At 36.5% G+C, this 534484-nt stretch overlaps 3 protein-coding genes, 4 long non-coding RNA genes, 1 other non-coding gene and 2 pseudogenes across 12 annotated transcripts; 6 read left to right on the top strand and 4 right to left on the bottom strand.

Annotated features, from left to right (window-relative positions):
• Positions 1–6242: 6242 nt before the first annotated feature.
• On the bottom strand, positions 6243–233330 carry ACYP2 (acylphosphatase 2). Its single transcript, XM_072635569.1, has 4 exons — positions 233029–233330; positions 209139–209155; positions 201405–201514; positions 6243–6717 (listed from the first exon to the last, which is right to left on the bottom strand). Exons 1-4 carry the CDS (start codon positions 233204–233206, stop codon positions 6603–6605), a joined length of 420 nt encoding a protein of 139 aa, XP_072491670.1. The 5' UTR covers positions 233207–233330; the 3' UTR covers positions 6243–6602.
• LOC140529894 (E3 SUMO-protein ligase KIAA1586-like) lies at positions 6725–10220 on the bottom strand (annotated as a pseudogene).
• On the top strand, positions 11048–24508 carry LOC140521017 (uncharacterized). The gene is made up of 2 exons (XR_011972755.1): positions 11048–11618; positions 24155–24508. It is a non-coding gene; the product is annotated as an uncharacterized lncRNA (long non-coding RNA).
• On the top strand, positions 83631–90232 carry LOC140521013 (uncharacterized). The gene is made up of 3 exons (XR_011972753.1): positions 83631–83711; positions 84285–84330; positions 89880–90232. It is a non-coding gene; the product is annotated as an uncharacterized lncRNA (long non-coding RNA).
• On the top strand, positions 97295–112486 carry LOC140521014 (uncharacterized). Its single transcript, XR_011972754.1, has 4 exons — positions 97295–97377; positions 99849–99922; positions 100344–100440; positions 112373–112486. It is a non-coding gene; the product is annotated as an uncharacterized lncRNA (long non-coding RNA).
• A 72296-nt stretch (positions 233331–305626) lies between the features above and the next one.
• LOC140528109 (uncharacterized) lies at positions 305627–350205 on the bottom strand. Of its 2 annotated transcripts, none has more exons than XR_011975079.1 (4): positions 349828–350205; positions 346730–346838; positions 341442–341538; positions 305627–306321 (listed from the first exon to the last, which is right to left on the bottom strand). It is a non-coding gene; the product is annotated as an uncharacterized lncRNA (long non-coding RNA). The 2 variants fall into 2 exon arrangements; XR_011975080.1 differs by lacking the exon at positions 305627–306321 and adding an exon at positions 340149–340256.
• On the bottom strand, positions 316370–316496 carry LOC140521895 (U6atac minor spliceosomal RNA). Its single transcript, XR_011973172.1, has one exon. It is a non-coding gene; the product is annotated as a U6atac minor spliceosomal RNA (small nuclear RNA).
• On the top strand, positions 317398–318554 carry LOC140529901 (pre-mRNA-splicing factor RBM22-like; annotated as a pseudogene).
• A 7941-nt stretch (positions 350206–358146) lies between the features above and the next one.
• Positions 358147–473517, top strand: PSME4 (proteasome activator subunit 4). 4 transcript variants are annotated; one of them, XM_072635572.1, is made up of 48 exons: positions 358147–358421; positions 379277–379417; positions 384524–384640; positions 388765–388824; positions 392304–392348; positions 395530–395679; positions 396356–396419; positions 397343–397417; positions 398503–398625; positions 401586–401678; positions 402257–402522; positions 412617–412803; positions 413647–413736; positions 414589–414653; positions 414847–414997; positions 416445–416543; positions 416744–416813; positions 417595–417662; positions 423302–423517; positions 425116–425273; positions 426478–426573; positions 435570–435625; positions 436537–436593; positions 437161–437216; positions 437302–437400; positions 440200–440262; positions 440415–440510; positions 441786–441917; positions 444913–445122; positions 445894–446030; positions 446667–446720; positions 447167–447296; positions 448129–448210; positions 450009–450162; positions 452357–452426; positions 453462–453587; positions 454116–454268; positions 454698–454802; positions 456199–456290; positions 457037–457168; positions 457683–457891; positions 458356–458441; positions 465323–465451; positions 466369–466524; positions 468745–468907; positions 470408–470541; positions 471160–471298; positions 471852–473517. In XM_072635572.1, the coding sequence occupies exons 1-47, from the start codon at positions 358162–358164 to the stop codon at positions 471292–471294; spliced, it is 5610 nt and encodes a 1869-aa protein (XP_072491673.1). In that variant the 5' UTR covers positions 358147–358161; the 3' UTR covers positions 471295–471298; positions 471852–473517. The 4 variants fall into 4 exon arrangements, with proteins under 4 accessions (XP_072491673.1, XP_072491672.1, XP_072491674.1 ...); XM_072635571.1 differs by lacking the exon at positions 388765–388824 and adding an exon at positions 389949–390014; XM_072635573.1 differs by lacking the exon at positions 388765–388824.
• An 18917-nt stretch (positions 473518–492434) lies between these two features.
• On the top strand, positions 492435–495069 carry GPR75 (G protein-coupled receptor 75). Its single transcript, XM_072635575.1, has one exon. It carries the CDS (start codon positions 493313–493315, stop codon positions 494924–494926), a length of 1614 nt encoding a protein of 537 aa, XP_072491676.1. The 5' UTR covers positions 492435–493312; the 3' UTR covers positions 494927–495069.
• Positions 495070–534484: the final 39415 nt, after the last annotated feature.

Raw genomic sequence — 534484 nt, forward strand, 5'->3', positions numbered from 1 at the left:
CCATAGACCCTGTATATACTGTAGGATAGAGTATCATAGACTTCTGTGAGGATGTTTGTGCCTACCAATCTTACTTTACCTTTCTAAAAACTGAAGCTACCTGACTGGTCGATACAAACTTGTAATAATGGAGTGAAAGACACCAGTGGGGGCTCATGAGCTGTATGTAGACTCAAAACAATTCCTCATGGATACACTATACTCTAAAGAGATAAATAACAGCTTTGTTCTGGAGACCTAACCTAAGCAGTACAACTAATGAATGGCGGTCTAGGAGGTTGTCTCAATGTTAAAAAATAAATATTTATTTGCAGAGAATTTTCTTTTTTCCTCTCTTCTTCATCTCATATCACTCACTACTATTTCCTCCTTCATCCCTGCCTCACATGAAAAAGTGAGACACATATCTACAAGCGATCCCATTCCATCTCATTTTCTATATCAGATAGGTTTCCCTATTGCCTACAGGCACACTCATGTTTCCCCAGTCTCAAAAAAAACCCTTCATTTAATCCATCATCTTCAGTCTCTCCCTAACAGGAATGCTCTTTTATCTTCCATTCTCAAAACCCTTCACTTAATCTATCCATATGTGCCAGCTGTCATTCTTGATCTCTCGTCACTTTCATGACTAAACTCCTTGAGAAGGCTGTCAGCTATTGGTGCCTCCACTTCTTTTCCTCTTAGTCTCTTCTTAACTTTCTGTAGTCTGACTTCTGACCTTGTTGCTCCATTGAAACGATTCTCACTGAAGTTACCAATGATCTGTTATTTCCCAAATATAATGGCATTTTCTCAATCCTGATCCCTTTAGACTTATCTTCAGCCTTTAACTCTCTCAATTACCCTCTTATCCTTGATAGTATCATCTTTTCTCTAGGGCTTCACACCACTGCCCTCTCCTGGTTCTCCTACTTATCAGACTGCTCCTTCTCATTCTCCTTTGCTCATCTTCATCTAGTCATGCCCACTAAACGTGGGTATTGTTCAAGGCTCTGGACCCTTTTCTCTTCTCCCTCTATGCTGTTTTGCTTTGTGATCTCACTAGCTCCCATGGATTCAATTTTCAGCTCTATGGAGATGATTGTCCGATCTATTTGTCCAGCTCTCACCTCTCTTCTGACTTCTAGACTTGACTGTCTGCCTATTGGATATCCAAACTAGATATCTTAAACTCAACATATCCAAAATTAAACTCATTTTTGCCCCCACCCACCCCCTCTCCTCTACCTAACTTTTCTATTAAAGTTGAGGGCACCATGCTTTTCCCAGTGACCCAGTTTTATCACTTAGGTGTCATCCTTAATTCCTCATTCTTCCTCAACACCTCCCCTTCCCACTCCCAAAGCAATCTGTTGCCAACATCCATCAATTCTACCTTATCACTATCTCTCATATATCATATATCTCCTATACTCCCTTCTCTCCTGTGACACTGATACCACCTGAAGTGTTGCCATAGCCTTCTGGTTTATCTTCTTGCCTCAAATCTCTCCCTTTTCCATTTCATTTTCTACTCAGCTATCAGATTGATTTTCCTAAAGTTCTGCTCTGACCATGTCACAACACCCAGTCACCTTATTCAATAAAACTCCAGTGGCTCCCTGTTGCTTCCAGGATCAGATAAAAAATCATTTGTTGGTTTTTTTAAGTCCTTTATAACCTGACTCCTTCCTACCTTTCTAGTCCTCTTATCCCTTATCACCCTACATAACTCCATATAATCTTATAATCCTAAGAGTTGGTACAGTGGATAGACCCCTGAGTCTGGACTCAGGAAGACTTGAGTTCAAATCCAGCTCCAGACGGTTACTAGCTGGGTGACCTAGGACAAGTTACTTAACCTCTATTTCAGCTTCCTTAATAGTAAAATAGGGATAATAATAGGACTAATTATTTGGGTTTGTTGTGAGGATCAAAGGAGATAATGTTTATAAAGTGCTTAGCCCAGTGCTTGGCAATGAATAAACATTTAATAAACACCTGTTGAATAACTATATTACTGAATTTTATATCAGATTTAGAGTCAGGAAATAGGGGTTCAAGTCTTACCTCTGACACATATTGGCTATGTTACCCTGGGAAAACCTGTTAGCCATTTCTCAAGGCTTCAGGCAACTTTCTAAGATTATAAGTTGTGGAGAAGGTGCCATTGTGCATTTAGTAGAGGGGGTTTTCGCAGCAGGGATTTCCCTTTACCAGTGACATAACAGATGCCTATCCTTACTAAATTCCTGCTAAGTGTTGGGCAATGTTATGCAATGGGGTTCAAAGACAAGAACAAACAGTCCCTGGCCTCAAAGAGGTTAAATTCTACTGGCAGTACATAGAACATGTCTCTCTCCACCCCAGTTTGTCCTCCATTCAGGCACCAAGGAGATTTTCCTGAAGTGTAGGTCTGACCTACCCCCCTAATACTCAGTAAATTCTAATAGCTCCCTAAGACTTCCAGGATGAAAAGCACAATCTGCTGACATTCAAAACTCTTTATAATATAATCCCTTCCTCCCTTTCTCCAGTCTTCCTAAACCTAACTCCTTGACACATTACCCCATTGGCACTGGCCTCCTGGGCCTTCCATGAACATGATGCTAAATCTCTTGGCTCTGGGCATTTTCTTTGGCTGCCCCCACTGGAATTCTTTCCCTCCTGTGTTCAAGTGCTCTCCCTTCAAGTCCCAACTAAAATCTCATCTTTTACTGGAAGCTTTTCCTATCACTTCTTAACTCTAGGATCTTCCTTCTGTTCATTATTTGCAATTTATCTTGTATACAGCTTACTTGTATATATTTGCTTGCATGTTATCTCTTCTGTGATCTCCTTGGGGACTATGTTTTGTCTTTTTTATATACCCAGTATTTAGCATGGTGTCTGGTGCATAGTAGGTGTTCAATAAATGTTACTGATTAGTAAATACAGAGCAGTTCCAGGACAGGGGATGGAGGTTGGGCCTAACAAGCAGAGGACACGCTGATTGAACTTAAGATGAACCTTGATCCAAAGTGAGAATGGAGAGCATTTCCTTTGGTTAGTCCATTAGCATATTTAAACACCTGTTGAATAACTATATGTGCCAGGCACTGAGCTAAACACAAAGAATATAGAGAAAGGGGAAACAGTCCTTGCCCACAAGGAGCTCACAGTCTAACAGTGGAAACAACAAACAAGATACAAACAGGATAAAATGGAGCTAATCAACAGAGGAAAGGGTGGGGGTGGGGGTGGGAAAGGCTTCTTACACAAGGTAAGACTCAGCTGACACTTGAGGGGAGACAAGGAAGGAGATGAGGAGCGAGGGAATTCCAATATAGGGGAGAGCTAGTGAAAACTCTAGGAACTGGAAGATAGACTGTCATGTTTAAGGAACAGCAAGGAGGCTAGTGCCACTGGATCTCAGGTTTGCGGGACAGAGATGGGGGATGAGGTAGAGATGATAAATGATTACATATGAAGAATAGCAAGAAATCCTGCTTATCAAAAAATGTCAATTAGAGGGACAGAAAATATAATAGATGACAAAATTCAAATACTGAACTAAAGTGAAATTAAAATTGATAGAGATCAATGTATATTTGTAGTGTCTGAAGGAGAGTTACATGCAATGAGTGTGAAAGGAAGGTCAAAGGCAGGTTGTAAAGGTCCTTAAATGTCAAATAGGAATTTATGTTTTATCCTAGAAGGAAGAGGGAGCCACTAACAGGCAACAGAGAGCATGAAATGATCAGGCCCAAGATTTAGAAATATCAATTTGACAGCTGTGTGTGATGAATTAGCAGCAAGGTAGCACAGTGGATAGAGTGCCAGGTCTAGAGTCAGGAAGAATCATCTTCCTGAGTTCAGGTTTGGTGCTAGTTAGAAGCTGATAAAGCTTTGAGTAAGAGTCTTGTTGACTTATCTGTTGACGGAGGCCTGGTCAAACTAAGTTTGCAGAGGTACCTCACCAGGCTGTCTGCAAGGCAATGAACTTTTCAGCCACATCAATTCTGAAAGATCATTTCCTAAGTTACAGAGGGGCTCTAATTTGTGGTGGCAGAAGGAGTTTCCAAATTAAGGAAATCATAGATTCTTGTAGTACTAAAATACCATTTTGTGCTGCAAAAGATTTTTTGGCACAACATAAAGAATACAAATTGGTATTTACTAGAAGTGTAATATTTTGAATTTCTTAGTATTCTGAATTGACATTCTTCATTTTCCAGTATAAGATTCTTTGTTTTCCTGGTGCTTAGAAAAAAAATAAGAAATTATACTACTGAACAGTATAGGAGGATTTCATGCTAAAATATTTCACTGCTGCTTTTTCACAACACTACTCTCTCTTTTCCAGTTCACCTCATACCTTTCTGACCACTCTTCAGTCTCCTTTGTTGGCTCATCAACTATATCAGACCCTTTGACTATGAGAGTTCCCCAAAGTTCTACCCTGGGTCCTCTTATCTTTTCCCTCCACCTTCTCTCTCTTGGTAAACTCATCAGCTTCTATCTGTTTAACTACCATCTCTATGAAGATGACTCACATATCCTTCCATATATCCAGCCCCAGTCTCACCCCTGAGCTTCAATTTGGAATCACCAATTTCCTATTGGACATTTGAAACTGGATGTTCCAAAGATATCATAAATTCAATACATCCAAAACTGAACTTATTATCTTTCCTCTTAAACCTTTGCTTTTTTCAAACTTCCCTGTTTCTGTTGAAGACCCCACCATCTTTCCCATGTCCCAGACTTGTTACTCAGCCTTATCCTGGACTCTTTACTCTTTCCCACCTCAAATATCCTTATCAGTGCCAAATCTCACCATTTCAACCTTCACCATATCTCTAGTATATGATCCATTTCCTCAGCTCATTTCCCACAGCTATCACCTTCATTCATGCTCTCATCATATCTTGCCTAGACTACTGTCACAGCCTCTTGATTGTCCTCCCTACCTCAAGTACCACCACTACTCTTTAGTCCACCCTACACATGGCTGCTGCTAAAGTGATTTCCTTAACCACAATCTGACCAAGTGATTCTGTACTCCATCTACTCCTAGGGCTTCCTGTTGCCTCCACGATCAAATATAAACTCCTCTATCTAGCTTCTAAAGCCCTATGCAACTTGGCCCCAACATGTCTTTCTAGTCTCATTGAACATTCTTCTTTTTCAACTCTGCAATCTACCCAAACTGACCCTCTCTGTTATTTGCATGGGACACTCCTTTTCCTTTCTTCAGGCTTTGCATACTACATGCTACATTGTACCATGTGGTATGCCTGTAGTGTACCCTCTCCTTACCTCATAGAGTCCCTCTCTTCCTTTAAGATGGTTTTCAAGCTCCATTTTGTGCATGAAGTCTGTACTGATTCCATGATCACAAAGTGTCTTCCCTCCCAAACTACCTTATATTTAATTACTTTGTATATATTTTAATTTAGTCATTTGAGAGTGATGCTATCTGCACTTTACATTAGATTACAGACTTCTTGTAAGTAGTGATTACATCATTCTTTGTACTTGCATCTCCAGTGCCTGGAACAGAGTAGATGCTTAATAAATACTTGTTGAATGATTAGAAAGTCAAATATCTAGAGCAGAGGTATCAAACAAGGGCTACATACATGTGGCTGAACCAGATTAAACTATAATTGGGAAATATTTAACAAAATTATAAAAATACAGTAAAACATACATAATATTAATATACGGTTTTCTAAATCAATACATAGCCTCAGGGATGTTCACGTATGGTTTAGTGGCCTCTGTTTCTACTTGAGTTTGACACCACTGATCTACAGGGAATTCTGTCATTTATGTTGGACCATGCCAATTTTGTTTTCAAGTTCACATAACATATTTCAGGAGGTATTCTAGACTCTACCAGGAGAGTCTAATAAATTACATTTATTTAGTCTTTTCACTTCAGGCAGATCCAGTGACAGCTCTTTTTCTAGTACAATGGAAATTTTGCCAGAAAAACATGGTTTGGAGTTTGTGACTTGGACTAATGCCTCTTAGGAATTTCATGAAAAATTTTTTATTCCACAAACAATATCAAATAGCTATAGATGACTTTAATCAGTATTCACAGTTAACTAGATTTTGTTATGGATGTTGAACAAAACTAGAAATAAGTATATATTGAGCTTCACGTAAATTTACTTGAAAATTTTGGATTTGCTACTAAGATATTACTAACATTCAAGGGATTATTATAGGAGATTTTAGAATTTAAAAGTATCAACAGTATACACAAGTTTCATTTTTAAATAGTTAATTTTATTATGTGATGAATAGTGTAACAATTTTCATATTGTCATGTTCATTCATCTCCAAGGCCTTGTGGGCTAAAGTTAAACTAGATACTTATACTATACATTACTGATATTTTGCATTTTACAATTTTACTTTCATTCTTTTAAAAAATATTTAAGTTAAATTATTTCAGTGCCAGGCATTTTAAATAACATTATGCTTTTATATTTTTTTTAGAACAAATATCCATCGTTTAAATGGAAATACAAAGCACTATTATTCCCTTTTATGGATTTAATAGAGTATGGAACCTATTATGGCACATAAGCATTATAATTTTATTCTAAGAACTTCTTTCTTCACTAATATTTAATACTAAAATTGGTGTACTCAAGTTGAGAGATGGTCTTTTCATTGGAAAAGTCAGTCCGGTCAATACGAGAACTAGGGCTCCCAACTTTGCTTAGCCAGGTCTTCCTGTGGATTAAAAGAAGAAAAGTCTTTTTAGCATGTAAAGTCCATTTAAGTGGGCTGAAATTAAATTACGATAAATATTAATAGGATTTTAAACAAAACATTTTTATCAGAAACCTCCAAAATATTTACATTTCACATTTCATATTTCATTCTAATAATATCAGAGGGTAGATATGTATTATATCATTGAATCTGGATAAAAAAAGATAACAAAAACCTGAGTATGGCCAGTCCTTGATTATTACATGCTGATTATTCATTTTAGAACTTCCTGTGGCAATCTGTTAATACCAAGTTCTCTTTTTAGCAATATTAATGTAATTAGAATCTCAGAATCTGAATTGGAAGAGACCTCAAAAGTGTTCCAGTCCACTTTGTATCTGAAAATAATCCCCTTTTCAATATACCCAGGCTGTCTTTTTTGGGAAGACATTTGTCTATTTCACTTTGGGACAGTTCTAATTGTCGAGAAGTTTTTCTGTACATCAAGCAACTTCCACTCATTACTCTTAGTTATACCTTCATGGGCCATGCAGAAGAAGTCTAATCCTTTTTTCCCATGACAGCCCTTCAAATACTTGAAAATACCCATCATGTATAAATATCTCTGGCTCCTTTAACTTATTCCCATATGGCAAGATAACAAGGTCCTTCACCATCCTTGTCACTTTTCTCTGGACATTCTCCAGCTTATTAATATCCTTTCTATAATGTGGAACTAAGAATGGAATACAATATCCTAGATGTCATCTCACCAGGGAAGAGGATGGTGGGATTCCAGGGTTATCTTTCCTTTTCATCTAATGTAGGTATATTAAGGAATTAAAATTAATTTAATGTTGGGTTAACCTATCAATTTTTTTGGACTGAGGACACCCTTATGTAATGGTAATTTAAATGGGAAAATTTTTCCCATTCATTAACAGGCCCATGTGACCTGCTTAAATCACATGGAAGCCTAAGTCATATATGGTGGGAGGAGCTTTCACAGAACAGGTAGAACAGGAAGGGTGGAGCAGGGCTGGGAGGAAGTTGGTCAGGCTAGTCAGACCTGGAAAGGATATAGGCAGGCAAACACAGCTAGGCTTCTGAGTGTTTGTTTGTGGGAAGGCCCCAACAGGGGTGGAAAAGGCTTAGAAATATCTTTGTCCCCAGCAGTGCTAATGTGTATTAACTTCTTGGTTACTATGACTGATTTGGCTTTCTGGTTAGGGGATTTGGCTTTCTGGTGTCTGAACAAATGTTTTTCTTCTGCCTTCTATATGAAGAATCTGTTATACTTTATGATTGAGAACTACGCCAGCATATTCATACTTACCACTATTGCTGTGAATATTGCCTTGGAGATGCACCTTAAAAGCTTAAAAATTATTGAGGGTCCCTCAAAGAGTTTTTGTTTATATATGTTTTCATATATAAACTCTATATACACTGACATAAGTGTATTTTAAATTTTACTGACATAAAGGATGTGTAACACAATTTACAATAAAATATGCAATACTTTTTACTGTAAATTCCATGTAGCCAATTAATTCTCACACAGTGCTTTGTTTATTTTTGACAAATTCTTGTATCTGTAGTCAACCTATGGCTATAATTTAACCATGATTTAACAAATGAAATTTCATTTTAATCCATAATCTCTTTTCTCACTGAATTTATTGGTATTACATCTGCTCTGCAATCTACACTTCAACTATTTCTCACCCTCATACAAATTATATTTATTAAATTGAAACCTTTTCAGCTTTAGCACTCCTGACTACAATAGGGATAATTATCTTTTTTACCTTTTTGAATAGTTGCAAGGATTGGAACATTGGTTGGCACTATATTATTATCTAAAAAACTTTCAAAATCATTCAAATAAATTTCATGTTTTAAAATTTCACTTAAATGATACCATTTTTAAAAAACCAACTACCCATGGTGAAGTTAGTTCTTCCTATGACCAAGCAGATGGTTCTAATAAATCAAAATAATTAATTGTTTCTGTCCAATAAAAGACCTAAGTTCACGTGTTTAATTATATTTTCCCATAACGTATTCCTAAGAAAAGTATTGAATTTACTATTTTTATTAAATGAAATGTCTTTAAACTTATTAGTCTTGATCAAATCTTCAACATGAGATTCCTGCTTTCCAGTATGAATCTGTAAATTTTCCAAAAGTTCTTACATAATCATTGAAAATAGACAATAATGTACTGATTAATTTTTGTGTTTTCTGAATGATAATTAATCTTGATTGCAATGAAGTAATGAAAATTCTTCAAGAATGTAAATCATTAAAACAAGTTCTTGCAAGAAGCTAATGTTAACTAATCTCCTTGCTAAACCAAAATAAGAAGAACAAGAAAAATGCATATATGATGTAGGATTTGTGTGCCATATAGGAATAACAGTACATGAACTATATGCTGTTTGTTTTGGTCTCAGCATTTTACCAATTTTAATAATTTCAAGTTCAAGTTCTTTAGCTACAGTTTCTAGCTTGATTTCTATTTGATTGGCAATAAGGAGAATACATTTTATACAGAAATATTTTAAAGTGATTAACTTGTTTTATTTCAGATATTAAATTGTCAAGTGATAATTTTAATCAATGATTTAAACAAAGCCAAATGATAATTTTAGGAAAAATTTTACAACTTCATAGCTACTCCACACTTTCTTACTAGCATTTTATTAGCACCATCAGGACCAAAATGCAATTAAATCAGTTTTCAAATATTCATTATTGAAGATATAATCATTGAAAATAGACAATAAGGTATTAAAATATATTTTCTGTGATTCATACCAATTTTTTTTGTTTTAAAAAATATTTTGCTTTTACTGCTACCTTTTGTTTTTAATATCATCTAGATTTCCCCTGTATTGCTTCTCCCAGGGAGTCATCCCTTATAATAAAGAATAAAAATTAAAAAAAATCCAATAACATCAATCAACAGATAGAAGAACCTTGATTCTATCTGCAATGTTCCTCACCCACAAAACTCCCACCTCTGAAAAGGGATGGGGGGGAGCTGTTTTCTCATATATCTTTAGGGGTAGGGCAAACTTGCTCCTTATTTTTGCAACACTAATTTTCAATTGGTTTTGTGATTGTTTTTCTTTTCTCTTACATTCTTGCAGTCATTGTGTATATTGTTTTCCTGGCTCTGCTTACTTCACTTTGCATTAGTTCATCAGTTTTTCCATGCTTCTCTTTATTTAACATTCAATTTTTTTCTTTTTAAATTAAATTTTGATTGATATCTTCTGCTTTTAACATCATCACAATTATCCCCATAGTTATCCTTCTCCCCATACCTCCCAGAGAGCCATCCCATGTAACAAATAGTATTTTTTACAGAAAAAAAGAAAAAAAATCATCACAATTGATCAGTGCATTGAAAAAAATCAGAAAACATATGCAACCTGTATTAGCTGTGGATTTCCCACCTCTACAAAAGAATAGGTTTGGGATATTTCTTCATATCTCTTCATTTGTGTCATGCTTGATCTTTATCATTTTTTTATATTCACTTAAAATTTTTTGTGTATGGTTGTTCTTTACATTTGCTACCAATTCTTTTAAAGCAACAAATAACATTACTTGTGCAAGAGCTGACTGAACTTCACACTAGCTATGTTTAACAACCATCTTAGAAAATTCCTGAAGATTTCATAATAGGCTCTAGTAGCCAGTATTTGCTGGTTTCATTTCCCATCAGTTTATAACTATCAATATTTACATATTAAAAATTAAAATATCTTAATATTAATATGAAGAGATTTACCTCCTGGATCTCCCAAAAGGGTCTCAAAGACCTCTCAGGGTCCTTGGAACTCACTTTGAGAACCACTAGGCCAAAACAAAACACAGATAAATTTTGCTACAAAATCAGCACAAATGGCCATGTGACCTTTTTTATCTGGATATTTCTTCTAGTGATAAAAGTCATATCCTATCCAGTTAAGCACAATCCAAAGGACACTTGACCATTTTTCCCTACAAGTCTGCTATAGGAGGCTCCACCCACCCAACATCTTTACTTTCTCCTGCCAGCACAAGTGTAACTGCATAGCAGCAGCTGAATTGGCCACTTGTCATCCTTTGTCCTCAGCACAGCTTTTCCAATCACATATTTCAGTGATGACACCTTTTATTCCTGATCTAATTTATTTAATAGTTGCAACCTTCATTCACACCCATTACATGCCTCCCCACTGTTCATAGTATGCTAAGAATCTTCAATTGTCTTGGAATTTATTGTATAGCTTACAGCCATACAATATTGGTAGGGTATTATATAAAAACACAATCCTTTGTCTCCTGGAGAATACTTGACTCATTTAAAGAACTTTGTGGGACAGCTAGGTGGTGCAGTAGATAGAGTACCAGGCTTGAAGCCAGGAAGACTAATTCAAATTCAGCCTCAGACACTTATTAGTAGTGACCCTGGGCAAGTCACTTAACTCTTCTACAATTTCCTCACCTACAAAATTAACCATAGAAGGAAATGGCAAACCACTTCAATATCTTTGCCAAGAACATCTCAAATGAGGTCACAAAGGGTTAGTCATGACTAAACAACACAACAAAAAGAACTTCGTAATTTTCTGAAGGCAATCCTGGAGATATCCCAGGACTCTGAACCCAACACTTTTAAGAATAGCAGTGTTCTCTAACCCATCAGAAATATTTCCAGCCCAGGCCCAGTAGCCATCATGGTAGGGAGGGCAAGGCAAACCATTACCACCACCACCACCAACACTGCCATAATCACCATCTTCCCTGAGATCCTAATTAAGACAGCTGAGGACCATGAACCAAATCTTGAAAATAACAATGCCTACAGCTATCATATTGGGAAGCTACCCCTGTGAAGATGCAGCCTGGCAACTGATTGGGTAGGTCCTACAATTACATCAGTTGAAGATCCAGAAAAGAAAGTTCTTGTCACCAAAATTCTTGGCAAAATGATTCACTATCAGAAACGGCTATGATTTTATCAGTGAAAATGACATAAAAAAGAGACATTACCATCTGCTGTGCCTCTGTATCCAAAGGACCAAGGGAGCTTTTTATCTGATTTGCAGCTGAAACCTCCCATATGTATTTCCCATATTCATCAGAATATGAATATCTTAAGAATTAGAATATCTCAAAGACGAGAGCAGGAATTGGTTTACTTTTCTATTTGTATCCCCACTGCTTGGCATAGTAAGTGCTTTATAAATGTTTCCTTCGTTCATTGATTCATTTGATCCACTCCATTTTCTTCTTCCTATATAATTGTGGGCCAACTTTTCTATTTATATTGTCTGTCCTAGATACATTTGTCCATACTGATGGACATTCAAGTGAATTGACATTCTGACGAATCCAGGCAACAGAACCCCCTTCCCTGGTTTTTTTTTCCCCCTGATTTGTTCTCTCTTTGTAGGTGGTCAAAGTCTTTTGTGGGTTCACAAATCTCTTCCAGGAGATTCTACAGTGTTCTGGGTTGATTGTATGTTAGTAAAGATGTTCTCCATTGTAGGCTATCACTTATGAAAGTCTGCTTGTTCCCTACTAATAATCTCATTGAGGAAAACCTTAAGGTATATAGAGAAGAGACTTATAAGGATTTTGTAGAGATGTCACAGTTGTCATATGTCAATAGTTGTTGATATTCTCTTGGTCATCATTTTTTGGTATTAATAAGGTCCAAGATTTTTCTATACCTTTGGTATCTTACACTCCCTTCAGATACTTTGTTACTTGGCCTATTAATGTGCCCACAACTGTCTCACCTCTAGGAGGCATCTTCTCTATATATAGCTGGTCCAATCTATCTGTTTTTCCTTTCTTTGTTTTCTTTAGTGCCATTTCTGCTACCTGTGCTGTGATGTTAGAGTCAAATTTTAGTGGTTCTGTTCTCAAGTGTGAAACTTGGTTGGTATAAAAATCTTTGCATATGTTTTGTATTTTTCTTCTTTGTTTTCTTTTCCATTTTCAACTTTAAATGCCCTCATTGTGCTTAATGTATCTCTTCCCCTCACTTCTACTAATCTGTTTTTACCCTTCACTGCTTCTCTTTGCTCTACTAGGTTCTGCTTCTAATCCTTCATTATCATTCTTCCCCCAAGTTTCTATTCTAACACAGGGTCTCTGGTAAATAAATCAGGTAATTGCTGAGCAAGGTGCTTATGTGGATGTCTCTTCTGATCTGTTTGTTTTGTTGATGGATTTGTAAATCCTAGGAAATAATGTTTCTTGTTGTCTTTTGGCATGATAAAACTATGGTGTGCTGGAGTCAATTCAAACCAGATTTTCAGCGTGAGCATTTAAAACCCAGAAATTGGAAAACACTACAAAATCAGGGCTTGATTTTTTTGCTTTGTTGATAGTCAAGATTTAGGAAAGTAAAGGAGAAAATGTTAATTATGTAGATTAAATTGAAAAGTGTGCTCAGGGAGCTGGTTGTTAAACATTTCCCAGCACACTCTTGGATTAAATCTATTCAGTCAACTTCTTTCTTTTCTTCTCAAAGAAATATCTTTGAGTGGTTCTTATACTTAACCACAATCTCCATCTTTGAATTTTATTTATATCAGTAATGTCAAGATGGATAGAATGCTTCTCTTCCAATGGTATGCACACTTATTGGTCACTGGACAAAGGTATCAAATCTAAAGCACCAACAGCTATGTTAAAGGAGTCTCAGAGATGAGTCTCAATTGATGCTGAATTGTTAGCTATGCATCTGGTTCACAGCTCTTGGATTCCTAACTGAGCTACTGGTTACTCTCAGTAATTCAAGTTTTCTTCTGCTCTTGTTTAGGACGGTTTAACTGTGTGTGGTTGATTGTACTCTCTATTCATTCTTGCTTGGTGGGATAACTGTTGATACAGTGACATTGCCACACTCCCTGCATTTCCCAACATTTATACTCATCGTTATAACTGGAATAGCCTCCTTTCTCCTTGTTATTTGTCTAATTTCTATCTGTCTTTTAAAGTCTAACACATCTTCCAGTAAGCATTCAGTTGGTAAAAACTTTCCCCCTTCAATCTCCTAGAGCAATTTGCTTTAAATTTCTCCAGTGCATTTCATAATTTGTATTTGAGTCATACCTGTACTAGATTGTAAGCTCCTTGAGTGTAGGGTTTTGTTTGCCTCAATTTTGTATCTGCCTAGCATAGCCATCTGTACACAGTGAGTACTTAACGTTGTAAAATGAATTAATGAATTCCCTTAATCAGGAAATGGAATATTATTATTAGAATTATTCACATTTCTCTAATTAACTCTTGTTCCTCTCTTTACCTGCTTAGACACGGGCTAAAATAGCTTGATGAATTTCTGAAGTAAGGCTGTGTTTGAAAATGATGACTTTAATGATATTACCTTTGCAAAAACACACATAAAACATGCTATTTGTTTACATCAGTTGAACAAGCCTCTCACATTATTGCATTAGAAGTGAGACGGGTAAGAATACTATCTCCATATCAGTCCATGATTAATGTGAGTTCAAAAGTTTTAGATAGGCAGGAAACTACACACTTCCCAGAATCATGACATTCAGTAGCAGTCTTCCTTTGCCACCTTCTGTTTTTCCTATGCACTCTACATATTACAAGCATGCTTCAGATGATGTTAAAAATGATTATGGCTGTCATCTTTAGTTACAGGAAATAGCACTGCCATGAATCATTAATAGCACTAACTTCCTAATGCTTGTTTTTCTACTCTTGCAAAGAAGGGTGTATGCTAAAGAGTGCTGGAAACAGCAACTGTTCTTGGTTATAGACCTGTCAGAACTCTGTCAATTTTAATTTCTGAAACATGATTCATATTCCATTGTCTTCTATCAGGAATATTCCATCTCATGACAGTGTAAGACAGGAAATTACATAGAGAAGTGGCTGCAGGTCTTTAGGACCTTCAGGCTAGGATGTCAAAAAAACAATGTAAAACTAGTGCCTTACAGGAAGGTTAATAAAAATTATTACCATGCACAGAAAATAGCTGAATGAAATCTTCTTATAAACTCTACTTAATTTCAGAAGTTAAGAGCACTAATAACTTCATGCAAAAACCCAAACAAAGCTGTTCTTTCATCTCTGATTCACATAATTCCAACTTTCACATAAAAAAGACCAAAAAGCCCTTGTGTGTAGAAATTGTTTGTGCCCATGTTAGAAATGTCAAAAACTTTATGAATTTTTGCTCTGTTTGAAATGTTCCAGTCCTTATGTCATATTTGTAAGGTCTCTAAAAGAGAAACAGACTCATTCTCTTGAACCCCAACATTTGTACTATCTTATTGCATATCCATGCCTGGGAAGCAGAGATACTCTGCCATTGGTTAAAAGATACAAATATGCAATATATGTTATGTAGAACTTTTGCTGTCTCAGTGTTCTTATGTTCATATGCCTGTGGTTTTATCTCTGGCAGTTGCATTTCCATGTGATGCTTCTCTTAGGAACACAATAAAGGTTATTCCTAATGAAAAATTCCTCTTTTATTTTTTCATGCCAAGAAACATTTATTATGTGCCCACTACTTACAGGTAGGCACTGAGGGTGGGAGAGGAAATGCACAGATTGTTATCATTATCATTTTTATTGATAATGCTTCATTTCAGGGTTTAGAAACTGCTTTCCCCACAATCCAAAGCAATAGTTATTCTTTTTTGCTGATGGGGAAATTAGCTAAGTTTCTATAGTCTTGGATGTTTCTATGGTCCTTAAAGGGAGCAGTTTCTTCTTTCATATCAGGTAAACAACTTATTGCACTAGGTTTTTGGTTCCCATCACTTTGTCATTTTTTTCTTCAATCAGGATATCTCACATTTGAGTGTGCTTATTTGATTATTAAGTTTTGTCCCTTTACTTTGACTACCAAAGGTTTTTTTTTTTAACTTTTCCTTTCATTTAAAATTTTGAAAACAAACATGGGCCTTAAAATCATCACTGGAGCTACTTGACCATGCCTTAAACCCAAATCTTTAGCTTTCCCTAACCGATCAAAAATAGGTCCCAGCCCAAGCCTCACTTGATCATTGTTTGGATTTTGATGGTTCAGAGTGAGTGTAAATAGCAACTGCTTCTATTCTGGCAAGAACCCTGAGGGTCTTCCCCTCTCAATTTGCTTGTTTGTTTGTTTGTTGGGAGCAGGTAATCTAGGACATTTTTTGCCCCATTTATTACCTAGCCTAAAATCACTGAATGGGTGTTGCCTCAGACAAACAGAGACCTGGGAAAGACCTTAGCTTAAAAAGACCAAGCTCTCCTACTGCCTCTGGGGTTATTTCCAGGCTTCCTGATCTATATTTTACTCCTGGACTCAGATGACCCTGGAAGAGAGAGTGAGACTGATGACTTTTGCACAGCTCTGCCTCACTTAAATCCAAGTCACTTGCAAGTCATCACCCTCTTGAAGTCATTGGTCCTCTCTGAGAACAAAGGACAAACAACATTTTTCCAGTAAAAGTCCTTTGAGTATCAACTTCTTTAAACCAAATTGTAATTTTCCTTTTGAGTACATATAGCATATTTATGGACATTTATGAATAATAAAGCATGAATTAAGTGCTTACTATATGCTAAGAGTTAGGGCTACAAATATAAGCAAGGAGTCCCTGATCTCAAGGAATCTACATTATAACTGATGAGATCAACACATAATGAAGAGTAAAAAGGGGTGAAGGAGACATGTGCCAGTGGCAGCATGATCTACAAATGTTCTGGTTCTGGGCAACATAGTATGAAAATTCACCAATCAGAGCCCAAGATCTTGGGAGGCAAAATCCAGATGCTTCTAGTGGTCTGTGGTTAAGGAGAATGGCTAGAATGGAGGCAGCATAGTTTGAATGGCCAGGAAGTGACACAGACAGTTACAAGTAAGAGTACACAAAAGCTCACCTATCAGATCCCATGGTCCTAGAGGCAAAGTTCAGGTGGTTTTAGTGGGATGGGGTGACAGAGGATAGCCAGAGTAGAAGTGACAGAGTCTGATTTTCTGATGGTACTTTGGTGGTAGCATTCCTGTCTTGATGTATGGTGACTTAATTGGTAGTGAGGTTGTTTGTACTGTCTTATGGATCTAGGACAAGCTCTTCCACTGCCTCTATCTCTATTTCCCCAAGCTGATTCTTTGGATTTCAGTTTCTTGCACTCCAAAAAATGCATTCTCTTTCTGGCAAACACATCACTCATGTGCATCCAAGCTGCAGTTATCACCCCAAATGTTCACATGGACTATCTGTGGTTTTATCTTTGGCAGTTGCATTTCCATGTGATACTTCTCTTAGGAACACAATAAAGGTTATTCCTAATGAAAAATTCCTTTTTTATTTGTGGTACAGCATTCTGAGCTCATATTGATCTGATCAGCCACAGTTGTACACAATGAAACTTCACTTTATCATGGTGATGTCATTTTGGTCCTCTTCAAGAATGAAGGACAACCACCAACCATCACAATAGATAAGGGCATTTCTTGTCCTAGGTGTTCAAAGACTTTACACCTAAGGTTATTAACTAAAACAATTATTAGATGTGTACTATGTGCTAAGAACTAGAATAAGATCAGAGATACCAAGACAAAAAAATCCTTCCCTTAAGGAGCTTACATGCTAACAGGCATGATAACATATATAAGCATATGGATAATATTTATTAAATGAGTCAATGGTAAAGTTTTTGTAAGGAAGGGTAGTAGCATTAGGAAGAATTAGCTGGAGTCAGAAGACTCATCTTCCTGAGTTCAAATCTCTCCTCAGACACTTACAAGCTGTGTGACCCTGGGAAAGTCACTTATTTCCTCATCTATAGCCAGAGAAGGAGATGGCAAATCACTCTTGCATCTTTGCCAAGAAAACCCCAAATGGGGTCACAGAGTCAGATATGACTGAAAGCGACTAAATAACAACAAGGAAAGGCTCCATGTAGAAAGTGGTGCTTGAACTGAATCTTGAATAAAACAAAGAATTCCAAGAGGCAAAAATGAGGAAGGAAGGCTCAAGAGGCAGCCAGTACAAAGGCATGAAGACATGATTGAGTGTAGTATGTACAGAATAGCAAGTGTTGCTTCATATGGCTGGGCTGGAGTGTAGAGGAAGGAATAATGTGCTCGAGACTCTAAAAGTAAAAAGGAGTCAGGACATCAGGGGTGGGGAACCTGTGGTCTTGAGGCCACATGTGGCCCTTTAGGTCCTGAAGTGAGGCCCTATTTCACAGAATAAATCTCCTCCATAAAAGGATTTGTTCTTTTGGACTCAGTCAAAAGGCCTCACCCAAGGACCTAGAGGTCCACATGTGACCTCGAGGCTGCAGGCTCTCCCACTTCTGGGTCAGGTTGTAAAGAGCTTTAAATGCTGAGTTTATATTTGATACTGGAGGTCATAGAAAGTCACTGAAGTTTGTTAAATGGGAAGCGGGTATGACATGGTCAGATTCTCTGAGAAAAATTACATTGGGGACTGAATGGAGGATGTACTGTAGTATGGAGAGAATTGAGGAAGGAAGCTCACGTAGGAAGCCATTGTAGGAGACCAGGCAAGAGTTAATGGGGCATGAACAAGGGTGGTGGCAATGTGAGTGGAGAGAAGGGGATATCATGAGAGATATAGTGACAAGAACCAGCAATAGAATGGATATGCATGTCGGGAAGTTAAGGATGACACTGAGGTTATAAACCTGGATAACTGGAAGAGATGGTGGTACTTTAGGCATGGTGGGATCTACTTTTTTTTTTTTTTTTTAAGGATGAAGGATACTTGGCCCTGATAATAAGCAGCAGAGAAGCAACTAGTAGATAGGCTTCAATTTATTTTCTGACAAATAAGAAGGTGGTGAAGACTGTTCTCAAAGGCCTATGAAACTGGAAAATATTTAAATGATTTATCAGTTTAAATCATTGCTAACTAGTGAAACTTCAAGAAGCATCTTTTTCTCATAAGCATATTATGGATGAAACACAAGTTCTATGTAGATAGGACAACATATAGAGTGTTTAAAGACCTGCTAAGGGCTGTTTCATAACATTCTCATTTATTAAATTTTAAATGAACACAAGTGTCAGGGAAATGGACACTTTCAAATCTTGTTTTTCAGGAAAGGAGGTTTCAGGCATGTGATTACACTGTGCAGGGAATCTCCAGGTGTAAGGATTTCTTCAATCAGTAATACAGCAATAACTGGTCTATAAATAATAATGTTGGTTGCCTGGGGGGCACTGAGAAAAAGCCTTCCAGTAAAAGAAGGGATTTTAGTTGAGATTTAGAGGAAGCCAATAAGGTCAGTAGATAGGATGGAGAAGGAAGAGTGTTCCAGACTTGGAGGACAGCCAGAGAAAATGCCCAGAGTCAAGAGATGGAATGTCTTTTTTGTAGAACAACAGAAGGTGAATGTCATTGGATTGAAGAGTACATGGCAAGGAATAAGATGTAAGAAGACTGGAAAGGTAGAAGGGGGCTAGGTTATGAAGGGCTTTGAATGTCAAAGAGAGCATTTTAACATTTTATCCTGGGAGCCACTGGAGTTAACTGAATGGGAGGAAAGGGGGAGGGAAGTAACAGGACTGGACCTTTGCCTTAGGAAAATCACTTTACTGGCCGAATGGAGGATGGATTGAAGAAGGAAGAGACTTGAAGCAAGCAGACCCATATCAGGCTTTAAAATAGTCCAGAGAAGGGGTGATGAGAGCCTGTTCTAGAGTCGTGGCAGTGTCAGAGGAGAGGAGGTCTATTTAATAGATATTGCAAAGGTGAAATTGACAGGCCTTGGCAACTGCTCAGATATGGAGGTTCTGAGACTGTGAGGAATCAAGGATGACTCCCAGGTTTTGAGCCTGAGGGACTCAGAGGATGGTGGTACCTTCTATAATTAATAGGGAAGGTAAGAGGAGGGGAGGGTTTAGGGGGAAAAGACAATGAATCCTGTTTTGGACATATTAAGTTGAAGATGTCTACTGGACATATAGTTCAAGATATCTGAAAAGCAGTTAGATGCAAGATTTCCTCCTATGTGAGCAAGATAGGTAGATTTGAGAACTAAAAACAAAGAAATTTTTAATTAAATCCATGGAAGCTGATAAGATCACCAAGTGTAGAGGGAGAAAAGAAGAGGGTCCAGGATAGAGTCCTGACGGACACTTACAGTTAGAAAACATGTTCTAGAGGAGGATCCAAAAGAGGAAAAAAAGAAACAGTAGTCAGATAGGTCAAAAGGAAACCAGGAGACTGTGGTGTCCCAAAAACCTAAAGCGAAGAGTATATTAAAGGAGGAGAGAGTGATCATTAGTATCAAAGGCTACAGAAGAAAGGCTCATTCAAAAAGAATGAGAATACAGAAAAGGTCACTGGATATAGCCACTAAGATAATTAGTAACTTTGGAGAGAGCAGTTTTAGTGGAATGATAAAGTTGGAAGATGGATTATAAGGAAGAACTGTTAAAAAGAGAGTTATAGGAGAGAAAGTGGAGGATTTGCCCAGAGTCTCATAGATAGTGTGTATAAAGTCAGGACTTGAACTTGGGTCTTCCTGAATCCAAAGCTAGCTCACTTTTCACTATGCTAGACATTATTCTTTCAGCTCTTAATATGGAAAAATCATACAGAGCTTAGTAACTCACCTAAAGTTTTTGCTCCATGTAAAGATACACTTTCAATAATTTGGCCTAAATTGAAGGAAGCCAGTCTGAATTGGTAAAACATTTAAATGATCATATGGCAAAGTTATAATTATATACTGATGGGCTATTTAGGACACACATCTTCCCACCTCATATACTTCTCTCAGACTTTCTGTTGCTAGCCAATTTTCTCCAGGTTGATTTATTCCTTTAATTTTTTTCTTACCAAATTCCCATGTCTACTATAAATAAATTTGGAGAGTTACCATGGTATAACACTCAAATGGTTCTGTCTCAAGGGTTTTGATATTTTATCAATGGAAATATTAATAGCAGACAATTTATTGCTATGTAATTATTCTAGAAATAATTAGATTTGTGAGTCTTTTTCTTCACCTCAAGTGCTTTTGCTTTCATAACATAACCCAAGACGTTGGCAATTCAGATTTTCCATTTAACACATTTAATTGAAAAATGAAGCTTTTCCAATATTGGTAGAGGGAAGTGATAATTAAAAATCTGGGTTTCAGCCAAAATGAGTTCATTTTTTTAAGTTTAGTAGTTTAATTTGTAATACTTAATATAGTTTCTAAGTGTATTTTCTAGGTTCTTTGACCAAACTTCTAAAATTCTGGGCTTTCCCTGAACTGTCAAGAAAAACTTTCTACAAATCCTGGTTTCCTGTATAGCAGGAATATATCCTGATTGAATCAAATTTGGCAATATATTTGTTGGCTACAAAGGAATTCCAAAACAAAAAAGATGGCACTCCAATGGTTGTGCTGTCCATGATGAAGTGTTGCAGTGAGGTCAGAGCCATGCCTTGAATTCATTCATCACCCAGAGCTGTTTTGCAACCTTTAAAGCACTCTATAAATGTCAATTATTATTGTTAATATTATTCAAGAGGGGATACTCTGAAATTAGCCCCTCTGACTACAACCTATTTGCATTCACTTGTTCTTGAACTCATTATGACTATTTTCCTTCAGTCCCATTCTGGTTTCTCTTGTCTCCTTACCTCGGTTTGAGTCTATGGCAAGTTTACAATGATAAAAGATAGAGAACTTGATTAAGTGCCATGTGGGTGATAAAATATGTATGTATGTAGATATATAGGCTGTAGATATAGATATGTCATGTGTAACCTTTGTGACTTTCATGACCCATAGTGGTCAAAAATGTCATAGATGTACAGTGGAATAAGAAGTCACTTCTGGCTAAGAGGTCAAGCTTCTACTTTTTTGTCTCTCTTACTCCTATAAAGCCTGGTTTTCATCCTCCTTATGATCTCTTATAGCAACAGTTTTTTACTCTGCCTTGTCTTGTCCATCTAGCTTTTTACTTTGGTGAATATGATTTTATTGGAATGGGTACTCCCACCAAAGTTGCAGCCACAATCTTTCCACACCTTCTCTTCGTGTCTGGTTCTTTTCTATGTCTTTACATAAATCCTCCTTAAAGGACCCACCCAGTACACCAAAGAGATTTTTCTCATTCTTTGAATATCTCAAGGATACTAATGTTCCAATTAGCCTGCCCATTTGTTACCTCTTATTCTTGGTATGTTACTAGTCCACCCCTTTTTAGTCCTAAATATATACATGTGTATAATACATGTGTACATACACACATATAAACATATAGGTATAATATATCAGATGTGAGAAAATATGTATGTATGTATGTAGCTATATAGGCTGTCCCAAAAGTCTTTAATAGCTTAAAACTGCACTAAAAATTTTGGTATACCCTGTATATCTATCCATCAATCTATCTATCTGACATGTAGATATAGATATGTCATTTATAACCTTTGTGTCAGAGACTTTCATGACCCATAGTGGCCAAAAGTACTTTGAAAACTTTTCTAAATTTCTAGCTCTTAACATCTACATGGGAAACCTAGGATAATGTACATACGCCTCGTCTCCCCTCTTCCCCTTTTGTGCATCAAGTATATTAAAACCAACTCCCACTTTGCAAGAAAAGAATGCAGTTCACAATGTTAGATAGATAGATATACAGATATGGATTTGCAGATATGGATACACAGACACATATATCAGGTCAGATCCCATTTGGAAAATTGAGCAGGGCTTTAAACAATCCCATATTTGCATGAGGGGGCAGCTAAGGAGATTGAGCATTGGGCCTGGAGTTAGGAAAATCTGAGTTGAAATCTGACTTCAGACACTTACTGGCTGCGTGACCCTGGGCAAGTCACTTAACCCTGTTTGCCCTGTTTCCTCATCTGTAAAATGGGCTGAAGGAAATGGAAAGTCATTTCAGTATGTTTGCCAAGAAAACCACAAATGGGGTCACAAAGCCTCAGACATGACTGAAATGACTGAACACCAACAACAAACATATGCCAGGTACTCTTCTAAGCTTTTGGGCAACTGGATGACACAGTGGATAGAGGTGCTGGGTTTGAAGTCAGAAAGACTCTCCCTGAGTTCAAATCTGGCCTCAGACACTTACAAGCTGTGTGACGCTGGGCAAGTCACTTAACTCTGTCTGCCTCAGTTTCCTCACCTTAAAATGAGCTAGAGAAAGAAATGACAAGTCACTCTAGTACTGTTGCCAAGAAAATCCCAGATGGGGTCATGAACAGGCAGACACGATTGAAATAACCCAACAACAATAATATTTGTATTATTGCATCTCTGTAATACAAATATTCTTATAGTGATGCTGTATGGCTGTGAATCATGGAATATCATCTCGAAACCAAAAATGCAAATAACCCAAATGGCAATGGAAAAATGAATGGTGCACATATTATCAACAATAACTTGTATACGAGAAATATGTGTGTGTATGCGTATATAGGCACATTGTCCCAAAAGTTTTTTATAGATACCTGTACATTTATATACATATATATCAAAAGACATATATATGCACATACACGTATTCTTATAGATATGTAGGTACAGAGACATTTATATATGGCAAATATAAGTTCCAAAAATCCTATGTATAGATATAAATATATCTACATATAGATCTATATCTAAGTAGCTAACTACTCTTCTCTCATGTGACTTACTATTGGTAATATGCCCAACATCATTTTTCCATTGCTGTTTGGGTTATTTACATTTTGGGTTCTTTCATAATCACATTCCATGACTCATAGCCACACAGCATCACTTGATAATATTTACATTACAGAGGTGTAGTAAGGCAAGTATGGGATCATTTAAAGAACTACACAAGAGGTAGCTGGGTGGCTCAGTGGACAGAGCACTGGGTCTAGACTCAGGAAGAACTGAGTTGAAATCTGGTCTCAGACATTTACTAGTTGTGTGACCTTGGGCAAGTCACTTAACCTCTGTTCGTCTTAATTCACTGAAGAAGAAAATGACAAACTAGTATCTTGGCCAAAAAATCCCCAAGGATAGGATAATGTAATGGGGTCACAAAGAGTCATACACGACTAAATAACAACAGTGATAAAAGAACTGCATAGTTTCCCAAATGGGATTTGACCTGACCCCTTCTTCTTTTCAATTTATGGGCCCATCTCATTGTCTATGTTCCTATTTAAAATATACATATTCTTACACTAATTGATCGGCTTCCTGTCCAGCTGCACTTTTCATCTTGGCAGTAATAATTTTTAAAATCTACTTTGCTTGTCTAGTTGGGGTGGCTAGTTCAATCTGTTATGCATTGCACATATTTCACTGAAAAGGTTTTACAGCATTATAGCACTCTACGTAATTAACAAATATCATCTGCAAGAGGAGCATTAGAAGAATCTTGGCATGAGTCAGAAATTCTTTTGTTTGCATTTTTTTTTTGCAGACTTCCATCCATGAAACTGCCCGCCAACACCTTCAACACTCCCTGTTTTACACCTTGCTTGAAGATTGGAACTTGAGGATTGGCCTGAAGAATAATATTACCTTCACAGTCACGTCATAGATTTTTGCAATTTTAATATATGTGCAGAATGAACCTGAGCTGAGGAGAATTTTCAAGTCTGATTTTTTTCCATCAAGTCAAAAATTAATGAAAAAAAATGCAGAGGTGTTTTCTATTCTATAGAAATCTCAGCCAGTTATTATGCTACAAAGATGTAATCATCATAGAAAATTGTATGACAAAGCTATTACCTTGAAGTTATCATTTGCATTAAACATTCGCATAAAGATTTTATATCAGTTCACTAATAAGCATTCATTAAATGCCTACAATATGCTAGGAACTGTGCTATACAAAGACAAAATGAAAAGTCCCTGCCCTTAACTAGCTTACATTTTATTGGGGCAACAATATGTATTTATATAACTAGAAACAATCAACTTCACAAGTATAAGAATGAGGGAACATTGGTTATTTAGTGTTTGTTCTGAAGAAGCTTAGTGGCTTAAAAGCTTAAGATGAGTTCACTGTATGATGTGGCAGCCAAAAAGCCAATGTTCTCTAGTAGGCAGCATTGAGAGGCACAGTCCTCAGGCAGGAGGAGGTGAGAGCAGCACCACACTCAGTCCTAGTCAGACTTCAAATGTTGGGAGTACCATATTTAGTTCTTAGCTCCAGGTTTTAAGAAAGGCATTGATAAGACAAAGAAGGTCCAAAGGAAGACCTTGAGTCCATATCATATGAGGTTCAGTTAAAGGAAATGAGAATGCTGATCCAGGAGAAGAGAAAACTCCAGGTGCAGTGGTGGGGATTTTGACTGTCTTCAAGTAACTGAAGGACTGCATTGTGGAGGAGGAAATATATACTTGCTCTCTTTTGCCCCAGAGGGCACAAACAAGAACAAAGTAGAATTTACAGAGGCAAATTCAGGTTTGACGTCAGGAAATAATTTCCTAACAATCAGAAATGTCTAAAAATGGAACAGGGTGCCTCCCCTCCTTGGAGGCCTTTAAGCAGCTGGATGACCCCTTCTTGGATTTGTTATAATGGGCATTCTTTTGGTACAAGAATTTTATTAGATGACTGTTGAGGTTCCTTCCAATTCTTAAATTCTGCAATTTTGTGAAGCATACCTGGAGATACAGACAAAATAAATATGAAGCAATTGGGAGGGGTGGTTAGAAGGGAGGTAGTCGCTGGAGGGATCAAGAAAGGCCTTAAGCTGAAGGGGGTGTTTGGGCTAAATTTGGAAGGAAACCAGGGATTCTATGAGGTAGAGGTAAGGAGGGAAGGCACTGTAGTATGTGTGGAAAGCAAGGCCAGTGTAGATGAGAAAGAAATTTGGAATCAGGAGGGGAACCCAGAAAAAAAATACAGCGAATACTGTTGCCAAACTAATTTTCTTAATGCACAGGGTCTTGGGCAAAATCCTATATAACAGTTTTACCTGAAGGGCTGTTTCTTTTGTTTTTCAGTTATTTTTGGATAGGGACCCTTCCACTACACTATAAACCATGTTAATTCTAGGATTCAGCTTCTGCTTCTGAAGAAGGAGTGATCGAGTCACTTCCTTACTCAGTAAACTCTAGTGACTCTCTCTTACCTCCAAGGCCAAATACAAATGTCTCTGTCTGATATTTAAGGCCATTCACAACCTGGCTTCCATCCTTATTATATATTCCCCTGCTTCACACAGGCACTTCTGGGTCCAGGCAAACTGGCATCTTTGCTATTCCTTCTTTCTGTTTCCTTAGGCTGTCCCTCATCCTTATAATGCACTCCTCTCTCCCTTCTTCCATTCAGAATCTCTAGTTTCCTTCAAAGTTCAGATCAAATATTAAAATACAAATTCCTTTTTTGGCATTTAAAGCCCTTCACAGTCTGACTCCAACCTACATTTCCAGATTAATTTCACATCAGTCCCCTTCATACATTCTACATTCCAGCCAAAATTGTCTACTTATTGTTCCCCATGTTTGACATTCTATCTCCCACTTCCATAATTTTGCACAAGTTATCTCCATTCCTGTAATGTTCTTTTCTTCACATCTGTTGTTTAAAATCTCTTGATCCTTTCAAGATCCAACTAGTGTCACCTCACATAATACATCTATTCTGATTTCCCTGGTTGTTAGGGCTCTCTACCACATGCCCCCAAATTATTTCGTGTTTATTTTGCATATATGTTTTAAATTTATATCTCACACTTTTCATCCTTGGTAGGACATAGTCTCTGGAAAAGCAAGGGCTGTTTCATTTTCTATTTTTGTATCTCAAGCATCTAGCACGGGGGCTGGCATATATGAAACACTCCATAAATATTTGCTGCTGTTATTGTTTTATTAGCAGAAATATTAGTGGAAAATATGCTATACAAATATAATGACATCATCAGTTTGTGGTTTTTATCTAGTGGAAAATGGTAAAATAGGAGGAGAGGAGAGAGGTAAAAAGGAAGGAAAGAAAGGATAACAAGAAAAGGAGAGAGAAGAGAGAAGAAATATATTGCCTCTCAGAGATGAAATACTGTTCAAATTTAAAATATTTTAAGGCATGTTCTTATTCTACATTTTCTACCACTAACAGAGATACAAAAATCCCCTGGTGACAGTATCTGTAATTTGGGGAAAAAAGGTCATCTAGAAACAGAGGTAGCTATGTCCCCATGACAGTAATGAGGTCTGTCAATGTAGAAAGCAATAATAAAAATACAGAAGGAGAGCAAAGCCAGCAGTCTGGGAATAACTACTTTAAATATGGCCTCATAGCAATGACTGGAAATAGCATCAAGGGAAAAAAAAGCTTCAGCATTGCTTTCTTGGTGATATAAGACTAGTCATATTCTTCCTGGAGAGCCTGGGCAAAACACATCATCATCAGAGGTGCAACTCAAAGACAGCAGGTTTGACAAGATCAATGCTTAGGTGAGTTCAGGTTGCTATTTCTTAATTCCCCTCTTGTGTAAACTTGTGTATGTTTTTGTGGTTTTTCTCTCGTGAGATTCCAATCTCATAGACTTAATCCTGACTATATGTCTTGGGGAGAGTAGAGATCTTTGCAGAGTCCACTAGTCTTTATCTGTGGGTATCAGGCCTGGAGTGGTAAACATGACCTGAGCTTGTCAGATTATAGTGGCAAAAGAGTCTCTGACAAACTCCAGGCCCAGACTCTGCTGGCTAAGAGACTGTCTGAAAATATCTGGCTGAGATAGGTGTTCTCACTCCTCACAATTATAGCAGAGCAGACAGAATGGAGGCAGTTAAATAAGAGAGCAAAATAAAAATATATATGTTGCAAATAAGCTATCCTGTACTAGTACTCCAGGGTGAAATCATTATGTAATAGTTTCCCTTGCAAGGTTTCTTCTTTCCTTCCTCAGTTATTTCTGGATATGGTCCCTTCCATTATACTATAACCAAGCTGAATCTAGGAGTTAGCTTTTGCTTCTGAATTAGGAATTCCTGACGTAGGCTTACAGCATGTTGGATGGTCCAGACACAATTATTCAAGGAAACAGCTATATGGTTGAGAACTTTGTTCACTTTCATCTTGCTTTCGAACCCAAAGAGAGGAAAGGAGCTATTATAAAAAGGGGGCTATCCTCTTATCCTAACTCTTTCCCTCTAGAAGGCATGGGCATGCCAGAAATAACCGGTAAGGGTTAAGAGAGCAACAGAAATGGCCAGATGCAATCAAGAGGCAAATCATATAGTTAAGGTTCAGGGTGGAATTGAGTGGAATCTTAAAAAATTGAAAAGGTACAAGGGGAAAATGCTATTCATTCATTGATCAAACATTTATCAAGTAGTTACTATGCACAAAGTATAGGGCTACTTGTTTTATTTTGTTTTAAAAACTATTCAAGGTGGAGGAAGCCTTTATTTTTACATGTTTCTAATCCCTTGAGAAGACTTTATTTTATGCTAGGCCTGGCATATAAAACTGTTCAAACCATCTGGCTTGGTAACACACTACTGTAATTGCACAAGTTGTTAGCCTCATCAGTGTGGCCAAGAAATTTCCTGTCTCTGGAGGCAAATCACCCTGTTAGAGATGCCCTCTCCAGAATAGGATCTGGCTACTTTCAAAGTGTGTTTTGTTTTTAACATCAACTGGGAATAAAAGGAAAGAAAATTATACTTTGCTTTATTATTCAGTGATATTTAAATGTGTTTTCAGTAGTTCATGTGTTTTCAGTATCTACAAAAGATGGAAAGTACAAGTTTGCCTCTGTTAATGGAATAGATGTGTCCTGAGAGAATTAATTTTTATAAAATAAACTTATTTTTCCTACTAGCTTTATTATAATTTTAAGGATTTGTTTCTATGAAAAGAAATTAGCTTGTAGTACAATGGGTTCAGTAAGTGAGGGGAGATAGTCTACCCATCAGACATCAGAGAAATTGTATGCAGATGAGTCATGGATGAGGGACCTACCTGTTAAACTAATATGAACAGTCTTTCAGGCCTTGATTCTATTTCTGTAAGGGCAGAGTCACTTCCTGACTCTATTGCTATGATGAAGAACTTCTCTCCATAGTTACATGTATCATAAATGCATCACTTTTTTTTGCTATAGATTAAAAAAAAACTATTTTAAGCACACTGATGGAAATGGGATATTAATGTCTTGAATCGGGAGTTGACTGACAGGAGGTCAATATGGAGGAAGTATGAACAAGGAGATATACTTAGTGGGGATACAACTAGTAAAGAGAGAATATTCTTAGAAAAGTGCCTCAGAGGAACTATTTAGTCATTTAAATCAAGAGAAGAGTTATTAGAATATTTAAGAAAAAGTGTAACAATTTTGTTAAAGTGAAAGAAGTCTATCATGCACCGTGACAGGGCAGTGAATAAAATACAGTCCACAATTCAGGAAAGCAAACAGCTACTTAAAGACTGAGAAAATAGTTTCAGGTCTTCTGGAGGTAAAGTCAAGATGGTGGAATAGAGAAACACTCAGATAAATTCTCCCAACATTCCCTTCTAAACAACTTTAAAATAATGCCTCAAATCAAATTCTAGAGTGACAGAACCAACATAAGCGTAGAGTAAGACATTCTTCTGGCCCAAGACAACGTTTGAGTTTGGATAAAAAAGATCTGTGACATGAAAGAGGAGGTTGGCCTGAAGTCCACATGGATGAAACAGTAGTGGTTGGACTACATGGTGGAAATAGTAGCAGCAGCAGCTTTGGGAGCTTCCAAGCCAGAGTGGAAAAGGACCTAGAAAGTATTCAGAATGAGATTAGAGGGTATCCCTGTGCTAGCACTGAATGCACGACCAGATGCTATTTGGCAACTCCATTGTTTATACCCACTTTTGGGTCACAGTTCAAGGGTGGAAAGGAGCACTTTCAATCAAAGGGAGTGGAAGGCCTGAGGGGCAGTACCACTTCTGACTCTAAGGGATAAGGCTCCCTGAAGAACAATATTGTTTCTGGTCTCAAAGGAAAAGGGACCTGGAAAAGCAGTACATATCATAATCCCAAGAGATCGGGAGCCCTTCCTGGATAAGGACCAGAATGAAGACCAAGAGAGCAGTGATCACAGATTATATCACCTTGGAAACACTAAACACTTCCAACTTCTAGAACTAGCTCTGAAAATAGTAGTACAAAAATCTTGAAACTTGAGACAGAGCACCTACACCCCCTACTCTGGGAACAAAATCTAACATTACAAACAGTTCCAATTCAACAAATAGAGTAGAAAAATGAGCAAAGAACAAAAAAAAATGTGACCATGAAAAACTACTATTGTGACAGGGAAGATCAAGGCACAAATTCAGAAGGAGACAATGAAGTAAAATCTATGAGCATAGCCTTGAAGAAAAATGTCAGTTGGACAGAAGACCATGAAGAATTCCTAAAAGAGCTAAAAAATAATTTTCAAAATCAAATAAGCATGGTAGAGGAAAAATTAGGCAAAGAAATGAAAGCAAAGGGGAAAATATGAAAAAAATCAATAGCTTGGTAAAGGAGGCACAAAAATACTGAAGAAAAAAACATCTTAAAAACAGAATTGGCTAAATGGAAAAAGAAATATAATAGCTCACTGAAGAAAATGATTCCTTAAAAAGGAGAACTGGGCAAGTAGAAGCTAATGACTCCATGAGACATCAAGAAACAATAAAACAAAGTCAAAAGATTACAAAAATATAGAATAAAATGTGAAATTTCTCATCAGAAAAACAACTCACCTGGAAAATAGATCAAGGACAGATAATTTAAGAATTACTGGACTACCGGAAAGCCATTATCAAAGGAGCCTAAATATCATATTTCAAGAAATTATCAACGAAAACTGCCCCAATATCCTAGAACCAGAAGGTAAAAGACAAATTGAAAGATTCTACTCAGCACCTCCTGAAAGAGATCCCAAAATGACAACTTCCAGGAACATTATAGCCAAATTCCAGTCAAAGAAAAAATACTTCAAGCAGGAAGAAAGAAACCATTCAAATACTATGGATCCAAAGTCAGGATCAAATAAAATTTAGCAGCTACCACATTAAAGGATCTTAGGGCTTGGAATATGATATTAGAAAAGGCAAAGAGCTGGGATTACAATAAAAAAATACCCTACCCAGAAAAACTAAGCATAATCCTTCAAGGGGAAAAATGGATATTTAACAATGGAGGACTTTCAAGCATTCCTGATAAAAAAGACCAGAGTTGAATAAAAAAATCTGACTTTCAAATACAAGACTCAAGGGAAGTATAAAAAGGTAAATATGAAAGAGAAATTACAATAACTTAATAAGATTAAGCTGTTTACCCTTCTACATGGTAAAATAATACATATATCTTCTAAGACATTTATCCTTATTAAGGCAATTCGAAGGATTCGACATAGAAAGAAGGTATTGGAATGAGTCAATTATGTTGGGATGATGTAAAAAAAAAAACAATAGGTGAGAGAGGGATGTCCTGGGAGAAGGGGGAAAGGGAGAGGAAGAATGAGGAAAATTAACTCAGGTAAAATTAAACCGTGTATACTCTTTGGCCTACAAATACTATTACTAGGTCTGTATCCCAAAGAAATCAAAGAAAAGGAAAAGGACCTAAATGTACAAAAATATTTTCAGCAGCTCTTTTTGTGGTGGCAAGGAATTAGAAATTGAGAGGATGCTCCTCAATTGAAGAATGACTGGACAAGTTGTAGCATATGATTGTGATGGAATACTGCTGTTCTATAAGAAATTATGAGCAGGATGGTTTCAGAAAAACCTGGTAAGACTTATATGATCTTATGCAAGGCAAAGAGAGCAGAATCAGGAGAACATTGTATGCAGCAACAGGAATATTGTAAAGATGACCAACTATAAAAGACTTAGCTACTTTGTTCAAGTTTCAAAGGATCCAAGACAGTTCCAAAAATCCACCTCTAGAGAGAGAACTGATGAACTCTGAATGAAGATCAAAGCATACTTCTTTACTTTATTTTATTATTTTGCTTTGTCTGCAATTTCTTTTGCAACTTGGTTAATATGGACATGTTTCAAAATCAAAGAACTTTCTTCTCATGAAGGGGGGGGTGGGCCAGAAGGAAGGAGAGAATTTGGAACTCAACAGTTTAAAAAATGATTATTAAAAATGTTTACATGTAATTGGGAAATATTTTTTAAAAAATAAAAATAATTTTAAAAAGAAATGACTGCAACCAAAAATATGAGATGATCACATATTTAATCTATAGAAGCTGAGATTTGTTTTTGACTTCAAAAAGTTTAAAATAAACAAGGAACCTTCCATACTGATTATAATTCACTGTTATCTTCACTACTATAATCCGTATACATTAAATAAGAAAAAAATAATCAGCCTTTGTGTTATTTTTAAACTGAATGACCCCAATGAGTTGAATTCAGAGAATCTTAGCGTTAGAAGAAAGATCAGAAGATCTTTAGCAATCTGTCTCTGAACAGAAATCACTTCTACAGTACCCTCAGTAAGTGGTTATCTATCATTTCCTTGTTTAGTAAGGTAAAATACAATACCTCGTAAAATACAATACCTCCTAAAATACCTCATTGCATTTGGGACTTTTTCCCATTTTTATGATCTCTTGGGGATACAATCCTAGAAGCAAATATTGCTGGGTCAAAGGATATACATATTTTTGTAGTCCTTTGGGCATAGTTCCAAATTGCTGTCCAGAATGGTTGGAGCAGCTCACAGCTCCACCAACAACGTATTAGTGTTCCAACTCTCCACATCCTCTCCAACATTTATCATCTTCCTGTTGTGTCATGTTAGCCAATCTGATAGGTGTGATGTGGGACCTCAGAGTTGTTTTGATTTGCATCTCTCTAATCAAAAGTGATTTAGAGCATTTTTTCATATGACTATAGATCTTTAATTTCTTCCTCTGAAAATTGTCTGTTCATATCCTTTGACCATTTATCAATTGGAGAATAACTTGTATTTTTGTACATTTGACTCAGTTTTCTATATAGTCTAGAAATGAGGCCTCTATCACTGACATTAGCTGTAAAAATTCTTTCCCAGTTTTCTATATCCCTCCAAATTTTGGTTGCATTGGGTTTGGCTGTGCAAAACCTTTTCAGTTTAATGTAATCAAAATTATCCATCTTGCACTTCATAATGCTTTCTATCTCTCCCTTAGTCAAAAATTTTTCCTGTCTCTATAAATCTGATAAATATACTATTCCTTGCTCCACCAATTTGTCCATAGTATCAATCTTTATACCTAGATTGTGTACCCATTTGGACTTTATTCTTGTGTATGGTGTCAGGCATTGGTCTATGCCTAGTTTCCACCACACTTTTATCCAGTTTTCCCAGCAATTTTTGTCAAACAGTGAGTTCTTATCCCAGAAACTGGGCTTATCAAACAGTAGATTGCTATATTCATTGTCTACTGTGTCTTGAGTACCTAGCATATTCCACTTGTCTACCCTTCTGTTTCTTAGCCAGTACCAAGTGGTTTTGATAACTGCTGCTTTATAATACAATTTGAGATCCGGTAGCATTAGGCCACCTTCCCTAGCATTTCTTTTCATTAGTCCCTTTGATATTCTGGACCTTTTATTCTTCCAGACGAATACTGATACTATTTTTTCCAGCTCTAGAAAATAATTATCTGATAGTTTAATTGGTTTTGCACTAAATAAGTAAATTAATTGAGGTAAAATTGTCATTTTTATTATATTGGTTCAGCGTACCCACAAGCAACTGATGTTTTTTCACTTACTTAGATCTGACTTTATGTGTGCGAAAAGTGTCTTGTAGTTGTGTTCATATAGTCTCTGCATTAGTTTTGGCAGATGAACTCCCAAATATTTTATAGTGTCTACCCTAGCTTTAAATGGGATTTCTTTTTCCATCTCTTACTGTTGGGAATACCTCTTTTAACACAGCCTAGATTATACTGACTTGCTTGCCACATCATACTGTCCATCTAACTTGCTAAGTTCATTTTGGATGCTGCTTCTGTTATCTGTCATCTAATGTTAAAAATATTGCCTAGCTTTGTATTATCTGAACAAATGTTACCTAATTTTGTCATCCAAGTCATTGATCAAAAAGGATGAACTGCCATGACTAATATGGAAATATGTTTTGCATGAATTCACATGTATAATTGATATAATATAGCTTGCCTTCCAAAGGATAGAAGAAGGGTGAGAGGGAGAGAATCTGGGACTCAAAATTCTTTTTTAAAATAATTATTTAAGATGGAAAAACAAAAACAAAAACAAAAAAGTTGAATGGCACAGGACCAAGGACAAATCTCTAGCACGCTAAACTAAAAACTTCATCCAAGTGGACATTGATCCATCGATGACTACTGATCATAGAATCAGTAGAGTTTAGAGACACAGTGGAGACCAACTAGTCACACCTCGTTTTTTTATAGATGAGGAAAGTGAGGCCCAGAGAGGTTTTATATGAAAATATGTATGTTTATATTTATATACAGTACAATTAGGTGAATTCCAAACTGTTTAGTCTTGAGACCAAAGAGCAGCATGGTACAGTGGAATGGGGGCTTTAGAATCGGAAGATCTGACTTAGAATCTTGGCTTTACCAAAGGTAAGTATACATACTGACACACACATGTCTGGCCTCAGATAATTACTAGTTGTATGATCCTGGGCAAGTCACTAAACCTCTATCTGTCTCAGTTTCCTCAGCTGTAACAATGGGAATAACAATAGTGCCTACCTCTCAAGGTTGTTGGGAGGATCAAATGAGTATAATGTCTGTAATATACTTAGTATAGTGCCTAGCACATGGTGCTTATTTCCATCCTTCAACAAGGACAGCATTAAAGAATATGTCAAATTCTTTGCTGAAATTGATGTACTAAAACTATAGCATTCCCCAGCCTACTAACTGTACCAAAACAGGAAATGTCACGACCTGGCCTAGATGAAGACACTAATGGCTCTCAGTGATCACATTTCTCTTTCTAAATACTCATAAACCTTTAACATTAACCCTTATCCAGTTCCTTACAACTTTTCCTGTTCTCTAGTCTTTCAAAGATCATTGATAGTTGATGATGAATCACAATGCCAGTTCTTTAATTACCCTGGGATATAGTACACCTCATGCCTTGAACTAGCTGAGGGTAAATAGGTGCTCCCTTATGTTATCCTCACTTATCCTGGATTAAAACTAAATGCTAAAAGTTTTTATTGTTCTGTAAGTCAGTATTTTAAGAATACTCAACTTGGCAAAGAAATCAGAATGAAATTATAAGTATTATTACTCCTCTTTATCCATATTGAGCACTGGTCTTATTCCTTCTTTTTCTCTCAATATAACTTTAAAAACTCTTTTCTTGTCCTAAGCAAAGATGAACTAATTTTGAACTTCACATAATCTTGATATTTTTCTTATAGATCTTATGGGACCATGCCATACTTTTATATTTATTACCAGTCCTTCTTCCATTTTCTATAAGTATTTTAAATCTAATTTCATTGGTGAATTCCTTGTGCATCCACCTGAGCCTCTTTAAATGACTTTAACCTTTTCTTCCTAATCAGAATTACATCTGATTTTATATTCAGAAATTTCATATTGGGGATCTTCCCATTCTTCTTGGACTGTGCCTAGCATATAGTAGGCATATAATAAATGCTTACTGATTGATTTCACCTGTAAAATTTTAGGTCAAGTGATACCATTTATCCTTTATCTGAACTCTTTGCATTCAGCTCTGAAATCTAGGGTACATGCCAGACTCTGCCCAGATTTTCTCTTTCTCTCTCACAAATTCTAAGATGAAGTAATCATTTTTCCCCAAGTTTCCCATCACTGATGCTTTAGTTATTCTTCATGGATCTAAGTTAGGTCCAGAATAACATTTGCTTCATTGTTTCCCCTAACTTTTAAAGAATTATTTGTTTGTTCAATTTTTAGTTATCTAGGGAGATCACTTCTGTTCTATCCATGACTTTGCATAATAAATGTCTGTTGTGGAAGCTTTGCCCCTTCCTCCACTTACTGTTTTCTAGAGTTTTTCAAAAGCAGCAATTTACACAGACAGCTCAAATAGCTCTCAGGTAAGTTAGAGCATAGAGAAACAAGCAAGATGAGTATGAACACTTCAGGCCTTAATGGGAGGTTCTAAGCAAGTGGGACAGTCTTGTTTGAGAAGTGGGAGAGAAGAGACCACTTTAGAAATTTATCCTTATTCACCTAGGATATAAAAGTGAAATTCATGTGATCAGGACAAGTAGAAGGTTGTTCCCATTGTATCAGGAGAGATCCTTTGTTTATAATGGAAAAGAACTATGGGAGCTTTAGCTACTGAAGAGCTGGCATCATTTCTTAAGAAGGAGCAACTGCTGGAGAGCATCTGTGGCAGAGAAAATAGCTCAGTTCTATCCTGACCTTGGGAGTGAATGAATGATAACATAATTTCTCCTAGCCCAGCTGCTTAAGAATTGCACCATCTCCTGGGAGAAGGAACAACTGCATCTGTGGAAGAGAGCTAAACAGGACTGAACAATGTATGGCAGAGCCAGAGTTGTGAGTACCAAACTTTCCCTTCTAGGAGTAACATCAAGGATAGCACTATGAACCACAGGAATGCTACAGATCTGCACTGGGGTAGAGGTAATAAGGGGAGCTGATGGTCATCTCTTGGGAAATGCCATACAATGACATTCTTAGGTTCTACTTGGGGAGGGGGTAAATGAATCAGAGAAACAGAACCCCAAATTTACTCAGATCTTTCAGGTTAGGAGTCTATCAACAAGGGTTATATTTAAAGCATCCTTGTCCCCCTTTCAGTATGAAGGCAAGACCTGTGACTCTCTTGGTGTGAATATTCCCCTTCACTGATATAGATTTCAATCTCTCTACAGTTTAGTAAAAGATCTTCTTTGTGGGGCTCAAGAAAAAATATTATCATAATAATAGCTAGACTTTATATAGCACCTACTATATACTAGGTACTGTGCCAACCACTTAAAAATATTATTTTATTTGATTCTCATAAGAAACATGGGAGGTAAGTGCTATTACAATCCCTGTTTTACAGCTGAGCAAACTGAGACAGAGGTTAAATGACTTATCTAAAGTCACAGAGCTAGTAAGTGTCTAAGGCCATATTTGAACTCAGGTCTTCTTTACTTCAAGCCCACTGTACCACCTAGCTGCCTCTATTATCCTGTTAGCAGTCTAGTGATGATTATCTATAAATTGAGGTAAGTTGGTACTTGGCCAACAGATAGAAATGTTATCATTGGGTCGATCCTTTTCTAGTTTTGCAAGACCTATAAAAGCTTGGTAGGATTGACTTCATTGGTCAAGTATTCAAGAACAGAGAGTCACTTCCATACCATATCAGACTAGCATTTTTGTGGAGGTAAACACCAAACTTTCTAAAGCAATCTCTATAACTACCTAGTTCTGTGTTACAGAACATTCTCCTCCCAAATTAGTTCTCCTGTATCATCTTCTGCAGATCTCTCTTTGGAATTGATTAAATGGCTCATACTTCCTTTCTGACTTTAAGGTAAGCATGGGAAGTGGTCTCATATTCAAGAACAGGGTTTTGTTTGTTTGTTTTGCTTTTTCTATTTTACTCCAATTTAAAACACATTTTGGTCTGTACTGTGATTATATTGGTGTAGGTAAGAAAACTACTTTTACCAACACTAATTATCCAACTAATTTGCAACATAGACATTTTTTAAAAAGTTTTATTGATATTTTATTTTGTACTATATACAATTAAAATTTTCTTCCCACCCTCCATATGAAATCACTTGTAACAAAGTAAAAACAATTAAGTAAAACCAATAATATAGAGACCTCATCTGAAAATTCGTGCAATATTCCCCATCAGTAGCAGCATGTCTTTATCTTATTTTTTTAATTAATTCATCTATTTTCTCTTCCTCTCACCTCATATCTCACTGAAAAAAGAGAAAAGAAAAATTCTTTGTAACAAATATTCATAATCAAGCAAAATACATTCCCTCAGTGGCTATGTACAAAAGTATAGCACGCTTCATCTTTAGTCCTCTGTCATAATGGAAGGTCATTGTGTTGATCATAGTTCTTACAAAGTTGTTTGTCTTTATAGTATTATTATTGTATAAATTATTCCACTGGTTCTCCTCATTTCATTATTCATCGTTCAGTCAAAATTGTTTATTTGTATAATATTGATAGAGTTCTGGTTCTGCTTACTTCACACTGCATCAGTTCATATAAATTTTCCAGCTCTCTTTAAAATAACCTATTTCCTCCTTTCTTAAAGCACAATAATATTCTATAACATTCATGTTCAACAATTTATTCAGCTACTCCTCAACTGATGGTCATTCCTTTAGCTTCCAGTTTTTTGCCACCACAAAAAAGAGCTGTTATCAATATTTTTGTAATATAGGAACTTTTACCATTTCTTTGATCTTTGGATGATACCTGGAACACCAAAAGGTTAAGTGATTTGCTTAGGGGTCACACCGTCTTTATGGAGAATGTAGGCTAATTGTGAATAACAATAATTTCACTCTTTGAATTTTCTTTGTACTCGTATCCCCAAGTACCCAGAACAGTGCTGGTCACATAATAAGTTGTTATTGTTGCTACTGCTCAGCCCTTCAGTCATGTCTGACTGTGACCCAGTAGACCATCCTGATCATGGAGTTTTCTTGTCAAAGATAGCGGAGTGATTTGCCATTTCCTTCTTCAGTGGATTAAGGCAAAGGGAGGGTAAATGACTTGCCTAAATTCACACCAGCAATAAGTGTCAGAGGCTGGATTTGAACTCAGGTCTACCTAACTCTAGGTTTAGCATCTATCTCCATTGAACTGCCTATCTACCTCCTTCTCTAGCTTATTTTACAGATGAGAAAACTGAAGCAAACAGGGTTAAGTGACTTGCCCAGGGTCATACTGCTAGTAAGTGTCAAGAGATCAGATTTAAAGTCAGATCCTTCTGAGTCTAGGCCTGGCACCACCTACATGTTCATGTGCCTTCTACGTGCTCCACATAGTAAATACTTACTAAACTTTGTTCAGTCATTTCACTTGTGTCTGATTCTTTATGACCCCACATAGGGTTTTCTTGGCAAAGGTACTAGAGTAGTTTGCCAATACTTGTTGATTAACTGAAAGGAGAAATTTCAACCAATCTTGTCTTACTTCTTGCTACCTCTCCAATAATACTAATGTTTCAATTTTACTCTACTCCATTAATAGCTAGCATTTACAAAGCACTTGAAGATTGGTAAAAACCTTTTCCATATTTATTCTAGACTCCTGCATTCTAAAAACTAGACTAATTACTGGTTCCCATATACAACATTCTATCCTCTGCCTCCATGCTTTTGTATATTCTTTCCCTCATGCTAGGAACACTGTCACTCCTCACCTCTATATCATGCAATTCCCATCTTCCTTCAAGGAACAGTCGAGTGCTTCCTCCTATGGAAAGCATATCCCAATTTTGCCAAAAACTACATTGTATCTACCTTGTATGTATTTTTGTACTTAATTTTCTGTGAATGTATCATTCCCTCCCACCACTACCTATCCACTAAAATGTAAGCTCTTTGAAGGCAGGGGCTGCCTTGTTTTCTTGTCCATAACCCAGCACCCCGCCCAGTACCTGGAACATGGTATTCACTTAATAAATGTCCACTGTTGTAGATTTCAGTTTCTAAATCACGATAAATTTCTTAAATCTCCGATCCTGGTAATTTATGCTGTTTACATACTTCCTTACACTAGTATCTTTGCCATATATAGTGAGATGGAGTGTAGTTTGGGGGTGGGCATTTCTAGATTCTGAATGCAGGGCATTTTTAAAAAAACTTTTCTCAAGTATTACACAGGGTGACCTACTCTGCAGTAAACATTCTTGGCTTCAGAAATATTGTTGAGCACTCTTTCAATCAATTATGAGACAGAAGGAAATAGCCAAGAAGCTAAGATAGTCAAGCACTTAAAAGCACAATGGGATCTCACTAAGTGGTGTGTCAAGTTTCAACAGGGCATTAGAGGTCTTTTTTTTTTCTGAAGCTGAGTAAATCCAAGAAATGCATTGTCTATAAAATATAATCCAATATAAGGACAAAATAGATAATTAATAGATAATAAATAATAAATTAAAAATAGATAATTAGAAATATTGGTGTTTTCTCTGTAGTTTGTTTATTAAGTTTATTAAGTCATAAATAGGTTTTTTATTTTGGGATTTAGGATTTCTCTATCATTTGCATACATGGCATAGACTTAAATACTTAGTATTGAACAGACGAACATATGCTATTCCTATACTTAGTGATGGATACACAATATGCAAGTGCTGGCTGCTTTAATTTTTTTCAAACCCACAGAAGTTGCTGAAAGGATAAATGTTAATAATCAATACTCCATTAGGGGATAGAAGACATATATTTATCTTTTTTTTTTAAAGCACCTTCAGCAGATTTAAATGGGAAATAGCTCCAGCAAATTTCCTTAAGGGATGGGCACGGGGTTTTTAGAGGTAGCATGGACCTAGAAATCTCAAACTTTAGATTTCTAGCACTAACTTCAGCATTAACTTTCTTTGTTCCAAGAGTGGGTTACACTGTGGTATTCTGCTGGGAAGACAGAGCATAGAGGTCCTGATAGCTAGGAATGGAATAGAATAGAACAGGAGCAATGGCAGCTAGAAACATTTCGTTGCTGCCAGAAGCCTTAGGTCAGACTCAAGGTAGCATTTAGATATTTCAAACTACTTATACTTCTGTTTCCTCTGTGATTTTGGGGGATGAGTGTGAAAAAATACTCTAGGCATGTCCGCTTACTGAAAATACTCTAGGCATGTCCGCTTACTGATACTATTGTTAAAATCATCGTAGAGACACATGCCATTTATTCCTTCTTAAAGGTATCATTTCCCATTGTGAAGATAAGGAAGGAGAGGCACAAGATATGATTTTTTTTTAACTTCAAGAAAAGTATTCTGTTGGTGCTGTTATAGAGGGGAGAAATTATCTGAGAGAAGAAAACTGTGAGATATGAGAGTGGGAGGGAGAGTTCAAGTGTGTTAGTAGGAGAAGGTTCATCAGAAAGTTAAGATGACAAAATGCAAAATATTGGCAGCCTTTCCCAACCATATATGTGTGTGCAGTATGCAAGGAAGTGTGTGTGTGTGTGTGTGTGTGTGTGTGTGTGTGTGTGCGTGTGCGCGGGCGTGTGTGGCTACAGTGTATCGAGAGCTGGGACCTGAAGTTAAGAGGACCCAAGTTCAAATTAGACCTCAGACACTTACTAGCTGTATGATCCTGGGCAAATCACTAAACTTTGTTTACTTGTTTCCTTGTCTATAAAATGAGCTAGAGAGAAGGAAATGGCAAAGCACTCTAACATCTTTGCCAAAAGAAAAACCCAAATGGGGTCACAAAAAGTCAGATAGGACTAATTGGTAAAACACAATGTACATACACACTTGGGATATTATGATAGTAACTCCTGAGGTTGGGACTCATTCTGAAAATCTCATTTCTGCCTAATGATGATGGCAGACAAGAAGATTCATATCTTGGCAGATGCCAAGGGGAAAAGCTGATACCCACATGGTATCTCCAGCTGTCAAGGGAAGGAGCTTAAGTTCTTACTTCCTGAGATGCTATATGATCGGGTAAATCATAGTAAGAGACTAGTCCGGGGTTAAAATACAAAACTACTAAAAGGAAAATCCAGGATTGGGATCAGGTTACCAAGCTGGGACTGGAAAAAGATATCAAAAGTGAGGATATAAACAAGATATAGTATCAGGAACTCAGGAGATCTGAGTTAGATGGGAGGCCAACAGTAGAAATGTGGGGGACCTGACTTGGGCGGCTAAGCCAAAGTCAGGGACATGAGAGATCAATGGCAGTAGGCGTTAAGGTGAAACTAAAGGTCAAACTCACAGATCATAAGAGAATAAGGGCAGAGATGCATATAAATCAGATGTTATTATACCTGTGAACCTTAAATAATTGCCTGACTTCACTCAGTGATGTCTGTTCCTTACCCCCTTCATTTTAGAGATGAAAAAGAAAGGCAATGTGTATAATGGAATGAGCCCTGGATTTGGGGTAAGAGGATCAGGATTTGAAATGTAGATCTAACATCACATTTGTGACCTTGAGCAAGTAATTTAACCAAATCTTAATTTCTTCATCTGTAAAGTAGGCAGCATGGGACAGTGAAAAGAGCAGTGTTTCTGGAATCAGAAGATCTACATTCAGATTTTGCCTCTAATGCTTATTACTTGTATGATCTTGGATGAGTTACTTAAATGTCCTGGGCCTCAGTCTCCTCATCTGTAATATGAAGGAGTTGGACTAGATGGTGCCCGAGGTCCCTTACAGCTCTCTGATCATAAGTAAATACAAAAGTGACATAATCTCTAAGCTATAAATCCCATTTTAGTCTTATTTCAAAGAATGACACTGTCATGAAGATGCTACAAATATAATTTTAATATGTTGGGATATTTAAATTAAACACAAATATAAATTGAAGACTACTTGCAAAAGTCATTTTAACAGCTACTAAACAACAGTGGGAAATATGCATTTTTCAATGTACTGAGTACATGTGATAGTTCTTTGTTCTTTTGTTTTGGTCTAGAGTTATGATAGCATTAGAATAAGTAGATAAGTAGATAAGTAGAATAAGTAATGCCATCAGCATTCCAAGTGAGGAATCTCCTTCTACCATAATTTTGCAATTTATATTTTAAAAAGTTACTTAAGGCACTGAGAGCTTAGGGTCACACAACCAGTCCACAGTAAAGGCAGGACTTCATTACAGTTCATCTTTACTCCAAGGCTGGCTTTCTATCCACTATGCCAAGTTGTCTCTCCTATGATTAGCTACTACCACGTCATCAGCAGAAAAATTAAATTATCATGTTGAGCTTGATGTTGACTAAAACTTTTAATTCTTTTCCTTATGAACTATTAATAGAGGCGTATTTTTAATAGGTTTGCTATTTACCTTTTGAATCTAAGTTCTGAGCTTCATATTTGTTCTTATCAGATTATATCTGGTTAATTCTGTCCAGTGTTCCAACCTGTTAAGATTATTTTGGAATTATGAATCTCTCATTCAATATGTTAGCTATTCCTCAAGTCTTTACATAATCCTCCTTATAGCCAGACCTTATATATCTTCATCCAAGGCACTGAAGAAGTGTGAAACAGTATAGGACTAAGACAGAACCCCGAAGGGGGGGGGGTGCTACTAGAGACATCTCTTAATGGTATTAATAAATACTCTTTGGTATGGTTGTTTAACCAGCTATTAATTTTCAATGCTTTCCTGTCACTCAGCTAACAACTCTTCTTGTACTCAAGGATAAAATGAGAAACTCTACCAAGTATCTTAATGAAATCCAGCTATCTTATTTCCACAGCATATCTGATCTCTTCCAGTGTATATTTTTTACCAAAGAAGGAAATGAGCTGATTAGTGAAGCTCAGGCATGGTGCAGTAACCACCCTACTGGCAATATAGTTAAGGGTTATAGCTCATGCTCAACACTGTATCCACTCCCCCTTCCTTCAGTCTCACTGGGTTGGCCCAAATTGAACATGCTAAAAGGAAAGTCTAGGGATTTTGAGGGAGGTAAAGGATCTTGGCCCTGGCCATTGTCACTCAGCTACCACTCAATGTATTTCAGAATATTGGTGAGGCAACCCTAGGGTAGGGAATACATACCTACTAATCACCACTTTAGTTCTGAGACCTCACTGGTGTGCTACTCATTTATACAAATACAGTGGTGTCAGTCAAAGTGACACTACTCATGATTAAACATGAAAAATTTATTCAATAAAGTCCAAGCAAAAAATAATCACAAGCTTTGCTTGTACACAGTAGAAAGCTCTATTAAGAATAATCGTAATTTCTTTCAATTAAAGTCAAGAGAAGTAATAGTCAAAATAAAATTGTATACCCATAAATCTGGGTCTCATTCTACATTTTACAATTAATCATATTAAAGTAAAATTTTAATGACTAATGATATTAATTTATAATTATATAATTAATCATATTAAAAATAAATCATCACAAACCACATGATCATCTCAATAGATGTAGAAAAACTTGACAAAACACAAGACTCTTTTATGGTAAAAACCCTATAAAGTATAGGCATAGAGAGACTTTATTTTAATATCATAAAACCACTAAAACCCAAAGGAAATATCATATGCAATGATGATATACAATAGAATCTTTTTCAATAAATATGAGAGTGAAGCACATTCATTTGGTATAGTTTTGGAAATGCTAGCAATAGCAACAATACAAGAGAAATTAAAAGAATAATATAGGTAACAAGGAGATAAAACTATCCCTATTTGCTGATATGATGATTTTCTTAGAAAATCCTATGGAATCAAAGATACTAATTGAAACAATTAATAGTTTCAGCAAAATAGAAGCCTACAAAATAAATTCTTAAATCCTTATAACAAAATATTTGCAACAACAGGAAAATTTCATCCCAAATAACTACAAAATGTACAAAATACCTGAGGGATCAACATCCCAAAGGTCACAAAAAACTGGTACAGATTCAATTACAAAGAGCTCCTTGAAGAAACTAAGAACAATTTAAATAGCCAGAGAAATATTCAGAGCTCATGGCTAAGCCATGCCAATATAAAAAATGATAATACTACTAAAATTAACTTGCATTTTTATTGTTATATCAATAGAATTACCAAGTAAATATTTTATAGAACTTGATAAAATTATTTTTAAAAATTCATATAAAAATTATCAAGGTATATGATAAAAAAGAAGTAGGGATTAAGGGAAAAACACTTCTAGACCATGATCTGTATTATAAAGCAGCAATCATAAAAACCATTTGGTATTAGTTACAGAACAGAGAGATGGATCAATGAAATGAATTAGACAAGGAGAATTAGAAATAACAGATATTTGATAAAGTTGAAAACAAAAATTCCCTAGACAAAGAACTCCTTATCTGATAAAAACTGCTGGGAAAACTAGAAAGCAGTCTGGCAGAAAATATACTTACAGCAACACCTTACACCATATTTTGTAATACATTATAATAGATATATGATCATAGATCATATAAAATAATTAGAAGAGAAATATATCATATACTTCTCAAAATTAGGGGTAAGAGATGAAATCTTAACCAAATAAAAGACAGAGGCAATTACAAAAGATAATTTTGATTATCTGAATATGAAAAGCTTCTGCACAGACGAAATCAATGTGTCTAGAAGAATGGAAGTGGCTGAATGGGAAAAAAAATCTTTGTATCAAATTTCTCTAATAAGGGTTTGGTATCCAAACTATATAAACTACACACACACATACACACACACACACACACACATATATATATTTATATACACAGATGTACATATATATGATATATAAAAGAATAATAGCCTCAATAGATGAATAGTCAAAACATATGAATAACAATTCTCAAAAGAAAAACTGCAAAGTATTCACAACCACATGAAAAATATTCCAAATCACTAATGATAAAAAAAAATGCAAATCAACACAACTCTGTGGTTTCATTTTACACTTGCAAACTGGCAAAAATAGCAACAGCACAAACAGTGCTGAAGGAGTTGTACAAGAATAGGCATATTAACACACTGTTGGTAGAGCAGTGAAATGGTACAAGCATTTTGGAAAGCAATTTGCAATTTGGCAAATAAAGTGACTAAAATGGCCATGCCCTTTGAACCAGAGACTCCATGACTGCACTTACAATCCAAGGAAGTCATCAATAAGAAGAAAGTCCCCATATACTCTAAAATATTTACAGAAGTACTTTTTGTGACAGCTAAGAATTGGAAACAAAGTAGATGTCTATCAATTGGGGAAAGGCTAAATAAATTGTGGCACATGAATGTAAGGAAATACCATTGTGCTATAAGAAATGATATGTATGATGAACACAGAGAAACACAGAAATATCTATATGAATTAATGGAGAGTGAAATAAGCAGAGCCAAGAAAACAATATACACAGTAATTACAACTATGCAAAAGGAAAGAACAACTACACACTAAAAATCAAAAGTCAATGAAACAAAATTATAAAGATCAATTAGGACTCAGATGAAGAGATATGAGACAACAACTCCAACCTAGGCATGGAGTGGGTAGGTACACAGATCTTACTGAACTTTTTCATAGAGGTGGGAGACCCACAGGTGTTATGTATTGAAGTTTTTCAGTGTATCTATTAGTTTGTACTGGTTTTTCTTCCTCTATAAAAATTACTCTTTGTCATCTGGGATGGTTCTCTGGGAGGGTTGGAAGGGATACATGGGATTACAGAAATAGAAAATATCAATAAAACTTACTTAAAAAAACAATCCATTTAGGAATAGAGACAAGATGGCAGAGAAAAGCCCAGGATACACCTGAGCTCTCCCCCAAACCCTCCAAACCCTTCTAAATAATGCCTCAACAAATTCTAGAGCAGCAGAACCCACAAAAAGATGAAGTAAAACAATTGTCCAGCCCATAACAACTTAGAAGATGAGCACGAAGGATATGTTGCACCAGAGTGAGAGTGGAATGCAATCCAGGGCAGGCTGAGCCCCAGGAAACCAGCAGTAGGCCTTGGGGGCAACAATCAGTGGTGACTGGCAGTTTCCAGACCTCTCAACCTCACAGCTGATAATGGGATCAGACAAGTGGTCAGAAGGAGATCATAGCAGTTCCTTTGCTGGTATCAGGGGCAGGACTCTGTTGCATTACCCATACTTGGATCTGTATCTCAGTCCTAGGACAAAGAAGAGCACCAGCATACCAGAGGTTGTGGCAGCAGGGCAGCTGGGACCTTAGTCACAGTTCTAGGGTTGAAAAGAGTGCACAGAATAGGAGATCTCTCTCTCCCTAGATCATACTACCTCAGAAGAATTGCAAACTTACAAGTTCCCAGAATTATCTCTGAAAACAGATGCACAAAAGCCCTAAAGCTTTGGAGAGGGCCCCCTCCACTCCATAAGCACAGCCCCACTTTAGCATAGAGTTAGAAGTCAAGAAATAGGCTAGAAAAATGAGCAAACAACAGAAAAAGTTCCTGTCTACAGAAAGCTATTTTGGTGACAGGGAAAATGAAAACACAAAATCAGATGACAACAAAGTTAAAACTGCTACATTTAAAGCCTCAAAGAAAACTATAAATTGGTCTTGGGCCACAGAAAAACTTAAAAAGGATTTTAAAAATCAAATGAGAGGTACAGGAAAAATTGGGAAGAGAAATGAAGTGGTCCAAGAAAATCATGAAAAAAAAAGTCAACAACCTAGTAAAGATGGCACAAAAAATAGTGAAGAAAATAACACCTTAAAAAACAGAATATACCAAAAAATTCCAATTTATTCTATAATCTTCTTGAAGATTGAAACTAAACTACTAGAAATCACCTTTTCTCTCTTTTTCAAAATGAGCTTTCCTGATTGATCTAAGAAAACAATACAGAGTTACCTGACAGCTACAGTTTAACTTTGGGGAGAATGGATGCAATCATTTTGGCCCAGTTTTTTTTTTTTTTTAGTTAATTAATTAATTTTAAGTTTTCAACATTCATTTCCACAAAATTTTGAGTTCCAAATTTTCTCCCCATCTCTCCCCTCCCCCACCCCAAAACGCCAAGCATTCTAATTACCCCTACCACCAATGTGCCCTGCCATCTAACATCCCTCCCTTCCCTTATCCCCCTCTTCTCTTTTGTGCTGTAGGGCAAGATTAATTTCTATACCCCATTACCTGTATTCCTTATTTCCCAGTTGTATGCAAGAACAATACTCAACAGTTGTTCCTAAAACTTTGAGTTCCAACTTCTCTTCCTTCCTCCCTCCCCAGCCATTCCCACTGGGAAGGTAAGCAATTCAATATAGGCTATATATGTATAGTTTTGCAAATAATTTCCATAATAGTCATGTTGTGTTAAGACTAACTATATTTCCTTCCATCCTATCCTGTCCCCCATTTCTTTGATTCTCTCTTTTGAGCTTGTCCCTCCTCAAGAATGTTGACTTCTAATTGCTCCCTCCTCCCACTGCCCTCCCTTCCATCATCCCTCCTACCCTGCTTATCCCCTTCTCCCCCACTTTCCTGTATTGTAAGATAGGTTTTCATACCAAAATGAGTGTGTATTTTATTCCTTCCTTGAGTCTAATGTGATGAAAGTGAGCTTCATGTTTTGTCTCTCACCTCCCCCCTTTTTCCCTCCACTGAAAAGTCTTTTTTTTTTTGCCTCTTTTATGAGAGATAATTTGCCTAATTCCATTTCTCCCTTACTCTTCCCAATATATTCCTCTCTCACTCCTTAATTTCATTTTTTTAGATATGATCTCTTCCTATTCAACTCACCCTGTGCACTCTCTCTCTCTCTATTTATATATGTGTGTGTGTGTGTGTGTGTGTGCGTGCGCATGTGTATGTGTGTATAATCCCACTAACTACCCAGATACTGAAAAGAAGTTTCAAGAGTTACAAATATTGTCTTTCCATGTAGGAATGTAAACAGTTCAACTTTAGTAAGTCCCTTATGATTTATCTTTCCTGTTTACCTTTTCATGTTTCTCTTGATTCTTGTGTTTGAAAGTAAAATTTTCTTTTCAGCTCTGGTCTTTTCATCAAGAATGCTTGAAAGTCTTCTATTTCATTGAAAGATCATTTTTCCTCCTGAAGTATTATACTCAGTTTTTCTAGGTAGGTGATTCTTCACCTACCTAGTTCCTTTTAGTCCTAGTTCCTTTGACATCTGGAATATCATATTCCAAGCCCTTCAGTCCCTTAATGTAGAAACTGCTAGATTTTGTGTTATCCTAATTGGATTTCCACAATACTCAAATTATTTCTTTCTGGCTGCTTGCAATATTTTCTTCTTGACCTGGGAACTCTGGAATTTGGCTACAATGTTCCTAGGAGTTTCTCTTTTTGGATCTTTTTCAGGAGGTGATCAGTGGATTCTTTCAATATTTATTTTGTCCTCTGGTTCTAGAATATCAGGGCAGTTTTCCTTGATAATTTCATGAAAGATAATGTCTAGGCTCTTTTTTGGTCATGGCTTTCAGGTAGTCCTATAATTTTTAAATTGTCTCTCCTGGATCTATTTTCCAGGTCAGTTGTTTTTCCAGTGAGATATTTCACATTATCTTCCATTTTTTCATCCTTTTGGTTTTGTTTTGTGATTTCTTGGTTTCTACTAAAGTCATTAGCCTCCATCTGCTCCATTCTAATTTTGAAAGAACTATTTTCTTCAGTAAGCTTTTGAACCTCCTTTTCCATTTGGCTAATTCTGCTTTTTAAAGCATTCTTCTCCTCATTGGCTTTCTGAAGCTCTTTTGTCAATTGAGTTAGCCTATTTTTCAAGGTGTTATTTTCTTCAGCATTTTTTTGGGTCTCCTTTAGCAAGTTGTTGACTTGCTTTTCATGATTTTCTTGCATCTCTCTCATTTCTCTTCCCAATTTTTCCTCCACTTCTCTTACTTGATTTTCAAAATACTTTTTGAACTCTTCCATGGCCTGAGATCACTGAATATTTATTTTGGATGCTTGTGATACAGAAGCCTTGACTTTTATGTCTTTCCCTGATGGTAAGCATTGCTCTTCCTCATCTGAAAGGATGGGAGAAGATATCTGTTCACCAAGAAAGTAACCTTCTATGGTCTTATTTTTTCCTCTTTTTTGGGCATTTTCCCAACCAATTAATTGACTTTTGGGTCTTTTGTTAAGAGTAGGGTATACTCTGGGGATCTGTAAGATCTAAGTTCCTCCAAGGTGGCACAGTCAAGTGTGTACACTGGTCTGGGAGCCACACAGAAACTTTTGTGCCCAGAATCTGTGAGTAGTAGAGTTTCCTCTCCACAGCCACCTGGCCTCCAGTTCTACCAAGCCAGCCCTGGGGGTTGAGATTCAGATAAGCTGTGGGGGCAGGGCTGCCATTCAGTGTGAGATAAAGATCAGCTGCTCAGTTCCTCCAGGAGCATTAGGTGGGGGCAGGGCTGCCACACAGGGCTGAGGTAGGATCAGCTGCCCCCAGGGGTTTTACCATCCAACAATGGATGTGGGCTGCTGTGGAAGCTGCAGCAGCCCAATGCGGCCTCAGCCTTGGCCTCTGCCTCTGCCACCTGAGGCAGGAGCTATGGGAAGACTCCTACTCCCTTCTCAATTAGCTGAAAAAACCTTCTCACTGACCTTTGGTGCCTGTGGGTTGAGGGATCTGCAAACCACCACTACTGCTGGTGAGGATTCTACCCCTGAGGCCTGCTCGAGTCCTCCTCCAGGTGCTGTGCCATGTGGCCAAGGCTGGGCTGGGCTCTGAGTCTGGTGCAACAGACCTTTCCTGTTGGCCTTTCAGGTCACCCTGGGCTGGATATCTCCTCTACTCTGTTGTTCTGTGGCTTCTGCTGCTCTAGAATTTGTTGAGAGTCTTTCTTCACAGGTATTTATGGGCTGTGGGGGAAGAGCTAGTGTATGTGTGTCTCTCCACTCCACCATCCTGGCTCCACACCCCCCCACCCCCCACCCCTGGCCTAGTTTTATGAATGGATTTTTTAACCCTGTATTAAGTAAGCCATGATTTATACAAAATATTTTTCATTCAGCAAAGTCTCATTATTTTTGGTCTAAAAAAATCAAGTAGTTAATTAATCTGAAGATCATAACTTCATAGAACAAAAGAAATAACAATTTTATTTTTAGAAAGGCAGTATTGGGTAAGAAAGATCACTAGAGTTAGCATCAGTATAGACATGTTCAAATTTCAGATCCAAAACTTACTAGCACTGTGACCCTGGGAAAGTCGCCTGTATTTCATCATCTGTAAAAGATTACTTGGACTCTACAACAATCACAACATTACTTGGACTAATTATTGGCCAAAATTGGTCTAAGGAAAGTACTTTGCTAACTTTAATGTTACATGAATGTGAGCTGCTACTACTGAGCTTTTAACACATAAAATTTTATCTTAATTTCTACTGAATTTATATAAATAAACAAGAACATAATAAAATAAGAGCAGGCAAAAGAAAACAAAAAGGTTTTTTAATGACCTTATATGTTCGTAAGTTTCTATAATTTACCAATGCTAAAGTAAGATATATCTATATATCTATATATCTATATATATATACACACATATACATATAGATATTACTGAATTAAAAAACCCATGATTAAACACTCATTATAATGCTAGATACCATGCTAAGCAATAAAGATAAAAATATAAAAAAATTAGTCTCTCTTCTTAGTGAGTTTACATTTTAATAGGGGAACATAATACTTTTAGGGCAGTGATAAGGAAAGGAGCTTGGTCCGGAGTTACACAAAGATGATGAGTTGATTCACAGGGCAAAGGACCAATATACCTAATTTGATTCATTTTTATAAGCTTTTATTGATATCTTGTCTTTTATAATCATCATAGTTTTGTCCAGTATTCCTCCCTCACAGAAGGCTTACAAATATTACAAAGATTATTTTTAAAGAAAAAAAGGAAAAGAAAAGAAGAGGGGGAAAAGTCAGCACGAATGAACAATGCATTGGAAAAGTCCAAAACATGGCAATGTATAACCTCCACAATGGGGTGGGTTGGTGTGTCCTCTCATATATCTTCATGATTCCTGTTTTGCTACTATTAAACATAGTGTTGATTAAATATTTCTTGTATGTGACATTATTAGGTCTAACTTTTTCAGCTGTTCAGTGGCTTTTTCCATTTTATAGGGTAATAAAATACATTTACATTCAAAGTTATATCATATTCTGTTATATTATCTTTTATCATTAAAGAGTACAATCTTCCACAGTTCACTAAAATTAATCCAATTATTGTATTAATGTATATACATAGAGATATACAATATTAAGTACAATTCCTAAATTTCTGTTTATCTTTATGAGTTTTTCAAAGGTTCCAGTTCTATTATTTTTGCTTATCCAGGAGGCAGTAGCCCCAAATCACTTAAAAGGAATTTTCCTGTAGGTAGGACTTTGAGTTTCCCAGCAAACATACAAAATAGAAATTTATTCTTGAAATTTTATGAGACTTCTTTGTTATATGTTTTCCTCTGGGAAAAAAAAAAATGAAGGTGCTAAAGAAAACTCTTTCAATATTTATCCTGCTTTTCTTTCTTTTGGATTTGAAACTGAATGAAAATAATTAATTTAATGGCAATTTGGATACCATAAGATATAACTTCACTGAGGTTGGCAACTGTTTATCGTTTTGTTTTTATATCCCCAGCTCCTCGTATATAATAATTAATACTTCCTTGTGTATAATAAGTAAACATTTAAGTGAATTAATATTGAATTGAATTGTATAAACAAACCTTTATATACAAGAATTAAATTATTTTAATTATACATTATTTAAATTATATATATTATGTAATATATAATTATATATAATATATATTATACATTATAATTAAACATCACTTAGTGGTTCATATAATCACCTTTTAGGATGGTTTCTACTAATTTTAAATCTCTCTAGATCAGTCTATTGGTGCCTCATTAGCATAGCTCATGGAAGAATGAGAGGAAATTATAAGTGATACTGCCTCACACAACTGAAAATCAGGGGCAGAAAACAGGAGCCTGCAAACCAGATCAATCAGGACAACCCAACAGTACTTATGAATGAAACTGAAGGGACAAAAAATGTAAAATAGAACAGACTACTCAGTGTTTCTCTAGTGATCTATCCTCATCATTGAAAACAGTCAAACTACCATGTATCCCCCTAACTCAGGAATTCTTTACTTAGATTTTATAGATATATTTCAGAGTAGTCATAAGCTGGGATGGGAAAAATACAAATTTATTTTCACTAACGTTCTATCTAAAATTTTACATTTCCTTCCATTCTGAATGTAGGCAACAAGTCACAGTATTATTAGCAGTACCTGTGGCTTTGTCAACCAAAAGAAAGCACAGATATTTTTATGGTATAGTTATTGTGGATGAGTATAAATATCATTTATACTCATTATGACTTTATAGTCCTATGTATCTTATTTATGCATTTAAAATATTCTGAGAAGAGGTACATAGCCTGTCAAAGGGGTCCATCACACAAAAAAGATTAAGAACTCTTGCCATAATATATCAAGATTTGATTGATAAGTTAAATGAAGTGAAAATGGCATTCAAGATAATTAAGTTGGGAAGAGGAGTTGAGCCTGTCCAAACATACACAGAGGAAATCTATGTTGGAGGCAATGGTGATTCATCTTTAAGATATCTCAAGGAAAGGAAAATTTCAAAAGAATGGAAAGGGTATTTTTACCCCTCAAAAAGTGATCAAGAAGACACCAACTTAGTCTTACAATAACAGAATAAATGCTGATATTTATATAGTGCAATGAAGTTTGCAAAGTGCTTGCAAGGCCTTATCTCATTTCATTCTAACAACAAACCTGATGACTCATATTAACAAAAAAATTAGTAGCATATTTTATGAATATGTATCCTTGATAAAAAAAATATGATCAGAGTATTGGTTGATACTTGAAAATAATTTTCTATGGCATATTACATCTTCATAATTACACAACTGACTTAGGGGTAGAGAATACACTATTCTACTTTATTACCACCCCACTGCCCCCCAAAAAGCCTTTGACTTAGTAATACAACCTTAATGCCTCTTCTCCAAGCTTATGTTAATATCATATAAGATCCCTTGACAGAAAACTTTGCTCAGTGATCCTCTGGAAAGAAATTTTATGTAAAACATAAAACAATTAGAAATATGCTTTCTACCATCATAGAGGACATCCTGCACAGAAGGTAAATGGAAGAGATTCTCTTGGTTCTCCTGTCTGTGTATGACAGTGTGTGGCTAATGTTAAATCCCCAAAAGCTACAGGTCCTCTTTAATGAGATCTACGGCCATGTAAAACTATATTACTAGTTTTCTTCTTCCATGTGGATTTCTAATTTTAGTATTTCTTTCTACTGCCCCTGAATCACCAACAATTTTGGTGATTTGGAGACTGTGATGCCCATGTATAATAGAAGTACTGACAAATGAAGTTCTAGCCCTTAGAGCATGCTTAGATTTTCCCTTCTTGGTGGATTGTATAGATTATGCACAGATATTCTCTGTTGCCAATACAGCGTTGGATTGGAACTTTGAAAACCAATTTCATCCTTGATGACTCAGAGTTATTCCTATGTGATAATGATTAATTGGCTTCAGGGATACAGGGACTGATCATTAACAACAAGCTGAATCAGAATTGAGTGTGTATACAAAAAGTTGGAGTGTATGATCTCTTTTCCTGGTTATTTTTCAGGAGGATTCCTGTGAGCTAACAGATGAGTAGAGAAGCTGGACATTTTTTTTTTTGTGCTACCTGGATGCCATCTATCACTAAATATATCTCTGTTTCTGTTGTTTATTCTTTACTGATCTGATGTGAAAAGAGTATTTTCTGAGATCAGAATGCCCAGATAACTGGTGAGTTTGAGAGGTCTTGAGGTTCACGAAAGGTCTTACTACAGAAAGAAATTGATCAGAGGTCCAACTGATCATTAGCAGAATCAGCTGGAGTAGTAGTGGGTCTTTGAAGACAAAAGGAAGTCCTTGAAGATGGAGTTTTAAACCTAGTCTCCTGAAGAAAGTAGCTGCATCATGGCTGCTAAAAAGTTACCAATCCTTGGAGTCCAGCAGAAAGCTATGCTATCCATCAATTAATAAATCAATAAACATTTATTAGCAATTACTATGTGCCAGGCACTGTGCTAAGATTTGGGAATATAAAAAGAGGCCTAAGGTAGCCCTAGCCATTAAAGAGCTCACAATTTAATGAAGGAGACAATAAACAGATAAATATACACAGGCAAGCTATAAAGAGGATAAATGTGTGTTTGTCCTTCTTTGCTGAAGACCATGCCATCAGAGAAATAATGATATGACTTACACTTGACTTTGTTTTGAGTGAGGGAGGGCTGTGCAGATCACCAGCCTCACTTCTCCTCCACAGCCATCTGAATCCAGTGACCAGATATTCATCAGGATGACTGGAGATGACCCAGGATGAGGCAACTGGGGTTAACTGACTTGCTCAGATAGTGAGTGTCAAGTGTCTGAGGTGAGATTTGAACTCAGGTCCTCCTGATTCCTGCCCTGATGCTCTATCCACTGCACCACCTAGCTGCCCCAAAGAGGATAAATAAAAAATAATTAGCAGAGGGGAGGTTTTAGACCCTCCCTACTTACACATATACCAATTAGGAGATGGGGAGAAGCTTCCTATAGAACATAGGGTTTTAACTGGAACTTAAACCAAGCCAGTGAGGTGGAGATGAAGAAAGAGAGCTTTCCAGGTATGGGAGAAAGCCAGAGAAAATGCCTGAAGCTGAGAAATGGGAGTGTATTGTTGTATTGCTAATGTATTTTTGCTTAATTTGAAGATCTTTCCCATCCACTAATAGGTCCATGTGACCTGCTTAAATCACATGGAAACCTAAATCATATGTGGTGAGAGGAGCTTGCTGAATGGGTGGAACAGAAAGGGTGGAGCAGAACTGGGAGGAAGTGAGTGAAAGCAATTAGAGCAGAGGGAGAGAGAGGATGCAGGCAAGCAGACAGCTAGGAATGTGTGGAAAGGCCCCAGCAGAAGGGGGAAGGCTTTGGAATGGTGGGCGGTGTCCCCTGCAGTGATAATGTATTGACTTCTTGGTTACTATGATGGATTTGACTTTCTGGTATCTGAATAAATTTTTTTTTTTTTCTGTTTTCTCTATGGAGAGTCTGTCATATTTTGCAATTCAGAACTACACTGGCATGTATTCATAGTTACCATCGGCGCTATGAATATTGCGTTGGTGATACACTTGTTCATGAAATAGCCAAGATGCCAGTGTTACTGGATCAAAGAGTACAATTTGGGGAATAAGGTGTAAGAAAACTGGAAGGGAGCTAAATTAGGAAGGGATTTGAATGCCAAACAGAAGATTTTGTATTTGATCCTGGAGAAAATAGTGAGCCACTGGAGTTATTAAGAAGGGAGAAGGAAACCTCATGAGGACTCCATAAAAGAAGAAAAGGACTTTTGGGGCCAGGAATGATGAATTCTCCTCAGCCCCATATGGTTTCTAGAAATGTTTCCCACTACTATTATAGATTAGGTTTGAGCCCCCTCTCTTCAGTAACCTCATATGGGCAAAGGAATAGTGTGCCTGTGGGTGGGTAGGTGAGGAATGTTTTGTCCTTGTTAAACATTCTTAGTAAATACTGAGAAAATAGAAAAAATTTTATAGAAGCTGATGGAGTTTACTGGTTGATTTATGCTGGGGGCACACCTATAATGGTAATTTAAATGGGAAGATCTTTCCCATTCATTAATAGGCCCATATGACCTGCCTGGGTCACATGGAAGTCTGAGTCACATGGAGCCTGTGGTGGGAGGAGTTTGCTGAATGGGTGGAACAGGAAGAGGCAGAGCTAGAGCAGAGCTGAGAAGAAGTTAGAGAGCTGTCAGAGCTAGGATGGATACAGGCAAGCAGCAAGCTGGCTACATGAGTGAAAGCTTGTTTGTGATTTTGTTTAAGGGGGCCTGTTTGTGATTTGTTTAATGGAGCTGGTTTGTGGGAAACCTAGCAGGGGGAAGGCTTGAGGATGGTGCCTTTCTCTGCATTGTTATTGTGTATAGATTTTTGTTGCTGCAATGGAGTTGGCTTTCTGGCGTCTGAATAAATGTTTTTGTTCTGTCTTCCATGTGGAGAGTCTTTTATGTTTCGTGATTCAGAATTGCACCAGGATATTTTTGGCCACTGTAGGTGCTGTGAATATTGCATTGGTGCTATAATACCAGATAAAGTTTGAGATACCATATCAGAAGCCATACCCTCTTAGGAGTACCCTTTGAACCCTAAAGGGGAAAACATTATTCTCTCTTCTGGGCACCCAAGCTATCAGTGCAGTACAAGTTGAGTGAATGGTCCTAGCTAGGAAATGGTGAAGTAGGTACACCTTATTGTAGCCATACAGCAGCACTGCAGAACAAGATGGGCTTTGAGAGCTGCAAGTTGCTTGGGATTATTGCTGCAGTTTTCAAAATGCAATCCCAACCATTTTCCTCTTCAGTTCTGGATCTAGCTAATTGCCCATTCCTAATTTCTGTCCAAAATCTCAATGGGCTATGTATTGAAAGATATGTCATAATCTGGACAAAGCATGAATATTTGCACCAAATGCATATTGACAAAAGCCCCATTCTTGCCCTGATGTCATATATTTGACATCATGGAATAACACAATTTTCAAAGAATCAAAATTGTGGTTGACTCAAAGGGCAACTGAAAGAAACATTGTGAGTGTAAGTAGGCACATCACCAACAATTACTTGCGGGTAAGAAGTAACACAATGGATATGGGGATGGGGGGGCAGAGCCAAGATGGCGGAGTAGAAAGACACACATATTCTAGCTCTGAACCCACAGCCCATAAAATATCTGTAAAAAAAAGTCCCAACAAATTCTGGAGCAGCAGAAGCCACAGAACAATGGAGCGGACAAGATTTCTGTTCCAGAGAGCCTGAAAACCTCTCGCAAAAGGTCCTTCATGCTGTGGACCCGGAGCAGAGCCCAGCCCTGCCTTGGCCGTGCAGAACCGAGAGGAGCGGATCCGAGCAGGCTTCAGGGACGGAATCTCCAGTGGCCGCATGGGTCCCTCCACCCACAGGTGACAAGGGTCGGTGAGAGGGTCTCTTTGGCGGGGCCAGAGGGGAGTGGGGTGCCCCCATAACTCAGGCCCCCTCGGGAGGCAGCAGCAGAGGCGGGAGCAGACCAGGGCTCCCCAAGCAGGCAGGACCCCAGACCCATTGTTGAAGGTCTCTGCATAAACTCCCTGAGGGAATGGAGCCCGTGAGGTGGCCCTGCCCTGACTTGAGCACCTGAACTTAATCTCACACTGAACAGCAGCCCTGCCCCTGCCCAAAGCCCTGAGGCTGGGGAGCAGCATTTGAATCTCAGACCCCAAGTGCTGGCTGGGCGGATCTGGAGGCGAGATGGGGGTGGAGAGGATACTCAGAAGTCAAGTCACTGGCTGGGAAAATGCCCAGAAAAGGGAAAAAAAATTAGACTATAGAAGGTTACTTTCTTGGTGAACAGGCATTTCCTCCCTTCCTTTCTGATGAGGAAGAACAATGCTTACCATCAGGGAAAAACGCAGAAGTCAAGGCTTCTGTATCCCAGCCCACTCAATAGGCTCAGGCCATGGAAGAGCTCAAAAAGGATTTTGAAAATCAAGTTAGAGAGGTGAAGGAAAATCTGGGAAGAGAATTGAGTGACATGCAAGCAAAGCATGAAAAACAAGTAAACACCCTGCTAAAGGAGACCCCAAAAAATGCTGAAGAAAATAACACCTTGAAAAATAGGCTAACTCAATTGGCAAAAGAGGTTCAAAAAGCCAATGCGGAGAAGAATGCTTTCAAAAGCAGAATTAGCCAAATGGAAAAGGAGATTCAAGAGCTCACTGAAGAAAATAGTTCTTTCAAAATTAGAATGGAACAGATGGAGGCTAATGACTTTATAAGAAACCAAGAAATCACAAAACAAAACCAAAAGAATGAAAAAATGGAAGATAATGTGAAATATCTCATTGGAAAAACAACTGACCTGGAGAATAGATCCAGGAGAGACAATTTAAAAATTATGGGACTACCTGAAAGCCATGATTAAAAAAAGAGCCTAGACATCATCTTTCATGAAATTATCAAGGAAAACTGCCCTGAGATTCTAGAACCAGAGGGCAAAATAAGTATTCAAGGAATCCACAGATCTCCGCCTGAAAGAGATCCAAAAAGAGAAACTCCTAGGAACATTGTGGCCAAATTCCAGAGTTCCCAGGTCAAGGAGAAAATATCACAAGCAGCTAGAAAGAAACAATTCAAGTATTGTGGAAATACAATCAGGATAACACAAGATCTAGCAGCTTCTACATTAAGGGATGGAAGGGCATGGAATAGGATATTCCAGAAGTCAAAGGAACTAGGACTAAAACCAAGAATCACCTACCCAGCAAAACTGAATATAATACTTCAGGGGAAAAATTGGTCTTTTAATGAAATAGAGGACTTTCAAGCATTCTTGATGAAAAGACCAGAGCTGAAAAGAAAATTTGACTTTCAAACACAAGAATGAAGAGAAGCATGAAAAAGTAAATAGCAAAGAGAAGTCATAAGGGACTTTACTAAAGTTGGACTGTTTACATTCCTACATGGAAAGACAATATTTGTAACTCTTGAAACTATTCAGTATCTGGGTACTGGGTGGGATTACACACACACATGCACACGCACACGCACACACACATAGAGACAGAGTGCACAGAGTGAATTGAAGAGGATGGGATCATATCTTTAAAAAAATGAAATCAAGCAGTGAGAGAGAAATATATTGGGAGGAGAAAGGGAGAAATGGAATGGGGCAAATTATCTCTCATAAAAGAGGCAAGCAAAAGACTTATTAGTGGAGGGATAAAGAGGGGAGGTGAGAGAAAAACATGAAGTTTACTCTCATCACATTCCACTAAAGGAAGGAATAAAATGCACAGTCATTTTGGTATGAAAACCTATCTTACAATACAGGAAAGTGGGGGATAAGGGGATAAGTAGGGTGGGGGGGATGATGGAAGGGAGGGCATGGGGAGGAGGGAGCAATTTGAGGTCAACACTCATGGGGAGGGACAGGATCAAAAGAGAGAACAGAAGTAATGGGGGACAGGATAGGATGGAGGGAAATATAATTAGTTCTTACACAACACTAATATTATGGAAGTCATTTGCAAAACTACACAGATTTGGCCTATATTGAATTGCTTGCCCTCCAAAGGGAAGGGGTGGGGAGGGAGGGAGGAAGAGAAGTTGGAACTCAAAGTTTTAGGAACAACTGTTGAGTACTGTTCTTGCCACTAGGAAATAAGAAATAAAGGTAAAGGCGTATAGGATGGAGACAAGGGCAGAGAGGGATGATAGAGGAGAGGGCAGATTGGCAGACAGGGGCAATTAGAATGCTCGGAGTTTTGGGGTGGGGGGAGGGGACAAAAGGGGAGAAAATTTGGAACCCCAAATTTTGTGAAAATGAATGTTAAAAGTTAAATAAATAAAATAACAAAACAAAACAAAACAAAACAAAAAACATATGGGGACCATAAATCTGAGGGACACAGAAATCTTGGGGTAGTCCTAAAACATATTTAAGCCTTGTATAAGGAAGTCAGAGGTTTCCTTCTGGCTCCATGATCATCTAACTCCTAGCTTTAAGGGAATAAATAATACAAATAAAAAAAAAAAAAGAAGTAACACAATGGCATCATCTAGAACACATTTAACCAGAAAAAGTACAATAACATGACTAATACTTCCATCCTAGTCCATTTTGATGTATAAAGCCCCACAGGTGCAGAGAAGTAGGAGGAACAGGAGGAAACAAACTCAGTGTTGAGGCTGTATTCCACTTGTTGCTATGCACTTTTAATTATTGGGGTTCCCAATGCACACCTTATATCATAGGAATCAGAGGTTTTTATTAAGTGTGCTGAAAGGGCTTGTAAGACCAGCCTTTGGGAAGACTGAATTCTACCTAATATTGCATACCCATCAATAAACACCTCTAGCTTTGTAACTGTTAGACTCTTTTATGTAGTCATTTCCAGCACTCTGTAATTAGAACTTGAGCACTGACCAGTTGGTCTCTTAGACTAATACACTATGGACATATTTTCATCTGGTTCAGTGCAGAGTAGATCCCTGATGAGATTTATGGATCCAAGGAGGTACAACAGTAAACGTATTAGAGTTCACATCCCACAAAAAACATACAGCTTAATACTGTATAACATTGTTAGGATTTCATCATGAAGAGGCCAGGTGTTCTTAATAACTTCAGAAAGGTATATGCTTTGACTTTTTTTAAATGTTAAACTTGCTATTTTTCTTTCTTTCTTTTTTTTTTTTTACAGGATCAAGATTTCCTTTCTAATGATCTGAAATACCTATCACTGTTTTCCTCTATGCAACCCACCTATCATCCAATGTAAAGTTACATGGTATTACCTATTGACAGTGTGGGGTCTGCTAACTAGGAGCAGGTGTCTAAGTTTGGACTCCAGGTCATTCAGTTGCTTTTATATATTCTTTTGATATTTCTTTATGTGTCTCTCCCTCATCATCTTCTATTGATTTCTATTTATAAAAAGAAAATAATGTAATCTGATTGGCAAAATATTCTGATGTGCTATGAATTATTTACTGTATGGATAATCTTATTCAGCCCTTTTAATTTTGAGTGGTGTAATACTCCCATTGTGTCTTTGATGGTTTTCTTACTATTATTCCTTTGAATTTTTAAACCACATGCCATTTTGTTTTGTTCCTGTCAGAGAAATGTTGTTATTCTATTAATTCCTGTCTATGTTTAAAAAATGAAAACAAACATCCCATTTTTTTATGAGATCAGGGATATGCCTCCCAGCTCCTTAGTATTAAAGTAGGTAGATGTGTTCAACTCTTGTGAAGTTATTTCACTTAAACCTGAGGTTTTCATGAGCTACGCAATCATAGTTACTGAAAACTGTCCCTGGCAATCCCTACTGGAGAATAAATAAGAAGGATGAAGGCAGCTGAAGCATTTGTTATTTAGTAAATGCACTGCACCAAAATAAAATGAAGATAAGGATCGGCCTTCAACATCAGGGCTTTATCTAAAGTGATCTATATGGCTAAATATCTCCAGCTCCAATTCAAGCAGAAGCATGTTTTTTTTTCTTTTTCCATATTACCTAGGATTGTAGCTACCAATGAAAACTAAAGATACTCAAGGGAAAAATAATCAATCATCTCAGCAACTTGAGAAAAGTTCAGGCTCACAAAAACCAAATCAGAAATCCAGAATAAAGGGATGAGGAAAGAGTAATGGAAAAAGCTGAGTGACCCTGAAAAAAGTCAAGACATCACTTAATGCAGTTCCATCCTCCACTGCCTATAAAGGGGCTCTCATTCCATCAAATATTCCATGTGTCTCACCCTGTCTTCTTACCTTTCACCTTCCATTCCTATTCATCTGTCATATTTACTCACTATCAAGAAGAAAGCCTGTTTTCCTTTCTGAAAACCACTTCCCTTTTTCAGAGCTGGTCTCTGTTTCCATTTATGGATCTGCATTAAGGCTGCAGATTCGTCTGTCCCTGTATGTCCGCAAACCCATTAAGGCTGAAAAATATCCTTTAAAAAAATCCATATAGTATGTTTTATGTTTGTTGTACTGAACTTGGGCCAAATAACTCCTAGAAATTGTTTTAGGTCAACAAATAATTCAACCAACATACCTAAGAAAAACATTCTGGTTGTGCCATGAGATTGAAAAAGCAGTAGAGGGTGAACAATTCAGTCCTTTATGCTATACTATAGCTATTAGTTTGTATTGATAAAATAACCTCAAGTAGCTTCATAAAATAGTAAACAGGATGTAAAGCTTAATGGTGAAAAGGCCTGAAGTTTGATGACATTTGAAAAAAATGTACAGAGACATAAAATTCAATTCATTCAATCCAGCAAACATCCAATAAAACATATATTTATTATAAGATATGAGTCCGAAAAAGGAATGAACTAACAAATTTGCACTGACCCTGACCATATACCACTACCTTCTCTCACCCACCTTTTTTAGCAGTTTACATTATCACATGGAGCCACATGTGAGAGTAGCATGAATAGCAGCCACATCCCAGTAAAATCTCTTTGCTGGTTGAGAGCAACAAACAGGCCTCATACCTGTTGGTGAATTAAGGCAACATCTACCCTAAGCATGCCAGCAACTTCCCTGCCATTAAATTCCAATGACCATGAAGACAACTGAAGCAGGTGCTATGTAGTGCTTAGAGTTTAGGTCTAGATGCCAAGGTCATCTAGTGCAACCTGAGGTGCTCAGTTGTCTTGACTTTTGTCCTGTCATTGGACTCAGTGACTAAAGAAGAGAGATTAAAGTTGATGACTTTGCGCAGCTCAACCTCACAAATCCAATTCATGTGCAAATTATCACTCAAGATGTCATTGGTCCTATTTGAAAAAGAAGGATAAACAATAATAACATTATTACTAAGTTGAGAGAATATGTGCTCCCTTGTCAAGGGAAATTTTCAAAAAAGAATTCTTTTACAAATGTATTTTCACAGAAGTAACAGATTAACATAGAAGTAATATAAAAAAGGTAGGGTTCATATTCTTCCTGATTTTCTTTTAGTCAAGTCTGATTTCTTTTAAGGGCTTGAAATAAAGGAACAGCTGTGAGTTGACTTCTCTGTGTACTGAACACAGAACAAGTTCTGGGAACAACATGGTAGCTGTGTGGCTCTGATCCCCAGAGCAGAGCACAGCATCCCAGAGTAATGGGGAGCCTAAACCTGCAGAGTCTCCCAGTGAGCTGAGGGAATGAGTCAAGCTGAAGTCTACTGAAACTCCCAACCAAAAAGAAGTCAAAGGACTCAAACCTGAGTCAGAAAATTACAGAGCTCAAACTAGGAGAGCAGTGAACAGCCCTCCCCCAGGATTACACCACTGTAGATGCTCTGAAAACTTCCAGGTCTACACTCAGAGCTGTAAAAACAGCAGAAGGATTTAAGAGGGCAGAAACTCAGGCCAGACATTCTCCCTCCCACCTTTCAATAAGTGTGCAGAGCCCAACACTAACATTAAGTCCATAGTCAAGAAGTGAGCTGGAAGAATGGGCAAACAAAAAAAGAATCTGATCTTGATAGAACTATTTTGGCAGCATGGAAATTCAAGACACAACCTAGAAAAGACTGACTACAAAATATCTACAAACAAAGTTTAAAGAAAAATTCAGCTTGGATACGGGCACAACGTGAAATTTTAGAAGCATTAAAGCAGGAGTTAAAAGAAGGAACTAAAATGAAAACATTGGGAGAAAAATGGGAAATGAGACAAGAAACGAGGAAGAAAGATATAAAAAGGAAATTAACAGCTTGGAAAGAGTTACAAAATCTTTTGTTGTTCATTCACTCAGTCATCTCTAACTCCTTGTGACCCCATGGACCATAGTACATCATGTCTTTCTATCCTCCACTATCTCCCAGAGTTTGTCCAAGCTCATGTTGTTTCCATGACATTATTTGTCCATCTTATCCTCTGCCCTCCCCTTCTCCTTTTGCATTCAATCTTTCTCAACATCAGGATCTTTTTCAATGAGTTCCATCTTCTCATTATGTGGCCAAAGTATTTAAGCTTCAGTATTTGACCTTCTAGTAAATAATCTGAATTAATTTCTTTAAGTATTGACTGATTTGATCTCCTTGCTATCCAAGGGACTCTCAAAAGTCTTTTCCATCACCACAGTTTGAAAGTGTCAGTTCTGTGGTGCTCAGCTTTCCTTAATTGTCCAACTCTCACAGTCATACATTGCTACTGGAAAAACCATAGCTTTGACTATATGGACATTGTTGTCAAGATGAAGTCTCTGCTTTTTAGTATGTTGTCCAGGTTTGCCATAACTTTCTTTCCAAGGACCAAGTATGTTTTCATTTCATGTCTGCAGTCATTGTCTGTAATGATCTTTAAGGTCAAGAATAGAAAATCTGACCCTGCTTCCAATTCTTCTCCCTCTATTGGCCAAGGAATAAGGGGACCAGTTGCCATGATCTTATTGTTGTTTTGTTTTCTGAGGGGACAGTGGAGGGGTTTGATGTTAAATTGCAAGTCAGATTTTACACTCTTCTCTTTTACTCTCATCAAGAGGCTTACTTCTTCACTTTCTGCCATTAGAGTAATTTGATATTACTCTGACAACTTTAATTCCAGCTCTTGGTTCATCCTGCCTGGAATTTTGCATGGTATGTTATACTATGCATATTAGTTAAATAAAGCGAACATATAAAGCTTTGTTGTATTATTTTTCCAATCTTCAACCAATCAGTTGTCCCAAGTTCAGTTTTAACTATTGCTTCTTGATCTGCATATCAGGAAACAAAATATCTGGTACTCCTATCTCTTTGAAGACTTGCCACATTTTGTTATGATCTACACAGTCAAAGGCTTTAGTGTAGTCAATGAAACAGAAGTAATGTTTTTCTGGAATTCCCTTAATTTCTCCATTATCCAGTAAATGTTGGCATTTTGGTCTCTAGTTCCATTGCCACTTCAAAATTATTTCTGATAATTCTCCATTCACATATTGCTAAACCCTAGCTTACAGAATCTTAAGCAAAAACTCACTGGTGTGTTAGATGAGTACAAGTATCTGGTAATTTGAACATTCTTTGGCATTGTCCTTCTTTAGGATAAGGATGTAAACTAATCTTTTCCAATCCAGTGGCCAATGTTGAGTTTTCCAAATTTGCTGGCATATTGAGTGCAGTGATTTAACAGCACAATCTTTTAGAATTTGCAATAGCTCAGTTGGGATTCTGCCACCTCCACTGGCCTTACTGCTAACAGTGCTTCCTAAAATCCACTTGACTTAATTCTCCAGGGTGTCTGACTCTAGATCAGTAACCACACCAACACGCTTATTGGTGATGTTAAGATCGTTCTTGTACATGTCTTCTGCATATTTTGCTGGAGCAGCGAGGTGGCACACTGGATAGCATGCAGGGCCAGGAGTCAGAAAGACTCCTCTTCTTGAGTTCAAATATGGCCCAAGGCACTTACTAGCTGTGTGACCCTGGGCAAGTCACTTAACCCTGTTTGTTTCAGTTTCCTTATCTGTAAAATGAACTAGAGAAGAAAATGGAAAGCCCCTTTAGTATCTTTGCTAAAAATGGGATCATGAAGACCCAGACATGCCTAAACAACTCAACAAAAACAACATATTCTTGCTACCTCTTCTTAATCTGAACTCTCTAATATCACCTTTTCATCTTGGGTAAACTTGAACACCATAGGTCATAGTTTCATTGAGCTACACAAGCCCCTCTACCACAACAAAGCAGTGATCCAGGAGGGGTACAAAGCCTTACTGAAGAAAACTATTAGAAAGTTATAATTTGCTAAATGAAAACTATTTGCTCCATGAGACATCAAGAAATAATAAAGCAAATTTTAAAAGATTGAACAAATAGAAGAAAAATGTGAACTATAGGAAAAACAACTGACCTGGAAAAGAAATTGGAGAGAGATAATTTAACAATCACTGGACTATCTCTGAAAACCATGAATAAAAAAGACATCATATTTCAAGAAATCATAAAAGGAAACTATCCAAGTATTTTAGATCCTCTCAGAGAACAAAGTTGAAATTGAAAGAATTCACTGGTTACCTCCTTGAAAGAAACTCAAAATGGAAGCTTTCAGGAATATCATAGCTGAAACCCAGAGCTCCTATGCTGAGATAAAAAAAAATACTACAAACAGCCAGAAAGAGAGAATTCAAATGAAAAGGAGTCACAGACAAGATTCACACCAGATTTAGGAGTCATGACTATAAAGAAGTATAGAACTTAGAATATGATAACCCAGAATGCAAAGATCTAGGCTTACAACTAAGAAGGACCAATCCAGAAATACTGAGTATAATACTAAAGGGTAAAATGCACCTTTAATGATATAGATGCCTTCCAAGAATTCTGATGAAATGACCAGAATTGAGTAAAACATTTGACATACCAACACAAGAATCAAGCATCAAAAAGACAAACATGAGAGACAAAATGTGACAGACTAAACAAGGTTAAACTGTTTGCATACTTATAAGAGGAGATGAAATCCATGTAGCCTCTAAGAACTTCATCATCCCCAGAGGTCACAGAAGGACTCTAATTAGACAGTGGACCTGGGTCTCCCATAAATGGGGTGTACAAAGAGGAATATATACAACAAGGAGTCAGCAGACGCAGAGAGGTGGAGCAGAAAACACTTGAACCTTACTTGGATCTTACTAAAGGAGAAACAAATGCCCATGTGTGCAGCTGGTTATGAAATTCATCTTACTCATGAGGGAAACAGGATGGAAAGGGATAAAGAGAAAGTGGGGAATAAGAGGAAGGCTAGATTAAGGAATCATTAGAAGCAAAACAGAAGGATTAATTGATAAAAAAAAAAGAATGATAAACATAAGATAATTGAATGAGGGAAATATACAGCAATCATAATTGTGAACGTGAATGGGATGAAATTAGTCATAAAACAGAAGGAGATAGAATGGATCAGAAACTAGAATCTATCAACATGCTGTTAAAGAAAACACACTTGAAAGAGAAAGACACACAAACATACACGCACAAAGAGTTAAAAAAGGGAGTTGGAGCAGAAAGTATTATGCTTCAGCTGAAATAAAAAGAGGCAGGGATAGCAATCACGATCTCAGACAAAGCAAAAGCAAAAACAGACTATTTAAATGAGATAAACTGAAAAACTGTATCTTGCTAAAAGGTGCCATAGACAATAAATTAATATAAATACTAAACATACAAGCTATACCAAATGGCACAGCATCTAAATTTTTAAAGGAAAAGTTAAAAGGCTTATAGAAAGAAATAGACTGTAAAACATTAACAGTGGGGAACCTCAATTTATCCCTCTTAGACTTAGATGTATCTAGCCATAAAATAAACAAAAAAGTTAAGACTCTGTATTGAATTTTTAAAAATTTAGATATGATAGACCTTTAGAGAATGCTGAATAAGAATATAAAAGAGTATACCTATTCTCAGCTGTGAATGTCATCTTCACAAAAATTGATCATGTATTATGACATAAAGAACTCACAAAAACAAAAAACCAAAAATATTAAGTTTATGTCTTACTGACTATAATGCAATAAAAATTAAATTTAATAAAAAGACTCTAAAACAAAGATAAAAAATTAATTGGAAACTAAACAACAATTTTTAAAATGGCTGGGACAGGGGCAGAGCCAAGATGGCAGACCTGCTGCAGCTCTCCCTCTAAAGCCCATAAAATTCCTGTAAAAATGACTCTAAATGAATTCTAGAACAGCAGAGGCCAAAAACAACAGAGTGAAAGAGATTTTCAGTCCAAAGCAGCCTGGAAGGTTGACAGGAAAGGTCTTTCGCACCAGGCTCGGAAATTATGGGACTACCTGAAAACCATGATCAAAAAAAGAGCCTAGACATCATCTCTCATGAAATTATCAGGGAAAATTGCCCTGATATTGTAGAATCAGAGGGTAAAATAAATATTGAAAGAATCCACCAATCACATCCTGAAAGAGATCCAAAAATAAAAACTCCTAGGAATATTGTAGCCAAATTCCAGAGTTCCCAGGTCAAGGAGAAAATAGTGCAAGCAGCCAGAAAGAAACAATTCAAGTATTGTGCAAATACAATCAGGATAACACAAGATCTAGCAGCTTCTACATTAAGGGACTGAAGGGCTTGGAATATGATATTCCACAAGTCAAAGGAGGTAGGATTAAAACTAAGAATCACCTACCCAGCGAAACTGAGTATAATACTTCTGGGGGAAAAATGGTCAGTCAATGAAATACAGGACTTTCAAGCATTCTTGATGAAAAGACCAGAGATGAATAGAAAATCTGACTTTAAAACACAAGAATCAAGAGAAGCATGAAAACGTAAACAGGAAAGAGAAATCATAAGAGACTTATTAAAGTTGAACTGTTTACATTCTTACATGGAAAGATAATATTTGTAACTCAAGACTTTTGTCAGTATTTGGGTAGTTGGAGGGATTATATGCATATAGACAGAGGGCACATGGTGAGCTGAATAGGAAGGGATGATATCTAAAAAATAAAAGTAAGGGGTGAGAGAAGAATATACTGGGAGGAGAAATGGAATGGGGCAAATTATCTCTCATAAAAGAGGCAAGAAAAAGCTTTTTTAACAGAAGTGCCCATATTAATAATGAAATTAATAAATACCATATGATTATATGAATATAGTAAAGAGTTTGAAAAAATCTAAGTCTTATTCATGTTAAAAATACAACAAACATAGAAATAAATGGAGCTTTCCTTAAAATGGTAAGTGGTATCTATCTAAAATCAAGAACATCAGGGGCAAAGCTAGGATGTCCATTATCATCACTATTATTTAATACTGTATTAGAAATGCTAGCTGTAACAAAAAGACAATAAGAAGAAATTAAAGGAATAAATACAGGTAATGAGGAAACAAAACCATCACTTTGATAGTCAATATAATTGTTTACTTAGAGAACTTCAGGGATTCAACCAAAAAACTAACTGAAACAAGTTTGGTAAAGTTGCAAGATAAATAAACAACAACAACACAACAACAAAATAAAACCTCAGAAATCATCAGCATTCCTGTATGTCACCAACAAAACCTAGAAGGAACAGATAGAAAGAGAAATTCCCTTTAATCAGAGAAATTCCATTTAATCTATGTATGAATAGCATAAGACCCACACAGGAACTATGTGAATACAATTATTAAATTGTTCACGCTGAAATCACTTCATGCTTAAATCACTTCACGCAAATAAAGACATATCTAAATAGCTGGAGAAAGAACACAATTATTAAACACTTCATGCAAATACAGATGTATCTAAATAACTGGAGAAATATTAATTGCTTACAGGTTCGTGGAACCAATATAATAAAAATTATGAAACTACCTAAATCAATTTACTTGTCCAGTTCCATAACAAGCCCACTACCAAAAATTTACTTTATAATCTAGAAAAGATAATAAGAAAATTCATCTGGAAGAACAAAAGATCAAGAATTTCAGGGGAATCAATGAAAAAAAATAGTAAGAATAGGGCATAGTAGTGCTAGACTCCATACTATGCTACGAAGCTGTAATGATTAAACAGGCTGATACAGTATTGAAGAAAAAGAGAGGCTGATTGCTGGGTGAGATTGGATACACAATGTTTAGAAGCAAATGTACACAGTAACTTAGTGTTTAATAAACTCAAAGATCCCAGCTAGTAGGGAAAGAACTCAAAATTCAATAAATACTACTGGGAAAACTAGAAAGTGAACTGCAGAAACTAGGTATAAATCAACATTTTACAGTATATACTAAGAGAAGCTCAAAATGGCAAGTGATTTAGACAAACAGTGTGACAGCATAAATAAAATACTGGATCATGAAAGAAATTAGTTGTTGGATCTATAGGAAGTGGAAGAACTCATGATCAGACAAGAGAAAGAGAAGTTGACAAGAAGAAAAATGGGTTATTTTGATTAATAAAATTTTTTAAAGTTTTTGCACAAACAAAACCAAAGCAGTTAAAATTAAAACAAAAGCAAGAAACTGGATAAAATCTTTGCAGCAAATTTCTTGAAGATCTCATTTCTAAGCTATATAGGAAACAATGAAATTTACAAGAACAAAAACCATTTCACATTCGATAAAAGGTTAAAATATATGAATTGGCAATTATCAGAAGAAGAAATCCAAGCAATAAATAGCTGTGGAAAAAAATGCTCCAAATCACTATTATAAAAATGCAAATTAAAATAACTCTAAGGTTCCACCTTACACCCATCATATTGGCTGAGAATCCAAAAAAGGAAAATGACAAATAGTGATTTCTTGTCACAAAATCTTGAATCTTTAGGTTTGTCCAAAACAAGATTACTATGGTCATTTACTACTGGATATTATGTACTTAATCTATTCCACTGATCTACCACTCTATTTCTTAGTCGATACTAGAATGTTTTGATGATTACCACTTTCACATAATTTGAGATTCCCAAATGGGATCATGAAGAGTCAGACATGACTGAAAGGAATGAACAACAACTGCTAAACCACCTTCCTTCAATTTTTTTCATTGATTCTCTTCATATTTTTTATCTTTTGCTCTTCCAGATGAATTGTTATTATTTTTCTAGGTCTATAAAATAATGTTGGGCAATTTGATTTGTATGGCAGTGAATAAGTAAATTTGTTTGGGTAGAATTGTCATCTTTATTACATTGGCCTACCTATGAGCAATCATGACGATATATAAATATAATATATATGTTATATATAAATATATATATAAAATACATATATAAAAATATATATAAATATATATAAAATACATATTTGTATTTTCTTATTTTCTCAGTGGCCTGAAAGGGAGTAAGGGATAGAGAGAATTTTAAATTGAAAATAAAATTGAATTGAAAAAAGATTTCTTTTGCTCTAGAGCTATTTTCTTAGAAAAAAAACTGAGTCACTTTTTAACTCAAAAAATTTTACTAGCCCAAAGATGGTTATAGAATGAACCCAAACTACTTAAGACTGGTAATCAAGATCTTCAATAACAAATATGCCTCTCAAGTCTCATTTTTCACTATTATTTGACAGAACCTCACAGAACTGTACTATTCACCATATTTTCACACTTCTGTGACTACTCATTCTATACCCTTTGCTTGAATATCCTCCCATTCTACTGAAATAATACTCAATCTGAATGTTCCCCTTCCATGAAAGCTTCTTGGATCACCTCAGTCAGAAGAGATCCCCCTCCTTTGCACTCCCACAGCATCCTGAACCACTCATAGTACTTAACCATATCCTACTTTGTAGGTGAAGCAATTTGGATAGATGTTATATCTGTCACCGATAAACTTTATGCTGGGTGCTTTAGGGCCTTTCACATTTATATTACATTTCAGTACACTGCTTCACATGTAGCGAGACTTGATATTTTATGAATGAGTCGCGGGGAGCATGCGTCTGCTTGGCTTGTAAAGAAAACACACAAGTGGGTTCTTATGAACTGTGACTTTTAGTGAATGCTGACCCCAAATATGATTTCCTTGAACTTGAAGTGGTGCTCAAGGGGACTATGTTTGAGCTCTGGGTGCTAAAGAATTAGTCAATTCATTCAACGGTCTCAGAGCAAAGATTTCCTAAGCAAGAAACAAGCACCTGCCACTATGCCCATAATATTCTCTGGTTACACATTTCGTCAGCTCATGGAAGCCCTTGGAAAGATTACAGTTGTGCTGACCCTTTTAATATGAAGATTAGCATGGTATAAACTCATTTCCATCTAGAAAGAATGAATTTAATAAAGAAAACTAAGAAATCTGGAGGACATTTGACTGGAAACTTAAATATATAAGGGTATTTCATTAGCATAAGCATTTTGAAAATTTTTCTGTCTGTTGTTGCTGCCGTAGAAATATGACCAAACCGTGGTCATTCATATTTAATTAAGCCAGGATCTGCCAAGAGCCAATTTTGATTAAATGATTGCTATTTGCATGCCCTACAAAGTGTGTATCTGTCTCATTTCCATTTTTGGTTTGTGTGAACAATATGGTACTCTCTATTCACTATATTTCATCTTTAAGAACACAATGATCCCGCAAATTCCTGCTTATAAGATACATAAACTATAATGAGATGCTTTTTTTTAATGTTGCTAAAAAGGAAGGCATAGGACCCTCAAAGTTCAGAATGTGTGATTCTGTAACATCAATCTTTGGGGCAAATTAATCTCCAAAGCAGATTATAATGTATTCTGTATTAACACACTAAAGAAGGTCACTGCCCCCTCTAACTTCCTGCTCTGTCAAGACTTTTGTAATATCTATAGTTATCACTGGAATGGAAACTGGAATTGGCAGCATTTACAAGAGGCTGGTTTTGTTTCTTATATTAGACAAAAGAGAAAAATCAGGGAATGAAGCTATAAACATTCCCTTCTTGAAAATAAAAGAAAATGAGAGGAAAATAAGCATTTTGATCTAAAAATATTTAACCATGAAAGATTTCAAAAATTCATGCAAAAAGAAAATACAGAGGAATCTAGTTAGGAGTCAGACTGTTTCTATTAAGCCACAGTATCTGCAGGAAGAGGCAACATCACATAAATAAATAAAAGACTACTTCTCCAACATGAATACAAAGGAAAATGATGTAATCAGAGCAGCAGGTTTATGCCACCACACTCAAAGATGTCAGCTTGCATTCTAAATGTCTGCTTTAAGATTTCTTAGAACTAAACCAAAGTGTGTGGATGAGCTTGCAAGCTGACAAATAGACCAAAAGACAAGAGAGATTTATTTCAGCAAAAATACATATTATATGTATGTATATATATATATACATATATATTTTGACCATTCTGTTACAAAGTACAGCAACCTGAATTGTCCTAGAACAGCAAAGAAAAAGATTATTTCCATTCAATTTTTAGAAAGAATACATTCATAGTGTGTATAATTATTAAACCTCAAGTGTTATTTTGGGTTGCCAAAGAAGGAAAAGGGATCAGTTTTAAAATGCCATGGCAACCTGAGCTTAGGATTTCCCACACTTTCTAGATGGTTTTTCAGATTCACCACTCTAATTTTTAAATTGCTATACTCAGTAAAATATGACACAATATAATTTCTAGGAGGCATTCCCTGGCCTAAACTCCGTAGCCTGGAGTCAAATTTGCACTTCTTTATTAGGTCACAGAATCACAGATTTGAAGTTTACAGGGATCTTAAGGCAGTGGAATACTAAGACCTGTAGTCAAGAAGACCTGAATTCAAATCTAATCTTCATCTGTAAAATGGGGATAATAATATATAATAATAATAATACCTCCCAGGGTTATTGTGAGGATAAAATGAGATTATGTTTGTAAAATCTTTGTAAAGATTAAAGTATCAGGTAAATGGTAGCTGCTATTAATAACGATAATTATAATTACCATTTTAATGTCAAACCCCTCATTTTATAAACAAGGAAACAGAGGCCCACAGAGTTAAAGTGCTGTGCCTAAGATCGTAATAAGTAGGAAGCAGTGGGGCTGGGAGTTGAATCCAATCTGGCGCTCAAGTGATTAAATCTAACTGTTGTCGACATTTATTTATTAACGTTTCGATGGACTAGCATGTACAAGCTCAGATTTAATTTCTAAAAGATGGTCAGACCAATGACCAATGACAAGACTAACTAAACTATATTCTTCTTTTAGTTACCTGGGGCCTTGACTTTTCCTCTTCTCCATGTATACTGAATATTATTTTTGTCCAACAATTTACTTTCACATCCCTTAGTAGGAGAGCAAAGGATGGGGAAAAAAAGGTTGAAATTCTAATGATTCAAGTCAATTTCACCAGGCATGAAAGAATAAAAAAGTCAGATGAAATGGGTATTCTGATTTATTGGTGGATTTAATTTATGAATCCCATATCTCAGCTCTCAAGTTATCAAGTATCAGCTGTACTTGGCTCTCTGGACTTAGTTGAGAAAACTGTTGAAAAATTATTTCAATAGTTAAAGATATGGAAGAAAAGATAAAAAGCAACTGACTCTATCCTGCTTCTTACACTGAACCAAGGGTTAAGAGAATCTGTTATCAACTTATTTTCTAGGTTTCAGAGAAATAAGTGCATTATGGGGAGGAGACCTTATGTTTTGAGCAAGGAGGAAAAAAGGGTAACTATCAGGTTACAGATAATTCCATTTTTAAAAATTTAGGATCTCAAAATTGACAAAAAGAGTACTGATTTGTTTGATAAAATCCAAGACCTTAAACTTGATTTTATTTGGGTGACTTCTGAATGATCTAGGTCTTATTTGTCTAACATGGCAATTGAAAAAGGCTAAGCTTTTATTTATAATCCTTTGTGCATTATTCAGTTTTTATTATTTTAATATACTTTTTGGTTGATCAGTATTCAAATATTACAATAAGACCTTAAATATGAATATATTACAGTTATTTGAAATAGGGATTGTCATTGCAGCATAGCCTTTTCCATTTAATCCTTCCAGAATAATTCTTTTTTTAGATCTGAAAATCACAGTTCAATATACATCCCTCTTCCCTTTTCTGCTGTGTGGAAGCACTCCTCTGACAGAAGGCACCTTAATGTAGCATGCGAGCGGGGGTGGATGGCATGAGAAAAAGCTATCATTGCTGGAAGTTACACTTATCCATTCTAGCTCTGACTTTAAGATCCAATGATCTGGGGAATTACCATTTAATGAATACCACTTTCAGGACCAATGGGTTCTTCTGCTTAGCTTCTAGGAGATAAAATGCCCTCTCTCAACTGGCAGGTGGCCTATGAGGACCTAGAGAGTAAGGGTCATTTGTAAAGGTCAAAAGTAGCTTGTACATCATTCTGATTGTATAGATATTTCACTGAGTCCTTTTGAATTTAACAAAGAGAAAGAAAGGCAGTGTTACAGTACAATGCTACTCAGAGGAACACCAGAAGGGCTCACCAAATGGAGACTACATACATCTGTATAAGTATGAAAAAGGGGAGTATTTTTAACAAGGAGAGGGACTGGACTGGAGATTTCATTGATATAGAGAACTCTCAGGTGAGGAAACTTCTGCCACTGCCAAGTCAAAGCCTTCTTTGCAGTTTAGAGTACTGACTAGAATACTGGGAGGTTAATTGATTTACTCAGAGGCAGAGGTGGGACTTGAACCCAGGGCTTCCTCATTTCAGGGTTAGCCTTCCTTACAATGACATGCTGCTTCTCCAGTTGTTTAACAGAAACAGTTATAACTATAAATATCAAGTTACCTACTCCATAAAAACTGAGGTCATTAGGAAAAATTTATTTGTCTCCCAACCAAAAGTCTTATTTCTCTATGTTAGTAATTTGGTTTTATCAGATTCATGTTCCTCCGAATATTGTGCATTACAAAATACTTTGGGTCAGTGGATCTAAGTATTATCTAAAAAGTCTATTTGCATACCATAGAAGAAACTCTGCCTGTGTTACTGTTACTTAGTGGCTCAGTATATTAAAAAGAACTTAATCCTAGGCACCTTTGGTAAAATATAGCAAAGTACTTTGCTTGTGTCTTTAACTTAAGGGCTTTACTCATTTTTATTCTATATCTCACTTGGTTTAATTTAACTAATGTGGCCAATGGTAAAAAGTCAATATGACATATTTTTGTATTTGTATAATAGACATCACTGTGGGTAGAGTAAAAGTGCTGAAAACAGAGCTGGGAATCCTGGTGGTCTGAATCTGAAGATAAGACATTCCTTATCTAGCCCTGAAATACACTGAATTCATCATAAGGCCTGACTCAGGGTAGCGGTAGGGAGGGAAAATGCTCCTTCCACTGCCTAGGAGCTTTTGCAGTGCTTCCAGAGTTGAGTAAGTGAGGGTGAAAGAGGAAGTCTGAAATGAATCTGTAAGAAAGGCAGTTGCTTGGACAGATGGGAGGAAGGTTGGCTGCACCAAGAGAAGGGATATTTGGACTGGGACTAACTGATGTGGCTAATCCTTCCCTTGCTCACTACTCTATTGAAACAATTCTGCAGAGAAGTGTGACTGGACTGTTTCTCTTTGATAGGCTATTGGATTGGTGATATATTTCAAATCTCTATTTTCTCTCTTTTTTATCTTTTACTGCAAAGAGTAAACATACGCTTTTAAGCCTGTTTTACATTTTAATTTGGTTAGTACTTTTGAAAGTGTTTTTCCTTACCTATTATAAAAAGCCAGCCAGCAGTGCCTCAAGAACAGTTCTCATGTCAGAATATTTATTCCTTACTTCCATTTTTGATAGGGTCATTGAACTGGTAGATTGGGAAATGTTGCTTTTAACAAAGCATTTGATAAAATATTTCATTCTATTTTGTGGAAAAGATGGAAAGATGCACACTGGACAGTAATAAAACTAGATAAATTCAAACTAGTTTGTTGGTTGAACTAAAAACATACTTATAAATGATGAAAAACCAGGTGGAAGATTGCTACAAATTACTAATAAGGAGATAAATGAAAATAAAAACCACTCTGAGGTTTCATCTCACAAGTGGCAAAAAATCTTAAGAGTTTCTTCCACCTCCTTGAAGGACCAGCAGAGTGATGATACCCACAGAAAAAGGAGAAGGGGTAGAAGAGGCTCTTGTTATGGCCTGGAGGGGTGGGGGATACAAACATGAACTCCACCTCTCAGGAGTATGTAGGCATGGCATCCTGGTTGCTTCTCTTCAATGATGTCCCCCAGAGTCTTATTTGCTACTCACACAAAACTAGCAAAGTTCCTATCACAGTCCACCCAGGTTACTAAGTTCAGCAGAGTGTATGATGTCTCCAATGGACACTAACCACTGTATGTAATAGAAGGCATCAGCAAAATTCTTCTGTTGGTCCTAACCTCAAAGTGGACAGCCTTTAATTGTCTAATTCTGTTCTTTGCAGACCCCAGACCACTCAGCCAAACCCATAGCCACCACCCAGAGACCAAACGTCCCATTGGCCAAAGCTCTCTCACATGCTAGACATGTAGCCTATAGCTCAGGCTTGTCAAGAACCCCATTGCTCAGAATTTTCTAGTTATTAGATTGATGGTCACCAAGGTGCAATCGCATATACCTCCATCGTAACAGGAAGAACCATCAGTAAATCAATCAATCAATCTCAACATTTAAGTGCCTATTATGTGCTAGGTATCATACTAAACCCTGAGCATACAAAAAGAAGCAAAAGATAGTCCCTGTCCTCAAGGACTTTACATTCTAATGGGGGGGGGGGTAACAACATGCAAGCACATGTATACAAAGTAAACTATATATATGGTAAACAGGAATTAATTAATAGAGAGAAGCTGGGGAAGACATCCAGTGATATGTGGGATTTTAGTTGGGACCTAAAGGAAGCCAGGGAGGTCAGTAGTCAAAGAAGAAGAGGGACAGCATTCCAAGTATGAGGGACAGTCGGAGAAAATGTCCTAAAATGAGAGATGGAGTGTCCTGTTTATGGAACAGCCAGGAAGGTCAGAGGCACTGGATCAAAGTGTACATGTTGGGAAGCAAGGTATAAGAAGGCTGGAAAGATAGGAGAGAAGTAAGCTATGAAGGACTTTGAATGTCAAACAGAGCATTTTGTGTTTGATCCTGAAGGCAACAGGGAGCCACTGGAGTTTACTGATTGGGGGGAGAGGGGAATAAGTGTCATAGAGTCAGACCTGTGCTCTCAGAAAATCACTAATGGCTGAATGGAGAATGGACTGGAATGGGAAAGAGACCTAAGGTCTCCAGGTAGATCCATCATCAGGCTATTGTAATAATCCTGGCATGAGATGATGAGAGCCTGCTCTAGAGTAGTGGCAGTATCAGAGGGGAGAAGGGGATATTTTCAAGAGATGTTGCAAAGATGAAATCAAAAGACCTTGACAACAGAGTGGATATGGAGAGTGAGAGATGCCAAAGAATTCAGAGTGACTCCTGGGTTGTCAACCTAAGAGACTGAGTATGGTATTGTTCTTTACAGTAACAGGGAAAGTAAGAGTAGGAGAGGGTTTATAATGAAAGAAGGAGTTCTGTTTTGGACATATTGAGTTGAAGCTATCCACTGGTCATCCGGTTCAAAATGTCTGAAAGGCAGTTGGAGATGCAAGACTGGAGGTCAACAGAGAATGTGGGGCAGGATAGGTAAATTTGAGATTATCAGCATAGACATGGTAATTAAATCCATGGGAACTGCTAAAATCACCAAATGAAGTACTATAGAGGGAGTAAAGAAAAGGGCCCAGGACAGAACCCTGAACATCTATGATTAGGAGGAATTATCTGGAATAGGATCCAGCAAGGGAGACAGGGAAGAAGTTGTCAGGAGAGACAGGAGAGAATGATGTCTGGAAAACCTGAGAAAAGAGAGGAGGAGGAGAGAATGATCAACAGTGTCAAAGTTTACAGAGAAGTCAAAGAGCATGAAGATAGAGTAAAGGCCCCTGGATTAGGGAAACTAAGAGATCATTAGTAACTTTGGAGAGAGCACTTTCCATGGAATGATAAGGTCAGAATGTGAGGGATTAAGAAGAGAACAAGAAGAAAGTGGAAGCACCTATTATAGATGCCTTTTTGAGGAGTTTTTATTTTTTTTATTTTTTTTTTTATTAATTTATTTAACTTTTAACATTCACTTTCACAAAATTTTGGGTTCCACATTTTATCCCCTTTTGTCCCCTCCCCCCACCCCAAAACACCGAGCGTTCTAATTGCCCCTGTCTGCCAATCTGCCCTCCCTCCCTCCCCACCCCTTCCCTTTGGAAGGCAAGCAATTCAATATAGGCCAGATCTGTGTAGTTTTGCAAATGACTTCCACAATAGTAGTGTTGTGTAAGAACTAATTATATTTCCCTCCATCTTATCCTGTCCCCCATTACTTCTGTTCTCTCTTTTGATCCTGTCCCTCCCCATGAGTGTTGACCTCAAATTGCTCCCTCCTCCCCGTGCCCTCCCTTCCATCATCCCCCCCACCCTACTTATCCCCTTATCCCCCACTTTCCTGTATTGTAAGATAGGTTTTCATACCAAAATGACTGTGCATTTTATTCCTTCCTTTAGTGGAATGTGATGAGAGTAAACTTCATGTTTTTCTCTCACCTCCCCTCTTTTTCCCTTCACTAAAAAGTCTTTTGCTTGCCTCTTTTATGAGAGATAATTTGCCCCATTCCATTTCTCCCTTTCTCCTCCCAATATATTTCTCTCTCACTGCTTGATTTCATTTTTTTTTAAGATATGATCCCCTCCTCTTCAGTTCACTCTGTGTACTCTGTCTCTATGTGTGTGTGCGTGTGTGTGTGCATGTGTGTGTGTGTTATCCCACCCTGTACCCAGATGCTGAATAGTTTCAAGAGTTACAAATATTGTCTTTCCATGTAGGAATGTAAACAGTTCAACTTTTGTAAAGTCCCTTATGACTTCTCTTTGCTATTTACTTTTTCATGCTTCTCTTCATTCTTGTGTTTGAAAGTCAAATTTTCTTTTCAGCTCTGGTCTTTTCATCAAGAATGCTTGAAAGTCCTCTATTTCATTGAAAGACCAATTTTTCCCCTGAAGTATTATATTCAGTTTTGCTGGGTAGGTGATTCTTGGTTTTAGTCCTAGTTCCTTTGACTTCTGGAATATCCTGTTCCACGTCCTTCGATCCCTTAATGTGGAAGCTGCTAGATCTTGTGTTATTCTGATTGTATTTCCACAATACTTGAATTGTTTCTTTCTAGCTGCTTGCAATATTTTCTCCTTGATCTGGGAACTCTGGAATTTGGCCACAATGTTCCTAGGAGTTTCTCTTTTTGGATCTCTTTCAGGCGGAGATCTGTGGATTCCTTGAATACTTATTTTGCCCTCTGGTTCTAGAATCTCAGGGCAGTTTTCCTTGATAATTTCATGAAAGATGATGTCTAGGCTCTTTTTTTAATCATGGCTTTCAGGTAGTCTCATAATTTTTAAATTGTCTCTCCTGGATTTATTCTCCAGGTCAGTTGTTTTTCCAATGAGATATTTCACATTATCTTCCATTTTTTCATTCTTTTGGTTTTGTTTTGTGATTTCTTGGTTTCTCATAAAGTCATTAGCCTCCATCTGTTCCATTCTAATTTTGAAAGAATTATTTTCTTCAGTGAGCTCTTGAATCTCCTTTTCCATTTGGCTAATTCTGCTTTTGAAAGCATTCTTCTCCTCCTTGGCTTCTTGAACCTCCTTTGCCAATTGAGTTAGCCTATTTTTCAGGGTGTTATTTTCTTCCGCATTTTTTTGGGTCTCCTTTAGCAGGGTGCTGATTTGTTGTTCATACTTTGCCAGGCCTAGAGGCCTGAGGGCTACCCGAGTCTTACCTTACCTATCACAGGTCTTCGGCTGGCCAAACCGGATAAACGTATGAGAGAAGAGACTTTCCGGAGTCGAACAAGGGTTAGGCTTTATTCAGGGTCTTGGTTACATGTGCAGGGGGAATTCTTCCTGGGGAGCGAGGAATCTCCCAAGGAGGCAAAGATCTTACAGTAAGAGAATGGAAGCAGAAGTGGAAGTGGGGAGAGAGGGGAGAGGGAAGAGCGAAGAGAGGAAAGAGGGAAGAGGGGCCTTCTGTCCTCTAAGGGCCCCTCAGCGCTAAGAGCGCCTTCGGGCTTTCCTGACCCTACTTAAGCTCTCCTGCCGTATCGTTTGCACCTCAATACCATGCCTGTTAGATAACAATAGGTGTGCCCAGATCCGGGCCAGTCTCGAGGGCGGGGATGCTCTCTCCCATCACGTTCTCACAGGAAGAGGCGGAAATACACGAGATCTCACTCCTCAATTCCCTGCTGTTTCCTGGGGGGCCTCATGAGAACTCTAAGGTTTACAAGTTCTCACCTTTACCCGCCCGAGACTGTCCACATGGAACTGAGCTTACACCCCCAACAATACTTTGCTTGCAAGTCTTTTGTTACTCTTCCCAGTTTTTCCTCCACCTCTCTATCATGATTTTGAAAATTGTTTGGGCTCTTTAAGACCTTTTCCCAGAACTGATCCCATTGAGTGGGCTGGGATTTAGAAGCACTGACTTCCGTGTCTTCCCCTGATGGTGAGCACTGCTCTTCTGCATCAGAAGGGAGGGGAGGAGAAACCTGCTCACCAAGAAAGTAACCCTCAATAGTCTTGGTACTGATCCCATTGAGTGGGCTGGGATTTAGAAGCACTGACTTCCGTGTCTTCCCCTGATGGTGAGCACTGCTCTTCTGCATCAGAAGGGAGGGGAGGAGAAACCTGCTCACCAAGAAAGTAACCCTCAATAGTCTTGGTTTTTTTCCCTTTTCTGGGCATTTTCCCAGCCAGTGACTTGAGCTCTGAATATTCTCCTCACACCCACCTCGCCTCGGGATCCTCCTAGCCCACGCTTGGGGTCTGAGAATCAAATGCTGCTTCCCAGCCTCAGTGCTTTGGGCGGGGGCAGGGCTGCTATTCAGCGTGAGATTAAGTTCAGGTGCTCAGGTGGGGGCAGGGCCGTCTCAACGGCTCAGTTCCCTCAGGGGATTTATGCAGAGACCTTCAACAATGGATCTGGGCTCCTGCCTGCTTGGGGAGCCCCGGTCTGCTCCCGCCTCTGCTGTTGCCTCCCGAGGGGGCCTGAGTTATGGGGGCACCCCACTCCCCTCTCGACCCGCCAAATAGACCCTCTCACCGACCCCTGTCACCTGTGGGTGGAGGGACCTGCATGGCCGCTGGAGATTCCGTCCCTGAAGCCCGCTCGGATCTGTTCCTCTCAGTGCCGCGGCCGTGGCAGGGCTGTACTCAGCTCCCAGTCCCGGCGCCCAGTCCGCGGTGCAAAGGACCTTTTGCGAGAGGTTTGCAGATCTCTTCGGAACAGAAATCTCCCTCGCTCCAATGTTCTGTGGCCTCTGGGTGCAGAATTCGCCGTGAGTTACTTCTTTGTAGATGTTCTATGGGTTGTGGGTTCGGAGCTATGTGTATGTGCGTCTTTCTACTCTGCCATCTTGGCTCCACCCCCCTTGAGGAGTTTTTAGAGGCAAAATAAGAACTTCTGAAAATCTACGTCCTCATGGGCATGGGCCCACTGAACTAACAAAAAAGGCAAAACCTTAGAGCCTTGACTGAAGGCCTCTGCCTCTGTCAGTAGACATTCATTAAACAGAATTAAACTTGATTTTGAATGTACCATTTCCATTAACAACAGAAGCATCTTGTTCTTTACCCATCTTGTTAGAAGGATCAAATTGAATCACCCAACTCACAATGGGCAATTGAAGAAAATGTAAAAGTATGAGTGTATATCATCTATTTAGTAGTAACCAGGGCCTAATAAAGTTAAATAACTATTTTTCTCACATGAGCTGTCATTTGGGGGAACTTATGGCTCTAGAAACCTAATGGTTGTTTAATCTGATTACCCCTTGGTACCTGTCTCCTCTCAGCTTGATCCTTATGAACAAAAACTTCTAAAAACATGGGCCCCACAGAATCATAAAGACCCAAAGGAAGAGACCACTGGACAACCCACTTTAGATCTTCCAATGCTATATGATGTTTCAGTCCTCACACATAAAGAGGAACATTTGTAAATAACTTGGTAGATAGAGACCATCAAAATACTTATATGAAAAATAAAGGTTTTCCAAAACCCAAAGAGTCAAATAAGTCTCTGGGCTTCCTTTTTGATCTATGGGGAAGCAAGTGTCAATAGTTTATGATGGTTACATCCAGAATCATCTGGGTTTTCACTCATTTAATGTATTCCAAAAAAATTAACTGGGAATTTTCTTAGAGTTGACCTCTTAGCCCTTGTAACTCATATGAGCGAAGCTAATCTTCAGTCTCTGTCACCATGGCTGCAACATTACATAGTCAATGTCTAAGGCCTGCCAACATTACACAGTCAATGTAATGATGGACATTAGGAAAATAGACTTCTTTCAGGCATCTGGCCACCAAATTATGAAAAGGAGAATTTAAATATCTCTGAAGAATGACAATTAAAGTCTACGGAACTCCTCATGCCAAAGCAAATTGCTCTCAATTATTCTCAGTCATGGGAATGAAGAAAAAGGTATTAATGATATTAATAACTCCATACCACTCACCTGGAATCTGGGTGACTTGGCACAGGCTGAAAAGGTCGTGAAAGGCCAAATAATTGGCTCCCAATAATCTATCACAAAGTAATATCTACCTTCTTCATGGACCCAAAAGAGTTATTATAAGGGGAGTCTGTATTACAATGTGCTCCAACTTCTTTATCTCTATTATTAGGGAGGAAAAATATCTTACAATACTTTCTCTGACTGGGGATCCAATATAATTAACTACATAGGATGATTCAAGAAATTTCAGTGCTTTCCATTGGCCCCTGCCCACAATAAGTGGCATAGAAGCTACAGTAAACAGTCATAAAATTACTGACTCCCAAGAACTCAATCTCCATAATATATCTCACAGAAACACAGAATTTGAGAGGTGGAGGAAAGGACATCAATGGCTAACTATTTTGACCTACATACATTTCTTCTGATCAGATAACACAACTGATATCTAAACAGGAAGTGTTTCACTCTCCTTCACTTGAACACAATTCCCTCAGGGTCTTCTCTCAAAACACCCAAGAAACTGAGGCATCCATGTAGAGTCATTGAGGCCTCTCTGGTACACAGTAACCTAGCAACCAATATCCTGTAGCCCTTTATATGTTTGGAACCCCTTACTTCCCTTTCTAAACCACAGTGACTTGGCAGAGGGCTTCTAGTCTTCATGGTGCTGTAATTAAAACAGTCTGGAACTCCAGGTAGCTATAGACTTTGCCTTACTCATTCTAACAGTACCTCAAATATGGATACAAAGATTTGGCAGCTCCAAATAGCCAGGTGGGCTAGGGGGAGTGACAAGGTTGGGGAAGGAATGACCAAAGGGAAAAGAATGTTTGAGAGATGTCCTAAGTTTTGGTGGGGAAGAAGGATCCTTATTGTCACAGTCCCAAATGTCCCAATATACTTTCAGTAAAACCAGTGTAATTAAAAATTTCACACCCTCCCTTGCTGTGCTCCATTGAGGAAGCTGATATAAAGCCAATTCCTCTTTAGAGGACCAAGTATAACATATTTTCTACTTTACCCACCTAAAATGGGACAAAGAACAATCCCTCTCTGGAGGCTCCAACTGATTCACTGACTTTGTAGAAGCAATATCTATAAGCTCTCTCAGTCATGGAACTCTTGAATCTGACAAAGACTTTAAATTATATCCATTATTAGACTACACCTTTATTAGCCATTACTCTCACAGCCTTGCTATTTAAACTTCTTCAAATGCCAAAGTTCCTTGATGTTAAAAGTCTGCTGACTCTGTCTCTCCCATAAAGGAATTCAATCCCTGGGAAGTTATGGGAGCTGGGAAAGAGTGAAAAGGTAAGTCTGAGGCCCTTTTACCATCTGTTATAATTTCCCCTCACCATCAGCCCTACTTCTACTTTCTTCTAATAGTTCTAATTTTGACAGGGTTTAACTTACTTTCTAGAGAAACCTGTGGGTCAGAGATCTTACGTCCTACCCATAGCCTCTTAGTTTCTGCCTTCATTAGCACTGTTGTTAAATCTTCTCATTAATCTTTCTTGCGCATTCAAAATAGAGCCTTTAAAGATTAAAAGCTCATTTATCTCTGACTCTAATTGCCTACTTTGCAAAGATAATTTATTTTCACTTTCCCTATGTTGGCAATTCAGTCTCTCTAGTGCTGTTAACGAGTCAGTGAATATTCAAAGTTTCCCTTTCCTTACAAGGCTCGATTCCACCCATTTACAAGGTAAACAGAAATTTTCTCCTTAAGTCACAGAAAGGGCTCCTTATAAAGTCCTTAACAAGATTTGAGCTGCTACCAAAACCGGGGTCCTCTATCTGATCATCAATTCACATGGGGCTCCCTTTGTTCCACCATATCCTTCTTCTACTTAAAAACTGAATTTATCCACAAGGCCACTACAAAACAACATCTTTCATTATGTCAAGTATTCTGCATCAGAACTAACAGAGGCTAGTCCAATGGTTTAGGCTTGAGGGTTATAATGCAATGACATATTTATAGCCCATGTAATAAGCCCGATTTTATTAATTAGGGATTAAAAGAACACAAGCTCAGAATTAAAAGGACATTAAATACTACTCCCCTCTACCTTCACTTCATATCATGAACCAGGAACAGGTGCCTCAGGTAGGGGGAGTTCAGAAATAATCTCCAGCACAATTCTCTCCAGGCTGGGCCTCTTATATGCCAAACATGCCAAACTATCTGCTGCCCCTTTAATAGACTAGCTAAGTTATGAGCCAATGGAGAGCATCTTGTATATAAAATGCTGGCAGTGGCTACCCATAGATAAAGAGGAGAAAAAGGCTCCAGCTGTGGCCCAGTGTGGACACAAACATCACCTTGCATAGCTCAGTCATCCCCCCTTAGTCATGGCCCCCAGCTTCCCATACTGTTTACACAAAACTAATAAAGCATAGGGTCAAAAAGAACCATGAATGTGTGTCATATAAAGATTATTTGTAGAACTAGGGATATTTAGCCTGGAAAACAGAAGAGTCAAGAGACACACAGAGAGCTGTCTTTAAAGGGCTGTCATGTGAAAGAGGAAATACACTTGTTCTGTTTAGAAAATGTCCTGAATCAGAAGCAATAGACAGAACTTACAAAGTTAAATATAGGCTAGATACCAGGAAGAATTTCCCAACAAACAGAACTCTTCAAAAGAGAAACTGCCTATCTCTAGATTTCGCTCAATTAGAAATTTCCAAATAGATGCTGAATGACCACAGTTGACTTTTTGATTTGTGGTATAAGACTTTATTTTTGTCACTTTGCTGCTACTAAATTCCATTTTACCAGATTTGTCCTCTCAATACCAACTTTTTTTTTTTTTTTTTTTGAGGCAGACATCAACATCCAAGCACTGCAGTGAAAAATGTGCCGGGATACATTCCATTTTGTAAAGACCATGTAAATACTGTAGAAAACAAAGACATTTCTGCACATAGAAAAGAGAATCAGAAGCATACTGTGGCTTAATGATCCGAGATGATTTGGTTCATGAATGAAGCTAGGTCAGATTTTTCTCAAATGCAAGGAAGAATTTGTGTTTTTCAGCATCAGTGGTGAAAAGATGTGAACTAACAGTTTTCAAAGGACTGCAAATTGTCAATGATTACACAAAAGACTGCTCTAAAATCACTAATAAAAATACAAATGCAAATGAAAACAACTATAATGTTTTACCATATATTCAGAAAATAAAAAAACTGGCAAAAGATGGAAATAGTCAACATAAGAGAGGCTATGAGAAGACAGGCACACTAATACATTTCTGTTGGAGCTTTGAGTTAGTTAAGCCCTGCTGGAAAACAGTCTACAACTATGCACAAAAAAAGTGACTGAACTATATATTCTTTGACCCAGAGATTCCATTCCTGGGCAAATACCTAAGGAGACCAAAGACAGAAATAAAGGTTCTACATATACTAAGATAATAATAACAGGAACTCTGGTGGTAACAAAAACAAAAAATGGTGCCCATACAATAAGGAATGCACAAATAATTTCTGATATTAGAAAGTAATGGAACATTATTGCATCATAAGAAATGATAAATATGGAGAATTCAGAATGTGGAAAGATTTGTATAAATTGATGAAGAGTAAACATTTATCTGAATGAGCAAATTAAGACAATCGTGACCTTTTATATTCCTACAAGAGTTAAAATTATATTTTTCTTTATATTTTTCATTTTTAATATAAGATATGGGGAGTAGTTTAAAGTTCTTAGAAATTTTACATCTCACATGAAATGAGATGTATTCTGAAAAGCTGAGATCCCTTAATAGGGATAAATCTAGTTCTGTGAATATTTACTTCATCTAGAATCTATTTGCCATGTATGGTAGCAGTTTTGAAACATATATGATCTTAAAATTTTGGAGCTAGAGAGGACTTGAGAACATCAGTTCTTAAATTTTTTGTGACATGAACCTCTCTGCAATATAAGGAAATCTATGGATATTTTCTCATAATGTTTTAAAATTCACAAAATAAAATATTTAGGATGAAAAAGGAAACCAATTATATTAAGACATAGTTATCAAACATTAAAAAAAATCCAAGTTCATGCATACCAGGTTAAGAACTCCTGATTTAAGAGATCATCTACTACAATCCTCTCAGTTTTAAAGACAAATAAATTCAAACATAGAGAAGTTAAATAATTTGCCCTAGATCATTCAGCTATTTAAAAGCATCTTGGGGACAATTCTCCTGTCTCCTAGTTCACTGTTCTTTCCATTCTCTGTTCGTAGCAGAGTGGAGCTAAAAGAAGTCTTAAGAAATCATTTGATCTAGTCCACCTTCTTTGGGTAGGTGAACATTTCAAACATCCAAAAGAGATAGCTGATTTAATCTTGAAAAAACTGCTCCAAAGAAAAGAAAATCTTATTTGACTTGTGAACCATTTTACTCATCTTGGCTCCTGCTACCAATGTCACCTTTTATAGTCCTAACTACCTCTCCTGTATTAATTTGTCATTGTTCATTTGTTTCAGTCATGTCTGATTCTTCATGACCCCATTTTGGGGTTTTCTCGGCAAGTAGTTTGGAGTAGTTTGTCCTTTTTGCTCATTTTGGACGTAAGAAAACTGAGGCAAACAAGGTTAAGTGACTTATCCAAGATCACACATCTAGTATGTGTCTGAGGCAGGATGTGAACTCAGGTCTTTTTGACTCTAGGCCTGGTGCTCTACCCACTGAGTCACCTCTCTGGCCTATATGCATTTGTGGAAAATATTAACTTAATCGTACCCTAAAACTTAAATTTTCATGGAAGCTAACATGAAAACCAAACATCAACCTTGAGTTAATGCCAGGGCTTGCTTTTACAGCAACGTACAAAACACTCCTTTTATATATAAATGCATAAATACGCATTTCAGGCATAATTGGTCTGTGAGCAGAAATTGGAATACATAAACAGGGCAGGAAATTGAGTGAGAATGGGAGAGATAAGACAAGGCTAAAAATGAAGGTCAGGTGCCAGACCAGAAGCAATTCAGACCTGGGGAATTACCTAGAAGTACATTGATTTAAGACAGACAGAGTTTAAGACTGGGCATCAGATAAGCAGGTTAGAGTGAGAGTGCACATATGTACCATAGACCTGAGTAAGGGTGAAATTAGCCAGATGGCCAAGAATCCAGACAGACAGATATCTAAGGGCAATGAAAGATGGGTAGTCCAAGTAGATCATCAAGAGCTCAGGAATCTGAGTGTTTAAGGCAAAACTAGTTTAAGGTTGATGAGGGTTCAAAAACCCAGATAAATAATCTAGGCGACAGGGATGGGGGTCCAGGAACCTATAAAGTTATTTGTGTCAGGTGTCTGGAAACTAGATGGTCAATTCAGGTATCAGAGAAGTCAAGACCCAGACATACAATTCAAGCAACAAAGAGGGGGTCAGAAACCAGAAAGTCAAAAAAATGCTCTCAATCACTTTTGATTAGAGATGCAAATCAAAACAACTCTGAGATACCACATCACACCTATCAGATTGTCAAACATGACAGAACAGGAAGATGATAAATGTTGGAAAGGATGTGGGAGAGTTGGAACACTAATTCATTGTTGGTGGAGCTGTGAGCTAATCCAACCATTCTGGAGAGCAATTTGGAACTATGACCAAAGGGCTACAAAAATGTGCATACCCTTTGACCCAGCAATATCGCTTCCAGGACTGTATCCCCAAGAGATCATAAAAATGGGAAAGGGTCCACATATACAAAAATATTTACAGCAGCACTCTTTGTGGTGGCCAAAAACTGGAAATCAAGGGGATGTCCATCAAGTGAGGAATGGCTAAACAAGTTGTGGTATATGAATGTAATGAAATACTATTGTGCTATAAGAAATGATGAACAGGAAGACTTCAAAGAGGCCTGGAAAGACTTATATGATCTGATGCTGAGTGAAAGGAGCAGAACCAGGAGAACTCTGTGCACAGCAACGACCACAGTGTGCGAGAGTTCTTTCTGGTAGACTTGGAACTTCATAGCAGTGCAAGGACTGAAAAAAAATTCCCAATGCCTTCCACATTCAGAGAAAGATCTATGGAATTGAATCACATAATGTACCAGATCATTTTTTGTGTGTCTGTATTGTGTTTTGGTTTGTTAGATGATTTCTCCCATTCATTTTAATTCTTTTACACAGCATGACTATAGTGAAAGTGTATTTAATAGGAATGTATGTGTAGAACCTCTACAGGATTATATGCTATCTCGGGGGGGGGGGGGGGGGGAGGGAGGGAGAGGGAGGGAGGAGGAAGGGAAAAATAATAATCTAAGTTGTATGGTAGTGATTGTGGAACACTGAAAATAAATATAATTAATTAAAAAAAAAAAAAGAAACCAGAAAGTCAGTCTGGAGAATGACCCTAGGCATAGGAGAATGACTTAAGAAGATCTCAGTAACTGAAGGCAAGTTATAGTTAAGGTGCTTATCAAATACTTCCTGACAAGGTAGAAATAAATCCCAGGGCAGCAGAGAGCTCACAAGTGACAAGAGATAAGTCCACCCAGATGACTAGTGGCTAGAGAAAAGAGTTGATCCTGACAATGGCAATGAACCTAGATAAAGTATTGAAAAACTGCTTGAAAATGGAATTTTTACAAACAAAATTATTTTAAATGCAATAGAAGAACTTATATGGTAAAGGGGAGTTGTTAAATACTCCTTTAATATGAATAATTGCTCCCCCAAATATATTTTGATAAGCTTGGACTTTATTATAAGGCTTTCTCTAAAATAGGACCACTTGTGCTTTTCGAATCATAAAAATGTATAGATCCATGCTGCAATTCTCTTTCTACTTATTTTACATGTACATACTTCACTTTTATTTTACTTTATTTCTTTTCAAGGTGTTCTACCTCCAAAGAAGTCATATTCTGGTCAGTGCTTCATTGTTATGCAAACTCTGGAAGGTTTTTCTACTTTAAGTATGGACCCCCCTGATGAACTGACATCTTAGGACCAGCTATGTTTGGAAAGGTTCATTACCAAAAGGTTGCCCACCAGCCGGAATTATTTTGTGGTCTCCCCAACTCATGAAGCCCATCTAGTAAAGTGCAGAGAAAATGTAATCTGCAAAAATACCCACAATGATGACACCATGGATCCTTTTGAAATTGAAGAATAACTGCGTTATAGCCACAGTGATACATTATTAATATCAGCGGCTTCACTAGAATTAAAATTCTTGCATTATTGGTCACAGAGTCCACTTAATTCAATTAAAAAAACAAAGATATGTTAAGGGACTGCTAATGAAATACTACCTGCCCTCAAAGGGCTTATATCCTATAGATCTATTACCATCCACAACAATTCATAAAGTAATGAATAAAAAACTCATTACATTTATATGACTTTATATTCTACAGGATGAATATGCTGATTCTAATCAGGTGTATGCTCTAAGCCTTTCCATGTTGATTACATTAATGAGACTAAATTATAAATTTAGATTAGACACTGAGCTTATTTACCCTAAAGAAAAGAAAGTAGGTAAGAGATGTCAGAAGAAATCATTAAGTGTGATGGACTCAGTTTGTAAGTATATTAAAGAATATAGATCATATCAAATGAGTGACGCTCATTTGGACAACTTTTCATTGAGAACAGAACAAAAGGCAGTGGACTTAACTTTTAGCAAAAGTGACTGAGATGAGGCAATAAGAAAAACTTAATGACTTTAAGAATTTTGAGATACTAGAATATATCTTAATTATCAAGGAGGGTTTTATGATGACCTCCAGAAACTTAAGGGAAAAAATAATTATTAATTATTAATTAAAATAACTTGCAGAATGAAGTTCTTCCTGGAGGTATGGAAATATATCCAATGGTCTTTTTTTTTTTTTAATAAGTGGCACTGAGGTACTTAAGCAAGCTCATTTTATTGTTCTCCTTAAGTGAAAATTTTCAAACTGCGCATAAACAACTTTTAACAGATATTGTTTCATCTGTTTTTTAATACTGAATAGAATCGAACATTTCAATTCCAAAAGGAGGCAGGAAGTTACTATTTTAGTTAATTAGAAATAGATCCTTCTTATACTTAGACAATATGGATGTCTAAGCCCACCGAAAAAATCTCAATCAATATCCATTTTTTAGTTATCATGACTGATTCCTAATTATCTAGGCTAACATTTAGTATAAAGTTATACAGACTATAAAAACTATATAAGAGCCAAATACTATACAGATATGGAAACAGGGTTCAAGGAAAACACCACATTTTTGGCAGCCAAAATAATAATATACTTCACAGCATCCAAGTATGGTCCTCGTCTAATGATGTATTTTTATTGTCTTCTCCATGCCTCCATTTTCCCATAATTAAAGGGAAGAAGGTGAACCAGAGGATTTGATCTGTTTCAGTTCTAAATTCTATACTTCTTAGCCTTGCAGTCAGGAAGAGCTGATTCCAATGTTCTTCCTCAGACATCATTTGCTGTATGATCATGATCAATTCTTAACTTAACTTCATCAGACCTTAGTTATCTCATGTATAAAGTGAAGGGACTGGATTTGATAACTTCTAAGGTCCCTTCCAATTCTAAATAGATGAACCTTTTATTTAGGGGACCTTCCTTCTGGAGTAGGAACAAGTTTTCAATAGGCTTGATTTAGCAAACTAACTCTTTAGACTGAAGGGTCATGCATTCCCCAAGACATCTTATGATGCCATTTAAGCCAATAAGAATTTCTATAGGGTAAGAGGTTGGATATACGACAAAGTTATGGTTTGGTGATTTCTGATGCCTACATGTTTTCAAGAATCATACCAGCTTAGAAGTCAAACATAATCAATAATTTGCACTTACTTTCCTTTGTTGTATCCATTCCCCATCCCCCAAACTTCTTAAGCATCTGACATTAACTCATTCTTTTTCACAATATTCTATGGCTAAAGATGTGTCACATTATCATCACTATTATTTACCAATAAAAAAAAACTGAGGCAAGAAAGATAACAAATAAGAGTCAGAACACTTATCAAAACTAGAATCTTTTGAGATCAAAGACTATTTTTACTCACTAGTTATTTTTATCATCTTACCAGTAAAGTGTTTACTTCCTCTTCACAAGATGTACACATTTAACTGGAAGGCACATTAAAGATTATCTAGTTCAGTCACCCCAGTTTACAGATGAAGATACTGAGACTTGGAGCACTGGAATGACATGATGTGACACCATTGTGATATTCACAGTGTCTACAGCGACCGTGAATATCCTGGCGCAGAAATATTGCAGACTCTCCACATGGAAGACAAGACCAAAACATTTATTCAGACACCAGAAAGCCAGCTCCATCACAGCAACAAAAATCTATACACAATAACAAGGCAGAGGACAACACCAGCCCCAAGGCTTCCCACAAACCAGCTCCATTAAACAAATCACAAACAAGCTCTTTCACTCACACTAGCCAGCTGCCTGCTCTCATCTGCATCCTTCCTAGCTCTGGCTACTGTCTGACTCACTTCCTCTCAGCTCTGCTCTAGCTCCACCTCTTCCTGTTCTACCCTTCAGCAAACTCCTCCCACCATAGGATCCATGTGATTCAGACTCATGTGACCCAGGCAGGTCACATGGGCTTATTAATGAATGAGAAATTGTAAATTACCATTACACTTGCCCAAACTTACAAGAGTAGTAACAAAGCCAGGATCCAAACCTTTAAATTAGGATTGCTGTCAAATTTCCCAGTATAAATCATTATTTGCATTCAAAGAGTAACAATTTCCATTGTTACTTCAGGTGTTTTCTAACTACTTGCTATCCTTCTTGTCGATTTTCATGTGCTTTTTCTAATGGATAATGGTGGTTACTGTAAAAGGCCTTATGTTTATCATTTAGAGGCCTCTTTTGCAAACACAGTTTAATGCAGGGAAAGAGACATTTGACAAGGCAGACATACATGCTCTCTTAATCTGCTAATAATCTTTTTAGCCTTTATAAATTAATGCATTGAGTTTGTCAGCTTGTCTAGACTGATTGGCAGGGATCTAGGAACAAAAGTTCTTCATGTTAAGCATCAAACAATGTCGCTGAAGAAGTTATCAATGGCAGACTCATTTTGGGACTAAAGGACAATATTTGAGAATTCAAAGATCAATAATATTCACAATTCAGAAATTATCTTCATTTAGCCAACATTTGACTTTCTAAATTTCATAATTTTCTATTTATACAAAGAATTTAAACATTATGATTTTGAATTTTACACATATTTGTGATTAAATTGCCTTTTCCCCATTGTGATACATGAATGAAATGAAATATTTTGGTTCCATAAGAAATGATAAATATGAAGAATATAAAAGCATGGTAAGTAAGACTTATATAAACTGATGCAAAGTGAAGTAAGAAGAACCAGGAAAAGAATAAGGCACAATGACTACAAGGCAAATGGAAAGGAAAACAAAATTGGAACACTATGTATAATGACCAGCCTTGGCAATACAAGCATGAGATGTGAAAATGTAGCTCACTCCCTTCTTTTCAGAAGTAGGGGACTATGGGATTGGGAACACTGGACATACTGACTTGGCTGCTGTATTGCTTATCTTGCAGAATTGTTTCTCTCTCTAGCTCTCTGTCTTTCATTCTTTGTTACAAAAGATGGCTCTCCATGGAGGGACAGAGAAGGGATTTGTTTGGAAATAAAAGTCATGTAAAAACGAACTATATCAATAAAAATACATTCTCTCCAGACTCTCTTTGGTTCCTCCCTTTTCCCTATGATTCTTGCATAGGGAGATTTAATTGTTTCAGACACTATAATGAGTCTTACTTGTACCTTTCTGAATTGAAACTAAGTTATCTGAAGACCCTAGAATTAAAACATTTATTCTGATCTCTTTAATGGCTTTTGGTACATACCTTTCTTATAGGGTGTGTACAGAAGTTGCACATTGCTTTTCACTGAAGTGATGAATTAAACAGTAGTCTAAGATGTATTCAATTAAACAAACTCTCAGTGAGCACCTGCTGTGTGCAACACATTGTTCAATGTGACATGTTTAGTAAAACAAAATGAATAATAGTCCCTTCCCTCAAAGAGTTCATATTCTATAAGTGAGTACAACACACTGATTAGCAAGTACAAGATAATTTTGATGAGAGAGCACTAAAAACTGGGAGGTGAGGTAAAATTAGACAGCAATGACTTACTATAGGACATGGTACTTGAGCTGACCATTGATGGAAGAATTCTAGAAGACAAAAAAGGAGTGCGTTCCATGCATAGGAGACAACCAGTACAAAGTTTGGGGTGAGTGAAAAACAGTGAATATAATGTCATTCTACAGATCTCAACTTTTAAACATTCATTCACTAAATATTTATAGATCACTTATTACATACATTATTGACTACTAAGCTAGCCTCTGGGGAAAAGATACAAATGCATAACACAAGGTCCTTTCCCTTAAAGAGAAAAATGAAATTCTCTGAGCTCATGAAAATGATACTGCCTCTGCATCATTGTCATTTCTGAACAATCCCCAATCCAAATAGCATCCTTCAGTTAACACAGAAATATAAAAATATAAAACAAACTAACATTTTGATCAAAAAGAAAAAAATCCGGTATTTTTTTGCTCTTGTCACCTGAAGGGAAAGAGCAAGGCTTCTCACTGGCTAAACTACAGCAGCAAAGCCAGGGCTTTTGTTATTGTTGACAGATGTACGGAATAAAGGTAGGGATGGTGAGCTAGGAGAGTAGAATAAAAAAACTCCTTGCTACCTTTGACTAGCTTTTATTCTCAGATTCAATTGAGTTTCAAGAGGAAAAGGATCTTGCAAATCCTTCTCCCTACCCCCAAAGGAAAATTTTTGTATTTATATATTTATTTTTATTTCTCTTTTATAGTCTTATATACATAAATGTCATCTTGCTACTATAATGCAAACTCCATGAGGGCAGTTTCATTTTTATCTTTGTTTCTCTGGCCCTTAGCGCAGTAAAAAGTAGGCACTTAATAAGTACTTTCTGATCAACTGACTGAAGGTTAAGGGACAAGATTCTATACAGGTTCTGTGGAGTTTCCTTAGAAAAACACCATGAATGGGTTTTGAAGGCACAGAATCTCCAAAAATGATTTAATGCAAAGTGTAAAGAGTTTACAATGCTGTGTCAGAGAATTGTCTCAAACAACAAATGGTTCAGCTCCAGATATAGATAGTTTAAAGAAAAGATAATTTTAACTTGGGTGTACGCTGCTGGCTTTTTTTTTTTTTTTGAGGCCCTAGGGTGAGAGTAGTAATTCATCAGCTTAATAGCCAGTCCGACCTTACCAGGGAGAGGTTCTCAAGTCATTACACCTTAGCAGATGGAACTCAAGATGGCCAAGAGGTGGCAATGAAAAGATAAAACTAAGAATCAATTGTAAAAGAGCTGCTCCAGAATCATGAGCTCAGCGGAGACACCTCATAGTGATAAGAAGACCAACGAATAATGATAGCTATCATTTAAATAGTATGAGAAATATTTTCCTCTTATATTTAATAACTAATTATTGTATTTTTGTGCTTTTTTATTGTACTTTTTTACTTCTGCATCCAGAAACCAACCTGTGGAGATCTCTCGTAAAGATTTATCTAGATCAAGATATAACCAAGATAGTAAAAGGAATTCTAAGTTTGGGCTAACAGGTACATTCCTGTTCATTATGTTTTCTCAGACAGGTCTGGGAAGTTGATTGTCCCTTTTGTCAGACAGGTGATATGGAAATTGATGTCTTTTTGATCAAGATTTGGGTAACCCAAGTTATGTACCCCAAGACTCTCACTGTAATATAGTCCAGTCTCTTACTGTACTTTTCATTTTCTCATTAATTGTTAACCAATCAGAGCTGATTGCCACCCCTAAGGAATACCTACTCTTCAAAGGGCATATAAACTGTGAGCCCACAACCATGAGGGGCCTTTAGTTTAAGAGAGATGGCCAAACGATCATCCTTTTATTAATAAGTGTGCTGATCTTATTAATAAAATGATTAAATTACCCAGAAAGTATGTCTCAAACTTTTTAATCAGCACAATACTTCTTCAAGGTTGCAAAGTACTTTACAAATATCTCATCTTATGAGATCAGTGCCCAAAGGAGACTACAATGTACAACATCAATCAAAGGACTGAGGTAGTGATACTCAGCAGAGATGGAGTACCTAGGAACTCAGCAGGACAAAACAGTGGGGTGATTTCACCAGAGGACAGAAGCATGCAGCATTAGAGGTATGAGTTGCTCTGGCCATGTGTGTTTTCCACACATGTGTCTTTGCTATACTAGTTTTTGGCACATGTTTCCTAGTCACACTTGCTGGGTCTGGAATCAGAAGCCCTCTATTAAAATCCTTGTTCTTCCAGTTACTCTCTTCCACCTTGGAAAAGTCAAATATCCCCTATAGTTCTTTGTTTCTTCATCTTTAAAATTGGGGAAGGCTACAGTTAGATGGCAAAGGTCACTTTTAGATCTAGATATATTATTCTTCAATCTCCTGCATGGGTGCGCTTCTATGTATACTGTTATATACATATATATATGTATGCACACACACATACATATACATATCCCCATGGATTAGTATGTTTATTTGTAGAAGAAAATGTCACAGGTTTATGGTGAATAATATCTATTGTTCCTTTTATAAAACTATGCTATTTTAGTAAATGCCTATGGTTTGAATGAATTGTAACCTTTGGTTGAGTAGTAAAAGTAAATATGTTTGTGGTGGCTCAAGAGCTTTGATTTTGAATTGACACAGAGGACCTTGAATCTGGGATAGCTCTTCTGAGGTCCCATGTATTAGATAGGGTGCCTATATGTGAAACAGTACGCTGAGACTACCTACTAAAACAGGCTAGTGACAAAGAATGAATTCAGATTTCCAAAAACTTATATTTGGGAAGCAAAAATTTTGAATATTTCAATATAGTCTGGAAAGTATATCTATTTTAAAGAAGAAACAAAGAAGACAGACAAAGAAGAATTTGGCAAGAAGACTTTTGATTTTGAAGATGAGCCATATTAGAAAAGGGCTGGCCACATAAAAATTGCATTAAACAAAGCATAGTTATGACATGGATTCATATTCAAGTTGACTCTCTTGTCCTAAGGATAACACTCAATTCTCCATGGGCAGATCAGCAAGCCTGCATTACTTACAATATTCCTACTGCCAAAACTGGGTTTTGTTTTGTTTTAGCTCTTCCTCACTTTGCCACCTGACCTCTATCAGCGTTGTTCAGCTGTTACAGAGCTCTGTTAATTACAGTTTATAACAGCTTGTTTCAAAACCAAAGCTCCTCAAGCCCTGAAATAAAATTGACACATGACTAACTGTGAGTATTCAGAAATGGAGATATAATGAGGTTTTGTCTTAATCATACATTTGTTTCTGACGTTTGTCTACCTTTTACAGTTTTCTCTTTTTCTCTTGCTTCCACAAAGCCTAAATGTTTCTGTGGATAATTAAGTGTTAAAAATAGCATTTTAAAACAACATTTCTGGTATGTCTTCTAGAAGATTACAGTACTAATGACAAAAGTGCCTCTTGTAAAAATGTAATATAGTGCTTCAACTTGGCTTCTGAAGCACAATTTAAAAAATTTTTTTAAAATATAAACTATTTAAGAAAATAGGAATAATTAAGTGTTAAAACTACTATTTTTTAAAACAAACAATATATAATAGATGTCATCAAATCACTCTGCCTTTGCAAATAAGGCAAGCTACTGCTTAGTTTTATGCACTATTATTTACAATCAATTTTATTTTAAAATGTGACTTTTTAAATGGGCTTTACTAGAGATAGACCATGCTGTACTGGTTAATGAAAGCTTTCCCTCTTGCTCATCACTAGAGAACAGTAAACGATTTACTTTCAACAGGTTCTTGAAATGAAATAAAAAAGTTCTTAGTCTTAGCAAAATAGATGCATGACAAATAATGGTGAGTACTTGAAGAGAGCCATGGGAAAGATTTGATTCAGGCCTGTCATTAAATGGAGACATCATCAGCATGGGGTAGTGGAAAGTGGCAGGGTAGTCACTTCACTTCCTTCAGGTATATTTTCCTCTTTTTGTCAAAGGAAGAAAAGGGGAGATGGATGATCTTGCAAAGCTTTGAGGCCCAAAGACTAAAAGATTCCTCATGGGCTATTCTAAAACCTTCATATGGAGGCTGCATCAGGAGCTTTGTACAGAATGAATTAAGGTTCTGCTAATAAGAGACCTCTAAAGCTCCATAAACACTTGTAGTCATAAAAAATTCCCTGACTCTATGATTTTAAATATACAATGATTATATGTTGCTTATTAAATAAATCTGCTGAAAGGAAATGGTTCATTCATCTCCCAGGGATAAGCATGCTTCACCAACATTTGGCAAAGAAAATAATCATTGTTTTTCTGAAGTGACAAAATGAATCTCAGCTTCTCTGCTGGCATTGGCAGCTTTCTGTGGAGTCTCGTCAGCTCCAGGGCAAGGAACACACACACACACACACACACACACACACACACACACACACACACACACACACACACACACACACACACACACACACACACACCTCTGTGCAAGAGGCAGCATGTGTAATAATAGAAAGAGGGCTGAATTTTTATCAGGAAGAGCTGTGTTCAAATTCTTATTACAGCACTTACTAACTAAGCCACACTGGGCAAATCGCTTAACCTCTTAAAGCCTCAGGCAACTTCCTGCCACTTATCCACTAAGTCAAAGGTTCTCAAAATATCTTGGTTCATGGTGCCCTTAATATCTCGAATTCTATCAGGGTGCCCCTAACAAACAAAACAAAAACAAAAAACCCCAAAACCAAAACACAAAACATCTAAGTTCTATTTATTACATAGTTAAGTCTAAACAATGTGATAATTATTCATGTCCTAACAATTTAGGTGTCTAAAAAAAACCGCATAAATTGAAAGAAATTTTTTTTTATTTCATTCTGAAATAACCACAATTATTTACTAATGCAATGTGTGCACTTCTTTGATACAGCACAACTTCTCAAATCTTGGTATCAGATTGGCCACTGCCACCCTCATTTCCTGTTCCATGTTGATTTTTGTACAGTGCTTTTCTTTTAATCATATCAATAGCTGAAAACTCAGTTTCACAAGAATATGGCATCACAAATGAGAAAGCTCAAGAAGTTACTGGTGTAGCCAAAAGTAGAAGTAAACAAAAATATATCTGAAACATTCCAGAAGATCACCATAAGGAATTTAGCATGACTTAATATATCTCTAGTTAGTATTTTATAGGATATATAGCCATTTTCCTGGAAAATTTAAAATATCTCATAGTGCTCTGAGTAGGCTATGTACGGGCATACAGTTTGGGAACCACCTTACTGAGTAATAGAACAGTTGTATCTATGTGGATGGAGTGAGTTCCAGAGTGAGAAAATTTGCTAGATGTAGCTTACAGTCTAATCAGGTCCTACAAAGCTTTGAGGCCCACGGACTAAAAGGTTTCTAACAGGCTATTCTAAAATCTTAAGAGACCTCTAAAGCTCCATAAACAAGAAATTGTGGTGCAGTGGACAGAATGTTTCTATCCACTTGGAATCATGAAGACCTGAGTTTGAATATGGTCTCATATAGTTGGTGGTTGTTTTCCATTCTTGAAGAGAACTATGTTGGTATTGAGGTACAGTGTGTCCAACAGTGGCTGATCAGACCAATGTGAGCTCAGAAAGCTCTACCACAGGTCAGGCACAAAGAGTTTACGTGAACATCTGGAGTGGAATTGTCTCTAAATTTGTATATTTCACATTTCTTTTAAGGTACTGCAATTCTGCTTCACTCACAGAATACAGCACCTTCTCTGATACAGGCATGCCATGCTGGACTGTCCTTTGTAAGTATCTCCCATGTCACATAATTGATTCCAAAGTTCTTCAAAGAGACTTGAGAGTGTCCTTGTATCGCTTCTTCTGAACTCCATATAAGTGCTTGCCTTGTGTGAGTTCATAAAATAGTCTTTCAGGCAAACATATATTTGGCATTCAAACAATGTGGTGAGCCCATTGGAATTTACTCGTTGCAGTAGAGTCTGAATGCTTGGCAGTTTAGCTTGAGAAAGGACCTTGGTGTTTGGCACCTTATCTTGCTAGGTGATCTTCAACATCTTTTTAAAACAATTCAAATGGAAGCAAATCATTTTCCTGGCATGACACTGGTAGACAGTCCAGCTTTTATAGGCACGCAATGATTAAGTCAGCCAAATGGCTCTGTAGACCTTCAGTTTGGTAGAAAGTCAAATACCCCTTTTCTCCCAGGCTTTCCTTTGGAGATTCCCAAATACTGAGCTACCTCTGGCAAGTATGCATCAAACTCATCACCTATGTGGACATCCCTGGAAAGTATACTGCCAAGGTAAGTGAACTTATTCACAACATTTAAAATTTCTCCATTTGCTGTAACTGATGATTTGACCTATGGTGCTGGCTGGTGGAGAGCTTGCTTCTTGGTGTTAATTGCTAGATCAAAATTAGCACAAGCTGCAGAGAACTGATCCAGACCTTGCTGCATCTCAGCCTGAGAGGCTACATGAAATGCATGATCATCAGTGGACAAAAAAATCATGAACCAACTCTCATTCCACTTTAGTCTTGGCTTATAGTCTTTTGAAGTTAAATTATTTATTTATTTTAGATCTCTCTTTTTTATTAAATTTATTTAAGTTTTTAACATTCATTTCCACAAAATTTTGAGTTCCAAATTTTCTCCCCATCTCTCCCCTCCTCCCACCCCAAAGTGGCAAGCATTCTAATTACCCCTACCACCAATCTGCCCTCCCTTCTAACATCCCTCCCTTCCCTTATCCCCCTCTTCTCTTTTGTCCCATAGGGCAAGATAAATTTCTATATCCCATTACCTGTATTTCTTGTTTCCCAACAGTTGTTTCTAAAACTTTGAGCTCCAACTTCTCCTCCTTCCTCCCTCCCCACCCATCCCCATTGGGAAGGCAAGCAATTCAATATAGGCTATATATGTATACTTTTGCAAATGACTTCCATAATAGTCATGTTATATAAGACTAACTGTATTTCCCTCCATCCTATCCTGTCCCCCATTTCTTCTATTCTCTCTTTTGACCTTATCCCTGCCCAAGAGTGTTGACTTCTGATTGCTCTCTCCTCCCATTGCCCTCCCTTCCATCCTCCGGCTGACCCTGGTTATCCCCTTGTCCCCCACTTTCCTGTATTGTAAAATAGGTTTTCATACCTGAGTGAGAATTTTAATCCTTTCTTGAGTCAAATGTGATGGGAGTAAGTTCACGTTTTCCCTCTCACCTTCTCCCTTTTCCCCCTCCATTGAAGAGTCTTTTTCGTGCCTCTTTTATGAGAGATAATTTGCCCCATTCCATTTCTCCCTTTCTCCTCCCAATATATTCCTCTCTTACCCCTTTATTTCATTTTTTTAGACATGATCCCTTTCTATTTAACTCACCCTGTGCTCTCTCTCCCTCTGTGTGTGTATGTATGTGTGTGTGTGTGTGTGTGTATAATTCCACCAACTACTCAGACACTGAAAAAAGTCTCAAGAGTTACAAATATGATCTTTCCATGTAGGAGTGTAAGCAGTTCAACTTTAGTAAGTCCCTTATGATTTCTTTTTCCTGTTTACCTTTTCATGCTTCTCTTGATTCTTGTGTTTGAAAGTAAAATTTTCTTTTCAAGTCTGGTCTTTGCTTTAAGAATGCTTGAAAGTCCTCTATTTCATTGAAAGACCATTTTCTCCCCTGAAGTATTATACTCAGTTTTGCTGGGTAGGTGATTCTTGGTTGTAGTCATAGTCCCTTTCACTTCTGGAATATCATATTCCAAGTCCTTTGATCCCTTAATGTAGAAGCTGCTAGGTCTTGTGTTATCCTGATTGTATTTCCACAATACTCAAATTGTTTCTTTCTGGTTGCTTACAATATTTTCTCCTTGACCTGGGAACTTTGGAATTTGGCTACAACATTCCTAGGAGTTTTTCTTTTCAGATCTTTTTCAGGAGGTGATCAGTGGAGTCTTTCAATATGTATTTTGCCCTCTGGTTCTAGAATATCAGGGTAGTTTTCCTTGATAATTTCATGAAAGATGATATCTAGGCTCTTTTTTTGATCATGGCTTTCAGGTAGTCCCATAATTTTTAAATTGTCTCTCTTGGATCTATTTTCTAGGTCAGTTGTTTTTCCAATGAGATATTTCATATTGTCTTCTATTTTTTCATTTTTTTGGTTTTGTTTTGTAATTTCTTGGTTTCTCATAAAGTCATCAGCATCCACATGCTCTATTCTAAGTTTGAAAGAACTACTTTCTTCAGTGATCTTTTGAACCTCCTTTTCCATTTGAATAATTCTGCTTTTTAAAGCATTCTTCTCCTCATTGGCTTTTTGGACCTCTTTTGTCATTTGGGTTAGTCTAATTTTAAGGGTGTTATTTTCTTCAGCATTTTTGGGGTCTCCTTTAGCAAACAGTTGACTCATTTTTCATGATTTTCTTGCATCACTCTCATTTATCTTCCCAATTTTTGCTCTACCTCTCTTACTTGATTTTCAAAATCCTTTTTGAGCTCTTCCACGGCCTAAGAACAATTCATATTTTTCTTAGAGGCTTTTGATGAAGGAATTTTGACTTTGTTTTCTTCTGTTTGCATTCTTTGGTCTTCCTTGTCACCAAAGTAAGATTCTATAGTCTGATTCTTTTTCCAGTTTTTGCTCATTTCCCTAGTCATTTACTTGACTTTTGAGTTCTATGTTAAGGTAGTTCTCTGCTTCCAGTGGGGGTGGGGTGGTGGTATACTATCAGCTGTTCTATTCCCCCACAATCTATGGGCCTAGAGCTCCAAAAACAGTTGCTGTTTATACCCCTGCTGCTGCAGGCTCCTTCTTCCCCTCCCCCCTCAGCCGCCCTGGGGCTGGGGACCGACCACTCCACTCTCCCACACTGGTCCCACAGGTTTTTTTCCACTGACCTTCCAATTTTTCCTTGGCCTCTTGGGGTCCTGAAGTCTGGAAACTGCCACAGTTGTGAGAGATTCAGTCTCCTCAAGGCCTGCTCAGGTCCTGTCTGTGCCAGCATTTGTTGGCTTGGCTTTGCTAACAGTGTGGTATGATAGACACTTCCTGGCGACATTCCAGGATGTTTTGGGCTGGAGATTTGCTTCACTGCATCATTCTGTGGGTTCTGCAGCTCCAGAATTTGTTTAGAACCATTTTTTACAGGTATTTGGTGGGGCTTGGGGGCAGTGCTCTAGAAAGTGGGTGCTGTTACTCCACCATCTTGGCTGTGCCTCCCTCATTTCTCAAATACATAGAAAAATGAGTCAAATTTATAAGAATATGAGTTATTCCCCAGTTGGTAAATGGTCAAAGGACATGAACAGGCAGTTTTCAGATAAAGAAAGAAAAGCTATCTACATGAAAAATACTCTAAATCACTATTGATTAGAGAAACGTAAATTGAAACAACTCCAAGGTACCACCTCATAAATATCAGATTGGCTAATATGACAGAAAAGGAAAATGAAAAATATTGGAGGAGATGTGAGAAAGTTGGGATATTAATGCACTCTTGGAGTTGTGAACTGATCCAACCATTTGGAGAGCAATTTGGAACTATGCCCAACAGGCCATAAAACTGTGCATATCCTTTGATCCAACAATACCACTATTAGGTCTATACCCCAAGAGGTTTTAAAAAGGGGAAAGGACCTATTTGTACAAAAGTACTTAAAGTCACTTTTTGTGATGGCAAAAAATTGGAAATTGAGGTGATATCCATCAATTGGGGAATGGTTGGGCAAATTGTGGTATATGAATGTAATGGAATAGTATTGTGCTAAAAGAAAGGACAAGCAAGATGCTTTTGGAAAAAGCTGGAAAGATTTACATGAACTGATGCAAAGTGAAGTGAGTAGAACCAGAAGAGCACTATATATAGTAACAGCAATATTATATGAGGATCAACTGTGAATGACTTTGCTATTCTCTGCAATACAATAATCTAAGATAATTCCAGAGAACTTATGATGAAAAATACTATCCATCTCCAGAGAATGAACTGCTGAAGTCTGAATTCCATTCAAAAGAATACTATTTTTCACTTTATTTTTTCATGTGTTTTTTCTTGATCTGTGTTTTCTTTTGCTTAATTATACATACATAAGTTTAACTTATATAAAAGTGCTTACTGTCTTAGGGAGCAAGGAAGGGAGGGAGGGAGAAAGAGAATTTGGAACTTAAAATTTAAAAAAAATGTTAAAAATTGTTTTTATATGGAATTGAGAAATAAAATAATTCAATAAATGGAAAACAAAAAGGATGCTGATAAGCTGGAGAATGTCCAAAGAAAGGCAACTAGGACTGTAAAGAGCCTCAACAAACCTATGTTATATGAGGATGGACTGAAAAAATTGAGTTTTTAACCTGGAGATAAGACTTGGGAAATACAAGAGGCACAGGACATGTCTGTCATATAAAAGAGGGAATACACTTATTCCATTTTGCTCAGGTCAGAATCAGGAGATGTATGCAGAAATTGCAAAAAAGGTAAATTTAGGCTCAACAGCAGAAAAAACTTACTAACAATTAGAACTGTTCAAAAGTGGAATAGGTTGCCTGCAGATGTGGTATGCTCCCCGCTCCTTGGAAGCCTTAAAACAGAGAATGGGAGACCACTTGTCAGACACTGGGCAATCCTTTGCTGGATGGGTAGAGGAAGATAGTTGCTGAGGACCCTTCCAACTTTCAAATTAAGTGACTCATTTTAGATTTGTGCATATAGGCATGTAGACAATCATCTTTAAAAGTCTGCTTATATAATTTTCATGACTTCTTTAATAATTTCTGGTAAACAGCGGGCAGGTAGAACAGGGTCCTTGACCAAAATCTCAAAAAGTTTAGTTTTATTTTTTGAAACAGATGGCATTTGGGAAAATGGGGCCAATATCAACTGACAACCGAATTTTTTTTGGTTATCATCTAAGATGAATTTGAAAGAGTGATATTTGTTTGTTAATTTAGCCTTTCTTAATTTAAAATTGACTGAAAAAATACCAGGCTTCACATACGACTACAGTCATAGATACATATTATATGCATATGCATATATTCCCACAGTATATTCACAGTATTTTTAAGCCCACAAAATATTCAACAGTCCTGATATGTAATTCTAACACATAGTACATACTTAATAAATTCTTACTGACTTGACAGTGTATGTAACCACAAAATGACAATAGCAGACATTATTTGAAATATTGTGATACAATTCTTTTAATTTTTGCTTTATTTCTTATATAGACAATAATGTAGCATAGTCTAATTCTTTTGGCTCTTTGACACTTCAGGCCTATAGAAATTCACACATATCATTGAAATCCACAGCCCTGTGGTACTTGTTATGATCCTGTTGCTGGATAAAGTCACTTTATTAAAATCACCTAATTAAATTAATTAATATTTATATTTAATTTATATTTATATTTATTACATATAAATAATATATCATATATTATTTTAATTTATTATATATCTATTTTATATTATTTTAAATTTATGTTTAATTAATAAATTAAATTAATTAATCACCTAATTAAATTAAAATCACCTAATTAATTAAATCACCTAATTAAAAAATTTCATCTGTGAAATACACTCTGAAGGAGACAGATGGATACAAGTAATTCTCTGCTTTTAGCTAGTTAGTTAGAAAGCCAGAAGCATCTGAAAGACACTATTCTCCACAAGGAAAAAGCAGATGGAAAAATATCATGTTGGGTAGGTGGAGGTGTAATGCTAATGGGAGTGGAAGATCTTCCCTGCCCATTAATAGGTCTCACATGGAGCCCATTAAGGGAAGCTTGCTTGAGGAAGGTTTGCTTGCTTGAAGATTTTCACACCTTTTGGTTATTAGACATTAAAGCATGTGAGCTGTGATGCCTTCCAGATCTATATATATTAGAGGGCTCACTCACTGGAAGAGTGTTCCTGTGATTTGGCCAGATGAGACTCTGGGTAACTGTTAAAACTCAGATGCTGGTGCTTCTCTCTCTGGTAACTATGTATGTATGTAATGGTCAGACAGTTGGATCTGTCTGTTGATCCATGATGTATGTATTGCTTATGGTCAGACAGTTAGAAGCCCTGTCTGTTGGTCTTTAAGCTATTTTCTCTGTTTGTAATTTTTGCTTGTAATTTCTGTTTGAATTTTCTCTGAAGTTCAGGGTGATGATTTTTCCCAATGACATATATATGTTCAATTAAAATGATTGTTGACTTCTTTAAAGTTGCTTTCCTTTAAGAAAAGTATATCCAAGAACCTGTGCTAGCAGGTCATCCTGGGTATGCAGGATGCTTCCTGTTATGGGGAGGTGACAAGGGGGAAGGTGTCTGGTCTAGCTATTCTTTTAAATGCCATTTCCACTCTAAATATGCTGGCAAGTCTGTTTGCTTTTTGTCTGTTTTACACACACAGACACACACAAATAAACATATACATACACACAAATACACATCACTCTAGGATGATCTGTTTTATTTGGGCCTCGTACAAAGTTTTCTGCAATTTCCTTTTCCACTTTACTTTTTTGAAGTTTCTCTTAAATCTTCTACCATCTTTTTCCACAATGTTTTATGAATGAGCTTGCTCTCCAAATGAGCTGTAATCTAGCTGGTTGCCCTCAGCTGCCATGTCCCTCTGTTTAAAAAAGAGGTTAAATGTTTGCTGGTAAAGGCTGCTCCTGGGTTATTTTGTCTTCCATGTTGCATCAATTATTTTAAACTAGTTAAACTTCTCTAGCTTGATTGAGATGGCATAGTCTTCAAGAACCTAGGGTCATCATCAAACTAAAATGAGGCATTCAAGAAAACTTTTAGGAAGAGAACTTAATGATTATTTAAAATTTAATAAACATACATACACTGTGACCATGAAAAGTCTTTTACAAAATAGAATTTGAAGGCACAGTGATATAACTGCTTTCTTCATCCTCTTCTAAGGGAAATATATGTATATTAACCTAGTTTGTATGCAAGGTTCACATGTAAACGTTCAGACCTGTAAACCCATCTATAAAAATTTGGAGAAATTAAAGGTGGAAGATTATGTGGCAGTAGTACAGTAGAAAAAGTAATGGTTTGGAAGTCAAAGTCTTGGAGCTCAAATTTCCGGCCTTCCAATTACTATAGCCAATTACTGGCAAGACCTCAAAGCATGATGGGTCTCAATTTTTTCATTGGTGAAAATGAAAGAGTGGAACTAGTGGATGTCCAAGGTCCCTTTAATCTTTTCATCTGTGATCAATCTATTACCAATATTTAAAAAAAATTTTTTTTCAGATAGTATATATTTGACGCTAACATGTAAACATAAAATATAAACCCCACATCAACTCTGCATCATACCTTTAAATAAAGAAATGGCAAAGTTTGCTAATTATACAAAATATTAATTTGCTGAAATATTTTTACTTGATAGTGAAATAATACAAATATAAAAGTTGACAGAAGAAATGAATACTGGGTGTTCATAGGAGTTTATCACATTTCAGTAATTATCTTTAGTTATGAATACATACATATATACATATGTATATTTCCTGGTAGATAATAAAGTTAATCACAGAAGAGAAAAATCCTTTAAAAGAAATCTAAAAGGGATTTCCCTAGGCACCTTCTCATATAAAACACAAAACATAAAACTCCATCAGAGAATGTTTTGTAATTTTTAAAAGGCTGAACATCATTTTCCCCATTTAAGTATAATTCACAGAACTTTAATAAGGCAAGTAAAATTTTTGTGGAAAATGATATGAAATGATGTAAATTAATAACTTATGTTTCAAATTCCTGACAGAAAGGAAAAAAAGTGGAGAAGGGTTCCCAATTCCTCATTCAAAATTCTGTCAACAAAGATTTATTAAGCACTTACTATGTTCAAGGCACATACTTTTCCAGAATGATTATACATCACTCCCTTTCATAGACTCTACATTTCAGCCAAATTGTCCTCTTTGATGCCTACCACTCATGACATTACATCTCCTTCCTCTGTTCTTTTGTACAGACTGTCTCCTACTAGTGAATGCTTTCCCTCCCACTCTGGCTGCCTTCAAAACTCAGCTCCAGTACCACCTCCTACAAGATACTTCTCATGGTTCCCTATATTGTTAGCCTTCTATCCCATCCTCCTCTGTAAACTATTTTGAATTTATAACATATAGGTAATATATGTGCCTATACATTCCATTTTTGTTTTTATATTCACAATATATTCATATGCACAATTAAAAATGCCATCTCCCCTTGTTAAAATATAAGCTGTTGAGAACACAAACTGACTGGCTTATCTATTTTATCTCCAGTGCTTAGCAAAATGTTTGGCACATAATACACATTTTAAAATATTTTTTCTTTCTTTCATTTATTTATTCATTTGCACTCTCATCATTTGGAGATTCCTTCAAACAATAAAGACTGAAACCTTGCCATACATGCCCATCCTATGGACTCTTATCCTACTATAAGTTCATGAAAACTGGCATCCCCAACACGCCAGAAGCTTTATTTGCTTCCTCTTGATACCACCGGACACCAGGGAAGCACTCAGGCTACCCAGCTGTTATCCCTTTCCCTTCACATATGACTAGACCATCTTCTCCTACACTTTCTTGATTAAATCTTTTATTCTTGTTTTTCTTTGAAGTTCTTCATTGGTTCTATTTTATGGCTTACTCATAACACAACCCATAACATATCATGGGCCCCTCTACTGCCCTGCGTGTAATATTAATTTTCAATTCTTTAGAGATTATTGCATATTACAATCCTGGCAGAACATTGCTATTTTTAAAATCTCTATCTTTGCTCCTGAGAGATACCTGAGGTCATTAAAAAGAGATTTGCAATTTCCAAAATCAATCACTAAACCTATCAAATTCTGGGCATCTAAGTTATTGCCCACTTATATTGTCTATCTCAGAGAGGCAATGCAGCACAGTGGGATAGAAAGCTGGCCTCAGTGCCAGAATACCTGAGTTCAAGTCTTGACATGCCACTGTGTGACCCTATGCAACTTAAATTCATAGTGTTCTAAGCAACTAAGACTATGAGTTGCAGAGAATGTGCCAACCTGTATTGGTAGAGGAACTTTTCTCTTCTGAGAGGTATGTAAATAAATTAAAATGAAAAATCAATTTTAAAAAAAAGCTTTCATTAGCCAGTTACTATGTGCCAGGTTCTGTGTTAATTTAAATAAAATTACAGGTCTAGTCCTCATCCTCACCTTCAATTGACAAACTGTCAGAAAACTCTATAGCTTGTTCATACAACAATATATCAGAATCTGAGTAACATTTTTCATCTACTTGGACTCTCTTATTTTGATGGTTAGGCCAAATATTTTTAAGTGGCTCTTAATTTTTCCAGTAGATTCTACAAACTTCTGGGATATGATACAACAATAATTTCATCCATGAACAGGAGCATTTGGATAACCTCATCATTCACAGGAAATCCCTCTTCATTCTGCATGTCTTTCCTTCATCATAATGGTGGAAATACAACTTTGATGAGCTTGTACCTCCCTGTTTTATGCCTCACCTGAAGTTATGATCCAAGAATCATTTAGCAGCATTATTTCTGTTTTTATATTTTTCAAGAAATCTTGAATAATACTGAGGTCTGAATAGGAGACACCTTGCTGGAAAGGAGCTTTTAAGGTGGTATTTTGTCCTTTTCTGGATCAATTTTTTTCATAACATAAACAATGAGTACAGTGAGATCTTATATTCTCTATACACTTTAGTCAATTATATAATGATAATTTAGTTACTATAGAAATTACAATAATTAAAATGATGACAATGATAATAACAATTTATATCTATATAGGACTTTGAAGTTTACAAAGCACTTCATAATATTCCTCATGAAAACCTATTTCCCCCTAATCAGCATGTCCTCAGCATATGTAGAATAAGCCTCATAAGAATATTGTTTAGATAGGAAAGTAGGCATATATCAGTAACTGTTGTTTTCTTGGTCATCTGTTTTTAAGTATTGATAAGGTCTAAGATTTTTTTTCTCCATACCTTTGGTATCCTTTAAAAATCTTATGAGTTTATTTTTTAACGTCTTCACAATTGTTTCTCCAAGCATTGATCTTCTCTATATATACATGGCTCAATTTGGCTGTTTTTCCTTTCTTCATTCTCGCTAGTGCTACTTCTACCTCCACTGTAAGCATATCCATGACTCATATTAAGAGTCCCGGTGAGGTAACTCTACCATCTTGAATGGTAAAAAAGTTTATTTTTAAAAATCTGCAAATCACTCTCATTTTACTTCTATTTATTATCTTTCCCTTTTCACCTTTAAATGCCATTGGGATGGTTTAGTTTAGTTGGGTCTCTCACTGAGCCTTCTTTAAACTGACTTTACCCTTCACTGCTTCTTTTTGTTTTATGAGGTGATGCTACTTCTAATCATCCCATCATCATTCTTTGTAAGCTTTTACAAATAAGTTTATATTCTAAACCAGTGTTGCATGTGGGCCACCATTTCTCATTCTAAGCAATTAAGTCAAGTGTTTCAAGAGTAAAGTATTTTTAGGCTCTTTCAGTTGACTTGTTATGGTAATTGATTGACATCCATTAAAATTCCATATAAAATTATTATAATGGATGTCAATATCATTTCTACTGTTCATTTTTTCACCATTAATAACTTATTTAAATAGTTAAGGACTGAGTTGTTTCAATAGCTATTACTCTTCTAGGCTTTTCTATTAACCATCCATGTGTTCACTTAATTTCAAGGTTATCCTTTATTTCTTACTCTAATTTGCTCCAAAAAGTCAATGAGTTACCAGATCTTGTAATTTCTTTCTTCACAACATCTTGTGGATCCAGTCTTTTCTCTCCACTCACATAGTTTGCACTCCACACCAAGTTCTAATCATCTTTTGCCTGGACTATTGCAATAGCCTTCTAGCATCCCTGCCTTGAACTGCCAAAGCGAGTTTCCCAAAACACAGGTCCAACACTGTCATTCCCTCTACTCAGTAAGCTTCAGTGGTTCTCTATAACCTCCAAAATCACATACAGTCTGTTCTGTTTGGCATTTAAAGCTCTCATAATTTGTTCCTTTTCTTCTTTCCAGTATTCTAAAAGATGACTCCCATCCATGCATTCCATGGTCCAGCCATACTGGTCTACTTACTTTTCCTCACACATATGATGTTCCATCTCCCATCTCTATTCCTTTGTTCTGGATGGCTCCAAGGCTTAGAATATATTCCATTCTAAATTTTGCTGTTTAGAACACTTAGCTTCCTTCAAGGTCTGGCTCAAAGACCACCTTCTGCAGAAGGCCATTCCAGTGTCCTCAGCTGCTAGTGTATTTTCCTCTCATTACCTTACATTTACTCTGTACATATCTATATGCCAAAAACATATAACATAGACACATACACATGGATGTACAAATAAAGGTACATGTGCATGTCATTCCCCATTAGAATGTAAGCTCCTTGAGGACAGACTGCTTTTGCTTTTTAAATTTTTTTTATCCCCAGCACTTTGCAGAGTGCCTGGCACACAAAACATGATAATAAACATTTGTCAATTAATGAACTACTTTCCAAGTTTTTTACTTATTATTATTTGTCTAGCTTTTAATCTGATCTTTGCTATAAAAAATCAGTGGTCTGACTATACATAGACAGCTGATTCAGGGATAACTAGTCTTTCAATAACTAGTCTTTCATTGGCAAAGTTTAATTTTATTTTTATAATATTATTTGGTGCTTGCTTGCTTGCTATTTCCAGAGAATGCCATTTTTTTTAAAAAAATATATTTATTACATAAAAGGGTAACACTTCCATGTAGTCTATAAGTTACGGGGTTTTTTTTAAATTTTTTCTTTTTTGCCTGTGATTTCTCAGTATCCTCATCTATTCCTTCTTTTGTAGTTAATTCACTGAGTATATCAAAGGATATATTGGTTTAATTTGGAGGATCTTATGCATTTATCCCCAGAATTTTTCTGCCTCTTTATCCTCTATAAGCAGTTCTAATCCATGACTTTCAATCATTTTTCTGGTTATCTTTTTGCAAATATTTTTCTTGAACTACGCAATATATTTGACCAAATATCTCACAAAATGTTTCTTGTTGTCTTTAGGCATACAATAAAAACTAATTCTACAAACCTTTTTTTTGTTTTTCCACTAAGAACTTCTGAGGCTTTCTTCCATTTGGTTACAATTTCCTTTCTTGGTTACAATTTCTTTCTTCTCCTTTCATTTACAGGGAGAATGTCAAGATAGATGTGATTCAGTTTCACCAGTGATACATGCAAGGATCTCACACTTTAATGTACTGATCACCATATTCAAATTTATATAAAATCTAAAGACTGTGTGATTCTCAGTGTCTTCTTGCTCTCTTTCTGCCACTACAGAAGGAAAACAGGACAAAAGGCCATTTTGTATTTTCCTTTGTTTCATTGGTTCCCATATCTAAAGAGTTCATCATCAATTGACCAAACAACTGATGAAGAGAGTTTCCACACTTATTTAGGCTGGTCTTAGAAAGCACACTAAATCTACTGTCCGGATCACTCCTGAAGCCTTTTCAATATGATAGAAACTGTTGCTGCTTATGCTTTGCTGACACAGCCTTTAAGAAGCCAGTCTCACTTCCATGAAAAGAGAAAATGTCAGAGAATGACTCTACGGAGGGTCAAACATTAGGGATCATTTCATAAATGTCTGCTGAATTGAAGGAACTGTCTTAGACACTGAGGATACAAGGATGAAAATAAAAATTATCTCCCACCCCCAAAGACTTTATATTCTATAGAGAAAAAATGACATTTAAAAAGACAAGTAAAAACAAGATAATTTGAGGAAGAAAAGAACATTAATAACTAGAAGTATCAGAAAAAGGCTTCTCAAAATAGATGAGACATGAATAAAACTGAAGATGCTAAGAGAAGTAACTGCATTCCAAGCATGCACAACAGCCTACATACAAACGTAGGAAATGAAATATTTGAATTCAGGGAACTGAAAATAAGTAATTTGGGGTGGAAATGAGTGGGGCATAAAGGAATACATTTTTAGTAACTGTTAAAAGGCTAGTTGTGACTATGTGAGTGGCGAGAAGGGGGCATATGTGAGAAATATCATGGAGACAGAACTAACAAAATTTGGAAACTGGTAACATTTCAGTGGTAAGTGATAGAAAAGAATCAAAGATGACTTTGGACCATGGTAGGTGACCAGAAGGAGAGTAGTGCTCTTATAACAAAAATAGCAAAGTCTAGAAGATAGTTTGACTTATTGGAGAAGATAATTAGTCAGGCTTGGAACCTGTAATGTCTAGGGAATATTTAGGCGCTGATTTCTAGTAGGATGAGTTGTTTCAATGGCTACTACTAGGCAATCAGATTTGACAACTTCACAAAACCAGCAAAAGCATTGAAGTAGAACAGAAAAAGAAATAGAAAACAAAAGGAGACTCAGCAACCATTCTCCACATAAGTTTATACCCCATTCTCTAGAGGGGAATCACTCTCTACCATCATCCATATTTCTGCCTAAAAATTTGGAAAAGAATAAATAATAATAACTAGCTAATAATAGCTAGTATTTATATAGCACCTTAAAATTTGCATTTGATCCTCACAACGACCCCAAAAAGTGGAGCTTTTATTATCTCCATTTTATAGATAAGGACACTGAGGCACCCACAGATAGGATGGGTGACTCCTCCCAGTCATCCAATTCACACAATTAGCAAGTGCCTGAGGCAGGATTCAAACTCCTGTCTTCTGGATTCCAGTCCCACATCCTATCTCCTGCATTACCTAGCTATCTGCAGTACTATAATTGGGTTGCTAACAGCTCCATCACTCATAGTGATGGTCATAAATGGTACCCTGGAGCTGGATACAGTTCTTAATACCCCACCAGAAACTCTTGGCAGTCTTTGTGGCGTCTTCAGCTTTTAGATAACAACCCCAAAAGTCAACCTATGGTCACATGAGCAACAAGACGAAGGACTAGACATTTTCTCTGATCCCCACAACCTCTCAAACTTCCCCAAACCAGGAATTATGCACCAAGGTAAAGCAACTTCAGCTATCTCTATTGTTTAGGACACCTAGAATCCAAAGGAAGATTTTTAAAAAGCCAACAACAGCAACCCATAAACTAACACTCACTGACCTTGAATTCACTCAGCATTCTTCCCCTACCTCCCACATTACTAGTAGTAAGGCTACACTAACAAACTCAAGGACATGTTATAGACTTAGGACAAAACCCACTACCACACCTTGTTTCCTCCTCCCTCTTTTCAGTGCCATGGAGATCCTAACTCTGGACTGCAACAGACAGTTAAGCAGCTACAATCCCTTAGGAACAAAGACCAATAAGAGACCACAACATTGTAGCACCAGCACTGCAAGGCTCTGTACTGCTGGTGCTAGGCCAGAGAATTAAGAAATAGGAGTGAACAGGACACCAGGTGTGTATGTGTGTGCATGGGAGGTGGGGAACTATGTACCACTCAAGTCTGGAAGAAAGAGCATAAAATCTAGCTGGGGCCAGTTCCGACCACCCAAAAGTCACTAGGGGCAAAGACCTAGGCAGATAAACTGTGACTTGCCCTGTGTGGAAAGGGGCAGAGATGGTTTGAGATCCACCCTACAAGGAAAGCCACAATCAGAGGGGAAGGAGTCAGAAAAATAGGGGAAAAAACCCTAAAATTACCAAAAATTTCAGGAAGATGAAAACTCAAGGAAAAAACAGTAACAATAGAAAGAAATATGGCCTCCAGATCTGGTAAAAGAATTCAGGCATCTATGAATAAATACCACATAACAAAGGAAAATTATCCAACCTTTGATGAGATAAAAGATCCTGCGGAATTTGAGAACATGGAATCCTAAGATGCTGTTCCTGATTGGTTCAGAAGAGAAATTAAATTGAGAGCAGAATTTATGTTCTGCACAGCAAAAATAATGGATAGAATAGAAAAACTGGCAAGCTCCACCAAAGAAACTCCAAAAAAACAATGATAGATTGGGAATGCAAATACACATTGTGAAGGACAAACTAGAAGAGAAGCAGAGGTTGTTAGGCTCCATAGGTGCCTGTACTTGTACTCAAAATTCATTCCATCAACAAAAGGTCATCTTAATACACATATTTAAAGCAGGTGGAAACTGAAAAGATTATCTGCTCCTAGAAACCAGTCCAAGAACATACTGTATTATAAGGTTACTTTACCCGTGTGAATCTGTATAAAGGTCAGTTTGCACATTCCATTATTAATAATTCCTATTCACATGTCTTAAACTGAGGATTAACTCAACTTTATCCCATAATTAAATATAGTGCTAATTTTAAATTTTTTAATATTTAAATCTTACTTAATCTTTAATTTTAATTATTTAAATCTTGCTTATTTTTCTTGTGGATTTCTTCACTGTGAACCCTTTTTCTTATGCCCTCTTTCCCTCCAGAAGTAAAAAAATAAAAATTTCCTTTAGCAATCTAAACTGTACCTGTTCTAGGCAGCTAGTGCAGAATGGAGAAATATTTTTAGAATGGCTGCCTCTACTCTCCTCAATAGTCTCATAATTTAAAAAACAAACAAACAAACAAAAAACCCATCAAATTGAGGAACTAGATCTTCCTCTCCCACTCTTACTTCAGCCCATTGCATTTTCTGCTTCAGATGTCCACAGAAAAATAGAACACTAGTTCTGAGCTCCTATGAATTTCCTTTTGACATCAGCTCCTTAGAGCTGCCTATACTCTTTGATCTACAGGGACAGTATGCTGTCTTGTGGGCATTTAACTTTACCACTGACATGCGGATATGTGAATTTTGATGGTAATAAATATTTTAAATTGGTTATTGTCCTTAAAGTCAAGTAGTGAGAATCAGGTTATTACCCAATGGTCAGTCTGTTTGTTTCAGTGGTATCAATTCAGTCTCAACGATCCTAGATAAAGGCCCTCAGTATACTATGTGAAGCCTCTCTGGAATCACACAGGATAAAAACATATGAATAGGCTGTCAATTTTACTGCTTGAGGGACTACTCACACTGATCACAGATAAATCAGAGTATCACATTCTGTACTGCCTATTTTAGCTTCTATTAGACCACTGCTGTGTGGGGCCATACCTCAAAATAGGAGCATGCTTGTGAGATGATAGGAATTAGAATTGGAAAGGACCTTGGAGGTCATCTAGTCCAACATCCTAATTTTACAGATGAGATAACTAAGGCCCAGAGAGGTTAAGGGATTTCCCTACAGTCATACACTAAGTGGCAAAGTCAGGATTCAAACCCAGGGCTCCAGGCCTTAAACCTAGTAACTCTTTTCACTATGCCATGATGCTACTTTACTTATTCAGTTCATTCATTCCTGCTTTATTGAAAGTTATGTCAGATAAAGGGAATCTCTGGCACATCCCATCAAACTGGAAAAGCTTCAAGTTCAGAGCTGGCAATGTGCTGTATATCTGCTGTCTGGGGACCAATCAAGTCACATTCAGAGAGTCTCATCATCAGAAAGTTGGTCTCGAGGTGATGCATTATTTAGCCAAATAAGTCACTGAAGAGTATCAGAACGCATAGAAGTATGGGGGAGTACTGACACTGATAAAATTACAGATCCTTAAAGTAATGAAGAGTCAATATTTATTCTATGTAAGGCAGAAACAACTAGATATTTACATCTGGGGCAAATGTTATAAATACAAATTTCATTTAGCATGAGCAGTATGAAACCATCAGCAGGGTGAGAAGGATGAACAAGGAGTGATTAGGAAGGACTGCATCCTAACTGACCATTTGGTAGCTTTCTATTTTAACTATTATCACTAACAAGGTGCTATGCTCTGTTGTTTCTAGCTCCTGAAGATCTGCAAGTCCTTGCACTCTGAATTTGATATCCTCTAAATAAGGCACCTAGGACAAGGTCCTAATCTTCCTGCCCTGATTACAGCTCAGAGACAATATCCTATGGTAGCTGTTGAGGGAAAAACTAAATAATTAGGTTTCTGATTTCAGGTACCTTATAATCCAAAAGGGGAGGTAAAATATAGATACAACAATCTCATGTAAGTATAATAAGAAGCATAATATAAACAAAGTACCCAGGGAATTCAGAGCAGAAATCACTTCTGGCTGGAGTCATTAGAATGCTTTGAAGAAATTTTAGTTAGGGCAAAAGAACTGAGCAGAATTTCAACAGGTGGAAATAGGGCATAGATTATATTAAGCAGAGGGCAGTATAAGCAGAAGTACCTAGGCAGGAAAAGTGTAGGATACATTCAGAAAATACTGAGTAGTTCAGTTTGGCTGGAGTATAAAATGTTTTAAGAGAAATCCTAAAGGTATGTTGGAAACAGACCGTGAAGAACTTTGAGTTCTAGACTAAAGGGTTTGGACTATAATCATGGGGAGCCAGGGAAGGTTTTAAGTTGGTAAAAGTGAGCAGAACCATGCATGAGGAGTCTGAGTATGATGGACTAGGAAAGAGGAAAGACTGGTACAAAGACCAGGTAGGAGATTATTCCTAGAAGAGGAAATGAGGGCCTCAAACAAAGTGAGGGAAATGGGGATAAAAAGGAGGGAATACATATTAAAAGACATTATAGGGTTGGATTTGATAGGACTTAGCAACTGACTAAGATTGTGGAGACTGAGGTTGAGGAAAGAGGTAGCAATGGCTTCAGTTCTGAGAGTCAATTAACAGTGGTGGCATCCACATAAACAGAAAATGCAAAATGAACTGTGGGTTTTGAGGAAAAAGTGAGTTAAGTTTAGGATATCCTGAGTTTAAGATGCGTACAGGATATCTAGGAGGAAATGGCCAGTAGAATGTGAACCTGGAATTCATCCCACAGGTCAAAAGGGGAGATCATTTGGAAGACATTCACATAGAGTTGATATAGTTGAAGGTGGGGTGAGCTTGCCAAGAGGGAGAGCAGTGAGAGAGAGAAGAAAAGACCAAGGATAGAGTCCAATGGGAGGCTTACAATTAGGGAGACAATGGAGCGAAAGGAACCAGTGAAGGAGACAAAGTATTATTAGCTAGAGCATTAGAAGAATTAGAAGAAAATAGTCAACAGTGTTCATAGCACAAGAATTCCATGTAATCTTTTAACAATAACAAAAGCACAAAACATTTGAAAATATTTTCTAGTTTCTAGGATTCTCCCTGTCCCATGATTCAAATAACGTGTTTGGGGTGGGGGAAGGGTTGGTTGGTTGGTTCTTGTCCTTCGACTTCAAAGAGGACCAAAATAACATCAACATTGTAAAGTGAAATTTCAGTGTGTCTGACTGTGGCTGATCAGACCAATATGAGCTCGGAATGCTCTACATTGGTTGGGCACAGATAGTCTGTGTGAATATTTGGGGTGAATATCCCAAATTTGCTCATCCTGAGTTTACTTTGTGGTGTCCCAATTCTGCTTTGCCCAAAAAGCACAGTACCTTTTCTTATGTGGGCATGCCATGCTGAGCGGTCCTGTACCAGTGTCTCCCATGTTGCACAGTCAAATCCAAAGTTCTTGAGAGAGACCTTGAGAGTGTCCTTGTATCGTTTCTTCTGGCCACCCTGTGATCACCTGGCCCATACAAGTTCTCCATAAAATGGGGTAAGGTAGTGTTTGTGTGACAGAACTATGCCCAGAGCCCTGTAATCATGGTTTACCAGTGAGGTTTACTACCTGCTTGAGTCACCATGGGGGGGGGGGGAAGCAAAATGACAAATATTTTTAGTTCAGCTGTAATAACATAGGACCCTTTACAACTTTGGTAGCTTAGATACCCCACTGGAGTTTCTCAGTCATTTTAAGCTCAGTGTTTCCAACAGGGCCATATGGAACCGCAGCATCAATCCCAAATCAGATATTTACAATTCAGCTCCAATTTTGTTCTTCATTTTTCTAGTAGGTATTTACAGTTCTTTAAATAGGTCAGTCCTTTATAAACTATACAAATATGATGGGGCTGTCTCTATACCAGTTAATGAACATATCTGCTCCATTTTTGCCTTTAGCTTTGCTAAGTGCAGAAGTATTTCTCCAGTTCTCTTTATAACCAATGAAATGGCACAATGCCTACCTTTCCTTTCAAGTATGACTCCTTTGAGACCTTCCTAGAAAAATAAAATAGCTCATAGTCACTATGAAAGTACTGCTGACCTATGGCAACCTAGCAAAAACTGTGGGTGTCAGTGAGATAAAAACCTTATTACTAGGGGAGTCCAGTCTTTTCAATAATTCCTGTGACCTGGAATATTGACTCTTTCCAAGTAATATAGGATTACAGTAATATTTCCAAGGAATATAGACTTTTTTCACACACCAAATTAATGAACATCTTGTATAATCTGAAATATTATAATGGTATAAAATATGTGGGTTTATCTCGTATTTGTGGAATTAAAATTCATGTATCAATTCATGAATATTACTTGAAAGACATTTGGAGTCATCATTCTGGACATAAGATGCAGTTTTATGCCCACTGAAGCAGTCTGCACATGTATGCAAAAGTATGGATATACTCAATGTGGATGATACCGTCAAAAAGGATTATGCTCACAAATCAAATGTCAAATGCATAAGGAAGAGCTCAGAACCTGGACAGTTTGGCTCTTCACACTCACGGACTACATTGTGACACAGTGGATAAGCAACTGGACTTGGAGCCAAGAAGATCTGAGTTTGAATTCTGTCTCTGACAGAGCACTGGTCTTGAAGTTAAGGAAACCTGAAGTGAAATTCAGTTTCAGACACTTGTTAGCTTTGTGACTTTGGATAAGTGACATTTTTAGTCTCCCTTAGCTTCAGTTTCTTCATTGGTAAAATGGGGATACTAATAGCAACTAAGTCTAGTCTTCTTGTGAGGTTATAAAATGATACATTAGTCAAGTGCCTTGGAAACCTTAAAGTACTAATAAATGCTGTCTATTAACCTCTCAATGTCCTTGGGCAAAAGTTACAGATGAGTTCCTAAAATATATCAGTGGAAGGAACTTCCACACTGGGAGTCCTCCATACCACTGAAAATTACAAACCCAGAATTCTACCTCAAATGCTCAATAGCATACAATATAAAAATACCTTTATGAATTTTCGTAAATTATCACAAGAGTATCATACTCTATACATTCAAAGTCATCTGAATCTACATAGGTACTAATTTCCTAGAAAAACACTTCATTGTGTTCGATATCCCAAACAGTTAAAATTAAATGTCTGTCAATGAAGCCTACACAAATCACTTAAATGCTGAGATATCGCTTAATTTAAACTAATGAAATATTTTTAATGAAACAATATTTCATTTTGCTGCATGACTATAAATAGACTGAAACATTGTTGACAAGGTCATCTCTAAATACAAAGAACAACAAAATAAACCCACACAAATCTTCTACATTTCTATATATTAGTAACAAAGCCCAACAGCAAGAGATAGAGAAATTCCATTTAAAGCTAGGGTAGACACTATAAAATATTTGGGAGTTTACCTGCCAAAACAAACCCAGGGACTATATGAACACAACTACAAGATACTTTTCACACAAATAAAGTCAGATCTAAGGAAGTGGAAAAACATCAGTTGCTCATGAGTAGGCCAAGACAACATAATAAAAATGACAACTCTACCTAAATTAATTTACTTATTTAGTGCCATACCAATTAAACTATCATAATTATTTTCTAGAGCTGGAAAAGATAGTATCAAAATTCATCTGGAAGAATAAAAGGTCCAGAATATCAAGGGGACTAATAAAAAGAAATGCTAGGGAAGGTGGCCTAGCTCTAGCAGATCTCAAACTGTATTATAAAGCAGCAATTATCAAAACGACTTGGTACTGGCTAAGAAACAGAAGGGTACACAAGTGGAATATGCTAGGTACTCAAGACACAGTAGACAATGAATATAGCAATCTACTGTTTGATAAACCCAAGGATCTCAGCTTCTGGGATAAAAACTCACTGTTCGACAAAAATTGCTGGGAAAACTGGATAAAAGTGTGGTGGAAACTAGGCATAGACCAATGCCTGATACCATACACAAGAATAAAGTCCAAATGGGTACACAATCTAGGTATGAAGATTGATACTATGGACAAATTGGTGGAGCAAGGAATAGTGTATTTATCAGATTTATGGAGAAGGGAAGAATTTTTGACTAAGGGAGAGATAGAAAGCATTATGAAGTGCAAGATGATAATTTTGATTACATTAAATTGAAAAGTTTTTGCTCAACCAAACCCAATGCAACCAAAATTCAGAGAGATGTAGAAAACTGGGAAAAGAATTTTTACAGCTAATTCAGTGATAAAGGCCTCATTTCTAGAATATATAGAGAAGAGTGAAATGTACAAAAATACAAGTCACTTCCCAATTGATAAATGGTCAAAGGTTATGAACAGGCAATTTTCAGAGGAAGAAATTAAAGATATTTATAGTCATATGAACAAAATGCTCTAAATCACTTTTGATTAGAGATATGTGAATCAAAACAACTCTGAGGTACCACATCATACCTATCAGATTGTCAAACATGACAGAACAGGAAGATGATAAATGTTGGCAAGGATGTGGGAGAGTTGGAACACTAATACACTGTTGGTAGAGCTGTGAGCTGATCCAACCATTCTGGAGAGCACTTTGGAACTATGCCCAAAGGGCTACAAAATTATGCATACCCTTTGACCCAGCAATATCGCTTCTAGGACTGTATCTCCAAGAGATCACAAAAACGGGAAAGGGTCCCACATGTACAAAAATATTTATAGCAGCACTCTTTGTGGTAGCCAAAAATCGGAAATCAAGGGGATACCTATCATTTGGGGAATGGCTGAATAAATTATGGTATATGAATGTAATGGAATACTATTGTGCTATAAGAAATGATGAACAGGGATACTTCAGGGAGGCCTGGAAAGACTTATATGATCTGATGCTGAGTTAAAGGAGTAGAACCAGGAGAACTTTGTGCACAGCAACAACCAGAGTGTGTGAGAGTTTTTTCTGGTACATTTGGAACTTCATTGCAATGCAAGGACTTAAAAAAAATTCCCATTGGTCTTCTAAGGCAAAATGCCTTCCACATCCAGAGAAAGAACTATGGAATTCAATCGTAGAATGTAGCAGATCATTGTGTGTGTGTGTGTGTGTGTGTGTGTGTGTGTGTCTTGCATTTTGGTTTGTAAGATGATTTCTCCCACTCATTTTAATTCTTCAACACAGCATGACTATAGTGAAAATGTATTTAAAAGGAATATATGTGTAGAACCTATACAAAATTGTATGTCGTCTCGGGCAGGGAGGGGAGAGGAAAGGGGGAGGGAGGGAAAAATAATAATCTAAGTTATATGGTAGAGATTGTAGAACACTGAAAATAAATAAAATTAATTAAACAAAATAAAATAAAATTGAAGCAAAAAATAAATAAATACAAAGTACAATAAAATATGTAATAACAAATAATAGTAAGACTTGCCTTCTGCTTACTATGAATAGCTACATATTTTTCATTTTATGATAAAAATTCAAACATTTTTAGTCAAAATATTTTGTTTTGCTACAATTTCCAAGAAATATACATATAACTCTGTCTACAAAGTACATTCCCTGAAGAGGGTTACGTAAAACTCCCTAAGAGCTTGTAGTACAATAAAATATTCTCTTTTGACAAACATGTTTATATTCATTTACTGTCAAAACAGTAGATGGGAATTTGATGTACCTTTGATTCATATGAAGAAGAGGAATTTCAGAGGTGAAGCTATCTATTGAAGTTCCTAAGGTACTACACAGCTAATAGCTGTGGAGTATTCCTTTTCCTTCTAAGGGGATTAAACGGATACATTTGATTGCCTATATGTATTAGATCACATCAATTCCTCCAACATCAGTGTTCTATCTGCTGTTCCAAAAATGTTTTTATTTAACACAACTTTAAAATAAATTACTTTTAACCTTATTGAAAAATTATTTTGGCTTCATCTGTAACAGGAAGAAACATTTATACTGCATCTCTTTTCTTTATTATTTGCTGTATTGCTGCAGTCAGACAAATCTCTGAACTTTTTCCATCTTCTTAAATACTGTTTTCTTGTCTATTATTTTCTTCTATCTATATAAATAATAGTGGCAACCTTTTCTTTCAACCACTTAATTGGATATTATAGAATCATTTATTTGGCTAATTTTCTAAAATAGCAACCACAACTAAATTATTCCCCAATGATCATCAGCTTTCCAATAAAAAAAGGCTTTGATGAATGTTAATGATGTGGGTACTCCCTTCAATAATAGAAATCATAACTTATGCACACCTTTTATCCTGTATGACTCATTCGTATCTCTCATAAATTTTCCATGGGGAGGTCCACCAAAAGTAGGGCTCTCTTTCTAGAACTCTTAACAAATATCAAGGGAGTATGTAGGCTGTCTATTGGTTATCTCTTGCTCTTACTATAATGATGCATCCATTTCCTTGTTTTGGTCATGCATTTTTCTAATGTTATCCTTTATGCTAATTCTTAGTAATAGTAATAGCGAGGAATTCTTAGCAATATATTGCAGCCTGACATGGCTTTTAGGCTCTTTGAGTTTCACTGTAGCAAAGAATTTATATCAGTTATACTTCCTTAGGAAATAGTGATGATGTATGTTAATGTCTATTATTTGATTCATTTTCCATTTTTTTTTGCACACAATCATCTATAAAGTCAGGTTTTAGTTGTTTTAAGTGCAAACCATTTATTCCCTTCATTTTTAATTTAATGTGATATCTGTTTTGCCCGTGTGCTCTAACATATCAGTGGTCTGATGGTACAAAGTTACCTAATTTGTAGATAACATTAATAATCAGGTGTGAGTAGGACAAGAATAGCTAAAAGAGCAGAACAGACACTCATCATGATCATATAAGAGAAAGGGGGAATATGTGAGAATAGACAAGTAAAGGACCCTGCTGGAGACTGGTAAGAAATTAAAGAAAAACTTCTGTATTTGATGAATTAAGATTCATGTATTTAAATATAAATAGCTGAAAAAGAAATTTAGTTGTGGTGATGTTTAATATTATAAAAGTCATTAAAAAGTAAAAAAAGAATGGTAACTCTTAGGATTATGATACTGGAGTTGCAGAATTGCCCAGAAAGTTGAGATATCTTGGTCAATTTCTCTTCTGTGACATTAGATTATCTCCCTCCTCCTTTTTTTCCCCCTTTAACAATGTTTCTTTGGAGTCAAGTTATTGCTCTGATGGTAAGCAATGAGCGAAGAAATAATCTAGTGCAACTCCTTTAGTTAATAAATGAAAAACCAGACTCACAAAGGTTATATGATTTATGCAAGGCCACACAGCTAATTAGCAAAAAGAATCAGAACCCAGGGATCTTGATACACAGTACCTTATTCTTTTCATTACACTGCTACCTCTCAAACAGATAAGATTATCACAGATTGACACAAACACACATACACACAGTCTTCTATATACAGTGCACAAAATCAATGCCAATTAATCAATAAAATATATACAGTACTTCCAATTCTCAAATAGTACAAAAGTAAGGGGCAGCTAGGTGGTGCAGTGGATAGAGCACCAGTGCAGGAGTCAGGAGGACCTGAGTTCAAATCTCCCGTCAGACACTTGACACTCACTAGCTGTGTGACCTTGGGCAAGTCATTTAACCCCAATTGCCTCATCTTGGGTCATCTTCAGTCATCCTGATGAATATCTGGTCACTGGATTCAGATGACTCTGAAGGAGAAGTGAGGCTGGTAACCTGCACAGCCCTCCCTCACTCAAAACAAAGTCAAGTGCAAGTCATGTCATTATTTCTCTGATGGCATGGTTTTCTTCAGCAATGAAGGACGAACTAACATAGCACAAAAGTATCAGTCCTCATAAACAGAATCACAGCAATTATAAGTTTTAGAGCTGAATCAGAACGTGGAAACATAAAGTTTAATCCTTTCAAAACACTTTTAAAAAATCTAAATGATTAATTACCAAATTCCTAACCTTCACCAGACTCATCAAAATGGCAAGAGTTCTTGAACAGTTCATAAAGTATGGGACTTCCTCTGGATAGGAAGACAAAGACAGACTCTAAATGCCACGATCAGTCACAGATATACAATCAACTAACCAACAAATAAAAAAAAAATATCAAGCACTTACTAAATTCCACAGACACAGTTCTTGTCTCTAAAAGTTAAAACATAAAAGTGAGACTGTCCCTTCGAAGAAGGAACTTAATGGTTCAGAATCATAGGATTTGAGTTGAAAGAGACCTGAACAGCCATCTAGTTCATCCCATACATAAAAGGAATCACCATTAACATACCTGACATGTGGTATGTTTTCAAATATGTCCTCTTAATGACTTTTTTCTTTTAAGTCATTTTTCATCCATCTCCAAAATGAACACTTCCTTGTGGCAAAGAAAATTAGGCAAAAACATTAAATGCAAAAATCTTATCTGATTGTATACAATATTCTGTTAGAGAAATACCCTATAATTCTATTTCAAAAAATGTTTTTTATCTACTAAAATTTAATAGATATTTTTATCAGTTCTCTAGGGTTTTCACTAGGATTTTTCATTTACTCAGCATTTAATTTGCCTTTAGTGATTTTTAAAATTCTTTTCTGCTGTCATTGTATATATTCTCTCTTGCTTCTGTTTATTTCATTCTATATCAATTCATTCAAACCTCAGTGTACAATAATATTTATTTTCACATAACAGTTTTTCAGCCATTTTGCATGTGATGGATACCTACCTCATTTCCAGTTTTTTGTTACCACAAAGAGTTATAATATGAATATTTTGGACTTACTGAATCTTTATTTCATCTTTGAATTTCTCAGAATATAAGCCCAGGACAGAGATTACTGGGTTTGAAGAGTATGAACAATCTAGTCACTTTTCTTGCCTAATTACAAATTGAATCCAGAAGGGCTGGACCGCTTCATGGCTATGTGACAGTATGCTTTTCTCCTCATAGACTATCCAACAATAAATGACTGTTTTCCCCATTTTCTCATCTTTGCCAGTTTTTATAGAACAAAAAAACCCCACAGTTATTTTAATTTGCATTTTTCTTCCTAATGGAGTGATTTGGAGCATACTTCATATCATCATTTGTAGTTTTCAAATACTTTAAAAACTATTCATATCCTTTGACCACTTATCTATCAAGAAATGGCTTTGTGTTATCTATTTTTGCAAAATTCCTGCATATTTTGTGTCTCATACTTTTATCAGTGCTATAGGATGTAAATATTTTCCCACTCCACTGTTCCTTTTGCTTATGCTTAAGTTTTTAATCTTTTCTTGTCAAAATTATCAATATCATCTTTTGTAACCTCTCCATTCCTTATATGGTTAAGAATTTACCAACCCCTCAAGCCAAGGTTGTGAAAGTTACAACCAAGTCTCTTTCAGTTCCAATAATGAATCCCTGAAGTAGTTGCATACATTGGAATTCATACTATTCAAAGTTAAAATTATGTAAAAAAATTGTAACTGATTCTAGCCTAATGGAAATATGCAGTGTGGATTCAAATAATTCTACCACTGTAGGGGATTCGTTATTCACATTTAACTGCATCTGGCTGTACCTGATCTTCTTTTCTTCTACTTGTTTTTATGGTATGAACTTTTATATTTAGGATGCATATCCATTTTCAGATTATGAATGTATAATCTAATTTTTTCCTAACTTTTTTTCCCAGTTTTTCAAATAGTTTTTGGCAAAAAAAAAATGAATTTTTCCTCTAATAATTTTTGTTCTTAGATTTGTCAAAAGCTGGACTTGTGTTTTTGATTCCTTCTGTTTCTTGCTTATTTATCATCATTTACACTTATCTTATCCCACCTGGAAGTTGAAGGGATGGGAGGTAGGAGTGGGAATACAACATGTTCACATATAAGTAAATATAGGATATATATAAATAAATAAAAGGTTAGTGGGAGGCAGTGCTAACAGTTAAGGGAATCGGGAAAGGCCTCTTGTAGGATGTGGCCCCTTGAGCATTCGTGAAGGGACTCCTGAGCACCACAGGCATCCTGTGGTTGGGATTCTGCCTTGTCTCCTTGTTCCTAGTGACTGCGCTCCTTCTTTTGTAGGCCAGTCCTCCCAGGATGTTAGTATCATTTGTCATACCCTGGCTCAAATGGTGGCTTTTAGGGCTTCTGAACCTGTCTGTCTTTGACTGGGTACCTGACACCAGCTAACAGGTGTTAGCTCTGATGGTGAACAGCTATCCCAAATCCAGATATGGCAGCAGACAATCACAGAGGTTATTATTGCAGGTTATTCTTTCTCCTATGAAAGTACCACTTCTAAAATAGGTGCCTTTCAGTGAATGACTAAGTAAATTGTGGCATTCAAATGAAATGGAGTATTACTGCACCATAAGAAATGATGAATATGAAAAATTCACAGGATTGTGAGAAGACATATGAATTGAAACAGATTGAAGTGGAATCAGTAAAATAATATATACAATGGCTGCAACAATGTAAATGGAAAGATGTTTTTAAAAATTTGAGTATCATGAAATTATAATGACCACTCAGCACCCTAGAGAAAATGCCTCTCCCTCCATTCTTTGAAGGGATGGAAACTATGGGTGTTGCTGTGTTGCTAGTTTTGCTGAACTATGTTTTCTTTTTATAAATCTTTGTTATTATAAGATATCTCTACCTGGGTAGGAGAGGAGAGGGGGATAGATTTGGAAATGAGGTAATATTTTAAAAAATATATATATAGATTTTTAAAAGCATTTCCCACTATCTGCCAGGACCTGTAAAAATCTTTTTATCTTTCCAGTGGCAGAATCCTGAAACACCCTGCTTTTTCTATAAACTGTAGGATTCTTTCTATAAACTCTTAGATCATAGACATGGATATTTTCCAGATATGAACCAATAAACAGTGTTTTTGAAATAACAATAAAATTTGTTTTCATTGATAAAGTACTTTGCAATTGTGAAGCACAGAAGTAGCCTGGTGGATCTGGGTGTGGAAGACTTGACTTCCAGCTACGCTCCTTATAAGTTGTGTGGTCCTGGGCAAGTCACTCAACCTTTCTGGGCCTCAGTTTGCTCTGAAGGGAGAATGTAAAATAGGGATAACAATACACTATCTACCCCAATGGATTGTTGTGAAGAAAACATTTTGTAAACCTTATAATACTTAGCAGAATTCTATTGTTATTACAGAATCTTTTCATTTGAGCCTTGCAACTCTGACAGCTAAGTAGATAGAACAAGAATTTATTACCTCAATTTTCTGAAGACGAAAGTGAGACTCAGATAAGTGATTTTCTCAAGGTCACACAGATTTTAAGTAGGGGATGTGGGATATAAATCTAAGTCTCTGCTTCCAAATAATGTGTTCTTTCTCTTATATCACTCTACCTCAACAGAAACATACGGATCTTTGTGTTTCACATTATTCTACAGACTGTGAGAAGAAATAATGACAACACATATTTGTATGGGTTTGTTCTTAAAATAAATCATGTTTATGCTATCAATTATAAAATGATAATGAATTATATGTTATCTTACTTTTAGAATGTAATACCATGAGGACAGTTTCATGTAGTCTTATAATAATCCTGATAAGTAAACAGATGGGGTTGGCATCATCATATACATTTTATAAATGGAACAAAAGATTTACTCAAAATCATACAAAGAAAAAGCTGGGCTGGAATCCAGGTCCATGAATTCACAGTATTAGATTAGGCAACATTATCTCCCTTGATAAAAATAAAAACTAACAACAAATTCTTTGAAAAACTAAATTCCTAAATCACTCAAGTTCATCTGACATTTCCTTTGAAAATAGTTTTGCAAAAAGATCTTAACTATGTAGTCACATATGCACAAACAGCTTCTCAGGGGCCAACCTCATGAATTGTCATTGTCCCTAAATGTGCCCTGAACATTTTTTTTACATTTAAAAATCAGTCTTTACCATGTAAAATAGTGTGTTTCCTTGGAACTGGTGTTACTTAGTTCAGGACCCAGGAAAATATAGTATAGTCTTCCTGATCTTTTTATAAACTTTAATTAGGAAGTCATCTTAATACTCTCATTACTGGTTACTGATACAGTCTGTTGATTCATTGTGAGCCACAAGAGAGGAGGGAAGCAGAGAATGCCAAATCTGGACCTGGGCATGAACATCAAGACTAAAAGGACTCTGTGTTCCCCGCTCAGGGCTAAAGACTATCACATCTTCTGTTGTTTACTTCACCTATCTTTGGTTTTGCTTGGGGATTGACGGCCCAAAAGAATCTTGTGACCCACTGCATATGAATACTCTACTGTTGCCTTTAGAGTAGAAGAACTGGTCAAAGTATAGTCACAAACAACTATTTGAAAATAACACTTGTTTCTAATTAGAAATCACCAAGCTCTTATACTGCCCTTCCTACAGCCAGGAACAACAACTGACAGCCTGTTAGAGGAAAGTGCGGATACCCACAAGTAAATAAATTCCAAGAACTCAACATCTTTGAAAGACTGCTCCAGATTCATTGGGGAGTTAGTGTTTACCGACTTTAGGGTTCAAATTCAATTCAACAAACATTTATTAGAGGATACAAAAACAAAAGCCACTACCCCCAAGGAGCTTACCACCTGGAGGGATACAACATGAAAACATAAAAGTAAATATAAGATAATTTGAGGAGGAAAAGAAATTGAGAAGTGAGCTTTTCTTTCCATAGCTGGTGGTTCCTGGGCTGGGCCTTAAAGAAAGATAAGGATTAGGAGAAGAGGAGGGGGGGGTGCATTCCTGGCATGTAGGCGGGTACCTTTGTGAGAGAACAGAGATGCACAAGATGGAATGTCCAATTTGAAGAATTGCTAAAGGTCCAATTTGGCCAGAATGTAGAGTTCTTAGAAAAGGACAGTGTGAAATGGAGTTGGAAAGGTAGGTTGGAACCAAATCCTGGAAGGCCTTAAATGTTTTTGTTTGACTTTACACTATGGGATTAGCTGCTACTCCACAAGGAATGTTAGTACATGACATGTCCTTGTAGTAACAATGAGTGCTTTAGTGATATTGGTGCCACTCTAGTATTTCTGCAACAAAAGAGAACAAATAATGAGCCAGATGTTTATGCAGGACTTCATTTTCTCTTGGATGTCTGTAATGTTAGTAAATTTCTCCTCCTCCCTCTCCCTCTCCCCCTCAAGCAAATATTTAAATAATTTAAAGGCCTGGCTGGTCATAAGTAACTCTACAGTAATGTACTAGTAGATATATGTGTTGGAGAAAAACAATCAATTCTATTGTAGATTGTCATATTTGTGTTATCTGTAGCTATTTTATTTTTATCCCAGGTTGGTGTCCTCCTATGCTTCAGCATCCTCTTAGGTTTCCTTTTCCTATTAGTTACTATGTCCTAGCAATCATGTCCTCAGAAAACAAAAACTCATTTTAATATTAGCTTAAAATAACATAATTAGGAAAGAAATCTGCTACAGGAAAGCTGCATAAAATGTTCTAGTGTCAAATAAAGTGACTTTGAATTATCTACCAGTTTGGATCACCTCTATCATGGGCTCCTCATTAATAAAGATGATGGAAAATTGATATTACTCTATGGAATCAATTTTATTTTTTAATTTTTATTTTATTTATTTTATTTTCTCTAAAACTTCCATACTCAGTATCACATCAACAACAATTTTTGTTATAATAACATAATAATTTACATTTATTTAGCACTTCAAGATTTATAAAGTGTTTTCCTCACAAGAACCCTGTAAGATGGATAGGACAGCTACTAACAACTTACTTTATAAATTCTGAAAGGAGTTCAAAGACATTAAGTGACTTGCTTGCAGTGACATAACCAACACGCTTCAGAACCAAGACTGAAAACCAGATCTTCTGACTCCAGATCTAGCCCTAGTTCACAGTGTCTTAGAAGCAGATTAAGTTCAAAATACCACTAAACCAATAAGTGCCAAATACAAAATGCAAATTAATCATAAAATGGGAACCTGTTAAAATAATATGTAGATCAACACAATAGAGATCATTCACTCAGGCCTTAAGATCATTTGCATAGCAGATACAATGCTGGACTTGAAGAGAGGAAGACCCAAGTTTGAATCCTGCTTCAGACCCTTACTAGTCCTGTGACCTGTGGCAAGTCATTTAACCTTACTCAGTCGTTGCTTCCTCGTCAGTAAAATGAGCATACTAATAGCAGCTATTTCAGTAGGATTGTGAGGATGAAATGATATATGTATACAGATAGACAGATAGATAGATAGATAGATAGATAGATAGATAGATAGATAGATAGATAGATAGATAGGTAGGTAGATAGATAGGTAGATAGATACATAGATATAGATATAGATATAAAGTGCTTTGCAAAACTGTTATATAAATGTTATTATTATTATTCTCTCAAAAGCACTATGTCAAAGCAGCCTAGAAACTTAACTACATATAGGAAGTTATATATAATGTGGGTAGCCTAAAGAATGCTTTTGTTCTGTCATTCAACATCATTATCAAAATTTCTATTTATTTTTTTTATTATCCATTTTTAACCCAAGGTAGCCCTCTGAATATTTTCATTTTCCATATGACTTAAACATAACTTGAAAGTGATGGCTTAACAAGGAAACACCATAACCACATTTAAAAGACATGCAATGTCATAGGTTATAAGGGAGTGAATATAATAATAATAATGATGATAGCTAGCATTTATATAGTACCTATTCTGTGTTAGGCACTTCGCTAAGGGCTTTACATATATTATCTCATTTAATCCTCACAATAATCCTAGGAGGTAAGTGATATTATTAACCCCATTTTACAGGTGAGGAAACTGAGATACAGGTTAAGTGACTTACCCAGGGTCACACATCTAGTAAGCATCTGAGGCTGGATCTGAATTCAGGTCTTCCTGACTCCAAATCTAGTGTTTTATCCACTGAGTCACCTAGATGACCAATCTATGATTTGTGATCTTATCAACGTCGATACTCCCTCCAGGGATACAAACCACAATTCATCCATGCCTGTCCATCCTTTTGTACAGTTGCCAAAGAGGATGCACCACATGTGGAAACATCAGATCTCTCAAACATAACATATTAAGGTTGTTATTCATGGTAAGGCTTTATGCAGAGGAAATAGTTAACTGTTGTGTTTCTTAAATTAAGAATTATTTTAAAAATCTGAAAATCTGAGGAAAAAGTTTATAAACTCCCTCATTTTTCCCCTTGAATTTTTTTATTCTGATTGGAAGCATTTAACCAATACCATCTAAGATAAACTATTCCCTCAGTTTTCGGGGCACATGAGGACCAGGAAACATTGGACATTTGACAAGGATTTCTGTTCTTAGATTTCTAATAGAATGCTGGAGAATCAAGTGATTCAGGTTACATTGTTGGTCAATCATTTCAATCATGTCTGACTCCTTGCGACCCTATTGGGGTTTTCTTAACAAAGATACTGGAGTGGTTTGCAATTTCTTCTCCAGCTCATTTTACAGATGAGAAAACTGAGGCAAAGAGAGTTAAGTGACTTGCCTAGGGTCACACAGCTAATAAAAGTCTGAGGCTGTATCTGAACTTAAGATCAGTCTTCTGGATTCCAGTTCCAGCACTCTATCCATTGCACCACCCAGCTGCCCTTAGATTATTTGTTTATTATATAAATATCCAAATTTCTCATTTCAAAACCAAATCAAAATTCTGAATATGTTGAAACTTACACTTTTCTCATAACTCTATAGAGAACAATATGATGAAACAATCAAAAATGAATTCACCAAACTACCTTTTATGGTAACATGTTTACCTAGTTTACTCAAATTGTTAAGAATTATTTACAATATCATAAATGGAAGAAACAAAGACTAGATGTCTTTTTTCAGTCAAGGTTTTTTTTAAACATTTCAGTGTTAAAATTATAAATTAAAATTGTGGGGAGAAGAAAGAAGACAAAGTGATTGGGTTTCACTTAGGGTTATTAAACTCTACTGTTTCTGATAGAGTCTTGCTATTCATTTTTTTAGTCCCATAAATATGATGCAAAATTTTATTAATTATTACCTGTAAATGCTATGTTCCATTGCAGTCTGAACCTTTGACCCTCTAAAAGCATAATGAAGATAACATCATATTTATGGAATATATGCTATACTAACCATTGTTATAACCCAAGCAATCCAGTGACTTATTCTTTATGCTCCATTACAGGTTTTTAATTGGTTCTAAATTTGCCATAGCCATTAACCAAATAAAACTCTAGACTCATTATTATTATATTAGACCTTGTGAATTTTTAATGAGGTGAAACCAGAAAGCTTGATCGTTCAGACTATATAAAAGTATGAAGTTGACTTTTATGGTTTAATACACATATATGTATATATGCATCTGATTTAAAATGATGAATTTTGGTAAATGTCAATAGTGTATCTTACTGAGCATTAAGTAATGTATATTTATATCCCTACAAGGGACTGGATTTCTTTACATTAGGATTCTGTAAAAAAAAATCTTTATAGTAAGAAAGGATTAGTCCCCAGGACAGATGCAAAGGTAATGTAGAAAAGTCAATCGATTAGTGACAGATGAAATGATTCAGATAACAGATATTAATATTTTCTTACTACAGAAGCTGAAAATTAAAAATATATTTTAAAGTATACCCACTAGGTTGTTTGTCTTAAAGTGCTGGGTTTAAAAAATATTTCTTACATGAGTAGGCTTGCTGGTTAGAGGAAAGGGAAATGTACATATTCAGAAGTTAATTGTGATGCAAAAATCAAAAGCACCAATAAAACTTAAGCGTATACCAAAATAGTAAAAACAAAAAAAGTCTCTGTGCTCAAACTACTTGTGTTAAAACATTATTATGATTATTACTATCATTAACATAAATTTTTAAAGAGTAAATATAAAATAATGTAGTTACAGATTTTATAAGATGAATAATTTTTAAATGTCTTTCAGGTGTTATAATTTATATACTTAGATTTTTGGAAAAGATCTAAAAACTTGTCTTAAAAAAACTTTGTAAAATATAGAATGATTGATCTAAAAAGTGCAAAGAAAATACTAGATCAACATAAGTCCTTTGAAATCCAAATGTTTTCAATAAACGCAAAATTGTATGTTGAGAAAATAACAGATGGCAAAAGCACATTTATCTAAAAGAGCACCAATCTGTTTCCAGTCTGTAAAGTATCCAGTGGTTGTTCAGAGAAACCATTCAAATTAAAATCCAATAAACTTTAGTATTAATGTGCTATCATAATATACAGATGTAGCATCCTAAATCATATAAAAGTTTAAATGTTAATAAAATTCCTTGAAAATATAAAAGATAATATTAAATAGAAAAATTATTTTTATAGCTTAAAAATTTTTTTAACCCATAGTCCAAATTTAAGTAGGCTTACTGATAATATTAAGTATCTTGTTCTAGTTACAGTAAAGTAAGATTCTTTTTAGATTTGTTTCCTGAGCCAATGAACTCATGAATTATTTTAATAATGTTCTTGTAGGTGAAGTTAGATCATAGTTAATTCAGGCTTTTTTTTTGTTGTTGTTGTTGTTGTTGTTGTTGTTGTTGTTGTTTCCCAGATCAACCCTGGGGTTAGCTTGATAGGTGTGTGGGAGGTGTGGTCTGGTCTCAGGATATCTCCTCAGCTGGCCTGAGGCAAAGGCAAGGTCCAGGGATGGTGATCCCAGCTTCCCTATTGTCTTCCCTTTTCCCCAGGAGGGCTGGGGCACGCCTAGAGGCTAACGCGTGTTCCCGCCCCTCCTGGGGCTCGTCTCCCGGGCTGAGGCTTGCTTGGGTCTCAGTGCGAATTTTCTCTGCCCTGGGTCGTCTGTCCCTCCAGATAGCCTCCACCACGGTAGGAAGAATCCCCCTTTGCCACCTCTCCAGCCTCTGGTGTTATGAGACCACCCGCCCCCTTCTGCTGTTCCCACTGATCCAGGATTAATCTGGGGAAGAATTTTATGGTTCCCTTACGGTCATGGGGGGGAGGGGAGAGCACTTACTGATCACTCCGGCATCCCAGCTTCTGGATGTTCAAGTAGTGACCCACTGAAGTCCCGTCTTTAGGCTGAAGATTTCAAAGGCTGTTGCGCTGATATCGTTGGCTCGGCCTGGCTTATCTCCTGCTCCGCTGGTCTCGCCGGCCACTCTCGGGCCCCTCGGGTCGCCTCCGCCCTGCCGCGCCAACCGCGCTGCGCTGTGCGCCGGGGTCTTACCCCCGCGGAACAGATCCCTCCCGTGGACCTTCCAGTCCAGCCTGGGCTCCGAATCTGTCAAAGTCCGTCTCCCACTGGATTCTACACCTCCAAAGTCTGGTCAGACTCTCCCCCCAGAGCTATCCAAAGGAGTTTTTCCAGGAGCTTAGGTGAGTCGTTGCTTTCACTCCACCATCTTGGCTCCGCCTCAGCCATAGTTAATTCTAATGAACAAATCTGTTCAATTTTCTTTCCTTCACTCTCCATTGATATTTGTTCTTTGCCTGAGCCAGAAACATCTAGTAAAAGCTAGAACCCCTTTCTTTACTGTTTTCTGATATAGTAAATAATTTGTAGTGACATATTTGAGTAGGCTGGCTGAATGTGTGAGGACAAAAGTCATCAAGACTACTAATTGGCCTAGTTCTCAGGTGTCACAGAAGACATCAACTTTCCATGGCTCAAAATGACTTCTGTTCCAGATTAATAAGTATCATTTTATATATACATATTTTAACCCAGATATTTCATGAGATACATTTTTATTGATGGTCACCAACATTCAATATAAATTAAAACAGTACCCTTCCATAAATTTAATACAAATGTCAGCATGGAAAGAAAGATGAAGAGATTGTTTTAAAAAAGAATTTTAAACTTTCAGAATAACTTTGAAACTTTATGCCAAATAGTATGTTTCCTACGCTAGTGTGTGGCCCATATAATGAAGAAAGGACATTTATGCTTATTATTTAATGGGAAATATACTATTCAGAAAATTGCATTTGACTCCTCTAAAAGGGCACAATCCAGATTTCCTGTGGAATAGAACTACAGATCACAAAGGTGTTTTTAAAGTGAGAAGAAAATGTGCTGACCAAGTGGGCTGACTAATAGGAACTGCATGTGAGAATCTCAGCTTGATCCTCCAATATGCTCTTCCCTTTTCCTACCCATTTCCTCCCCCTCTGTCTCCCCTCAAACCCCAGAACCTTTTTTTAAAAAACAGGTTATGCAATTGACTTCTGAAATGGCATGGATTTTCCACAGCTGAATCTTTCAGAATTGTCATTGCACTAAGAGGGTGGGAGGCAGGAAGGAGGAGAATGGTCCACAAAGCTTGGAAATAATGAGAGCTTAATAGATAGAAATCTAGTGAAATACTCATTACTGAACTACTACAGTTCATTACTGGACCAATTCACATTTGATCAGCTTTGCATGCAATAACAACAACCAAAGGAAGATTACATCTCAGCTCACAGAAAAAACATGAGAACTCCAAAAGGAGAGCAGGGCAAAATAAACCAGGACCCTCAGACAGGCACTTTGTTGAAGGATGACTGCCTCTGAGACAATGAGTTAACACACAGATTATTTCCTAGAACACTGTGTAAAGGTGCTGTATCCATCTGGTTTTCACAGACCATGCCCAACCCATCTGCAGCATCTAGAAGAATCAGCAAAAATTTCTCTCAACCAAATAGTATGGGTATATGGCTTGTTTTAATTAAAATTGTTTTTATTAGAAACAACATCAAACATCAATAAAATCAACTAAACTTGTTGGTAACTATGTTTTAATTAACTTCAATGAATAAAATATTTATATAAACACTTTTTCATTGCTTCCCTCTGTTTTCAATATGCATAACATCACAAATTTGGCTCTGTTTTAAAAACAACATAATAATTAAAACATGAATGTCTAATGACAAAATCTTGCTCTGCTCATTGAATGCTATTATTAAACCTATAAATATAACTGGGAGAGGAACATGTAGAATGTATTTAGATGCAACTGTTTCATAAACAAGAAATGCTAAAGATAAAATTTTAAAAATTAAAAAAAATATAATGAAAAATCGCTATCTTAAGTTCTCTCTTTTGGGACAAGAAGACACTATTCCTCTTCTCATAAAGTTTGTATTGGCTATATGCCCTTTAAACAATTTTTAAAGTTCTGTTTCAGTTCAATACTGCTGGTCAAAGTTTTTCTCTCTTTCTGCTTTGAGTCTTAATCTGTAATTTCAATAGAGTAGGGAGTTCCAATATCATATGAAGACTGGTTGAAGGAACTGAGGATATTAAGCTTATAGAAGAGAAAGCTTGGGGAATATGATAACAATCATCAGATATCTAGAGTGATGTTTAGCCTTACAGGGCAGAGGTAAGGTGGGAGAAAGTTAAAGAGAAAAAAATAGGTTTGATATCAGGAAAACTTCCTAACAAGCTGTCCAAACATAGCTTGCTTGAAGAGGCAGTGAATTTCCCCAGCTGGAGGCAATTAAGCAGATCCTGGATGGTCACTTGTCAAGCGTGTTATAGTGGAGATGCCCTCTGGTTATGGATTACTGAGGTCTCATTCTGTTCAACTTTCTACACTTCAGTATTTGCAACTTTAAAGGTGTGGAGATATCCATGGCATTTACAGGTGGCTTGCCCAGACTCACACAGATAGAGCAGGTCATTGGCAGTAGTTGAATCACATCGTCCTGACAGCAAGAATTGCTGTGTAGTCTATCTTTCTACCTCCAGTTTAGAAGCAGATGGTCACTGTGACAATGAACAAACTCTTAGCATGTTTTAGGAACAAGAGAAATTACCACATATCCAAATATAGAAAATAAAATGAAAAGAATACAAATTATATTTGGTTGTAATTTCATCAATGCAGGTAAAATTCATCTACCAATGCAGATTGTCAATTCTTCTAAGTGTGTGACAGGGACAGGATATGCAACAAGACTCAGAGGCCAACTCCCTACCCTCTATACCACACTGCTTCTTAGTATCTGAAATTAATAATTTTTATAACATTTTCTAATGAAATCTCATGAAAACTCAAGTTTTTTTAAACACCTTAAGTTGCAAAACACAAATGTTTATTAAGCACTTAATGTGAAAAGAACGATATGTTAAGGCAAGATACAAAGTTCAGTATTTACAATCTGGGTGGAAGGTAAGACATTATTTCAGATAAACAGAAAATATGACATTATAAGTGCATCAGAGAGTTAAAATTTTTCTTTAAAGTTAGTTGCAACTTCTATTATAAAGTTAATAATATTACCCATAGTCAGGGCTCTGGTGATGGCACACCAAGACATTGCTTCAATAACTATTACTTAGCAATCATTCTTTCATTTAAGCTAAATTAGAATGCTGTCTCACCTTAGCAAGGACTAATTACAACCTTCAGTGATTACTTTGAAATCAACATAGTTACATTGATTATTTTTACATATATTTAATATTTATTAGGTCTTGAATGACAGGTTTGAATAGGATTTTGGTGGGAGGTATTAATACATTTTCAACTTAAAAAGGATTTGGGACTTGGGAAAATTATGTACAAATCTATGCCTACTAGCAAGGTTTATTTTTGGAGACTTTTTTATATTAGGAGGCCTTTCTCCATCAGTCTTAGATCTCTTTTACATATACTTTCTAATATTTTAAATCATATCAATCCCTTAAATTAGGAGAGCACTATTTTGGTTCTCTTTTAGCAGTTTAAGTTCTACTCCCCAACTTTTTTCTGCCAGTTTCTCTGGAATATTTCTTTCACTTTCATTTTCACCTTCACCTCTACAGTTCGAAGTGGAGGAAGAAGGAGAAGGGTGGTCAGGAGACAGGGACAGAGCAACGACTACAGAGAGAATAGAAAATTAGAGCTGATAGGATGCTGAGGTTGGAGTCAGGAAGACCTGAGTTCGAATCTTACCTCATACACTTATTAGCTCCATAGCTCTAAGTAAGTCATCAGTTCCACATCTGTAAAGTGGGAATAATAATAGCACCTGTTTCTTATGGTGATGCTGAAGATTAAATGAGACAACGTGATGAAATACTTTGCAAACGTTAAAGCACTATGTACATGTCAGCTTTTAATCAGTAAATCTTTAAGTGTTTTGTATACCCCAAGCACAAAAGGCAGCTAGGAGGTGTAGTGGATAGAGCAACGGGCCTGGAGTCAGAAAGACTCATCTTCCTGAGTTCAAATCTAGCCTCAGACACTATCTATGTGACCCTGGACAGGTCACTTAACCCTGTTTGCCTCAGTTTCCTCATCTGTAAAATGAACTGGAGAAGGAAATGTCGAACCATTCCATTATCTTTGCCAAGAAAATCCCAAATCAGACACAAAGAGTTGGATACAACTGAACAACACTACACACCAAGCACTGTGCTCAACTTTTAGGATACAAAGACAAAATAAAACACAAAAACAATGAAATAGTCCCTGCCCTCATGGAGCTTATACTCTAATAGGAAAGATACGTACATATGTATGTATGTATATATATAGAATCATATTACAATATATACAAAACGAATATGAAGTAGTTTGAGGAGGGACTACATTAAGAGTTTGGGGTAGAGAGAGTCAAGAAAGGCTTCATGTAGAAAGTGGCACTGGAGCTAAAGTAGGTGAGAAGAGCACATTCCAGGCATGAGGAACAGCCAGAGCACACGCCTAGAGTCAGGAGATAAAAGGTCATGTATGCAGAACAGTGAGTGGGCCAGCTTGGTTAGACTTCGTAGTAGAGGGGAGTCATGTATGAGGAAACTGGAAAGGTAGAAAGGAGCCAGCCTAAGAGACTTAAATGAGAAACAGAAGAGTTAACATTTAGTCCTAAAAGTAACAGAGCCCTACTAGAATTAATTGAGTGGGAGGAAAGAAGGTGACATGAACATTTATGCACTTAGGGAAAATTACTGTGGCAGCTATGTTGAAGATGGAGTGGAATGGGGAAAGGTCTGAGGTGCAGAGATCAAATAAGAGGCTGCTGTAATAATAAAGGCAATAATAAAGGAACTATGGCAGTGGCCTTGGGAGAACAGAAAAGAGAACATAAATGAGATCTACTTTGTGGACACTGAAACAACATTTGGTAACTAATTAGATAAACCATATGAGTGAGAGTGAGGAATTAAGGATGATACAGAGGTTATGAACATGGATGACTAGAAAGATTGTGTTCTCAACAGCTATGGAAGTCTGAGTAGTATGGTTGGGGATAATGATAATAAGTTCTCTTTTAGAAATTTTGAGTTTGAATTGCTTGTCAACCCTTCCAGTGATGGGGGACTGGAGTGCAAAAGACAGACTGGGCTAGAAACACAGATCTAGTAGTCATGTACAAAGGGATGGTAATGAAGACCATGACATCTGATATCTCCAAGTGCTACTGTTATTGTTAATAATTCCACATCATTTCTTTTCCACTACTTGTATTACGATCAGGGGATTCAGAGCTAGAAGAGACTTTAGAAATAATATCATCCAACCTCTTCATTTTACATGTAGCACACTGCTATGGGTTCACTGGTAGATGGGTCACCAGAGGTCAACTCCTCTCAGGGATTTAGAGGTAACACTAGAGGATAAAGGAATAGTTTGCTAATATTATTACTTATGATCCTACACCAATTGGATCCCCATTGATGATTAGTATATAACAATATCACAGGACTACTTGGTCACTTCACTTAATTAGCTGTTAGAAACAAGCATTTATTAAGGTGATCTAATAAGAACAGCTGAACCAGTGAAACTTGGAGCCTTCATGCAGAGCCTTCTAGATGAAGGCTTGAAGTTAGGCTTACAAGGGAGTGTTCTGAGGCAAAAAGCAGTCATGGGTCCATCAAAGACTGGGCCTGATGCTGCAAATAGTGCACAAAGCAGGAAGAGGGGGAAGCCAACAGCTGTGTCACTCATGTTCTTGATTTGGGTAAGGCCTGAAGAGAGACTCATGGTTAAGCACAGAAGTGGTCAGAGGTCCAGCTCAGACTTGGCCTGAGGTTATATACTAGACAAGGAGCAGGAGCAGAAGAAGATAGTGGAAGTAGTATGGCTCTAGTGCCAGGGTGCTAGAGCCAATTCATAAATCCATTTAGAACACGCTGAAGATTTTAATACACCCCGAGTCTCCTCTAAGATTCTTCCAGGACAGAGGAATCAATACCCACAGAAAACAACATAAGAATTTCAGAGAAAACAAATCAGGATCAAACGAAATTCAGACATTCCCTCCAGAAGTATACAGTCTGACCCCAAAACAACCTCTCTACTTAGAAAGTAAGCCTGGAAAAATGGATTTTTTAAAAAGGCACCCATAATAAAAAACTATTAGGGACAGGCTCACCTAAGACACAAATGTAGAGAAGAAGACTTTCTCATCTTCTAGAAGAAAAGAATGACTTGAAAACATCTACAAGAAAAACCCTAAAGAAAAATACAGCTTGAGCACAAGTTGTATTACAATTGCTAGAAGGAATAAAGTAAAAGTGTGTGTATGTGTTCAGGTATACACAACACACACACACATGCCAGTATATATATATGCCTGCAGAGACATAGGTATAGGTATATATATGTATCATAAACAAAATGAGAGCGGCAGAGGAAAGTTTTGGAAAAGAAGTGAGAGCAGCAAGGGGCCAACTGTCTCTTCAATGGCAACATTTCTGCCTTCAGTCCCCCAGTGAAGCCTAAAATAGTCAAGAGAAGCAAAAAGTGAATTTAACACTAGTCAGATCATATGTTAAGAGTAACTGAAACTGACCTAAGTGTAGAGGAACTGACAAGTGGTGCAAAGATGATTCAAAGGCTAGATTTTGATGCCCCAATATTGGTTAAAGAAGAAATAACTAGATAAAACACATGCTACCCAGTGGATCCAGGAAGTTTTTGGTGCATAATGTCAAAGAGTTGGAAATGGTCCTACCATGCAGCAGGTCCTACCTACTGTACAGACATTGCTCACAATATTACAGCTAAAAATTGTAAACTAATGTTTAGAGAGACACTCAGCTAGCCATCAAGATCAGCAAGATGCTAGACAAGGGGTGTGGCCTTCTAGCTCCTTAAGTGTGGCCTTTAGACTGAATCCAAATTTTACAGAACAAATCCTTTTATTTTTATTAATACATTTTTGTTCATCTTCTATATTTTTATTTTATTTTTAAAATGAACATATTTATAATACCAAAGAATAAAATCAGTTTCAACAAAATAACCCTCCCAGATTGACTGGCACAATTAGAACATAAAGTAAGCCATAAGGGCTAAATCGATGACTGCTACGCTCATTAGTTCTAACTTCCCTTGCCTGACTTGTGCCTCCATTGCATGAGGCTGGTTGGTGAGAGTTTATGGGGGTCGAGTATGCCAGGCTGTTATTAGCTTTTGACAATGGTGTACTGTGTTTCTTTTTGAAGTGGGATTTGTGAACAGTTGCACAGATCACAGTATTTTTAAAAATTCTGTCTGCTTAACAATCCATCATGTCAAAGAAATCCAAGAAAACGCTGAAGGAAGAAAACAGATTTTTTTTTAATGAGGATTGGGAATTGCAATATTATCTTGTTCTGCTAAAGATAAGATGATTTGTTTGCTTTGTGATACTGCAATATCAACATTAAAGAAATTCAATGCTTATCAGCATTATAACACTCATAAGGATCACAAATGTTTTAAATTAGAGGGGCGGACATGAAAGGTTGTATTGTAGAAATTAAAAGATGAAAAGCAAAAGCAAAGGCAACTCTTTGAAGCAGCAATAAGACCCAGAAATAAAGCCACTGAAGCAACTTATAAAGTAGAGTACATACACAAAAATAGAAGATGCCATTCAGTGATGCAGAAATTGTGAAAGAATTCATTGTCAAAGTTGTAGGATGCTTACACCCTGATAACATTTCAAAGTACAAACAACTGCCTCTTTCAAGGAGAATTATAACTGATTGACAGCATGAACTACCCTTCAACTTAACAGAACAATTTCATGCAATACTCCAAAAGGAAAAAAAATATATGTATATGTATATGTATATACATATGTATATATATGTACATTGTTTTGGATAAATCAACTGACACTATTGACTCGGCACAGGTTTTACACTTCATTCAGGTCATAACAGAAGATTTTCTTTGCTACAAACGGTGACTCACTTTGGACACGCGTGAACAAAATACGGGGAATATCTTCAGTGAAGTTAGACTACATTAGTAAATTTAGTGAGTATATGTACAGACTGTGTATCTTCCATGACAGGAAAACATGAAGGATTTATTGCACAGACAAAAAAGTATTAACAAGTCCAGATGCTCTCATTTCTTTTCATTTTATCTTGCATTAACAAAATCTCTGTGCTAAAGCTACTATTTTAAGTGACACTTTGCAACAAGCTATAAGTATTGTTAATTATATTCATGCAAATATAACATGGCATCATCAGTTTTATAACATGCTAAAGTTGAGCAATGAAGTATTCAGTGTGGATTTGCCATATCATTATAAAGTGCACTGGCTATCACAGGGAGATGTGTTAGCCAAAATTTTATCTCTGTGAGAAAAGATAGTTAAATTTTATGAAGAACAGAATCAGCAATGTAAATTATTGAAAGATTTCTATAGGAATGTTACATTTCTGTATGATATCATGTCAAATCAAAAATACTTGAATATTTCTTTGCAAGGTAAAACTAATTCTATATATGATATGTACCAAAAATCCAAGCATTTTGAAAAAAGGCTATCTTTTTTCAAAACACTTCTTTAAAAGGAAATTTTGGATGAACATTTTCCCCAGTTTGCAAAGGTCATTGATGAGTAGGATGATATATGTGAATCATTTGAAAAACGTATAGCTTTTTATAGACCTACTTAATGGAAAAAAAAAAAAACCAATGAAAGGTTTGAGAATTGACATTGAGAATTATGATATTGCACTCAAATTAGCATTTCAGCCTCACGTAGTTGATATCACCAACGCGCCTAAAGAACTACAGATAAGTAGATGACATTTTAAAGTCATTGTTTAATGCTAAGAAAGATCTAATTGAAATATGAAAAAAAAATGCAGTGGAATATCCATGCCTTTGGGAACATGCCCAAAAAATACTTTCTTACTTTCCAACCACTATTGCTATCAATCTACATTCTTCTACCTAACCCACCTCAAGATGCTTAAGGTCACAAATAACTAATACCCATCTAGAGGATCAACTGAAACTGTGGACCTCCATGCTACAACCAAATATTCAAATGTCTTCCAACAAAAAGCAGACAAAAAATCGTTACAAGTTTAGTTAATTTTAAAATTAACAAACAGTTTTCATTTTTTGAAATGATTAAATATAAAGTAGTTAGAGTTTTACAAAATAATGTACATTTTTAAGTATATCTAATTGAAGTTTCTTGAATGTGGCCTTATTTGATTGCAGCTAAAATTTAATGTGACCTTCCATCATGAAAAGGTTCCCCGAAACTGTGCTAGACTAAGGAGTGAAGAAAATGAATAAATTGCTTTTCACATTTTATTTGCGTTAAACTAACAAAAAAGGAAATGAGAGTTATGAAGGAAAAGAGCACAAGAACTATAAGAAAGACAAAAACATTTCCAAATGACAGACTCCCTCGAAAATCAGGAAAGACCAAAAAAAGCTTTTGAATCTATGCGAAAATAAATATTCAAAGTAAAAAATACTCAATATAAACTGAATACAGGTACCTCAGAGAAAAAACAATTAACCTGAAAAACAGATCAAAGAGAGATAATTTAAGAATCAGTGGACTACTCAAAACCCATGACCCCCAAAAAAGCCTTATTCTCATATTTCAAGAAATCATGAAAAAGAACTGTCAATAGGTATTGGAAACAAAGGGCAGTAAAAATAGAAAAGAACCCACTTATCACCTTCTGATTCCAAAATTAAAGCCCCTAAGAATGGCATTGTCAAAATCCAGTCCTTCTAGGTCAAAGAGAAAATACAAAAAGCAGTGACAAAAAAAAAAAAAAATTCAAGTATTGAGAAGCCACAGTCAGGATCACACAAGATTATTCAAAAGGATAAGATATATAGGCTTACAATGAAAAATAACTTAGAAAAAAATATAATCCCACAGGGGAAAAAAATGGATCTTTAATGAAATAAAGGACTTCCAAGAAACCCCAAAGAAAAGCCCATAGCAGAAAGGAAATTCTGAAAGCAAACCTGGAAGATATAAGAAACATCAAAAGGTAAATACAAGTGAACGTTCATAAGAGACTAAATAGTTATAAGGTTTTTACATACCAATAGATGGAGATGAAATAAGTATCTTATTAGAATCCTGATATAGTCAAGCTTCAAAGACAGAGTATAAGATCAACATTATGGGAGTGATTTTGTTATATTTTGATGAACTTGAAGAAAAGAAAAGGAGAGAAAAAGGAGTATTCTGGGGAAGAATGGGGGAGGGAAAGTGTCAAAACTTTTCTCCCATAATGGGAAACTCTTAGTAGAAGAATATAAAAACCAAAGAGAAAGGGATAGGGAGGGCAGGCATCACTTGTGCATACCTTTTGACCCAGCAATACCTCTTCTAGGGATGTATCCCCAAAAAATCTTAAAAATGGGAAAAGGACCCACATGAACAAAAATATTTATAGTAGATCTTTTTGTGGTGGCCAAAAACTGGAAATTGAGGGGATGCCTATCAACTGAGGAATGACTGAACAAGCTGTGGTACATGAATGTAATGGACTACTATTGTGGTATAAGAAATGATGAACAGGTGGACTTCAGAAGAACCTGGAGACTTATATGAACTGATGCTGAGTTAAATTAGCAGAACCAGGAAAACATTATACACAGTAACAGCCACAGTATGCAAGGGCTGTTTCTGATAGACTTAGCCCTTCACAGCAATGCAAGGACCTAAAACATTTCCAGAGGACTCTTCATGCAAAACATCATCCACATCCAGAGAAAGAACCATAGAAGTGGGACACAGAATGAAGCAGACTATTTTCTCTTTTGTTATGTTTTGGTTTGGTTTGGTTTTTCTTATGGTTTCTCCCATTCATTTTAATTCTTTTATGCAACATGACTAATGTGAAAATATGTTTAATAAGAATGTATGTGTAGAACCCATATAAGATTGCATCCTGTCTTGGGGAGCAAAAGGGAAGGAAGGGGGAGAAAATTTAAAACATATGGAAGTGATTGTTGACAACTGAAAACAAATAATTTTTTTAAAAAAGAATTTATAAAATAGTTGGGAGTTTAACTTCCAAGAAACATACAGGAATTTTAAGAATACAATTACAAAACACTCTTTAAAGATATAAAGAAAGACAGATAAAAATCATTGGAGAAATGCTAATTGCTTATGCAGGCCAAGCCAAGATACTAAAAATGGCAACATTCCCTAAACCAATTTACTTATTCAAGTGCTATATCAATCAAACTACTTTTGAAAGGGAAGTAGAGAGCTAAGGTCAGAATCTAGATTGCAACATTTGAGGAATGAGGGAATGGAAATTAAGCCAGAGATTGAAGACAGTATATCTGAGAGTTTGTAAATGAAAGGGAAGAGAGAAACAGAATGTTAGCCTGAGGGGATGGCAGGATTAAGTGAATATTTTCCAGGATAGAGGAGAGCTAAACACTCAACAGGCTATGACAAAGATCAGAGAGAAAATAAAAATTAAAGACAGAAAAGTAAATATCAAGATACTCTCTTTCCTGAAGGCAAGAAACTGGTTCCTGAGATGTCATTTTAAATTGTTTAAATGCACTATTTTTTAAAAAAATCAAAGATGGACAACTTTTTCCTCTTCCACATTACAAGTGATAAATAACTTAAAGCAACCAACCGCACCATTATCCCAAAACAAGGAGCAAAAAGCCATGAGAAAATTTAAGTAGTATGATATCTTGTGTTTAAAAAAAAAAAAAAACCTAAGGTAAATTTTTCTTTTAAAGGTATAATGAACATTACATGAAAAGAGAAAATGTTATTTATTCCTATGAGCTTTAAAAATCCAATGCTAGAAATGAATACTCTTAAAGGGAAAAAAAGAGGAAAAATAACTCTCTGTAGCAATAACATCAGCAAAATTTTAAGAGAAGGGATTCTTTTCCCCCTTTTTCTCTGGGTGGTGCTAATCTGAAAGCCAACAAACATTCCAAACTTCATTCTTAAGGACTGATGAAATACATCTGCAAAAATACCACAGCTAGAAAATGGTTAAGCCTGCCAAGAAAAAAAAAGCAAAAGATTGTTTTTGCTGTTACTTCAAAAAGAAAGATGAAATTCATAGTTAAAAAAATACGAGATATGCTGTTATATATTTGTAAATAAGTCTGCATAACTACATACATATATAGATAACAGATATATTCTTTTTTGGCAAATGATTCATACTCTGAAGTTTGAGTTATTTATGATGTAGAATACTGTTCAATGCCTACTACAGATGTGAGCTTCTTGTTTTTTCACTGCTGTGGGTTGTAATCTGATTCTGTGCTTGGAAAAATATCTCCTTTCTCCTTAAAACTTAAAAATGAATTCTTATCAGCAGGTTTTTTTGCTGAGTGAAGTCAATCACTAAGCCAATAATCACTTCATTTTATCTCTCTATACGAGAGACTTGGAGCTAAGCAAATCATTTCTGTTGTCACCTGCTGCTCTGGAAAAAAATAATTTCCTGTCTTGAAAAGACCAACTCTGGGGTCACATGATGCCAAGTTAATAAAAGTAATATGGAAATCAAACATCTAGTGAAAAATTTAAGTTACAAACCTCTGCTGGTCATGATAAAGATGATTTTGATCATCAAATTTTTTTTTAAAAAAAATGGAATTGGAACTGAGACAAAATAGAAAATAAGAAATTCAAAGAACAAATACAGCATTTGAGGGAGGTCGGAATAAAACTGGAAAAATTCAGTTGGTAAAACTTGAAAAAATTCAGACTGGCAGAACTATATTTAGAATCATAGCAGCTTATTGTAAGCAAAGAAAATGTAAAATGAACTACATGGAATATATGAAAACTTAAAAGACACAAAACAAGGAGCTGAGTATATTTGAAAAACCTACAACTGAATCTGTGTGGGTCCAGAGGAAAAGCAGGCCAAAGAGCCTGATGAGCTGACTGACTATGGAAATAACTCAAGGGACAACAACCAAAACAGAAACATGTCAATAGACATGTGTGAGGTCCTGAAAAAATTGTGTTGTAACAACGATAAGATTTCAGAAATTCCATGGGCACTAAATTGGACAGCATTCTAAAACACAGCACTGAGATCACTATTCTTAGTCTGTTCTATAAATTGTTTACCACTGAATACACACACAGAGGTAAAAAAACTAAAGATCCAACAAATAGGACAGTGACTATGTCATAAAAATACTCCAATAATAATACTCCAACAATGGGATATTATTTATTATGTTTACTACCCCAATAATGGGGTAATGTTATGAAAAAAACTTGATAAAGAATACAGTCTAGTTTTGTCATAAATCACAACTACTTGGCAGTTATTTGTATATTTTAAATTCAGTTTGTATTATCCTAACCAATCTGTGTAAAAATCAAATGGGAATAAGAATATTAAAATACACAGATGAAGTTTTTCTTTTCAAAACATGAGAAAGTATAGAATTTTTGAGTTGTAAGAGGACTTGGAAGTCATCTACTATAATCTCACCTGCTCCTAAATAAGAATCCCTTCTACAACATCCCCAGTAAGTAAATATCTAGTTTTTGTCTGAAGCATCCCCTTCAGGAAGAACTCCCTACTTCCCAAGGTAGTCAGTTATACTTTTGTGTAACTGTTAGGCATTTTTTTCCCCTTATAGGCCTAAATCTGTTTCTCTGCAATGTTCACCCATTCCTACTTCTCTAGGAATCTCTAATCTCTAATCTCAAATCTCTATTTGAGATCAAATAGAATAAGTCTAGTCCTATTTCTATATGACTGTCCTGAAAATACTTAAAGGTAGCTATCATTCTTCCTCTCCGGGGAGAAGAGAGAAGGGCAAATTCTCCAGGATAAATACCCCAATTTCCTTGAAACAATTTCCATACAACATGCTCTCAAGGCCCTTCACCTATTCTCATTGCCCTCCTCTGGATACCCTCTAACTTATACATTTCTTTCCTATCATGTGTCCCCTAAGACTTCCCTTCTCCAGGCTAAATGTCAGTACTTCTTTCTAGTCTCATACCTTGTGAGGCCAAGAAAAGTAGGATCTTTTGTTGTTTTTGCTTTAATATAATCAAGAAGTATAATGCCTCTATTTGAATGTGATTAAAGAAGATCTTCCCCACCCATTGATGGGCCTGCACATTGAGGGAAGCTTGATTAGGGGAGTTATTTTGTAGGAGGGTCCCAAATACCTTTTGTTTTTTTCTGTTGAGGCACTGGGTGAGAGGGTCATGCCCTCTGCCTCTGAAAAGTGTATAAATACTCTGAGGGTGAGGTTTTACTTTGGGGGCTTAGGTTTTGGAAGAAGGTTTGAGTGCCAGATGAGAGTCTGGGAAACTGCTAAGCAGCCCCCTGGCTTTGAAAACCCACAAGTTGGTGCTTCCCTTTCTGGTAAAGATGTATATATGTTAATGGTCAGGCAGTTTGGAAGTGCTGTCTGTTTATTTCTCTGAAATTTTGATTTTGATTTTCTCTGATACCTGTGCTTGATTAAAGTGACTGTTCTCCCCTCAAAAATTGCCTTTCCGTTTAGAGAAGCAGATCAAAGAACCTGTGGTAGCAGGCACCCCTGTGTATTTTAGGGTGCTTACTGTTACATACCTCCAATTGGGACTGGACCTTTCAAACTGGATATCCCATAGGCATTTTAAACACCAAAACTAAATTTATTATTCTCCCCCAACCTCCCTCCTTTTTCTAACCTCCCCATTGCTGACAAGGGCATTACCATTCTCCCAGTCATTCCGGCTTGTGACCTAGGTGTCATTCTCAATTTCTCATTCTCTCTAACTTTCCAAATCCAATCAGTTGACAAGTGTAATGATAATTTAAATGGAAAGATCTTTCCCATTCATTAATAGGCCCATGTAACCTATCTGGTCACATGGAAGTCTGAGTCACATAGAGAGCCTGTGGTGGGAGGAGTTTGCTGAATGGGTAGAGGCAGAGCTAGAGCAGAGCTGAGAGAAAATTTGGTAATGAGAGGAGTCAGAGCAGGGAAGGACGCAGGCAAGAGGGCAGCTATCTAGCATGAGTGACAGAGCTTGTTTGTGATTTTGTTTAAGGGAGCCTGCTTATGATTTGTTTAATGGAGCTGGTTTGTGGGAAGTCGAGCAGGGGGAAGGCCTGGGGATGGTGTTGCTTTCTGCATTGTTATTGTGTATAGATTTTTGTTATTATGATGGATTTGGTTTTCTGATGTCTGAATAAAAGTTTTGGTTCTCTCTTCCATGTGGAGAGTCTGTTGTATTCTGCAATTCAGAACTACACTGGGATATTCATGGTTGCCATAACCACTGTGAATATAACATTGGCACTGCAACAAGTCCTGCTGATTATACTTTCAAACAATCACTCATGAATTCTCCCTCCTCTCCTGTGACATTCACACCACCCTTGTGCAGGCCCTTATCTCACATCTGGTCTTCTCAGATAGACTTATGGTTGGTCTCACTGTCTCAAGTCTCTCTCTACTCTAAACCATTCTCCACTCAATTGTCAAAGTGATCTTCCTAAAGAGACTATGTAACCCACCCCTTATTCAATAGACTCCAGTCATTCCCTATTACCTCCAAGATCAAATTTAAATCCTTCATAATCTGGTCCTTTCCAATCTTCTTATGCTTTACTCCTCTCTACATATGTTGCACTCTGGCCTCTATGCTATTCATTGCAAAGTGTACTTCATCTTCTGACTGAGCATTTTCCCAAGCTATTCTTCCAGGTCTGGAATACTCCTCATTTCTGCCTTCTAGCTTTCCTGGCTTTATTCAATTTCAGATCAAGTCCTACCTTCTCTAAGAAGCCTTTCTCAGTGCTCCTTAATCATAGTTCTCTCCTTCTGAGACTACTTCCAATTTATCCTGTACATATCTTATTTGAACATAATTGTTTACATATTGTCTCCCCCACTGAACTGTAAATTCCTTGAGAGCAGGGACTTTTTTTTGCCTGTTTTTATGTCACCAGCACTTAACATAGTGCCTTCCACATAGTAAATACTTAATTAAATGCTAGTTTGACTGACAGTAGATGCTTAAAAAATGTTTGTTTACAACTTCTTACCAATCTAGTGAGAGCATTCTCACTTTCTTACAAGGCATGGCAGCATACCTATGTCTTTCCTAAATATGGTACTGAAAAATGAACAATAGTACTCCAGATTCAGGACAGAGTATCACAAAAAACATTACTTTCCTCATTCAGGACACTACATGTCTCTTAATGGCACATAGAATAGTTTTAGCTATTCTGATTAACATATGCATTACTGATACAAACTGAATTTGCAGTTCCTACAATCTGTGATAGAAGAGAGAAATAGAGGCATTGTCTGACATGCACACTACATTTTAGGAAAGCAAGTTTCCTTGGTAAGTTTCAAAGGACTCAGAGGAGGGACAAGTAGGATGCTATCAATTTAAATGCTCCAGGGGAAATCAACCCAGGAGAGATGAGAAATACTCAAGAATGAAGTTGTGAAGATATAAAGGGAAACAATTCCAATGAAGAGGAAAAATGGGAGTTATCTAAAAAGACCCACAGGGAACTCACCAACCAACTTATGTTTTAAAACCATATATACAGGGATGGAAGCTAAGAGAGAAGAGGATGAATCTAAGAGTATGGTATCATATTGAAAGAACAGTGTCAGAGCTATTAAATCTCAAAACTTGGTGAGGTTGGCAGTGAAACTAAGAAGAATAAAAAGGGTGAACATGTCAGTAGAAAAAAAAGGAGATTAAATAATAGAACCATTGCTTGAGTGGTTGGGGTGGAATTACAATAAGTGACAACAGAGAAAAGGCAGAGTACTCAATTTCTGTTTTGCTTGTTTTCTCTGATAAGAAAATCTACTTTTATATTAGATATAATAACAAAAATAGCTAAAAGTAGCTGATAATTAAGGAGACAATAAGAAAGCTCCTAGTTGCCCTTGAAGAATTCCAATGGCTTCTGGTATATGTAATTCCTGACTGTACTATTAGTCATATGCAAAAAGTTTTGGGAAACAGATGACGCACCTCAAGATTGGAAAAGGGCAAATATACATATATTTTTTAAAGAGTAAGTGAACAGTGTCTGCAAACAATAAACCAGAGAAATTAATAACAGTTGCTGAAAAAAACTGAGACTGGATCATTTAAAAGATAGTTACTTCCAGACAAGATCTAGAGAAACCTAGATCCTCCATAAACACCAAAGTTCTAAAAGTTCATGGAAAGGAGTGATGATAAAGTAAAGCTAAGAGAAATTGTTCTGTGTTAATTGTCCTGCGTTAATTGTCCTGCTTAGAAATGCACAAGATGAATACAAAAACCTTTCGGAGGCTCTGAGTAGAGACAAGCCAGGATAGACAGAAGACAGAGTGAATAAACCAGACCAAGGCTCAACATGGGATCTAAGAAGTCTACTGCCAAGCTACAGCAGAAAATAGGTTCAGACAAGTATTGAGCTAGCCTACATGTGAACTACAGCAAGAGAGAACCAGATCAAACCCAGCACAGGCATGTGGCAGCTCATCTGACCCAGAGAAGGAGAGAAAGCCATTAGAGAAATGTCAATTATAACTCCTAAACATCAGATTAACAAAAAGGACAAAAAAAAGTAAAATGACAATTGTTATAAGGTAACTGAAAGGGGAAGAAGAGGCACACTAATTTTCTATTGGTGGAGTTATGAATTGATCCCACTCTAAAAAGAAAATTTTAATTATGCAATTTGAGAATTTGTTTTACTTAACACATTTGTTACAAGGCTTTTTCTTTTTGTTTCTCAACACTAGTGTAGAATTTCAGAAAGAGAGAAGCTAGTGATTAGACTGCCCCCAAAATTAACGAATAAAAGCAAAAATGGTCATTGCAACATCTTTTAAATTCACATAAGAAAACAGAAAGAAGGCCAGAAGGAAACCTAGGTAAGATGGAAGGCTTTGAAAGTTGTGAAGTTTCTTTTCCTGCTCTACTTATATAGAGAAATGCTCTTTTTATTTGGTAGTTGTTAAATTTTGAATTTAAAAAGTTAAAAGATGAATAGGAGGAAAAGAAATGGTGAACATTTGAAAAGGAAGTAGTGATTACAAAAAGTCAGCACAGTTTTATCAAAAATAAGTTATGCAAAACTAACCTTATTTCCTTTTTCATTTTTGACAGGATTACTTAACTTTTAGCTTATGAGAATGTCAGACAGTTTAACTATGTAAGGGGTATGTGTGATTTAAATCCCACCTATTCCCACTCCTAGCTTAGTCTTGATTTTATAATGAGATGGCAAAGAATTAATTCTATATCATTGTTTTGATCAGAAATAAGAATTTCTCATCTTGTGAGTATATAATATAAGGGGTGGTTTGATTCTTCTCAGCTCAGATGATGATTTGGTTTGTAATTATAAGATTACAAGTGTAACCCTAAGACAACCAAATGTTATCAATTTTGGATAAAACCTTTCATTGAATTAGAGGGGCAGCTCTCCATTAGTTGGTTGAAGATGGACATGCCCCAAATGACACTAAGAGACACAATTTAGTCAGGTCATAGAAGTTTGTGAAAGAGTCACAGTCAAGGAGGAAACCAGATCCTGAAAAGGGAATCATTTATGGAACAGACAAGTAGGGAGGGTAAAGAGGGGATTTTTCTTTCTTCATCCTTCTTACCCCCACAAAATAGCTAAAAGGAGAGTTACTCACATTAGGAAGGTCATTTTGAGAAAATTTGAGGTTCAACTAAGACAGACACATTCTCCAAACAATCAAAGATACAGAGAAGCAGTCACTCAAGGATAGAAGAAGCTATGAAGAGCATGATCCCTTCCAGCAGAGAGTATTTGCAATCAAGAACTGAATTGCAGAGACAAGTCCAAAGAGAGAGAAAGGACTTTAACTCTCTGCAATACTGACGGAAAGAGATGACTTGGCTACATGTGCTCCCTACATGTCTGTGACCATAATGTGTTCCAACTCCTTCCATGCATGCTGTGTGTATTCGTAGGAAAAAATACTCCAATTTCATGGTGGGAATGTTTTATATCTATAGTTTTCTCTATATCATCTTGTAAATACCTTTACTTTGAGATAATTGTGTCTATTGGTGCTACTATTAAAGGGAAGCACTCTAGTGGTGGCTCAAACATGAACTATATAGTTTTAGGAGATGACAGCCCCAGAAGGCCACCCTACAACTTATGAGACTAGTAGCCACCCTCTGCATACCCAATACATAAGTACTAGTATCTGTAGAAAGAGTACCCCAGAGGGGGTGTAATAGCTACATTTTTACCAAAGCATTTGATAAAGTATGTTTTATTACTCTTGTGAAAAAGATGGAGATAAAGACTAGAATATGATTAGATAATTTAGAACTGGATGAATGACTACATTTAGAGGGACTGTTAATGGGTCAATTTTGGTATGAAAGGCCTCCATTCCATATGGCCTTGGTAGCTATGCTTGGTCCCATGTTGCCTAATATTTTTCTCAATAACTTGAGTAAAGGCATAGATGGAATTCTCATCAAATTTGCATGTGAGGTGAATGAGGTAGTTAGTTAACACAGTAGATGAAGGAGGCAGGATCTCAAAATCTCAAACTAGAGTGCTGAACTGAATCTATTAAGATTAAGTTTAAGAGAATAAACAAAGTCTTAACAGTTCAAAATATCAGCTTCAAAAGTATAGGACATGAGAGGCATGGTTAGAAAGCAGTTTCTCTGGAAAAAAAAAAGTAGAGGTTTTAGTACACTGCAGATTCAATATGAGTCAGCAGTGTGAGGTAGCAGCCAAATAAAGTAACGTAATCTTGGGCTGCACTGAGAGGCATAACTTCTAAGAAAAAGGAAATGACAGTCTCTTCCTAGTCTGGACTAGTCAGACCATATCTATAGTAAGATATTTAGTTCTGGATGCCACAGTTTAAGAAGGATTCAAAAATTAAAGATTAATAGACTGCAGAGTATCTAGAGGACAACCAACATATCCATATCATGGGAGAATGAACTGAAGCAACTGGAGATGTTTAACCTAAAGAAGAGAATACTTGGGGGTGGGGAGAGGAGAGTAGAAATGGGACAATACATGATAGCTATCTTCAAGTATTTGAAAGACCACCATATGGAAGAGGGATTAGACTTATTCTGTCTGATCCCAAGACGGCAGAACCAAGAGCAATGGGTAGAAATTACAAAGAGGTTAATTTAAACTTGATATCAGGAAAAAATTCAAATAATTAGAGCTGCTGAAATTTAGAATGAACTGCCTCAAAAAAGAGGTGACGTATTTATCTTCACTTGAGGCCTTAACACTTGTCATGTACATCATAGAAGAGATGCCCTTCCAGTATGAGTTAGTGCTGGATGGTCACTGAGATCCTTTACAATGCTTAAAAAAACTCAATAAACTATGTGATTCTGTGAATCTTTGAAAACCTCAAAGATCTTTTTCATCAGAACTGTTGTCAATCCCATCCTATATTTGAGAGATTGTTTTTTTTTTAACGCACATGTATAATTATACATCTATCTTAAGTAAATCAATTTTTAGTTGATATAATCCATAATTCTAATCTATAGAGAACATTTTGGATCCTGACTATATCATCCAATATATTTTCCATGTGCTCCCAGCCTAACATCATCAGCAAATTTAATGAGCATACTATTTTCAGCTTTTTCTAAGTCACTGATAAACATCTTGAACAGTTCCCAGGTTTCCCAGTTGTTTTTCCAGTGGTACTATGTAGCCTTCACTTCTGGGAGACTGTAGCAACAAGCACCCTGACACATTCAGGATGGCTTGCCAGCACAGGTTCTTAGATCTGCTTTTCTAAAAGGAAAGAAACTTTTGAGAGGTCACAATCTTCTTTAATCACATATACCAATAGAGAAAATACAAGCAGAGAAGTAAAGAACAATAGACAAGGCTTCTAATTGACCATAAGTAATATATATATCCAACTATCTGACCATTACAAACATACATAGTTACCAGAAAGAGAATCCTCAACTTTCAGGGGGCTTCTTAACGGTTACCCAGAGTCTCAGCCAGAGGGCAAGACCTTGGTGACCCAGTACCTCATTAAAAACAAAAGGTGTGGGTCTTCCTATAAAACAAGCCTCCCAGTAAGCAAGCCTCCCTCAAGGGGAGGCCCACTACTAGGTGGGGAAGAACTTCTAACTCCTATTAATATTACAGACACCTGACACCAGAATCTGATCCCAACTTTTACCCAGAATTTTTTCTGCATGTTATAATCCCTACTCTTCAGTAAATTCATGGATAGTAAGGGGCCAAATCCCAAATATCAACTGGATTAGATTTTATCTCCAAAAAGGAGATAGGAAGGAAAAAAATTATACACTCAGTATAATCATATTTAATACGAATTTAAAGTTAAAATTTGAAAGCTAATATATTGAATTTTATTCTTGGGATCCGAGCCATATGTGGAAATTGGCAAGGCTACTTTTATTGCATGCCTGCAATTGATCCCAAATTCTAACTGGAATATAAAAACATGACCAAATTTATGTAAGAATCACAAAAACTATTAAAAACTGTAATAGCACCAATGTACACATTATTCAAATTTCATATTCATTATAAAGATAAAGGGGCAAATCAAAGTGATCTTAAACCATCTTTAAAATAATAAAATATTGTCCAAAACAGAATGGATATAATCTTAAAACCTGGGTTATGATGATTTATGTAGCTTTTATCCATTCTTTCAGAGAAAAATATTACCTCTATAACGGAGAGCCTATATTTAACATTGCCTTACAGCGTGACATTTAGTTTTCATTTCTGATTTCAAATTATAGAGTTAGTCAACTCTATTTAGTACATAATTACATAATTGGTCACAAGTGAGATTAGAATGAAATACATGAAAAATATACTGGTGCATGATTCAGGAAAACAAGGAAAATAGAGTGCACGGGGAAACTGTGAACAGCTAATGGGTGCCTGATACAAATAAATGGTGTCATATGGAGTAACTAAAATAGTCCTAAATGTAATAGAAATAGGAGGTATGTTACTGTGCTCTTGCAACTGACTTTCAGGCCATGGGGTTACCATTAAATACACTAGAGAAGCCCGGAGCCAAGATGATGGAGTATTAGGAAGAAGTATATAGTCCAGCTCCTCCATTACACTCCTGCCATAAAAATTTAGAAAATTCACTAGAGTGGAAAAAATGACACCAAGTCATTTCCAGCTCAGGTCAGCATAGAGAGACAAAGAAGTCTGCAAACATGAAGGATGGAGTCTAGATAGGAGTGCATAAGAGGAGCAAGTGAAAGAGGACTGAGGCTGTGCACAGACCAAGAAGAGGTGCTGGACCCATATAGGGGGACCCCAACCTTGTGTGTGATGAAGAAAAAGGTACTGTCTGTCAGTTCTGTCATTTATTACTCAGTTTCAGGTCACTGATACAATGCAGACTGAAGAGGGGACCTATGTCTCATTCCAATCTTATTTCTTTTAATACACTGATTTACATAACTCTCCTCTCTCCCATTCCTACCTGAGCATATGAATATAGCAAAAAAGGTTTCCAAAATAACACAAGTTTCCCCCAAGGATATTAAGCATCACAGCTGTTAATCAAGTCACCATTTGTCAAGCTCCTACTGTATATTGGGCATAATAGATTATATAAAGGGGGGACTATTAAAAAATTTAAAAGTAGCTCTTAATCTCAAAGAGATCACAAGAGAAGATATACAGTTATATTTAAATATATTTCAAGAACACTTAACAAAGAAATGAAAGAAGTAATTCAAAAATACTTTGGGGAGCAGGAATTAGTAGCATTTCTAAATGGATCAGCTGAGGGGAACATAGAAGTTGAAAAGTTTTTTAAAAGGCTCAAAATTTAAAGTAGATGGAATTAAACAACAGGTAATGAAAGTAAAATTAGATATAATTTAAAAAGATAATCAGGGAAACTACATTTTGCAAAAAGGTAATATAGAAGTGAAATAATATCAGTGCTTAGCATATAAGCACCAAATGGTATGGCATCAAAATTCTTAAAAGAAAAGTTAAATGAGTTACAGGAGGAAACAGAGAGTAAAACTATTATATAGAGGGACTTGAATTTACCCCTCTCAGAACTAGATAAATCTAAATTCAGATAAGTAAAAAAGAAGTTCAGGAGATAAAAGGAATTTTAGAAAAGTTAGATGTGACTGACCTCTGGAGAAAAATGAATGTGAACAGAAAGGAGTATAACTGTTTCTCAGCTCTATATGGCACCTTCACAAAATATATTAATGCATAAAACCTCACAACAAAGCAGAACTATTAAACGTACCCTTTTCAGATAAAAATCCAATAAAAATTACATTCCATAAAATGTCCTGTAAGCAAAGATTAAAATTTAATTGGAAACTAAATAATATAATCTTAAAGAAGATTATCTGTCAAAGAACAGATTAGAGAAATAATCACTAAATTCATTAAAGATCTTGACATCAATAAGGCAACATACCAAAATTTGTGGGACATAGGGGAAATTTTGTATCTCTAAATACATTAGTAAAAAAGAGAAAGCAAAGATCATCAAATTTGGCATGCAACTAAAAGAAAACTAGAAAAACATTAAATCTCCAATTAAATACCAAAATGCAAATCCTGAAAATCAAAGGAGAGATTAATAAAATTGAGAGTAAAGGAAAACCATTGAACTAATTAATAAAACTAGGAGCTAGTTTTATGAAAAAAACCAATAAAAGATAAATCCTGGTTTATCTGATTAAAAGAAAACAAGAAAACCAAATTACCAGTATCAAAAATGAAAAGAGTGACTGTATCACCAATGAGGATGAAATTAAAGCAATTATTAGGAGCTACTTTACCCAATTATATGGGCAATAAAATTAACAATGTAAATGAAATGGATGGATATTTACAAAAATATAAATTGCCTAGATTAACACATAACCCTATCTCAGAAAAAGAACTGAACTGGTCAAAAATGGGCTCCCTAAGAAAAATCCCTAGGACCAGATGGATTTATAAGCAAATTCTACCAAATATTTAAAGAACAATAAATTCTAATACTATATATAAACTAACTGAAAAAAGGTAAGTAAAGAAGTTCTACCAAAGTCCTTATATGACACAAATATGGTTTTGATACTTAAACCAGTAAGATTAAAAACAGAAAGAAAACTATAGACCAGTTTTCCTAATGAATATTGACACAAAAATTTTAAATAAAATATCAAAGAGACTAATGCAATATATTACAAAGACTATACATTATGACCAAGTAGGATTTATATCAGAAACGTAAGGCTGATTCAATATTAAGAAAACTATAAGCATACTTGACTTGATTAATAACAAAAACAAAAGTCATTATTTTATCAATTGATATAGAAAAAGGTTTTGATAAAATACAATACCATTCCAATTAAAACATTAGAAAGCACAGCTTTCTAATAATTTCTAATTATGTACTAATTTCTAATTACGTACTAATTGGAATGAAGTGCTTCTTAAAATAAAAAGTATGGTCTATCAAAAACCAAGAGTAATCATTATCTGTAGCAGAGAAAAACTTGAAGACTTTCTAGTAAGATCAGGGGTGAAGCAAGTACGTCTGTTATCACCACTATAATTCAATAAATATTGTATTAGAAATGCTAAGTATAGCAATGACAAGAAAAAGAAATTGAAGGAATAAGAATAGGCAGCAAGGAAATAAAACTATAACTCTTTGCAGATGATATGATAGTACAGAGAACACTAAAGAATCAACTAAAAAACAAACTGCAACAAATTTAGCAAAGTTTAAAAATATGAAATAAATTTACATAAATCATTAACATTTCTACATATTACCAACAAAACCCAGCAGGAAGAGTAGAAAGAGAAATTCCATTTTTTAAAACTACTTGCCAAGACATACCCAAGAACTATATGGATGCAATTATGAGATTCTATTCACATAAATATAGATAAAAACCGAAGAAATATTAATTGCTTATGGATAGGCTGAGTCAATATAATAAAATGATAATTATACCTGAATTAATGTACTTATTCAATGCCATGTCAATCAAAAAGCCAAAGAATTATTTCACAGAGTTAGAAAAATGATAACAAAATTCATCTGAAAGGGCAAAAGGTAAAGAATATCAGGAGAATCAATGGAAACAAAATGGGAAGGAAGGTAGCCTAGCAGTACCGGATTTCAAACTGTACTACAAAGTGGCAATCATCAAAACAACCTATTACTGCACTGGAAGAGATTAGGCATATAATATGCTGTAGTAAGCAACCACAGCAATCTAGTGTTTGATAAGCCCAAAGGTTCAAGTTTTTGAAACAATAACTCATTATTCAACAAAAACTATTAGTAAAAATGGAAAACAGCCTAGCACAAACCAGGCATAGACCAATATCTTACAACGTAGAAGATCAGGTCAAAATAGGTACATCATTTAGATATAAATGGTAATACCACAAGTAAATTAGGGGAGCATGAAAAATTGTACCTCTAAAATGAATGGATAAGGGAAGAGTTTATGACCAAATAAAAGATAGAATAATAGAGGTAAAATGAATAATTTTGATTATATGAAATGTAAAAAGTTTTACACAAATAAAACTAATGCAGCCAAAATCAAAAGGAAAACAGGAAAGTGGGAGAAGAAGGAAAATTATAGTAAGTTTCTCTGATAAAAACTTCATTTCTCAAATATGTAGGAAACTGGGCCAGATTTATAAAAGTAAGAGTCATTCTCTAACTGATAAATGGTCCAAGGATATGAACAGGCAGTTTTCAGAAGAAGAAATCAAAGCTATGCATAGTCATATGAATGAATACTCTAAATCACTAATAAACAGAGAAATGCAAATAGGTGAGGTACTACCTATTATCTATGAGTTTGGCTAACATGACAGAAAAAGAAAATGACAAATATTGGAGGGGATGTGAAAAAACTAGATACACTAATACATTGTTGGTGGAGTTGGGAACTGGTACAACCATTCTGTAGAACAATTTGGAATTCTGCCCAAAGGGCAGTAAAACTGCATACCCTTTGATCTAGCAATATCACTACTAGGTCTGTATCCAAAAGAGATCATAAAAAAGAGAAAAGGATCCACATGTATAAAAATATTTACAGAAGTTCTTTTTGTGGTGACAAAGATTTGGAAATTAAAGGGATGTCCATCAATTGAGAAATGGCTGAACAAGTTTGGCATATGATTGTGATGAAATACTCTGGTGCTATAAGAAATGATGAGGGAGATAGTTTCAGAAAAACCTGGGATAACTTATATGAACAGATGCAAAGGAAAACAAGCAAAACCAGGAGAACACCATACATAGCAACAGCAATATTGTAAGGATAATTTCCTGTGAAAAATGTAGCTACTCTAACCAACACAATGATTCAAGACAATTCCAAGGGATTTATGATGAAAAATGCTATCCACTTCCAGAGAGAGCACTGATGAACTGAGTGCACACTGAAGCGTATTGTTTTTCACTTTTTTTTTTGAACTTGGTTAATATATAATTATTGTTTGAATGACATTACATGTAAAATAGGTATCATATTGCTTACTTTCTCAATCTGTGAGAGACAGCTTAAGGCAGGGGGAGTATCTGGAACTCAAAACTTATAAAATTAATGTTAGAATATTAAAATTAAAAAACAGTGCATGAAGCCCATGGTCAAATATATAAGCTAGTCATTTCAATGATTTATAAAGTATGCAAATTACAGCACACTGATAAAACCCTTATTTTTAAGTATATTATTTTATTTTAGACTCAAATGCCAGAACACAAATACAGAATACAGAAAAGAAACAAAAACATATCATAAACTTCGACACTGGAGATTAAATACAATGTTAAAAAGAAAAAAACATGTCATGTGCATAGCAGAACATAAGAGAGGATTCAAATTATGTAACAATATATTTTCAGTTCTAGAAAGCTTGTATGATAAATAATACTTGTGTTGAAAATTGTCAATCTTTGCTTTCTTGTGAGTTCTTTTTTTCTCTGCTGTATACTTTTTTTACTTTGTTCTCTTTTCCCCTCCCGCCCCCACAGAAGGCTGCAATAAAGTTTAGACAAGTTTCTCCATAGCTACAGATATATACATACACATATACACACATATATAGACATAAATTTTTCCCAAACCTATTCTACACCTGATCTTTGGTTTTTATGTTTGTGCATATCTCTTGTTTCCTATCCCTACTTCCTCCCCTAATATACTTCTACACACTACCTTGCCCTCCTATTACTTGTCTACCCCCTCCCTATCCTCCCATTCCCATCAATCCAAACACCTTTCTAAACCCCACTTTTACCTGTTCCCTCACCCTCCCCTCTAAAGATCCCTCCTTTGTTCTCTCCTCCTCCCTATGCTCCTACCATTTTATTTTCTCTAAATTTAGATGATTTGTATATTCTTCTAAATATATATATAGTTCCCTCTTAAACCCATTCTTGATGAAAGTAGGTTACCAGAATTACCAGCTCTCCCACCCTATCTAATTCCTCTGTATCATTTCTTCCTCTTGCACCTCATTTGTATAAAATAATTACTCTTTTTAGCAATTCCTAAATGGTTTTACTTTTTAAATTAATATCATAGTCAGATTTATCCCAATCTTTGTTATGAGCTACCCAATTATTAGTAAGAGTCTTTGACATACATTTTACATATATAAAAGGTAAAGAGTCTGTCTTTATGAATCCCTTATAATCAGCCTTTGATATATACCTTCATTTCTCTTGGTTCTGTGCGAAACAAGAAAATTCTGTTTTCCACAGTCCTAGATGATAAGGGTTTTGACCTAGCATGGGCAGGTTAGTGGTCAGAAACTAATACGCAGGCTCAAGGAGCTGTGTGAGAAAAAATCTATCAGAGAGGAGAACATAAAGTCACATGGCCAGGGGATGGTATCCCGGGAGATCCAAAGTTTGGGAAAACAGTACAAGAAGCCCCATCTTTCTGACCATGTTGTAGCAGTCCTGTAACCTTACTGGGGAGGCTACCCATCCATTCAGGGGAAATGGATGTGAAGATTAATAAAGGCTTTCCTGATTTCACAACAGATATTGTTCTTTACTTAAGGTGAGCATATTTCTCACGGTTAGGGGCTTGTTAGACCAGCTCACTTCTAAAAATTCTTCCATGTTGAATTTTCTAGTAAGTACAGAATTTTTGTTAATGAGGTCTTGAAAGTCTGAGAGTTTTTCAAATGTTCATTTTTTTTTCATTCCAAATAATACTTACCTTTGCAGGGTATGATATTTTTGGCCAGAGCCCCAGTTCCTTTACTCTGAGGTCCTTTAACATCTCTTCTGTTAGGTCTTGTACAATTCTAATTGTGGCTCCATCATATTTAAATTGTTTTAATTTTGATACTTCTAATATTTTATACTTGAGCTGGGAGTTTTAGAATTTGACTATGATATTCCTATGAGTTTTCCTCATAGGATCTTTTTTAAGTGGTGATCGATGGATTTTTTCTATTTCTACTTCCCTCCTTGTTCCAATGCTTCAGGACAATTTTCTTTAATTATTTCTTGTATTAGTGTATCAAGACTCTTTTTTTGATCATAACTTTCAGTTAGTCCAATTATTTTTGTATTTTCTGTTCTTGATCTATTCTCCAAATCAGTAGTTTTTCTTATAAGATGTTTCACTTTCTCTTCTATTTTTTCATTATTCATATTTTAGTAAATTATTTCTTGATCTTTTTTAATTTCACTGGCTTCACTTTGCGCAATTCTCATTTTCAAGGTATCATTTTCTTCCTTAAGATCCTGTGTCTCCTTTTCTAATTGGCTGCCTTTCCTTTCATAACTTTCTTGTTTTTCTTGGATCATTCTTATTTTTTTCTTAGTTTTCCCTCCATCTCTGTCATTTGATTTTTAAAGTTGTTTTTAAAGATTTTCTATAAATTCTTTTTTGGACAAGTGACCATTTGACATTACTCTTTGGGGGGATTCTTTACTTCTAGATCCTCCTCTGAAGATGAGCCCAGGTCATCTCTATTCCCATAATAGCTTTCTGCGTTTGGATTCTTTCTCCTTTGCCCCTGCATTTTCTGTGTGGTAATAGCTTAACTTTGGTAAACACCTGTAGCCCTGGGGTATGGGAAACGGTGCCTCTTGCCCCAGATCTTCAGTTCTCCCCTCTAGCTTGGAACCAACGACAAACCTCCAACCTCCCATAAGTGCCCACAGCTAGAGGCTTTCTGCCCCGCTGCTTCTGCACTCACTGGGCATGTGCTGGTTCCTTCTTGCCCGGCCACTCTTCCCACAGCTGTGTCTGGTGTACCTTATCAGCAGAGCTTCCCTCAATCTTCCCAGGCTCAAACGCCCAACTACCCCCACTATCTGGGAGTAAAAGTTCCAGTTGCTGGGGCCGAGGCAGCCTCCCAAACCAACTGACCCCAGGACTTACCGCCTGCGGTTTAAGCAGCTTGCTTGTGGTTTGTTCTAAAAACAGACCCTGGACTGGAGGTGTTTGCTCTTCACTGGGACCAAACCTGGTCCTGGGATTTTTCTTCAGGTCTTCTCAAATTGTCCTAGGAAGCCCCTGGTTGTGCCCCTATTCTTATTTATCTCCACCCACACTTTGTTCACCCCAAGGTGCTATTTTAACTCGTTTATGGGGGAAAATCTTGAGAGCTTGAAATTTTCTGACCCATTCTGTCATTTTCCCAGAATCCTCTCCTGATAAAACACTCATTTAAAAAACCCAAGTTAAATATAAACTGTTATTCTGTCAATTTACAGCATACACAACTTGAAATATTACAACTTTAAAAAGATTTTCAACTATGTTTCTTGCTCTTAAAAGTAATGAATCACTCTCTGCAACTTCACATCCATCCTTCTGTAGCCCTCTTTGTCCCAGCAGGCTCCCATATATGGATTTTCCAATTTCTGCCTACTCACTAGAATGACTTTCATTGTTATGGCTTTCAATATGTCATAAATATATTTTTATGAAATTCTAGCCTAATATCAAACTGTTATAATGTCACCTTGTTGATAGATGTTAATATGAATTGTCATTTCTTTTAAGATGTGATTCAGATATGCCTTATAGCCTAAAAATAACACTTTAACTCATCAAAAAAAAGCATTTAATGTATTTCATTTCCAATGGCTCATTTCATTTTCTCTAATATCAACTACAATCAATACACACAATGTTCCTAAAAGAAAATTGTGATAGAGTAAAAGATGATCAGTTTTGACATATCATTTAGCATATCCATTTGAAACACTGATTTTGAAAAAATACTTTTCAAACAGCTTATTAAAAAACAAAAACTTCATATTTGCCACTGTTATACAATTGAGAATAAATTTAAAATAAGTATTGAAGATGTAATGTTTTATTTTTCCTCAATGCAATAATTAATCACCAAATTATTCAGCATTGTCTAACACATAGAAGTAAATCTCATTTGGCCTCTCCCTTTCCCATCCTAGCGCATATCCCTTCCCTAATTCTATACCATTCCATTCCATTCCTAAAGATCTCTTTCTATTCAAATGCCAAGCCTGGAAACCCAAAGTACTCGGTAGAATCTGCTATTCTGCCTCTTGCCCTATTTACTTTTCCATTCAGTGACACTGAATTCCATGGGGGCAGTCTCAGCAAATGTGAACAAAAACCCCAGAATCATCTGTAATTAGAAAGTGAAAATTGAGCCTCAGAACAAGTACAGGCAATGTGATTTAGTAAAAAGAGAACTGGATTTGAAATAAGAGGATTTGAATCTCTAATCTAAGATTTATTACCTATTAACTTAGACAAGTCACTTGAACTCTGAGTCTCAGTTTCTTCATGTGTAAAATGAAGGGGTGAGATTAGCTGATCTTTAAGGTCAGTCACTATGATCCTAAGCAGTGGTGTCCTGCAGCCAGCTTGCATCAGCTTGTAAGAGCTGACAGTTAAATTTTCAGGAATTTTTCAAGCTGGTTATTAAACATAGCCAATGCATAATTTAATTAGCTCATAGCACCTACCTCTTAAGGTTAGAGTGAGAATCAAATGTGATATTTTAAAAATGCCTAGCACATTCATGGTACATAGTAGGTGCTTAATAAATGCTTATTTCCTCCCTATCCTCCTTCTTTTCTTTCTGGATGAGTAATATTAATTTGTTGCTCTAAAAGAACTAAAGTCGATCATAGCAGAGTGCATTTTATATCTATTATTGTTTTATTTATTATTATTTATTATTGTTTATATCTATTATTATTTTGTTCTGATGGTGCTATTACAATGCTGGGAAGAAAGTCTGGAACAGTTATGAAAATGTTAGGAAAACTTCCTAAAATGCTCATATGGCACTGCTTAAATCATCAAATGTAATTGATGAGATTGGGTTTTCTTGGCAGATACTGGGATGGTTTGCCATTTCCTTATCCAGCTCATTTTACAGGTGAGGAAACAAGCAAACAGGGTTAAGTGATTTGCTGAGTGGCACAAAGCTAGTAAGTGCCTAAGTGGGTATTTGAACTTAGGAAGATGAGCTCCTGATTCCTGGTCTGGCATTCTATTCATTGTGCCACCTAACTGCCCTAAAATGTAATTATCACTTGACAACTATATGTCTGAAATAAAACAAATTAATCATTTTTAAACTATTTCTGAATAAAGTTTATTTTACTTATCACCAATATAATAACAATTAAGACAAGTTGGAAACTATAGCTAAGAAACATGAAAATGAAAATATTAAAATTGGTCAGTAGTAGAACTGATATGGGAAGCATATAGTTTATGAGGTGCTGTGGTGGTATGGTGCTAACCTACATTATTTATGCATTTTTCATTCTTCTTATTTTGGTTTAGTAAAGAGATTAGCCAATGTAAATTGTTTTCAAGACCCTTGATTGACATTCTTGAAGAATTTCATTATTTTCAACTGCATTTCAGTCAAGATCAACTAACATTCAGAAAACACAGAAATTAAATGCACCCTAAGAGATTTTGAAATTTTTAAGACTGGTACTGGAAAGCATCAATCCCAAGGTGAAGCTTTGATTATAGCTAATAACTTTAAAGATATTTCTTTTAATAAAAATAACAAATAATGGTTTTCTTAGAAATATGCCACTGGAAAATATAATTCAATACTGAAATATCTTTACCAGATAAAAACAACAGCAAAGGCATATTAAATTATTTAGATTTATTAGAATCATCTACTTGGTCTTATGAAGAATTGACTTCACCACAGGTAACTGGTAAAACTATCACTTAAGTGAAATTTTAAATTATTATATTGACTTCATCTATTTTTTGAATTTTGTAGATTACACAGTCAAACAATGTTCTATTCCCTACAACTATGCAAAAAGCTAAAAAGATAATTAGAATTATTACTAGTACTATAATTGAAAGAGGTTTCAGTTTAATGCATACAATTTGTACAAGGGTGAGAAACAGTTTAACAGTAGATTTCATAGCAGATTTCATAGCAATAAATATATTGGGGGGGAATGAGCATATTTAGATGCAACTCCATTTCTCAAATTGTAGTTGAATTGCAACCATAGATTGGCTATAGATACACCAATTTGGCAAATTAATGGAATTTATGATAAAAAGTATTGTAGATTTACTGTTATTTATAAATTGTGTATAGTACATCCCTTATATCAATAAAATGTATAATAAACTCGTGTTAACATATAATAAATACATACTGTTTACCTTCTAGAGAGGTAATTGTTAAACATTTACTAGCATAGCACTAATCCTTTGTAAACTCCTTGAGGGGGATTCCTAGGATCTCTTTCTATCATTTATACATGGTGATTCCGTCTTATGCTATGGAAGAGGGAAAGAGGAAGGGAGAGAACAGTTACCAGACCTTGCAGTGAAAATGGGTCATGGATGTCGGTCATCACTGAAACAAGTGAAATGAATCTGCCTCTCAGCAACAACAGCACGAGCTTCCAACATCAGTCTCCTCGAGGATGCGTCTGAGCTACTAGAGAAGCTGTTGCTATTGCTATTTGAGTGATCAGTGTAGCTTTTGTTATATTAGCATTACCAAGTGTGATTATAAATTGCATTTTATAAAAGTCAGATTTGTGGAAAATGCATGAGTAGTACAATTATTATTTAGGTTGATTCATTTCCCTAGTAGAGTAGGAAGAACCGAAGGAATGCCCAGCATGATTTGAGGGCAGAGAGTACAAGAGCGGTGAATGAGCGTCATCTTGTCCCTGTCTTCTGAGTAGCCCAAGTTTGTTGGTATCAAGGATAAACATGGCTTCTGTGAGATGGGGTTGAGACCTGTGGCTTCCCTATAGCTATTAACAGTGCCATTATTCTCTTACACCGTACCTGAACCTAAAAATTACCTTTACTTTCTACTGTTCTTTTCCCCTCAAAATTAGTTACCAGCTTCTGCTAATATCTTTTCCCTTTCCAATCCTGCCAGCAGCAACCTAGCTGAAACCCATATTGCCTTATTCCTGAACTGGAATAACAGCTTCCTAAATGATTCCCTACTTCTAGTCTCAGCCCTTCCCAGTCCATCCTGTATACCACCACCATATCAACTGAGCACAGTGGATAGGGTATCTTGCCTCAAGTCAGGAAGATTCACCTTCATGAGTCCAAATCTGAACTCAAACACTTATTAGTTGTGTGACACTAGACAGGTCACTTAACTTTGTCACGGCTCCTCATCTGTAAAATGAGTTGAAGAAGGAAATGGCAAACTAGTTTAGTATCTTTGCCAAGAAAACCTTAAATAGGTCACAAAGAATTGAACACAACTGAACAATAAAAGTCACAGAAACTACATTTTGCTAAAAGGTATCATAGACAATGAAGAAATATCAAAAAATTCTGCAACTTTCTCTTATAAAGGCTTCATTTCTCAAATGTAAAAGGAACGGAGTTAACTTTATAAAAATAAGATCCATACCCCAATTGATAAATGGTCAAAGTAAATGAAGAGGCAGTTTTCAAAAGAAGAAATCAAATGTATTTACAATCTTATGAAAAAATGCTCTAAATCACTATGGATTAAAGAAAGGCAAATTAGAGTAACTCTGAGAAGCCACCTCCCACCTATCAGAAATAACATGTGCTAGAGGGAATGAGAGAAAATAGGTACATTAATGAATTGTTGGCAATGAGCTGTTCCAACCATTCTGGAGAACAATCTAGAACTATGCCCAAAGGGCTATAAAACTGTGCATACCCTTTGATCTAGCAATACTATTACTATATCTGTATCCCAAAGAGATCAAAGGAAAAGGACCTATATGTACAAAAATATTTATAGAAGCTCTTTTTTGTGGTGGAAAAGAATTGGAAACTGAGTGGATGCTCATCATTTAGGGAATGGCTGAACAAGTTGTGGCAGTTGTTCATTCTTCATATTTGAAGAAGACCAATGACATCACAATGTTGAGGTCAAGATACAGTGTGTTCAGCTGTGGATGATCAGTCACACCCAAGCTCTAAAGGTCCTACCATAGGCTGGGCACATATAGTTTCTTTGAACATTTGGGGTGGAGATGTTTCTAGATTTGTACATCTCACATTTCCTTTGTGCTACTGTGATTCTGTTTTCCTCATGGAACATTGCACCTTCTTTGCTGTGGGCACTCCACACCAGACAGTCCTGTGCCAATGTCTCCCATGTCTCACAATAGATTCCAAGGTTTTACAGAGAGACCTTGAGAGTGTCCTTGTATTGCTTCTACTGATCTCCATATGAGTGCTTGCTTTACATAAGTTCCCCGTAAAATAGTCTTTTGGGTAAACATGCACTTGACATTCAAGCTATGTAGCCAGTCCATCACAGAGCTGAACACTCTGCAACAGAATTTGAATGTTTGGCAGTTCAGTTTGAGAAAGGATTTCAGTGTACAGTACCTTATCTTCCCAGGTTATCTTCAGAATCTTCCTAAGACAATTCACATAGCAATGTTTCAATTTTCTGGCATGGCACTGGTAGACTATCCAGGTTTCACAGACATTCAATAACGAAGTCAGCACAACAACTCTATAGATCTTCAGTTTGATAGGCAGCCTAATACCTCTTCTCTCCCAAACTTTCTTTCAGAGCCTCTCAAATGCAGAGCTACCTCTGGCAATGTATGCATTAATCTCATCGTCTTTGTAGATGTCTTTGGAAAGTACACTGACAAGGTAAATGAACTTATCCACAGCATTCAAAATCTCGCTATTTGCTGTAACCAATGGTTCCATGTGTGGATGGTATGGTGTTGGCTGGTGGAGAATCTGTTTTCTTGATGTTGTCAGGCCAAAATTAGCACAAGTGGCAGAGAATTAATCCATATTCTGTTGCATCTCAGCCTCAAAGGCTGCATTGAGTACAAAATTATCTGTGAATAAAAAGTTGTACACCAGCTATCCCTTTTCTTTAGTCTTGGCTTGTATAGCCTTTTCAAGTTAAATAGTTTACCATCTCTACACAATATTCATTGACCTGACCAAGGCCTTTGATACTGTCAGTCATGAGGGCTTGTGGAAGATTACAGCAAAATTTGGTTTCCTGGAGAAGTTCATCAGTATTATACTCTAGCTTCATGATGGTATGCTTGCATGGATTCTGGATAAAGGATGATGTTCTCATGCTTTCTTAGTCACAAATGGAATGAAGGAAGGCTATGTGTTTGTTCACATGCATTTTAGCATGATGTTTTCCTTGAGGCTGTCAGATGCCTTCAACAAGGATGAAAATGCCATTGTGGCATATGATTGTGATGGTGTACTTGAGCTATGAGAAATGATGAGGGAAATGGTTTTGGAAAAACATGGCAAGACCAATATGAACTGATGCAAAATGAAATAAGAAGAGCCAGATCACTATGCATGATAATAGCAATGCTGTAATGATTATCAACTATTGAAAGATCTGGCTACTCTGATATAATGATCTAAGACAATTCCAAAGGACTCATGACAAAAAAAAAAAGGTATTCACCTTTAGAGAGAGAATTGGTGAGCCCTGAGTATAAATCAAAGTACAATTTTCTTTCTTTCTTTGCTTTTTTTTTTGATAAGGTTAATATGGAAATATGTTTAACTGATACATATATATACATATATATAATTAATATGATACTATATGCCTTCTCAGTGGGCACGGGAGGGCATGGGAGGGAGAGAGCCTGGAACTCAAAATTTAAGAAGAAAAGAATGCTAAAAAAACCAAACAAATAAATTAAGGGAAAAAAGAAAAAGTGTGACTGAAATCATATGAATAATAAATGAATCATTCACATAAAATTAATATATTGCATAAAATAAAGAAAAACTATAAAACAAGGGGAGCTGGTCAAATGGCTTTTGAGGTAACTTTGTAATTCTAGATCAAAAATCTTATATATATTTATCTTCATAATAAATAATTAAAGTACAGCTATGCTTAAACCACCCTCAAAAGAGTAAAAGACATCATGTTCTGGTGAAAGGCATATTGTTGGCAATTACTTAGCACTGTTATTTAGAGAATCAGGAAGACTATAAATATTCATTAAATGCCTACTACGTTCCAGGTGCTGTGCTAAGCTATGGGATACAAAGAAAGGGAAAAGACAGTCTATGCTCTCAAGAAGCTGACATTTTAATGGAGGAGGACAAAATGAAATAATTATGTAAAAACACGCTATATGTAAGATAAATTGGAGGTAATCAACAGAAGGAAGGCACTAAAATTAAAAGGTATTGGGAAAGGCTTCCAATAGAAGGTGAGGTTTTGTTATTGTCCTTCATTCTCACAAGAGGACCATGATGGAATGGAGATAATGCCATAATATGCAAGTGAATTGGATTTATATGAGGGAGGGTGATGCGGTCACCAACCTCACTTTCTCCTCTGGAGTCATCTGGGTCCAGTGGCCAGATATACATAAGGATGACTGATGAGATTTTAGTAAAGACTTGAAGGAAGCTAGAAAAGCCAAGAGGTGGAGATGAGAAGGGCAAGTATATGAGGCATAGGTGAAAGTCAATAAAAATGCCCACAGTTGGGGCAATGGAATGTCTTGTTTGAGGAACAGGAAGGAAGACAGTGACACTGGAGAAAAGAGTACGTGAAGGATGGGGAGGTATGAGGTATAAAAAGACCTGAAAGGTAGGGGCAGAGGGTGGGCATGGAGAGAACTTATGATAGCAGAACTACACTTGCAGTTTTTAGTCTGAACTCCCAGTCTAGTATCATTCTGTTCCTGGTCATAGACAAAAGCCAATTAGCCATCTCAAATCAATTTCCTTAACTTATTTGACAAAAGAGAGTAGATGAATAAGTGAAAATATATAATTACTATTAAAAAAACAGTGAGAAAAAGAGAGAAAGAGAGAGATAAGTTACTACTATCATCTCTGGACTTGAAGTACAAAACATTTAAGAGACTGATACAGTGAACTGACTGGTACAAAGGAGGCTGGTCAAATGGCTTTTGAGGTAACTTGTAATTCTAAATCAAAAGTCATATATATATATAGTATATATATTTATCTTCAAAATAAATATAGTACACCTATATAGTTATGACTTCAATAAAAGTGAATAGCAAATCATACAGTTTATTTACTGATGAAGCAATAAAGTAACTCCAGAATTTATCTAGCAATCTAGGAGTTAAGCTGAATGGACTATTTGATATTCTCCCACTCATTTAAATGAAATCTTAAGACTCAGAAATTTCAGTTTATTACAAGATCATGACTTAGAAGCCAGATTGGAGATTTCTACATGCTAAAATGTATTTATTTTCATGCTGTTCAAAATAGTCAAGTATTTTCTTAGAAGCAGATTCATGTTAGGTTACAGTTATTTTCTTTGTGGTGACTGCCAAATGTAGGTTCATGTCCAGAAATCACATCTTCCCTCTTTATATTTTCTCCAGTTATCCTAATAATGTATACAGGAAAAAAAGATGCCCTATGAGGGGAGATGGGTGCACCGACACTGAACTGGATTTAAAGCATGATTCTCCTTTTACACTCTGGTTGCCCTTATGTATAGTAGCAGCAGTCAAACCTACTGCATGTAAAGTATTGAAACTGTTTAGAAAACTGAATATTGGTTGTAAAGGGAGAGCGTGACTGAGGCTAGTATGCTGTTAATTTGAGTTTGATTTGGGAGGAAATAAGGCACTTGTACGTCACTCAACATTTAACAAAAGGAGGTTTATTTACCTACTACACAGAAAGAATATTCAACAAAGATGTTCTAGAACTTGAGTAGAAATGGTCCTATTTATATCCATATGGAAACAAATACGACTAGCATGGTGGGCTGTTATGGCTCCTGGGTTCTTGGGACATCCATTAAGTTTCAAGGACCCTGACTTCACACAGGTGGGCCTTTCTATAACCTTATGTGATTAGGAAATGATGTCAATATTGCCAGATGCTAACAGAAAAGTTCATCAAGTGATGACACACAACTTGAACGTTGGTCCCCTGAGAACAGCTTTCTTACCTTTCTGTGAAAAAACTAGCCCCACCCAATTTTCAGGGGAAAACCACAGCAGTATAATGGGAGGATTGGCCAATAATTAGAGTACACACAGATATCCTCTGTCTGCTTCCAGCACAACCACGTAGAAATTTTGATAAGCCTACTTCCAGCCCTGAGTGGCGGAGAGGTTGATAATGTGTAATGACAAAAAGTCTTCTAATTATCTGTAAAGTCAGAAGAAACAATGGCTCAGGAGGTGCAGAGCTAGAACTAAGTATGCATACAAAGGGTTCAATCCACTCATCTCTCAGTCTCTTTCCCTGATCACTTGGAATACGAGGGCTTCTCTGAACTGATGAGAGGAGGATGGGAAGCCTGGCTACTATGTGTCCAAGAGCACATAATGTCTCTATTTCTTTCCACATCTTAGATGGATTCATAGATCATGTCAGAAGTCCATCCAACTGGCATAGGCAGTAGCAATGATTGCCAGAGCTGCAGAAAGATTGAGGATGGTGATCCTTCAGGCTGCATGATCTCTGAGAAAAGAAGGATTAGCTTTGAACTTTAGAAAAACATTGACCCTCCAAGCTCAGCAGAATCTCATTCCTAAGGAAATTTCATGAGGACTTCATGAAGGAAGGAAAGGACCTGAAGGACCAGGAGTCCAGAAGTACCAATGGGTCAAATGTACTCTCTACTCCTATACCTCACCACATTATACTTTACATCTGAGCCCAATCTCTCCAGGGACTTTGTGTTTTAAGGGGACAGTCCTGCTAGTTTGGTGTAATGCTCTGTATCAGCTGTCTTTGCCAAGTGGTCAGAAGACATGAAAAAAATGGATAAAATGGATAGAGTGTCAGACTTAAAATCAAAGATTCATGTTCATGATCTCAAATCTAGCCTTCGACCCTTACTAGTTATGTGACCCCTGGAAAGTCACTTAACCCTCTTTCCCTCAGTTTACTCATCTGTAAAATGAGCTGGAAAGGAAATGGCAAACTACTCCAGTATCTTTGCCAAGAAACTCTCAAATGGGTCATGAAGAATCAGACACTACTGAAATGACTGAACAACAACTAATAATAAGATAAATGCAAACCAAACAACACTGAGGCTTCACCTCAAATCCAGAAAACTGAGAAAGATAGAAATAATCAAAGTTGATTTGTTGTGAGAAGACAGATACACTAATAGACTATTAGTGAAGCTGTGAACTGATCCAGTCATTCTGGAAAGCAATTTGGAATTATGCTACACAAGTGATGAAAATGTTCACATAGTCTGACAAGAGATTATCTTGCTAGTCATATATTCCAAAGAGTTTATGCACAGAAAGAGAAGTACCATACATCAAAATGTTCAGAGAGACATTTTTTGTGGTAGCCAAGAACTGGAAACAAAGCATATACCCATCAGTTAGAGAAAGAATAAGCAAATCATGTGGTGAAATATTATTGTGTCATGGAAATGAAGAATGGGATGAATTCAAACTAAGGGAACTAATGAAAAGTAAAATGAGCTGAAGCAGGAAAACAATATATACAACCAGAGCGATGAAACTGAAAAAGACCACAGATACAAAACTAAAACTGAACCCCATGTAATTATAATGAAAAAACCCAATCCATGAGTTGGGTTGAATCTTGACTCAATATTGACTCAAGAGAAGAAATAAGAAAACCTACCTCCTTTCTTTCTTTGCAAAGGTGAGGATGACTCAGACTCTATGTTGTAAGACTCCATTGACTTGTTAGTTAGTTTTGCCAAACTTTTTTTGTCTTTTTTATTTATTCTATATTCAAAGGGATAGGAAGAAGAGATATTCAAAAATGAATATAATGTGAAAAAAAGATATCAACAAAAAAGATTTAAACACTTTAGAAAAAACATAAAAGGAATAAGTGTAAAGTTTTATACTTAAGTTAAAAAAATCAACTTCACAAGTATAGAAGTGTTTGGTTAGTTAGGGTTCTAAAAAAGATCCAGGAAAGAGGTTCTTAATCTGAAGTCCATGAAGTTTTTAAAAAATATATTTTAATAATATATTTGAATATAATTGGCTTCCTTTGTAATATTTTGTATTTTATTTTATGCATTTAAAAATATTATTCTGATAGGTTTTACCAGACTGCCAAAGGGGTCTATCGTACAAAAGATGATAACTAGCCATTATAGTAGACTACAGGTTCACTATGAGTTAACAGTGTGATGTTGCTGACAACATCACACTTCCCTCTCAAATTAGCATTATGTGAAGGTCTAGAGTAGCCAGTTCTGTACTCTTTCCTGTTTAGATCATTTTTAGTGTATTAGTTTCTAATTTAAAAAAAAAAAACAGATTATTTCCAGAAGAAAGCAGAAATAATATCATGGGATGAATGACTTGAAGCAACTGGGGATGTTTAGTCTTAAGAAGAGAAGACTTAGGAAGAACATGGTATCTGTCTTCAAATATTTAAAGGGTTGTTCTGTTGAAGAAGGATTTGGTTTGTCCTAAGAATCTGTCTTTATAGACTAATACTGAGGAAGAACAATGGATAAAATTGAAAAGAGGTGGACTTCAGCTCCATCTAAGGAAAACTTCCTAAGAATTAGAGTTATATCAAAGCTGAATGTTCTAAATCAAATGTAGCAAACTCTTGATCACTGAAAGTGTATAAGTGGTAGCAATGACATGAAAGGGAATACTGTTTAGTTTCACGTTAGAGTAGATCACTTCTGAGGGCCTTTCCAATTCTGAGAATCTGAGATTTTATGACATAAACAGACAGGATAGAGACTGTTTTGTTTTCATCTTTGTATTCCCTTACACATAAATATTGAGTTGAATGTAATACACGATTTTAATAATCAACTATAATACGACTTGAACTTTAAGAATCAAAGAAATGCAAATGAAACAGCTTTAAGATATCACCTTATATTGATCATATTGACAAAACAATTTTTTTAATTATCCAATTAAAGTGGTTGTTGTTTGTATTTAGTTTTTGAAGAGGACCAATGATATCATACACTCTGCCCATCTGCCAAGATGGTTTTTCTGGGTGTAACCACTGTGCATGCTACAGCTTCTTGGAGCCACAGGTGAGAACTGGGTGAATCAGGTGGACATCAAAGGTGGAAAACAGCCCTGAAGAAGGGCTTTGCAAGCCCTCACACCAGAGGTGCTAGTCCTCCCCAAACACCCCAAGGGAAATCACCACATTATTACAACGTTGGAAGAACTGTAAAGTATAATTTTTTTTAGCAGCAATTTTGCAATAAACATTAAGACTTACTGAACTAACCACTCTCTTTGATCTAGTGATCGTCTTACTAAGACTATATCTGAATGTTATTAAAAGAAGAAAAAAATTGTACAAAATTATAATTACTTTAGCTATAATAGCAAAAAAACTGTAAATGATTATAAGTTGAATAAATTATGGCATTTTTTTCAGACCTGTAAGTTTCTTGGTATAGGGAACTTTGGAGAAGAAAATTCCCTCCATCAATGTGGAGCTATAACTGCTGTATAACTTCTTATCTTAGAGAATTAATTACTTGGGGCGTTGAAACTTTATATGTTTTGATTAGGGATATGCATTTAATATGTATTAGAGGTGAGACTTAAAGTCAGGTTTTCCTGACTCCATGGCTGGGTCTATATCCACCATGACACCTTGCCTCTCAAATTAAGGTATATTCATATAAGAAAATATTAATACATTACAAAAGTGGTAAAAATACAAAAGCAAATGGAAAGATTGATACAAGGTCATGAAGTGAAGACAGGAGAATTAGAATAACATACATAATGACTACTTCTATTTACAAACTTAAGAATTTCAACACTTCAGAAGTACTCAGAAAAATGATTAGAAAGAGACCTAAAACAACAAGGACAATAAAAAGCTGTCATTGTTATTTTGATAAAGTTTACAGTTTTGTCAAAACAACTAAATGGGAATGCTTTTGTGGAGCTTGCAATTTAGTTGTCAAAACCAGACACTGTATTGTATATTTTCACCAATACATAAATACATCATAGTTTTCAAGCTCACCATTCTCCCTTTGACAGGGCTTCAAGAGTCACAGGAGACTCTCTAAAAGTCTGGTAAAAGCAACAAAAGAGGCTCTATTTGCTTAAAGAGCAATGAAGAATAACCATCTCTTCAATCACTATTTCCAAACCTTCAGTGAGGAATGAGTGGCAATGGTCCTAGAGGCTTTCTGAGTTCATATTGTTAGGAGCAGAAACAATTAGTTTCCTCTACCTCTTTCTACTTTTTAAATAGCAAAATGCCTGAGTGTAGATGTAACATTTTGGAAAATGTCTGGCTAAGTCATTACAGGAGTTGGGAATAATCTCAAAGTAACAAGTGAAGTGACAACACAGCATCATAGCACAGTACAGACGGATCATCATGATCTGTTCTGGTAACCTCAGCCTTTCTTAACTACATATAAGTATCTTACCTATGTCTAAGTTAGTCTCCTTCACAAACACAGGTGCCAAATACACATTTATCTCTCTACAGTGCTTAGCATGCTAATTTATTTATCATAATTTGATTTTTAAAAAACTGAAGAGAACTCAATTCAGGGACACCCTTTAATTGCTAGAAATTCCTTTATAAACCTAATCACACTAAAAAACTTTCACATAAAAGACTTACTTCATGCACCAGATTTTTGGTAAGCCATATTTTGCACTTATATATATATTTTTAACAACAAAGAACAAGAAAATGATGTTTAGGTCAAAGGAGCCAACATCTTTTGAAATTCAGACAAATAACTACTACCAAAAGAGGAGAAAGGAACGAAATAAGAAATATATCAGAACTAAATAGCTGTTTTTATACTGGTTTCCTAAAGAACTAAAAATAGACTTGACAGGCAGGACTTGCAGAGAAGTCTGGATGTGCTTTTGTATTATTATTAAATTTACCAATATAAAATCACAGATTCCCTACTTTGAGATTAGAAAGCTCCAAAATGAGGCAAAATTGCTCCAGTTTATTTAGTTTGTGATGTTCCTACAAGTGAAAATTGACCTTTATGAACAAAGAAAATGCATGGGTTTGTCTCTAAGAGGGTAACTGTGTACTGTTCAATTCACTCAATAAGCATGCATTCAGTCAGCGCTTACTAGGCTATGCCAGATACTGGGGATAAAAGACAGTCCCTGCCCTCTTTCTTTTGGGACAGTGGGAAGAGAGTAGGAAAAAACTGAATATGTAAACACACTAACCTCCCCTGGGAAGGCCAGGACGGGTTTCCTGCAAGAAGTGATAGCTGAGTTGTTCAGAAGATAGGGAGTTAGGGGTTCACCAAGGGACTGGGAAGAAGGAAGAAGGGCAGTGCAGGCCTGGGGACAGCTTGGGCACAGGCCACAGAGGCAATTAATGGAGTGTGTGCTAGAAATGTAGACTACGTGAAGGGGAGGATTACACAATAAGCACAAAGACAGTCTGTAGCCAGATTGGGAAGGGCTTCTAAAGCCAGAGGGGAGTCTGAATTGTATCCTAGAGACAAAAGAGAACCACTGAAGCTTCTTGAGCAAGGGAGTGATGTGGCCAGATCTGGGCTTTACAAATATGGACGGGTATCAATGTGCTGGAGTGCAAAAGGGAGAGATCAGAGGCAGGGAGATCAATTAGGAGGCTGCTGTAACGTCCAGATGAGATCTATATGACTATAAGTGATATCAAGATAACTGCTAAATTCCAGGGAATGTTTCCTCCATTCATTCTGTAGCATGCTATTTAGAACATGGCAGGCCCTTCCCCTCCTAGCTCTACTTCTGACTTTCTGAACTTCAACACTATACCTTAGCTGCTATCTCACCCCTCAACCCTTGTGGACTCCTTAGCCTAGAATATGTGGCCCCCTCCTTCCAGTGGTGAGTTCCTCCTATGGTTGCCATTTTTGGGAGAGCTCCAGTCTAGTCAACCTTCACTACCCCTTTATCTCTGATTCTGACTTTCCAAACTTAAATATCGTGCCTCAGTTGCCACCTCACCTTGGAATACCCTATTACTTTCAGTTCTATTAAAATAAGCATTGAAAAAAAATTATTTCTCCAAGTGCAGACCATATACAAAGATGGGCAAATTTGAAGCTATTCATGTATCTAGAGATGTGTGAACAAGTCACTTGGGTTTCACAGTAACATTTCATTTAATTGTGCGCAAAGGCTTAAGTCTGGTAAGATCAGGAGTGAAATTTGCCCTCCTATATTTCCAGTCTTCCTACAGCTTATACTCTGTTGTTCCCCCCTCCCCCAACTTACTCCAGTGAAGCTAGCTTCTTTGTTGTTCCTTACGCAAGATGCTCCATCTCCCAACTCTGGACATTTTCACTGTTCCCATGCCTGGAGTCATGGCTTCCTTCAAGTCCCAACTAAAACCCCACACGCTACAGGAAGCCTTTTTCTCTCGCCTTTAGTTTTAACACCTCCCCTCTGTTGATTTTTTCCAATTGATATTGTACATAGCTTGCTTGTACGTAGCTTTTTGCATGTTGTCCCTCCCGTTAGATTGTAAGCTCCACGAGAACAGAGATGGTCTTTTGTCTTTCTTTGTATCTCCAGTATTTAGCACAGGGCCTCATACACAGTAAGCATGTAATAAATGTTTATTGGCTGACAAAAATGTTTATGGATTGATTGACCTTTGCCTCTTAGTTTCTCTGGCTTTCTTTAAAACTCAGCTCAGATCCACAGTTTTTCCCAGGCTCCCTAGCTTCTACTCCCTCCCTCTCTGAGAGTAGTTAAGTGACTTGCTCAGGGACACAGAGTTAGTGTGGGAATTGTGGGGATTAAGTGAGAGAACTGGGGGGATTAGGGCAGCAAGTGTTTAACTGTGGGAATTGAGTGAACCATACTGATTCCATTTTGTGTCTCAATTCTGGAGTTAAGTACCCTTTCTATTCAATTGTGGGTATAGTCCAAATTCTTTCTCCTTAGAAAAGTTTATTCAATTGTTGGATTGGAAGAAAACTTTACTATACTGTCTGAACCTAGCCTGCATGGCAGGGAAACTGGACAACCTCTCCCTGCTATTTAGAGACCCTTAACTAACCTAGGTTATGCTGACCAGAAACTCAGTCAGATCCAGAGACTGATGGAAGGAATTTTCTCACAACTGTACATCTCAAGCAATCTGTATGACTACCTGAAAGCTAACCAGTTCCCTTGATTGTTTACAGGCATTTTTTTGAATTCAGCAAATTGTAGCTGTACACTCTTCTCCTCTTAACTTGGAAAGTCCCTAATCTTTCATCCATTTAGAAAAGAGACTACCTAATGTATTGTTTCCTTTTAATTAGTTGGTCTTATTTGATTAATTGTTTTTCATGTATAAAAGTCTGCTCCTTCCTGTATTTGAGGTCCAGCCCTAAGTTAAGGAAGGGGTCTGGTCTTGACTGGTTAGGTAATTGGTCTGCATTGCTTAATAAAATGATGTTTGGAAGACTGAACTATGTTATGCAGTATCACAAAAAGGAAAGTTCTGAGGAATAAATGATATATTTATATATAATATATACATATATATAAAATGATATATTCTCAGGAATAAAATTTTAGTGCAGTCATTGATATCAATGAAAGGAGAGAAGGAAAGTATTTAAAGAAGCCAATGTGGTTATGTTGGGAGCTAACTTATTAAGAAACTCAGATCTTTAAAATGCATATATAAAAAAAAAGAAAAGGCAAGTTGTTAGAAAGAATGAAGAGAATAGTAATATTTTATTTAAAAAAATAGCATCAGTAAGGTTATTTGCAATGTCAGAGGCAACTGAGAAAGCCAAAAAGAAGAGATCCCTGTTCAGGTTAAATGAGAAAATTATTACAACCTCTGGACCAGCTGTAAAAGGACAGGGTTGCACTTAAGGGACCTCTAAGCTCTAGTTCTAAATTCTATCATCAATCAATCAATAAGCATTTCTTAAACACATTATATGAAAAGAATTGTGCTAGTCTTCAAATATTCAAAGAAAAAATGAAACAGTCTTACTTTTTATTGAGGGAAAATGATCTATGTCATTGTGGACCACCAGGAAAAGACAGAACTACTCTCCTCCTACTTCGACATTTTCTACTCCAAGATGAAAGACATTTATAGATAATTCTTTATCATTACAGATTTAGAACTTGAAGAGACTTCATTTAATCCACTCCCCTCATTTTTCATATGAGGAAATTTAGGTCAAAGGAAGCTGAATGACTTGTGAGTAAATTAAAACTCAAGATATGATGAGATACTAAGAGAACATTTAGCTATCCTCCATGAGTTAAACTCAACCAGCTAAGCCAAACACATCTCAGGGTAATGAAAGAACATGTAGATGTGATTCTTGAATAAGTGTGGAAAATTTTTCAGAAAGTGTGGAGAATGAATATGAGGTCAGAAAAAGGGAAAGCTTCATTCTGATTTTTATAAAGGGAAAAATGTTAGACATTTCAAAAGAGAGGTCAGTAAGCTTGATGTCAATTCCTGGTAAAATTCTAGAATGGAGTATTAATGGAACAGTTTATGAATATTCAGATAAGCCATAATCATCCTGAGCCAATATAGATTCATCAAGAACAAATTACATTAGACTAACCTCATTACATTTTTGAACATTTATTTACTAGACTAGTAGTAGATGAGAGAAACACTATAAATGTAGCATTTCTGGGCTTTAGTGAGGCATTTTATAAAGTCTCATTATACAGAGGTAACGTGGATGAAATTTTAATTGTTAAAACTGTTTCACAAGTAGTTCACACACTGGACACAAATCAGACTCAAAGTGATGAAAAATGGATTGATGTCAATCTGAAGGGAGAGCTCTGGTAGAGTGCCAAAGGGCTCTGTCATTGGTCCCAATCTGTCAATAATTTCCTAAATGACTTAGGGGCCACTACAGATGGTTTATCATTTTTTGTGACACAAAGCTAACAAGGATAGCTACTACTTTGGATAACAGAATTGGGATCCAAAACAGCTTTGTCTTTATGGGATACAAAATTACCTCAGAAGTCTGAAGCAATTTGTTGAGGTCAGTAAGATCACTTTTAATGATACAAGAAATCTACCACATAAATTTTTTAAAAATCAATTTTTGTCAGAAAAAAACAAAATAAAAGGACATGTACTTTTCTTGGGGAAAGACCTTGGGGATTTTAATGGACTGAAAGTTCAATATGAGTCAACAGTATGACAAATACAATAAAAAAAAGTCAATGCATTCTTGAGTGCATTAGGATAGCACAGTATTCAGAGCAACATAGGGGAATAATAGATAATCTTGTTGTACTCAGACATGGTAAGACCACATTTGGGATATTCTCTCCAGTTTGGGAGATCAATTTCAGAAGGGATAACAAGTTAAACATTTGTACTTTCTTCTCTATGCTTTTTACTCATGTTTTTCCTAGACAGTGTCCTCTCTATTCCCCACTCCATAAATTTAGTTTATACCCAAAAGTTACCTCAGAGATTATCTAGTATAGCCTTTTCATTCTACATATAAAGAAACTAAGGTCCAGAGAGAAGTGACTTGTCTAAGGTCACACTGCTAGTAAGCAGAAGTCAGGATTCAAATCAAGATTCTCTGACTCTAAAACTAATGATCTTGACACTGTTGCGGAAAGTCTTTCATTCCTATCTATCTATACTCAAATTGCCCAACTCAAATGTCAATTAACTTTCTGATCCCACCCCCATATACATGTGTACATGTATAAATATAAAACACATCTATGTGTACGCATATGTATACACACATACATATATATATAAAAGATTGCCTCAGACATCACATAGAATTTTATTTATGCCTCTGACACACTTCCAGTTTATTATTGTTATTACCATGTTATATGTCACATCTACTCCCTACCAAAATATAAGCTCTACAAGGATAGCAATCATACTGTAGCTCACCTCACATGCCCCAGAACCTAGAACAGTGCTGAGGGTGCTTATATATTTGTTGAATAAGAAAACTGATTAATGCATGAAAGATACTAACGCCAATGTCTACTACAGTGCAGCTCTCCATTGTTTGTCTTAACTCTTGAAAAAGACCTGCCTGTCAAAAGGTGCCATCATGAATGTATCAGTCACTCATCCTATAGCAAGAACTATTATCATTCATATTCCAATATTTTCTGTGGCCACAGCAATGGCAGCTTGCAGTTTGTCTTGAAACACAGGACTTACATAGGAAGACACAGAACAAAGGGGAACATATAAATACAAAAAGAAAGTCATTTAGGAAGACCAGTTCCTTCCCTCACTAAATTTTTTATTTCATTTGAAAAGTCTCTTGTCACTACAAAGAGACTTCTGACAACTGTCAATTAAGATCAACTGATAAACCCAAAGAAAAATAACACACTGGGAGGCCAAAAAAAATTTTTTGTGGTATATAACACAAGCCAAAAGCATAACCACAATGACATATTGGGGTAAATCCAAAGATTTCACTGGAGTAAACCTATCCAGAGAATGAGATTGGAGTAACAAAACAGGTAGGTGGAGCTGTCTAAAGTCAGGGAGAAATTGAGACAGTCTAAGCAGACAGCAGCTGAGAGAGTCTATGTAGACAGCATGAAGAATCACTGAATGACACCTGACTTCCTACAAAGTCCACAGCTGAGAGACCTTCCTTTTATTCTGCTAGGGTGCTGAACAGGTCCTGACCTTCCTCAGATAAACCTAAAACACTACATATGGACAGCTCTGGAATAAGCTCTGCCAGACTGTGCAACCATGATCTTTTCCTCTTTTCAGCACAATCACTTTTACAATAGCAATGAAAACAAGCCAACAACCAAAAGGTCCCAGCCCAGACATTCTGGTTCTCACTACTCTTATCTGTTCCCTGCTGGCATTCTCAGGAGAGAAGAGCCTGGCGGAAATGCCTTCTACCATCCATGCTTGCCACTCCCCCAGCATAGGTGCCCTCCCTGGCTTCCTCAATGTGAAAATATCAGCTTCCCTAATCTAGCATGACAAGGATGTGCCAGCATGGACTGGGAAAAGTGCTAGGTTTAGGCACAAGGCAATATGGATTCAAAATCTACCTATGATACTTAGAAGCTCTGTGACAATTGGCAAGTCACTGAACATCTTAGAACCTGAATTTCCCCATCTGTAAAATGGGGACAATAACACATAGCTACCACGTCACAGGGTTATTCAAAAACTTAAATGAAATAATGTAATATAAATGTTAGCTATTATTAATAAACAAATATATTATGACCACCAGTTATTATAGGCCAGCACTATGTTTGGTGCTAAAAATACAAATATAAAAATGAAATAGAACCTATCTTTGAGGTATCTGTAATTTAGCCAAAGGAGACAATGTAAACACACACATACATGTGTACACATGTATGTGTACATGTATAAATGTAAAACACATCTATGTGTACGCATATGTATACACACACACACACACACACATATATATATATATATGAACTAGATAGGCATAGCGTATTTTAAGAGGGAAATCACTATTGAAGGGAAAGGTATGAGGAAAGGCTTCATGAAAAAGAACTAAGCCTTTAAGGAAACTGGGGATTCTAAGAGGAAGAGAAGACAACATGGATTTCCAAACATGGGGGACAGCTGCCATAAAGACAAAGAAGTGAAAGATGGAACAATAAGAAGGCTAGTTTTACATTATTTTAGTATATGTGCAATAGGGCGAGAAAGACAGGTTGTGGCCAGATTATAAAGGGTTTTACATTCAAATGCTTAACATGTCAAACAGAGGAAATTATACTTGATCCTAGAGAAAATATGGAACTACTAAAGTTTACTGAGCAGGAAGTAACATGATCAAGCTGTTACTTTAGGAAAATCATTTTGGTGGTTTTATGGAAGATATACTGAAATGGAGAAAGACTTGAAACTGGGAAATTAAAAGGACCTTACAATTATCAAGAAGAGAAGTTATGAGGACACAAATTAGGGTGATCACTCTATGAAGAGAGAAGGGGATGTGGATGAGAGAAATGTCTTGAAGGTATAAATGACAAAATTTGGCAACAAATTGAATATGTGAGGTAAAGAAGGGTGAGGAGTGGAAGATGGCACTGAGGTTGAGAACCTAAACTGAAAGGATGGTGGTTCTCGCAATAGAAATAGGGAAGTTTGGAAGAGAGGTGCATTTTAGGGGAAGGGAGTGAGTTTTGTTTTGGATGTGCTGAGTTTGAGATAGCTATGGTATACCTTGTCTATAATGTCTAATAATCAGTTAGTAATGAGGAACTGGAGCTCAGGAAAGAGACTCAGACAGAATACACACATATACTTATGTATGAATATATTTATGTACGTGTGTATACATTCATACATACACACGTATATACTTGTATTATCTGCACAGAGATAACAATTAAACTCATGTGAGCTAATAAGGTTACTGAGTATAAAAAGAGAAAAGAGTCTAGGAAAGAACCTTCAGGCATCCCAGAAATATGGGAAGCACAACACGCATGATGATCTAGCAAGGGATATTATGGAGTGGTCATATGTTAATAGAAATTAACAAAAACAGCTGACATTTATATAATGCTATGTGTAATCACTGTGCTAAGCTCTTTATTATTTTTTCTATTATATTTATTATCTCTATTATCTTTATTATTATCTCATCTGATTCTTCCAACAACCCTGTAAAGTGCTATTATTATCACTGTTTTACAAAGAAGGGAACTGAAACTGAGAAAGGTTGAGGGACTTGCCCCGGGTCACCCAGTTTAAGGAAATGTTTAAGGAAAGGATTTGACCTCAGGACTTTCTAACTCCAACTCTAGTGATCTATCCATTACACTACCTACCCAAGGCTGGCAGAAATGCTAAAGAAGACCAAAGAGATGGACTTTTTTGATTTGTTTGGTTGGTTGTTTTTATGGTAGTGGTGGAGGTGATGGTAATTATACAAGTAAAAAAGAAGATCAAAGAAAGGGGGAAAACCCTACTACTTAGAGGTGAATCCTAACAGGTCACAAAGAAAACAGCAGAATAATTATTTTATTTGTGCTTTCTCTGACAAATGGAATGATCTTTGAGCTGGAAAGGCCCACAAAAAATAGCTCAGAGAGAAGAGATCAAGATAAGTAAGAAGAGGACCTAGGTGCTTTTGGTTAATTTAAATCGACAGGTCCAGATGAACTATATTTCAGGGTAATGAAAGAATGGAAGGATGTGGGTGGATGGTTCATCTTATCTTTCAAAGGCTATAAAGCATAGAAGAGGTGCCCTGGCATGAATAGTAAATGTTTTGATTTTCAAAAAAAAAAAATGGCAAAGTGAAGTGTGTAAACTATAGGCTAGTGATCTCTACTTGAACCCCGCCAAAAATCTAAAATACATCATGTTATATATTTAGATGCTTAGCGGACATCTAGAAAAGAAAAGTGATGCTGAAGAGTCAACATGGTTTCACCAAGAATAGCACCTGCCAGACCAACCTCATTTCTTTTTCTGATATTTACTAGACTGGTAAACCAATGGAATGCTATAGATATGGTTTATTTCGATTTCTTTTATTAACTTTTTGTGTACATAAGTCTTACCTCACTACTTACGTCCTCCAGAAATCCTTCAGAGCCTAGTTGTGGCTTATACTTCAGGATATGTCTCATAGTGTTCAGTACTATGCTTTACTTCGTGAAGCAAGAGATTAATATTTTGTGAACGATTAATGTTTATTATTCACTATATTAAGTAGTAGAACCTCCTGATATGACTGCTTTTTCAAGCTTCAGATGATGGTCCCTAGATTTAATACTTAAGATTTAATAATTTAGTGAATAAATTCATTTTGGTTTTGGGGGTTGTTTTCTTTTGTTTTGAAGCAAGAAAACATCATCAAGTGTGCCCTCTAGTGATTGCAACGGAAGGCTGGTTCATCAGAGAGAACTCCGGGCAAATTATACTCTCTTGCTGAATTTCATGGTATGATTCACTTTAAAGAGTTCAGGAGAGCACTGTATGCTAGGAGCTTTCGCTCATCTTTCTAATCCTCGGAGAATACACTTAGTTGATGTCATTTTTTTTATCAGAAGAATTCTCACCTTTGAGCTTCCACACAGAAATCCTGGATTTGGGGGTGGCCTTGCCAGGCTGTTTTTCCCATGTTACTGGGATCCGTGTGCAGCCCCTGGGAGGGATATGGCTGAGGACACACCAAAAGGGCCTGCAGAAGTATAGCTGTCCAGGAGGCTCTGGAGGTTTTATCTTGTCAAAACAACTTATTCTGAAATAACCCCAAATATTACACCTGGTCCAGGATTCTTTTCTCCAGGTATAATCCTGACTGGAGAGGAAAAAAGGCTAAGTTGCAAGGAGAGGGAGAATTTATAGCGACTGCAGTGTCTCATCTGTGTTCATAAAAAGACAAAAAAACTAGCACCCCCTTGTGCACAAAGGGGAGAGCAGTACTGAATCGGTTGCTATAGCAACAGCTAATAATATCTGTAAGAGTTTTATCTTTTGCTCTTATTCATAAAATAAAACAAGTCACTGAGGAAGAAGATCATAGCTCCATGGATCCTTTTCAGGAATGAGGGTTATAGGAAATGAAAGTGATAAATAATATTTTCATTTTTAAACACCATGGAAACTGCATCACATGGTGTCATGACAATATGCTATTCTGTTGCTACAGAAACATTTAAATCAGATTCAAAATAACCAAGGTCTGAGTTCCTTAGGTCCATTAGAAAATAAATATGATATTTTTTTCTATAATCTGTATCACTGTACGTAGCTCTACAACAAGGAGAAAAGAAGCCATTGGAAAGGGCCTTAAGGGAAAAGCTTGTGAGAGTTGTTGTTCAGAAGTATCCCAAAATAGCTAGCTTTGAAAACAAAGTGTCCAATCCAACAAGGTAACAACATACAAAAAAAAACCAAACAGCTCCACCTAGAGTTGGAAAACTTGGGCGAATTACATTTTTCAAAAGGCCAGTTCACAATGATGGACACATCAACTTCTTATTCGTATTTTTCAGTGGTGTTGAAAATAAACATCCTTACAAAAATCTTGGCCAGCAAGAAGCATTGTTTTCTAATGTGAAATACTGTTTATCAAAGAGAGAATGAAACGTAAATGTTTTTGTTTTAATAATAACTTTTGTTATTCTTTTGACTTAACATTTTTGGCAGTTAAAATTGCCCCTGGAGAAATTATTTCAAAGCTTCTTCACCTTCAAAAAAAATTAAATATTCAAACCATTTTCAAGAAGGCACCTACTGCAATAGAAATATGTTTCCCAAAAGTCTATCCTACCCTACGAAGTTGAGAGCACCCCCTTTCCTCCTCCACACCTCACATTGCTCCTATATCTTCATCCAGGAGCTCCTCCTTTTCCCATTTCACCCAGAGAGGTAGCTTTTCTCCTGGCCAATGCAAAGTCCGTTATACATACCTTTAATTGGATTCTGACCCATCTTCTCCAGCAGATAACATCCACTATTATTCCCAAATCTCTCCCTCCTAGATGCTTCCTAGCTGCCTACAAAAGACATCCATGTCTCTCCCATCCTTTAAAAAAAACCCCTCATTTGACCTGACCATGCTCACTAGCTACTGTCCTGTAGCTCTCCTTTTTGTGGCTAAACTCCTGGAGAAACTATCTATAAATGCCTCCATTTCTTAGGTTCTCATTCTCTTCTTAGCTCTCTGCAGTCTGGTTTAATAATGATTTGTTCATTGCCAAATCTAATGGTCTTTCTCAGTCTTCATCCTTGACCGCTTTGTATCTCCCTGATACTCTCTTCTCCCTAGGTTTTTGTCCCACTGCTATCTCTTGGTCTTCCTCTTACCAGTATGACTGTCCCTTCCTTATCTTCTTTGTTGGATCTTTATGCCCACTAATTGTGGGTATCCCCCAAAGCTCTTTCCTGAGTCCTCTTTTCTTCATCCTGGGTCCTATCTTGCTTAGCTATCTCATCAGCTTCCATGGATTCAATTATTGTCTCTAAGCAAATAATTCTCAGACAGTGCCCTATCCTCTCTCCTAACTTTTAGTCTCATATGTCCAAATGCCTCCTGGGTATCTTGGACTAGATATGTCCTAGACATCTTAAATTCAATATGTCCAAAACTTAAATTATCTTTTCTAAACTATCCTCCCTTCCTACCTTCTCCACTACTGTCCCAGGTACCACCATCCTCCAAGTCAATCAGGCTCACAAGCCAGGCGTCATCCTTGACTCCTCACTCTCATTTACCCTATGTAACCGATCTGTTGTCAATCTGTCATTTCTAACTTCATGCCATCTCTTGTATTCATTCAGTTCTCTACTCTGACCTGCCACAACTTGGACCACTGCACTAGCCTTCTGGTTCATCTCTCTTCCTCAAGTTTCTCCCTATTGTAATCGCCCTAAAGGGCAAGTATGACCACATCGCTCCCCTATAAATTCCTGTCTGGCTTTTAAAGCTCTTTACAGCCTGGTCCTTCATTACTCTTCAGTATTCTTACATTTTACTCCCCTCCATAGATTCTATGATTTAGCAAAACTAGCCTTACTGTTTGTCACACATAGCACTCCATCTTCAGGCTGAGCATTTTAGCTGGTTGTTTTCCCATGCCTTAAAAGCCTCTTCCTACTCATCCAAGACTCTTGGCTTCTTTTAACTGTCAGGTCAAATCCTGTCTTCTTCACAAGGCCTTCCCACTCTCCTTCAATGTTAGTGCCCTCTCCAATTTACTAGACACACACACACACACACACACACACACACACATATGCACATATCCCTAATTGTTTGCATGTTATCTCCCCCATTAGAATATGAGTTTCTTGAAGGCAAGATTTGGTTTTGCCCTTCTTTGTATCTCAGTGCTAAGAACAATGCCCGGAACATAGTAAGAGTTTAATAAAAGCTTATTGACTTCTTGTTAGGTTCTTTATAAAGCCTTGAATCTGCGTTTCTCATCTCACCCAATCTTTCCTTGGTTCCCAATGCAGAAACTACCATTAGGGGGTTCCAGAGATACTACTGCGATGTTGATGGTAAGACAGGAAACCCCAATTCCTCCAATTCTCCAAAGTTCACAAGGTCTTCCTCCAGTTGGGAGGGAGGGAGAGAGAGAGAAGACCTAGACCAAGGAACTCGCTGTTCCTTTTCCCACTTTCTAAGGAAGAGCTAGCTCTCTCTTCTTTCCACTACCAGATATTCAAATCCCTCAAAGCAAACTGCCAGTTCAATATTGTACAATTGACCTACAAGACATAACCAAGTTTCCTAAGCCAATCCAAACAATTTCCTGAGATCAATCCAATTCATCAAGAATTTTTCTCACACGTAGTCTAAACCTATGACTGACATTAACTAAATAATAAGTGTCTTTATTTGGTTAAGATAACTTAAAACTTACTTTAAATTGGGTTGAGTAATTTGACTGAAATACTCATTCAACCCCTAGTGTTTTAACTATTGAGATTTTAAAAAAATAAAATTATTGAAAACAAAAAAGCATACATGTTAAAATTATGACTTTGAATCATAAAGTATGTACTTCAGTGGCTAATGCTACAAATTTGCAATATTTATAAAGAAATAAAAGAACAGCTTTGAAGTATAAAATCTTACGTATTTATAACAATAAGGAACTCCAACACAGTTATCCATAAAACATCTTATGTCTATAATCAAGTTACCCTTTAAATATTTTTATATAATCATGGTTCTTCAGTATTTTCTTACTATACCAAAACATATTATTTAAGCTATCTTAATGGAGCATCTCATGGAATTTTTCTTTAAAATTTCATTTCTTCCATTTGTTTAATTGAAAAACTGGATGTTATTTTGTTAAGAAATGTGTCCAAACTTCTTTAAGATCATTATAATGAAAAGTACCAGCTAAAGGAAAAGTGAGCATTCCATTCTGGTCACACAGAAATCACTGGGCAGTATCCAAAAGTCAAATTTCAAAAATATCAAATAACTTTGAATCTGACAATTGCTCAATATGGCAATTTAAGTCTTCACAAAATCCAGCACTTCATTATAATCTATTCTCATTATATCTGGCAATTCAAAGGAATATGATTTCATACCTAAGGCAGTGTGTTATTGTTAAGAATTCAAGATTTGTTCAAACGCCATTAAATGAATAGCAGCTCTGAAAATATCACATAAATAGGAACCAGGTAAAGAATATGCAAATTTTGCCAGTCAACCTTTAAACTTTGAACATATGCCACAAGCAATCTTATATGCAGACATTATATGTAAGAAAAGAATATTACTTTAGGGTTGAAGTACATACCCACTCAGAAAAGGATCCCTTCAGCACCATACCTGGATATAGGTGTCCAACTTCTGTTTGAATACTTCCACTAATAGAGAGCTCATTACTTCATTAAACAGCTCACTTTACTTTGGTGCAGGTTATAAATTGTTAGAAAATTCTTCCTTTTGTTAAACCAAAATCTGCCTTCTTATTTCTACCCACTGTTTCCTAAATTTCCTAAATTAGCCCTTTGGGGCTACATCAAAGGAATATTATTTCCCTTCTGCACAGGACCATAGACATAGAGTTGGCAGGGACCTTAGATACCTCCTAGTTCAACTCTTTCATTTCACAAAGAAACGGAAGCCCAAGGAGATTTAGTAGTTTGCCCAAGGGCACAGAGGTGAATAAGACAGGATTTGAACCAGGTTCTCTTGACTGCAGAGTCAATATTCGTACCACTAAGTCATGCTCTTCCTATTGACAGTCCTTTCAAATAACTGAAAATAGCTACATTATCTCCATAATTATGTCTTCTGGGGAATCAGCTCCTGTTCATCATGGCAGTTTCTAGGCCCCTTGCATCTTGATGCCCTTCCTTGGAAGTATTCCACTTTTCCAGTTAGCTTCTTAAAATGTGATACTCATAATTGAACACAAAACCTCAGAGACAATTTGCTTCTGTTAATAAATGAGTAAAATGCAAATATAACAAGTAGGGTACAAGTTTAATTTTAGCATTTTGGTAATGGGCCCCAACTGCTTAAGAAAGGTTTTTAGATTACCAAATTATTTTGATCAGACTATGGGAAAAAAATACATTCAATGTAATATGACCAAAGATTATTTCTTGCTCTTCTTCCCTATCTGCTCCCCTCTGTCAAATGAAAGTAATACAGGGGGAAATCTGGCTTTATTTATACATAGTGTAATCATAATTGAGATATCCTATCAATGAATTTGAAGCTATTATTCATGAATATAAAATATTTTTCCTCTTTTGTTTTGCAAAATGTAGTGCTGTACTTTAATAAAATAACAGTTTAGGAATTGTTCCTCTACCAAAAAATGTTGGCAGAACTTAACTCTAAAAATTGGATATGTGTAGTACAATTTGCAAAAGAAAATCATCAGTCATTCAAACTGAGAAAATGAGACACAGAAGAAAGTACACATACACATCTGCAAAATGTCCTTGGATGTTGTTGGCCTGGTAACAATAACTGAACTGTTTGTTGCATTTTCAGCTACCTCATTAAATCACAGCCACTGCTGTATTCTGTACTTTCATAATTCTAGATGGAACCACACCCATGTCTTTATAAATAATTTAACTCTATAGTTTTCTTTCTTGGTTTTCATACGAGACACCTTGAGACTATATAAAACCTTTTACTTTAAAGTTAAAAGGGAAAAATAATACAGCATAGTTGTAGTGAAATGGGTACTGAACTCTAGGTCTGAAATCTTGGATTGAAATCCCAGCTTTCACTAGTTCCAGGACGGGAAGCAAGTCACTGGACCTATAGAAGTTTACTTGACATAGACAAAATGAGGATACTCATAATCAAAATACTTAATTTACAAGGCTGTTCTAAGGAAAGCACTTTATAAACTATCAAACTACTACATAACTACGAAATGTTATACAAATATGCTTTATCAAATATAATCTATGGAACCTGTTTCTACATTTACTTTCCTTACCATATATTAATTTTATGTTATGATTTTCTAATAATAATCCAGTACTAGCACACTATCCTCCATGCACGTGGAAAGCAAAGAATTTATGATGTATATTTCTTAAATAACACATTTCTATGTGTGGTGACTTCCTATAATTTTCTATAAGTAAAAACTTAAAAGTATAACTATTAAGCACAATAAGACATGTTTTTGCTTAATAAAAATTTCCGACAAATATAACTTCTGTTCTCATACTAAAACAATTACATTTTATCCATTAGAGTGCTTGTCCATTAAGCTGAATGATTACAACTTCTTACAAAGGATTTTCTTGTGGGCTCCCTGGTCCATAAAGGTGATACATATTTCTTCTATGTCAAATGAAAGCAATAAGGGGGAAATTATGCATGGTTATTAACCCTAGTGAGCCACACTTTGTGTAGATAAGGAAAACAAGGCTCTTTAGTTGTCTATCTGAAATTTGAAGACTAGACTTAGACAAAGCATCCCCAGTGATACCCATTCCCTTCACTAAATCTTCACTTCCCAACTAGTTTATTGGGGTTATTTCGTGATTCATCAATTTGAGGTACAATTTATGAATAATTGAAGGTACTTTAGCAGACCTCAAATATTAGCATGGTTTTAAGATTGGAGTGGGAGAAGTAGGTCACTTCTCAAGAACCAGTTATTGTTGGTAATCTAATAGAAGTTACGTGTACCAACCAACTGACCTTTAGGATCATCTGAGAAAGTGCTGTTCCATGTTTGGGACTGAAGGACAAGAAAAAGACAGGAAAGGAAGGATAAAGACAGAAAGTCAATAGTACTCATTATGGATAGGGATACTAGTACCAGGAAAGGTAAACAGGATAGTGGGAAGTAGGAAACTTTGAGATAAAGTGTCAAACACAGGGGAAAAGAGTATCAATAATATAGAAGAAGTAGAACAATTTAAATGCTATTAAAATTTAAATCTCACATAGCAAAACATACTCTATTAATGTTCTTTTAAGTACAGAAGCCCTTCTGGCCTACTTTATAAACTCACACTCTTATTGACTGATTCAATCCCCATAGAGCAGCTATAACACTCAGGGTTCTTAGGGTAACCTAGAATATGCTTCTCACAAACTTCCACCAATGCACTTCCCATTAACACTTAGCCAGTAGTCTCAAATAGCCTTTAGCAAAGGCATTTACTAAGATGGTATAGTATACAGTTAGCATGAAATATTTTCCCCAAAAGACTAGGGCACACTCTCCCACAAGTACACGTAAAACACGTAGGTAGAGTGGGATCAAACTTAAAGACTATAATCGTAGTAAAATACACAAAAAACCCCATAAATACACAAAATAACAAAGGAGTGACATTTATGGTACTGGAAGTACTTTCTCCCTTTGCAGAGTTTTTACTCTAGAGTCCACAGTAGCACTGTACTCCTCTTCAAGGCTTTATTCATGAAATGACTGCCTCACTTGGATATGTTTCTCTTCTCTTGGCTATATGCAATGTCTTCTACTAATCCAATCTTTCCAGTGGCATGGTCAATGGGAGGTTAAAGAAGAAGATGAGAGTCTCAAAATCCCTTTTCTCCCCCCAAAGAATGATTTCCTTTCAGGATCCTGGTTTTTCTTCCACTTTGAGCTCCAATACTCAAACAGAAGAATTATGAGTTGGAATTCTTCCACTACTAAACTGGTCAACTCTTTTATTGACTTGCTCTTTTTATATATAGACCTATAGACATGTCTGATTCTCTCAGTCAATCACAAACTGTTTCCTCCCTTTCAATCAATGGAATTGATTAAGAATTTATTCACACATTATAGGAATGTAGTAAAATTCCTTAATACATACTACTTTATGATTAGAGTTCATATTTTAAAAAACAATCAAGTCTTAGTTTTGTTTACACATTAAAACCTAAGTAAATATGACCACCCTTTGCACTTAATACCTTGTGATTATATTCTAGAACCCTTGATGGATTACATTAATTGATGTGAATAGTAAAACCCCCTCCTTTACACAAATTTTCTGCCATGACTTCATAAAAATTATGTTTTGATTCCTTGCATTTTTGTTATTAGCAGTAGCCCTAGGTAACTACAACCCATATTATTTTTTTTCATTGATGCCTTTTGCCTTTATGTATGTATCATTTACTTCTGACTGAGATATATCTACCTCTGCCCATTGAGATAAAAATTCTGGTTTTCTCATCTGAAAAATGAAGGAGTTGAACTACACAACTTCTAAAATTCTTTCTAGATCTAGATATACAAGTCTAAATTTCTATGCCTATATGGAGTTGATGTGAGAAAAGATTAACTTTAAAATCTCTTCCAAATAATTCAACAGAAAATGAACTGGTATAATAGAAACAGAAAAAGAATATTAATCATGAAACAATGAAAACAGAAGCATGATACAAACATGTCTCAGTTTTGAAACTCACTTTCTATTTATGTTCTAAATAAATTATCTGTTTCGGTGTTTAAAAATGACTTCAGAATACTATTTGCTACAGGTTTAAAGTGTGATTACTGTTGAGAATTTGAAGGGACACTTATTATAAAGAACCCTGAAATTAATTTGTTATTTTTCATTTTTAAGAAGAAAATTAAGAGAATTTTGTGGTTGTAGAAGCTCTTAAAATCTTCTGAGACTTTCCATCAATCCCTACTGGCAAATGAGCAATTTAACTGAGTTTCAGTCTATACATGATTTAAAACAGTTTGCCACTACTGAATTAAACTAAGAATTAGGGTTATTTTGAAAACAGAATGTAAAACACAAAATGCTAGTTCATAAATTGCAAAAATGGCTTCAAAAAATTTCCCACATCTTTGCTAAAAAGAGATAAATTACATCTTTCTTGTTAACTTTTTAATATCATCTTCAGTAAAATTAAAACTACTGTTAAAAATGAATAATATTTACTCAGTGTTAGTAGTACCAAAACTTCCTCTTTCTCTGGAGACTGGAGGGAGAAGGGGTACAAGGAGGGATAGTCAGGAGGGAGAAGATCTCTTTAGGACACAACATGGAATGAGATACAGGATAAGATTTTGGGAAACACTTCTTTTCCCCTGTCATATTCTTTGAAGCACATTCTTCCTACAGGACTGTAAGTTCTCTGAAATCAAGAACTTTTTATCATGTTTGTATCCTTAATATCTAGCACAGTGCCTTACACATAGAAGACATTTCATAAACGTTTGGGAATTTAATTAAAAATCAATTTATACATTGTATTATGTTGTTAATTAATGTTAATATTTCTAAGTCTATTTCTGAGAGTAGTAATCTTTCTAGAAAATGTCTTTATGACACTTATTATGTATGTCCATTACAAATTTTGTTTTTAAACATAACAAAATAGAATAGTTATTTCTGTTAAAGAGCTACTTCATAAATTTTATTTATCTGCAAGAGTTCTCTTAAGTTCCCCTGCTTCTAACAACAGTTCCTGAATAGCAACTCCTTAGGCCCTGTTCAAAGGAAATCTTTTCCTCTTATGGTGATGGTAGCAGCTGTAATGGCACAGAAAAAGGCAATAGGTCCTCTTTAGAGTTCCTCTAGAACTGATCATGCCTTCAAACTACTGTCCTATATCTCTCCTCCCTTTCATAGCCAAACACACAGAAAAACCTACTTGTATTCATCTCCATTTCTGCTCCTCTCACTTTTTAACTTTTTCCAATCTGGTTTCTGCCCTCGTTAGTCAACTGAAGCTGCTTTCTCCAAAATTACCAAGGATCCCTTAATTAACAAATCTGATGGTTGTTCTTCTTGAGAGTTCTGCTGCATTTGACACCACTAACTACCCTCTCCTAGATTCTCTTCTCTTTTTTTTTCTAATACTACTCGATCCTGACTCTCCTACCTAGCCAACTACTTTTTGCTCTCCTTTATTAGGAGGCTCATTATCAATATCGAGCCCCCTCATAGATGGTGTTCCCTAAGACTTTGTCCTGGGTTCTCAGTCAATACACATTAAGTGCCCATTATATCCCAGGCACTATGCTAAGCACTAGAGATACAAAGAAAGGTAAAAGATAGTTCCTGCCCATGAGGTGCTTACAATCTAACAGGGAAAAACAACATACAAAAGAAAGCTAAAAAAAAAAATAAAAAAAGCATGGTGGGGGAGTATGGGCAATTAGAGAAGTCCAGAAGAGAACAGCAGGGTGGCTGGCTGGGGTAGCCTCCTTAAATGGAGGTTCTGATAGGAGCTCTCTACTTTCCAACCTCCTCTCAGAGGGTGGGCCCCCAGGGACAGAAGGTACTGAAGTGTGAGTTCCAGGGCTGGAGTGATCTTGTAGGATAAAAAGGTCCTGGGGTATGATGGCATAAATGAGAGGGAAATGAAGAGATAGCTGGCTTTAGCACTATCCTTAAATGGATGTTCTGGGAAGATGTCTCTGATCACTCTATACTCTCTCTCCTACTGACTTCAACAACCTCCATAGAATTATTGTTTCTACTGTGTGTATATATATATCTTGTATATTGCACCTAGGATTCAATATAAATTCCACTGTTTGACTTTAAAGTCCTTCACAATCTGGCTTCAACTTATTTTCTAGACTCATTATACATATTTCCATTTCTTGTACTGTAAAGTACAGCCAGATCATCCTTCTCTTTACTCTTTACTCACGACATTCTATTTCCCATTTCTGTGCCTTTTTACTGGCCACCACTTCCCCCACTTTCTGACTAATGCTTAGGCTGTCCTCTCCCCTAATTTCTGCCTTGTAGAATTCTTCTCTTCCTTCAAAATATACCTCAGATGCCATCTTCTTAACATAGACTTTTCTGATTCCCCCCAAATGCTAGGGCTCCATCTTGCAAACTACCTGATATTTATTTTACATTTATTCTATATATACCTAGGGTTCTGTACAAGGGTAAAAAGTCCATCAACAATATCTATTGCTCTAAGAAGAAGCAAACGCTTACAACATAAAGTAGAAGTAGAACTTTCTAAGAGTTTACAATCCAGGAAAGGAGATAGTAAATAAATATACAAATATAAAAAAGGAAGAGTTATAAAATTACTAAGCCAGGGAATTTTTAAAAATAGAGCATATATAGATTTTAGTAAAATAATTAACAAAGTCTCTCATGCATCCTTGAAAAAGATGGAGAGATATGGGCAATATATCGGTATTGGCAGATGGAATTAGGACTGGTAGAAAGGCCCAAGCCAAAAAATAATCATTAATAGTTTAGTGTCATCTTGGAATGAGAAAACAGATACAATGATGCAGTGTTGGTAGGTCTGTAGATGGTTTCAATTCTGGAAAAAAGTTGGAATTATATCCAAAAAGTAACAAAATGGTGCATGCCCTTTGACACCTATGAGGACTATACAAAAAAAAAAATCAAAAAAAGAACAAAAGGTACTTCAGAAACAAAATATTTATAGAAGCTCTTTTTGTGATGGCAAAAAGCTTGAACGTCAAAGGAAATGTCTAAGAACTGAAAAATGGCTGAATAAATTGTGGCATATGAATGTGATAAAATACTACTATGCTGAAGAAAATGAGGAAATAGATGATTTGAAAAAGATATGGAAAGTTTCATATAAGCTGATGAAGAATGAATAAGCAGAACTAATGAGAACAATTTTTACTATAATATCAATATTATAAAAACAATTTTGAATACTTTTCTAAAATAAAGAAGAATGAACAGGGAACAATTTATACAATAATACTATAAAAATTTTAATGTTGTAAGATCTATGATTGATACAATTTACTATACATTACAGAGAAATCATTTATATGTATACACACATGTATATATGTATATGTTTGTATATGTTTGTTTTGTTACAAAAAAAACTTTTTTCAACAGGATGGGGAATGAGAGGGAGAGAAAATAGATTTGTTATTTTTTTGAAAACAAAGATATGAGATGTCACATGAAGGTTCAGATGAAATCAGTGTATTATTAGTTTTACTTTGTTAAAAAAACACTTCTGAAATGAGAGTAATCTATAAATGTTTATAATGTAAAAACAAAACACATCAAGAAACTTTTTTTTAAAAGCGGTCTATTGGGGAATCTATTCTTGTAAAAAGGCAAAAATTGCATGTTTATCCAATTTGCAAATAATATGAAGTGAAAAGGCATAACCAACTAACATTTTGAATGACAGAGATGGGATCCAAAAAGCTCTCAACAATTTAAAATAATAGTACAAATAGAATAAGATGTAATTTAACAGAGATAAATGTTAAACCTTACATTTGGGTTTTAAAAATTAATTTCACAAACATAAGATGGGAAAAGATGTGTCTAGATAGAAATTTTTCTGAAAAACATTTAGTGGACTACAAGTTCATTATTACTCTTAAGCGTGAAATAGCAGCCAAAAGATGCTGTATGAGGTAGCAATTAGAGAAGCAAAATGTCCCAGTCTAGGCAGGTAACTGACAGTCCCTATGTACTACTATTCCCTGATAAGGCTACATAGAAGGCTTTTGATAAGCTCGAAAGTGGCAAAATGAGGGTGAATAGGACAGTAATGAACCTAAAGATTATACCATACAAGGATTGGTTTAAGAACTAGGAATGCTTCACCTAAAGAAAAAGAGACTTTGTGGGTTATAACAGCTGTCTTTAAGTACTTAAAGGACTATAACGTGACATAATGATTAGGAATGTTCTGCTGACCCTAGAGAGCAAAATGAAGAACAATGGAGAGGGAGATTTAGGCTTAATGTAAGAAAAAATTATTAATAATTAGAGCTATACAAAAGTATAATGGGACACCTCAAGAGGCATCAGGTTCCCTTTCCGTACAGGTCTTTAAGTAGAAACTAGATGGCTATTTGTCAGTGAGATTGTAGAGGACAGTCAGTAAGTCAGCCTCTAAAATCCCCTAAAGCTGTTGCATTATATGTCAATGGAGAAGAAATATTGAACAGGCTCATTAGAAACTGAAAAAGAATATCTATGAGTTCCCTAAAGTTTCATGGAATTTTACCAAGGAGATATCTTCTAGGCCCTCAGAAGCACCTGATGCCCCCGGAAACATCACTGCCGTCAAAGTTTCAAGCTAATCTCCATCTCTTCTGCTTGCTCCTATATATTAAAAAAGCTTTTTTTTTGGTTTTGTTATAATACACAAACTAAATCTGTTCCATCAGGCATACCCCATGTAACACTGCTCTGACCAACACAACTTCACAATAATGGCATTTGCATATTATTACCAAATTCTACCTTAACATCATGAAACCTCACTGTAAACCTTGCTTGTTTGATCACCAGAGATAGAAATCAGGCATTTGGCAATGACAGAACTATCACTTGAACCCCAGCAACGATAACTATACAACAGCACTGCGTATTTTATTTTAGCTAATCTGCTTTTGTGGAACTGATTAACAACACTAAGCAAGTACAATGTGAGAAGATTTTTTAGAAAATGACTAACTTTTAATTTTTGGAAATACCTTTAAATATTTCACAAATTGCCTTTATATTTTCATTTATTAATCTGTTTCAACTAGTAAGTATTGAAGATTTTTTTACTTACATGGAGTTGACTTTATCTTCAGGACCTTGAACTTGGCCTTGTACTGTTCCTTGGCGAGTATTCCTAACCCAGCCAACAACTCCCATCTTCCTAGCTTCACCTTCTGTGTACTACACGAATAGGAAAACAAAAGAGAGATGGACAGTCCACTTGGCATCAAAACCCTAGATTCATAGCAAATTTGGTTTGAAAGTTCAAAGAACACTAACTTAAAGATTGTCATTTCTTCAGGTATATAATAGTGAACATTACATATTTGAAATACAGTAAAACTTCAATTAAACCTAAATGAATGGTATTTGTTATGCATTTCATCTAAAGCTGGCAGGGCTTTCAGACACCCTCTAATCTAATCCTCTCATTTTACAAAAGAGGGAACTGAAAGCCTAGGGAGTTAAGTGACTTATCCAAGATCTCACAGGTAGTAAGCATTACAAATGGGATTTAAAATTCTGTCTCTAGAGTCAGGGTTCTTTCCCTTTACACTACCCTCTGCCTCCAAACAAGGTAATTAGGAATTTATTTAAAAAGCAACTTCCATGTCATTTCTAGAGTAAATACATATCTAGCTTTATAATGACCTTTATATTATCAGATAATGATCTTTCACATTCAGAAGGACAGCTTGGAGGTAGTACAAGATTCTCAATCAAAGAAAGCTAATGTTTAGCATACACTACCTACCAAGGCAGGAAAGTACACACACACACACACACACACACACACACACACACACAAAATGTTATCAACTACTGCTTCAGCAACTTAGTGAATTAGGGTATTACCTACCATACTAGGATGTTATTCTGACATTTTCTTATTGTTTCTGGACTTGCAAAAAAGGCATACTGGACAACTTGCTTCTCTGTCTGCCCAAGATTTTCAAGTAGAGGACTGATATGGTTTACATATATATATATATATATATATATATATATATATATATATATATATATATATATATATATATATATATATATATATATATATATATATATACACACACACACACACACACACACACACACACACACACACACACACACACACACACACACATATATACATAATCTAGGGTTATCAATCTGGTAGTTTTGTAGAATACAAATGGAATATGAGAGAGACTAGAAACATGTGATAATTGGGCAATTCACTGGTGATCATCGTATTCTGTTAACCCTGAATCTTAATAACTGAGTCTGGGGTAAAAATTTAATTTGTATGGAGGGAAGGCAGAAGTCAAGGTTCGATAACTTTTGAAAAACATTGTGTTCCAACATTACTATTATGGATATATTTTGCAAGACTACACATGTATAACCTATATAGAATTGTTTGCCCTGTCCGTAGGATGGGGAGAGCAGAAGGGAAAGAATTTAGAACTCAAAGTTTTAAAAACAAATATTAAAAGTTGTTTTGACATGTAACGGGAAAAATAAAATACTAAATAAATACAAAGAGAAAGAAAAAAAGAAAAGTTGCTAAATTCTGATAGCAGAGATTAGGTCTTGAAGTAGCAATGGGGAATAAATAGTAAAAAGACAAAAACATTGTGTTGTACTTAGGAGTTCAAGGTAATGTAGAGCATTAGTTCTATAACATTCCTAATTAAATAAACTAATACAAACCAACAAAAGTTCTACAGCAAATATCCTAGATATAGACCAGTAGAGGATCTTATAGGTTACTGAGCCCAAACCTATCCTTTACAGATGAGGAAACCAAGGCCCAGAAAAGTTATATGACTTTCCCAATAACAAAAGTGTCTGAAGCAGAATTTAAACCTATGTTTTCTTGATTCCATATCCAGCTTTCATCATATCATACTGCCTCTCGGATCTACAATTCAATATAAGAGCTTTCTTTATTATGCTTAGGCATTAGAGAGCTGTCAGGGTGTCAAAAAAAAAAAAGTAATGAACTACATAAGCAAATTGTTTCTACAGACCAATGAAAAGGAATAGAAGTTGGTAAGAAGTAAGGTGATATGAAGAGCAAATGGAGCATAACCATGAGAGTAGTGTATGTAGTAACAGCAACATTGCTCTGAGAACAACTTTGAGGGACCAACTCATTCTGACCAATATAAATACCCAAATTAACCACAAGGATTCTATGAAGGAAATGCTGTTTGAATTCAGAGAAAAGAACTTGTGTTTAAGGGAAGCCATCCTTAAGTTGGGGGGAGGGGTGGGAGGGGGAGGGGGAAGTTACATGATAACTTTGTAGTATATTTGAAAGGAATAGCAAGTTGTACATAATGGGTCTGCAATTTCAGGTGCAATCCTCTGTTTTCTTATTCTACTTTATTATAGAAATGTTTGTTTTATTTCTTAAGTTCAGAATAAAATCAATAAACTTAATTTTTTAAAAAGAGGCAAGCTAATATTAGGACATAAAGATTTTGAAAACTACCTAATTTTTTGTTTCCAATCAGGTTTGTTAAAGTATTTCAATTACATTTTCCATGACTACACATAAATAATCTATATCAAATTGCTTTACCTCTCAGGGAGGGATTAGGGGAGGGGGAAAAATTTGGAACTCAAAATTTTTTTAAATTAATGTTAAAAATGTTTTTAAAGGTAATTGGAAAAATAAAATATTAAGAAATAACAAAAAATAAAATATTTCAATGGCTCCTGCCATTACCAGTTTACTTATTCACTTTCAATATCTGAATAATAAACTTTGAATTGTATAAAAAAACTACACTGTCTCAGACCAAAATGCCATAATTTGGGCTAGCCCTGCGCATTAAATAAATAAGTGTTCACCTGCACATAATTTGAGGGACAACAGAGAGACATGATACATCTCTGAACTTCCCCAATTAGGTATTAAATTGTGTTAAGCACTGCCCGTACCTATAGCTGACTTTAAGAAATTTATTGAACCAAACTCAATGCAACCAAAATTCGGAGGAAAGCAGAAAATTGGGAAAGAATTTTTACAGCTAATGTCAGTGATAGAGGCCTCATTTCTAGAATATATAGAGAACTGAGTCAAATGTACAAAAATATAAGTCATTCCCCAATTGATAAATGGTCAAAGGATATGAACAGGCAGTTTTCTGAGAAATTAAAGCTATCTATAGTCATATGAAAAAATGCTCTAAATCACTATTGATTAGAGAGATGCAAATCAAAACAACTCTGAGATACCACATCACACTTGTCAGATTGGCTAACATGACAAAACAGGAAGATGATAAATGTTGGAGAAGATGTGGGAGAGCTGGAACACTAATTCATTGTTGATGGAGCTGTGAACTGATCCAACCATTCTGGAGAGCAATTTGGAACTATGCCCAAAGAGCTATGAAAATATGCATACCCTTTGACCCAACAATACCGCTTCTAGGACTATATCCCCAAGAAATCATAAAAATGGGAAAGGGTCCCACATGTACAAAAATATTTATAGCAGCACTCTTTGTGGTGGCCAAAAACTGGAAATTAAGGGGATGCCCATCAATTGGGGAATGGCTAATAAATTATGGTTATATGAATGTAATGGAATACTATTGTGCCATAAGAAATGATGAACAGGAAGACTTCAGAGAGGCCTGGAAAGACTTATATGATCTGATGCTGAGCAAAAGGAGCAGAACCAGGAGAACTTTGTATACAGCAACAACCATGGTATGCAAAGATTTTTTCTGGTAGACTTAGAACTTCATTGCAATGCAAGGACCTAAAAAATTCCCAATGGTCTTTTAAGGCAAAATGCCTTCCACATGCAGAGAAAGAACTATGGAATTCAATCGCAGAATGTAGCAGATCATCTTCTTTTGTATTATGTTTTGGTTTGTTACATGAGTTCTCCCATTCATTTTGTTTCTTCTATGCAACATGACTATGGTGAAAATGTATGGAATAGGAATGTATGTGTAGAAGCCATATAAAATTGTATGCCATCTTGGGGAGGGAGGGGGGAGAGGGGAAAGGAGGGGTAGAAAGGGAAAAAAATCTAAGTTATATGGTAGTGATTATAGAACACTGAAAATATAATTAAAAATTGAAATTAAAATTAAAAAAAAATTCCTACATCTAATGCCTCCACTTCCTGACTACTTTCTTCAACTCCTTGCAATTAGGGTTCCACTCCCATCACTCCATTGAAATGGCTTTAGCAAAGGTCACTAATGGCCTCTTAATTACAAAACCCAATGGTCTTTTGTCAGTCTTCATGCACTTTAAAGTTTCTATATCTTCTGATCCTGATGACCAGCCTCTCCTCCTTGGAACTCTGTCCTACCCTACCCAGGGTATCACCTGAAACCACATTTACTATATCTCCTGTGCTGGCTCTTTGTCTTCTTCCTGACTCCTTTGTTAAGGACGTGGTCTTCACCATCATTTTAAAAATTACTGAATGCCTAAAATTATTAAATACCTTCTATGGCACTGGGTAGTGTTGCAGAAGAAAACATACAAACAAGGAAAGGAAATTATATAAATAGAATAGGAATACAATATTCAACCAGATGCAATAAACATTTCTCAAGCATCTACATAAGAAGAAAGGTAAATATTCCTATAGAGCTTAATAATGCTTTGAAAAAAAACAAGACAACCAAACAACAATACCAACTGCCAAAATTTATTCCTTAAAATATTTTGTTTTATAGGATCTAATGTTAATTCATCCCAAATTGCCTAAAATTAAGTTTAAATAGAAATCAATTATACTTCCAAGAGAAACTAAATAAAGATTGATTTCCACATACTATACCTAATATCTTTTCCCTCTACTAATACCTAATATAGCCATAACTTTATTAAAACATTGGACACCTTCTTCTGGTATTTAAATGCGTGCAGAAGTTCACTGTTTTCTAACATAAGACAGTTATAAAATGGATATGTGCAGAAGGGAAAAAGGGGACCTGGACTTTAATAATTCTCCCTTTTTTACTATTTAAATTTACAACATGTGCTGGAAAATAGTAGCTATGAGAACAAATTAGAAACCAGAATTTATTCAGTCTGCAAGAAAGAATGAAAAATGAATATCTTTAGCTCTATGAAAAGTGACTAACTTCTCTCTCTCCACTGAGGCAGAACTGCCAGGCCTAGAGGCCTGTGTGGGCTACCCGAGTCTTCTTACCTCACCTCCGAGGTCTTCGGCTGGCCACGCCGGATGCACATATGAGAGAAAGGACGTTCCAGAGTCTAACAAGGGTTGAGCTTTATTTCAGGGTCTCGGTTACAAGTGCAGGGAGGGTCTTCCTTAGGAGGAAGAGGGGGAGATTTCCTAAGGAGGCTAAGATCTTAAGGGATTGGAAGTAGAAGTACGAGTGGGGAGAGAGGGGGAGGGGAGAGAGGAAAGAAGAGAAGCGGAGCCTACTGTCCTCTTGGCTCCTCACGTGCTAAGTGAGCTTTCAGGCTTCCTTAATCCTACTTAACCTTCAGCCGCATAGTTTGCATCTGAATACCGTGCTGTTAGGTAACTAGGTGTGCCCAGATCCGAGACAATCTCGAGGGCGGGGAGATCTCTCTCCCATCACGTTTCTCCCATTACTCGAGATAGCTTGGTTCACCTCCATTCCCTGCCGTTTCCTGGGAGGGTCTCGTGAGAGCTCTAAGATTTAGAAGCTCCCACCTTTACCCGCCCGAGACTGTCCACACGGAATTGAGCTTCCAATCCCAACACAGAACAAAAGGGAATGATAGATTTTAATTTAATATGAAAGTAGAATTTTAAAAAAAATTCCCTGTTACAAAGGGAACATTTGTAATCTTTCCACTACTACAGATATAGTTTACTTAGCAATGTATATGACAAAGTGAAGATATTCTTGTGGAAAAGATGGAGATATGTGGGCTAATTAGTAATAGAATGACAGACTAGGTGCTGGTATACTAAATGTAAATGACCAGTGAGTAGACATGGGGTAGCTGGTGCCACAGTGGTAAGGTGACAGGCCTGGGATCAGGAAAACTCATCTTCCTGAGTTCAAATGCTTCTTCGTACATTTACCATGTAACCCTGGGCAAATCACTTAACCCTGTTTGCCTCAATTCCTCATCTGTAAAATGAACTGCAGAAAGAAATGGCAAGTGTCTTTGTCAAGTAAACCTCAAATGAGGTCACAAAGAGTCATACACAACTGAAATAACTGAACAACAATGAATGGACCTCATTGGACCTCATTGGACCTAAAAGTACTGAATTGTTATCAGTCTTGACATTATCATTAGAAACTCAGAAAATTAGAAACTGGAAGAAGGAAGGAAATAGCAGATAAATGAAAAGATGGCTCACAAGTTTTCCTTAGGGATATAAGAGAATCGTAAATTTGGCTTTACTGTACATCAAAGACAACAAGAATCACCATTTTGTAGGACCTTGGTAAACTCATATTGAAGCACTCAACTAAATGACATGCAAAAAGATTACCATGAAAATAGCTATAGGCTATGCACCAACCACTAGTTACAGAAGATCAAGAGGAGAGAAATTTTATGAATATCATTAAAACCTTCCAAGTGAAATCAATACATATTTTGATATTCAGTGATTTCAATGTAAAGATATTAACATGGGAGAATGGTAAAGAAGAAACTGGAAAACGTGAGGCAAGAATAAGGAATGAGGAATTGTTTTGTTTGACTGTACTTAATGGTTACAAGGGATGACTTTTATTTGAGAGAAGAGGATATATACTCATAGCATTTAAAAATTCACAGAAGTATATGGAATTTCAGAAGGGGACACAGAAGCAGGACAGTGTTGATACTATCATATTGAATTTAATATATACTTTAAAAACTTTAAAAAACCTTTTAAAAATAGTTATACATACTATTAACATTTTCTTGAACAATTCTCTTTTCTATATTATTTGCCTATTTAAGTGTTCATACTTGATCTTTCAATAAAAAATTAAGATACATGTGTGTGTATTTTTATATACATGCATACATACACACAATACTGTGTTATAATATGTGTCTGTGTGCATATCCTATCTAAAAATATATGGCATCCAGAACTTTTTGAAAGTGTGTGACTCAGATTACAGAATGCTATAATTCAGCTTCCAGAAGAGATGGAAACCCCTGCCCTATATAACATCATTCTTGCTTTTACAAGATTCATGCCTTTGTTCAAAGGGTGTATTTCTTTCCCCAGTGATCTCGTACTGTTTCCACTGCATATCTAGTCAACGTGAAAAAAGCCACATTTCATGTCTGATATTTAAAACTAATTTCTTTTGGGAGGGGGGAAGGCAAGGCAATTGGAGGTTAAGTGACTTGCCCAAGGTCACACAGCTAGTGTGTCAAGTGTCTGAGGCTGTATTTGAATTCAGGTCCTCCTGACTCCAGGGCCAGTACTCTACTCACTGCACCACCTAGCTTCCCCTTAAAACAATTTTTAAGAGAATCAGTCACAAGTATAAAGAAAGACATCTTTAAATTCACAGCAAGAATAAAAGAACTCATAATATTTGTTATTATTGAGAATATTTAATGTTCCTAAATCATAGCAAAACTCTAAAGAAAAAAATTATTTTTGAGGACACTATCTTAATCTTAATATTCTGTACTTACATGTAATGAGAGTAGTCCAGAGGCAAAGTATACTAATTAAATACTACAGGCTGTCAGTGAAACATGTAGTGAAACTCTGTGATTTTTGAACACTAATAGGAGAGTATAATGTTCTGTCATCAGAATATTAGTATTTTTTAAAATAAGAAAAAGAAAAAAGACTGTACTGACTTACCATTCTGAAGCAGACACCTGTTGGGGAAAAAGAGATAAAAAAGAAATATCAGTTTATCCTACTATAACAGAGTATTACCAGTTTACATGGTACTTTGATTAAATTTGCTTATTGACAAATGAAAAATTTTAAACTAATGTATTTAAGAGCCAATTATAAATAAAAGCTGATGATATTCATTTAGAATGTAGATACTGTTTGACTCTTCAAATTATATTTGATTCTTTTAATATGAAAATAGAAGGGGAAGAAAACTTTAAGAGAGAATACTAATGTTTTTTCCAAAGGTATTTTTAAGTGCTAAATAACACATCACATGTTTTATACAAAAAGCAAAGATGTTCATTGAAAGACACAAAACACTTCCAGTAAAATTAATTCATCTTCAAATTATACTTCCCAAATATAAATAAGACCAAATAGAGTAAAAACATTTATTTGAATTATACATTTTTATAAACTCCAGAACTAATCAAGTATATGTGCTTATTAATATATGTAAGTATAACCTAATAAGAAATAGAGAGAATCACAGGAAATAGCATTGATAATTTTGATTACATGAAATTTAAAAGTTTATGTTCAAACAAAACCAATGCAGCCAAAATTTGAAGGAAAGTAGGAAACGCGGATAAAAAATTTATACCTAATTTCTCTGAGAAAGGCCTCATTTTTCAAATGTACAGGGAACTGAATCAAATTTATGAAAATAAGGGCCATTCTCCAACTGATAAATAGTCAAAGGATATGAACAGGCAATTTTCAGAAGAAATCAAAGCTATGAATAGTCACATTAAATCACTATAGATTAGAGAAATGCAAATTAAAACAACACTGAGACACTACCTCTCAGATCAGCTAACATAACAGAAGAGGGAAATTGACATGCTAGAGAGAATGTGGAAAAATTGGTACATTAATGTATTGTTGATGGAGTTGTGAACTGGATCCAAACATTCTGGAGAACAACCAAAAGGGTGGTAAAGCTGGGTGTACCCTTTGACTCATTAATACCACTACTAGGTCTGTATCCCAAACAGAGCAAACCAAAGGGAAAAGGACCTATTTGTACAAAAATATTTATGGTAGCTCTTTTTGTTGGAGGGAAAGAATTGGAAATTGAGGGGATGCCCATCAGCTGGGGAATGCTTAAGCAAGTTATGGTATATGAATATGAAGGAATACTACTGTGCTATAAGAAATGATGAGGGGGATGGTTTCAGAAAAATCTAAGAAGACTAATATTAACTGTTACAAAGTAAATTAGCAGAACTAAGAGAACATTGTATATGTAACAACAATATTGTTGATGATAATCTGTGAATGACATAGCTATTTTGATTAATACAATGATCTAAGATAATTCCAAAGTATCCATGATGAAAAATGCTATCTACCACTGGAATGAGAACTGAAGAATCCTTTTTTTTAGTTTCTTTATGTTTCTTTTTATTGTTGTTGTTTTTTGCAACATGGATACTATATAAATATGCTTTTCATGACTCCACATATATAATTGCTATCCTATTGTTTGTAGAAGGGGAGAAGAGAATTTGGAACTTAATTTTTAAAAAAATTAATGGTAAAATAAATAAATTTTAACATAGACATAAGTACCTTGGCTATTGAAACCTCAGTATTAATGGTAATTTATTCAACTGCAGTGAAAAACTCTTTTAATCTTTCTGGTTTAGATTATGTAAAAGTGGCATTTTTAGTCATGTGTATACCTCAGTAGGGCTGCTAATATAACATCCAGGCCCTTCTGACATTTATGAATCCCACAGCTCCTTTAAACCATTTACACACTATGATGACAGAGAAACCATCTGCTCTAAGGTGATAAGTTAATATGTTCTGAAGGATTTTTAAAGTAATTTCTACTCAGAAGCAATCTTCTAAGTCTATCCTTTGAAGTTAAATTCTTTACTCTGATGAATTTATTTTTGCATTGAGATACCCTAAGAAATCAATGAATCAGGCAAATTTAAACCCAATTAAGCATATTAACAAATATGATTCAGCTACTGAAAATAATTTGATAATATAATCACTTTATAAATAACCTGTAGTGCCCAAAGCAGTAAAAGATGGAAATATATATATGAAAATGCATATTTATTAAATATATTATATACATAAATTTATATAGAGAGATTTCATACATATATGTGTATATATGTACATATGTGTGCAAATATACATATATATTCACTATTAGGGGAATTGTGAACTAATTCAGCCATTCTAGAGAACAATTTGGAACTCTGCCCAAATAGCTAAAAAATTATAGGTTACCATTGCACACACAGAGAATCACAGGGCAGAAAAGAATTTTGCCTAGTAACATGGTTAAATCATGACACAGAATGGCATATCCATAAAGGGTTTTGAGATGCTGGGCACAAATTTTTTCACCACATTCCCAAATTCTAGAATTATGAGATAACCCTTAAAGCTTAAAAAAAATCATCTCACTTCACTGGGTCTCAGTTTCATTTGTAAGCTGAAAGAATTAAACTGGCCTGAAGGTTGATTCTAATTCTAAATTCTATGATACTATTAGATAATTGTGGGGCGCACAAATGGAAGTACTATTTTACAAAATGACTAGTCTGGGTTTCATCATGCCCTCCAGGAACCTCATCATCCTGCAAGACTATATCAACCTTAGAATTCATACCTCATCAGTAACCCTTCCCTCCCTCTGACTGGAAAAGGTGGAAGGTAAAAAGGAGAAAACTCCGCTCACAACCTCCATTTAGGGAGGGCACCCAGACTATTTCTTCATTTCCTGCCTGCCTAAATTCCTCTGTACTTCCTTATTTCTACATCTGGGTACCTTCCTTCCTCCCCTCTTCAGCTTCCTTTTTCATTTATTGTCTTCCCATAGTGGACTGTGAGCTACTTGAGAGCAAGAATGGTCTTTTACCTTTCTTTGTATACTTAGAGTTTAGAACAGTATCTGGCACACAGTAGGCACTCAATAAATGTTTACTGATTGATAGTTATGTGGTAAGCACTCAGTATTTTTTTGATTCATCCATCTAGCAATCCATTCATTCGTATAAATTGTGGCCAAACTTAAGAAGGGGATCTAAAATAAGTGTCTCCACTTAAAAGTTGATTTAAGAATCATCAGCATAGAGATGATAGTTATATATAATATCTATCTTTGCTGACCTCTAGTCTCACATCACCAACTGCCTACTGGATATCATAACATGAATATCCCATAGAAATCTTAAATTCAGCAAGTCTAAAACTGAACTCATTATATTTTCTCTTAACCCCTCCTTTCTTTTCAACTTCCCTATTACTATTGAAGACACCACCATTCTCTCAGTCATCTAAGCTTGCAACCTACATATCATCCTTGACTCTTCTATCTCACCCTCCATATCCAATTTTTTGCCAAGACCTGCTGATTTTACCTTTGTAATATTTCTCAAATATACCCCCTTCTCTCCTCTGACATGACCACCAGTCTGGTGGAGACCTTCATCACCTCATGCCTGGACTACTGTAATACCCTGTAGGGATAGTTAGTGTCTGCTGCCACAAGTCTCTCCTACTCTAGTCTCATCCTCCATTTAACTGCCAAAGTGATTTTCCTAATGGGCAGATCTGCCTACCTTCCTATTCCATAAACTCCAATGGCTCCCTAACATCTGAAGAATCAAATATAAAATCTTCTATTTAGTGTTCAAAACCCAGATTATGAATAATGTCTTCCCCACCTTACACCTTACAGTCTTCTTATACCTAACACTCATTTCCTCCTCCCCCCCCCCCACCCCCAGTACTCTGAGATTTATTGACACTGACCTCCTTTGCTGTTCTTCACATATGAAACTCCCTCTCTAAACTTTGGACATTTTTCACTAGCTGTCTACTATACCAGAATGTTCTCCTTCTTCATCTCTATTTCCTGGTTTCATTGGATTCTTTCAAATTCCAGCTAAAATTTCATCTTCTACAAGAAACTTTTCCCAATCTTTTAATTATAGTAGCTCTATTGATTTTTCCCAATTTAACCTGTATGTAGCTTATTTGTAGATAATTTTTTGAATGTTGTCTCTCCCACTAGAGTGTGAGCTTCTTGAAAGCAAGAATTGCCTTTTGCCTTTCTTTTTATCCCTACAGTTTAGAATAGGGTCTGACACATTAGATGCTTAATAAATGTTAATTGACTGACTGACTAGTTCCAGCAAGACTCAGATAAATTCATATATAAAGCATTCCACAAAGATTATTGACATAAATTGGAGTGCATAGGGGTACAGGTCTAACTTTTGAATTTACTCTGATGTATAAAAAACTGCCCTTTTTCAGAACACTCCTTGGTACCACTCTGAAATAGAATTCAAAATTTCAGTATTCTTTTATTGTTATGTTTACATCTGTCAGTTTATATTTATGTAGCTGAACTGTGTTGCCTGGGGAATTACTTGCTCTTCTCATGTACTATATCTCCCAGAAGGCTGTGAATGCTAAGTATATATGAAAGTTAATTCCCCAGGAGCTTCTTGGAAATGAAGACATCACTGGTCAAAGAACACAATGGAATCAAGATCTGTACTGCTCCACACCACTGTTGTCATTAGTTTTGTGCATCGTGAGCTACACTGTGCATCAGCCTTTGGGAATACTTGAACTGGGTCCAAATCTTAGCTCTGCCACTTAAGAATTATGTGGCTTTAAGCAAGTTATTTAACCTCTGTAAGCTTCAGCTTCTTCATCTTATAGATGAGGGAATTGGACTAGATGTTTTCTAAGATCCCATCTAATCTGTCCATGGATCCCCAAGAAATCTGTAGATCTCAGCTTAAGAACCCCTGACCTAAAGGGGAAAGCCTGATCAGACCAGAAAACAATAAGACTAATGACTAACTCAATTAATGGTAGTTTCTCTTGAACTGATAGAAAAGAGACTCTTTAAAAGAAGTAGTTAAAGAGGGATTAAATGGCTTTAGGAGAATTATTTTTTGAGGTGTACCAATTTTGTTGTTCAGTTGTTTCAGCTATATTTAACTCTTCATGCCCCTGTTTGGAGTTGCTTGGCAAAGTTACTAGAGTGATGTGCCATTTCTTTCTTCAGTTCATTTTAAGATGAGAAAACTGAGGCAAACAGTATTAAGTGACTTGCTCAGAGTCACACCACCAATAAATGTGTACGGCTGGATTTGAACTCAGGCCTTCCTGACTTCAGGCCCTGCACTCTATCCATGGCACCCCAGAGTTCCCTAGGGTGTGCCAATTTAGTGACTATTACTATTTGATAAACAGAATTATTGTCTAGACTTTCTACCCCATGCTCTTTTTCATGTTTTGTTTCAATTATGGAATTTGTCACTGTTCTTGAACCCTAATCACTAACTTGGAAATACTTGGGTATAGGGATTTTTAAATGTAAGATACATTTCTTTTAGCTTTTCTCTCCAAGCAGAGATGCTTTGAATTATTTAATTAACAAATTTGTCTCTGGCACATTTGTACCTAAAACATAGAGTACAGACTTTTTTTTCCCATAGCTAAGTGGTGAATTTGGACTTAGATACGCCATACTTGACAAAAACCAGCATGACTTGGGACCCCCTACTCTGAAAGACTTCCATGACCAACTAAATAGAGGTAAGGAACCTTTTAAATTCTTATAGGAAGACTTTATTTATTTGAGGGATTTTTTAAGGGTATAGTGGCTCAGTTTTATTGATTCTTTATGTAGTCTCACAGAATTGGAAAATATAAGAAAAGACCAAGTCTGTCAGACACAGTAAGAAATATTTGTTCATGTTTCTATTCATAATAATATCTATCACATCCCACATTATTCATGTGTGTGGATTTATTCTGAATTTACATACATAGTATACCAGTAATGAGTAAAATCAACTACACAGAAAAACTGGGAAGCTGCTGAAAAATACCCAGAGGAGCTGGAATAAGAGGAATTTGGGCATTAATAAGCTGCAAAACTATTCAAGTAGTGGCTAAGGCCAGGATCCTGTTGGGCAATGAGGTCTCAAGTTATATTCCCAGTTGGGTGAGCCTTTAATTGAATTTCACTGATTGGTGTGGTTTCGAGGGGCATTGCTTATTTTTTGGACAGACTCCCCCTTACTAATAAGAGAATATCCAGAGGTATGCTGGTAAATGTTTAACATTTGACTGTCTGAAAAAACAATGTACAAATGAAACATCTTTAAGTTTAACCTGCATTATTAATACTTCCTACATCACTTCCTTAAATACAGACAATAAATAAAAGAATAAATTAAGCTATGATTTGTAGCATTTGCCAGCACCAAAACAAACTGGATTCAGCATATTCAAGTAACCAACAACAAGGTCAGAGGGTCCTCTAGCGTAAGACATGAGGCTCCTAACGATAGATATGCCTTTGTAACAGAAAGGACTATAAAAATGCAGATCAACAATAAAGGCTACAGAAACAAGACCAGATTTCTTGTTTTCTGGATGATGATTAGAGCCATTGGCCAGTGAAATACAGAATTATGTTTCTCCTGTCATTGAGATCTAAAGCTAGAGTCCCCAAGTAGTTGAGAATGCAATTAGGCTCTTTTACAGGGTTGATGGGCTTTGAGAAGAGGTCCTTCCCAATACAAGTTAGGTCCGACTTGGGTGTCCAACTTTGGAAAAGGGTGGAGAGGGCCTTAGTATAGGGAAGAGAGCATATAAAAATACAACTGTTCCAGGAAAGGTCAGCATTTATTTCTGTTACTTCAGAAATAAAGTTTGCAAATTCCTACACAAATTGAATTGGTATTTCAGGCTAACACTTTTCAGAGGAAGAATCCTTTAATCTAAAATAACAGTCCACTCAATAGACTTGTGGAGGATTATGTGAATGGTTGTTTGCAATAAAATATTTATTTTTATTATGTCAGACTGTTGATATTTGTTCCATAAAAGGGTGTTTAATTCCTAAAGACAAAAAAATTAAGCTAGTTTAAAAGTTTTTCTCTTCAGAGAATCCAAAAAGTAGAGAACCCTCTAAATTTGCTTTTGAAGATTTCAGGGCTCAAGAAACCCATCACGTAGGTAGTATCTTTTTAACATTTTCCCTTTTTCTCCAACATGAAGGGGGCTTCTTTAACTCTTAGAAAAATAGCCTTAAGGAGAGGTGTGCTTTAAGGGAGAAAGATCATAAAAAGTTTTTTTTTTAAAGTTCATACTTTGTTTTTTGTAGAGAGAAAAGAAAGATTTGCTGGATGCCGGTGGATTTTTTTGAATGATTTGGCAGAATTTACTTGCCTGGTATATTAATAACAATCAACTAAAAGGAATAGGACAGCCTATGAAGTTGGCAGAATATAAAAAAGCAAATTGAAAATATTAGAGGGAAGAGAGACAGAAAGAGAAAGAGAGAGAGAGACAGAGAGAAAGAGAAAGGCAGAGAGAGAGAGAGAGAGAGAGAGACGGGGAGAGAGAGAGATTGTATCAGATAAATCTGGAAGTTTCACCTCTGATTGCTCAGGAGTGAAGTTAAGCAATGGATTTGAGATGTATAAGAAAACTATGCTTGTTCAGTGACAGATTCAGTGGAGAAAAAATACATAAGACTAGTAAAGCAACTGGAACATTTGAAAGCAGTGAAGTATAAGGTAAAGAAATTAAATGAAAAACTGAAACAATACAAAGAAATGCAAGTCTGTGATTTACCAGAATCATTCTAGGTTAATCAGTCATCTACAGGGAAAGAAAGACTTATAAGCAGCTTAAACTGACAGTCTAATCTTGAAGCTGAATTAAAAAATAGAATAAGAAAAAGAAAAAGATACTCTTGACACTAGACCTACGCCTATAACAAATACACAAAAGGATAGGTATGTTTGTAAGCTGCTGCTTACAAAGAAGACAGTAGTAGGCAGGGAAAGACTAAAGATTAGTGAGAAAGCCAGTATTATGATGGAAATAATCTTCTGGAAAGGGGAAAATCAAATGGGGATAATCTGTGTTATGGATAGTAATGGCAGCACATTTTATAGCTAGGAGGTTAAAGTGATAATTATTCTATACTGCAACCAGAATCAAAAAAATAAAACTCAGAGATACAAGCATGGAATGTTTTTCTGTGTAGATAATTTAGAGATGTATTCAACTGTTAATTTTATTAGACTGTAAATAATGTTTGCTTCACATTTTATATTTTATTTCATTAGATTGTTTTGTTCTATATATACAAGTTTTTTGCACTATAATTTTAGAAAAGAGACATAAAAAAGGGCTACTAATATTTGAGAATGATACCTAGAATAGGACATATTTATCCAAGTAATCAATCTCTTCTATTGACCTTTGATCAAAAACAAAGGAAAATCCTTACAAGAGGTTACAGAGATTGAAAGATTTTAGGGAAATGACTTTTCAGGGTGCAGTAAAAATTAAGTGAATACTTTTCTAATTGATGAATTAAAACTACTGCCTAGACTTTGTTCCTGTTTGATCTTGGTTGTGGAATTTATCTTTGTCCTTAAATGATAAATTTTAACATGAAAAAGGCTTGGATAGAGAAATTTTGAAAGGCAGAATGGATTTCTTTCCCTTTTGATTTTCTCTAAGAAGAGATACTTAGAATTAATTAATTTGTCTTTAGTAGACTTGTGTCTAAAACACAGTAAAAAGTTTTCTCCCATAATATGCAACTTTGTTCAGCATATATATATATATATACATATATATATATATGAAAGGAATAAAGGCACTAGCAGCTAGAGGGATGAGGAAAGGATTCAGAGGGAAAGGAATAATTGAGTTGAGCCTCAAGGAAAATCAGGGTTCGGAAAGATGACATAATGAAAGAAAGAGCATCATAGGAATAGTAAAAAGATGAGAAATGGAGCATCATATGCATGGAACAGCAAGCAGACTAATACAGCTGGACCACAGGGTAAATGGAGAATGTCTAACTCTGGAAAGGGAGCCACACTGAGAAGAGCTTTAAATGCCAGACAGAGGAATTTATATTTGATCCCAGAGTACACAGATATTCCATGATATATTCCATGATTCATAGCTATACAGCATTCCTGGGAGAATACTGGTGTTTAAAAATAAATTGTGTGTCAGAGTAGCTTATAGTTGTTGATACTGAAGCACAATTTCTAATCATTTACTCCAGCTTACTCTTTCCTTCTTATTCATTTCTGAACCCAGACCATTGTCCATTTGTAGTGATTGTCCAAGACTTATCTACTGATACATTAGCCTAGTGAACTTTCTATCCAACTGCATGTCATAATCTGGGCAACAGACACTCTACATGCCTCACTATGGAGGCTCTGGGGTTTGATGTAATCAGAATGCCATAAATAAACAAGAGCTTATGGACTACCTCCTGATATATAAGGAATCCCTTCTGGATTTTGGTCTCTACACAAAATATATTCCATAATAATTGTGAGTATACAGATTCCTATTTTATTCCTCACTTAATGTTGATAATCAGAAGGTCACTGAAGAAAACTATTTCTGCAATTACATCTATTACCATGTATAAAGGTCACACTTTGTTGGAGAAGAGCCTAAAGGTAAAAAACTGTTGTTATTAACAAATTTTGCAGGATCACACTTTCTCTATACCTCTCAGTCAATTATGTGGCTGAAGTTCAGATCTGTAATAAAATATGATTTGTGAAATGTTGACTATTCCATCCTCATACCCTTGATACATGTTAGTTAGAAATAAGAAAGTATGCATGTGGGTCAATAGTTGCTGATGCTTTTTCAAAAAGCTTTCAGGGTAACAATACTGTCTGACTTTTTCTAGTATTTTGTATTTTCATCTCTTTGAAATGTTTCTTAAAAATCAACCCCTTGATGCTTTCAAAATTGTGTCACTTCCAGCAGAAATCTCTTCTGTTGGTTGCTTGACTTGGTCCAACTTCATCTTCTTTAGTTCCATTTTCATATATTACATTAGCTATAGAGGTGAGGAGTCTAACCATTCCACTGTCATCCATGACAGAAGACTAGACTACAAGAGGAATACTGACACATCAGTTTCATTTTCTACCTAATTGCTACCCTTCCAGTTTTATATATAAATGCTCTTGAATCAATCTAGCTTAGCTGTTATCTCATGGCAGCTTTTTTCAGGTTCAATTTACCCTCAATTTTTTTCCACATTTATTATATTTTTAATTTATAAAATCAAACAAACATTTCCACAACATAGAATAATAAAAATATGATTGCATATTAAACTAAAATTTATTATATATGACTTGCTTTTCAATATTATATATTAAGTATAATTATTGTGCTTCGTTCTCAAAGAGGACCAAAATGACATCACCATGATAAACTGAAATTTCATTGTGTCCAACTGTGGACACGTGTCCAATTGTGGCTGATCAGACCAATACAAGCCTGGAATGCTCTACTACAGATTGGGCACAGATATTCCATGTGAATATTTGGGGTGGTTACTCCAAATCTGCACATTCTACGTTTTCTTTGTGCTTTCTCAATTCTGCTTTGCTCACAGAGAACAGAACCTTTTCTGATGTGGGCACGCCATGCTGAGTGGTCCTGTGCCAGTGTCTCCCATGTTGCACGGTCAAATTCAAAGTTCCTGAGAGAAAACTTGACACAGTGTCCTTGTATCACTTCTTCCGACCACCATGTAATTGCCTGCCCTATGCATGTTCTCCATAAAATAGTCTTTTTGTCAAGTGTACATTTTGCATTTGAAAAACATGGCCAGTCCATCAGAGTTGCAGTCTCTGAAGCATAGTTTGGCTTGGCAGTTCAGCTAGAGCAAGGACTTCAGTGTCTGGTATCTTATCCTGTCAGGTGATCCTCAGAATCTTCCTAAGGCAGTTCAAATGGAAGCAGTTCAGTCTCCTGGCATGGCACTGGTAGACTGTCCATGTTTCACAGGCACACAACAACGAGGTCTGCACAACAGCTCTGTAGACCTTCAGTTTGGTAGTCAGTCTAATACCTCTTCTCTCCCAAACTTTTCCTCAAAGTCTTCCAAACACTGAGCTAGCTCTGGCAATGCATGCATCAACCTCACTGTCAATGTGTACATCCCTGGAAAGTACACTACCAAGGTAGGTGAACTTATCCACAGCATTCAAATCTTCTCCATTTGCTGCAACTGATGGGTCCACGTATGGATGGTGTGGTGGTGGCTGATGGAGCAACTGTGTTTCCTTGGTGTTAATTTTTAGGCCAAAATTAGCACAGGCAGCAGAGAATTGATCCATATTTTGTTGCATCTCAGCTTCAGAGAATGTATTGAGTGCACAATCATCTGCAAACAGAAAATCATGCACCAACACTCCCTCCACTTTGGTCTTGACTTGTAGCCTTTTCAAATTTAAGAACTTACTACCAGTATGGTAGTTGACCTTGATGCCATGTTCATCCTCATTGAAAGCATTTGACAACATGGCTGAAAACATCATGTTAAATAGCATGGGAGCAAGTCCTGTTTCACTTCATTGGTGACTGGGAGGGCACGAGAGCATTGTCCACTATCCAAAACCCAGGCAAACATGCCATCATGAAATTGACATACAATATTGATGAACTTCTCCACCAACCAAATTTTGACATAATTTTCCATAAGCCTTCACAACTAACAGTGTCAAAGGCCTTGGTTAGATCTACAAACATGTACAGACCTCTGCTCTGCTCCTGGCATTTCTCCTGGAGTTGTTGGGTAGCAAACACCATATTGACTTTTCCTCAGCCCTTTCTGAAGCCATATTGGCTCTTAGGCATGTGACCATCTTCCAGGTGAAGGATCAGTCTATTAAGGAGGACTCAAGCAAGAATTTTGCCAGTAATGACTAAGAGTGAGCCCCCCCCCCTCCCATGACTGTCACGGGACAATATATTCCCTTTACCTTTATAGAGATGGATAATGGAGGCATCCTTGAACTCCCAGAGGATAACCTTCTCTTGCCATATAAACTGGAAAATTTCAGTCAGCTTTTTTATGAGCAGTGGTCCCCCTACCTTGTAAATCTCAGCTGGAATAGAATCACCACCAGGTGCTCTGCCACATGAAAGGAGCCTAATGGTCCTCAAAACCTCTTCTTCAGTTGGAAGTTCAGCTAAGGAGGACCTGACTTCAATCTCAGGTAAATGGTCAATGGTCTCAGCAATGATTGATGATGGTCTGTTGAGACACTATGGAAGTGTTCAGTCCATGTCTCTAGGATCATATCCTTATCACTAATCAATGTGGCTCCATCAGCACTGAGTAGTTATGATGCACCATAGGTTTTTGGTCCATATATAGCTTTCAGGGAAGCATAAAAGAGCTTTGTATTGTTACTATCAGCACAAAACTGAATTTCATCTGCCTTCTTACTGAGGCAGGAATCCTGCATCTCTCTAAGTTTTCCTTGTACTTTGCTTTCAATGGAATCAAATGCTGTCCTCTTAGAGGTAGATAAACTATCCTGCTGGTAAATCTTGTGAAGTTCTCGTTTTTCATTTAGCAGCTTCTGAATTTCCCCATCATTTTCATCAAATGTGTAGGGTGTATGGTATGTTCAGGGAGGACCAGTACCTTTGATGTGATGGCTCCCGAGCCCTTTTCAGGGCTCTTTCCACCTTTGGTGTCCACCTGTTCCACCTAACTCTCACCTGTGGCTCCAAGAAGCTGGAGCATGTGCAGCAGCCACACCCCAGGAAACTATTTCAGCAGATAGACCAAACCAGGTTGAGGGTAACTAAGGGGTCTCAAACCCACTGGTGAAATAGGGGGGTGTCTACCCAGGCATGGGAAGACTTACCCTGCTAGAATGGGTGGATGAGAACAATTTGTTCCAAAGGCCATGAAAGCAACTGAAGTAGGTGATGTAGAGCGCTTAGAGCTTGGTTAGACATTGAAGACACCAAGGTCATCTACTGCATCCTGAGCCATTGCCAGCCATCTTGACTCTGTCCTGCCACTGGACTATGATGACTCTGGAGGAGAGAGTGAGGCTGATGACTTCATGCAACTCTGCCTCACTTAAATCCAATTTACACATGAATCAAAAGACATCACCCATACCATTTTACTATTATACCTCAAAGTCCTGTGGTGACAAACAAGTGATGAAGCAGCAAGTGTGGATACACTGGGAGCTGTAGTCACAACCCTGAACACAAGCAGTCCAGGCCAAAAGGTTGTATCTCACTGGAAGCAATAGTGGGACTCGGCAGCCCCCTGGGTGTCTGAGCAGCTTTTTAAAGATTGCACTGCTCACCTCCTGGTATGAGGAAGGGGCTAGAAAAGGTGCCCTAAACATTGTCTGCTTACCCAACCCTGGCCTGATTACCACAGCAGGCAGGGAATCCCACTATGTCATTGAAACACAAAAAAATATACAAAATGTACAAAAATATCTGCAAAGATGATTCCACTCACCATTGGCGCATGGAACATGTGCACACTTACAGACAACACAAAATCCAATAAAACTTAAAGATGAACTGCTCTTGTTGCAAGAGAATTCAACAGGTATTGCATACAAATAGCAGCCTTGAGTGAAACAAGACTGACAAATGAAGGCCAACTTACTGAAGTTGGATACTGGAGTTGGATACACATTTTTCTGGAGTGGTTGCAGTGAAAGGGAGCACCATGAAGCTAGCGTAGGTTTCACAATCAAAATTAATCTAGTGAGCAAGTTGGTATGCCTGCCAAAAGTAGTGAATGACAGGCTCATGACAATGTGATTGCCACTTGCAGGAAAATGCCATGCCACCACTATCAGTGCCTATGCTTCCACCATGACAAACCCTGATGAGGTCAAAAAATGTGCCAAAAGAGGTCAAGCTTATCAATATGGATCACTTTCATGCTAGAGTAGGTCAGACTACCAGACTTGGCAGGGAGTCCTAGGGAGGAATGGAGTTGGAAGCAGCAACAGCAATGGTCATTTACTGCTGAAGACTTGTGCATCACATGACCTTCTCATTACCAACACTGTCTTCCATTTACTTAATCGCAATCAAACTTCATGGATGCACCCTCACAGCAAACACTGGCATCTAATAGACCATGTGATTTTAAGGAGAAGAGACAGATAAGACGTGAAAGTGACAAAGGTAATGTGTGGTGCAGAGTGTTGGACTGATCATAGACTTATCCTTTCCAAGCTAAATATTACATTCATCAAAAGTACCTCCCCCAAGGAAAAATGACTACCAGAAGAATAAATGTCAACAAATTAGAGCTCTTCTCTGAGCGTGAACAGTTTGTTGTTAACTTGTAGGGAAAGTTGAGCCAACGCATAGTTGGCAACCGTGGAGCAGAAAAGGAGTAGGCAGCTTTCAGAGATTTGGTGTACAGCACTGTATTTGCTCATCCGGGTCAGAACACTCGCAAACACCAAGATTATATATTAAATACATAATAAAGTTATCATTCAAATTTCTTTCCTTTTTTTCTTTATTTTTTTCTCCTCTCTTCCCCCTCATCCTAGACACAAATGCTACCATTAGGCACAAATAGAAGTATGTGTGTGTGTGTAATATTATTCTATACATATTTCTACTCATCAAATTTTTTTCTGGATGCAGATAGCACCTTTCTTCATATGCCCTTTAAAGTTATTTTGGATATTTATAGTAGTCAAAATGACTTATTTATTTAAAGTCATTGTTAAAAAAAATATTTTTGTTACTGTATATCTTATGCTCATTTTGATCTTCATTATTTTGTGCAAGTCTATGTTTTTCTAAGATCATCAAGTTCATCATTTCTTGTAGCACAGTAATCACAATCATATACCACAATTTGTTCAGCCCTTCCCCAACAGATGGGCATCCTTGCAATTTCTATTTCTTTGCCACCACAAAAAAGAACTGCTATAAACATTTTAGAACATATAAGCTCTTTCCTAATCACCTTTGGAAATAGATCTAGTAGTGGTATTGCTGGGTCAAAAAGTATACGCAGTTTAATAACTCTTTGGACATAATTCCAGATTGCCCTCCAAAATGGTTAAATCAGTTCATAATTCCACCAATGATGGATTAGTGTCCCAATTTTTCCTCACTCCTCCGACATCTGCTGCTTTCCCTTTCAATCATTTTCATCAGTGTGGTAAGTGTAAAATAATATGATGCATTTTTCTAATCATTGATGATTTAGAGTATTTTTCATATGACTACAAATTGATTTGATTTCTTCATTGGAAAACTACCTGTTCAAATCCTTTGACCATTTATCAACCAGAGAATGACTCATTCCTATAGATTTGAAAAAAAATTTTATATAGTTGAGATATGAGACTTTCATCTGAGAAACTGTCTTTTTCCCCAATTTTATGCTTTCCTTCTGATCTTGGTGGTATTTGTTTTATTTGTCCAAAAGCTTTTCAATCTGATGTAATAGAAATTACCCATGTTATACCTTTTTGCTCTCTCTATCTCTTGCTTATTCATAAATTGATCTCGTATCCATAAGACTGATAAGTAATATGTTTCATTTCTTTCATGAGACAATAGCACTTGACAATTTTCTACTGTCCTCCCACAGTGTTTTCCAAAGGTGAATTTTAGATAAGATAGATATAGATATGTATATGTATATATTTTACTGTATCAGGCATACTCTAGGCTTCTCAGACTATTTAGCAAGCAGAGCAACTATTTGCTACCTAAAGTGATTTCTGAGCTCTTTTGGTTTTTTCTTTAAGGTATTAGCTTTATAAGGGCTAGAACTTCTGTAAGAAGCCATTATTATCAATAATCTATATCTTCACCTTTGTAGAGTACTATGAAAACCTTAAAGAGCTATATAAATGTGAGTTCTTAATATTATTATTATTTACCTTTGGCCATTCCCATTTTTCAAGGTCCACAGCTTATTTTAATAGATCAGGTTGAAGTTGGAGTTATATGCAATGTTAAATCTTCACCTATATAGCTTCTTCTAATTTACTGTTGAGTTTGACTTCAGAACTGATTATCCTATGGCTGATTCTAAAATAATTCCTACATTAGCAATTAGCTATTTCCTATATTAAGATATAGTAAATTTCATTTTTTAAAATGTTATTGAATATTATGTCCAATGCCCTCCACATCTCTTGACAAATGTACTCACAATATATAGTTGTGAGGCTTCTGAATAGTATGAATGGCTTCTTAATTGGGATCCAAATGTTCCAACATACTTACCAAAGTGCTCCCCCTGTATGAACCTTTCCACAGAAGTCACTAAGTATCAATGTATATAAGTATATAATGACTAGGTTTGGGGGGGGTATCTTATTAAAATCTTTGTAGAATTTATTCATTTTCTGCAACAATTGTTGCTACATATCTTACAATTATGCAATTATCATCATGATATTCCTTGAGTATATATATGGTAAGCATGCCTGATGCAAGGTAAGATGAACATGAATGTATCATTCTTTTTGCTTACAATGCTTAAAGAAACAAACTTCACTAACTCCTTTATTTGCCTCTCTAGGAAGAATCTGTGAGCTACCCTTATATCTTACGGTTTTCTTTATTGGATTATCAGTATAAAAATTCGGTTCTATTAGTATTTTGGCTTGCTGGTCTGTCATTTGGAGTATCAATAGTTAAATTAATGTTTATATGCAATACAGAAGCAATGTCATTCTTAATACCATCGGCACTCTTTAACTCCCACCTACACGTCAAGAACTGAGTGGGGTGGAAAGGAATCCAAGGGCTGCACAGAAATAAGCACTATTGTGCAGGGTAAGGCAGTCAAAATCAGTAACATGATTTTGGGTTACATTTAGAAGCAGACTGTCTAGAAAAAAAGAGGCAATAAGTCTTACTTATACTCTGCCCTCATCAGGCCATATCTGAAGTGTCATGTTCAGTTTTCAGCATCACATTTTAGGAAGGATGTTGGTGAACTATAGAGCACCCAGAGTTAGGTGACCAGGATTGTGAGAAGACTGATGTCATATAAGTATCTGTTAAAGGAATTTGGCCTAGAGAAGAGAAAAATTATGAGGAATATGGTAGCTATCTTTAAATATTTGAAACTCTTTCATTTGAAAGAGGGATTAAGCATGTTCTACTTAGCCCAAAAGGCAAAATTAGCAGTAATGCTGCAGAGGGATGGACTTTGGCTTGGTGTAAGCATAAATTTGTTAAGAATTAGAGTAATCCAAAAGTATAATAGGCTATCTTGAGACGCAGTGGGTCCTCTTCCTTACTACTAGTTGACTATGCTATAAAGGATTTTTTTTTAGTAAGGGGTTTGATTAAATGGCTTTTGAGGTCCTTTTCATGATTCCAAATTTTTTTTTGATAAATTACAATAATCAAAGAATTTATCACTTAATTATCAACCTAACAGTGACCTACATATAAACCAGTTTATATTTAGATGGTCTGGTCAGAAGACACAACCCTAAATGCTAAAACTATACTCAGATCTTTTCCAGTTTGGAAGAATCTACCAGAGCTTGCATTACAATGGCACATCCTTTAAGTATCCAGGGTCATCTCAAATATATAGAAAACACTGTAAAATTTATAAGAATGAGTCATTCCCCAATTGATAAATGGTCAAAGGTCATGAACATATTAGATGAAGAAATCAAAACTATATGTAGTCATATGAAAAATACTCTAAATCATCATCTACTAGAAAAATGCAAATTAAAATAATTTTGAGATCTCATACCTATCAGATTGGCAAAAATTACAGAAAGGGAAAATGACAAATATTGGAAGGGATGTAGAAAATTTGGACACTAATACACTGTTGGTGGAAGTGTATACTGATCCAACCACTTTGGAGAGCAATCTGGAATTATGCCCAATTATAACCTTTGACCCTGGAATATCACTTATTAGGATCAGGGGAAATGGAAAAGAACCTATATGTTCTGAAATATTTATAGCAGCTCTCTTTGTGGTGGCAAAAAAACCCTGAAAACTGGGGGGATACCAATTAATTGGAGAATGACTAAACAAGATGTGGCATATAATTGTGGTAAAATACTACTATGCTATGAGAAATGATGAACTCAGTGATCTTAGAAAAACATACAAAGACTTGTATGAAATAATGAAAAGTAAAATGAACACAACCAGGATAGCACTGTATACAGTAACAGCAATATTGTTCAAAGATCAGGGATAGAATGTGCCAACAAAGACTGTAGCAGCATCAGGGAAATTGCTGCATAGTAGGTTGGCTTGGCATTCCGCCAGAACATGATGGATGAGGGAGGGGGCGTGTTGAGTGTATATATTAGAGATTCAATTTCTCTTCTGTTCATTCATATGACTATAATCTTGTTAAATTTCTTCGTGTCTTGGCTACTGACAACCATTTTTTGATATTTTGGGGTTTTTTGCTTTAACCTTGGTTCATAATTCCTCTTTTGGTGAGTTTTTTAGAGTTAGTAAGGAATTGAGAAAATGTCTAATCCTCCTTGTTAGTCAGATAATCCATAACCTCCCTGATACTATATGGCCAAATCATGGAATAATACATTCTTCAAATACATAAAGTTGTAGATAATAAAGAAATACTTGGCAGACAGCAGTCCATTTGTCAATAGGAAAAGCAGAATAAATGATACCATTAGAGAAATACAGTACTGGAAAAGGATGTGAACTAGTTATATAACAACAGGGGACACCTAAAAAACTTCACATGGTTGACTGGAATCCATACAACACTAAGAAATCTAGGGGAATGCTTTAGCATGTTGTCACATAAGATGAGAAGGTACGGACAAACTGTGATCTGCGCCATTAGAGAGACTACCCACACTGATGAGAACAAAGATCCATCAACGTGAGAAGGAATAATAATAATTCATTTATGTAAGGCCTTCAGATGTACACTGTGAAGATGTTTCTTCACAATAGTCCTGTGAAGGAAAAGTATTGTTATTATTACAACAAAGACCCCATGGGTCTTAGAGAAAAGATACAATGAGGAAGATAAAGATGGTAAGCAATGCTGCATATACCTGGTGGAAGCAAGAAACCCAGATGGGAGAAAGAACAAGGGATTGAAATATAAAAGTATCTCCTTTAAGGGGTTAGTTACCCTTTGATCATTTCCTCTCTCAATTTCATTTAAATATTTATTGATATCTTTTGTTTTTATTTCACTTGCATTTCCCAGTACCCCTTCCCCACTACCACTGAAAAAGGTGTTGCATATAACAAATAAAAAAGGGGTGGGAGTGAAGAAGCAGTAAAACTAACCAACATATTTATTAAGTCTTATAGTGTATTCAAAGTTCCATATCCATAGCCTGCCTCCTCTGTTGTGTTTGTCCTTCATTCTTGAAGACGACCATGACATCAAGATGATGACACGGCTTGCAGCTGACTTTGATTTGAGTGAAAGAGGGCTATGCAAGGTCACCAACCTCACTTTCTTCTCCCGAGTCATATGGATCCAGTGGACTGATTTTCATCAGGATGGCTGGAGATGGCCCAGGATGCAATGTGAGACCCTGGCCCTTTCAGGCTAAGGTCTTATAGCATTCTCACTTTGAGTGAGATAAACCCATTCGATGAATAGGCTTCTTTAAGTAGTTGCTAAGAAGGTGCATTCACATTTTATTCAGGGTTGACCTTTACTGGTTATGAAAATTACACAACATTTAGTTTTAATATTTTTTGATGTAGCTGTTGCTATTCCTTCCATTTACACTTTAAAGTCACTGTATATTATTTTCATGATTCTACTGCATTTGCCATCAGTTACCTGTATCATTCAGCCTATGCATGCTATTCAAATGTTTTCATAGTCATTGTTTCTTACGGTGCAATAATATTTTATTACATTTATCTACTACAATTATTTAGCTATTCCCCAGTTAATGAGCATCTACTTAGTTTCCAGTTATTGGCTACTACAAAAAGTTATTTTTGGTGTATACTGGGCCTTTTTTTAAACCTCTTTGGGGATCTATGTCCAGCTGGGAGAGCTCTGGGTCAAAGAGCTTTTCTTATTTATTTTTTCCTTATCCACTGACTCTTTTCATATCACTTACAAATAGATCTCAACTTATCCTTTAAAAGCTTTCATTAGATCCTACCATTCCCTCAAACTTTTGTTCTCTTTCTCCCCTCTCCAACCAAACTTCTGAGGGAAAAGACTGTCTATACTCCATGTTCCCATCATAATTGTCAATCTCTTGCAATCTGGCTTTTGAAACTCATCACTCAATTAAAATTGTTTTTTCCAAGGTTACCAATGATCTCTTAATTGCCAAATATTATGCCCTTTTCTCAATCCTTATCCTTCTTGAAATCTTTGCAACATATGACAATGTCAACCATCCTTACCCACTCTTGCCCGGACTCATGACATTGTCCCCTCTTAGTTTTCCCACCTGTCTAGTTGGTCCTTCTCAATTCTTTCTGTAGGATCATCATCCTTGTTCCACCTCATATTTGTACCGTGAATATATCACATGGCTTTGGCCTGGGTCCTTTTCTTTTATCTTTGTAACTTGTCTAACTTGGGTGACCTCATCAGATCAAATGGGTTCAACTATCATCTCCCAACAATTCCCAGGTCTATATATCTAGATCTAGACTTTCCTTGGCTCCAATACATCACCAACCGAAAAGGAGACATTTCCAATATTCTATAGACATTTCAAGTTCAATATGTTCAAAACAAAACACATTCTTTCCTTCAAAACGCTCCTCTTCTTAGTTTCTTTTGTCTATTAAGGGTACCACTAGCCCTCTAGTCATCCAAGTTCTAAAGCTAAGCACTATCTTTTATTCTTCTCTATTCTCTCTCTTCATATCCAATCAGTTGTCAAGCATTATCAATTCTATCTCCCTATTACATCTCACATTCATCCTAGTTTGCCCACTCTCATAGCCACTATCTTGGTTCTGTCCCTCATTATCATTTGCCTAGACTACTACAATAATCTAATTGGTCTCCCTGTCTCCAATATTTCCTCTATCCAATCCATCTTCCATATAGCTGAGGAAGGGAGGGAATGAAAGTTCCCAAAGCCAGGTCTTAAAAGTGCAGAGTCTGAAACACAGGCAAAAGGGGAATGAAGGTTGGTGTGTTAGTGTGAGCTCCTCCCTTGGCATATAAGAAGTACCTAATAAATACTTGCTTAATTTGAGCCATCTGCACTAAAGCTGCTGTAAGCATATAGTGTCTATCCATTCCTGTCCCAGGAAGGAAGTAGACAGAAGGGAATGCTAAACTGACAAGTAGAAAAAAATGAAAACCAAAAGGAAGAAGATCCACAGTACCAAGGACTGCAGAATAGGCCAGAACTGAGGTGAAATGAAATAAAGAGCCACAATATGTGTGACAACCCTCCCTTTCACTGATACTGGTTATATAGATTATGTAAGTGGGGGGGAAGGGAAAGGAGGAAATAAATGGTGACTGTCAACTCTGAGTTAGAAAGGTTATGTATAGGCTCCAGCGGGAAGAGACTTAAAGGTGTGGAATACTGCATTTGCTATCAATGCTAACATTGTCGATGTGCTGGTTTTTCTGAACTATTTTTTTATTTTTGCTTTTTAAATCTTTGCTACAAAGGATGTTTGCTTTGTAAGAGGGAGCAGCTATTTGGACATGAATGTAAAAACAAAAAAGCACCAACATTTTTTAAAATTATATTCATGGTTACAAAATTACCATGAACAAGTATGGCTCCAAAGAAGAGACATGAGAAGACATTCAACCCTGCCAGGCCTACAGGCCTGAGGGCTACCCGAGTCTTCCCTTACCTCTATCCCGAGGTCTTCGGCTGGCCAAACCGGATGCTCGTATGAGAGAAAGGACGTTCCAGAGTCGAACAAGGGTTGAGCTTTATTTCAGGGTCTAGTTACAAGTGCAGGGGAATTATTCCTTAGGAGGGAAAGAGAAAGATCTCCCAAGGAGGCAAAGATCTTACAATAAGAGATTGGAAGTAGAAGTATAAGCGGGGAGAGAGGGGGAGGGGAGAGAGGAGAGAGGAAAAGCAGAGCCTTGTTGTCCTGTCCGCTCCATGCCCCTCAGCCCAAGAGAGCTTTCAGGCTTTCCTGATCCTACTTAAACTCTTCAGCGGCATAGTTTGCATCTGAATACCGTGCTGTTAGATAACAATAGTGTGCCCAGATCCGGGACAATCTTGAGGGCGGGGAGAGCTCTCTCCCATCACGTTTCTCATGGGAAGAGGCGGAAATACATGAGATAGCTCGGTTCACCTCGATTCCCAGCCGTTTCCTGGGGGGTCTCATGAGAACTCTAAGATTTAGAAGTTCCCACCTTTACCCGCCCGAGACTGTCCACATGGAATTGAGCTTCCAACCCTAGCACAACCCCACTCCACTGAAGTGGAGGGCAGTCCACAGGTGTGGCAGATTGCATATATTTTCAAACTTTTTTTAATGTATTGTTTGGTTTTGCTGCTTTTCTTTGTCTATTGTTCCTCTTTAATAATAATATTGAGATCTATTAGATGGATTTCTAGGAAGGGAGATAATGGGAGAAATTCTGGTGATATAAATATGAAAGCAATCAATTAAAATTATAAAAATCTAAAAAATTCTATTCATAAGATTTATTTTTCTACCATGACCTTATGTTTAATAATGTATTTGCTCTTCAGGAAAGGCTTCCATTCCCTTTGAAGGGAATCTAAAGGGTCCTTGGAAGGAAACAAGACAGTCAATAGAATTCCTAGAATTTCCTTGGATGTGGGTAAACAAGCCAGAGATTTTTGCCACACAAAAAAATTGTACCCAGGTCCTCATAAACAGGAAGGGGCTCCAAAACAGATTGGGTAAGCACTACAAAAATCTCAAATCTGCTTCACATTTCCTCATGCTATATATAATAGAAGATATATCTGAGTGTGTAAAACATATCTTTGTAACTCTCCTAGCACCCAGCACAGTGACTTGAACACAGCATGATAAATGGTTGTCCTAGAATGGATAAAATATTGATAATGTACAAAAGCTTCCTTTCATATAACATACCCCCAAGCAGCAGCTTTATAACCCCTCCCTCAAAAAGGCCTCTGTATATTTCATGATGCTTGTTTCTCATACTGATATATATGCTTTCATTCTATATGGAAGAAATTTCCCAAGAAATGCATGGAGAAAAAAAAAAGGGAAAGAAAAAACCAACACTGCCAAGTCTCCCTGTAGACACAGGAGTAAGCCATCCTAAGGGCTCAGATTTTTCAGCTGGCAGTGTTTTAAAAGCTCTCCCTAGGCCATTTTTAGATTTTGCTGAATACACTTCACTGAGGTACTTAGGTCTTTCCAGTCTCTTTGCCCTTAGTGAGCAGGGGGCCTGAAAATCAAAGACCCCATAGTTCAAATGAAGAGAAGGAAATGAAATAATCCCTTCCTCTTTCCTTCCTTTTATCCTCCCTTCTCCCCTTCTCTCTCCTTCATCTTCTCACTTTTCTCTCCTTTCTCCTCCCACCCTTCTCTCCCCCTCCCCCTCTCTACCTTCCCCCTTCCCTTCTCCCTTCCCCTCTCCTCCTCCTTGCCTCTCCCATCCCCCACCTTCCATTCTCTCCCTCCTCCACTTCCCTCTCCTTTTCCTCTCCCCCCTTTTTCCTCTCCTCTTTCCATTCCCCCCGACACACACCTTTTTCCTCCCTCCCCCCCACCTTCTTCTCTCCTCCTCCCCCAGATCCCTCTCCCCACTTTTCCCCTCCCAGGGCAGGGGGGGGGGGGGGGGTGCGTCAGTTTCCCTGCGCATGCGTGCCTAGCCTCCTTCCCGTCGCCAATCGAGGCGGGGTCACGGCGGGGTAACCTGAGGTAACCAGGCCCGTTACCCTAGGCCAGACGCCTTACGCGGGCCTTCTCTCCTCCCCTCCCCCTCTGACTTTGACCTTTTCCGCTTTAAGGGCGGAGGTGCGGCTGGGGGAGAAGGACCGTCGCGTCCTACCTTGCACTCTCCCGAACACCTCGTAGTCCACAGATTTGAGGGTCCTGGCGGTCGACATGACGGCGGCGAGGGCGGTGAGGGCGGTGAGGGCCGATCCCCGTCCGAGGAGCCGCGGCAGGAGCCGGGAGACTGAGGCGCCCAGCCGGGGGAGGGGGCAGGAGCGGGGGAGGGGAGCCATCGGTCTGGCGCGCCCCCTTGGGCCGACGTGGACGGGATCGCGCAGGGATCACGCTTCCGGGAAAAGCAAACGAACCCGGGGCGACCGGCGGGGGCGGGGGAGTAAGCCGAAGAGCTTGGGAAGAGAAGACGGAGAACCGAGACGCTCGCCCGCCCCCGGCGCCCGGCCGGCCTCGTGGCCAGCAGGCGAGGGTCCAGGAGCTTCCCCGCCTCGGCCGCTTCCTGCCCAGTCCCGGCCCCCTTAGATGAGCCGCGTGCAGCGTCCCTGCTGGTGTTCCGATAGCTCAGGGACCCGAAAGAAGCGAAGGGAAGACGTCCCCTACTCCCATTTCACAGATGGGGAGAGTGAAAGTCGGGGCCACCAAGTGAGTTGCATGGCTAGTAAATTAACCCAGGTGATGGTTAAATCCAGGTACGCTGCTGCCCTAGCCGAGGACATCTGTTCAAACGCCGTATCCGCTAGTCTCCGTTCTGTTATGGAAGTTACTGTTTTAATGGGATGGCTCACCCATTTCGTTCAGACACATTAAGCATCCTCTGTATGGCTACGGGAAGTATACAGGGTAAGGCCAAAGTAGCTAAAGTCTGGTAAAGAGAAAAACACGCCAACACAATAGGTTCGAGCAAGTGCTGTGTCAAGTCCAAGAGGGCAAAGGTAGGACAGAATTCCAGCAGGTGAATACAACTTGTTAGTGCATATAGTCCAAAATCTAGAACTGTAGCTCACATTCAGTAGCACTTCCAGGCTTACAGATCATTTCCCTTAAGGCAGTTCTGGGAGATAATATAAGAATCACAGGGGATTTTAAGACAAATGCTAAAATGACCCCTACTGACAAGGATCCTTGGGGGTAAGAGTAAGGGGAGGAAACAGCAGAGAGGCAAAGACATACATGTTGCTTTATATAAAATAGCTATAAGGCAGAGGAGATGGGAGTGGTGAGACTATGGAAAGGCTTCATGTAAAAGATGGTGCTTGAGATGACCCTTGAAGGAATCCAGGGATTTCTGAGAGAGTGAGGAAATTCAAGGCATAAAATAACCAATACAAAGGAATGGAAATGAGACTCCATATGACAAGAAGAAGGCCAGTCTGGGTTGCCTGCAGTCTACATGGAATTGGGGATAAGGGGAGGGGGAGAATAATGTGTTGGAAAGATATTTACCCAGGATCACACATATAATAGGAGGCAAGGTCTTCTGATCCTAAAAGCAATGAACTTTCATTATATTTATAATTTCAGTGTATTTCAGAAATTTCTCTTCTTCCCCCAAGTAAAATACAGGGTAAAAATCATGGAAACTGCTTTTAAAAAAAAGTTTTAAATCATCTTTGAAGTAAACCACCTTTCTCATATTAGGAATCATCAGCTTCCTTAACTTTACAAACAAAATCAGAATTTGAGATTTGGAAGGGGCCTCAATAGCCATCTGGTTTAACTCATAGATAAAAGGAATCCCGCATTAAAATACTTCACATGAGTTATCTAGCCTCTGCTTGAACACCTTGGAAAAGGGGGAACTTACCACCTCTTGAGGCATCCCATTGCACTTTCAGACAGCTCTAATTGTTGGGAAGTTTTTCCTAACATAAGTCCAAATTTGTCTCTTTGTAACATCTATCCAGTGCTCCTGGTTCTTTCCATTGATACCAAACCAACTCTAATCCTTTCAATCAACAGCCTTTCCCATACCTGAAGATAGCAATCATGTCCACCTGTGTCTTCTCCAAGGTAAACTTTCCAGTTCCTTCAATTGATTCTCATCTCATGGATTCAAGGCCTTTTGACATCCTAATTTCTGTCCCCTGGATACTCTCCAGTTTATCAATATACTTCCCAAATTGTGGGTCCAAGACTAAACATGGTACTAGAGATGAGTTCTGAAAATGGCAGAGTATAGTGGAACCATTACTACTCTATTCCTGGAAGCTGTACCCCTCTTAATGCAACTGAAGTCATCATTAGCTTTTTGGTTGCCACATAGTGCTATTGATTCATATTGAACAAGTCCACTAAAATCTCAAGATCTTTTTCAAAACTACTACTATTTAACCATGCTTCCCCATCTTATACTTGTAAAGTTCATTTTTTTTGTGGATCCAAGTACATTTTACATTTATGCTTATTGAAGTCCATGTTATTAGATTCAATATGCTTACTCTGTGCTAGGTACTATGCTAAGAGCTAGAGATACAAAGAAAAAAAAATCAATCCCTGCTTTCATGAAGCTCACATTCTGATGAGGTGACAATATGCAAAACATTGTACATATAAGAAATGGAATCTGATCTCAGAACAAAAGAACTTATAGTTGGAGAAACAATGAAAGGCCTCCTGCGTAAGATAGAATTTTAGCTGAGTCTTCATTGAAGCCAAGAGGCAGAGGAAAGAACAGAGAGCATTCAAGGCATGTGTCAAGCCAATGTGATAAGGCAGAATTTGGAGATAGAATGTCATGTTCAAGGATTAACAATCAGGTCAACACCAGGTCATAAGGTACATGTTGAAGGGTAAAGTATAAGAAGATTGAAAATATAGGAAGGGTCTAAGCTTTCAAGAATTTTAAGAATAAAAGAAGCCCTTATTTTTTATCCTGGAAGTATTAGAGAAACAGGAAAATTTATTAAGAGAGTGACATGATTAGCTCTTCACTTTAGGAAAATCACTTTGCCAGCTATTTGGAATATAGATTAGAACAGGGAGAGATGAGGTAGGGAAACCAACTAGAAGTTATTGTAGTAGTCTAGGAATGAGATGATGAGTGCCTGAGCCAGAATAGTAGTTTTGTGAGTAGGGATTTGCAAACACATATGGGAGATGTGGAGGTAGGAATGACAAGATTTGGAAATAGATTGGATATGTCAGTTAGGAAAAATGAGGATATGATGTTGTAAATACTAAGGTCCTATACCTGCATGACTGAGGATAGTGGTGCCCGGCAATAACAAGGAAGTTTGAGTAGGGGAGAGTGTTTGTGGTGGGGGGGAGGGGGAATGCTGTGTTCATATGAGTATGTTGCATTTGAGGCCTATAGTCAGTTCAAGATGTCCAGTTGGCGTTTTGAAATTGGAGCTTAGGAGAAAGATTTGGGTTGTATAAATAGATCAGAGAATCAAATGAATAAAGATAATAATTAAATCTCTGGGAGCTTACAGTATCACCAAATAAGATAATACAGATGGAAAAGAGGAACCAAGACACAGTTTTGGGGAAATACCACAGAGTACATAACTTGAATGATGATCCAGCAAAGGAGACTGAGGAGTGGTCAGACAGGAGAAGAACCGAGAGAGAAAAGTCACAGAAACCTAGACAGGATAGAGCATGCTGCAGACAAGGGTAGCCTAGAGCCCCAGCAAGATTCTCTTAGATCATGAGACTTCTGTCCAGTCTGTTAGCTATCCTAATTTTTGTGTCATTAGTAAATGTTTTTAACATACCTTCCATGTCTTCATCCAAGTTATTGATGCGAAAGAAAAAAACTTCAGTATTATTTTTAGGCTCGAAGTCTATCAGAGACAAATTTAATAATGCTATTAGTATATAAGTATTGCTGCTGGGGAGAGGGGATTCAAAAAGCAAAGTTACATCTGCTAATTAAAATGTTTTTCCCTCAGGCAAAGTCCTCATAAATTTTGTAGCATTCAAAAGCAAAAGGAAATTTGCTAATATTAAGCAAGTTACAATTAAGGTTTCAGAGTTTAGGTCAATCAATAAACCAATCAATATACATTTATTAAGTACCTACTGTTTGCCAGACACTGCTAAGCACTGGGGATACAAAGAGGCACAAAAAAACTCTGCTATTAAGGAACTTACAATATAATGGGGGGAGGCAACATGCAAACAAATATATAGAAAGCAAGTTATATGCAGGATAAATAGGAAATCATTGAAAGAAGCCTGGAAGTAAAAGGGAAGGGCTTCCTGTAAAAGGTGGGACTTAAAGGGGAGTCAGTAGTCTAGTGGAGGAGGGAAAACCAGGCATGAAGGACAGCCAGAGAAAATGCCCAGAGTAGAGAGATAGAGTGTCCTGTTCCTGCAACAGTCAAGAGACCTGTGTTACTAGATCAAAGAGTAAGTATTAGGGAATAAGGTATGAGTACTGGGAAGGTAGGAAGAGGCTATAGGTTATGAAGGGATTTTGAATGCCAAACAGCGTTTTGTATTTTGCTCCTGTAGGCAGGAAGCCAATGGAGTTTACTGAGGGGGAGAAGAGGGAAAGTGACATTGATGGGACCTGTGTTTGCCATTTTCTTCTCCAGCTCATTTTACAGATGAGGAAACAGGCAAATAGGGTTAAGTGACTTGTCCAGGGTCACACAAATAGTAAATGTTTGAGGTCAATTTGAACTCAGATCTTCTTCACTCAAGGCCCAGTGCTCTTCATCACCTAGCTGCCCAGGAAATTTATAGTTCCTTAAAGTGATTAGACCTTTGGTGAGGAAGGAAAGGATCTTAGTGCAGGGCATTGTTTTCTCAGTTTGATTAAGTATTGATAAAATTTTCTTCAAGAAAGTGTGGAAGGCTTAAGCCTGTAGAAATATTTGTCTCAACAATGTTTAAAGAGAAAAAGGGAGGGTTACATGTTAATGAAAAATTGTTAGCAGAGTGCCATGACACTTGAGACTCCTATCATGTTGGGGTTGAATTGTCCACAACTACCCTTTGAGGCCTGTCATGTACCTAATTCTGAATCCATCTGATTGCATTATCATCTCACATAGACATCTCCACAAGAATAACTCAAGATAATTTATCAAAAACTTTGCTAAAGTTGAGACAAGCTATATCTACATTTTCTTCCTTTTGGAGTTGTTGTTCAGTCATTTCAGTCATGTCCAACACTTTGTGACCCCCATGTGAGATTTTCTTGGCAAAGATACTGGAATGTTTTGTCATTTCCTTCTCCAGCTCCTTTTACAGATGAGGAAACTGAGGCAAACAGGGTTAAGTGACTTGCCCATGGTCATACACTTAGTAATTATCTGAGGCCAAATTTGAACTTAGGAAGATGAGTCTTCCTGTCATCTAGGCTGCCTAGCTGGCACTATGGCACCTAGCTGTCCCTTCTCTGTATTATAACACAATGCATAATTTTATAGTATAAAATCCTGATATCATACAGCCTACAACAGCTATTTCTTCTGTACCTAAGTTATAAAGGAGTTCTATAGTATTTATTACCACTTTACAACCATCTATCAATTTTATAGCCCAAAACTTAACTGTTAAAGAACATGTCCCAAAGAAAGGAAATCTTGTAAACTAGGTTCTTTTAGTGGAGAACTATGTTTAGTTCTTCCAGAACTAAACTTCCCAGAACAAATACCCAATCCAAACTTCACAGACCAAATCCCCTTAATAAAAGGATTTGTTCTGTGAAGTTTGGATTCAGGCAAAGGGCTGTACTTGAGGACCTAAAAGAACAAATGTGGTAAGCAAAAGTTTCTTATCCTTTCCTAGAATTAAAAAAATAAAGATTAGAGGCCCTATACATGAAACAAAGCAAGCTGATCACAAAATTATTACAAAATTAGAGCTCTTGAAATTGCACTTGAAAGCTCATGCCAAAACACTTGTTATCTTCTGCTATATAAGCTATTTGTACCCTTAAGATATATTTTTATTCCTTACTTTTTTTGTTGATACATCCATATCATTTTGTTGAAGTTATGAGGGAAATTAGGGCAAAAAAATCAATCTGCAGACTATCATTTTTGTTTTCTAGAACATCTTTAGAAAGTGAATGTGCCCTTTATGGTAACAGACTGCTGGAGGAACAAGTATCCAGCAGGATCCAGTTTAGTAAATATTTCAGCAACTTGGACAACCTTCAATAGACCAGTGTTATACTGCTGAAACAATCCTTTGTTCAGTTAGCTAACTGAAAAATTATGGACACTAGAAAATGTGCTTTAATAGCCCATGATTCTATATCCTGAAGCAGTGGAAAGAAAATATTTAAAGTATGCCACCAATAATACATTTGCCCAGCCACCTGCTGGTAATGAATTCAAAATCATGCCTAACATACTGGTAAGTCAATAGACCAATTTCTTAGATCACAGTCTATGAATCTCCCAGGTGCTGCATTTACTTCAAAGCTTCTCACACAGGTTTTAGTATGGCATACCAGTCTTCAGTGTTTTGGGTAATATGACTCAAACTCTGGGAGGCGAGGGCAATTTTCCATAGCTTCTTTAGGACTCTCTTCAGCAGCACATGCTTGATACTGAGCTGTTTTTTCTCAAACAAAGGATAAGTAAAAATTCCATAGCAGTCTAGCAATAGTTAACTATTTACTTGTGTCTAAAGATGTAATATACAGAAGTTAAAATCCGTATGATGCTCTTAGTTTAATTTCAACGTGTAGAAAATGAAGGGTTTGGATAGGTTGATGTCTAAGGAGCTTCCAGCTTTAAATGTATGATCCTATGATTTGAGATTCTTATATTCTTGAAGTCACAAGATTAACTCAGAAGTTAGGTATTTTTTAAGGTCAGATTGCCTCCTTGAAGTGGTACTTGGTCTAATTTTAATGTTTTTTCATAAAGTTCATGCTTTGTATATAATATTCAGAATTTTCAACTGGGTAACAATAGTTGACATTTCTAGCACTTTAAGGTTTGCTAAGTGCTTTGTATGCATTATCTAATTTAAGCTTTGCAAATTCCATGTACAGTCAGTATTACTGGTGTTATTCTCATTTGATAGATAAGACAGGTTCACAAAGGTTAAATGACTTGCTGGTAGTCCAGTTGCTAATGTGTCAGAAGCAAAACACAGACCTTTGACTCCAAGCCCAGCCTCCATGCAATATTCCACAATGTCTTTTACCTTATATAGCTTAGTTTTATGTCACAATAAAAACTTGACTAAGAATACAACGTAGTTCAAGAAATTCTTTTCTTGGCTTGAATTTGCCTTCCATGATTTTCTGTTTGAACAAATACATGATAAGAATGCAAAAGGTAATGAAACTAATATTCTGAACTGGCATTTTAAAGCATGAAGATAAACCTATTAAAATTTTATGAATAAATAAAAAAAATTTTTCCCTTCTTGCAGTAACAACTCTCTCAGATCGAAGGTGAAAGTAGACTACTCTGAGGGAATTATTCAACATTTAGGAAAGAATAAAGAATTTTTGTTCTTATTTGCTAACTCAGTTTAACTAATTAGAATTCAAACCAAATGACTGTCAGATGATTCTAAGAGGTAGCTTCTAAACAGTCAGAAAACATTAATTAATATGCAGGGAACTGTTCTAGGTATGGAAGTTGTTATTGAATCATTTAAGTCATATCTGACCCTTTGTGAGCCCATTTTGGGATTTTCTTGGCAGAGATGATGGAGTGATTGTCATTTCCTTCTCCAGCTCATTTTATAGATGAAGGAACTAAGGCAAACAGTGTTAAGTGACTTATCCAGGGTCATACAGCTAGTAAGTGTCTGAGGCCAGATCTGCACTCATAAAGATGGTTCTTCTTGAATCCAGACCCAGTGTTCTATCCACTCTACCCCCTAGCTGCCTCAGGGACTAGGGAGACAAGTACAAAAAATGAAATAATCCCAACTCACAAGAAGTTTATATCCTAATAAGGGAGATAAGTACATATATGAACAGGTACAGCATACATATGAAATGAATAATTATAAATATAGAAAGGAGTTAAATACAAGGTAGTTTGGGAGGGAGGGCCCTAGTAGCTGAAAGAAGCAAAAAAGTTTCATGAACAATATGATGCTTGTGCTGCCACTGAAACAGGTGGAATGTGGAATAAAGAGAAACACAAAAGAGAAATGATTTGAGATGGTCAGAATTGTTGTGTTCATCCTTCCTTTTCAAAGAGGACCATAACATCAGAGAAATGATGACATGACTTGCACTTGACTTTGTTTTGAGAGGGAGGGCTGTGCAATGTCACCAGCCTCACTTTCTCCTCCTGAGTCATCTGGATTCAGTGACCAGATATTTATCAGGATGACTGGAGACAACCCATGATGCAATGGGAGACCTTGGCCTTTTAGGCCTTTTCAGGTACTCAACTTAAAATGAAGTAATGTCCATTCAGTGAATAGACCTCATTAAGAACTAGTCAGGGGGATGGTCCTATTAATAGAAAAGAAAAATTAGATAAATAGATAAATCACGTTGGGAGGGGCAGGAGCCTCAGGGTTGCTGTTTCAGAGAGAAACTGTTTTTGGAGGGTCCCAAAATAGCCATTGAGTGGAGGTTGGGCAGGGCCCCATTGTTGTTCAATCCATGGGCTTCAGAGTACACTTGGTCTAAGGTTTTAGGGGAGAAAGAGAGAAAGAAAGGAAGAAGGAATGAAAGAAAGAAAGATAGAATAAAGAGGGGAAAGGAAAGAAGGAAGAAAAAAGAAGGAAGGAAGGAAAGAAAGAACGAACAAACTCTGGCCAGCAAGTTAACTGGGCAACTTCTGGCCATCAAAATTTACCTTCTTTTGGAGAGGAGAAGGAAGGGGAGAGGACTTGGTTGAAAGAGAGGATGAGCTGAGTTACCCAGCTAGCTGAGTCCCCATTCAGGCAGCTCAGCCTACTCACAGGTTGTGTGTGTCCTTCGTTTTTGGATAGAACTGTAAGATCAGAGAAATGATGACATGACTTGCACTTGACTCTGTTTTGAGTGAGGGAGAGCTGTGCAAGGTCACCAGCCTCACTTGCTCTTCCTGACCCACCTTCAAGCCAATTCTGCCAAATTGACAAACAACAAGCCCTGGAGGCAGGTGAGTTGAGAGGCAGCCTCAGCCTTAGAAACTTTCATTTTGCAGGCAGAGTGGGAATGTAATGAGAATAGACTAGGAGAATATTGAAGGACCTTCCACTGCTGAGGGTTGCCAAGCATAGCTGTTCTGACCAGATGCATACTGGGCTGTGGCTATGGAGAGGAGCTAGCACACATCTGGTGAGTGCAGTAGCGAGGGATAGGGACCCTGCTAGGTGTGGGTACTTGCAGGAAAACAGAGTCCCTGGTTTCATTTCCAAGGCAGAGAGGACAGCTGTAGTTTGCAATCACCACAGGGACCACAGGGAGCAAGATCATCTGTGAGACAATATAGCTGGAGGCCCTAGCCATGGCTTAGGAGTGGAGAGGAAATTCCAAGATTAGGCCCCAATACAGACCTCAGAAAATAACAGTAAGAAGGACCTGAGACTTGGGGCATCATTCCCCACATCTTGGAATTACAACTTGATTACACTAATAGCTGATAGATAGATAGATAGATAGATAGATAGATAGATAGATAGATAGATAGATAGATAGATGATAGATAGATAGATAGATAGATGAATGAATGAACAAATAAATACAAATAAATGAATAAGCAAAAGAGAAAGAACTCAGCCATAGATAGCTACTATGGGGACAGAGAAGATCTAGGTTCATATTCAGAGGAAAGTAATGGAGCTTTAAAAAAGCCACTTCTTTTCCAATGAAAAAGGTCAAATTGTTCCAAGCACAAAAGTAGTTCTTGGAAGAATTTAACAAGGCCTTTAAAAATCAAATAAAAGAGACTGAGAAAAAAATTAGCAATAAGAACAATCCAAAGAAGTCAAGAAAATTATGAAAAGAAAGTCAACCAACTTGAAATAGAGAATCAAAAACCTAAGGAAGAAAATAATTCCTTGAAAACTAGAATTGGGCAAGGGGAAGCTAATGACATTCTATGATACCAAGAAATCATAAAACAAAATCAAAAAAATGGAAAAGTAGAAGAAAAAGTGAAACATCTCATCAGAAAAACAACTCATCTTAAGAACAGATGAAGGAGAAATAACAAAAGAATAGTTGAACTACCTGAAAATTGTGATTAAAAAAAAATGAATCTTGATACAATATTACAAGAAATTTTCAAGGAAAATTGCCCTGAAATTCTAGAACAAGAAGGTAAAGCAGATATAGGGGGAAAAAATCCACTGATCACCACCTGAAAGGGAAGCCAGGAGGAAAACTTACAGAAATATCATAACCAAGTTTGAAAGGTTAAGGAGAAAATATTGGATGCAACAAGAAAAATAACAATTTAAGTATCATGAAACTGTGGTAAAGATTACACAAGACCTAGTAGCTACTACACTGAAGGACTGTAGGTCTTATTCCATAGAGCAAAAGAGCTGGGGTTACAGCCAAGGGTAATTTACCCAGCAAAGTTAAGTAGAATCCTGAATGGGAAAAATGGGTATTTAATGAACTGAAAGACTTTCAGGTTTTTTTGTGACAAAACCCCTAGAACTTAAGGAAAAATTTAGTATGTATCATCCAGGAGAAATATAAGGTAAATATTAAAGACCAATTATAAGAGACTCAGTAAAGTCAAACTGTTTACTTTGTATATGTGAAAACATTAGCATATGATATGAAATGTATACGACTATCATCACTATTTGGGTAGTTTGAAAGAAAGGCTTGGGCTGAGCTGAATATTATGGGGTGATTCTAAAAACATAAAACTGTGTGGAGAGAGATAAAAAGGAGTAATTATCTCATACAAATGAGGCATAAAAGAAAAAATTGATACAGAAGCTAGTAGGGGGAAGGGTGGGTAGTGCTCAAACCTTACTATCATTAGGAATGGGCTAAAAGAGGGAACAACATACACACATATGTGTGTATGTATGTAAGTCTTCTAAATTCAGAAAGAAATGAGGGCAAAGGGATGTGGTGGGGGAAGAGGAGTGAGTAGGTTAAGAAATGAGAGGGCAAGGTAGTGGATAGAAGTACAGCAGAGGGACGAGGAGAGATAGGGTAAATAGAATAGGAAGGATAGTGAGGAAAAGTAGGAAGGAGGAAAATATGCAGCAAGTAATTGTAGCTTAGAATGTCAATGGGATAAATTAGCCCATGGAAATGGATAGCAGATTAAAAATTTGAATTCAACAGTTTGTTGCTTTCAGTTGGTGACAACACCTTGCTTTCAGGATAAAATAAAGGGCAGGAGTAGAATTTATTATGTAAAAAAAGCAGGAATAGTAATCATTATCTCAAAGTTAAAGTTAAAATAGATTTAATCAAAACTGAAAAATAGAGAAACTACACTACATGTCAGCAATATTATTCTATATCGTTTTAGACCTTTTAATAGATTGTTTTCTTCACTTTACTTTTGCATCTCCTTTTCCATCTGTCCAATTATTCTTTTTAAGGAGTTATTTTCTCCAGTTCGGTTTTATACTTCCTTTTCCATTTGTCCAATTTTCCTTTTAAATTCTTCCATTTCTTTTTTCATATTTTTAAAATCATTGGCCAGTTTTTTTTCCTACTTCTCTAATTTGGCTTTTAAAATCTTCTTGAGTTCTTCCAAGAATGCTCTTTGGGCTTGAGACCAGTTCATATTCCCTTCTGAAGTTTCAGATGGGAGTACAGTCTTAATACTGGTCTCTTTGGTATTTGTATTTTGGTCCTTGTCCCCATACAAGGTTTGCTTGTCTATTTGCTTTTCTGGTTTACTTCTTGCTCATGATGATCACCCTTTTCCTGGTTTTTAAAGTGGATTTCTTCTGGGGCACAGGGGGCTCTGTCCCACAGTTCCTGTGCTTAGAACTTGAGGCTGTGTGTATTGTGGCCTCTGGTTCTTTCAGCTAAAAGCTAAAATGCTGCAGCTTACCTGCTGCTGAACTGTGTGCCAAAGCAGAGGCCAGGTGAAATCTTTCTGAATTTCCCTGGAATTACTCTGGAGCTAGCTGCATTAAGTGTGGGGGAGGGGTGGCCTGGCCACAGGAGGTCTCCTCTACTGAGCTGGAGCATAGGCAAGCTCAGAGGTTGATGAACCTGTCTGTGCTAGTGTCTTTGCGATTCCCCTGGCTGTGCTAAGGCACACCTGGGGTCCTGGTGTTGGCATTTACAGGTTCCACCCTGCTGGGGCTCAGGATCTCCCCATTCACTGAGGCGGGTCTGTCTGGGACAGCGCCAGTCCTGCTCTGGTCCCTTTCAGCCACAGCAAGAGGGACCTCCTGTTTGCGATTTTCCTAGCCTCATGGTCTGAGACTGTTTATCCCTTCAGCTGATCCCACTGTTCCAGGATTTTTCCTAGGGAAATATTCTCTGGGTTTTTCAAGGTCAACAAGGGGAGGGGGGTAGCATTTACCAATCACTCTACCATGTTGGCTCCCAGAAGTTCGAGGAGGTGACTTACAGACATTTAATCTTCAGGCTGATAGTCTCAGGTATGGTTGTTGCTGTTATCTGGAGTTCTGCACTTCTCTTTGGCTCAGTTCCACTGGACTCCCATCCTGGGCTGATATGTTTGAGAATTCACAGTGCTGCTGCTGCTTCAGACTGCCTTGTGCTTCCTGCTCAGCTTTGCTGTGGCAGGGTCCACGCTGGTACAGCCTGTGTGCTGTGCGCTCCTCCAGCCCCATGCAACAGATCCTTCCCATTGACCTTCCAAGTTGTCCTGGGTTGGAAATCTGCCACACTCTGTCTCCTCTTGTATTCTGCCACTCTAAAATTTCTTAAGATTCTCTTTTTAGAGGTATCTGAAAGAGTTTGTCTCATAGCTTAGGTGAGTATTTGCTCTCACTCTGCCATCTTGGCTCTGCCCCTGTTTTAGTCCTTTTAAAATACCTAGACAGTATAAAATATCTGAGAATATACTTGCCAAAACAAACACAGGAACTATATGAACATAAACATAAAACTTTTTATACAAATTAACTCAGATCTAAATAATTGAAGTAACATTCATTGTTCATGGGTAGACAAAGCCAATATAATTTTTAAAAGGATAGTTTTACCTAACCTATTCATTCAATGTCATCCCAATTAATTTCCTAAAAAATTGTTTTACTGAGGTAGAAAAATAATAACTAATTTCTTTCAGAAGAACAAAAGGTCAGGAACTTCAAAGAAATCAGGAAAAAAAGATGTAAAGGGAATAGATTCAACTGTATTGGACCTTAAGCTATATTATAAGGAAGAGCATTATTTAAGTATAAAAAGGATAATTTTGATTATTTTAAATTAAAATTTTCTTGTGTAAATAAAATCTATATAGCCAAGAATAGAAGGAATGCAAAAAAATTGGGAAAAAAACTTTCATAGACAATCTCTCAGATAGGATATAATTGGGTTGGAATATTACTGTGGTTTAGGAAATGAGAAGCTGGTTGATTCTGAAAAACATGGAAAGACTTAGACCTATGAGGGAAGATGCTAACCAACTTCAGAGAAACAGATGAGAGGGGAAATCAGCATAGTACAGTCTTACATATATATGTATATGTATGTATATGTGCATATATGTGTATGTTTATAGAATCTATGTATATATGTGTGTATGTGTGTGATTGTGTATACACTTTAGGATGAAGTGGGGAGGGAGGAAGAAAAAAATAAAGTAAGAAGTGCACAGCAGAGAACAAAAGAAAACCAACAAAGAAGCAAAGAAACACTGGACAGCTTTGAAAACAATGTGTAGTATTTAATATATAGATTTTCTTGAAATGAAAATTTATTGTTTTATATCGAATCCTCTCTTATGGTCTGCTGTGTACATGGCAATGTTTTTATTTCCCTTTTTCATTTTTTATTTAAGTTTAAAATTTACCAAAAAAAGTGGAGAGGGTCACAATTTCTCTTTTCTGTTTCCAAGATTCTATACTTGGGAAACTATAGGTTTGATTCCATAGCCTTAGCTTTAGCAACACAATTAAGTAGAATTAAATCAACAGGTAGCTTGGTGACAACTTAACACTTTGTTTATAGGATCCTTTAAATATCCTGGATAGAAATGGGAAAGGCACACTGAAAGGTAAAAGAGCTAGAGTAAAGAAAATAAACAACTGGATTATTAAGAACAAAAAACCTTTATCATTTCTAAAATAATTTAGATATTTATACTGAATCATTTAACAAGTCAGCTTTTGATGTTTAAAAATTACAAAATTGTAAATGTGAATATGTTTCTATCTAGGGTATGTTTGCACTTTTCATTGGTATTATTTCTTAACCTTTCTGTAGATCCCCTTCCTATTCCATCCCCTGCAACCCTGACACTTAAACAAAACAAACCAATACATTAGCCATATCTGAAAACATACACCTCATTCCTGTCTATAGCCTGTAGTGTACCATTTCTTTCCCAATTAAACTGATTTTTACATGCATAAATACTTTTAATGAATAAATTAGGCCAACTCCCTAATTAAGAAACATTTAGAAACAAAAGATAAAAGCAAGTGTATTTATTTTATATTGTACCATTCATCACTTTTAATTACCATCAGAAAAGATATTTCCCTGAATCTAAATGTTGCAGAAATTTCTGGCATGGTAAGTCAAGGAATTATGTCACTATATTCAATAAATACTATTTGCATTTGTAATAATCTGAAATATACATTAGGGACCAGGTACTTTTCATTAAAACATTCAATTAATAACCACATGATTCTTATTCAAGTAAAACTTAGCTCTGAAACTTCAGGACTTTTTAAAAACAATTCATTTATTTGTTCTCAGTTTTCAGCAATCACTTCCATAAGTTTTAAATTTAACTTCAGGACTTTTAAAAAATATATATGGATCCCATGCAACTAGTGTTTGTTAATTGTATACTATGTGCAAGTCATTGACTAAATTCTAGGGTTGTGAAACAAAGTAAAAAAAACAGTCTGTTTCTCATAGTTTAATAAAATTAAATATAAATAAAGCTGAACTTGCATTATGAATGAATTATTTATTTTCTCTAAAGAAAAGAATTCTATTGTGAAGGACCTCACTGTGGATTTCCTCAAAATCAAGCATTCTTAGCGTGCAGTCTGTAAACATAAAAAAAAATAAATTTTGGTAATTGCAAATCAATATATTTGATTTCTTTTGAAACCATATGTATTTTATTTTATACATTTACAAACTTTCTTCTGAAAAACAACCCACAGGCTACACCAGACTGTCACCAATCAGGTTTATGACATTTTAAAACAAGGTTAAAAACCCCTGTTCTAAATTATCAGCTTTTCAAGATTATTCATAATGATCTTATTTACAAAAAGCATTCATTTAAATATAATTTCAAGAAAATTTCTCTTACTTAAAGTATGTGGTCATACTTTATCTTTTCCTCCATTACATGCTAAAACAATTTTTAAACATTTTTGAAAAAAGTTTTGAGTTTCAAATTCTATCCTTCCCTACTTCCCTGCCCTCCCTTGTCCATGAAATGATAAGAAATTTGATATAGGCTATACATGTGCAATCATGTAGAATATTTCCATGCTAGTCATTTTCTACAAGAAGATTCAAATAAAAAAAGAAGGAAAGAAAGAAAATGAAACATAGCATGCTTCAGTCTGTATTCAGACAACATCAGTTCTTTCTTTGGAGGCAGATAACATGCTTCATCAGGAGTCCTTTGGGATTGTCTTGGATCATTGTATTGCTGAGGATAGTTAAATCATTAACAATTCTTCATTGTACAACATTGATGTTACTTTGTACACTGTTCTCCTGGTTCTGCTCACTTCACTTTGCATCAGTTCATGTAAGTCGTTCCAGGTTTTTCTGAAAACATCCTGTTTGTCATTTCTTATAGGAAAATAATATTCCATCACAATCATATACCACAGCTTGTTTAGCCATTCCCTAGTTTATGGGCATCCCCTCACTTCCTTTTCTTAGTCACCACAAAAAGAGCTGCTATAAATATTTTTGTACAAATAGGTCTTTTTCCCTTTTTTTTTTGGATACCTTTCACAAATAGACCTAGCAGTGGTATTGATGGATGAAAGGGTGTGCAGTTTTATAGCCTTATAGGTATAGTTGCAAATTGCTCTCCAGAATGGTTGGATTAGTGGGCAACTCCCCCAACAATGCATTAGCGTGCCAGTTTTTCCACATCCCCTCTAATATCCAACATTTTCATTTTCTTAAAATATTAGCCATTCTGATAGGTGTGAGGTGGTAGGTAACTTAGAGTTGTTTTAATTTGCATTTCTCTAATCAGTAGTGATTTAGAGCATTTTTATATGACTATAAATTGCTTAGATTTCTTTGTCTGAAAACTACCTAGCTGCCCACAAGTTCTGCTTGTTAAGAAATTTTTCCTTAAATCAATCTGAAATTTATCTTTTTGTGACTTCCACTTACTGCCCCCTAGCTATCCCTCTAGAGCAAAACAGAATACATCTAATCCTTCTTCCAAGTGACAGCATTTTAAATACTTGAAGGTAGCTATGATATCTTCCCTAATTCTTCACTTTTGCCCACATAACATTCCCAGTCCCTTCAACCAATCCTCATATGACATGCCAGTGGAAAGAACAATGGTTTTGGTCTCAGAGTCCTTGGATTCAAATGCCACTAGTGAAGTTTCCTAGCTGTATGATCGTGAACAAATTAACTTCCCGGAACCACAGTTTCCTCATCTGTAACGTGAGATAAAATGAGGCAAAATGTAGGTACTGGTTTAGATGGCCTCAGTGGTGCCTTCCTACTCTAAATCTATGATCCTATGAATGAAAAAAGGTTCTACATATGAATGTGAATTCACCCCACCCCCAGTTAACCACAGAAAGTTCAGACATCTCAATTGAATCAATCAATCAAAAGTAAACTGGGTGTGATTAAGTCCTTAAAATACCTTGTGATTAATGGAAAAGAATGCCATTCCCTATGGGACTAGGTATAAAAATAGCAAGCTAATTTGAAGCTAGTCAATAATCTGACTGGCAAATCCAGAAGTGAAAAATTCCTGAGAAGGAATTTCCTCTTGACATGAGAGTTTCTCTGTCTCTCTGTCTCTCTCTGTTTCTGTCTTTCTGTCTCTCTGTCTCTCTGTCTCTCTCTCTGTCTCTCTGTCTCTCTCTGTCTCTCTCCTGTTCTGGGGTATAAGTAGCAATGTCTTCAGAGTACAAGTAGATGACAGTGTTTTATAGGAAGAGCATGACCCACACACTATGAGGAAAGGAAGCTCCACGATTCTAAAAGACATTGACCCTATGGACAGAAACCTAAATCTGAGGAATTTATGGATCCTTGAAAGAGAAAAAGAGTTGCAAAGTCAAGAGAAGACTATAGGTGCTCTTTATATATGATTAGGTAAGTAAACAGATATGAGAATGTCTGTTCATGTTAACAGAATTTTCTGGTCTGTTGCTGCCACCTATCAACTGTCCAAAGCAAGACAAATAACATTTTGATATAGTCTTCCAAGAGTATCAGTACAGATAACTTGCCTGTCATATTTCTAACACATTTCTAAGTGTTTCATGACCATAACACTGGACTCAGTTTGTTTTGATCCCATTCCCACCCACCTACTCTGTGAGGACTTCACTTTTCATATTGATGATTATTCTAATACCTAAGTGTACTTTAAACCCAGCTCCTCTGACTCTAAATCCAGCACACTTTCTATTACATCATCCTCTTCCCTCTTTTACATATCTCCAAACATTTCCTATCTACTAGTTACTTTCTTAATACCTACAAACACACTCATGTCTCCCCCATCCTCAAAAAACCCTTACTAGATCCTTCTATCCCCACTATTGTCCTATACTTTTCTTGTCTTCTGTGTTTAAACTTGAGAAGGCTCTCTACAAAAGATGCTTCCTCTTCTCTCTCTTCTTAACTGTGCTCAAACTGGTTTCCAAGGTCATTATTCTACCCAAACTGCTCTATCAAAGTTATCAGCGAACTCTTCATTGTCATCCTACAGGGCTCTGTCCTGGGCTCTCTTCCTTTTCTTTAGTATTTCACTCAGTGATCTCAACAGTTCTCATGAAATCAAATCTCTCTGTTGATGATTCTCAAATCTATTTATCCTGTTCTATCCTCTTAACCAAATATAGTATATAGCTTTCTAAAACTCAGTTTTTCCAAAACTGAACTCAAAACTGAAGGAACTCCTTTTCACCTTTCTAGTCTTCTTAAACTTTATAAAACCCTTCTCTATTCACCTCCATACTCTGACTCAGTGACACTGACCTCCTTGCTGTTTCTCTGAGCTACCTCTCTCTCTGAGCTCCTCACATTTTCAATGACTGTCCCCAGGGTCTGACTCTCTCCTCTCATCTCTACCTCCTGTGACTTTCTTCACATTCCAGTTAAAATCCCACCTCTATCAAATTTCTCCAGTTGTTCCTTCTCTTTTTTTTGTTGGTTTCTTTAAGATCACTTCTTTAAACCCTTTTCTCATTATACACTTTCTTAGCAATCTTGTGGTTTGAGCTTCTCTCTACAGATGATTCTCAAATCATTTAGTCATTCTTCTGAACTTTAGACCTCCATTTCAAACTACCTATCAGATATTATTCCCTTAATATCCCACTAGCACTTTTAAACTCAAATAACATTTATTATCTTTACTCCCAAAATCTGCTGTACTAATTCAGTCAGAAAAGTACAGTGAAAAGAGTGATGAATTTGGAATTTGAGGTCTTGTGTTCAAATTCTAGCTTTGTTACTGTCTTTCTAATTTTGGACTAGCCTCTTACCTTTGCTGAACTCAGCTTTCTCATGTATAAAATGAGACTGTTGGACTAAATGGCCTTTAAGGTCCTTCTTCATTTTCAAAGAGGCATCATGAGTGATGTCTTGACTTGTGGGTGAATTGGATTTAAGTGAGTCAGAGTTAATATGTTTAATATGATTGTTTATGTATAACCTATATCAGATTGCTTGCTGTCTTGGGGAAAGAGAAAGAAGGGAGGGAGGGAGAAAAAAATTGGAACTCACAATCTTATAAAAGTGAATGTTGAAAACTATCTTTGGGGCAGCTAGGTGGTGCAGTGAATAGAGCACCAACCCTGGAGTCACAAGGACCTGAGTTCAAATCTGACCTCAGACACTTGAAAATTACTAGCTTTGTCACCTTGGGCAAGTCACTTAACTCCAATTGCCTTGCCTTTTGCCCAGCAAAAAAACAAACTATCTTTATGTGTAATTGGAAAGAAATAAAATACTATTGAGGCAGACTCTCTTCCAAAGTCATTGAAGTTCAAAGGCAAGACAAAAGTCAAGCAACGACCAAGGATGTTGTAGATTACCTTGGTGTCTTCAATGTCTGACCAAACTCCAAGCACTCCACAGCTCCTGCTTCAACTTCCTTCATGGCTGTTGGAACAAATTGTTTTCATCTGCCAATTTTGCCAGAGTAAATTTTCACATGCCTGGGGTAGACATTCCCCCTAACTCACCAGCAGTTTTGAGTACCATTCAATACCCTTAACCTGGTTTAACCTGTCTTCTGAGAGAGTTTTATTGAGGTATGGCCACTGTGCACACTACAGTTTCTTAGCACCACAGTTGGGAGTTGGGATAGGTAGACACCAAAGGTGGAAGGGCAATATGAAAAGGATTTGGCAAACCCTCACACCAGAGGTGCTGGTCCTCCTTGAACACCTCGTATAGTCTGCTTATGACTCATATTCAAAACCTTGATGTTTTCTTTGATTTTTCCTTTTCACTCTCCTAGTCCAGTCATTGTTAAATTCTGTCATTTCTATCTCTGCAGTCTTTTTGGTCTGTTATACCTTCTTTGTTAACACAGTATCACACCCTAGTACAGACCTTCTTCACTCCCCACCTAGATTGCATTGCAATTGTATTGCAAGCTATCCTGCTTTCACTCTTTCTCACTTCTAGTCCTATCTTCACAAAACTACCAAATTATTTTTCCTTATGTGTAAGATCTCATCATGTCACTCTTCTACTTAGAATCTCCTTCATCAAATCCCAGTAGATTTATCTACTAAATTAAGTTTAAACTTCTTAGTCTGCAAGGCTCTCCACCTTCTGGTACCACTCTACTTTTCTGGCCTGACATACAATTTCTCCATCTTTATCATCTACACTTCAGCAATACTGAATTATTCACATCCTACATACTTGTCCCACACTAACCCTTCTTTCAAATCTTTTTCATTCTGTTCCCTATGTCATAGCTCCTGATGCATGCATTGCCAGAGATAGCTCAGTGTTTGGGAGGATCCGAAGAAAAGTTTGGGAGAGAAGATGTATTAGACTGACTACCAAACAAAGGTCTACAGAGCCATTGTACTGACCTCATTGTTATATGCTTGTGAAACATGGAAAGTCTACCAGCGCCATGCCAGGAAATTGAATTGCTTCCATTTGAACTGTCTTGGGAAGATTCTGAGGATCACCTGGCAGGATAAGGTACCAGACACTAAAGTCCTTGCTTGAGTTGAACTGCCAAGTATTCAAACTATGCTTCAGAGAGTGCAGCTCCAATGGGCTGGCCACATTGTTCAAATGCGAAATGGACACTTGCCAAAAAGACTATTTTATGGAGAACTTGCATGGGGCAGATGATCACATGGTGTCCAGAAGAAACCATATAAGGACACTATCAAAGTCTCTCTCAAGAACTTTGGATTTGACTATACAACATGGGAGACACTGGCACAGGACTGCTCAGCATGGCATGCCCACATCAGAAAGGGTACTGTGCTCTTTGATCAAGGCAAAATTGAGACAGCATGAAATAAACACAGGATGCGCAAATTTGGGATATTCACCCCAAATATTCACAGGGACTATCTGTGCCCAACCGGTGGTAGAGCACTCATTCCGAGCTCCTATTGGTCTGATCAGCCACAGCTGGACACACTGAAATTTCGCTTTATGATGATGATGTCATTTTGGTCCTCTTCAAAGATGAAGGACAAAAATCAACCAACCAACCAACCAACCTCCTACTGAAATTCCTTTAAGACCGTGATAAAACATTTCCCCAAAGACTTTTCCAATTCTCAATTATACTTCTTTTATGTATCAGGAGCTTAGGACATTGTGAGACAGAAAGGAGAAGAGAAGTATACTTTATATAGGTGTGTTCTATAATAGGAGATTTCTTCCCTAACAAGTTTTTGCAGTTCTGTAAGAGCATCTAGAAATATTAGTTAGAGGCATGTCATTTGGAGATTTGATAAGCCAGTCTGGGAACCATGAGTGTACAATAGTTGTAATGTAACTGTTGAGCTTGTTTATTTCTATGAGAATTGGGAGTGGACAGGAGAGATTCAGAGTGAGTGAGTTGCAATTACATGTTTGAGATTGACTAGAATCAGTTTGTGCTTGAGTGTGAGATTTGGTTGCTGCAGCATTGTGCTTGAGTCTTAATAAGAACAGAGTAGTTGTGCTGCATTTGGGAATGATCTGAAAAGAAAAAGAGAGAAAAGGGAAGAAGATGGAATGACCGGGTCGCCAACTGCCTCTATGCACATTTGGTCTATGAAGTACGTTTTGATAAAAGGCTGTTAAATTATAGTCTATCCCAAAGAGAAGTGAGTTGTAGGTTTCTGAGCTCCTTTTTGAGATCTATTTCAAAGATTATTCATGGGTTACAGGGTGACCCAGGACATTAGTTTACATTTTATACATTTATTATCAACATGCCTTATAGTTGTATGTTTGTTCAATCTTATTAGATTGAGAGATCCAATCAGAGGTCTGTGAGACAGATACAGATTAACCTTTGTATCTTCCCTAATGCCTATATGCTTTTCTGCCTATAAGGAGAAACTTGATCTCTTTTGTTTTGCTGCTATTGTAGACATTTAAATAAAGTGGACTGTTTTTCAGCTTCTTTATTCAGTTGATCATCAAGTAGGAAAATACCTTTAAAAAAAGGTTAAAATTGGAGAGTAGTTTTTTGATGTTCCCTACAAGGAAACTGATTCAAAATAAATTCATTTCATCTATTTCTTATTTAATGTATAGGAAACTTTCCATTATAATTAACTCAGAGGCATTATCAAAATTTTTTTGTTGTAATGGAATTTTGTTATATCAATAAGTAAGGTTCAGAAAGTTTTTTGTAACAAAGTAATTTTTGTTGCCTGGATTACTTGTCTTAATATTTTGATCTATACTTCTCAAGCATTATAATTGCCTTTCTATGAAAAATTTATTTTCAAAATAACAAAATATTTTTATGGTACAATTTATATTCCACTATAATTTTATCAGTTGTTATCTTAAAAGACAAGAAATTATCCCAGAGCTTATGCCTCTCCTTATGTATTACCTTCCTTACCTGGGTTAATAATATTAATACTTTTCTTTTTATTTGAATAGTTATAATTTTTAAAGTGCTTTGACATGTAGTAATCTCATTTGATTTTTCAACAGTCTTACAAAGTATGAAGGACTGATATACATCTCTATTTTAGATGAGAAAACAACCCTAGAGGTTGATATGCCTGAAAATCATTTAGCTAATTAATGACAAAATCAAGACGAGAAACCACGATTAGAAATCCAGCCTCAGGCTATTTCTACTGTCCTCCTTTTTATATTTATCACAGTCTATACAAGCATTTAAAAATAAAATTATAGCCTGTAATTTTCACTAAAATTACTCACCTCTCAACTTTGAGCTCTAAGCAAACAAATAACTCTTAAAGAAATCTTGTAAGGCAAGAAATAGGAAGCCTGAAAGCCCTGACATCAGGAGTGTCAAGCTGCAAGACCCCACTTCACAGCCTTCATTGACACTTTAGCCACTGGAGGCCTAAGGAAATTTAAGAAAAATAACTTGCCTGATTTCAGTTTGTGAAAGATATGTTGTAATAAAGTATCCAGATGTCAGATCAGATGTTTTTGTGTAAATGAAAAATCAGCTTATTTATGCAAAACTAAGTAAGAAGCCCAGTAACACTGTAAAAGAGCAAGGACTGAGAATCAGGAGGCCTGTGATTTAATCTCTCTGGCCTTCAGTCTCTGTATCTTTAATCTGAAGAGAAGGATTAAAGGTCCCTTCCTGCTCTATGAAACTAAAACATTGACACAGAGCACAGGTAAAATATATATGTAGCATTTTGGCAGTGCCTAACAGCTAATAAGTGCTTAAAAAGTTCCTGTTAATTGGTTGATGTAGAAGCAGGATGACACTATGGAAAGGGTGCTAGATTTGAATTGAGGGGACCTGGTTTGGGTCCCCACCTCTAACTGCTTATGACTTCTGTGACTAATAAGAGGTCATAAGGAAGAAGAGAGATTTAGACTAGATGACCTGTATGGTTCTTCCTAGCTCTAAATGTGTGACTATATAATTAAATAGCAAAAAACAGTTGATGCAAAGACTGAAATAACTGAAATTTGCTGGGGATGGAAGCTCAATTCCAGGTGGACAGTCTCGGGCGGGTAAAGGTGGGAACTTCTAAATCTTAGAGTTCTCACGAGACCCCCCCAGGAAACGACTGGGAATCGAGGTGAACTGAGCTATCTCGTGTATTTCTGCCTCTTCCCGTGAGAAACGTGATAGGAGAGAGCTCTCCCCGCCCTCGAGATTGTCCTGGATCTGGGCACACTATTGTTATCTAACAGCACGGTATTCAGATGCAAACTATGCTGCTGGAGGGTTTAAGTAGGATCAGGAAAGCCTGAAAGCTCTCTTAGGCGGGAGGGGCGCGGAGCAGACAGGACACAAGGCTCTGCTTTTCCTCTCTCCTCTCTCCCCTCCCCCTCTCTCCCCACTTGTACTTCTACTTCCAATCTCTTATTGTAAGATCTTTGCCTCCTTGGGAGATTCTTCGCTCCCTCCTAAGGAATAATTCCCCTGCACTTGTAACTAGACCCTGAAATAAAGCTCAACCATTGTTCGACTCTGGAACGTCCTTTCTCTCATACGAGCATCCGGTTTGGCCAGCCGAAGACCTCCGATAGAGGTAAGGGAAGACTCGGGTAGCCCACAGGCCTCTAGGCCTGGCAGTTGGCGCCCAAACAGGGACTGGGAGCACAGATATCCTGGGTGCTTTGGGAACACCCGGAAGGGGCTGTGAAAGACGCGAGTCCCGAATCCTAGATTCAGAAGGAGAGAAAGAGTGAGAGTAGCTTCCCACACCCATGGGAAAAGGGCAGGGATGGGGAATCAATTGCCAGTAATAAAGCCAGAGGAACAGGAGGTCTGGGCTGAGATCTAGACCCTGAAATAAAGCTCAACCCTTGTTCGACTCTGGAACGTCCTTTCTCTCATACGAGCATCCGGTTTGGCCAACCGAAGACCTCCAATAGAGGTAAGGGAAGACTCGGGTAGCCCTCAGGCCTCTAGGCCTGGCAGAAAGTCTTGGGGCAGTTTGCAACTCCCATGTAGGTCTCCCTCAAGAATAATATCCTATGTGCAAGGGACACCATGGGTCCAAAAAAACTTTAAAGTCATCGCTTAAAGTGCCTCACCATTGTGGCATGGCAGCATTACCTTTAGTAGTTAGCCCACTATCCCATAAATACAACCACCATCAGTAGAAAAAGTGAATACACAGGGAAAATTTGCAGGACACACACTTAAGGGACCATGTGTGACTGTATATGTAAGGGCAACTTATACCTTTGAAACTATAGGGCTGATGCTGCTGTATTCTGGTGATGTCCTCACACTGTTCCCACCAGACCTGCTCCCTACTGATCTCTCTAGTATATTGTCTCAACCAAATACTGCTCCAATGAACATGTGGTCACTGAACATATATTCCTCCAGGGAGAGGAAAGCATGGCAGGACTAACTACTTTCCTGACCTTTCATATATATTTACATTCATCCAAAGACTAAAGAGACTTTGAGCTTAGCTTTATCCTTTTAAAGGATTAGCAGATCTTTGGCATTCAGTGATGGGGGATGATGAGTTCTGAAAGAAATTACTAGTTTGCATAATTTTCTCTTTAGATTTCAGTGTTTGGGGAGGATCTTTTATTCCTGTGATCAGCTTAATTGAACAGACATTTATTGTTTATTGTGTGTGAGACTCTGTTCAGGTTCCTGGAGTTAAAAGGAAAAATAAATGAGAAACAACTTCTACCCTCAAAACGTTCATCTTCTGGAGGAGAGAGTGAGGTATGGTTCAATATATACATAGATAAACAAAAATAAAGTATTTGTATTGCATTTGTTTCAAGATTCTTACTGTACCTTATTTCAAGAGAGATTTGTGTTTTGTCCTAGAGGCAATAGGAAACCATTGAAGAATAGTGGGATGACCTATTTAGATCTGTGTTTTAGGAATGTCAGTGTGGCAGCTTTATGGAAGACAGATTGGAAATGGGGAAACTAGAATTAAGAAGAGCAACTGGGACACAATTTAATAGTCCAGGCAAGAGGTAATTAGTGGCTGAACCAAGGTAGAGAAGGGGATGACTATAATAAGAGTTGTAAAGGAAATGTTGGTGGTGAGAGATATAACTAACCTTGTGGCAAGACTCCAATCACTCCTTTCTTGACAATCAAGCAGAACCAGGTACTGGACATCTGTCCCTATGTTCTTGCTACTCCAAACAACCACCAAACCAGGAACATACACAGTCCCACCCTGGAAAAGATAATTTATCCAATATTGGATTGTGCCAAGGCAAAGCTGATTTGGTTCAGGTTGAGTACTTCAGGCATGTTTTACTCCTTTATAACCATTCTGGCCTCAAGACTTCCAATACCTGCCTTGATAATCAGGCAGGATCAGGGATTAGATGCCCACCCAGCCACTCTGCAAGCATCACCCTCTCACCCCTGATTCCTACCTCTTTCCCAAGGACTGATAAGCAAATTAACATTACCTATAACAATCTATTGTCCTATAGCTCCACTCTGAATCCATGTTATTCCAAGCTATAAATTGCCTGAACTAAACCTCCCTTACCTGACACTACTTTCTTCACCTTCATACCCATCCAAGTCAACCCCATCCCTTCACTGCCCCATCACATTCTTCTTTAACTTTCCATTATTCTGTCTAGCACCACTATTTCAGAAATTACTTTATGTTCTGTATTAATTTATATGTTTTATATTAACTTAGATTGGATATGGGTATATATTTAAACACCCCCCCCCCCAATAGAATATAAGCTCTTAGAGGGCAGGAACTATTTTATTTTTGACTTTGTATCCCCAGTTTCTGATGTATAGTAGGCACGTAATAAACATTTTTTTAGTTTAATTGAATTAAATCAAGGGTGACTCCAAAAGGGCAAATAGTTGACTGAATTGTGCCCTCAACAGAAATGGGGAAGTTTAGGTAAGGGCAAATTTGGCAGGAAATACAATGTTTTGGAAATATTTAGTCTGAAGATGGATATGGGAAATCCAGTTGGAGATGTCTAGCAGTCAGTCAACAAACATCTATTGCATCTTGCCTACTATGTGTCAGAAACTATACAAAAGCACTAGGGATATAAAGACAAAAAACAGTCCTTGATCTCAAGAAACTCACGGTCTAATGGGGGAAAAAACATGCAAACTACTGTGCAAACAAGATATAGGCAAACCTCAGAGATTTGCAGGTTCAGTTCCAGACCATCATAGTATAATGAATATTGTAATAAAGAGAGTCACACAAATTTTTTGGTTTCTCAGTGCATATAAAAGTTCTATTTACATACATTTTATTACTGTCTATTAGTTGTGCAATTGTATTATGTCTAAAAAAATGCACATACCTTAAAAATATTTTTTTTTTTGGAAAAAAAGTGTTAACCATCATCTGGGCCTTCAGCAAGAAATAACCTTTTTGCTGGTAGAAGTTCTTGCCTCACTGTTGATGGCTGCTCAAGTTTTGGGTGACTGTAGCAGTTTCTTAAAATAAGACAGCAATGAAATGTGCTGCATTTATTTGGAAGATTTCTCTATATCATGCAGTAATGTTTGATAGCATTTTATGTAGTAGAACTTCTTTCTAAATTGGAGTCAATCCTCTCAAATCCATCACTTCCTAATCAACTAAGACTTATATAATATTCTTCAATATTGTTCTGTCTTGGGGAATAGGGAGGCTCAGGGAGAGGGAGAGAGAGGAGGGAACAGCTAGTCAATGGAGCTCAGAAAACACACAATATTTATCAATTAAGTTCTCTGTCTCCTATGGACATGGTTCATGGTACCCCAAAACAATTTCAGTGATAACATCAAAGATCATTGATCATAGCTCACCATAAAAAATATAATAATGAAAAGTCTGAAGTATTGTGGGATTTGGAGTCATTAAGGTCAAACTGGTTACTTCTTTTTTTTAAACTTTACTTCTTATACATGAAAATGCTATTGGTATTCTTAAAACAGTAAAGAAAGGTTGAGGCTGAGTGGTGTATGATGGGGTGATTCTAAAAAAACAAAATTGGGTAAGAAAGGTTAAAAAGAAGCGATTATCTCATAAAATGGGGTGATCAGAGGAAAGTTTATATCTCAAAGAGCTTATATCAATAAAATAGAGAAAGAACTGGAAAGCGGTATGGCAGAAATTGGGCATAAACCAATATCTTACACTATTTACCAAAATAAGGTCAGGCAAAAGATTAAGCTTAAATATTTAAGTTTGGGATATATCCAAAGATAACAACTGAACCCAGTGAACCTACTGAGATCACCAAGGGAAAAGGTGAAGAGGAGAGGGCCCAGAACAGCTTTGAGAGATGCCTGCACTTAAGAGGCTGGAGGAAAATGATTTATCTTACAAAGAATGATAGAACTGGTAAGATGAAAGCCAAGATTTCAGCAACATCTCAGTAACCAAGAGCAGAGAGTGCCTAAGAGGAAAGAGTGGTTTTGACAACGTCAAAAGCTTCAAAGTTTGAATAACATTATTATTGAGAAAAGATCATTGTAGGATTTAACAATTAAGAAAGTATAGTAACCTTGGAAACAGCAATTTCAGTCTAGCAGTTTCAACATTTCCTAGGGGTGGAGTCAGCTGCATTTTCTCCTAAAAATGAGACTTCTCTTTACCTTATTTTCTGCATCATACCAGAATCTTGTATATTCCCAAAGTCATGAGGATCAGTCTCAACATACCAGTAGTTTTAACACTTCTTTCTCTCTTTAAATTCCTTATGTGCTGGAAGCAATACCCTAAATGCTCCTCGCTCCCCCCCCCCCCCCCCCAGAAAATAGGATAATTTCCTCTTAAAAGGTATTGAAATTATCCTCAAGATTTAGTTGACTTAGGAGACTAAGACCTGGATTATTTAACATACCTTCATAGTCATCTGGGTATAAAACAGCCAGACTATAAAGGGCTGAAACTTCTCCCTGTGGCTGGTGACCACAGATGAAGCATCATGAACCACACTCGGGATCTGTGCTAAACTGAATTAATGCTTTATCCTTAATGAATTCCTTTCCTGCCCTAAATGTCCTTCCCCTGCTATGGTTAAGTAAAATTCCTTTTGTTAACTATTAGAAGGTCTGCAGAGATCTCATCACTTCTAAATTTAGACATTAAACCACCAAAGGACCAGTCTGGATGGAGCCTGCCCATACCATAATTTAACATAGCCTCTGTGGCTTTAAAATGATCAGAGCCATTTCTCTCTTGTCTCTCAAACCAGTTACCTTTCTACCTTGCTGGGGTAACACCTCTTATTACCCCCACTAAGGAAATTGGGCCATTTGAATTTTGGTAGGATAGAACAGTACTGATGACAGTTCTGTAAGGATTGATCCAAAGTGTTTGAAGCTATTGATATGTAAGTTGTCTGAATACTGGTTCAGTTTACCCGTGAGCATTTGTTTCAAAGGAGATTTAAACAAATGGCCAAGAATAAACATTAATCCAGACTCTATTCTTAAAGTATATTATTTCCTTTAAAGAAAAGGCAAAAATTCATATATAAAATGAGTTGATTTCCTTTATAATATCCATGTTGCATGGATTTGGGAAGGCAGAATGGAATTTTTAAAAAATGTATAGTTTAACATTAAAGGAATTCCTTGATTAAAATGTATAAAAATAGAAAATCAAATAGCATTCCTCTAAAGCCAAAGTATTTGGGGACTTTTTTATATTTACCATATTAATAAGAATTAATCAAATTAAATAACTCCTTGAAATTTTGTCATTTTTGTTCCTTTGATGTCTTGTTACCAGTTTTAAGGCATTTTTCCCTCTCTATATCTTTTTTTCACTTTTTAAAATTAAAAATTTTATTTTCAAGCAAAGATAAGCCTTTTTTCTCCCCTACTTCCTCTCTCTCCACACCTCCCCTCCCACACTGAGAAAGAACAACAAAACCCTTGTTGCAAGCATATGTAGTCAAGCAAAACAAAATTCTTCATTGCCCATGTTATTTATGTGTGTGTGTACATAAATAACATGGACAATGAGTAATTTTTATATATAGTCTCAGTCTGTGCTGTGAGTTCATCACCTCTCTCAGGAGATAAGCAGCATATTTCAGAAACTGAGTCCTCAAAAATTTTGTTTGTTCATTGTGTTGATCAGAGTTCCCAAATTTTCTTCTTAAATATGTGTGTAACCCCAAATTCCCCCTGCTTGAAATCTGCCATCCATGAAAAATAGGTAGGGGTACTCCTTTTTTTTTTTCCAACAGCCCTCTTTCCAAATTCATTACAGTTTTCTATGGTCTCTAAGGAGGCATAATGTGCAAACCAACCCAGGTAACACACACGTACACACACACACACACACACACACACACACACACACATTTTGCTTTAATCAGTCAAGATCTGCCTGCTTATCTTTCCCCTGTCAACCCTCCCCCCACATTGAGAACATAAGAAGAACAAAACTCATTATATGGTCAATCAAAAGAAACTTCCACATTGGATATGTCCTAAAAAATATGTATCTCATTTTGCATTCTGAGTCCTTCACCTCTCTCTCTCTGGAGGTGGGTAGCATGTTTCATCATTAGTCTTCTGGGATCCTGGTTGGTTTTTAGCGACCCCATGAACCATACCATACCAATAATGCTCATGGGGTTTTCTTAGCAAAGATATTAGAGTGGTTTGCTGTTTCCATTTCTAGCAGACTAAGGTAAATAGGGTTTAATGACTTGCCTGAGATAACATAGCAAATAAGTTATCTGAGGCTGAATTTGAACGCATACATTTACCATAACTTTGCTAATGTAAAAGCTACACTGTGCAATGGAAAGATTATTGTAACCAGTAATCAGCTTAAATTTTCAAAAAACCACTACTTTATCATGTTTTCTCCTTGCTCAGAAACCTTCAATGCCTTTTCATTATATAAATTCTAAACTCCTCTGGTTACCATTTAAGATTCTCCAAAATCTATCCTCACTCTGCCTTTCTAGATCTAACCACTTCTTTCCCTCTGCCATACCTCCCCCCCATTCCAATATATTCTTCTTTCCTGTCTTCACACTTTGTTAATCGTATTACCTCACCTCCCTCTTTCTTCCTATCTATGGATGTCCCTCACTGACTCCTAGGCATCCTTTAAGACACTGCTCAATTCCCACCTGTCCCATGAAGCGTAGTCTTAGCCAGCTCCTGCCCACACAAATCCCTTTCTTCTGAACTCTTAATATAATCCTTGTCTGTACCACTCATTACAAAATACCAGTTTATCATATGCTGCCTCACATTTGAATCTACATAGACCTTGGGGATCTTTATCTCAAGTCTCACTTTTACTAACAAGTCAGATCCCCCAAACCAGGCTAGTTAGCTATAGATTCTGGACTCTTTAACTCAACTCCCATTTTCTCTGGCAAGCTGGTTCCCAGGGCAAAGTTATATTTCCCCCTCAGGTTTTAGAGATAGCATTTCATCAATTTTAAAGGGCTACTAGAATATTTTGCCACTGAGCATTTTCCCCAAGATGACTTCTGAATGTGGCATAGCTGATGGACAGAGTCTCTCCCTTGCTTGTAGGTTCTGACATCTTAGCTGGAGGGCCAATTCACTGGGCCTAGGTTGTTCCTCTGTGCTGTGCTTGCAGACTAGGCTCAGCTGTCTACACACTCTAATATTGACTCCAGCTCCTGTACTTCTTAGTGTTTCTCCTGACCTCTCAAAGCTTATAAGCCACAGTTTCTTCTGTTCCATTTTCAATACAGCTTTACCTAAGGCAAGAAAGAATAGTCATAACAAGGATAAAAGTACCAACAGGGCCACTCATTCACAGGTCACATGTTGACCTGCAAGGAGAGAACAGGCTGCTCGCACAGACTATCTCCTCACAGCTTTGCCCCGTCATTCAAATGCAGCTAGGCAGGCAAGAAAAAGAGAGACCTTGCTTTAGATAGTGCCTTGTGAATGCACATTCAGTTCCAGCTCAGCAGATAACCAAAAGTTGATATTTCTTTATCATATGATTAACAGACTAGAAACAAAAGTGTAGAGCAGGTCCCTTCCATTACAAATACCAGCAGGGAAGCATACTCAGTCTCTACAAGGGAATGTGGCACACTGCACATGCTTGAGGGATGAGACACTCATCCTTCTATCCCCATTACTTCTTGTTAAATATCTTTTCATATGTATTCAGCAATGTCTATTTAAACTTTAAGTTTCTTGAATGCAAGGACTGTGTCTTCTGTCTATCTTCCAATGCTTTGGATTTAATCTGCTGTCAGTAAATTGATTTATTAAAGTAGGTTTTCCAAGATGGCAAAGATATTATTCAAATGTTTCCCCAAATAGTAAACTTAAAAGAGCCTAATTTTGTAAAAATGCTTAAAATAAATATAATTTTATTGTTAGATGTATGCCCTAATTAGAAATTCAAATGCAATCTTAAAGAGTTGAGAACTTTGTTTTAATTTGTCACATTTGGTAGGAGACATTTTTTTAAAAAGTCACTTAAAATGTAACCAACTTAAGAATGCTGAAATGTACATTTTTATGCCCTTAAAGTAATAAGCATTTTAAAGAAGGATGTCAGCACCTTCAATGGACATAGCTCTTTTCTTAAAAAAAAAAAAATTTGAATTTTTTTTTGATCTTGAACTGTTAAAAGTAACTTACATAATCTCTTTAAATTTTCCTTTTTGTCTAACACTTAGCTTAAAAATAAAAGTAGTTATTTATGATTTTTAGTTTCTGGAGAATTGATCAATGCTATCAAATTATTAAGATCTCCCTAAACTATTAAATAGTAACTAATTTTTAATGAACTACTATCTAAATTTGCACAGTAAAACAAAGCTAAAACCCTGTTGCTCTTTTCTCAGTCTTCATTACTGCTCGTTTTAAAAATTGTATGCAAGGGGGAAAAATCTATTTGAAAAAGAGCTATTCTGATTTCATATGTGGTAAATATAAATTCAATTTTATTTGGAACTGTATTTCTCAAACTCAAGATCTAAAACCTAGACCAACATCAGGGTAACATCTCTTAGGGCTAAGTCCCTTGGAACAGTAGCTGTGGAGATAGCTATGGTTATGAAAGTGGCAACCTGGGCTAATAGGAAGGGGCAGAACTCTGAAGAATGATGATGCCAACCTGGCATAAGATTGTAAAGAAGGTCAGGGCTTAGACTTAAGGTGACCAATGACAGGCTCTCTGTTCTTTCTCTGAGTTCACGTGAGTATCTCTTTCATTCTTATGGGTTCAGCTTCTACCCATATATGTAAGATTGTCCAAACTACATTCTAACCTGAACCTGTTGCCCTTTCTACAATTCTGTGCCCACAGAACGTTACAGCAACTGATACTTGTAACATGTTGAAAACTGAGTTCATCTTACTCCTACATACTAATAGAACTCCTCAACTTTCTCCTTACTCATATGGCTACATTATTTTGGTTTCTTTTATCTTCTTTAACTTGTACATCCAAATCCTGTGGATTCTTTCTCCAGAAATGTTTCTTGAGCTCACACATTCCTTTCTATTCTCACAGCTTTCTTCTAATATAGATTAGTCATGAGTTCAATTCTCATCTGAGGACCTATTAAACCTTTTAGGCTGGAAAATAATTCACATTTATATAATGGTATAATTTTGCAAAAAGCTTTATATACATGATCTCATTTGAGATGAGGAGACATGATAGTTACCTTCAAGTATCTGAAGGGATGTCACATAAAAGTGAAACTGGCCCCAGAGGCCAGAACTAGGAGCAATGAGTGGGAAGTTACAATCAGGCAAATAGGTTTAATGAAGTAAAACTCTTCCTAGCATAGCTATCTAAAAGTGATTTAAATTGATTGCCTTAGAAGATAATGGGTTCAGCATTACTGAAGGCTTTCAAGCAAAAATTGAATAATTATTTATTCAGTAAAATGTAGAACTTCTCTCTGAAGCACCTTCTAGCTCTGAGATTCCATGATTCTTTTAATGGAATCATCATTTAAAAGTAGCTACTGAATTTACAATAGCATTCATAGTTAAATTCATAGGCACAACCAGGTATATCTAGCCCATACTCTTTACATGACTATACTTCAGTTTTTTTAGGTAGTAGTGTGGAACGATTCCAATGCAAAAACCAAAGCAATACCAAAAAACAAAACCCCAAAACCCCCAAAACAAAGGCTATAGCCTTGGCAGCCACACATATAAGTCTCAGCTTCCCACATAATCATTATCTATGTGTCTTAAATTGAAACCTGATGTTTTAAGGTTATATGAGGACACACATTCTTCACTTCTAGCAGCTCTCAACTTGTGTGCCTCAATCATTTAAGCACTGTCAGTAAAAGAAGACTAAGCTCAATGATGGCTTGCCAATCACATAAAACCAGAACAGGAAAAACCAGCAGAAGAGTGTGACAAAATAGAACTCTAAATTTAAAAGTGAGAAAAGAACATTTGATTTTAATTAATGAGCAACTGAGAAAACTAAATAGATTGAAAAAAATAAAACTGTGGCACAAATTAGGAGCAACAAATATATTTCAAATTTCATTTGTAGGTGCCAGACCAAAAAAAAAAAGTCCAGGATTACTCTGTACTGTTCTCTAAAGCAGAAATCAGTATACCTTTTGTCACTGAGTGCCACCATAGGGACTAAATTTAAATATTCATGGATATCAATAGCAGACCTAGTCAGGAAGAGCATTGGGAGAGGGAGAGAAGAAAATAATATCTAGAAAACAGAAAATGTTGTGGGGGGGGGTGGGTGGGAAGGAAGAAGAATAAAGAACAAAATAAGTGCACACTAAATGAAGTAATGAACCAGTGCCACCATTTTTCCCTTGCCAGTACAATGGCAGTGGTGCCATAGGTTACCAAGAATAACAGGATTATAGAGCTAGATCTGAAAGGGATCTCAGAGGCCATCTCATCCGACCTCCTCATTTTATAGATAAGGAAATTAAGGGATAAGGAGATTGAGACTTGCCCAAAGTCAAATAAGTTATAAAGATCAGAGATGGAATTTGAGCCCAGTAATCTGACTCTAGCCTTTGCTTGGAGAAGAACTCCAGCAGATGTCTGAATAATTGAAATCACCTTTTGTTACTAAGTTATGACTTAGTTCTGTGTATTTCCTGAAATCACTAATTCTCTTCTCTTGTTCCTGTTTTCTGTTCTGCTTTCAGTGATCCTTACTTAAAAGTTCTCCGTTATGTTTCCTGATTCCTGGAGTTATACATATGAGAATATTGTCTCAACACATATACTAATACTCATATGCTCTATTTCCGTTCTGTGCCTTTTATATAAGCTATACCATTCAAGAACAATATTCCAGTTTCATCCTACCAAGATTCTATAATACCTATGTGATCAAATTTGTCTCCTTCACTTAGAAACTCAAATTCCCTTACTTGCTCCCCAGAGAACTGATGAACAAAATGTATTATGTATTCCTGCAGAAACTTACTAAGTATTTAGGAGACATCTTATTTCAGGAAAATTAATAGTCTAACTTTTCATTTCCAGTTAACAAACATATAAGGAACTTTTAAATCCCAGGTACTTTTTAAAAATAGATTCTGTTTTCAAAGGTCCAAAGAAGAATTCTATGTATCTTGGTGATGCCTGTATGGTCTATTTATAAACTTTATTCTTTTCACACACACACACACACACACACACACACACTCTCTCTCTCTCTCTCTCTCTCTCTCTCTCTCTCTCCAAGAATTTATTTGTACTCTGTCTTATACATCTGAAATATATTTGAATCTACATTAGCTTTTCATCACTATTCTTGCATTATTTAAAATGACTGTATTTCCCTTCCACTGTTTATCTCTCTTCCAATTAAAATAATTCTTCAGAACCTCTACTTCAAAGATAATAGTCCTTCAATTCAGTATATTGTTTTCAGTGTGCCAAGGACTGGGCTGGATATTGGGGAAACAAAGAAAAAATGAAACAGTCCTTGTTTCTATGTTCAATTTGGGTAAAGCAATTAATCCAAAGAAAATGAGATACAAAATATATATAAAGTAACATTTGGAAAGATTGGGATAGGCTTCCTGTAGGAAGTGGTACCTGAGCTGAGCTTTGAAGGCAGGAAATTTGTGAGATAAAAGTGAAAAGAGAATGCCTCCCAGGAATGGGAAACAGCCTGTATCAAGCCATGGAGACTAAGTTGTAATGGTTGCAGCACACCACAAGCAGACCAGTTTGGCTGGACTGTAGTTTGTATAAAGGGGAATAACATGTAATAGACCTGAAATAGTAACCTGCATGCTTACGTATTGACCAAGAGGTGATAGACTCATGCTACAGAATAATATTAATACACAGCCTACATAGGAATTTGTTTGGCTTGACTGTCTACACTTGTTACAAAAGCTTATTGTCCCTCCCCATTTGTGGGAGATATGATGGGAAAGAGTGAGAGGGCAAGTAGAAATAAGAATGGGCTTGTTTAAACAAAAAGAAAGAAAGAAAGAAAGAAAGAAAGAGGTTCATTGAGGTATCTTCTTTTAATATGTAGAGAAAAGAACAGATGGAAGACCAGAAAGAAGTACAGGCAACGAGAACATCTTTGGAAGCTAAAGGTTAAATTTATTATAAAATTAAAAAGAAGAGCAAGCGTTATATAAGAGACTCACAGTTTCATACATCCCCTCTTTTTCTCTTCTGTCATTCAGATGGAAATGTAAAACTTTTTTTCTGGTATTAGTTCAGAATATATATATATATATATATAATATATGCATATGCATGTATGTATGTATGCCTATATTAACATTAATATATCTGTATGTATGTATACAGATGTCCAGCTGAGAAATTTCTCAAGTCTGTTGAAGGAAATCAGAATTACCCATTATTACTTTTAACATTGCTAGAGAAGTCTCAAGATAACGTCACCAAAGTGTGTGCCTCAGTAACATTCAAGAACTATCTCAAGAGGAACTGGAGAATTGTAGGCATTTTAGTAAACAGAATCTAAAAAATTTTTCTCTCTCCAGTAAGTATAGGACCTTTGCAAGCAATATTTACAGAATACTAGTTGACACAAAACTAAATTTAAAAGGTAGACTGGAATTAGATTGTAAAGGACTTTGATGGCTAAACAAAAAGTTCATACTTTGTCCCACAGGCAAGAGGGAGCTACTGGAGTATCTTAAACTGGGGAGTGACATTGTCACATGTGTGCTTTTGCAGTGCTTCTTAAACTGTGTGTCACGACCCCATATAGGTCCACGGTTTAAGAAGCACTGAAGGGGTGGTTAGTGGAAAAAGTTTAAGAAGTCCTGTTTTAGAGAAATATCAATCTGGTGGTTGTACAGAGAGGATGAATTGGAGAAGGGAAGGACTGGGAGTGAGGAAATCAATTAGGAGCCCATTGTAAAAATCCAGGCAAAAAATAATGCAAGACTAAATGAAAATGGTGACCTTGTGAATAAAAAGGAGGGTTGGATTCAAGATGCATTAAGAAGACAGATTTGACAAGACTTGTGTGAGAAGTGAGAGAGTTGAAGTTGATTCAGGGAAACATGGCTGAACTTAAATCTTCAACTTGGATTTCCATGTCAAAATCTACTTGTCATTCTAAACCTTTAGTTCTTTCTCCCAAAGCTAAATGAGAATACTTATCATCCAAAATGTCCATTACAGTTTTATTTGGTATTGCGTGCTCTGTTACCATGATTGCATATTACTTCACCAACCTACGCAAAGAAGCAATGTGGTATAACAGAAAAAAAGGACTGGGAATCTGGACACCTGAACTCTAATTTCTGCTGTGGCATCTTGGGCAGGGTATCTTCACTTCTAGGAGCCTAAGTTACCTCATCTGTAAAATGAGGAAATTGGACTAAATGATCCCCAAGGTCCTTTCAAGTTATAAAATTCTACTTGTACAAAGCCGCAATCTCTTAAAATAGAAGATAGAAGCTTAACACCATTCAAAGGTTGTTCTTTGCTGGATGATTTGGTCCTAATTTTTTTCATCATATTAAGTGCTCTGGATTACATGTTAGATCTAAAATTAAAACTATGTTCCAAAATACCCACAATAACTATTACAAGCAAATCAACATGATATGACAAATGTTAGGAGAGGGTGAACATAAATAGGAGTAACTCCTTTATTAAATCTTACAGTTCAATGGAGAGTGTTTTAGAAAGATGAACTCAGAATGAGAGCCAGGCCATTTTATCATTAATTATTATTATTGCTTCTGTTATTAGATCTAGCACATCTTAAACACAAAGAACATTGATCTGGTGATGCTAGGCTTCTCCAAAACATAGGAAGATATTTCACCAACTTCTTATCAGACAGAACAAATGCACTATTTTCTAAAGTTACTTTGTTACTGTGAAAATATCTGGATCTGGAAAGAGTAAGTTTGAAATAGTTGAAAAATGGGAGGATGTAGCTTTTAAAGTAACTAGAATTTTCTGTGATTAAAAAAAGGTTTTTCTAAAAATCCTACATTCCTTCTCCCTCCTACCTCTCACTCGGAACCTAAGTAATTTAATTGTTACACTTTCTACCAACTCTCAAAGAATGATGTTAAACCACGTAGGGGGCTGAGGCTTTGAGAAAGGGCTACATAAATGTGAACAGATTTTAGGGGCCAGCAACATAATAAGAAATGGAGGAGGTGTGGCAGTGACCACTTTTCGCACACTGTGAAGCCATATAATTTATTCTTATTAACTTTATTCACCTATATTGTACCTAAAATTAAACACCACTTTCACTTGACAGCAACACAAAAAACCCTCATTAGTGCTTCAGAACACTGACAAGAAAACATTTTGTCAACTATTTCCATGAACTCTTAAAGCACTAATTCCAAATGTCATGCTTACTTGAGAACTTGAACAGTATGGCTTCTGATTCATTACTCCTGAAGTATGCAAAATCGAATATTCCAATGTATTTAATGAATGGAGGCATATATTTTATTTTATTTTAACTGTAGCATATAAACTATATCTCTCTTATGTGTGGGGATCTCAAAAAAAAAAAAAAAGCTACACCAGGGTCAGAGTACTCTGTGGATTATATATTTGCCCCTGCAAAACTCCATAGCTCACAAGCCCCCAGTGAAGTATTTACTTTTACTAGTCTGCCATATAATATAATTAATTCAAAGCAAGAGCACTTAATGATATAGCATGATAAGAGAAGAAGCAATAGAATATTTTCCTTCATAAAGTTGGGAGATACAAATACACACACACCATAAGTGAGAAGACTGTATATTCCAAAGGAACACGTGTAGGAGTACAAATACATCTACAACTTCAAGACTGGCTGGTAGGTCTCTATATGCTCAGTCACCTTAGGTCATTCACAAGCTCAGAAAGTCCTGGCAGAAGTGGTAGGTCTATTTGGCCACAACACTTATGATACTTCAGGAAAATGGAAATAGTAGTTACTCATGGCATCAGACCATAGTTGTTATTGGAATGATGCAATGTGTGTTTTGTATATAAGCATAACATACGGAATTTTTTGTATATGGCAAGCTTCAATGTGCAATATTCTTTCACTATTATATTACATTTCACTTGTGTTTCTGGGTTGGCAATATGTATGCTAGTATGTAATACCATACATATATCATATATATATATATATAGTGCTGATATATGCTTCTTTGATATGTATATTAATATACAGTTTTATAATGGACTTTGCTTATATTGCACATGCTATACTCCTAATATGTAACCTATATCTTTGGTCATTGTGCACAGTCCTATACTATGCATCATGTAGTATATGAAACTTGTATTCCTTTTCTTAGAGATACATTTTCATATATGTGATTTTAAATGTATTGGATTATGATTGCTATGTGGCCCATGAGCAGCTGAATAATTAAATTGTATTAATATTCATCTTATGTATTAATCATTTATTTTATCTATATTTTAATCTAATTTTATATTTATTTTTAAATATTTATTTTCTATTTTTATATTTATCTTAATGTTTTTTTATTAAGATGAATAATTAATATTTAGTGTCATATATTGAGTACCTGTATATGTATTATAAAAGTTTAAAGTAACTATGTTTATGCATGTTCTGTTGAGTGTTCACATATTTAATAACTGACTCTGATTAGCCTTTCCCATGTTACTTTGTTCCACCATCTACCTTGAACTCTGTACTCCAGATCCTGCCCTGGAACAATGTTCTCCTGATTGATACTCACCAGACCTAGAATCAGTGCTGCACTTTGGCCAACTTCCTGCCATACTGTTCCTCTACCTTCTCTTTTCACCCCCATACTGGAAGAGTTGATTTGATTATAGTTCCAGAAAGAGGGAGGAGGGAGTGGGAAGGGCTGGTGCAGTAACAGCAAGGAGAATGGCAAGATTGAGAAGATGGCCAGGGAGTAGGAGTGAAGTGAAGGACAGGTAAAGCCTGCTTGAAACTATGAGCCAGCCCTGCATGACTACACATGTATAGTTGAAATCAAATTGCTTGCCTTTTCAAGGAGCAAAGAGGAGTGGGAGGGTGGAAGAAAATTTGGAACTCAAAATTTTTAAAAATAATTGTTGAAAAAATTTACATGTAATTGGAAAAATAAAATAAAAATGATTTTTTAAAAAAAGGAACTATGGGTCAGGTGAATCACCATTCAGAATTAAAGACCCCCAAGGCAGAAGATCTAGAGATAAAAAGAGTAAAATCTCCAGGGCATTTCTGATCTGAGCAGTAAGGCTGTTGAGAAGATGGCCAGGGTTAGGGAATCAAATCCTTCATTTGCTCACTCACTCACTCATTCATATATAGATATCTTGGTATATCTTGTATAATTTGCAGTCCCCATTCTCCCTCTTTTACCCACCGCTTACTGGCAAGCTAATGGTCAATCTTGGCCTATCCCAAAGAGGTCATAATAATGAGAAAAGGACCCACATGTACAAAAATATTTATAGCAGCTCTTTTTGTGGTAGCCAAGAACTGGAAATCAAGGGGATGCCCATCAGTTGGGGAATGGCTGAACAATTTGTGGTGTATGAATATAATGGAATATTATTGTGCTGTAAGAAATGACGAACAGGCAGACTTCAGAAAAACTGGGAAAGACTTACATGAACTGATGCTGAGTGAAGTGAGTAGAACCAGGAGAACATTATACACAGTAAGAGCCACCGTGTGTGAGAACTGTTTCTGATAGACTTAGCCCTTCAGAACAAGGCAAGGACCTAAAATATTTCCAAAGGACTCATGATATAAAATGTCATCCATATCCAGAGAAAGAACTATGGAGCTGGAGTGACGAATGAAGTAGACTATTTTCTCTTTTGTTATGTTTGATTTTGTTTAGTTTTACTCATGCTTTCTCCCACTCATTTTAATTCTTCTATGCAACATGACTAATGTGAAAATATGTTTAATAGGAATGTACTATAGAACCCATACAAGATTGCATGTTGTCTTGGGGAGGGAAGGGGCAGGAAGGGGGAGAAAACTTGGGACTTATGGAAGTGATTGCTGAAAACTGAAAACAAATAAATTATTAAATGGGGGGGGGGAAGATTGGAAGGAAGAAAAAAAGGGATTTGTGAACAATTTCAGATAGGCAGAACTGCTGGAGAATTTTGTGGAAATTTTCAGTACCTGCACATTCTTTACATGAGTGGGGGGAGGAGGAATATAGGGTAGCTCAAAGCCTGGGTGGCTTGTTGTCAACCAAATATGAGGTGGTTACTATATATATTTTGGTTAAATGTGTTGTCTCATATATTTCATGAAACATTCCTGGCTTTACATGTCTTAACAGAGTGTTTTCATTCTCACCTCCCCCATGTTCCCTCTCATTTGTACTGGAGGCTCAAAGGAACTTAGGGCTTAAAATGTATACATATATACATATGTAGAGAGAGAGAGAGAGCATGTACCCAAATAATTATTCATAGTTTGTTGAAAGGTCACCCCTTTTATATTACCTCATTTGTGCCTCACAACAACCCTGTGAGATAGATGTGAAATTATCTCCATTTTACAAAATGATTTTGAAGAGATGCACTTTGACAAAGAGGAATTGGTGGGATTTATAGGGGACTTTCCATCTCTAAGAAATAGGCATTTGGGGCAAAGACATTGCTTCTAATGAGCAGGATGAAGTAGGTTCAGAAACCTTAAATATCTATTGGTTCTACTTTGAGCATTAGCTGTCCTATGTTCCAAAAGAATTTGGCCCCAGAGGTAAAAATTCTCCTTCTAGGAAAACATTTCTCCTTTTCACTTTATTTTACTTTTTGAAAGAGAAATTGCCATTTTACTTGGTATTAAGTTCAGAATAAAAATAAAATTTAAGGTCATATAGACTTACAAATCCTACTCAAGAGGTATACCTCACTGCTCAAGTTACTGCTGTGATGTATGACTTCTTGCCTAGTTACTTTAGGTCTAGATAAATTGAACACTGATATCACAAATCAGAATTCAGGGGACCTCTGATTTATAAACAAAAGATCAATTATTATATTTAATGCATACATAATTATACTAGCAATATTTGTTGAATCTATAGAAAAGCAGCATAGTACAGAAGATAGGAATAAGCATTTATAAAGCAACTACTATGTTCCAGACAGTGTGCTAAGTTCCTTCTATAAATATTACTTCACTTGATCCTCACAACAATCTTGTCAGATGTTACTGTTATCTCCATTTTACAGTTGAGGAGCCTGAGAAAGACAGAGAATTGCTCAGGCTCATACAACTAGTAAGCCTCTGACGCTGATTTTGAACTCAGGTCTTTGTGACTCCAGGTCCAGCACTTTATCCATTGTGTCACCAAACTGCCTCTACATGCTTCTGTAGTGCAGAGAATGCTATACTTGGAATTAGGAAGAACTGGGTTTGAATCCTTATCACCAACCTTAGCTGTGTGATCATGAAAAAGTCATTTAATATCTCAGAGTCTCAGTTTCTTCATCTATAAAATATTTATCATACTTGCCTCAGGGGATTGCTGTGAAAGTGAAGTTAGATAGTGTGTATCAAATGCATTTCAAACTTTAAAGCACCATACAAATGTAAGGTATTAATAAAAGGCATCATTAAGGAAATGATACGGCTAAGCAATTATTAAGTATGTTCATTTGCTTAAGATATTTGGTGAAAAATTTGGATGGGATTTAATAGTAATTTATAGCTTGTTTTGTCAAAATAGTCCAGCTGATACTAAGCTATTATTATGTGGATAATTATTCTCATTCTTTACTTCCATTTAAGCTCTCTTCTTCAGTGTCCAGAATGTGAATAGCTTGTAACACATGAGAAATAAGGAATGATGAAAGAGAATCAGAGCAGAGGTTGTCATTAAAGAAATATATGAGAAAAGGACTGTGCTGGCCACATGGTGTATCTTTACCTGGTGTACGATGCCAGAAGAAAGCCAAGAAGGCATCCCAGATACAGGGAGAACCTACAGCGAGAAAAGATTTGGACAAGAGTCTCATAGGATGGGAAGGTGAGGAGGGCTTCACCACATCACCAGACAAAATACCTACAATGATGAATTAGCATATCCATTTGAGTGTTTTTACAAGGGTCCTCTATAATAATCACAAATGTACCCTCAAGGACAAAAGACTGGCCTAAGAAACTTGAGGATATTTCTTTCCTGATGTATTCTCACAAACTTCTTAGATCCTGGAGGGCTGTCCTCTCCCTGATCCAGTACATTCAGGTACAGTATAAATAATACAGCATTTTAAAAGTGTTATGGCCAGACTTTCTCCTCTAATACAGATAGTATAAAATTTGATCATTAAAAACTGTTTAAATAAAACAAGGAAATTAAACAAAATCCTGTTCTAGTGAACCACCAAGTAAAATGATTACACCAATAAATATACTCACCTAAAATCTCTTTTGGTCATCTGGTTTTTTTTGCGGGGGGGGGGGGGCTCATCATAGGAGATAACAGATACATATTCCCATGGCTATCTATGTCTTATATTGGAAGATGAAACGTCCACAGTGACTGTAATCTGTGTAGAGACATAATTGAAAATATCAATGGGCTCTGTTATGCATTGTACCTACATTGTTCTTTAATCATTAACTGAAGTGCCTGTAGGCAGAGTCTCGTCCTTTTTGCCTCTGTTTGAGTACCTTTGTCTCTTGGAATCATGGTATTTATTCACCTGATTCACTAATATTTTTGTTTTTTCAACAAATAGTGACAGTGCACCTACTATATGGTAGGGTTTTTAAATTTTCTGTCTTTTCTGGCTAATTTAAATACCACATGCTTATCATAAATGATGTTATTTCTGTTGAATGAGAGTTAGGAAGCTTCCATATAATAGGCTGGACTAAGTCCCATGTGGCCAACCTACAAGACAGAGTTTCCAAGGGCATCAGCATCACCTCCCTCCCGAAGCACAAAAGGATCAAGTTACCCCACAGGCCACAGATCAAATGTCCAGTTGCCCTCTGGGAGAAGTCCAATGTTCTTGAACAATTTAAAGATTTTAATGCACAGATTTAATATTTCAAGGTTGTTCTTAGTATAATATCATAATATTTTGTATCATACTTTCCTATATTCCAACCCTAAAATAAACCCAACAATTGTTACCAATTGCCCAATTATTAGTTTAGCTTAATTTAAGCATATGGATTGAATTGGGAGGACAGTAAAACATTCAACTGCACAGTTTTCTGCAGCTCTTAAACACACCTGAAAAATCAAATAATTTTGAAAAAAAGTCTCTTCCAACTTTTACTTTAAAACATATTGGTTATGTAAATAGAGCTAAAAATAACTCTGTACTTAGGATAGCCAAAGCACTTGACCTAATAATAAATCTATTTGTGCCTCTTACAGTCTCTTACAGCTGCTTATTCAGAAAAGTTAAACAACTTAAATTTAGCCTTAAAGAAGCAGGGAGCTTATAATTATCTGTTATTTTGGTAAATGTAGCTTTCTCCCTTGAGGACATTTTTCCTTTGAATAGGTACAACAGAAAATATAGGGTGACTTCTTTACAAATATCTTCTTTTCCTTAAAATATACACACATATAAAATCATGTTTTATTGATTCAGGTTTTTATACCACAATCTTTTCCCAACATACCATCCCTGCTACTAAACCCACTCTTGGAACAAAGAATTAAGCAAAACTGATAAACAAAACAGCCCAGTTCTGCAATGCTCCAGTCTCTCTTCAGCATCTGTTGTCTGGGATCAAATTTGGTCATGGCAAATAATCTGTTTGGCTGCCATTTACTGTTGTTTTCATTTACATTATTAGACTCGTGTACATTGTTCTGATTCTGATTACTTGATTTCATCAGTTTACAAAGTCTTCCTGTGTTTCTCTAAATTCTTCATATTTGTCTTCTCCTATACAAATATTCACTTATGCTTATATATCACAATTTATTTAACCCTTCCCCAATTAACAAGTACCCACTTTGTTTCCAGTTTTTTGCTAACATGGCTACCACAAAGAGGGCTTCTATGACTATTTTGTAATGCATAGGACCTATCACCTTCCCCTCTTATTAACTTCCCTAATTCTCTTGAGGACACCACTGTCTTTCCGGTCATCCATGTTCACATCCTTATATCCAAATAAGTCATGATTTGTGTGATGTGGAACATCAGAATTGTTTTAATTTGCAATGAAATATTTTTAATTAAATTTTATCTTTTTAATTAGTAAAAATTAATTTCTACTCCATCCCACCCCACCCCCACCCCCTTTCCATTGCGGGGGAAAACTTCTAACAAATATGCACAGCCAAATAAAACAAATGACTGCATTGGTAATGTCCAGCATTGAAATCCTTTTTAAAGCATCACTCACTTTAGGATTTGCCTTACTTTAAACTTCTTCCTATAATGATGAATTAATTGCTTGTCTGAGTTCTAGGAATATCGTAGTCCCACACATTTGTTCACAGATGACAATTCATTTAAAACGTTATTCTTTAAATGTATTTTCCCATTGTGAATTCTCAGCGCTTCTAAATTTAAGCACCAGAGCTTGAGGAATATTTTTCCCATAATTGGCATTAGACTAAGGTGTTCTAAAGAAAGGAGTATTACAATCTAATGTCTGTGAAATAGAATTAAATTGGATTTTGTTTCTGATCTTACAGCACTTCATTTGACCTTCTAATTTCAGCTTCTCATTCTGTAAAATAGACGCAATGATATACATACCTCCTACACAGTTAGATGGTGCAGTGAATAGAGTGTCTGGAGCAGAGTCATGAAGTTCTGAGTTCAGATCTGGCCTTAGATACTTACTAGCTATGCAACCCTGGACAAGTCACTTAACACTGTTTGCTCATCTGTAAAATGAGATGGAGAAGGAAATGGCAAACCATTCCAGTATCTTTGCAAGAAAACATTAGATGAGGTCACAAAGAGTTGGACACAACTGAAACAACTGAACAACAACAGTCCTTCTAAGAATATTTAAATACTGAGAAATCATAGTGCAAGTCATTCTATTGTTTTGCTGTTATTTATTCATTCTTACTGGTGCTAGTGTTACTGGTCCTATTTCTGAATAGGGATTATGGAATGCAAATAGTATTTTTTCTAGGTTGAAATTTTGGAAATGAATGTGTTGAGATGCAAGCATGGTAAAGGGTTTTGGAGCAGGGCTCGATACTTCAAAGGACTCCCAGCTCTATTTTACACACCCCTTTTACAAGTTGGGAAGCAGAAATAGAAGCTCAGTTAGGGAGAATGTTAAAGAAACTTTCCTAGATTGATTATAGGAAAATGATAACTTTTGTAGTATTATAGAATTTCAGAATTCTAAAAGCACCTTAGAAGCCACCTACTCCAATTTATACCTGAGCAGATATGTGTATATTTATCTGTGTTACATTACACATGTCATATATGTAAATGTATGTATATGTATGTATATGCATACATACATATGGAGAGATAGCTGTCTATCTCCATGACTATCTTTTTATAGAGAGAGAAAAGAAAGGAAAAGAAAAAAGAAAAGGACTTAGAATTTTTAATAGATTTCAAGTTAAGTGTGAGTCTATAATGTGACATGGCAGTCAAAAATGCTAATGTGATCTTGGAATACAGTAACGAAAGTATAGTGTCTAGTTCTGGTCATCACAGAAAAGCTGGAGAATATCCAGAAGATGAGGTGGTGAGAAAACTTCAAATTGTGCCCTAAGAGAAGGGAGCAAACTGAATTCTAAATCACCAGAGGTCAACAGACAAAGACTACATCACCACTTGTCTGGTATATAATAGAGTGTATACTCAGGGCACAAGTAAATATGGTACCCTAGATATGGTTTAACTAAGGAAAAATTTAATGGAACTATAACCTCTCTTATTCTAGACACCATATTTTCATTATCATAGTCTAAGATTACATCAATTTTTTGGCTGCCATGTCACATTGTACACTCCTATCGAGCTTGAAGTTCATTAAAAATTCTAGGTCCTTTTCTTTTTTCCTCTCTTCTCTTTTCTTCCTTTCTTCTTTCTGAAGATTAGGTAACCCTATCTCTCCCAGGCCAGAAGCACAGAGGCTACTCACAAGTTAGTCCCTGTTTGATTAGCATGGAAGCCTCAACCTGCTCTGTTTGCCATAATAATGACAAACTTAGCAGCAGTTATAGGCATGTGGCATCATGGCCAGCCCTCTAAGTTACATGAACTGCTTTTTTCACATGAATACCTTTCTAACTACAATTGACCCATCTTGTATTTGGACAATTGATCTAAAAACAAAACACTCAAGTGTAAGACATTTATCCCTGTCATATTTTTCTTATATTGACTCGTGATCTTTTCATATCACAAGTCTCTTATCTCTTATGTTGACTATCCCTTCTACTTCTTCTGTTATCTAGAAAATTTACAAGAATGCCTTATCTGCCTTTGAAGTAATCATTGATCAAAGAGCCAATGGCAGAGTCTGGTAGCATCCACTAAAAAAAAAAAAAATGTCTCCAGATTATTATCATTCCACTAATCCTTATACTACTTCAGTTTGAAATATCTTTGACCATCCTTCAGTTCTTTAGCCATACTTTTATAAAAATAACATAAAATCACATAGTTCCTGAGTTGTGAGGGTAAGGCTAGGCCAAAATGACCAAACATAAAATATGGCGATAGGATAAGACAAACCAATTCAAACAGTCATTCTGACTATGCTTTCTATTCTACGTTCCTCATTTCATTCCTGCCTTGGTTTGTTTCCTTTATTGAGATAGATGCTTTGTCCTTTAGATCTGCTGAGACATAGGACTGTTTGTCTACCTTGGTGATTAACTTGTTTTGTTCCTAGGTTCACTCTTTCTGTTCAGCTCCCACTGGAACACCTGCTTGCTAATTACCAGTTCTACCCACATAAAACAGTACTCCCACTCCTTCCCTGACCTTACCTCTGCTTCTAGAAAGACTGAAGAGGAAACCACATATATATCTTTAAGTAAAAATTAAGAGAGTACAAACTGAGTTCCTATGAGCTGAATTTAAGGGAAAATTGCATCGAATTCACTAAGTAACAGATAAGTTTTGAGTGAGTCTGGTTTGGAGGAGGTGATAGATTTGGTTTGCCTGCCATGTTGGATGCCATATGAGTAGGTAGCAGAAAGAATCAAGACATATAATTCCCCAACATGACATTAATTTCACAATTCTAATCCTAAATTACTATTGAGGATGTTGATAGTAAAAGACTGGGCTATCATTCATTGCACAAGTAAGAAAGGTATTTGCCAACACTCAAATTTGAAGTTTGCACTTGAAAGGAAAAGTTGAATCTCTTTTTCCAGCTATAGTCTTGTTAAATATTCAATTCACCAGTTGTTCCTAAGAGATAAAGCCTCTAGATGACAGGTGGCAGCCCAATTGGGATTTCCCTTAAAAGGATATTCCTCCTACTTGGTAACAGCAGAAGGAAAGGCTGAAGCTAGGGTGTGCAGATGAATCCTCAGCACTGAATACTTACTACTCCTTCACTTTCGTGACTCAGATACCAACTGCGCTGTTTTTCCTCATCAATAGTAGCCAAGGTATGTGTGCCAAGCATAAAAACATGGCCTGATTTTAGATGCTTGATCTGAAGAGTACTTACTTAAGCAGAATTTGTCATGCTACTCTGACAAGTTTATGTTAGTACATTAAAGTATAGGAGTGTAGAAAATTCATCCTTATGGGAAAGATATTAAACTCCTAAAGACAATCAAAGCTTTAAGCAACTTAGCTAAGCAGCATGTGGCAAAGATGTACACAATCTGGGACATTGTTTTTTAAAACCATCTATAATTCTTAAGCATTTACTGATAAAGAGAAAAAACTAGACAAAGAGACAGAGACAGCTTCTTTGTAAGGCAAATTTTTTATTTCCCAGGTATTTCTTCTCCTGCTTACTTAAGAAAAGGCTTTGGATGTCAAAATTTGAGATCCTGTCTTATGGAGCCAAATTATTCTGTTTATCTTCTGAACATACCTGTCCCTCTTCAGTAAGTCTTGCTAATTTGTTTAAGCTATTTATTCCATACCTGAAGAATAATCTAGGCTTCTCTGTGACCAGGTTGTCTAAATTTCAGATGTCAAAGGGGTAGGAATGTTTGCAGTAGTGCACATTTTCATTATAACCTCTTTGTTATTGTGCTATATTAGGACATGTCATGGAAATGGGCATGGTTCCATACACTGGAAAACATATGGCATATGACATACTTCCTGTTCACATTTGGAAATGATGACACCCTATTCAGAAAGTAAAAATAGAACTAGACATACTTTTTCTAGATGTGTTATCGTTCTTACTTCAGCATCTAAAAATACTTATTCCTAAGAAGACAAAATTAGAATGTCCTGTGTTCATATAGCACCTTTCTTGGACTCCCAGCAGTTTCCAGGCTCTTCTCTCTTCAATTCATCCTCTACATAACTGTTGAGTTGATATTTCCAATGTACACATCTAATCATGTCACTATCCTGCTCAAGACACTTCAATGACTCCCAGTTATCTCCAGTACAAAATACAAATCCTCTTTTTGACATTTAAAGCCCTTTACAATTTGATTCTAGACTACCTCTCCAGGTTTATTAGATATTACTTCCTTTCATATATGCCATGGTCCAGCTAAAGTGCCTTATTTATTGTTTCTCATATGCAACATTCCATCTCTTATTTTCATGCTCATGCTCAGGCTCCTATTCCTAGAATGTACTTTCCCCTGTACTGGGCGTCTTAGAATAGTTAGCTGTCTTTGAGACTCAGCTCATGGGTCATATCCTATAATAAGCTTTGTCTGATCCCCATAGTTGTTAGTGTTTTCTCTTTCTTCTTCAAATTATTGAGTATATGTAGGGCAGGCTCTATTCTCAATTTCCCAACTTCTCCTTGCACGGGCAATCTGGGTCCCTGGAGAGTGACTGGCTCCTTCTTTCTTTCAGGGCTTCCTAGGGCTAACCCTGAGGGGGTCAGGGTTTTTCCTGATGCTCTTGCTCACAAGCCCACAGTAGTGTACTATGACATCAATTATCAATTAATATCAATTAATCAGTCAGCCTTAATTACTTTTAAAAATAGGTATTTCCTAAGAAGGTATGGTAAGAATTATTGGTATAAATCTCCCCCTAAACCAGGGCACATTCTTCCACAAGTATATACAAACTCCAAAGGAAAGTTGACTCAAGCTTAAAGCACATGTGACTAAGGGATAACTCACAGATATTGGAATTCATTTCACTGAAAATTCTCTCACCCTCTCCCCTTTATAGGGCTCTTAAGTTTCTCTTAGGGATGTGATAATCTCTTCTTGTAGAGTCCAAAAGTTGCCTTTCTTCGGGGTATTTAATTTCTCCTGTTCCAGTTGTAGATTTTGCTGCCTACCAGTGCTATTCCAGAGACACTTCATGGATATTCATGAGAAGTCAGATCTTCTGACTTTTTCAAGATCATAAGGTCTATCTTGGGCCAAAGGGACTCAGAGAATAGAAGCTCTTTTCCTCTCCACACTTCCAAATTTATTCCTTCTCAAGCCTCGGCTAGAACTTCTGCCATCGCTGAACTAGTCTCTACTCAAATTTTATTATCTATTTTATCTATCTATATGCTATAAACAACTTGTTGTGTAGCATTGTGTTATTTCATTCAATGGTTTCCAAATTAATTAAGGACTTTTTTTAGTGCCTTGTTTAATGCATTACTGATTGATTTGTAAACTCAGTCCCAAGGCCCATTGGAATGAGACTCTACTTATTGGTGGAAATCATTGCCCTGCTCCTGCATTAGGGGTGGAGCAGAGTTGGGAAGCAGGAGAGCTCCAGTCTCTTTGGGTTTCTTCAGTCCTTTTCAAGCTTTCCTTGAGTCACTGAGTCTCTTTGGACTTCAAGCACTTCTGGCTTTTAGCGCCAAGAGAGAAGATGAAGATGACAAGTCCACTTCAGGTTGCTGAAGGAAAAGACTCTGGGAAGAAGTTGACACAAAAAGAACCAACAGTCTCTATCATGTCCCTAACCTCATATTGCTAAACTAGATACTTCAGAGAACTTCCTCTTAGGTGAGATTCAGGAGCCATCTCTTGATTAAGCTCAGTTACTTTGTTCCCAATAGAAGCACTCCTTCACTCTGTATCATCAACTATATAGTTTCCTACTTAGACTTTCACTTCTATTTTGCTACCAACTTGGAAAATGAGTTTCTTGGCTATGTTTTAGTCCCTCAATAGAGATTTCCAGGCCCACTAAAAGTTTAAAAAATTCCTAAAACATTTTTTAGGAGGATGTTTTATAGTCGGTCTAAATTTTACTGTTCTTCCAACTTCAAGAAGCCAATACTGCACTCTAGAGGAATCGATAATATTCCTTTCATCTGCCAAGTCCTCGGTAGGCCTTTGTTTATTTTCTGAGAATCAATTAGGCTGTTTTAGAGCAGTCATTTGTCAGTGCTTGGCACTGGTTTTCATTTTCAATTGCAATTTCTTTTGTGCTTTATTGTGACTAATCCTGGTTCATAGAAGGCTTAAATGATCCTTTGGACATTTGACTTTCCCACATCAGTAACTGTTGTAATATTTCTAAAATTCATTGAAATAAGCACTTAAGGAGCTCTAATTTTTGCACACTTTCCTGGAATAATATGCATTTTTAAAACATAAAATTAAAAACACAACAAAAGAGAATGATGTATAGATAGCACAAAATCCAGGATTCAGTTGAGCAACAACTAATTAAAGGGAAACCAGTTTCAATTCTGTATTATCTGATAAGATCAAATGGTCTGAGTCAGCCCAATTTCAGCAGAAACATAGTATGCATGACCATTGCTGCCACAAAATGATACCATATCAAAATTATTGTTTGTCCCAATTAATTCATAAACCATTGCAATAGACATTCCTTTCATATCCCCAATGCTTAGCATAGTGCCTGGCCCATAGTAGGTGCTTAATAAATGTTTATTAATTGATTTAATAAACGCTTGTTGAGTTGAATTAGATTGAAGAACTCAAGATTGTGCTTGTATTTCTTTCTTAAAAAATTGTTCTGAACTTTAGCACACACAAAAAGGAGCATTTCCATACACACAGCAAAACACAAAAGGAACATTTTATATGAAATCATGACTATTTCATGGAACTTGCTTTTTTTAAAAGTATATAATAAATTCTACACATTTATTTTCAAAACTGACTTGTTTGTCTTTATTTCCTTCTGAATTTCCTCTGTGCTCTTCAGGACATTTAAAAAATTGTTACAATGGCATTATTTGTTTGTTTGTTTATTGGTATCACAATTGCCAAGACTGTATCCCTCACTCCCCTCATCCTCCATTAACTGAGAGAAGGAAAGGAAAAATAAAGACAAACCCTTCTTACAGGTAAACTTCATCAAGAAAAATGAACTCACATGGTGGCCACATCCAAAAAATGTATCTCTGTTTCTTGTGTCTATCACCTCTCAATTAAGGAGGTGGGTAATATTCTTTATCTTAGATCCTCTGGATACATAGTTGGTCACTTCTTTGATCAGAGTTCTTAAGTCTTTTAAAAAGCTGTTTTCCTTTACAATGTTGTTATCCTTGTATAAAATATTCTATAATTATATATTATATACATGTTATGTACATAAAGTATTCTATAATTATATTAGCTCATACTATTGAAGATTCTATAAAATTATCTTCTTTTGTCATTTTTAATGACACAACAATATTCCATTACATTCCTATATCACAATTTGTTTTGTTAAAGGGAAACCAGTTTCAATTTGGTCTTATCTGATGTCAGGTGTTCTGAGTCAGCCTAATTTTAGTAGAAACATAGTGTGCGTGACCATAGCTGTCACAAAGTGATACTGTATCAAAATTATAACAACAGATATTCCTTTTTTTATCCTCATTGCTTAGCACAATGTACCCCAAAACAACAATGTTGCAAGAATAATCTTCTGTGAAAGATTCCTACTGTGAAAGCTACTCTGATCAAGATAATGATCCAAGACAGTTCCAAAAGATACATGTTTTAAAAAATGCTATCCATTTCCAGAGAGAAGTGATGAACTGAAAGGAGACTGAAGCATACTTATTTTTTACTTATTTTTATTTCATACTTAGTTTTATTTTAGTTTATTTTGTGAGGTTTTTCTTTGCAATGTGGTTAATATGGAAATATATTTGGCTTGGCTTCACATGTATAATAGAAATCAAAATGCTTTCCTTCTCAAGGAAAGAAGAAAGGCAGGTTAGGAAGGAAGGGAGACAATGTGGATTTCAAACTTCAAAAAAAATTTCTCTTACATATAACTGGGAAATATTTAACAAAATAGATAAAAAATTATAATAATAAAAAAGAAAGTCTAGTACGAGTTTCTCCCAGTAAGAGTTGATGGGTTGCTTTCACACACTGCCTGTAGAAATGTGCATCCATTAACCAGCATGTAAACACATACTCTCCATCCCTTCTCTACCCTGGAACATCAGATGAATAATCCGGGAAGGGATGGGAATATTGGCATATCACTTCCCAAATTGTAGTGGGAGGGTTGGCAGCCTAAGAAGTAGAGTATCTGCCATCAGGAAATACACTAAAAATTCTCCCACAGAAACAGATAAAGCTTTGGGAATGTACTTATTTTCATTGGCTAGAAGAATTTGTTTTCTGTTAGTGTTGGTAAAGGTACATAACATACTCCCTCTTCATGTTTCATTTGGCTGGATGATATATACTTTCAGATGAAATGTTTTTGTGGCATAGAAGTTACCATCAAGAAGTGTATCATGGTAAATAGAAAACCAGGCTTGGAGTAAGAAAAATCTGAATTCAGATTCTGACTCTACAATGTATGGGTTGTGTTACCATAGAAAAGTCATTTAACCCCTTTATGCTCCCAAACAGCTTTAAGACCATAAGTTACCATATATTTGTTGGCTTTCATCAGAGTAAGAAATTTCTACACTGGGAGAATCTTCTACACTGGTGAAATCACGATCCAGGAAAAAATAAGGAGATATCTTAACATCTGCCTTAAAAGGGGGTGGGGGGAAGGAGAGGAGTTGAACTCTATGTTCTCTAGATTTTAGTTATAAATCTTATGATCCTAAAATGATAATATCAAGCACCAATAAGAATCATCTCAAAGGTTAAGAATTTTAAAATTACATCATAATTTTATTACGATGTTTCCAATATCTACTAGGGACAAGTATTTGGAAAAGTTAAGGTATTTGTAAAACAGGATTATGCTACATGCCCTGCTGCTAGTAAATTATGCAGTGCCCTGCTATTATCTGATAAAATGAAGATATTTTTCTATTCCTACTACAAAATATGGTTCATAAAGCAGGTTGGTAGTGGTGGCAGTAGTTTTGCCTTTTATAATGATTACTGAATGTCTCAAAATGTGCAACTTGATTAAATATATTTGTTTATCAAATATTGTTTATTGTCCATATTTACTAAACCACAACTGTTTTGGATTTGAAAAAAGCAAATAAATTACCCTCTTCCCTTTTCTCTGTTCAGCCTTGATTTAATCATTCCTCAAGAACCAATTGTATGAACTTGTGGTGAAGAAGTGGAAAAAGCAACACCTCCTAGCAAAACATGCCCTACAAGATATGAAAATCGGGGGACCATAGGCATATGTTCAAGTGGTGCAGTACACACATTGTCCTTCAAAAAAGGTTCTGGAAAGCTTTTGAGTTTATGAAAATAATTCAACAAATTTTAACAAACAGCCGTCCCATTAAGGTGATGAGAGGCAACATTCCTGTAGATAACACAAACTGATCTAGATGACCATAGCATAGAGAGTGGAGGAAGATAAAAAAAAAACAGGTTGAGTTCTACGAACAAAGAAATTATCAGGCATTGCTGTCAGTAGTGGAGCAAAAGCTGAAGTAGGGAGAGATATTATTCCTTCTTTTTTTCATATATTAGCCTCAAAATCTCATCTAGAATTTTTCAACTATTTGCAAATTTCATCTGTTCACAACTATCATTCACAAATTTCATCTATTCATAACCATCATCTCTCCACCCTCCGCCTCACTCCCACCTTGGTCTACAGATTAAAGCCAAAGAGAGAACATCAGACCATTTCTAGAATACAATAGGATGAGAATGAGATGAGATTCCCCCAGCAGAGTCCATGTAGGCAAGTGGTCATACCTGACTGAGGACAGTTTCAAGAACTGACTTGGGCACAGTAATGATCTTTTTTTGTAAGTGCTCAAAGAGGGGTGTAAGCTAGCAGATGGCAACCAGTGGATGTGACTTGAAACACAAACTGATTAAATGCTACACAAACTGGACAAATGGCAACTGTCATGTAAGTTGCCCCTGGGTTGGTGTCTGGAGTAACCTACCCTTGCTTAATTGAATCTAATATCCTTCATGTGCCATTTAGGAACCAAAAAAGGATACCTGGTGATAGAAGTTCTGGGAAGGAGTGGCTTGCCTTCCTCAGTCACCCAGTCCCAAGAAACCTTTTTAGCTTTGTATTGCTGTTTCTACTTCTTCACCACAAGTTCATACACAGTGAATAGCTGGTTCAACATTATACCATTAAAAGATGCAATTATATAAGGTTTCCAAATGATCTCAAATGGCAGCCACTTACTATTCAAGTTTCATTTCTCCACTTGAGAAATGAAACTAGGGGCCCTAGTTTCTCAAAGGGCAGTGCTGCAGAGTTTCACAATACCCTGTCAGCAGGGCTCATCCCAAGGAATCTCATAGACAAAGATCTGAGGATTCACCATGTTTTTCTCCAAAAATTAAATAATTTCCTATTATTATTATTTTCTAGTTTTTAAGCAAAGTATACTCTAATAATTATATAACAGATACATTCTGATTGAAGAAATTTACTTTAACAGTTTCTTAGCCTTCTTGTATTTAAAGCATCACCAACCAGGTGATGATAATTTGGCTAAATAGCTTTCAAACTTATCACTTCACAAAAAGTCATTTATCCTATCACCCCTGCCAAAAGGTATTCATGCACTTAATTTGTCCCTATATCTATGTTTTTTATTTATTTATTTTTTTAAAATATTCTTTTTTAATTCTATCTTCAGTGATTCTTTCTCCAACTTACTATAGCCTTATTTATACAATTTGAACTTATATTTCACTAAACAACTGATCTCAGTCAAATTTTTGTTACTTTAATATACCTAACCAGTTTATTTAAACTGTAGTAGTATCATTAAATTTCACCTACCTTCAATTGTTTTCTGATTTCAAAACAAGTTTTCCTTTTTCTAAGAGCACTTTGGGATTCACCCTCAATTGAGACCCCCAATCAGGACTTGCTTGGTGCCCTAAGGCTGGTTATATATAAGCAATAAAGAACAGAAGGGCAAATGAATCCCAGTTCTTCTTTTATTCTTTTCTGAAGATGGTCTAAAATTTTCTGGTTCTACCTTCTAATAATAAAAATTCCTTCCTGCAACAAATTTATCCTAACTTTCAGTAGTTTTTAAAGATACCTTTATTCTCACAAAAATTAAAGTCACTTTCATAGAATGATGCCCCCAAAATTCAGACTTGGAGATTGGCTAACTTCTTCAGGCTTAGTAAATGTGTTTCCTTTTTAAATTCTGAGTTGTGCAATTATTTAAGCTCACAAAAGTTTTAATCTTATTTTCCCCCTACTATTTCTTAAGTTTCCTTATTTTAACACTTCCTTGAACTCCTATTTCACTGAATCTCTCCTGAACATATCTATGACTAATAAGACAATTCTTAAAATTAAAACTATAGATTTAAATCAACCCCTACTCATTTTAAAATTTTCTATGAATGTTGTTGTGGTTTTCATTAAATTGTACAGTGTTTGCTAGTACCTCATAAGCTCATCAAAATACTTTATAAAGATATACAAATTATCATTTGAAATGAAAGAAATTTGATTATTCCTTTTTCATCAATTTGGTTTCTAATCTTTTTTTGTAACTTAATTTTCAATTAATTTCTATATATGTCTTTCATCTCAGTAATCTCCAACATGCCTAGTGTTGTAAACAGAGAAAAAAAAGAGAGATTTGTCCTCTTCTAAAGCTTTTTGTTCTGGAAAGTTTATTTTTTACAGCCTGTTTCTTTTGGTTGATAATACCGAAAGAAAAGGCATAAGTAAAAGTTACGAGTTAGCACAAAGCACAAACAAAACAGACACATTTCCCATTTTCTTAAAGGTTTTCCTGAATGTATAAGGTCCTTTTGTCTCTAATGTAAGGAACTCACTATTCCTAAACTTAGTTTCATCATTTACAGAACAAATACATAAAGAACATATAACAAGACACGACATCAAATCAAGCCAGAAGTTCTCCTAAATTTTTCTGTAGATTACCTGTCTCCTCTATTAAGAGTAGAACACATACCATTTTGTAGCTGGGGTCCTGTGGTCAGCCTAAGATAATTTTTCCGTTTCCTAATTATGTTAAGTCTTTTAGAATCTCACCAAAAAAAAATGTAATTTAGTAACAATACAAAATTGCTTTCACAGCACAACACAAACACAGCACAACAACACAAAATTGGATTCACACATTTAAAGTGCTCTTTATATTTAGCACAGGTCCCTAATAGATAGAAGAGCTGGTTAAAGTTCCATTCCTCTAGACTTTTTGCCAAAGTATAATCATGGATTAGTATAATAATAGGATGAAAAACTGAGAATGATGAAGAATTTAGCAATATCAATAGTTCATTTGTTCTAAGCTGATTTGGGGAAGTTATTCAATAAAATCCCATAACTGTTTGAATAATCAGAAGTTCCATGCTTTGGCCAGAAAAACCCCCTAAACCCTTTATATAGCTTTAGAGCTTTACACAGTCTTACATAGCTTAATAGCTCTTTCTTTAGTCATCTCCGGACAAGGAGTCCACTCTTGTCTCAATGGGGATCCTGTAGGATGCATTTATCCTCGTATGCCTGATACCATCTCTCGTGGGTGCATCCCCAACCAGGAGTAGCGCTCCTTGGAAGAACTTCTCCTGAAAGAATGGAACTAGAATCCTGAGGTACCTTCCTTTTGACTTATTCCATATGAAAAGTTGCCCACTGAAGATGCTAGAGATGGTCCTCCTTCACTTATGGATCTTAAATTTGTAAATAGACTTCTTTTTCACCTTTATGTATCTAGCTTCATCTATCCAGTCACTTCTAATTGACAAAAGAAAAAGCTGTCCTGTCCAGTAGGACCGGGAGCTAATACCCAAATCTAGAGCAGTTTGACTACCCATTACACCATGGCCAGGAGCCAATATGTCAAAATCAGAGGAGCAGCCAAATACCACATTGGAACAGTTCCACAGATTTGGACTGTCCAAACATTCAGGCTACCTAATACAACTTGACTATTAGGGCAGCAGAACAATTTAGGGCTATAGGTTTTGTGGATAAAAGTGAGTTCTTACTTCAATATATCTGATTGATTTTCCATATCTGATAAAACCAGTAGGAAATAGCCAGGAACTGGTCAGCAAGACTTCTGTTGTATCATGAATCATGAAAGTGCCTAGGCATAGACAAGTCCAGAGAAGAGAAGAAATGTTAAGCAGGAGGGAAGAACACATCTAGAGTAAATATAGCTTGTTGCAAATGAACTTTATGGATCTTGGAGATAATAAAAAAGCAAAATGGTTGGTTGAAGTTCCGCCCCCCCCCCCCCCCCCCAAATACCCTATCCAGGCATATAATTAGAATGAGGGAGAATTGATGGCAGGAGATCTAGAGGAAAATCTCTAAAAGGGTGCATGAGTCTACCACAGAGAATTTACAACACGTCCTAGACCGACATTTAAGTGAGGGAGGGCTGTGCAAAGTCACTAGCTTCACTTTCTCCTCTACAGCCATCTGGGTCCAGTGGCCAGATATGGATCAGGATTTATGAAAATGGTCCAAGATGCAGTGGGGACCTTGGTCTTTTCAAACTAAGGTCTTCAGCAGATCTCAATTTGACTGAGGCAATGATTAAGGCTTAATAAGAAATGAGGCAAAGAATGGCCCTATAAAAAAATATATATATATATATCTGGGAGGGGAAGATCCTCAGGGTTCTGGCCAAAACAGAAAGAATTGTTATTTATATTCATTCTGAGCCAATCAGGGCCCAAACAATGACCAAGTAGGGCTTGATCTGGGACCTACTGTTGGCCAATCAATGAGAGCCAGAGTGATTTGAGCTCAAGGCTGGTCTTTAAGAGAAAAAATCAAAAATGAAAAAACAAAACAAAAACCCTAGAGTTAGAGGAGGTTTAAATGGCACTAAAGAGAATAAATGGAGGAAATGTAGTTTTACCTGTCCATCCACATAAGGAAGACCAAATGAATAAAAGAATGTCTACTGCCCAAGTTTCAACTTGCATTTGGACGGACAACCTGTAGAACTTGTTCATCAATATGCATGTGTGAGGTAGATAGTACAAATGGACAAACTGGGCCCAGAGTTGTACAGGAAGAGAAAAGTGGTTTGGATTGCCTTCAAGAAACTGCAAAGCTTCTACATGGACCCTAAGCTTCTCATGAAAGCAAAAGCCCATTAAAAATAATAATAGCACTCTACTTTTTTGGCTGTAAGGCAGCAAGACATTCTTAGTCATGGCTTACAACTATCTATAAAGAAGTAAAAATGAGTATCATGATGGAGAGACATACATGATGAGTTTAAGGAGGCTAAAACTTATAACCAATAAGGAACTCTGAAGAAATACAGGGGTAAAAAAATTTCATTATGGAATTGTATGATAAGAAGAGAAAATAGACTGGCCAGAATAAGATAGCCAGTATTCCACAAGTACCCTTGCTATGTCAGGGGAAAAAAGAAAGGCTATTAGAACACAGATTGTACCTTACAGGGCAAACTGAAGAGAGGGCATGGACAAGAGTTATGCAGGATGGGTAGGCATGACTGGGTTGTTATCTTCACCAAGGGAGGAAACTCCCAAAATTGATGAGATCACCAATTTGCTTGAGCAATACACATGTTTAAAGTAATGCTGTAGATAGATCAGACAATGTCCTCATTGATGTGACAATATATGTTAGTAATTTCATTTGGGGAAGGAATGAACAAATATGATCTTAGTTGGAAGGGGCAGGTGGCATAGTAGAGAGAAAACTGACCTTGAAACCAGGAAGATTTGGATTCAATTTCTGATTTAAACACATGCTAGTTGTGTGATCCTGGGCAAGTCACTTAACTTTTCAGTGCGCTAGGAGTCTAGGCAACTCTCTAAGACTACAAATTACCAAGAGGGTACTCACTTGCATTGGTGAGCAGAATTTCTTTGTGGGAGAACTTAACAAAACCATAGGTGCTGTCCTTACAGTATCAATTCCTTAAGGTGAGAAATTTTACTTCACAGTGTTTCAAATGAATAAATTCTACCACAGGAAAGATAATGTCCCATAAAAGAGTGTCTTAATTAACTATAAGTGGAGCACAATTCATTCAGGTTTTTGGTTTGGGTTTGGGTTTGGGTTTTTTGCTTTCATTGTGATCTCTCTCTTTGGAATTCACAGTAGTCTTCCATGATCACACTGAGGTCAAATAGGATGCAATGCCATTGGGGCATAGCAGTATAGTCTGGATCTGTAAAGGACCAGAGGTAAGGGTAGTTCATAGGATCACCAGATTATCCAAGAGTCCTGGAAAAGGTCCAAGTTTCAGAGGTGCCCAGCAGCAATGAGTGGGATCCAAGGGAGCAAGCAGAGCCAACAGTTCAAGGATAACAAGAGAAAACAAACTGGCTACAAGGAAAAAGATTTAAGCTCAAGTAGAGTTTTTACCAGTTTGTCAACCTTCCCTAAGATTAGTGTTCCTAAAAGTTTCTAACTGGGTCAAGGGCTAACTCCACCTTCCTTGTTCTTCCCAATGATCTGCAACTAGGACAGCTTTTGTTCACAGTGGCAAACTTTTTTGTCTTAACTATAGAAAAAATTTGGGGTTAGTTTTGGTTTTTTGCTTTCATTGAGGTCTCCCTCCTTGGAAGGCAGACATCAGAAGATGGCTACTAAAGACCCAGAAAAGAACATTTTTACAATCAAAGTCCTTGTCACTGACAAGTGATTCAATATCAAAAAAAGATATGGTTTTATTCATGGAAATGATAATAAAGAAATTACATTAACACTTGCTATGATGTTGCACCCTAAGGACCACTTGTAGACTGGACCGTCCCATCTGATTGCCACTGAGTCCTCTTATATGTGTTGTTTCCCTCATTGGATTGGGAGATACTTGAAAGCAAAGACTGTTTTTCTCTTCTATTTGTATATCTTTGTACATAGTGTTAAAATTTTTTTATTAATTTAAAAGGATAAAAAGTAACCTCTAACTATGCTTAGTAATGATGACTTATTTGACACCATCTACAACCACTCATGACTCACATTTTTATGGTTTGACAGGGAGCCAACTCTGATACTAGTATGGCATTCCCTCTGGGCTTGCTCTCCCAAACCCCCTTTGCATGGGAATGTTGAATCACTCTGAGGTATAATGCGGATCGGGACCAGAATAGACTAGGTGAAGAGCTTTAGAGTGTCAGAAGTTCAGACTAGCTGTTAGAGGTCCCCCTTGGCAACCAGAGACCATTGGAATTGGTAGCCTCAGTACTCTAGAGGTAGCCCTCCAGGGTTGTGACTTCTAACATAATTGCTCACAAGCAATTCTGTTCTGTTCTGTTCCATTCTTCCTTATCTTGATCAATAAGTTGACATCAGTTTTTTAGAAAAGGACATATATTAAGAAGATTTAGCATGAACAGTAATTACAAAACAATCTTCGCCAAACTGGGTGGAGGATAAACTGTATACAAACATAGTGTCTGGGGAGAATATGTGTAAATTTTAAAGCACAATAGTGAGACATACACACACACACATACACACACACACACACACACACACACACACACACACACACACACACACACCACTCATGGGGTTGCAGCATTGCTTTCAATTCTTTACCTAAGAAGTCCTTTTCTCCTTTTCTACAGTTCATACTAAGTGCACTTCAGAGTAGAGTATTTCTAGGGCAAGGATATAGTAGCTCAGTCCATGGGCCAATCCATTGATAGGCTGGGTCAGGCAAGTCAGTGCTGGTCAATTAACTCCGCAGCTGACTTGGTTGCTGCTGCTACCAATTCCAATAATCTCTGGTTGCCAGAGGGAACCTCTGACAGCTCTTCTGACCTTCTGACACTCAAAAGCTCTTCACCTAGTCTGTTCTGGGTCCAGATACCCATTTATCTAAGTCAAAAGAGAATAAACAGAAAAGAAACAAGAGAAACAGAGGTACCATGTATGCACTGACACATGGCAGCCAGATGTAGGAACAAAACTTGTCCTTGCCCCTCCCCCTCCCCCACCACAGCAGTCCTCCTCATTTGAAAGCTGCCTGTGAAGAGACTGTCCACTTGACCCTTTTGAGTACACATTCAGCTACTGCTCCTTAGCTAGTTATAAGACTCTTCATCACCACAGTTCCAGTACTTCAGTTACTCATAGCTAGAAGGAGATTCACAAAGCCTCTGTGTCTTGTAGTAGAACCAGGCAGAGAATATCACACATGCTCCGTATAGCCCACAAAGAAGGGCAAATCCATGCATGCCTTAAGGTCTAGGCATTCAATACCAGTCCTATGTTACCCTAGTGTTTGCATATATGAGGGCAATATAATCACATGAAGATTCCAGGCTTAGGTCTACATAGGCAAAGCAAACGGAGAGCTGTACTATTATTCTGTAATGAATTGAATCTAGATGGCTTATTTATTTGATCATTTATGTCAGAATTCCTACCACTTATACTTTTTTTCTCAACACAGACGTACATTGATAGTTTTTTAAAATTATTTGGACAATAATTTCATTATTCAGTGAATTTCATTTCATTTTGTAGACAGAAACAGTTACAGAATAATAGCAATCTATAGCAATTACTTGCCACTTAGAACTCCTTTACATTCATTCTGAAACAGAAAATATGGAAGATGGATGATATAGCACATGGCACACAAAGAAGTCACTTGCATTTGAGGCTTTCAGAGTTAGTAAATTAAGCATCTACTACTAGACATTGTGTGGGGCACAGTTTCACTGAGAGTATCTAAATCCATCTAAGAGCAAGGTATTTCCTGTATAATAATAGCATTTATAGAGAATCTCCAGACAGAGCCATAGCTAGCAATTTTTATAACTAGGACAATTAGCATGAAATATACCAGGATCAACTGCCATGGATGTGGGTCCCTAAAAGCTCTTAGGGAGTCTAGTGGTGGGAAAGTCAGGCTGGGGAGGAGCTAAACATGTCTACAATTACCAGTAACCATCTAGAATTCCTATTTTAACTAATTATTCTCGATGACTTGGTATTAACCACGTATTGCTATGTGACTAAAGTAAATGTTATCAATGCCCACTAAATTTTGTCAGTCTGAGTCAAAGGCCTCAGCTGTCCTGCCACAGCGATAGCTGTGCCTGACAGCTTAAAAATGTCTTTCACACAATCATAGAACATCAAATTTGGAAGGACTTCCAAGGGTATCTTGTCCAACCTATAAGTGACCAAGAATTCCCTCTACCATATAACCAACAAGTGATATCTAGATTGTCCTTAAAAATCTTTAACAAGGGGGAAGCCAGTACCTTTTATAATAGCCCCCATGATAACCCCATAAGGTAGAGAGTATAAATGTTATTTCCCCGATTTATAAATGAGGAACCTGAAATTCAGAGAGGCTAAATGAATTGTCCAAGAATATATAACCATTACATGCCTCTGGTCACCAATGGAACTGCTGATGGGGCCTCTGACTCTCTTGATCTTACACCTGAGCATTCCCCTCACAGAATACTCATTCACTTAATATCAGGAAAGGGTGAACACAAAACAGAGGTGCTGTGTATTCAAGGACACTTAGAAGCCAAGTGGAACATAGGGCAGTTGCCCTTCCCCCCTCACTCAACAGCTGATAGCAATGCTTGCTTCACTCACTGCCAGGAATAAAAAGCGAGATTAAGAGATGGGTAGGTCATCTGTTTTGTATTTCAACTCAGCTTTTGCTCATGACCTCCAGAATCATTGGTTCTTCCAGTTCCATAGACAATGAAAAGACTTTTCTTCATCACTTAGCACCAGCCTCTTAGTCATACATTGCTAGAAACTGGGCTCCAAAAATTCCATAAGTAAGAGTAGAACTAGGCAGGGAACATTTGCACTATTTTGTGTAACCCACCAGGAATGGCTGATCTAATTATGCTCTAAGGATTAAGGACATGGCCAAGCTATTCTATTTCAATCCAGGAATTTCTTCTCATTTCACAAAGACGTAAGAGGATGTAGATTCATCTTTGCATTTAATTGAACACGTTAACACCTGTCTTTTTGCTACCTGATCATTTCTATGCTTTCATCATCTAGGCTGGAGGGGACTGAAAATTTCTTCAGCCCTGTATAGACAAGCAGCATCTTCACCTTACTTCTAGTCTGGCCTTGGGAAAACTCTATGAGCAATAGATACATTACTACACGTCTGACAGTTAAAGAAAATTTTCTCCTAGACCTGATTTGATTTAGTACTTTACCTTAAAGGACTGTTATTACTTTACAATGAATAGCTTTGCTGCACACAGATATTATTATTAGCCATGAAATGGAATGAATTGCTTCCTATCTCTTTGAGGAAAGAGACTGCTTCATTTTTGTCTTTGTATGCCCAGTGGCTAGCACAATGCTTTGTTTATGGTAGACACTTAATAAAGGCTTACGAATTGATTTATTAATTGATTAACTCATTCAGACTCAATGTTAGGGAGGACTGGAATTAATCCAGCCCTCTCATTTTACAGATGAAATTCAGTTTGCAAAATGAAAGTGCTTGACTAGGTCATTGATTCAGAAAGTGTGGTCTGGGGATCCACAAGCATCCACAAGGTCAAAATTGTTTTCACAATACTGTTATTTTACTTTCTAATGTGGTAAATATCAATAGATATAACTCATATGAACAAAAGTTCTTGGTAGAGGGGTCCTCAATTTTTAAGAGTGTAAAAGGGTGCTAAGACCAGAAAACTTTGGACTATATGATCTCTGAGTGCCCTTGCAGCCTTAAGTCTATCATTCAAAGTAAATTGTCCTGGGTCACACAGCTTGAGAAGAGACAGAGCTGGAAGTTGGGAACACACATGTCTCCAGATGTGAGATCCAGTGCTCTGCTCTCTGCCTTGTACTTCACGATCTTTGCATTCTACCTAATGCAAAAATTCTGCGCCATGCCTTTATTCAGAAATATTCCATTTGTTTTTTTCTATGTGGAAAACAATTCTTTAAGAACAAGTAATAGTTAAAACTGCATTTATCAAATAAGGAAGGTAGTAGGGAGAGATGATCACTTATGTTCCTTTTCAACCTTGCTTTCACATTCATTTTCTCTTTTCCTGACTTTGTTCAAACCAAAACCACCATTTAAATATAATAAAAAAGAATTTTACTCATGACAAGGTGATGATTAACATGTAGTCTTACTTAGAAATAAAGCACTTTTTATTTTCCTTTGAATGGCTCCTTCTTCGGTGGGTAAAATGTAATACAATACTGTGTAACATTATAAATAAAAGCAGCCCTGAATCCCACACAAATGAAGTGAGTGTTTAGAATTGTGGTTGACTTTATATGGTCATATTTCTGTATTTTAAAATAAATGTCTGTATTATGCTGGCTGGAGTTCAAATCTCTTAAATCTCTGAGAATCGTATTGTGAAGGCGTGTGCGTGCAGTGATGATTCACAAATTTGAAATACCACCTACTTCCCCTTCAGTGCTGGCACAAAAATGTGTCAGTGAAGCCTACAATCAGGAAAACTATCTTGGCCTGTCTTGCCACAAAGATGATGACGTCAATATGCACATTCCAGAACAGAAGACAATTAGCAAAAATCCGTTTAGAAAGCAAGTCTAAAACAGTTCTGCCTGACACTGTGGTGTGCATCCACATGCCACAAACTGTGTTAGATAATTCCATCTCATCTATTAAGAAATTCTTTCCCCCTCTTCGCTGAGTTTGATTCATATACATATTCAATGAATTGAGGGAAGGGTAGTGACAGCATACTGAGAGGCCCTCCCTGTTGCTTGTCAGTTTCCAGTCCATATTGGTCATGTGGCTGCCAGGAATCGTAGATAAGATCACGAATTCAGAGCTCCAACCTCCTCATTTAATAGGTGAGAAAAATGAGGCTCAGAGAGGTTAGTGACTAGACTATTTCGGTAATTTCCTAGTTGGTCTTCCTGCCTCAGGTCTTTTTCCACTCCCATCTGCTCTCCACAGTTACCAATATAATTTTTTTAAAACATAGGTTTGGTCATGTCATGTCCTAACTCATTAAACTGCAATGGCTTCCTATTGCCTCTGGAATCAAATGCCAATTCCCACAGTTAGCATAGAAAGCCCTTTACCATGTCACCATTATATACATTACTCCTTTTCTTGCATTCCACAGTCCAACCAAACTAACTTTCTTGATGTTCTTCATATGTAACATCCTAACTCCTGACCCTGTGCCTTTGCCCACTGGCTGTTCCCTATGCCTGGAATGCTCTCCCTCTGCCTCTTAAAATCTCTAGTTCCCTTTAAAGCTCAACTCAAGCACCTTTTTTTTGGCAATTTTAAAATTCTGAACTTAACAAATACAAAATAGGGTGAGCATTTCTATATATGAAGGACAAACACACACACATAAGTCTAAGGAAAAGAATTGTACATGAAACTGTGACTCTCTGTTATGTAGAACTTGCCTTTCATTTCTGAGTATATAATATGTGAAATATGAAACTTTGAAAGTGATTCTGTCAAGCATCACTTTTTATGTAGTCTTTCCTAGTCATTTCTCCCTCCCTCAGCTGTTAGGGCCTTTTCTCCAAGAAAATTACCTTATATTTATATTGTGCACATGTAGATATGTACAATTTACCTCCATTCAAAGAATGCAAACTCTTGAGATCTAGGGTTCTTCTGTTTTTGTGTCTGCATCCACACTATCCAGCACAATAATTGTAGTATATTCATTCATTAAATGCTTGTTAATTGATTGCCTTAGGTCATAAGGTAGTAAGTAAAAGAGGCTGGATTTGAACCTAAGTCTCAAAATAATGCTTTTTAAAAGCATAAAATAAAATACCATTAACCTTTCTGGGTCTCAGTTTCTTTATTTGTCAAATAAGGAGGTTTCACTAGAAGGCTTCTCAGGGTCCTTTCAAGTTCTAAGTCTAGGACTATGACTTAAAGTTCCTTGCAGAGGGATCAGTAGGGTGAGACCTATTTTCCTCAATTAATGCTGATCATGGAGATCTCTTGACCTCAAAAGTATCCAACTGGTAATCCAGTTGAAATAGTCAATCCTTGAGGATTGGGATGGGATATTTACCTTCCTCATAATTTTTGGCTTCCACTCAGTCTCTCAGCGTGGCTCACTGAGTAGAGAGCTGGACTTGATGACAAGAAGAACAATTCAAATCCTGCTTCAGACACTAATTAACTGACCCTGGACAAATTGCTTAAAACCTTTCAGCCTCATATTCCTCTCTATAAATTGGGAATAACAATAATAGTACTTACCTCTCAGGGTTGTTGTTAAGCACTTTACAAACCTTGAAGTGGTTTATAAATGCTGGCCATGATCATTTATCTTTGGTTATCCCACTGTCACTTCATACCTAATGCGAATTTGTTCTTCCTTTTGATTTCATTGTTTCTGTCAGCAGTGCCACAATTAACTCAGTATCTCATTTGTGAAATCATTAGGTTCTCTTTGCGTCTTCTCTCTTGCCTCTCACTCACAATCCATTATCATGGCCTGTTATCTCAAACTCTATAGAATATCTCATATCAATTTTCTCCTCTCAATTACTGCAACCACTCCAGCATAGGTCCTTAGTGCCAGCAGCCTGGACTATTTCAATGACTTCTGGACAGTTCTCTTTCTGTTTCACTCATTCTCCTCCTTGAGTCCATCATTCCTATCCCCATAGATCTGCTTTATGCATAGATTTCCTGATGTCACTCTGCTCAAGAATCTTCAAGGAATAAGTTGTAGAATATGAAAATGATGGAGTTTCTAGAGTGTTGTAAGAAATTAGAAAATAGATGCTTTCTAATGGACTTGGAAAGACTTCTACCAACTGATGCAAAGTTAAGTGAGCAGAACTTGAAGAATTATTTATACTACAACACCAATATTATAAAAAGTAACTGTTCTAAGGAATTTTATAAACTGGTGAAGAATGAATTGAGCAGACCCAAACAGTTTATACAATAACAGCCAGGGTATAAAAACAGCTTTGAAAGTTTAAAAAACTATGATAAATGCAATGAACATTCATGACTTCAGAGGATTAATGATGAAACATGCTATCCCTTACAGAAAGGTGATGGATTTTGTGTGAAGGATGAGATATGTATGTACAAATATATATAACATATTATATATTCATATATAAATGAAAAGATTTCTTATGACAAAAGGCATAGTCAAGACAAAGAAATTCCCTCAAAGACTGTATACAAATATGTGATATGTAATATATTAAATTGCATAAATACATATATTAAAATATGTAAAAACAGATCATATATGTTTTGTACATAAAGCAAACATATATACATTTATTTGATACATAATGTAGATTTTAAAATATGTAAATATATTAAAAAGGTAAATATATAGTATCATATATTTATGCATATGTATATGATATATTAAAATATATAAATATGTTGTTTATTAAAATATATACATGTGTAATATTTTATATATTTTGTATATAAACATTGAGGAAATTTCTTTTGTTTTACTATGCCTTTTCTTACAAGAAATAGATTTTCCTTTCTTTTTTTAAATGGAGGCAGGAAAGAGAGAAAATAGATTTCTGTTGACTTTTTTTAAAATAGAGAGGTATAGGGTGCTATAGAAGTGGAAGGTTGCATGTACTTTCAGATAAAGTCATTGTATTTTGAGATTTACTTAATTGTTTCACTTTTTATAAGTGATCTCTCATGAAGTGGGTATATTCTGTAAATGTTTGTAATGTAAAAACAAAACACATCAATAAAACTTTTCTAAAAACTTCAATGTGTTGCCATTGTCTGATGAGTAGGGTTAACTATTTTCTCTGGAATTCAAAGTCTTTCAAAGGCTAAGACCCTTTGGAAGCTGCCTTTCCAACTTTATCACATACTGCTAGCTACCATGTACTTCCTACTCCAAAAAAATTGGAATATTCTACTTCTTAAATATGCCCTAGGCTTTTTCTCCTTCATGCTTTCTTTTCACATTATTCCCTGTGTTTATAATGCCCTCTCTTTCCTTCATGACCTGTTAAATTCCTCATCTTTTCAAGTTAAGCTAAAATTTCACTTATTCTGTGAATTATTCCCTTATCCCTCCATCGTGAATAGATTTCCCCCAATGCATCCCACATATTACTTTGTTTTTCATTTCTATAATACTATAGTAATGAGTACTTCCTAGTTTTCCTTCTAACTATCAAAATGATTCTCCTCAGACTTCTCTGATGGAACATTGTTCACTCCCCACTTCATTCACCATGGTTATAGTGAATAGGCTATTCAAGGCCCTAATGGAGGAGGTATTCTCTGTAGATCAGACCTGCACAACTTGCAGACTTCTTTGAGCTGCAGATAGGTTAGACAGGAAGAACTGAAAATGTACAGGTTGCAAGAAGTATCTCTGAAAACAGCTGCACAAAATCCCTAAAGCATGGGACAGTGTACTCTCCACCTTGGAAGCAGAGCCTTGTTTTAACAAAGAGTTAAAAATCAAGTAAGAAGCTGGGAAAATGAGTAAACAATGGGAAAAAACCCTCTAACTATAGAAAGTTTCTATGGTGACAAGAAAGATCAAAACACACACCCAGAAGAAAACAACAAAGTTAAAGTTCCTATATTCAAAGCCTCCAAGAAAAATATGAATTGGTCTCAGACCATGGAAGAGCTCAAAAAAGATTTTGAAAATCAAGTAAGAGAGGTAGAAGAAAAATTGGGAAGAGAAATGAGAGTGATACAAGAAAATCATGAAAAAAAGCCAAAAGCTTGGTAAAGGAGACACAAAAATACTGAAGAAAATAGCATCTTAAAAACAGACTAGGCCAGATAGTAAAAGCGGCACAAAAATTAAGTGAAATAAAGAACTCTTAAAAAGTAGAATTGGCCAAATGGAAAAGGAGGTGGGTAGAAAAGTTCACTGAAGAAAATAATTCCTTAAAAATTAGAACTGAACAAATAGAAGCTAATGTCTTTATGAGAAATCAAGAAATAATAAAACAAAACCAAAAATATGAAAAAAATAGAAGACAATGTGAAATATCTCATTGGAAAAACAACTAACCTAGAAAATAGATCCAGGAGAGATAATTTAAAACTTATTGGATTCCCTGAAATCCATGATAAAAAAAGAGCCTAGAAGGCTAGAAAGGAAAACTTTCCTGATATTCTAGAACCAGGGGGTAAAATAGAAATTGAAATCACCTCCTGAAAGAGATCCCAAAAGGAAAACTCCAAGGGATATTATAACCAAAATCCAGACTCCCAGGTTAAGGAGAAAATATTTCAAGCAGCCAGAAAGAGATATTTCAAGTATCAAGGAGCCACAGTCAGGATAAGACAAGATTTAGCAGCTTCTACATTAAAGGATCAGAGTACTTGGAATATGATATTCTGGAGGACAAAGGAGCTAAGATTACAATCAAGAATCACCTACCCAGCAAAACTGAGTGAAATCCTTCTGGGGGAAAAATAGATATTCAATGAGATAGAGGAATTTCATGCATTCTTGGGGAAAGACCAGAGCTAAAGAAAAAATTTGACTTTCAAATATGACTCAAGAGAAACATGAGAAGATAAACAAGAAAGAGATATCATGAGGGACTTATTAAAGTTAAACTGTTTACATTCCTACATGGAAAGATGATATTTGTAACTCATAAGACCTTTCTCATTATTGAGGTAGTTAAAAGGAGTATACATAGACAGAGGGCACAGGAGTGAGTTGAATATGAAAGGATGATATCTTAAAAAAAAATAAAATTAAGGGATGAAAAAGGAATGTACTGGGAGAAAGAGAAAGGGAGAGGTAGAATGAGGTAAATTATCTTACATAAAAGAGATAAGAAAAAGTTTTTACAGTGGAAGGGAAGAGGGGAGACGTGAGGGGGAGTGAGTGAACCTTACTCTCATCAGAATTGGCTCAAAGAGGGAATAACATATATACTCAATTGGTTATAGAAATCCATTTTACCCTATAGGAAAGTAGGAGGGAAAAGGAATAAGGGAAGAATAAGAGGAGGTGATAGAACGGAGAGCAAATTGGGGGAGGAGGTAGTTAGAGGCAAAACACTTTTGACAGTGATGAGGTGAAAGGAGAGAGAGAATAGAATAAATGGGGGTAGGATGGAGGGAAATACAGTTTCTCTGACAAAGGTCTCATTTCTCCAACATGTAGAAAACTGAGTGAAATTTATAAAAAATTAGTCATTCCTCAACTGGCAAATAATCAAAAGATATGAACAGTTTTCAGAGGAAGTAATCAAAGCTATCTATAGCCATATGAAAAAATGCTCTAACTCACTACTGATTGTAGAATTACAAATTAAAACAACTCTGAGGTACTACCTCATATATTAGATTAGTTAACATGACAAAAAAGGAAAATGACTAATGTTGGAGGGAATGTGGGGAAAATGAGACATTAATGCATTGTTCATAGAATTGTGAACTGATTCAACCATTCTTTACAGAAATTTAGAATTCTGTTCAAAGGGCTATAAAACGGCATTCCCTTTGACCTAGCAATACCACTACTAGGTCTGTATGCCAAAAGTATTTATAGCAGCTCTTTTCTGGTGGGAAAGAATTGGAAAATGAAGGGATGCCCATCAATTGTGGAATGGCTCAACAAATTGTGGTGTGTGATTGTGATGGAATACTATTTTACTACAAGAAATGATGCGCAGGATGCTCTCAGAAAAACCTGGAAAGACTTACAAGAGATTATGCAAAGTGTACAAAGTATACAGCAATACTGTAAGATGATCAGATGTAAATGACTTAACAATTCTTAGCAATGCAATGACCCAAGACAGCTCTGAAGGATTTATGATGAAAAACGCTATCCATTCCCGGAGAAAGAACTGATGGTGTTTGAACTGAAGCATACTTTTTTTTGCTTTATTTTTCTTGGATGGGGGTTGGTCTATGTTTTCTTTCACAACATGATGGTTATAGAAATATTTTGCACGACTACACAAGTATGACATATGGGATTACTTGTCTTCTAAATGAGGGAGACCTGGGGTAGGGAGGAAGGGAAACAATTTGGAACTCAAAATTTTAAAAATGAATGTTAAAAATTGTTTTTACATGTAACAGGGGAAAATAGAAAAATAAATTATCTTAACAACCCATGCAGGAAAAACTATATTGATGGACTATGCCTATTATGTTGACTATGGCAGAGAATTGAATGTCCACTCTAGTGAATTAATATATCAGTACACAACACTGACTACCCAGGTCTCCACTGCCTAAGGCTCAACCCTTTCTCAGTGTTCTCCTGAACCACAAGAGGAATTAGGATATGTCTAGGCTCTCTTTCAATTCCTCCAGCCCCCACAGATAGTCTTCCCCAGTTCTGGGAGTGGTCCCCTGCACCCCAGTTTTATTTTAGCACTGTATCAGTAAGCACCCCAACATATACAGGGGAGCCTGCTATCACAGGTTCTTAGATCTGTATTCATAAAAGGGAAGGTAACTTTTGAGGGGTTAAAAATAACTTTAATCAAGCACATGCATCATTCCTTTAACCAAACATATACATCATTCATCTAATTCAGGGGAATCAGCACCCTGAAATTCAAAGAAAATACAGAGAAATTAATGGCTTCCTCTGCTTGACCATAATTCAGCAGGGAAGCATGACATCTGAGTTCTCAAAGTCGGGGAGGGAGAATAGCGGATGACTTTCGCACTCGAACCTTATTACAAAAACTAAGCCCCAAAACAAAACCTCACCCTCAGAATCTTTGTACACTTTTTAGAGCCAGAGGGCATCACATCCCTGGAGAATCAATGCCTCATTACCAAAAGGTATGGACCTTCTTACAAATCTTCCCAGGCCAGACAATGGGTGGGAAAGATCCTCCCCAGTCACATTCAAATATAGGCATTATATTTCTCGATTATACCAAAACATAAACAGCAAAAAATGCTATTTTGCTTGCACTAAAAATCAAATTAGCTTTTATAAAGGAATATTTACTTCAAAACTGTAAGCAAATATACAAACAGTTTAGCTTAGTTTCTATAGAACACAGTCCCAGGTCTAAGTCCAAAGTACCCCTCAGGCTTGAGCTCCCCAGGGCTTCCTTGATGGGTTGGCTAACAGCAATATCTTGCTTGCAATACTGGCTCCAAGGCTGACATAGCTCGAACTCCTAAGTCCAGTAGGGATCACAGGTGGCACCTAAAACAGGATAAACAAAACAGAACTGAAACAAACACTCCTTTAGTCCATTTCTCACACCTGTAGGTAAAAGAAAGAGGAGGCAAAAGGGATCTTCCCTTCTTGGGTTAGTGCATGGCACCCAGACGGTGTGAAAACTGTGTTCTTCACCCTCTGGAAAAAATGAGGAAAGAGAGAGCAAGAAAGAACTCCCAGAAGAGAGACTGCTTAGTCTAGCAATTTAAAAGACGCAATCTGTTCTGACTATGTAGTCAATCAGAGGCTATTCCCACCGTCATGGTAGGGAAAAGCCTCTACCATGTTGAGTGGATCTTCTAGGGAAGAGTTAAGGAAGAACATGAAAAAAATCACACTGAATGAGAGCATGGATGGATTGAAATCTCTCGGTATTGATGAAATCACAGATCCAATGGGGAATTCCAATATAAAATGGGAGGCTACTTCCAGTCCTTCAGCCTGAACCTCCTAGGATTTGGCAAAGTTGTGTTCATTGGCATGCATTTAAAAGATCAAGTACTGACCAAGAGGGCAAAGAAAACTCCTTCAAAGTGAAGAAAGATTGACCTGCTGAACTCCCCTGGCTAGTCTACAAGTTCTCTGAGGCAGGATCTGTTTTCTTTGTATATCCTCTAACCTAGCACTATGCCTTCACATAGTGAAATAATTTAATAAATATCTGTTGTTATTGAAGCTGATGAAAGAATAAAAGTAGCCTCCCTCTTTCCTCTCTTCCTTATATCTCCCAAATGCACAGCATAGTATATATGCAAAACAGGCTTATCCGGGCCTGCGCAGTCACCTAACATGGAAGTACCTTTGAAGGCATTTTGGAGCATGTCCTTATTATGTGACAGGGAGGCCTCTGTGTTCTCTGCCGTATGGCTGCACCCTTAAAACTGGTGAAACTGAGCTGGGTTAAATTTTTTTCCACCACTCGTTTCCTGTAGCTCTTTTCAGCTACTCTTACCCATTGTGTTCAGAGGATAAATCATTATTTACACAAAGCATGGGCACCAGGAACTGAACCATTGGGGGTGATGGGGAGAGGATTTCTTTCCCTTGCTCTTTTTCTTTTACCCTAACTCCAAGAAATGTCCTGGAAAGTGTTTGTTTCTGCTTTGTGGTATTTGTCCTCCTCAGTTTCAGGTACTGGAGGCAATCCTCAGAGGACCATGATGATCTTGTTAGCAGGACTGTAGCCAAGATGGCACAGTCAGGCAGGAAGTATGGAAGCCCTGAGAAGCCAAGATGCCTGGGACTCAAGTGAAATGAGTTTGGACTTAGAAATGGGACTGTGTTCCTGATTGGAATCGAACCATGCTATGAATTTAATCTTCCACTTCTACTTCCAATGCACACTGAATAAGCTGGTGCAAAGGGGAAAGGTGATTAAACCTCACATACTGGGGGAGTAAATGTATGTATTTGTGATGATACCTTTGAGTAAATATTTCCTAATACAAGGTAATCCAGGCTGAAAGTAACTGGGGTTCAGGGAAGTACCCTCCTTACCCTTGAGGGAATAGCATTAGTGAGGGCTGAAGCCATTTGCAGGGAGCTTAGGGACCTCCTAATACCCTTTAAGAGTATTGGAGAATTCTAAAGTAGGCTTGAAATGTAACATACCTGGCCTTTAGTTAGTGCGGGTCAGGTTAGTCAGTGCTACATATCTATTTTCAGAATGTTTCCCCAAGAATCTAGTTAAAATAAAGAAAGAAATATTTCTGCACAAATGGAGTATGATTTAGACTACTGGCCCTAAATTAGTCTTAGCCACCTGTCTATATAGAGATACTGTGGTTACTCATAACAGTTTTTCGCTACATTAGCTATGGATACGTATCCTTAGGACATAGCAGGAACTATAAACAGATTTGTAGTGAGGTGCTATTTGCTTAGACTAAAGTTTCATATAGTATTTAGTTTCATATAGTATTTAAGATTATGTGTGTGTGGAGGATTCTGTGAGACAGAAGGAGTGTTTCTTCTCACCTTCCAGTGTTTACTACAGAATAAGCTAATATAGTGGAATTTGAGTTCTGTTATAATTTTGGGTGAAAAATAAGCAACAAAATATATGCTGATATTGATTCCACCTAAATTAATCTCAACTACAGACTTTTTCTCCATCAAAATCACTTAGATTTTTATATTAGATACATTCTTGGTTGAGAGAAGTTTTGATGGATGTGAGGGATGAATAAGTCAGAAAGTCAACGAGTACTTATTAAGTTCCTTCCTATGTGCCAGGTTGATGGAGAAGTCAAAGACAATGGTCCCTCCTTATAAGGAGCTCATAGTTTGATAAGGAAGACAACATGCAAATAACTATGTGCAAAAAAAGACCTATGCAGGCTAAATCAGAGGTAATCTCAGAGGGAAGGTGTCAGCATTAATGGGAACCAGGAAAGGCTTCTTGAAGGTAGAATTTTAGCTGAGACTTGAAGGCATACTGGGTAAAGCTGCAGACCTCAGACCTAGGTTTAAATCCTGACTCTGAGGTATCCTTGTGTGACCATGGCGCTTTAACTCCCTCAACCTCAATTTTTCTTCTGTTAAATGGAGATAATACCTGAAGTGCTATATAAATATCAGTTCTTATTATTTCTGTAAGCCCTCAAAGCACTTTGCTGAAATGACGAATAGCAAGGCCTATCTCAGGGTTTATTCTCAGACAATACTCAAAGTCCACACTCATTTTTATTACTACGTTCACTGGTTGGTGAATCATGGCTTTCCGTTCTGGGGATATCCTTCTGGCTGGGGTGTAGGGAGAATAAGCCTTGAATTGGAGGCTGTTTCATCATTCTAGTACTGTAGTAGTTCTAAAAGCACCAGTTGATGCTCTCAGCAAACTTAGACTCTTTCCAACTGCTTTAGAAATCTGTTTGGACCACTGTGGGAGTGGGAGAAACAGCTAACCCTGCCTTATCCTTGGCCTTCCCAAAGAAGTTTGAATCCCTGATTGCCTTAATCATACCTGAAAATAGGTTAGGCAAAGGTCTGAAGGGAAAAGGAGCGGCCGTGATAACCCTGGAGAAAATAGATTAAGAGAATAGATGAAAGGGAAGTAAAGGGTAATAGTGGAATTCCTCCTCTCTGAATTATCAAAAGAGGCCTCAGAAGCAACAAGACTTCAATTCAGGAATTTTTTTTAGCATAATTGGTCAGTATATCCACAAGCATTTATTAATTGCTTACTATGTAGCAGGCATTGATTGTTAAGGATATAAAACAAAGCAAAAATAGTCCCTGTCTTCAAGTAGCCCACATGCTAATGGAAGACACAACAGGTTAATAATTAGGTATATACAAGATATAGTGTCGGTGAAATAACAGAAAAAAAGACTATCCCACCAGAAGCATTACTCAGGTAGGATTATAGGTCTTTTTTAACCGGAGAATTGAATTGAAAGCATTCCAAATTTAGAGAGGGATATGTTTAAAGAGAATTAACACACTTGCAGTCTTTCAACAACATAGAAATCACATAGTGTACACCTAGACCCTCCCCTAATCTACCTTGCCTCTACTTCTCACCTCTAATCAAACTGAGAGCATGATTCATGTCACTTGCCTCAGCTACAATTTGTAGTCATTGCTAAAGTGTAAACACATCTAGTTATCTTACTTTCAAGGAGTTTATAATTCTCCTAGGAAACAAGATGTGTGCGTGTGTGTGTGTGTGTGTGTGTGTGTATCTATATAGTGGATTGTCAGCATTCAAAGTTTAACTTCTGTGAAGTCAAGCATTCTCATGATTTCAATAGTAATTTCATTTTTTCTTTTGTATTGGCAACCCACTCATTTGCAGCTTTGTGAAACAGAGAAAACAATGACAGACATGGTACTCAAGTTTGTAGAGCACCTGATACCCTATTAGATGCCTCACTGGTGTCATTCACTCTAAGAATCTTAAGGATCTCAAACAGCAGACAGTGAAGACACTGCTGATATGGTATGCCCTTTATGATCTCCAATGCCATCCACCAGTCATGAAGGACAGCGTGGAGATGATGTCGAGACTTCACCAATCTCAGAGACTTCTGAAAGGAGCAACTAAAGTCCCAACAATCTCTCCCTTGCTTTTCAGAGGGTAACCAAGGTAGAGAGGTTTAGAGCAATACAGTAGATATACAATACAATGCCTCACATTGTCATCTGACATAGTGGAAGGTAAGGTTCAGGTTAAAAAATGTTTTCAATTTAAGAATTTTATTTTCTGTGCACTATAAATCATACTGTAGGTTTTCTGTGTTATATAAAGTGAATATTTTCTGAAATAATTTTTTTTTATTGAGATGTTAGCACAAGAGGTCATAGAATTCTAGGAAATTACTAGAGAGAAAAAATGTTTTACATGTTTCTAATTTTATTTAGTGTATTGCATTTTATGGGTTATTTCATGGTTACTATTTCATGGACAGAAAAACTACTATCAAAATTAATGCTTTGTGATAAAGAATTATATGCAGAAAAGTGTATTTTTAGCAATCTCTAGCAAAAGATTACAGTTTTTGGTGGTCACAGAAGCTTAACTCCCTATTTTCCAAAGGTTTAGTATATCAACATTCACATTTTTTACTTTTGATCATTTTTTTCTATCTTTTTTTAAAAAATTAAATTATTTTATTTGTTTTCAGTGTTCTACAATCACTTCCATGTATCTTAGATTTTTTTCCCCTCCTTCTCCCTCTTTCCCAACTCCCTCCTCACTCCCTCCCTGACACAGCGTACAATCTTATATAGGTGCTTTTGGCCAGTTTCTAGGAATGTTACTCCCATGAAAGTTGAAGGTTGACTGTAAATAGACGTACATTCATATGTGTATGACATATACACATATGTGTGTATATATTTTTATATACATATAAAACAGTTAAAAAACAATGTATGCCACCATATAATTAAAGGCTAACATGAAGAATGAAGACAATAAATTTAGGAGTACTGAGATCAGGGCTGTGTGCAATATTTTTGTACTGATGAGGCTTCAGAAATAGCTGTAATGGGGGCAGAGCCAAGATGACAGAGTAGAAAAGACATATATACACTAGTTCTTCCCCCACAGCCCATAAAATACCTGTAAAGAAAGACTCTCAACAAATTTTAGAGCAGCAGAAGCCACAGAACTATGGAGTGGAAGAGATTTCCAGCCCAGGGTGACCTGAAACACCAATAGGAAAGGTCTGTCACACGCACATGGAGCCCAGCCTAGCCCAGCCTTGGCTGTGCTGCACAGTCAAGGGAGGAGGACCTGAGCTGAGCAGGCCACGGCAGTAGTGGCAGCTTGCAGACCCCTCAACCCACAGGCGCCAAAGGTCAGTGAGAGGGTTTTTTCAGCTGGCCAAGAAAGGAGCAGGATCTTCCTGTAGCTCTGGCCTCAGGTGGTGGAGGCAGAGGCCACATCAAGCAGTAGCAGCTCCCACAGCAGCCTATATCCCATAGTTGGAGAGTAAAACCCCTGGGGGCAGATGATCCTATCTCAGCCCTGTGTGGTGGCCCTGCCCCCACCTAATACTCCTGAGGAACCTAGCAGCTGATCTTCATCTCACACTAAATGGTGGCCCTACCCCTGCAGCTTATCTGAATCTCAGTCTCCAGTACTGGCTTGGTAGAACTGGAGGCCAGGTGGCTGTGGAGAGGAAACTCTACTACTCACAGACTCTGGGCACAAAACTTTCTGTGTTGCTCCCAAACCAGTGTACACGCTTGACTGTGCCACCTTGGAGGAACCAAGATCTTACAGATCTTCAGAGTATACCCTACTCTTGACAAAGGACCCAAAAGTCAAGTAACTTGTTGGGAAAATGCCCCCAAAAGGGAAAAACAATAAGACTATAGAAGATTACTTTCTTGGTGAACAGATATCTTTTCTCATCCTTTCAGATGAGGAAAAACAATGCTTACCATTAGGGAAAGACATAAAAGTCAAGGCTTCTATATCCCAAACATCCAAAATAAATACTCAATAGTCTCAGGCCATGGAAGAGCTCAAAAAGTATTTTGAAAATCAAGTAAGAGAGGTAGAGGAAAAATTGGGAAGAGAAATGAGAGAGATGCAAGAAAGATCATGAAAAGTAAGTCAACAACTTGCTAAACGAGACACAAAAAAATGTTGAAGAAAATAACACCTTTAAAAATAGGCTAACTTAATTGTCAAAAGAGGTTCAAAAAGCCAGTGGAGGAGAAGAATGCTTTAAAAAGCAGAATTATCCAAATGGAAAAGGAAGTTTAAAAGCTCACTGAATAAAATAGTTCTTTAAAAATTAGAATGGAACAGATGGAGGCTAATGACTTTAGTAGAAACCAAAAAATCACAAAACAAAACCAAAAGGATGAAAAAATGGAAGATAATGTGAAATATCTCATTGGAAAAACAACTGATCTGGAAAATAGATCCAGGAGAGACAATTTAAAAATTATGGGACTGCCTGAAAGCCATGATCAAAAAAAGAGCCTAGATATCATCTTTCATGAAATTATCAAGGAAAACTGCCCTGATATCCTAGAGCCAGGGGCAAAATAAATATTGAAAGAATCCACTGATCACCTCTTGAAAGAGATCCAAAATGAGAAACTTCTGGAAACATTGTAGCCAAATTCCAGAGTTATCAGGTCAAGGAGAAAATATTGCAAGCAGCCAGAAAGAAACAATTTGAGTATTGTGGAACTACAATCAGGATAACACAAGATCTAGCAGCTTCTACATTAAGGGATTGAAGGGCTCAGAATATGATATTCCAGAAGTCAAAGGAACTAGGACTAAAACCAAGAATCACCTACCCAGCAAAACTGAGTATAATACTTCAGGGGGAAAAATGGTCTTTCAGTGAAATAGAGGTCTTTCAAACATTCTTGATGAAAAGACCAGAGTTGAAAAGAAAATTTTACTTTCAAACACATGAATCAAGAGAAGCATGAAAAGGTAAACAGGAAAGAGAAATCATAAGGGATTTACTAAAGTTGAACTGTTCCTACACGGAAAGACAATATTTGTAACTCTTGAAACTTTTTTCAGTATCTGGGGAGTTTGTTGGATTATACACACACACACACACACACAGAGACATACATGAACACATACATATATATATATATATATGAGAGAGAGAGAGAGCACAGGGTGAGTGGAATAGGAAGGAATCATGTCTAAAAAATGAAATTAAGGGATGAGAGAGGAATATATTATGAGGAGTAAAGGAGAAATGGGGCAAATTATCTCTCATAAAAGAGGCAAAAAAAGAGGGGAAAATGGGGGAGGTGAGAGGGAAAATGTAAAGCTTACTCTCATCACATTTGATTCAAGGAAGGAATAAAATGTACACTCATTTTGGTATGAAAACCTATCTTACAATACAGGAAAGTGGGGGAGAAGGGGATAAGCAGGGTGGGGGGGATGATGGAATAGAGGGCAATGGGAGGAGGGAGCAATTAGAAGTGAACACTCTTGGGGAGAGACAAGGTCAAAAAAGAGAATAGAAGAAATGGGGGACAGGATAGGATGGAGGGAAATATAGTTAGTCTTACACAATATGACTATAATGGAAGTCATTTGCAAAACTACACATATACAGCCTATATTGAATCACTTGCCTTCCCAGTGGGGATAGGTGGGGAGGGAGGAGGGAAGAGAAGTTGGAACTCAAAGGTTTAGGAACAACTGTTGAGTGTTGTTCTTGCATACAAGTGGGAAATAAGAAATACAGGTAATGGGGTATAGAAATTTATTTTGCCCTACAGAACAAAATATAAGATGGAGATAAGGGAAGGGAGGGATGTTAGAAGGGAGGGCAGATTGGTGGTAGGGGTAATTAGAATGCTTGGCATTTTGGGGTGGGTGGAGGGGAGAGATGGGGAGAAAATTTGGAACTCAAAATTTTGTGGAAATGAATGTTGAAAACTTAAAATAAATAAATAAATTTAATTAAAAAAAGAAGAAAAAAGAAAGAGCTGTAAGGCAAAAATGTAAGTAACTGGGTTGGGGTTGGAAGCTTTCAGAAAAGTGTATCCTCAAATGGGCAATTTCTCTAAATGACCCAAGCTGCTTACAACATTGGAGATGATACAGATCACTGTGAACTGGAAAAACCTAGAATGGCTTTATGGAACAGGAAGGTCTAGAGTTGTGCCCTCCAGTATGAGCACAATTTGGATAAGTCAAGAGGACCAAAACGATATCACTATGTTAGGTACAGTGTGTCTGACTGTGGCTAATCAGACCAATATGAGCTAGGAAGACTCTACCACAGGTTGGACACCAACAGTCCATGTGAACATTTGGAGTGGTGATGTCCCTGAATTTGTACATATTGCAAGAGACACATGCTGGCTTAGTGGCCATTAACTTATTATGCCCTCGGGCAAGTCTCTACTATTATAAATTGCAGATTAGTTACTAATTTGCATTGGTAGAGGGTGTCCACACTGGGAATTCCTCATGCAAGAGAAATCATAGGTCTACCCCTCCCCACCTCACCCCCAAAATGAATTACAGGCATTACTCAATATTGATGTATTATATTGGAATTACCTTATTTTAAAAGCACTCTCATTTCAACATTTCAGTTTGTGATAGGGGAAAGAGTGATTCTTTCTCATTTTTGTCTCACTTTTTTGGCTCTAACAATTATTGTGCTGTCAAGATTATAGCACTGGTGATATAAGGTAACAACAATTACAAAAATTAGAATTCTTGATTAAGTTTCTTTAAAACAATTTCTAGATTAATACAAGAAAATGTTATGTAATGCTGATACTATTTCCCTCCCCTTTGAATGAGTCTTAAAAACAAAAAGATAGTAAAGGTTGGTATCTAGTTATTACATTTGATTAAAGTTTGATGCTAATGAGATCAAGTTCTAGGGGTTAGTTTCCATGTGGGTCAGTTAATTTCCTTCTCGTCTATGGTTGAAGACTGTACCTCTAACCCTAGACAACCATCCACTGCAGTTAAGTGACACAGTGGATACTTGGAGTCCAGAAAACTTGAGTTCTGATCCTGCACATTTACCAGCTGCATGAAACTGGGAAAGTCACTTAACCCCTGTTTCAGTTTCCTCAACTGTAAAATGGAGGTTACAGTAACACCTACCTCACAGGTTGTTGTGAAGATCAAATAAAATAATATTTGTAAAATGCTGAACACAGTGTCTTAGTAGGTGCTTAATAAATGTTTATTCCCTTCCCTTCTCTTTCCCATCCTTTTATAACCACCATTGGTCACTGAGGGACTAAATGAGACACTGTGAATCCAACATAACTACTAGAAAAAAAACAACTGAGTATGTTGCTATCTCCTCAAGTGAGATGAACAGGGCAAGGATCTATGGGATTTGATTTGAGGGTTCAAGGAAATCCCTGATGACTTGCCTAAAATCCCATCTTTAGAGATTCATTCTTTCAATCTGGAAGCTTGTGGGCACCTTAAAAAATTACATAGTAATATTTAAATACTCTTAGAATGTTAACACCTAAAACTGTTTTCAGCAAAAATCTTAGTGAATAATTAAGCCACTGTTGTTCAGTTGTTCAGTCATGTCCAACTCTTTGTGATTCTATGGACTATATTACACCAACACATGTTTTCTTGGCAAAGATACTAGAGTGGTTTACCATTTCCTTCTCCAGGAATTTATTTTTTTATGTCTCTTCTTTTCTTGTCTTTTAAAAATATTTATTTTTAGTTTTCAACATTCATTTCCACAAGATTTTGAGTTCCAAATTTTCTCCCCATCTCTCCCCTCCACACACCCTGAGATGGCATACATTCTGATTACCTCTTTCCCCAGTCTGCCCTCCCTTTTATCATCCCTCCCCCATCCTCTTCCCCTTTACTTTCTTGAAGGGCAAGATAGATTTCTATATCCCATTGCCTGTGTATCTTACTTCCCAGTTATATGTAAAAACCATTTTTTAACATGTTTTTAAAACTTTGAGTTCCAAATTCTCTCCCTTCTTCCCTCCCCACCCACCCTTATTGAGAAGGCAAGCAATTCAATATAGGTTATACATGTGTAGTTAAGCAAAACATTTCCATAATAGTTATGTAAAAACATGGTTAGATGCCACAAAGTAGGTGGCAATCCTCAGCTGTATATGTGTTGTAAAGGTCATTAGGACCTCTTCTATCCTAATCAAGGGGAGTGCTAACCTTCTCTCCTTTCATGTAACACATCTAGTAATTTAGCCACTATATTTGCATAATTGATAACTGATTCCTAGAATGGTTGGAATAATTTACAGCTCCACCAAGAGTGGATTAGTGTACTGGCTTATCTAAAACTCCTCCAATATGAGCTATTCAACGTAAGTTTTTGTCTTCTTTGACTATTTTCTTGAGTGTGAAGTGAAATCTTAGGATTGTTTTGATTTGCATTCCCCTTATTATTAGTGATTTGTCCATCAATCTACAAATATCTAACATAGAGTGCCTATTATGTGCCAGGCACTGTTTTTAGCTCTAGGGATGCAAAAAAGAGACAAAAGACAGTCTTTGCCCTCAAGGAACTCAATCTAGTGGAGGGAAACCACAAGCAAATAAATGTATATAAACAAGTTATGTACGATAAACAGAAAATAAGAGGCAAAGGAATGAGACTTAAGAGGGGTTAGGAAATGCTTTCTGTTGAAGATGGGTTTTTAGTTGGGTCTTAAAGGAAGCCAGGAAAGGCTGAAAGAGGGAGAACAGGGAGACACAATATGGGAAACAGCCAGAGAAAATGCTCAAAGCCAAGAGATGGAATGTCTTGTTCATACAACAGCAAGGAATCCAGTTGTATGTATCATTTGACTATTTATTTATTGAATAATGGGTTTTGTTCATATATTTCAAACTATAAATCAATCATATATTTCAGTTAGTTGTCTATAAATTTTGTATACTAAATCTTTATCAAGAAATTTTGATAAGATTTTCCCCCAGTCTATTACTTTGTGCCTTATCCAAGATACAATAATTTTGTTTGTTTGTTCAAAAGATTTTCAATTTTATGTGATTCAATTATCTGTTCTATCTTTTATAATTGCCTCTCTCCCTTGTTTTCTTAAGAAGTTATCACCCGCTAAGGTTCTAAGATGGCTATTTCTCTCAGCTCCAACCCCTACAATAGGAAAAACCAGGAGGGGTTGAACTTCCCAATTCTGTCAGGTGTGCCTTGAAAGAAAATCCCAATACCTAAATGACCAAACAGAAGTATGAAAATGAATGCAAAATTTATGCCTTGTAATTCATCGTGTTCACATGCATCTTAAGAGGACTCATGTGCCAAACCTGCAGTGGGCTAAAAGAAATGTTTGCTACATCTACCTTTGAGACCTAGAATATAGTTTATCTATTCAAGTCTCTGATTCAGGATTGTCCTTTAAGGATATCATGCCTAACTTTAATATGAATAAAGGAAACTACACCCAGAATGTTGAGAGAAGGATTTCTAATTTTGATGAGACTTACCTAATGGGTATTCTTGGGAAGGCTACCAGTGTCATGCAACTCTTGACTTGGACTGCCTTCTTTCTACAATAATTATCATTTTCACATTTGTTCCTTCTGGGTTAAAGGAGAATGTCAAAGAGAACACTGTCCGTAGAGACCTGAAAAGCCTACAGATGTTGAAGATCTTGCTGATTAGAACATCACAGATCACTGTTATGGTATTAATAATCTTAGGGCACTCAAGCTTCTAAAATTGGCTTCAACAATGCCACCAGATGATAGGACCATACCAGACTACTTGTGTTGAGAGATACTATCAGAGAAACTGATCTTAGAAATCACTTGTATCAGTCTGGTGAGTTTCAAATGATAATGGTGGTACAGAGGCAGCAGCATGCTCTCATGCATACCACAAGATAAAAGCTGCAAAAATGAATGCTAAGAAATCCTTCAACAAACTGATTGTAAATGAACATAAGCTTAATGTGAAAGGAAGAAGATCCTGGGAAGCCAGAGAAAAGAAAAGGAAAAAGAAGGAACAATAGACTAGAATTAAACTAAATTTGTTCTAGGACTTATTGGAGCTCTTTCCCCTCCTCCAGCAGCATCAGAAGAAGCCTTTGTCAATTATTTTAATGTCCCTCCAAGAGATCCTCAAGTAGAGGTTAATATTACTCTACCTCCTCCTCCTCGAACTACACATCCAGCTCCACCAGGTTTTGGACCACAAATGTTTCACTCAGTGAGATCATCACATCCCTTTATTCAGACTCTGGGACTCATCAGCTCTCCTTCTTAGTATTTCCAGAGGATGGCAGATCATGCAGAAAAGCATAACAATCTCTAAAATCTTGCTACAATGGTAGATCTCTGAGGAAGAAAGTCCTTTGGAGAAATGCCATAAATAAATCTTGAAGTAAAGATTTTTTTCCTTTGTATGTTTCCATGGTAGCATGTAACATGCTGAGATAATGGTAGAAAGCTGGAGTCAAGTTCCCACATGCAGGACAGGTAGAGAGCCTTATTGAAAAGCTATGAACAAATCTAGTTACGAGTATAAAAATGTACTTTGCTTCTTAATCATAAGGAAAGAATGGTTAGGCTGAGTTTGAGCATCTAAGAACCACTAAGAGAGTTCTAATTCTAATTGAAATGCCTGACCATATTTTACAATAAAAGATAAAATAAAATATATTTTAAAAATAATTATTTTGCTAGTGTCAGTCAACATATAGAGTTAGAGAATATGAACACCCTGTTACCTGAAGTCAAACTTTGAAAGCGTAACACTCCTACATACTTTCTTTCCATTCTCATTCTTCTCTTTCTAGAGGAACCCATGCTATAAAATGAAAAAAAACAAAAAATACCCTTTTCTATTTCTTAATACCCTTCACCTAAAATATAAAAATATTAATCTTTCTAAATGTCAAATGAACAGACCTTTTATTTTTTCTGAATAGTTTGGCTGTGATTTGTGGAAAGAACTTTAATTTGTACTTTCACCTTTTCCATCTAATTTTCTGCTGTTGCTTTGGGGGCTATTACTTTGCCCTTTACAGAAATGTTCTTGGATAGAACTGAGTTACATAACTGAAAAGGTAAAGGAAATAGTACTTGTTTTAAAATTTACAATTTTTGAAAAGTTATTAAAATGGACCAATTTTTTTAAAAAAAGTATTTATCATCTACCCATAGATCTGCTTCTTTTCTATTTTTTAAAAAATATAATATGATCTTTAATCTACTTTGTATTAGATTTGGATTGTAATTCAAAATTTCATTCTGAATTTATTCTTTATGGAATATGGTGTAAGTCAAAGCTTAATTTCTGTCAGCCTGCTTTCCAGTTTCTATAGCAGTTTTTATCAAACAGAGTTCTTTTCTAAGTTATATACATATATGTGTGTGTATGTGTGTGTGTATAATATGAATTTATTGAAAAACTGCATTATTGAATTCTATTATTTCTGAATATCCCTTGTCTAATCTTTTTTTGTTTTTGAACCAATACCAGATGGTTCTGATGTTTATTACTTTGTGATATAGTTTGAGGTCTAGAAGTGTTATTCTCCCTTTACTCCTACCTTTTTCCATTTTCCCTTCATAATATAGATCTTTAGCTCTTCCAAATGTATATTATTTTATCTAGGGCTGTCTATGAAATATTCCTTTGGTACTTTGATTGGTATAGTATTAAATCTGTAATGGTTTCAAGTTGATGATATATATATATATACATACATACATACATACATACATACATACATATATATGTGTGTGTATATATATATATATATGGTATAGGAAAGAAGGAAAGGAAGAAAATAAGCATTTATTAGGCACCCACTATATGCCAGGCACCTTGCTAAGCACTTAACAAATATTTTCTCAGTTGATCCTCAAAACAACTGTTTGAAGTAAATGCTTATTATTATTTTCCCAATTTTACAATTGAAAAAATTGAGGCTGAGAGAAGTTAAGTGACCTGCCCAGGGTCCCAAAGTTAATAAGTGTCCGAGGATAGAACTGAACTCAAGTCATTCAGACTCCAGTCCCAATGCTTTGTACACTGAGCCTCTAAGCATCTACAATGATCATATTTTGTGAACCAAATATTGAAGCCCATGGTCTGATAAAAAATAAGCATTTTGCACCTTTTTTCAAATTGGGACTCTCCTAAAAAATGTACAGTATGTTCTAACCTTATTACCTCTAATTGCTGCAGCTTTGTAAGTGTAAGCAACCTCAAAGTTTAGCTCCTCAAGGGTGATCTGAATGAATATTAAACACTTGATCATCAAGCTTTTTGTGGTAATTGGAAAAAGCTATTGTGGGGGGAAAAAGATTTGCTGATGAGGCTCTCCAAACTGATGAGGTCATAAACATCCCTTCTCATCCTTGAAGGCTCATCTAAATTCTCCCCAACTTATTTGGGCTCTTTCTTTTCTGCCCTCACCTTCAAATACCTAAATACTCCAGTAGATGAATGACCTCACCCAGAAGCTCTCTCCCTGAAGCAATCCAGGAGGCACTTTCTAGGTAAAAGTTGTTGGAAGGGACTGTGGATTTAGTAGGGGATAGTGAGGTAGAGTGAAGTGGAATGGGAGAGAACTTGGTGTCTGAACATGTAGATTTGACTTTCAGCATTTGCTCTTCACTTTCACTTGAGTATGAGTTCTAAGTAACTGTCACATAACCACTTTTAGCCTGTTTCCTCTTCTGTAATGGAAGAAATATTTCCTATCAGGCTTATCACAAAGTTTATATTAAAATCAAATAAGGTAATAGATTGTAAAACATTATGGGGAACATATTTGTGGTTTTGTTGGTATAGGGAAGTCACCTGTCAGAAAGCTCCCTCAAAGAATGTAGGTAGACACATTTACAATCTGAAAAAGTCATCTATGGCACTATTGGATTAAGAGATTTGCCCAGTGTTACCCAGTCAATATGTGTCAGAAGTGGGATTTGAATTCAGGGTTATCCTGGCTCCCTAATGACTCTCTATCAACAACTACATGCTAACTATCATATATTATGGAAGTGCATTGTAAGTGGTTGATTTATATACCTATGAAAGATAGCATTATTTAAATAGAAAACTTGAAAAAGGCAGATTGGGACACTGAAATGAATGGTGAATTTTCAGCAGACATAAGAGCAACATAACCCCTATCAGGTGTATAACTCAGAGTCATGAAACACTCAGGTCTCTCAAAATTTCAAACTGAGGATACCCCAAAAGACAATGAAAAGGTAAAATTGGACATATGTAGGCTATAATACATGACAAAGTATTATGAAGAAGTTGAGTACAGCATGTCATCAAAGAACTATATTGATCAATCAACATTTATTAATGAATGTGAAAAAGGATAGACTGGTCACCCTGAGAAGAGTCAAGGATAACGGATGTGCAACCTATGTGCTCTTTGTAGTATCTGAGAAAATGAAGATTGTTCCTACCATGTTGGACAAATAGATTGGTCAGCAAATAATATATAAACTCCCACTACATGGGAGGTCCTGTGCTAAGCATCTGTATGTGATGCAAAGAATCATAAGATACAGCTCCTGATCTGAAGGAACTTACAGTCTAATTGGAGCAAAAAGACTAGACAGAAATAACTAGGTGAATTTGCTATCATATGATCATAGATTTAGAACTCGAAGGTACCTTGGAGATCCATTCAGTTTTAAACTCCACTCTGGGGTTGGCACTGTCCTGATAGGTTGAGATCATGAGACCAAACTCATATGACCCATTATATCACACTTCTCATGCTCCTGTACCCCAGCCTCTTTCCATTACTACTGTGCCCATACCAACTTCTCTTTTTCCCTTTTGCTCTGGGAACCATAATGAACTCAATGACTACCAATACTACTGGAAACAGTAGTGTGTCAATCAATTCCCTTGTGGTTCCCTGTGACTTGCCAGACCAAAATACTCTTCCCTGGCCATCATTACCATATAGGTATGGTCTTCTATGAGAAGATAAGCTCCTTGAGGGCAGTGGTTATCCTACTTTTATATTTGTAGTACACTGTTTGTGTACACTTAGGCCAAGAGTTCTTGACCTTTTTGTATTATGGACCTCCTTGGCAGTTTGGTGAAGGCCGTGAACTCTTCAGAATAATGTTTTAAATGCATAAAATAGAATACATAAGATTACAAAGGAAACCAACTATAGTAAAGTAAAATTTTCAAAATATTTTAAAATATAAATTTCATCAATTCCATGTTAAGATTGCCTAATTTAAATTAAGTTTCTCACTTTATAAATGAGAAAACCAAGACCCAGACCAAATGAGACAATGTTGGTATTCACTAAGATATGCATAGCACCAAGTTGCCTCTAATTGTAAAAGTTAACAAATAAGTACTTTAAGAAAGGTACAAAGAAAAAACATGAGCTTTTTGAGGGTATATTTAAAGAAGGATGGTAAGACAGATTGAGGTCGCTATCATAATTTTGGCCTTGACACATAAAAGAATTTGATCAGGAAAGTGAATTATCAGAACCTTGCTTTAGGAAGATTCTGTCAGTTTTCATATCTATAAATCTAGGGTTCTAGATTGCTCGTGGAGCAAAAACAGTAGACAGCCATACTGATCCTTTCTAGCTTTTAAAACTTGACTCAAAACTTTTCTCTTCCATATAATCTTCTCTGACTCTCTTTAATTGTTCCTTTCTTCTCCATCATCCACCTTCCTTTTCACCATCTCCCCACACCCCAAGCATTACTATGATGATGTATTATTTGCACTTATATTTTGGGGTGTAGGAATGGCTGCCAAGCCCTTTTTGGGGCTCTTTCTACCTTTGGTGTCCACCTGTTCCACCTGTCACCTGTGGCTTCATGAAGCTGCAGCACGCACAGCAGCCACACCCCAGTAAACCATATCAGTAGATGGGCCATACCAGGTTGAGGGTAACCAAGGGCTCTCAAACTCATTGGTGAGTTAGGGGGTGTCTACCCCAAGCATGTGAAGACTTCTCTTGTGAAATGGGTGGATGAGAACACTTTGTTCCAATGGCCATGAAGGCAGATGAAGCAGGCAATGTGTAGCACTTACAGCTTGGTTAGTCACTGAAGATGCCAAGGTCATCCACTTCATCATGAGTCATCACCAGCCATCTTGACTCTGCCCTGCCACTGGACTATGATGACTCCAGAGGAGAGAGTGAGGCTGATAATTTCATGCAACTCTGCCTCACTTAAATCCAATTTACAAACGAATCAAAAGATATCACCCATACCATTTTACTATTGTGCCTCAAAGTCCTGTGGGGACAGGCAAGTGATGAAGCAGCAGGTGCAGATACGCTGGCAACAGTAGTCACAACCCTGCACACAGGTGGCCCAGGGCGTAGGGTTGTTTCTCACTGGAAGCAGCAGTGGGACTTAGCAGCCTCCTGGATGTCTGAGCAGCCTTCTAAAGATTGCATTGCTCACCTCCTGGTGTGAGGAAGGGGCTAAATAAGATGCCCTAAAAATTATCTGCTTACCCAACCCTGGCCTGATTATTGCAACAGGCAGGGAATCCCACTATGTGGTCAAACACAAAAAAATGTACAAAATGTACAAAAATGTCTGCAAAGATGATTCCACTCACCATCGGCACATGGAATGTGTGCACACTTGTAGACAACATAAAATCCTGTAGACCTGAAAGAAGAACTGCTCTGGCTTCAAGAGAACTCAACAGATATCACATCCAAATAGTAGCCCTGAATGAAACAAGTAATTAGTAAATGAAGGCCAACTTACTGAAGTTGGAGTTGGATACACATTTTTCTGAAGTTGGCACAGTGAAAGGGGGCCCTGTGAAGCTGGTGTAGGTTTCACAATCAAAACTAATTTAATCAGGAAGCTGGTATGCCTGCCAAAAGGAGTGAATGACAGGGTCATGACAATGCGATTGCCACTTCCAGGAAAACATCATGCCACCATCATCAGTGCCTATGCTCCCACCATGACAAACCCTGATGAAGTCAAAGAAAAATTTTATGAAGACCTACATACCCTTCTCATCAATGTGCCAAAAGAGAACAAGCTTATCATTCTAGGTGACTTTAATGTTACACTAGGCTCACACTACCAGACTTGGCAGGGAGTCCTAGGGAGGAATGAAGTTGGAAACAGCAACAGCAATGGTCATTTACTGCTGAAGAGTTGTGTATCACATGACCTTCTCATTACCAACACTGTTTTCCATTTACCTAAATGCAATAAAACTTCATGGATGCAACTTCAGAGCAAACACTGGCATCTAATAGACTATGTGATTGTAAGGAGAAAGGACAGACAAGATGTGAGAGTGACAAAGGCAATGTGTGGTGCAGAGTGCTGGACTGATCATAGACTTATCCTTTCCAAGCTAAATATTCACATTCATCAAAAGTGCCACTCCCAAGGCAAAATGACTACCAGAAGAATTAATGTCAACAAATCAGAGCTCTTCTCTGAGCATGAGCAGTTTGTTGTTAACTTGGAGGGAAAGTTGAGCCAACACATAGTTGGCAACCATGGAGCAGAAAAGGAGTAGGCAGCTTTCAGAGATTTGGTGTACAGCATTGCATTTGCTCATCTGGGTCAGAACACTCACAAACATCAAGAATGGTTTGATGAAAATGATGGGGAAATTCAGAAGCTGATAAATGACAAATGAGAAAGCCACAGGGTTTACCAGCAGGATAGTTCATCCACCTCTAAGAGGGCAGCATTTGATTCCTTGAAAGCAAAGTACAAGGAAAACTTAGAGAGATTCAGGATTCCTGCCTCAGTAAGAAGGCAGATGAAATTCAGTTTTATGCTGATAGTAACAATGCAAAGTGCTTTTATGATTCCCTGAAAGCTATATATAGACCAAAAACCTATGGTGCATCACAACTACTCAGTGCTGATGGAACTATATTGATGAGTGAGAAGGTCATGATCCTAGAGAGACGGGCTGAACACTTCCATAGTGTTCTTAACAGATCATCCTCAATCAACGCTGAGACCATTGACCATTTACCTCAGGTTGAAGTCAATCCCTCCTTAGCTGAACTTCCACCTGAAGAAGAGGTTCTGAGGGCCATTAGGCTCCTTTCATGTGGCAAAGCACCTGGTGGTGATTCTATTCCAGCTGAGATTTACAAGGTAGGGAGATCATTGCTCACACAAAAGCTGACTGAAATTTTTCAGGTTATATGGCAACAGGAGCTTATCCCCCAGGAGTTCAAGGATGCGTCCATTGTCCATCTCTATAAAGGTAAAGGGAATACATTGTCCTGTGACAATCGCAAGGCGGTCTCTCTTCAACATTGCTGGCAAAATTTTTACTAGAGTCCTCCTTAATAGAGTGATCCTTCACTTGGAAGATGGTCATATACCTGAGAGCCAGTGTGGCTTCAGAAAGGGCTGAGGAAAAGTCGCTATGGTGTTTGCTGCCCAACAACTCCAGGAGAAATGCCAGGAGCAGAACAGAGGTCTGTACACTTTTGTAGATCTAAGCAAGGCATTTGACACTGTTAGTTGTGAGGACTTATGGAAAATTATGCCAAAATTTGGTTGCCCGGAGAAGTTCATCAATATTGTATGTCAATTTCATGATGGCATGTTTGCCCAGGTTCTGGATAGTGGACAATGCTCTCATGCCTTCCCAGTCACCAATGCAGGGAAACAGGGATGTGTGCTTGCTCCCATGCTATTTAGCATGATGCTTTCAGCCATGTTGTCAAATACTTTCAATCAGGATGAACATGGCATCAAGGTCAACTACCATACTGGTGGTAAGTTCTTCAGTTTGAAAAGGCTACAAGCCAAGAACAAAGTGGAGGGAGTATTGGTGCATGATTTTCGATTCGCAGATGATTGTATGCTCAATGCAGTCTCTGAAGCTGAGATGCAACAAAGTATAGATCAATTCTCTGCTGCCTGTGCTAATTTTGGCCTAAAAATTAACACCAAGAAAACACAGGTGCTCCATCAGCCACCACCACACCATCCATATGTGGAACCATCAGTTACAACAAATGGAGAAGTTTTGAATGCTGTGGATAAGTTCACTTACTTTGGTAGTGTACTTTCCAGGGATGTACACATTGACAATGAGGTTGATGCATGCATTGCCAGAGCTACCTCAGTGTTTGGGAGACTCTGAGGAAAAGTCTGGGAGAGAAGAGATATTATACTGACTACCAAACTGAAGGTCTACAGAGCTGTTGTGCTGACCTCATTGTTACATGCCTATGAAACATGGACAGTCTATCAGCACCATGCCAGGAAACTGAATTGCTTCCATTTGAACTGTCTTAGGAAGATTCTGAGGATCACCTGGCAGGATAAGGTATCAGACACTGAAATCCTTGCTCGAGCTAAACTGCGAAGTATTCAAACTATGCTTCAGAGAGTGCAACTCTGATGAGCTGGCCTCATTGTTTGAATGCAAAATGTATGCTTGCCAGAAAAACTATTTTATGGAGAACTCACATAGGGCAGGCAATCACATGGTGGTCAGAAGAAGCAATACAAGGACACTCTCAAGTTCTTTCTTAAGAACTTTGGATTTGACTGTGCAACAAAGGAGACACTGGCACAAGACCAATCGGCATGGCGTGCTCACATCAGAAAGGGTGCTGTGCTCTATGAGCAAAGCTGAATTGAGATAGCACAAAAGAAATTTGGAGTATTCACCCCAAATATTCACATGGACTATCTGTGTCCAACCTGCGGTAGAGCATTCTAAGCTTGTATTGGTCTGATCAGCCACAGCTGGACACACTGCACTTTATCATGGTGATTTCATTTTGGTTTTCTTTGAGAATGAAGGATAACAACCAACCAACCATTTGTGCTTGCTGATATGTTGACCATATGAAAACAGAGCATCTGATGATTTTTTTTTACTTTCATATTTTAAGACATACTATCACCAATTCACTCAGAGTGAGCATTAAACATAATAACTCTGACTTGAATAAATGAATATATTAACTTTTCCTTTAGTGTGAAAATTGTAATATGACAAAGGAAATGAGATTTTGAGAACAGAAGAATGGAACCTGATTAGGAAGCAATTTTCAACCTGTGTGTGCTTTATGGAATTGTGTTTTTTTTTCAGCTTATTTTTCCGTGTTAGTGTGTGGTCATCATGTTGGGCACACATGCAAGCCTTTTTTTCCCTTGTCACCCCCTCCCCGCCAAATCATGAAGAGCTTCGGAGTCCAGTAGGATATTATTGCCTATCTGTTCTATCAGTTTGCCTTCTACTCTTTTTACATAATAATATCTTTGTGCTCTTAGATCTGTTAATCAGTTAATTCATCAATGAGCATTCATTAAGTATCCACCATGAATCAGTCACTGTTAAGTGATACAAAAGTGAGACAGCTCCTGCTCTTTCTGCTGGAAAAAGGTAATAATAATAATTGACATTTATATAGTATTTCTATACGCTAGGCACTACGCTAAGCACTTTACAACTGTTACGTCACTTGATCCTTACAACAACCCTGCAAGGTAGACGATCTTATCCTCTTTTTGGAGGCAAACAAAAGTTAAGTGACTTGTCCAGGATCACACAGCTGCTATCTGCAGTTAGCTGATATCTGCTAGATTGGAACTTAGGTCTTCTTGACTCCAGGCCCAGCACTCTATCAACTACCTATTGTTGACTGTATGACAGATGATAAAGAGAAAGTGAAACTAATGAATAGTTTGCTTACATCCTCCCTTTCCAGGTGAGTGATGTTCAAAGTGTAGAGCAAGCATAATTAAGATAGAAAGCCCAAAATATATGAGAAGAAAAGTAAAATATGAATGAAAATCACCTGCTTTAAGTAACAGCATATCTATCATGGAAATAACCACAACTTGCCCACTTGGCGGTGTCAACATCATAAATCTTTAATCAGGGACATGCAGACACAGTTCTCTATGTTCTCTTACTCATCTCTATGGAGGTGCTCTTTAAAAAAAAAATCATGTTCAACAGGGCTTGAAGGAGACGTCTTATACTTTTAGAAAAATACTACATTTGCCTTGAAGGTATGCTTATCTACATTTAGTCTATATTTAGTTGCTTTTCAGTTGTGTTCAACTATTTTTTTTATCAACCTAGCTGAAAGGACAGGGATGGGATTAATTTAAGCTAAAAAAGGCAGGTGTCTTACTCCCTGATTTAAGTAGACTGTTGGATAATTTTTTAGATGGAATCATTCCTCTTTCTAGAGAGAGGGGAGACATATGCCATCTTTTCTCTTTTTGTCCACAGTCTCCAAGGTCAAACAAACAACATTAAATCCTGGTGTCCCAAAGAAATTAGACATGATTTCTGAGCTGCTATTAGTGATCTTTCAGAAACCATCAAGAAAAGGAGAGGTCCAGAAGGATGAAGATGAGTAAACATCTCAAAAGGGAAAAAGTAATTCTAGAAACTTAAATGTTATTGGTCTTTAGTTTTTCAAAAGGTACCTAATCTGGGAGAGTCTTTGCCTAAATTGATTTGACTTAGTACTTTTGCCTGGCTGCTCCTCCATAATTGGATCTGCCTTATCTCTGACCACAACTTGATCTTTTATTCTGGGATCTCCATGATTTTGTTGACTCTGTATTCAGCTTGCATACATGGTTCCTCTGCTTCTGACTTGGATCCTAGCTAGGACCTCTCCCTTATTAGTGTTTCTACCCTGAGAGAGGCACAGCAATTAAACTATGGAGACAGGCAGACATTAATTGCTACCCAAAGTTCTAATCTAGAGGTTACTTAAAGGGAAAAGATAAAACAGGGGAGGCTCAGAATTCTGCCTTGATATTTCCAAAATGGCTTACAATAGGTCAAACAATCAATAATCATTTATTAAGCACATACTATGTACCAGACACAGCAGCAACAACAAGGAGATGCTTAAGCAGCATCTTGGAGGAAGTAAGAGATTCTATGAGGCAGAGGTGAGGAGGGAGTGCATCAAGGTGTTGGGGGGGAGGGGAACAGCCAGAAGAAAGATACAGAGGCAGGAGATGGTATGTTGTGTTTACCAAACAGAGAGGCTGCCAGTTTGGCTGGACCACAGGTGGAAGGTGAGAGAGGGTAGAGGCAGAGATCCCACTTAAAAAACTACACAACAGTCTAGACAGATTATAATGAGAATCCAATATGACAGCAATAGAAATAGACAAGTCAAAATAGTTGAGAGAGATGCTGCAGGGATGGAATAAACAGGACAAAGTAACTTCAAGCAAAGAAAAATTGACCACATATTTGGAATTTTGTGGAGAAGAATTACATTCAGGTACAGGTTGAATTAGATGGCCTCTGTTGGGATCCCCATGGTAAGACCACCCTTCTCTTTTTTTACTCCTCTTTTTTACTATTAGGAGACATCTTGTTTTCTGGAGCTAAGGCCCAGTAAGCAAGCTGTGTCCTGAGCTTGGCATAACAACAATCCTTTGTGGCTCACCCTCTGGATGATCTCAGCCACAGCAAAATCCCAGAATTGTTTCATACTAGCACCAGGTGGTCTCTGAGCTCAGACAAGCACCCATAGTACCCATTTTCTGGTCACGAAGACCAGCTATGAATCAAACTTCACTTGCTGTTGGTGTTATCCCTCCATTGTCAGGGTTGTAGTTCACTGTGTAGCCATTGGTACAAGTATTGAGATCTGCCCACACTAAAGTGGGTCTCCTACTAGAGGGGACCCTGCCTGGCACATGTGTCTAGTTTCTCTCTTCCAATGAAGTAAAGAAAGCTTTTTGCTTATGACCACTATTATCTCTTTGGCTTTATTTTGTTTTATTTCATTTTTTTATCATTAACTATGGTTTTGATAACCTGTGTGAGCTTTCTGGTTTTTTTGTTTGTTTGTTTGTTTTAGAGTTAATAGCAGTTGCAAAGCTGCTATGGTTCTTTGGTCATTTGCTATCAGGGTTGACACCTTTGAGTTTCCTTCCCACTCTGAGAATCTGTAATTAAGTCATACTTGGTAGATCTCAAGAGCCAATCGGACAGGGAAATACTTGAATACTTAAATAAGTGCTTTGCATTGTGATTTCATTGATCTGAATGTACTCTATAAAGATGTTCTGGACTCTTCCTAATATTTTGAGGACAACAGTGGAAAACTCTGGCTGTGGACACCAAACATGTATAAGCAGCCCTGAAAGGGGATTGGCAAATCCTCACACCAGAGGTACTATTCTTCCCTAACCACCCCATACATAGACTGGATGAATACTTATCAAGAATGCCTTAGAAAAAATTTCAGCATTGGGTAGATGCTTGGACTAGATGGGCTCTTATAATTCTAAGATTCTATGAAAAACCTATCTGTGATAGTTCAACCTCTCACTAAGGCAAGGCAAAATATTTCAAGTATGTGAATTTCAGGTATGTCAAGAATCAAGTTGTGATTATAAAATAATATTCTAGGCATCTTAGAGATCTTTTAGCTTAACCCCATAATTTTACAAATGAGAAAATTAAGGTGCAGAGAAGTTCAATGATTTGCCTAAGGTCATAAAATAAATAGCAAAGTCAGGAACTTGAAGCCAGGCTCCAATTACAGTGTTCTTTCCATTATATCAGACTATTTTTTAAAAAAGAAAACAAATACCCATATTCCACATACCAATGAATGTTGTCTTTTAAATGAATAACCTCAAGAAGTTATTTATGCACTTACTTCAATGGTGCAGCCAGTACTCAACACATTTGGAACTCTTTTCTTAGAATCACTTTTTGTGTTAGCCATATTTTTAAAAGATCAGCTTCTTCATTTTATTATTAAGCTAAATTTTGGGGTTTTATGTTTAACCAAAAAGAATTATTATCCATATTTTAAAATCCAGTAGCTTCCTTAAAAGCATCTAGTTAATTGTTCATCTTAAGGTAGAATTATTATACTGATAGATTCCCTCCCATAGCTGAAGCAATCATCATATAATCACGCCTTCATTACCCAATTACCCCCAAAAACACAATGATGAAATACACATAGGGCACACCCCTGTGCCCAAATATCTGCAACTCTAGCCTCTCATTTTTAGTGAGCATTCCAACACAATTATTTTATGAATTATTTTGTTACTTTAGGAATAGGAAAAAAATAAATACTCAAAGTTCACATCACAATGAAACAAACAATCCAGCATCAAAATTATGTAATATAATTTGTGACAATTTTGTTTACATAAAGTACCAAAGGAAACATAGAATGAATTCAATATTTACTTTGTCTCTGCCAATATGTTTTATTACTTAAGCTATGTGAAACAAAAATGCATTTTTAACATTGACAAATTGAAAATAGAATTTTACATTCAAGCATTTTGAACATATAAACAAAAATAGTATACGTTATTAAGTGAGACAAATAGGGCAGATACTATTTCATCACCTCTGACCTAGATTATTACAATAGCTTCCTAATTGGACTCCATACCTCAGATCTCTCTCCTCTTCAGTCTGTCCTCTACACAACTGCCAAAGCGATTTTGCTAAAGCACAAATCTCACTGTTTACTCCCTTGCTCAATAAATTCAGGCTATGAGTGCCCTCCACTCGGGTACTTTGCTTTTACCGTATATATATTTTGAACCTTCTTATCTGTAATATATCTCATAGATGTATTCCCCAACTTATACTTACATACTGATTGGATCTCCAGAGAGGTGACTGTTACTTCATGTTCTAAGGATAATACTGTATGTGGTTACTCTTACCATCGGTTGACTCAACATCACCCCCAATAGTATGCTTTCCATTAATAATAGAACTGTAGACTTGAATTAGCATTTAGGAAAAGTATTTATCAAGATGGTATAGCAAGAAAGGTTGGTACAATATATTCCTCCCAAAAATCTAAGATCTACTCCCCCACAAATACGGGCCCACACATTTGCTTCTGGGGAAGGTCAAACTTAATAATGATAGTGAGGCACACACATAGGATAAACATATTGTAAAGGATAACTCACAACTCATCTTTTCCCTCTTTGTAGAGAGCTCACATTACTTCACTTATGTATATAGCTCTCAGCTTAGGAGCCTGATCAGCTGGGCTTTGAGGATCTGATTTTTTCTTGAGTTGATAGATAGATAGCACTTCTCTCTATTATGAAGGGCTATACTTTTTGAAGATGCTTCCTCCTTTGAGTGACTATCTCTCCACATCAGGATAGCTAGGTGGTGCAATGGATAGAGTACCAGTGCAGGAGTCAGGAGGACCTGAGTTCAAATCTCACCTCAGACACTTGACACTCACTAGATATGTGACCTTGGGCAAGTCACTTACCCCAATTGCCTCATCCTGGGTCATCTCCAGTCATCCTGATGAATATCTGGTCACTGGATTCAGATGGCTCTAGAGGAGAAGTGAGGCTGGTGACCTACATAGCCCTCTCTCACTCAAAACAAAGTCAAGTGTAAGTCATGTCATCATTTCTCTGACATCATGGTATTCTTCAGCAACAAAGGATGAACACACATCTCTCCAGATCTATATCTATCCTCAAATGTGTCTGCTTCTAGATGAATGTATTAGCCCTTAAATATTCAGTAGCTCTGATGATATGGCCAATAGAGGAGGGAAGAGATAAAGTTCACTTGCCTTGCTGCCCTCTACTAATGGCAAAAGGGCCAGCCTCAGACTCCCAAATTGGAACCACTGAAATTTATCTAGCATGTATCTAGGATCAGAGTTAAGCATAATATCACCAACATAGATTAAGCCCCAAGACGGTCAGTCAATTTCACTATTTCCTCCTTAACCCAATCAAAGAGGTCACAAAGGGCTCCCAGAGTATAGATTCATCATATTAGTTAAAACCTTATCATATATGACTCTGTTCTGAGGTGGGAAGTAGATATATTTTGTTTACACATTTGTAAGTATAAGCAAACTGGAATTTATTGTTGTTTTTTCCTGGAGTTCAGTTTCCCAGGCTTAGGCTAAACTGTAAATATCTGAAGATATTTGAACCCTGATAATTCATAGCTGTGCTGAGTTACATAGGTTTTGTACCTTCTGGAACTGAGCAGGGGCTAAGTCTTTGTTACATATTCTGGGAGATTGGCATTTTGCTTTTGGGGCTTGATCATGAAACAAACCTTTTGATTCCCTGGACCAGACTCTTGGTAGCCATTTGTTAAGAACCCCACCCCTGACTATTCAGATGTTGGTCTCTCTTGGTCTGGTGGTGTATGTATGTTGTTGCATTACTTTGTTCAGACAGTTGGAGTCCTGTCTGTTGAATCTCTATGCTAATATCTCTGCTTATATTTTCTATACTCACTTCTTTCTACTTATCTATAATTAAAGTAAGATTGTTAACCCCTTTGAAGCTGTCTTTCCTTTAGATAAGCAGATCAAAGAACCTGTTGCTAGCAGTCCATGCTGTGTACTATTGTGGTTGCTAATACAACATTAAAACCACATTATGTGTGACTACATTGTAGTAAGGTTGCAGGAAAATTCTTTAACATCTCTTCTATACTTTTTTATTATTATTCTGAGATTTTTGTTATTACTTTAAGGCTGGAGTGAAACTACTTCCCATATATGTGTACAAATTGCTTCACCCAATAGTCTATAAGCTCCTTGGAGACAGGAATTATCTCATATTTCTTTTACTATTTCCAGAGTTTTGCATGGTGCCTGGCCATTGTGTTTAAGGAGGTGCTTAATAAATGTTTTTTGATCAATTTGTCTTTGTATATTCAACTAACACAATGCATTGTACATTGTAGTTCCTTAGTAAATAGTTGTTGTCTTGTCTATTTCTAAATATTTAACTGAACTAATGGTAAAGTTATAACAAGCACAGAGCAAAAGGACCTTTTACCAGAAGGTGACTCAAAGACCTACTCCCATTTGGGCTTGGCATCATAGGTAAAAGCTCCACTTGCCCTATGACTACCCCCGTGCACAGTCGCCCTTGTCTCAATCACCTGCTGCCTTTTGCCTCTTCCTCAGGGCCAGCTTTCTTCCCCCCAACCTCTGAGTGGAATGTGCTAGAGGAGTATTCCACCCCTCCCATTACAATTCCCCTTGTTGTAGAATTGTTCTCTTCGCTACTTCACCTCCCCTATGCTTATTTGTAACTATGGTTGCATTGTTTTCTGGGATGCCACTCTTTGCTACAACTGTACTACAATTGGATTTCCTCTACCTTTTCTCTTCCTATTCAAATGAATTTTTACCAGGTGCAGTTTCAGCTAATTATGACTCTGATAAATAGTTTGTTTCTATACCTTTATTTTTTCTTATAAAATTATTTTTAATTTTTTATTCTAAAGGGGCATAGCTTCATAGAAATAATAATCAAACCAGTGGAAGTTGATGAGGTAAGTGAGAGAATATATTGAGAGACAAAAGTCCAGAAAAGAGAGTGGTAATATATTTACTTCGAGTATTCATGGAAGGTGATCTAACAAAAGAGACTGAAAAGAAACAGACAGACCAATAGGAGAAGAATCAGGAAAGTACCTTGAAAATCCAGAGAAGAGACAGTACACAGGATGGAGGGAGTGGTCAATAATGCCAATTACTGCAGAAGGGTCAAGAAGGAAGCTTGAGAAAAGAAAACCAGAATTTTTAACTAATGAATCATTTATAACTTTGGAGCAGTTTCAGTTGAATGATGAGGTCAGAAGCCAGAATCCAAAAGGCTGGTTGAGAAATATAAAAGAGGAAGTGGAGACAGAGAATGAAGAAAACTTTTTCTAAGACTTGGATGAGGAAGGGAGAAAATACAGAGGAAGATAGCTTGAAGTGGATGGTAGGTTCAAATGAAGGTTCTGTTGTGTGTTTTTTTAAAGATGGAAGAGATTTGGATAGGTTTGCAGACATCAAGGAATAACCAGTAGGTAGGGAGAGACTGAAGATTAAAGAGGAGAGATGATTGAAGAAGCAACCTGCAAGAGAAAATGGGGAGATGGAAGAAAGCAAACAGAATGACTTTTGCACAGACATCACTAGAGTAAAGAAAGAGAATGACAGATGCAAGCCATCAAAGAGTTGTGAAGTGTGCAGGGGTAGGGAGGATAAGAGCATATTGAATGGTTTCTATTTTCTCAACAAAGTATGAAGAAGTCCTTGACTGTGAGATTATAGGGAGGAGGTGATATGGGACAGTAATCTAGGAACTCTCCTCTTGCGTACATGCTGATCCTTCATGTGCCTTTGACCCACATAGCCACTTGTCCTGTCAGCCTTCCCTTATCAGGATCCAGCCCCAATCCCAGGTCTATTTTCAGGATCTTGATAGCACAGGGGCTCATGATTTTTTTGTGTTTCATAAATTCCTTGGCAATCAGGTGAATCCTATAGACCCTTCCCTACAGGTGGTGGCCTGCATTTATAATAGAAGGAAATGCTAAATTTCATTTAAAAGTAATAAAAAAAAAAGATGTAACTGCTAATCTGGCCACTTTATTTTTTTTTATAAGTATTCATCTATTTTATTTACTGGTTTTATCAGCTTGTAATTGAACATGAGTTTTTTTAGAAAAAATAATTTCCTTTATTTCTTTTTCATTTGTTGTAAATATTCCTTTTTTTGAAATTGTTAATTTTATTTTCCTCTCCTTTTTATTAGATTAGCTAACAGTTTATCTGTTTTTATTATTTTTTTAAATCTAGTATTATCAATCAGTGGTTCTTTCATTTTAAATTTTATTTATCTCTTTTTTAATTCTCAGAATTTCTATTTTATGCTTACCTAAGGTATCTTTCAGGATATAATCAGTGAATTCTTTCTATTTCCACCCTAACCTCCTCACCTCCCCGTTAATAGATTTGGGCAAAAAGTTTTCTTTTGTGATTTGTAGAAAAAAAACAGGTCAATTAAGGAGTAGGAAGGCAACATAGTAGGAAGAAGTAAAGTAGAAGAGTGAGGAAGGATAGGAATAGGGTAAGAAGAATAGTGAGGAAATAGGAAGGAGGAAAATAAATAACTAGTAATTATAGTTTAGAATGTGAATGGGATGAATTTACCTATAAAGTGGAAACTGACAGCAGATTAAAAATTTGAATTCAACAATAACTTACTTTCAGGAAATGCTATAAATATGAGAGATACACACAAACACAAAATAAAGGTCAGGAGTAGAATTTATTATGTGAAAAAGCAGGGATAGTAATCATGATCTCACTCAAAGTTAAAGCTAAAATAGATTTAACTAAAATAGAAAAATAGGGAAACTACACTATGTGTCAGCTATATTAATCAATAATATACACCCCATCAATAAATCAACAGATTTAGAACATATAAAATAACTAGAGTGTATAAAAAATGACAGTATACCTGCCAAAACAGACAAAAGAACTATACAAATGTAAACACAAAACACCTTTGTTACAAAGTTACATCTAAATAATTGAAGTAATATTTATTGTGCAGGGTAAGTAAACTAATTTAATAAAAAATGGCAATTCTATCAAATATATTTATGTAATGCCATCCCAATTAAATCACTAAAAAAATTATCTTACTGGATCAGAAAAAATTAATAATAGGATTCATTTGGAAGAGTAGAGGGTCAGGAATGTCAAGGAAATCAGGGGAAAAAAATTGAAGAAAGTAGATTAGGTAGTATCAGACCTTAAGCCATATTATAAGCGGATAGTAGTGTTGGAATATTTTTTTAAAATGTTGTTCAGGGTTTTTATTTGGCTATGATTTTCAAGTAATTTGATGATTCTTAACTTTGATTTGTTTAACAGGTTTCTATCTATCTATTATCTATCTACCTGTCTGTCTGTCTGTCTATCTATCTATCTCTCTATCTATACCAATTTTTAACATTTGTTTTTAAAATGTTGAGTTCAACCTCTCTCACTTCCTCCCTCCCTCCCCACCCCCATTGAGAAGTCAAGAAATTCAATATAGGTTATACATGTGTAGTCATGCAAAATACTTCCATAACAGTAATGTTGTGAAAGACTAACCATATTTTCCCTCCATCCCATCCTGCCCCATATTTTTTCTATTCTCTCTTTTGACCCCGTCCCTCCTCAAAAATATTTTTTTCTAGTTTCCCTCTCCCATTTTTCTCTCCCTTCTATCATGCCCCACCCCCCTTATCTAGTTCCCCCCTATTTTCCTGTAGTGTAAGATAGATTTTAATACTAAATTTTCATACCAGGGTATTCCCTCCTTAAGTCAAATTCAATGAGAGTAAGTTCACTCTTTCACTCTCACCTCCCCCCTCTTCCCCTCCATTGAAAAAACTTTTTCTTGCCTCCTTTAGGTAAGAGATAATTTACCCCATTCTATTTCTCCCTTTCCCCTTCTCCCAATATATTCCTCTCTCACCCTTTAATTTTATTTTTTTAGATATCATCCCTTCACATTCAACTCATCCTGTGTCCTTTGTCTGTCTGTCTGTCTGTCTGTTTGTCTCTCTCTCTCTCTCTCTATGTCTGTGTGTATGTGTGTACATATACACACATACACACACACATATATATAAATGGCAAGCAATTCAATATAGGTTATACATGTGTAGTCATGCAAAATACTCCCTTAAGTCATGTTGTAAAAGACTAACCATATTTTTCCTCCCTCCTATCCCGCCCCCTATTTATTCTATTCTCTCTTTTGACCCTGTCCCTCCTTAAAAGTGTTTACTTCTAATTACCCCCTCCTCCCATTTTTCCCTCCCTTTTATCATTCCCCACCACCCTCCAATATATATATTCCCTCTAACTACTGTACTAAGAAAAGTCTGAAGATCTTATCTTTCCATGTAGGAATGTAAACAGTTCAACTTTATTAAGTCTCATGATTTTTCTTTCCTGTTTATCTTTTCATGCTCTCTTGATTCTTGTATTTGAAAGTCAAATTTTCTATTCAGCTCTGGTCTTTTCATCCAGAGTGCTTGAAAGTCCTCTATTTCATTGAATGATCATTTTCCCCCCTGAAGTGTTATACTCAGTTTTGCTGGGTAGGTGATTCTTGGTTTTAATCCCAGTTCCTTTGATCTCTGGAATATCAGAATGTAAGGATTTTCTAAAAATTCTCAGGTAGCGAAGTCAATGAACAATATTGTCTTAATTATCCAGGCTAAGTGGGGGTGATGATAACTTCAAAAATAAAAATGAATATCTAGTTTTGTTTGGTTGCTCTTTTCCTCGTCCTCTACCCCACCAGTCATTAAATTTTTCAGATGAGGGAGCACAAGCTGACACTGGAAACCCTCCATATAAAGAGAGGGATTTGGAAGATGCATCTTGGCTGACTGTCCCTCATTCTGTTCTATCACAGTGAAGACACTACTGTAAGCACAAATTCTTATTACATGTCTCATATCCAACGCTTTGTTTAAAAGGAACATTCCTTTTAAAGGGAAATATTCTGCATAAATTATTCCAGTTTTATGACTTCTCACAGGATTAATCTAGTCCTGTTCAGTAACTTGACATAGGAGCTCTTAACTTTTTTATGCTTCTGGGTCCCTTAGGCAATCTGGTGAAGGTTATGGATCCCTTTTCAGAATTTTTGAAATGTACATCAAATACAGAGAATTACAAAGGAACTCAAATATGTTGAAATTTGTATGTTTATATAGACATATACATACATAGTGCATGTATGTGTACACACACACACACACACACACACACACACACACACTTATGGCCCCCAAGTTAACAACCCCTGAACATTGTCTATCTGCTCCAGGACAACTTCATCCTATAACCAAAGATACAGCATATTCTTTTACTTGGTGAAGAAGAAAGAGTAAAGCAGGCAAAAAACAAGCTTTGAAGGAAAGAAATGTGTTAAAAGTTTAATTAAGTGGACTAACAAAAGGAATTTAAGTTTTTAAGAGTCATTCTAAACTGGAAAGGTCTTCAGGGGGATAAAACTGCTGTTAGGTGTACACTAAAAACAGGAAAAGGCAGCACAGATTTTTGGGTAGGTCAAATTTCTCTCAATGTTTAAACCAATTGACAATGTAATTCACTGAGCTGCTCCTGAAGAAATCTCCCTAGAATGAAGAAAGAGATCAGGCTCTATTATTAACATATGTTGTTGTTAGTGTACATATATTCAGTGAGATAGTAATAGAATTGGAAGATCTCTCAAACGCATTGAACATCTTGATATCTTCAAAGCAAGATCAGTATCAAACTTAGGCTCAATGACACAGAATCAAAATTTGTAATCTTCTTGAAGTAAAAATTGAACCAACAAAGATAAACTAGCATTAAATGAACAGTAGTTTAAGATATCAGTGATTTGTAAATGAGAGATCTTATATTTTTTGTTCATAAAACAAAAAAAATTGAGCCAAAAACAATATGACCAAAGAAAGTAAATCAGCCTGTAGGAAAACATAATAAAAACAAAAACATAATGAAGGAAGAATGAAGGAGAATGAAGGAAACAGAAAATACTTTAAAAATATCATTAGAGTTCCAACATGTAGTACTTTTGATATGTGAGAGAATGCTTTACATAAAAAACACGTGATAACCCTATGAAATAGTGGTGATTATTTTATTCTCACTTTAAAGATCTTTATCTTTAGTATAGTAAGTTTCATTAAGGTGTGAATTATCCAAATTCACACAGTATTAGCGGCAGATGAGTTAAGTGATACAGCCAACAGTCAAATCTAGTCTTTTGACTTTTAGTCTACACCCCTATTGATAAGCTACTTAAGAGATATAGGTACTTACTCTCTAAGGTGAAAGAGAGCATTGTAATTCACACTGCATACTTATAGCTAATTTATCACTAACTGATTATAGCACCAATGCAACATTCACAGCACCCACTGCAGCCATGAATATCATTTTGCAGTTCAGAATCAAGAAATGCCACAAACTCCCCACATGGAAGGCAGAACCAAAACATTTATTCAGACCCGAATCCATCACAGCACCAAAAATCTACACACAATAACAATGCAGAGGACAACACCATCCCCAAGCCTTCTCCTTGCTCGACTTCTTCCAAACCAGGTCCATTACACTCCTCATAAGCAGGCTCTCTTAAACAAAACCACAAACAATCACAAAATCACTCAAGCTACCCAGGAGCCTGCATCCTTCCCAGGTCTGGCTGCTCTCAAGACTAGCTTCTTCTCAGCTCTACTCTAGCTCTGACTGCTCTCAACACTAACTCCCTCTCAGCTCTGCCTCTTCCTGCTCCACGCATTCAGCAAACTCCTCCCACCACAGGCTCCATGTGACTTAACGGGCCTATTAATAAATAGGAAAGATTTTCCAAGTCAAATTACCATTACATTGATGCAATGGAAATACCAATTAGATATACATTTCTCAACGCATGCAATCAAATGTTATTAACCAATACATGAAAACAATACAAACATTAGCCTTCTCTAAGAACAACTCACAAACTAGAGTTTTAGAGGTCCTGATAAAAGTCTTTCATGCCAGCACTCTGGAGGGAGGCTAGCTCCCTCCTTGATGGTCAGCTAGCAGATCTCTATCAATAAGCACTGCCTTAATATGAACACAGGCTCCTTAAATCTCAAGTTTGGGAATGCAGAAGCTTAAACCAATCTCAACTTAGAAACAGGCTGTTGGATGGAGCCTCTAGTAGATTTCTTATAGATTTTTGCTATAAGCATACCTTACTTCTTTACCATTTAATTTCATTGATAGTTTATAACATAAACTACTGATGAAGTTGTGCATAATATTTTTCTATTGGTGCTCTGTCATATTTATGGTCAGTTCACATATGTTTATCAGTTATTAAGAACATATATGTTTAATACATCATAACATATAATTATCTTATTATTAAAAAACCTTAGTATAACTCAATCCCAAAATTGAGGTTTAAAACAAAAATCAGTTATATAAAGTTATGCTAGGATAAAGAACTTATTCTTACTATCTAAACAAGGTAATAAAAATCATAAGCATTCAAAAAAGCAATTGGACTAGAGAAATTTCTAGGAATAATCACCTGTCTTCTATTTCCCCTCCCCCAAAGTCATAGCAACACAAGTTTGCACCTCAGTGTTAGAGAAATATCTGGGGTAATGAAGAGGTTAAATGATTTGCCTATGGTCACACAGTTATCATGTATGAGAGGCAGAGCTTGAACCCAGATCTTTCTTACAGTAAGTTCATTCCTTTATCCGCAAAACTGTTCTGACTCTCTCATTATAGTATAAGGAAATGAAAAGTTATCTACTCACAGTAAGTGGCTGATTACACATTCAGCTGATAGATTCCTGAGCGTACAGCAAGATGGGTCAAGCAGCTTTAGAACCATCACTTGTAAACCTGAAAATACTATACAAATGTGAGTTGTTATTAGTCATGGTGAGCTCTCATTCTGCCTTTACTACTAATTGACTATGACCTCCAGTCATTTGGCATGTCTTTTAACATTTCTGTCTCTCAATTTTGTTGTCAATAAAATAAGGTAAAGCTAATATTGGTAAACTTGTTTTCCCTTGGGTAAGTGAGTAACTGGAAAAGAAATGAACATGTGTTCCAGGTCACTAGGTATGGGGCATAAAACAAACAAATGCATGCAGCCACTCACCTGGACTGTATTTTCACTTCCCTGTAACTCTAGGTTTCAAGAAAATATGAACAAGGAAAAGAGAAATATAAAATGGAAGGGGGGTGGTGGTGCAGTAGAAGGGGTAAAAGAAAAGAGAAGAAAATAGGAAAATAAGTGGAAAAGCTGGTTCTGAAGTAGCTCACACTTCTTCAGAAAAATAGAATTACTATTATATACATCCTGCAAAATTAGTGTAATATAATGAGTATATTTCCTTTAAGATCTTTTCTCTTTTGTGTCATAGGACTTAGAGCTAGAAAGAACCTAGAGATCATCTATACCAATCCCCCAATTTTAAACCTAGGGAAATTGAGGACCAGAAAGAATAAATGACTTGGCCAAGGTCATACAGGTGAAAGAGCAAGGATTTAAATCCTAGGGTTTCTAACTCCAAAGCCAAAATATTTTTTAAACTATACTATGCTCCTTCTGCAGGGAAGCTATAAATATTACCTATTGCTTTTCATATAAGAGAAATGAAGATTAACTTTTTGTAACATACCATTCAAATGAGTTAATTTGTATTCTAAATAATTTTAATTAAAAAAAAGTACTATATTGAATTTGAACTATGATTTAAATGACTAAAATAGAGACACAACACAGCAGCAGGGGTAGCTGCAGCCACTGTTTCTGGAGCTCTGGGCACACACATTGGGGGGATCGAATGGCTAAGAATATACCCCCCCACCCCCACTGGAAGCAGAGAACTCTCTTGACAAAGAGCTTAGCAGTCAAGTAAGTAGCTGGGGAAATGAACAAAAACCAGAAAAAGAATCAAACTATAGAATCTTACTTTGGTGACAAGGAAGACCAAAGCATGCAAACAGAAGAAAACAAAGTCAAAACTCCTCCATCCAAAGCCTCCAAAAAAATATGAATTGGTGTCAGGTCATGGAACAGCTCAAAACGGATTCTGAAAATCAAGTAAGAAAAGTAGAGCAAAAATTGTGAAGAGAAATGAGAGTGATGCAAGAAAATCATGAAAACTGAGTCAACTGCTTGTTAAAGGAGACCCCCAAAAATGCTGAAGGAAATAACACTTTAAAAAATACACTAACCCAAATGGCAAAAGAGATCCAAAAAGCCAATGAGGAGACGAATGCCCTTAAAAGCAGAATTGACCAGATGGAAAAGGAGGTCCAAAAGCTCAGTGAAGAAAATAATTCTTCAAAGATTAGAATGGAGCAGGTGGAAGCTAATGGCTTTATGAAAAATCAAGAAATTATAAAACAAAACCAAAGAAATGAAAAAAATAGAAGACAATGTGAAATATCTCATTAGAAAATAACTGACATGAAAAATAGATTCAGGAGAGACAATTTAAAAATTATGGGACTACCTGAAAGCCATGATCAAAAAAAGAGCCTAGACATCATTTTCATGAAATTATCAAGGAAAACTGCCTTGATATTCTAGAAACCAGAGGGTAAAATTAGGATTGAAAGAATCAACTGATCACCTCCTGAAAGAGATCTGAAAAATTCCTAGGAATATTGTAGCCAAATTCCAGAGTTCCCAGGTCAAGGAGAAAATATTGCAAGCATCCAGAAAGAAACAATTTAAGTATTATGGAAATACAATCAGGATAACACAAGATCTAGCAGTTTCTAATTTAAGGGATTGAAGGGCTTGGACTGTGATATTCCAGAAGTCAAAGGAGTTAGGATTAAAATCAAGAATCACCTACCCAGCAAAACTGAGTGTAATACTACAGGGGAAAAATGGCCATTGAATGAAATAGAGGACTTTCAAGCATTCTGGATGAAAAGACCAGAGCTGATAGAAAATTTGACTTTCAAACACAAGAAGCAAGAGAAGTATGAAAAGGTAAACAGGAAAGAGAAAGCATAAGGAATTTACTAAAGTTGAACTCTTTACATTCCTACATGAAAAGATAATATTTGTAACTCTTGAGACTTTTCTCAGTGTTTGGGTAGTTGGAGGGATTATATACATATAGACAGAGGGTATGGGTGAGTTGAATAGGAAGGGATATCTAAAAAAATAAAATTAAGGGGTGAGAGAGGAATATATTGGGAGAAGGGGAAAGGGAGAAATAGGATGGGGTAAGTTATCTCTCATAAAAGAGACAAAAAAAAGCTTTTTCAATGGAAAGAAAAGGGGGGGTAAGAGGGAAAAAGTGAAGCTAACTCTTGTCACACTTGGCTTAAGGAAGGAATAACATGCACACTCAATTTGATATGAAAATCTATCTTACACTACAGGAAAGTAGGGGAGAAGGGGAGAAGTGGGGTTTGGGGGTTATAATAGAAGGGAGGGCAAATGGGAGGAGGGGATAATTAGAAGTAAATGCTTTTGGGGTGGGACAAGGTCAAAAGAGAGAATAGAATAAATGGAGGACAGGATAGGATGGAGAGAAATATAGTTAATCTTTCACAACATGACTTTTATGGAAGTCTTTTGCATAACTACACATGTATGACCTATATTGAATTGCTTGCCTTCTCAGTGGGGATGGGTGAGGAGGGAGAAAAGGAGAGAAGTTGGAACTCAGAGTTTTAAAAAAGAATACCAAAACTTGTTTTTACATACAACTGGGAAGTAAGAAGTACAGGTAATAGAATATTAGTAATAGAAATCTTGCCCTACAAGAAAATAGAGGAGATGGGGATAAGGGAAGGGAAGGTGTGTGATAGAAGGGAGGGCAGATTGGGAGAAGGGGTAATTAGAATGCAAGGTGTCTTGGGGTAGGGGGGGGAGAGATGGGGTGAAAATTAGAACTCAAAATCTTGTGGAAATGAATGTTGAAAACTAAAAATAAAAAAAAATAAGATGACTAAGATATAGATGTAAAACCTATTAGATTTAACTTATGGATAAAGATTATTCATATTTTGGCAAAAATAAAGAGCTTGATGTTATTGATGAATATAAATATTATTTGTAAATATAGTTATGAAAAATTGGTCATCTAACAAAATTTGGTATACCAAATCTAATTCTAAAAATTTCAAAATTGCTATGTTCCCATAGCTATATGCAGAAGTGATTTCTGAGTGGTTTTCAGCAAATAAATTAAGTTTTATTGAAGGTTTGATTAGCCTTATGCTTTGTCTTACTCGTACCAACAAAATAATATCCAAAATAAAATCTCTAAAAAAGTGAGGCAATATGGTAAAGTGTAAAGGTTACTGGATGTAAACCTGGATTTAAATACCAGCTGTGCTGGTAATTTACTCTGGGATCTTTAACAAGGCATTCTCCTTCTCTGGGCCCCAGTTTCCATGTTCTAGAGGTTGGACTAAATCAGGAATTCTTAACATGGGGTCTGTGAATTTTTATTTTTTTAATAATATTAATTTTTCCCAATTACATGCAAAGACAATTTTTAACATTCATGTTTTTGAAATTTTGAGTTCCAAATTCTTTGCTTCTTTCCTCTCCCTCTTCTCCTCCCTGAGGTAGTTAGCAATTTGATATAGGTTCTATGTGTGATCATGCAAAACAAATTTCCATATTAGTCACGCTATGAAGACATGATCTGTGAATTTAAAAATGTTTTTGATAATTCTATTTTAGGAAAATTGGTTTCCCTAGTAATCCTATGTATTTTACTTTTTACTTTATTCATTTAAAATCATAACTTAACCAGATTGCCAAGAGTCCACTACACGTCTAAAAAAGGTTAAAAACTCCTGGACCAAATAATCTCTGAAATCCCTCTAACTTATAAACATGTGATCTATGAACCAAAGAGCTCTCCTCACTTAGCTCTTGCCTACCTCCAGAGCTAAGTTATTACAGTTTTCTTCTTCGTTAACTTCTGGGGTTTTTTTTCTTTCTTTAAATAATGAAGTTCCATTCTCAGAGAGTGAGTACCAAACTCTCTTTGCCTATAGCCAATCTACATGGCAGAAGCTGAAAAGCCTGAAAAAGCCTTTGGAAAAGTACAATGATGTGTAATCAAAGGTTTTACTCCCTGATTCAGAGTATATGCAGGCATTCTGTTTCTAATCCCTTTATCACATGAATAACAGGAGCCTTTCAATTGTCTACTGAGCTATAAGAATATATTTAAAAGGTACTACCTAGAAACAACATATTTTTTTTCTTTGCTGTGTGTGACTACATTTGAGTGAGAGAGACAAGTTGTAAATTTCTGGATGAGGTGTTGAGCTCTGTCCTAGCTGGGGTAAAGATGTGGCTCACACTCTGTTCTTTACCTCTGTGTTTTCTTCTGCTTTTAGGTTAAGGAGTATTGGGGATGGCTGTGACCTTGTGAGCTTCAAAAAAAAATGTCATCAACAGAAGCATGGGAGCTAGAGTTTATGCCAGGACTTGTGGAAAGCCAAGCATTAATGTGGTGGTGGCTGAGGTCTTGTAAAATACCCTGCTTGATCCAACTCAGTAGTAAGAGACAAGGACTCATCTGTCAGCTATGTTACATTTCAAAGGGAACTTGAAGGCCTAAATGCTTTGAAGCCAATACTAGGTGGCACAGTGGATAGAGCACTGGGCTTAGGATCAGAAGACTCACTTTCCTGAATTCAAATCTGGCCTCAAGACACTCACTAGTTGTATGATCCTGGACAAGTCACTTAATCCTCTTCGCCTCAGTTTCTCATCTGTAAAATGAACTGGAGAAGGAAATGGCAAACTACTCTGCTATCTTTGCCAAGAAAACCTCATATGGCATCACAAAGAGTTGGATATGTCTCAACAACAGCAACTACTACTACTATGACTGAGTGTGAGCCTACTCTTCCTCAAGACAAAGTAGTAAATGGAAGTCTGTGAGACTCCTCACCCTCTGGCCATTCACTGGCAGTGCTTCTGTTCTTGATATATATTCATAGTAAATAACCTTTTATAAAAGCTAATTGATGTTAGTTTGTTACCTGGTGAAATTTGGGTACTAATCATTGGCACTTAACAGTGGGGAGAACTCACCAGAAGTGAGGGCTCAAGCTGACAGTACTGAAGATACCTCCTAATCCCTCAGAGGCATGATTAGAATCCTGAGGGGTTAGATGTAGCTCTGCTCAGGGAGCCAGGTCATCTGGAAAAGCAGGAGATGGAATGAGGATCGTCAGAGTTTATTTGGGCTACCCTAAGATAGTAGAATATTTTCCAGGGAATAATTCTTTATTACTAAATTAATTGTTTCATATTTCTGAATGTAGCTATGGGAAATTTATTCATAAAAGTTTTATTTATAAAAGGTAGACTTATAAAATGTATTTATATTTTATGTTTATAAAAGTTAGATATTAAGAGACTTGACTCTTGACACCAACTTTTGACCACCATCTTCTTACTAATCCCCCTGCTGAATCATCTAACCCAGAGATTCTGGAGGACTTGACCCCTTCATTTCTGGAACTCCTCCTTTGGGGCTCAGAACTATTCTGATTAGTGAGTGCTTTGTTCTATGAGTGCCCACAACATTAGGTTAGAAGCCATGCTTCACTTTACACTCTGGCTATTTTCCCATTATCCTCTAGCAGATATACCTCTCTCTTCATTCTTCTCCAGTTCTGGAACCAAAATCAAATCAATACTGTTATCAATGCTAGGAAGGGTTGGCAAGGGTGTTAATCTGTTGCATGGTTCTACTTGCTTTCCTCTATGACTTTCCAAAACACCTCCTCATAGTCACCACTCCTCCTATTCAAATGTAAGCTACTTGGAGAGAGGGATAGCCTCACCTTTTATTCCCTATGCTTAGCATAGTATTTGACTTATAGTAAGAGCTTCATAAATGCTTTTTCATTTTTAACTGAGCACCTTCTGGGCCTATTGTGTTAGGGTAACATACTCTTCTCATCTCCTCCTTTCCCTCACATAATAACCACAGCCCTCCTTCAGGTGTCATCACCTCTCACCTGGACTATTCCTAATAGACTTTGAACTGGTCTTTCTACTTCAAGTGTCTCCCCATGTCTAATCTATACTTCACTCTTTTTTGCTAAAGCAAATTTTTTTTTTAAAGCTTAGGTCTGACCATGTTACCCCCTCCCCAGACTGCTCTTTGGATTCCAGTGACTATTATCTCCAAGATCAAATATCAACTCTCTGTTTGGCCTTTAGAACTCTTCATAACTTGACCTCTTCCTGCCTTTCCAGAAATTTCTCTCTATTCCCCTCTGCAAACTGTGATCTAGCTACGTTGGCCTTGTGGTTCCTTGTGTTGTCATGGTACTCTTCAAGAACGAAGGATAAACCACAACCTGTGAGTAGTCTGAGCTGCCTGAATGGGGACCTGGATGGCCAGTTCCAGTTGGGCAACTCAGTTTGTCTTCTCCTCCCTTCCTCTCCCTTCCTCTTCTCTCTTCTTTCCTTACCAGAGGGTGTTATGCCCAAAGGAAGGTAACACTAAGCCTTTAACCCAATTCACTCTGGTTCGCCTGTATTGGACAACACCAGGCACTAATGAAAGGGTTTGGTTTTTTTTTTTTGGGGGGGGGGGGTCTCTCTTGCTTCAGAATGAATGTAAATAGTAACTGTTTCTCTTTTGATCAGCAACCCTGAAGGTCTTCCCCTTCCAGTTGGATTTTTTTTTATTAAAGGGGCCATCCCTTGACTCACTTCTTAAAGAGGTCTATTCATTGAAAATAATCATATTTTTCTCACTAAAGTGTTACATAATATTATTAGACTCAGAAGGTAACTGATATAAAAATATAAGTTTTTAAAAAAATCATCTTTTTGGTCACAACCCATCCAAATATTATCTCTTAGTACCATTACTTGGGAATCATTTTTGAAAACATTCTTAAAAGACTTTATACATTCTGCTGAAATTCATTTCAAGAGGTTTGTCTCTGCAAAAAAAGAAGTCTAAGAAAGCCTGCCATTTCTCAAAATGGGAATCAGCGATAGTTTTTGAGCATGAGATTTATTTGACAAAAATTTTGGTTTTTTAATTTTGAAAATTATTTTAGCTTCATGGATTAATAGTCATTCAATGGATGACAGAGAAGTATATGTTAGCTGTGAGCAGACTGCAACATATTACCAGAAAAGAGCGATGAATGTTTTAAAACATGTCTGTCATCAAGGAAATGCATCACCAGAAAAAAAGGAGGGCCACTTAGGTAGCAAAAGCCTATGGGCAGCCTTCAAACTGTATTAGTATTCACCCAACATCAAGAAGAATGACTCAAGATGGTTGGAACCTCTGTGGAAGATTTATGAGAGAATATGGACACAAATCAGTAGCACAGAATGGACAGACATGAAATGATTGTGATCTGTACTTTCCGAGGGAGTATCCCTATCAGTGAGGTCACAGATCCATGAAAACAACAAATCTAGTCTAAGTGTTGCAGATGAGTTAGAAAGGAGATAAAATGACTGCAAAGAGACCATGTGGGAAGTTCCTGCAGTATCTAGGCATAAAATACTAAGCTCCTGAACAAAAATGGTTATTAGATAGCTCAGGTCAAATTAAAAACTACATACCTAAGCCATATGTAAACTGAATTAGTTGTGCTAGAAACATAAATGTATTTGTAAACCTACAAAAGAAAACTCCTTACTCTCTTAGACTTTATAGTACATCTGCGGGTAATTTGTATAGATTGTTAATGTGTGTTACTTAATAATAATAAAGAAATATTCTGGAAATATGTTAATATTTAGTGAAATACATGTAATTAAACATAAATAGGAAATACTGAATTAATTGAGAATGTTTAAGTAGGAATTTACCTTTGGATATTTCATACTTGGGGAATGTAGGAAAAAATACAATGGTAGTGATGCTTGGAATGAAAAAATACCAAGGTTATTGAAGATTAGAATTAATGAGTCTACTAAATGTGTGAATCTTTTTGCTGACTCTGCTTGATATTAGTCCAAAAATGAAATTGCTATCTGAGCTTTTGAATTTATTTAAAGGAGATAAATGAAAATTTAAAAAGAGAACATTTTCATCTGACAAGCCAAAAAAAAAAACATGAGAGAACTGGGAGTAGTAATTCTTTAAAATGACTTCTAAAGCTGGATTTCAGCAAATGTCACTTCAGACAAGTTCCAAAATATACCTGCTAGATGGCAAAGGTTCTTGACATTTCTTTTTGAGCCTCCTTGACATCCTAATGACTTCAGGGGATACAACTACAAAATTTGAAAGGCATTTCTGTCATATCAATACTACAAATAGATATCACTGCAACATATGAGGCACAATCATTATATTCAGGATATTATAGAAACTCAACATGTCTGCATATCTATACTAACCTTAAATAAATGACCATAATCTAAGCATAACTATTCATTCTGAGTCTGAGCCCTTCAATCAAACATTTACAAAAACACTCCATTCTCCCACCATGATCTTAACTTTATGGGTTCCATTTTATATAAACTTTTCTCTACCAAATCTTTCTCATAACTCTGTATGAGACCAGCCTATATAACTTCAAAAGGTATATTGTATTATTATGATAAAATTGTTTACAAATTATTTCAACATACATTATCTTACTTGGGCCTCATAAAAATGCTATGAGTTTGGTGGACAGGTGAAATAAGAATCAGATAATTCAAAATCATACAGCAAATAAATGGCAAAGCTGGCATTTTGACCCCATATTCTCTTATTCTAAGACCATATTCTTTCAATTACACCGTGCTATCTCTTTAAAAATTTTTTGTTTAATTTTTCCTAATTATATGTAAAAACAATTTTTAACATTTTAAAAAGTTTTGAGTCCCAAATTCTATTGTTTTCTCTTTTCCCTCCCTCCTTCCCGCATATAGGTTACAAATATGTCAAACATATTTCCATATTAGTAATTTTGTAGAAGAAAATTTAAACCAAATTAAAAAAAGAAAGTGAAAAATAATATGCTTAGATCTGTATATAGAGGCCATCAGTTCTTTCTCTGGAGGCATATAGCATTTTTTATCATGAGTCCTTTGGAATTCTTATATCACTGTATTGCTGGAAATAGTTCATAACTGCTCATTGTACAAAATTGCTCTGGCTGTGTACAGTGCTATTCTGGTTTTGCTAACTTAACCCTGCATCAGTTCATGTAAGTCTTCCCAAATTTTTCTGAATTCATCCTGCTTGTCATAATCACATACCACAACTTGCTTGGCCATATGCTAATTGATGAGTATCCCTTCATTTTCCAGTTTTTAGCTACTACAAAAAGAAATGCCATAAATATTTTTTTGTGTAAATAGGTCCTTTCCCCTTTAAAAAAAAATCTCTTTGGAGTACAGATGTAGTGGTGATGGGGATGGGATCTGGATCCCAAAAAGGAAAAGCCCCTGGACTTTCCCATGAGGCCCAGGTCCCAAGTGTTTGCCTGGGGCAATAAACCCTTGCCAGTTAATTAACTGCCGTTTCCTTGTCTGCACCTAGCCCACTCCTTAATTCCATATAGACCCCTTCTTCTCCTGTATAAAAGATCCATCTTGTTTCCATGAAGGTGCTCAGATTTAATCTGACTTACTTGCATTAGTGATACAAATGATCAGATTCCTTAAGAATCTGGCCAATACAGCTAATTTCTAATAAGCTTTGTTTTTCTTTCGCTGAAAGAAGGCTTTGGTTGAATTCATTCTGGCAGAAGCCGTATATTGCTATTTTGGGGTCCCAGTACCCTAAACCTCAACATATGGTCCCCTGGACTGTAACTAATTTTGTTTTAACTTTTCTGATGGATCATAATAATCCATCAATAATCAATAGTCTATAATCAACTTCCAGTTTGATATGCCTAATAAGCAGCTGATGATGTGCTACTAGAGCTTGGGAGAAAACTAGTGTTGGATATATAGACCTGGGAATCATCTCAGTAGTGATGATAATTGCTCCATTATGAGTTCACCAAAAAATGTGTAGAGAGAAGAGAAAGGGGCATAAGACAAGTGCAGTTAAGGAATAGAATATACATAAAATATAATGACGTCTGTTTTGGATGTATTGAACATTTAGATATGTAGCACTTAAAATTTGCAAATTTTATGTTTTTTTACAAATATCTCATTTTATCTTCACAACAAACATGGGAAATAGGTGCTAGTATTATTCTCATTATATAGATGAGAAAACTGAGGCAGACAGAAATTCAGTGACTTTCCCAAGGTTACATAGCCAATAAGTGTCTGAGGCCATACTTCAAGTCAAGTCTTCTCAAATCTATTCTATTCACAACATTCAGAAAAGAGGACCAAGTGGGTTTTATGAGAACTGCTCTCTCATTTCTAAGACATTCATGAGCTCTTTGAGCTAGAAGGTTCTTAATCTCGCCCACTTCCCTTATTTTAAAATTAGAAAAGAAAACTGAAATCAAAGGAAATGAGTTGTTTAAGGTCAGAAGACAAATAAAACCCATGGTATGTGAATGTATATCATGTACACACACACATATATGTAATATATACATATATGTGTGTGTGTGATCTGTATATATCAGTTCATGTCATGAATTATATTTTCATAGATTCAAATCTGGAAAAAATCTTAAAATTTACTTAGTTCAACCCCCTCAGTTTTTGGATAAGACAGTCGCCCAGAGGGGTAACTTGGCATGGTCTTCCAGTTTGGATGTATAGCTAAATATTTTTATAAATCTATACTTCATAAAAGTTTTCATAATTTGTAATATTATAAATCACTCAAAGTCAAAATAAACTATTTGGTTTGGTTTGCTTTTTAAAATGGAGTATAAAGTAAAGATACTTGCTGATAGGAATATATAGATTATATATTTTAAAACAAAAAACAACACAATAAAGTTTATACTTTGTTGCTGTTTTTGTTGTTAGTAACACTTTATGTGGCAGGGTACTTATAATCACTTACTAACTGATCTCTGTTGACATCTATTATAATTAAGTTCATTTTAAAGTCAAAGTTAAGTGACTTGGTTGAATTTACATAAGGCTAAAATAAACCCAGGAACCAAAATCTTCTATACCTGGTCACATGATTAGGAATATTAGGACAGACAATATTTGTAATGCACTTAGCACAGTGTCTAGTACACAGAAGGTGCTTGATAAATATTATTCCACTTCATTCTGTTCCATTCCATTCCTGATCATTGAAATGATATGGCAACTGAATGGTAGGATGCCTAGAAAAATTAACAATGATGCCACAACTATTCCCATCTCCACTGAAATCAATTTAAAACTCAGCACTATGAGACATCACACTTGACTTCCAAGAGACTGAAGTGACTTGCCTATGACAAGGGCATTAAATATAAGAACAAGGGTGAGCCATGAACCAGATGCTCTGGTTCCTAATCCAATATTCTTTGCCCTCTACCACACTGCCTCTCACTTATTTATTTAAACAAAAAAGTATATTTGTTTAAATATTATTTAAATATAAAATGGTAGATCATTTTAAATTCAATAATTGATGTTTATATTTTTAAAGTGACTAATGAATGCAGAAATTTATTAGATGCTGAGTGAAATATAAAGCTTAGATAAAAATGATGCCTGTCTTCATGGAATTTATACTCTATAAGAGGACAATGATACACATACAAATATAAAATATTGTGGTTATGTCAGAAACAGTATAGTTAAACTATTATATAAGTCTGGAAGGAGAAGGGAAAGGTCATTTATGACTAAGAGATCAGGAAAAGCTTCCTAGAAGAGACCAGAATTTGAGCTGGTTTTTAAAAGATGGATAGGTAATATAGGGGAGACAGGGCATCAGAAGGGAACTTCCCATCAAGGGAATAGTTTGAATAAAGGCCTAGAAGTGGGAAAGTATAGGACATATGTGATGGGTAATGAGGAAAACGATTTAGCAAAGTATAGAGTATGTGGAGAAGAATAAGCAAGGCTGTAAATGCAGGGTGATACCTGATTATGAAGGGCTTTAAATGCCAAGTCCAGGAGTTCACCTGGAAGGCAAGAGGAAGACACAAAAGGGTTTTGAGCAAAGAATCATATTGAACAAATCTACATCTAATGAAGATGTCTGTCAATCAAAAAGTATTTTTTAAGTGCCAGTTCTGTGCCAGGAAGTATGCTAGCCGCAAAGAACATGCAGAATGCACAGAATAAAACAAGGAGCCCACATTCTATGAGGAGAAAGATCAAATAGCATTTACTTTACATACGTTATCTCATTTGAGTCTCACAAATTCATGAAGGAAGTGTTATGACTATCCTCATTTCACAAAGAAGGATGCTGAGGTTTAAAGAGGTTAAATAAATGACTTGCACAGGGTCACATAGGCAGTAAGCATCAGAACCTGGATTAGAATTAAGGTCTATTTGACTTCAAATTCAGCATTCTGTCAATGGCAGGATGGTTTGAGGTGGAGAGAAAAGGGGAAGGTGAAGACCTGTTAGGAGACTGTTGAAATAGTGTAGGCAGGCAGTTATAGGTTGCCACGATGGTAGCAAAATAAATAGATGGGAACAGATGGAAGAGATATTAAAGAAGTAAGTTTAGCATTACTTATAACCGATTGGATCCTTGAAGGGAGGGAAAGAAGAGTCAAATAGTAATGCTAAATCAGTCTTATGTACATGCAGAGTAGGTGGCTACCTTGGTAGTGGATTTAAGGGAGTGTGTGATTTATGAGGTCCTCTACCCACTAAAAAACCTCCCTCACTTAATAACTGATACCTGTAAGAGCAAAATTAGAGATGTTATTATCTTTGATTTACCCTCTTGTTAAAATATAAATATACATAGGAATAGCTTTATATTCAGACTAATTTATATTCTAGTAAATGAGGCATCAAGGTGGTCAGTGGATAAGTGAGTTTGTTGGACTAGGAGTGAGGATGATCCAAGTTCCAATTCTGCCATACATACTGGCTCTCTACACATTAGTCTTATCTGTGGATAAAAGCATTTACTTCATAAGGTTGTTGTGACAAATATGATGATAAAGTGGTTTTTAAACCTTAAAGTGCTATATAAATGCTATTCTTGCCATAAGTGCTATATAAGAGCTATTCTTGTATAAATATCTAATAAGTCTGCTACCTAGTTGTCATATTCTTTCATGGGTCTACATTATTTCATAACATGAGTGTATATAGGGGGAGGGAACAAAGAGCATAAGACAACAAATGGGATTTTGAGGCAGGGAAAAGTCAAAGTAAGGGAAGGATTGGGGCCAGCTCTGGAAAAAAAATCATCTTTTTTGATGATAATGCTTTCTGACTTTGTAATAATGCTTGAAGGTTTACAAATCATTTAATCTATGATAGTATATAAAGACAATTACTAAAACAACAAATTATGATATGTGAGTCTTGAGGTGATATGCCTTCCTGTTCTCTGTTAAGATATAGAAAAGAGAACATGTCATCTTCCCACATAGATATTGTGATGTTCAGTAAAATAAACAAATAAATAATATTCTAAAAGTATGTCACCTCTCTAAAAATAACCCTAAAAGCACATGTATAAAAATGTCAAAACTATTTTGTTTATATGCATGACAAGCTCAAGGGGAAAAATGTAAAGTAAATACTACTGCTAGATGGGAACAACCCTGGAATTTAAAATTTTTATATGAAAAAACTATGTAGGAACAGGGAGGGGAGGGAAACAAGCAACCCAATAACATGTCACAGAACAACTGCTAACAGAGCTTTCAGTTCATATTCATGCTTATACACATTTTTATTGAAAGAGACTTAGAGCCAGAAGTTTAGAGATCACAAGAACAATTAATCAGTAAACATTTATTGAAGGCCTACTATGTATGCGCAAGACACTGTGCTAAGTGCTGGATCATAGATTTAGAGCTGGAAGAACCATAACAGACATTCTAATAGTCTAACCTCCCTCACTACACATAAAGAAATTCAGCCCAAGCTCATAAAAGTAGTTAATGGTAGAATGAATATCTGAACTTGGATCCTCTGACTCTAAAACCTGTGCTCTTTCTCCTATACCAATATTTGTGACACTGCTCAAGTCCAAATATTCTAAACTTTTTTTTAAATGATGAGACCAGTGTAGTGTAGACTTCCATAACAGGAAAATCATCATGTGACTGGCAACACTGCCTTACCCACATCAGTGCCTTCCTAATCCAAATTCAATCAAAATGGGAGAAAAGAAAACAAATTGTCAAATACCCCCTCTTCTGTCTGTTTAGTGCTAGTAGAGTTCTGGGTACTGTTGGGGACCCAATAAATATCCAGATTACATTCTTTAATAGATGAGTATTCTCCTTCCTCATTGTCCTCCCCACTCCCCTTAATCTTGACTTGGAGACCAACCTTTAACTTTGCAGAAGGGCAATTACAGATCTTGCTTTCTGAGAAAGGTGGTGTAGTTTCTGTCTAGAAGGAAGGCAAGAGAAGGAGGTAAATGTCACCCTCAGGTTCTGGCTAGAAGGATAGCAGACACTCTTTGTCTGAAAAGGTATCCTTGGAGTTGGAGATCATTTTCCTATCTGACAGAGGAAGATGATAGTTGTGATTCAGTTCTAAGTGACAGCCATCCTGAATGGATATCTCTAGAAGCTTCAGAAGAAAAGAAGAGAGGTTTCCAACCTATCCCTCAAATGTATTTTCTGTTGGTCCTCTCTTCCCTGCTTAGCACTAGTGGAGCAGCAGTTAGTTACCAGAAAAATGAAGGCTAAAAGAGACTTATGATCATTACATTTAGATAAGCGACCTTGGAAATCATCTAGATCATCTCCTTCACTGAATTTCCACAGATGAGGAAAAGGAAGCCCAGAGAAGTTGTGATTGCCTCATACAAGGTTATACACATAACAACCATGAGAGCCTGGATCAGAATTAAGGCCCCCTGCCTCTTTCTTCTAAATCATGCTTGGCTGTTGTTTAGTTCTTTTCAAATCTTCATGACCCCTTTTTGGCAGGTGTGTTTCTTTCTTTCTTTCTTGTTTTTTTTTTTGTGGCAAGGATATTGTAGTGATTTCCTTCTCCAGCTCATTTTACTGATAAGGAAACAGAGGCAAACAGGGTTAAGTAACTTGCCCAGGGTCACAGTTAGTAAGTGTCTGAGGTCAGATTTGAACTCCCTTCTTTCTGACTCCCAAGTCCAATACACTATTCATTGACCAACCACCTCTCCTTAAACATATATATACATTATGAATTAAATAAATTTATTTAACAAATCCTAATATATTCTTATAGGGGACGCCTCAGAAAGCCTGAAAGACAATTAAGACAAATGAAACAGCACCACTTACACGGAACTCATCCCCCAAGAGGTGGTTCACAATGGAAAAAGCACTGGACAGCTATTTAATTTGAATACAGTAAGGTTCTTGAAGGGATCAACAGTTTTCGACGGTAGGGGTGGTACTTTTCTAACCAGTCCATCCAACAGAAGTTAGTTCTTTCCTAAAGTCTAAATTGAGACATTTAAACAGGAAGCTATCAGAAATGAATAGTTTACTGTTTTTACCTCAGTATGGCAACACATTCCTGTAAAGCTCATGTGAAACAATCTCTGGGATTTTAATCCCTTGCAAATTGTTCTATCAGGGGCTACTAGACCTGTATGGCAGTTCTAATAATCATATTAATGGTAACGTTTATATTTGTAGAAATATATATTACAATATACATATATTGCTACATGACACACTCAGGGCACTTTCTATAGCCTAATCTCACAGGCTCATTGAGTACAGAGCTGGAAGGGGCCTTTAGAGGTCACAACGCCCTTATTTTACAGACGAGGAAACTGAGACCTGGAGAAATCAAGTGTCCTGCCCATGTTCACAGACCCAGCGGGTGTCAGGTGGGACTGGGTCCCAGGCTCCCCGGGTGGCAGGTCCGGCGCGCTCCATTCCGCGGCTTCGCTCTCTGCATGCGTGGGGAAGCCAGGGCCCTGCCTGGGGGAAGGGGGATCACCAGCTCAGGCTAAACCGCAGGACAGAAGCCCAACGGAGCATTCCGACAAGCACCTCCGGAGCGGCGGAGCCTCCCAAGGGCCGGACAGGCCAGGGGTCTGCACGTGCGCGGTTGGGGGGCGGGGCCAGGGAGAGGAGGGGGGAAGCCCGGCGAGAGGCTCCCGTCCACTTTACGTTTGCCCCCGCAGAGGCCGCCTCCACCTCCTCCTCCAATTCCCCGCCCCTCCCCGGAAGTGACGTACACCGTCCGGAACCTCCTGGCCCGGCAGCTGCGGCGTCACCAGCACAGCCGGTGCGAGGCGGGGCGGGCGGAGTAAGGGATCCGGCAGCCAACGAACCGGGCACCGCGCGAGAGGCAGCGACGCCGGCGCGGGGGGGAGGGGTGGCCGAGGGCGAGGGGGCCAGCGGCGGCGGCAGCAGGGAGCTGAAGAGGCGGCGGAGGAGGGGAAGAAGGAGGAGTCCCGAGCGGGGGTGGGGGTCGGGGAGGGTTGGGGGGGGAGGGGGTGGGGGGGTGTCCCTGGGGCTATGGAGCCGGAGGATCGGGCGGGAGGCTGGGAACCGCCGGAGCCCGGCGGGGACCCCAACCTCACTACGAACCTGGGACCCTGCTCGCGGGGCTTCGTCCCGCAGAAGGAGATTGTCTACAACAAGCTGCTTCCCTACGCCGAGCGGCTGGACGACGAGTCCGACTTGCTGCTGGCCCAGATCAAAGGCAACCTGGGCCGGGCTGTGCAGCTGCAGGAGCTGTGGCCAGGGGGCCTCTTCTGGACTAGGAAACTCTCCACGTAAGTGACCCGCACGCACCGTTCGACCCGAGCCCGGCTCCTTCTTCCACCCCCTCTCCGGGGCCCGGGGACGAGTTCCTGTACTTGTATGTGTGTGTGTGTGTGTGTGTGTGTGGGAGGGGGGGATTCGAGGAAGGGGACCCAGGTCATAGATTCAGGGCGAGTAACTGCTAGCGGGAGGTCCTGGGCGTCCGGGGCGCTCTTTGTCCGCCCCGTCCTGGGTACAGGTCAAGTTCCTACTTCTGTCTCCTCCCCTCCTCTCGCCTCCATTCCTCAGGGAAAACTTGAATCTCTTTGCACCTGGCAACATTGTGGCTCGTTTGTGGTTCCTATGGGATCAGGGAAGAAGACATACTGGGACTCGGAAACCCTTTCCTGGGTTACTTTGTTACGGGGTCAGTTTCGGCTTGCTGGCTTAGCCCTGCTTTGCTTTGCTCAGGGGATTTTCGAGTTGTCTTTCTACCCTTGAGGCCCAGTCGCGGGGAGGAAAGAAAGCAAAAGCTCACCTCTAGGGCGATCTCTCTCTCTCTCTCTGTCTCTCTGTCTCTGTCTCTGTCTCTGTCTCTGTCTCTCTCGCTCTCGCTCTCCCTCCCTCCCTCCCTCCCTCTCCCCCTCCTGGTCTCCTCTCCTCACACTCTTACACATACACTCACACTCTCCTTGCTCAGACTGGAGAGTACTGCGTTTGAATTATATGTCCCCTAGAGGGTCTCTGGGAAGGAGGAATTACTTACTTTTGATTTCCCTATTCTCTTCTCTATTCTTCCTTTTCAAATGTGACTCTGATCTCTGACAAAGTCTACTTACCAGTTCCTGAATAGAGAGGTGTGCTAATAACACTCTGTTCTGCTTTTTAGTCTACTCTGAAATGGACTAAAAAGTTTGCCTTAAAATTCACTCTTGGGGCATGGGTGTTTGAATAGTGAATCTGCAATTAATAGGGAGTGAATGGACTATTAGCCAAAGGAAGCCAAAAGCTGCCTTCCTGTTGTAATATTTCCTTCCATTTGAAGATCTTTAGTATTTTCAGAGGAAAAGTGGGAAGGTTATTGTGGGGTTTTTCTTAGGTATCAGAATTGTGTCATTAAGCTTTATGAAACTCTCAGATGTATAATGTACCGAAATTAGTAACTGTTTGAGCAGTTAGTTACACATATTCAGTTACACAGAAAACTCATCTGCATTGTAGAAGTGTTAACTAAATGTCAGTAAAAACTGACAATGGAAAAGTATAGAGATGTTGTTTTTACTGCTTTTCTGTGGTGGAGAAAACTTTTAAAGTGAGAATTTTTGTTTCTTTTACTTTTCATCAGTCTCATTTTTAACCAAGATCCTTTAAAAAATATCTTCTGGCCTTGTAGCTAAATACAGATATGAGTGAATGAGCCCAAGAGATAAATCACTTGGACAGTGTTTACTAAAATCTGCTGGATAAATTGAATGACTCAGGATTTTATGATGTAATGGCCCTTTAAATTTTGCTATGGGATTGTTATTCTCACTTGACAGTTCTCAGGGACCTCAATGAAAATACTGTCTGATTTGGGAGAAGTAATCTCTCCAATAAAAAGCTATTTTCAAATTAGAACGAGGAACAATTTGCAACTTGTTAGAGAAGCTGTAAGATATCAAGGTTAAATATATCTCATTTGACCAGATTGTATGAAATGTTTGTAGAGCTGTAATTGGGGAAATCTTATTCTGGACAAAAGTGCAACAAAGTAGAAGCACCACAGTTACCCAGAAGTTTAAAAACAAAGAAACAACTTGCAAGTGATTAAAATCCCAGAGTTGTCATACTTGGGTAAATCCAAAGTATACTCTACTCATTGCTGATAGCTTTCTGTTTCAATCTGTCAGTTTAGACTTGCCTAAAGCATATCATTTGTGCTAACAAGAACAGTTCTTTTAAAATATATAATATGTAGTCATGTATAAATCAATATGCAGCTTGAGTTTTGTACCCAGAATCCATATGAATGTGAACAAGTATTTGTTTGCTAAAGGTTTTTGATAGCCACATTTGATAAAGTGGATATTTTGGAGTTACCTTGTTTGTAAAGCATCTTAACATGAGAAGGGCCAAGTAGGCTGAACACAGTTTTGGATAATGACCCTGGATTATCTATAGTTGAGATCATATCAGTAAACATTTTGCTACTGACATAAATAACAAGCATGCTCCTGTTTACCAAGAAATAATCTCGGGTAGAATTTTGTTTTGGAGCAATGGTTGAATCCTGCAAACTGATTCTTGTGATTGCATTATGTGACATTTTGAACTTAGTTGGACACATTGAGATCTAGGGTGTACGTTTTCTGCTAGCCATCTGTTAAAGTCATACTGTTTACAGTTGTACTTGTTTTCAGTTTTGCTTGCTGTAGGAGTTTGTATACAAATACTACTGAAACTTGTGGCAGCTGTCAATTACTGAGTGGTTTCCAGATTTAGAAATTTGCAGAAAGATGGTAATGAAATGCTGCTAGTGAGCTTTGTGACTTTGTGGCAATTCATTTAGACTCTCTGTGCCTCTTCCATATCAGTAAAGTGAGAAATGGTTTAAATGTTGTATAAGATACCTTTACGTTGAAATTTCATGATTGTTTTTCTCATCTTGCTGCTATAGTAGAAATGCTTAATATGTAAAATAACTAGTGTTTCTGAAAAGTTTTCTTCAAGTGGAATTTACAATTACACCATATTTTCCCAATTATATTATTATAAGTACAGTAACTAGGCAGAGCAGAGTGACTATTGGACACAGAGGCAACCCAGGAACCACAGCAGTGATTGAAAATACAGAGATGCTGGAATGATTCTATTTATGACCCATAAGTATATATTCCAGACTGGGTGTCATAGAGCTGTTCAGTCATCACTTACACTTTGTAGCTATTAATTGATGTTTGAATTTAATTCTGGCTTAGAAGGTGCCCTCTAGTCTCTCTTAATTCTGTACTTAGTCTAAACATTTAGTATTTTAAGCCCTGTCTATTTTGGTGTGTAGTCCTTGGAATTTGTTTTGGATAAAAGAATGGTTGGTTGTCTGTGGGAATAAGCCTCCTGAAATAAATGTGGCCTAGTGCCAAGGGGCAGCGATGTGATGTAGTGGATTAGAGCATGGGCCTGGAGTCAGATAGATGCATCTTTCTGAGTTATAATCTGACTTCAGTCACTTACTAGCTTTGTGAACCAGGGCAAGTCACTTAACCTTGTATAAGTTTCCTCCATCTATAAAATGAGCTGGAGAAGGTAATGGCATACCACTCCAGTATCTTTGCCAAGAAAACTCCATATGGGGTCACAAAGACTTGGACATATCTGACCAACAACCATAAAAGTAATATATTAAAAACATAGTATGAATTAATTTCTAAAAGGGAAGCTGGTGGTACATGGATAGAGTGCTGGGCCTGAAGTTAGGAGGATCTGATTTCAAATCTGAACCCAGACCCCTACTTACTGGGCAAGTTACTTCTTTGACCTATTTCACCATGTTATTATGAGGGTCAAATGAGATTTTTTTTTTTTAAAGTACCTTGCACATTAGAGAAGCTATGTAAATGCTTATTCCCTTTCCTATCCTCAGAATGCTACAGGGCAGAAGTAAATACAGGGTATTTTCAAAATGGATATCATTAACTGGATAGACTGGGAAAAGTTTCTCTGGAGGAGATGTCATTTGAACTTAGCCTTAAAAGAACATTGATTCTAACAGTCAGAATTGAGATTCAGCCTAGGTGTCAGGGACAAATTGGAGAACAGGTTATATTTGCCTGGAAAACAGAGTACATGATGGGGGAGGAATATGTTCTAAGGTTAAAAAGATAAGCTAGAGCAAAATTTTTTCAGGGCCTTAAATGCCAGGCTGTTTGTATTTATCTTAGAGGCAATACATTCAGTTATGTTCTTAGTTGGAAGGGACTTCATTGACTACCTAGCCATCCCATAATTGAACAAGCATCCCTGAGGACATATCTGGCAAGTGGTAATCTAGCTTTCTTTACTTGAAGTCTCTTAATGAGGGAAAATTTATTATTTCTCAAAGTAGCCAATACCACTCTTGGAATGGGAAGCAACTGAAGGTTTCTTTGTCTCTAAAATGAAGAGACTGACTTACATAATCCCTTAAGGAATCTTTTAGCTGTAAAATCTTACATTTCTCTACCTCTTTATCTAAACTGCTTAGATATTAGGCACTCCCTTCCACCATATTGGGACCACTGGTGAGATCACAGTTTAATTGTCCAAAGAGAGGAAAGTGAAGCAGAGATAAAGCACATTTTTCTCCTCCTTTGCGGTTTGTGTTTTCAAATTCTGGTAATGTGAAGTTGATTCAGTGTAACAAATTTAATACCTAATGGTACAGTGGAATTCTCTTACCCTGAGTTGCTTTATAGTGAAGTATGATTGTATGTACTGTATTCAAGAACTATTTCATTTACTAATTAAGGAGTAGTTCCCTTTAGAATGAACCAACAATTGTTTAATTATGATCAAGAGCACTGGGTAGCCTTCTAGCACAGGAAATAGATTATCCAATTGAAACTACATAATTCATTTAATTAGATTATGTAACTACCTGAAGTTGGAGTTTAGCCAAGATAGTGAGTTAACAGATACTTCTCTTTGTGAAAAGTAAAAAAAAAAAAAAAAAAGTAAAAAATAATGTGGCTATGGAGGCCCTGGAATTCAGAATCTTGGCTCTTCGGTGACATTTGACATTTCTATCATTCAAATCAGATTATTGTTTGGTTCAGCACTTGGAGGGTGTGGTAGACCCCACTGCAAACTGATGGACTTAAAAGAGAAGTTAAAGGTTTTTCACTTAAATTATAGTTCAGCTTTATATAGTGCTTTACGGTTTGCAAAGTTCTTTTCTCCTAACGGCCTTTAAAGGCATAGGGCAAGTATTATAGATTGAGGAAACCCAAACTCAGAAGAAGTGAAGTGGATTGTTTAAGGTTACTTGTTAGTAAGTGTTAGTAGCAGGAATTGAACTCAAGTCATCTGATTTTATGCTTCCCATGGTCTTTTCATTACACCATGCTACCATAGCAGTAGAATTTGAAATAAACAAAATTGATAATAGCCTAAAATTTGGGTTAAGAACTTTCTAACAACTGGTATTGTCCAGGAATGGAATGCAGCAGCTTTATGAGATATAATGGGTTCCCTTTCACTGGAGTTCTCCATGCTGTCTCTCTTACCACCTGTCAGAAAAGGATATTTCACAGGAGTATGGGTTGGACTCTGAAGTCTGTTCCATCACTTATGTTTTGTATAGCATGTCATACTTTCCCTAGTATTTTTAAATTTTTATTATCATACTTGATCCTTGAAAATAGGGTAGGTGCTATTTTACCTATTTTATAAATAATGGATACTGAATAATAAAGATTTCAATGAGTTGCCCAAAGTCGTATACTAGTTAGCAAAACCAGCAGTAGAATAGGTATCTTTTTCTCCCAAGCCAGTGCTTTTTCAGCTAGACGTGATGTCCAGATAGGAGAGGCAAAGTACTAGTTTTCCTGAAAATTTTTAAAAAACAATTATGGATTCTAAAAGCATTTACTTTTTAAGATAAACCTTCATAAATGAGACAGATATTCTAGCCATACTGATTTAAAATGTGGAGCGAGAGCACCAAAAGTGCATTTGTAACAAAAAATAATTTATTTTACTTTTAAATGGTGAAGGATTTATGAAGTTTCCAATAATATTAGTAACAAATAATAGCTGGAATTTATATAGTGCATTAAAACTCAGCACGTCATCTAACATTTTTTCATTTGATCTTTCACAACCTAGTGAACAGATTTAACAGATGGAGAACTCTTGGCTTGCACATAATTGGCATGTAAGTGATTGGTGATTGCCTTCATTTTTAACATATTTATAGGTGTTCAAAGTGAGATTTGACCTTAGGTTTCTCTGGACTTTAGGAGTAGGACTGTTTCCTTTATACTATGCTGCTTGACTGCGTTCAATTGATTTAACAGTATCCACTATGATTAATAGCTATTGAATGAATGAAAAACCACTGTTCGTGTTACATATTGAATAACTCAGAAAGAAGGCAACAAACAATAACACTTATCTTGTAGTTATTTTGAAGTTTGAATGTGTTATTTTGTAGCAGTAAATTTTCTTTAGTTTCCAAATGTATATGTCCTTTGGTTAGTACCAAGTTTAATTGTTTCAGTATGGTAAGGGATGCAAGAGTGGCTTTGACATCACTATATTTCTTTTCATTTGGATTACTTTGTAAAATAGTAGACTAAGAACAAGCATTATTAAAAATTTTCCTTGAATGTTGATTTTTCAGGGTGCCCTATTAATAAATTGACATACAACTTCTAAAGTAACCACTGAGTTTTTTTAAGTTCTATTTTGCTTTTTTACTAGATTGTCGAAACAAGGGGTTTGGATTTACTTAATCATCATCGACAAAATTCAGATTATTACCTTTGACTAAATGTAATAGAGTGTAGATTTTGATGCCCTGGGCCAATCTTGACTGTATTCCCTACAGACATGTTTTTTTTAAGAAAATAAGACCAAAATGTAATTATTCATCATGAGCAACATTTTTGTTTCTGCACTTAAAATGAAGAAGTCTGCCTTGGGGAAAGTTCTTGGACCAACTTTACGTGATTAGACAAAGAAGGGGGGAGAGGGCATTATAAGTAGAAGAGGGAGGGAATGTAATTGAAACTGGAATGAACAAAGTTAGGTGATAGCAAGTAGAGTAGCTTAGAAGCAGAGGGTATTCATGTTGCAATAAATTGATTCTGTTATGGGGAACCTGATACTTTTAATTTATAATTTTAAAATTTTTATGGTTTTATGGTTTTAGTTGAGTTGCCATACTTCTCCATAAGCTATCTAAAATGAAATGAGAAATAGAGTATACATTACATAATCAGTCTGGTTTACACATAATTGTTAGTTGCTATTTAGATGTATGCTTTTTTTTTTTTTAAGCATTTAGTTTTTGTTATTCCCCTTGAAAAATTTAAAGAATTGCTTCCATTGTCCCTGGCTATGAAATGAGTATGAGAATATTATAAAGGTTGTTTAATTAAAAGTTGATTATAATTAGTTTATATCCCCTCTTCCCATGTTAGATGGCAATATTAAGGATATTTGGGCTTTTATGATGTCTTGTTCCATTTTTAAAATTTTTTTTAAAGAAACATGTTCAGTTATTAGCTTTGGGATTTTTTTAGAGCAAAATAATTTCATGAACATATGTTGTTGAATGACAATAGTACCAGACAATTCTTTTGTAAAAAATTGTAGGGAGTAAAGAATCTAGTTGTTTTTTAAAACTATATATCCAACTATTAAAACATAGCTACATCTTTGCAACTTATTATCCCTTACTGGTTTTTTGTTTTTGTTTATTTAAATAAAATAATGCTGTATTTATTAAATACTCACTTTCATATTCATTTATAGATATTATAAATAATTTCCTCCCTGAAAATCCCTGTAAGCCTTATTTTGGCATAGAAGTGATCGAAGGTTGTTGAAATTTGTGTCAGTGGAATGTGAGCTCTGGGAAGTTCTACCAAACTGAAAGGGCTTGTTGTTCAAACCTGGTTATAGACTGTCTTTTGCTTTAGGTCTAGCCTAGTTCTGTTTTGAGTGGCTCACCACCAGGTTAGCATCAGAGTGATTAATTTTTTTAGCTACTGTAAGTCTCAAAAACTGCCTACCAAGTTGTATACTTTAAGTTAAACAATGCAGGCACTTTGCAAGAAGTTTATATTCTAAATCATTGAGTCAGTGATGATTAATTATCTTGTAATGTACTGTGGTGGGGTACTATGTTACATACAAATATGAGAAGTTGTCCCCTCTCTTGAGCTGCTTCTAGTTTAGTTGGTAGATGAGATACAAGTGAAAAGCTTGGTAATAGTGGTGCAGTGGATTAGAGCATAGACCTTATATACTCGGGAAGTGCTGAATTGAAATCTACCTTAAGACACTTTTATTAGTTGTATGTCCCTGAGTAAATCACTTAACTTCTCTGTGCCTCAGTTTCTTCCTCTGTAAAATGAAGATAATGATAAAATAGTGCCTACCTGCTAGAGTTATTGTGAAGATAAAATGAGATACTTGTAAAATGCTTTACAAAACTTATGATGCTGTATAAATGCTGCTATTACTACTAATGCAAGATTAATTTAATTCTTAGTATCCACTTGATACATGACATAGTACTGGGCACTGAAGACATAAATATATTAAGGTAGCTTTTGTAATCAAGAGAAAAATCTTCCATCTTTTCCTTCTATCCTCTTCAGATTATATTGTGTAATTATCTAAGAGTGATAACTCATAGAATGTCCTAAGGGCAGAGTAAAGATACAAAGAGAGCACTGTAAAAAGGTTTATGAAGGAAGTGACTCTATTGAGCTGGGAAAATCAGAGAAGACTTCATGGAGAAGTAGGACTTGGGCTTTGAAATTAGAGGATTCCAACAGATCAAAATGGGAGGAGGAGTGGCTCTAGGCATGGGGATAATCTACAGAGCAAGATGGTGTAGTAGAATGGAATTTGAAGTCAAAGGACCAGTGTTCGGATTCTAGATCTATTATTTATTTCCTGTGTGTGTATTTTGTTTCTAATGTCTAAATCATCTAAATATGATTAAATCACCCCTCACTCTTTTTTTTTCCCCAAAAATGACCTATTAGGCTTCTTTAGATCAGCGGTTCTAGATACATCGTGGTCATAAGTATTGAATGAAAATGGAAAACACTTAAGTAAGTCCATTTTGGCCAAAACCAAAAGAAGGTACTAATGGGGAATAGTGTGAAATATGGCTGGAAAAACAGATGATAAAGGACTTTAAATGCTGGGTAAAGTGTTTAAACTTTATCTCATACATAATAGTGAGCCACTGAATGTTGAAGAGAGTGTCATGGTTGTACACATGCATCAGGATAATGGTGCCCTCAGCAGAGATGGGAAGTTGGGAGGAAGGACAGACTTTGGGTGATTAATTCAGTTTGAGGTTGTAGTGCCAGAGGGACATAGGGCAATCGGATATAAGATAGAACATGCTTAATTTTTAGACCATATCAGTGATATAGATGCCAAATGCCATAAGTTCAGGGGAAGGTGGGAGCCCTGTTGACTAGAGACTTTTTTGTGGAAGAAGTAGGACTTGAATCTCTTAAAATAAATAGGATTTAGGTGGGTGATTTGGAGATTGTAGTACTGGAAGAAACATCAGAGTGATAAAGATTGGAAATCAGTTGAACAGAATTGCAAGAGTTGGAAGAGGCCTCAGAGTTCATCCAGTCCAAGGCTTCTTAAACTTTTTCCACTTGTGACCACTTCAGCACTTCTTAAACTATGTTTAAATCAGAAAGGAGTCCTCTGTACAACATCCCATTAAATGAGTATCCACTTGAAGGCTGCCTTCAAGTGAAGGGAAATTTAATTCTGCAAAACTGTTCCTTCTATTTTTTCATGCTGTAGTTGTTAAGAAGTTCTTGGTTATACTTAGCCAAAATTCAGCTTCCACCCATTGCTTCTGGTTCTGCTCTGAACAACCAAACAGAACTAACCTAATCCAGTCTTCCATATGATAACCCTTAAATATTTGAAGACAGCTATTGTGGTTCTCCACAATAGGGGTAGCTACATGGTGAAGTGGATAGAGCTCTGGACCTGGAGTCAGGAAGACTCATCTTCCAGAGTTCAAATCTGGCCTCAGATGCTTTGCTAGCTGTGTGACCCTGGGTAAGTCACTTAACCCTGTTTGACTCACTTCCTTATCTGTAAAATGAGGTGGAGAAGGAGATGGCAAACTACTCCCCTATCTCTGCCAAAAAAAACCCTAAATGGGGTCACAAAGTTGGATGTGACTGAACAACAACAAAACTGTGGCTCCCAGGTCTTCTTTTCTCCAGACTATATATCCCTATATTCTTTTAATCAATTTTCATATGGCATCATCTCTAGTTTCCTCACTATTCCAGGGGAGGACTTCATAGAAGTTTCATTTAAGCTTAGACCTTGAATTATGGATAGAATTTGGAGAATGATAGATAAGTTAGATGATGTAGAAATAGCACTAAATGCCTGAAAGAGATGGAAAAAATAAGGTTTGAATGGGGAGCATGTTTTAATTTTTAAAGCTTAGTAGAAAGAAGAATATATTCCCCTTGTGTGGCCTAGCCAGAAGAGGAAGAAGAGATGGGGGAATGGGTGGGAAAAGTGAAGGGAGTGTCATTTCAGTGGTTAATAAATACCAAATGATTGCATTTTTTTTGTCCCCTAGAGATTCTTATGAGTGTCTGCAGTTGTAAAATAGCATCCCTCTTTGTGATATAAACTATTGAAACTCTAGTGACTAGTGTACTTAACCCAACAATAGACTTTTCTATTTGTTTAATCAACAGTGAATTCTGACATGGTAGTTTAACCAATAGTGAAGTCTTCTGTTTGGGCCAGATTTGATGGTCTTCAGACTACCTTCTCCTCTAAAATCTTCCCAAAGATGATGGACCTGTTTAATGATATGTTGTCTTTGGAACTTACACAATGGTTCCAAGATGACTCGCCTGATTTAGTCATATTATTTGCTGTTTGCAAGTCTGGAAATTTTTCAAAAGGAAAACAAAGTGGTCCCCCTGAATCATTTATTGTTTCCAAACTGCTATGTTATAAAAGTGGGTGACATCTTAAAGCAGTGTCATTGTTGTTCTCATTTACTGTACTGTCCCACTCTGTGGCTCCCCCTTTCCACTTCCTCTGCCCCTGAGGTGAAAGTTTTATTGTTGACTTTTTTCCATGGCTTTAGTTAGTTTCTTTGTTTGACAAAGTATCTGCCCACCTTACCTTGCATCCTAGCTATTTGTGTTTGAGTACCAGCAGAGTAGAGGCTAAAGCTATCACAAGTACATTCAAACAGTGGTATATTGAAAGTCTCTTCACAAGGTCTACAGCAAAGATGCTAGTTTACTGTGTTCCTCTTCCTTAAGTAGAGAGACACCTAATAAGGAACCAAGTTTAGTATCATCTCCATTGTCTTCATAATTAATACAGGGAGGAAACTAAGGCTTATAGAGGTAAAGTGACTAGTTAGTAGCAAAACTGAGCTTAGAAGTAAGTCAGTCTCTTTCCTCTACACCTCAACTGCACTGGTGACAGTTTTGACAAAGGAACAAAATGTCCCCAGGGAGTTGTCTGTCCTTTAATAATCTTTCTTATTGTACTAATTTGGCTCCTTTTAATCTTGACAGATAATGATTATATCTATTCCTCCCCATCTTCTGGCCCCTAAAGTCACCCTATGAGTAGGAGATATCTTCAGAGGAAGATTCAGATGAGGGAATCATAATATTCAGATTTGGAAAGAATGGAGTTAAATGTTCCTCTTCCCTTTGTAAAATGTACAACTGTTAGACTTTTCAAAGTGTACCCATGTATCTCTGGAGCTCCAGGGTACAAGTATAAAACATACTTCAAGGTCTGATGCTTTTATCAGTGTGTGGTGTTCTACTAGTCCCTCTGCACTTTTCCTTATGGCCTTCATTATTGCTGTGGTCATTTCTCTTCACTAATTTATAACTGTCTGGGTAGCAGGGAATTAAAGATAACTGAGATTGTCTTGTAGCCCCTGCTTGGCTTCGGGAAACAAGGATTTGGTTATCCTCAAAGAATTTAAGTCCTAATGACTAACAGTGTCAAAAATTTGAAAGCAAAATAAGGTGAATATACTTTATATCTGAATTTTTCATATTGTATGTGGTAGTGAGGGATGAAGGGTATTTGAATAAAAACATAACACTAAACTCATTTAGTTTGTGCCTTTTTCCTTTTTCAGCTTATTTTTGTCAATTTATTATTAATTGAAATTTCAAACTAGCGGAGAATAGGTGAATTAACTAATTAGCAAGAACTTATTAAATATTTTTGTTGTCCAAACACTGAGAATACCGTGACTAAAGTGTAACACAGTGCAAGAAACTCAAAGGACTTAGTTTATTAGGGGAAACAACATATACACATGAATATATAGAGAAGGGTTGAAAAATAGTTTTGGGAGAGACATAACAGCTGGAGGGAGAACCATGAAAGGTTTCATGAAGAACATAGCACTTGAGCTGAACGTTGAAGAACACTGGCATTCTAGAAGGTGCAAGTTAGGAGAGTGTTATGGGGGACAGCCAATGCAAAGGCAGAGAAGTAGGACATTGAGCATCGGGAATACATACACTGAGTGGGCTAGTGTGGCTGGAGGACAGAATGCAAAGAGGGGAGGGACTCGGTTATTAAATCTTTAAATATCAAAGACTTTTAAAATTTTTCCTTAAGGTTGTAGGGGTTGCTGCTGGCTTTTGATGGGGGTTAGAAGAAGGGGAGTGATGTGATGTGATGTGCATTTTTGAAAAAATCACCTTGGTCATGGTCAGGATTGATTGGAGTGGGAGGAGATGCTTGAGGTTGGGAGACCAAGCTTTTGAGTTTGTCCAAGCTGGAGGTGATGAGGGCCTAACCTAGGTTGGCAGCTGTGTGTGTGTGTGTGTGTGTGTGTGTGTGTGTGTGTGTGTGTGTGTGTGTGTGTGTGTGTGTTTGGGGGTGGGTGAGGAGATGGAAACAAAATGTGACTGCTGACTTACTAGTGGGGTGAGAGTGAGGAGTGGAGGCCATGCTGAAGTTACATAGAGTCCAGTAATTAGGAGATAGTGAAGGCATCACTTATAGATGAAAGTCTGGAAGAAGGGTGGGTCTGAAAGGAAAACAAATTCTCCTTTGGATGTGCTGAGGTTGAGATCCCTCTGGGAAGGAAGTGTTTTTTGAAATATTCAATAGGCATTTGTGGGTGAGGGACTGGAGTTTGGGAGGAAGACTAGATAGGATTAGATCTATTGATACAGAAGCCATCTGTATACAAATGATAAATCCATGGGAACTGATGAAGTTACTAAGAGAGGATGTAGAAAGGAAAAAAAAATGAGAATAGTGTCAAATAGAACAGAAGAGATCAGAAGGATGATATGAAAAGAGACCATTAAATTGTTAGCAGATAATTGGTAACTTTAAAAAGATCAGTTTCAGTTGAGTGCTGAGGTTGGAAGCCAGGTTGAAGTGGAATTTTAAAGAGAGCAGAAAGAGGAAGTTGAGGCATTGAGGGTAGGTGGTTTTTAAAAGGAATATAACGGAGGAAGGGAAGAAAGATAAGATCTCTTGTGGATGGGGGAGACTTAAGTGCCCTTTGTATATTGCAAGGATAGAATCAGTAAGTAGGGGAAGACTGAAGATTAGAAAGAGAAAGGGAATGACAGTAGGACCAGTCTTCTGGAGGACTTACGAAGGATGAAATCAAGGGTGCATGTATAAAAGTGGTCTTTATGAAGAACAAGGTCCCCTCTTCATCAGCAGCTGGAATAAAGTAGGAGATGCTGTGGGGGGAGGTGATTATTGATGTGAGGGGTTGTGAGAGGAGGAATTGTAGAAAGAAGAGTAGAGAAAGTTAAGTGGATAGTCTTGATTTTCTTCCCCCCCCCCCCCCCCCGTGAGAAAATGTGAAGCAAGGGCTTTTGCTGAGATGGTGATAGGGTGTGCTAGTCAAAGGATTGAGAAGAGGTTTCCAGGAGGTGTTTATAGGGTGAACTAGTGAGAATCAATTTGGAAGGGTAAAAGAATGCTCTTGCTGCCCTGAGTATAATTGAGACAAGTTAATAAATTTATATTGGATTCAATCAGCATGAATCATCATAGGCTGTGTGTGTGTGTCAGATTTTCAAAAGTTCCACTTTTACGCTTGTTGGGATTAATTTGTTGATTTTTTTTCTAGTTTTTTTAGTTGCATATTCAATTCATTGCTCATTTTTTCCTCTTTTGCTAATGTATTTGTTGAGTGATAAAAATTTTCCTTTGAAGGCTGCCTTAGTTCCATCTTAGATTTTGAATTAGCAGGGATTTTGGAGGTCATTGAATACAAAGTTCCCTCCCTTACAGAAGGAAAGTATAATGTTCCAGCACAGTGCTAAGCACTTGAGATGCAAAGGAAGACGTAGACTTTAAATCTGAAGCCTTAAAGAGGTGATTTGACCAAGGCCACTGGTAATATACAGGAGAATTAAGAATCACACCCATTTTTTACTTACTCTTTTTCCCCAGTGATTTGATGTAGTTTTCCCTCATGGGAATTTATCTGTTCCTTGCTCTTAAAAAAAAAAAAAAAAAAAGATTTGTGCATTTTAAGCTGTTTTGAAGTAAAATGGAGTAACTTGACTATTTTCCAATTTTTGACAAAGTGGAAAGAACCCCCAACAAGTAGTCAGAAGACCTGAGTTTGAGTCCTGGCTCTGTTACTTAGTACCTGAGTGACCCTGGATAAGTCAATGCCTGTCTGGGCCTCAATTTTTGCATCTAGAAAATTAATGTCTGTCTTTGCATCTCCATCACTAGAACAGTATCCGCCCATTTCACCAGAGGAAGTCTTCACATGCTTGGGGTAGATTCCCTCCTAACTCACCAATGGGTTTGAGGCCCCTTGGTTACCCTCAGCTTGGTTTGGCCCATCTGTCGAAACAGCTTACCAGGGTGTGTGGCTGCTACACATGCTGCAGCTTCTTGGAGCCACAAGTGAGAATTGGGTGGAACAGGTGGACACCAAATGTAGAAAGAGCCCTGAAAAGGGCTTGTAGCCATTTCACCAAAGGTACTAGTCCTCCCTGAACACACCCTACACCCCTTATGGAAGGGCTTATGGAAAAGCATAGCAAAATTTGGTTGCCCTGAGAAGTTCATCAGTATTAAATGACAATTTCACGATGGCAAGTTCGTCTGGGTTCTGGTTAGTGAACAGTGCTCTTATGCCTTCCCAGTCACCAATGGAGTGAAACAAGGCTATGTGCTTACTCCCATGGTTTTTACCATGATGTTTTTAGCCATGTTTTCAGCTTTCAATAAGGATGAACACAGCATCAAGGTCAACTACCTTACTGATGGTAAGTTCTTCAGTTTGAAAAGGCTACAAGCCAAGAACAAAGTGGAGGGAGTATTGGTGCATGATTTTCGATTTGCAGATCATTGTGCACACAATACAGCCTCTGAAGCTGAGAAGCAACAAAGTATGGATCAATTCTCTGCTGCCTGTGCTAATTTTGACCTAATAATTAACACCAAGAAAACACAGGTGCTCTATCAGCTGCCATCACACTATCCATACGTGGAACCATCAGTTACAACAAATGGAGAAGTTTTGAATGCTGTGGGTAAGTTCACTTACCTTGATAGTGTACTTTCCAGGGATGTACACATTGACAGTGAGGTTGATGCATGCATTGCCAGAGCTAGCTCAGTGTTTGGGAGACTGAGGAAAAGTTTGGGAGAGAAGAGATATTATACTAACTACCAAACTGAAGGTCTACAGAGCTGTTGTGCAGACCTCGTTGTTTTGTGCCTGTGAAACATGGACAGTCTACCAGCGCCATGCTGGGAAACTGAATTGCTTCCATTTGAACTGCCTTAGGAAGATTCTGAGGATCACCTGGCAGGATAAGGGACCAGACACTGAAGTCCTTGCTCTAGCTTAACTGCCAAGCCAAACCATGCTTCAGACAGTGCAACTCTGATGGACTGGCCATGTTGTTTGAATTCAAAATGTACACTTGCCAAAAAGACTATTTTATGGAGAATTTGCATGGGGCAGGTGATCACATGGTGGTCAGAAGAAATGATACAAGGACTCTGTCAAGGTCTGTCTCAAGAACTTTGGATTTGACTGCGCAACATGGGAGATACTGGCACAGGACCACTCAGCATGATGTGCCCACATCAGAAAGGGTATTGTGCTCTGTGAGCAAAGCAGAATTCAGACAGCACAAAGTAAAGGTAGGATGTGCAACTTTGGAGTATTCACCCAAATATTCACAGGGACTATCTGTGCCCAACCTGTGGTAGAACATTCCAAGCTCATATTGGTCTGATCAGCCACAGTTGGACACACTGAAATTTCACTTTATCATGGTGATGTCATTTTGGTCTTCTTCAAGAAGGAAGGACAACCAACTAGTAACTGGCAAGTTGTAAGTGCTTTGTAAGTACTTGTTGACTGACCCACTAACTGAAAGTATTAGGCTAGATAGGTGACTTAAAAGGTCCCTTCCAGTTTAATCTATGATACTGTTATCTTAAATCCTTTGCTTTGAAATTAAATAACTGGTTAATGGTAAAGTTTACAGCAAAACTTTACTTACTGACCCTTTGGACTACTAGCAAAATTATTGATTTTTGTTACATTTGAAAATTTCTGCAGTGTGGTTTAATTTGGTTTAATGTTTTTTGTTTTCATAAGTTTTCATAATTGGTACTATGAATAAGGCTAATATCCTCAATACTTAGTGGAAATAAATATTTAACTTCATCCTACATTTTATTAAAAAGTTACTGTTCCCATGTATGCATTTGAATGTTAACTTAGAATAAAAATTAAAGCATTTGCTTAATTCTAAAAGATTGTGAGGGGAGGCAGATAAAAAGTGCTTTGTGTTGTCTGTCACTGTTTGTTTATCGTGAGAGGATGGAAGATAATGAACTTGTTGTCATCATTGACTATGGAATATTTTATGAAAGTTCCTCCTGACTATATTTAGGGCTTTCAGATGTTTCCAGGTAGGTAATATAGTGTGAGGAAATTTTTATTAGGCTGTGTATAAACGCAGGAGTCACTTAATTGTGGGAAAAGGTATATTGTAGAAAACAAGGGAAAACTTACTATGTCTCAAGAGCCAGACAAATTCTGTATTTTAACAACAAAGTACAATAGCCTTAAGCTCAATTAGATTCATTCTTCTTAACTCCCAAGGGCAAAATTGAAAACTGTGTGAAGAGGCAAATTTACTCATGCTGAAAAGAAGCACTCCCTTATAGTCCACCCAAAAGTAGACTAGGTTACTTAGGAAGGTAATGTATTTCCTCCTCATTAGAAATCTCCAAGTAAAGTTGGAAGGCTTCATGGAAGAGGTGAAATCCATGTTAGACCCTGAATGAAGGGCGGGAATTCAGCAAGCAGTAGAAAAGGCCATTTCAGGTATACCTGTTAGCCTGCGTGCAGAAAAGGACAGGATAATGGAAGGTGGTGAGTAGTTCACATTGGCTAAAATTCAGAGTCCCTGAAAGGGAATGGAAAACAGGTTGAAGCAAGATTGTGGAGGGGCTAGAATGCCCTCCTAAGAAATTAATGCTTTATTTAGAAGGAAGTGGGAAGACAGTGATAATCTTGATTTTTGAGTACAGGAATGATATAATCAGAGTGATATGTTAGGAAGATTTTGTGGCATGATGGAGACAGAAAGAATGGGGACAGGAAAATGAGCTAGACTGCAGTGGTTGTCTAAAGGAAAGGTAATAAGAGTCTTGAACTCCAAAGACAGTCAGAATGGAAAAGGGAAAAGAATGGGAAAGAGGTTAAGAGACTGGCTACCATTGCATGTTTGTTGTTAGGGAATGTAAAGGCTCTAAGAGGATTCTAAGGTTTCACATCTGGGAGAATGATGATATAGTCAAAGTATTAGAGAAGTTGAGAGGATGTATAGGATCTTTTTTTTTTTTTTTTTGCTCGGTGGGGGGAAGGGAGACAGGGCTTAGAACTCGACCAATTCATGGTGATTTTGAGATATTAGTGGGCGGTGGAGGTATGGAAATGGAGGGGAAGAGGAGGAAGGGAATAAGCATGTATTTAGTGCCTGCCATGTGTCAGGTACTTTGCTAAGTTGACAAATAATTTAAAAATGTTATCTCATTTGATCCTCACAACTACCCAGAAAGGTAGGTGCTATTTTTATCTCTGTTTTACAGTTATGGAAACTAGCTAGTAAGAGTCCAAGGCCAAATCTGAATGCAGGTCTTTTATACTCTATTGACAGTGCTACCTGGCTGCCTCTGTATACAGCCAACTATTGAAAATGCAGAATCAGAATTCTGGGGAGCTTAGCTTGTGGTTGTAGATTTGTCAGTTATCTTTCTAAAAGTGATGATTAAAACTACAGAAGCGATTGAGATGGCCAAGGGAAAAGAGGCCAAGGACAGAGAGTTAGGGAATGGCACTATTTAATGAATTAAAGGATGAGGAGGAGCTGGACCAAGTGACAGAATGAACTGTCAGAGGGAAGATGGAAACCATGAGAACTGAGTGCCATGGAAACCAAGGCAGAAAAGGAATTGATAATCAAAAGTATCTCTGCTTCATGAAGATCAAAACTGATGAAGACTGAAAGAAAAGTTTTTGGATTTGATGATAAGGAAATAATTAAGGATCTCTTGAGAGAAGCAGGAGTATTGAAAATAGAAGCTAGATTGTGGGGGTTTAAGGAGTTAGTGGTTGGAAGTGGAAGAGGCAACAAGTGTAGATTGTTTTTGTAGAAGCTTAGGCAGCATGGAACAAAAGCTAGAGAGCTGATATTGAAAGCCTGGGAGCCCTGGATTCAAGTTCTGCCTCTTGACACATTGGCTATGTGATTGTAGACAAATCTTTTAGTCTCTCATGCTCTGGCAGCTCTCTCAGACTGTATGTTATAGAGAAGGTGCTGGTCTGCAATGGTAGAAATTTCTTCACCTGGGAATTCCTTATACTAGTGAAATCACAAATCCAGTCTCTGTCATTGGCAGTGAAGGAGAGAGGAGAGGAGAGTGATTATTGCTTGGGAAGTGGCTGGAGCATGGCTACCTTTTTAAGGATATAGAACACCTTAGGTGTTCTATGAATGAACTTGTCATCGTTGACTGTGGAATATTTTATGGAAGTTCCTCCTGATTATATTTAGGGCTTTCAGGTGTTTCCATAGTGTGAGGAAATTATGTTAGTAGGTAAGGAGAAGAAGATAATAGGAGAGTGAAGATAACTGATGGAGAAATGTCCTAGAAGAGAAGTTAAGGGTTTGGCAATATCAAGGAAAAGGCCACCTAGTGGGCAGTGATTTTAGCTTTGTCCAGAAGGAGGACCACATCATGCTATAAGATATTGCAGTGAAAGAAATGAAGTAGTTCTCTCTCACTGATGTCTAGTCAGTGTTGTCTTCATAAGTGATTGATAGCATGCTATAGTGTTCAATCATAAATATTTTTTAAAATTAATTTTCATTGATATCTTGTTTTTGCATCAACTATTTTCAGTATATCCCTCTTCCCTTTCTCAGAGAGCAACTCCTTATAATAAGGGAAGGAAAAAAACTAATTCAGCAAAACTCATCAACAGATCAAAAATATCATGCAGTAGTATATATAGTGTGGCACATTTGTAGTCCCCATACTTCTGCAAAGAAGGAAGGATTGTTTTCCTTGGAGGAATATATGGCTAGGAATGGAATCTTTGGGTTAATGGATATTATTTCCCTTAATATTCTAAACGTTTTATTATATCAATATAAGGATGTTTTGACTTTTAGGTATTTGAGAGTAGTAGAAGAATGTATCTGCTGTGGGGGTGTTGAAAGTACTTGAACAAAGAAGTTATTTCACATATTACCTTTCCTATTGTCTGCCTTACTTTCTGTAAAATCAGAATATTTCACCTGCCTCAGAAAGTTTAAGATTGTTCATGTATGGCAGACTTTTATGTCCCAAATCAAAGTTAGAAGTATCATTCTTTTTTAGATCCTGAACCTCTCTCTGCCTCATTTTCCTCTAAAATGGGTAATACCATCTGCCTCCCTAGGTTATTGCAGCGATCCCTTCCACATCATGAAAATTAGGAGTGTGACACTTCTACAATCTGGAAAATCAGCATAAAATTTTTTCACCTTCCGTTGTACAAGAGAAGTTTGATTTTTTCTTCTATGGGATGTTTACAGTTCCTTATTTTAAAATTTGGGTTAAGTATTTAGTCATAGGCTCGGTGTCATCTACAGTTTCTACAAAACCCCCTCAAATTGTCATTTAATGTCTTATGCCAACCTGTGATATATTGAAACCACTATGGGAAAAAGTGTGATGTGGAAGGAATAATTGTACAAGGATAAAATGAGGTGATGTTTTGAAAACCTTGAAGTGATATATAAATGCTGTTGTTATTATTGCTATTTTTAGTAAATGTTGAGTAGTAATTACTTTAAAGAAAACTTATTTATGATTTGTTATGGCTTGTTTATGATTCATACTATTTGAATTCAAGTAAATTTGTAGGGGGAAATTGGGGACTTAAAATGTAAAGTTTTTATTGTGTACTGTATTGACTCAAAAGTATAAATGTTTTTCTTTCAAAGAAAATGTAAACTAGGGCCCAGCTAACACAAAAACAAAATGATTTCATTTTAAATATGGTTTAATAATTGGAAATCAGTATTAGATCTATAACACATTTCATAGCTCTGATAAAATCATATGCACACTTCAGAGGCCCTGTTACGGAAGATTTAAATTGTGCCTTCTACATTTATTCTTCCTCTTTATAGTTTGTATTATGAAAAGTGATTTCTGTGGATAGACTTTGTTTTTAAATCCTTCACAGGACGTCTACAATTACATTATTCATTTGAATTAAATTTTGCCTATGAAGAGAATTCTGAATTTATGTTTTCAAGGTGCCTTGTGGTGAAATACAGACTAATACACAGAAATATAATTTAAAATTTTGCATCAATTATTAAATGTCTCTCTAGGATGACTAAATCTCAAGTATTAACTTAAAATTATGATCCTCTGTAAAAAGTAAATATGAGAATTGTTTGCACATTTATATCTTGAGAGGAAATGGAATTAGGGAAAACATGGAAAAACTACACAGAAATGAAAATTGTTACTTAAATGATTGGTAAGATATATGCTTTTTTAAAAGTCATATCAATTCTGTGTTTATATAACATTTTTTCCCCCTTTTTAGGTATATTCGGCTTTATGGAAGAAAATTTAGCAAAGAAGATCATGTACTTTTTATCAAGTTATTATATGAGCTGGTATCAATTCCGAAACTGGAGATTAGCATGATGCAGGGATTTGCCCGTCTCTTGATAAATCTTTTAAAGTAAGTTGGAATCTGGGATTTTTTCCCAGGAGGGTTTTAGGAGATTAAATATGTGTTCTCTGATGGCAAGACTTAATAAAGGATTTCTATTTGGAAACTTTCTGGTGAATGCTGTTACCATACTTGTAACTTTATTGGTTGCAGGAACCTTCCCTACATCATACTCAGCAAGTTATTTTTCATTTTCCACTTGATGAATTCCGTTGATAGAGCAACTTTACCCATGAGGTTACCTATTCCACTTCTGGGCAACTGTTCTTCTCTCCTCCCCCCACTCCCAATAATATTTTATTTTTTCCCCAGTTACATGTAAAAGATATTTTTAACATGTTTTTTAAAATTTTGAGTTCCATAGCTTCCCACCCCTCCCTCCACCCAAATGCATACAATTTGATACAGGTTATACACGTAAAATCACATAACACGTATTTCTGTCTTAGCCTTGTTATAAAAGAAAACACAGACCAAGAAACATACGCACATGCAAAAAAAAAAAAAGTGAAAAATAGTATGCTTCAATCTTCATTCAGACTCCATTAGTTCTTTCTCTGGAAGTGTATAGCATTTTTCATCATGAGTCCTTTGGAATTGACTTGCATCATCATGTTGCTGAGAAAGACTGTCATTCACAGTTCTTCATTGTACAGTATTGCTCTTAATATGTACGACATTATCCTGGTTCTGCTCACTTTGCTTTGTTTCACTTCATATAAGTCTTTGCAGGTTTTTCTAAAAGCATCCTCCTCATAATTTCTTAAAGTGCAATCATTTTCCAGTCATATACCACAACTTATTCAGCCATTCCTGAACTAATGGGCATCCCCTCAACTTTCAGTTCTTTGCCAAAAAGCACTGTTATAAATATCTTTGAAGGAATAAATCATTCCTCCCCTCCCCTCCCACCTTTTAAAAATCTCTTTGGGACACAGACATTGTAGTGGTATTGCTGGGTCAAAGGGTATGCACAGTTTTATAGCCCTTTGGGCATAGTTCCAAATTGCTCTCAAGAATGGTTGGATTAGTTCCCAGCTCCACCAATAGTACATTCATTAGTGTCCCAATTTTCCCACATCTTTTCCCAAAATTTATCATTTTCCTTTTCTGTCATATTAGTCAATCTGATAGGTGTGAGGTGGCACGTAAGAGTTGTCTTAATGGCAACTCTTAAATTTTTCCTCATAGGATGTTGACATCTCCTCCTGAATAAAAACAAGCATGATCTTTTATCTATATAACAGACTCTGTTAAATCTAAATGAAACATTCCCAGGTTTTCCAAACAGTGCTTTTTTGTGATTTTGCATCCTTGGATATATTTCAGTGGGTCTTGTGATAGACTCTTTATTTCTACCTATTTTATTTCTCAGTGTCTTTCCTAAAATGTTGTACCCAGAACTAAGCCAGACATTTCTGAGGTTTCTAGAAGAATTTAGAGCTAGAAGGAACCTTAAAGGTCATCAGACCCTCTTCATTTAACAAACAAGGAAACTGAGGGCCATTGTTTTGCTTTGTTATTTTCCAGGGTCCTGCAGGGTAATGATTAGGAATGCCAAAATTCAAACCAGATTTCTCTGACTCTAATTCTAGAGCTCTTTTTATTCCACCCTATTGCCTCTCTTAAAATGTGTTCTGACTGGAACACTGGAGTCAAGCATACTATACTTGACTTGGTCTATATTTTTGTGATAGACGAGGGCCAAGAACCCTTTTATACTCTGCTAACATTAATCTATTACTCCAATCTGTTGAAACCTTCATTCAGTTCCAAAAATATCCAGATGTACTATTATATAGTATCTTTTGCTGTTGCTCTCATCTCCAAGGAATTAGGGGAAGACTTTATCAAATGCCTTCCTATAATTTGAATATATAATGCTTGACATTTCCAGCACTTCTAGTGTAGTAACCCTGTCATAAAAGGAAATTAGGTAAACCTGGCATGACTTACATGAAGCAGCCGCTCCTTTTACAAATGTTCAGAAGCCATTAAGAATTTTGCGGGGAATCAAGAGTCAAAGTTGTTGACCTGTGAGGTTAAAGCAGGAATGCTTAACATTTTTGTGTCATGGACCCTTTTGGCAGTCTGGTGAAGCCCAGGCATCCTTTCTCAGAATAATGTTTTTAAAAGTATAACTAAAATAAACAGGACTAGGAAAAAGCAAACTCCAATCATGTTGAAACAGTTATCAAGATATTAAAACAAAAACAAGTTCACACATCTGAGGTTGAGAATCTTTTCTTTAAAAAATTTATTCTCTTTCCCCTTTTGTAGGAAATAATTTGTTTATAATCAGGCTTGTGCAACTTCTCATTTTCTCTACTCCATCTCCTGAAGGATGAAATTATCAACAAGGCAAGACTTTCTCAGCTGGTATGCTTTTAGCCTTTAAAATATCCAGATAGTTGAAGTTCCCAAGTTCCCCTTCAGTTTGTAGCCTACTTCTGTGTCAGCTGTGTGAACTACTTTTGGAACTCATTACCCATTTTCTCTTTCTGGCTTGAAGCTATATAATATATTCCAACCATAATAGCTATTCTGTTTTTCTTTTCATTGATCTTCCTCCATAATTCCTTCTTAGGGGGATTTCCATGTAGGGGTATGTTTGTGTGTATGTGCGTGTGTGTATTTTAATGTTCAATGATATTCCACAACTCTACCATTAGCTCTAAGCTAATTTAGCTCTAAGATTTACTTTTCCTTTGCTGTGTCATGAATTGTACGACCTAAGTCTGTAATGTTCATGTGCTCATAGGCTTTAGAGCTGGAAGGAATTTTTTTATAGAATATTTCTTCGTCATTTTCTTGATGAGAACCTTGATATCCCGAGAGGTTGCTTAAGAGGTTGCATATGTAGAAACAAGAGAATTAGGATTTGAAGGTAGGTACTTTGGTACCTTATTGAGTCTTCTTATCCACTATCTAATTGTTTTTCACTTTGTATTCAGTGTTCTGTACATTTCTATGTAGATATCTAAAGACAAGAATGTTAATCCTTCACACCCCTCCATTCCTGTTCTTCTATTGTCATATCTGTAGTAATCCCTAGCATTTGACTCAGTAACAACCCGCACCATTTTCATTTTAAGATCCTCTTGGTCACAGCATTACATGTACAAGTTTCTAGCCATATATATTCTTCCAAGCTTTTCTTAGATTCCCAGCCTCTCATCCCTGGCCAAGACATTCTTTTCTTAAGCCCTGGTCCAGAATTCTGAATTTAATTTCTGACATGTCTAGATAGCTGTTCTTTTCCTGTGCCATCCTTTTCTTCTGAAGTCCCTAGCTTCAATTCACAACAGTAATGAAAATCCCACTAATATTCCTAAGGTCTTTAACTTTAGGACATCACAGTCTCTTAAAAAATGCCTTCTAGGTTGCTCTGAAAGAATCAATCATTTGTTTCCACATGTATCACTGGAAGTGGATAGTGGTCATCAGGTTTGACAAGTCTTGTGTGAAAGTCCTAGGAAATAAGCATATCTCCTGGTTATTCAGGCCAGGTTGACAGATGATTACCTTCATAACCCTCAACAGAAATCAGCCATTAGATCTCATTTTGTTCTATGGCCGCTGAGTCTCTTTCTTGGCATTAACTTTAGTTTATTATCATTGTTCTGGAACATAGGAAATTGTTTCTCTTTACTCTTTATGGGAAAAAAACACTTTAATTTCTTAGGTAGTTTGAATAGTTTTGTCTCTTTCTGCTGTCTCCTAAAACAGTTTAGAATCCTACTTTGACTCTTAGGAGTTTCTTTTTGGTTTTCTTCCTAAAGCATTTTCCCATAATTTCAAGGTGGCATAGTGGGTAGATACTTGATAGGGAGTCAGTAAGATCTGGATTCAGTTACTGCCTCAGACACTTGGAAGAAGTACAACCTGGGCAGATCACTTAACCTGTTTAAGCCTCAGTTTTCTCACTTTACTATAAAATGGAGATAACAGCTGTACCTACTCTCCCATAGGATTGTTTTAAGTTTTTTTTTTTTTAATGAGATTATATACATAAAATGCCACACAACTATAATTTCTACTAAGGAATATTCCCTTGTCTCTAACAAGATGAAGAGTTGGAAGGTATTCCCCTAGTCTTTTAACCTCCTGGTGCGTATGTCATCATGCAATTTGAAGAAAAACAGTTGATAATTTGCTCTTAAAGAAATGTAAACATAGAGTAATCTGTGTCATTGGAACACTTCTCACCCTTCATGTTTCCTTAGTTTTTCTGTAGCTCTTGTAACTGCCATGCAGGACTTCTCAGTTGGGAGTTCCTCAGAAAGACTTTAAAAAAATTAAACCATGGACTTTCTAAAGTGTTTTTTCTCTGTTTCATAGTACTTCAGATTATTTATTAACCTAAAGTTAGCAGATTCTTGTTACTTACCTACTAGAAGTAACTCAGTTGAGGTTATTTTAAATAAGGCTCTTGAAGACATAAGAACTTAGTGCTAGTGATCAGTGACTGTCAACTTGCATCTTACCTCTTCACTGAGTCACCATATTGCTGTCAGAGTCACTGGCAGTTAGTCACTGCCGCAAAGTTTTTAACATTTGTTGATCATTTTATGTCTCTTAGTTCTGTTCAACTCTCAACTATGTTCTCAATCTCTAAAGGAAAGAGATCACTTGAATTTTTTGTCTCTTTCAGAGCATTTTTAGGCATATAGTAAGTACTCAATAGTATCTTAGATTTAAAGTTAAAAAAGATCTTAGAAATCATCTAGTCTGACCACTTACTTTTATAGCAGAAAATTGAGGTCCCAAGAAGTTAAACAACTGGCCCAAAGTCACATAGTAATAAATCACAGAACTGTGATTCAGTATAATTCTAACAATTCAGAAGTCTCTCACTCTTTCCACTTCATTATGTTGCTTTTCAATAAAGACTCATTAATGTATTAATTTCTTGTATATCCATTTGTACTTGATGCTGTCTTTGTAACATGATGTTCTGCCCACTGCCTTCATTTAAATTGTAAAAGGTAAAACACTCTTCCAAAATGAAATGCTTTCAAGGGAGTCTTATGATTTATTTAAAAAAATAATATTCATTAAATGCACATGCCCTTCTTAATTTAAAAGTAAAATTATAATTTATTTTTAATTTAGGAAAAAGGAACTTCTTTCAAGAGATGACTTGGAGTTACCTTGGAGACCACTATATGACATGGTAGAGCGAATATTATACTCCAAAACAGAACACCTGGGATTGAATTGGTTTCCTAAGTAAGTATTCTATTTCAAATATATATTAGAGGGCTGTAGACTTTTAGGGAACTGATTGTGATATCTTTACTTTCCTGAAGCAAACTTTTGTAAAGGATTTTATGATTTTATAAATTTATAATTTTATAAAGATTCATTCCTTGACATAATAAATTATTCATATTCCTTGATCTAAGTCCCTATTCCATAGTTAACTCAAGTGATATTTAAACCATGATTCTTGGGCTGTGTGTGATGCTTTCATACACAGCCTCTGGTTCTTTCAAGACCTCTCATTGCTGCTTTAGAACTTATGCTAGTCCTTACAGAGTATGTGAGCTTAATGGTAATTTCAGAATTGATTGCAGAATCCCATAATGATGACTATACTCCCCTACTGATCTGTCATGCGTGTCCTTCCCAGTCATGTCCTTCCTCATTTTTTCATAATGTTTTGGCACATTGGGGTCAAAGTAGTATAAATTATTTTTCGTTAGAGCTTCTGGGAAATGTTTTTTTTCCTAGGTATTTGATTTATTTGCTGTTTTACCTCATAATTTCAAAGTCTGCCTTCTTAATTTGTCAGAAACATTTCCATTTTTTCCCCTTCCGTCATCTAGTGCAGATCCCTGATTTTATAAAGATGAAATGTCTTGCCCAAGGACATTTTGGTCATGTCAAGAATTTAAACCCAGGAGGTTTGTTTCCAAATTCTGTGTTTTTTCACTCTGTGCTTTGTATGCCCTTTCTCTGCCAAGTTAAGATTTGTTTGTAAACATCCAACTATGCCCCTATAATCATGTTATGATGTAGTTACTCCAAACAGTAAGTATTTTTGTAGATTTTCTATTTTTTACTCTTTGAATATATTTAGTAAATGTAAATAATTCTCTATTCAAGAGAATGAATCAATTGTAAATAAGGTGAGTATGTTTGTAATGCTAATTCTTGAGTTTTATTTTAGTTAATAGTTTAAGCTTTATCCATCACCCTATTGTTAACAAGTGGCATATTTTCAGTTCATGCAGTACACCTATTTGTAAAGTTTCTGCATAGTACAAGGTACCAGGGCTACCAAGATAACCGTAGTTTGTTTATATGATGGCTTAAAACTCAGATCAGGTGTTTCTCCATGAAACCTTCCCCAATTTCACTTCTGCTCTTAGCTAGAAATGTTCCCTTCTTCCTTAAAGCTATGTCACATTGTGCAGACCTCTCTTACACTGTTATGGTGATTTTTGTACTTATCCCTCCCATAAGATTGTAAGCTTCTTGAGGCAGGAAGTGTTAGAGGTAACATGGTGATAGTAGAAAGAATATAGACCTTACCATTTGAGTTTTTACTCCAATGCTTACTCTGTGACCATGGGCAAATCATTACACCTTTCCAGACCTCAGTTTCCTTTTGTGTCAATACTTGCACAATTTCACAGAGTTCTTATATGGACAACCCTTTATAAACCTTCGTTAATAAAGTGCTATCGAAGTGCGCGCGCACGCACACACACACCTACCCCTATATATTTTCCTAGAGAAAGAAAGGGATTCCAGTAGGGAAGTATGTGAGGAGAGTTAATTCCCAGAATGGAGGACATATATAAAAGCACAGAGGGTAGGAACAGGCAAAATAAGAATAATGAATACATTGAATTTATGAAGGAGAGTGATGACATGAGGAAAAAATGAAAAGTGTAGGTTTGAACAAGATTATGAAATTTCAAATATAGGATATATGTTACTACATAGTCAGTGGGAAGCCACAGAAGCATGATTGGAGAGGTGATGTGATAAGACTTGTGCATTAGTATTACTTTGTTAATTTTGTGAAAGATGGGAAAGATAGAGAATGGCATTAGGGAGATGGATTTGGATGCTATTACAAACGTAATAAAAAAATAGAGGTTATGAGGATGGTAAAAGTTATGAGGAGTCTTCAGGTAAGAGAGATATTGTGATTTGGTAAATAATGGGTCTTAGGGGGAAGAGGGAAGGGTAAAGAAGAAGAAATCACACTTTGAGCCTGAATGTCTTACAGAATGTATTAAATCAACAGAAATAGGTGAGTTAAAAGTGAGCAGATTTGGGGATAGGAGTGAGGAGGGGAGAGTTTAGTTCTTTACGTGTTCAGTTTGAGGTGCCAGCTGGTCACATAGCAGGTCACATAGCAGACACAAGATTTCAAGCCAGTTCATGTAACTTCCAGGTTTTCTTACTGAGTATTCCTTCTGCCCCACACTGCCTCTCCTTAGATGAGCATTGTGTAGCTATTATAAGTCAATGGAGGATATATAAAGAATATATATGTAGAGTAGGGCATTAAAATTTTTTTTTTCAAAGTTATAGAGCTCATCTGACAGAAGCAACGTTGTGGAACAAATGTCCCAGCAAACTTCTTTCCGAAATGCTGAAATACTGAAATATCTGAACATTGTCCTGCAAATCTTTTAGTCATTTTGTATATAATTCTTACCTCTAACCTTTTTTTCTTGTAATAAGAGAGATGAACTGCCAAAAATGTTCAACCTTCCTTTTTAGTAATTTAGCATTCTTTTTTTTAGAATTACAAATGAAATTTTGTATTTTTTTTTAAATCAGTTATATGCCTCTTAAATTCTAAAATGATTTGCTTTTTGTATCTGGGTTATCACATATTTAAACTGCTGTCTAAATGATCAAGCCCCTTGTATTTTAGTGATAGTGCTAAAGCTGATGCCATTTTCTAAAAGGTCTTTATCTAAGAGGGAGGAAATATGGAAAAAAACCACTTTTCAGAGAACAAATCTGTTAGCATAAGGAGAAATTTATGCATGTTTACAGACATGTATATCAGATATTGATATAGTATATATTTTGAAATATCCTTGTGCCATTTCCAGAAAGATCAGCTAGAAAATTAAAATGTTTATCTTTCCACACTTACTAGAAGCTTGGGTTATAGTCTAGGCATGTTATAAGACTTCAAGGACTTTTAAAAGCTTTGTATGAATTTTTTTTCTGAGACTTTGAATGGACCTATAAACAAATTCCTTCGCTTTCTTGCATTATTTTGTCAGTATGAATCTATTTTACGCAGCAGTCTAAATTATTTAGTTGAAACCTTTTGTAACCCATAAAAAAAGCTTCATAAAGGCAGTAGTTATTTTTTTTTGAAGGGGGGAAGGCAAGGCAATTGGGGTTAAGTGACTTGCCCAAGGTCACACAGCTAGCAAATATCAAGTGTCTGAGGCCCGATTTGAGTCAGGTCCTTCTGACTCCAGGGCCAATACTCTGTTCACTGCGTCACCTAACTGCCCCCTCAAGGCAATAGTTATAATGAAATATCTTACAGAAAAATTACTGAATAATATAGTTTGTTCTTTAAAGCACATAAGTAATTTTAACCAACTTCTGCTTTTTAGTGATGTTATTTTCCTTATGTATCCATCAGTGTTTCTCCAATAGGTATGTGCTTCTGAAGAAATTACGTGTTTTATTTCTTCCTGGTAATAGCTCTTCTTGGACATTTTATTGATTTTTTGTATTACTGTTTGAGTTTGAGCTGTCGTGCTTAAAAGTACGTGTACATTTTTAGTGTGAAGTTGCTTCTTCACATAGCACCTGAGAATGATATATTCTTGTCTTGCATGTATAGTTTCCTGGAAAGGCCACGTCCTTGAATTCAAGCTATTGCCAGAAACACGATCAGGATTTCTTCTTAACTGCACAATGTTAGGCTGATGAAATGAAACATTTTCTCTAATGGTTCTGTAGTAATTTCACAGGATTTGCAGCTAGAAGGGACCTTAGAGAGAGATCATCTAGCTCTGTGTTCTTATCTCATAAAAAAGAAATGCTCAGATCAGTAGAACTAGGTTTTGAACCTAGGTCCTTCAACTCCAAGTCCACTAGTTTTTGCATTACAACTACAATTTAAAATAGAGTACAGAGAGCTGTTTAGTTGGTAGGCAGTGCGATTAGTTCTCAGATGGTGTTTTGGGAACATTGTATTTTCATTTTTGTAGATTTATTTGAAGATTAAAAACTAAGGATTTGATTGTTGCCAAGATGATGTAAAATTTCCTTCATAAATTGTTTGCGGTTATGGTCTTTAAAAAAATAAGGCTTCATTAAAGTTTTTCTGTACATATTTCTTTTTTCATATTCAGTTCAAGTCGACCAGGCTTGTCATCACCTAAAACAATTGTCCTTAATGTTTTACATAGGTGGTAAGGATTATTGCTATATTTCTTTTGCATGTTTGGTTGGTTATATTGTAACACTTGTCACACAGGTATAACTTTTTTCCTATAAATAATTGTAATGAAAAATCAATGTTAACATTACACCACTGTTAATGAGAATGTCGCACTGTATTTAAACCTTTCTAATAGTGGAATTATTTAGAACTATATTTTGTGTGAAGTGGCAGTTGGAAAATGGCTACCTGCTAATTAAACTGACAAATATCAGAATTTGAAGGTTTAAATGTAAAATGGATAATTGTTTGACTAATTAACTTTTGGTAGGACTTGGTGTCCATTTAGGTTTAGGAAAAGCATGTCAAAGTGAACGCTTCTTCAAAATGAAGTGTTTGGAAATTGCTTGATGGAGAAGATTGTGTGAGTAGTAACTATGTTAAGTCATAAGAGAATTAAGGAAAATATGAATAAATTTTAGCAGAACTTAGAGTTTTTAACATTACCCTGTGTGCATTTACTTTCTCATGAGCAAAAGTTCAAGTGCGGAATTGTTAGTGAAATCAAAAGCTGCTCTGAGTATGTTCAAGGTCTCAGATTTGAATGTTATTTGTCATGGTAGCATATCCATCAATTCTACACTTGAGCTTAGAAAGTAAACTTTGTTGCAGTGGCTTAGAAGATAGATGTCTCAGGAAGCAGAAACTTTCAAATCTGGGTTAGCCCACTTTCATAAAACCTGCTCCTGATAGAAGGGAGTGTCCTTGTGGTCACTCATCTGTTGGAGATAAGGCATTAAGTTTGATGATTTCCTAAAGGAATTCATAATAGTACCACATTTGCTTGCAAAGCATTGATCGAAGGGGATTACGTTTTCTTTTAATTATAGCATAACTTTTGTGAGAGAAATTGTGATGTGGGTGAACCCACCAATAAAGCTAAAAGTTGACTTTCCCTAGTTACTGCATAGATCCTTTCTGTTAGTAATGCCATCATCATCATCAAAGGAGTAGAGATTAGAATTATGTCTTCATTGTCATAAAATAAATTTCCAACTCTTGGAAAAACATTGTGATATATTTCACTTCCTTTAAAAATTAGTGAAATATAAACAGTAGCCTCTAGCCTTAACCTTTTATTTTATTTTTAAACAGAAACATTGTTCCCTCCATCTTGAGAGATTACAAGAATCACAAAAGGTCAATATACAGATATCACAGGTTAGAGAGACTGTACCCTTTTCTGGATAAAGAACCTATATCCAATGATACAGACATTTTATGTAAGGATGGGTTTGTAAATTGGCTTTATTTGGAGGAAATTAATCACATTCACACATATCTCACTCTCTTCTGTTGTGTTGGCAGTCACCAGTTAGCTGCCATCCTTTCTAAAATGGGGCAGAGAGAACCAGATTATTAGAAAAACCATGCAGCAACCAGTGACTGCTTTTTTAGAATTATTTATCAGTCCTTGTATTCAGTGACATGAAAGTATGTAAAAAGCCTGCTGGTGCAGTAACAATATTACTGTAATGGAAATAGCAGGTTAGCTGTATGGGATCTAAACCACTTTAAAATATCATTTATTCACCTAAAAGGAGTAAAATCAATTTGAAGAAATAATTTCAAAAACATTTTGTACATTGTGTTGTGCTCTGACCTGTTGAATAAGTGTTATCCATTTATTCCCTCAGTTTGCCATTCTAGAATTTTTAAAAAGTATCTCATAATATTTTATTTGACTAGGAACCTGGATGATTCTCTTCTTTCCTCTATAATGAAATCTTAATAGTTCTCTATGTAATTTCCAAATTTAGTTTTATGTTATAAACTAAGAGAAAAACTAACAATCTTGATTAAAATTCACTACCTTTGACTTGTGTTGGTTGACAAAAATGTAGTGTATGTCCGCTCTCTACCTAGCATGAAATTAGGCAATTTTAGGGGTTCTATATCCTTTTTGCCTTCTGGTATTTTAAATCTAATTGAAAAGTCTGGCTGTCTACCAAGGCAAACAGCCTTGGGGACCTGTAAACTAAACTCTTCATCGCCATTTTCTCTGCCTATCTGAATTTTTAGCTTTTTGTCAGAAGCAAAATCAACCAAAAGTTTTATGGGAAGTGTTCCATGATGGTTCTCTGGCTATGGCCTTCTTTTCCTTTTTCAGAACCTAATTTTGTCAGAGATGTGTCCAGGTTTTCTTAAGAGTTTGTTTAATATTAGAATACTTTTAAGTTTTGAAGACAATTTTCTCAAAGTTTCACATCTCTTGTGATTATCCTATTTATTTGTCTGCTTAATTTTATTTGTAATTTTGTCATTTGAATATTTCAAAATTGTTCTTAATTTTTCAGAGAAATTGGATAAACTTTCATGTCACTTGTGTATTGAATATAATTTAATACAGCCTTCTGTAAGAACTTCAAGTTTTCATTTGGGGAAATTGCCTAAAAAATTTGCCTAATTTAAAATAAATAATAGAAATTATGAGAATATTTATTTTATGTCTATATGTTATGCTTATATGTGTGTACATATATACACACATATAGATATAGATTCCTTATATATCTGTCTTTGTACTACAAGTGACATAACATCTGTAAGATTTCAGGTCAAAGTCCTTGACTACCCCTTTAGACATAGGTTAGATTCTACTCATTATTTATCCTTCCATATTTTGTTATTAATGGGGCATACTTTATCTCTTTAGTATCAGCTACAATAATAATTATCAATGAAAATCTACCATTCTGGTAAAATATATAAATATATATGTATATGTATGTATGTGTATACACATATACATATATATATATTTATACATATGAATGAAAGGACACTGTGACTTAAAAAGTAAAGCAACATTGGTTGCAGGTTTAAAAAAATTACATACAGATCTCTACCTTACAGGTGGGCATATTAATCATCTTTTTAAATTTAGAGCATTGGTTAAACCCTCCAGACTAAATTAGCTAATAAATAGATAATATTCTTGATAAAAATATGTCAACAAGTAACAAAGAGGCTTGAAAAATTAACTGGTAGGTTACAGAAAAAAATATACCTTTTCTGGCAATAGATATAAATGCATGCACAACAGATTTTGATATGTTTGTAATTTCTTATTTATGTAGAGACTTTACTGAAAACTAAGAATTAGGTTTTGAAATGAAAACTGTTGTATACTTGATGTATATATACCATACGCAGTGTTTAGCTATGGAGATTGTTATAGTTAGTAAAGAGGGAAAGTGATTTTTCTTTGCCAACTGGATTAGTTGTTCCCTGAATATAATAGCAGGGAGAAGAAAAAAATAGATTTAAGAATTGTTTTCATTTTTGTGATTATGCCTAAAATATCTAAAGAATTAGTTATTGCATGTACACAGATGGTGTCTAATTGCATCATAGATTTAAAACACAATCATTTGTTGACTGAATTAATTATATGGGTTGTTCTTAAAATACACTAATCTAATTGATTCAATGACTTTCCCCCCCCAGTTCTGTAGAAAATGTTCTAAAAACACTCGTGAAAAGCTGCCGACCGTAAGTAACTTTTAACTTTAGTGTTTATAAAGTCTAGCTTCTTTAGTGTATGTGTTTAGTGTTTTTTCCCTTCTAATAGCTATTGCATTTTGAAGAGGCAGTAAAAGGCTTAAATAGTTCCTGAAGAGATACAAATGTTCTCATTCCTTTTCCTAATCAGTAAATAAAATGAACTATATTTAAATGCTAACAGTGTACCTAAAATGCACCAATGTCTACATTTCAGTGAACATCCCAAATGAAAATCAGAAAATCCAATAAAATAGCTATATTGAACAAGTATTTGTTTACCTGGTACTATAATAGGTATTAATATTTAATGGCTGAATGTTTAAGGACAAGACATTATGTTTTTGCAAAATTTTTCAGTTTTCATTTTGATGTTTGGCGATGTGTAGGCATAGCCCTTGTTTGCCATTACCCTCTGCACCCATAAATACTTCACTAAATTGACTTGCTATTACTGTGTATATATTTAAGTTACAGAACCACATTATATTAAATAATTTAACCCCAGATGTTTCACTATAGTGTAGTTCTTATTTCTTTGTCATTTAGATCACATACATTTTCCACACAGAAAACTATAATATCATGCTAAAAATGTGAGTGATGAAGAGCAGTTGGTGAGTTGGGTCAGTTTCTCCCATTATACTTCCTCCCTATGGAGTGCTGGTTGCAAATATTTCTTATTAAAAATTTTATTTTTCCTAAAATGAAAAATACCATTTGTTTATAGCATTAAAAATAGGAAGCTCAAATAGATAGAATTCAATTCAAATATCATAACATATAATTCCAAATAATTGAACTATTTCCATGTCTTTACCAGTTACCCACTCTAAAAATGTTTTGCTGGCATGGATTCAGTGAGTTTTGTTGAATGAAAATTCTGTGTATCTGATGAACCATAAGTGCCTGTGTAGCATTTACCATATATCCAGTTGATTGATTAGGGCCAATGTGTCACCAAATTGATAGGAGCTCTGTGTGTGTGTGTTATTAAAAAAACCCTTTGAATTGGTTTTTGCCCTTAAAGAGCTTATGATCCTGTTGAGAGTTGTGTCATAAAACAACTAGGAAGCAATAAACACTGTATGTAATCAAATACAGTAGCATAATTCACAAAAATCACACAGAAATTAAGAGAAAGTAAAAAACACAAAAGGAGTAGTAAGAATAAGCAGGAAAGGTTTTGTTGAAGAAGTAAAAATTGAAGAAAATTTCATATACATGTTCCTTTGGAGTGAGAGATGATGAGAGATGAAGATGGATGGAAAGGGTTGTACTGAATTATGTAAACTAAGGGTAGAGATAAACTAAAATGTGAATTATATAAAACTTAAACCAACCAAATGATAGCTAGATAAAAAATCAATTCATTATGTTTTGGGCTACTTGTTAGCCAGTGAGCTCTGAGAGCCACACCATTAGCTGATAGATGCCTTATGATCATATAGCCCCAGGTAGTTGGGAAAGACTCTTGACCACATCTCTGCCCAAATTAAAAAATCAGAATCACATGGTTTTTGAAAAATAGTCTAAATTTTATTTAAAATACCTTTAAAGTTCTTTCTAGAAGTACTGCTTTGGAATAGCTTTTTTTTATTCCTTTTTTATTCCTTTTACTGTATAAGAAGCCCATTTCTATGTGCCATCATAATAGAATTTTACTGTAACAAGACTTGGCTGTAACAGCAGTTTTAAAATTCCCATCAAGCTCATTAAAATGGAATTCCTGTGAAGTAGCTTCTGAAGTATATGAGAAATGTAGATGTGTTACAGTCTTTGTTTTTAAGTGTTATGCAATTAAAATTATGATTTAGAATCCTAAAATTTGATTGCCTTTAGTTTGATAAACTTATTACTCTCATAAAAGCCCAGCACAGGTATGCTATAATCATATGAATCATCTCTAAATTGGTGATAATTCAAACCTAAGCTTATATATCCCACATAAGCTTACATTTCTTAAGTACTCTAATTTTTGAGTTGAAGATTATGCTATACTCTGTAGGACATAAAGTAGTTATTTCCTGTTGGATAATTACAATTGCAAATGTGATTTCAGAGATAAAATGAGTGTCCACTGGCTTCAGTGGGAAAAAAAGGAACCTCCTTGAAAATTGTTTATGTTGCAGAAAGCCAAGAATTTGTAGCAATTGATTATTTCCATGAATAGCGTAGTTCAAATAGAATTGTTTTCTAATAGCTATGGGCTATTAGGTCTCTTCTGTTGTTCATGCTTACAAAATTGTGCATGTATTGATTCCAATATTGAAAGTAATTTCAAATATTATATTGGATTCTGCTAATGAAATCCAAAATAAGCACAATGAAGAAATTCCATCAGATACTACCTAAAACATTTTCCGTATAAAATTAAAGTTCAGGTTTATGTAATGGACCAGGGTCATTTAAATCTTAATCATAAGTAGGTGGGATTTAAATTGCTCAGATGTATGTTTGGGATGATTCCCCAGCTTTTCTTCCCATGAATAGTACCCAAGATCAAGATTTTCTTAATTATTACTCTAGCTTTGTTACTATTTTGAACCAAAGTTGGGTAATTTTTTAATACATGTTTCATACAAAGCATCTTTCTCATTACCTTTTACATGTCTCTAGGACATAATTTAACTTTGTCAGTTTTCACTACTTCAGAAAACTGTCTGTTTCTTTACTAATAGAAATATAGATTTCTTTCACTTGGATTTTGTAATGGAAGATCTTAATATTCCTGGAAAATAAGGTGGCCAATGAACTTTTCAAATACTGTAGCTAAATAATGAATTTCTGCATAGAATTTGTGAATTTCATTCAGTATGGTTCAGTCTTTGTGGAATTAGCCAAGAAGTAGTAGGATAGATTTGCTAAGTGCTTACTTCTATTTTTTCCTCACAGGCTAACCTTAAAATTTAGTCTTAAGCTTGTATTGTTATTTTTGTTTGTTTTGCAACTTAAGCTTATCATTAAAATTTTGACAGTTCAATGGGGATTAACAAAATTTCCATTATTGCTATTCATGATTTTAGTCATTAACACAATTACTAGCTTCCCAATTCTGTTATATGGTAACATTTTGTTCCATGTTCAGAGAAGCACCTTCATACTTTACTCTAAAAACTGAAGCTTATATCCATTAAGTATAAAACAAGTAAAAATTTTCTTACTTTGTAAGGTACTTTCCTGAGGATGCTACAGCAGAGATGTTGGAAGAATGGCGGCCTTTAATGTGTCCTTTTGATGTTACAATGCAGAAGGCTATCACTTATTTTGAAATATTCCTTCCTACCTCTCTTCCTCCAGAACTTCATCATAAAGGTTTTAAGTAAGTATGTCTATGAGGATGGAAGGATAGAGTGTCAAAATACATGATTCTGTTCTGCCAAATTACTAAAAAAAATTAGTAAAAAAGTTCATTGCCTAATTATATAGAAATTAAAGCAGCATAATACTTAAAACCATTTAAATGAAAAGTATAAATAGATATTTAGTAATTTTGTTATTGAGAAGGTAAAAAAAATCAATTCCTGAGTAAAACAAAATAAATATGCTACTTATTCCTACAGATAATGAATTGGTAAAAGTCTTTAATAAAAATAGATTGTTATTTGAATGCTAGCAGTGTACCATGGAGGCACTTGGCTCTCATTATTAAATAAGATTTCTACTCAGACAGTAGTGCTTCAGATATAAGGTTGAGAGCCCTCTTCCATTTCATGTTTCGTGCCCCACCCACTCCTTTCTTTGAATACTCTCCTTCCCTGCTTAGAAGATAATGGGGTTTTAGAGGGAAAAGTACGGGAGTATCTAGGTCTTTCATTGATGGAAGAACAAAAGTGTGGGAAATCCTAACAGTGGTCCTAGCCACTGGAGTAATTGGATTTTGAAAACTATGTAGGATATACCCCTTATGCCTCTGTGTCTGGGTAACTTTTTTTTTTAAATTCAGATAACTTGGCTAAAAATTATTTTGATATTTATGAAAATGTTTTCTTCTGCAGGCTCTGGTTTGATGAGTTAATTGGCCTTTGGGTTTCAGTACAGAATCTCCCACAATGGGAAGGGGTGAGTTCTCATTTTTCCTTCCATTTTCCATTCCAGTAATAATAAATCTGAACAAATTCATTTCTTAGTATTGGAAATAAGCCATGTCATGAAAAATCTTTATTTTTCTCCTCTTTTCTCCAAATCAGTGAAATAACCTTGCTTTGGTGTATTTTTTGTTACCTACTGGTAATCAATATACAATTAATATTATAACATGGAAACAGGGACTGTCATAGAATTTTTGTGTCCACATTAGCCACGTATTTAATGAATTCTTGTTGAATTAAATATGGTGATTATTCAGTTTCTGTTTGTCTTCAGAGTGGTGATTTTAGAAGCATTTATATGTCTAAAATTAAAAGTACAATTAATTTTTAAATAGTAGAGGTGTTTGCATTAAAAATGTAAATTTAGGATTTCAGTGTGTGCTTAAATTTATAAATTTAGTTTTGGTGAACTACAGCCTATAACAACTATGAAAATAAGTCCTCATTACAATCAATCATTGTTGAAGAGACAAATTAGATATAGAAAAGGGGATGATGACAAATCAGAATAAAGTGGGATTATTTTCTTTCTTAGAAGTTATTTTTATTGATACCTTTTGATTTTCTGTCATGAGTTTCTGACTATATACTCCTTCCTGCCCTTTCTGGACAACCATCTGTTATAAAAACTGTTTTAAAAGATAGAGGGGGGGGGAAGCAGTTTAGCAAAATTAGCACATCAGCCATTTCTGACAGTATATGCAACTTTCCATATCACTGTCCCTAGCTGTGAAGAAAGGGAGGTGCATTTTCTCTACTCTGGGGCCAAGTTTGATCATGTAATTATAAAGTTTTCCATTTTGTTTTATTGTTGTTATTCATTCAAATCTTAAATACACAGATGTGCACAGAATATGTTTATTGAACTATGTCTCCCTTTTCATTTACTTTCAGCAATTGGTAAATCTCTTTGCTCGTCTGGCCACAGATAATATAGGGTACATAGATTGGGATCCATATGTACCAAAGGTAAGAAAATCTGGTAGTAAAATGACCACCGCATCTATTTGAGATAATTACTACTTTATAAAATCTTCCTTTACAACACTGATATTTGTAACTCTTGTCAAGCCTGCTTGCCTATGATTTGTAAAAGTAATTAGTTACTTTGCAGAGATGGGTTATTCACTCTTCCAAAGTGATCATAGTCTTTTGAGGCATTGTATGAATCTTGATTTACCTTTAGAGGTCCTTGAACTCTAGAGATGTCAGAGGATGGTTTAGAGAGAGGTATTTTACAGCGAGATTCTATTACCTTACCTTCCTCCCTAAGTCCAATGTATTATTCATATATAACATCATGTATTTTTTTTTTTCTTTAAAAGTCAGGTTTCCTAGTGAGTAGAGAGATGGGGCAAAGGGCAACAAAAGGCAAATACTTTGTTTCTGTTTAGCTGACATTCCTTCTTTTGCATCCCAGTAGGAGTAGATTTGAATTATTCTTTCTCTACTTAAGCTCATCTACTAGAAAAGATGTTTTTATCCGAAAGATTTGGTTGCTTCTTCTTTTAAAAATTATTTTATTTGTTTTCCATTTGATGTGGTTGCTTCTTGTAGCAGAAAGAATGAGGTAGCTTAAAGAGGAGGGTAGCTAAGGTCATAGGCTGAGCAAATAATTAAATTAGGTTGGCACCATTGCCTCTTTTCAGTATCAGTTTATGAGAAGTTTCACCAAGGTAACTGATTTCTGCAGTACTGAGAAAGGCAATCAATAAATAAATGAATGAAGATGTTTTGGCTACTTTGTATCACTGTACTATGGCATTATGGATGATGGATACATCTTTACTTCTACAAAAAGCTATTTTAATACTGAAAATTTCCTTTGAGTGAATTTAGGATTATGATTTGATTCATATGCTCAGTGCCAAGATACTGTTTCATTACATAAGGCATTATGTGATCACTTTCCCCAAAAAAGACCAACTCTTTTCCCTGTGGCTAGAGGAAATAGTAATGAAATTTTAATCTATAGAGATTTACCATTATTTTAGTTTTTAAGATGAACAAATATTTACTATTTCTCTCTTTCTCTTTCTCTCTCACACACACAGATATTTACAAGGATTCTCAGAAGTTTGAATCTCCCAGTGGGAAGCAATCAAGTGTTAGTTCCAAGATTCTTAACAAATGCTTATGATATAGGGCATGCAGTAGTATGGATCACCGCCATGATGGTTTGTATTGCACTATTTTTATTATAAGAAATTCAACTAAAATGTGTGTTACTAATACAGAAATTTTATAAGTATGTTAAACCAGTTTTAGTGCCTCAATTTGAGCCTCAGTGGTAATTCCAGTCTTTCAGAGCAGCATTTAGGCAGAATGGGAAACTTAGTTCATAGTTGTACTTATTGTAGTACTTGGTGATTTGTTGATTGAAGAAATAGAAGCTTGTACTTTTAAAGCTGGAAGCCACCTTAGGTATTTCATACAGGCATCTAGTTTTTACAGTTCATGAAAATGAAGTCCAGAGAAGTGACATCGTAAGGTGACTACAGATAGCAGTAAAATTTGAACCCAAGGCCTCTGTTACCAGTCTATACTCTTTTTATCCTATAATTAATTTGATTTGGTCAGAATTCATAAATTAAGAAAACAAACTGAAATAAAGGCTTATTTTTACTGAGTTGGCCAGGAGGGAAAGTAGGTTTTGGATTAATGTATTCAGTTAACTGTTTCCCTCCCAATCTTTCAATCCCACATACCCAACTACTATTCGGCATTTTCAGTAGATATCCTTTTTTAGACGTTTCATACTCAACAGGTATGTTAAAACTGAATTTGTGTTTTCCCCAAATCCACCCTTCACTTCAGACTTGATGACATCTTTTGCATCTGTACTCTCCTCTACTCACATAGCCACCATCCTAGTTTAGATCCTCATCGTCTCTCTCTCCTAAATTATTAAAATATCCTTCTAATTGGTCTTCCTGCCTTGTCTCTCCCCTTTCTGATCCATCTGCTACACAGCTGCCAAAATGGTTTTCCTCAAGCATAGGTCTGACTAGTTCATACCCTGATTTAATAAACTCCAGGCACTCCATGTTTCTTTAACATCAAATATAAACTATTTGGCATTTAAAGCCCTTCACAACCTACTTCTTCAGTCTTATTATTATTATCACCTTTCTGCACATGTGATAGTCTAACCACAGTAGCCCTCTTACTGTTCTCACACATCACATTCCATTTCCTGTGATTTTGTATTGGTTAATATCCCATGTTTGGAATGCTTTCCTTCCTTACCTTCTTTGGAAACCCTCACCCTCTTTAAAACTCAGCATAAGCACTACGCGAAGTTTTTCCTGGTCTGTTTTCTTCCCCCTACAAAATTACCTTGTTTTTCATCTTTCACATAAGCTTTCAAATATAAATATCCATGCTGTCATTTTGTATGTGTTGTTCATAGCCTGTTTTGCTCTTCCCTTTAAATTATATTGAAAGCCTCATTTCTGTGTCTGTGGCCTATTTTCATACATTATGATTTGATTCATATGCTCAGTGCCAAGATACTATTTCATTACATAAGGCATTATGTGATCACTTTCCCCAGAAAAGACCAACTCTTTTCCCTGTTGCTAAAGGAAATAGTAATGAAATTTTAATCTATAGAGATTTACCATTATTTTAGTTTTTAAGATGAACAAATATTTACTACTTCTCTCTTTCTCAGTATGGTTATTCTAAAATTCAGCCCCAGAACTTAACTTGGGTGGTTAAAGTACATTAAAAATCTGTCAGGTTTTTTTTTTGTTCTTTTGTTTATTTTTGTTCCCCCACCCCACCCTTCCTTTTTAAAATTGCCATTCTAAGAACCTTGGATTGGGACTCAAGACACTTAGGTTCAAGTCTCACTTCTGCACTTAAATAGCAGACAAGTGGAGAACATAACCCCTTTGGGACTAAGTTTCCGAATATAAAATGAGGTTATATTAAAGATTATAAATTATCTCAGTAATATGATAGCACTAGTGTTCTACGATTACAGATGGAATGGAAATCTCTTGTTTTCCTTCTGTTCAATAAAAATTAAACCATTTAAAATATACTTATTTAACTAAAATCAAAGCTTAAAACAGCACTAAGACTTCTAGAGCATCCTGTTTTTTTGTTCAGTGTCTAATGACATACAAATTGGATTTATTTCATAATATTTTGGGAGATAATTAAGTAGAAGTCAGTACCTCCCCTAATATTATTAATCAGAGTGTAATACACCAAAATAAAAGAAACTGCATGTTCTTTTAGATAGCTTTGTTTTGTGGTAAAAATGGAAAAAAGTCTATCCTAAAATCAGTTGTGCTAGTTGAATAAACCTTTTTAGCATTTTAATTTCCAGACTTTGCCATCGTCATTATTTAATCTTTTTTTTGATGTTACCCTATACTAGATGGGAATGTTAGATTAGGAAAAATGAAGTAGATCTGAAGCACAATAATTTTTAATATAACATGACACATACTGGCTTAGGGCTGTGATGTTGCGTGCCCACATTGTAGTTCTTTATCTTGGTAGTATTCAACCCCTGATAAGCAATTTAACATTTTTATTTCCATGTGTCTCATGGACTAGCACTTTCTCTTTAAAGCGCATCAAGTAATTTCAAGTCTTTTTCATATTTAATTAAAATGGGCTTTGATGGCTTATGTTTAGAGGTTATACAGTACTAAAACATTTAGTAGTAAAAATAATTAACTCATGTTTTAATATCTTCTTAAATTAAAAAAATTAACACTATTAAACTTCTCCCATGAACCAAACTTAATCATACCTGATGGTTTAATATTACAATCTTAGTGTCAGAATTATTTTCCTGCCATGCAATGAAAAGTAAATGCCACATATCTGAGGGTAAATTTTTGCTTCTTGGTCCCAAGTAGAACATCTTAATCAATAATTGATTTTTATGGAGTTATTGTTATGGCGTTATTTGCACATATGGTAAATAGCTTCTATCAGGATGACCTGAGTTAAAGATTGGGTCTGTTAAGCTTAGGATTACTTTTTCATTTTGTGTGTGTATGTGTGTGTGTGTGTGTGTGTGTGTGTGTGTATGTGTGTGTGTGTGTGTGTGTGTGTATCTATCTGTGTGTTGTAATGTGAGCATTAATATTGAACTTGTTCTTTTGTACAGGGTGGACCAAGTAAATTAGTACAGAAGCACCTGACTGGTCTATTTAACAGCATTGCATCTTTTTACCATCCTTCAAATAATGGTCGCTGGCTGGTAAGGATTTTTAACATTGATATTTAGATAGCTAAAGAACTCAACAGGAGTTCAGTGTCTTTGCTTTTTTTTTTTCAACAGTAGGATTCAAGTAATTTTCAAAATATTTTCTCATTTAACTAGTGTTATCTGGAAGATAGTTTTTCTATTTTATATCACCATTTTGATGGTATAAGTGATTAAGTACAAAGTAGATTGCTATAAATAATACTTAATGCAGAAATAAATAGAAATAAATGAATTGCTGAGAAAATATTGCTGTGAAATTTTTTAAAATGTTAACAAGCTATAATAGTTTAAAGGCATAGATTTTCATATTTGTACATTATCAGCTCTGAAAATTAGATGTTGGGGTGAAGTGATCACACAGAGAATATCTAAATTATAAGAAATTGTTTTGAAGATTAAGGTAGAAGTAAATTTTAGGAATCACATAATTCAAAGTATTTTGCAAAGTAAGTTTAAAAAAAAACAACCATATAACACTTTTTTTTTTTTTTTGTGGAGAGGAAAATTTCCCTTTCCATGATACAGTGATAAATAGAGCCCACCAATGTTTTTTGTTTATATGTCCCCAGAACAAGTTAATGAAACTACTCCAGAGATTGCCAAACAGTGTTGTTAGACGATTACATCGTGAACGATACAAGAAGGCTTCTTGGCTAACTCCTGTGCCTGATAGCCATAAGCTTACAGATCAAGATGTTACAGACTTTGTACGATGCATTATTCAGCCTGTTCTTTTGGCAATGTTCAGCAAAACGGGTAGCCTAGAGGCAGCTCAAGCTCTACAGAATCTTGCACTCATGCGACCGGAGTTAGTAATTCCACCTGTACTTGAAAGGTAAGTTGATATTAAAGAATTGTTTTTGTTCAAGCAGCAATCAAGACTTGCTTATTTTGATGCTAACGTTTAATACCCTTCTGGTTTTTCTTTTTCTTGCAAGCCTGCCTTTTGACTCAGATTTGGTAGGAGAAGACCCAAAACAAATAGTATAACTTCTGATCTTTAAAGAAGTTTGGTTTTGAAAATTAGGGGAAAAGAGTTGAAATGAATTATTAAAATATGATTTTCACATATTCTGGGGATAAAAAATATTTTTCCTTCCATGGACAATCAAGAATTGCTAATTTTTACAATAAAATTGTAACTGCATGAGAGACAATCAGTATTATAACTATGGCAGTGAACAACATAATACATGCACATCATTTATATTGAACTCCTTGAAATGTGTGATACCTTGAAAAACTTGATATTTATAGTTTTGGCCAGTACTATATAACCTTCAAAGTTTCTCTTTGTTTCTATGGTCTGTGTATGTGCCTATCATGTAGAATGAGGCTTAGAACTTAGTTCATTCATTGAGCTTTTTTAAAGGGTCTCTTATGTGCCAGGTATTACACTAAGCACTGAAGATACAAAGAAAGGGGCAAAAATCAGTTCCTGCACTTAAGGAGTTTATAGTCTAATGGAAGGAAACATGTAATCAGTTGTATATAAACAAGATATATGCAGGATAAGTTAGAGATAATTAACAGAGACAGTTGCATTTTGGGGAATTGGGAAATGCTTCTTTTTTTTTGTTTTGTTTTAAATTATTTTATTTGTTTTCAGTGTTCTACAATCACTTCCATATATCTTAGATTTTTTTCCCCTCCCTGTCCCTCTTTTCCCCCTCCCTCCCCGAGATGACATGCAATCTTATGTAGGTTCTACACATACATTCCTGTTAAATACATTTTCACCTTAGTCATGTTGCATAGAAGAATTAAAATGAATAAGGAAAACCATAAAACAAAGCAAACATAATACAAGAGAAAATGGTCTGCTTCATTCTGCAATCCAATTCCATAGTTCTTTCTCTGGATGTGGAAAGCGTTTTGCCTCAAGAGACCACTGGAAATTTTTTGGGTCCTTGCATTGGGACTAAATTTACCAGAAAAATTCCTCACACACTGTGGTTGTTGCTGTGTACAAAGTTCTCCTAGTTCTTTTACTTTCACTCAACATCAGTTCATGTAAGTCCTTCTATGCCTTTCTGAAGTCTTCCTGTTTATCATTTCTTATAGCACAGTTCCATTACATTCATATACCACAACTTGTTCAGCCATTTTCCCCTCCGTTTCCAGCTGTAAATATTTTTGTTCATATGGGACCCTTTCCTATTTTTAATGGTCTCTTTGGGATACGGTTCTAAAAGCAGTATTTCTGGGTCAAAGGGTATGTGCATTTTTGTAGCCCTTTGGGCATAGTTCCAAATTGCTCTCCAGAATAGTTAGATCAGCTCACAGCTCCACCAACAATGAATTAGTGTTCCAGCTCTCCCACATCTTCTCCAACATTTATCATCTTCCTGTTTTGTCATGTCAGCTAATCTGATAGGTGTGATGTGGTACCTCAGAGTTGTTTTGATTTGCATCTCTAATCAATAGTGATTTAGATTTTTTATGTGACTATGGATAGCTTTAATTTCTTCCTCTGAAAACTCCCTGTTCGTATCCTTTGACCACTTATCAATTGAGAAATGACTTGTATTCTTGTACATTTGACTCAGTTCTCAGACATGAGGCCTTTATCACAGACACTAGTTGCAAAAATTCTTTCCCAGTTTTCTGCTTCCCTCCTAATTTTGGTTGCATTGGGTTTGTTTGTACAAAATCTTTTCACTTTAATGTAATCAGAATTATCCATTTTGCACTTCATAATGTTCTCTATCTTTTGTTGGGCCAAAATTTTCTCCATTCTCCTTAAATCTGACAAATACACTATTCCTTGCTCCCCTAATTTGTTTATAGTATCAGTCTTTATACCTAGATCATGTATCCATTTGGATTTTATTCTTGTGTACGGTGTCAGACATTGGTCTATGCCCAGTTTCCACCACATTGTTATCCAGTTTTCCCAGCAATTTTTGTCGAATAGTGAGTTCTTATCCCAGAAGCTCGAGTCCTTGGGTTTATCAAACAGTAGATATCTGTATTCATTGACTACTGTGTCTTGAGTATCTAACCTATTCCACTGGTCTTCCCTTTATTTCTTAGCCAGTACCAAGTGGTTTTGATGATTGCTGCTTTGTAATACAATTTGAGATCTGGTAGAGCCAGGCCACCTTCCCTAGCATTCTTTTCATTAGTTCCCTTGATATTCTGGACCTTTTGTTCTTCCAGATGAAGTTTGATATTATTTTTTCTAGCTCCAGAAAATAATTACCTGGTAGTTTGATTGTTATAGGACTGAATAAGTAAATTAATTTAGGTAGAGTTGTCATTTATATTATATTGTCTCAGCCAACCCACGAGCAACTGATGGTTTTCCAGGAAGTGCTTCTTATACCAGTCAAATTTTGACTAGGTCTTAAAGCTAATGAAACCAGAAGGTAGAGAAGAGGAAGGAGAGGACTTAAAGCATGGAAGGCAACCAGTGAAAATACCTGAAGTCTAGAGATATAGAGTATCATGAACAAGGAATAGTTAGGAGGCCATTGTCATTTGTATGTGGGCGGAGTACGTGGTGGAAGGTTGTGAAGGAATTTAAATACCACACAGATGATTTTATGTTTGAACCTTAGTAGGGAGCCACTGGAGTTTATTAAATGGGAAAGGAAAGGGTAATATTGGAAGACCTTCTTTTTAGGAAAATGTATTTGATAGCTGAGTGGAATATAAAGGGGAGTGGGGAGTGACTTGAAGCAAGGAGACCAAGTAGAAAGCTACTGTAATAGTCTGAGTGTGAAGTGATGAAGGGAGCATTATTCAAGAGATGTTGTGAAGGTGGTAGGATGAGAAGGACTTGGCAACAGATTGGAAATGGGGTCATGTGAAAGAGTGAGGCATCAAGGATGAGTCCTGTGTTGTGAATCTGGGTGACAACAGTAATAGGAAAGTTTAGAAAAAAGGGATAAGACTTGGGATGAACAATAATGAATTCAGTTTTAGATATGTTGATTTTAAGATGTCTGCATGAGACCAGTTAGAAATGTTTACTAGGTAGTTGGAGTTGCCATACTAAAGGTCAGGAAAAAGGTTAAAGCCAGATAAAGAAATCTGAGAATCGTTAACATAGAGATAATAATTGAATCCATGGGAGCTAATGAGATTACCAAGTGAAATAGTATGTAGGGAAAAGAGGGTCCAGGACAGAGCCCTAGGGACACCCATGGTTAGTACATATGAACTGAGTAAGGGTCCAGTAAAGATGGCTGAAGAGTGGTTAGACAGTCGGGAAAAGCAGAAGAGAGTAGTGTCATGAGAACCTAGAGAGAAGAAATATAAAGTAAAAGAGAATGATTGGCCATGTCAGAGGCAGCAGAGAGGTCAAGAAGGATGAGCATTGAGAAAAGGTCTGATATTTGGCAATTTAAAAAGAGATTATTGGCTTTAGAGATCTGTTTCAGTTGAATAATGAGGACAGAAGATAAGAGTACAAAGTTAAGAACAGTGGGAGGAAAGGAAGTAGAGACATTGATTCCTTCCTTCAGAAGGTCATACAAAAGGGGGAGGGATATGGATTGATAGCCAGCAAAGATGGGTTGATCAAGTGAGGGTTTTTTGAGGAAGAGCAGGACATGGCCATTTTTGTAGGCAGTAGGAAAGTAGCCAGTGGACATTAGCAGTCTTCTGGGGAAGATGGAATAGATGGAATAGAATAGGTTCACTTGTATATGTAGAAAAGTTTGACTGGACTGGAGAAGAGCCATCTTATGTGAGAAGGGTGTAAAGGAGGAGATAGTGAGAGAAGGCATCTGAATGGTATGACATGAGAGGATAAAAGGAAGCTCCTGGCAGAGCTCTCAACTTAGAGAGGTGGGGATGAAGAGGAGAAGCAGCTATGGAAGATTTGAGGAGGGATAGAAAGACTTGGAAAAATCACTGGGGTGAGATTGCCTTGCTGTAGCAAGGGACCAGTTGAGATCATAACATAACATAACATAACATAACATAACATAACATAACATAACATAACATAACATAACATAACATAACATAACATAACATAACATTATAACATAAATTGGAAGTAGACTCAGATGACCTAGAAGATTAGAAAAATGATAATACCCTTGATGGAAGTACGCAATTTTGAGGAGAGGTAGTTTTGAGGGAAAGACAGTGAGTTCTCTTTTGAACATGTCATGTTGGGGACCCCCAAGGGTATATCTGGGGTACATGTCCAACAGGCAATTGGAGATACAGATTAAGTTGTGATTTTCATAGAAGGATGATAGTTTGATCAACAAGAGTAGATAAGATCATCAAAAAGAGTAGAGAGTAAAGAGAAAGGGCCCAGGACAGAGTTCATGGGGTGACTGTTAAGTTGCCATGTCCAAAGAAGTAATTATCTGCTAATGAAGCAGACTCTCCACACTTAGCTGAGCTGATTTTTAAACAAAAGGAACAGAGTTCATCTTTGGGCCTTAAATTTAAGGCTTTCTAGGACTGTCCAGACTTTGTATGCCATTTTGTAAGCAACCTTCCAAATTAAAAAACATCACCACCATACCACTGTGAAGTATCACAGTAATAGTATATATTTTAAAATTATTTACTTTATTTTTAATTTATGGAATAAAGCAAGCATTTCTATAACAGTATAGCAAAATAAAAGGATGATTGCACAGGAAACTATAAATATATTATGTACAACTTGCTATTCCTTTTAAATATATAATAACATTAGCCATTCCCCAATTGACAGACATCCTCACAATTTCTAGATTTTAAACAGTTATGTAAATAACTGCCTAATGTGAATAAGCCACCATAGAGTTTTAATAGCTTTCCTCACTTCTTCCCAATTCTTGAGCATTTGGGAGTTATGTGTTTTTACATAGTGTGGAGTCAAGGTTATTTAGCTTCAGATCTTTTTTCTGACATGTACTTTCTCAGCTGATCAACCTTTGGCAAGACAATTAATTTCTCAGGGTTCCAGGCTTCTCAGTCTGGATTATAGATGAGTTACCAGTCTATGTCAGTGGAAGGAGCATCCATTTTGGGAGCTTTCTGTATTACTGAAATCATTGGTCCATACAAGAGGAAAAAAGAAAAATTGAGCCGTTAGCATTGCTGCCTTCTTCTGGCTCTCTACTTTTCACCTTTAAGATTTTTTACCTGCACCTTTGTAGGAAGGGAACTTTTTTTATAACTCAAAGGAGCCAGTGGATATCATTAAGTATAATACTCATTTTCCAGGGAAAATTGAAGACCAGACAGGCTAAGTGAAGTGATGTATACAGAATCCTACTGTCCCAGGGCACAGCTGAAACCGTAACCTAAATCCTAATTCAGTGTTCCTTCTGCAACATTTTGCATGCTTCATGAGAACTTGCAGAATGTAAATCAATTTTATTTTGTATGTAAAAAATACTTAGTTCTGAAAGAAAAATGATCATGTGGAGAGAAAAGGTATTTGAATGTTATCTATGATTCTTTGGGCTTCAGTTACCAGTGCTCAACTTAATCAAGAACTGGTAGGTGGCATCTCATTCATCCATGCTTTAACTCTGAATATTTGAGTGTTGAGTGTTTGTTTTTTCTTTTACTTAAACTGGAGAGAAAAAAAAAAGAGAAAGATTACTATGTGCTCTTTGCTTTTGACAATCTTCTGGTTTTGGAGGTGAGGAAAATGGAGGGAGCATACTGTATTGATTCCATAAATGCTTTCTGGATCTTCTTTCTCTCCTTTGCTGTTAAGGAACCAGAAGATCCAGAATTGAATGAACTGTCAAGGGTTTTTCATATTGTTCTACATTTTTTTGCAACTGATCAGTCACAGTTGAAGAAGAGTAAACCTGTCCTCAAACCTTTTAAAAAACAGATACAGCGATTAGAAAATAATTGTATATAATTCATCATATTTTGTTTTTACATAGGACATATTTACATTAATCGTTATTTTTACTTTTATATACTCAGATTAAGATTGAATGAAGGCAGAATGTGTTTCTGTTAAAATATTTCACAAGTAGTTTAGTAGACATTTTTCAGTTTGTGACTTGTAACCTAGTACTTTGAAGAAGTGATACAGTATCACTTTCCCTCTATTAATCTTTAATGTCATCTTAATTGTATCTAGTTTGCCCCTCCAGTTTGTTTAGTTACAGAGGTAAGTGAAATTGATACTCTCTTGCATGGTATCTCTCTGAATTATAATCACTGAAGCAGTATATGAACTATTATAAACATGCCATCTTTTTGTTTTTCCATTTCTTAGAAGAATAGAACACCTTTTAGCCATTGGTATTCTGACTGCTGTTTATAGGATCATAGATTTTGAACATAAGGTTATTGAATCCAACCCTGTCATTTTACAGATGAAGAAACTAAGGCACAAGTTAGTTGATTTGCTCAGGGTCACACTGGTAGTAAATATTTTGGGTATGGAACCCAGACCTTCCTGATTCCAAGTCTCACCAGTATTCTAATCTCTACCATTTCTTCTTATTCCTTTGTAATATCTGGTTACCACAAATAATATTACCCAGAAATAATTAAAATACTTTTGGGTTTTAGGAAAAAGTGCAATATGAAATATAATGATTAAATAATGTGCTTTTTGCCACAGTTTTTTAAAACATTTATTTATTTTTAGTTTTCAACTTTCATTTCCACAAAATTTTGAGTTCCAAATATTCTCCCCATCTCTCCCTTTCCCCCACCCCAAAACTCCATGCATTCTAATTACCCCTTCCCTCAGTCTGTCCTCCCTTCTATCACACCCCTCCCTTCCCTTATCCCCATCTTCTCTCTTTTCTTGTAGGGCAAGATAGATTTCTATACCCCATTACCTGTATTTCTTATTTCCCAGTTCCATGCAAAAACAATTCTCAGCATTCGTTCCTAAAACTTTGAGTTCCAACTTGTCTCCCTTCCTCCCTCCCCACCCATCCCCACTGAGAAGGCAAGCAATTCAATATAGGCTATACGTGTGTGGTTTTGCAAAAGACTTCCATAATAGTCATGTTGTGTAAGACTAACTATATTTCCCTCCATCCTATCCTGCCCCCCATTTATTCTATTCTCTCTTTTGATCTTGTTCATCCTCAAAACTTCTAATTGCTCCCTCATTCCATTTGCCCTCCCTTCTACCATCCTCCCATCCTACTTATCCCTTTCTTCCCTACTTTCCTGTAATGTAAAATAGATTTTCATACCAAATTGAGTGTGCATGTAATTCCCTCCTTAAGGCAAATGTGATAAGAGTAAGCTTCACTTTTTCCCTCTCACCTCCCCGCTTTTCCCCACTATTGAAAAAGTTTTTTCTTGCCTCTTTTATGAGAGATAATTTGCCCCATTCCATTTTTCCATTTCTCCCTTTCTTCTCCTAATATATTCCTCTCTCACCCCTTAATTTTATTTTTTTAGCTATCATCCCTTTCTGTTCAGTTCACCTTGTGGTCTCTGTCTATATATGTGTGTATGTGTGTGTGTGTGTATAATCCCTCCAACTACCCAAATACTGAGAAAAGTTTCAAGAGTTACAGATATTATCTTTCCATGTAGTAATATTCAACTATAGTAAGTCCCTTATGATTTCTCTTTCCTGTTTACCTTTTCATGCTTCTCTTGATTCTTGTGTTTGAAAGTCAGATTTTCTATACAGCTCTGGTCTTTTCATCCAGAGTGCTTGAAAATCCTCTATTTCATTGAATGAGCATTTATTCTCCTGAAATATTATACTCAGTTTTGCTGCGTAGGTAATTCTTGGTTTTAATCCTAGTTCCTTTGACTTCTGGAATATCATATGCCAAGCTCTTCTATCCCTTAATGTAGAAGCTGCTAGATCTTGTGTTATCCTGATTGTATTTCCACAATACTTGAATTATTTCTTTCTAGCTGCTTGCAATATTTTCTCCTTGACCTGGGAACTCTGGAATTTGGCTACAATGTTCCTAGGAGTTTCTCTTTTTGGATCTCTTTCAGGAGGTGATTGGTGGATTCTTTCAATATTTATTTTGCCCTCTGGTTCTAGAATATCAGGACAGTTTTCTTTGATAATTTCATAAAAGATGATGTCTAGGCTCTCTTTTTGATCATGGCTTTCAGGTAGTCCCATAATTTTTAAATTGTTTCTCCTGGATCTATTTTCCAGGTCAGTTGTTTTTCTAATGAGATATTTCACATTATCTTCTATTTTTTCATTCTTTTGGTTTTGTTTTGTAATTTCTTGGTTTCTCTTAAAGTCATTAGCTTCCATCTGCTCCATTCTAATTTTTAAAATACTATTTTCTTCAGTGAGCTTTTGAACCTCCTTTTCCATTTGGCTAATTCTGCTTTTTAAAGCATTCTTCTCCTCAATGGCTTTTTGGACCTCTTTTGCCAATTGAGTTAGCCTTTTAAAGGTATTATTTTCTTCAGCAATTTTTGTCTCCTTTAGCAAGCTGTTGACTCACTTTTCATGATTTTCTTGCATTGCTTTCATTTCTCTTCCCAATTTTTCCTCCACCTCTCTTACTTTATTTTCAGAATCCTTTTTGAGCTGTTCTGTTTCCTGAGACCATTGCATATTTATTTTGGAGGTTTTGGATGCAGAAGCCTTGACTTTTATGTCTTCTTCTGATAGTATGCATTGTTCTTCCTCATGTGTGTGTCTGTTCTTCATTGCTAAAGAAGACCATGCCATCAGAGAAATGGTGACATGACTTGCACTTGACTTTGTTTTGAGTGTGGGAGGGCTGCGTAGGTCACCAGCCTCACTTCTCCTCCAGAGCCATCTGAATCCAGTGACCAGATATTCATCAGGATGACTGGAGATGACCCAGGATGAGGCAGTTGGGGTTAAGTGACTTGCCCAAGGTCACACAGCTAGTGAGTGTCAAGTGTCTGAGGTGAGATTTGAACTCAAGTCCTCCTGACTCCTGCATTGGTGCTTTATCCACTGCACCACCTAACTGCCCCTGTTCTTCCTCATCCGAAAGGATGGAAGAAAATGCCTATTTACAAAAAAAGCAGCCTTCTGTATTCTTATTTTTTCCCCCTTTTTTGAGCATTTCTCCAGCCAGTTACTTGATTTTTGAGTCCTTTGTTGAGAGGAGGATATACTCTGGGGCCCTGTAAGTTCTCAGTTCCTCCAAGGTGGCACAATCAAGGGAGAGGAGTTTACTCCTCTCCTGACCTGTGCTGTGGTCTGGGAGCAACCACAAGCATTCTTTTCTGCCCAGGATCTGTGAGTAGAATTCCCTCTCCAGACCCTCCACTAGGCCAGCCAGCACTCCTGTTCACCCCAGGGCCACCACTCAGGGCTGAGATCCATATCAGCCTCGCAATACCCCCAGGGGCTTTAGGCTAAGAGTTCCTAAAATGGACGCTGTGCTGCAGCAACGGCTGCTGCCCTGGAGTTGTCGGGGCCAGACCATGTTCCCTTCTCACATAGGTGAAAGCACTTTCTCACTGACCTTTGAAGCTGTCTTTGGAGATTGTGGGTTGAGGGATCTGGGAAATGCAGCTGTTGCCAGGGATTCCACACCCTGAGGCCTGTCCCTGCCGTGTGGCTGGGCTGTGCTCCGCTCAGTGCTTAGTGCAATAGACCTTTCCTGTTGGCCTTCCAGGAAGCCTTAGGCTGAAAATCTCTTTTACTCTGTGTTTTGTGGTTTCTGCTGCCCTAAAATTTGTTTAGAGTCATTTTTTACAGGTATTTTATGGGCTATGGTAGGGTGGGGGGGTTCTACACATCCGTTCTTCTACTCTGCCATCTTGGCTTGGCGCCTACCACAGTTTTTATAGCTCTTGTCCTATTCCATAATGGTGAGGATTTTTGTCTTTGGATTAGCTTTCAGAGTCTGGCAATAATGAACTAAATCAAGAAACCACTTCACTGGCAATAAAATGTTTGGAAATTGAAAGATACTAAAAAATCTAACTGTACCATGATTTTTTATTTAACTTCCTTCTTGAACGTTTAAAATTGTTTTTAACCTTGTCACTGTTTTCACACCATAGAACGTATCCTGCGCTAGAGACATTAACAGAACCTCACCAACTCACCGCCACTTTAAGTTGTGTGATTGGAGTAGCCCGTAGTCTAGTGTCAGGGGGCAAATGGTTTCCTGAAGGTCCAACACACATGCTACCTCTGTTGATGAGAGCATTGCCTGGCGTGGATCCAAATGACTTTAGTAAATGCATGGTGAGCATATATACTTTCTATCTTGTTAAGTTGTGAGAGTATTATCAAATTCCTTTTAAAGTCTCCTCAAGGATTCTTTACAGTGCATTACATGTGAAAGCAGTAATGTTCATGTTTTCTACAAATGTAATTGGTTATTTGAACTTAAAATCTGTGGGCAAACAATAATGTAACATATGCTTTCTCCTCAGTAGGAAAATTGTCAAGGTTAGTATGCTTTTCATGTCATAATTCAAAATTTCAATTAACTTTATGTATTAGACATTTTTGTTTATTATATAGTTTTGAAATTTCCCATGCTACCTGGCTTTCAGTTCTGGGAAGTAACAACTTCTGACCATGTGACCTTCTCTTTGGAAATCCCTTTGGAATTTCCAACTGTCAAGTGACATTGTTGGAAGGCCTGTGTGAAATATTATTGCACCAACACAATCCTCCCTGTTTCCCTCAGCTAGGTAGCAAGACTTGCTTCTCTAAGAATACCAGCTTTCCCCTTGATTACAATTCTGTCATCAGTATTATTCCATCTCTGGGTGATCTCATTGCTTCAGGTCAAGAGAGGAGTGTTCTCAGAGACTACAACAAATTTAGGAAGTTTGGGAATGCATATGATAAAATATAGACACAGTTAAGAAAAGGGTGAACTTAATGGAAACAATACTGAAACATAAATGATAATGATAAAGGTTAAAAATGCTTAACTAAATTCAATGGAATAAATGAAATTGTTGTAGGATTTTTTTGGGGAGATAATTTATTAATCTTGCCTTTGTTTATGGTATACTTAAAGTCTAAATCTGAATTGTGTGCTAAATGTTGAAAACCGTTTGCATTTTCCAACAGATCACATTCCAATTTATAGCAACATTTTCCACTCTGGTGCCTTTAGTAGATTGTTCATCTGTACTTCAAGAAAGAAATGACCTCACAGAAGTAAGACTATTTTCTAGTTGGAAAAAGGATATAGAGAATGCTGGTTTCTGTTTTTGATGCTTTTCCACATTTACTGTGGAATTATATACTCATATATATATATGTGTGTGTAATTAAAATTATGTACCGATTTTATACTCACTAATTATATATTCATATACTACTAATGATTTAATAACTGCAAAATTCCCTAAAGTATTAAAATTTATTGAAAATCTTGTAAGATGAAACCCAGCCTCCTTGTTAGATAGGTCAAAAGTACTTTCTATGTTTTGTAGATAAAAGGACAAAATTCACTTGAGGGACACCTGGCAAAATTGAAGTTTTAGTTTTCTATTATATGTTAGTTTAGTCTCAATAATATAACAATATGAATTATGATGATAATATGCATCTAGAATATACATGTGCTAAAGAGATGCATGCTCACTTCTCATCTGACCCTTTCTGGATTATCTTCCAAGTCAGGAACACTCTGCACAGCTGGTCCTATTTACAGATTACTAGACTACATTACTACTTGCTTGGGGAATTCAACATCTTATTTTATAATTTAATATTTTACATCAGCAGTTTTAATATTGATTATATGATGAAAGTAGTTAAATGTTGTTTTCCTTTTGATGTATATAAAATGAGTTTTTCTCATTTTTTTAGTTTTTTGGAACTTTACAATTAGATAAGTATTCAAAACCAACTGTCCCATTTTGTTTATTCATGCATTCAGTACCATATTGTGTGTGTATAAACTATTCTGTAATCTGTTATGTTGTTCAGTTTTCTCACAAAACATAATTTGTTTTCTACCCAATTTACAGAGAAAATAAAGTTTGTATATGTTGAACTTTATAGGTGGAAAAGGAGCTGTGCTCTGCTACAGCTGAATTTGAAGATTTTGTCTTACAGTTTATGGACAGGTCAGTTTGTGGGCTAGTTTTGTTGTACTGCTGATGTTTAGACCTATTACATACCCCTTTGATGGCCACTCTCCAGGGAGTGTACATAAAACATCTTTTAACTCAAAAAGCACTAACTAGCTTCACTGTATTAAAAATGTTCAGTTCAGTCAATTTTTAGGTTACTTGAACATACTTTCTTTGGATTCTTTAGGTGTTTTGGACTTATAGAAAGTAGCACATTGGAGCAAACAAGAGAGGAGACAGAAACAGAGAAGATGACCCACTTGGAAAGTCTGGTGGAATTAGGCCTCTCTTCTACTTTCAGTACAATACTCACACAATGTTCTAATGAGATATTTAAGGTACAGAGAATATTGTTATACAAAATAAAATTACAAGCTTACATGTGTTAAAACTTTTTCAAAGAAATTACCTTAAAGTTCTTCCTCACCCCCTCTTGCTCCATAAGTCATTTTAATGTTTTGATATATAGCTATTTTTTATATAACCATACCATGATAAAAAATTGGGATAAAAAACACTGAAACTTTTAAAGTTAATTTTAATACTCTTTTTGTGACTTCAGGATTAATACACTCATTCTATATTATTTTGATATTAAATTATGGAACATAACTTTTTTGTTTCATTAGAACCAAACCTATTTTAACTGTCTAGTGTTTAGTGTTATTCTCACTAAGCATGCTATATAATGTGCATCACTTATCACCAAAATTTTTATTTTATTTTCTTCCTTTTATCTCAGTTCTAGGTGTCTTTGCATCTTCAAAAGTAATACCTTTCTGAGACATTTATTTTAAAAAAATTTTATATCTTGTTTTTGTGTCACCTTTTCAATAAATCCTTAATCCTCTTTTCCCTAGGGAACCATCCCTTATAATGTAAAAGTTGTAAAAAAATAAATAAATAAAAGAAAGGGGAGGAGCAGTTCAGCACAACTAATTAATGTATCCCTTGAGTCTTGACAGAGTATGCAATATTCCATACTCCTGCAAGGAAAGGGAGGTGCATTTTCTTTCATTAGCATCATATTTTGTCATGATAACTTCATAGTGTGTAGAGGAACAGTTTTAAAAGTTTTTATGATATAAATTAATGGGGCAAAATGATCTTTTATTGATCTTAACAAATTTTCTTTGACTCATTGATTTTCGAAGAAAATCTTCAGTTATTTTAATAATGGGAAATTTATATCTAAACCTCTTTTATTTGATAACGAAATAAAAATTGTATAATATAAAATTTAATCTAGGGCTCTTAGGTAGTTAGCACTATTAGCACCATTATACTATTTAATTTTTTTTTAATTAGTGCCTAAACTAAACCATTCAGGGTGACGTATGTTAAGTGAATGAGCTATTCCCCACAAAATACCATTTAAAACACTTACCTCCTCAAGTAACTACATATTTTTGACCATATCCAGCCACATTTTGTGTGACTTCCCTAAATCTCTGGAAAGCAGATTTGTACTTACTTTGCTTTGTTCAAATTAGTATCACATGCAGATTTTGTCCCTGCTTCTTTTTAACCTCACTTAAAATGTGAAATAATTTTTTAAATGAAATGGTTTAAAATAGTTGTAGAAAGTATCCAGAATTTTCACTCTTAATTTAATTTTTATTGTGGGTGGTGCTCTCTAAAGATTCAGTGAATCTAATTTTTCATTTTGAAATAATTACCTCATATAAAATTGAAATATATGCATATGTCTTTTTCTTTTATATTCCATGAAGAATTTTATTCTCCTTTTCTAAAGAAAGCTTGATTATATCTTCAACTTAACAGGTTGCCCTGCAGAAGGTTTTTAATTTTGCTGTTTCAAACATATTTGAAACTAGAGTAGCAGGCCGCATGGTGGCAGACATGTGCCGAGCTGCTGTAAAGGTTAGTTGTTGTTTTTAAACTGAAAACTTAGAAGGTGATCTTGTGTATAATAATTTATTTCTGTGCTGGATATTATGTTTTAAATATAAACTTGTCCCAAAAGACAATTATCTTGTATACATGTTCCCCAAAATAGTGATTACTTTGTGACCTCATATTCGCTGCTTCTCTTTTAAAATCATTTGTAAAATATGTTTTAGTGCTGCCCAGAGGAATCTTTGAAGATCTTTGTTCCTCATTGCTGCAGTGTTATAACTCAACTTACAATGAGTGAGTCATATGATTTTATTGACTTGTTTTCATTTTGTGAATAAACATTTCTTTTAGTCTTTAAAAACAATCTAATTATGTGCAGATTAGTCTGTCTAGATGGGAAGAAAGAAGAAATTTGTTCTGTTTGATCCAGGAAGACAGAACTAAGAATAGTGGATGGAAGTTGCAAAGAGGCAGTTTTAGGCTGGATCTGTTAGAGCTGTTCAAAAGTGGAATGGAATATCCTGAGAGATAGTGAATTTTTCCTTCATGGTGGGTTTAGTGGTCTTTTCAGAAGATTCTGGATGATCATTTGTTGGGTATGATATTTTGGGGATTCATTTTGAATGTAGTTTGTACCAGATGGTCAGTGAGGTCCCTTCTAAAAAAGTTCTATGATTTTGAGAAATGTACATTAGTTGTATTATTTAGAACTTGAGATACTTCCCTAATTTTAAAACACTGGTATCTGTCAGCTTGACACAATAAGAAATCCACACTGGATACTTTAAGGAATTTTATTGTGGTATCCAGAAGGAATTTCTTTAAGTTAACTTGAGGAATTAGAGTTGATATATTACATGTGGAACATCAAGATTCCTGATCTTTGAATTGATGCATTTATTTCCTTCTTGAACATTGTCCTTTTTTTCTAGGCAGAGAAGAGTGAAAAGATTTTCTAGAAGATGAAATAATAAGTTCTTTTAGAAATGCAGGGTTGCAAATAATCTTAATGGAAAACATAGTTATGAATTTTAAAAGCTTATATTTTATTAAGGAAACTTTTTTCCTGCTTTAGATGATGATGTCTTGAATGAAGAAGAGCTAGATAAGGAATTACTGTGGAATCTACAACTTTTGTCTGAGGTATATTTTATTTGAGCATTCTTCTTTCTCTTAAGGAAACGAAAATTAAATTTTATCATGAACCAATAATAAAGCTATATCTGTTTTACTGAGAAACTATCCTAGAGACAGTAAAGGGGTAATAAAGTAATGAAAGTTTTATAGTATGATGGATCAATCCAGAGAACTTTTAGAATATTTGAATTATATTCTAGTCTTCGACTTTGACCTTTTTCTTCCTGACTTTATACTTTCTTCAGTGTGCTTCAATGGCTATGTGATATGTTAATGTAGGGCACTACCCCTAAAAGAGACAGCTCGCAAGCCATCCATGCCTTTTTATCCTCAATGATTTATGTCCATCTCCTCCCGCAATCTTTTATGTAAGATTCATTCAAAATGCTAGAGGCTTTTCAACATTCTGTGATTCCCATGTATTACTTTGCTTTTTCATCCTTTGTTTCTTGTTCTAATCATGTGACCAATTCATTTTGAAGCATGTATCTCTTTGATGATACCTTTGATGCCACTACTTGAGTTTATATCCCCTTTAGTAATATCCTTCAGCTTATAATATGTCTGAAATTTCATTCTTTAGAGAGTATGTTTGTGTGATCCACAACAGTGCAGCTCACTAAAAGAATTTTGAGATATTTCAGTTATAATTCTACTCATACTCCATTTGCAGTATCTTATTAAGATATATATTAGACAAACTCAGTGAGTTTATTCAGCTGCATGTCATAATCTCAACAACAGGCATTTTCCAGGCATTTTTCATACATTTTCTTTTTACTGTGTTAGTTGTCAAACTCATCTCTTTTGAGAAGCTATTGCACTCATCGAGGAGGCTCTGTAGTATTCTGGGACTTGATGCAATCAGTACAAAATCATCCATAAACAGGAGCATCTAGAAGATGTAACTATCTGTAGGGAAATCTTCCTTCATTTGAACTTAACACAGCACATATTTTATAAGAAGAGCAAACATTTTTGGTGAGCATTCATTTCCTCATTTTATTAGTTGATACTGATTCTTAATCCTGAAGAATATTTTCCAACAGTTTTGCTGTCTTCTGCTATGCCCATCTTCACATTGATATTTTTGAATACCAACATGTTGACTCATTTTGTAGTTCTCCAAAGATTTTCTCTCCCCATTATCTTTTGCAACAAATTATGTTTTTGTTCATCATGAGCCTAGGAAGGTGAGATAACCAATTATCTCTGTGAAATACTTCTTGCTTTTGTGTGGTTGGTAAAGCTAACTTCACCAACTCATTTAATTAATTCTCTTAGAAGAATTCATGAACCATCCTTCTGTGTAACTGTAATTTCCTATGTCTTCTGTTTTCATTTTTTAAAATAATGACAGAATTCAATTCTTCTAGTCATATCACAGTTCATTTGTCATTAGACAGGAATCTGACATTTAGCAATTAAGTTTATGTTTATAGATGGTTTAAAAACTATTATTCTTTGAACTCTTATCTCCTGCCACTCTGCTGCTATAGAGGGAAGAACTCAAAGATTTGAGACCATTTTGTATTTTTCTTTCACGGATTGTGAACATGGTAGTTAACCTAGTAGTTACATTAGTGCTGGTGCAGATTCTCTGTGCTTAGCTTAGCTGGCTCTCTGATAAGTCTCTTGCTTGACAGACTTTTCCATTTTGGTATAATATTCCAGAGCTTGGCACAACCTTTGCAAACCCAGGGTTACCTCTCCATGCCATTATAGTGTCCGATTAGGATTTATAGGTATCTGTTTAATTTTACCAGTTTGTAAAAATGAGACAAATAGGTGTTCCCAAGATGATAAGTACATTGAAGCCTTGAAGTTACTTCGTAATTCTGAATAATTCTAAAATAACGTGAGTAACACTCCAAAGATTCATCATAAGGTTTGGCAACTAACTAAAATGTTATCTATTTCTTTTTCTTGCATTTGACCATCCAGCTAGAGAGTCAAGTCTCAGTGCTATTCTTACCTAGCTGTAAAAACAGAGGAACTCGGGTGGTTTAGTTCATTTTACAATGAGTCTTAAGAGTAGATAAATACCTCATACAGGATCACACAGGTCCTTCAATACAAGTCCTCCAACACACCTTCAAACTCCAACTTTATAAAGTACTTTATACAGATTAATTCATTGTTGTTATTACTATACTTGCAGCTAAAGGTGTCCCAAAAACGAAAAACCTAATTAAATCCAATGTATCACGAGCCAGGTAATACTTGACCATTATCTCTGCAGTTGGGGAGCCTGAAGCTGATAGATGAATCATTTTAATCCGAAATTTTTTAGTTGCAGTAGGGCTAAGCTAACTGGGTATCTGCATTAAATCTAGCATCAATATGGGGAGCCCCTGAGAGTAGGAGCTTACTCAGCCACCTAAAGAGAAGCAAACTAATGTTAGAAAATGTTAGAAACAGAGCAGGTCCAAACTCCCATGGTGATCAGTAGTGGGATTGGACTTGTGAGTGGCTAATATACTCATAGCTTTGGTGAGATAGGGAGACTGAGTCTCAAAAAAAAAGGAAGGAAAGTAATTTTTAAAAAATCATAGATAAGGAAACCAAAGCTTGAAGGAATCATTTAGTTTTTAAATTGTTTGTGTTATCACTATCATGAAGCAGACAGTGGTGGATTGAGAACGTGTACTCATACAATTCAGTGCTGAAATAACATCAGACTATATGGGAAACATAGGGTTAAGTATCAGGAGGAAGGATAATACCAAGGAGGGAATAGTCAAAAGCAAATTTCCTGATCCTGAAAGGGGAATTAAAAGGAAAAAAGAAAAGAAATACAATCTAAAGGTCTTCCTATTGAGAACAGATCATGTTACAGAAATGCAGTGGTATATTAATGAGCTGTAAGAAAAGATGAAAGACATGATTGCAGAGACTCCTGTATAATATCAACTAGTAAAGAGTAATCAGGAGAGCAATTTATATAAGGAGAGGGGGAAATTTTTTTTTAAAAAAAAGGCCTAACTGCTTTGTAAATGCAGTGCCCAACTATGTCACCAGAGGACCTATATGAAGCATTTAATCACCTCTTGACAAAAATGATGAACTCAAGGGGCAGAAAGAGACATGCATTTTTGAACATGGCCATTGTGGGTGAATTCATTTTTCTTTGACTCTGCTTATTTGTTACAAGGGGTCATCGTCTTTTTTTTTTTTTTTTAATTTGGAGAAGGAGGTTTGGGAGTTGGCAATACTGTTGCCCCCCCAAAATCACCATTGAACCATTTTTTTAAATGCACAAAAGAGAACAGGGAGGCAAAGAAAAAGGGAATAGTTTTGAAAGTAATATATAGAATTTAATGCTTTTTAAAATGTTACAAAATGAAAGTTCATAGTTTCATATATAGCCCTCTTTTTGCATTTTTATTTGTATATGGAAATGCTCCTTTTTGGTGTTTAGATTAAAAATTTTAAATTGTTAATACAGATAGAAAAAATATTTTTGTAAGAAAAAAATGAAGATAGAAATGCATTTTAGATGAGGAATAAAAGCATCTCATACTTGCTAACATTTCTTAAAATAACTAGAAATTAGTATTTCCTTACCTTTAAACCTGTATTAATGAAGCTTCTGTTTTTCAGAGATTAAGACCATCCTTCGCATGCTACCGTAGTTCCATTCCTCTATTCCTTAAATCTTGTCAGCATGTTCAGTTATTGAAAAAGATATCCCTACTCCTCACTAAAGCTAATCTTTGTTCCTATTCCCTCTCACTTCTTCCAGAATCTTGCTATATAGTATCAGTCATCTCTCTCGAGTTCGTCATCTCTGCCCCATCAGTAGCTCATTCTGGTCCATCCAACAGAGAGAGTTAACAGTGTACTTTCTTCTGAAGTAGATAGTGCATTATTTATCTCCATTTTACAAATTAGGAAACTGAGGGATCAAAGAGGTGAACTAAACTGACCATTTACATACTTATCTTTCCTACCTTTAAAAAAAAAGTAGATTTTATTAACTCTTTTATCCCAGTCATACACTGCTCCCAACCTTTTCTTTTTCTAAATTGCTAACCTTCTTGAAAAGTTTCCTATTATCAATCCCTGCATTTCCTTACTATCAAGTCCCTAATTTATGATTTCCTGTTTATCAAGTCTGATGTCCCCATTTTTCCTAGTTGTCTTCTCGTGTACTCTTCCTCCATCATGACAGATTTTCCTGGGCTCACAGAAAATTTATCTTTCTTGTATTACTTAACATGTATCAGTGTTAATAACATGTATCAACAGTGAGTGCTAGTGGCAAAGAGGAAAATTTAAACTTGCTGTTAGAAAAAACTTGCTTATAATTAGAGCTCTCCCAGGGCAAAATGAGATGCTTCTAAAGATTGTGGATCACCTCTCGTTGACATTCTTCAGGCTAAGATTATTGAGTATATAATAGCAAAGATTCCTTATGGGAATGGATTTTTATGAAATGGCCCTTCTCACTAAAATTCTGTGAAGTACAAATGAAACTCATTACCATGAATCCTGCCTTTGTCAAAAGCAAAATATAGTTTTATGTTAAACAGGAGCCCTTCATTCTTAGGCTCATATCTAAGTCTTGTTCTTCTTGTACATTTTGTCAGGCATTGTGTTCAAAGATAATATTCCTCTTCTTGCATTTGGATTGCTAAAAGATATATTCACATTGCTTTTCTGTCTTTTTGACTTGCTCCTCAATACTAGTTCCCTTACTAATCCATTCCCAATGTGTGCCTTTATATTTTCTATGCCTGTTAAATATTACTATCACTTTTCCTAATTGCCTTATTGGTAAGTTTGTTTTGTATCTCTCTATTGTAGGTGTAGACAAATTGACTTTGGCCTATTTGTGTTTCCTGTGACTATTTTAAAATATAAAATCCTTTCTTAGCTTATGGGCCTTGCAAAAACAAATGGGGCAACAAGTTTGCCAACCTATGGTACACGTACTGTTGTGTATTAAAGTCATTTGTATCTGTGGCATTTCCCTCTGTTAGAATGTAAGTTCCCTCGGGTCAAGAATTTTGTCTTTTCTGAAATCTTCACCTCCCTAACTTACAAGTGTTCTTTCATTTAGCATGCTAATTCCCAGTCTTTTCAAAATAGGACCCCTTTTTAACCAAAATGATGATAATGTTTTAGGGGACCCCTACAACATAGTACTTAGATTAGTATTAGCATCTTGTGATTGAACAAATACGTGACAGAATGAAAATGTTCAGTACACAAAGGAAATCACAAATCTCTTAAAATAAAATGGCATCCTGAAATTACACGACCCAGGTTATTGTTGTTGTTGTTCAGTTGTGTCTGAATCTTCTTGATCCCATTTGGGGCTTTCTTAGCAAAGACATTAGAGTGGTTTGCAGTTTCCTTCCTTAGTTCTGAGGGGACTTGCCCAGGGTCACACAGCTGGTGAGTGTCTGTGGCTGGATTTGAACTTAGGTCTTCTTGACTAGACCTGGTGCTATTATCAGCTATGATGCTTAGCTGCCCCAGGCCCAGATAATAAGAACCATTTATTTAGTATGTTTTTAAATTATTTTAAATAAAACTTTTTTTAAAACTTAGGCTAACATTAGTATTTGAAATATCTGAATTTTCTATTACTGTCATAACTAAATAGTAAACTCTTTAAAAAATCTTTCTTTTATTAGATTACTCGAGTTGATGGAAAGAAGTTGTTGCCTTACAAAGAACAGCTGGTAAAGATTCTCCAGCGAACCTTACATTTAACCTGTAAACAGGGTTACACTTTGTCTTGTAATCTCTTACATCACCTTCTGCGATCTACTACACTTATCTATCCGACAGAATACTGCAGTGTGCCAGGTGGTTTTAACAAGCCTCCTTCTGAATACTTTCCTATTAAGGTAAGATTTTCATTAATTTTGGATTAGAGAATTATTTTAATCAATGTAATTATTATGAAAGATGTAATTAGAGTATTGGCTTAGAAATGTTTGCCATATTATTTTTTAAATAATATTTTCCTCTAATTACATGCTAAAAACAATTTTTTGAGTTTTGAGTTTCAGATTCAATCTCTCCCTTCCTCCCTACTTCTCCATGATACAGTAAGCAATCCGATAAAGGTTATATATGTGCAGTCACGTAAAACATTTCCATATTAGTCATTTTGTGCAAGAAAACTCGAACAAAGAAAGTGAAAAATATTATGTATTAAGTCTGTGTTTGACAACATCAGTTCTTTTCTCTGGATGTGGAAAGCATTTTTCATCATGAGTCCTTTGAGATTACCTTGGCTCATTGAATTACTGAGAATAGCTAAATCATTCACAGTTCTTCATCATACAGTATTACTATTACTGTGTGCAGTGTTACCACAATTTGTTCAGCCATTCCCCAGTTGACAGGCACCCTTTCTATTCCTAATTCTTTGCCACCACTAAAAGAGCTGCTGTAGATAATTTGGTATATGTGTGTCCTTTTCCTTTTTTATTATCTCTTTGGGATATACACCTACTAGTGATATTGCTATGTCAAAGAGTATGCATGGTTTTATGGCCCTTTGCAAATTGTTTTCCAAAATGATTGGATGAGTTCACTCACTACTCCATCTTTATGTCCCAATTTTCCTGTGTCCCATCCAACATTTATCACTTTCCTTTTTTGTCATATTAGCCAATCTGAGAGGTATGAGATAGTACCTCAAAGCTAGTTTAATGCGCATTTCTTTAATCAGTAGAGACTTAGAGCATTTTTCATATGATTATAGATAGCTTTGATTTCTTTATCTGAGAACTGCCTTTGACCATTAATCAGTTGGGGAATTAATTGCATTCTTGTAAATTTGACTCAGTTCTCTATATATTTGAGAAATGAGATCTTTATCAGACATAATTTGCTGTAAAAAATTTTCCCCCAGTTTTCTATTTTCCTTCTAATTTTGGTTGCATTGGCTTAGTTTGTGCAAAAACTTTTAACTTTTATATAATCAAAATGATCTATTTTGTATTTTGTAATGCTCTGTAAATTTTCTTTGGTCCTGAATTCTTCACTTTCCATAGATCTAATAGGTAAACTATTCCATGCTCTCCTAATTTTCCATGTTATTTTTTTGATGAAAATAATGTCTTATCCTTAAAAAGAATTTTAATCCAAATTTTTCCAATTTTGTGTAAAATTGGTTGGTTTGTGCACATATTATAGAAGCAATTATTTTATTAAGCTAAGTAAAGATATCCAGATTACATGTGGAGCTCCCAGATATTTATCTTCATTTAATGTGTGTCTTTTATGTAAAAGATATTGACTACTCCAGTAGGTTTCTGTCATAAGGTTGTAGGATTTTGTGATGAAATTTCTATCACTAAGATTTAGATTTTATTGTTTTTATCAATTCTTCCCCTGCTCCCCCATTGAAAAATAAATTTGTTTTATTTAATGAATATTAAATGTTTAGTAAAATACTTTATTTACAACTTCTGTGGTGCAACTTTGTTCTTAGGACTGGGGAAAACCAGGTGATTTGTGGAATCTAGGTATCCAGTGGCATGTACCTTCACATGAAGAAATAACCTTTGCCTATTATTTGCTGGATTCCTTTCTTCAGCCTGAGCTTATCAAGCTCCAACTCTATGCAAATGGAGAACTAGAAATGTCCAGGTTTGTTTTATCAGTGTTCTCCATTTGTATCATTGATGGCTATTTTCAGAAATTTGACATTAAGAGTTTATAAATTAAAATTAATCTTTCTTTTTTTCTTTTTAATTAATATGTATGACACACATTTTGTGTTAATTAAAAGTATGCCTATCTGAATAGTACTTTAAAAATTCTTGAGTGGAATATATTTTTAATAGAACAAAGTGTTCTTTTTGTATACTTCATAATATTTCAATATGTTACATGAAAAATAAGGTAGTGTTTATTTGATTCTCTGCTAAATTCCCACTGCTCAATTTTATAAAGTTAGATAATTTTGAGTTTGACTTATATATACTTTGGAAGTATAATTAAGTATCTACTTTGAAAAAAAAAAGTATATTTTCTGGACTTAGGAATACTGCTTAAACTTTAAAAATCATATCTAGTTTTCTCAGTCCAGAGTGGTTATATGTGTGTGTGTGTGTGTGTGTGTGTGTGTGTCTGTATGTGTGTATGTGTGCGCGCGCATGTTTTTAAGCAGCTATGGACAAATAAAGACTCTTCCTAGAAAATATTCCACACAAAAATTAAATTAATATTTGAAGCTGATGGCTAGAGTTTCACAATCTAAGCTTCCAGAATTATGATGAAACACAAGGTAATGATATGTTGGCACTGATGTAAAGAAATGTCAGGGGGAGGGGGAACGAGGGCAGGGGGCAGGTGGGTATTGGGAATTGACTGTTTAGATGTTGACCATGTATATAAACTTATTTAGGAGATGCCTATTAATGTCTTCCAGTTCAGCTCCATCAAATTATTAGAGAGAATGAGTATTTGTCATTCTTAACAGGAATATTATTGAATGTAGGTTAAAGAGAAACTACAGGATTCTGAATTGCTTATGTAAAGGGTTTTTTAAAGATTCAGTAGACCATCATTGTTTCAGATGATAAATTATGCAATAGCTTAGTAACCCTCAGCAATCTAACATTACAATTTAAAATTCTACATCTATTTGATTACCTTTTGCTGACACAGCAGTGTCGTTTCTTTGTCTTAATTTTGAATAACTTAGTGATATAACAAAATCATTATCTACTTTTGAATTCTAGAAGACTGAAAAGTAAAAAGATCCTGTAAGTAAATGTAATAGGTAATTTTATTAATAAAACAGTTATCATTTCTGAAATATTAAAATACTTTAAATTTTTAATTTTAGAGATGATGTGCAACAGCGTTTGACCATAGTTCATAACTGTTTGATTGGTTCAGGGAACCTTCTACCCCCTCTGAAAGGAGAGCAGATTACTCATTTGTAAGTAGAATTGTTTTACTGTATGTTTTATATGAAAAAATAAAAGTGACCTAATCATTTTTATCCTGTGATATCATTGTTAAACCAAAAATATCTAAGGCACAATTTAGGCCAATAAATTTTTTAAAAGACGCTATGTATACATACATCTTCATAGGTAAAGTGATAGGAGGATGCATTGACTGAAATGTTTTAGCATACCAACCTATATGCATCTCATTTGTTTATTTAAAAGCTCTTTTGCACCATACTTAGATATAATCATTTAAAGATACTTTTTATTTTTAAAGAGTAAAGCTAAAACCTATAATATTTTTGTATGAAATTTTATGTAGAAACTTTTGATATTGTAGTGTGTGGCCTCCTAAAATTTGGTACTTTGAAAGAAATTTGATACAGTGTTTTTTTTTCTCTGACAAAAAAGGATGCTTTAGTCCTTTGAATTTTTCTTCCTTTTACTTTTCAAGATATTGGAGTTAAATGGTTTTACAATGTTAGGAGGATTGGCCATGTGAATTGGTATATTTCGGTTCAATATAATCCCATTTTTTTAGCTGACACTTGGGTCAGGAACTGCGTTCAAATAGAGTCTAGTACTTAACAACTAACTCACCTAGAAAGTAAATTTGTGTGCTTTGGTATGCCACTCAGGCTGCCATTTTCTTTTTAGCATCCACCTTATTTCTGAGCAGCTTACCATGAGATCTCTTAAAAAAGAGAAAGACTGATCTTGCCTTTTAAAATCTTTCTAGATTCTAACATGACAGTTTGATTACTGGTGCTTATTGAAAGAAATTGAAAAGAAATTTAATTTGCCAGGAGTGGTTTAAAAGACTTTGAAATTCTTTTTCCCGGTAGATAACACTCCTGCAATTTTCACAGTTTGTTGGTTGTATTGTCTTTTTTGATGAGTGAGACATTATTTATCATCTATCTTCTTTTAGCGTGAAAATTAAATATTGGAAAACTACTTTAAGCCTAGTTCTTTAGAAGGTTAGTTAATTTCTGATAAGGGCGTCTGTTTTTAAGGTTTCCCAGAAATTGCAGTTTTCTTTCTTGAAATTTTGTTTCCTGTGTTTGACATCAGGTGAATAAACTGTTTGAAATTGATGAAAAATTTTTTTTTCAAATATCTACTGGTGACAGAATAATTTGATATAAACATACCAACATTTAGAAATAAAGATACATAATTTTAATTTCTTGATAATATGAATAATGGAATACAAAGAAATCCTGACCCTGTTGTATTAAGCCAAATGGGTGTGTTTTTTTTTTATACAGCATATAAATTGAGTAATTGGTAATTGGAGTTCTTCTTGAGGATGCTGCTTTGAAGATAAGAAGTAGGGTTTTCTTTATCTGGGCCAAGAATCTCTTTTGTGAGGCCAAAAGGATGTTCCATGCAGATAAGAAAGTGGATTTTAGGATCAGATGATAACTAGGAAACTACTTTAAACTAAGATAGATTACTGAGGTAATTGTTCCATTTGAGGTGGATATAAGTAATAGCTACATTTTAACCTTTTTCACTTTTATAATGGATAACTGAAGCAAGAATGAATTAAGTGTACATAAAGGTATTGGTGCTTTACATTTTGATCAGTTGCCTATAATTTCTATCAGATTATGGCCTTCTTCTTGTTAAAAATTTAACACAACTTTGTAATATGTTCTGGCATAAATAAACTTAGCCTATGTTGCCTTGTGGTACATAATCTTATGTTCCATGAAGTTGATACTGCATATCCCTATTGTTTTAGGTCTGCTTTTCCTTTCAAAAGCTGAACAGCAGGAAGATATTTGACTGGGGAGGTCTTCTAAAAGTGAAGGGTTAACTTTGTGTTGAAAATTTGGCAGAAAAAAAATCACTAAATATTTGAAGGGATAAAATTGAGTATTTTCTGGTTCTTGGGTTTTGTTGTTGTTGTTTTTTAGATAAAATTGAAGTTAGCTTTTATGTTCTTTTAGGATAGTATTTTTTTTTTTAGAATATTCAATGTGAAATACATTATAAAAAGTAATGATATATGGTTGAATAGGTGGGAAAAACCAGAAATAGCCTTTTCTTTCTGAGTGCTAAAATGAGGGTCAACTTTGTTTTATAAATAGATTCCATGACTTTCTAGAAAGAATTTTTTTCTCTATATTTAGATTTATAGTAAGCTATACTAGGTTGTATTTTAGTTCACTGCTTTAAAGATCATAATTTCTTCGGTTTGGATATTTCCTTCAACCTTGATTATAGCTCATCTGTAGCTCAGAAGATGATCTTCAAGAGTTTCTGTGACTAAACAGTTCATCACTCACTTTGATGAGCCTCTCTTAATTTGCCTAGGCCAGTCCTCAGCCAAGAGATAGACAGCAGACGTTCTTTCACAAGGCCTACATTCAAAATTTTCCTGCTTGGTAGTATGACCTCCCGAAACTGGGGTGCTCTCCTAACATAGCCTTTGAGAACTCAGGATTATCTCCACATCATAATGAGACACCAGAATACGACTTCACAGTGGAATTGGCTGATTCATTTAAATGCAAGGAGGAATCTGGTTTTCATGTCTCTCCCCTTCCTGAAGGCTCCCATGTCAATATAAATAAAACACTACTTCTTTAACAGTTGAACATCCAAAATGCACTCTAATAGAGGTTAATTCATTTCTTAGGTAAATATTTTAAAAGTGATTTGTAGTGAGTGCTAGTCAATTTATTAGACTTTTTCAAAATATTATGCAACAAATCTACAGTACTTTAAATTTCTTTAATATTTTCTAATTTAAAATAATATTAAATTACAACTTGCAAATGTTATATTCTTTGAAATTATCAAGTGTTACTTTTCTTAGACTGAGCTTGGTTGGTGTACAAAATTATGAAGGTCTTTCTTTGTCTACTACCTACTATTAGAAAAAGAATAGGAAGAGAAATTTTCTGTAGAATTATTCTTAGCATGAATGAGACCATTCATAGTAGAAATGGTTTTACTTTCTGCATGGAAATGTTTGCCTGGGATATTAGCTACTGAAGATGGTGGTAGTATGCAATAAACAGTCCAGCTCGATGAGAAAAAAAAATCAATATCACCAATATTATAGTTTACAGTGAAGCTTTTCTTATGCCTTGGTATAAATTTATTTGTAGTAGCTAAGAAATTTTTTTTTTTGTAACAGAATCAAACAGTTAGATTATGGAAGTTATACATTCTCTGAAGTAATGGAAATCTGGGAAACAGATAACTAAGCTCTTAGTGATTCAGTTTTGCATAAAAGGTTAATATTGGAGTGCTGATCTTACTTGTTACCTTAAGCTTTTTCTCTCAGATACAACTAGTTTTATGGTTTACCTTGTGCAAACTAGGGGTGGTGGCCTGTTTGAAAATTAATGTCTTCTGTGATTTTAAATTTTGTTGAACAGTACATTAGGTGCCCCGTGGGGGATACAGAAATAATTGGAGTAGTGAATGGTTTTGAAATCTCGAAATGGCTGTTGAATGAGAACCTCTTTTGTGTGTTTTGAGGTTTTTTGAGTCTGGCAAAAATTGAATATTGATGATTTTGTACACCTAAGTATGTAGAAAGAAGCAGCTATATTAAATGTTACTCACCTTGTACTCTTGTTTTAGAAATATAAAGTTACAATGATAGCTATCTCAGCTACTAATTGAGCTCAGTTGTCTTCCATTTCGAAGGGCATGTAACACATCAAGCCCATGGGACTCGGACTCTGAAGGGCAACTAATATCCTAAGTACATTTTAAACATTTAACTTCCAACGTTTTAACTTCCAACAACTTAGTCCCCTGTAATACCAGGGTGCTCAATTTGCCTTTCTAAATAGGAGGATCAAAAACATGTTTCTTAATTTAGAATTAAAACTTTGGCTCTCAAAGCTCCAAATAATGAGTGGTATTAGGTAGCCTAGGTAGTCTCTTCTATAATTTGCCATTGTAAAAGCTAGACTAGGCTCTCCTCCAGAAAGTCTCCTTATCCAGTATTCGTTCAATCTTCATTAGTTGCCTAGGGATGTTCCTTTGAAACTATAACCCACTCTCACAGTCCTAACCAAGTTTCATGGGATATGAAAAACAGGGTTACTCAAGGTAGAGGAGTCCCCATTTTTCTAATGAAATGCTGCTTTATTACCCTTGGTGTCCACTTTCATCTGATAGAAATGTTATAAAAGCGTTCTTAAGAACTCGGCTCTTACTATCTTTTCACTCAAGAAATCTGATACTTAAGGTCTAGCACAAGACCATTTCTTTTATATGTGAAAGGATGTGATGTTATGCAATGAGGGGCAGGGCTAGCTAACCTCTCTTGGCACCTCCAGGAAACTACCCAGCTCTGCTGGGGGAGCTGCACACAGAAAAGGAAACAGTTACTACTCCACGGTGAGTAACCCTGTTTTCTCCTTTTTTTCACCTTCCAACTGTTTTCTTTGATTTTTAAAATTTTGTATGTCAACCATGGAAATAATTACTATGGCCCACGATCTGCTCTTAAATTTAGCAGCATGTAAGAATTTTTTTTTCTTTTTATGTAGAAACAGAATGTACACAATAGACTAGGTCCAACATTTCATTTGTGTTTATAGGTACTAACTAGGATTGCAGTTGATAATAAAGGATAGATTTAGCCTAATTGTGTTTTATAAAAGGCTAGTATTAGTAAATCTGGAAGATAAATAACCCCATAACTCCTAGTGACTTTCTTTTTAGCACCGTATAAGTTTATTTTTAGCATCTTCAAGATAAACTGAAATAGTTTTATACTAATTCAATTGTAGTCCTATGTATACAACTTCATTTAGCCTCAGTATTTAATCTGCATGTATGCTTTGTTTTTATATTGATCATTTTACCTCTCCATCCTGTTTTCTCACACTAAAGGGTTTATTCTCTTAAAGGTAATGGTTCTAAAGAAAATTGCCATCAAATGGCAAAAGGCACATTTAAAAATGAAAGCATATAAGATCTAATATAGCAGGGGGAAAATGGTATCCATTGTTGAAAAAGGAAACCAGATAGGCTTGGTAGCCAAGTGTTACTAAATGAATATATAAAGCTGATCTTACTACAGTTGTTGGGTGACTATATTATTATTTTCTATGCTGGAATTCTTTCTCAGGATATATATGGTTTTTGTTGGCAGAATACTTCTCTTGGTATCTGATTTAACTGAGAGTATCCACTATACATGCTCAACAAAGAACAGTCAGTAGAAGATACCTTAGATAATTCCTAAGCCTTTTTAGTCATATGTTTATTCATACAAAGTAAATATAGGAGATGTTTAAAATACAAGCCTACCTTATCAGTCCCATTCTAGGTAGGCCATGCCCCTAAAGTAAGAATTCTTTTTAAGAAAAAATAAATATGTGTTTATATACTCAGAAAAATAAACATACATAATTATACTATTTTAAAAGACAATGCCGCATTGATCTTTTTAGGAAAAGCCTGTTTTTTCTTTCATTAAACAAACTTTTATCATACAAAAAAATATAAAGCTGATATTTTAGCAAATTACGGAAATTGAGTGGCAAATAAACAGGAAATTGACATTGGCATTATCGATGAGAACTTGTTAAAAATACTTAAACATTCCCAAACATAATGACATATTGACTTTACGTAAAGAATTTTTCAAGTAGATGTATTTACTACAGTTGTATACAGTATGTTGCTACCTTTCTGCTGATTGAAAGCACCCCACTACTACCTTGTTGTGAAATAGTATACTTGGACCCCAGGATGTCAGTAGGTATTTTGAAGCTAAGAAGAAAGGTAACACAGATTGGTCTCTCTCAGTTGCAAAGCTTGGAAACCTCTGATATTTCATGGGATCCACCCCTCCTACCTTTTCCCCCAACTAGATGCTTCTGTTCCTGTGGCAGATATATAGTACAAGTTCTTTGGGGCAAGGGAACTCCAAGCATGTATCTCAGGGATATTGGGGATGATTGTCTTTACAGGAACCAAGTGAAAGGAATTTGCTTTCCTTATGCTACTGCACCAGCAGCAGCTACACCTGGCACAGACTTCTTCTGCTGGAGTGCAGGCCAGCAGAAAAGCTGTTGCTAGTGCTTCTGCTGCTGCTGGGGAAATGAGCAAGGCTTTAATTGTATCTGTGCTATTAAGAACACAAATTTATAGACCTCACTTGAATTTCATATACAAGCAGTGCAGCCTATACAGAATGTTTAAAAATTCTAGAAACTAAAAAGCTGGAAGTTTAAAACAACATTGAGGCTTTTGAGACACCTATATTTGGATCAATGCAGCATATAGGGGTAAAGGTGTATAAAAAGTGTATTTGTGGTATAGTTCAAAAGGATATGAATGTGAAGTTTTGCTTATCTGTAAGCTAGTGACAGATTTCTCCCAATGAGCTGTTGTTTTTTTCTGCTCACACTAGCCAACCTGTGAGCTATTTGGTAAAAAAAATCAAGTAGGAAGGAATGTGATTGAGGGACCTCTCAAGTAGAGCAAGTATATGAAAAGAAGGCAGAGGTGAGTGGAAACAGAATAGCCTAATATAGGATCGCGTATAGAAAGATAATGCCAGCTGTCTTCCAATTTCCTAATATCTTTCTCTTGGCTTAAAAGTTGTATTTAATGCAGAATTTTTATAGTGACTTATCTTTTTGTTTTAGTGGCTGCTTCAGTTATTATTTTTCAGAGTATTTACATGGTAATTGATTTGTTCATTAAGGTTAAAAGATTTTGTTTTAATTTTTTTTTAATTCCTTTCTAGTGGGTATTTTAGAGGAGTTGAGAACTGAAATTGTATCTTAATGAAAGCCATACAAATGAAAATTATGAATTTGTTCTTAAAATAATGTATGCTTCAATACCAAACGATATTATAAATAATGATATTTAACAAGATATTTCTGCAGGGAAAATTCATTGCAATAGGAATTTGAACCATTCTAGTAAAAAATATTCACCACCACTACCACCCCCATTTTGATCATGCCCAAAGTAATCATGCTTTAATCTTGATATATTTGCTACTGTGTTCCAAGTTCTTTTTTCTAGTCTTTGTAATAATCATTCATTATGATGAAAAAATAATGCCTGTTTACTGGTAAGTGGCAGAATAGGGATTTGAACCAAGATCTGTTTTCTGCACTGGCCTCTACATAACTACCAATTTGCAACGTAATGTGATAACATTGAAGCAAAAACCTTACTTGTAGTCAGTTTGCCCTTGGTTTGAAGAGGCTAGATATATTGATTGAGGTATGAATTTAAGCTCTTTATTTACATTTCACTAGATTGGAAAACCTCTAATCTCACAGGACACAAAACAAAAAAAAGAAAATAATTTAGACATTCTCACTGAGGATATAATAATTCAACGTAACATTTAATTTTAATTTTTTTTGTCAAATTTATATTCATTAGACCCTGAACTATTTCTTATTTGGTTGTGTTAATGCCCTTTAAATGTATATAATTTGGAGGTTGCTTATATCTGCAAATAATTTCTGGAGAAATTTTCACGTTACAAAAATTACTTATTACTTTTTAGTTAAGTTGTAGGAGTATGGTAAAATGTCATCTTTTATATAGTAAATACTTCAGTGACAAAGTTGAGTCTCCGAGCTTTGCAAATGAGAGTGACGTATCTATTCACTGAATTCTGTTGAGGAATTAAATTTAGTAAGAACTCTTAAAGTTCAGTTTAAAAATAAGTATTTTAAAACAGAAAAGGTTCTGTGTCCTAAAGTTTTATAATCTTCAAAACTAGTCTGTTGGAGAAAAAAAATAATTACTCTAAGATTGTATTTTATGGATTCCTGTCCCCCCAAAGTGTTAATGACTTCTCAGACACCAGAATTAGGAAGAGAATATGATTAATCAATGCATTTTAAGTGATCATAAGTATTTAATTAAAATTCTAAAATTCTTAACTATGTTAAACCTAGATTTATCCTTTTTAGTTGTTTTCCGTCTACAGTATTAATATTAATATAGGGTGTACAACCATGTCTTGCTAAAAAAAAAAAAATTCCCTCCCTAGTATTATGCAGTTTATGTATGAAGGCCACGCATTCTTATTTTTTTTGGACTAGATGTGCTTGTCCCTAATATGCACATAGTATGCTTAACTGTGTTCTTTAATTACTATCTTATTGTGGCATTTCTGCCTAAGCTTTCTCTTAAAATACATCTCCATTTTGGCTGTAGCATTAGAAAAAAATGAATTACAGAAGTTTTGAAACAAAATGTTGAAAAAGAACTCATTTTGGATTGCTTATGTTTTACTTAAGGTATTAACCATTAACCTCTAAAATCTGTTCCTGTGTACGTGAATAAATATCTTAATTTATAATCTATAGAAACATTCAGAACAGCTGAATTGAATGTCAGTATTTATGGGTTGTTCAAAATATGTTTTGAATTTTTTTTATTTAGGAACCCTAATGTTTTGTATGGGGTGATGTAGGGTGTGTATCTGTGTCTGTGTCTGTCTGTCTTGGGATCGTAGAAAAATTCATCCTTCAAAAAGTAGATATAGCCATATTACGATGTGAGAGAAGGAAGGATCAGTTACCTAAAAATGCATCTTGTTTTCTACTCTTTGAAAAAATTGGAATTATGAGTATTTAATTTTAGTTGCGATTCTGCAACTGAAAGCAGAAACCATTTTTCTAGTTTGAGATTTAGGTAAATGTGTTTAGCAGTTTTAAAATCTGCAGTTTAAAATATTAAATTGGATGAAAATATGTTCGATTTGGAGTTGAATTTTCTTTTTTTATTAAATTTAAAGCTTTCTTTATTTAAGGATGATTATAACAATTACTCTGAATCATCAGAAGGATCAGGTAAAACTCCAGTGTTCATTAGGAAGTATTGAAGACATGTAATTTATACTTCTCTGAATAGTATTATATTTTTTTTACTAGAACTGTTTTAGTCCTAAAAATCCTTTATATAGTGTCTCTCTGGCATTATTTCTTTAAAAAAATACTTCTTTGTTTTTATTCAGGGTGCCAAGTATGGTGTCTTTGGAAGAGACAAAACTGTACACTGGCCTTGACTATGGTAAGCAAATGCTAATAAGTTAAATTATGAAGATTTGTTCCAGCCCCTAGCTATTCTGAAAGGGCTACAAATCTAGATTAAATTTATAGTTGTGATTGAGCCCAGCTGGTTTCAATGAGCATTTTAGAATTAACATAAAACTTTTGCTGAACCCACATTTCTTTTTCTGGAGGAACCAGGTGAGAGATATGACTCAGAAGAGATATGACTCAGTAAAAATTTTCTAAAGTGAAGGTTCAGAAAATCTGAAAGAAAATAAAAGATGTCTATGCTCACAGTAGTTGAATAGAAGAAATAAGGGCATTAAACAAAAGGGTAGGTGAAACAACCCTTTCTTTAGTAGTTCAAAAAAAGTAATTACAATGGAAAACCTCAGTTGTAACAGTATGGCAGTATTCTCTCATTCAGTTGAATGAAATAAAAATCAGTTAATAAACATTATTCATGTTTAATAACAGTATCCTATTTTGTTAAACCCCAAATATAACACCAATAAATGGTGTTAAACCTATCCAGATTAATGCAATTTTACTTCCTTTCTAGACTGTTTGACTTAATACTGGAAATATCCCATTAGAAAACACTTATAACTTCTTTATTTTCATGGTCTTTTCAGCTAATTTTTAAAACATGGAGGATATTGTTAGCAAGAGCTTTAAACATCCTTCTCCCAACTTGGGGACTATCAGTGCATCAAGTAACTGTAGATTTTTGAAGTTATTTTAGATTTCATATTATAATCATCAGCCTCTAATTCTTCAGAGGAGTAGCAAAGAAAATTGAAATACTTTAAAGCCTTGCCCAATTAAAAAAAAAATAAACGCAAAAGTTCTTCCTGCTTTGAACTTTAACTATTTTAAATAGAAGAACGTTGAAGGCCTCTAAAATATCTTCTCTGTTTTTGTTTATAGATCTTTCTAGAGATAACCATCGAGAAGCAATTGCTAGGGTCATAAGGAAGCTCCTCCGTAAGTGCTTTTGTGTTTTCCATACTGTGGCAGATATTTAGGAAGTTTTGCTCTGCATCCTCTCTGATTCATTTACATTTTAGATTGTTTTGAAGTTCCTCCTACTGGTATCAGTTGGCACATTCTTTTTCAATATTTAATTGTAGCGTGTTGCTTGGGGCACTGAGAGGTTAAGAGACATGCCTAGGTACATGATTTGCTTACTTACAATGATGCTTGAGGAACTGGGGTTTCCTCAGTGTAGGGAATTCTGAAGTTGGAAGAAGGATACTCCCTCCATCATCACTATGGGAAATTGGGGGCCCCTTTAACCACCTCCTCTTTCAAAAATGTCTTGGCTGTTACTTAGCAGTTAAATCATAAAAAGTGCCTGAAGTATATGGATATTAAGGGAGTTGCTGGAGTAACCCAGCTAATGTCAGAGACTGGGTTTAAGCCCATACCTTCCTGATTCTAAGCCTAGCACGTTACCTCTTTTCAAGATTCTCATAGTGAATTCAAATGATAGTGAATCTTATGCTAACATGGTATTAAGTTCTAACCCAAACTCTTGCACTCTGATCATAGATCACATACTTGATAACTCTGAAGATGATACCAAATCATTGTTTCTTATCATAAAGGTACAGTTGCCATTTCATAGATTCATAATTTGATGTATAATCAGTCTTGGCTTGTTGGTAAAATTTGTAAATTCTTTAACTACAGATCATAGGAGACCTTTTGCAATTTCAAGGTTCTCACAAGCATGAATTTGACTCTCGGTGGAAGAGTTTTAACCTAGTGAAGAAATCAATGGAGAATCGGGTCAGTATTTTCACAATTAAGTAATAAACACCTTATTTTAAAAAGAAAACATTTCTAAATACTTAGTGGCCACATAATTTGGAGGATGCTCTATGTAGGAGCTTTCTTCTTAGGAGTAGGTTTTCTATGAACATGCAAATTAAGCATATTATTGGTATATGATATAAAAGTGTTATCGGGAAGAAAATATATAATTTAAGTTCAGATATGTAGCAAAAGCCCATGGTGTTTATTTGCTTAGAAGAGTGTTTTTAAGTCTCACATTTAAATTCACAGAAAAAAACTTGTTAGAAAATGGATGTATATTTGAACTAAAAATTACACCTTTATCAATCACAAACTGCAAGGCTTACCAGAAGACCACTAGATTATTACAGATGATTCAGATATTATGTAAGATTAGAGTATGAAAAACTAGAATCAGTGAAAGGCACATCTTTAAAGAGTTTGACCCAGGAATACACTGTGTGATTTTGGGTGTCAGACCTTGAGAAAGAAAAAAAGAATTATTACATGTAAGGAACACTTTTATGGTAAAAAGATAATTTTCCCTTAAATTGGAAATTGAATTTTATATGAGTTGTGCAAATAGTGGACTTTTCCCCACATTTCTTTTGCTGTAGGCTTTCCTTTAATTCTGACATTCACTGGTAACCCATTTGTGTTATCTAGAGAATAGTTGTTCACTGTTTTTGGCATTCGTTAGTATCAAGGGTCAGGGGGCAGATAGGTGTCTGTATTGTAACCCTTTTTACGAACAATATTTCTTCCTTTTTTTAGTCCTAGCATTGTGCAAAAAAACTTTTTTATGACATTGTGATTCCAAATGAATCGTGGCAATATTGGATATGAAACATTCACATCATTTTTCTGTGTGATTCCTGAAACTAAACTTGTAGTGCCAGGAATTTTGCATTATCCCTCCTCTACTTACCCCACTTCCCCCCCCCAAAAATCTTAAAATCTTACCAATGGGGTTCAGGTAGGAGTATGTGAATCTCAACTAATCTGAAAGTACCTGTAACTGTGTGCGTGCACGCGCACATGTGTGTATTATACATAGTATAAATAACAAATTTGCAATATGTATATGTGTGTGCATCTCACATTTCTATGGGCCTGATAGCCTTTTCACATTTTGATGAACTGTTCAAAAGTTTATTTCAAATACCTGTTTTTTCTACATTGTTTTAGTATTGATCCTCAAATACCTTATATAAGCTTCAGACAAATTTACAGTTTTACTTTTGAAATAAAAGTTTGCTAATGGAATTTCTTTTGGCAGGGAAGGGGGCCAGTAAGCAATCAGCGTGGAGTTAGAGTTTAGTGATTCTTTTTAGAACATAGAAAGATTTTTGCCAGGCCTAGAGGCCTGAGGGCTACCCGAGTCTTCCCTTACCTCTATCCCGAGGTCTTCGGCTGGCCAAACCAGATGCTCGTATGAGAGAAAGGACGTTCCAGAGTCGAACAAGGGTTGAGCTTTATTTCAGGGTCTAGTTACAAGTGCAGGGGAATTCTTCCTTAGGAGGGAAAGAGAAAGATCTCCCAAGGAGGCAAAAATCTTACAATAAGAGATTGGAAGTAGAAGTGTAAGTGGGGAGAGAGGGGGAGGGGAGAGAGGAGAGAGGAAAAGCGGAGCCTTCTGTCCTTTCTGCTCCTCGCCTCCACCCAAGAGAACTTTCAGGCTTTCCTGATCCTACCTAAACTCTTCAGCAGCATAGTTTGCATCTGAATACCGTGCTGTTAGATAACAATAGTGTGCCCAGATCCGGGACAATCTCGAGGGCTCTCTCCCATCACGTTTCTCACGGGAAGAGGCGGAAATACACGAGATAGCTCGGTTCACCTCGATTCCCAGTCGTTTCCTGGGGGGTCTCGTGAGAACTTTAAGATTTAGAAGTTCCCACCTTTACCCGCCCAAGACTGTCCACATGGAATTGAGCTTCCAACCCTAGCAGATTTTCATGTCTATAATAACCTTGGCTGAAGGGAAATGTCTTATTTGAATTTGTTGTATCCTCTTATCCCCAGATTTTGAGCTGAATAAAAAACAGCAATAATAGTTGTTTTAAAAGACCTCTAGTCATTTTAGAATTGTATGGTAATTGAACAGAGAAGGCTGAGTAAATCAAGGTGGCAGAATGAATACTATATGAATACAGACTAAAAAAGTTGTAAAGAAGAAGATCTGAGGGAAGATGTGTGATAGCAATCTATGAAAACAGCTTCATTCCACTGACTTAAATAGTATGATGTCACCACACTTTAGACTTCAGAGGATATTTGTAGGAGACTTGTAAAGAGAGCAAAATGTAACCATAAGAAGTTACGTTGCCTGAAAATGTAAATTCAAGTAGGATTTAGGTAAACCATTTTATGTAGCTATAGCTATATGTGTGTATATGTGTGTGTGTGTGTGTGTACACGTATACACACACGCATATATAGCTTGTCTTATAAACAACTGAGAGACAGTTAAGGATCTTAAGCAGTGTATCCCTCAAATTTTGAGTTAGCTTTAATACAAAGCAAGTATCATACTTTCCCCCAGAAGTTCTTTTCATGGCCCTGTCAGAGATCAACCAATTAATTGGTTGGATGGATCACTTTGTGTAAGGTTATTTCTTATGTAACGGAAATAGAACAACCATAGTTCTGGCTCTTTATACATAAAGAATGTACAAGTGATTGTAGATTGTAGGCATCTTGTTAACTACCATTTATTTTGACTAAAGAATGCAAGAAAATTATAGGTTGCATACTTAAGAGAATATTTTCTTGGTATTTTTTGTTTTCCAGCTCCAAGGGAAAAAACAGCATATCAGAGCATTGCTAATTGATAGAGTAATGTTGCAGCATGAGGTAATTTTTTTTCTCTTATTCATTTCTAATCAATCTCCCCATAAACTATTTGATAACTATTTAATCATCTGAGTTCTCATAATTTACAATCCTATTCTTTAGCCAATATGAAATTTTTTGAAACTTTCTATTTTGTGTTTCCTTCTGTTTAGCTGAGAACACTAACTGTTGAAGGTTGTGAATACAAAAAAATACACCAAGATATGATCAGAGATCTTCTTCGTTTGTCTACTAGTTCATATGGCCAGGTATGAGTTTTCTTACTTGTCCAGATATTGCTAGACTAGTATTGCCATTTAGTACTTTATCATGGCTTTCATAAGTGTGACCCTAGTTGTTGAAGGCCACACCAGCAGATTCTACAAAACTAAAAGGAGTTTAAATGTGGACCAGGTCATAAGACTGTGTGTGTATCCTCAGACGATCAACCAGGCTTAGATCAAAGAGACTAACCACCAGTTTGGTCACTGATTTCATGATTTTTTTTGGCTATTGCAATTCTGCCGAGTTATTGAAATATTGTTACATTCTACATTGATGGTGGGGGAGAGCACAAAATCATGGAGCTTCAAGGATGGAAGTGAACAACTAGCAGTTAAACTTGTCATTTTGAGTTCTTGAGACTGACCATGTTGTATGATGATGACTAGTTGGTGACATAGAATGTTACAGTCAGAAGAAATCTTTTTATCTAGCACAAATTTTTTTTTTAAACTTAAGAAAACTCAAGGTCACAGGTAAATGACATAACAAACATAGCTGGTTAATATAGAACAAGGACTGACCCTAATTCTGCTATTTTTCCTTTATGCCACTTTTCCTGTTTTTATGCTTAACTTCTACTGTTGAAGGAGGTAGCAAGGAATTCCATTGAAATCCAAGTACCAGGAAGATTTATGAGCTCAGGTTTTTTAGAAAGTTTCATATTAGCCTGAGCACTACACTATAACTGTATTGAAATAGGTTTCAAGGAAGAGGAGAATCACGGTTAGTATTTTCTGAATTAGCTCTTTACATTATAAGTTCATTATATTAGTGAGTTCCTAAGAAGAATCCAAGCACATCCATACTACAAATGAATTAATTTTTATATTAACCGTGATTTCATATGATTTGTTTCTTCACATCCACAAATGTGGATAAACAAGATTTCATTTAATATGAAGATTTCACGTTTTAAAATTTATAGTTAATTAAATTAATGTAATCTGGATAATTATCCCAATAGAAATACACTATTTTAGACCTGAAGGAGGCACCATCTAGTCCAACCCCTTCCTATGATAACTAAGGAAACTGAAGCCTGAAAAGGTCAAATGACTTACTCAGTATTAATCAGCAGTTTAATGAAAAGGATAGCACAGGGACTTGAGAAAAATACTTAAACTTTTGCAAAATTTTTTGCATATTTTAAATTGGAGTTTATATGTTTAATACTGTACTTTCAGCTTAATGGGACATATTTTTTGCATATATTTAATAACCATGTGGATAATATAATACTTTGTTGATCCTCTCCCTAGGTCAGGAATAAAGCTCAACAAACATTTTTCACAGCTCTGGGAACGTATACATTTTGCTGCAGAGATATTATTCCCTTGGTTTTAGAGTTTTTGCGGCCAGACAGACAAGATGTAACTCAGCAGCAATTCAAAGTAGGTTCTTTTTTCTCTTCTTGAATTTCTGAATTCAATTGTTATTTATCTATAAATGAAAAGATGAAGATACAAAGGATTTGCCACCAGAAGGTTTTTTTCTCTGTTTGTTACTGCTCAGTTTACTTACACCTTGCGTTCTCGGAATTTTTGCATCTGTGGGGAGACCTTTTACTTTAAACAAAACTTTTATAGAATGCTTAGAGTAAAATTTTTTAAACCAATTTTTACAGTTTTCCTACTACTTACTGGTACAGAGGGTGGTTTTTTTTGGTCTTATAATTCCAGATCAATTTTGCTTCAAATATAAAAATATTAACAAATTTTGGGGGGAGAAGAACATAGTTGCTGTCAAAAAGCTGCATCATGGCACTAGAATTAGATATATAGCTGACTTTATAAGATTCTTTGTTATGACTTCCCACTACTAGGGGTGATTATTTCATTTCCTTGTATTTGCTTTAATATTATTTAAAGACCTCAATCAAAGGTAGAATTTTCTTACTGAAGTATCATGTTTTGATTGTCACAGTCTCATACATAGTTAAGAGAGGAATCAGAGTTTGGTAGAACAATAAAAAGGGGTAGTGAAGAAAATCACCAAATAATGGAGATTACACTAACCTTTTGGTTTGAATGGAAAGAAATTTGAAAAATCCTATGTATTTTGTTTATACCTGTAAATGCCATTATAATTTTACTAGAACTACGGGACTTTTGTTTTTTCATTTGGTTACATAAACACTGGATAAACAGAAGTAAGCCCAAATTATAGATGACTCTTGTTATTTACATTTCTGATGTATTTGGGGTTTTGTACGTGCTTAGTGTATGGAATTTTTTTTTGGATTATCAAAATCCTGGTTATTACCAGCTCTGCTTTCTTGTTTGTCAGGCTTTCTGATTTTATGATAGTTACAAAGGTGGGGGGAACCAAAGATCATAAAAGATGTTATTATGCATGTAGTTTTTCTTCTGCATGTAGCCTGTGGAGACAAACTGACAGTTAGTGACTGGTTGGGTATCTTGGCTAACAAGAAAGTAAGTGGTCTCTTATACTTTTCTGCATGAGACATTGGTATGTTGCAAGACAGATAGCAAAGCAGAAATGTTTATTATGTGTGATTGTATATCGTTATGACTTTGTGGGGTCCATTTTGCTGTGCAACAAGCACCATTTATGTTACACTCACTTAAAATCAAGAAGCAGCAAAGATTAGAGTTAAGTAAAGTCATTGAGTTATGATCCACCATTCGGTAAATATTATTGTATTTGTCCATTTGTCCTTCATTCTCCAAGAGGACCGTGACGTCAAGATGATGACATGACTTGCAGTTAACTTTGATTTGAGTGAGAGAGGGCTGTCTGAGCCATCTGAGTCCAGTGGCCTGGTATTATTAAATGCCTACTATCTGCCAACCACTGTTCTGAGCGCTGGAGAGCAGATGTTCAGATGTTCTCATAGGTCAAGCCCAGTAAAGACTTTTCCTTTCTAAAGACATAGTAAAATAATTGAATGAAGATGCACACTATGAATGGTTAAAATTAAGGTAGATTTAGAAAAATGTATGCTATCTTTTCATTTGTAGTAGAAGACTAACATGCATAAATGATTTAACTACTGATTTAGCTACAATATCATCTTATTTTCACATTTTGGTATTAAATTATTTTTTTCAGAAGTCACTTTGGTTAATGTTTTGGCCTAAACAAAATGCTACATTAAAAATATTTCTCATATATTGGTAGTACTTAAAGATGTTCTCGTTAGTTGATGACAAAATAATATTCGTTCTTATTATGCTGATAAAGTTTTCAAGTTTCAGAATTTTACATAGGCAGATAGGGAAGAGAATGTTGCCTAGCAGTAGCCTGTCTAAATAAAGAAAACTCAATATTTAATCATTTCTTTTAATCTTAAATTCCTATGCCCAGGTTACCATATTTTTGTTTAAAAATACATTTTTGCTTTTTATGTATGTGATAAAATAGTGCATATATTATTTACTTTGAACTATAAAAGGATTAGTTTTTTTATTCTAATATTTTTCTAATGCCACTTTGCAAAAATTGGCACTTGACTTTTCAGAATACTTAGCTAACAATAAGTAATTAAGTAGGATTTTATCATTTAAAAATAGTTTTATAAGGCAAGTTTTGGAAGCTCCTTAAAGAACATTTCAGTAAAGAGGATTTATTATTAATTCCTGTTAGCAGTATGGCTTGCTTAAATTATGCAATAATGTGAATCGCACATGTAGTAAGCTGAATGAAATAATTCTAAGGGAAATGCCTTTTTAGAAGCCTCAATCTTGGGTTAAAATTTCAAATATTATTTGTAGTAATCATTGGGAATCACTGTCTACGAGGAATTATTTTGGGCGGTTATTGTTGTTACATGGCAGACATCTTTCTATCATTTGTTAATTTAGCAGCAGGGCATTCCTATTTCACCCAGGCTAGAAGTGCATTTGCCGCTCACAAACCTTATCCCAATATTGATCATTTCTGTGGTTTTGATCTCCATTTTTACCCTGAACCTTCTTAGGCAGCCTAGTGGCTGCCTTTTCCAGGCTTAACATATTGAATGGTAAACATTTTTTTTTAATCAGCAAAGTATAATAGTTCTCTGTTAATTTATAATCTGGTTGTGCATTCTAAAATTAGTATCTGCTGAAGTAGCAGACCAAAATTGACTCTGTCAGGGGTGGGGAACCTGCAGTCTCGAGGCCATGTGTGGCCCTCTAGGTCCTCACATGTGGCCCTTTGACTGGATCCAGACTTCTCAAAACAAATCCTTTTATGTGGCTTCAAGACTGCAGGTTCCTTACCCATTGTAAATTCTTTTAGGAATAACAGATATTGCTAGTGAACTGACAGAGGATAATTTTTTTCTTAGGGGATGAGACATAAAATATATGTATTAAAAAAGACAGTCTCTTTCCTCAAGAAGCTTACAGTCTAATAAATGCACATATTTCTTTGTTTCTCCAGGGTGCCTTGTATTGTCTACTTGGAAACCACAGTGGAGTGTGCCTAGCAAATCTTCATGACTGGGATTGTATTGTACAGACGTGGCCAGCAATTGTTTCTTCAGGGCTAAGCAAAGCAATGTCCCTAGAAAAGCCATCAATAGTCAGGCTATTTGATGATCTTGCAGAAAAGATTCATAGGCAATATGAAACAATTGGATTGGATTTTACAGTAAGCAAAAAAACCCAGTTTATTTACATTAACTGTTTTCAGCCCAACTGTACTCCAGGTTATTTGTAATACAAATTAATACTTTTGTGTGATTTGGAGTCAGAGGCCCTAGATTCAAATCCTGACTAAACTACCTCTGTCACATAATACATACTCACCTAATCTTCTCTGGGCCTTGGTGTTCCTTGTCCATAAAATAAGTCTAAAGGATTAAAAGAATGATATATGTGTTTGTCCTTCGTTGCCAAAGAAGACCATGCCATCAGAGAAATAATGACATGACTTGCACTTGACTGTGCTTTGAGTGAGGAAGGGCTGTGCAGGTCACCAGCCTCACTTCTCCTCCAGAGTCATCTGAATCCAGTGACCAGATATTCATCAGGATGAGGCAGTTGGGGTTAAGTGACTTGCCCAAGGTCACACAGCTAGTGAGTGTCAAGTGTCTGAGGTGAGATTTGAACTCAGGTCCTCCTGACTCCTGCACTGGTGCTGTATTCACTGCACCACCTAACTGCCCCAAAAGAATAATATATCTAAAGCTTAAAGATAGGCTTTAGTCTCACTCCCTCATTTTAGAGGTGAGAAAGTTATTGAAGCCCAGGGAAGTGAGGTGATTGGATTAAAACCATCTAAATCCTTACTGAGCCAGGGTTAGAGCTTCAGTTCTGTTGCTCTTTCCACCATCCTTCACTTTTTTTTTTGTCCTCCATTTTCTTTAAAAGTCCCTTCCAATTCTAAGTCCTATTATTCTTTTTTTCTTCTTTTAAAAAGGTTCCACAGACATGTATTGCAATAGGTAACTTAATCCAACAGTCAAAATATCCCTCTGCCAATCAGCCATTGCTTAGCCCAGAGGAGATTCAGTTAGGAATTCAGCGACAGCAAGAAAAGAATGCTGAGGCTTTACAGTAAGTAATTTAAATTTATGTCACTGATATACTATTAATATATCTCAGGAATTGTAACTTCAGGAATGGTAACTTCTTTATGTGATCTCCATGGTTTAAACCATGAGAAAATCTGCTGTCTTTTGTCTTCATTTAATTTTTCTTTGATTTTACTTGACACTATTTTGAAAACGATTTCTACTGCATTATTTTACACAGGCACTCTCTTTCTTTCTCTCTTAAAATCAAAGTATATGGAATGCAAATCCTCCTCTTCCTATCTATTAAGTACTAATTGCTTAAATTCTATAGTGATCAATTTATAGTTACATTTCATGGTAAAAAAAAAAAAAGTCCTTCAATTAGAATGCTAAAAGTTATTCTTATTTAATTACTAAATTAATGGAAAGAGTATTCATAAACCAATCACTTTTTTCTAAGATTCGGTTTAAAAAAATTTAAAGCCTCATGTTATAGATTAACATGTTTTCCTGAAAATTCTAAATATGTGTCTGATGAAAGAAAGTATTCATGTATTTGTCATGTTTGTTGATTTGAACCTAATTGAAGGCTAGTTATTCTATATGATTTGATGCTTAGCTTTGTTATATTATGTAGTATTTAAATACAGATTAAATGGTATGCTTGCTCTTTTAGGAACTATGAAAATTTGGTACATACATTGTTAGATTGTGTGGATCAAAGAAATCTGTAAGTGTTCCATGCATTTACTTTTATATTCTATTCATGACAAACATTTGACTTCAGTTTCCTAAGGTTCATTTAAATTGCATGCAAATTATCTCTTTCACAATTAGAAGCCTTTGTGACAGTTGAAGTCCTGAAACCTGGGGCAAATAGTTCCAAGGACATGACTTGTCTTATCTTCGGATGAATTTTTTTCCTTTTTGACTTCACCATGCATATTGGATAGCACAGGATAGGAAGAATTATAAATTTACTTAAATATAAGGGCCACTTAGAGAGGGTCAGGAATGGGAGAAGGAAGATACAGAGGAAAAATTGGATGCTTGTTATTAATTTTTGGTAAAATGTTTGTGGTATTCATCACTAAGAGGTTCTGGCTACTTGATTATATTATAGTGGAGGATGTATTGGTGGTTATAAGTAATGAGTTTTATTGTATTTTCTTTAAGCCCCTGGAAATTTGAACATATAGGCATTGGCTTTCTGTCCCTGCTGTTGAGAGATGACCGAGTTCTGCCTCTTCGTGCCATAAAATTTTTTGTACAGAGTCTCAACCATGATGCAATTGTGGTTCGCAAGGTAGGCTTGGTTTCAGATAAAATCTGAAGTTTTAGGATTTCACTTAACTAAAATTTGAGTATTTTCCTATTAAAGAACTAGAATTTAGGACTATCTCAAAGGACCACATTGCATCAATTGTTGCAAAGTATTTTATTTTATTTTGTAAGGCAAAGAAAATATAGTAGCATGAAAATTTTTATTTCAAAGTATAGTGTTTATTATCAGCTTATAATTGTTTCTAAAGTATATTTGCATAGATAGGAGAAATTATAGCAGATATATATTAGACTTGTTTTTATAAAGCAAATTTTGAGTCAGGTGATGATACACCTGGTTCTTCTAGGGTTAAAGTATCTTCATTTTCAGCTGCCCATTTTTACTTTTGATTTCTCTGTCCATTTTGGCAAAGGTCACTTTAAGTGTCCCGTAACTTTTTGAGATAGTTTAGGTGTCTTGGATTTTTAGCTCAAGTGTCAAGGGAATATATTGAAACAAATAAATTTATCCCAACCTATATGTAGTCCACTTTGTGGTTTTCCTCTTTATTGGTTGAATCTGAAATGTTTTCTTCTTTTCTTCATTGTGAAGGAAATGTAACTAAACTGAACCAGTCATTTGTACTTCCTACATTCTTCTTTGAACTGATTGAGACAGATTACGGTGGGAATGGTCCATGCCAAAGTCTTGGATGGAGTTGCACACTAAAGCCATTCCACTGAACATGTAGAGTTTGAGGGATTTCCTTGTTCTCAAAAAGAAAGAGAATCTGGCCTCTGCTGATGGCATGGTATGCAAATACTTAATAGGTTTCAAAAAATTAATCAAGTCAACTTAAAGATTTCTTTTCTAGATGGCTATCTCAGCAGTTGCTGGCATTCTCAAGCAGCTGAAGAGAACACACAAAAAGCTTTCCATCTGCCCATATGAAATCAGTAAGTGCCACCTAAGATAATTTAGCTCCTCGTTGTTGTTTTTAAATGTTTTCACTCAAGTTTTCTCAGAGTTGATTCACTGAATCCGTAGATAATTTCCACAGGGATAAATATGCTAAACTTTTCTGAGTATTTGATGCTTTTTTATTTTTTAACCTCTAATAACAAACATTGTGAAAACTGTTGAGTTCACTTTCCAAAATAATTCAATGATAAAATGAAAAGCATTCATTAAAGGAGATTCAATATTTATTTATGTTTATATTTAAAAAATATATAATTTATTATAATACATAATAAAATATAAACAAAGTACATACCTTTTGTGCATGCTTGATATTTTCTGTGCATTTAATATTGAACAGTAGAAGGGTTTTCTGGGCTGATTTAGGGTCTAATTAATTATGATCATCTGTTAGACTTTATTTCAAAAACTTGAACTATTCCTTTTTTTTTTTGGTTTGGTTGCCACATCTTCATATTCCTACTACAACCACTCTCTGATTACTTCCACCAGTGGAACCTAGAGTATATTTTTTCTTGGGCTCATTTCTTTTACCAAAACAGCACATAAATCTGTTGCTTTAATATGCTTTTTTTTTTAACAGTGGTTACAGAGAAGTTTTATTTATTTTATCTGAGTGAAAGATCATACAAATTCTGTTTTCATATTACTCTCACTTGAGACACATCTAGATTTGTTTCCATACTCAGTATGATAAAAAATTGACATTGTAGCTTTGGATATTGAAGTGGACATGTAGCTCTATTGGATAAGTGACAGAGGAGTGTTGTATGTCACACAAGGAACAAGGCACTTGCTTCTTTGATTCTCAAGTTTTTCTAATAATAATAACAACAAATAACAGTTATGTAGTACTTTATGTTTGCAAAGTGTTTTAAGAATATTATCTGATTTTATTTTTACAACTCTAGGAGGTAGGTGTTCTTATCTTATGAGAAAGATATCAGTTAAGTGACTTGCCTAAGGTTTATATGAAGTCACATTTCAGTTCAGATCTTACTGACTCCAAGTTCACTACTCTATCCACTGTGCTACCTACCTCCTTTTTACCTCTAAAATAAGGAAATTGTGTTAGAAAATCTTCCATAACAGGCATATGAGGTAGGTAGGTTTTATCCTTTCACAGATAGAGAAATTGAGTGATTTATCCAAGGTCACACAGATAGGAAATAAATGCTTGAGGCAAAATTTGAACTTCAGTCTTCTGACCTTATTCAGTACTATCCTTTCTATTTCCACTACTTCTGGTGCACCATAAACATTGATTATGACAAAACTACTAGACTCCAGATTCTTAGAGTCTGGTATTAGTATTGGCAATCCATTCTAGACATTGTGTAATCTTTGAAAGAATTTTGTTTAGTATTAAATATATTAAGCATCTATTATGTTCAAAGCCAGAGGCCTTGTGTCCCGAGCCTGATTCTAAGTCCTCCCTTTTCCTTATACTGCCTATGTGACTATGAACAAGTCATTTAATCCCTCAGGGCCACCACACAATTCTCTGAGGCTATAAATGACAGAAGAGTTACTGGTCTACCTTGTGAAAGGAGTTTGTGCATTGAGTATAAATCTGAAAAAAATATATCTTGGGCTATTCTTTAAATTGCACTTTAAGTGTTTTGTTTTGTTTTTAAATAAATGAAGCAAACATTTCTGGGAAAAAATGCCTGTAAAACTACAGGTAAAATAGGTTATATTATAGGTGAAAAGTTAGAAATAAGTGTTAAAAAGGAATTTTAAAATACACAAAATGTAAATTTTCTTCTTTAGGTACTACTCCTAAAACCTCCTGCATTCTTGCTGGTGACAGACCTGATAACCAATGGATGCATTATGATAGTAAAAATATACCAAGAACTAAAACAGAATGGGAATCAAGTTGTTTTGTGGAAAAAACACACTGGGGATACTACACCTGGCCTCAGTGAGTCTTACTAATGTGGATATTTGTAACTTCGTTTAATTGTAGTACTTTAAGACCCTCTAGAAGGCATAAATCAGAGATAGGCACAGGTTCCAGTGAAAAATAACTAAGGTCGTTATTACTAGCACTTATTTTCTTCAGTTTTTTCTGTTGGAAGGAATCTGGGAAATGTTGCTAAAGATTATAGTGCCAAATTCAAGAAAACGTTATTAAAATAATGGTTAGAGTTCATCTGGAAAAGAGCAGTAATCATAAAAAGGCCAGTATGGCTTCATCTAAAGTTAGTCATGCAAACTAATTTTTTTTAAATTGTTTTATACATGTCAAGATTAGAATTCCCTGATTTTCTTCAAGTCTCAGCTAAAGTCCCACCTTCAACAAAGAAGCCTTTTCCAGCCCTTCTTAATTTATTGCCTTTCCTTTGAGATTATGTCCAGTTTATCTTTTATGTATCTTATTTGTATGTACTTCCTTGTTGTCTCCCCCATATTAGACTATGAATTTTGGAGCAGGGAGTATTTTGCCTTTCTTTGTACCCTTAGCATTTAGCAGTGTGTGGAACATAATTTGTGCTTAATAAATAGTAGTTGACTTAGAGACTGTTTTATTAGTGACTTAGATAAAGCCATAAATGTGATGTTGGTAAAATTTGGCACAAAACCCAGGAAGCATAATAATCATAATAGATCGTAGTGTCAGGATCCAAAACGGTCTTGACAGGCTAGAACACTGGGCCAGATCTAACCAAATAAAATTTAATAGCTATAAATATAAAGTTTTACTCTGTTTAATAAACCTCCCTCTTGAGGGAGACATGGGTTTTCCAACTTGTTTGGAAAAGATCTGAATCTTTTAGCAGAATAAAAGGTTGATTTAAGTCAGTAGTGTGATATGGCAGCTAAAACTCTGATGCAAATTTTCATTTTCTATATGTAAGCATATGTATTTGGGTACGAACCTGCTATATTTATAAGAAACAACCATTTTAGGGAGTTATCTGAGGCATTGGCAGGTTAAGCAATTTGCCCATGGTTACATAGCATACATCTTTCAGAGATGTATATATCAAATATATCTAAAATATCTTACCTCTTTAAATCTGTATTAAATCATAATGTTCCAATTTAAGGAGGTGATAGTAGCACTGTGCCTTAGTTGGGCCACATCTGGATATTTGTGTTCATTTCTGTATACCACATATTTGGAAGATCATTGATAAACAGGAATGCAACCACTATATTGAAGGATTTTCATGATCATGCAGTATCAGAACTGTTTGAAGGAAATAGGGATGTTTACCCTGGAGAAAAGAAGACTTAAAGGGGAAGTAATTTATGGCTATCTTGGAGGGATAGCTTTTTAAATTTGGAAGAGTGATTAAACTTATTCTGCTTAGCCCTAAAGTGAAGAACAAGCAACAATGAGTAGAAATTGCAAAAAGGCAAATTTAGGATTGATGTAAAGAAAAACTTCCTACCATTTGAGCTATCCCAGAGTAAAATAATAGTGTGTTTCTAGCAGGAGTGTTTTCACTCAATGAGATCTTAAAGCCAAGGAAGTTTTCTTGTAGGAGAGATTCTTGCTTCAGGTGTGCATTGGACCAGATGACGTTTTGTGACTCTTTTTCTCTTAACTTTTCCTACCAGTGTTTTAGGCCTGCCTATGGCTACTGCTTGGCTTCTCCAGTAACAGAATTAGTAAGGTTGTTGATCCCTCCTTTAAATCATTACACTGGTCATAGTGGAGTGTTTTACTTAAGCATTATTTGAGAGATGATGTTCCTTCCTTAAGATTATGTCCTGTAATCTATTATATAGTAACCAGAAAGCTCTGTTATATTTTCTACAGCTTTGTTTCTGTAAGAAATGATAAACAAGGTTGGAATCAGTGACCCCAAAGTTTGTTCCAGCTCTAAAATTCTATCCTTTTATCTACTGTCTGTATTTCCTCTTTCTCTAGCTGAGTTCTGAGCTCCGAAGTGGTTGGATTTATTTATTTTACCTCTTTTTATCTTCTCTGTAATTTGGTTCCCTGCACAGAGTCGATCAGTAAAATGTTTCTTGATAATACTGTCACATATTTGTAAAGCTATATGTACCTGTCACTAATGCAATAACATGTTTTCCTTGGTTCTGTGCTAATATATGTTCTTTATATAAATTCACATATATATAATTTATTTAAATAAATTTAGGAATATGGTTGTTTATGCACCTGCAGAAGAGCAACCCAAGCTTGGCAGAAGTCGGGAAGATATGACCGAGGTAAACTTATTTTTATAGTACATAAACAGGTTTTCAAGATGACTTGGTAGCATCTTACTTTTTAACACAAATTCATCTTCTATCTCAGGTCAGCTGTGATTGAAAGCCATTATTGAGTTCATATTATACAAGATAGGAAGCCCTCAATATTTCTTTCTCTGTTTCCTAACCCCTTACCTACTTCTTTGGGGCCATTCAGTTGAGTTCATTTTTGGTTGATTTATGTTCTTAGGTATTCCTAAATCATGGTCTAGAACACAGTTTAGGAGTTGGTTAAAAGTCATTTCCTCATGTTTTTTGCTGATTGTATATATTAATTCTAAATTCTATAATCTTTGAGGTGAAAAATTCCTATATTCTTTTGTAGTAGTATTCCATTGAACATTATGCTTAACTGATAGTTGTGAGGAAAGAACATAAAACATTACTGTATAAACCTAAGCCTTTGTTAGTTGATTGATTCAAATTGAACACTTTATTATGCCTTGCCTAGAGCAGTGCTGTTTCTTAATGGTTTGTCCAGAAAACTTGATTCCATCAGAATTTTGGGTAAATCCATTTATGAAAACAAGTTACAGGCATTGGAGAATAAATTATATTGAAATTTTTATTTTATGATACTGAGAAAATTACACATTTTAAAGCATTTCATAAGTATGATAGATATAATAGAATGCTCAGGAATTAGTTTGTCTAGGTTTTTTCTAAATTACACAATGACATAATTGCTTTAGTCTTTCAGCACAAAAAAATACTTGTATAGATTTTAATTCACAGTAAAAATATTTTGAATCTCACACTTGTGACTTGAAGATTTGAATAAAAGTAAGTTAGCTGCGCTTGAAGACTTTGAATTTAAATAGTTCCTTTTAAGAAAGTAGAAAAAAGTGTGGCTTATTTTTAGGACAAAATCTCATGACAGTAATACAGTAAGTTAATAATTAGTTATCAGCAAGTATTAAAAGAAGAGTTTAGGATTTGCATGCATAGTTTTATGTATTTTAAACTGTTTTAATAATTTTTTTTCTTCTGTAGGCAGAACAGATTATTTTTGACCATTTTTCCAATCCTAAATTTGTTGAGCAGTTAATCAATTTTCTATCTTTAGAAGACAGAAAAGGAAAAGACAAATTTAATCCTCGTCGGTTTTGCCTCTTCAAGGTAACTAAAATATCATCATTACACATCAGTTTCATGGCTTTTGATTGAAGAGTGCAGCTTAGGGGGGTAATTTAAGACTTGGACTTTGGAGTGCTTAAAATTCTTAGTTTTGTATGTGTTTGTAGTGAGTATGATCATATTTTTTAAAAATCATATCTACTCAGGAAATCACATTAAGTATTATCTCAGTGAACCTGGGATGATGATGCCTCTTTTTTTTTTTTTAATAAAGCCAAACCTTTGGTGGTATTTGTTTATGAACTTTTGTACTCATCACTCAAAATGTATAATTTACACATTACATAAAATTCTTTTGGTTATGAGGTAATCTTAGAGTATTCATTAATTTTAGAATCCTTGTGTATTTTTTTCAGGTGATAGGTCAGTAAGGCTCTTTGTTCTTCAACTTTTAAATAAAACCATAAGATTTCAGCAGTAATCATAATGTAAATCACCTGAAGAATTAGACTATGCATATGAAGGCATGCTTTTGAATAATTGTGTTTTTCCTTGTAATTATTCTAATAGGGTGTTTTCAGGAACTTTGATGATGCCTTTTTGCCAGTTTTGAAGCCCCATTTAGAACGCCTAGTTTCAGACTCACATGAGAGCACCCAGCGGTGTGTGGCAGAAATTATAGCTGGCTTGATTAGAGGGTCTAAGCATTGGACATTTGAGAAGGTGTGTATCTATGTGTATTGTGTGTGTTGTGTACATGTACACGCACTCCTAAAAAGTTACATTTCCTAATCAGAAGTGTTACTCATGTACTTTGTAGGTTCCCAAGTAGTATAATGCAGTTTTTTTAAATGAAAATATCAAATTAAAAATATATTTCTGTCTAACTTCCACTTCTGACCCAAGATCAACAATGAAGGCTTGATATGATGTGACAATTTCTTTCCTTAGAATATTAGAATTTAAGCTCACTTTAAGCTGACTAAACTAATAGTTGTGTTAAAATTTCTGTTTCGTAAAACTTCTGAAAAAAAGGGCTAAGAAATACTTATTGACAATTCTTCAGTTTTTTCCAGGTAAATGAAAACTTAAGTTTTGAAAATAGGATGTTTTCAATGTCAATAACCTTTGCCTCTTGTTTTGATTGAGCAGGTGGAAAGACTTTGGGAGCTTCTATGTCCACTGCTTAGAACAGCATTATGTAACATTACAGTGGAAACATATAATGATTGGGGAACTTGTATAGCAACTTCCTGTGTAAGTTTTCTTGCTACCTCCTTTTATTTTGAGAATTTGCTAAATAAAACCAAATAGTGATCTATGTCATGGTCTGCACCATCATTTTAAATCACTTTTAGTGAAAAAGAATCGTCATTTTAGTAAAATAAAATGTATTTTTTTCTAATCTGATAAAATTGTATTTAACAGTCTTTGAGAAAAATCTATATATACATGTAGTAAAAATTTATCCTTAAGAAACTGTCAACAAAAATAAACATCTGGATACTCAAAAAAATCTTAGTGACATTACATGAAATAATAAACTATTATTAAATATTTCTTTTTAAATGTGTGTATTCAATGAAACAGCACAATAACAAACATCTTGTTTGTTTCCATATGCCCACCTAAACTTATTGTTGCCTTAATTAACCTTTTTACATAAATTGTATTAAGTGTATATGTTATGCTGACTTTGCCATGTTTAATCCACATCAATTTATTTCTTCCTCAAATTCTTTGTACTCTTCATATTTGTCATTTATTATGGCATAGTTACAATTTATTCAGACATTTTCCCAGTTGTTGGACACATGGATTGTTTACAGATCTTTACTATTATGAATTTTGTTAATCTTTAGTGACTTTGGATTTATCAAAAAATACTACATTGGTTCTAACATCGTATTATCTCTTCTGTTCCATTGATTACTTTTTTTGTTTTTTAAATATAATATTGAATAGTCTTGGCAATTATGTAATCTAGCCATTCATATTCCTCTCAGTTCCTTCCCTCCTTTTAGAAAACTAATGGAGATAATAATTAGTAATTTGATAATAATTAATAATAGAGATGACACTTGGCATAAGGGCTGGGGTAGCAACCACAGAGTCAAGAAGACCTGCCTCTAACATAGCCAGCTGTGTGAATCCTAAACCAATCACTTCACTCCCTAGTACACGAGACTATTCTCTAAGTGTCCTTAAGACTTTATTGAAATTGCAGACAAATTTGCTTTTCTGCATTGGTGGGAGGAGTTTCAGAATAAGGTATTCTGCACATGGATGAACTCACCTTTTTAGGATACCGCTTCCTCTCTACCCCCAAACACACACACAAACACATACCCCTACCTTGACAACATTCTTTAAAGACCATCTTCCTAACTAGGTTGCTAATTAATGAACACGTCAGTTGCATTGGACAACTGTTATTATTCTGGCATTCTTGTGCGAGAGGCTTCGTAAATGATGAATTTAATTTCTTAATCAGTTCTGACCTAGACTTAAGAGGCATATGTTTTAATGTATTGGTTTCACCTTTGCATTCGGGTGGTCTATTTCAAGTACCTTTGTAGTAATTGTAGTCACAATGCACTTTGCAGAATTGTTGGTTCCCTGAAATGATATTTGGCCATGTCTTTCAATACAGGAAAGCAGAGATCCTCGGAAACTTCATTGGCTGTTTGAATTATTATTGGAATCTCCATTGAGTGGTGAAGGAGGATCTTTTGTAGATGCATGGTAAACCATAACAGATTTTAAAAGTTAGCTTTTAAGATGTTTCTGTGACCATTTCACATAATACACAAATAGAAGTGAGCTAGGTGTATTTATTGCCATAGTAATCTTATTATTTTTTAGATCGAGTACAAAAAAAAGTCAGTTAACTATATAGCCTTCTTCATTGTGGAAACAAGAGTAACACAAGATTATTTAAATGAAATCTTAGTCATTTCAGCCTCTTTACAAAGTATTTCATTGGAGAGTTGTTATTGAATTATGGTACTGACCAGTTGAGTGTAAACAATTCTGTGGTCACCCTTTCCACTTATAAGGGGAACCACTGAATAGTAAATTCACCAGAAAACAGAAAAAAGGAGAGTAAAAGACCTAGAGAACTTAGAAAAAGAAAACCAAAAAGAATCAGTTCTATAGCTATTTGCTATATATTTGCTTACACAGTATATTTATGCTACATTTATATTTATACCTTATGCAGGTATATTTGCTTATAAAGCAGATCAACTAATACTTTGGTGACTGAGTTTCTTCATGTATTCTGCCTCTTTCACAGCACTGTGAAAAGCAGAAGAGAACTTGTGGGAAGATACTGAATAGGCATAAGGAGACATATTCTTCATCAATTAAGAGTCAGTGGTGATCATGTTTACTGTCTGACAAAGTTAAAGTAACTTCAGTGTAATGATGAGCAGTTGTCTTTATTAATGTATGAAGATAAATGATGAAGATGACATTTTTTTTTTTAGTCGACTTTATGTACTGCAAGGTGGGCTTGCCCAGCAAGAATGGAGGGTTCCTGAGCTGTTACACAGGTTACTGAAGTACTTAGAACCCAAACTCACTCAAGTTTACAAAAATGTCAGGGAAAGGATAGGGAGGTGAGTATTGCTTTCCCCTTTGAGGTTTACATCTTTTTTGCATGTTTTTCTTTTTTTTTTTTTTAATCTATAGTTTATATTAGTTATATTTTGAAGGGATAACTTAATTTTCTAATTGACTCCTTCAGTATGTTTAAATTTTTAATTTTGTTTGGACCCACCTATATATTCATTTCTTTACCTACATATTTATTTATTTATGTGGATGTTCTTGCCATTTGTTTTAATGGTTTTGAATTTTGCCTTTTTAACAGAAAGTATAGATTTCAAGCTTGATTATATAATGCTTTTTCAACATTTTAAATTTTCTTCTTTGGAAAGTTGATTTGGGAGGGCTGTCATATTATGTCACATGAAATGGTTGGAGTAAAATGAATTATAGTTGTTTCAAATTGTACTTTAAAGCAAAATTTGGAAAACATGCTTAGTTGAGTTATGACTTCTGAAGATGAGGTATATTCATGTGGTCTCTAATAATTATTTCTTTTTCTACCTTGTGTATTTTATTTTACAGCGTACTGACTTATATATTCATGATTGATGTTTCTTTGCCAAACACTGCGCCAACAAAGTCTCCTCGTGTTCCTGAATTCACTGCCCGGATCCTGGAGAAACTAAAACCCCTAATGGATGTAGATGAAGAAATCCAGAATCATGTTATGGAAGAGAATGGAGTTGGTGAAGAAGATGAAAGAACTCAGGGCATCAAACTATTGAAAACTAGTGAGTCACTAAATTATATAATAATGGTAACACTTATGAAATTAGCAAAATTCATTGACAACTAACACTTTTTTACATATAGTCTTTTGAATATTGTTTCAGCAAATTCATTTTTTAGCATATCCATTTCCCTGTTTGGTATTCATTTGTGTTGATTTAGTAGTGTGTGAAATTGATTTTATTTTCTTTTTACTATATTGAGTGTAAACTTTGGTTAGACTGGAAAAATGATTGATTGATAAACTGATGTTTCTTTGTGAGGCCCACATCAATGCAACAGAAGAATTTGTAGTGGTATTTGTGTAGTGCCTTTGGATTTTATCGTGCCTTTATGTGGAAAGCTATAGAGTGAGTGTCATTCTTGCTCCCCAGCACTAATTTCTATTATATGAGGGACTAAGCATTAGTCCCTCATTCTTTTAATGCTTATTGATCATTGAGTCTACAATTCTGTCCCCATACAGTACTGAAGTGGCTGATGGCAAGCGCAGGACGATCCTTTTCTACGGCAGTCACAGAGCAACTCCAACTTTTGCCGTTGTTTTTTAAGGTATTACCTGGGTACTCACTGTGAGGGTGTACGTCCCTTCCCTTCCAGCCCACCTCCTGTGGGATTGGAGATGGATGATGATAGGATGATGTATCTGCTGACAGAACCTGTGATAGTAGTAGATGAAAAAATGCCAAGAAATGTTGGGCACATTGAGCAGAAGAGTATCTGTTAGAATCAAACACCTACAGAATAAAAGAATAATCCTGAGCCTACATCAAACTGTGCTATCATAAGAGATTGGTTATTCACTAATGATGAATAGCCAGTTTCTGAGCTATTTCAGTTGGTTAGGCAAAGGATTTCTTTTTCTCTCTTCGAATGGTATTTTATTTTTTCCCCAGTTACTGAACGGGTAAAGGATTTCTAAAAGAAAATTGCTAGTAATTTGATGAGAAGCCATTTTCTGAGTCAGACTTGCCTTATAACCACTAAAGATTAAAATCATAATCTTAGTATCTATGAAAATTTAATGCTTGAAACTATAAAATAAATATCCAAAGAAAATATCTTTGGTTGCACAGTGACTTCTCATCTAATCTATCAGTTCACTATGATAGATGAATTGTAGTAGTTCAATACATGATGATACTGAAACCAAAACCACGTTTCTATCCTTGTATAACTCAAGAATTGTTGCTGAAAGAAATTATCTCTGTAGCTTCCACTGCCTTTTTTGTTCTAATTTAAGTTTGTTGGTGTAGTGAAGTAAACTGCCTCTACCAATGCATATTGGCAACTCTTCTGCAGCTTAAGAGCCTTATAGGGTTGCATGGGTTGTAATGAGATTTAAGTGATTTGCCTAGTGTCCTGCAGCCATTATGTGTCAGAAATGAAATTCCTGATCCAGGTCTACCTGACTAAGCAGCTGACTCTCTATCCACTATGTCATACTGCCTTTCATACTCTACTGTTTAATAATACTATACTGTCTAAAAACCTAATTAAAAAATCACAAATATAAATAAATAGACTTGATTTGTTGAACCACAATTATAAACACATGAGGCTAGGTGGAACCTGAATTGTCCAAAACAGCAGCATGCTTAGCCTTATAATATCCTGAAGTTTATATACCCCTCATTCTCTCTCAACTTCTCCCACCCCCTGTTTTCTTCCTTTCACTAACAAACTTCTAAAAAGAGGAATCTATACTTGCTGTCTATACTTTCCTTACCTATACTCACCTCTCAACCCCTTATCATCTGCTTGACACCCCATCATTGTACCAAAATTGCTCTTTTAAAGCTTGCCAGTGATCTCATTACTGCTCAACATGATGGTCCTCCTTGATATCTCTGTAGTTTTTGATACTTTTGTCTTTTTGACACTTGAGTATAGATTGACACTTTAGGTCTTTCAGAAATCAGACTTTTTTTGTTAGTTGAGGAGACTGTTTAGATCTAATTGTCCTTGTTTGTGTTTCTCAACAACAAATATTTTGTCCAGATACTTATTTATTATTAAAAACCGTTTTGTTTTTTACTGATGACCTCCTTTGCTGGAAGATTGCCACACCAATGACTGATAGCTCTCTTACTTTTTGAGAAACTAGGGAGAGAATAGATGTTTGGGGCTCTGGGAGATGAAAAAGATCCCAATCTTGCTGTTAACAGTTATATTTATTTTCTAGAAATGGAAAACCAAGTGATATATAGATTTGGTTCATTAGGACCACCTAAATGAGTAACTTAGGCTATTCTAAACTAGAAATAATCTGCACTTTAAATTGTTTCCTCTTACTGTCCTTCAGCAAGGAATAGTCTCCATATCTACTCACTCTACGCCATAGGCAAACACTAGCTTCCTTGACTTTCCTTAAACACATTTCCCTGCCTCAGTAATTTTTTGGTTATGCTGTCTTCTTCAGGAGGTCTCAAAATCCTTCAAGACCCAGCTCAGATGGAATCTCTCCCAAATAGCTTTTTTTTATTCTAGCATTCATTTCTTCTCATCTCATTCTTTCCTCACTTTACTAATATGCTGAAACAAAGTTGGAAGTTATATTTTCTTCCTCTGAAATTTTTTAGAACTCTCCTTCTTAGAATAATAATAGCATCTTAAGTTAAAAGATGTCTTTTAGAGATGCAGTCCAGGTATCTAATCCTCCTAAGAATCTCATTGTACTTAAACATTCTACCTTATAATATTATCTTTTTTATATGTGTCTTTTCACCACAAATACAATGGAAGTTTCATAAGGAATATTTAGCAATATCTTATAATGTTATATAATAATAATATTTTACATATCCCTTATATCACCTATTACAGTGCCTTCCACATAGTAGACAGTCAGGATATTGTGTATAACTTAATAAAATTACATATGTAGGGAAAAGAAAAGAAAATGGAAAGAAAATTTTAAATTACACAGGAATGGAATTTATATAAGAATATCATTATCAACAGCTATTCTGAATTTATATTCAGTCTAAAAATTGTTGAGCAAATTAGAATACTGTAAGATGGGCATATTGATCTATAGTATTCTAGCCATAAAGAATCAGAAATGTGATAACTAAGACTTTGAGGGAAGTACTGTTTTAGACAACATATGAATATGTAATAATATATTCTTTTGTATAGTATAGATTAAATTATGAAGACCAGTGAAATTTAAAATTTTATTGAGTTTAATATTAATATGTTGTGACAACAGTGTGTTATTTCTAGTCTATCACGTTAGAGTGAGTGGTTTTAGGTAATTCCATGATTTTTATAAGACTTTAAGATCACAAAATAAAAGAGGGTGGAACCAAGATGGCAGAGTAAAAGCAGGGACTTGCTAGAGCTCTCCCTGAAAACCCAGTCAAATATCTGTAAAAAATGACTCTAAACAAATTCTGGAGCTGCAGAACCCACAGAATGATGGAATGAAGCAAATGTCCAGCCCAAGACAGACTGGAAGATTGATGGGAAGCATCTTCTCACCATGGGCTGGGAACACGGTGCAGTTCAGTATGGGCTGCACTGTCACAGAGAGGATCTGAGTAGGCCTCAGGGGGACTGAATCACTGGCACCTGTGGTGGTTTGCAGACATCACAACCCCAAAACGCCAAGGACAACTTGGAAGGTCAGTGGAAAAAAGCCTGTCAGACCCATGTGAGAGAATGAAACTGTCCAGCCCTATGGCAGCAGCAGGGACAGAAGAGTCTGTGGCAGCCACAGCAGCAGGGGCTGCAGCAATGGCTGTTTCTGGAGCTCTAGGCCCACACATTGTGAGGATAAAGTGATTGACAGTTCACCCACCCCCACCCTCACTGGAAGTAGAGAACTACCTTGACAAAGAGCTCAAAAGTCAAGTAATTGGCTGAGGAAATGAGCAAAAACAGGAAAAAAAAATCAGCCTATAGAATCTTATTTTGGTGACGAGGAAGATCAAAACATACCAGAAGGAGACAGCAAAGTTAAGACTCCTATATCCCAAGCCTCCAAAAAGAAATATGAATTGGTTTCAGACCACAGAAGAGCTCAGAAAAGATTTTGAAAGTCAAGTAAGAGAAGTAGAGGAAAAACTGTGAAGAGAAATGAGAGTGATGCAAGAAAATAATGAAAAATGAGTCAACTGTTTGCTAAAGGGGATGCAAAAAGATGCTGAAGAAAATAACGTTGTAAAAAATAGACTATCCCAAATGACAAAAGAGATCCAAAAAGCCAGTGAGGAGAAGAATGCCTTAAAAAGCAGAATCAGCCAAATGAAAAAGGAAGTCCAAAAGCTCACTGAAGAAAATAATTCCTTAAAGATTAGAATGGAGTAGATGAAAGCTACTGACAATGAAAAATCAAGAAATTATAAAACAAAACCAAAAGAATGAAAAAATGACAGACAATGTAAAATATCTCATTGGAAAAACAACTGATCTGGAAAATACATCTAGGAGAGATAATTTAGAAATTATTGGACTACCTGAAAGCCATGATCAAAAGAAGAGGCTACTAAATAAATAAATAAATTTGAAGGAATAGATCAATCCACAGGCCTTTAAACTTGTTAATTTCAAACATTTATTAAGGTAAATACTACAGTAAGTGCTAGGAATACAAAAAAAAGGCAAACAGTTTCTCCCCTTGAGTTCACATTCACATGTGGAACGTGACATGCAGGTAACTATGTTTGTATGTATCTGTGTATAGATAGATAGAAAATAAGTTTGGAGGGAAGATAGTCTTATAGGAAAGGCCACCTGCAAGGAGAGGAGGAGGTAGACCAGGAAAATTCTCAATGAAATCTCCAAGTAAGATGAGCATATACGAAGTAGAATAAAGGAAGATTTTACATGAAATTGCAAGTCTCCCTTTGCTTCTTTTCCTTTTTAAAGTATACAATAAATTGAACTTGTAACTCTCAAAGCTAGCATGCTTATCTGTGTTTCCTTTTCACCTTATTTTCTCTGCATTTTTAAATGCCTGTTAATAACTTTCTTTACTTTTTTATAAGCCTGTTATCATTTCTGATAGGCCAATAAGGTTTCTTTGCATTCATATACCATAATATTTATTCCATTCCCTAATTGATGGACACCACCTCAGTTTCCAGTTCTGTGCTATAATAAAAGAATTACTCTAAATATTTTGTACCTATGGGTCTTTTTTTCTCTGAACTCTGAAGTATAGGCCTCATAATGGTGGTAGTGGTTGTTGTTATTTGTCCTTCAGGACCAATGACATCAGGAAGGTGATGTCTTGACCTGCAAGTGAATTGGATTTAAGTGTGGCAGGGTTGTGCAAAGTCACTAGCCTCACTTTCTCCTACAGAACCATCCTATGTAAAAGGCTATATTCAGTGTAGTCACTCTTGGGGAATAAGGAGCTTAAATTATAACGGGGGAACAATACGTATGTATGTAAGTGTGTAGAGAATTTGTACAAAATGAGTAAAAAGTTGTTTAGGTGGGAAGAAACTAGCAACAAGAGTGTCATAAAAGGGTTTATGTGGAAGGTGTTATTTGAGTTGAAGAAAGCAATGGATTGTAAAAGTCAGGGGTGAGGAAGGAATTCATTCAAAGCATGGTGGATAGTCAGTGGAAAGACATGGAAACAGGAGAGGGAGCTATAGAGTGTATAAAGAGTAATGTGGAAGAGTATTAAAAAAGGAAAAAGGGGCTAGCTTTGGAAGAGCTTCACATGCCAGATAGGAGGTTATATTTGATCTTAGAGAAAATAAGCCAGTGGCAATTATGGAATAGAGGGATTAATATGATCAGACTAGGAAGAGTACTTTGGCAGCTCCATGGATGATGAAGTAGTAAGAGATCAAATAAAAGGCTATTATAATAGTCCAGATGAGACCATTAGAGGGTTTTTCCATTCATCTTTCATTTTGTAGTTTGAATGGAAGAATAAAAGAATAGAACTCCCCTTAGCCCTAATTCATAGGGTCTGAGTTGGTATCATAGTTTTTAACTTCATTTTGTCTTCATTATATCTGTAGATGAAATAAAATGAAAAATGAGACAGTAAACTAATCAAACTAATTCTGGGAAGGTGACCAGACTTTGATGAGGATTAGAATCAGAATTGCAAGATATTAAAGATTAGTTTCCTTCACCTGTTTTAAAAGGGTGTTGGGAGGAAGGTTGGGGGAAAGAACTGGACAAGATTGACCTCAGTCCCATCAACTACTTTAATTCTGTGATTCTCTGGAAATATAATTTAAATTTTTACTAAGTGTCTTCAGTAACACAAACAAATTGTAATAGTATTGGTAGAACTTTAATTGAATAAATATTCAGTTAGTATGGATGGGAGATAGTCTTATAGGAAAGGCCACCTGGGAGGAGAGGAGAAGGTGGACCAGTTAATAACAAAATTCATTTCATTTAAAACAAGCATTTATTTAACCCATATATTTGCAAGGCATTGCATTAGAGTTTAAGGCATTAGAGTTAAAAAAATGCCTACCTTCAAGGAGCTTACATTTAACTGGGGGGCAAACATACATAGATATGTGACTATAAGGTATTTTGAGAAAAATAAAAGCATTGATGACTGCAGGTAACAGTGAAGGGTTTCCTATCACCTAATCTGAATCCAAGAATTCTAAGAGCTAGAGGTAAGGAGAGAGGGACTGCATTCCAGATATGAGGGATATGGCCTTTGCCAAAGGTATACCAGGGAGAGGAACAACAAGTAGGTCAGTTTGGCTGAAACATAAAATTCATAAATGTGGAAGTAATATGAAGCAAATATGAAAAGGTAGATTGAATGGGATCCTTATTATAATGGGCTTGACATGCCAAAATGCTTCTTAATTCCTGGAAAGGTTTATTTATTTACCCTGTTGTCTTGTTTATAATTTTAATCTTTCATAGAAAGTGCAACAGTAAATTTTATACCAGCAACCAAGGTTCACATTCTCATTAAAAACTAATGTACCTAATTTAGGTCATCAGAGACAACACTGGTATGGTAACTAAGAGCTGCAGGCTATTGTGATTCAAACCTGTCTTTGATCCATATTGGCTTGCTGAATTTTTGACCAAGTCACCTCAGTATTTCAAGAAACTCTGAAGTTTAAATCTCTAAATAGTTACTGATCAATCAATCAACAAGCCGAATTTCTTTGTGGTAGGAGCTAAGAATACAAAGGTAAAAAGGACACTTCAGCGGAAGAGTTTTCTCCTAAGGGTTCCTTATATCGATGAAACCACAGAAACAGAGAAGGAAAAAACAGTCAATAATTGTGTCAGATTTAGTCATCCTGTGTTAACACATATTTTGATGGCTCCAAGGATACAGATCTCAACCCATCTATATCATCTTTTCTGCAACTCTTAAAATGTCAGTGTACTTACTGATTTTTAAAAAAATTTTATTTAGAGTGTATTGCTACTCAGCAACAAATGCTTTCTAACTTTTGACAATTTTTATTTCTTAGATTGCTCCTGTTGAAAATGACAATAGTTATGATGAATTAAAAAGAGATGCAAAATTGTGTCTATCATTAATGTCTCAGGGGTTGCTTTACCCTCAACAAGTGCCTTTGGTGCTTCAGGTGCTAAAACAAGTAAGTGATGACTGAACTAAGAAGAATGAATTGTTTGGAGCATGTGGAATTTGTGGTGCTTGTGGAACATCCTGTTGAAAATGTTGAATAGGCAGTTTGTGTTATGGGACTACATCTCAGGAGGGACTAGGGCTGAATATATGTAGATGAGAGAGTCATTTGCATAGAAATGAGAATTGAAACCACTGAAGTGAGAAATGAGAAGAGAAGAGAAGAAGGCTTTGGACAGAACCTTGGGAAATACCCTCCCAAGTTAGAGAGCTTGCTATGGAATAAATCTAGCAAAGGAGACTAAGAAGGAATAGTGAAACAGGTAGAAGAACCCAAGAAAGGCAATGTCACAAAAACCCAAAGAACATTAATATTACAAGGTGTCTTCTGAAGTCCACTGACACCACACTTTGGAATTCACTGATGAAAAGGTTTTTTTTTTAATTCCTTAAGTGTTGTGAGATGTATGCATTTTCTCATTTGATCTTTACAGCAACCCTATAAAGAGATTACTATAGCTGTAGTCTCTCCATTTTGCTAATGAGGAAACTCGAGAAGTAGTAACTTGTCCATGGTTAGTAAGTGTCCTGACAGAATTATTATGTATCTATGTCTCATCTCCATTCCAAATGCAGTGGTTTTCCTACCACTTTGCCCTTTCTGCCCCCAAACCCAGCTGATAACCACCATTTCCCACTGCCTCCTATCATTCCTTCCCTGATGTTTCACCTAGTCACCGAATATTTTTAAAGACTAGATTATTGAAGTTCTTGCTTAAAAGTAAATAGGCAAACCACACTGAGCTGCTTAAACTCATGAAAAGCAAATCACATTGGGTTAGAATACAGTGCCACCTGATAAATCAGTAGTGTTTTTTTTAAACTTTTGTTTTTCATATGAAGTATTTGTTTGTTTTTTTTTAACAGACAGCAAGAAGCAGTTCTTGGCATGCTAGATACACAGTACTGACCTACCTCCAAACTATGGTATTCTATAATCTCTTTACTTTCCTAAACAACGAGGAAGCAGTTAAAGACATCAGATGGCTTGTTATAGGTTTGTTGGAAGATGAACAGCTAGAGGTAAAATTAGAATTTTTCTTTCATTCTAATTAAATAAAACATATAGTAACATTTTTACAAAGGATAATAAAAGCAACGGCAGTCAGCAAATTTAGTATACTTTATGGATTTGGGACAGTCCCTTCTTCTCACAACTCTTTCAGGTTAAGAGTTACTATGTCCTATTTTCAAGTTTAAAATTTATCATTTGCGATTGCCTTTTAATGAGGAATAGTTTGGATACCTCAATTAAAATTTTCTGTATTTCTACATGAAAATCAGAGTGGAAATAAAAATTCATGGGCTCTTGTCTTGGACTCAACAATGACTCATGACCTTTGGCAGATTACTTAATTTCTCTGAACCCAAGTTTCTTCATCTAATTGAGGAAAATAATCTATTCTAGGTTGCTGTATCAAATGATAAGGTGAAAGGACTTTAAAAATGTCTGAAATTTTAGGACCAAATTTAAGACCAAGTTGTTCATAGGATTGTATTCTTCTTAGATATTTTATGGTTTTCTTTTTTAAGAGATCTCTTTAGAAACTCTTAACAAAAACAAAGATCACAAAGATCACGAAAGTAATAAAACCTTTCCTATACTGCCAAATAGTGGTAGTATGCCTGATATCAGCTCTCACAATAAGTTTTTTGGCACAAATTCTTTCTGCATTAGTTAAATTAACATGGAGAAATCATATATCAAAGTTAAGTTTTAACTTAACATCTCTCAGTATTGACTTGCTAAAATTAATTTCTGTAGATTTATAAAAAAGAGAGCGAAAGTTGTTACCACTTTAAGTTTTAAAATGGTAAATTTAACAGCAAATTTAATTATCTTAAGATTTCCTTGTGGAAATGACCTGATGATTGTTTCATTTTGGCTACCTAGGTTCAGATAGTCCAGTCAGAAGAAGCAAAACTGTGGCCTTTGTTTTTGTTTTATGCAAAACCAGAACATTTTCCAAAAACCTGTTGGGGAGGGGGGAGAAGTGTTACAATGAATAATTTCCCCCTTTGAATTATCCCCAAATTTTCCTTGAGTTTTAATGTAAAGAGGAGGCAGGTAACAAAGCCCAGCACTTAGTGTGGCATTGGTATATAATTAGCCTCTAATTTTATGAACTTTTTTCTAGGTGCTCTTTGGAGCAAAGCCTTGTAATTAATTGGGTATTAATTCAACACCACTGAAACATGGAGTCTAATATTAGGAACTGGATGGAAATTACTGCAGCTCATTAGTTTGCTCATTTTGTGTTCCAGTTTCTTTCTCTCCAATTTTGGGATTTGTATTAGCACTTTTTCCATCATTTAGTAACCCTTGATTATTCAAAAGTTGCTAGTCACAATTCTGTTAGGTTTCAGCTTATGCTTTTTATAGCAATTAATATAAAGTTGTTCACATTTTAATAATAACCATGATTTAATAACTATTTTAATAATGGACATGAAAATAGATGGAAACCTCAAGCACTCATTGTTAACACACTTGATTTAAATTTAACCTCTGTTTCATAGAGTATGAGACCATTGTGTTCAACTACTTATAAAGTGTCTTTTGCTAAATATGTGCCATCACATTTATTGAAAGCTTATCATTTTGTATTTGCACAGAATGTTAAATACCATGTCTAAATGCCTAATTATAAATGCTCCTCTTATCATTAATATGCTGCAGTGAATTCTTAACAGAAGACTAAAGCGTTTCATAATTAAGTATGAGATGATACCATTAAGAACCTTTCTCTTCTGGAAGTTCCGGGTGTTTAATTATTTAAAACTGAATCTTACCCTAAAATTCCTTGGGATTGACAAAAAAAAATGTATGAGCCAATACTGAAAGTCCGTAGCCTATGCAAATGACAAGAAAAAAAATGGTTAATTCTCTTAAATATGTGCTGTAATTAAATGACTGATGAAAATTGTCAGTTTGTAATTTTTGAATTATTACTAAAAGCCAATGTTTCTACTAATTTCTAGCATTTCTGTAACAATTTTAAAACTTTTAACAAGTTATATAGAATGTCTTAAACTTAGCTTTAAGGTATACATTAGGTTTCATGATTAGTATCACTTGTATATCTCCCACTCATCTGCTAGAATCCTCCCTCAAAAAGAAATCTTGTACTTTGGTAAGAATTTTTTTTTTCACAAAATTATTTAATAATTCGCTTCTCATACCTTCCCTGTTTGTTTTGAAAGATAGTTCACCTTGGCACACATAATTCTCTCTTTTCATAGGTTCGAGAAATGGCGGCTACCACCCTAAGTGGGCTACTTCAGTGTAGCTTCCTTACCATGGATAGCCCTATGCAGATTCACTTTGAGCAGCTTTGCAAGACAAAACTACCTAAGAAAAGAAAGAGAGATCCTGGCACTGTAGGAGATACCATTCCATCTGCCGGTAACAGCACATGATTTCATAGAATTTCAGATCTGAAAGGAAACACAGGGAGCCACTTGGTCCAACTTACCAAGGACCAGAGTATCTTTTACCTCATATCTGACAAGTGATCATCTTGCTGGAACACCTCTGTTTCTTGAGGCAGCCTATTCTATTTCAAGATAGCTCTAATTATTCTTTCTTACATCAAACCTAAATTTGCTTCTTTTTAACTGTCATCCATATTTCCTACCTGTAGCCAAAAAAACTAAGTCTAATTGCTCTTCTGCATAATAGGCCTTCTGACCCTTGAAAACAGGTATCTTGTTTTCTTATGTTGTTTTTTTTACTCATGTAACATGAATCCTGGTTTCATCATCATCTTGGTTGCCCTCTTCTTGATTATAATGATGCTTTACTAAATGTGGCAACCAGAAATGAACATAATATTTAATGTCTGGTCTAACCTGAGCACTGCATAGCAGGGCTACCACCCTTATCACAGGGAAAGGAAGAGATTTAAGAACGTGATAGTTGAAAGATTACCATATGGAAGAGGGATTTTGTTTTCCCCCAGAAAAGGGAAGTAGCACCAACATGTAAACATTAAAGGGATGCACATTCCTAACAATGAGAAATTTATATATTACCCATCATTGGAGGTATTCAAGAGGAACATTGGTTGCCTCAGTGAGTGATGGGTCCTGTGCTTGGCAACTCCGTGGAGATATTGAACTGGAGGCTAGATGACTATTGTTGGGTATGTTATGGGTGAAATTGCCTTCAGGTATGAGTTAGACTAGGTGACTGCTGAGGACTTTCCTTTCTCTAAAACTCTTTCATTAGCAACGTTATAAAGGGGTTTCAGGCTTCAGATAGGAGTTGAACTTTGCTAATTATCCTTCCAGCTTTCCTGAAATTCTGTGATTCTATTAATGCTAAAATGTGAATGAAAATAGAAAAAAAAGGTAAAAGCTACATTAGAAATTTTAAGTTTCATTGTCAAGTTGTTTGGCTCCATGAGTTTCTCCTGTCACTCTGTATGCTTGATTAAATATGCCATACTGTAATGCTTATGTAATACTGTTATTATAGGAAGAACTATTGAGGAAAAGTGAAGCAGCTTGGCTTTCACAATTTTGTTGACAATTGACTAATTAGTTTTTGTTTAGAAAAAACTGAAGGTAAGAGAAATCCTAAAACACATTAGACTATGTACATAATTTATGTAGATTGAATAAGACCTAAAGATTAGGTTCCATTTTTCATGCTCCAAGGCCTCTGCTAATATAAATAGTACCTGAAGATCAGAAATGTTATTTCTTCTGATTGGCTTTAATGAACACTGATCACCATATTCCTAGCACTAAATCCCAATCTCTATTAACTATCTAAATGCATTTACTTTAGCAGCTGTAGCTCAGACTTGTATTCGTCAAGCTTTGTACATCCATTTGAGTGGTGTGTATTCATGTCTTTTAAAAAAACAGAATAGTTTAAAACCGATCACTTTCTTTTCAGAATTAGTCAATCGCCATGCAGGAGTGCTAGGAATTGGTGCATGTATTTTATCCAGTCCTTATGATGTCCCTACCTGGATGCCACAGCTTCTGATGAATCTCAGTGCACACCTGAATGATCCCCAACCTATTGAGGTAATATTTTTAGTTTTATTACACATTCTGTATCAATCTTTTTATCCACTCCCCCCCCCCAAAAAATCCCTCAAAATTTATTTTGATTTTTTTTTTAAAACTACAAATTGTTAATTTTTCTTTCTGACAACCCTTTTCTTACCTTTATTGTAGCAAAGAGCCATTTACAGGGAGCCCAGAAGTATCCAGTATCATACTAGTTTTTATTCTTAAGTATTATCATTTTTGCTGAATGCAGAATAGCTAGTTAGGTAATATTTTACATTTAATTTAGGAATAAAATAGTGTGATTGTCACTGAATTATGGTATGGACCATGAGTTGTTCTCTATAAATTATTATGAGTAATAGAATCATACACTTACCCTTCCATGTTGAGAATTGTTACTATTTAAAGCTGTACTATTCTTCCCAGTAATTCCGAGGTTGCTTGAGGTCTTTTTTGTTGCAAGAGAAAAAAAAAGTGTGGATTAAGAACTTTGATTTGGTCAAAGATGACCAAAAGAGCTTGAGAACTGCCGTCTTGGGAGATAGATTTTTTTTTCCTATTTAATTCCTCTTTAATGAGCCTGAGTGTATTCAGAAAGGGTTAAAAGTCTTTGGATTACCTGTTCTTTAGATGACTGTAAAGAAGACCTTATCTAATTTCCGAAGAACACACCATGACAACTGGCAGGAGCACAAACAGCAATTCACTGATGATCAGCTGCTTGTGCTCACTGATCTCCTGGTGTCACCGTGCTATTATGCATAGAAAAGTAAGTAAAGTTCTGGATTTCAATAACACTAATAACAGGAGGTAGTGCTCTTCATTTTTTGAAAATAAAATATTTTGTTTCTGCTTATGTTCTTGGGTGATAATCATATTGTAGGATTGACAGTTAAAAAAATATTTTACTTTAGCAACCATGTATTTACAATATGACTAACAGTGTATTTAAATGTATGGTGAAATATATATCCAAATCCATTCCATTTGCAAACAACCCACTGAGGAAAATGCACACACTTCTTGCAAGCCTTGTCTCCTTTTCACTCTTTCTTGAGACTAATATAAATGAAATTCTTTCTACTCTGGATATTAACCAGATAACGTAACATATAAAAAAATCCGTCACCTTTTCAGCCTTTGTCATAGGTGGGAGTACTGGCCAAATACTGTCTTATTTGTCTTGTGGGATTTCTAGGCTACTGGGCCAGTTCTTCTTGATAATTTTAGTGTGATAGCTAGCCTTTTCCTCTCCCTTTTCATTCTCAAGTCCTTTAAAAGAATAAAAATGTTTAATCTAGATTTTTAACTATTTGTTACAGGTTCTTCATTAATGAGGGAGGCCTCAGAAACCTTTCTGCAGTGATAGAGGAAACTCAAAGAAATTTCATGTATAAAAACTTTTAGACTTGGAAATCCTGCTGCCTAAATGAAACTCTCCCTCCTCCTTCCCCAGTACAGATGAGTAGCCCTAACTTCAGGCTCTTTTCATCAAAAATTCCAGTTCCTCAGGTACCAGCTGTGGGAGTTCTTGGCAGGTTTCTGAAACTGCCTGTCAAGCCTAATTGCTTTTGGTGGTTTTCATGTTCAGTCTCATTTGGTCCGTGTTCCATAGGTTCCCAGCTTTCATTTGATTCTTCATTTGTCAGGATGCATTCCCTGATTTATCAGTAGATAACTTTCTCTGTGCAACATCTTAAAGAGCTGCAAACCTTCAGCAAACAAACAGTTGTCCAATATTAATTAAGACCACAGCATCCAGGACCAGAATCTGGGAACCCTTTAAAATACTATTGCTCCTTGGGATCAAAAACATCCATTTGCTGACAGGTCCTGTCATTTCACTCATCTCAACTTCTTTTGAACTTTTTCTAAGTCTTTGTTGACTTTAAAGCTGTGGGCTATGGAAAGCCTTGTAACCTCTTCAGCCTGGATCAGGGTAGCCATACTTAGAAAGGAGGGAAAACAGCGGAAGTATCTATAACCTCATCCATGACCTGGTGGAGTGCTTGACCAAGATACTGAATTGAAGCCTATGTCCACCTGCTTCCTGTAGATTAGAGTTTTTGGTGCTGAATAGAGCCAATAGATGAAGGGGGGGAGGGGCTGTGGGGCGGGGAGGACTGATGAGCAACATTTTAATTGATTGGAATGTGTGTATACATTTGTGTGTATTAAAAAATAAACAAAAAGAAAAAAACTGACTTTTTTACCCTGTATTCTTTACAAATATGTTTGACCCTCCCTGGTGTACTTTACATAAATGGAAGACTGCTGAGTTTCTGGAAGTTCTGTATATTTTTTGCCTGCAACATCGCTGAGAGGCTGATAACTATTGGCTATTTAATTGACCTGTTTAATATATGTTGCATATATGTAAAAGACTGTATAAACTGTAGAGGTATTGCATTGGCAAGACATTGTACAGATTACAACCTTTTACACAACACCCTTGTGAAATTGATTTGTAAAATTCACATTTAGATGTTTATGCTGTAGTGATTATGGCTTTTGTAGCTAATCAAATGCCATTATTTGTGTGTTTAAATTATTCTCCTTAATTATCTTTTCATGTTACAAAAGCTGAGGTGGGTTGGGGCGGGGAGTGAAGGGGAGGGGGTTGGTTTGAATTTCATTTTACTCATTAGTATGTCTCATGTAACTTTTTGTGTGCATTTCTAAATTCTAACATCCCATGTTCTATGGCAAGTTTGTAGATGCAAGGTACTTTTTAAGTTGAAATAATTCACAAGTTGGTGTGTTCATCGTTCACACAACCTGTACAGTCTTCCTTGCAGGAACACTAAAAACATGTTTTTTGAATACCTACCTGAGTTAGTGACTCAATACAGACTTTAAGCACAGCAGTGTTCCTAGTTCAGTATTTCCTAAGTGTCAGCACACAGACGTAATCACTGTATAGAGTAGTGCCAAAACTTATTTCAATTGTGTACCTAGTTCAAAACCCAATAAATGGATTGTTTGTAACACTTGGTTTTTGTCTTAATTCTGGGAAGAAAATTAAGTTTGTAGTGATATTTGGTACTTTGTTGTGTTTTTTTTTTTAATCTCATAGAACTATTTGTTATCTGACAGCTTTAAACTAAGTGTCTGAGTGCAAGACTGTTCTTTAAAATGTATCTGCACAAAATTTGAAAGATAACCATACTAAGGGACATTTTAGGGTTGTATGAATTCATTCCTTGAAAGAAAAGTTTGGAACATAGTAATCTAAACAAATAGTATTCACTGGGTCAGTAGAGGACTCCGTATTTAGGAAAGATCACCACTAATTACTTAGAAGATTAAATCAGATATTGAATTATGACATCATCTTATAAATGAATGTGGCTACCTCCATGCAGGTGGTACTTACTCTTTATAGTATCCAAGCTATTCTGTTGCCTATGCACGTCATGATCAGCAAGCAGAATTGTTTGACTCATCCAGATTTTCTTCCTATCCCATTCGAGAACACTGTGCACATACTGTGTATCTCTGATTTTCTTCTTTTTTCATTTTTTGTATCTCAAGCAATCTTTCTAAAATTCTTCTGTGACTCACTTCTTTCCCAACTCTAACTTCTATTTTAGGGAATGCCTGTAAGTTAACAAGTAAAAAAAAAATCTGAAATTAGAGTGGATAAGTATAGTAATGATTTTGTTGATATTAAAGAAATAGCCCTTTAGGAGCTTCACAAAAAAAAAAAAATCTTAATCTAACTGATCTGTCTCTTGTCAGACACAGTCTTTTTAAACAAACTTTCTGATTCAGTTTTACTTATTTTCAGTATTGTTTACTAGTTTTTCCACAATATTGCTTTCTACTAATTTTTCATCAATATTATTCAGCTGTATTAAGGACAAATTATCTTAGCTAGACTAGGTACCTGATTACCATTTCTGTCATTTTTGTGGGGAAAGGCTCTAAATTCCAAGGTAACATAACAATGCATTTTTGAAACATAACCTATTTTGTGTGTTGGGAGCTGCCTATGCTAGTAGTACACTAATAATTCATTTACACTTTTAAGTGTAAAAATATTTTGTAGCCCAGAAACCTACACGCTTTCTGTGGAATATTATTACCATAGAAGAATATTTTACTGGTTACAACTGACTTAAAATAAATAAGATCTGATAGCACTTTTGGAAGTAACACATTTTTAGGAACTGCATAAATGATATGCGTCGGGTTTCAGTTATTTTGTCTTCCTTGGCAGCTACTTAGCTTCTGTGATTTATTTGGTCTCATTTACACTTTATTTGTAAGTGTTTATTCATGCTACTGTCCTTTTGGAAGAGAAGATGTAGAGTTGCAGTTGATGTACATGATCTTTGTAGCGTTTAACACTGTTGGCAACCTTTGTTCTCTTGGTTTTCATGACACTATTCTCGTTAGTTCCCCTCCCACTTGTCTGACCACTCCTGAGTCTCCTTAGCTGCAGTAATCATCTGTTTCACACTCACTAACAGTGGCTGTAATCCAAGGCTGCCCTGGGTTCTTTTATCTTTACTCTCACACTTAGTGATCTTATATATCTAGCTTTAATCTCTCCATCACCAACTGCTTCATGAACCTTTTGAACCAGATGTCCAGTGGACATCTCAAAACTCCCTGTCCTCCCCAACCCACTCCTCTGTTTAACTTATTTCTCTCTGTTGAGAGCACTACTATTCTGCTAATCCACCTTTTTCCTGAGTCATCTGAGATGTCCCACTACCCTTAACCCACACATCCAAGCAGTTGCCAACCTTGTCATTTCTACCTTTGCCATGGCTCTCATCTCTGTCCCCTTCTCTCCATTCCTACAGTCACCACCCTAGTTTAGATCTTTTTCACTGTTCATCTGAAGTATTGTAATAGCCTTCTAATTGATATCACTGCCTGGTCCTTACCCACTTCAATTCATCTCCCACACAACTAGCTGCCAAAGTGATTTCTGGGTCTGAATGTTGCTGTTTCTACTTAGGTACCTCCTTGATGCTCCTGATAGTCTCTAGGATCAAATATTTCACATTTAAGGAATGCCCTTCACAACTTGACCCCAACTAAGTTTTCTAGCCTTATTATACATTACCCCCACTCCCATACATATTACCCAACCAAATTGCCTTTATTATTCCTTGTTCATGGCCTTTTATCTCATGCCTGAGGTGTAGTACCTCTTCATAGCCTCTTGGAATCCCTATTCTTTGGTGTTCAACTCAAGTACCACCTTCTTAACATGAAATCTTTGGTGATTCCTTCAACTTCGAGTGCCTTCCTCCTTCCCCTACTGTCGTGTGTGTGTGTGTGTGTGTGTGTGTGTGTACGTACCACTTTGGTTCTCATGTTATAATCTGCATAGGTTGATTGTGAATTATCTCTCTGTCCTAAAGTTGGGGCCTGTTTTTTGTTTGTTTTGTTTTTGCCTAATGTGAGTCTCATGATAGAGTTGAAATAAAGATGCTCTGGTAGAAAATAAATGATAATTAGATTAAAATGGTTTGTGAAAGGTGCTTGGTTAACTGAGAATCACAGGACTCAATTTAAGACATGTAAGGAATATTAGCAAACAATATCTCTTCATTTTTGTAAATGCAGAAACAGGCTCAGAGGGGTTAAATGATTTGCACAAGGTGGGTAGAATTTGGTGTCCCCAGTGTTAGTTAGCATGATGTTCTTTCCTGTATGCTGTGCTTCGAGGGGATGCCATGCCTTTGCTAGTTAATTTTTTCATGCATAAAAGTTAAAGACCTTTGTCCTTTTTAACCAGAATTCTTAATCTCTCCAAATTTAGGGAAGACAATGGTGTGATATGTTTGTTATGTAACTAAAGGAATTTGTAGAAAGCTATTATATAATACACATTAATACTTTAGAGCAGCTTGGTGTGCCGTAATAGGTCTTGAAACAAAAATTTCCTCATTCCAGATAACTTGGACTAGAGGAAAACATATCAGCTGAATTCAAACTAAGGAATGTCTTTATGTGAAACAGGTTTGTTTTAGTCTCATTCCTCTGTGATGTGAGAAGGGTAGGGAGTTACTGTGTGAAGAAGACTTGTAAAACCTTTTAGTTCATTAGGGTAAGCCTCGCTGAGGCTTGCTTGGTCTCTTTTGTATTGTATTTGCACTTTCTCAGTGTTGCTGACCAATGTAATTGAAGGAGAAACACGACTAGGAATAAGGAGACCCAGATTCAGCCCTAGTTCTGTAACTGAAACCTTGTGACCAACTATAAGTTGTGTAACCTCAATGCCTCAGTTTACTTACCTGTCAACTCTTACAGGGCTATTTTGAAGTAACAATGAACCAAGACTTGAGAGTTATTTATAAATGTTTAAGGTCATATTCCATAAATTTTGAATTGAAATTTAGAAGTTTTCTACTCCAAACATTTTAAAGATGAGGAAACTGAGGCCCAGATAGGTTAAGTAAATTGCCCAAAGTAACACTAGTTAATAATGTGATTCAAACTCAGGCCCCTCTGACTCTAGAGCCAGCAATCTTTCCACTATTCTACATTATCTCCTCAGGAAATGATACTGTTTCTCTATCCCTCAGATTTTCCACAAAGCAGAAATTCTAAAACTGGAACTCAAAATTCAAAACATTTTATTTTAATCCTAGCTATTGTTCATCCTGATAAATTATTATAAATGAAATGGGCATGAAACCTGCCCTCTACAAGGGATAGAGCTGGTCATCAAAATTTATGCCAGATTACTAGCTTTTCATAAATTTGCATGAAGTTGACCCCAGGGGGCAAGGCAATAAAGCCTGATGACCTTTTGGTTAACTTGGACTTTTCCTTGGGGCAAATAAGGGACCAGTAACAACCTGTCCCTGGAAGTTGTTCTCCATAGCCAGCTATCAAAAAATCTTTATGGCTTACTCATGAACGTCATTTTGCTTGTGCCCAAATGACTCAGATCAGACATTTTTCATACCAACATTTTTGATGAACCTCCTCAAAATCTAGGTATTAATTTGCTTACTGGCTGGAAATTTCTACTTCAATATCCTAGATCATGTAATAGGCATAAGTTTTTTCTTTTTAAAATGCTATGTGGTACTTGTTTTAAATTCCAGATTAAGACTGGAGCTTTGGTTACTGAATATAGTTATCAGCAGAATTAGCAGAATGTGTTCTTGCTTCTGTTAGTTGTGTTCTCTGTTTCCCAAATGAAATCTTTTCTTGGAAAATTTCTCTGTCCTCAAGTCCTATGACACATACTAGCTCTCTGTGACCCTGGAAAAGTCATTTCATTTCTCGTGTTCCAGGAAACAAGACAATTAAGTTGTAGAGATTGTATTGGTAGAGAAATTTCCTCATTGATACCTCCCCAACAATGAAATCACAGACCAGTTCTCCCCTCCCCAAAAGAAAATATCTATCCTACTTCCATATCAGATAAATAACTCAAAAGTCACCTTAATTAGTGAAACAACTCCATTGTGTATTGACCCAGTAAATTGATCAGATCTTTGTCAATGAATGTCTTTTTATTTAAAAAAAAAATACAGAAAAAAACAACCAATTGCCCAAGTTCAAGTCAGTCCACATCTACCTTTTTTAAAACTCCTTTCCTATTTTTTTTTTTTGTTTTGAGTTTTGGTTTTTGTTTTGTTTGTTTGGGGGGCGGGGGGGCTCGAGGAAAGGGAAGTTCCTATATTTGGAAAACTAAGATTTATACCAGCACTAAACTGAAAGTAGAATGGTTTTTTAAAAAATATACTTAAATGCCCCTCAATTCAAAAGTAACATTTATATCTTAAAAATTTCCAGCTAGCTGGTACGGGGGATAGAGTGCTGGGTATGGAGGTAGGAAGAACTAACTCAAATCTGACTGCACATGCTTAGTAGCTGTGTGACCCAGGGCAAATCCCTTTACCTGTGTCTGTTTTAGTTTCCTTAGTAAAATGGAGATGAGAATAATAACACCTACTTGCCAAGATTGTTGAGAATCAAATGAAATATCTGTAATGCAGTTAGCACAGTGCCTGGCACATACTGGGCACTTACATGCTTGTTTTCTTCACACATTCCAGCTACCCTTTCTTTAGGTCTACTCAAAATTTGCCTCTTTTAGAAAACTTTTGGTGACCAAGACAAGCCTAATTGATAATATTTTTTCTTCTGATTTTCTACAACAACCAGTGTACACAATTGATACTGTTGATGTAGATTTTAAAAGTCTTGACTGACAATCTATTCCATGCCTGTTGCCACAAACCTATTGCTACTATGTATTTTCCAATGATACTCTTCTCTCTAACTTCACTCTTTATCCTTAGGCCAACATTCACTCAGTCTATCCATGTCTAAGACTCAGGAATGTGTCTGCTCTTTTATTCTCTGATTTTTCATATCCAATCAGTTGTCAAGGCCTATTAATTCTACCTCTGCATCTCACATCTGCCCTGTTTCCCCTTTTCCCCAATCACAACTCAGTCATGTCTCAAGTCTTCATGACCCCATTTGAGGTTTTCTTGGCAGAGATACTGGGAATGGTTTGCCATTTCCTTCTCCAGCTCATTTTACAGATGAGGAAACTGAGGCAAACAGGGTTAAATGATTTGCCCAGAGTCACAGCTAGTGTCAGGCTAGATTTGAACTCAGGAGGATGAGTCTTCCTGACTCCAGACCCCAAATTCTATCTACTGTGCCACCTGTCTGCCCCCACTATTTTAGGTTATTGTAATAATTTCTCATGAAATCTTCCCCACCATTAATCTCTCCACTTCAATCCATGCTTCATATCTCTGTCAAACTAATTTTCCTTAAGCATGTCACTTCTGGTCAAAAATTCAGTGGCCCTCTATTGCTGACTGAATAAAGTTCAAACTCTAAACTAAGCATGGCATATGAGTTTCTTTGGAAAGGGCATCCCCACCATTCTAATCTTAATCTTATGCTATTCACACCATGAATTCTGCATTCCAACCAAACTGGATTACCAACAGTTCCTTGAATACCCCCTGTCTTTGTATTTTTCTCAGTCCTTAGTCTTGTTGATTATAGATCTATAACATCTCTCAGGCTGGTCTTCTTTTGCCACCAGCTGTTTTGCTTGGTTTTGACTTCACTATCATCAGCATCATCCTCATCTTCCTCTTCCTCCTCTCCCTCCCACTTCAGGGATAACCTTTTCACTAGGAAATTGAACAAGATTACTTCAGCCTTGGTACTTACACCTCAACAGTACCCTCAGTTTCTGCTCCTCTGATTGGAGGGTGGAGCATAAAAGCTACTCATATTGCCTCCCTTCCTAGAGGGCTCAAAATGTCAACCATCTTTTCATTTGTCACCAGCTACTCTGCATGGTTTTCACTCTACCATCATCCTCATGTTCCCCACCCCTAGCCCACCCTCTGGCATTCCCTTTTCATCTTTTTTGTGTGGGCAGGAATCATCTTTGTTTTTCTTATTTGTATCCCAACCACTTAGAACAGTCCCTGACAAAGTAAGCATTTAATAAATAAGTTGATAGTTTAATAATAAAAAAAAAAAAAAGTCTTCTCAAATAACAGCCACCATACTAGTTCAGGCCTTCATGCCCTCTTACCTTTAAACTGCAACAGCCTCATAACTGATCTTTCTGCTTCTTCTGGTTCTCCAATCTACGATCTTCCACAAAGCTGCCATTTTGGTGTGCTAAAGCACTGGTCTAACTGTCATTCCCAACATCAACAGACTTCACTGGCTCCCTGTTTTGCTCTAGAATAAAATACAAGTTCATCTATTTAGCATTTAAAATGTTACCATGTTCAATTTGTCTTTCTAGACTGATTTAATATTACTTTCCATCATATGGTGCTCCAGCCAGACTGGCCTGCTTGTAATCTCCTGTAAAAACCTTTTGCTTCCTTTTTTTGTTTGTCTTTGTATAGATTGTTCCCCATACTTTGAATATGCATTTCTCATTGCTTGGAATCCTGAGTCTTCCTGATCCCCTACCCAAGTTGTTAATGCTCTTTCCCTCTTCTGCCAAAAATAAAAATAAAAAATAATGTATTTGCTTTGTATCTATTTGTGTATATGTTTCCCCAGTAGAATGTAAGCTCCTTGGGGGCAGAGGTTTCTTTTGTTTTGTTTGTTCATTGTATTCCAAGCCCTAGCATATTATGTACCTTGCATTTAATTGAAATACCACCTCCTACATCTTCCACTTCCAATCTATGATTCTCTTTAATCTTCCCTGATTTCTGTGGTCAGTAATGATCTTACTCCCTGAGACCTCATAGAGATCTTTGTTTTGTGCCTTTCTGAAGAATTTAACATTAAAATTGTTCATAAACAATTCAACATGTATATTATAGTTATCAAAGAAACAGTTCCAATGAGGTGGAAAAGGAACTATCTAAAGAGACCAAAGTGGATGCACAGGGAACTGTCACCAACCAACTTAGATTTTTATAAGGCATATACAGAAGATGGAAACAAGGGCAGGTAATGGATTTGAAATACAAAAGCAGAGCCAAGTTCTGTAAGCAATGTCAGGAATTGTAGGACTCACAATCAGCTTAGGCTAGGGGAAAAGACAAGGGCAACAAAAAGATTTTGTTACAAGGCTAACGTGGGAAAAAGAATCATAGAAGGAATTATGACGTGATCAGGGAAGATGGGATGATAAAAGAAGGCAGAGCTGTTCACCTCTTATTTTGCTTCTGTTTTTTTCTGCAGAATCACACAAGAGTTTCAGACTTGGAAGACACCTCACTGGCTTTCTAGCCTAAGCTAGACCTGAAAAGGAATCTCTGCTACAAAATACCCAACAAGTGGTCATCTAGTCTCTGCTTGAAGACCTCCAATGAGGGGGAGCCCGCTACTTTCCAAAGCAGATTTATGGATATCTAAAATTGTTAGGAAGTTTTCCCAGACATTAAGCCTAAATTTATCTCTTTTTCTACCTGTTGTTTCTGTTTGACCTCAGAAGACAGACCAAGTGTAATCTCTTTGTCACTTACCTCTTCAAACACTTGAAGAAAACAGTCCTTACTTGCCCTAAGTTTTCTCTCCTACAGGATAAGCATTCTCAGTCCCTTCAATTCATCCTCATCACACAAATGCAAGGCCCTTTACCATCCTGATATGTGAAGGAGAATGATGTCTGAACTGGAAAAAGAAGTAGAAAAACGGATAATAAGGAGTTAATAACCCAAAAGAATCAGAGGAATAGTAAGAGAGCAGCTAATTACCCTTGTTGAATTCAAGTCATCTGGCTCAGGAACTAATCTCAGGTATTGAAAGAACTGACAGATATGATTGCTGGACCTTTTGTCAGTGGTCCCTGAAAGGTCCTAGAAAAAATGGGAGAGATGCCTCAGAATGAAAAAGAATAACAGATGTTGTTTTGGTTTTAAAAAGGGAAGACAAAAGAATCTAAAACCTATAGACCAGCAAGCTTAACTTAGATTCCTAGAAAATTTTAGAAAATAATATTAAAGGAATGTCAATGAAGATATAGAAAAAAGCAGCGGCTTCATTGTGGCTTCATCAAGGACAGCTCATATCTGACTAGCTTCATTTCCTTTTTGGACGCTGGTGTTTCAGAGGAACGCTGTAGATGTGATTTGCCAGGCTTTTTTAACAAAGGATTTGACAGTATCTCATGCTATTCTTGTGGACAGGACTCGGAGATGTTGGCTAGATAATGTAGTTAGATGAATCTGGAACTGGTTGGATGGCCAGCCCCAAAGAGCAGACATTAATAGTCTGAGGTTCACTTTAAAGGAAGGGTGCTCTGGGAATGTGAGTGTTGCTCTGTGCTATTTTATATTTTTATCAATGACTTGGATAAAGGCATAAATGGAATGCTTGACTGATGATACAAAGCTGGGAGGGATCAATGATGTTTAGATGGCAAGAGTCCTACAAGATCTTGATGGGATAGAACCCTAAATTGAATCTCATTAGGTGAACTTAAATAGAGATAAACATAAATAGAAATAAATAGGTGAACTTAAATAGAGATAAATAGAGTAAGAGAACCCTAAATTGAATCTTATTAGGTGAACTTAAATAGAGGATTTTTTAAAAAATCAGCTTCACAAGTATACCACTAAGGGAAGGCAGCATTTCATCTGAAGAACTGGGGTTTTCATGGTCTACAGACTCAATACATGTCAACCATGGGATGCAGTAGGAATTATGAAAAAGAATCTGTGAATTTATCTATGGGGGAAACTTAGTCCACACAGCAGACAACCTACCAATTAGAAAGCAGCAAACAAATTTTAGGGAGTCTCCAAAACCTCTTGAGAGATTAAGTGACTTGTCCAGAGTCACACAGCTACTATCAACAGCACCTTTCTCCGGGCCAAATACCAAAGATATAATGATTTTTTAAAAAATAGTCTCTGCTCTCAAAGAGCTTACATTCTATTAGAGGAAACAACATATACACATATATATATATAAGTAAATATGAAATAAGTGCAACATAAATATGAGGTAATTTCAGCATTCTTATCTTTTCCCTTCTTTGCAATTGAATCAGTCAATCAGTAAAGCATGGTTGCTGAGATGTCTTATAACTCTAGATTTGTGATCGTAAGATCCTCTTTATTAAGTGCCTACTGTGTACTAGGTACTGTGCTAGATGCTCTAGTAATACAAGGACAAAAATGAAATGCTTTCAAGAAGCTTACATTTTAATGTAATATAAATGTAATATATGGCAAATATAGTGATGGAGATTGGACCTATGATTGCCTTAGTATATGGAGCTTCCAGCTGAGAAAATCTCTATGTAAACAAGTCATCACTTTATCTACAATTTTATATATAGTCTTAAGAGAGTTGCCTCAAATGCTAAAGTGAAATGACCTGACCAGACCCAGGCAGCATGTTTCAGAAGAAGAACTTGATCTTGTTGACTTTGAGGCTCTCTCTGGTCATTTGGGTTTACCTTTCAAAATATAAACATGATACATATTGCCATCACATATAAAGAAAATACAAAGTTATTGTGGGGAAGTATATTTTAATCTGGTTGGATGGCCCTTGAAAATATTGCAGGTCACGTGGTATGTTCAACACTAGTTTAAATGTTTACCTGACTTGAGGTAACTTCCTCTACTCCCTTCAGAAGCATTGTTCCTGCAACAGCATGTCAGTCTCCTCTGGGCCCTACCCACTATCCCAGCCACTTCATAGATTAACAAGCTCTTCCCTGGCCACCAGTCCCTTTCTGATGCCAATTCCTCAGTACATTAAAGTTGAAAGCCATTGGCTATTAAATGAAATGCTTTTCCATCCATTTTTCACGCATCCATCTGAAAGGCAATAGGAAGCCACTGGAGCGTCTGAAGCTCCAGTAGGGTAACAAGATCAGACCTGTGTTATTGAAGCATCAGTTTGGCAATGGTGGAGGATGGATTGGAAAAGCGAAAGACTGCAGTCTAGCAGGGAGATCAGCTTGTAAAGTGGCAGAAGTGGGTTGAGAACTCAGGGCTCTCTGTTAGTATTTACAATGCCTCATTCCCTCTCTATATATTGATACAGCAGGGCAGCTAGGTGGTGCAGTGGATACAGCACCAATGCAGGAGTCAGGAGGACCTGAGTTCAACTTGACACTCACTAGCTGTGTGACCTTGGGCAAGTCACTTAACCCCAACTGCCTCATCCTGGGTCATCTCCAGCTATCCTGATGAATATCTGGTCACTGGATTCAGATGACTGGAGGAGAAATGGGGCTGGTGACCTGCACAGCCCACCCTCACTCAAAATAAAGTCAAGTGCAAGTCATGTCATTATTTCTCTGATGGCATGGCCTTCAGCAACAAGGGACGAACACACACATTGGTACAGCAGTTTAAAAAGCTTATGTAGTCTTAATCTGCCATAAGGAAGGCATGATGTCCAGGGCTACAATGGTGGTCCTCCTCTAGAGGCAGCTGGGCATAGTGAATAGAATGTTGGAGGCAGAACTGTGTAGAGCTGGGTTCAAATTTTGCCTCAACACATACTAGTTGTACAATGACTGTCAAGTAACAGCCCCTTTGAGCCTCAGTTTCCTCATCTGTAAGATGGGAATAAGGGTGATTGTGAGATTCCAGTAAGTTATTTAAAGCACTTTGCATACCCGAAGGTATTCTGTACTGTCATCACCATGCTCATTGTTAGATCACATCATTTCTGGGTTACCACATTTTGGAAAGGACATTGTAAAGTGATGAAAAGTGGTGTGGCAGAGTCAATGACCAGCTAGGAAGACAAATTCAAGTACTCCCTCTGATGAATATTGACTGTGTGACCCTGGGCAACTCACTTCATCTCAATACCCTAGGCTTTTCTGTTAGGATGAAATAGTGCAAAGACAGTTAATACCTGCATTGGCAGAAGGAATTCCTTGCCTGGGAGTTCCCTGTACCTATGCCATTAAGGTCCAGTCACCATCCCTACTGATAATTGGAGTTCACTCAGATGAGGGCAGCAAGAATTCCATCTTCAGACGTTTACTAGCTGTGTAACCTTGGTTAACCTTTCTAACCTGTCTGCTTCAGTTTCTTCAACTGTAAAATGGGGATCATAATAGCACCTACCTCACAGGGTTGTTGTGAGGATCAAATGAAACAATATTTGTAAAGCACTTAGGACAGTGCCCGGCACATAGTAGGTGCTTAATAAATGGTTTGTTCCCTTCCCCACTTTCTTTGAACAAGCAAAGATTTATATAAAACATTAGAAATGATGTGACTGGCCTTCTTTCAAAGGCATGGGTGCATATTAATCTAACTATATTTTTAAAAATTATCTGAAAAGAGCTTTGGAAGAGTCAGGAAATCTAAGTTCTAGTCCTAGCTTTACTATAATCTATGTGATTCGGTTCAATCAAGGCAGTTGGTTCCTCTGGAACTTAATTTCTTCATCTATAAAAATGAAAGAGTTAAATTAAATGACTTGCAAAGGTCCCATCCAAGCCTGGCTATCCTTATGTTCTGTAATGATCATGAAGGGGGACTCTGCCTTCATCATCTACCCTAATTTGGGAGTATATTTGGCAGGAGTATCCTCATTTCCTTATCTGTGCAATCCAGGGCTTGAAAATGAATTGGCCAAAATCTGTATGAAAACAGAATGAATAGGAGGAAATTATTATTTTGGTAAATATAGTTTCCTGAATTCTAACAATTACTTCCAATCCTATTCCAGTTTACCTCTAGGGTTTCAGTCCCTACTGTCATTTTATACACATATAAAAAACTTATAGTGCCTTTGTTTTTGTCCAGACCTGTGAATCTGTACAGAGCACTGCTAGGCTGAAAAAACTCATTCTCCTAAGTCAGCAGGCTTTTATCATGTGCCTACTCAGTGCCAGCAACTGTGATCCCACCCATGCACACCAGCAACTGTTCTACAATTTATGGGTTTAGAGGGCAAGTTAAGTTTTGAGAGGTGTGTGTGTGTGTGTGTGTGTGTGTGAGAGAGAGAGAGAGAGAGAGAGAGAGAGAGAGAGAGGAGTCTCTTTGGCAGCCTATGGATCCTTTCTCAGAATTTTTTTAAATGGCCAAAATCAAATACATAACATTACAAAAGAAACCAACTATATGGAATTACTGTTTTCAGGATATTTAAAAAAAATAAATTCTCAGATCTGAGTTGATGAACTAGTTTACAGAGTTGCCTGAGACACAGAGAGATTATGTGATTTGCCCAGGATCCATGCAACCTGTATGTATGAAAGCGATGACTTGGACCCAAACCTTCCTGGCTATAAGAAGCCTATCCATTATGCCATGCTGCCTGTTATGACATATATTAAAAAGGGCATTGTCTAGAACTATTGAAAAAAAGGGGGGGAAAGTATATGCTGATTTATTAGTACTTCCAAAAGGAGGCAGTGTGGAAAAGTGAAAAGAATGCTGGTCTTGAAGCTGAGTGCTAGGTTGCTATTCTGCCTCTAATACTTACTAGCCCTTTGACCATGGCAGTCACTTTAAACTCTCTGAGCCTCAGTTTTCTTATATGTAAAATGTGAGTAATGACAACACCTGCCTTCAAAGGTTACTGTGAGAATCCAATGAGATGATATACGTAAAGTACCTTGCAGACCTTAAAACGATATATAGATGTGCTAGTCAAAGTCAGAAGTTTGAGAACAGGGTGAACTTTTAATTATTCAAGAATTGCTTATCCAATTCATGGTTACCTAGGTCCCTAAGATTTCCTGTAGCCTTTTGCTTATTTTCTTGAAGAAGGATGAACATAGAAAGAAAAAAGGAGTAACATTCTTGTCAGTTGTTTTGGAACTTACTAGCAACTTTGGCATTTGAAACCGGTAAAGCAAAACAAATATCCAAAACAAATTTTTAAAAAATTAACCTACTGTTAAATTTTGAATTGGTCAAAATAGGAAGCTGGTTGTTATTAGTAAAGTAATAAGAAGAAGAAGAATCCCTGCATGTGGATTAACTCGGTTAAGTCCATCTTCCACCATTATCTGGTTTGCTGCCTTCAGTGTGGTGTCCAGCATTAGCAGCATGTGTATTGGTGCACAGTAAACATTGATTATGGCAAAACTACCAGACTCCAGATTCTTAGAGTCTGGTATTAATATTGGCAGTCCATTCTAGACATTATGTAATCTTTGAAAGAATTTCATTTAGTAACATATATGTTAAACACCTATTATGTTCAAAGCCAGAGGCCTTGTGTCCTGAAGGTCCTGATACAGGGAGTCTGGAAAGCCTGGCTCTATCTAAGTCCTCCCTTTTCCTCATACTGCCTAAGTGACTATGGACAAATCATTTGATCCCTCAGGGGCCCTAGGCAATTCTCTGAGGCTATAAATGACAGAAGAATTGCTGGTCTACCTTGTGAAAGGAGTTTCTGCATTGAGTTCCCTGTCACAAGGAAATCACTGTTCTGGACCAAAAAACAATGTTCTGGGTGCTGGAGTTACAAAAGCAAAACCTTCCTTGCCCTCCAGGGAGACTTAAGTTCACCTGGAAAGCGGAAGAGTGGAAGGGATTTTGTGTGTGGTATTTTTTTTTCTGACATCTAAAACTGGTTTAAATGAGGAATAAAAAATTTGGAACTGGACTGTATAGTCCAGTATGAGTCTATGTATGAATATAGGCAATTCCCAGCTGAGGAAATTACCTCTGCTGTTGAAGGTCAGCCTCTTAATGCCTTATAGATTTGCCTTGATCACTAAAAGGGTGAAGTGATTTCCCAAGGATCACACAATCCTTACATGTCAGGGTGTGTGGCTGGTTCTCTATGCCATTTTGCTTTAACCTGGCAAATTAGTTGCACCATAGACAGAAGTGCAGAAGTAGTACTTTTTACTTTTCATCATAATTTATGATCAGAAGGCCCACATATTATAGTCACGATTTGCACTTTATTTTTATTCACTTTCCGTTTTCCTGCATTTCATTGCTTTGTCCCTCAGCTGGAAGTGCTGACATTAATTCCCACAGTAAATTCCATAAAACATTTCAGTGGAAAGAGCACCAAATTGGGCCTTATAGGACTTAGGTCCTGGCCCTTCTTACTCTCCATGTGACTAGGTGAATTACTAAGCTACTATGAGTCTCATTTTGTGTAAATTGACTGTTGACCTCTAAGTCCCTTCTCTAAATCAATGATCCAAAAGTTTTAGAAGAGAATCCAAAGTGTGGATGTTTTCTTTTGCATAAATCTGCATCATTATTGACATACATTAGTAAGGTAAGAGTCATGCAACTATTGAACTTGAAGTTAAAATGTTAACACGGGTCTATTTTAGGGTTATTTTGTTTTCTGACCATCTAAAATAACCATAGGGGTAGGCAGTGGACAGATTGCCAGGCCTGAATTCAGGAAGACTCATCTTCCTGATTTCAAATCTGGCCTAAGAAACTAGCTGTGTGACCCTGGGCAAGTCACTCAATCCTGTTTGCCTCATAAAGTACCTCATATTTAAAATGAGCTGGAGAGGGAAATGGTAAACCAGTATCTTTGCAAAGAAAATCCCAAATGGGATCATGGAGAGTAGGAAACGACTGAACGACAAAAAATAACCGTGATAACTGATATATAATGCTTTAAAGTTTGCAGAGGGCTTGACATGATCTTACTTGAGTCTCCCAACATCCCAGTGAGATGGGTACAATAAATTAACCTCCGGTTTACGGCCGAGGATACTGTCTCTGAAAGGTAAAGCCATTTGCCCAAGCTCACGGTAAGTGCCAAGGTGTCACCGCTCCAGGGGCTTGCCATTTATTTGCTAGTCAGTTGGTTCGGCGATAAATGAGGGAAAGGAAGGGGGAGGGCCAGAAATTCCTGGCGCATGCAATAGAGTCCATTGAAGGGTCACTTATAGAGAGGAGGGGAAGGACACATCCCAGGGAAGAGACCTTGTAACGAAAGATAAAAACCACTTGGCAGAACAAAAAAAGCCACTGTATTCTCTAGGCTGAAATTCTGGCTTGTGAAATCAAAATCCACTCTTCTCTGCGTCTGGACGCCCGGAAAGGGGGCGGGGGTGAATCACTGGAATCTGCGCGATTTAACATGAATAACTGGCCCAGGAGAAACCACATGCGGTCCCGCCGTGCGCTCCCGACCTGGACATGCTGCCATTAAGGCTGAAACCTCCCTGTCTCCCCACGTTTCCTAGCCCTGCACCCCCCTGCCTTTACACTGTCCTTTTTCTAAGTCCCCCTTCCCCTCTCTCGTGTCGGGTATGTTGGAGCGGGCATTCGGCCTTGGGCACAGGTGCTGGTGGGATGCGGTGGCCCCTCGGTTCCGTGCCAGCCTGGGTAACCTGACCCCCTGCTAGATCGTCTCAGCCTTCGGGGAGCCCCGGGGCAAACAAACCCCTGCCTCCGCGGGAGGGGCGAGGAAGCCTCCGCGGGGATGGAGGGAAGCCGCCTGCGCCGTGTCGCTAGCTTGAGGGGGCCGTGCGGAAGGACCGGCTGCGGGACCTGTCACCCCGGGGGCTGGGCTGCGGACCTGGGGTGGGGGGGCGGCGGTGACCGCAGGAGTCGTTCCTAACGCGAGCCCCCAGCCAAGTGGGGAAGGACGGAGGGGCTCTGCCACTGCGGGGGACGTGAGCCCAGGAGCGGGAAGAGCAAGAGCTGGGAGTGGGCCCGAGAGGGGGACAGGTCCAGGCGGGGGTTGGGGGGGACGAGAGGGGGCGCGGCGCTCCCTCCTCCCCGTGCTCTTTCCCGGAGTCTCTCCGCCCCCAGCCTCTTACTTCGGGGAGGTGGCCGCGATGGCGCGGAGGCCGTGTGCCCGCATCCTTCGGCTGCGGCTGCATCGGGCCCGGCATCCCGGCTCTTGGGCCTGGGATGGAGAAGGAGGAGCCGCGGGCAGGTGAGAGGACGTGCGGGGAGGGGTGCGGGGGTGAAAGGGGGTTGTGTTTAGGGCCCAGGTCCGCAGGCGGCCCCCCGGTCCGCCCCCTGGACCTCCGGGGATCCTCCTCATTACAGGCTCCTCAGTGCCCCAGCGGGACCCGCCCCCGCCCCGGGCAGTAAGGCCAGCCCGGCTCCCCTGGCCCCAGCCTCCTTTATTTCGGACCTCCTGGAGGCTCGCATCCGGCAGGCCCGGGCCTCCCTGTCTGCTTCTTGCACAGAGGTGCCTGCGTCTTGGCCCTCCGGCCCTCCGAAGTATTTTCCCTCCGGTTGATCCCCACGAAATTTTTAAAATCCCAAAGACAAGTCGTGTCTTTCACTGGACGTGAATGATGGACAACCTGGGATTCGGGACAGGTAGAGAGCACCCAAGTGTGGGAAGTTTGGCCGCTGCGTTCTCTTGCATTTTTCTAAGACCAAGAAGGAGCCTGGCATGTGCAGGGTTTTCTCACCCAGAATTCTTGCAATGAAGGTGCAGCAACTGCTGGTGTTGCCCTCAAGATCACTTGAGCACCTTGATTTGTCCTGTCTCTATAATAAAAATGTGGAATAAGTCAGCTGCTCATTCATAGTAATAGTGAAAGAATTCAAAGTGGAATATATGAATTGGTTTAGAGTGCTTTAGAAAGATTTCTATGATAGTCATGAAGCATGGCTTTAAAATAAATTTTATTGATGTCTTTTGTTTTTACATAATCTAAATCTCCCCTCCAATACTACTTCCTGTATTCCATAAAACAGTGGTCCCTCCTCTCCTATCTCTTATTTTTGGCTAAGGTTATATTTTGCAATTTTTTGATATTCGTTTTCCAGCTGTTTTGTGGTGGTTCTTTCCTTTTACATTGTGCTTGCCATTGTGTATATCGTTACCTGATTCTGCGTACTTCACTTTGCACCAATTCATATTAGTCGTCCCATGCTTCTCTTATCCAAATGTGCCATTTCTTACAGCACAGATATATTCCATTATATTCCACACTTAACATGTATCATAGTTTGGCCATTGCTCCCAGTTGATGGACATCTGCTTCATTTCCAGTTCTTTGCTGCTACAAAAAGGGCTAACTAATATATTTCAGTCCATGCAGACTTTTCCTTTTATCAATGACCTCCTTGGAGTATATTCCTGGCAGTGGAATCTCTCCGTCGGAGGGTGTGGACATTTTAGCAACTTTATTTGCATAATTCCTGATTGCTTTCCAGAATGGTTTTTAACTGATTCTCAGCTTCACCAACAATGTATTAGTGTGCCTATCTTTCCATAATGCCTCCAACATTGCTTATTCCCATATTTTGTCATCTTTGACAATTTTCTGGGTGTCAGGTAAAACCTTAGAGTTATTTCAATTTGCATTTCTTTTATTTTTGGTCACCTCTGGAGTATTCTTCCATATGGTTGTTTGCAAGTCTTTTGAGAACTGTTCATATCCTTTGACCATTTAACTATCAGAGAATAGTTTTTGAGCTCATTTCTGTTAGTTGTCTCTCTGTCTTGGATATAGAGACCTTATATGAGAAACAAAGATAAACAAGCATTTATTCAATGCTTACTATGTTCCAGGCACCCTGCTAACTAAACTCAGGGAATACAAAGAAAGGCGAAAGAAGTCCTTGACTTTAAGAAGAAAGGAACATATAAATATCTAAGTGCATGCAAAATATATACAGAACAGATAGAAGGTAGCCTCAGAGGGGAAGTCATTAGCAGCTGGGGAGACCAGAAAAGATGAATCTCCCACGTATCCTTCAGGTTTAAGCATAAAAGAGATATTTCAGGTGTTGGAAGCACTTTGCCAATTCCAGAATACGCAGAACCTTTGGGGAGGGGAAAGGGTAGAGTTCACTGGAAGCACCCCAAATTGAAAGCCAGTTTGGATTCCACGGAATCGTCGAAGGGTCTGAGATGGGTGATGGTCTTCAAAATTTGTGTCAAAGATTACTGCAAAAAAAAAAATTCTGTGATGAATACAATGACAGCAGCTTTGGGAACAAATGCTATTCTCGTTAGGGAATGAGAAAAATGTTGGAAATCATACCTGGTAAGCAAAAAGCATGAATCAAGTGGCACTGATTCTTTCCATCTTTCTACCCCCACAGAATCAAGCAAGCCTTCTATTTCAGATTAACGCTTAGATAGAAACAAGATTTAGAGGAGTAAGGAAACTTAGAGATTATTTGACCAGCTCATTTATTATATACCTGAGAAAACCTAAACACAGAGATTGAAGGGACTTGCCCAAAGTTTATACAAGTAGCAACTAATAGAGCCAGAATTTGAACTCAGGTCCTCGGATTCTAAATTTATTGTTCTTGCCACCATATCATGTTGTCTCTTGTACCAAAAATTACAAATTAGTCAATATGAAAGTAATTTATGAATTTGAAATAGATGCAGATGATTCATAGTGCTTACCTGAAGTAGTCAGGGGTGGGGAACCTGTAGCCTTGAGGCCATTCGTAACCCTCTAGGCCCTCAAGTCCTGAATCAAAGGACCTCACTTGAGGACCAAGAGGGCCACATGTGGCCTCAAGGCCACAGGTTCCCCACCCCTGAGCTAGATCTTACTTGTAGATAAGCAATATTTTACCTATCTTTGTCTTTGTTTCTCCCATGCTTACTTAGTACATAGTGGGTACTTAATAATTGCTTGTTAAATTAAAATATTTCAGTATTCATAAATATGTGTGGCAGTCAAAAGGAAGGTCCCTGTAGTCTCACCTCTTAACTTAGAAATCAGGAAACAAGCCCAATGTAAAACAAATAATTGGTTCTGTGGCTGGAACTAGAACACTGGGTTTCCTGTCTTTCAAGCCTCTAACTTAAAAAGAAAGTTGCTTTTTAACTGATTACAAATGAGATGATAAGATCTGAACTCTATGTTTGTGACAAGGAAACAATTAAAATTCCCTTTCAAATTAGACACTGAAACTGTAAAAGGTAGTATAGAAGCAAGTGTGGTCTACTTCAGGGTTTTACTGAGCAGGATATGGAGTACCTTGGGATTTGCCATGGGTCACATGAGGATAATAGAGAACAGAAAAAGCTGAAAGTAGGAAGGAGAAAAATTATAAAACAAGAGTAAGAAGTAAGGGTTGCTTCCTCAGGATTTGTTAATGATCCATGGAAGTTAGGAAAAGGGACACACATATCACGATTTGGAAGTGATTATTCTATTTGCCTTTATGGGGAAACGTGTTCTGCACATGGACTTGGGTTAAAAAGAAAAGACTTTTGTGCTTTGTAAAATATGATGTTACTCTTTGTATTTTGAGGAATGTACTCTCTCTACACTGACTCTTCTGTTTTTCAACATTCATTTTTTGTGTGCAGACTCATCTACCTTGGACCTGTTTTGATATTTACCAGCTTATTTCTGAATTGAGGCTCTGACTGCTTTCCCTTTCATACTTATTTGGTGCAGAGGAAAGAGACTTTTTTTTTTCTCAAGATGAATTTGACAGACCACCTTCAGATAGCCCCCAATACCAGCTTGCCAGTCTCCCCAAAAGGCAACAGCACCTATTTCCAGGAGGATTTTCAGGAGATCATTCACACAGCCACCTTGGTGACTTGTACCTTCCTGTTCATTATCATCTTCTTTATGGGTTCCTATGGCAACATTATTGTTTTCATGTCCTTCTTTGACCCAGCCTTCAGGAAGTTCAGGACCAACTTTGATTTCATGATCCTAAACTTGTCCTTCTGTGACCTCTTCATTTGTGGAGTGACAACCCCCATGTTCACTTTTGTACTATTCTTTAGCTCAGCTGCCAGCATCCCTGATGCATTTTGCTTTACCTTTCACCTCACCACTTCTGGCTTCATCATCATGTCCCTCAAAACAGTGGCAGTGATTGCCCTTCACCGGCTTCGAATGGTGCTGGGGAAGCAACCTAATCGAACTGCCTCCTTCCCGTGTACGTTGATCCTTACTTTACTTCTTTGGGCTACTAGCTTCACACTGGCCGCCCTGGCTACACTGAAAACTAGCAAGTCACACCTCTGTCTCCCCATGTCCAGTTTGATTACCAGAGAAGGAAAAACCATCCTTTCTCTATATGTGGTTGATTTCACCTTTTGTGTGGTGGTGGTCTCTGTATCCTACATCATGATTGCTCAGGCCCTGAGGAAAAATGCTCAGGTAAGAAAATGCCCTCCAGTCATCACAGTTGATGCTTCCAGGCCTCAGCCTTTCGTGGGAGGGAGCCAGACAAGAGGCGTAGATGGCATCCAGGGTGCTGGGCCAGCTTTATATAGGAACCAGAACTACAACAAACTACAACATGTACAAACCCATGGGTACACTCAGTGTTCCAACCAGCTACCCATTCCTGCAGTCAGTCGGCTCCAGCTGGTTTCGGCTGTCAATCTGTCCACTGCCAAGGATTCTAGAGCAGTGGTCACATGTGTGGTCATTGTGCTATCTGTGTTGCTTTGCTGCCTTCCCCTGGGTATTTCTCTGGTACAGGTAGTTCTGTCAAGCAGTGGGAGTTTTATCTTTTACCAGTTTGAACTGTTTGGATTTACCCTCATATTTTTCAAATCAGGATTAAACCCTTTTATATATTCTCGAAACAGTGCAGGCTTGAGGAGAAAAGTCCTCTGGTGCTTCCAGTATATAGCCCTGGGCTTTTGTTGCTGCAAGCAGAAGACCAGGCTTCGAGCTATCGGCAAAGGGAGCCTGGAAGTCAATAGAAATAAGTCCTCTCATCATGAAACCAACTCAGCCTACATGCTCTCTCCAAAACCTCAGAAGAAATTTGTGGACCAAGCCTGTGGTCCAAGTCACTCAAAAGAAAGTGTTCTGAGCCCCAAAGTGTCCGCTGGACATCAGCACTGTGGGCAGAGCAGTTCAACTCCCATCAATACTCGCATTGAACCCTACTACAGCATTTACAACAGTAGCCCATCCCAAGAGGTGAGCACCCCAAATAGTGTACAGCCAGTGAACGCTTTTGGATTTACTAAATTGAGCATTGCTAAGCATTATCACACCACTAATGATTTAATGCAAGACTGTGACAGCATTTCTGCCAAGCAAATTCCAATCCCCTCAGTGTGACACAGTAGAGACTATAGAACCCTGTATAAATTTCCTTTGAGTTTATAGCCCAGTTTATTGATTTTGAAGTGTGTGTGTGTGTAAGTAATCAATTGTAGTTCTAAACTACAATTAAAGCTACAAATAAATCATTGCCAGCTGGGTTTTTTTTTGTTTTTGTTTTTTGCCTATGAATGCTCAGTTACTTGCCCTTGAATGAAAATTAGTATTTAGTAATTGCTTTGCATTTTTCTGGAAATTGTAAGGGTTGACATTAAAATATATTGTTTAGATTTACAGCCTGATCTGTATAATAATAGCTTTGTTAATTATGTCTATGCTGAAACTTTGAATAGATACCAGAAATTATTGTTAATTACATCAAAATAGTAAATCAACAGTTTAAGAGGAAATCAATGTAATAGTTGTTTGAATTATGAATTTGTTGTATTCTGAAAGAATGTAAAATAACAGACTTGTTAAGGGGAATTTTTGAGCAGGTAGTATTTTTAATGGAGGAATTTGCATTTTTCAGTGTTTGAAACAGTTTTTTAAAAAATATTTCCCTACAGTTTAACTGAATATTTTGCTGTGGCAGAATGTAAAAAATACTTTGCACATAACTTAAAGAGTATTTCTCCTGAAGTTGGGGCTATTCCTTGAGTCACTTCTTAAAGAGGCCTATTTGCTGAATGGGCTTTGCCTCACTCAAAGCGAGAACTTGAAGAGACCTTAGCTTAAAAGGTCTTCCATTGCATCCTGGGCCGTTTCCAGTCATCCTCATCAGTATCTGGCCACTGGACCCAGATACCTCTGGAGGAGAAAGTGAGGCTGGTGACTTTGCACAACCCTCCCTCAAATCAAAGTCAATTGCAAGTCATGTCCTCATCTCCCTGATGTCATGATCCTCTTGGAGAAAGAAGGACAAGCCACAACACACACAACCACAATTTCTAGAAGTATTAGGCTGTCTTGCTGCATACTTATCTTAATTATTCCCTTTCTTTATTATAGTCAGTATCGTATTGGGTCAATTCAATGGTTATAGAAAAAGAGGGAGATATTTGGGAGTTTATTAAAAGTTAGATGCTTCAGTAATGAATGATCTTACTCAGGCGTTTAAGGTTGTACCTTACAAAGCAGTCTTTATGAATAGGGAACCTCTGTAATTGTAATTGTTTTGGTCAGAACTTATATGGGAAGCAATAATAACTCTCCCATGAAAAGAAATTGGAATGGGAATTTTACCAAAAACTTGACAAATAGAATAGTCACATAATAACAATATTGTAGTATTTTTTTGTCTTTGCTTTATTTACTAAGTGAATTCTTAGTGGTGAGTTATTAAGATTATCTTCAATGTCATTTCAAAGCATCTTCCCTTCAGTTACATATGAGTTGCAAATGTGTGGAGGTTAAAAATATATTAAATATTTATTTACCTATGATTTATTTTATTGTACATGGCGATTCTAACGTAACCAGTGTGAGATTGTAGTTTTCTGCTCATCTCGGTGGGTTTGGGAGAAATTACAACCTAACAACCATCAACATGGTTTTCAAGTAAAAATGTGTAAGGTTGAGCATTAATAATTTAGACTTATTTTAATTCACTCTAATCATGTGTATAATTGGTAGCTGCAGCTACAATCTTTGAAGACAAAAAGCATTGCTTAAAAATCTGTACATCCAAAAACAGTTTTCAATTACTTTCTATCCCTATATATACTCACCGTTTTCATTTCTGATTGACTATGTTTGAATTTCTTTTTTTTTCTTTTTTCTTTTTGCTTTAGTCTTTGGACAGTATAGTGTAATAGAAATATTCCTAGACCCAACATCAAGAGACATGGGATCAGTTTTTGCTTTCAACACTTACTAGATATTTGGCCATTAGCAAGTCGCTTAACCTCTCTGAAACTCAATTTCCTCATCTGTAAAAATGGGTATAATAAAAACTGTAGCACCTACCTCACAGAGTGGTTGTGAGGATTATAATGACATCATGTGTGTAAAGCACCTTGCACTTAAAACACTGTATAACTGTCTGCTTTCCCCCCCTCATTTTTAAAGCCTTTGTGCTTTTGTTTAAGGCATAGTATTTTTTTATTAACAGCTACCCTTACCTCCTTTTTAGTCCTGAATACTATTGTGAAAATGTAATCATTTATATCGGTTCTGGTTTTAGGTTTTAATAATTTAATTAATTAATTAGTATTTTAATTGGCTGCTATTTTTCATAAAAACCCTGAGAGATAGGTTGACGTGTTATCTCTGTTTAACAAATACGAAACTGAAAAACAGACAAATAATTGTTTGGTCAAGCTCAAATTTGTCTTCTTTCTCTAAGTTTCAAGTGTATCCCCCAATATACTGCAAAATTCCTTTAACTATATTAAATTATATTCCTGTGGTTTTTTGTTCAAATATTTAATATGTGATCTCAGAAAAGAATTGTTCCAAAAATTATTTGAGGCATTTCTAATTTAAAAAAGATTAGCTTTTATGTTTGGGCTTGCAGTTTGGAATAATTTTCCATCTTAGTTCCCATCTTTTTTGGAAGGAAAGGTTACAACATGAAAGAACCTAGTATGCACATATGAAATATCGAGTCTTTTTATTCTCATCTATAAATTATGTATTTACTTTGGTTTGCGTGAACTACGCTATGGGTCAGACTTTGTCTCTTTTATATTCCTTGCATCTTCTTTAAGGGCTAAAATGGGCATGAAGGGGAAAGAAAAAGTAGCTGAATATGAATAAAAAGCAGGGATTAGTTAATTAACTATAATAATTTACACAGTTGTATTACTGTGATGCAAAGTGATGTATTTTCAAATATTTTGTAATATTTGTTCTCAACCAGATTTGTATTTCTATACTAATACTTTAAAATTTCTTTTAAAATGATGTTTGGAGAATCACATATTAAAAATTACAAAATTTCTGAACTTCACTTTGTAAGGAGATCATTACTTTAAATGAGTTAATGTATATGTACATAAAACTTTCAATATTCTGTAGTTAACATTTTTACCAGGTAGGTAAAGAAAGTTATGTCGAAAAGAACTTCACAGCCTCATGGAAATAATTCTTTTAATAGCAGGATTTGTAAGATGAAATAATTAGTTGTGTAATCTTCACAGAAAACATACTATTTTCCATGGTAAAGAAGTCCAGATGTTACTATAAAATTTTACTAAGATGTAATTTTTGTCTCAAAGGTATCACTAAGTCAAGAATACTTAAAATCCATTCTAAAATGTAAGATCAATTTGGAAGTGGATGAACCTTGTCAATGAATCATGAGAATTTGATGTCCAGAGATCAAAATAGAATCAGTGTACATGGTACTTGAATTTAGATTTTTAGTCTTACTGATCAAATATCTCGCACACTTTTCTTTTAAAGCATCAATTACAGTCAGTCAGTTCTGACATGACTTACTCCCTCTCCAAAACAGAAAATAGTCTCTCCTTTCCAATCTATCAATGGGAATAATTACTGTCCTTACAAGAAAGGATAATGAGGTAGATAGCACAGTGGCTAGAGCCCCACACCTGTAGCCGTGAAGATCTGAGTTCAAGCTGCACCACAAATAGCAGTTGTGTGACCCAAGGTAAGTCACTTGCCTTCTTTCTCCCTCACTTTCCTCATCTGTAAAGAAGAAGGGAGATGATAATAGCCCCCACTTCCCAGGGTTGTGAGGATCTAATGATAATATTGATAAAGTGCTTTGCAAACCTTAAAGCTCTCTAGATGCTATAATCTATTTATGTGCTAATTTGTTAGTTTCCCATAGAAATCCTTGTAGTATCTGGCTATACTTTTTCTTCTCTGATTTTGTATGGAGTTGAGTCCAATCAAGTCAGTGGGCATTTGTTGAGTAATTACTATGTTTAGGCATGTGCTAAATTCTACATACAAAAAGAAAGTATATTTAAAAAATACAAAAAGAAGCACCCACAAGGAGCTTACATTCTATGGGAGACAACACAAAAAAGGAAGCTGGGAAGTCAGGGTTGGAGACTTGTGGGGTGTGAAATGGAGAGAGATGGTAGAGAAAGTCCAGAAAGAGAGTCGGGAATGCAACCTGGAGAGGAAGAACATGGGTGGCCCTCTTAGAGGAACTAGCCAAAGGGAGAGACTCCAGAGGTGGGGAGGACTTCCAGTTTGTAAGTCTGGGGCTGGAGTGACCTTCCAGGATGGAGAAGTTTCTGAGTCATGGTGGAGAAAATCTGGGAGGAGAAACAGGAGGGTAGGCTTGAAGAAATTAATGAGGTCCAACTACAGGGCTTTGATGGCATCACTCTGCTTATTGTTGAAATTGTTTTAAAAAACCATAGCAAAGCATACTGTCCTCTTTTCTTTAAAATGTTCTATTCTTCTGGCTTTCATTATATTTATTGAAATGAAAAGTTATTTTCCCATACCATCCAGGCAAGATGAAGATCTAATATCTGAAGATTGCCAGTTTATATCCCTTCGTTTAATATAGATAGAATTCATCCACAAACCCTAAGCACCTACTATTTGTTACCAGGCAATTTGTCAGCTTCTGGGTTTGCCAAGTGAAATCATTCCCTCTGAAGAAGGGGATGATAATCTAGTTAGAGAGACATTTAAAAATACAAGTTTACAAAAAAAAGATACGAGATAATTTGGAAGAAAGGCACTAGTAGCTGGAGGAAATCAGGAAGAACTTCAAACAGAAGGTAATGCATGAGAAGAGCATTCACAGGAAACGAGGGATTCTGTGGTGGAGGAAAGAAGAGAGGAGGTAGTGATGTGTATGAGAAACAGTAAGGACAGTTGTTTCTACTGTAGCGGGTGGGGGGGTGGGGTGGAGGTCAGGTTGTGAAGGACTATTTGTCATGGATGTAATTGGGAGCTACTGCAGTTTATTGAGTAGGAAGTGACATAGTCAGAACTTCAGGAAAATCTTTTTGATAACTGTGAAGATTGAATTGGAATGGGGAGAGACTTAAGTCAAGGAGACCAGTTAGATGACTATTGTAACAGTTTAGGTGAGAGATAATTATATAACTGGAGAGTAGAGGACCAGTGAGAGAGATATAAAAGTGAATGCAACCAGGTTAGGCAGTTGGTTAGATATATGGGTTGAAGGAGAGTGAGGAGTTAGGAGAACACTGAGTAGAAGAATGGTGGTGCTTTCAACAGATGTAAAGAAATTAAGAAGAGGAATGAATTTAGAAAAATAATCAGTTCTGTTTTGGACATCTGAGTTAACTAGTTTCCAACATCTAGTTCAAAATGTCCAATAGGTAGTTTGTGATTTGAGATGGAGCTCAGGAAAGAAAGGGATGATATATACATCTGGAAATCATCAGCAAAGAGATTATATATTTAACACATGGGAACTGATGAGGTTACTGAGAGAAAGCGTCCAGGGAGGGAAGAGAGCCCAGGACAAAATCTTAGGATATATACACAATCTGAAGGGGTGATATGAATGATGATTGAGCAAAGTAGGCTGAGAGGTGGAAATAAGGAAATAAGGAAATAAGCCAAGAGAAAGAAGTGTCACCAAAATCCAGAGAGGAAATAGTATTCAAGAGGAAAAGTAGGTAGTCATTAATGTAAAATTCTGCACAGAGGTCAAGAGGGTAATGGCTTAATAAAATGTAAAAAAAAAAAAACCCCAAAACCAATCAGTTTGTAAAATAGGCGATTGCCTCTATGTTTCTGTTACTCTCATGTCATTGGAGATATCTGAAATTTCATCCATTACAGTTAATAGGTACCTTCGTGGGACACATCTTAAAATTCAAACATTCCTTGAGAAGATATTGAGAACATTAATGTAAGGTATTAAATACCCATAGTTCTTTCATCATAGATTAATTTACCTATGGATTCCTGGTGATTATAAATAGGCGTGAGGAAGATGATTTCTAAGACATGGTCTAAAATCCTTTCCAGAAGAACCATGATTGGAAAAGGAGGTGGGCCAGTTAAGTAACTAGATAGAGAAATAAACAGAAACTCAGGTGCCAAACTGGTGCTTGTGGGGGTTCCCTAGAATGTTGGCTGGAGTCCACCACTGGAGGATTTATGGAAGGACACCAATAAATGTTGTACAAAATGAGACAGTGTGATTGAACTGAGGTTTTTACCAATGGAAAAAGTCCTTAAATCAATGAGACTACAGATCATTGCATATTAAAGAAAAACAGGCTTGGAGAGAATGGATAAAGGTCAGGTATGTTTAGTGGGGAGAAGGAAGAGAAGGAAAAATTTTAAATCATGGGGTGATGTCTGAAGAGACCAGGCATGAGTTATTTCAGTCATTGGCCTTGGTCAATCCTTGAGCACATTAAGGGTACTAAAGAAGACTTTATCAGAGGGGGATCAGTGTATTCAAGAGAAGAGAGAGAATACCCCAAAAAAGCTGAGGCTATGACTTTCATGCACAAATACTTAATATCCAAAACAATATTGCATAAGTCATGTGAAGAAACAGTACCTGGGCTCTTAATTGCATTCCAGAGACCAAATATACAGTTCACATTTAGTCCATGGCATTATGTGCTAAGGTTTCATACAAAGTATACATCCCACAAATTCTATTATTTCTGTAACATCCTAGACCATTACCCCAGGGGCATAATAAATCAGCCTGTTTACTGATTGGATAACCCTGATACTCTACTGATACATGATCCCTTCTTCCCCTTCAGTCTTTGTGTTCCATTGGGGGTGGGCCAGCAGATTTGATTCTGAGTCTGTGGATGACCAAGACTAAATGGTACTGTCTCTAGTCCCAAATGAGCCAGTTTCCGTAGGTGGCTTCCATTCCCTTGGGACCTCCACAACCTCTAAATTCAGCTCTCATCCTAAATCTGGGCAGAGGTCTCCTCAGGTTGGGACAATCTTGGCAAACTTCCCCAAATTTCAGCCACACACATTTCCTACTTCATCTGGATCTTGATTGGGATTATCCTCATCTGTGCCACCTTCTGGCACCAACAGTCCATCTACAATTAATTGGTGCAGAGTCTCTTCTGGGAGCCCCCTTCCTCGGTTTTCTTTTACTCCTGTTCTCTGCATCAGGGAATTCAATTCACTCTTCTTTGGGCAACCAGTGGTTGTGATGTATTGCCTTTGCAGGGCAGCACCCTTTGTCTGGGACTCTTTTGTCAATTGGTTGGTTACTCAGTTTTTCATTTACTTGGTACTGATCCACTGGTCCTCTGATCCACTGCCCACTGCCTCTGGATATCAAGATCTTATACTAGGACTATCCCTTGCCTAGAATTCCTGACTCTAAAATTTGAGTGTGTGGTTTTCTATTTTATGTGTGTGTACATGTCTCATGTATGTGTGCATTTATGTGTCTGTATGTATGTGTTTTTGTGTGTGTCTATGTTTGTGTTTTAGGAGATGATGCCATAGATAGGTAGTAAGCCTTTTTTTCAGACAGTCCCTCAACTGATATAGATACTGACTGTTAGTCTCCATATCCTTCCTATATTCTATTGGCTTTTTAAAAAATTATATTGATGTCTTTATTTTTTATATAATTTTGTTTCAAAATATATCTTTTCCGTATCCCTTACTTAGAGAACCCTTCTCTGTAAAAAGAACAAAAAAGAAAGAAAAAAAATCTAACCAATCCAGGAACTGAGTCTTGTAGTATGCCCCTTATCCCATACTGGCAAATCCCCCACTCCCACTTCTCCAAAGAAGGAAGGTGTATGTTCTCATTTCTCCTTTTCCATTTATGTGATTACAGTCATTGTATATACTGTTTTCCTAGTTCTACTTACTTTACCTTGCATCAATTCTTATTTCTCCCCATGTTTCTCTCTGTTCTTTATATTTATCACTTCTTATATTGTGACAGTACTTTGTCATATTAATGTATCACAATTTGCTTAGCCTTTCCCTGATTGATGAGACCCATTGAACCTTTTTAAAAAATTGTTTAGCTGCCCCACATTCTAAAATGCTGCAGGATAGACCAAAGTAGGTTGTTCTGGTTCTTCCCTAAATCAGTGGCATTATTTCCAGTGACATTTTATACATCCACTGGGAAGGTCATATGTTAACTCCACTGATTCTTCCATTCATGTCCCAAGGTCCCCAACATATTTCATGATGTTCCAGTTAAATCCAGTTTTGAATTTCCTTGAGGATGATATAACACCCAATAAAATAATAGATGCAAAGCTCTTTGCTAAGCATAAACTACTATAGAAGTGCTATTATTATTAATGATTACAGTGTAGTTCCAGAGTTCTTGGTTCCTGCCATGTATAGTACCAACTTAAGTAGTTTTCTGCCAATGCCAACTCTGATCAGGATGAATAGTGGTAGCCAAGCCATAGACAATCCAATTCAGTCCGGTCTGATCCAATCTAATCCAGCAAATATTTATGAAGCCATTCAAAGAATATTTTTAAGCACCCAATATGTTCCATGCATTGTACTAAGCAATTATGTTCAAGAAATGACAGACAAAAAGAAAAACAGTCCCAGCTTTCAAGGATATGTTGCACTAGAAGATGTAGCATGTTAACAGATAAGTATATATGTAAGAATTTAAGGAGAGAGAGTCCTGAGAACTATGGAATCAGGAAAGGCTTCCTATATAAGATGGCCTATGAATTGAGGTGGTGCAGTGAATACAGCTCTGCATCTAAGGTCAGGCAAACTTAGGTTCAGTTCCTACCTCAGATACTGGATAATTATGTGACCCCAGGCAAGTCCCTTACTTTGTATGCCTTAATTTCCTCATCTATAAAATGAAGATAATAATAGCTCCTGTCTCCCAGAGTTATTGTGGCTCAGATGAGATAATATTTCTAAAGTGCTTGGCAAACGTAAAAGTGCACTTTGTTGTTATTGAATGAAGCCAGGGCATGTAAGGAGGAAAGTTGAGGAATGAGTATTTCAGACATGGGGTACAAATAGCTTGTGAAAAAAGAAGAAGGTAGGAGTTAATATGATGAATTTAGGGAATAGAAAATTGGTAAGTTTACCTTAAGCTAGATTGTAAAGGCCTTTACATACTCATGGGCAATAATGAATCTTCCTGAACAGAGGAGCAACATGAGCAGGTGTGTTTTAGGAAGATAATGCTGGCAGCTTTGCATAGAATAGATTGGGGAAGTTTTTTGATTCTTTTTTGGGTAGCCTTGTACCTGCCAGATATGTGATCTGTCACCCTTAGGACGTTGTCTATATTTTTCTTATCTCCTTTTTTGAGATGAAGTCTATGAACACCAACTCAAAAGTGTAATTTAGTACCATAATTAGTACACACCAAGCACAAATGAACAAGTGTCTTACACACATACACGCATTCACATATGTCTCTGTCTATCATCTGTCTATCTTATCTATCCATCTCTATATCTATACCTGCTACTGTCTTGGGCCAATTAAACATTTTTTGGCACTTGCTCAAGAGTTTTCTTTTAGCCCAGTGGTTGAAAATCATCATAGAAGGCTCATACCTTATGAAGGTTCAATTATAGTTCTGTTTAGTGGTCTGTGGAATAATTCCAATTTCTTCTACTCCCTCAACCTTCCTAAGTGCTCACTGGAGAACTAAGTTTAAAACCCTGAGAATGACACTACTGTTTTTTGGGGGGAGAGGAAGGTTATATCAGTTCACATAGATCTTCATCCTGTAGGTTGTACTTACCATCAGTTGTTCTCAGATATTAAATAGCTGATGATTTCAGAAAAACCTGGAAAGGCTTGCATGAACTGATGGAAAGTGAAGTGAGCAGAACCAGAAAATTATGCACAGTAACAGCAATACTGTACAATGATCAACTGTGAATGACTTTGCTATTCTCAGTAGTACAATGATCCAAGACAGTTCCAAAGGACTCATGATGAAAAATGCTGTCCACCTCCAGAGAAAGAACTGATGGAGTCTAAATACCAATAAAAGCATATTATTTCCACTTTCTTTAATTTTTTCTTGTTTTTTTTTCCTCCTTTGGGTCTGTGTCTTTCACAACTTAATTTAGAAATATGTTTTGCATGAACGCACATATGTAATCTATATCAAGTTGCTTACTGTCTCAGGGAGGGGAGTGATGAGGGAGTGAGGGGAAAAATTTAGAATTCAGTTTTTAAAAAAATGTTAAAAATTGTCTTTACATGTAGTTGAGGAGAAAATAAAATATTATTTTTAAAAATATAATGAATGGCCAGATAGGATGAATGTACTGGTACCACATTTGCTCCCACATTTGAACAGTTCTGTTCCATGTGTATCACAAATCACCTTTCCTCCTTCCATAAGGATATTCAGTGTTTCTGATAAATTGGACCTATGAGGGAGGTTATCTGCATTCATGTTGGTCTTTTCCCTTCTTGGACATCTTCAAGCAGAGGCTGGACAATGCTGGATAGGCTCAATGCAGATTCCTTTTGGATAAGACGGCTATTGTGACCCTTTCTGACTCAAATTCTGTGATTCTGACTCCTATCAAGTAATGCACATTAAATTCATCATTGGCCTGTGTTGTTAGCCCTCTCTGGCTAGTGGCATCCAATTTAGCATTTGTCAGAACATGTCAGTAGATTGTTTTCCATCCATACTTAGAAATGAGCCAGCCAGGTGATACAATGGATAGAATACTGAGTTGGAATCAGGAAGACTGGAGTTCACATCTTGTCTCTGACATTTCTTAGCTGTGTGTCTCTGAACAAGTCACTGAATTTCTTTCAGCTTCACTATCCTCATCTGTAAAATGATGACAATGGTACCTACCTCACAGGGTTGTTGTGGAGATCAAATAAGAGAACATATAAAGTGTTTTGCTAACCTTAAAGTGCTATATAAAAGCTAGCTATTATTAAACACATAGTCTTGAAACTGTTCAGTGATAGCCCATCAAGAAGTCCAATTTGCGAATGAGATCATGAGTCTCACTGTCAGTGAGCTCACTACTGGCAATTAGGAGAGGCTTTTAGATAAGCATAAGGTAAGTGTCTAACTGAGATGGTTCTGGGTGCTTCATTTTAGGAAAGACATTAATAAATTGGAGAGAATTCAAGAGGAATGCCCCCAAAGGAAGGCAACTTGAAGATCATTTGAAGGAACTGGGGATGTTTAGCCTAGAGATAAGAAAATTTGAGTAGAAGGTAGAGATGAAAGGCTGCAAAATATTTGCAGGATATTACATGAAAGAGGAAATATGTTCTTTCTGAAACCAGAAAGCAGAACTGGGAGCGATGGATGAACTATGCAAAAAGACATTTGAGTTTGATGTAAGGAAAAGCTTCCTAAAAATTAAAACTATTCAAAAATGAAATGGTCTACCTCCAGAGATAGTGAGTTCCCACTCATTGCAGATTTTAAAGCAAAGGCTAGATGAAAGCTTTGTTACAGAATGAATATGAGTTGGATTATATGGTAGGAGCAATACCCTAACTTCAGCCCCCATGAGAGTTAGGTTAAGTTTTCCTTGAAAGGTAGTGCATCCATTTTCATGATGTAGTTGCATTAGGGGAAAAAGGTTATGGCTAACAATACTTCCTGCTCACCTGAGTACAAAACAGCATGAGAAGTTTTGGGAGTGTTCTACAGAAATGATGGACAATCGAGGCAAGGAAGATTTATTTAGCAAAATCCACTCAAGGTGTCCCATCCTTATTGAGCAGCCTCTCAATATAGCTAAGTGGATAGCCTCTTGTTAATTCTTGAATGACATATGAATGTCATGTTTCATTCCAATATTGAACCTAAAGGATTAGGGGAGTGGCTTGAGCAAGATCCAGTCCAGAACAATTAGTATAGTCGTACAGGATCGGAACAGTGACGAATTTGTTGAAATGCAGGATGGGCAATGCAGAGACAGTTGGACTAGGAGTGATCTCCATGCTTCCGGTGATGCTTTTGATGATGCCTCTGAATATGGTGATAGTTTACCGGGAAGGCCCCCTCCCTTTTTCTAGAAGATTAGATGATAAATTGTCAATGGCCATTCAGCAAAAGAAAACTAGTAAAGTATCTTTTAGGTCCTTAGTTGTGATATACTTGTGTCTTCCAGCCTGATAATTTAAATTTCTACCAAATTCTATTAGAGGATCTCCTCAGAACCCAGTTTACCTTTAAAGCAGCCTGAGGGGATTGAATTTCTTTGGGAAAAGATTTTCACAAAATCTGATTGGGGGGACAAATGAGGGAAAGAGATTTTCTCCTCATTGGTAAAGGACAAGTTCAGAAGGAAAAAAATGTGCTCTACCCTTGCCAGAAATGGATGCTTGGAATTGCTAATGGTGGCCATCATCCAATTGCCTTGGTGGAAGCCTAATTTAAAAAGGGCTTCTGCCAGCTTTAAGGGGAGTAATATTTGGGTGTGAATGGGGAAAGAACTAGTTTGATTTTGAGTGTTTTTTTGGAAATGAAAGGAGTACAATTAAAAAAACCAGACCACAGTCCTGTAATTGTATAGCCACTAAATTGAATGAGTAGCTAGGTGGTGCAGTGGATAGAGCAAGAGCCTTGCCGTCAAGAAGACCTGAGTTCAAATGGGGCCTCAGTTGTTGTGTGACCCTTGGCAAGTCACTTAACCTTGTTTGCTTTAGTTCCTCCTGTGTAAAATGAGCTGGAGAAGGAAATGGAAAACCAGTCTCCTTTGCCAAGAAAACCCCAAATGGGGTCACAGAGAGCTGGGCATGACTGAAATGACTCAACATCAAGAACAAATGCAGGAAAAGTCACACCAAGGCAGATCCTTGGAATTTCAGAATTGTCTGACAATTGTGCAGAAGAAGCTGTTTTGTTATTTTTTTGTTATTTTGTGATTATTTTGTTATTTTTTTCATTTGGCATTTGTGTGACATTGGTTGTGGTGCGATTCTTTGGAATAAGCTATTGGGGGACTTGAAAGGACAATGTTTAATTATCCTCAGCATCACTGAGATATTTGTGAAATTGGAGAGAGGAATGGACAAATGCACCAACTGTGTTGAGGTCAGGCAGGGGTGCTGCATACGTTTTACCTAAAGTTTTCTACTCTCATTCCTGAGAACTGTTTACTATAAACTCTATCTGAAACTCCTAGTGAGGGACGCCTGCAGAGTTCAGGCCCCAGATGCACTCACTCACCCAGCAGTAATGTACTGCTTACACATAGCAAATAGAACACATGTTCTGGCCTCGTGCGTGGAGTTCTCTGGACTTTTTGCTTCTTGTTTTGTTTTGTGTCTTTCCCAGAGCATAGATGGGTGACCTTGAGCCAAAGTTTTCTTCTTTTGCTGACAGCTCTGTGAGTTCAAGATGTCAGGGGCTCCTGGGTCCCTCAGTAGAGGCTGACAAGCAGCAGGAGGAATTTTCTGCATTAAAAAGGATGGAAACCCCAAATCCTGACTGGGTCAGCCAGAATCCTTTATTTGGGGCCACCTAATCCATTTTATATATGGTAGTTTGTTTTTTTAACCTCTTCAGGCTTCTTAAGTATGGAACATCTGGGTGGACCAATGGCAGCTCTAAAGTTATGCAAGTGGTAAAACATCCTACAGGGGAGCTTAAGAACCTTAAGAACCAAGGGGTGGAGTATGATAGGCAAATATCCTAACTCTTGCCTCCATTCAAGCTAGGTCTATTTGTCTTTAAAAAGTATTGAGACCACTTAGAAGATCTGTCTGCCTTAGGGAACTAAAGACTCAGACCATTGATATCACTTCCTAGTCAAATAGTCATGAGGAGGTCCTGGACTTCTCTGTCCTTGGCTTTTGGAAAATGCAGGCAGGGTCATCTCAACTGAATAAACTTCTTGTTCAGTTGTTTCAATTGTGTCCAACTCTCTGTGACCCAACTTGGGGTTTTCTTGGTAAAAATAGCAGAGGGATTTGCCACCATTCCCTTCTTTAGCTCACTTTACAGATGAGGAAGGTGAGGCAAACAGGATTAAATGACTTGCCCAGGGTTACACAGCTAGTAAGTGTCTGAAGCCAGATTTGAACTTAGGTGTTCCTGACTCCAGGCCTAGTGCTGCATCCCCTGGACCATCTGTGCTGTTCTCAATGCTTAACTTTATTGAATATCCCTCTCCTGCTATGACTAAGTATTTTGTTAACTATTGAATGATTTCTGGTTTCTCATTTTATTCCTATATAAAACCTACATACCCAAGGGACTGCTGTGAGTCAGGTCCCAGAACAGACTCAATGCTTGGAAAGGACTAGGTGTCCTTTCCAGCTCTGATATTCAGTGATTCTTTTCATTCAATTAAATTAAGCAAGTAGAATAGCAGGGGTGATTAGGAGAGTGTCCTTGATTTGCTGAACTGGGGCAACTTACATGGAGCTAAATATGTCCTCTGATCCCTTTCTGTGGGCTATATCCCTTGCTGAAGCACATGTATTCACCTGGGACAACTTAGACACTCCTCTTTACTGGATTCTATGATTTGTCAAGATGATTGATTACTGGTCCAGGAAGAACGAGCTACTCAGTGTGCTATGAGGAGTTGAGGGAAAACATCTCTGACTCTTTTGGGACACATCAAATCAACAAGCATTTATTATGAGTGCCTACTATGTGCCAGGTACTATGCTAAGAGTTGGGGATACAGAGAAAGGTGAAAGATAGTCTTTTCTTTCTAATGGGGAAATAAACTTGAAAACAACTATGTACAAACAAGCCATGGATAGGATAAATGGGAGATAACCAACAGAGAAAAGGCTCTAGCATCAAAAGGGGTTCAGGAAAGGCTTCTTGTGGAAGGTAGGATTTTAGCTGAGACTTGAAGCAAGCCAGAAAAATATAGAAGACAAAAGAGGGAGAGAATTACAGATTTGGGGGAGAGGGAGCGTTCATAGCCAGTGAAAATGTCTGGGATCTGGAGATGAAGCTTATTATTCAAGGTATAACAAAGATGCTAGTATCCCTGGATCACAGATCATGTGGTGGAATAAAGTGTTAGAAGACTAGAAAGATAGGAATGGGTCAGATTATGAAGGACTTTAGAAGTCAAGCAGAAGATTTTCTGTTTGAATCTGAAAATAATAGAGAGCCATTGAAGGTGAGGGAAGATGGGGGGTAGGATGTAGCCTGACATGATCAGACTTGCATTGAAGATCCTTGTCAAAAGCTAAATGGAAGATGGATTGGAGAGGGTAGAGACTTAAGGCATAGGATTCCAAAGAACAGAGTATTACCATAGTCCATGTATGAGGTAAGGAATACCTCCACCAGTTTGGTAGCAGTGTCAAAGGAAAGAAAGTGTAGAAGAATTGTTATTAAGACAGAACTGAGACAGATTGGATGGGGAGGGAGGAGAGTCAGGATTTAAGGATGACACCTAGGTTGGAAGCTGGGTGACTAGGAAGATGGCGGAATCCTCAATAATAATAGAAAAGTGTATTTTAAAGAGGTAATTATCAAAACAATAGGGTACTGGCTAAAAAATAGAGTGGTGGATCAGATTAGGTACAAATTACATGATAGTAAATGACCATAGTAATCTACTATGTGATAAACTCAAAGATCCAAGCTTTTGGAACAAAAACTCATTATATGATTAAAACTGTTGGGAAAATTGGAAAACATGGCAGAAATTAGGTATAGACTAGGGGTGGGGAAGATGTGGCCTTCAGGACACATGAGGCCATAGGACCTCAAGCGTGATCCTTTGACTGAATCCAAACTTCATATCTCACATTGTATACCAAGATAAGGACAAAATGGATACATGATTTACACATAAAGGGTAATATCATAAACAAATTAGGAGAGCATGGAATAGTTTATTGTCAGATTTGTGAATAAGGGAAGAATGTAGGACCAAAGAAAATAGAACATTTCAAAATATAGAATAGGTAATTTTGATTATATAAAATTAAAAAGTTTTTGTACAAGCAAAACCAAGGGAAACAAAATTACAAGGAAAGCAGAAAATTTTGCAACAAGTATTTCTGATAAAAGCCTTATTTTCTCAACTATATAGAATACTGAGTCAAACTTATAAAAATATGAGTTATTCCCAATCAATAAATGGTCAAATGATATGAATAGGTAGTTTTCAGACAAAGAAATCTAAGCTATCTATAATCAATTAAAATGCTCTAAATCACTATTGATTAGAGAAATGCAAATTAAAACAGCTCTGAGATACCTACCACCTCACATCTAACCAAATGGCTAATATGATAAAAAAGGAAAATGTTGGATGTTAGAGGGGATGTGGAAAAACTGGGATGCTAATGCATTATTGGTGAAGTTGTGAACTGATCTAACCATTCTGGAGAGTAATTTGGAACTATACCCGAAGGACTATAGAACTGTGCGTACCTTTTGATCTAGCAATAGCACTGCTAGGTCTATTTCCCAAAGACATTCAAAAAAGTGAGGAAGGACCTATTTGTACAAAAATATTTGTAGAAGCTTTTTGTGGTGGCTGAGAATTGGATATTGTAGGGATGCCCATCAATTAAGGAACAGCTAAACATCTGAGGGTGAGCCATGCCAGTTGTTTTAAATAAACATTTTAAATAAGCAGATTTGATGAGATATTGCTCTGTAGGTAAGCAGGAACTATTTGATACATCATCTTTTGCTTGATTTATCAATTTAGAGATTTTTATGTTTACATTCAAGAAGCAAAAAATTTCTGTATAAATTTTGTTCCTTTAAAAAGAAATAGATCCCATCTATTTTCACTGTATGTTTTAGGACCAAATGTACCAAACCTAAAACACACACACATACAACTACAATTCTTAGTTTCGCTCATGTCAAGTATATGAACGAATTTGCTTCATTTTCTTCATTTCCTAACGAAAGGATCAATGCTAGCTTTCAGGACAAACTTTTACGTGGTTCAAGAATAGATTCTGTTTGTGTTTCTCTGAGTTCTATTTTTAGCAAGTTTCCTTTTTCAGTCCTTGCTGGAACCTTCAGCTTTCTGTAGCATGCTAATGAGAAGGAAAATTTTCCCAGTGACCCCCTCATGAAAGAATCTTGATTTTCATTCAAGTCCTTAGGTTCAGCAAAATACAACTCACTCTGATGCCAGTAATACTTTACTAAAATGGGACAGATGCAGAGAGGACCTACTGGCTGTCTTCCAGACAAATAATAAATTAAAAAAAAATTTAAAAAGCTCTCTCAGCACTAAATGGTATAACTTGGAATCTGTTTAAATTCTTCAGTTCTAACATATCTACCCTTTTAAAAATATTTTACATGATCAAAGTCTTCACAGAAGTCAGGGTAGCATTAGTAAAATGTCAGGGCAATTGTGAATATTGGCTTTATATACTTGGAAGAAATAACAAATGGGAATTTTGTTTACAAGGCTGCAATATTAGGACTTTTCTCTTAAATTCATAGAATTTTATTTGGAAAGAACCTTTAAGACAACCTAGTCCAAGTTCAGAGTACTTTAGAAATATGAACATACTCAGCTTTCTTAGTTTGCAAAGTTCTCACCTCTTTTATGCCCCTGAGAACAGGAACTCAGGCCAACAGTCATCAAGTAATTTATTGAGCACCTATTATGTACCAGCACTATGCTAGGCAATCTATTTTTTTTCCAACTTTTGGTCAGGTGATATTTCTTTTAAAGCATTTACAATATAGACCACGAATGGATTTTTTTTAACATTAACCAACTGAGACACGAATAATAACTATGTATGCTAACTTCATAAGCCCTTGACCTAATTGTCTCCACACTATTACTAAGAATTAAAGGACCCTAACTAGTTGGTCATGCTTAATAGTTTAATTTTAAACTTGACCTCGGATGTTCCCCTACCAACAATCTATAATTTAACAGATCTGATATTAAGCTTACAAAACTTTTGACTACAGTAAAATTGCCACTAAGAGTAGGGACATTGCAGGGAAACAATATCTCCCCAACTTCATGTCAGTTCCAGGCAGGAGTAGATTGTCAACTTGCATTCAGTGAGGCCTAAAGTCTGCCAGGTATCAGTGGGGAAATGGAGTCAGGAGAATCCTACCTCAGCCCAGGCTGAACAGCTGCTTTCCCACCCTTTTTCAGTTCATACCAGCATCTCACAGGCTTACTGGCATCATGGATTGGAAGTTCAGACCGTCTTTGTTGCTATCCATACCTGGAGTTAGACTCAGAAGAAGTCAGTTAATAGTCCCACAGAATCTTAAAATAGCAAGTTCCAATAACCAGGTTTCAGATATGACTATAGTTTCACATTGGCTAAGGAACATCTTTTGTGGCTTACATGCCTTATACCTTTTCTAGTTCCTATTTAAATAACAATCATAAAATCAAATTTACCATTAAAACCTTAACTTTTCAATCAATGCCAAATTTTGCCTGAAGTTACCTGCCTCTAGGAGACTTAGACTAAAATTCATTTCCCCAAACTAACTGATTTAGCTTCAGTAATTAATTCAGTTAATTGTTTTAATACTAATTGCTTTTACATCACTTTTTAACATGTCCACTTTTTCTCCCCATCTCTCCCTTCTCCCCACCCCCAATACCTTGCATTCTGATTACTCCTTACCTCAATGAGCCCTCCTTTCTATCATGCCCCACCTTTCCCTTATCCCCATCTTCTCTCTTTTCTTGTAGGGCAAGATAAATTTCTATACCCTATTACCTGTGTTTCTTATTTCCCGGCTATATGTAATAATAATTCTTAATATTTGTTTCTAGTACTTTGAATTCCACTTTCTTTCCCTCCCTACCCATCCCCACTGAGAAGGCAAGCAATTCAATACAGACTATATATGTGTTGTTTTGCAAAAGACTTCCATAATAATCATGTTGTGTAATAGTAACTATATTGTCCTCTATCCTACTCTATCCCTCCTTATTTTTTATTCCTTCATTTGACCTTTTCCCTTCCCAAAAGTGTTTATTTCTGGTTACTCCCTTCTCCCATTTGCCCTCCTTTATGTCATTCCCCTCACCCCACTTGTCGTCTCCTCCCCTACTTTCCTGTAGTTTAAGATAGATTTTCATACCAAATTTAGTGAGCATGTTATTCTCTCCTTAAGCCATGTGTGGAAAGAGTAACTTCACTTGTCCCCTCTCCCCTTCTCCCTTTTCTCCTCTATTGAACAAGATTTTTCATATCTTTTTTATGAGTTATAGCCTGCCCCATTCCATTTCTCCCTTTCTCCTCCCAGTATTTCCCTCCCTCACTCCTTAATTTTTATTTTATCTTTTTTTTGTGGATATCATCTCTTCTGATTCAGCACAGCCTATACTCTCTGTCTGTCTGTATGTGTGTGTGTGTGTGTGTATGTGTACGTACAATCCCTCCACTTACCCAAATACTGAGAAAAGTCTTGAGAGTTATAAATATTTTCTTTCCATGTAGCAGTGTAAACAGTTCAGCCTTAGACAGTCTTTTGTGACTTCTCTTTCCTGTTTACTTTTTCAAGCTTCTCTTGATTCTTATGTTTGAAAGTCAAATTTTCTGTACAGTTCGGGTCTTTTCAACATGAATGCTTGAAAGTCCTCTATATAATTGAATGACCATTTATTCCCTTGAAGTATTATACTCAGTTTTGCTGGGTAGGTGGTTCTTGGTTTTAATCCCAGTTCCTTTGACTTCTGGAATATCCTGTTCCAAGCACTTCGATCCCTTAGTGTTGAAACTGCCAGATCTTGTGTTATCCTGATTGTATTTCCACAATACTTGAATTGTTTCTTTCTAGCTGCTTGCAATATTTTCTCCTTGACCTTGGAACTCTGAAATTGGCCACAATATTGCTAAGAGTTTCTCTCTTTGGGTCTCTTTCAGGAGGTGATCAGTAGATTCTTTCAATATTTATTTTGCCCTCTGGTTCTAGAATATCAGGACAATTTTCCTTGATAATCTCATGGAAGATAATGTCTAGGCTCTTTTTTTGATCATTGCTTTCAGGTAGTCCCATAATTTTTAAATTGTCTCTCCTGGATCTATTTTCTAGGTCAGTTGTTTTTCCAATAAGATGTTTCACATTATCTTCTATTTTTTCAAACTTTTCATTTTGTTTTCTAACTGCTTGGTTTATCTCATAGTCATTTATTTCCCTGAACTCAATTCTGTCTTTCAGAGAACTATTTTGTTCAGTGAGCTTTTGAACCTTCTCCATTTGGCTAGTTCTGCTTTTTAATGCCTCCTTCTCCTCATTGGCTTTTTGAACTCTTTTTCCAATTGAGTTAGCCTCTTTTTAAAGATGTTGTTTTCCTCAGCATTTTTTGATTCTCCTTTAGCAAGCTGCTAACTCACTTTTCAAGCTCTTCTATTGCCTGAGCTCAGTTTAAGTTCACTTTGGAGGCAGGGGTCTTAACTTCCTGTGACAGTAAGCCTTGTTCTTCCTCATCAGAAAGGATGGGAGGGGACTCCTGTTCACCAAGAAAGTAACCTTCTATGATCTTATTTTTTCCCCCTTTTTTGGGCATTTTCCCAGTCAGTTACTTGACTTCTGAATCCTTTGTCAAGAGATTAGACTCAGTTACTGGGCTTTGGGTGGAGGCAGGGCCATCATTCAGGGCTGGGGTTCAGATCAGCTGCTCCCTACCACCAGTGACTATAAGCTGAGGTGCCTGAACAATGAACCCAGGTTGCTTCCCGGACTCCATAGCTGCCTGCAGTCTGCTGCTGTGGCCTCTGCCATCGCCTGGGTCTATTGCTGGAGAAACCCCATTCCCTCTCACCCTGCTGGGAAAGCCCCTCCCCCCACTGACCTTTGGAGCTTTTTTTGTCGCTTGTGGGTTGAGGTATCTGGGACTTTCCCTGCTAGGAACTCTGCCTGGAGGTCTGTTCAAGTCCTGTTCCTCCCAGTGCCACATGGCCAGGACTGTGCTCCACTCTGCTCAGCGTCCCATGAGATAGGCCTTTTCTGTCAGCCTTCCAGGTTACCTTTGGCTGGAAACCTCTTTTGCTCTGTTGTTCTGTGGCTTCTGCTACTCTAGACTTTGTTTAGAGTCATTTTTTACAGGTATTTTGTGGGCATGGGGGAAGCGCTAGAGTATATGTGTCTTTCTACTCCTCCATCTTGGCCTATGCTAGGCAATTTAAGAAGAATATAAACACAAACTCTGCTCTCAAGTCTTTTGCCACTTTTTTGGTGAGAAACAAGGCCAACACATCTGAAACACTTATAATACAATACATCACAATAGCATAAGCACAGAATCTTGGGCCTGCAGGGGCATCTCACAGACCATGAATTGAGCTGCCCTAACTACTTTCAGAGACACCAGCTTACTTCTGAAAGAACCATTGCTTTGGGATGAGGCAGAAAACCCTTTGCAGTCCTTTGTAATCCTAAGCAACCACCATCCTAATCAGCAGCCATCAACTTCGAGGCAAAATCCTTCACCAGCAAAAAGATTACAACTCACTGAAGGTTCAGATGATAATTAGCATTTTTAAAAGCAATAAGTGTTTTTAAATCAAGGTATGCACCTGTTTTAAGACACAATATTATTGCACACTTAATAGACCACAGTATAGTATAAACATATCTTTTATATGCTCTGGGAAACCAAAAAAATTATGTGATTGCTGAAAGTTGAGGCATAATCAAAATTATCCATTTTATATCCTATAATGGTCTCTATCTATTGTTTGGTCATAAATCCTTCCCTTATCCATAGATTTGACAGGTAAATTATTCCACTCTCCCCTAAATTGCTTACAATATCATCCTTTACATCTAAATCATGTACCCGTTTTTAACCTAATCTTGGTATATGGTTTGAGATGTAGGTCTATATCTAATGTCTGGCAAACTGCTTTTCAGTTTTCTCAGCAGATTTTGTTATTTAACTCTCCCTAAACTTCTTAGCCCCAAAGCCTGAATCTTTCCTTTTATCAAAAACTAGATTACTATGGTCATTTACTATTGTGTATTGTGTACCTAATTTGTCCCACTGATCCACCATTCTATTTCTTAGCCAGGGTATTTTGATGATTACTACTTTATGATACAGTTTAGAAGATGGTACAACTAAGCCAACTTCCTTCTCACTTTTTTTCCTTAATTCCCTTGATATTCTTGACCTTTTATTCTTCCAGATGAATTTTGTTACTATGTTTTCTGGCTCTCTAAAGTAATTTTTGGTAGTTTGATTGATATGTCACTGATTAAGTAAATTAATTTAGGCAGTATTGTCATTTTCATTATATTGGCTCAGCCTACCAATGAACAATTAATATTTTTTCCAGTTTTTAAAATATTTTTCCCAATTACATGTGAAAACAATTTTTAACATTCTTTTTTTTAAACTTTGAGTTCCAAATTTTCTCCTTCTCTTCTTTTCTGTCATTGAGAAGGCAAGAAACTTGGTATAGATTATACACGTACAGTCATGCAAAACATATTTCCACATTATTCATGTTGTGAAAGAAAACATAAAAAAAGACAGAGAAAGAAAGCAAAAAAAAGAGAATGTTTTGATCTGTTTTCAGACTCCACTCATTCTTTCTCTGAAGGAGAATAGATTTTTCATCCTAAGTCCTTTGGAATTATCTTGGGTCACTGTATTGCTGAGAATAGCTAAGTCATTTACAGTTGATCAGCATACAATATTGCCGTTACTATGTACAATGTTCTGGTTCTGTTCACTTCACTTTGCTTCAGTTCATATAAGTCTTTCCAGGTTTTTCTGAAAAAACAAAACAATTTGCCTCTATATATTTGAGAAATCAGGTATTTATCACAAAAACTTGTGAAAATTTTTTTTATTATGATTATTGTCTTTGCTTTTTTTTGTCTATTTCTATTGTATCCTATGCCCCTCCTGCTTATCATTCTCTCTCTGTCTCCCTCTCTCTCTCCTTTCACTCTGTTCCTTTTCAAAAAGTGTTTTGTTTCTGACCCCTCCCCACAATCTACCCTTCCTTCTAGCAGCACCTCCTCTCTTCTGTTGTATCCTTCCCTTCCTACTTCTCTGTAGGGTTAGATCAATTTTTATCTCCAACTGAATGTGTATTTTATTTCCTCTTTGAGCCAGTTCCAATGAGAGGAAGGTTCAAGCATTATGCTTCACCCCTCATCTTCCCTCTGCCACTGTAAAAGCTCTTTCATACCTCTTTTAAGTGAGATAATTTACCCCACCTCTCCCTTCCCCCTTTTCCCAGTGCATCCCTTTTTCACAGCTTAATTTAATTTTTTAAGATATCATCTGATCATGGCCAACTCACACCCATGCCCTCTATCTATGTAAACACCTTCTAACTGTCCTAATAATGATAAAGATCTTAGCAGTTACAAGTATCAACTTCCCATGTAGGAATGTGAAGAGTTTAACCTTATTGCATCCCTTATGTTTGCTTTTTACTGTTAGCCTTTTTATTCTTCTTTTGAATCTTGTGTTTGAAAGTCAAATTTTCTATTCAGCTCTGGTCTTTTCATCAGAAATACTTGAAAGTCCTCTATTTTATTAAATATCTATTTCCCCCCAGAAGGATTATACTCAGTTTTGCTGAGTAGGTGATTCTTGGTTGTAATCCTAGCTCCTTTGCCTCCAGAAATCATATTCTAAGCCTTCCTAGCCTTTAATGTAGAAGATGTTAAATTTTGTAGAATCCTGACTATGGCTTCATGATATTAAATTGTTTCTTTCTAGTTACTTCCAATATTTTCTCCTTGAGCTAGGATGTCTGGAATTTGACTATTACATTCCTGTGAGTTTTCATTTGGGGATCTCTTTTAGCAGGTGATGTTGGGTTCTTTCAGTTTCTATTTTACCTACTCATTCTAGGACATCAAGGCAGTTTTCTTTGATATTTTATTGTAATATGATGTCTAGGTTCTTAAAAATTATTTTATTTTTTTTAACCATGGTTTTCAGGTTCCAATAATTCTTAAATTATCTCACCTTGATCTGTTTTCCAGGTCAGCTGTTTTTCCAATGAGATAGTTTACATTTTCTTCTATTTTTCATTCTTTTGATTTTGCTTTATTGCTTCTAGATGTCTCATGGAGTTATTACCTTCCATTCACCCAATTCTAATTTTTAAGGAATTATTTTCTTCAGGGTGCTTCTAAACTTCCTTTTCCATTTGGCAAATTATACTTTTTAAGGAATTCTTTAATTCAATGAATTTTTGTGCCTCTTTTTCCATTTGGCCTATTCTGCTTTTTAAGGTATTATTTTCTTCAGTATTTTTTGTGCCTCCTTTAGCAAACTGTTGACTCCTTTTTCATGATTATCTTTTCAAAATTTGTCTCTACCTCTCTTATTTGATTTTTAAAATCCTTTTTGAGTTTTTCCAGGGATTCTTTTTGGACCTGAGAGCAATTCACATCTTCTTTGAGGCTTTAGATATAGCTGTTTTGACTTTGTTGCCTTCCGAGTTTGTGTTTTGCTCTTCCCTATACCATAGTAACTTTCTATCCTCAGATTATTTTGTTATTGTTTGATCATTTCCCTAGCCTATTTTTTGACTTTTAACTTAATGTTAAAGCTGAGCTATGCTCCTGAGGTGGAAGGGGTAACTCTCCCAAACTTCAGGTTTTCATGCTGCTATTTTCAGAGTTAGTTCTGAAAATCTATAAGTTTTCAGTTCTTCCATGGTGGCATGATCCAAGGAGAGGTGAGGTGTGGTCACTGCTCTCATTGTCTATGCTCTGGAGTATGAACAACTACAAGCATTTTTCTTTGCCCTGGCACTGAATCTAGGGTCCTCACTCCTGCTAGTGCTCCTTCTTGCCAGGGAACTTGACCTGGAACCATGTGTGGGAAATGTAACAGAATCCTACAGCCAGTGCCAGCAAAGGGTCCCCTGTAATCTTCTGACCACTTTTCTGACCCCCTTACCATCTGTAGGCTGAGTGCTCTAGAAGCAGCCACCCAAGTCACCCCCAAAGTGGGGGTCTATTCTCATCCTAGTGAGACAGACCTTTCCTGCTGAACTTCTAAGTTGTCCTGGGTTAGAAAATTGTTTCACCCCATCCTTATGTTGGAGTGTCAATTTGGAAGCATTATTTTAAAGTTGTTTGGAGGGGGATTTGAAAGGTCTCAGGCAATTCCCTACTTTTACTCAGCCATATTGGCTCCATCTTCTCAGCAATTTCTTAAAATAAGATAGCAATGAAGTTTTCCAAATGATTGACTCTTCCTTTTATAAAAAGTTTCTCTGTAGCATGTGATGCTTTTGACAACATTTTACTCACAGTAGAACTTTCAAAATTGGAGCCAATCCTCTCAAACTTTGCAAATGCTTTATCAACTAAGTTTGTGTAATATTTTTCAATATTGTTATATCTTAGGGAATAGGGAGGCTGGAAGAGAGGGAGAGAGATGGGGGAATGGCTGATTGGTGGAGTAGTCAGAACACACACAGCATTTATTAAGTTCACTGTCTTATTTATGTGCAGTTTGTGGTATCCCAAAACAATTACAATAATAACATCAAAGATCATTGATCACAGATCACCATAATAGATATAATATAATGAAAAGTTAGAAATATTGTGAGAATTACCAAAACGTGACATAGAGACATGATGTGAACATATGCTGTTCTAAAAATGGCACTGATAAATCTGCTGTGTGCAGGGTTGCCACAGATCTTCAATTTGGAAAAAAAAATCCAAAACAAAACCAAAACAACCCACAAAACCTCCCACAATATCTGTGAAACACAATAAAGCAAGATATGCTTGTATGTTGAACATTGAATACTTTTCCACTCCTTTTTTGTGAGAACCAAAAAAATAAGCTTGAAGTAATTTACCCTGGGGTAAAAAAAAAAACAAAGGGAGAACATTTAAATATGAAAAATAAACTGCTATATGGGGCTGTGAAGACAGGTTGTGGTGATGGTTGTTTATAAACGGCCAAAGCGTTTTGGTGCAGGAAAAACCCTGACCTTTTTTAAGGTGGTCAGGCTTCCCTAAGACTGAACCTCATCAGGAATGTGTGGGTCTGGAGCTGAGAGGTTCTCTCTTTATGGAGGAGAAAGTGAGTAATAATGGCTAGAGAATGAGTAATAAAAGTTAGCATTTATATATCACTTTTAGATTTAAAAAGTGCATTAGAAATATTATCTCATCTGATACTCATCACAACCCTGGGATGTAGGTGCTGTTATTACATCCATTTTACAGATGAAGAGACAGAGGCAGTCAAATGTTAATTGACTTGTGCAGGGTCACAATAGCTTAGGTCTAATCTGAACCTATTTCTTCCTGACTCCAAGTCCAACACTCTCTTCATTGTGCCCCCCTAGCTGTTCCTACCTCTCCTCATTCCCTTCCCCAGCAGTAGTCGGTAAAAGTCTACACTTACATAAGACAACGCAAACTATGAATGAGTGCAGTAACCATGTGGAGAAGGGAGGAGTTGGAGAGCACTTCATGGGGGTAAAGGAACTGGAGTTGGGAAGTTGATGTAGATTTAGAGAAAGGGGAATGAAGGAGGGAATAAGAGGTAGACCTGATTAGAATGGAGGGTTTGCCTTGGGGAGTGGTAATAGAGGAGAATGGGTAGAGTGGGGACTAATTACAGGATGTCCCAGAGTTACATACAGTTTTTATTAGCACTCTCCTTATATTACCTTCTTTGATCATCATAATTTTCTCAGTACAATTATTATTTCCAGAATCATGGAATCTCTGAATTAGGAAGAGCCTGAAATGATCAAATTCAACTTAGATAGATTAATAAGTGAATGAATGAACAAATGAATGAATACATAACAAAAAAACCCCAAACCTCAATCAAAAATCTTACTGCCTCTAAAGATAACTTGATCAGCTTTTGGACAACTGAAATAGGTGGTTTTCCTATATATTTAGTTGAAATCTACTTTTTTTTCAACTTTCACTTATTGCTCTGGGTTCTGTCTTCTGTGGTCATTCAGAATAAGTGTTATCCCTCTTATACATGAGAGTTTCAAATATGTTAAAAAAAAAAACTGTCATAACCTTCCTAAGGCCTCTTCCTAAAGCTAAACATTAGCTTTCTTATATGTTCTATCAACTTGCTGACTCACATTGAGTTTGCAGTCCAATAAATCCCCCAGAATTTTTAAAAATATGAACTATTATCTATCCATCTATCCATGCCCCTCTCATCTTGTACTTGTGAAATTCATTTTTTGACCTCCAGTGTAAGATTTTACCTTTATCCCTATGGCATTTCAGCTTGTTAAATTCAGCCCAATGTTCTAGTGCAGAGGTATCAAACTTTCAGCCTGCTGGCCACTTGCAGCCTATGAGTGCCACCTGATATTAAAATGTAATCAGGAAATATTTAACAAAATAAATGCAGCAAAGGCTAGTCCTTGACACATAGTATGGGAGTGTTGTGTGGTTAAAAGAGAAGTAGAGTAGTCATCTCTAGACTCTTCTCTCACCTTTCTCCAAGGGAAACTTTAATTAATCTGTTCATCATTTCTTTTATTCATTTATTTATTTTTAAATTAATTTATTTTTAATTTTCAGCATTCACTTCCACAAGATTTTGAGTTCCAAAGTTTTCTCCCCATCTCTCCCCTCTGTACACCCTAAGACAGCAAGAATTCTGATTACCCCTTCCCCCAATCTGTCCTCCCTTCTATCATGCCTCTCCATTCTCTTATCTCTATCTCCTCTATTTTCTTGTAGGGCAAGATAGAGTTCTATATACCATTGCCTGTATGTCTTATTTCCCAGTTGAGTGTAAAAACAATTTTTAACATTCATTTTTAAAACTTAGAATTCCAACTTCTCTCCTTTCCTCTCTCCCCAGTCATCCCCACTGAGAAGGCAAGCAATTCCATATAGGTTATACATGTGTAGTCATGCAAAACACTTCCATAACAGTTATATTGTGAAAGACTAACTATATTTCCCTCCATCCTATCCTGTCCCCCATTTATTTTATTCTCTCTTTTGACCCTGTCCCTCCTCAAAAATGTTTCCTTCTAATTACCCCCTCTTCCCATTTGCCCTTTCTTCTATCATCCCCCTAATGCTTGTTTGTCCCCTTCCCCCCTACTATCCTGTAGTGTAAGATAGATTTTCATGCCAAACTGAGTGTTCATGGTATTTCCTCCTTAAGCCAAATCCAAAGAGAGTAAGGTTCACTCTTCCCTTCTCATTTCCCTCCTCTTCCCCTCCATTGAAAAAGCTTTTTCTTGCCTTTTTTATGTAAGAGATAATTTACCCCATTCTATTTCTCTCCCAATAATTTTGGGTTTTTTTAGATATCATCCCTTCATATTCAACTCACCCTGTGCCCTCTGTCTATATGTACATAATCCCAACTACCCTAATACTGAGAAGAGTCTCAAGAGTTACAAATATTATCTTTCCATGTAGGAATATAAACAGTTCAACTCTAGTAAGTCCCTTATGATTTTTCTTTCCTGTTTACTTTTCATGTTTCTCTTGATTCTTGTGTTTGAAAGTAAAATTTTCCATTCAGCTCTGATCTTTTCATCAAAAATGCTTGAAAGTCCTCTATTTCATTGAATGACCAATTTTTCCTCTGAAGTATTATACTCAGTTTTGCAGGGTAGATAATTCTTGGTTTTAATCCTAGCTCCTTTGAATTATCATATTCTGAAATATCATATTTCAAGCCCTTCAATCCCTCAATGTAGAAAGTGCTAGATCTTGCGTTATCCTAATTGTGTTTCTACAGTACTTGAATTGTTTCTTTCTGACTGCTTGAAACATTTTCTCCTTGACCTGGGAGCTCTGGAATTTGGCTACAATATTCCTAGGAGTTTTCCTTTTGGGGTCTGTTTCAGGAGGCAATCAGAGGATTCTTTCAATTTCTATTTTACCCTTTGGTTCTAGAATATCAGGTCAGTTTTCTTTAATAATTTCTTGAAAGATGATGTCCAGGCTCTTTTTTTTATTATGACTTTCAGGTTGTCCAATAATTTTAAAATTGTCTCTCCTGGATCTATTTTCCAGGTCAGTTGTTTTTCCATTGAGATATTTCACAGTGTCTGCTATTTTTTCATTCATTTGGTTTTCTTTTACTATTTCTTGATTTTTCATTAAGTCATTAGCTTCCATCTGCTCCATTCTAATCTTCAATGAATTGTTTTCTTCAGTGAGCTTTTGGACCTCCTTTTCCACCTGGCCAATTCTGCTTTTAAGGCATTCTTCTCCTCATTGGCTTTTTGGATCTCTTTTGCCATTTGGGTTAGTTTATTTTTTAAGGTATTATTTTCTTCAGCATTCTTTCGGGTCCCCTTTAGCAAACAGTTGACTCAGTTTTCATGATTTTCTTGCATCACTCTCATTTTTCTTTCCAATTTTTCCTCTACTTCTCTTACTTGATTTTCAAAATCCTTTTTGAGCTCTTGCATGGCCTGAGACCAATTCATATATTTCCTGGAGGCTTTGGAAGTAGGAGCTTTGACTTTGTTGGTCTTCCATGTCACCAAAATAAGATTCTATAGTCTGATTCTTTTTCCAGTTTTTGATCATTTCCCCAGCCATTTATTTGACTTTTGAGCTCTTTGTCAAGGTGGTTCTCTGCTTCCAGTGGGAAGTGGGAGGGTGTACTGCCAGTCACTTGATTCTCACAATCTGTGGGCCTAGAGCTCCAGAAACAGCTGCTGCCCCTGCCCCTGCTGCTGCTGTGGCTGCTGGGAGCTCCTCCACTCCCTCTGCTGCTCTGGGTCTGGGGTCTGGACCATTCTACTCTCTCACATAGATCTGACATGTTTTTCTCCACCGACCTTCCAATTTGTCCTCGGCATTTTGGTCTAGAAACTACCACAGGTGCTGAAAATTCATTCCCCCTTCCCTGCCCCCTCTCAGGTCCTGTCTATGCCTCCGTGGCCCATGCTGGACTGTGTTCTGCTCCCAGTTCAGCATGATAGCTGCTTCCCATCAACTTTCCAAGCTGTCTTGAGCTGTAGATTTGCTTCACTCTGTCATTGTGTGGGTTCTGCAGCTGTACAATTTGTTTAGAGTCATTTTTTTTTATAGGTATTTGGCTGGCTTTTGGGGGAGAGCTCTAGTAAGTCCCTACTTTTACTCTGCCCTCTTGGCTCTGCCCCCCTGCTCATCATTTCTTAGGGAATAATAGTATTCCATTACATTCATATGCCACAATTTGTTCAGCCATTCCTCAGCTCATGGGCATATCCTCACTTCCAATTCTTTGCCACAACACAGATAGCTGCTATACCTATTTTTGTATTTCTCTTTTTTACGATCTCTTTGATAGTGGTATTGCTGGATCAAAGGGTATGCATAGTTTGATTGCCCTCTGGGCATAGTGTTGAAAGTATTTTTGATAGTCTTCTACAAATGGCTTTCTGGTGTGTCTGTTCTCTTGAAAAAATTGATTGAAAACAGATGATTTTTTAAAAAGTATTTTTTAATATCACTATTGTTTTCCTCAGTAGCTCTCTCTCCCTATCCCAAGCTATTCCAGATAACTCATTAGCATTATTAAAGACAAAAAAAGGAAAGCAGAAAAAACATCAGCATCACTGATCAATATAGCAAAAAAATCTAAAAAAGTATGTAATATACATTTGTGCATCTCCCACTTTTGCAAAGAGAGTGAGTTGGAAATGTCTTTTCATCTCTCTTCTTTTGAACCATGCTTGTCTTTTTTTTATTTTCCAACATTCTTTTTTTTGTATTTGTTCTTTTTATCTACACTCTATGTATTGTTTTCTTGGCTATGCTTACTTCACTCTGCATCAATTCATGCTGATCTCCCTGTGCTCGTATTCATTCCATTGACTCCCTACAGTACAGCGTATATCTTTACATTCCTGTATAAAACCACAACTTGTTTAGCTGTTTCCCACCTGGTGAGCATGTACTTTGTTTCCAGTTCTTTGTTATCATAAAAAAATGTTGATATAAATATTTTTGTGTATATGGGAACTTTTTTTCTAGTCAATGGTCTTCTGAGGGCAGATGCCTAATTATGGAACATAGGTGTGGACATTTTAGTAACATGCTACCCAAGAGTTTTAGCACTCTATCTTTCCCTTTTATTCCATTCGGTAATCTAAAATGCGAGTGTGTAGTCCTTTGGGTCATGCAAATTTGGAAGGAGATAAGACAGGGGAAGGGCTCAACCATTTCGATAAAGTTATAAAATAAATTATGATAATCTTTATGTTTTCAATGTAAGACTGAATGAAAGAAGGGACCTGGGCTGATTCTTAAAGGCACTAAAGGTCTGAGAGCAATAAGGGCAAAGAGGGATTTGACCAGACTGGTTGTTTTCTACCAGTGAAGTCAGATAGAAAAGGCACAGAGGGAGTAAGTTGCAAGAGGGTGAGAGACTGAAGAGAATTGGGACTTAGTTCTATCTTGGAGTGCCACCTGGTGGCTCATGTAGAGATTGCACTCTGAGCAGCTGCTCAAAGGTATTGCCCCTTTTTGGTCGTTCAGTTGTTTGAGTTGTGTCCAACTCTTTGTGAACCTATTTGGGGTTTTCTTGGCAGAGATACTGGAGTGGTTTGCTATTTCCTTTTCCAGCTCATTTTCTAGATGAAGAACTGAGGAAAACAGGGTTAAATGATTTGTCCAGGGTCCTACAGCTAGTAAGTGTCTGAGGTCATAGCTGAACTCAGAAAGATAAGTCTTTCTGACTTCAGGCCTGTCCCACCATGCATTGTGCCACCTAGCTGCCCATGGTATTACCCCCTAGATTAGGGGAAGCACTTTCTTTGTTGGACTCGAATTGTCCTTGTGTGGGGCAGCTATTTCCATGGTCTAAAATTGCACAAGGGGAAGAGCCCAAGAGGAATGAGAGGCTATCAAGAATGAAGTTATTTAAATAGTGAAATCTAGTAAGCTAGAGAAAGTAGAATTTTCTAAAGAGACCAATGTGGATGTCTAGAGAACTTGCTGAATATAAGTCAACAGTGTGATATTGCAGCCAAAATAACTAATATAATCTTAGGCTGTGTTAAGCGAGACATAGTGTTCAGAACTAGGAAAGTGACACCACTAATGAACTTCAATCTGGCCAACCACACTTATTAGGAAGGACACTGACAAGCTGCAGAGTACTCAAAGGAGGGCATCCAGCATAGTGAAGGATCTCTAAGATAATGCCATATGATGAATGGTTGAATTAACTGCGGATATTCAGCTTGGAAGCTAGGAGCAGTGTTAAGAACTAGGAAAGCTATAGATTTCTGCCCAATATAAGGAAAACTTTCTATCGAAGAATGGGATGAAGTATGTTGGGAAGTTGATTTTCCTTCCTTAAAGGTCCTTAAACAAAGAGCCAAATGTTCTTTCTAATTCAGTTTATGAGATCTTTTCAGAACTTTTTTTTGTGTGGCAGTCCCTTAGAAAAAATTCTACCTTGATCCTTGTCATAATTAGAGAAATTCCAAAAATCTCTGACAGAAACAGCTTGAGAGCTCAACTAAAATAGCCCTTTAATTTCAGCATTGAGGCTGATCATTAGAAAGCAGGGACCCAGTTAGTGACTGGAGAGCTTGAGTACTCCTAGCTTTTTAGATTAGGTTGACAGTGTGCATGTAATGTCTTGGTCCTGGTTGCTCAAGTCAATTCAATTAACATTTATTAATTGCCTATATGCCAGGTACTGGGCTAAAAAGAGGTAAAAAAAAACCAGTTCCTACCCTGAAAGAGCTTATGGTCTAACACGGGAGCCAATATGTAAGCAAACATATACAAAACAAATTATATAGAGAATAAATAGGAAATAATTAAAAGAGGGAAAACCCTGGAATTAAAATTGGTTAGGGAAGTCTTCCTGCTTAAATTTCTGTTTTGGTGAGAGGGACTACAAGTTACCTAGTTCTTAAGCTGGACTAAAGAGCCTCACATCTTGATAAACTACTTCCTAATACTTCAGAACTATCTAAAAAACCTGGAAGATAAATATTCTTCCCATTTTAAATTATGTCAGTGCATAATCTGAAAATTTATGTCTCAAAAACTCAGTGATGCTCATACCCTCTCTCTACAGTAGAGGCCAGTTATTATTTCTGATTTCCATATGTAATTGAAATGCAGAGAAGTGAAATCACACCAATTCTTGACTGTAGGTAAAGTTGCTGTAACACTTCATCCTCATTATGACACCCAATCCCTTGAACCCTCAATTTACTCTCAGGCCATCTCCTCTGTATTAGCCACTCTCTCCTTTTCTCTCCATCTTGACTTCTTGGTGAACCATTGCAACTTTACACTGTCTTCCTCTCTTGAATCTTTACCTCTTTAAATCACTGATTATGCCTAGCCAAGCCTCAGCCTGGGATCACTCCCTCCATTTGTCACCTTTATACTTACACATACCCTGCTGAACGAAGGTGGAGAAAATGATACAACTGTTGTGATCGGTTCCACTACAGATTTATGTTACGTAACCTCAACTGGGCCTTTACTGCTTCTAGGCAATGCTACTCCTACCTACCTTATCAAAACTCATAATTAAACACTCTCGACAGCAGCTCTTCCAAAGGTTTCTGTCTCCCCCTATTTTCTCAGCTCAGAATCTTGCCTCATATTTTACAGAAAAAAAATTGTCAATAGTCAATGAACTCGTTCTTCTCTTTTTCTCATTTCCTATTACTCAGGTGCTTTTCTACTACTTTCTCCTTCTCTGTTTCACATGTTGAAGTGGCTTTGCTCTTTACCAAGGCTAACCCCTCAAATGATGTCATTCCATCTTGTCTCCTGCAACAGATTGCCACCTCTGTCATTCCCATTCTTTCATTTATTTTAGATCTCTTCCTTTATACTGGCTCATTTTCTACTGCATACATTCTCATGTCTTTCCTATCCTGAAAAAATCCTTACTTGATCCTTCCATCCCTGCTAACTATCCTATTTCTCATCATTTTAAGTCAAACTTCTTGAAGAGAGTTTATACAATGGGTGTCTCCACTTTCTCTCTCATTCTCTTCTTTTTTTCTTATTAAATTATTTTATTTGTTTTCCATGTTCAACAATCACTTCTATATATCTTAGATTTTTTCCCCCCTCCATCCCCCTCTTTCCTCCCTCTCTTCCTACTCCCTCCCTGAGACAGCACACAATCTTATATAGGTTCTACACATACTTTCTTATTAAATATATGTTGCATAGAAGAATTAAAATGAATGGGAGAAACCATAAAACAAAACAAAACATAATACAAAAGAAAATGGTCTCTATCTGTGATTCAATTCCATATTTCTTTCTCTGGATGTGGAAGGTGTTTTGCCTCAAGTCCATTGGAAATTTTTTAAGTCCATGCATTTCAATGAAGTTCTAAGTCTACAAGAAAAATTCCTTGCACACTGTGGTTGTTGCTGTGCACAAAGTTCTCCTGGTTCTGTTGTTTTCTCTCAGCATCAGATTATATAAGTCTTTTCAGGCCTCTCTGAAGTCTTCCTATTCATCATTTCTCATAGCACAATAGTTTTCCATTCATTCATATACCACAGCTTGTTCAGTCATTCCCTAATTGATGGACATCCCCTTGATTTCCACTTTTTGGCCACTACAAAGAGAGCTGCTATAAATATTTTTGTACATGTGGAACCCTTTCCCATTTTTATGATCTCTTGGGGATACAGTCCTAGAAGTGGTATTTCTGGGTCAAAGGGTATGCACATTTTCATAACCCTTTGGGCATAGTTCCAAATTGCTCTCCAGAATGGTTGGATCAGCTCACAGCTCCACCAACAATGAATTAGTGTTTCAACTTTCCCACATCTTCTCCAATATTTATCATCTTCCTGTTTTGTCATGTTAGCCAATCTGACAGGTATGATGTGGTATGTCAGAGCTGTTTTGATTTTCATCTCTCTAATCAATAGTGATTTAGAGCATTTTTCATATAACTATAGATAGCTTTAATTTCTTCTTCTGAAAACTCCCTGTTCATATCCTTTGACCATTTATCAAATGGGGAATAACATGTATTCTTGTACATTTGACTCAGTTTTCCATATATTTTAGAAATGAGGCCTTTATCACAGATACTAGTTGCAAAAATTACTAGTTTTCTGCTTCCCTCCTAATCTTGATTGCATTAGGTTGGTTTGTGCATAAACTTTTCAATTTAATGTAATCAAAATTATCCATTTTGCATTTCATAATGTTCTCTATCTTTTGTTGGGTCTGATAAATAAACTATTCCTTACTCCCCTAATTTGTTTAGAGTATCAATCTTTATACCTAGATCATGTATCCATTTGGACTTTTGTGTACGGTGTCAGGCATTGGTGTATGCCTAGTTTCCACCACACTGTTATCCAGTTTTCCTGGAGTCCTTGGGTTTATCAAACAGTAGATTGCTATATTCATTGACTATTGTCTTGACTACCTGACATATTCCACTGGTCTACCTACCCCTTTGTTTCTTAATCAGTACCAAGTGGTTTTGATGACTGCTGCTTTATAATACAATTTGAGATCTGGTAGGGTCAGGCCACCTTCCCTAGCATTTCTTTTAATTAGTTCCCTTGATATTCTGGACCTTTTGTTCTTCCAGAGGAATTCTGATATTATTTTTTCTAGCTCTAGGAAATAATTATCTGGTAGTTTGATTGGCATGGTGCTGAATTAGTAAATTTATATAGAATTCTCATTTTTATTACATTAGCTCGGCCTACCCATGAGCAACTGCTTTTCCACTTGCTTAGATCTGACTTTATTTGCATGAAAAGTGTTTTGTAATTGTGTTCATATATTCCCTGGGTTTGTTTTGGCAGGTAGATTCCCAGATATTTTATCTCATTCTCTTCTTAAGCCCCTTACAATTTAGCTTTTGACTTTATCATTCCACAAAAACTCTCTCTCCAAAGTTACTAATGATCTGTGCCAAATCCATTGCCCTTATCTCAATTCTCATTCTCCTTGATGCATTTGTAGCCTTTGGCTACACTCTCTCCTAATCTCTCTGATCACTCTCTCCTCCTTGACATTCTCTTACATTTTCAAGATACCACTTCCTCCTGCCTATTAGATGACTCCTCTGTCTCCTTCATTGGATCCTTCTTCAGATGATGTCCTCTAATTGTAGGTGTCCCTCAGGGTTCCGTCCTGAGTCCTTTTCTCCTTCATTGGCGATCTCATCAGTTTTCATGGATTTAATTACTATCTCTTTGCTGATGTTCTCAGATCTATCTATCTGGTCCACATTTCTCTGCTGACCTCCAATCTCTCATCTCCAACTGCCTTTTAGACACCTCAAACTGGGTGACCAGTAGACATTTTAAACTCATGTCCAAACAGAACTCATTATCTTTCCCCCTAAACCCCTCCCTCCCCCATTTCTACCTTTCCTATTACCGTTGAGGGCAACATCATCTTCTTAATCCCTCATAGTTCTCACTACCTTTCACCCCACATATCTAAATTGTTGCCAAGACCTATCCATTTAGTCTTTGCAGCATCTCTTGAATACACCCTCCTCTTCTCTGATGCCACCACTCTAATGCAGGTCCTTATCACCTCATACCTTGATTACTGCAATTGTCTGCTGATGAGTATCTGCCTCACATCTCTTCCCACTCCAATTCATTCTCCATTCAGCCACTGATGTGATTTTCCTAAAATGCAGGTTTGATCATGTTACTCCCCCCCCCCCCCCCATACACTTCAATGGCTTCCTTGCCTCCAGGAACAATTACAAAATGCTCTGTTTGGCATTCAACACCCTTCATAACCTAACCTCCTCCTACCTTCCCACTCTCCAACATATATTCCTTGATCCAGTGGCACTGGCCTCCTGGCTATTCCATGAACAAGATGGTTTCAGCCTTTTCTCTGTCTCCCATGCCTGGAACACTCTCCCCCTCTCCCCTCTAACTCCTGACCTCCCTGAAGCCCCCCCCCCCATATCATTGTACACAGTAACAACTACAGTGTGAGAGATATTTTTCTGGTAGACTTAGCCCTTCACAGCAATGCAAAGACCTAAAACATTCCCAAAGGACTCGAGGCAAAATGCCTTTCACATCCAGAAAAAGAACTATGGAATTGGAAAGCAGAATGAAGCAGAGTATTTTCTTTTGTGTTATGTTTTGTTTTGTTTTGGTTTTTCTCATGGTTTCTCCTACTCATTTTAATTCTTCCATGCAACATGACTGAAAATGTGTTTAATAAGAATGTATGTGAAGAATCCATATAAGATTGCAGTGCCGTCTCAGGGAGGAGGGGAGAGGGAGGGGAAGAAAATCTAAAACCTATGGAAGTAATTGTAGAAAACTGAAAACACAAAAAGAAAATCAAATCCTCCCTCCTATAGGAAACCTTCCCCAACCCCTCTTAATTCTGGTGCCTTCCCTCTGTTTCCTATTTACCTTGTATATAGCTTGTTTTGTATCTATTTGCATGTTGTCTTTCCCATTTGACCATAAGCTCCTTGAGGGCGAGTACATATCTTTTGCCTCTTTCTGTGTCCCTAGCACTTAGCAGTGTGCCTTGCATGTAGTTGGTGCTTCATAAATGCTTATTGAACTTTTCACATTTCTGTTCAGTTCAGAGTTCTTTTGGGCTAGTTTTTTGTTATCAGGTCAACAGTTTTGAGGGAACTAGTGTGGGAGAGACACACTTTAGAAAGCTTTAAACAGCCTATTGTGCAACTGATAACAATGGTTACAACTATACTAATAGATTCCCAAAGAAGTGGAGACTTCTCTGTAGGCAGCAGTCACTGATATCAAACTTAACAAGTTTTTTGTTGCTTGCTCTTCATAACTATTGCCAAATGTCTTCTAAGAAATATGGTGAAAGTGCCACCTTGTGGCTTCTTGAAAAGCTAAAATATTTTCCCCCTAATATTGGGGTTTACAACCTTTTACGGGAAGAGGAGTTAATTTTCATTTCCCCCAAGTCTTGAGATAGTCAGTGGTTTGAGTGTGTGTATGTGTGTGTATTGCTAGTAGCACATATTAGAGTCTTACCAGTTAAGACTTTAAAGGTTACTGGTTGGAAATCCCTACTTTAGCAAAATCACAGAGCTAGAAGGAAACTCAAGATCTCCTGGTCTCATGTCTTGCCCTTAGTCAGGATAAGAGCCAAAACATCCAACAGAAATTGTCTCTTTTTAAAGTCAGTCTTTTGGTGGCCTATTCCAATTGAGTTAAAATCTTTAATGACGATTATGCTAATACCTCACAACAACCCTGAGGTAGGTAGTACAGTTTTATCATTCTCATTATACAAGTGAGAAAAATGAGCCTCAAAAAGCTAAGGCTTGCCCACAGTCACAGGTACCAAGTAGTAAGAAGAGGAACATAGATAGAGCATTGGAGCACTGAAATATTATTTCATGCTATCCTCACAACAAATCTGGAAGGTAGTGCTAATACTGTTCCCATTTTACAGATGAGAAAAGTGAAGCAAACAGGTTAAGTGATTTGTTCAGGTTCACACAGCTAATAAGTGAGGCTGGATTCCAACTCAGGTCTTCTTGCCTCTTCAGTCTAGGGCTTTTTCCACTGCATAGCCTGTTTGTACAATCAAGGCTTGAATACACATCTCCATACCTAGTGCTCCTTATCCAAGACCACACTGCTTCTGAGTTGAAGGGCCTTTCCCATTCTGAATTTCTGATTCTATTTATATTATTCCTTACAGATGACCAGATTTATTCATCACAAGAAAAGCGCTGGTCTGAGTATTCTGAATTGCTATTACTTTGATTAGCTTGCTCTTTTTCAGGTTAAACTTCAGTTCCTTTAACTTTGCTGGCCACCTATTTTTTCATCTCTTTAATCATTTTGGCCCCTCTTTAAATTCCTTACAAGGTCTTATTTTAACAGCAAGTGTCAGCTTTTGGCCAATCTGAATTGAATAGATCCTAGAAAGAACAAAATATACACTCTGGCTATTGTTATAAGAAGTGCTAAAAGGATAGACTCTCCAAGAAATGCCATGATTTCAATGGTAATGGCTAGAAAATACCTAAATATCACATTATAAAAAGTGGGATTTTGTTATTAATATTATCCATAAAAATGGGTTCTATCAGCTCAGAGCTGGATTTAGTGCCCAAATTAAAATTCTTGCTCTACTGTTTAGCTGTTTGGTTTTTTGACAAGTCACTTACCCTCTCTGGACCTGCTTCCTCATAAAATTCGGGGGTTGGGTAATCTCTCAGATCTGAAGTTCCTATCTGCTCTAAATTGAGAATCCTGTGGTATTACTTCAAGCAAGAGACTTATTTACTGAACTGTTCAAGCCTCATATTTTTCAGGAAAATATTGTTTTAAAATACCAAGACACATTTATGAATGGTCCTTTGACAAGAACTGATTAAAGTAGGCAAATAAATGAGTTTCCTGTCACTGTTTTCTTTTTTACTCTTACTTCTGACACAGCATTAAAGGTAAGATGAAGTAAGATGTCTAACAGATATATGACAAGATGTGAAAAAAGAAGTAAAGGAATGGAAAAACTCAATCCTGAATGATTTAGCACTGACTACATGATAGGGGGTGATTGCAAATATTTTATTTAGGAATGGAATAGTGTTGTAAAAGTGCACTGGCTCTGCAGAAGAGACTGGGTTCAAATCCTGCCTCTAATGTGACCTACTTTTGTGATGGTATACAAATTAATCCACCTCCCTAGGCCTCAGTGTCTTATCTGTAAAATGAGGAGCCTGGATGAGAAGGTGTGCGAAGTCCTTTCTGGCTTTAGAGCTATGATCCCAGGATGTGAAATATAAGCTTATAATCATCAGGTACAAG

The sequence above is a fragment of the Notamacropus eugenii genome, chromosome 1, assembly GCF_028372415.1.
Source record: "Notamacropus eugenii isolate mMacEug1 chromosome 1, mMacEug1.pri_v2, whole genome shotgun sequence".
Lineage (NCBI taxonomy): Eukaryota > Metazoa > Chordata > Mammalia > Diprotodontia > Macropodidae > Notamacropus > Notamacropus eugenii.

What these genes read in the sequence shown, in the direction of transcription:
- ACYP2 (XM_072635569.1), bottom strand. Translation starts at nt 233,206, where the DNA reads ATGGCTCCCCTCCCCCGCTCCTGCCCCCTCCCCCGGCTGGGCGCCTCA. An exon ending in GAAGATAAAGTCAACTCCAT is followed by an intron (nt 6,718 to 201,404) that starts GTAAGTAAAAAA and finishes TTTAATCCACAG; the next exon opens with GAAGACCTGGCTAAGCAAAG.
- PSME4 (XM_072635571.1), top strand. Translation starts at nt 358,162, where the DNA reads ATGGAGCCGGAGGATCGGGCGGGAGGCTGGGAACCGCCGGAGCCCGGC. An exon ending in AAAGAAATGACCTCACAGAA is followed by an intron (nt 413,737 to 414,588) that starts GTAAGACTATTT and finishes TGAACTTTATAG; the next exon opens with GTGGAAAAGGAGCTGTGCTC. An exon ending in ATGCAATTGTGGTTCGCAAG is followed by an intron (nt 447,297 to 448,128) that starts GTAGGCTTGGTT and finishes TTTCTTTTCTAG; the next exon opens with ATGGCTATCTCAGCAGTTGC.
- GPR75 (XM_072635575.1), top strand. Translation starts at nt 493,313, where the DNA reads ATGAATTTGACAGACCACCTTCAGATAGCCCCCAATACCAGCTTGCCA.